Source organism: Erythrolamprus reginae, chromosome 5 (genome assembly GCF_031021105.1).
Source record: "Erythrolamprus reginae isolate rEryReg1 chromosome 5, rEryReg1.hap1, whole genome shotgun sequence".
NCBI classification, from domain to species: Eukaryota; Metazoa; Chordata; class Lepidosauria; order Squamata; family Dipsadidae; genus Erythrolamprus; species Erythrolamprus reginae.
Window position 1 is genome coordinate 72,853,783 of NC_091954.1, and position 497,443 is coordinate 73,351,225.

Here is a 497,443-nt window from a genome sequence, read left to right on the forward strand (position 1 = left end):
TCTGTTTTTGCTGCTGAATAGAGCTGAATAAGTGTGTGCCAGAGTCCATGTTTCTTTCTTTATTTTTTTAAATAATATTTTAATCACAAAAAAATAAAACAGCTACTGGAAGCAAAGCACCAGTTTGAACTATTACAGGTAGTCCTCAATTTACAACCACAATTGAGCCCAACATTTTTGTTGCTAAGCAAGACCTTTGCTCCATTTTATGACTTTTTTGCCACAGTTTAACAAATCATTGCAGTTTTAAAATTGTTATGTGGATTCACGGTTGTTAAGTCCATCTGGCTTCCCCATTGACTTACTGTATTTTTCAGAGTATAAGACGCACCTTAGTTTTTGGGGTGGAAAGTAGGTAAAAGAATATGCTTACCAGCCATTCATCTGACTAACATCCTTAGTCTGGTCAGCTTCAGCACATTATTTTACCCCCTGGTTAGGGCCTTAAAAAAACTTTATTTTGAGAGAGTAACAATTAAAGAGCTTGCAGGCCAGTAAGAGGTGGGAACATCATTAGCACCTGGAAATAAACATTCGGAGCAAGTAGAGCAATGGAAAAAAACCTGCAAAGACTTAAGGCTTGGAAAACATTCTTTGCAGAGAGTAACAATAAAAGAGCTTGCAAGCCAGTAAGAGCTGGGAACATTGTTAGCACCAGGTTAGGGCTGGAAAGAAACATTCAAAGAAAATAGAGAATGAAAAAAAACCTACAAAGACTTAGGGCTTGGAAAACATTCTTCACAGAGAGAAACAATGAAAGAGCATGCAAGGTAAGAGCTGGGAAGGTAGTTAGAAGTTAGTTAGGGCTGGGGGAAGCTACATTCAGAGTATAAGATGCACCCAACTTATCAGCCTCTTTTAGGGAGGAAAAGGGTGCATCTTATATTCCGAAAAATATGGTAGCTTGTCAGACAGTCTCAAAATGTTATCATATGGTCATGTGACACTGCAATTATCAAATATATGCCAGCTGCCAAGCATTCAAATTTTGAGGTCACTAAAGGATGCTGCATTGGTCTTGGTATAATCTGTTCAGAATTATCTGAACCATGAGATGGGTGGCAAATTTGATAAATAAAATGATCCTAAATCATTGGTCACCTTTAAATGTTGTTGTAACTTCAAATGGTCACTAAGCAAATGGTTGTAAGTTGAGAACTACCTGTATTATTATTTCCCAGGAGATATTATTGAGAACTATACCTTGATTGGAAATGTAGTTAAAGGTCCAAAGAAAAGACATGAATTTGTTTAACTATAAAATGTACCCTTGTACATTTGTCTGAAGTAGTGTAGGGTTTCCTAAGCAGGGGGTTGGACTAGAAGACCTCCATGACCTCCTCCAACTCTATTATTCTATTCTTTCCCCAAAGATCAGCACCATGGGTTCAATGTGGGTTGAATAGTCACCTGCGGTTTCCCTTCAATCTTGACTTGTATATAAACCAATTACATTACTACTGGTATTTCAATTTAGGGAGACAAAAAATCCATTAGCGTAGCCTGCTTCCATGACAACAATATTCTGCAATTGGTCTTCAATTTATGCCATGGTGAATAAATCTCCATAATTAATAGCTGTTGATCAGTTTTAACTAACTCAGGGAAAATTCCATGTATTACAAGGACTTTTGCTGCTTTATTCTTCTATATAATGCCTTGACACAATGCCCATCTGAAGTAGATCAATAAATGTCTCTACTAAAGCACTGTATTACTAGGTTGATCATCTTTTGTTAAGCACATATACTGTATGTCTATCACATAACTTCGAACAGGGAAGTTTTGCAGATAACTAATCTTTTGGCACAATGGCCAATACCACAAACCCCAATGGAACTAAAGACAACAGCTGCCACAATTAAATACTTTGTTATTATTATTATTTTTTTAAATGTTTCCCTTCACACATTCAGGATATATGATTATTTTATTTTACACTTCATCTTTAACCTGCTCTGTGATCTGAACCTTCATCTCAATGATGGGTGGATGGCATATTTCTGCATCCAGAGCCCAACACATTGCAAGCAGATTGATGTGCCTACCTGTAATTGCTGAAATACTTTGTAATGCATCATGGGAAATATCGCTGGTATACTCTATATTTAAAAACTTCCAGGCATCTATACAGTCAATAAATTCTCAATCTACTCCAATGGTTTTTAATACTTTACAGTCTGTTCAAGTCATCCACATAACTTTGTTCAAGGAAATGATTGGCCTTACTAAGTGTTGTGATTCCGTCTGAGGCCCCTCAGGGAACGGCTGATCCTCTGCCGGCTTCCTGCTCAGAGGGGGAGGATGAGGAACAGGAGGTTCAGGCAGACGGGGAGGAGGAATCTCAGGCTGAGGGAGAGGGAGGACAGCCAGGGTCCCCCTCGGGGGAGCTCTCCCCAGCAAGCAGCCTGGATTCCTTAGATGAAAATGCACAAGCAATCATAGATCTCCTGCAGAGAAGAGCAACACAACGAAGGGGACAATTAGCCAGGTACTTTCAGCACTAAAGAGGCAACAGCTGGGTTTGGGTGTGGTGCTCTCTGGAAAGGCTGAAAAGGTAGACCCACCCTTCCTGGCTTGTGGAGTATTATCTTTGGGAGTCCTGGGACCTGGCTGTGATCTTTGGCGTCTTGGAATTCTGGTTTGTGACTTTGAATACTGAAACCTTGGGGGGGAAAGGTGTGGGTCTTATTCTCTACAGTGGTGGGTGTGCCAGCAAGAAGTCTGCTGTATTGTCTGGCCGTCAGGACTCTGCTGTGAAGCCTCATAGCCTGCCTGTTGGGAAGAACAGGTTTTTCTCTGTGTTTATTTTTCAAACTCTAAAGTGCTTTTGCTTTTACCAGCGTGTCTGGCTGCTTTTTCCAGTTGGTGTTGAAGTCTGGGGGCACCCAGACAGAACACTAAGCAATATGCATTACAAACATCGGAACTTGTGCTTCCCAAATCACATTAAAAAGCAGCTAATTGAAAAGGCCAAAAGCCAATTAAAAGCTCAGACATTGAATTGTTAGAGATCCTTGTGTTTTAACCCATTATCTCACTAAATTGTATAGGCACTTGAAACTTTCTGTTCACCCAGCAGATCATCTTGTTTAAATCCATCATATGGTCATTAAAAAGCATCAGTGAATCTTGAAAGCTATATGGACATTGGGTCCAGTTTCCATACATATTTCAAAGTATATTGCCTTGAGGGCTAATCACCAACCTCTCATATTTTATATTAAAATCATGAACAGAAATATATGCATAGTGAGAAATAGCCCACACAGCTTATAAATTAAGAAACACAGCTTGCGAGGGATTTCCTACCCTGCCTCCATTGAACACATGGCTTTTTCAAAACTTTCCATCCTAGCACACAGAACACAGTTTGTGAAGGTTGGAGGAGAGAGCGAGGGCGCTTTGTGAAGGCATATATTTCTGACATGGTTGCACCCCTCTAGCAATTCATTTTGTAGTTCTGTCAAAAAGAGAAAAGAAAATCATGTTTAATTGAAGAAAAGTATTATTTTTCATCAACCCAGGCTTCATGCTTTCCAGAGCCCACTGGGTATTCATTGGTGTTATTGGTCACGATTTTTAGGCAGGGTGGCAAAGATCTGAAAGTACTAATGTTCCTGAAATAATTGTCTTGAGTAGGATTTCCTGCTGATGATTTAATGGCCACTTCAGCTACACCTACTATATAGCTTGGTTTAATGCTTCCTGCCAAAAAGCTTCTTATGAATGTACAAGAAATAAATAGCAGTCTTTGACTGGCAGGTTGCAACTTGCAAGCAAGCCTTTCCCCTTAGCTTTTCCTTTGCTACTACTCCTTTGAACGCTGGAGGCAGGATGCCAGGGTAGAAACTGTTTCGCTGGCTTCGATTATGATCTCCCAAACTCTATTGTATTTTTAGATCTTGCTATTGGCAATAAAGTAGGCACTGAGCCATCAAATGGAAAGAGAAGAATGTAGGATTGGATTCTTTTGGTACCACTGCTGGGCAAATGTGAAGAAACCAGACCCTCTCCTAAAAAGTTAACCTCAGTAGAGCTTAAACTCAGCCAGGGAACTTATGGCTTGTATCCAGACGTTTATCCATTGTTGTGAGCCGCCCCGAGTCTGCGGAGAGGGGCAGCATACAAATCTAATAAATTATTATTATTATTATTATTATTATTATTATTATTATTATTTATTATTACTTTTAAAAAGAAAACCATGTATTTAGAAACATCTGTCTAAATAAATTCCCCACAAACAAATCAGAAAATTACAAATGTCTGATTACAAATTATACCCTAAATTTTAAATCCTCCTTCTATGATGACCGCACCAATTGTCTTTATCTCCCTTGGAGATTAAAAATGAGGAGGGGGAAAAGTGTAGTCCTTGGGGGGGGGGGGTAACAGCTATCTAGATTTGCCGTATTCTATGGCTTCCAAGGAAACTTGATTTTAGCATCTCTTAATTTTAGGAGGCTGATCGAAAAATACATAATTATAAATGTTTTTTTAAGAAAAGACAAACAGGACTAGAGCTGGTCTGTTTGGGTAAGAATCTGCTTTATATTGAAATATTTTTTTAAAAAAAATATTCAAAACCCTTCAGTTTAGAGAAGTCAAATGGGTCCTTGCAAATTGAAAAATTAAAGAATGCAGAAATGAGGTCATATCAGAAAAACTAAGATGGAGACAAATCATGTATGAAGACAGCCAGTTTCTAGCAAGCAAGTGTGCTAGTTTCCATTGTAGTTTCCATAAGAGCCTGGGTGGCGCAGCAGGTAGAGTGCTGTACTGCAGGCCACTGAAGCTGACTGAAGATATGAAGGTCAGCGGTTCAAATCTCATCACCGGCTCAAGGTTGACTCAGCCTTCCATCCTTCCGAGGTGGGTAAAATGAGGACCCGGATTTTGGGGGCAATACACTGGCTCTGTTAAAAAGTGCTATTGCTAACATGTTGTGAGCCGCCCTGAGTCTAAGGAGAAGGGCGGCATAAAAATTGAATAAATAAATTAATTAATTAATAAATTAACTAAGGCAGCTGAATTTAATGTTTGTTTGTTTACTGGAGAAGGCTATAAGATCCAGAAAAATGCAACATAAATTAGAAGCCAGGGATTTTTTTTTAATGAGGACAATAGCAGAAAAAGTCTGCAATTGAAGCAGAAGCTATTTCTAGTATTACCCGGTCATTGGTTTAATGATATACCACTGATATGGAGAATGGATGGATACTATTATAAATCATTATAGTAAATATTCTCTCTGTCTCTTGTGGTAACCTATCTCTCTTCAATAGTCCAAGCAGGCAGATACAGAAACATTGTTTTTCAAAAATCTATCCAGTGGTGGGATTCAACTAATTTAACAATCGATTCTCCTAGTGACTAGCAAGCATGGCTTGTGTGTGTGGGGGTGTCATGTGACTGAGTGGGCATGGCCAACTCAGTGTCACTCACAGCAAGGTGGGGCTGCATTTTGCTGTGAGTGATGTCGAGTTGGCCACATCCATTCAGTCACATGAAGGATGCTGCAGGGACAGGACAAATTCCTACTTACCTCCTCCCTCCCCTTGAATTTGAAAATTCCCTGTGATGTTTTTAATATTATTGGTGGAACTCCACAACACAACTACTTTCTCCCTGGTATTGGTTGAAAAATCTCTATAATCCAATCCAGAATGGAATGAATGGTATTTGTTTTAGAACAATTATCATATGGACTCTATTAATATTTTATCTTCCTCTGCAGATTCATAATGTTTAGAAAACTCTACTATCTCCTAAACTACACTTTACTTCAGGGATCAGATCTCCTGATATCTCTTTCTGTTCAGAGGAATTATCACGTATTGTAATATTGAAATGCTTGAAAATGTTTCTGTCCTTTTGCAAAATTGTCAAGATTGAATATGGGAAGTTTTAAAAATCTCTTTGTTCAATTTAAGAGAGCTCCATACAGGCTGCGTATGGCTACCAAGTCATTTTATGCAGCCCACACATCATTCCCACACAGAGAAAGACCAGAAGTAGGACAGCTAATTTTGTAATCCTTCCTTTGCTGAAAAGAAGTTGCATTATGGAGGATTTTTAAATCTGAAGCCTTAGATGAGACATGCCAAGGGGCAGGTTGAGGGCTAGCAAGTCTTCCTTGCTCTGCGTTTAGAGTGAATTGTACAGGCAAAGGAACTTCTAATCCTGCATCAAGATGTCATTATTATTTATTTATTTGTTTATTTTTTATTAGAGTTGAAAGGGACCCTGCAGGTCATCAAGTCCAGCCCCCTGCTCAAGCAGGAAATCCTACACCTCCCCATTAGTCAGGGCCAGTCTGTCAACTCACCATCAGGACATGAAACCAAACTTCACACCTTAAAGTTGTAATCAGAACAGCCATGACAGTGGTAAGGGAGTAGCTTCTAGCTGAACATCAAGTTGTGATGGCCTTGTTCTCTTGTCAACCCAGAGCACCTCGTAAGGAAGGAAGTTCCACACAAAGGTGGTTTGCTAAGGTGGAACGGTGCTTGTGCCCGTGGCTCTGAGTGCTAGTGGAGTCCAGAGCAATTCTGCTACTGCACCTGGGCAGGTAGCGAGATCATGCACAGACACGTCAGTGCGCCCATGGTGATTTTGCAATTTTGCTACCTGCCAAGGTGCAGTAGCAGAATTGCTCTGGACTCCGCTAGCACTCAGAGCCACGGGGGCGAGCACACATCACCATTCCACCTGAGCAGCCCACCTCTGGTCTCACATGACAGTAGTGTGATTTGTGAGCCAAGTGCACAACCACTTCTGATTGAATAAGGGCAGAGAAGCAGTTCTTGAGCCCTCTCTTCTGGAGACTGAACTGAAACTAATGAACTAGCCATAGAAGTCTAAGAACTTCTGAGAACATGCTTGTATAAAAGCTAATAAGCCATCATGAAAGAATTATAGCAACAGCTGAATATCAAATGCGAATTCTATTTATAATAATCAATGTTCACATTTCTTGCATCATTTTCTCCCACCCACTCTGTAGAGAGAGCTAGAAACAGTTTTCATTTGGGCAGGAGAATTCCATCTGTTCCTTTTTTGATAATGGCCTAATGTAAAACCAGGATGTTTACTTTCTGTGAATCAATTTTCACAGCATCTTTGCTGCTCCTAGCTGGTCTCCATCTAGGAACTATCTATCACATGCCCTGTTCCAATGTTATTGGAAGTATCGCTGTTCAGCTTTAACTGAATCTGCTTATGATGCATATGTACAGCATTCTGTTACACATATTGAGACACACAAACCTTCACATCTTTTTAAATACAAGCAGGTTCTATCAGAATTAATTCTCTGGAGGTCTCGATTTATACTGGCACCACTGTGCAGAAAAATACAGAAGTTACCTTATTGCACAATTGATTAATTAGATGGCAAAAGCACCGAAAAATGCCAAAAGTACAGACGTACAGGCAGACAGTCCGACAAAGCAGTCTTTCTGACATAATTCACAATACTTTAGAGACTTTTGTATTAATGTATGAAAAGGCCAGTGTTGCAGCTTTCATGCTGGGGAACTAATCCTCATGTAAGAGGATTAAGAACTTCAGTATGACATCTCACATTATTCCATTCATTATTATTCTAGAACAGACTTTATGGTCCTCCCCTCTTTCTCCCTGCCTTAAATATAACTTTGTTTCCTGAGATTCTGATATACTGTTCTGGCTTTATTTTTTTGTGACTTTCCAATATAAACCTCTGCTGGGTTTTTCCATTTGGATTATTGCAGTTGTTAATATTGGACACACTTTTCAAAAATTGTGGCTGGTTTTCTCTTCATTGCTTTGTAAAGATTGTTTATAAACATCACTTAGAGTTGTAGCTCTTATTTCCAACCTGCAATGTAATTTGCCCTTATTTTATAATGGCCATGAAAATGGAAAAGAAAATAATAAACAGCTGTAAAAAAATCAATTGCTGGCTAGCTATCATCATGCTTGTGGGAACATGAAGTATTGGGTAGGTGGCTGTTGGAAGCATAATATGGGTCAAGGAGAATAGTTCCTTGAATAAGAACATAAGAAGACGCTTCTTGGATCAACCTATTCTGCTCACATAATGGCCAATCAGATGCATTCAAAAAGTTTGCCAATATAGGCAGGAAAGTAAGGGCCACTCATTACTAATTCTTGCATTTCAGGTATGCTGTTTGCTAATCTCGATGTAATAAGTGACCATTAACTTAGTAGCCATTGAAGACTTAATCTTCCATGAATTGATGCATTTCCTTTTCAAAGATCTCTAAAATTGGTGACTGTCACCCTATTGAAGGAAAAATCCATTGTGTATAAAATAATTTAAGTTTTATTTTAAGAATATCAGTATTTGCTGTCTGTAGTTTCCGTCTTTAACAAGATAAGGATTTCCTGTTTTTCCTTATCTTGTGACTGTCATTTTGGGATCTGTTTTTAACAAGATAAATGTTTGCTGTTTAACAAGGTAAATGTTTGCTGTTTACCCAATAAACCATATAAGGTACTATTCATCTCCAGGAGAAAGAAACAGGATGTAGACCATATTTAGGCAAGGAATTCTGTGTACCTTTATGATAAGTTGAGGAATTCTATGTACCTTTGTGATTTGTAAAACCTATATAATCTGCTCTTTAGCTTCTGTACAAGTGTCTCTTCCCTTGTGAAGAGTACCCGCTTTGCAAACCGTTTTTGGTATACCCAGAGAGAATAAACATTTCTGTTCTCTTTGTCCAAACGTCTCGTGTGAACTTTTTCATAAAATTTCAGCGCACACTATCTTAAGGTTGATGTGTTAATAGCCATGGTTTTAACTGTGGTCTTCCTGTTTTAATCCGCCACTATGAAGATTGTTCTATCCTTATCCCATGGGTGTCATTGCTCAGAAATCAGGTGCTAATTCTGAATTGTAGGAAGCTGCTGCAGCAGAATTTGTGGAGTGTCAGGCTCAGGAGAAACAAAGGAAGAACCACCAGGGTTGGAGCAGTCGCCTGATGATGACATAAGGCCTCCAATTCCCTCTCATCTGGCAAGCTGAGCAGGTATGTTGTATGAGGTTCTTTGCCAAACAAAGGATTTGTTGTGGTTCAGCCTGAGGCTGCTCAGGGACCGGCTGTGTCTCAGCTGGCTCCATGCCCGGAGGAGGATGACAGCGAAGAGGAGGGGGCTGAACAGTCGGACGGGGGAGAGGAAAGTCAGGAATGGGATGAAGGAGAACAGCATGAGAGCCCCGGAGGGGGGGGCTCTCCCCAGCCAGTAGCTTGGAGTCATTAGGTGATGAAGCACAAGCCGTCATTGACATGCGACAGAGACGTTCAGATCAGAGAAAGGAGCAATTAAAGAAGTATTATCAGCACTGAATTAGGAACAGCTGGGCTTGGGTGTGGTCCTCCTTAGCAGGGTTTAAAAGGCAGGCAAGCCCTTGAAGCCATGTGGAGTGTTATCAATTGGAGTTACGGTGTCCTGCTTTGTTCTCGGCGTCTCTGTTCCTGGCTTGTGGCCCAGCAGTTTGGAAGACCCGTGGGAGGTGTAGGTCTGCTATCTACAGCCTCGTATTGGCAGCAAGAATCCTGTATTGCTGCATGGACTTTTGCCTTCGTGGATATATCTGAAGATACAGCATTTTCCTGTTTGTAAGGACATTTTCTGTTACCTGTGTTTTTTCTTGAATTTTATAAACTGCCTTTGCCTTTTATCGGTGTGTCTGGCTTCTCTTTTTGGGTTGGTATTGGCTTCCCGAATGACCCAGACAGAACAGGATTAAAATTTTTTTTATTAAAAATAGCTGGCTGCAGCCTAATCAATGAGGCAGCCTCAGCTGTAATTGTTTAATCTCTATTTCTTGTATGATTTTTGTGTGGATTTTGCTCATGAAATTGTGTGGATTTTGCTCATGAAACACTGACATGTTTTTTTTCGTATGTTCCTATTAAAAGCAAAAACCACTCAAGCTTCTTTTTTTCAGAAACAGTATTTTGGTTTGCAGTCCTTGCCAGCTGTTACCTCCTCAACCTTGAGAAAACTGCTGTTTTCTATGGCAATTGAGTGTGTAACTGAAACCAGAAGCAGAAGAGTGATGTTTATTTTAATTTTTAAATACTGCTTGCTACTATAATAGGATTTTAAAATTTAACTCAGGAGTATAAGAAATATTTTAGACTCCTGATGCATAATGACCAGAATGGAATACATTATTTACTGGAAGGACATAGAATATTCTTGCCAGACAGCAAGTGACATATCTATTCTATTGTCTTTGGCAACATTATTTGTGTAATTAGTTTGTCTAATATCCCATTTCATTCAGGAGTTAAAGTCAACATATAGAGCAAAGATGGCAAACATTTTTTCCTTGGGCACCAAAAATGTACGTGCAATGTCTCCCACACTCCATTGGCATGTGTGAGTGACCCCTCCCCACTGCCTCACCCTCTGCGCATGCGTGCATGACCTCCTTCCCTCACCTTGTGATTTCAGGTGGGATCGGTAGGCCCATTTATTGCCCTCCTCAGGCTCCAGAGTTTTCCCTGAAGCATGGGAAGGATGAAAACAGCCTACTCCGCCCTCCAAGGCCTCCAGAGGTCAGAAATGGCTCATTTACTGACATCCGGTGGGCCTGGAAGGCCCATTTTTTGCCCTCCCCAGGCTCCAGAGGCTTTCTTGGAACCTGAGGAGGGCAAAAACATCCTTCCCCATCCCCCAGGGGCCCTCTGGAGGCCAAAAATTCCCTCCCAGAGCCTTCACATGAGCCAAAAATCAGCTGGCTCGTGTGCACATGTGCTGTGGAGCTGAGGTAGGGCAATGGCTTAGTTGCCAGCAGGTTCACCATCACAGATATAGAGTGATCCTCCTCCTTAATTTCCTACCCAGAAACAACTTGATTGTTGGAGTACTCATATCCAATGACCTAAGTCCTAGAGCCCACTGCAACAACATTGCCAAAAAGCCTTTAAGAGTTGTTAACCTAATCCTTCACAGCTTCTATTCTGGTAATATTGAACTGCTAGCCAGAGCAAACAAAACATTTGTCAGACCAATCCTCGAATGCAGCTCACTGTATGGAACCCACATTGCATATCTGACATCAACACAACTCAGAGAGTCCAGAAATATTTCACAAGAAGAATCCTTCACTCCCCTTCCTGCAACAAAATACATTGTTCCGCCAGACTTGAAATTCTTCGATTAGACAACTTACAACTCCATCGTCTCTGTTCTGGGGAGGAAAAATGAAAAAGGCATAAAATCTGAAGTGTTTAAAATGAGAACCAGGAATTATCACATACATACAATTGTATGTCTACAATTGCAAGGCCATGATGTCAGATAACTTAGTTTGGAAGGCTTGAAGGCTCATTTTAAACTTCCTGAAAGTATAAAAGTCTTCCCCACCTTTGCTTTACCAGTGAACCATCAACTGCTGTGCATGGCTTCATTCAGGTCAAATCTCATTGAACCATGTTGAGAGTTTTTAACTGTGTCAAGCTATGAAGCTGAGTATTCTGTAAGCTGCGATCTATGATTTATTGCCTAGATTGGCAACTTTGTGTTTAAAGAGGAAAAAAAGGGAATAGTCAATATATATATTGAATAGATCAGTGATGGTGAACCCCAGGTGGCACCCAGAGCCATATTTGCTGGCACATGAGCCGTTGCCACAGGTCAGCTCCAATGTGCATGTGCGTTCCGGCCAGCTGATTTTTGCCTTACCCGGAGACTCTGGAAGGGCATTTTTGGCTTCCAGAGAGTCTCCAGTGGGGCAGGGAAGACCAGTTTTGCTGTCCCCAGGCGTTGAATTACGGGTGTGGGCACTCGTACATGCGCAACAGCACATGGACACGTGCTTTTGATACTCAAGGGGAAAAAAAGGTTTGCCATCATGTACATTTCTCTTCTTTTTGTTATCCATCTATATTGTGTTATATTTGTATGTTATGTTTTTTAAATGTATTATAAATAAAAAAACTTTTTAAAAGATTCCTGAGTGGATACTATATGGAGCCAGAAGATTTATTTAATTTTAGTTTGTCAATTTGGCTTCAATAATTTCATCTGCTTCCGCCTGAAAATAAAATCCAAAACTCTTTTCCATTCTTAATAGTAAGGAATCAGATATTTATTCATTTCCTCTGATATTTCTCTGTTTTTTTGAACAAGACTCCTTCACCTATCCTTTTAAAATTGATCCTCATAATCCAATGACTACACTGATCAGTATTCTTTTCCATTGGTCTTTCTCCTTTTGCATCTTTTACTAATTGTTTGTGTGACAACAATTTTCACAAATCACAAACAGCTTGATATCAGATCAGTTTGTTACCAAAATAAGAGACAAGCAGAAACCATAACTCTGATTCCAAAGAGTAATGTTTTATCTCACACAGATAGGAAAAAGAGGTGCAAAGATTTGAACTCTGGTTTCACTATAATTACAGCACTCACTGATTTTTTTTGTTTGTAATGACTTCATTCACTTTGCTATGATAAATGTACTTTTGATGTCCTTGGAAACATCAAGCTAAGATAATTTTGACAGCTTACACAATTTTTGCAGAGTTTCTTATTTTATAATAATTATTATTATTATTATATGGGAAGGCTTGTATATTTTAAAGAAAGTTTTCTTGCATTAATACGATCTCTAATTCTGCTCAGTATCTACCCTGGTATTCTCTTGGATTCTTTGATCAGAAGCATATACTGTAACTGACCACCATGTGTCATAATTATGTTTTTAAAAATAAGATCATATGTATAGTGATATTATGATGAAATAACTGCCCTTTTGTACTTGTATCCCAATGTACAAAATATATTTGTACAATGGTCCTGTATATGCTCCTTTTGTTGAGGAATATATACAGAAACCATGATCTAGCTATCCTAGAAAGAGTCCATGTTTAAAAGCATGTAACCCATTTGTCCAGCAAAAATAATTCTCCCCTAGCCATCACGGTGGATATGGAAATTATGAATGACGTGCTGAATATTGAGACTAAGGGAAGTATGTACAATCCATCTGGATAAAAAGGTGTGGATAGGTGGAACAGGATGTTAGAAAGGGCTTAAACTTTAATGTGCCAAATACTAGAAGAGGATCAAAATATAACTCATGGATAAAGTATTTTACCCTCAATTCAAAGTAATTCAAAGGGGAATACATGTTCATGAAGAATGAGTCAATAGCAAGGAAAAATGTTGTTTCCTTGCCTATTTTATTTAAATAATAAACTAAAATAGTTTGCGTGAATATATTCAATTAAAACAATAACAGAAAAGAGCCCCAGGAACTTTTATAGAGCTAGGAATATATAGAGATTCATTTGCATTTTTATAATTTCCTATTCTGTTTTCATTTATTCTTCCTCTCAAACTATTTTTCTTTTCTGTTTCATCACACATTCCTCTTATTAACTCAATATATCACATGATCATTCTCTGAAGATGGATTTTTTTAATAAGCTCTTTATTGATTACAAAGCACTAACTATAGCACTTTGCTACTGAGGTCAGAGGAACAGATATGAAATGTATCTGATTGTAATATTTATTGCATACTACCACAAGGTCAACTTTGGAAATCATCAGAATTATATTTAGAAAGTCTGCAGTTAAGACTATTAAAATTACTAATTCCTTAAATGAGCCATCCAGAATCCAAATAATTCAAGTGTCATAAAATCATTTGAAATGAATCCAGCTTACATTTTTATTGTTTATAGTCACAGATATAGTTTTACTTTATGTTCAAAATTTGATAGATGACCTTTTTACATTATATGAAAGACAGAAAAAGGTTAAGCAAACAGATTTGTAGTAGGTTACAGCCATAGTTCCCTCTAAGCTGAGCAGTGAGCAATCGCTCACTTAAAAATCATCATCAACTCAGAGTTTTCCAAACCTGCCCAGAAGCCGAGAGGGAAAGAGTGAGAGGGAAGGAGAGAGAGAGGAAGAGAGAGAAACAGATAGAAAAAAGAGAGGAAGGAAAAGAGAAAGAAAAAGAATGGGAGTAAGGAAGAGAGAAAGAAAATCAAAATCTAGTTTGAAACTAGCTCAACTATTTAAGTGGCATTTTGATATTGATAGAGTTGCCCTATTATGAGCTCACTGTTATAGACACACAGTATTTATTTATTTATTTATTTATTTATTTATTTATTTATTTATTATTTCTGTGCTGCCCAGTCCCAAAGGGACTGCCGCTCAGACCCTATACTTTTCCGCCCACCCCCCCAAAAAATTAGAGGGAACACTGGTTACAGCAGTGATTTTCAACCTTTTTTGAGCCGCGGCACATTTTTTACATTTACAAAATCCTGGGGCACACCAATAACCAAAATGACACAAAATGACACTCTAACACAGTACATATTATATATATAGTTAATAATATAGTTTCTAAATGTATTTATACTCACTCGCCATGGCCACACAATGATAAGTGTGCGGCAGCCCGAGCGGGGACCTTCCTGGGTGTGGATGAGAGGCGGCCTGCTATTGGGTCATTGCTAGTGGTTGGGATGAATCCTAGAAGGTGATTGGTCAGTGAGCGTTCCCTGTGCCTTCCTGTCACTGATAGCTGGAGGGAATTTCCTCATGGCACACCTGACCATGTCTCACGCACACTAGTGTGCCGTGGCACACTGGTTGAAAAACATTGGGTTAGAGCATGCTTAGCAGGTGTGAAGATTAACACAAGAGCACACAACAGATACAAACATAGAGTAAACCTCTCCAAATTCGACTGCAGGAAATGCAACTTTAGTAACGTGAAGCTGATGAATGGAACTCACTAACAGACTCTGTATTATCATCACCTAACCCCCCAAAATTTGCCCTTAGACTATCCACTGTTGACCTCTCCCGATTCCTAAGAGGTCAGTAAGGGGCTGCATAAGTGCACCAGATTGCCTTCTGTCCCCTGTCCTAATGTTTCTCTTTTACTCATATCATGTATATAAATATTATTATATCTTTGTATACCACTAATATGTATTTGACAAAACAAATAAATAATAAATAATAACTTCTGGGATTGTGGTTGAGAAATAGACACAGGAAACTGGATAAGGCAAAGAGTGGAGGTTCCCAAAAGCTGTTTACTGTTTTTATTTGTTTGTTTGTTTGTTTGTTTGTTCGTTCGTTCGTTCGTTCATTCATTCATTTATTTATTTATTGGATTTGTATGCCACCCCTCTCCGTGGACTCGGGGCAGCTAACAACAGTGACAAAAAACAGAATGTAAAAATCCAATACTACAACAGCTAAAAACCCTTATTATAAAACCAAACATACATACAAACATACCATGCATAAATTGTAGAAGCCTAGGGGGAAAGATTATCTTAATTCCCCCATGCCTGATGGCAGAGGTGGGTTTTGAGGAGCTTACGAAAGGTAAGGAGGGTGGGGGCTATTCTAATCTCTGGGGGGAGTTGGTTCCAGAGGGCCAGGGCCGCCACAGAGAAGGCTCTTCCCCTGGGCCCCGCCAACCAACATTGTTTAGTTGACGGGACCCGGAGAAGGCCCACTCTGTGGGACCTAACTGGTCGCTGGGATTCGTGCGGCAGAAGGCGGTCCCTGAGATATTCTGGCCCAGTGCCATGAAGGGCTTTATAGGTCATAACCAACACTTTGATCAGCAACCAATGCAGACTGCGGAGTGTTGGTGTGATATGGGCATATTTAGGGAAGCCCATGATTGGTCTCGCAGCTGCATTCTGCACGATCTGAAGTTTCCGAACACTTTTCAAAGGTAGCCCCATGTAGAGAGCGTTACAGTAGTATTGGGAGAGCTGCCTCTCACTTTTCCATCTATTCCTGTTATGGGTTTATTGCTCTTTCAAAAAGGGACAAGACCTGTGTTTATAAGTAGCTCAACTGACAAGGCGCCACTGCAGGAATTACAAGGAGTATCAAAGGTGTTCCCTCCTACTTTACCCTATGCTCTTTCTCCATGCTTGTGACTTGTCAATCAGGATAACAGCTACAGAGTTGCTTCAGTGGAGATAGTACAGATAATGGCTGTGGTTAGCATCATCTGGATATAGCTTGTGGGATAGGCACAATTTTTGTACTTGTAATGTCAAAAATTAAAAAAAATATATAGCCACATGAAACTCTTTGTTGACCAAAGCAATCAAAAGTGGGTAATACTGTATACTCAGAATCAGTAACACACAACAGGCATAATTTAATGCAGTTGTTTGCACAAAATGAAGTCTTAGTGCAGTAATGGCGAACCTATGGCATGGGCGTCACAGGTGGCACGCGGAGCCATATCTGCTGGCAAATGAATTGTTGCCCTAGCTCAACTCCAACATGCATGTGTGTGCTGGCCAGCTGATTTTTTGCTCCTACAGAGGCTCTGGGAGGGCATTTTTGACTTCCAAAGAGCTTCTGGGGGAATGGGGGCAAAGATGAATTTTTAATTTTTTTCGGAAGACAAGGAGGGTGGGGGGCAGTACGAATCTCTGGGGGGAGCTGATCCCAGGGGGCTGGGCCCCTCACAGAGAAGAATCTTCCCCTAGGTCCTGCCAGCCGACATTGTTTGGTCGACAGAACCCTAAGGAGACCAACTCTGTGGGACCTCACCGGTCGCTGGAATTCGTGCAGCAGAAGGCGGTCTCGGAGATAGTCTGGTCCTATGCCATGTAGGCTTTATAGGTCATAACCAACACTTTAAATTGTGACCAGAAACAAATTGGTAGCCAATGCAGTTCGCGGAGTGATGGTGAGATGTGGGCATTTCTTGGAAGGCCCAAGACTGCTCGCGCGGCTGCATTTTGGACAAGCTGAAGTTTCCGAACACTCTTCAAAGGTAGCCTCATGTAGAGAGCATTGCAGTAGTCAAACCTCGAGGTGATAAGGGCATGAGTGAATGTGAGCAAAGACTCTCTGTCCATATAGGGCCACAACTGGTGCACCAGGCGGACCCGGGCAAACGCCCCCCTCGTCACAGCCGAAAGATGGTGTTCCAATGTCAGCTGTGGATCGAGGAGGACACCCAAGTTGTGAACCCTCTCTGAGGGGGTCAATAATTCCCCCCCCCAGGGTGATGGACGGACAGATGAATGTGTCCTTGGGAGGCAGTACCCACAGCTACTCTGTCTTGTTTGGATTGAGTCTGAGCTGTTGGCACCCATCCAGACCTGACAGCCTCCAGACACCGGCACATTACTTCCACTGCTTCACTGAGTGGACATGGGGTGGAGATGTACAGCTGAGTATCATCAGCGTACTGATGGTAACTCACCCCATGCCCTTGGATGATCCCACCCAATGGTTTCATGTAGATATTAAACAGCAGAGGGGAGAGGACCAACCCCTGAGGAACCCCACAAGGAAGGGACCTAGGAGTCGACCTCTGACCCCCCACTAACACCGACTGCGACTGACCAGAGAGGTAGGAGGAGAACCACCGTAAAACAGTGCCTTCCACTCTCAACCCCTCCAGTCGGCACAAAAGGATACCATGATCAATGGTATCGAAAGCCGCTGAGAGGTCAAGAAGCAACAGGACAGAGGATAAACTCCTGTCCCGGGCCCACCAGAGATCATCCATCAGCATGACCAAAGCAGTTTCCGTGCTGTAGTCGGGTCTGAATCCTGACTGCCGAGGGCCTAGATAATCGGCTTCTTCCAAGGACTACTGGAGCTGGAGCAACACCACCTTCTCAACAACCTTCCCAATAAAGGGGAGGTTGGAGACAGGATGATAGTTGTTAAATATGGCCGGGTCCAGAGAAGGCTTCTTGAGGAGGGGGCACACAAGTGCCTCCTTGTACGGAGCTGGAAAGGATCCCTCCCTCAGAGAAGCATTGGTAATCTCCTGGGCCCAGCTCCGTGTCACCTCCCTGCTGGCCGAGACCAGCCAGGAGGGACATGAGTCCAGCAAACAGGTGACGGAACTCACACTTCCAATGGCCTTGTCCACTTCATCAGGTGTCATCAGGTCAAACTCGCTCCGAACAGGTGGACTAAGAGGGGCCCCTGTCACCTCAACTGACTCGTTATCAGTCGACTCTGCACTCCAATTCAAGGGCAGTCCGGATCTGAGCAATTTTATCTGCGAAAAACTATTAAAAGCCTTGGCACTAACCTGCAAGGGCTCCCCAACTGCCCCCTGATTAAGAAGGGAGCGAGTCACCCTGAACAGGGCGGCTGGGCGGGATTCCACAGACGCCATCAGGCCGACATTATATGCACGTCTTGTCGACCTGATCGCCACTTTGTAAATCTTAATATGAGCTTTTACAAGTGTTGAATAGCTAAATATGACATTAAATTACCAATACTATGGGATAAGGCTGAGATGAATGCAATTTTGTGTCATTTAAAGATGATTCGTGGAAGATTCATGCCAAAGAGAATGTGAGAATGAGACTTAACAATGGCAAAATATCTAGAAACAATTCCATCTTGTACTTATTAACTGCCATGACAAAGTTTTGTCGACTAACTCTTTCTTCTAAAATTTACAATTATTTTAAAATCAATTTCTGAAATCTAAACAAGCCTCAAAGGGTAGACTTCAGCTTGAAACAACAGGTATGGTGATCAGATATTTTTTTGAGGCTATGATGTAATACCAAAAAAAAAAATCTCTGCTGAGCAGCTGGTTAATTATAACATGGCTAATTTCATTATATCTGAGATTTTCAAGCTCACTTTTCTGTAGCATAGACCAAATGGAATCCTTGGCAAAGATAACTGTTATTTATCCCTTAAAACCTACTTTTCCAAATATGTTAACAGTGAAATAAATTAAAGAGTGGAGCTCAGATCTTTCAGACATCCTTCTGTCAGGAAAGATCTAAAGCACCTGGCTGATATTGTTAATTGGAAAAAGTTGTCAGCTGTTGTATTGGGAGTTCCAAACCAAATTTTTTAAATTAAATACCGTATGTAAGCTTTTTCCTATCCTTGCTATTCCCATCTGACTTTTAATGGAACTTTGCACCTATGCACGTTTTCACAACAGAAGCCTTCAAAATTTATTTTAACAGGTTCTAAATCCTTATCCTATATCAAGATAGACTTTATCTAAAGGTGAAAAGCATCTTGTATCAGTTTTCTCATATAATTACTATTTTAGGATAACAATATTTTAAAAAAACCAAATTTATTTATTTATTTATTTATTTTATTTATTCGATTTTTATGCCGCCCTTCTCCTTAGACTCAGGGCGGCTTACAACATGTTAGCAATTGCACTTTTAACAGAGCTAGGCTATTGCCCCCACCATCCGGGTCCTCATTTTACCCACTTCGGAAGGATGGAAGGCTGAGTCAACCTTGAGCCGGTGATGAGATTTGAACCACTGGCCTTCAGATCTACAGTCAGCTTCAGTGGCCTGCAGTACAGCACTCTACATGCTGCGCCACCCTGGCTCTTCTAAATGCTTTAACTTTAACATTAAAGGAGTGCTAAATAAAAGTTACATTGAAATATTATAAGAATGCTAATTTTTGTTTCATTCCCCTCTATTTCCCAATATTTTTCCTCCTGCCAAAGTTGGCTGTGTGTGTTGTGTGTGTATGTGAAATTGTATTCTGGTACAGTATTTTGGGAGTCTACAAGTAGTCTTCAAAATGTAGGAAGAGTTCATCAGTAGAATTTGGAAGGCAATTAATTATCCATTTTCAAGGGGGGGAAATCTTGTTTTCTTTCTGATCACTTGATAGCATTTAAGTGCAACAAGGACCACACAGGGAGAATGGAATGATGTTCAGATAGAAATTGATTAGGGGTGAAATCACCTTACTTGGTATCTTACTAGTTTTATTCAGGCAGAAAGGACAATCAAATAATTCTAAGGCAGGCTGAGCTTGGAGTTTGTTAAAGACATCTCACCTCTAGGAGAAAGTGGGTGCATTTAGTATCCACATAAAATTATGCACATGAAGCTACAGAGATAATTTCTTAAGTCAGGGCATCATTAACATGGACTGGCATCTTGAGTTATGCAGTAGGTCATGCAGTTGTCATTAATTTGTTTCCTTTAAACTTAAACAGAGCAAGGAAGCAAGCCCTTACTTTGAGCTTAAGAGAATGCTGGAAATAAGATTTTTGATTCCATTTCTACTTAAACATATTTTCTTCTGGCATGAATACATACTGCATTGATGGGAGAAAGAATTGCAGGCAAGGAAATATCAGGTGGGGATTGATGTAAAATTCATCTTCTTTTGATAATAGAATTTGGCAGAATTCCTTGATGCCTGGTAGCCAAGTTCTTTCATCAAAAACTCCTCACTCAAAAAACATGAATCTATGGTTGAATCACAGGTACAAAACACCTTCCTGCATAGGCAGGCTGATCCTTCTGATCATTTTTTCAAATAGTGAGATTGATATTCCTGGTTGTTATGAATTGAAAACATGACTACATTAATCCTCAAAGAAAGCAGAATTACATTTTATATTTTGTTGACTGAAATGATCTGTAGTGCCAGTTCAACTCATTACTTGAATAATAACTATCCCAGAAAAATGTTGCTTGAATTTAATATAAGCCATAAAGCCAGCTCACATAAAATTCCTAAATGGAATTGATATTCTATCCTAACCTTTGGATGCCACAGATACTGTGATTTGATGGAACTGCCCTGTGAACACTGCATATGTGAGTGGAATAATTAGAGGTTAAGAGCTCCCTCTATTTTAAATATAATACAATAAAATTTGTAAGACGGCACAATTCTGGGTTTCCTGAAAGAGAATACACTCTATTATTTATGTCTAGAACTTAACACTTTGAAACTGTTTTTATAATACATTCAATCTGGATTGTTTCTCTCTTTTAAGATATTATTGTGATTAAAAAGATGAAGCTTCTTTGTTTGTTTGTTGGGCTGGTCTACAAACATAAAAAAATGTACCTTATCTCCTTGGTGCCAAGAAAGAATTAGTGTTCAGTAAGAGATGAGCTTTGACAAATTACAGTATATCTTTGTTGTCTGAGTATTTCAGAAGAGACCATAAAATATGGATGATTCAGGTCTTTCTGCAAATAATGGGGAAAAGAATAAACAGATGCATTAAAATGTCTTAGGGCTTATCCACATATCCAGCTAGTTTTAATGTGAATAACACATTAATTCTATGTTTTATAGAATTAGCAACAGTTTCTGGAATGTAAGAATGGACAATGTTGTCTTCTACTCATGTACAACCACCTACAAATGTGACCTTCAGCAGTGTTTTCCTGCTCTAAGTTGATAGTAATAATTCCTGGTTTGTGTTAGCTCAGGTTTTACTGTTCAAGTAGCCTGCTGTGCTTAAATTTGTTCTAGGCAGACTCCTGCAGTTTAATTGGTTACTATGCAGAAGCAAGAATGCTCCCTCACCATTTTTTTCAGTCTTTCCTCAAGAAGGGTCTAATGCAGCTTCTGTTCCACGTCTTCTTTAGTTGCTTACAGGTCACAACACTCGATTATCAGACTGTGAAACCTGATTATTGGGGCTATTTGAGTGGGATGTTTGTGTGAAACCCTTCTAGCTCAAGTGACTGGAAAAATGACAAAATGGTGCCAAAAACAATAAAATCCTAGTGGAAAAATAATCCAGGGAAGGAAAAAATATAATCAAAACATATTGTTGCCAGGTATTAAACCAAGGATGTTCTGGATAACAAGCACTTTAATTCCTACGTCACTGAGAGAGGACTGTAACAGAAGTTGCAGCAGACTTTCTTTAAAAAAAGCTTGGAACATATGAGGGAGCATTCCTGCCTCTGAACAATAACCAATCAAACTGCAGGGGTTTGCTGAGGACAAAGTAAAGGGCAGCAGCATGTTGGGAAAATGCAAGAAAGGGATATTTATTTTCAAGCTGTTGTGCCATACAGGTGACTTTAAGCTTTAAATTTGTATCTACCAGTTTAACTTTTTATATACAATACAGTATATTGTGTTTTACACCCACATCTGTTCAGTAGTAGAGAGCCAGACAGGTTGGTGTGATATGGTGGTTAAGATGCTAGAGTAGGAATGGGAAGACCAAGGTTCCAGTCCTTTCTAAAGCCAGGAACTGGCTGGATGACTTTGGCCCAGTCTGGACTGGGAAGTTTATTTTTATTTTTTATTATTTATTATTTATTTATTTATTTATTATTTATTTATTTATTTATTTATTTATTTGTCGAGATAAATACTTATTTGTCAAGGTAAATACAGTGATACCTCATCTTACAAACACCTCATCATACAAACTTTTCGAGATACAAACCCGGGGTTTAAGATTTTTTTGTCTCTTCTTACAAATTATTTTCACCTTACAAACCCACCGCCGCCGCTGGGATGCCCTGCCTCCGGACTTCTGTTGCCAGCAAAGCGCCCGTTTTTGCACTGCTGGGATTCCCCTGAGGCTCCCCTCCATGGGAAACCCTACCTCTGGACTTCTGTGTTTTTGCGATGCTGCAGGGGAATCCCAGCAGGATAATTCCAGCATCGCAAAAACAAGCGCTTCGCTGGCAACGGAAGTCCGGAGGTGGGGTTTCCCAGTGAGGGGAGCCTCAGTGAAATCGCAGCATCGCAAAAACACAGAGGTCTCGAGGTGGGGTTTCGAGGACTTTGGTGTTTTTGCGATGCTGCAATTTCCCTGATACTCCCTTCGCTGGGAAACCCCACCTCCGGACTTCCGTTGCCAGCGAAGCGCTTGTTTTTGCGATGCTGGAATTATCCTGCTGGGATTCCCCTGCAGCATCGTAAAAACACAGAAGTCCGGAGGTGTAGTTTCCCATGGAGTGGAGCCTCAGGGAAATCTCAGCAGTGCAAAAATGGGTGCTTCGGCTGGCAAAATGGGTGAATTTTGGGCTTGCACGCATTAATCGCTTTTCCATTGATTCTTATGGGAAACATTGTTTCGTCTTACAAACTTTTCACCTTAAGAACCTCATCCCCGAACCAATTAAGTTTGTAAGACAAGGTATCACTGTACCAGATTTGTCAAGAAAAATACCATACCTGTTATCTTGTGTACAAGATAATAGGTATGGTATAAAAATAAACAAAAGCAAGTAGGTATAGGTAAATTTGGACAATAGGACAGTAGAAGAGGGACGATAGGCACAATGGTGCGCTTATGTACAAGTATCTGCAAACCTATACTAGGTCACTATGGTAGCAACGGGATGGTTATCATCGTATCCTGTAATCTGATTTGAATTGAACCTTTGGCAAGCTGTTTCCACAGGTCTTAGTCTAGATAGTATTTTCTTAAATTGGCATAGAGTCAAGCTGGCATGAGCACAGGTCAGAAGCAACTTAAGGGTTCAGAAAATGGTTTCCACTTACTTGAAACCATTATCACTTTTTGAAAGAAAGTTGGAAATTATTTATATTCTTTTAGTCTGTACTTTGTGGAAGTCAATAGTAAAATATGTGCGGATATTTTTTTCCAAATAGTTTAATCTTTTCTAAATACATATAATATAATATGTATTCCATAACTTCAGATAAAAATCTATTCATCAAGTGCCAAGCATTTAATGTATTCAAATGTTACGTTTATTAATTATGCTTAAGTTAGGGTCAATTATGCATGGCGGTACAGGCTGGAGAGATGCTGTCCAGCTTGGGGAAAATTGCCCTTAAAAGCTGGTCATCAACATTCCGATTAACAACGAAAAGCCACACACAATCAGACACTCCATAAATACTATACACATCCCAGTGCATACATAGAGACATATCCTAAGGATGGGCTCCAGTAGAATCAGAAAGTTTGGGAGACTAAATCTCTGATCCCAGTGACTTTAGATTGGAACTTGCAAATTTGCCTTTATTTATCTCCAAAAAACAGAATATGTAATAAAAGGCAAAAATCCTTTTTCTAGGTGGGATTAACCTATGCTTTTTTGTTTTTAAGAAATCTTTTAAATCTGATGTCTTTTCACTTGAATAAAAGTATTTAGGTATTTAAACTAATACATTATTTAAATGCTGCAGCTCAGTGATTAGCTATAAACTTCCTTCTTATGCTGTTCATATATTTGAACAGCAATATATTTGTACCATATATTTAAGTTAGGATGGAGACACTAGCCATCCAGATGTTGAACTATAATTCCTAGCAGCCCAATTACTAATGATTAATGACATTAGGAGTTCTTTTCTAGGAACATCTGAAAAAGCAAAGCATCTTCAGCCTAGTTAATGGGATTAAGGTATATTTAATTTGCATTGCATTATACTCATTTCATACAATAGCTAATATATGAAACAACTAGTATCTTCCTAAGCAATCATTCATGAGTGGACTAATTCTTGTAACAAAATAGTATATAATGAATTTATGAGATACAAATTGCACTGTAATACATTTTGCTCACAGCAGTCCTACTGGATTCAACAAAAAGTCCTTCTATTGCTATATCTGGTTCCTTGGGCAATTGTTTCCAAGAAACTTGCAAAAAATCACATATTCTCTGTTGTTGGTTCCCATGCTGTGTTTAAATATGGAATCTTCACAGAGGTTCATGACGTACAGCCATCAACAGCCATCAACTTGGTGTCCATGACCTGAGATTCGGTTATCATTCAGATAAAATCTTCTAACAGCTTTTGGGAGGATCCCTTCCCTTTCCTTCCTACATGGCCATCCTGAATAATTTTATGTTCTCAGAAAAGTTGGTTCAATTTAAAACCAGTATTTAAAACCGGTATGTTTTTAATTCTTTATTTTTTCTTGTTTTCCCAGAAATAAAAGAAATAAAAATAAATAAATAAAATAAATGATTACTATATGTGCCTATCAACTTTAGAGGATGAACACTGTATCTACTGGGGATGTATGAAAGATCCATAGAAAAAACATTCCGTGCACAGAACAGCTGGTGCCATGTCTGAATGAAAATGTGTTTTGGATGCTTGGGTATATATATGGAATTTCAAGCAAGATTGACTTTGAGAGGTTAATAGTATGATAAGATCAAGGCTGAGAAGTTTCCTTGGTGATGGCATGTTCAGATACGAGAAGTGTTGGCTGAGAGGAATCCTGAGAGGAATCCTGAGAGGATTCTGCCGCACGAATCCCAGCGACCAGTTAGGTCCCACAGAGTGGGCCTTCTCCGGGTCCTGTCGACTAAACAATGTCGTTTGGTGGGACCCAGGGGAAGAGCCTTCTCTGTGGCGGCCCTGACCCTATGGAACCAACTCCCCCCAGATATCAGAGTTGCCCCCACCCTCCTTGCCTTTCGTAAGCTCTTAAAAACCCACCTCTGTCGTCAGGCATGGGGGGATTGAAATATTCCCTTCCCCATGGCTTATAAAATTTATGTATGGTATGACTGTATGTATGACTAATCTCTTAAATTGGGGTTTTTAGATTTTTTTTAAATATTAGATTTGTTTACGTTGTCTTTTTACTGTTGTTAGCCGCCCTGAATCTGTGGAGAGGGGCGGCATACAAATCAAATCAAATCAAATCAAATAAATAAATAAATAAATAAATAAATGAGAAGGATTGAAAGGTGCTGGGAAGGTGCTGGGAAGATTACGGGCAGACACTGGCAGAGAAGTGAGAGGGGGAAGGTACATCACACTTGCCCTATGATTTACCCATCAAATGACTTTGTAACCCGGATTTTATTTCAAGCCAAACCCAGAATAATCAAAATGTTCCCAGTTTTGTATCTGCTGAACTGTAACTGATTTGAAAAGGTTCAACAAGCTTCCCAATCATACTGCTTTGTTTTGGGTTTGAAGCAAAAGCTATTTCATGGTTTATGCACATTCCTGGTGTCTACTGAATCATCCATGTAATCTACTTGTTGTTTCACTGAGCCCAAAATACTTAAAATTGTACTTCACACAATTGCATCCGATTGATGGTACTTCACTCTTGATGAATATCTTTATGTATAGTATACATTTATACTTTCAAAAGTATTGAGGAAGTAAAAAAGCACACATAAAGAAATTAATATTATTATGTTTTATCCATAATCTAATGAAGGAGAAACATAAACAGAATTAGTATTTGTCATGTCCAACAAAATCCACATTTAGGTGCAACACATTAAGAGAAGATCTTCCTTTGTGCCCTGTTTGAATAAAAAGTACATCTGCTGACGTTGAGAAATAATGTACATCCTTTTCAGAGTCACTAAATGTGCCTACAATTTGTTTATAGATACTAGTGTATTAGAGCCATTCCCTGTAGTTAGCTGTATGGAATAATAATTCTTTATATGTTTATTAGCATTTTTATAGGAAACTGAGGCATATTATATTATATTTCTATGTTTCTATGTTTCTATTTGGTGCAGCGATGGTAATATTCAACTCGTGCAGCATTTTATTTCAAGTTTAGCCCTGTAACAAGATCAGTGATATGTTGACCATAGTCTATTTCACCCAAAGTAATTTTTTGTGTTGTTCCCCCCGTCAGATGCACCGTAAAAGGCATTGTTGTTCAGGTTAATGCAGTTGATCATAAAACACTAAAGACAAACCTCACTGAGGGATGTCTGTTAGAAAAAATGATTTGGCTGCTCACCAAGCTACAAGGTTTCCAAATAGAGTCTGAATCCCAGAGAGAGCTGTTTCGGCTAAATATAGCCATGGTAGAGTTCAGAGTTGACTTTTTTCATCAAGCGTACTTAAAATAGTCTGGCAGAAGCTCATTCTTGTGTTACAATAAAAGTGTACATATTGTGAGATGGCATTTTTATAAATCACTGAGCACTTCCATAATTCCAGAGAAAGACTTGTCCATAAGCAGTTGGAAGGGTGAAAGAAGGGATGTTCCTTAGTGATGAAGAAATACATAGAAGGGGACAAAAATGACATATATAAATACCAACTTTGGTTAACTGCACTGTTGAAGACTGCAGGGAACTGGTAGATTTTTATATGTGTGAATTGTTTCATGCAAGATGAGACACACAAGAAATGTGCCTCTAGTGGAATTAAAGTCCATTTAAAAAACAAAACAAAACCTTGGGGATGTGATAAAGGTCACTCTTGTAACCAAAACAAAATATTAGCCATATTGAAGGGGACATATGTCATTAAACTTCTTTTGGCAATGTCATGATATGCTGTTTCATTCTCAGTATATTAAGGGAATTCTCTGTAAGAGATCATAGAGATAATTTCTTTACTATTCTGTCCAATACAGGATCTATAGCACACAGTATAAGTATGGAGGGAGCCTACCTTCTCTCCAGTCTGTTTATTTTACTACCGAACAGCTCTTTTTAAGGTCATTTGTCCTTATGGGAAAATTTATCTCTCCACATTTTCTCTCCACTGCTTTTAATCCCAGATCCTTGGAATATAGAAAATCTTTTGGTTTGATATTTCTAGACTACTAAGCCTATGCCACTCTTAAGGTTCTGTTGGCAAAGCTTAACATAACTACGGTATTCCTTTTGGGATTTTGCAAGCTTTTTATTATTGCCTTGGTTACAGTACCTTTCTAGGGATATAATTTAGTTTATTTCCAGAACTGACCATAACCTTCTAATTAAAGAATTACTGCCATTTTAAACGTGGTTTGGGAATTTGGCCATTTAGAGATTAATCCATTTGACCCAGCGTGCTTTGAGTTTTGATTTGTTTTGTTTTCATTTTTTCACTGTTATTTTTGCTAACGTCATCTGCCGTAGCTGCTGTTTTTAAACTTTAGGTTTGTATGTTTTGTTGTATGTTAGATATATTGGTATATGTATATATTCCTATGCATGTACTGTATATTAATGTATGTAACACTGATAATTTACCCAAAAAACCGTTGGTTATTGGGTTATTTAAAAACAAAATAAACAAGTACTTAATGTGAACTGTCCTGATACTGAAGCACATAGAAAGGATACAAGTTTTTAAAATGTTGTGGTTGGCTCTGGCCCAGCTCCTGCCCCATGTAATGTGGAGGTGGATGCAGGGGAAACATCAACATGTCATAGGCCTGTTTTATTGCCGACAGAGCCAGGTAGTGCAGGCTCCTCGGACGAAGAAGACGGTGGGGGAGACTTGGAAGAGGGGGGCTTGGCACACAGCCTAGGAAGCCAATCTCCATGATCTTCGGTCGATTCGGATGAGGAAGTGTTAGACCCACGCATGAGCAGAATTATGCATAGAAGAGGCCAATTGAAGAAATATTACAGGAGATAAGAGAGGCCACCTGTGTTTGGGTGGGGCTCCAGTAATTAGAGCTGCTGATATAAATAGCAGCGTGCTGGCTTGGCCGTTGTGGAAGATTATCTGATCGTTGTTTCTTCAGGACTGTGCCTTGCTGTTTCCAGACTTTGTTTGTTGATTTTTCACGACTTTGAAACCAAAGCAGAGCAAAGTGTGTGTGTCTCACTTCGTGGAAGAAGGAGGGCTGTGACGTTTCTTCACAGCTGCTAGCTAAGTACTTAAGGACTGATCAAGGGGATTGTACAGACTACCAGGTTGTTTTGGGACGAGTGCTCTTTGCAATACAAAAAGGGTGCTTTGATTCTTTTGAATTTTTGTGATAAAGAACATTGTTTTTGAACTTTCAAGTGTGTGTGTGTGTGTGTGTGTGTGTGTGTGTGTCTCTGAAATTTGTAACCTTGAATTTTCAGGAGACTCATACCATTGAGCCCGGCAGAACAAAAAATAAAAGAAAAACAATTAAGTAAATAAATGATAACTTGGGATGAATTCGTGAATGAATGGAATCCATTGCTAGATATTATTTTTGAAAATAAATTAAACAAATATAGTTTGTCCTCTCACCCCCAGGCCCTTGCATTGTTTTGTCCATCATAACAGCAATGTGGAAGATAAATGTTTACAGAACACTAACGTTGTAATGCTATAATAGTACAACTCATGTCAACTGCCACTTTGCACTAGCCTGAGAAGTAACAAGCCAAAGTATCTATTCAGTGTGGGAAAGGCAGAAAAATAAGCAATAGATTTAAACTGTAATAGAAGCCCCTCTATAGAGTTTAATTAGCTGCTTAAAATGGCTCCTTCCTAATGAATATCAACCATGACAAGTTCGGGGTCTGGATGGGAAGTCTGAAAACTGACTTCAAATTGAACATCGATTTTCAAATCAATGTTAGAGAATTGTTTGTATATATTCTATATGCAATGAAGCAGTAATAAGGGATGCATAATGATCCCACAAATTAGAACATATTTGACATGCCATTTTGGAGCAACTTTCTTTATATTTGTAACAATATGACAATTGTTCATTAAATAGTGAGTAACACAGGAAATGAAGCAACTGCTTCTTCATTTAATGAAATATTGCAGATTCTTTCAGTTACTACATGCTCAGTGTCCGTTCAGATTTGTGATCCTGTTTGCCTACTGAAAGTATGATTGTTCAAGAGAAAAGACTGAGCACTCAGTTTTGAATCAAACTGGCTGCAAAAGGGTTTTAAGTATTGACGGACAACCTTTCCTTGTAGGTCAGTCTTTAATTAGATAGGAAAATGGATCAGGTTTACCAAATATAAAAAGTTAATTCTCTGGCAAAGGGTGATGGTGGGGATATTTCTTTCTTTACCTGTTTGGTGTTCTTTGTATGATACCTGGACAGCTGTGACAATATCTCTAAAATCTAAATTTGAGGACAGCACCTGATAAATATAATACCCAAGGTTCCTAACCCCCAAGTTACTAATTTTAGCAGCATTCCATGTACCAAGAAAGAAGAGTGGAATAAAGGAAGAAATGAAAGCATGGGAGAGGAGTAGGCGGATGCACTGAAAGCAATTTTATTCCAGGTTACAATCAAAGTTGAAAAAAGCAATCAGACATTTTGTTGTTTCCCTTACATAAACAGGCAGCTTTTAGAAGATTTATAAAGAAAATAAGATAGCTAGTGTGAGATGAACAAGATATTTTAAAAGGAGGTTCACCTTTGCTTTCCTGTATACAACAATTTCTTTGATTATATAGAATGTATCAAAACGGCGCATAAGCTAATATCTGGTCATTCTTCAGAATAACCTTTACAATGAACGAGAACCAAATTTGGAAAACAAGAAGGAATCAAAGTAGGAAAGGGAGTAAATACAAGAATGCATCTGTTTCCATGTTAGTTTAACTGATGAACCATCAAGGGGGTGTCACTGTCAACTCTTAGCAATCACATATACAGATTTTCTCCAGGATGATCAGTTCCTGCCTGGTCTTTCAAATCAACGACTGGTGCACCCATCACTGCTGCGATCAAGTATGACTACTTCACCTCTCCCAGTATTATAGACTTCTCCAGACAGCTAGTTTCTGCATAATGTATAATTTGAGTCTGGTCATTTGTCCCTTGAGTGAGAACTCCGGGTTGTTTTGTTAAATGATTTATTTGTTCCTTTTTTTGGCCCTCATGGTATTCTCGAGAGATTTCAAAATGATCAGTACTTAAGTCAATCTTGCTTTTTTTCAGAGTCTAATTTTTGCTTCCACGGTGTCACAGAAAGGCTGTATGACTTTGATCTTTGTATGTATAAACAAATCTCAGCATCTGAATATTTTCTCCAAGGCCTTCATTGATGCACAACTCAAGGATATTCTTTCTTGATCACTGTTCCTTTATTGTTGATTAATGAACCTAAAAGGCAGTAGCTATTCACCCCTTCAGTAAACTTTTGTCAATACTAAATCTAGTTGCAATACTTCTCATTAGTTTGGTAATCTTTATTTTTCATGGCACTTCCATCTTTTCACTTTGCTTCCTGACTTTCATTACTGGAGCTTGCAGATCATTTACATTTTCAGTTATCAGCGTAGTATAATTAATATAATTATTGGTTCTTGATGTTTCTTCTTCCAGTTTTAAAACCAGATCCACCATCTTCTAATCCAGCTCTTCCTAGTATATGAAAACTTCATATAGGTTGTCTTATTCCTGTCTTGTCTTATTTCTGGGCTGATCTGGAGACATTTAATTTCACCATGCTCTACATTATACTGAGGCTTCCTGACCAGTGTAAATGTTTTACATAAGAATTGTGAGATGTTCTAGGATTCCCATTGTCTTAAACAATTCTTCAGCTTGACATCTTTAATAGAATCATAGGCTTTTCTATAATCACTGAAGAACATAGTGACTTCTTTTTGGTATTCTTTGGCTTTCTCGGTGTGTGAGTAATAATGTCTCTTGTTTCTTGGCCCTTTCCAAAGCCAGTTTCAGCATCTGCCATCCCCCTTTTCATGCAGGCTTCTAACTTATTTTTGAACATTTTAAGCATGATTTTGGTAGTATGCAAAATTATGCTACCAATGTATAATGTATACAACAATTGTATACAACAATTTACACATTCTGTAGAGCAATCAGGTTTGGTCAATTCCTCCCTAGGGTTAGTCTACTGTGCACCAGAATACTGTGCCCCTGTATGGCTTAACAGCTGCCATAGTAATAAATTAGACGCCAGACTTAATGACATCATAAGGATTACAAACAGATGTATTAAAACCACTCAGATGATCGCTTCCTGTTCTCAGCCATATAGCACCTCCAGCAGGCAAGATGCACTAGTAAAAAATTATAGAAAAATTATGAACAATTCACTCCTAGCGGTGCATGTTGTCTTTCCTCATTTATCAGCCAGCAAACTCAAATCCAGGAAGCCCCACTGAACTTGCACATCTGCCCAACAACTTTAACATAGATACCGAACGGAAAGCCAAATGGGTTGCTAAACATCCAGATATAGGTAGACATATAAATCACCAAGAAAAAGGGTGCCAGACTTTGAATTACCATGTCAGGAATGGGCAATCCTGAAGATAATTTATACCTCACATGACATCTGCTGGGACTCACTGTATAAATGGGGCATAGTATTGTCCCCTCAGTTTGACTGTGGGGTTCCACTTCAAACTATGGATCACATCATGATGAGCTGTAAGCTGGGATCAATACCAGTCCAGTATCTTTTTTAAAAAAATGTAAACAATGCTGTGTTTCAATGGTTAAATGGCCTAGACATTGTATTTTAACGTAGATCCTTTTAACATTAATATTTTATTGTACTTTACTGATCTAGGTGAAATGTTAATATATACTGCTCAAAAAAAAATAAAGGGAACACTTAAACAACACAATATAACTCTAAGTAAATCAAACTTCTGTGAAATCAAACTGTCCACTTAGGAAGCAACACTGATTGACGATCAATTTCATTTTGTTATCAGTACTTTCAACTTTGTACAGAACAAAGTATTCAATGAGAATATTTCATTCATTCAGATCTAGGATGTGTTGAGTGTTCCCTTTATTTTTTTGAGCAGTGTATATTGTTAGTCCATGTATGATATGCCATATATGGCCAAACTGTATGAATTGTGTATATGTATATGTTTATGTCTTATTTTAATAAATGGGTTTTCATGGGGTTAGTTTTAGATACTTAATTGGTTCCGGAAGGAGGTTCGTAAGGCGAAAAGTTCGTAAGACGAAACAATGTTTCCCATAGGAAACTATGTAAAAGCGATTAATGCGTGTAAAATGGCGCTCAGCCTGGGGCTGCCACCTGGCTGTCACCTTTTAAAATAGCCGGGAGGCTTCTCGGCGTTCTCCTGAACCCAAACCCGAACTTTTGCTGAACTTTTCGGGTTCGGGTTTGGGAGGTCACCGAGAAGTGCCGCTGCCCGCCTGTCACCTTCTGAAACAGCCAGGGGCTTCTCGGCATTCTCCCGAACGCCGAACCCGGAAGTTCGGCAAAAGTTTGGGTTTGGGTTCGGGTTCCGGAGGCCGACGAGAAGCACCTGGCTGCTTCAGAAGGTTACAGCTGGGCGCCGCCACCCAGCGGAGCACCGTTTTTGCAATCAGTGGTGGCATTTTTGGCCAATCTGGAGGCTGAAACGGAGGTGGGGAATCCCAATAGGGAATTCCATGGGCAGAGCTTTGACGTCACGAAAACGTCCTTCCTGGAGGCCACGTTTCCTTTGGGATTGGGTGACAAAGAATTTGAATAAAAATAAAAATTAATTAATTAATTAATTGGTTAATTAATTAGTTGGTTAATTGGTTAATTAGTTAATTAATCTGTTCCAATGTATTTGCCACTGTCTGACTCCCTAGATTTGCTGGTATAAGTTGGTTAGAAACTTTCCTAATTTTTCAATTGCTTCTATCCATTCTCTATGCTATGGTGGTACAGTGGTTAGAATGTAGTACTGCAGTCTATTTCTGCTGATTGCTAGCTGGAAGCAATTCTATTCTTTGGCCATGTTTTTGCTTCCAAAACTGAATTCTTCAATTTTGTTCTACTATGCTATAGTCAATATGATTTCCCTGTATTCCATCTAGTACAGTAATGCCCCTATTTTATTTATTAAACGTATATCCACCCAGCTTGTCCAGAGATGGCAATCTCTCTCTCTCTCTCTCTCTCTCTCTCTCTCTAAGTGTCTGGTTGTTTGAAAACTGTGATTCTTCCTCATTTCAGTTTTGTACAGTTCAAAAGTTTAATATTTTTGAATTTAGCATTCCAGGTTCAAATTACAAAAAGTGTACTTTATTTGTTAAATAAAACTCATCAATCATCTCTTTTTCTGTATCAGTGGTTGAAGATTAGCTTGGATAATTTTCATAATAAAGGGTTTTCTGCAAGTTCTAATTGATATTATTTTGTCATTGACTGTATTTTAGCCAGGTATTGTTCTTATAGTAAATGTAAACCCATTTTAAGTATATCTCTAATGTTTTATTAGACAAATTTTATCAAGTACTGAATGTACTAATCACAACATTGTGGCTGTAATCAGTCATCCAAAATGAAACAATCAAAGGAGAATTCCCATTCATTTGACAGAAGAGGACTATGTAAACCTACCTGTTGAGCCACTCAGAATCAGTGGAAGTTGGCATAGTTTTTTTTAATTATTAATGAATTATTACCTTTCTCAAATGCAGGTTTCTGGGCATCCATACAGAGGGGTGAGTGATGTCTTCATGTAATTTATAAAATTTTATCAGTAACATGTTGTTCCTGACATCTATGCATATGCCCTTTGTATGTACTATAAGCTTATTGTCAGGATTTCCAGCCAGTATGAGTATAGCTGATGTTGGCAATGAACTCTGGCAACTTAAAATGGCATATCTAGATGGCACAACATGGGGAGCTGATTTGGCAATAACACAAAATAAATGGCTGAAAGTTTTGGAAAACTGAGTAAGACAAATGCAGTTTGCGGTAGCCTCTAAATCTTCATTGCGTAATACAGAGATCCCTCGTTTTTTGTGGGGGATGCATTCCAAGACCACCCACAAAAAATGAAAAACCGTGAAGTAAAGATGCTATATTTACAACATAAATATAACATAAAAAACATAAAAAGCATGGTACCCCACACCGATGCCACTTGCATTTCCACTGCCTGCCCCTCATCCAGCGCTCCTTTTTAACCTGTGCCTTAAACCAGGAGAGAAGGGGAGGAGATGTGTGTGTGTGTGAGAAAGGCTTCGGGCAGCTAGCAGCGACGTTCCATCCAGCTCCGTCCTCGCAGTTCCTGCGCTGGGCTCTCCTCCTCTGGAGCAATGATGGATCTTCCACCAGCACCGTGTAAATGACATTGCTGGGTTCAGGCAGCAGGGTGGTGGAAAAGGAGGAGGAGGTGGCGAAAGGCTTGCTGTCAAGCCCGGCAGCAGCAAGCAAAGTCACCCGCCTGGGGAAGTGCCACATTTGAAAAGCTGTGGCTTGTTTATTTTTACGTGAAAGGACTGCCCTTTGTTTGCAGCGCCGCTGCGGCGTCTTTTTCCGTAAAAATAACAATGTTTATTTTTACGTGAAGACTTCCCTTTGAAGGAGCTGGGGAATCCCTCCCACGAAGAGATTCCTGGGGCGGAGCTTTGACGTCACCGGCAGGTTGCTAAGGACGCCAAGGTGATCACTTCCTGGATTCCATGGAATCCAGAAAGTGATCACTTTGGCGTCCTTAGCAACCTGCCGGTGACGTCAAAGCTCTGAACGCCGAACACGACCCCGAACTTTGCCCAAAGTTTGAAAAAATTTCGGGTTCGGGTTTGGCATACCGAACACCGCAAAATTCAGTACGGACCCGAATTGTGCAGGTTCGGTTCTCCCATCACTAATTATGATGATTGCAATAGCAAGAGAATTTCTTCTGAAAAAGACTTTCAAAGCCTTTAATAAAGCTTGAGAGTATCAAAAGAATGAAGCATGAACAATTATAAATTAATGTTTCTGAGTAATGACAATAGAAAGAAAATAGTGTATGATATAATAAGCCTTTTTTGAATATTTGTTGAGCAGGGTTAAACATACTAAAAATTAATTGAAAAAAGGATTTGTTTAAATGGTTAGGCACAGATTCTGTTTCATCAATAGCTTCTATTTGGAATGGCTGTCTCTTCAAGCATTTTAGCTAAAGTAAATGGGTACTTCTGATACGTTGTTTTTCTTGTGTTATTATCCTGGGACAGGGACATAGTATAAAACCAGCAAGATCAAACTCATTTGTTTATTTCAGGGCAGTGCTAAACTCCTGGATCACATTAATTAGTTACATTACAATTTGCTATGGTTTTGAGGAAGCCACATGCTATTTTAATATGCCTACAATATTTTCCTGTGGCTTTCGTGTGTCTCATCTGGTTTATTACAACTTTCCATGCTGTGTGCATATGGACTAATGGTTAGTTTATTATTAAAACAGACATTAATCTGTCTGGAAACTGAATCAGGGTACAGAAGTGTATCCACTGTTCCAGTTTGTTCTCCAAGTTCCACAAGTGTTCAGATGGGTATTTTTAGAAACAAAGGGCCTAACAGGGTCACCATGCACCTGCATTTTCTGTTTAAATGCAGTGTTGGCAGCACTTTGCAGTATTGTTTAAGATGGATGCACTCATTTTCCTGTTTGTAAATGTAATCAGTTCTGCAAACGAGCACAGCCTGAATACATGTTTCAACTGTGGTTTCACATTTTGAGTTATGCGATTTGCTTATTTGCTTATGATCGTCATTGAATATTAATACATTAATAAATTTTCAAGAAGCAGTTTAACTTGTCAATCAAATCCTTGTCTATCTCATCTCTATAAAAGGCAGTGTAGTGTCAGCAATTTGAGACTTGGTGTGGGTTACATGGAGGCATTTGCATCTGATTCTGACAATACTTCGACATTTCCCCCGCAAACACACTTCCCCCGAATTTGTTTACAACAGACCATAATGCTATAACATTAATTAACACTTTGCCACAGGCACATAGTCAGAACAGTTTCCTAATTAGCACAGCTGAGAAAATAATGGGCAACTTTTTGCAAACATTTGGCTTTGAAAATAAATTTAGATTCAGCTACATCTGTGACATTTGCATGTTGGCTTTTTGAAGGCGTAAGACAGACTCAGCAGTCCTGAGAGAAGGAACATTGGAAATGTTTCCTGGTATAAAAACAAGTTTCCTAGATATTCTGTTTCAACTGCTTTGAATGCAAGCAGTAGATGCTAGACAGGGGTGGGTTCTACTTGCTATACCTTCCCCATCAGTTCGCATCGCGCGCACACGTCACTTCATGGAAATGACCCTCTGCATATGTGCGGAAACCTTTGAAGTGGTGGCAACTTTCCGCTAGTGGTTCTAAAGAATAGGTCCAAACTGGCAGCAACCCACCACTGATATTCAGGGGACTGATGCAGCCTCTGAACTTCTCAGCAGAAAAGCCACTTTTGTTATTTATTTATTTATTTATTTTATTTATTTTGTGCAATACAGAATGAGGGTTTTAGTGGGTATATATCTATATACACATAGTAAAATACATGATGAAGGTTATAGAGGAGATACTCATAGTAAAATATATCTAAGAAATAATAGAAAAGAAGATATACGGTAGTAATAGAACATATCAATGAAAGAATAGAAGAAGAGATATAGGAATAGAAGAAAGATATAGGAGATATAGGAGAGCAATAGAACAGGGAACAGAAGGCACTCTAGTGCACTTGTACTCGCCCCTTACTGACCTCTTAGGAATCTGGATAGGTCAACCATAGATAATCTAAGGGTAAAGTGTTGGGGGTTTAGGGATGACACTATGGAGTCCGGTAATGAGTTCCACGCTTCGACAACTCGGTTACTGAAGTCATATTTTTTACAGTCAAGTTTGGAGCGATTAATATTAAGTTTAAATCTGTTGTGTGCTGTTGTGTTGTTGTGGTTGAAGCTGAAGTAGTCGCTGACAGGCAGGACGTTGCAGCATATGATCTTATGGGCAATACTTAGATCTTGTTTAAGGGTCTTAGTTCTAAACTTTCTAGGCGCAGGATTGAAAGTCTAGTCTCATAGGGTATTCTATTTCGAGTGGAAGAGTGAAGGGCTCTCCTGGTGAAGTATCTTTGGACATTTTCAAGGGTGTTAATGTCTGAGATGTGATATGGGTTCCAAACAGATGAGCTGTATTCGAGGATGGGTCTGGCAAAAGTTTTGTAAGCTCTGGTAAGTAGTGTGAGATTGCCAGAGCAGAAGCTACGTAGGATTAGGTTTACAACTCTTGAAGCCTTCTTGGCTATATTGTTGCAGTGGGCTTTGGCACTTAAATCTTTTGTTATTAGTATACCAAGGTATTTAACCGAGTGGAGATTATCTGTGATAATTTGATTATTCAGTTCGTATTTGGAGTTCAGATTCTTCTTCCCAATATGTAGGACAGAGCATTTGCTACTTGAGATTTGGAGTTGCCATGTGTTAGACAACTCAGAAACAGCGTCAAGGTCTTTTTGGAGAGTAGTTTTGTTATCGGTGGTGTTGAAGAGTTTTACATTGGCGGCGAAGAGGACGAGGAGAAAAACTTCTGAACTTCATGGCTGCTTTTTGGAATAAGATGCCCCTGTAGCATGTAGTGATTCTTGGAATTTAATTGTGATTTATTTATCTCAAGGAAATCTAGGGTCTCTATTTCTCTTGGAGAGCTAGGACATTTTTGTTAGGGAATCTTTAAGAAACTAGAATATCGGCATTTCATTTTAGAGCAGTTTCAGAAAATCATCAAAATACTGTATTATAAGGAAACAATTAAAATGACCAAGATTTCTTTCTTGAACAATGGTGCCCATAGAAAGTACTGCATGGGTCTGCATTTCTAATTAAAAGTATTTCTTGTTTCTGGCTGTTTGTGAATCTCCTAGTCTCTTTGAAGGATATTAAACGTAACAAATAATATATTAAAAGTGGACATTTATTTCATTTCCATTAGATCTGTGTTATTTACATAAATACTGTTTTCTTATGAATATGCGTAAACGATGTATGCTTTGGGAACCGTATAAGATATAGATTTTCAGAGGTATATTGAATGTTGAAAGATCTTCATTGGCTGTATGGTTTTTTTAATGTTTTAAAATTATTAGATTTGTCTTGAATTGTTTTATTATTGTTGTGAGCTGCCCCGAATCTACGGAGAGGGGCGGCATTCAAATCAAATCAAATCAAATCAAATCAAATCAAATCAAATCAAATCAAATCAAATCAAATCAAATCAAATCAAATCAAATCAAATCAAATCAAATCAAATCAAATCAAATCAAATCAAATCAAATCAAATCAAATCAAATCAAAAAATAAATATACCAGTGATGACAAACCGTTTTTTCCTTGGGTGCCGAAAGAGTACGGGCATGCACTATCACGCATGCGCAAGTGCGCACACCCATAATTCAATGCCTGGGGAGGGCGAAAACAGCTTTCCCCGCCACCCGGAGGCCCTCTGGAGGCCGGAAATGGCCTGTTTTCCAACTTCTGGTGGGCCCAGAAGGCTCGTGTTTCGCCCTCCTCAGGCTCCAAAGGCTTCCCTGGAACTGGGGGAGGGTAAAAATGCCCTCCCCCATCCCCATGGAGGCTATCTGGAGGCCAAAAACGCCCTTCCAGAGCTCTGTGTGAGCCAAAAATCAGCTGGCCAGCACACACATGCACACTGGAGGTGAGCTAGGGCAACAGCTTATGTGCCAGCAGATATGGCTCTGCATGCCATCTCTGGCACCCGTGCCATAGGTTCGCCATCACTGGTATATACTGTATGATTCATAAACCTTCATGTTTGTTGTAAAATTATATTTAATGAGAAAAAGGGTATAAGTCTGTAGCGGATTTTATGTTATGGATTCATTGCATCATTTACTTATTTTTTAGAATATTTACTGATTTAAGATCAGTGTTTTTCATCTAAAAAATCAGAAACATTGTATCTGCCATGTGTGTCTAACCTATTTGGTTTCAGTGAGCTTCTAGATATGGCTTTGAATTTATGCCAGTATAGTCTTGATTCCGTTGGAATAATCTGTGGAGATCTGTGAAATGTCATGCTTATTGGTCAGGGATTTGTGTAGAACAGCTTGAGTTTTCCAGACAAACTGTTCTGGGGACGCTGTGTTCTGATACAGTGATACCTCCTTTACCCATCCTTGACTATATCTGTAATAAACAATAAACATAAAACCGTCTTCTATTATGGCATTCTCCTGTCACCTTCCAATGGAATCGGATGCTTCAGAATTATAAGGAAACCTATTTCTTGCAAAAATAGAACAAAGCCTTTCTTGACAGCCTCTCTTAACTCTGTTGCTAAAACATACAATTGAACAGCAAGATCTGGGTAAATGGGTGCTTTGTAAAGAATGCTTTAGAATTTCATTGCAAAGTGAATCTCTCAAATTAATCCACAAATATAGCTTTGGTTTAGGTTTCTGAATTTTCTTATAAAAGCAATTATCTATTACATAACAAAATATGTATTAGAACATGCATTTTATGTAAAATATGATTCATAATCATGTTTTGTGAAGGACGCAAATTTGCAACTGTGTACTTTGTGATAAAATGCAATCAAACTTTTGATTGATATACATGTGAATATTCCCAGTCTTAAAATATAAATTAATGTAAACATGTGATTATAAATACATGCAAAGTTTCATCTATCCCATTGATGGCAAACCTTTTTTTCCTCGGGTGCCAAAAGAGCGCACACGTGTGCTATCGCGCTTGTGTGAGTGCCCACACCCATAATTCAATGCCTGGGGAGGGCGAAAATAGCTTACCCCGCCCCACGCAGGCTCTTTGAAGGCCGAATATGGCCTGTTTTCCACCTTCTGGTGGGTCCAATAGGCTTGTGTTTCACCCTCCCCAGGCTCCAAAGGCTTCTCTGGAGCTGGTGGAGGGTAAAAATGCCCTCCCAGAGCCTATGTGCAAGCCAAAAATCAACTGCCCAGCGCACAGATGGATATTGGAGCTGAGCTAGGGCAACAGGTTGCGTGTCAGCAGTTATGGCTTGGCTTATTTTGTGGGCATGGCTTGGAGGTCCGAAAGGTGTGGTTTCCAATGAGCATAGTTTGGTGATCAGGTGACTGGGTGGACATGACCAACTTGTAAAATGTGGTAAAATTCACTTAACGCTCTTGTTGAGCAACCAAAATTTTATTTATTTATTTATTTATTATTTAATTTGTTTAATTTTATTTTTTATTTTATTTATTTTATTTGTTTGTTTGTTTAGTTATAAATTTATTTATTTATTTATTTATTTATTTATTTATTTATTAGATTTGTATGCCACCCCTCTCCGTAGACTTGGGGCGGCATACACTCAATTGTGGTTACAAGTCTTTCTTTCCTTCCTTTCCTTCCTTTGCTTTCCTTTCTTGAAAATGCTTCCCTTACCTGTTCTAAATGATCCAGGTGAAGGGCGGTCAGCTTCTGCTGCCGCCCCGGAAAATATTTTTTTAAAAAAACAAAAACCCAAAACAAAATGGAGATGCATGCACAATGCTAGAAACTCTGATTCTGTGCATGTGCAGAAGAAAATAAATTTAATTTTTTTAAAAAAATTGAGAAATATTTTTTTAAATTCAAAAAAAGATGCTGGTGCCTACAGACCAGCACCTCCCGATCCAGTTCAGTGACATCCTGACATCACCAGCAAGTTGCTACTAGTTTGGGTGAACCAGTGCAAACCAGGAGGAACCTATAAGTATTCTAATGGAAAGTTCATTATTGATACTTCTGCAACTATACTTCCCAAAGTATTGAGTGATTCCCCAACCAACAAAAGATGCCCAGTCTATGTTCTCTATATAGAAATGTTTTTGTGAAGTCACAATGAGGAATTACACATAGGAGTGACTATTGAAAATACAAAATTCAAACAGAATTTGGAAGGTAAAGATCATTGAGTATTTAGCTCCGCTAATATTGAATAAAGAAACAGATATGCACTGTTCAGGCAGTGTGAGATCTCTGTCTGAACTTAGCTCTCTGCCCTCATTTTCTTTCTCTTAATTTCTCTATGGATATTCTTTGCTTGCTGCTTTATAATATTTTGTCTTTCCACCCACATGTCCCTATGGAGTATGGTGATACTTGAATAAATAAAAATAATATGCTTGCTATTGCAACATCACATCATGAACAGGCTGGACCTTCACAGGAAAGTGACTTTTCCTAAGGACAGAGAGAGTTCCTAAACTCTCTCTCCATGACAATGCCCTAGAAACATGACTTGAACCAGTGTTTATTTTCTACATTAACAATATAGGGGAGGTGGTGAGTAAGAAAATATAGATACAGATTATGAATTTGATTGTAAAATCTCTGTTTGTATACAAGAGGGAAGGCCTTTGTTCAGCTCATTTTCCTAAGGGATGTTTTCTCTCTAGATGAGGAGTGTTAAACTCATGTCGTGACGTCGCTGTCATGTGATGTATTGGGACTTTTTCCCCCATTGCAAAACTGGGAATGGGTGTGGCCAGTGTGAAACACATCTGGCCCATGGGCTAGGAGTTTGCTCTAGTCCAATGATGGCGAATCATTTCTGATTGATCTCCAGTGTGGTCTGGAGAGCGGTATTGCTATGAACTCGCTGACTTTTTTGGCAATTTTTTCACGGCGTCTCCATGTCAGAAGAAGCCCTCCTGCCACCACCCCCATTTAATGTTGACCTTTAAACTTTGTCCAAAGCACAGCTGAGGGCTTCTTCCACACAAAGACGCAGAAACAAATAGTCAAAAATCAGTGGGTTCATACCGTTATGACTCTACACCCTCCACCAGCAGGTGTGCCATAGATTCACCATCATGGCTCTAGTCTATTGGGTAAAACTATTACCCTTCTCCTGCTTGTAATGTAATATAGTTAACAGCAGGACTATCTGTCAGGATCCAATGACAAATCTTGCTTGATGGCAGAAGTCTTACAAACAAGCACAAGCAACAATTCAAATCAGAAATAGCCAACCTAAAGCTTGTTAAAAAGAAGTTGGAAATCCTACTCTGTGCTCTATCCTTAATGTGGGTTGTTTATTAAAGATAAAGTGTTTGATGCTGTAAAGCATTGTAGAGGCACCCCCCAGAACCTGGTAATAATACATGTACAAAAGGCTGAGTTTTGAATAGAAGCTCTGCTGCAGTCCGTGAGTTGGATGCTGTGAACGAATAAAGCAACAACCCCATGGAATGAAATGTGTGGGCATCCTAAATGGGGAAACAGTTAGTGGCTCACTTTCTTAGCTCCCACCACTTAATATTGCTTAAGTTCTGAAAAATGAGTTGAAATTCAGCCTGTTTCTCTGTCCTGAGGAACAGCTGCCTTCAAATATCAAATAACCCCTTAAACACCGTCTTTCAAGGCTGAAGAGACTAAGGCGTTGCAACCTGGTTTCATAAGGGAGGTGTTCCATTTCCTTGATCATACTTGTTGCCCTTTTTTGCACCTTTTCCAGTTCCATTATATCCTTCTTGAAGTGAGGTGACCAGAACTGTACACAATACTCCAAGTGTGGTCTCACCATCAATTTGTACAGAGGCAATACAACACTTACTGTCTTATTTTCAATTCCCTTCCTAATCATACCAAGCATGGTATTTGCTTTTTTTACTGCTGCTGCGCACTGGGTTGACATCTTAATTGAGCTGTCCACCAAAACCCCAATATCCCTTTCTTGGGTTTTCTCAGAAAGCTTGGTCATCATCAGTTGGTAGGTATAATTGGGGTTCTTTGCCCTGATATACATAACTTTGCACTTTTAAAATATAACAAAATTCTAAACACTTGTCATCAATCAGCTGTAAGCACAAGCTGTCCAGCCTTTTCTAAAGGACAGTAGGGTCATGGAGTCCTCGGAGAGGGGCGGCATACAAATCCAATTAAATAAATAAATAAATAAATTTGATGAAACAGTATTCCGGAAGATAGGAGAAGTGACAGACAAGGTATAATTCTGGGGTCCTCCAAAATGGCAATGTTCAGTCATTGGTATTCGGAGCATGCCCACCCTGAATTCAGGCAGAGGCAATTGGAGAAATGTAATTTCATAAATAATCTGGCCTTGAGTCACAAATGTCTTTAAAGATGATAGTGAAAACTTGTCTTCAAAGTTAAGTGCAGCTTGCAAATCAGATATACTATGTAAATATACCATGATGTTACCCATAACTGCTCATGCAATCTCTTTTTGGGACTAGTTGCATTTTCCAAGTAGTCTTCAGGGGCACCCATATGTAGAATACATTAGTAGTCCAAACAAAAGGGTACTAGGACATGAGTAACTGTGAGCAAGGACTATGTCTCCATTACAATTATCCATAGGTGACAGGAAGGGAGGCTTTTCCAAGGAATGAAATCAAATTTATGTATTCCTTTGTGAGATCTATAAACAAGTTGGCAACATTTATTTAGATGTATGAATTTATATTCTTCCTTTCTAATGAATAAAATAGAAACAAAAAAGTATTTTCCAATTACAAATTTACCTTTCTTCTTTCAGTAATTTGTTTAATCAGCAAAGCCATGAATCATATATTCACCTTTTGTGCATAAATTCCTAAACATCGGCAAATAACACGGATATTATCTTTCTCTGATTTAACGAAGTCAATTTATCTATCTCAAGAAGTTACATCATGTTCACCAACCATTCTTCCATTAGGAATGGAATCTTTCCTTTTTGTGCATGTATTGTTTGTCCAATTCCCTATTGAACTAGGAATTTTTTTTTAAAAAGGTCTCAATTGTATATTAAGAATTAAAATCCTCTAAATCGGTCCGTGTATTTGAATCCACAATTTTCTAAATATTACATGTGCACCAAATATGTCTCTTCATTTTATAAAAATTCTCTGTAAGATCAGAACCAGTGGTGAGATGTAAATTATTTTGCCACTAATTCATGTGTGCGCTCACATGCGTGTGTGACTGTTCTACACATGCACAAAAGCATCCTGTGCAGGTAGCTACTAGTGCTACCAGTTCTAAGAACCAGTCCAAACTGTGAATAACCCATCACTAATCAGAACACAGTGTAAATTTTAACACTTTCAACTAGTGATGGGCGAACCAAACTCGCACAATTCGAGTCCATACCGAATTTTGCGGGGTTCGGTATGCCGAACACGAACCTGAATTTTTTTGAAACTTTGGGCAAAGTTCGGGGTTGTGTTCGCCGTTTGGAACTTTAACGTCACCGGCAGGTTGCTAAGGACGCCAAGGTGATCACTTCCTGGATTCCATGGAATCCAGGAAGTGATCACCTTGACGTCCTTAGCAACCTGCCAATATACGTGATGTAAAATCTCCGCCCCCGGAATCTCTTGCTAGGATTCCCCGTTCAGGTTCGGGTTCGGTTCGGGTTTGGCCGAATTTTGCGTAAAGTTCGTCTAAACTTGCCGAACCCGAACACCGTTGGGTTCGCCCATCACTACTTTCAAGCACATATTTCTCCCCTGTTCAGTCTGTAAAACCAAAATCCTTGTCTCTCTTCACACATTTTTAACTTGTTTGTGTTTTAAATTTGAATAAAAGCTTGTACATTTTAGCAATTACACATTCATAATCTGTACACAGTTGTTTCAAACTTAGTCTTACAATTTTCTAAACCATAATTATTTTGTCTACTTTAAGTCTTTTTAATAATTATAAACTACAGTATATTGACAACTATATTGTTCTGCCACCAATTATTATCTTGATTTTATTTTACATTCTCCATGGTAAAATTCTAGCAACTCATAATAGGTTAGCAATTTGTGTTTGCGTATTATTTTTTGTCTATAAAATGCTTCTTGTACTGAGAATGTGAAGGTATTTTGGGGCATAATCTGGGTTTGTATCTATTTCATATTTTCAAAATGGTACAAAAGTAACATAATTATTTTTAAAATCCACATAAACTTCATCTTAACCACAAATACTCAGGCCGCCCAAATCTCAGGTCACGTTCTGATAACTCCAAGAGCTATTTTTCAGCAGCTCTTTGTTTCTATTTTCCTTATTAGAAAGGAAGAATATAAATTCATACATCTAAATTTTTATTTATTTTATTTATTTATTTTGTCCAATACACAATGAAGGTTATAGAGGATATACTCGTAGTAAAATATATCAGAGAAATGTTCATTTCCTACAAACTGCAAAGTACAATTTCAAATGAGGTAAACCTACCCCTCTTCTTTCTTTTGTATCTTATAACAACATATATTTAACTTGCGTTATTGTTCCTTTGACACATACGTTTTGACATATCTTTATGCCACTATTTAAATGATGCAGTTGTCAAAATAGGTATCATTTTAACAAAAACATAATTCTAGGCAAAATGCTCATTTTTATCGCAGAAATTCTCCCCAGCAATGACAGTTGTAGTTTGTCCCATCTTAATGTATTTTTAAAAACTTCATTCTATGTCTTAACATAGAACATTTATAAATAACATACAGTTCGCGTTTGTCATAACGCTGCAAAGATATTTTATCTTAATCTTCAAACCTGTTTTGTTCATCGATTCTATGGATTACTTTTAACTTCTATATGATTTCCAGAAGTGAGCATTCCACTGAGTTGTCGAAGGCTCAGACTGATGAAGCTCCCTGGCTTCTGATAAAAAGACGAGAAGGGAAGTGGAAAATCTTTTCCTTCATCCTCTCCTTGTTACTACATTATGAACTACAGCGATCCCTCGATTTTCGCGATCTCGTTCTTCGCGAAACGCTATATCGCGATTTTTCCCACCCGATGACGTCACTCTCTTCCTTCCTTTCTCATCTTTCTTTCTCTCTCTCTTTCTCTATCTTGCTTCTTCCTCTCTCACACTCTCTTCCTCCCTCTCTCATCTCTTTCTTTCCTTCTCTCTCTTTCTCTATCTCTCCCCCTCTTGCTGGTGGGCGGCGGGCGGGCGGCGGGCGGGCGGGCAGGCGAGCGGGGGCATCAGCGAGGAAGACCCAGGGAAGGTTCCTTCGGCCGCCCAGCAGCTGATCTGCTCGGCAGCGCGGCAGCAGTGAGGAGCAGAATCGGGGTTTCCCCTTTGCGTGGGCGGCGGGGAAACCCCGATCTTCGTCTGCTCGCTGCTGCTGCGCTGCCGAGCAGATCAGCTGCTGGGCGGCCGCAGCAGCAGCGAGCAGACGAAGATCGGGGTTTCCCCGCCGCCCACGCAAAGGGGAAACCCCGATCTTCGTCTGCTCGCTGCTGCTGCGCTGCCGAGCAGATCAGCTGCTGGGCGGCCGAAGGAACCTTCCCTGGGTCTTCCCCACCGCCCATGCAAACTCCACCATCTGCGCATGCGCGGCCATGAAAAAGGGCGCGCATGCGCAGATGGTGTTTTTACTTCCGCAACCCTACATCGCGAAAAATCGATTAGCGCGAGGGGTCTTGGAACGGAACCCTCGCGATAATCGAGGGATCACTGTATACTGAATAAATCATGATTCAATAAACTGTAACTTACTGAATACATATGTTGAGAGAGTTCACAAATTTATAGACCAGTGCTTCTCAATTATTTTCTGTTATGGCCCCCCCAGGAAGAAGTAAACATTTTGCACACACCCAACTCTCTGATCCGGGCCCCAATGGAATTTTAGTGTTAATATTTATTATTTTACTTATTATAAGCTGCAAGCAAACTAATGGCTAAGAAAGGCTACTCTACCCACTTACCTGGGAGTAAGTCATATTGAACTCAATGGAGCCTGTTTTTGGTTAGGCAGGCATAGGCTTCCGTGGTTAGGGCCCTCATTTGACACGGGGTCAGGCCAGCTTAATCAAGCCAGTGTTTTGGGGATGCTGGCCTGGGCCATAAACTACGCCTCTACCGGGCACTCACAGTGAATGGTGTGGAAGGAGGCTCTAGGGTGCCGTTCGAAGCTTTCACCCAGCTGTAGAGGATGCGCCTCCTTTTCAGCAGCAGGTTCGCCACATGGTTCATGGCTACCCTGGCATCCTCTGAGAACAAGAAGAACCCACGCAACTGCCCCACCCCGTCTGTCTTCCTTCTCTTCCGAGCTTGGAGCAGTATGTAACTGGGGAAACACTCCTCCAGGGGAATCGATCAAGAGGGACTACACATGTTCCCCGGGGTCACATGTGCCCCCTGGCATAACTCCCATGCCCTCAGAAGCACTGCTATAGACAGCATGCTTACAAAACCAAACTTATACTTAAGCAAAGAAATAAACTACAGACTTTTAATGATGTATATAACATGGAATTTAATATATTACAGAGAAAGAGTGCTGAGTTCATTAGTTTCCTCTTATGGTCACTTAGGGAATATTCCATCAGCCAGCAAGCAGGTGTGCTTTAAAAAAAAAACACACAAAAAGGGAGAACTGGCTGCCTCTCCATCCACCATCTCTCTCTATCTTTTTCACCTCTGAACCTAAATGGCAGAATGGCCTTTTCTAGTCATAGTAACCTAATTAGGATCTCTAGTATACATAATATTATGATTTGTGAATGATCTGGTGTTCAGCTGAAAAGCATTGTAGAAATCAAACTAAATAAATTAGTATCATTATCTTCAGTTAATATTCCCTGGAGCCAGGGTGGTGCGATGATTAGAGTGCAGCACTGCAGGCTACTATTGCTAACTGTAGTTCAGCAGCTCAGATCTCACCACCGGCTCAAGGTTGACTCGGCTTTCCATCCTTCCAAAGTGGGTAAAATGAGGACCCACATTGTTGGGGGCAATATGCTGATTCTGTAAACCACTTAGACAGGGTTGTAAAGGCACTATGAAGCGGTATATAAGTTTAAATGCTATTGCTATTGCTGTCTTCTTCCTTGGAAAAACAAAAGATTACAACTGTTTGTGAAGAACAATGGAAAAGCCACTGCTGAGATTCCAGCTGTGAATCAGCATGTCTATAGTTGGAAATTTCCTAAGTTGTAGTTCCAGAATTTCTGGAGGGAACCTTCATGGAAAAGGTTGGGATTAAATTTATTCAATAACTAATTGCTTTCAGAGTGTTGTCTGCAGAGAGGGGCGGCATACAAATCCAATAAATAATAATAATAATAATAATAATAATAATAATAATAATAATAATAATAATAAATTAGTACCCTGTTTTCCCTGAATATGTGCTGTTTGACCATAATCACAGCAAAGGTGTTGCTTTATAGTTCAGTGTGTAAAAAATTTAAAGACACAAAGTGGCAGTCTAAGTGAGAATACCAGTTTTGATTGTGAAATGCTTTCAAATGCCCCACTGGGAGTTAAGCTGGGAAGACCAAACCAATGATAGGGCTCTGTCAAAAAGTGATGATTTTCTACTGTAGCCCTGAAAGACAACATCTCTAATAATTCAGTTCACAGCAGAGAGTGAACCTTTTCTTCTCCATCACTTGATGTTTTTAAAGCACCAGCTGAAGTATGATTTGTAATTAGAAGCCGAGCAAATGCTGCTTTTCAACAGTTGCCTAGAGACTGATATAAGACCCTTTGTACATGTCCAACTACAAGTATTGCTATCAAACTGAATCCTATTCTCTGTTCACATTAATAAAGTTATACACACACACATGATTGAGGCAATTCAAACTATTTATAATGGTTCAATTGCTATCTAGATCATTACTTTGCATTTAAATATAAGTTCATACTTCTCGAAGAATGTCAGATTCACTGAATTAAGTGTTGCAGAATGAAACCCATGCATGGGAACGGAGAGGGGCGGCATACAAATCTAATAAATAAATAAATAAATAAATAAATAAATAAATAAATAAATAAATAAATAAATAAATAAATAAATAAATAAATAAATAAATAAATAAATAAATAAATAAATAAATAAATAAATAAATAAATAAATAAATAAATAAATAAATAAATAAATAAATAAATAAATAAATAAATAAATAAATAAATAAATAAATAAATAAATAAATAAATAAATAAATAAATAAATAAATAAATAAACAAACAAACAAACAAACACCCACAATTTTCCTTTTTTGTCATTTTGAAAATTGGAAGAAACATTTTGAGAAACCTAGGGCTTCTATCCAAGACTTGTAAGAAGATTTAATCACAACCATGGGTTTACAGGAGGTGCATCACTTATATTATATTTATTCCTGAAATGTTTATTTTAAAAAGAAAAAGCCAACAACGTGACTCATTCAGGTCCAAAACTATTTCTGAACAGATGAAGACTTACGTTCCAACCCAGAACATCAGATACAGTATATACAGTACCGTTAGTGTTCCTAAACAAAATTCCCAAAGAGAATTATTTCAGTCCATATGTACTGAAAAACTTATGAAACTACTCATCAACTGAGCAATGCGTGCAGGCACAGACAGTGAATCAGATTTGTCTAAAATAATAATATAATAATAATGAATTATTATTATTATTATTATTATTATTATTATTATTATTATTATTATTATTATATTTGTATGCCGCCCCTCTCTGAAGGCTCGGAGCGACTCACAACAGTAATACAAAATAAAAAATACAAAATTTTCCAGATAACCCTCAATCTGACTACAGTTTATGAGAGATGTAGTATCAACACGGAAAGCATTATTTTGAAAAGCTTTGCTATAGATGTCTAAAGCAAAAGGCAGCACTGCATTGACCTTCTATGGGTTCGAAAGCAAAGCAGACTTGGAAACAGCCAAGGCTACACATTATTCTGGGAAATTGCATAAATTCCAAAGGAAAGCAATGGCAAACCATTTTCCATTCTATAGCCTTATGGAAGTGTCCATGAAATCAGCAGGTATTAAGCTGGATCTGAATGAAACGTTCTATATTTTATAGATTTCTGAGACTAGAATTTCTTATAGTAGTGTTATGAATCCGAAGCTTTATTTCTCTGGGGCTGCCCATAAGGTTTTGTTCCTCTGGAGCCTTGCAACTGGAAAAGATTTATTTAGGGTACTTGCAAACAGAATACACATTAGATTGTCTTGAAGATGATGCAAATGAATTACAATTGTGACTTTATCACACATACTGTATGTTGTGCAATGTGGAAGATGACAGTAGAAGCTTGGCCTCCTTCCCTTTTCACTGGAACCATATCACTATAATTATATCATGAATGAGACCGGTAGTGGCTGAATCACCGCAGTCTGAATCACCTAAATTTTCTGAGCTACTCATCCACCACAAAAGCAAGAATTTAAACTGGTAATATTATTTATTGTTAGCAAAGAGTAAGTACAAGAATTGTACAGTGACTACTAGACAGTAAGTGGCTATAATACTAAGTACATATTTTTGAAAATATATCATTGTTGTCACAAATTTATACACCCCCCCCCCACTCAAATTCAGAGATTCTGGACCAGAGCATAATGTAAAAGAAAACACTTCACCAACTTATGTTCAAACATTAAAATCTACATAAATTAAAAAGGCAGCAAGGAGTAAGATACTTAACAATAACATACGACATACAATTTCAGGATAATGATAATTTTTCTGCTTTTGCTTCCTAAAAGTTTATTGAATCTCAGAATGTCAAAAAAGACAGTTCTTAAGGACTGATCTCTTTTATTATTGCATCAACTAACTCCAATAAAGCACAATGTTATCGTAATTATGGTAACTGTAATTGCATTCCATAATCTATTAATACTTTTGTTTGGAATCTAATTTTCCTGAAATATAAATTGTGCCAGATATGAATGGAGCCACCCTGGATAACAAAAATGGCCCCTGCTTGATTCGAGTACTTAGATGCCCTTTCAACTTTAACAACACCAACTTGCCAGAATTGCCTTATTTTCAAGGTTAACCAGAGACGTTGTGGGATGTACTGTAGCTGGCATTATCTTGCTTTGGGGGAAGAGTCTACTGACATTCCTAAGACAAAGAGCATATTTTCACTATGCTCCCAAAGCTTCTCTGCCCCGAGTCCTCGGAGAGGGGCGGCATACAAATCTAATAAATTAATTATTAATTCCTCCTTAAGACTTAGCAATTGATTGATTCTTTGATTCTTTCCTAGAAGCCTTATTAATTGCTAGGAATATTTCACACTATTTTGAGGAACAAAAGATATGACTGTCCTATTACTCCACTTCTCTTGTATCAGTAATATAATAGCAGCACAATCATGTGTGAACACAGTGGGCACAGGGGAGTTTTTCTGTGACATTTTTGTAATTGTAGCAACTTTCTGGAATCCCATAAGACTCAACAGAATCTTGATCATAATTAGACTTAAGTAGAACATCCTTCTACTGCTGCTAATTTCTTTTATAAACTAAAAACTTACTTAGAACCCACTTTCTTACAAGCATGGGTTGCTTGCCTTAATTTTCGCTCCTCTAAGTGTACTTAATTTTTGCTTCTCTAAGATACTGTCTCCTGGTCCCTCTTCTCGCTCATTGTAATTAAGATTCTTGTCCCTCACCCTTTATTTTATAACTTCATTCTTGGAAGTAGATCTGTTTTCTGTCCTGCTGGGCTATTTTGGTTGAGATTTAAGGATCTGTATGATTTTTTAAAAAATTCTTATCGATAGCAATCACCAGGATATAACATTAAGGTATGCAAGTCTCATACTGTTATACTTGGGAGTCTGGTCATTTCAGTCTCTACTTACACGTTAAGCTTAGATTTCCACCTTTATTTCTAAGTTATATTCTATCCAGCAAAGTATAATATTAATATTTTCAATTTTTTCATAATTTATTGTTTTCTGTAAATTGCTGCTTTAGAATATACATGTACTCTGGGTTTTCTCTTCCAATATAGTAGAAAAGTAACTTAGGAAACTCCCAATAACTTTTTGGGGCCCACAAGTATTGTCTATCATCTGTCATCCAGATCAAGAGTTGTCTCAAAGATACGTTTCAAAGGACAACTGGACTTTCTTGGCTCCTCCCCCCTTGAAAATATTTCCCTTAGAAACATAGAAACATAGAAGACTGACGGCAGAAAAAGACCCCATGGTCCATCTAGTCTGCCCTTTTACTATTTCCTGTATTTTATCTTACAATGGATATATGTTTATCCCAGGCATGTTTAAATTCGGTTACTGTGGATTTACCAACCACGTCTGCTGGAAGTTTGTTCCAAGGATCTACTACTCTTTCAGTAAAATTCTCATTTTACTTCTCATCCAAAAAGCTTCTTCAGTTCAGTTCACTTCTTATCCAGGAAGCAGCTTCATTGGATGATAAGCGAAACATTTTCAAGAAAGAAAACAAATCCCAAGAAAGACCAGTTGCATTTTCAAAAGCACCTTTGAGACAACCACATGTACTGTTCATCAGAAAGATAAATCACATCTTCTGTGTCTGTTCCAGGTAAAACCTTTCCTTTATTTTAGAACTCATCGTGAGCACTGACTCATCATTATTTTTTGTTACAGGGATGAAGGCTGTAGGTCAGATATGCTCTTATTATAACCTACACTATGAATGTGCACAGTTGAAGATTGCCCCTTTGAGATTCAACTTTCATTTCTCCTGGTTCCGGCTGGAAACAGTGTTTCAATATGTGCAGTGTCTTATCTTTAACTGCTTATAACAAATTACATAATCCTGCAGTGAAGATTAGCTCTCAGCTTTTAAGCTTTTCTACATTGCAAAAGAATATAGCTTAATAAAGTGGCCTGCCCTGTTGTAGTTTTGTATTCTGAAGTACAGTGATCCCTCGATTATCGCGAGGGTTCCGTTCCAAGACCCCTCGCGATAATCGATTTTTCGCGATGTAGGGTTACGGAAGTAAAAACACCATCTGCGCATGCGCGCCCTTTTTTCATGGCCGCGCACGCGCACATGGTGGAGTTTGCGTGGGCGGCGGGGAAGACCCAGGGAAGGTTCCTTTGGCCGCCCAGCAGCTGATCTGCTCGGCAGCGCAGTGAGGAGCCGAATCGGGGTTTCCCCTTTGCGTGGGCAGCGGGGAAACCCTGATCTTCGTCTGCTCGCTGCTGCTGCGGCCGCCCAGCAGCTGATCTGCTCGGCAGCGCAGCGAGGAGCCGAATCGGGGTTTCCCCTTTGCGTGGGCGGCGGGGAAACCCCGATCTTCGTCTGCTCGCTGCTGCTGCGGCCGCCCAGCAGCTGATCTGCTCGGCAGCACAGCAGCAGCGAGCAGACGAAGATCGGGGTTTCCCCGCCGCCCACGCAAAGGGGAAACCCCGATTCGGCTCCTCGCTGCGCTGCCGAGCAGATCAGCTGCTGGGCGGCCGAAGGAACCTTCCCTGGGTCTTCCTCGCTGATGCCCCCGCCCGCCGCCCGCCCCGCCCGCCACCCGCCAGCAAGAGGGGGAGAGATAGAGAAAGAGAGAGAAGGAAAGAAAGAGATGAGAGAGGGAGGAAGAGAGTGTGAGAGAGGAAGAAGCAAGATAGAGAAAGAGAGAGAGAAAAAAATGAGAAAGGAAGGGAGTGACGTCATCGGGTGGGAAAAATCGCGATATAGCGTTTCGCGAAGAACGAGATCGCGAAAATCGAGGGATCACTGTACTGTATATTAGTAAATGTAAACAATACTTATATCTACTTTTTGAACTTGCAACCCAAACCATGTTTGATGAGTAGTTAGTAGGCAGGCTTTTGAATGCCTATATTCTGCTGCCTCTGCCTCATTTGCTATGAATTTGGAGAACTGCACATAGTTTGGTCTTGGAATTTTGTTGTATGGGTATACTGTGTATATATGTAAAATGACAATAATGAATAGTAATCATTTCTTGTTTCTATATACAGAAATAATTATTTATAATCCACTTCAAACATACTCTTGCTTCATAGAGCTCAGATAGTTTTTTCTTCCATATTTAATTCCTCTGACATCAACTCTTCCATTTTGAGCTTACAATCAGTTTGTACATTTAAATGATCTGTCTTAATGTCTGCTTGCCTACCTACCTACCTACCTACCTAATTTAAAACTGCCCACCTACCTACCTAATTTAAAACTTTATGGCATATACTACTGACTCCCTTCCACCTACTCAAGTCTATACAGGTTTAACCTGTATGTCTGAAACTTGTCAACACCACAGGTATTATCACTGTAGTTCTGGCTAACATTTTTGTTTGGACTCCATTTTTTTTCCTGTAGAGGCTTCAGGGCAGAAAGAGAATGATCAGCCAGGGCATTTCCTACCCAACTGGGGGGGAATAAAAGAAACTCAAAGAGTTCCTTTAAAAACTAATGCATGGTGTACAGCATAACAGCAAGAGGAAAATAATTATTCTCTGATCAGTAGCTGAAAAATTATATTCGTGCTAACCCCATATTATTCCATTAATTGGAAAGACCCTTTTGTTTTTTAGCACTTTAAAGAAACTGAAAACTTGAGATTTAGAAAAGAATATTCTTCATCCGAAATCAGATATCATTAGTACAACACTCACAGATCTCAATAGTGGAAAATGCCACATATGGAAAAAAATATAGGTAATACATTTCCCAAAGTTAATGTAATGCAATATAAAAATACTATAGTCATACTGGTTTAAAAGTAAATACATATTCATGTGAGATGCGCTTTCCAGAATGTTAATATATGGACCTGGGCCTGACGGAATCATGGGACGAGTTGTTAGGGGCTGTGCTGCAGAGCTAGCTGGAGTGTTCACAGATATTTTCAATCTATCCCTGTTGCGGTACTTTATCCCTTCCTTCCTCAAGATTTCCAATTATAGTGCCAGTCCTCAAGCAGACAGTAGTGGTATCCCAATAGCTTTGACATCTGTTGTCATGAAATGTTTTGAGAGACTGGAGTTAAACTATATTAAGGCTAATCTTCTATCTACTTTGGACCCATACCAATCTGCATACAGGAGTAATAGCTGAGCATTTTAATAAGTTTTTTGCAGATGAAGTCACTCAGATTGACGGACCTGGACTCCGATTGGTATGCAGTGTTGACTGACAATGAGTCAGTTGAGGTGACAGAGACTGTCTTAGTCCTGTTGTATGGGAGGAGTTTGTGCCACCTGATGGACAAGGCCATAGGAGCCATGAGCTCTGCCACCTGCTTATTGGACCCATGTCCCTCATGGCTGGTTTCGGCCAGCAGGGAGGTAACATGAGGCTGGATCCAGGCAGTTGTCAACACTTCTCTGAGGGAGCGGTCCTTTCTGGATCCCTTAAAGGAGGCAATTGTGTGTCCCCTCATCAAGAAGCCTTCCGTGGATCCAGCTATTTGGATGGGTGTAACAGGCTCAGGCTCAACCCCGACAAGACAGAGTGGCTATGGGTTTTGCTTCCCAAGGACAATTCCATCTGTCCGTCCATTACCCTGAGGGAGGAGCTCTTGATCCTCTCAGAGAGGGTCTGCAATTTGGTTGGGAGTCCTCCTCAATCGACAGTTGAGCTTAGATCACCACCTCTCAGCTATGGCGAGGGCAATGTTTGCATGGGTTCGTCTGGTGCACCAGTAGGTTAAGAAAGATCAAGTGTGACCTTATAAAACTGTATGAAGTTACACGCAGGAATATGTGAATCTGATTCATTTCTTTTGCTTACAAGGCAAATCTCTGCTTCATATTTTTTTAAAAATGACTGGAAAGTTGTAATAGTTAAAAATGTTGAGCTCCACTGAGATGCGTACGGGATGGTTTACTTCTGTGAATGTACAAAGTGGCTAGAGTTCTTAACGTTCTCTTTTTCCACAACAGAAATACTCCAACTGCTCACAATATGCTGCTCTCCTAAAGGGCTTTTCGGTTCCCATAATAATGAATGCCTATATATATAATCAATTTAGGAAGTTTTGGAAAGAAGCAGCCACAGTGGAATGTCCCATGCAGTTGAGCAATATGGATTGGTTTTGTCATTAAAATAAATGAAAAGCCAGGAATCTTAACCATCTCTTAAATATGCAAAAATGAATCAAATTTCCCCCCAACCCAGAATAAATTTTAGACTAGACTTTTTTGCTGTTAGTAATTATGTGCAGAGAAGAGCAACAAAGATGATTAGGGGACTGGTGGCTAAAACATATGAAGAACGGTTTCAGGAATTGGGCATGGCTAGTTTAATGAAAAGAAAGACTAGGGGAGACAGGATAGCCGTGTTCCAATATCTCAGGGGTTGCCACAAAGAAGAAGGAGTCAACTTATTCTACAAAGCACCTGAGGGTAGGACAAGAAGCAATAGGTGAAAATTAAACAAGGAGAGAAGTAACTTAGAACTAAGGAGAAATTTCCTGACAGTTAGAACAATTAATCAGTGGAACCGCTTGCCTCCAGAAGTTGTAAATGCTCCAACATTGGAAGATTTAAAGATGATGTTAGATACCATTTGTTGGATACCATTTGTGTGAAATAGTGTAGGATTTTTTGTCTAAGCAAGACTAGAAGACCTCCAAGGTCCCTTCCAACTCTTGTTGTTGTTATGATGATGATGATGGTTCTATGAGAATAGGAAACCCTATTCTAGTAAAGATTCATATAGAAGTTCAGTTACTATATATCCCCATAACATTTGAAATAAAAAGACAGGGAATATTTAACCTTCATGAAGAGAAATGTTGATGATATGCATGTACTGATTTTCTTTTGTCTATTACTTTTCCAAATTTGAAAACATTACTTAAAAGATAAATTAATAATACTCCTTATATACATAGATTTTCTTCTACAAAATACCTGTGTCTAAACACACACACCCCAACACATTTTACCACATTCACTGTAACATAAATTCTGTGACTATGTCTCTCCCAAAGATTTAAGGGAAACAAGAGTATGTTTCATACACAAAAGTACTACTGAACATATGCAGAATAAATATTGAAATATGTTTTACCAGTATGGTAGAATAGCAATAGCATTTAGATTTATATACCGCTTCCCAAAGCTTTACAGCCCTCTCTAAGCAGTTTATAGAGAGTAAGCACATTGCCTCCAACAATCTGCGTCCTCATTTTACCGACCTTGGAAGGATAGAAGGCTGAGTCAACCCTGAGATTCGATCTGCCAAACTGTGGAAGCCTGTGATCAACAAAAGTAGCTTGTAGTACTGCACTCTAACCACTGTGCCACCAACGCTATTATATTTTGATTAATAATATAGATTTACAATCCAAGATTAACATATTTATTCAATGCTTTACACATTTTAATTGCTTTTCACTTTAAAGCAGAATTACTTATAATTTCAGCCCAGGTGTCAATCACTAATAAGAGCCATAATTAGTTGTACAGAAGGGTTTATGCTTAATTTTCTCATGTCCAAGTCCTTATAATTTAAAAAGGAACCGCCATTGTTAATTATGTTTTCTGAAACAAAATTCCATTTAAATCATTAAATCACATTAATATGATTTCAATATATTGCTTAATATATTTATACATTAATATTTATAAAATTAATACTGTTAATCACTTATATCAATGGTTGACCATACCAGTACTGAATATCTTAATTTTTGCAGTCCAGTCCACCTGACTCTACTTTTTACTAATAACATCCACATGGATAATTAGGAAATGGGGCTGAGGGGTAGTTTAACTGTTAGAAGTGAATTCTTTTGTGTCATTAGCTCTAAATAAGAAATTTATAAAACTACAAAAGAGTGACTCAACTGCTAAAGAAAAATATTACATATTAAATAGATAAGTATTGCGATGGATAAGCTGCATAGTAAAAAATCATAGACAATCGTTTGCTCTGCATCTTCCCAGCCCAATTCTTCTTTCATTCCCTCCTCTGCCCTCTGGAATGAAGCTGACCTTGGATGAAAGAAAAAAAATCCTGAAAAGGGGCTGGAGTGTTGTGGCACTTAGATGAGAGTGCCAGGAAACTCGAGATATAACATAGTCTACATAAGGAAGTCTCAAAAGCATTCAGAAAAAAGACAGTAGCAAACTCCTTCTGTACTGTTGCCAAGTAGACAAGACAAATCTATTTATGTAATTTCTGGGATCTGAGCATAAGGTAGCCTTTGTTTTGGTAAAATCCCTGTGAGTTTGTGCTTCAGAAATTTGCTAACAAAATACTAAATAGTTTCTGTTCAATTTTCCAGGGACAAAATATTAATAGATTTCTCAAAAAAATATGGGTGATGAAGGTGTGGGGGGGGGGATGGAGGCAGTCATGACCAGAAATTCCAATTCTCTACCCTTCAGTCCTGCTTTTGCATCATTGCCACATTGGCTGTAGCAATTGACTGCAAAACAGACCATCTAAAAAGCACAATCTCCTTGCCATTTAATATTTGGTAAAATTAACCTCCTTACCTGATGTGAGAGACACTTGCGCTGCTGCTCTCAATATTCCCAGTCAATGTTGCAAATTCTGGGTGTTGTAGTCCCAACATATCTAAAGAATGTCAGGTTGGGATATTAGATGGACTCATGCAATGCTGTTTCACAGTAATTGGCAGCTCTTTTTCTTTCTATGGATTATGTTTGGCAAACCAATTCTGCTACTGGGAGGTACTGGAAATGAAAATGGACAAATTCTTCCTCTCCTTTCCGTCTTCATTTGTCTTTGCCTGGGTATCTGCCAGGATAGGAACACATTGCTCTTGGCAGAAGTCTGAGCAAAATATTTGCAGAATTTTTTATTTTTTTTTTAGTTAAGCCTTTGGATTAAGAGCTGCAGGTGGGCTCCTCCTTTCTACACATATATATTAGGCAAACAAAGCTATGATTGTATTGGACTTCTGAAGATGTTTATATATGTTGGTATGTTTCACCTTCAGAAAAATTAAGTGATGGGACGAAAGGAATTTGCAAAGGATCATGAAACAGGTTAGAAAAACTTCAGGAAAGCCACTCCTAGTGACCAAGCAGAATTAGGAAGCAAAAAGAAGACAGTCATTTATTGTTCTAGTAGCTTCTGTGATTTACATGCTTAAAAATTTATTCAGTGTGCTGAAAATTGAGAATAATTGACAATTATAAAAATTGATGAGTTGGAAATATTTTTTTTGTATTGTAGAACCTGGATCAGGAGCTGTTTAGCAAAGCCCTATCTGTATACATCTATGTGGACAGGGTCTTAATCTGACCAGATATGTACAAAATGATACTAAATGATTACTTTTATAATAGTTTTTCTGCTCTTGAAAGAAATATTGCTCTGATTTAAATTATTTAACATGATATACATGTAAATATTCATCCAGTGATGGACTTGATAACATGTTACCACTCAAAATGATGGGCAAAAAAATTACAGTACAGCTACCTGAAATTCTGATGAGAAAGTGAAAAATCAATTTCAAGTCTTTATCACATTTATTTATCTCATTATTGTACCCACCACAATATGGATACAGTATCTCTTCAACTTACAACAGTTCATTTATAGACTGTTCGGTTACAACAGCATCGAAAAAGGTGACTTATGGCCATTTTTGACACTTATGACTTCTGCAGTATCCCATGGTCATGTGATTTATATTCAGGTGTTTGATAAATGACTCACATTTATGATGTTTGAAGTGTCCTGGGGTCATGTTTTGCAACCTTCTGACAAGTCATGTCAATGTGGAAACCAGATGCATTTAACAACTGTGTTACTAATTTAAGAATTGCAACAATACACTTAACAAATGTGAGAAAAGTTATAAAATGGGGCAAAACTCACCTAACAACATACATTTTGGACCCAATTATGGTTGTAACCCGAGGAGTATACAGATGGGAACTATTTCCAAAAATATCATTCACAAAGCAACAAAGGGACTTTCATAAGGAACACACTGCATTTATTGTTAATGCATTTTTTTAAAAAAAAATGTGTGTGAAAAAGCCCACAAGATTCATTCTTCACTAAAATTTGATCAGGAAGTAGAGATGACCTATGATTATATTCAAATACCCCCAGAGTTAAATTGTGGGATCCTTCAAACTGCTCTAAAATTCTTGGAACCGATAGCATTCTTGCATGAGAACCGATGCCCAGCTAGGTTGCTTTTCTACATTCCTGCTCTGGGCACATAGCCTAGAAACAGCTCCTGGCCCTTGTGGCTTCTTTCTGGCATTGATTTCCTACATGGGTTACCTGTCTCTAAAACCCAAGCTACCCTTCCAGATACACAGGCAAGAAAAGCCTCTGTCCCGACAAATTCTGACAGCTGACAGCAGTTTGGCAGATCGAATCTCAGTAGGCTCAAGGTTGACTCAGCCTTCCATCCTTCCATGGTCAGTAAAATGAGGACCCAGATTGTTGGGGAAAATATGCTTAATTTCTGTACACTGCTCAGAGAGGGCTGCAAAGCATTGTGAAGCGGTATATAAATCTAAATGCAATTTGCTCTTGCAAAATTCACCCATGCAACCATCAGTGCCTTCCAGACCGTTCAACCTCTCTTGATTCGTAAGAGGTCAGTAAGGGGTGTGCATAAGTGCACCAGTGTGCCTTCCATCCCTTGTGCTAATGTTTCTCTTACTAGTATCATGTACTGTATATAAACATTATATCTTTGTATACCACCAATATGTACGTGACTAAATAAATAAATAAATAAATAAACAAACAAACTTCAAATCCCATCACACACACACAAACACACACTCGACTTGCCTCCCCCGTTCACCAGCTTTGCACCAAAGATTGGAAGAGGAAGCCACGTGCAACCTGGCCCAGGCAAAGCGGGCTGCAGGAACAACTGCACTCGGGGCGGCTGGCTGCTGGGTGGGACGCGCCTGCCCTTGCCCCTTATGGGAATGATGGAGGGACCCGGGAGCCGCAGCCAGACAAGCCCAAGCACCCGAAGCCCTCTTACCTGTGCGCAGTTAGTGGCCTTTGGTGACTCGGAGATGCCAAGGCAGACACCGCGGCTCCTCGGGCTCCCGTCCCAAGGGCAAGCCCCGCCGCTCCCGAAACTCTGCCTCCCCTCCATGCTGAGCTAATTTTATCGAACCCCCCCCCTCCCTCCCTCGCCGCCGGGGAGCCCCCCTCCCGCCCGCTGCCGCGTCAGAAAATAGCACATCGCCCACTCATCCCCAGGCTCCTTTCTTCGCGAAAAAAATATTTATATTATTCGGCCACGCAAAGGGTTTCCATGGCACTGATGACTTTCATACTGTTGCCTTGACGACCGCTCCGAGGCCATCTTGGAGGGGGCTGAGAATACCCTTCCTAGACAAATAAGGCGAGCCCGCGCAAAGACGCGTAAGGGAGCCCCCTAGCTGCAGCCGGGCGCGGGCGCCCCCTAGCGATCGCCCGGCGCGCTTCCCGCCAGATCGGTTTACTGTACAGTATTCCTTACCAGATCACAGGCCGATGGGAGCTATGCTCCACTTCCCGGACAGAAGCTTTGGGTGAAACTTTCCCGTCTGGAAGTTGACCGCCGTCTGCCTGACGCTGTAGAAAGTTTAAAACATTGGTCGAGTTCATACAAACCACTTAGCTGAATTAATATATACTGCTAAAAAAAAAATAAAGGGAACACTCAAATAAATGTGTATGGGACAAAATAAATAAATAAAATAAATAAATAAAACACATCCTAGATCTGAATGAATGAAACATTCTCTTTGAATACTTTGTTCTGTACAAAATTGAAGGTGCACAACAGCATGTGAAATTGATTGCCAATCAGTGTTGCTTCCTAAATGGACAGTTTGATTTCACAGAAGTTTGATTTACTCGGAGGTATATTGTGTTGTTTAAGTGTTCCCTTTATTTTTTGAGCAGTGTGTGTATGTATGTTCGTGTATACATATACACACACATACACTGCTCAAAAAAATAAAGGACACACTTAAACAACACAATATAACTCCAAGTAATGTATAATATATATGGAAATACAGAGTTTGCCGGACCGTAAACATACATGTGCATGTGTGCTACTCAAGATATTAAGCAAGAAAAGCCAACTTCACATTCTGGGTCGCCTGCTAGATCTTTAGCTGACCTGGTTAAGTGTGCTGTGTGGACGCAGCTGCAGAGGTGTACACTCCACCAGATAGTCAAGACCAGAAAATCAATTCTGCAAGAAACTAAAACTCCTTTTATTGAGAAGGCTCTAATAGCAATCTGGAAATTCTGATTTTGCTGTTCCCTGCTTCTCCTTCTAATACTCTTGTGAATTACGAAGGTGTCAGTTCTGGCTTTTACCACATAATTTTGTCCTCTTATAAACTTAAAATGTGCTTCACCCTTTGTTGCTTTGGTAACCAGTATTACTTATCTTCATCTAGGTCATCTTTTATACTCTTTTAAAGAGTCCAATGCTACTTGGTTCCAATCTAGATGCCAATTTATAACACAATTTGGTATATGTCAACTCAAATTTGAGCGAGTTTAGAGCTGATGCGCATAGGATGCAGGCTGCTTGAATTGTTTACTGTATGCTTAGCACACATTTTTAGCACACGTACATAAGTGCACTGGTGTGCCTTTCGTCCCCTGTCCAATTGTCTTTCCTTTCTCTCACTTATCATATATATTTTCTTTCTTTCATATATCCTCTCCTCTAAGTTCACTTTACCCTTATATATATTACTACATGCCTATTTTTCTTCCTATGTATTTGTGTATTGGACAAATGAATAAATAAAATAAAATAAATGAAATGCTAGAATTTGTCCATCCCATCCTATCATATTTACCTTGATTCCTTTTCTCCCCTTGTGAAGTCAGTCTGCTTGCAAATCCATGGTTGAAGACTACCTTTCAAAACAGCATGCATGTGACCTAGTTAAATATCTATCACAACTGAAATTGTGTTCCTCCGTTGATTTACTATTGAGTGCTTTTAGGATAGTGGCTCATCTTTTTCTTCTGGATTACTCAAAAGTGAAGGTTCATTTCAAATCCTGTTGACCACAAAGAAAATCTATGTGGTTACTTTAATTATGGTTCAGAACTAGCGTGCTGTTGCCTTCTTTCAGCATGTTTTTTTGACTTTACCCAGGAATTCCCTAGTGGTTCTCAATCTAAGCGCTAATCCTGTTATGTTGACAATAATAATAATAATAATAATAATAATAATAATAATAATTTATTAGATTTGTATGCCGCCCCTCTCCAAAGACTCGGGGCGGCTCACAACAGTAATAAAAAACAATATTACAGTAGAACAAATCTAATATTAAAAAAGAAAAGACATATAAAACCCCATCATTTAAAACCATACAACACATACATACCAAACATAAAATATAAAAGCCTGGGGGAGGTGTCTCAGTTCCCCCATGCCTGGCGATATAGGTGGGTCTTGAGTAATTTGCAAAAGACAAGGAGGGTGGGGGGCGTTCTAATCTGTGGGGGGAGTTGATTCCAGAGGGCCGGGGCTGCCACAGAGAAGACTCTTCCCCTGGGGCCCGCCAAACGACATTGTTTAGTCGACGGGACCCGGAGAAGGCCAACTCTGTGGGACCTTATCGGCCGCTGGGATTCGTGCGGTAGAAGACGGTTCTGGAGGTATTCTGGTCCAATGCCATGTAGGGCTTTAAAGGTCATTACCAACACTTTGAAATGTGACTGGAAACTGATCGGCAGCCAATGCATGCCACGGAGTGTTGTAGAAATGTGGGCGAATCTGGGAAGCCCCATGATAGCTCTTGCAGCCGCATTCTGCACGATCTGAAGTTTCCGAACACTTTTCAAAGGTAGCCCCATGTAGAGAGCATTGCAGTAATCGAACCTCGAGGTGATGAGGGTGTGAGCGACTGTGAGCAATGACTCTCTGTCCAAGTAGGGCTACAACTGGTGCACCAGGTGAACCTGGGCAAATGCCCCTCTCACCACAGCCGAAAGATGGTGTAATTATCATCTAAAATTGTGTTCGTAGGACTTTAACTATAATTTTAGCTAATACAGTATTGGCAAAAGTTATGAATTCCAGGAGGTGAAGCCCAATACATACTGAAAAATCAACACCATTGACAACATACTCACTCTACAAAGAGACCTGGACTTTGTCTCAGACTGGTCTAACACCTGGCAACTTCAAATATCAACCAACAAATGCTCTACCCTCCACATCGGCAAAAAGAATCCAAACCGCACATACGAACTGAATAAACAATATCTCACTGCCAACCCACACTCAGTAAAAGACCTTGGAATACTAATATCAAATGACCTAAGTGCTAAAGCCCACTGCAACAATATCGCCAAAAAAGCTTCTAGAGTTGTTAACCTGATCCTACGCAGCTTCTGCTCAGGCAATCTCACACTACTCACAAGAGCCTACAAAACTTTTGCCAGACCCATCCTAGACTACTGCTCATCTGTCTGGAACCCATACCACATCTCAGACATCAACACCCTTGAAAATGTCCACAGATATTTCACCAGAAGAGCCCTTCACTCCTCCACTCGAAACAGAATATCCTACGAAAATAGACTAACAATCCTGGGCCTCGAAAGCCTAGAACTACGGCGCCTAAAACACGATTTGAGTATTGCCCACAAGATCATATGCTGCAACGTCCTACCAGTCAATGACTACTTCAGCTTCAACCGCAACAACACAAGAGCATGCAACAGATTCAAACTTAATATGAACAGCTCCAAACTTGACTGTAAAAAATATGATTTCAACAATCGAGTTATCGAAGCGTGGAACTCATTACCGGACTCAATTGTGTCAACCCCTAACCCCCAACATTTCTCCCTTAGACTCTCCACGATTGACCTCTCCAGGTTCCTAAGAGGCCAGTAAAGAGCATATATAAGTGCACTGGTGTGCCTTTCATCCCCTGTCCAATTGTCTTTCCTTTCTCTCACTTATCATATATATTTTCTTCCTTTCATATATCCTCTCCTCTAAGTTCACTTTACCCTTATACGGTATATATTACTACATGTCTATTTTTCTTCCTATGTATTTGTGTATTGGACAAATGAATAAATAAATAAAATAAAAAAATAAAAATAAATAAATATAAATATTTAGAATCTATTTCAAACATAATATGCATTATGTTGATCACCTTTAAAGCCCTTCCTGGCATGACTTCAGGTTACTTGAGAGGCTGTCTCACCCCACTGGGATTGGCCCATCGCACTCATGCCAAAGAAGCAGCATGTTGTGGGTCCTGTCAGCCCAATTATTCTGGCTAGTGGGGTCCAGAAGGAAGACTTTCTTTGTTATTGCTCCTGCCCTCTGGAACATCTTGCCCTCCCCACCCCCATGTGAAGTTGGCCCCAATCCTCCTATCCTTTGATAAGGGCATAAAGACAGTTGCAGTTGGCCTGGGGCCCCAATGAAAGAACAGCACAATGGAATTGATTGGTCAAGTAACAACAGATTTCCCCCCTATTCTGCCTCCGCTACCCCATTTGTCCTTAGGTTTTAATGTTTGGTTTTAATGTGTATGTGTTGTACGTATATGCAGGGCCACCATCAGGAATTTTGGGGCCCCCCGCCATTTTAAAACTACTGCCCCCAAATCCCGTGCCATGCCCACCATGGCCACACACCCTGGGCAAGCCCTCCCCCCCTGGCCCTCTGAGGTCAAACACAGCCCTCTCTCACTCTCTTCCTTCCTCTCTCATCTCTTTCTTTCTTTCTCTCTTTCTCTCTTTCTCTTTCTCTATCTTGCTTTCTTCCTCTCTCTCTCTTCCTTCCTCTTTCTCTATCTTGCTTTCTTCCTCTCTCTCACTCTCTTCCTTCCTCTCTCATCTCTTTCTTTCTTTCTCTCTTTCTCTATCTTGCTTTCTTCCTCTCTCTCACTCTCTTCCTTCCTCTCTCATCTCTCTCTCTTTCTCTTTCTTTCTTTCTCTTTCTCTCTCTTCCGCCTCTTTCTCTATCTCTCCCCCTCTTGCTCTCTCTCTCTCTTTCTCACTTTCTCTCTCTTGTTTTCTTTCTGTCACTCTTTCTCTCTCTCGTTCTCTCTCTCTTGCTATCTCTTTCTCTCTCTCTTTCTCACTCTCTCGCTTTCTCACTTTCTCTCTATCTTGCTCTGTTGCTCTCACTCTCTCTCGTTCTCCGGACGCTGGTGAAAGTGATTTTCAATGTCCCTGCCAGCCTGCTCGGAACATTCAAATTAAGAAAAAAAAAAGCCAGCAAAGGTTTTCTTTCTTTTTTTTTCGGCAAGAAAAACCTTGGCCGGCGGAAGAGAAAGAGAGGTGGATCGGGTGGGCGGGCGGGCATGCGGGGGGCAGGGGCAAGTAGCCTGGGGCGCGAGGGGGCTAGAGGAGCGGGGGGGCTGGGGGCGGCCGCGGCGTGCGTGCCCTTGGAAAAGGGTGTGCGGGGCCGGGGGGCATTTTGGGGTGCGCTGGCTAAGGCGTGCACAGCCTACAGCTACAGGGAACGCCCCAGCCGCCCAAGCCTCGTTCCCCAACACCGCCACCCCGAAGGGGCTCCTACCTTCGCCGCGCGCTCCAAGAGAGGGCCAGTACTGCGAGGAGCTGGAGCTCGGCGTCGGCGCTGCTCACTGGGCACAAATTACTGCGGGCGCCAGGGGGCCGGTAAAACCATCTGGGCCCCCCCTATTTGTCAATTTGGCCGGGCCCCTGACGCCACTACCAGTAGTACCGCCCTATCGGCGGCCCTGCGTATATGTATATTGTGTCTGTAAGCTACCCAGAGTTACCTTATGGCAAGATGGGTAGCCAATAAATTTTATAAATAAATAATATAGCCCACAACTTGAATAAAGGGGTTGATCCTTAATTTTGTTCCTCGAGGATTGGGTTGACAATATTTAGGCATTTCGTAAGAGGAAATATATGCCATTGCTACTGGGAGGCCATATAAATATTCCTATGGTAATAAAAATAATAAATATAAAATATGTCTAAGATATGAAGTGGCAAATTAGGGTGGGCAATCTATATGTAACTATAGTATATCAGGTATCATCAAATATTCATCATGATCATGAAATGAGACTTTTTTTTTGACAGTGGGAATAAAATAGGTATTCCACCCCTGCCTTTTTAGGGTCATTAGCCCAGATAGTTTCAGAAGCATTATCAAGTATCTATTATTATTATTATTATTATTATTATTATTATTATTATTATTATTATTATTATTATTATGTCAGTACAACACAGCAAACAAGATCACTAAGCTGGATTTTGTATTTCATCACCAGTCGGGCGCTTCCCAAGGACCTAGGACTGCGTGATGTAGCGGCGAATTATGTTTGCCGATCCCAGTAAAGCAGCCTTTTGAAATTGACAGATGGAGATTTTGTCAATTCTGATGGTTTTCAAATGTCCGCTGAGATCCTTCGGCACGGCGCCCAGCGTGCCAAGTACCACTGGAACCACTTTCACTGGCTTATGCCAGAGTCGTTGCAGCTCTATTTTTAGATCTTCATATTTCACTAATTTCTCTAGCTGCTTCTCCTCAATTCTGCTGTCCCCTGGGATTTTTATTATTATTATTTATTAGATTTATATGCCGCCCCTCTCCGTAGACCTTGGGTGGCTCACAACAGTGATAAAAGCAATACATGGTAACAAATCTAATAATTAAAATCTAAAATATCAGTTTTACATTAAAAAGTCTAAAAAGAAAAATAAACCCCAATAGATAAAATACATACACACCTATCTGCATTTAAAGAACATGAGAACATTCTTTGTTCTTAACATGTTTCTATTGTTTGTTTTAAATATTGTCAGGGCTTGTATAAAGAACTTATTTTTAAAAATTCCTCAGACTTCAGTGTTATTGGTTCAAGATCTCCAAAATCTACCCAGTTGTTTGCCCTTTCAGATCAACTCTTTCCTATGCCAGCGTCCATTCTTCTTTAGCATAACAATCTGCGTCAAATACCTCTCTTGTCTGATATCTTTCTTTTTCCCACCAAGAGAGATTGGACAGTATAGCTGACCATCCATGAATAAAGAGGAAATGAAAAACAAGTGCATAATGTTTGTAAACAAGATAAATGATGTGTGGGAACAAACTGTTCTCCTTACAGTTATTCCAATAATTATTATTTACCTCCTCTGTTAAATGTGCAAAGAGCTTTATTACTGCTCATTCAAGCTCAGTCTTCTTCTCTATGAGCATCACAGAAAGCAAAATATTTGGAATACAAATCTTCTGGTTCAAACCTGACCCTTCTGCCTCCACAATTTGGAGGACATTAGTTTTTAAAAGTGGAGCCCTATATAGGAGCCCCAGACAGGGTAATAAGAAACTTATAGCCCTCCAGATGTTGCTTAACTACAGCTCCTATCACTCTTCATCAGTAGCCATGTTCACTGGGGTTGCTGAGTTGTAGTTCAACCATTATTGAGAGGATTTCATTGTTTTTAAATTTTTATTTAATCATTTCTAGATGTCACAGTACACACTATAGTCCATATGCACTTATGCACTTCACCAGTGTTTATTTATTTTGAGAGGGGGGCCCTTCAGAAAAGCATTTTTGGAGTTCCTAAGTGATATAAGTTGCCCATTTCTGGTTTAGACCTGTCACTCTGTGTATTGCCAGCCCCAGAGACATTCAGAGACATTCAGTAATTAAATAGTTAACTGTGTGTATGTTAATTAGCTCCACCCATGATGATGTAAAATCCTTTCTGGGCAGCCAGCATCACTTTCTTTCTTCTTCGGAAGAAAATTTTTCTTTTTCTAAGTCTTTAACAATGTAAGATGCACAGTAAGAGCCTGGGACCAGGCATAGCTGTTTTCTTTGTTTTTATTAATAAAAGTAACTTCGTTTTGAAGCTGTTTCTGTAACTTTATCCGTCGCCTCCAGATTTGATTCATCATAGCTCAAGCGGGCTGTGATTTATCTACAAAATCTGACAAGACCCCACATGTTACAAAACAGAATGGAATGGAGTGGAATAGAATAGAATAGAATAGAATTCTTTATTGGCCAAGTGTGATTGGATACACAAGGAATTTGTCTTTGGTGCATATGCTCTCAGTGGACATAAAAGTAAAGATACATTTGTCAAGAATCATGAGGTACAGCACTTAATGATTGTCATAGGGTACAAATAAGTACAGTAGAACCCCGACTTACGAGACTAATTGGTTCCGGAAGGAGGCTCGTAAGTCAGAACGCTCGTATGACGAAACATTGTTTCCCATAGGAAACAATGTAAAGTCAATTAATCCGTGCAACAACAAAAAAAAACCGCTGCCGCCGAACGCGGAAGTTAGCGTTCAGAGACAGCTGCGAAGCGGCGCGCGTGTTTTAAAACGTGGCAGCCAGCCTGGGGGCCTCGGGGGCTTCCCCCGACCCCCCCAGGCCGGCTCTGACGTTTTAAAACACGCGCGCCGCTTTGCAGCTGTCTTCTGAAACCGAACGCGGAAGTTAGCGTTCCGGCTTCAGGAGACAGCTGCGAAGTGGCGCGCGTGTTTTAAAATGTGGCAGCCAGCCTGGGGGGCTCGGGGGCTTCCCCCCGAGCCCCCCAGGCCGGCTCTGACGTTTTAAAACACGCGCGCCGCTTTGCAGCTGTCTTCTGAAACCGAACGTGGAAGTTAGCGTTCCGGCTTCAGGAGACAGCTGCGAAGTGGCGCGCATGTTTTAAAAGGTTGCAGCCGGCCTGGGGGGCTTGCCAGCACCCCCCCAGCACCCCAGGCCGGCTGCAACCTTTTAAAACACGCGGGATACGAGCGCCAAGGAGCTGTCTCCTGAAGCCGAGACAGCTCCTTGGCGCTCGTATCCCGAATGTGAGCTCGGGAGGCGAACAAAAATGTCGCTCCCCTCCCAGCTCTTATCTCGAGTAGCTCGTAAGTAGAGCTGCTCGTATGTCGAGGTTCCACTGTAATCGGGAAATGATATTATTTTATTTTTTATTTGATTTTTGATTTTTATGCCACCCTTTTCCTTAGACTCAGGGCGGCTTACAACATGTTAGCAATAGCACCTTTTAACAGAGCCAGCATATTGCCCCCACAATCCGGGTCCTCATTTTACCCACCTCGGAAGGATGGAAGGCTGAGTCAACCTTGAGCGGGTGATGAGATTTGAACCGCTGACCTGCAGATCTACAGTCAGCTTCAGTGGCCTGCAGTACAGCACTCTACCTGCTGCGCCACCCCGGCTCTTATTAATATAAATTGTAAGGATACAAGCAACAAGTTACAGCCATACAGTCATAAGTAGGATGAGATGAGAAACCTGATAGCAGGAACAATGAGAAGCCTGATAGTAATAGTAATACAGCCTGAAGTGAATAGTTTGACAGTGGTGAGGGAAATATTTGTTTAATAGAGTGATGGTGTTTGGGAAAAAACTGTACTTGTGTCTAGTTGTCTCGGTGTGCAGTGCTGTATAGCCAACGAACCTATGGCATGCGTGCCACAGGTGACATACATAGCCATATCTGCTGGCACATGAGCAATTGCCCTAGATCAGCTTCAGCAGGCATATGTGCACCAGACAGCTGATTTTTGGCTTGCATAGAGGCTTTGGGAGGGTGTTTTCAGCCTCCGGAGGGGCGGGGGAGGGCATTTTTGCCCTCTCCAGGCTCCAAGAAAGCCTCTTGGACCCGAGGAGGGAAAAAATGGGCCTATGAAGCCCACCAGAAGTCAGGAAATGGGGCAGCAGAGGCAGTGAAGGGCTGCCAAAATTTTTACTACCACACTATGGGTGTGGCTTATGCAGGACGCCCTGAATTTTCTTTCAACATCTTTCAGTGCAAATTGGGTGCTCTAGGGTAGAGCTCCATTTTCGCTACCCCACTGCATTACCCACCCACCCCCGGTATGGGCAGTAGCCCATCTCTGAGCAGGGGATCATATGTGGGGAATGGGGCAGTGGAGGGGTGTTGTGTGTTCATGCACAGGGAGGTGGAGCATTGACTTTGACAAATCTAGTTAAAAAATTTATATGGCAAGGGAAAAAAGCAAGGATAAAAATAAATTGTTTAGAAGATATTAAAGAAAGAGGAGGATTTGGCCTTCCAAATTGGAAATTATACTACCAGGCTGCCGCATTAACATGGATTAGAGATTGGATAACTTTAGAGAATAAAAGAATATTAAATCTAGAAGGACATGATCTTATGCTTGGATGGCACGCATTTATATGGTACGACAAGGAAAAAAACCACTCATATTTTAAAAGACATACATTAAGGAAGTATCTATTAGAGGTTTGGAAAGATATAAGGAAAAATCACTTTCTAAATATCCCAGAATGGCTTGCCCCCTTAGAAGCAATAACACATCCGAAGTCTATAAAAGACAAGAAAATATTTTTTAGATATAAAGAATTACTAAATGACCAGATGAAGTTAAAATCTAGGATTAAATTACAAGAAGAAGGGATAACAATAGACTGGTGGCATTACGCCCAGATCCGATCTAGATACCAGAAGGATAAAACTCTTTATATTTTTAATAAAAGTAAAAATTTGCTAAGTAATCTAATCACTACCAATCCAACAAAAATGATAGGTAAAATATATAAATTCCTCATTGCTCATAAAAATATAGAGTTGACCTTAAAAGACACTATGATAAGATGGTGCAGAAATATTGGCAAGGAAATAGACATAGACACATGGGAGAAAGTTTGGATTAATAACTGGAAAATGACTAAATCAGTCTCATTAAAAGAAAATCAAATTAAAATGTTCTACAGGTGGCATCTCCCACCAAATAGGATAGCAAAAATGTTTCCCAAAACATCCCCACTATGTTGGAAATGCAAGAATGAAATAGGAACCTACTACCATCAATGGTGGACATGTGGTAAAGCTAAAATATACTGGAAGATGATAGAGAAAATAATAAAAGAAATAGTAAAGCAAGATATAGAAAATACCCCGGAATTTTACCTATTAGGAATTACCAACCAGACTTATAAGAAAGAAATTCTTTATTTAATTATACACATACTAACTGCGGCTAGAATAATATATGCGCAAAATTGGAAGGGGGAAGAAATCCCCAAGGAAGAAGAAGTTATAGCCAAAATATTAGATTGCGCTGAAATGGATATGATGACAAGACGATTAAATGATCAAGAAGATACTAAATTCTATGAAACATGGAACAATGTTTATAAATGGATAGACAAGAAAAAATAAGATATACAAACTTATTTTTAATTAATCTTTTGTATTTGTTTTTACCTAGGTGATAACAATGTTAATATTAGTTTAAATGTATTTTTTGATGATTATGGTATAGTAGTTTATGTACAAGTAACATATTAAGAATTTTGGTTTACTGTATATACGTATAGTAGTTAAAACCAGTTTAAATGTATTGTTTGATGATTATGGTATATTAGTTTATGTATAAGCAACATATAAAGAATTTTGGTTTATACACGTACAGTAGTAAAAATTAGATTAAATGTATTGTTTGATGATTATGGTATATTACTTTATGTATAAGCAACATATTAAGAATTTTAGTTTATATATGCATAGTACTTAAGATTTTGAAAATTCTAACCTAAATTTACTAGACTTTTTAATATTCAACATATATTCAATTATGTATTCTTTTTCTGTATTTGAATTCATACTTTCAAGAGAAGCGGGGGAAATGCACCCCCACTTTATGTTTAATGTTTGTATGTGTGTCTGTTTATTTTAAGAAAAATTAATAAAAAATTTTTTTAAAAAAAAACAGAAGTCAGGAAATGGGGCAGCAGAGGCAGTGAAGGGCTGCCAAAATTTTTACTACCACACTATGGGTGTGGCTTATGCAGGACGCCCTGAATTTTCTTTCAACATCTTTCAGTGCAAATTGGGTGCTCTAGGGTAGAGCTCCATTTTCGCTACCCCACTGCATTACCCACCCACCCCCGGTATGGGCAGTAGCCCATCTCTGAGCAGGGGATCATATGTGGGGAATGGGGCAGTGGAGGGGTGTTGTGTGTTCATGCACAGGGAGGTGGAGCATTGACTTATGGGTGTGGGCAGTAATGGGCAGCCAAAATTTTTAATGCCACACTGTGGGTGTGGCTTATTTTGGGGTGTGGCTTAATGGTCATGTGACTGGGCAGGAGTGCCTTGCTGGCCATGTGATCGGGTGGGAGTGGCTTGAACGATCATCATCATTCAAGTGAACTGTTAAATCTTCGACTTACAACCTTTCCAGTGTCGTTCGCTGGGGTGACAATTTGCTTCGTGTTTCCCGCGCTCTCCTTCCTGGGCCACCCCTCCCCCGCCTCAGGCTGGGTAGCTAGGCGAATGGGTGCTGCCAGAAGCATAAATGCTGCCAGCACAGCTTCCACCCACGCCTTCTGTTTGCACCTCAGGTGGGAAGTGGCCACGTGAGGCTGGAGGAGAGCCAGACAGGAGAGAGGGAAGCTCGTCCAAGGCCAGGAAGGAGGAAAGAGGAAAAAAGCAAGGAGCACAGATGCTGCATCAGCATCAGCATCAGCAGCAGCAGCAGGGAAATAAAGGAGAGCTGAGCCGAGACCAGTAATCCAGGAAGTGACAGCTGCCGATCACCTGGAGCTGCACACTCATCTTAATTTCCGGCAGTGGAACTGTGTTCCACTCCGTCCTGCTTGCTGTCCACCCCGAGTGTGGGCACATGTAGGTGTTGGCACCTGAAGGAAAAAAGGTTCGCCATCACTTCTCCTTAGCATCATTTTGAGAGTAGGAGTTGAAACAATTTATGTCCAGGCTGCAAGGGGTCAGTAAATATTTTCACAGCCCACTTTTTGATTTGTGCAGTATGCAGGTCCTCAATGGAAGGCAGGTTGGCAGTAAAAAAAAAGAGAGAGATAATAAATTGGCCAGGAAAATAAGGTGTAATGCAAAAACAGAGATGCAACGAAAATACTGTAATCAGCACTTTAGTGTATTTTAAAGATAATTATATGCCATTACATAATGTAATATTTCATAATGATTTTCAGAAATAAATCTATAATACTTGGGGAAAATGAAGTTAAGCAAAGGAATGAGGGAACAGGAGAAAATGAGGACAGGCAAAACCCAGACATGGGAACTTCAAATAAACATAAAGTAAGTTTAATGTGTTTCATATAGTTTATCTGCTGGAGCACATGCAAAGTTCTATGAAGAGAAGCATATCTGAAAGGCCTCGTCTTTGGACTCCTAAGCAGGTGTTTTCTGAAAGATAAAAATTAGAAAAACAATGGAAACACTCCCTTTGTACAGAACAACTGTTTTGTTGAATGCTGATATAAGCTGTGTTTGTTAGTAGCCTATAGAAGCTCTATAATTATATGTCAGAAAAATAATATATCACACAAGCAGAAGCAGTCTTTAAAAACAGCTTCATTTCTCTAGGTTTATCTACAAATAGAATTTAGGATATATGCAATGCATGTAGAAGCTTCAATCCCAAATCCTTTCAATAATTTTGAATATAATTTAAAACTTATATAAATATATAATATTATCATTTCTATATGATTTAAGATTTCTCCAGAAGCAAAGGAATAATTTTGTAACATTCTATTTTTGACATTGCCCTAAAATGAGAATATTTATCAATATTCTATAACATAGCAGTTCATTTCATGCAAAAGACAGTAAGGAAAGCTGGAGCATTTCGACAACAAATCATTACTACTGATGATATTATCTAGTTTGGGTAATGAAACCTTTGCAAGGAAACAACCAATCTCAGAGAACACCAAGAACCTCTCAAATTATCAATACTTTACCTTGTCTTGAGTTTTAGAAGTTTCTTCTTTTTTGTTGTTGTTCAGTCACTAGGTTGTGTCCGACTCTTATGTGACCGCAGCACACCAGGCTTTCGTGTCTTTCACTGTCGCCCAGAGTTTGCCAAAATTCATAAACATTGCATGAATGACGCTATCTTATCAGTGGTGGGATTTAAAACTGTTTAGTACCGCTTCTGTGGGCGTGGCTTGTGGGCATGGCATGGTGTGATTTGGCGGGCATGGCATACTGTAAAATTTCCTCCCGTTTTTGGCCTAGCAGGCTTCACTGGGGGGGGGGGGGTTTCCAAAGATCAGCTGTGCGATGCATGATTACTGGAACTTTTTAAAAAAAATCTTTTTTCACATTTTTGACTACCTACTACTGGTTCAGCGGACCGGTAGCACTTTTTACTACTGGTTCAGGCGAACCGGCCAGAACTGGTATCATTTCACCCCTATCTTACTGTGTTAAACAAAAGTTAACTGAAAATCCATAGTAGTTTCTGAAAATGCACATTCAATCACTATTTTTTAAATCAATAAAACTAGCTTAAAACATAAGGTAGCTTAAGTGCTGGAAACAAAGAATGGTTACCACTTATCATGTGACATTTCTTCCTACGTCTTCCAACATTTGCTATTCACACATTTTATTTTCTGGATAAAACATTCCTTATGTTTCATAAGGAAGTTTCTTACATTTACATTTATAAATATGCAGAATCTCATCTGTTAAATTGTGAAATGACTTCACAAATATATCTGATATATAAATCTGATACATAGATAATCTCTCTCCACAAGTTGTTAAATTGCTTTTAGTTCTTCCTGTAAAAGTTAAAAACAAAAAGTTATATGTTATGTTATATGGATGCATGTATGTATGTACATAAGTGTTGTTTTTTTAAAAAAAGTGTGGTGTATTAAGCAAGACACATACTGTATATTCACATTCTGGAGTTGGTATTTTTAAATGGGGAACCACTACACTACATGACAGTCATCCCTAACTTACACAGAAAGCTGCTGCTTTTTGTGTTTGTGGGAGCTGCGGCTAAGGACCAGCTAGAACCAGATTTAAGAAGTCTTCCAAATTCAATTCCAAGAGAATCTGTCAAAGGGCTCCCTCTTTAGAACCAATTCCAACACTGGAATATTTAAAGCATGATCTGGACACCCTAACTAAAGGGCTGACTTGTGGGACAAAGCCACTCATAATATAGATTTACTGAAGACAAACTGACAAGGAAGCTCCAGTTCCTCCATTGGCTGTGAGTGGGCTTCCTACCATTTTGAACTGTAAGAGGCTTTGAATTGCTTAAGGATCCATAAAAGCTTGAAGGAGACTTTAAATACTGCAATATTTAATCAGGAGAAGAGATGTACTTTTTAGACTTTTTAATGTAAAAACTGCTATTTTAGATTTTAAATTATTGTTTTTTTCATTGTTGTGAGCCACCTCGAGTCTACGGAGAGGGGCGGCATACAAATCTAATTAATAATAATAATAATATTATTATTATTATTATTATTATTATTATTATTATTATATGATTATATAATTTCAATGAACTACAAATAATATCATATATATATATATATATATATATATATATATATATATATATATATATATACACGGTATATATCACATGTTGTTGTTGTTTTTGCTGAAATTTTAAAATTAAGGGAGACTAGGATGGCACCATTTCAGCCTTGTTCTGGCCTCATCAGCTAGCCACACCCTTACTGGGATTTGATATATATATTCATTTTTATAATATAAGAAAAACAGACACACAGCATATAACAAGTGCTCAATGATTGCACTCACCACCAGACAAACATTCGTACCCCACCACCAATCGGGGGTGTTTCTTATAAAAATAATTTTAACCCAAGAGTGAAATATTTATTTACATATTATAAAGTGATTCCAACTTGTTTCTTATAGCTTGGTCTCGGATCCTACTCGCCATATATTGTCTTACCTTGTCCTATCACCAACTACAAATAATATCAATCCAAAATTGCTGCACTCAGTCCACAATATGCCATTTAAAAGCTATGGTGGCACAGTGGTTAGAATGTAGTATAGCAGGGTAATTCTGCTGACTGTTGACTGCAGTTCAGGAGTCCAATCTAATGGTCTCAAGGTTGACTCGACCTTCCATCCTTTCAAAGTCAGTAAAATGAGAACCTAGATTGTTGGAGGCAATATGCTGATTCTGTAAACTGTTTAGAGAGGACTGTAGAGCATTGTGAAGTGGCATATAAGTAAGTGCTATTGCTGATTAGAAGCTGTTTTTTGCTGCTTGGTCTGGACAAATTTACACACTCCTGCTTTGGAATTTTGCCTCTTATGTACTATTTAGAACAAATAAACTTCTAAAAATTTTAATGAATACAATATTGACTTGAATCTTACAACTTAAAAAAAACATTAGGGACACTTCAGTAACTTGTATCGGTATAATTCAGCAAACAACTTAATATTATGGCACCATCATGTGGCCATTTATTACTACATTTATATTATTTGAATTTACCTTAATTGAGGAAGAAATGAAATGATGGAAATGACTTGCTCTAGAAGTGAGTTTTATTGTAGTTAGGGAGACTCATCTCCTGAATATGTAAAACAGATTTCAATTTTGGAAAATGGGTTTAGATTCATTTTGCAGGTTACATATACAGTAGTATGTTACATTATTCGAGAGAGTATAGATTGTTCAAGGAAAATAGCTGATGCTCCTTTTAGAACCTAGGTATTGATTTGCCCTACTTAATTAAGGAAACCCTTTCCATGTTTTATATAATAAAACATTCATTTAGAGAAAACAGTATATTATATTATTATTAACACATATCAAGTAAAATTTGCATGCACAGATAAAACGAAACCTCTCCTCCCTCCTCCCCGACATGCCAAAATTGTTTTAAATTATGTTTCATCTTCCTGTCCTGAATCAACCGAGTGTTTAAAGTAGGATCCAGATTTATTGCTTTCTTTTTTATATTGTGTTGGGTATATTTTATTGTTAAAAATCCAGAGTCATTGCCTGCAATGTACAAATAATATAATGGGGGGGAAAATAAATTGGAAGAAAAAGTAATTTCAGTTAAAATTACTAAGAAGAAACATCAACATTTCTGATTACTTCCCAACAATTTTAATTCACTGATACATTTTGATAGCTGGAAATGAGGAGTATAATTCAGGAACCAGAATTAGCTTAAGAAGCCCCACTGAAAAAGGAAGCATAATTTTGATCATTTTATTACCATGTTTTCCCCAAAATAAGACAGGGTCTTATTTTCTTTTGAACCCCGAAATAAGGGTTTGGCCTTATTATTGGGAGGAAGTGTGGTCTTATTATTTTAGGGGCGCAGGATGCCAAAGGCAGCCTGCACACTCACAGCTGGGAGTCCGGCAGTAAGAGGCTCCCTCCGTATGCCGCCATGAAGCCCCAGGATGACTTCTCCGGATCGAAGAATTCAGGAGCCCGGCCGATTTGAAGGTTGTTCATCTTGCACGCGTGGTTCCTCCGTCCGTCGTCGCCAGTGAAGAATACTCGAGACAGGCAGGTTCAAAGACGGTTCCTTTATTAAGCTCTTTTTGGAAAGTGACATTCAGCAGGGAACACGTCTGACTGTCAATGAGAAAAGCCGCTCTATTTATACATTTGCGGCTCGCGCCAAAAGGAACTGTCATGCATCTGAACCAATCAGACGCGACCTCTTGTTATTTACATTTTCTGCCCAGAGACAGCTTTGTACAAGGTTTAAACTATTTACATGGACTCAACACAAAGCCTCATGAGTGCATGTCTCTACCCTGTTCATGCGCCTCCCACGTCACATCAATGTGGGTGAAGCCAATGAGCGCCAGGTCCTTGAGCCAATGCCGCCAGCGCCCTCCACCAGCACAGAAGCCATGGCCAGAACCTGCTCCCCCTGCAGGGTCCAGCTCTAGCTGCAGCCATCCCCAGAGTGGGAAGCCCACTCCCAGAGCGGCCGCTGCCCTGGCTGGGGTTTGGAAGCTGCAGAGGTGAAATCTGGAGGAGAAATCTCCTGCTTTCCTTGCATGTAGCCAAAAGCAGAAGCAGCAGAAGTCTTTCTTTCTCTCCCCCAAACTCCACCTCTGCAGCTTCCAAATCCCAGCCAGGGCAGCGGCCACTCTGGGAGTGGGCTTCCCATTCTATAGTGACAGGTCACCAGAGGCCACTCCTTCCTCCCTGCTCCTCTCCGCTTGCCCCGCAGTCCTCCAACCCGGGCACTGATGACCAGAGCGCCCGCCAGCAAGCCCAAGAAGCTCTACCGCCTTGGGAGTCACCGGACTGGACAGCAACCAGGTCAGGCTCTTCCTGGGGAAGGGAACCTTATGGGAACCTTGCCTGCCATCCAAGGGTTATAATGTGAAAATTTTCCCTACTGATTGTGTCTTCTATCTCTTTCTTTCTTTCTTTCTCCCTTCTTTCTTTCCTTCCTTCCTTTTTTATTTTATTCTATTTTATTTATTTGTTTTGTCCCATACACAATAATACACAATGAATGTTATAGAGGATATGTACGAGTAGAATGTATCAAAGAGAGTATAGAAGAGAAAATATAGGAGTAAAATATAACTACAGAGAATAGCAGAAGAGATAGAAGAGATAGAAGATATAGGAGCTATAGGAGAGACTATAGGCATTCTGGTGCACTTATGTACGCCCCTTCCTTCCTTCCTTCCTTCCTTCCTTCCTTCCTTCTTTCCTTCCTTCCTTCTTTTCTTCCTTCTTCCCTTCCTTCCTTCCTTCCTTCTTTCCTTCCTTCCTTCCTTGTTTCTTTCAAATCTTTCTTTTTAACCTGAAATAAAAGGATTTCAAAAGTTTTTTTTAAAAAACCCCCAGGAAGTTATTATGTTGGGGTGGGTGGGCAGAGCCTCACGCTGCCATCACTGCTGGTTCTCTGAATTAGCTGCCACAACTGCTACCTACATACCCAAACCGGGGCCAAACTTAGAGGATTTCACTCCTGCTGCCATCCTTTTCTCCCACAGGTCCCGCTTACTCTTTCCAGGCTCCCAGCAGCAAGACATTGAGCAGCCATGCCGAGGGGAGCCCTGACAGACACATCTCGGTTGGCCCAGCCATGGCTAACACTCCTTGTCCGCGGCTGAGCTTGACTGCAGGGGTCCAGCCAAGGCATCTGCAGATGGAGGCAGTGGCAGCGGCATTAGCAACACCTGCAGTGACTCAGCCATCCCTGCCGAGAGAACTGCCCCCAGCTGTGGAACGCGCCCGGCCTGCCATTGTAGTCTTCTGCAACTGCCCCACCATGCAGACACCGCCCTTACCAGAAGCAGGTATGCCAACCTCTGCCTGCCATGCATGGAGGCCTCTCTGCCGCTGGTGGCCATCCTACCAAGTAAGCTCCAGGGCGGTGATGCTGGTGCTAGGGTTGCTGTGGCGGGTGCTCTCTAGTGCAGGCTATGCTGATGCTTGAGGAGCAGGTGCTTGAGGTCTACGGTTGATGCCAAGGGCACAGGAGTTTGCAGGGATGTGACTGCCTTGGGAGGGTTGGGTGTGAGGGTGTATGTGTTTCTGTTTGAGAGAGAGAGATGGGGGACAGAGAGAACATTGCTGCCAGCCCTGGATAACTCTCTGAGGTTGGATCGGAGCTTCTCTCTCTCTCTCTCTCTCTCTCTCTCTCTCTCTCTCTCTCTCTCTCTCTCTCTCTCTCACACACACACACACACACACACACTTCTTTCTTTGGAATTGCAATACAGATATCCCTCCCAGAATTGCAAGACTGAAGGCTTTGGATGGAGCAGATTAGATTAGATTAGATTAGATTATTTATTTATTAATTAGATTTGTATGCCGCTCCTCTCCGGAGACTTCGAACGGAGATGCGTGTCTGTGCCGCGATGCCAAATAAAGAATGATTGGCAGGAAAAGAGGGAGGAGACCAGCAGCTGGAGATCTGGGCTGAGTTGCACAGCACAGCTGAATCCCCATGAGGCTACTGGGGAAAGGAAGGGCTGCCTTCTGTGCTGGCCAGGCCCACCCCTTCACTAGGGCTTATTTTCAAGGGAGGGTGATTATTTATGCCCACCCCAAAAATCAGGCTTGGCCTTAGTTTTGGGACATGAAACATGGTGCTTATATTCCACTTTGCCTCCAAGAGATTAAGGCAACATGACTTACTGTAGAACTCTTCTTTTTTTCTTATAACAATTTTGCGAGATATAGTAGGCTAGAATCAAATTCCAATCACATAATGAACTTTCCAAATGAGATTGGGCTTAAACCTGAATTACACCAGTCCACTTTTCACGCGTTCCAAAAAGGCAATCTGGTTTGCTAATACAATGAATTGCTCTGCTGAGAATAAACAGCCGTTGTACTGGAGAACCAGAGTTGCTACGTGTTGGATTTAGGATGAAGATTTGTGTCTTTAACACACTGCAGCCAAGTTGTATATTATGACCTGTAGGAAAAAATTACCTGGAATCATTCACAATGGTGTAATTTACTTGGGTTTGTTGAGCAAGCCATAGTAACCTGGTGAACATATACTTTGCTATAAACTATAGCTCACAAGCCATAATGGCTGAATTTATAAATTACGATAAACCTAAAATGAGTCTTTTAATAGTTTAGTAGGGTTGTGAAGTCCTACTTGGTTTAATTAACTACACGCACAAATTAGTGTGTTCTGCAAATCCTCCCTTCTACAAGCGACATTTGAGCCCAGATGGAATCTGAAAGAAACCAGAGAGAATTTGCCGGCAAACGTCTGTTTTTCTTTTTGTTTTTTTCTTAATTACAGTCTGGAAACTCCAGCTAGTCTATGACAATCCCTCTCAGAAATTTGGAGCTTTCAACATAAACCCCCTAAGAACTTTGGGCAGTTTACAACAATAAAACAATATCAAAAACAGTATATAAACAGCAGGTAGTGCTATACTGAAGGTCACTAAAGCTGACTGTAGATCTGTAGGTCAGTGGTTAAGATCTTGTCACGGGCTCAAGGTTGACTCAGCCTTCCATCCTTACGAGGTGGGTAAAATGAGGACCTGGATTGTGGGTGCAATATGCTGGCTCTGTTAAAAATGCTGTTGCTAACATGTTGTAAGCTGCCCTGAGTCTAAGGAGAAGGGGAGCATAAAAATCAATCAAACAATCAATCAGTCAAACAAACAAACAAACAAACAAACAAACAAACAAACAAACAAACAAACAAACAGTTTAAAACCCCTTAAAAACCATACATATCTCCTTGATCCTGCTGGCTTTTTGCAGCCTCCAAGGTCAAGAATCCAAACTCTGCCTTCCTCCATCTGGGTTCTTCTTCTGTACCACATTTGGAATCTATCTAATATTTAAATAACAATAATAATTTATGACAAGCCAAGGAAGAAAAGCTAAAGAAAAAAACCCAAGCCAACCAAAATTAATTCAAACTCACTGTTGGGAAATAATAATAATAATAATAATAATAATAATAATAATAATAATAATAATAATAATACAAATCCAATAAATAAACAAACAAATAAATAATAATAATTTATTAGATTTGTATGCCGCCCCTCTCCGAAGACTTGGGGCGGCTCACAACAATAATAAAAAACAATATTATAGTGAAACAAATCTAATATTAAAAAAGAAACATATAAATAATAATAATAATAATAATAATAATAATAATAATAATAATAATTTATTGGATTTGTATGCCGCCCCTCTCCATAGACTCGGGGCGGCTAACAACAATAATAAAAACAACATGTACAATCCAATAATAAAAAACACTAAAACCCCTATTATAAAACCAAACATACACACAAAAATACCATGCGTGACTTGTAATGGCCTAGGGGGAAGGGCTATCTCAACTCCCCCATGCCTGGCGGTATAAATGAGTCTTGAGTAGTTTACAAAAGACAGGGAGGGTGGGGGCAGTTCTAATCTCCAGGGGGAGTTGGTTCCAGAGGGCCGGGGCTGCCACAGAGAAGGCTCTTCCCCTGGGGCCCGCCAAACAACATTGTTTAGTCGACGGGACCCGGAGAAGGCCAACTCTGTGGGACCTTATCGGTCGCTGGGATTCGTGCGGTAGCAGGCGGTTCCGGAGGTATTCTGGTCCAATGCCATATAGGGCTTTAAAGGTCATGACCAACACTTTGACTTGTGACCGGAAACTGATTGGCAGCCAATGCAGGCCACGGAGTGTTGTAGAAACGTGGGCGAATCTGGGAAGCCCCACGATGGCTCTTGCGGCCGCGTTCTGCACTATCTGAAGTTTCCAAACACTTTTCAAAGGTAGCCCAATGTAGAGAGCGTTGCAGTAATCGAACCTCGAGGTGATGAGGGCATGAGCGACTGTGAGCAATGACTCCCTGTCCAAGTAGGGCCGCAACTGGTGCACCAGATGAACCTGGGGAATGAAGGATATCTGATCTTCTTGATTTAATAATAGTTCTGATGATATTCCATGATTCTGGGAGTATAAAAAGTGGCATGTATTTTGAAAAGGTAACTGGATTGATTCCTATCCTTTATTTATTTATACATATTTATTTATACATATCTCATCATAACTATTACTGAATCAAGAAGCTGCTCCCAGTCCTCGGAGAGGGGCGGCATACAAATCTAATAAATTATTATTATTATTATTATTATTTATTTATTTATTTTATTTTATTTTATTTTATTTTATTTTATTTTATTTTATTTTATTTTATTTTATTTTATTTTATTTTATTTTATTTTATTTTATTTTATTTTATTTTATTTTATTTTATTTTATTTTATTTTATTTTATTTTATTTTATTTTATTTTATTTTATTTTATTTTATTTATTAGTTGGACTTGTATGCCGCCCCTCTCCGAAGACTCGGGGCGGCTCACAACAAGTAAAAACAGTCACAACAATCCAATTAATTAAAATATTTAACGATTTAAGAAAAACCCCATGTAATATTATTATTATTATTATGTCAGATATCCTTCATTGTCCTACAGTGTGTTTGAATTAATTTGGTTGGCTTGTTATTTTTCTTTAGCTTTTCTTCCTTGGCTTGTCATAAATTATTATTGTTATTTAAATATTAGATAGATTCCAAATGCGGTACAGAAGAATAACCCAGATGGAAGAAGGCAGCATTTGGATTCTTGACCTTGGAGGCTGCAAAAAGCCAGCAGGATCAAGGAGATATGTATGGTTTTTAAGGGGTTTTAAACTGTTTTTATATACTGTTTTTGATATTGTTTTATTGTTGTAAGCCGCCCAGAGTTCTTAGGGAATTTATGTTGAAAGCTCCGTGTGTGTGTATGTGTGTGTCTATCCTTTATACTGTACGTACATATATATGTAGATTGTTCTGAGTTCGGGTTTTGCCCTGTGTAATATTTTGCATGTCTATATTACACAGGGCAAAACCCGAACTCAGAACAATCTACATACATATACCCGTGAAAATCTACGAATACACATATATATAAAAATAAGAATTTAGCCGCGGACACCAAATAAACACAAGCAACTTTGACGAGTACTGTATTAGTATACTGTATACTGTATACGGAACCGCCCACTTAATTTCGGGAGCGCGCACCGTGTAACGCGCACTGCTTAGTCCCGCCCACGGCGTACTCCCGTCCAAAAAAACAGTGCGCGTGCACGGCGATGGGCGGGCCCGGACGCCTCTCTCCCGGGGTTGTTTTCCGGTCTTGAAAAGAAAATCAGGGCGAGCGGAGCCGAAGAGGCTCGGAGAGGCGGCCGCCTTCTTTGCTTGTTTCAGTCGCCATGGGTTTCTCGCGCCGCTTGCGTCTGTTGGGCCTCCCGCTGCTCCTCTGCACTCTGGCTGCCATGGTCCTGGGCACTCTGGCGGCCGCTGGGCAAGAAAGTAAGAGACGCCGGAGATGCTATGGGACGGAGGCTACCATGGGGATTGTTTGGGAATGTGGTCGGAGCAGTTGCGAGGCTCCTTGTAGTACACTTTGGGGCGCCGCTTCGGCTTTTTCTTCTCGTCGGCTTCGAGTCCCGAGTTTAAAAAGCGAAGACAGTAACGGGTGTATTTGGGGCAGGGGTAGGCAAAGTTGGCTCTTCTATGGCTTCTGGACTTCAACTCCCAGAATTCCTGAGCTAGCGTGATGGGCTCAGGAATTCTGGGAGTTGAAGTCCACAAGTCATTGAAGAGCCAACTTTGCCCACCCCTGATTTGGGGGGATTGGGGCAGAGAGGGGAATAGAACCGCCAGCCTTGTGGTCTTGTCTCCGGATCCCTGTGCTTGCTGTAATAGGGGTGTCTGGGTGACAAAGGAGGCGAGAAAAAAAACCTGTAACTCAAAAGAGTTGACAACAACCTAAAGCTCTTAGCGTACCTCGTAATTTGGAATTAATGGGAGGTGCGGTTTGTCAGCATCTTGCAAAGCTGCCTGTTTGTACTCCAGAGCACTCCTGGTGTTTAATCGGTTGCATGGCTGTTGAATTGATTTAAAAGTTTGTTTTTTTTACTGTATTCAACATGGTCTTTCCCTTTTCCAGCGTTTAAAATTCAAAATACTATGAAAGTAGCACTAGCAATAGCACTTAGACTTAATATACCGCTTCATAGTGCTTTTGCAGCCCTCTTTAAGCGGTTTACAGAATCAGCATATTGCCCCCAACAATCTGGGTTCTCATTTTACCCACCTGGGAAGGATGGAAGGCTGAGTCAATTTGAGCTGGTGGTCAGATTTGAACTGCTGAACTACAGCTAGCAGTTAGATGAAGTAGCCTGCACTGCTGCATTCTAACAACTGCGTTAAAGTCACCTATAACTCTTTTTTCTCTCTCTTGCTTTCTCTGTCTCTCTCTCTTGCTTTCTTCCCCTCTCTCACTCTCTCACTCTCTTCCTTCCTTCCTCTCTCATCTCTCTCTTCCTTCCTCTATTCTCTCTCTTTCTCTCTCTCTCTTGCTTTCTTTCTCTCTCTCTCCCCCTCTTGCTCTCTCTCTTTTTCTCACTTTCTCTCTCTTGTTTTCTTTCTCTCTCTCTGTCTCTTGCTTTCTCTTTCTTTCTCTCACTCTTTCCCTCTTGTTTTCTTTCTCTCTTGTTCTCTCTCTCTTGCTATCTCACTTTCTCCCCCCCTCTTTCTCTCTCTCTCTCTTTCTCACTTTCTCTCTATCTTGCTCTGTCTGTTGCTCTCATTCTTTCTCGTTCTCTCTCCGTTCTTCTCACAGCAGAGACCGGCAAAGGTGATTTTCAGTGTCGGGCGCGTGGGCGCGCACGCTCCCCATCCCCCTGCCAGCCTACCCGGAACATTAAAAATAAGAAAAACCTTTGCCGGCCCGACATTGAAAATCACTTTCACCTGCCTCCGCTGTGAGAAGAACGCCTGCCCCACCTCTCATGCAGCCCCCTCGCTGACAGCCCGGAAAGAAAGCACTTTCGGCAAAGGGACTGCGAGAGGGGCGGGGCGGGCGTTCCTGCTGCGGGAGGAGCCGCGCCCCAAGGCGGAAACAGAGGAGAAAGAGGGGCGTGCAGGCGGCAGCAGTAAGAAGCCAGGGATGCGAGGGGGATGAAGGCGTTGGGAGGAGTAGGGGGGGGCGCGGCTCCTTGCACGCCCTTGGAAAAGGGTGCGCGGAGGGTGTTTTGGGGTGCGTGTGCACGCACGCAGCTTAGAGGGTACAATGTCCCCCCCCCAATGGCCTATTAGGATATAGCTGCACAACTAGAGGTGAATGTTCCTCTCCTCCTGATCCATGTAAACATTGTAAACAAAAGAGGTCCCTGGTGCCAAAAATGTTGAGGACCATTGCTCTAGATGCAAAGAGGGAATTGTGTATGTATGTCTCCTTGTATGCCTTTGAGTTAACGTTGCTTCCTGGTGACTGCTTGTACAAGTCTTTAGTTTCCTTGTAAAATGTTTTTGAAAGTGGTTGACATTGCCAATATCCTAGGGCTGAGTGACTGGTCCAAAGTCACTCAGCTGACTTCATATGGGATTAGAACAAACAGTTTCTGGATTCTAGCCTGGTGCCCATACAAAACTGGCTTTCAAAAAGGGATAATTTAAAGCACTGGTATAATTGACATCTAATCCTGTTGGTCTGCATTCTATGGACACAAACTCTGGCATCTGAGTTTAACACATTTAATTTATAAAAAGTAGGATTATGAGGTATCCCTATCAGTATCATATATAAATGAAATGTCTGGCCAGATCGTATATACAACTACCAGAATGCTAAAGCATTATGTGAAAGCCTCTATTCTAAAACTTGTCCATTTTCTTATTCTATGTTCTTATATTTGAACAAAGTACAGTGGTACCTCTACCTAAGAATGCCTCTACTTACAAACTTTTCTAGATAAGAACTGGGTGTTCAAGATTTTTTTTGCCTCTTCTCAAGAACCATTTTCCACTTACAAACCCGAGCCTCCGAAACTGTAACCGGAAAAGGCAGGGAGAAGCCTCCATGGGGCCTCTTTAGGAATCTCCTGGGAGGAAACAGGGCCTCCACCCTCCCTGTGGTTTCCCCAATCGCACGCATTATTTGCTTTTACATTGATTCCTATGGGAAAAAATAGCTTTTTCTTACAAACGTTTCTATTTAAGAACCTGGTCACAGAACGAATTAAGTTCGTAAGTAGAGGTACCACTGTACATATAACCTGTTAAGAATTGTGTAAGGCTGTTTGAGAGTCACTTTGGTGTAAGGTTAAGGCTAGAAACCAGTAGACCAGAGTTCTAGTCCTAGTCCTGCCTTAGGCACAAAACAAACTCCATGAACTTGGGCTAGTCATTTTCTCTGAGCCCTAGGAAGGAGGAACAGAGAAAAACCACTCTGATCTTTGCCAAGAAAACTAGAGGGAGTTCTCCAGGAAATCTGAGAGAATCGGACATAAATGGAAAAAGACTGCTGCTTTAGTAGAAGAAAGCTTAACAACTTTATTGATTTATTTATTTATTGGATTTGTATGCTGCCCCTCTTCGTAGACTCGGGGTGGCTAACAACAGTAATAAAAAACATCATATAAATCCAATACTAAAACAACTAAAAAACCCTTATTGTAAAACCAAACATCCCTACAAACAAACATAACATGCATAAATTGTAAAGGCCTAGGGGGAAAGAATATCTCAGTTCCCCCATGCCTGACAGCAGAGGTGGGTTTTAAGGAGCTTACGAAAGGCGAGGAGGGTGGGGGCAATTCTAATCTCCGGGGGGAGTTTAAAGGCACTCCGGGAGGAGTTTAAAGGCACTCCAGGGACTGCCTTTAAAGCATGGATGTCAAACTCAATTTCATTGAGAGCAGCGTCGGGATTGTGTTTGACCTTGGGGAGCCAGGGTGGGCATGACCAGGGGTGTGTGGCCAGCTAGACATCACTCATGTCATGTGATGGCCCAAGTGCTCTGCCAGTGAAAACAGGCTTGCAAGCTAGGTTTTCAGTTGCGAACGCTCCTGCAACCCCCTGCCAGTGAAAATGGAGCTTGGGAGGGCTGCCCATAGCCCTCCCAAGCTCATTTTTGCTGGCAGAGCTCCTGCAAGCTGGTCCTTCACTGTTTGCAGGGTGACTTTATGGGCCGGATTCCACCACCCCTTCCCTGGCCTTGAGTTTAACACCATTGCTTTATAAAACAATGTGTTTGATGTTGACTTACTGTTAGCTCTTCAAACAAGATGTAAGTATTATTATAGACAAATAGCTTTGAATCTGGACATTCAATCATAAAGGATGCAGCATTATGTCTGATTGCTAAACAAAACAAACAAAGTCAGGAGAGAAGTTGGGAAAATGAAGAGATTAACTTAATTATTAACTTATTTTCACAGTTGGGTGCCAGAAGTACACAAATAAAACTTGTGAAGAATGCTTGAAAAATGTCACAGTAAGTAACACAATTAGTAAACAGCTGTTCTCTAAATAAAATTCCGATCTATATGTGCTTCATAGAGTGATTTCAAAGGCAGTCTAATTTAGAGCTGTTCAGATATTCTGTTTTATATAATAAGTTCCGTTGTTATAAAGTACCATACCTAGTGCCATAAAATTGATTACTGCGTGCGTTGTAGAATATTTGTTACATTTACCCAGCTTCCTGATTAAGATATCGCATGACTGCTAATGCAGTGAGGAAGGAAAAAAGAGTTTTATTTGTTATCGAAAGTTATATGTTAATTATACGGAAATGGTACATTACTAATGAACACAATTCAGTTTTGTACATCAGATTACTCAGTATGATGCCTGGGGATAATCTTCCTTGGTGCTAGATGAGTTGCCTATTCCATCTAACTTTTTGCAATTGATAATACTTATTATAACAACAACAGGATAAAAAGCTCTAGCTTCCATTATCATCATAATTTCCAAGAATGCCTTGAGGTTACAAATAATTTAATAGTGTGAGTCATAAGATGGTGAAATGCTGCTCAGCCCGAAAATGTCTACTCTATTAGTTTACACAATGGATTGGCTATTGTAAAAAAAAAAAAGTTTCTCATGCAAAAGAGATTACATCTGTTTTATTTCTGATTTCTGATTTATGACAGCCTCAAAATGGGTGAGCAGTGTGGTCGGGCGGTAGGAAAAGCAAGTAGGATGCTTGGCTGCATAGCTAGAGGTATAACAAGCAGGAAGAGGGAGATTGTGATCCCGCTATATAGAATGCTGGTGAGACCACATTTGGAATACTGTGTTCAGTTCTGGAGACCTCACCTACAAAAAGATATTGACAAAATTGAACGGGTCCAAAGACGGGCTACAAGAATGGTGGAAGGTCTTAAGCATAAAACGTATCAGGAAAGACTTAATGAACTCAATCTGTATAGTCTGGAGGACAGAAGGAAAAGGGGGACATGATCGAAACATTTAAATATGTTAAAGGGTTAAATAAGGTTCAGGAGGGAAGTGTTTTTAATAGGAAAGTGAACACAAGAACAAGGGGACACAATCTGAAGTTAGTTGGGGGAAAGATCAAAGGCAACATGAGAAAATATTATTTTACTGAAAGAGTAGTAGATCCTTGGAACAAACTTCCAGCAGACCTGGTTGGTAAATCCACAGTAACCGAATTTAAACATGCCTGGGATAAACATATATCCAGTGTAAGATAAAATACAGGAAATAATATAAGGGCAGACTAGATGGACCATGAGGTCTTTTTCTGCCGTCAGTCTTCTATGTTTCTATGTTTATGCTATCTTTTTACTTAAAAAGGATTTCTAAAAGTACAAACCAAAATGGTGCAAAAGTAATCTTACTGAGTAATATTAGCCCAACTACACTTACATTGCAGGTCTGTGTATTCCAACTGGGAAATTGGCCCCATTGGGCTTTATTCTGAGAATTGGTCACTGAATGTTTCAATACTTGAACTGTTAATTACTAATGGGACCCAAAAGTCTCCTGCTCTGCTCTGCAGAATATGAACTGCACTGGTGGAGTTACTTTCTGAACAGAGTAAGAACCAGTGAATTTAACAAGCATACCTTGCTCTTGCTGCTGTTTGTGATAATCATCAGAAGGGAGAATGAATTATAGCATCCATTCTTCACAGCCTTGTATACATTTCAGGAGGTAGAAATGTTTGGTATGGCACAGGATACATCAGGTCTGAATTTTGGTTCCCATATGGTTGGAATTTGCAGAATTTGTAGTCTGAAATTAAATCATCTATTAATATTCTTTTGCATGTTTTGTCTAGAATTAATGTTTTATTGATTTGATTTGATTTGATTTGATTTGATTTGATTTGATTTGATTTGTATGCCGCCCCTCTCCGTAGACTCGGGGCGGGTAACAACAGTAATAAAAAACATCATATAAATCCAATACTAAAACAACTAAAAACCCTTATTGTAAAAACCAAACATCCCTACAAACAAACATAATATGCATAAATTGTAAAGGCCTAGGGGGAAAGAATATCTCAGTTCCCCCATGCCTGACTGCAAAGATGGGTTTTAAGGAGCTTACGAAAGGCAAGGAGGGTGGGGGCAATTCTAATCTCCGGGGGGGAGTTGGTTCCAGAGGGCCGGGGCTGCCACAGAGAAGGCTTTTCCCTTGGGCCCCACCAAACGACATTGTTTAGTTGACGGGACCCGGAGAAGGGCCACTCTATGGGACCTAACCGGTCGCTGGGATTCATGCGGCAGAAGGCGGTCTCGTAGATACCCTGGTCTGGTGCCATGAAGGGCTTTATAGGTGATGACCAACACTTTGAATTGTGCCTGGAAACTGATCGGCAGCCAATGCAAGCCATGGAGTGTTGGAGTAACATGGGCATACTTAGAGAAGCCCATGATTGCTCTCGCAGCTGCATTCTGCATGATCTGAAGTTTCCGAACACTTTTCAAAGGTAGCCCCATGTAGAGAGCATTACAGTAGTCGAGCCTCGAGGTGATGAGGGCATGAGTGACTGTGAGGAGTGACTCCCAGATAGGGCCGCAACTGGTGCACCAGGCAAACCTGGGCAAATGCCCCCCTCGCCACAGCTGAAAGATGTTTCTCTAATGTGAGCTGTGGATCGAGGAGGACGCCCAAGTTGTGGACCCTCTCCGAGGAGGTCAATAACTCCCCCCCAGGATGATGGACGGACAGATGGAATTGTCTTTGGGAGGCAAAACCCACAGCCACTCTGTCTTAGCAGGGTTGAGTTGGAGTCTGTTGACACCCATCAAAGGCTTTTGCAAAGGCTTCATTCTTCTAAGCCTGATGTTTGCCTGTATTAAATCTCATGATTCTTTTAGCTGATATTGTGGAAATTCATTTCTACCCATTAGTGCGAAAGACAAAGTTAAAAATGGGGATCTCAGAGATTGAGTAATCTTAATTTTGTCTTACTTGGGTTGGAAGGGTGGCAAAAAAGAATAAAATGCAAGACATTAACATGGGAAAGAGTCAGATGCATGACATGTGGCATCTTAGTAGTGTGAAAGGGAGACACTGCCCTATAAAAGAGAACAGAAAGTACTTTATTAAATAGAAGCTAGTTAAAAAGGAAAATGGCATAAAATATGATTATGTATTAGAGTAATTCAATAGGAAGGTTAAAGCAAAAACATGAAAAATGAAGATACCAACTTGCTAAAAAAAATTACATGAAACAATTGCTAAGGGAAATAAGAAAACGTTTACAATTGTTAAAAATAAGTTTTATTGTTTTTAATGGTTTGGAAAAATAATGAGCTAAACTGCCTTTTCTCACTTTTGAAATTGAAATGTATAAATTTTTGAAATGTATAAAGTTAACAAATTAAGTTTCACACTAGCCAAGAATCAGTGTTACAGTTTTGTTGCTTGACAGGAGCAGAGATTAGATTAGATTAGATTTATTGGATTTATATGCCGCCCCTCTCCGCAGACTCGGGGCGGGTCACAACAATGGTAAAAACAGTGCATAGTAACAAATCTAATATTTAGCAATCTAAATTACAGTTTTAGGTTAAAAAGTCCAAAAAAGAAACCCCAATATATAAAAAACAAGCACACAATCAATCATGCACCAAAACTACACGGGCAAGAGGGAGATGTTTCAATTCCCCCATGCCTGACGGCAGAGGTGGGTTTTAAGGAGTTTACGAAAGGCAAGGAGGGTGGGGGCAATCCTAATCTCTGGGGGGAGCTGGTTCCATAGGGTCGGAGCCACCACAGAGAAGGCTCTTCCCCTGGGTCCCACCAGACGATATTGTTTCGTCGACGGGACCCGGAGAAGGCCAACTCTGTGGGACCTAACTGGTCGCTGGGATTCGTGCGGCAGGAGGCGGTCCCGGAGATATTCTGGTCCGATGCCATGAAGGGCTTTATAGGTCATAATCAACACTTTGAATTGTGACTGGAAACTGATCGGCAACCAATGCAGACTGCAGAGTGTTGGAGTAACATGGGCATACTTAGAGAAGCCCATGATTGCTCTCGCAACTGCATTCTGCACGATCTGGAGTTTCCAAACATTCTTCAAAGGTAGCCCCATGTGGATAGCATTACAGTAGTCGAGCCTCGAGGTGATGAGGGCATGAGTGACTGTGAGCAGTGACTCCCGATCCAAATGGGAGAAGCCTCCTATACAATATTAACATCTCATAAGGCATTATGAAGGATAGGAGTTGTAAAAAACTGATGTTATCTGCATGATACAGGAAGATATGTAACTTGCAATTAGTGTATTTTGAATAGTGACATCTTATCTTGGGAACAGATTATTCTTTAAACAGGTGGCAGTTACTGCAACTACTTTAAAATCAAACGTGGAAAAGGCTGTCTTGATAAATATTGAAAACCAGGATGTGCAGCATCAAGTGTGGCTTAGGTTTTGTAAGCCATGGGGCAAAGTTTAAAGAAAAATCTTGCTGGAAGTTAGAAATGCTCTGCTTTAAATTTTAGCTAACAACCATTGACAGAGCTTGCTTTTTAATTAACTAATCTGTCAGTAAAGCTTGCCTGTATGTTTGCAAGTTAAAGTTCTTAAATCAAGCATTTCTAAAGCCTTTGATGCCAGATTAGGACAAAAGTATTATTCAGTTCTGGAACTTAATTGGACTCACTGTACCCCATGGGCACAAAATACTTGTACTGATTAACAGAAATCCTGCTTATCCAGAGGGTTTATATCAAATGGTTTAAATGCTGTTTTGCAAGTTTTTACCGATTTCTTTCTTTGTTCTTTACTTTGCAAATGTTCTGGTTTATAAATTTCTGTACCTTTTCCATAATAGTAAAGGCATAATGTTTTTCAAAATGACCACTTGTGTGCTCCTTTTTTCCTTAAAATTCTGAATAGGATTTTTTTCCTTTAATTCTCTTGGCATAATAGGTGCTAAATTCAGCATTTTGATAAGAAGCATTGCTGACTCAGTTTAATGAATAGCCTCATGTTTTCTTCATGGGGAGACACAGGTTTTTAAAAGTGCAGGACAGAAACTGCATTGGTGATTATTGCTGATGATCTGTGGCAGGACCTGGATTACAACCATGACCCTAACCTATTGGATTTCTTGGCAGTCTTTAATAGCATCAAAAGTATCATCCTTCGGGATGCCTGGACTGAAAGGGTTGGGAATTGGGGACACTGCTCAATGGATAGCTGTGCTCTTTTCTGAATGGATGTTCTCAGTTAGGAGTGATGGAGAGGATGAAAGGTTGAACCATTGGGCTGTCACAAGACTTGACTCTTTTATTACATTTAATACAGTGGTACCTCATCATACGAACTTAATTGGTTCCAGGAGGAAGTTCGTAAGGTGAAAAGTTCGTAAGATGAAACAATGTTTCCCATAGGAATCAATGTAAAAGCAAATAATGCCTGCAAATCCTTCAGGAAAATCCCAAACTTTAGAAGGGAGGCGAACAGAGGGCAGGGAGGAGCAGCTAAAGGGGGCGGGTGGAAGAAGCAAGGCTAGGCTAAAGGGTGAGTGGGAAGGAAGAAAGGCAAGGGCCCTTCCCTTTTCTTTCTTCAAAAGACACCGTTTCAGTTCCTTTGCAAGCACCTTGTTCTCTGCAAATATTTTCCTCCCCCAAGCAGCCCCTCCCTCCTCCCTTTTCTTTCTTAAAAAGACACCCTTTCCGTTCCTTTGCAAGCACGTTGTTCTCTGCAAAATGTTTCCTACTCCAAGCAGCCCCTCCCTTTTCTTTCTTCAAAAAAGGGGGGGGGAAAGAAACCCCTTCATCCCAGCAGCAGCTGCTTGGGTTCGTAAGGTGAAAATAGTTCGGAAGAAGAGGCAAAAAAATCTTAAACACCGGGTTCGTATCTTGAAAAGTTCGTTAGAAGAGGCGTTCGTAAGATGAGGTACCACTGTATCTACATTGAGCCCTTTGCCCAGCTAATGTACCACACTGATAACTTTTCTTATCTAACAAAGATCACACATCTTTTGTCACAATTTGGATAATTTATTGTTACTTAAGCTACAGGCGTTTGCCCTGGAAAGCCATCTAGAAACTCCAGCTATAGCAAAAGGAGCCATCTATAGCAAAAATCACAGCCCATTTACATGCATGGATAAATTGTTATATAAAATTGGTTCCATAATTACAAGTTGGCTTCTGAGTGTAATCCAAGGTGCTAGTGATAGCCTATAGAATTCTACGTAGTTGAAGCCCGTACATCTTCCAGAGGGGCACTGGACTGGATTGCGCCTTTGCGACCTCTCCATGGCGATGGATCCAGGAAAGCTCCCTGGTTTACTGAGGATCTCCAGGAGATGAAGTGCTGGAAGAGATGTCTAGAGCGACACTGGAGGACCAGTAACTCCGAGTGTGACCAAATACTTTAAAGAGCCTTAAAAATCTAAATAAGAGATTTATTTAGTGGCGATATGGGCAGCAAAGTGCTCACATTTTTCCACGCTTATTGCATCTGGTGATTTGCACCCAGCCGCCCTATTTAGCGTGACCTGTTCCCTCCTTAATGTATTGGGAATGGAGGAGCCACTGAGGTGTAGAGATGAGAAGTTTGCACAGTTTATTAGATAAAATCTCTCAGATTCGGACGAACCTGGACTCGGATTGGGCAATTCCAACCAAGATGAGAGGGTCATGTTTTAGTCCTATTATATGGATGAGTTTGTGCCTGTGACTCCTGAGGAAGTAGACAAGGCTGTGGGAGTGATAAGTTCCTCCACTTGTTTGTTGGACCCGTGCCCTTCCTGGCTGGTTTCGGCCAGCAGGGAGATGACACAAGGCTTTAGTTAATGCGTCCTTGAGTGAGGGGTTCTTTTATTTATTTATTAATTTATTATTTAGATTTGTATGCCGCCCCTCTCCGCAGACTCGGGGCGGCTCACAGCAAGATACAGCAAATCATGACAAATCCAAATAAATTTAAAATATTTAAAAAGATTTAAAAAGAACCCCATTTACTAACAAACACACACACAAACATACCATGCATAAATTGTACATGCCCGGGGGAGGTGTTTCAGTTCCCCCATGCCTGATGGCAAAGGTGGGTTTTAAGGAGTTTACGGAAGGCAGGGAGAGTAGGGGCAGTTCTAATCTCTGGGGGGAGTTGGTTCCAGAGAGTCGGGGCCGCCACAGAGAAGGCTCTTCCCCTGGGGCCCGCCAACCGACATTGTTTAGTTGATGGGACCCGGAGAAGGCCCACTCTGTGGGACCTAATCGGTCGCTGGGATTCGTGCGGCAGGAGGCGATCTTGGAGATATTCTGGTCCAGTGCCATGAAGGGCTTTAAAGGTCATAACCAACACTTTGAATTGTGACCGGAAATTGATCGGCAGCCAATGCAGACTGCGGAGTGATGGTGAAACATGGGCATACCTAGGTAAGCCCATGACTGCTCTCGCAGCTGCATTCTGCACGATGTGAAGTTTCCGAACACTTTTCAAAGGTAGCCCCATGTAGAGAGCATTACAGTAGTCGAACCTCGAGGTGATGAGGGCATGAGTGACTGTGAGCAATGAGTCCCGGTCCAGATAGGGCCGCAACTGGTGCACCAGGCGAACCTGGGCAAACGCCCCCCTCGCCACAGCTGAAAGATGGTTCTCTAATGTGAGCTATGGATCGAGGAGGACACCCAAGTTGCGGACCCTCTCCGAGGGGGTCAATAATTCCCCCCCCAGGGTAATGGACGGACAGATGGAATTGTCCTTGGGAGGCAAAACCCACAGCCACTCCGTCTTATCTGGGTTCTTCCTAAAACCTTTAAAGGAGGCAGTGGTGAGACCCCTCCTCAAAAAGCTTTCCCTGGATCCAGCAGAATTAAATAACTTCCGTCCAGTCTCCAATCTTCCCTTAGTGGGAAAGGTTGTAGAGAAAGTGGTGGCACTTCAACTCCTACGGTCATTGGATTTAATGGATTATCTGGACCCTTGTCCATCTGGCTTCAGGTCTGGCTATAGCACAGAAATTGCTTTAGTCACACTGCTGGATGATCTCTGGCAAGCCCGAGATGGGCATCATTCCTCTATCTTGGTACTACTTGACTTCTCAGCAGCTTTTGATGCCATTGACCATGGTATCCTTCTGGGATGACTAAGGGATTTAGGGTTGGGAGGCACTGTGCTGCGGCTGTTTTATTCCTATCTCTCTGGTCATTCACAGTCAGCGTTGGCAGGAAGACAGAGGTTGACCCCTAGACCCCTTGTTTGTGGTGTGCCTCAGGGCTCGGTCCTCGCTGCTCTATTTAATATCTACATGAAACCACTGGGTGAGGTCATCCAACATTTTGGGGTGAGGTTTCAGCAATATGCTGGTGATGCCCAGTTGTATAGTTCCACCCCATGTCAGTTTAGTGAAGTAATGGGTGTGATATGCCGGTGTCTGGAAGCTGTCAGGGTCTGGATCATTGTCAACAGGCTCAGACTCAACCCAGACAAAATCAAGTGGCTGTGGATACTGTCTCCTAAAGACTGTATCAACTGTCCATCCCTGGCTCTGGGGGACGAGAAATTGTCCCTCAGAATGGGTTCGCAATTTTGCAATCTTGCTTACCTTGCGTTATTTAACCACATGATTTTTCTTTCAGTGTTTATGGTGCAGCAGCAGCTCAAAGTGTGTGGAGTATCCTGTTCGGAACATCCTCCCTCCACGTTCTCTTTGTGAACTGAGCGCTGCACGCTGGGGTGTATGTTGGGGTAAGTTCACTCAAGAAATTTTCTTTTACTTGTCATTAGCATGTTATGTTTCAGGCAATAGCCTTCCTCCTGCAAATATTTCATATTACTGCAGAGTCTTGTATGATTAACTTCTTAACAAAAGCTTACAGTTTCTTTGCAACAGTTTTGTACAATTAATTTGTACAAAAGGTACATTTGTACCGTTCAAATTACCAAGGTTTTCAAGATGATAGGAACAAAACCTCTTTTAGTATCGGTATCAGTAGTGGGTTCTAAAAACCTTAACTACCGGTTTGTGCATTTGCACCTGGACGTAATGATTCTGTGCATATACAGAAGCGTTCTGGGCGGGTTGGCGGAGCCTCCTGCCGCTGCTGCTACCGGTTCTAAGAACCGGGCCGAAACGGGAACCACCCACAGCTGATCCAGTATCTCCCAGTTGTATCATACAAATGTTTAATGGATTAAAAAATTATCAATCGCTAATCAGTATAAATATTGAAGCTGTGGTGATTATTCAAGGAATTGAAAACAGAGTCAGTTTGGTGCAGTAGTTAAAGTACTGTCCTAGAAACCAGGAGACTGAGTTCTTGTCCTGCCTAAGGCATGAAGGCCAATTAGGTGAATTTAGACCCTTAGCCTGACTCATCTCATGGGGTTGCTATTATGGAGAAAATAGGAGGAGGAAAGATTATTAGGTATGTTTACCATCTTGAGTTATTTATAAAGGTTGGATAAAACTGTAATGAAAACATAATATGACTGCATTGTATCAGTCTCTGCTTGACTACAGCATCTGCGGAAGGGGCGGCATACAAATCCAATAAACAAATAAATAAATTTGGTAACTATAAGATATGCAGCTTCTGATTTTGAAAATTCCTATTCATATCTATGAGTTAAAAAATGTGGGGGGATCTTAGTGGCAGCTGATCCCCCCCCCCCCTTTTACTCTCATAGTCATGAATATTAACCTTCACATTTCATATTCATGACTATGAGAGTTAAAATTTGTGTGCGGGAAAAATCAGCCACCACTGAGACTAAATATATTCAATTTTTTTTAATTGCAGGGGGCTTTAATTTGCCTCCTCATAACTGATTTGTATGTAACTGTTCTACAGCAGAGCAGTTTTTCTCAAAATATAAGCTTTCGATCTTTGTTTGAAATAATTGATCTTTTTAAAATAAACAATTAGGGCTCTAAATTGACTAAATGAATATTTATTTGGCAGTTAGTTTCCACACTAACTTTTTTGTGTTAAAATATTCCAGTGAATTTTGAAGCACTGATCATCGCCATGTCTGTAGTGGGAGGAATAATCCTCATCACACTTTTCATCTGTTGCTGTTTCTGCTGCAGGAAAAAAAAGAACAGAAAGCAAGTATCAGATGATTTGGGGGATAATGTTATATTAGAATAGCAATATGTTTTCATATAATTTTTATTAAAGATGTTTTTAAAAGAATAAAAATACAAATTTTGAAAGAGTCTCCAACCCCCTAATTATCTTCGTTGCTTTTGTCTGCACTCTTTCTAGAGTCTCAAACATCTTTTTTATATTATGGTTACGTAAATTGGATATATAAATTGGATTCAGTAAGGGCCCACAGAGTCGACCTTCTCCAAGTCCTGTCTGCCAAACAATGTTGGTTGGCGGGACCTCAGGGAAGAGCCTTCTCTGTGGCCGCTCCGACCCTGTGGAATCAATTGACCCCAGAGATTCACACTATCTCCTCCTACCGGTTTTCCGGAAAGTTGTTAAAACCTGGCTTTTACGGCAGGCCTGGAGTTAAGACTGATTCTTGGAATTAAGACTGATTGTTGCAAGTATGGTTTTATAATACATGTGGTTTTAGCGATGTTTTTAATTGGTTTTTTACTTATATTGTATTTATACTTGTTAGCCACTTACAGTCCGTTTGGAGTGAGCGGCATATAAATGCAATACATAAATAAATAATAATAGTAATAATAGTAATAATAATAATCCAAGTGTGATGGATTATTATTATTGGTTTTTTACTTATATTGTATTTATGCTTGTTAGCAGCTCAGAGTCCATTTGGAGTGAGCGGCATATAAATGAAATAAATAAATTAATAATAATAATAATAATAATAATAGTAATAATAATAATAATCCAAGTGTGATCATACCAAGGCATTATAAAGTGGTATTAATATTTCACATGATTTTATGTCTTACATATTCTTTCATTTTTAAAATAATGAAATACTTTTCTTCATTTTTAATAACTTGTTCCTCCATTTCCTCTTTCCTCTTTCCAAATCTTTCTTTCATTCTCACTTTAAAAACAACTAGCTCCTTTTAAACAGATTTTACAGATTCAGGCTTCTGCTTTTCCACCAGATCAATCATCTTTTGTAATATTTCTGGAGTAATCTCTATTTTCTGTTAGCTGTGCCAAGAATCCTCAAGACTTGCCACTTTTCTAACGGTTGCCATTCTTTTATTTATAATTTCAAAAGTAAAAATAAATCAATGATGAAGATGAAAATAAAATGCAAATTTCACACATACACACGCCCCTTTGCCTTTTCTATACAGTATGCTTAAGATTTTAGTTCTATGTTTTCAAGTGACACAATTGATCTCCCATTAAAACTTTCTACCATATTTTGTAAATTTCACTGCCTTTTACTTTTAATATTGAACAGTCTTCACTCCCACAAAGATCTGGGAGATCTGGTCTATTTATTCAATTCAATTTCAAATAGCACCAAAAGCTATAATCTTTTTACATTTGTACTATACCATTCCCTTTATCCATTTTTATCTCTCTTAATCAAAATGTCTTTGCTTTGGTTTAAAGTGTTTAAAATACTTCCCTTTTTGCTTTATCTCCTGTAATTTGGAAGGAATGCTGGCTCAGTAGGTGGTTGTTTTCTTTGTCCTGTTGATTTCAAAGACTTTTTCAAATGTAAATTTATTGCATCTGAAAAAGATTAAGAAAGTATTTCCAAATACACTGCCAGCCAGAAGTCACCACTGATGCCATTCACACACACTCCAGTGCCTTTTCCTTCAGACATTGAATCAGACATATAATCTCACCTGGATGCCATAATGGCAGTCTGTTTTTGATTACTCTTTTTCATTGCTTGATGAATTTGTAATATGGAATAATGACAAATTGCAATCTGTTTGTAACCTTATTTTAAGCAGGGCCGATAAAGATGATGAAAAGGATGCCAGGGAAAAAGAACAAAGGAGAGTTCGACAGGAAGAAAGGTGTGTTCCTTTTAGTTTATGGATGCCAGTTGTTTTTTTCTAGTCTTTGGGTCATTTCTTGCAAATCAAGAAATAAAGCTTGCTTCACAATTGGATGTTTTCTTGAATTTGTTTGCAGAGATACAATAAATAGGAGTGTGCACAAAAAAAGAAATGTGTTTTTCCTTTTGAATGAAGCAAATACTGTGATTGAATGCTTGTCCAAACTGTTTCCCACTTGACCAAAGCAAATAATGTAACAATTTCTGATCAGACAAAATCCAGAGTTGTCTTATAGATTGAGAAAGGCAAGGCTGCTTCCCTCTTCTACATTTCCATTCCTCTACTCCTCCTGTGCCCCAGCCTGCCTGCCAATTCCCCCACCATCTTCCTTCCCCATAGCTGCAGTTTCATTTGTATCCAAGCATGATTCACCTACTTACCCTTTCCCTCATTTTCCCCCCTATCTTCCCAGTCATTGCTGATGCCCCTGCTTTTATCCCACTGTTTACCATTCTGGAAGATGTCTATATAGAACACCAAGCACAGATGTTTAAGATCTCATTGTAGGAGTCCAAGGTGGCCATATATGGTGGATTATCTGAAAATTCCATATTAGATTAAGTGCATATGTGCATGGTAATATGTGCCAGAATTATCAGTGCCATTCCTAGATCTTTTTACACCTAGATAGTAATGAGTAAAAAGTTTGAAAATATGAAGGTTTAAAAAAATAAAAATAAAAAATTCTTGCATAAAGGTTTCTATATTATTCAAAGTATTCCTGAACTTTAAAATGAGATCTGGAAGCTGGGTAGAAAGCAACTCATTTTCTAAGTACATCTTTTAGGGGAAATTACCCTAATTTGGATGTCTCCGTTTCATTTTTTTAATGATTTGAATGCAAATCTGTTATTTTTAAAAAATTTAGTATTAGGGATGTACCAAATGTAAAATGTTTAGAACATGCATCATGGAATAGTCTATATTCGGACTGAAATTGTGGAAGTAGTATATTAAATGAGATTTTTGTAAAATCTCTGCATTACAGTATATACATTCACCCGACAGTTTTCATTACATTATTTTGATGCTTGACTGGAACATTTTTTTCTTTCTGTTACTAGCATATGAAGAGGTTTTATGGTAATTGTCCAACTGTCTTATGATTCTAACCCATTATATTTTTGTTAATTTATTTATTTTTGTTATTTGCTAGATAGAAGGTAGTTGGTTTGGACTTCCTTCTCTTTCTTCCATAAAATAACATGCTTGACATTTCCTACAGGAGAGCAGAGATGAAATCTAGACATGATGAAATCAGGAAAAAATATGGTAATGTGTACTATAATTTATATCTTTTTAAAGTAAAGCCTTTATTACAAAGCCATTCTTTGTAATAAAATATAGGGGTGGGTTAAGAGATCATATATCATGTTATTTTTGTTACAAAGAATGTTGCTTAACATTGGTCGGCTTTAGTTATAAAGCTCCAAAAGCAGTGGAAGTGATGTGCCGGTGCCTGGAGGCTGTTGGGGCCTGGATGGGTGTCAACAAACTCAAACTCAACCCAGACAAGACAGAGTGGCTGTGGGTCTTGCCTCCCAAGGACAATTCCATCTGTCTGTCCATTACCCGGGGGGGGCGGAAACTACTGACCCCCTCAGAGAGGGTTTGCAACTTGGGCGTCCTCCTCGATCCACAGCTGACATTGGAACATCATCTTTCGGCTGTGGCGAGGGGGGCGTTTGCCCAGGTTCGCCTGGTGCACCAGTTGCGGCCCTATTTGGACAGGGAGTCATTGCTCACAGTCACTCATGCCCTCATCACCTCGAGGTTCGATTACTGCAACGCTCTCTACATGGGGCTACCTCTGAAAAGTGTTCGGAAACTTCAGATCGTGCAGAACGCAGCCGCGAGAGCCATCGTGGGGCTTCCAAGATTCACCCACGTTTCTTCAACACTCGGTGGCTTGCATTGGCTGCCGATCAGTTTCCGGTCACAATTCAAAGTGATGGTCATGACCTTTAAAGCCCTACATGGTAATGGACCAGATTACCTCCGAGACCGCCTTCTGCCGCACGAATCCCAGCGACCGATTAGGTCCCACAGAGTGGGCCTCCTCCGGGTCCTGTTAACTAAACAATGTCGGTTGGCGGGCCCCAGGGGGACAGCCTTCTCTGTGGCGGCACCGACTCTCTGGAACCAACTCCCGCCCGGAGATCAGAACTGCCCCTACTCTTCCTGCCTTCCGTAAACTTCTCAAAACCCACCTTTGCCGTCAGGCATGGGGAAACTAAACATCTCCCCCTGGGCCCGCTGAATTTATACATGGTATGCTTGTGTGTGTGTATATTAGTATAGGGTTTTTTTAAAAAACTTTTAATATTTTAATTAATTGGATTATGTATTGGATTGTTTTTTCACTTGTTGTGAGCCGCCCCGAGTCTTCGGAGAGGGGCGGCATACAAATCCAAATAATAAATAAATAAATAATAAATAAATAAATAAATTATTGTTGTTAGCCGCCCCGAGTCTGCAGAGAGGGGCGGCATACAAATCCAATAAATTATTATTATTAATTATTATTAAATTAAAACAGTTTTCAGGACTATATTTTTCCTTTCGCGATTGATATACTACTTGATTCCTACCTCTAAAGTTGAATTTGAAAGAGGTGGAGAAAAACAATTACACTGTTATTTAACATAGCAAGAATGGTGTATACTAACTGGTTTCGGTATTTGTGTTTCAGTAATTGTGATATTGAGTTTGTTGTTTAATGTTTTATCTAAAGAATGTATAACATATTTCATATGCACATATTCAGAATTATAAAATACATGATAGTTTCTTTGCAACTGAAAATGCGTATACAATGGTACCTCTACCTACGAACTTAATTCGTTCCGTGACCTGGTTCGTAAGTTGAAAAGTTTGTAAGAAGAAGCAATTTTTCCCATAGGAATCAATGTAAAAGCAAATATTGTGTGCAAACCCATTAGCAAACTCCAAAACTTTAGAAGCGAGGCGAACGGAGGGTGGGGAGAGGCAGCGAAAGGGGGCGTATGGATAAAGCAAGGCAAGTGGGGTGCTTGGAGGGTCAGCCAAATGGGGAGGGTGGATAAAGCAAGGCTAGCGGGGTGCTTGGAGAGGCAGCAAAAGAGGACGTATGACGGGAGAAATAGGAGGGAACTTTGGACAAGCACCAAAAGGGGACATATGAAAGGAGGAATAGGAAGGGGTGGTAGGACAAGCATCAAAATGGGACATATGGGGGGAGAAATAGGAGGGGGTGGTGTGGGCCAAGCACCAAAAAGGGACGTACAGTATGGGGGGAGAAATAGAAATGGGTGGTTGGACAAGCACCCAAAGGGAAATGTATGAAGAGAGAAATGGGACGAGAGGTTTGGACAAGCACCAAAAGGGGACATTATGGAAGAAGCAAGGCATCACCACTAGGTTGTTGGCCGTTTGCAGCAATCCTTAACTGTCCTTGAATGCCCATATCTACATTCCTAATCTCTTCTGGCTACTATGGTATCTGTTTACGGTTCTCCTGTTTCTGACAGTTACAACATATTGTGGCCTTCATTTTTAGTAATTGACAACTAATTTCTGTTTCCTCTTTTGAGTCACCTAATGGAGCTGATAGCTAGAAAGCAGAGCTTAAGATTTCTTGTCCTTTGGAGGAAACTCCTCTTTTCAGCTCTCTTCAGTCTTAACACTGGATTTTATGACATGGGTCTCCTGGCTTCATTTTGGACGCCAAGAAAGAACTGGCACATATAACATAAAAGCTCCCAGCACAATAAGAAGTTTTAAGTCTTGCTTCTAGCTAAAGGAAATGGGGTATGAAAAGACTTTATGGTGAGGTGGGGGTAGCATTTACCTTCTGGTGATTAGAAAGGACTTCATAATGAGTATCTCCTCTATAACCTTCATCATGTATTTTACTATGTGTATATAGATATATACCCACTAAAACCCACATTGTGTATTGGACAAAATAAATGAATGAATGAATGAATAAATGAATAAATAAATAAATAATAAGGCCAGCCTCCATTCCAACACCTTTTAGGCTTTGCCATATACCACTAATATGTTTAACGTTCTAAATATTTATTTATTTTTCTTTCAGGTTTGTTTAAAGAGGAAAATCCATATGCCAAATTTGAAAATAACTAAGATTTCTTTTGAAATACCCAAATATCATCTGGCAGTGCTGTCTATATAATGTACCGTTGTGAAAAAAAATGATATGTACATTAGATGCCTTAATTGGAAATAGAAAAATGATCTTAATGCAAGATGGAACTGACCATAATTACAGTGACAGATAAAGATTGAAATTAATGAACAAACCAACATACCTCTAAAACTCTGGAGGCTGCAATATATTCATGTGATCCCCCCCCCCAACTATTAAGCAGATGCTACTATATTTTGCTTTTTGTACATTCTTCAATTGCCAGCAATGTCTTAAGCCAAATTTATTGATAAATTGGGAAAGGATGTGCACATATTGTATCCTTTCTTCTGTGACCAACAGTTTGAGACATTCTAGTATTAATAGTAGATCCTTATATATACTTAGGAATTTCCTATACAAAAATATCATACACTATCATACAAAAATGTCATAATAGATTCTCTGGCAAAAGTGAGTAAATGATTCCAAAAATAAATTGCTCTCAAAATATTTTTGTTATGGAATTCTAAAGGTCTGCACTTTTATAAATTGATTTTATATTTCTTTGCAAAATATGTATAGTCCTTCTGTTTTGTGCCTTTAAAAATCTACCATAGAAGTCATTAAACTGAATGTTAATAAGAGCTTGATACTGCTTTAAACTTTATACTGGAACTCATTTAGCCATATGCATTTAAACTGTAAAGGTTCAGCTATATTCAGTCTTCCTGAATTACTTTAATATTGTAATAAAAAATTGCCAAACTCTATAATGTATAATTGTATCCTTATATATTCAAATAGTAACTTCTTGTATAATGTCAGAAATAATGTCCTTTATAACCACCATATAAGTTTATGTACTTTAAGTCTTATTGATAAAAGTTTTCGGTTTGATGCAATAGTCTCTTTTCAGACAACTTTACATTTTGAGTCTTATGTACTGGAGGGTAAACATTTTTAATTTGTTCTGACAAGTCATATCAAGACTAACAAAAATTGATTTTTGTAATATTTAATATTAATCGGAGAACAAATAATTATTTGGAAAAAAAATAAACTTTTTTTTTAAAGGTTACTTAAAATTTACATTTTTTTCCTGAGTATTTTACTTCAGCTCTTTATCTATATGAGAAATGAATGAAAGAAAATAAAACACCAGAGAATTTGGTGAAGAATATTGAACAACATTAGCCTTCATTTTTTAAAACCTGAAGATGCCCTGAAATATATAATATTCTTCTGTAATACTATGAGTATTGTGTTGTCAATTGTACAGTAATTACAGTTCCTTTGAAATGTAAAACCTATATTTACTCTTCAGTTGATTGTTTTATAAAAGTCACAGTGAAGTTTTCCCTGCTTGAATATATACATTTCCAAAAGATAGAACGATGTACAGTATTACAAAAGATAGAACACTGTATTACAAAATCTTTCAAATCATTTGTTATATTAAGATTAACAATAGTGAAAAATGTAAAATATTTGGCTAACCAAACAATTTTTTAAAAATCTCTTCATATTAATCTTTAGAACTGTGGATCTTAAAATGAGAACTTGCATTTGAATGTAGCATTAGGCTGTGCCTAAAAACATTTTCATGAAATTATCCAAAAGAAGTTAACACTGGAATTCCTCTTAAAATATACATTAATCTTGATGCAGAATTCATCTTTATGTACTGCAATTATTAATCAGTTCTTCATTAGTATTAAGGATTTCAAAGGATCTTTGAGAACATTATTTAGTTTTGGGTGATTATAAATATTAGCCCATTGCTAACAAAGATTATCTATCTATCTATCTATCTATCTATCTATCTATCTATCTATCTATCTATCTATCTATCTATCTATCTATCTATCTGTCTATCTATTAGATTTGTATGCCGCCCCTCTCCGAAGACTCGGGGCGGCTCACAACAGCAATAAAAACAATATAGCAGTGGAACAAATCTAATATTAAAAATATATAAAACCCTATCGTTATTTTTTAAAAAATCAGTGCCATCTTGTGTTTATTTATTTATTTTATTTATTAGATTGGTATGCCGCCCCTCTCCGTAGACTCGTGTTATTGGTTACTGCTCTCACTCCTGATCCTACATATTCTACAAAACTCTATTCTCCCCTGAATTGTTCCTTGATTGTGGTACTATTTGAACCAGAAATGTCAAAAGTATTTTCTGTAGTTTGTAAAAAACATTTTAACCAAGTATATTTTTAAAATTATTTTAATGGTACTCCAGATCACATAGCTGTAGCAAAATGTGTATTCTTGAGAGATGAATAACACTCTGGAAACTACTTGTATAAAGGTATTTCTGCATCAGAATTCTGGATTGATGAAATAAGGTGTAAAAATTATAACATGCTATATACATGTGCAAGTGCTTGAAAATAATGATCAGCCACTAAAAAGTATTAAATCAGTGATTTAGGATTAATTTCCTTGCCACTATTAAATAAAGATTTTAGTGACTGACTTAATGAAACTTGGATGCCATCTAAAGTACCGTATTTTTTGGTGTATATGATGCACCGGTATCTAAGGCGCACCCCGATTTTAGAGGAGGAAAACAAGGAAAAAAGTATTCTGAACCAAATGGTGTAGTATTATATTGTTTAATAAAATACCAGTGTAGCAGAATAATTTTTATAAACTTCAAACTTGAAGCTTCAAGACTTGTGGACTTCAGCTCCCAGAATTCCTCCACCAGTCATGCTACCTTATGAATGGGAGTTGAAGACCACAAGCCTTAAACTTGCCAGGTTTGAAGACCAAAGTCAAGTTTCATCCAAACCCAGCTTATTTGACCCCTATGACAATCATTAAGTGTTGTACCTCATGATTCTTGACAAGTGTAACTTTTCTTTTATGTACACTGAGAGCATATGCATCAGAGACAAATTCGTTGTGTGTCCAACCACACTTGGCCAATAAAGAATTCTATTCTATTCTACTTATTCTATTCTATTCTAAACAATGTCTCACAAAGCAGAGAAATAAAGTAGTAAGCCTAAGAAATTAAAGAAAGGAAAAGAAGCACTGTTTATATGCTTCTGCCCTTAGAACAATATGTCTATCATCCAAAAAGATGCTAAAACATCTAGATGAAATTTTTTACTATTAGGCAGTGAATACAGATAACAAGAACACTAAAAATCCAACTTAAAAATAGGGGAAAATACTGCATTAATTAATAAAAATATTTTTGGCACAGAAATTGAAGTGTCAACAGAACACTGGCTATTTTTATTTTTAACCCTTTTTGCAATTTAAGAATACATTTTAAGAAATAAATATTGAAAAAATGGAACAGCTTTCTGTACACTGAGCATCTGCACCAAAGACAAATTCCTTGTGTGTCCAATCACACTTGATGAAGAATTCTATATAGTAGCCAAGGTTGTACACATCTGTCCTCTGCCATCTCGGGCAGGTCCCTGTGCAGTCTCTTCTTGAGAGTCTCCAGTGATGGAGCCCCAACAACTTCCTTTACCTATTGCAATTGTGCGAATAGTCCCATACAACAACCCCCGCCCACCTCTATGTCTCCATTCTGTTCACACAAAACACAAACAAAAACACAATATCCCCCACCCCCAGTTGCGCATCTCACCGACCCATCCACCCAAAGCCATGCAGGCCCTCCCTCCCTCCTGCCGGCTGGGCCTTCCCATCTGTTCCCTCAGGTTGGCAGTCAGAGCCACCCCCGAAGAAGGCCCTGCTGGGTCCTCGGCCTTCCCCGCCCAGCCTCGCTGGGAGTCCCGGCTCTTGTTTCTCTGTCTTCCGCTCGCCCACCTCGCCCTCTCGTGGGCCCAGCCACGGGTTATACATGAAGAAGCCGAGCAAGGACGGCGCCAGCAACTTCTCCGACCCAGCTCCTGACTCCGCCGCTACTGCTGCCATCCTGCCCGGGAGGCAGAGAACAGCGGTCTTGGGGAGCGGCAGGGGGCTGCCGTGGAGTGGCCCCCTTCGCTTCTTTCCTCGGCCGCCTCTCTGGGCTGCGGCCTGGGCTGCCGTCTGGGGTCCCGTCCTCACGTGGCCCGCTTGGCCGCTGCGCGTGCACACCCACACAGATCGAAAGGGGGGCATCTGATGCAGGCAGGCCGAGCCCGGAGCAAGCGAGAGGAAGTGGGAAAATGCCACTGGATTGCTCTAAAAGGAGAAGGGAAAGCTCCGTGCAAGGCAGCCACAGGTGCTTCTGGCAATCTTCGGCCAGGCAAAAGACGCGGCGGCGAAGGACACCTGAGAACCTCCGCCGCTGCGTCTTTTGCCTGGCCGAAGACTGCCTTGCATGGAGCTTGAAGGCAGCACTTGGGGGTCCCTTCTCCCCACCCCAAGAGAAAAACGCTGGTCCTAAATTGAGAGAAAAAGGCTTTTGGAGCGCAGGATGAAATGGGGGTGTGTGGGGTGGGAGGGAGAGACGGGGCTTCCAGACAAAGAACCAGTTATGCAGGAGGCTTGGAAACTAACACGGATGCTGCTTGTCTTCTCCCTGACACCGAAGCGAAGGATAGAAGGAGGCTGTGGCGGGATGGCCATGGCGGTTGGGAAAGGGTGCTCCAAACGAAGCTGCCTCAACCAGAGAGAGGCAGCCCCTGCCCAGCCCCTGCCACAGCTGCTCGCCCGAGCTACTTTTCCGCCTGCTGGGAGGGCTTGGGCAACGCCTTCCAGTCTCCCGCAGAGAGGGAAGCCAAGGGAAGCAGAAAGGCTGCCGCTGCCGACCACTGCCCAACTCCCCCCCAGCAACATTCGATGTATAAGACGCACCCAGTTTTTGAGGCACTTTTTAAAAGTAAAAAGGTGCGTCTTATACACCGAAAAATACGGTAACACATTTTTTTGCCTTGTGAATATGCTTGCCATTGTGCTTAAATTAAGGAAATAACTTTCTTACCTAAAATCTAACTTAGTACCATACGTCTAAATAATATTAAGAACAGTGGTATACTGACAATAGAAAGTAAAAGGGGCAATTATAAAAGATAAATGCATTTCTTTCTTTTTAAAAAAAATCCAGTTAAATTAATTAAATGGCCAAAGTCTTTACTCATCTGGTTTATTTTCTGTGAACCTCACATTTTCAGCAAAGGAAATTTCTGCATTTTGAAGGGTTAATTTAGTACAGTGGTCCCCAAATTTGGAAACTTGTGGACTTCAACTCCCAGAATTCTCCAGCCAGCATAGCTGAAGTCCATAAGTCTTAAAGTTTGAAGACCTTTGATTTAGTAGGATGACTAATTCCTCCAACTCATGCTTTCTGCCAATTTATCCAGAGAACTGGATTAAATTGTAAGTCGCATTTGAAATATGTGGGGATAAATCTGCAAATTCATAGGGAACTTCCCATAGCGAAATGATTTTATTGCTTGCAGTACGATTGTCATATTGCTCATCTTATTTCCTACTTTTTAAAGGTATGCAGGAAAAGCTTTCACTTTTTGAAAAGACTTTTTGAAACTCATACTGAAAGAGTTCTTGCATGTAATGGCACAAGTGGCTGTATTCACATTATGGTAAGCCATAAACCATGGGTTTTTTTAAATTATAGTGCCACTTTCATGTAAAACTCAAAACAAAGCACAAAACCCTGCATATTAAGTCTAGGTTCATAATATATCATGAAACCACAATCTATGGCTTAGAGCAGAGGTTGGGAACCTTGGCTATCATGACTTGTGTCAACTATGTCAACTCCCAGAATTCCTGAGTTCAGGAATTCTGGGAGTTGAAATCCATAAGGCTGTTGTGAGCTGCATTAGGGGAAAGGGTGGCATAGAAATCGAATGAATGAATGAAAAAATGGGCCAAGGTTCCCCACTCCTGTCTTAAGTGTGGTGTATGATTCCATCATAGGCTAAAATTGTGAAGCAGTTGCATTTCATAATAGAAATACCCATACTTGTTGAATAATGTGTACATGTGTGGGCCTATGCATAGGATTGTTCTAAGAACAATGCATTTAGACCTTCAGGTTTTTCCTGACTAATGTTTTTAAAGAGGTTGCTTATCCATTGTCCCTGTAAACACTACATACAATTCTGTATGGATAGATGTCATTGTTCTCGTTGATGTTCCAATTACTCATTTCCTATAAGGGGACTGAAATTAAAATAGCCTATTCCAATTAAAATTCTAAACCGGAATTTGAAGGTAGGCTTACACACGTAACCTTTGGCATAGGAGTGAGTGATACAAAAGATACACGTGCTGAGTAGTATTCAGATTAGGTTCTCTCTCTCTTTTGCTGCCACTCTAAAAGCAATAGGGGCGTGCATAAGTGTACTAGCGTGCCTTCCGTCCCCTCTCCTTACTATTTCTTTTTATGAGTACTGTACCTTGTATTTTAATATTATTGACTAAATAAATAAATAGTTCAGACCCCTTTTAGCCAATACTAAGGCTCCACCCAGTTCCCCAACATTTTTTTAAAAATAGGGGAACTTGGCTCCGCCTCTTCCTCCTCCCGCGCTCTAAGTGACCACGCCCCCACCTCGTAAGATTCGCTAGCCACCACAGAGCTCCCGCTTCAGACGACCGTGACGCACCTTCGGCGCCATCACCTCCTCCACCACCACCACCCCATAGGGCGCGCTCCCGACGAGGCACGCATCCATCGGGGGCGCGCGCCGAGAACGTGCGCGCCCCACGTGACCCGCTCGGGGCCAACAGGAAGCAGCAAATCGCCAAGGCGCCAAGCGCGTCCACGCGAGCGGTTGCTGCAGGCGGGAGAGGGCGAGCGAGGAGGCAAGAGGGGCTCAGAGCAGAGAGCGTGTGCAGACTCGCTCCCCCCTCCCCGAGAAGTCTCTGCCTGACGCGTCGCCATGTCCGAGGAGAAACCTAAGGTAAGTTGCTTGGCTCGCCTTCGCTCCGCGGCTATTCTCGCGCTTCGTTTGGATGGCGCTTGGCTCGCCTCCCCTGCCGAGGCCCCGGGCCTCTCGGGATTCTGCGGGCGGACTCTATCTCCCTCCCTCAGAAAGGGGCTCCTCTTGGGCTTCTGCGCTCGGCGCCTTTTTGAGAATGGAGAGAGGGGGGGCTCTTCCTGAAATGGAAACCCGGTTCGCTCCCCGTCTTGGGCCCGAAGATGAGCGTTCCCCGCCCCGGTTGTGAGCGAGGAACCGGACCCGCCTCACCCGGAAGGAGGGTGCTGCGAAGGGTGGCTCGCCCACGCTCTTTCTCCCAGGAGCCTCCCGCAAGGAATCGAAAGTGGGGTTTAGGCCGCAGCCGCGTGTTACTCTATTAACACCTAGGACAGTTTCGGTTTCCGGACTAGCCCAGTAGATAGGAGGTGGGCTTCTCGCTAATAATTCCGGGCGGCTTTATAAGACGGCCTCTAATGGGTAATGCCTACTCCGTTGAGCTGCCAGGAGAACCTCCGTGATGGAGCTGCGTTTTAGGAGGTGGTTTGGTTTGTCCTCAGCAGCCCCATCTCCTCTCGCTGCCGAGATAGGTAGCGCGGGATCCCACCACGTGCTTAGGAGTCTCGGCTCAAGCAAAGGGCCGACCCCGACTTCCTTTCCTCCCTCCTCCTCCTTTTGTCTTTCTGCGTGCAATTAGTGGAGGTGGATCAGAGTCCTTATCCAGGTTCCCAAAGACATTTTGCTCCGCGATGGTTTCAGAAGAAATTTCATTTGGTTAGGAAATCGTTTTCCAAAATAGTTCCACGTTTTGGATTGTAAACCCTATAATCATTCATACACACACACACACACTGCTCAAAAAAAAGGGGAACCCTCAAATAACACATCCTAGATCTGAATGAATGAAATATTCTCATTGTACAAAGTTGAATGTGAACAGCAGCATGTGAAATTGATCAGTGTTGCTTCCTAAGTGGACAGTTTGATTTCACAGAAGTTTGATTTACTTGGAATTATATTGTATTGTTTAAGTGTTCCCTTTATTTTTTGAGCAGTTTATATTTAATATCATTAACTGAAAAACTGGATGAGTGTGTTGTTGTTGTTATTGTTGTTGTTATTATGCTACTCCCAAAAGACACTGAGTGGCTTACAACTTAAAATACAATATAAAAACCCCTAAAAACAATACAAAACAATTTAAAACAACAGTTAACAATTAAAACAGTTTTTTAAAACTCATGGCTGTCTTCCTAGAGTAAAACTCATGAAATATATAAGAGCTACAAATACAAATTTAATTGAAGATGCTTTCCATTTACTGCTGTGGGATTTGTTTCCAATATAGCATGCATTGATGGATTGTGTCATCAAGCCAGTATTGACTCTTAACAATCACATGGCTAGAAGTTCTCCCATCTTTCCCTAGGACAGGTCATTTAGGCCTTCTTGTAAAAATATCCCATAGCGTTACAATAAAATAATTTTGATAGAAATTATAGCAAACTCTTTAAATTCTTATTACTGATAATTTTTACTTATTAGTTTCTGGAGTTCAATTTTTTTTCAAGCATTTGTTTCATATTTCATATACTGTACAATAGTTTTACCTAAAGACTCCAAGAGTATAAAAGGTCACAGCAAAGCAATACCAAATGAAAATTAGTATCTTAAAGACAAACCACACTAAAAAGTGTTGGCACAATTTTTCACCCTAATGTAAAAAAGTTCCCTGTTTATTTTTTAGCCTGTTGGTGTCTTATATTTGTGTTTATATTTCATGAAAATTTGCACACTTTCTTTTTTCCTTCCATAACATGTTTGTGCTCTTAGCTATTGAAAGTTTGAAAAATGTTTTTAAAAATGGCCAGTCTTCCAAAATGCAAGAATATTTAAAGTTATAAAGAAAATGCAGGAAAATGTGGAACCTGAAAACATTTTAAATTTTGTACTGTGGAGGTTATTAGGGGGGGAAAGCCCAGCACAGAGAGATCTAACAGGAGGAAGGTGGGAAATATGTATATATATATATATATATATGGATACATACATCTATATGGGAGGGAGGTGTAGGTGTCCATATGTACTGAAGACATGGGACTGGAATAAGAGAAGCAACATGGCCATATATATTCCAATTAGCCACATAATTTTCTCCAATAGTTGCTTTTTCAAAAGGCAACTGGACTGTTTTTTCCCTATTTCGCTTCTTATCTAAGAAGTACCTATCTTTCCATCCCCCATTATTAGAGCTGATGAAGCTTCTTGGATGATAAGCCAAACACTTTCTTCTTCCTCAAGAAAAAAGCGGTCCAGTTGACTTTTGAAAAAGCACCTTTGAGAGTGCATCATGAAATTGCATTATAAGGCAGCACATATTGGTAAATATGAAAAAGTGTTTCATATTCTTACATGATCCTATATGTGACTTAACTTCATAAACACTAATACATTTATATTCTGTTTGCAGGAAGGAGTAAAAACAGAAAACGACCATATCAATTTAAAAGTTGCTGGTCAAGATGGATCGGTGGTCCAGTTTAAAATAAAACGCCATACGCCATTAAGTAAACTAATGAAAGCTTATTGTGAGAGACAGGTAATTAAATTAATATTATTAAGACTTATGAATATATTTTTGTCTATCCAAGTTCTTGTCTTCCCGGGGAGATCTGATGTGAGATCTCAAGTGCAAATGTAATGGTGGTATAAAACATGCACACTACATAAAATTAGATATACAGTGGTACCTCGGTACTCGAACGCTTCCTTTCTCGTACATTTCGGATAACGAACAAAATTTTCGGCAAAAATTTGCTTCAGTATCTGAACAAAAATTCAGATACCGAACAGCCAGAGAAAATTTTGTTCATTATACGAAATGTAATCCCGGCAGCTTCAGGGGGCTGAGGAGCTCTCTAACAGCTCCAAGCTGCAGGAAAGGTGGGGGCTGCTGCAATCTTGGCAGCTTCTGGGGGCTCCTTTCCTCATTGCTTCCTTTTATTACCTGTAAGCAGCTTCAAAAACTTTCTCCTTCCCTGTGGCTGCAACAGCGGCGATTTCCCTTCCAGTAGCAAGAGCGCCGGGAAGTCACATAATGAAGGGAAGCTGCTGGAGCGGCAGCAACTGCTGAGATGGCTCCGGCGGCTTCCCTTCATCACGTGACGTTCCCGGCGCTGTTGCTACTGGAAGGGAAATCGCCGCTGTTGCAGCCACAGGGAAGGAGAAAGTTTTTGAAGCTGCTTACAGGTAATAAAAGGAAGCAATGAGGAAAAGAGCCCCCAGAAGCTGCCAAGATTGCAGCAGCCCCCACCCTTCCTGCAGCTTGGAGCTCTTAGAGAGCTCCTCAGCCCCCTGAAGCTGCCGGGATGGCAGCTTCTGGGGGCTCCTTTCCTAATTGCTTCCAGCAGCCCCCACCTTTCCTGCAGCTTGGAGTAGCGAATTTATTTATCCCATTGGAAATAAAATAGATTTAATTGGTTCCCAGCGAGTTAACAGGGTCTGGGAACCAATTAAATCCATTTCCATTATTTCCTATGGGATAAATAAATTCGGTACTCGACCAAATCGGTTCTCGACCACACTTCTGGAACGAATACCACAGGTTTTCTGTTTTAAAATGCACCTATTTATACTGTATGCTGTATTCATTTAATTAATGTATTTTAACTTTCTCATTAGGGAAGAAAGTATATCTATATTGTAGGAGTTCTTTTTATTATTTTTATGATAATTATTTTTCACTTTATATTACATTATTGCTGACAAGGGATAACTGAATTTAGATGATCCCAACTTATTGTTACCCTGTCCAATATTTATCACCCATCTCAGTGATGGTGAACCTTTTTTGGCTTGTGTGCCAAAAGGGGTACCTGTGTGTACATCTTACCCCGTGCTGCCTGTGCGCAAGTGCACAACCTTCCCCCATCTCCGCATATGCATGCAGGCCTCACTGAAGCCTGGGACAATGAAAAAAAATGGGCAAACTGGAAGTCTGTAAAAATGGACTTCCTGTTTGCCCATTGGGCTGTTTTCGGCCTCCAGAGCCTCCAGGGAAGCTTCCTGAAGCCCCGGAGTGTGAAAAACAGCACAATGGCAAACGAGAAGTCCGTTTTTTCAAAGAGTTTGCCCATTGGGAAGGTTTTTTTTCCACTCCAGTGCTTCAGGGAAGCTTCGCTGAAGCCTCTGGAGGGCGAAAGTGCCTTTCCCAAGGCTGAAAACCAGCTGGCTAGTGCTTCCATGCACACCGGAGCTGACAGGGCAACACCTCGTGTGCCCTCTGACGTGACTCCATGTGCCACCTGTGGCACATGTGCCATAGGTTCGCCATCACTGACCTTTCTGGTTTGTGTGTGTCTATTTAGGGGGAGATCTCACACATTGCTATTATATTTGTAATAGAATGGTTTTGATTGGTAAAATAGACATGTATTGAACATACATGCATGAGGCCACGTATGAACAAAGTATTGAACATGTATTGAACATACATGCATGAGGGCACATATGAACAAAGTGCATGTTAGTCTTAACAAAATGGGTGGTTTATTTTATTTATCACATTTTGGAACAATCCATCTCCCTCACATAGGGACTCTGGTTTCTATCTTTATGTTATAGCTCACTGATGGCGAATCTTTTAGACCCCGAGTGCCCAAACTGCATGTGTCCTCACGCCCAAATTGAAAGATACGGGCGTAAACATGTACACAAATAATGCTCCTCTATGCCCATGCATGTGGACATGTGCAGCAGAGACCTCAAGACCAACTGGCCAGCATCTCAACACCAGCAGTGTGGCAAGAGATCAAATCTTTTTCTTTCGTAAGCTTCTGTTTTGTCGTTTGGAAGGAAACAGAAGCTCACGAAAGAAACGCCATGGAAATCTGACCTAGGGTGATGGTGCAGTAGAGAGGGCTTTGTATGCCACCTCTGGTACGCATGCCCTAAGGTCACCATCATTGCTATATCCATTTTGACATAAGATTTATTTTTTCCAGATTTAGCAATGCAAGCATTATGTGTATATATAATGTAGGTATTTTTTTCCTAGGGTTTGTCAATGAGACAGATTAGATTCAGATTTGATGGGCAACCAATTAATGAAACAGATACACCTGCACAGGTAAGAGTCTCATTTCATATAATCAATATAATGAATCTGGACAGTATACAATAATGCTAGAAGCAGTTAACAAATAAAATTTTTAAAAATCAAACTAAAAGAATAAGATACAAAGGGATATTTAAAAAATACCAGAACCACTTCCTCAGTTCACCTGTTCTCTGGGTTCCTCAGGCCTGGTGGCATAATTGGGTCTTGGGGAATCTGCAAAAGCTCAACAGTAATGAGGCCAACCTCACTTTGAAGAAAATTCCACAGTGCAGGTGGCACAGCAGAAAAGACCTACAGAACACATAATGTGCTCCCTTTACTAGATTTGATAGCATGGGCAGATTAAATTGGGAAGAGGTGGTCACTCAAATAACCCGGCCCAATGCCATGAAAGCCTTTAAAGGTCAGCAACAACAGCACCTTGAATTGGATTGGGAAACAAACTGGTAACCAATACAACTTGCAAAGCATTGGCATCCTTCGGTCTCTCCAGAACATGAAGCCTGGGTAGGTTAGTATGGAGGATAGACTGTTACCCAAGCAGCTGATCCCCACTCTCCACGTCTCTGAAATAACCCAGTGGAATAGCAAAGGCCAATACAATTGGTTCCAGTTACATCACAGGAATTATCAGAACATGGCTGTACACAGTCACAAACTGCTTCTGGGACTCCGGCTCTGGATTTTGCCTCAAAGTTTACTCCTGAAGCCTTTACCAATGATGGATATAGCCACAAGGCAGTAGAGGTTTGCAGTCAGAGTTTCCCTTCTAATGGTTGATCAGGGTGTCTTTCGTGCCTTGCCGTGCTCTTAGCCTACCACATCGCTTGCAGAGATCGCCTTCATGACCATTGACCTATTCTAGTAGGTTTCATCTGGTCAGTCCACCGGAGTCTGTCTTCATGTTTGGGATAGACAAGTCTATCTCGCTGAAGGTCAATGACCCATTGGCTACTCTCAGCCTGGTTTGGCCAGTCTATCGAAGCTGTTGACCGGGGTGTGGCCACTGTGCTTGCTACGGCTACTAGGAGCCACAGGTGAGAGCTGAGTGACAGGTGGGGACCAAAGGGAAATAAGTTGTCCTAAAAGCTGCCCTAAATGAGCTGCCATTCGCCTACACCAGAGGTGCTACCCTTCCCTGAGCACTCATACACCCCAACTTGAAATGCCAGAGGTATGATATATATCTTCTAAAAATATAATTGCTCACTCCGCTGCATTTTGTGCCAACTGAAATTTCTAGGTACTTTTCAAGGGCAACCTCGTAGAGTGCATTGCAGTAGTGTAACCTAGAGTTTACCAGGGCATAGATGATCGTGAAGAGGTTTGATGTAGGCATGGGTGCAAATGACATACAGTATGTAGAAAGGCTCTTCAAGTCACAACTGCCACTTGTTCTTCGAGCAGGAGTTAAGAGTCTAGGACAGATCTGGGCATTTTGCAGCCTGCTGCCTCATCTGGCCTTTAGCTATACCTATCTGATCCGTAGTCGCCACAGCACAGACCATAAGAGCATCCCCATTGGTTTGATTCTCATCAACAATCCAGTTTTGTATGTCGCCTCTTGGGAAAATGAATTGCCCACTCCTGGCCTAAGTGTAATCCATCCAGTATCAAAGGCAGTAAGGTCTCAGATGCAGAGGAGCTCAAAATCCGAAACAAGTGCATTTTGCCAGGGCTTACTTGAACATTGTTCTTCTTCCAGACCCTCATAGCCTCCCAACTCCAAGATATGACGTCCACAGCATCACTAAATTCACCAATGGTGATGTACAATTGAGCATAATCCACATATAATGATATCTGATTCCGTGAGAGAAATATACATTCTCTTCATTTCTAAATCATAACGTTCCTTACCGAATCGTTATTAAAAACAATGAGGACATTCCTACCCAACTCTGAAAAAATCGGTAAAGGAAAGAACAGGAGGAACAAACATATAATACTAGTAATGAAATAACTAGGGCATAGTCCTTCATTGATTATAATAAAGCTTGGTTGGTGTAAATATGAATGGTATTAACTGGGTCTTCCATATCATACACCTAATAATTTGAAATAATAAACATTTTATGGTTGTTAACGGACAATCCGGCCCATTACGTGTTATTTATACATATGTTTTTAAGAAATATTTTTTTATGGTGGGAGTTTCATCACCCATAAAATTAGTATTAATTATCAATGTATTTCACTGTCAATATACGTTTTGGAGAGTTGAGAAAATGCCACATGAATTTGCTACTTAGTAAGACTGCAACTTTATATTACTGATATTTGATAATACATTCAATTAAAATATGTTAATTTCCAACTCTGTATAAACATAGTTGGGGGAACACATCAGCCTTCATTTGTAGACCTATCTAAAAGGTTTTCACCATTATAAGTTGTTTTTAATTCCAGGTAAAAATGAAAGTCTCATTATTTTACAGGATTAAAAAAAAACCAAGCTGAAGTTAAATTTCAAGAGCTAGTCTTGGAATGGATAAAATATGTTTATTTAATTCTGGATCAAAATAATTTGGATAAGAATATTATCTGTTGTCTGTTGTTTAGTGTTATAGATTTAATTTTTAATATTAGTTGCTTGTGATCACATTTAACCAATCTTTTGCCAAGTACCTGTGGCATAACCAGAGACCCTCTTTAAATTCCTTTTATGGTCACAGACCCCGCCCGTCCCAAGACTTAACTCAGTATTTAAATAATCTTCAAGCTTTCATGAACCCTCTGTGATGACATTGCAATCCACAGATCATAGCTTGAGAATCACTGGCATAAAGTATTTGGAAAAAAGGGGATTGCATGTTAAATCAGCAGAAATGGGATGTTGAAATAAGGGACAAATGGTGAGAGATAACTATATAAATGGATAAGTAAGCTTGGGGAAACAATCTCCTTTCCCAAATGTAATGCTTCTTGGTTTTTAAGAAAAAATAGCAAGAATGTTTGTTCTAATTTTGAAGATCTATTTTTACTTTACATCCAGTGGGCATGTCAGCAAAGATTATGCAGGAATCAGAGTTATATATAACAGTTTAAGTAAGTATGACATGAAAATCTGAAGACTATGGATTTATTTCCTAAATTTATGAAAATGTATTTCAATATGAAACCACAGTGTCTAGGAAATTTCTACAGCATTTAACTGGCCATCTCCCTTATAAGTGTTGCAAAAAAATTCTACAAGTTACAAAAATCCAATTACTATAACATTTTTTAACATGTGTCATTTGTGTTTTAACAGTTGGAAATGGAAGATGAAGATACTATTGATGTGTTTCAACAGCAAACTGGTGGCATATGCTAAATGTCCTTTTCATTTCGGAAGAGGAATACAAAATGTCATCCACTTCATCATCTGTCCTTGGATTTGCTATTAAATAGTAAACAAATGAACATGCCAATCATACAGGAATCTTCTCTTGTTCTGAGGACATTTATCCAAATTTTTCCTGTCCCTGATATTCTGCGTGTGCAAGTTGAAACTATCCTATGGAAAATAACTTCATAAAAAATGGGCCCAGTAAAAAATTTTAAATTTTCAAATAAGTAATTACTGGTTGTTTACTGTCATCTTGTTCTTCTAAAATGGTGACCTAAATACCAACCTACTGTACAATGAACATACTTAGTGCTGCCTTTAGTTATTGTTTTATTGCTTAATTATGACAATGTAAATATTGAAATACTTGTTCTTTGTGATATGATTTTTTTCTCAAAAGATGTTTGAGACAAGAAAATTTTATCATAAACAATTATTACTCAAACTGTTAATGGGGGATATATGAAAAGAGCAATACTGGCAGAATGCTGATTATAGTGGCAGTTAAAGGTAATGCAAATGTACATGTGCTTTTTCTTAATAAAATAGTATAGAATCAGTTTTTAAATGGGGAGTTATTGAGTTTGTCAGCAATTACACTATTTGCATACATAATATTCCACATTTCCTATAAGGTTCACATATCCAGGTTAGAGTACCAGAGCATGTGATAATCTTTAAATTGATTGATCAGGATGTTTTAAAAAGCAATTCTTGTTAATTGTGCAATTCCTTATGCAGGAGAAATTCTCAGTAAAATAGTTGTAACCCAAAGCATTTCTTTTATGATTTATTGGACAATAAAAGCTATATACCTTTTTATTGTTAAAAGTTGACCTTGTAGATTCATTGCTTTATAGCCTGATGTGGAAGTTAAAACAGCTGTGTATTGTATTCTGCTTACCCATTAGGATCTTACGCTTCCTTTGTTGCAACCACTACCTGGGAAACCTACAGCAGAATGCAATACAAGAGTTGAGTTTATCTTCTGATGAGTAAATTAAATATTAACTTTAAAAAACAAAGAATTTCAATTTTAGTGGCTATAATGCAAGTATACCATTGGGAAAATATTGAATGTGAAGGACCTGTTTCCCAAAAAGCTCACATTTAAATGACTTTTACCCTGTTTTCCCCAAAATAAGACATCCCCTGATAATAAGCCCAATCTAGTTTTTGAGTGCATGGCAAAAAGGCCAACTGCTTATTTCAGGGTTTAAAAAAATACATAGGGTCTTATTTTCGAGGAAATACAGTAGTAGTTACATGTGATTTGGATACATTAAACTATTTTGTTTACTTTTTGTATGCTTTTTCATTGTTTGGGAAAGAACATTTCTTCCTTTTATATCTATATTGAACAGTACTGGTTTGCAAGAAACCCTTTTGAGAAGATTGCCTATCTTCACCTATTCCCTATAATTGTAAATGGTCCAAGGAGAAATATTCATTTAAAATTGTTAATTATTTACTCAATTGTACAATAAATGTCCTTTATTACTCTACACAGTAATTTGGTACTCTCTCTTGGCTTACATTTAATGTTGCTGAATTTCATATGATTATTCAAAGCTGTATCACTGAAATGCTGACAATTTATTCATATGCACATCTTTATTAAAATTCTTTTATTGAGAGTGGATTTAATTTTTAGGGTATTAATGTAACCAGCAAAGAAATACAATTTCAATAACTGGTTACAGTACTTTGTAGCATGTGTTAGTTCCTTGTTCTAGCTTGATCTAGAAATGTTTGCTATAAAAAAATCTTGACAGTGAATTAAAGGGAAAGACCCATGTTTTATATTCATTTTTCCAAAAATGGTTGTCCACTAAGTACTGTATACCTAATTCTTTCCTTATGTTAAATTCTATATGTCCAGGCCAGTCTTTACACATTTTCTGAATTTCATATTTGATGCCAATAAGTTATGGTCTGTTCCATAATTTGCATTTGGAAGTATCTGGGTAGTTAAATTACATACCTTAATTTTCTATTTTGTATTGAATAATCAATTTCATCCCATCTGGCCATATCCAAATAGATATGATTAATTTACACTCCACTTTTCTCTAGAGCGTAGGTTGACTTCACTGAAGCTAATTCATTTAATAGCCTGGTACTGTAGAGAAAGTGACTAGATAAATTTTTTTCATTGTTGAGAGATACAAATTTGGGTTCCTCATTAACCATTAACTTCTATTAGTTGAAATACCTATTGTGTTCCTTGGTTGATGCTACTCAGGAAAGTATTCCTTTTCAACCCAGACTTGGAAAAAATGTTAACTCTTTAAAGAGCTATGTGAATGTCTCCCTATGATTCTCAGTCATAAAACATGAGAAATAGGTAGCATTGACATACTTTCCTAATATTAGAATCCTCCAAAGCAATAGAAACGTCTGTGGTAATGTATGATATGGATTTATTTTGGTATGCATGCAAGTTGAATTGTCAAAATCTTGAGTTAAGAAAATAATTGGTTCTTATATACTGCTCAAAAAAATTTAAGGGAACACTTAATACAATATAACTCCAAGTAAATCAAGCTTCTGTGAAATCAAACTCATTTAGGAAGCAACACTGATTGACAAACAATTTCACATGTCGGCACATTCAACTTTGTACAGAACAAAGTATTCAATGAGAATATTTAATTCATTCAGATCTAGGATGTGTTCTTTTAGTGGGGGTTTTTTTTTGAGCAGTGTATACAGTACAGTCAATAGGCAACGATATACGCTGCTCAGGGTTGAATTGTGTAGTCCTTTGTGTTCTCTGGTTCACTTGCAGATATTTCATTACCCAATTAGAGGCCACCCAACACAACGAATGAGTGCGGAGTCATTTTTTGACAAATACTAGGTTCAGGTCAACCGGAGTAATGAATACACGAAATGTCTGAACTAACTATCATAGTCAATTCCGCGGGCGGGGCTAGAAATTAGCTTGATTCAGAGACGGGGAAGCCGCCTTCCAAAAATGCGAAGCGCCTGTCCTGACTAGACACGCCTATTAGAGAAACATAAATATCCGTCCTATGCTTTCTTATAGAGGTACTTTTAGGATTCGCATTATATTAACCATCAAGACGGAGGAAAGAATTTTTTCCTCCAATTCTGCCAATGAAACTTGGAACGCTTAGATTTCTCAGTCGGTGCCGATTTCGGCCTTCGCCCATAGCGACAAAGTCTTATGGAGTTCAGCTGCTATGGATCACTCTATACGTTTCCTAGCTCTGCGTGCAAAGCGAGAGGGAGTAGATTTCGCTTGTCGTTAGTGTCGGGTTTGGTTTTTTTTTAATGGTAAAAGCCGCCCGGAAGTAGCGCTTCGGACAAGCCTGGGGAGGGAAAAAAACAACCAAAACGGCCAACTTAGAAGGGCGGCTGGGCTGTCTCGAGGGCTACCTCAGCCATGGCGGGCACGGCGCTCAAGCGCTTAATGGCGGAATACAAGCGTGAGTGAGCTAGGCTTTGTGTGAGGAAACAGATATGGGGGTGGGGTGGGGGGTGGATTGACTGCTTCTCTGGTGACGCCGGCTTCCCCCCCCCCCGCCCGGTTCTGCGTTGACTCCTCCTGGGGCCCGTGGAAATGTCCTGACGACGGTTTTGCTTGGAACGGCGGAAAAAAGGGGGTGTTTGGGGTTGCGTGTCTTACTATTGACGAGAAGGCGGCTGTGGGAGAGGAGGAGGCGGGCTTGACTGGGCTTGCACCGTCGCTCCTCTTTCAGATATCCCCCCCCCCCCCAAATTTGCCAAATTTCAATTTTTAAACCGGGGCAATGCTTTTCAAACTTGACCATTTGAAAATGTGTAGAACTTCAGCCCTCGTAATTCTCCAGCAAGCTTGTTGCCAAGTTTGAAAAAATACAGTATTTGAACTGGGAAACAAAATAGAAGGCAGGGGGGAGGATTAAACCGGGGGGGGGGGGGTCGCGTGATTGCTTATTTATTTTATTTATTTGTTTTGTCAATTACGTATTGGAGGTATACAAAAATATAACAGTGTTTATAGACATGATACTAGTAAGAGGAAAACATTAGGACAGGGGAAGGAAGGAAGGTATACAAAAAGTAAGTAAGGTGTATAAAATTACAACAGTGTTTATATACATGATACTAGTAAGAGAAAAACATTAGGACAGGGTAAGTAAGTAAGGTATACAAAAAGTGAGTAATTAAGTAAGTAAGTAAGTTAGTAAGTAAGGTGTACAAAAATATAACAGTGTTTATATACATGATACTAGTAAGAGAGAAACATCAGCCCAGAAATTCTCTTCCCTGATCTGCTCAGGCCTCAGGTGATTTATTTTATTTTTTAAAAAAGTTTTATTTATTAATTTTTTTCAACTTAAAAAAAAAGAAACATCACTTTGAATTAATACAGATCATTGCCCGTTTTCTTGTGTTTGTTACATTTCTCACATTACCTCTATATGATTATGTACATTACATTACTTGTTTATATATTTATTGTTTTTCCTACGTCCTTTCACATTTCATCCCTACCCTTTGCTTCCCCCCCCAATCCAGTTATACCAGTTATTCCAAATCTCATGGTATTGTGACTTACTTGTCCCCTTAATTTTCATGGTCATCCTATCAATTTCTGCACATCTGTATATTTTGTCTATAGTATTGTTTTCTGATGGGGTCTCTTTATTTTTCCAAAATTGAGCATATGATATTTTTGCTGCTGTAGTTATGTGAATTATTAAATATTATATTTTGGGGGGCTATTTATTCTTCCTGATTCCTAATAGCATACATTCAAGAGTGAATTCCATGTCCATATCTATTATCTCTGTTAGCCATTTATGGATTTTTTCCCCCCAGAATCCTTTTGCTTTGAGGCATGTCCACCACAAATGAAAAAAGGTGCCTAACTCTTTATTACTCAGGCGATTTAATACTAGAGCAGGGGTCTCCAACCTTGACCACTTTAAGCCTGGAGGACTTCAACTCCCAGAATTCCCCAGCCAGCAAACCTGGACGACTTCAACTCCCAAAATTGGGAATTGAAGTCCTCCCGGCTTAATGTTGTCAAGGTTGGAGACTCCTGCACTGGAGGAAAATATTCTTCTGCGTTTCATAGTAGTAATGGGTCCTGGATGTTTTATGCATTCTTTAAGTTAGTGGGTTTGTAGTACCTTGATTTTTAAAAAAATCATTGTGGCATAATGCACCAGGAGCAGGAGCTGCTTCCAAACTACCTGCTAGCTTCCCCAATAACTTTGTAGGAAGCTGGCAGGGACTATTGGAAATCATAGTCCTGTGAAAGCAGCAGACTATGGTGCTGCTGCATGGCAGTGCAGTGGTGTGGCAGGGGCCAATAAAAATCTTCTGAAAGTCCTTAAAATTTAAATTCAATGGGTATCATGGGGTCCCTGTTTTTGGACACATTCTGTAAGTTTACCCATTTGAGGTACAAAGAACAAAAAAACCCTCCATTGTTCTATGACTCACTGTTTCAACCAACTGAAGGTTACAAACAGATGTACAAGAGAGTTTTAATAGTATATACTGTAGATGGCTGTTTTTGTTTTCATAAAATAAAGAAATAAATATGGAATTGTCTGGATTAATACAGTTCATTGACCACTTTGCAATGTTTCTTATTGAATTTATTATTTATTTAATTTTATTTATTTATTTTATTTATTAATTATTCATTCATTCATTCATTTATTTATTTATTTATTTATTTATTGGATTTGTATGCCACCCCTCCGTAGACTCGGGGCAGCTAACAACAATGATAAAAACAACATGTAACAATCCAATTCAATACTAAAATAACTAAAAAAAACCTTATTATAAAAACCAAACATACATACAGACATACCATGCGTAAATTGTAAAGGCCTAGGGGAAAAGAATATCTCAGTTCCCCCATGCCTGACATCAGAGGTGGTTTTTAAGAAGCTTACGAAAGGCGAGGAGGGTGGGGGCAATTCTAATCTCTGGGGGGAGTTGGTTCCAAAAGGCCGGGGCCGCCACAGAGAAGGCTTTTCCCCTCGGTCCCGCCAAACGACATTGACGGGATTATTCCCATATTAACCAGACTTCAGAATTTAAAGTATGGTGACTGAACCAGCAGTCACCTGATTCAGGATTGAAGCACAGTGATGAAGCTTATGTTTTGATTACAGAATAGGCACTAAGTGCCAAACAGAAGTGCACACACAATAACTGTAATAGGAAGTTGTTTTATTCTTTCAGTGTCTTGTTAAATAAACTAGAGCTAGGTGAATAAACTAGAGATAGCCTCCAGATGGTCAACTAATTTTGGCAGCATAAACTCTCCTAAAGGATAATGGGAAGTTTACTCCAAAAATAATACCTGGGGAACTCTATGTTATCTATCTCTGAGGTAAATGGTAAAATGAAATTGATAAATAGAATGAACTCTTTATATGGTAACCTTGTTCAGTCTTGTCTTAAAATATGATTATAAATATCAGGACCTTTTTCCATATATGGTGGACCTGCCCCAAAATTAAAAATGTATGGAAGGCTATTTATAATTGGCTTATAGAAATCACAAAGGAAGAGATTGAGTTCACCCCAAAAGGAATGCTATTAGGATTCTGGAATAAAAAATATTCTAAACAGACACTTCATTTAGTGACGCATATAATAACCACAGTTAGAATATCAATTGCTCAGATGTGGAAAAAAGAAATGATCGCATCAGAGAGCAATATTATTGAAAAAAATTATATATGTTAGAGATTGATAAAATGTCAAAGGAGATTAAGGGAACAAAAGACAAAGAAACCAATAAAATATGGAGCAAATGGTATGAATGGATCCAAATTAGAAACAATACATGATAATATACAGTGTTAGTGTACAATGGGGAAAAATATTTAGTCAGACACCTGTTGTGCAAGTTCTCCCACTTAAAAAGATGAGAGAGGCCTGTAATTGACATCATAAATAGACCTGAATCATAAGAGACAACATGAGAAATCACATCCAGAAAATCACATTGTCTGATTTTAACGAATTTATTTGCAAATTATGATGGAAAATAAGTATTTGGTCAATAACAAAAGTTCATCTCAATATTTTGTTATACATATCCTTTGTTGGCAATGACAGAGGTCAAATGTTTTCTGTAAGTCTTCACAAGGTTGCCACACACTTGCTGGTATGTTGGCCCATTCCTCCATGCAGATCTCTTTTAGAGTAGTGATGTTTTGGGGCTGTCTTGGGCAGCATGGACTTTCAACTCCCTCCAAACATTTTCTATGGGGTTGAGATCTGGAGACTGGCTAGGCCACTCCAGGACCTAGACATGCTTCTTACAAAGCCACTTCTTCAGTGCCCTTGCTGATGGAAGGAGGTTTGCACTCAAAATCTCACGATATATGGCCCCATTCATTCTTTCATGTACACGGATCTGTCGTCCTGGTCCCTTTGCAGAGAAACAGCCCCAAAACATGATGTTGCCACCCCCATACTTCACAGTAGGTATGGTGTTCTTTGGATGTAACTCAGCATTCTTTCTCCTCCAAACACGACGAGTTGTGTTTCTACCAAACAGTTCTACTTTCGTTTCATCTGACCATATGACATTCTCCCAATACTCTTCTGGATCATCCAAATGCTCTCTAGCAAACTTCAGATGGGTCCGGACATATACTGGCTTAAGCAGGATCTGAGTCCCTGGTAGCGTAGTGTGTTACTGATGGTAGCCTTTGTTATGTTGGTTCCAGCTCTCTACAGGTCATTCACTAGGTTCCCCAGTGTGGTTCTGAGATTTTTCTTCACCGTTCTTGTGATCATTTTGACCCCATGGGATGAGACTTTGCATGGAGTTCCAGATTGAGGGAGATTATCAGTGGTTTTGTATGTCTTTTATTTTATAATTATTGCTTCAAGAGTTAATTTCTTCACACCAAGCTGCTTGCCTATTACAGATTCAGTCTTCCCAGTCTGGTGCAGGGCTACAATTTGGTTTCTGGTGTCCTTTGACAGCTCTTTGATCTTCACCATAGTGTAGTTTGGAGTGTGACAGTTTGAGGTTGTGGACAGGTGACTTTTATACTGATAACAAGTTCAAACATGTGCCATTACTACAGATAATGAGTGGAGGACAAAGGAGCCTCTTTAAGGAGAAGTTACAGGTCTGTGAGAGCCAGAAATCTTGCTTCTTTGTAGGTGACCAAATACTTATTTTCCACCATAATTTGCAAATAAATTCGTTAAAAACCAGACAATGTGATTTTCTGGATGTGTTTTCTCATGTTGTCTCTCATGGTTGAGGTCTACTTATGATGTCAATTACAGACCTCTCTCATCTTTTTAAGTGGGAGAACTTACACCAGCGTTTCCCAACCGGTGTGCCGCGGCACACTGGTGTGCCGCGAGACATCGCCAGGTGTGCCGCCTGGGCGGGGCGCTGCGGTGCCTCTGAACTCTCCGCTCCTGCCCGATGCCGCGGTTTCTGGCGCTCTCCTGCTGGGCCCCAAAGAAGGAAGGCAGGAAGGAGAGCTCCATTCTTCGCGCAGGCAGTCGCGGGGAGATGGCGGGGGGGGCGGCTAAAGCGGCCCCGGGCACCGTTCCCTGTAGGCTTTTCCAGGGGCGCGCAGGAGAGCGCCAGAAACCTCAGCATCGGGCAGGAGCGGAGAGTTCAGAGGCACCGCAGCGCCCCGCCCAGGCGACAGGGAAGCTTCAGCTGGGCCGCGGCATCGAGCAGGAACCGGGAGGTCGGAGGCACCGGCACGGCAGCGCCCGCCCAGCTGAAGCTTCCCTGTCGTCATCGGCAAGTGTCCTTTGGGGCCCGGCGGGAGGGCACTGGCGGTGGGAGCGGGGGGGGCGCGGCTGCAGCGGCGCAGGCAGTCGCGGGGAGATGGCGGGGGGCGGCTAAAGCGGCCCCGGGCACCGTTCCCTGTAGGTGGCCCTGTAGGCTTTTCCAGGGGCGCGCAGGGAGCCGCGGCCACCCGCCCGCCTACCGGATTTCCCTCCGCGTGGTTGGGGAGGTGGATTCGCCGCCCCTGCCAGCCCGATCTCCCTCCGTGGGGGGGTGGGGGGCGACGAACCGACGACCGGGGGCTGTCCGTCCGTGTTGGGTGGTGCAGGGCAGGCACAGGCAGCCCCAGGGGAGAACAAGGGAGGGAGAGAAAGGAAAGAGAGAGTAAGGGACGGAGAGAAAATTGAATGAAGGAGGGAGAGAAAGAAAGAGTAAGAAGTAGAAAGGATAGAGATAAAGGAAGAGAAAGAGGGGGAGAAAGGAAAGAGGGAGGAAGGTGGGAGAGAAAATTGAATGAAGGAGGGAGAGAAAGAAAGTAAGAAGTAGAAAGGATAGAGAAAAAGGAAGAGAAAGGGAGGGAGAGAAAGGAAAGAGGGAGGAAGGGGGGGAGAGAAAATTGAATGAAGGAGGGAGAGAAGGAAAGAGTAAGAAGTAGAAAGGATAGAGAAAAAGGAAGAGAAAGGGAGGGAGAGAAAGGAAAGAGGGAGGAAGGGAGGGAGAGAAAATTGAATGAAGGAGGGAGAGAAAGAAAGAGTAAGAAGTAGAAAGGATAGAGAAAAAGGAAGAGAAAGGGAGGGGGAAAAGGGAAAGAGGGAGGAAGGGGGAGAGAAAGAAGATATGGAGGGAGAAAAAGAAAGAGAGATAGGAAGGAAAGAGGGAGAGAAAGGAATGAGAGAGAAAGGGAGGGAGAGAAAGGGAATGAAAGAGGGAGAAGGGGTGAGAGATAGAAAGGATAGACAGAAAGGGAGAGAAAGGAAAGAGAGAAAGGGAGGGAGAGGAAGGAAAGAGATGAGAGAGGAAGGAGGAGACAGAAAGAGAGGAAGGAGGAGACAGAAAGAGAGGAAGGAAGGAAGAGAGAAAGAAAGAGGGATGGAGAGAGAAAGGAAGGAAGAGAGAGAAAGAGGGAGGGAGAGACAAATAGAGCGAAAGGGAGGAAGAGATATTTTTTTTGTCCAAACTTTTTTTAGCGCCCCCCCCCCCCCATGTTCCCCAGGATTTTGAAAATATGAAAAATGTGCCGCGGCTCCAAAAAGGTTGGGAAACACTGACTTACACAACTGGTGTCTGACTAAATACTCCCCTCCCCCCCTGTATATAAAAATAACAACCACACAATACTAATAGGGTAGCATTAATAGATGAAAGAAATGATTATAAACATGACAAATCCTTTACAGAGATACGATAAGAGATATCAATATAAATGTTACTTTTCCTCTTTGTTTCTATTGTATATATTACATACATACATCAATACCAAATTACTATTGTACACTGTTTTATTGTCGCTGTTAGCCGCCCCGAGTCTCTGGAGAGGGGCGGCATACAAATCCAATAAATAAATAAAATAAATAAATGTATTCTATCAGTTAGCCATTAGTCCATATGTATAGAGGGCCATAAGTATTCGGTATAAAAAAGTCATAATTAAATGGTCTTTTGAATTGATGTTGCATCTTTTCCACTAGAGAGAGCAATAGCTCCTCTTTTCACCTCAGTTGTTGGTGTCTCTCATTCTCTTTTTCACCTTTCTACTTTATATTTTTTTCCTAGAAAATTGTTGATCTAAATTTTTGGACGAAGATGAGACATTTGTTGTTAAAGATTTCACAGGAAATATCAAATCTAATAATTATCAATTATCTTGTATGCTAAAAAAAGATTGTTGGAAGAGAAAAAGGAAGCTTTTCCATAATTTTTCAGACTACACTGCCACTATAATTGTGCATAATTCAGTTTGTGTTCATTGCATCCCACTGTTTTGCAAATGTATTTGGGAATGTCCTCTTAAAATGTAATATTGTTAAAATGGGTATTGTTCACTTTTATTGTAAAGATTTTCCTTTTTTAAATTTGATTATTACTAGGCAGAAATTATCAAGGTAATGTAAGTTTCATGGCCAGCTGCTTGACCAATTTTGTTTTTATGTTCTGAAAAGTATGAAATATAAATAAATTAATACTGAAAATGTTTATTCATTTTAGAGTTGACTTTGAATCCTCCTGAAGGCATAGTAGCAGGTATGACATTCTATTTAAAATATATATCTGTATCATGAAATTAAAAACCCTATAGTAACATAATTTTTTTTAAAACAGGGCCTATGAATGAAGAAAATTTCTTTGAATGGGAAACTTTGATAATGTAAGTTATTTAAATAGTGTACATTTAAATTAGTGGACTTCCATTATTGAACATCATAAATTAAAAAATGACCTTGGAAATTTTCTTATAATTAGAATGTAAATTTTAGAATTCTTCTGGAAAAGTTCAAATTTTATCTGTCTAGCCACATAAGTTACTACAGTGATCCCCCGATCATTGCGAGGGTTCCGTTCCAGGACCCCCCGCAACGAGCGGGTTTTCGCGAAGTAGCGCTGCGGAAGTAAAAACACCATCTGCGCATGTGCAGATGGTGTTTTTACTTGCCAGCAGCGAGGAACCGAAGATTGGGGTTTCCCCGCCGCCCACGCAAACTCCTCGCTGCTGCCGCACCCGCCGCTCGCCCGCCCTGAAAGGGAAAGCCCCCCCAGGCCGGCTCCGATCCCCCCAGGCCGGCTCCGATCCCCCAGGCCGGCTCCGATCGTTTTAAAACAGGCGCGCCGCTTCTCCGCTGACTCCTGGCGAACTTCCCCGCTTTAGGAGTCAGCGGAGAAGCGGCGCGCCTGTTTTAAAACGATCGGAGCCGACCTGGGGGGGGCTTTCCAGCAACCCCCGAGCCCGGGTTGGGGGCTTGGGGGTTGCTGGAAAGCCCCCCCAGGCTGGCTCCGATCGTTTTAAAACAGGCGCGCCGCTTCTCCGCTGACTCCTGGCGAACTTCCCGGGCAAAGGGCGAAGGGCGGGTGAGCGGCGAACGGCGGGCGAACGGCGGGTGGCCGGGCGAAGGGTGGGCGAGCAGCAAACGGCGGGTGGCCGGGCGAACGGCGGGCGAGCGGGTGCTGGGGGGGCTTCGCCCTCCCGCCAGCAAGAGGGGGAAGACCCAGGGAAGCCGCCCAGCAGCTGATCTGCCCGGCGCCATCTACGCATGCGTGCCTATAGAAAAAAGGGCACGCATGCGCAGATGGTGTTTTGACTTCCGGGTTGAAAAATCGCAAATTAGCCTGTTCGCAATGGTCGGGAACGCAATAACCGGGGGATCACTGTATTATGTTTGCAATTTTGTAGAGTTCTATAATGTAGTAATATTTGTCTTAATAAGTCAAGATTTTGTAAGCCACTAGCAATCAGTGGCCCTAATAACTATAAATAAATAAATAATAAAGGGTAGAATTTGCTGATCAAACAGGTTTCATTTTATTTGTTCATACATGTTTGCATTGGTCTCCTGTACAACGTCTGAAAGAATCTTCAATATTTATCATACTATAGAAACATTATACCGGTAATAGTTTATATAGCATACAGGAACCCAAGATGTGTTGTAGATATGAAGATGCCAGTTTATCTGGACAAATTTATATTGTGCACGGGGAATTTCATTTATGTTTTCTCTTTTACCTAATACAATTATTGCAAAATGCAATTTGAGTGCAAAAAGATGAAATTACTTAGCTAATTTCTAATGCATGGTTTTTAGTCTCTTATGTTTTGTATCCCAGCAGTTACTCAGTTTATTGCTACTAAAATAATGCCATGAATGACTTATGGTGTTCCTCACTACAACTGCCATTAGCAATGAACTGAGAGACAATGTGAATGTGGATCGGCTCTTTCAGGGAGATGGTACAGTCCCATCCAAAACAGACTGTGTCCATTTAAAAAAAAATCAACCACACATATTTAGTCTGGATTAAATTTCATCTTGTTGTCTTGTATCTAGCTATTATTGAACTTAGGCAACACTGGAAGGGTACCAACTGCTTTCTTAGAATGGGTTGGCAAGGAGCAGCATTAGCGTACTGATGGAACTGTACTTCAAAGCTCCAGAGAATCTCCTGTGTAGATGTTGATGTTAATAGATGGTAATAGATGTTGATGCTAATAGATAATATTGAACCTTGTAGCACAGAATAGGTCACTGCTGTGTTACTGATTCAGATTTGCCAGATCCACAGATTCTCAGTCATCCAGGGCCTCTTCAGAACTGAAGAAGCTTCTTGGATGAGAAGCAAAACATCTTCAAGGAAAAACAAAAAATCCACAGTTGTTAAATAATGTGGTCATTAAGCACATATGGGTTTCTCCCTTTGCTTGTCTGCTGGTTAGGAAGGTTACCAATAGTGATCACATATCCCTGGATAGTATTACAACAGTCATAAATACTGTATATGTCAGTTGCTAAGTGCCTGAATGTTCATTATGTGACCATGTGCCAGTGTAACTTTAAACGGTCGCTAAACTAATACAAGTTGAAGACTATCTGTAGTAACCTTACTTGAAACGATTTCCAAAATATGGGGGGAAAACCATGCAGAGTTGCTGTTGATCATTTGCTTAATAATTTGTTCTTCCACATCAAATAAACAATGCTTTTTAAAAGCATTTAGAATCTCATGCAAATATGTAAAGCATATAAGTACCCATTTTTCTTCCAACAAATGAATTAATTTGACTATTAAATTAGATTATAATTGTGAATATTACTGTATTCAAATAAATGTATTGAATTATATGCAGGCGGAAATGTTTTTTCTATTTTCAAAATATCTTAGATTTGGAATGGATTATTTGTTTAAATCTTAGTGTTCACTATCATAACATTGTAGGCACCGGTCATTATTGGAACTTGGTTTAGCCTACAGCTAATTTTTTAAATAATGTGCAACTTTAATCCAATATCTCCAAAGGTTATTTAGATATATAATTATATGTTTTAATTTATATGATATGTGAGTTTGTTTCAACTTGGAATTCCCCTTTGTGCATTAGGAAGTGGAACGGGTGGGATAAAATGAAAAACAGAAGAAATAAGCTTCCTGTGAACATAAAACACTGATTATCTCATTAACTGATTTCATGTAAATGTTTGCCTATTTAACTGTATCATTGCACGAACATTCTCCATCTTATTTATTTTCTTTAGCAATATTTTAACTTTGTATAATGCAAATTGTAGTCGAATGTTTTGTGTATATTCCAGGATACATGTATTATCTGATGACTGCATAAAACTAATATTCTGAGGTGTTCCATTTTGTTTCTTATTATTTAAGATGAAAACATTAACATGCTGAAAATTATTCCAGTTCATTTTTTTACATTGAAAATAATTTATTGTGAAAGTACAGTTATTGACTTCCAGGTTGTGAGGAATAGCCCTCCTAAAGAGATGGAAACAAACTGCAGACAGCTGGTTCAAAAACTACCCTTTCATTTTTTTAGAAGCATTTACAAAATGCATGTTAAATATAAAAATAATATAAGACTAAGATAATATTTGTGTGAAATTATCAATATTTATACTACATAAATGTAATTTTAAACAAGATCTTCTACTTAAACCAATACTGTAGTAAAATTCTATCAAATGATATCAGTTTCATTTTCAAGTGATAACATTAAATGACATAGAGTAGAAAATCACAAATTGCTTAGTGTGCAGAAGCCTATATTCTATTCAGCTGAGAAGATAAAAGTGGGGGTCCTTGAACTGGGATATATTTGGAGAGGATTAAAATTAGAATTAGAAATTTACAATTTCAAAGACAGGATAGCAATAAACGAAAGCCAAGAGAAAGAAATGAAGCTTCTTAAAAATAAACCTTAAGGAGAGAACATGGCAGATCTATAAGTGGAATTAGAGAAATGCCAAAAAAAACAGGAAAAATGATGAAGTACTGTATAGTATAACCTAAGAGCTAGGCTTGCATCCTTCAAAGGTGGGTAAAATGAAGATCCAGATTGATGGGAGCAATATGCTGACTCTGTAAACCGCTTAGAGAGGGTTGTAAAAGCATTGTGAAGTGGTATATAAGTCTAAGTTCTACTGCTGTATACAATAGTAATATTTTTCTCTACAGGTAAAACTGTTAAAGAAACCTGCATGGATGCTGTACATGTTCAGAAGCTTTCCCATTAATGATAAACGTGTTCATTTAAAAACTGAGCATGTATTTTAGATGCACTCCTTACGGCAGGGCAACCTGCATTTCCTAATTATGAATATTGAAGTTGCTTTTATTATTTGACTTGAATGGGTTACATTTTATTGCATACATCTTTTCATAAGGCCATTACTAAAGTTATTTTATAAACCTTGGTTATTTAAAATCTTTTAAATTGCAGCTTTTGACACCTTTGTCCATGTTGAATAAACAGTGTTTATTCAAAGCAGCATTTTCAGTATTTGCTCGCAATATTTCTTGACGTGCAAGTACTAAAATCTGGAACATGCCTTGGAGACAGATTGAATATAATTAAATAAACACACCCTAGCAATTATGTAGTGTTGTGACCTTCCTTATAACTTAAATGTACAAGCTTTGATTTCTCAGCCCTTCAACTTTTTGTTTTAGGGTAGGAGTAATGGATGTGAGAAAGTTTAGCCTAAATTCCTTTAGGCTACTTTCCTGAAATAAAATAATCTGATGAAATTGGTATAGATTTACTGTAGGGATGATTTACTGCAGAACTGTTGAGCTGTGACTGTTAACTGATAATGTAATGCAGGATGATCGGTAGAGAAAAGAGATTTGCTATCTTTTTTTATAATTTCTGTTTTATGTATTTTAGTTAAATGTGTATTTCAGATTTGCCAAAAGCTAAATCAAAAGAGAGAATTTAGTATAAGTTCAAATCTAAGTTCATCCAAAGTCTTTCAGAATTTCACTAGAACATTATGTAATTTTTATTAAAGTAATTAAAAATATAGAGATGGTTCCAGTTAAGAAATCTATGAATTTTATAGCACTAGTCCTAGCCATACTTGAATAAGAGAAGTCTTATATTTTAGAGAAACTGTTAATTTAAATCATGCACATTATCTTTGGATAACTCAGACTGTCACTAGTTAGGACAACACTTTCCTAATATTTAGATAGCCACATTTATTTTTTAAGAAATAAAGGTAAAAATTTATGGTGTCATATGCAAGTTTTCTCATTAGCATCTAACTAACAAATATGTGTTATACACTGCTTAAAAAATAAAGGGAACACTTCAACAACAGAATATAACTCCAAGTATTCAATGAGAATATTTCATTCATTCAGATTTAGGATGGGTTATTTGAGTGTTTCCGTTATTTTTTTGAGCAGTATATATTTAGGATGTAATGCAGTGATGGGTTGCTATCGGTTTGCCCAATAGTGGGTTGTAAATCTCATTTCTACTGGTATGTGCGAGAGTGTGCACATGATGTTTCTGCACATGCGCAAAAGCATCCCAGATAGGTGGGCAGAGCCTCCTGCTGCCACCGCCTACTGGTTTGTTCAATTGGGAACAAACCACCGCTGGGTTCACCCCAGTTTGGGTGAACCGGTGGCGGTGGAAGGCTCCCCCCACCTGCCCATGCATCATCACAGATGATCTGTACATGCACAAAAGGTTCTGCACATGTGCAGAAGTGCTGCATGCGCACATTCACAGTTCCAAACCGGTAGCAAAGGTAAGTGAAAACCATTACTGATCTAATGTTCTATATCCAAGTAATCCGTTTCATAGTCAGAATGATTCTTTTCAAGGATGAAACACTGATAATTTGGAAGGGCATTGTCATACTTCTAGTGAAGTTTGAATGGGATATTTTACAGCTATAATACTTTGACATTGAAACAATTTGTATGCCTATAGTACATATCTTCTTTCTCAATTAGTGGAACAATAGAGTACAATATCTCAATTTGGAAATTAATTTCACTATTATGGTTACATAATACATCTTAAATTTAATATACAGTAAACCTTTGAAATGCTACAGATTGTACATACTTCGTTTGTATATAGATAATTTAATATTTGTTTATTTAAAAATATTAAATAGTCCCAGACTTTAAATTTATTTGTTTGTTTGTTTATTATTTATTTATTTGCTTCAAGGGGTCCAGAAGACACGTGTTTTGAGTATGGCGTTTTTCCTGCTATTTTGAGTTTTCCTCTTGATTATCCTTTAAGTCCTCCAAAGATGAGGTTCACATGTGAAATGTTTCATCCCAACAGTAAGTTTTGCCAGTAGATGATGCATTGTGTTTTCATATCAACAAAAAAACCCTATTAAGTCTATCTAGTTTAGTATTATTCATTTAGTTCTCCCCCCCCTAAATTATGGCATTCTGAATCCTTTTTAAAATGAGATGTGATCCTTTTCAACATCAATTAGGATGTAGATTTTAAATAATGTACTCTCTTTGTTTAGGATTTTGCTTAACTCTTTTGCTTATATTTAATTGATAAGTAATTCTGCACTTTAAATTCATGTTTGTTATGAAATATATATATTTTTAATCTTATTGATTAGATCTATCCAACAGTTGATAATATTTTCTCTTTAATGAGCAGCACACAGAGATGTAGAATGAAGGATATGTAACACCTGGCTGTACTTCAGAATACTTTTTTCCAAACCGAGATATAATTCCAAAAGTGAACTAGGCTGAAGAAAAAAGACATCTTAGAAAATATATTGGAACTTTATAATGTGACATCTTTACCTGCTATGCTTACATTGCTTCCATAAAAAAATATAGTAATCTTTCAAAGTTTTCTTTTCCTTTTTCTGAAGTTTGGCTGTAGCATTTAGCTTTAATAGATTAGCTTTAATTGCAGGTCATCTAATCCAACCCCCTGTCCAAGTGTAGGCCCTATATCTGCCTCTACCTAGGATTGAACTCATAACCTCCTGATTGTGAAGCAAGAGCTCCACCTTTAGACCACAGGAGCTGGGTGTTATGTTTAGACGTGTGCTGTAAACCAGCTTGCTTAGTGCTAAGTTAGTGGCCATAAAGATTTTAAATAAATAATTAAAAGGAAGCACCCAGGGTTTTTTATTACATTTCTATGCCTTCTTTTATCTTAAATTTTGCCCTAAGGTTAGGAAAAGGGAGTAAACATATCAACTTAAATATAGCAATTAACAGTTTGCAGTTGCACAATAGTATATTATACTATTTTATAATATATTATAAAAGTTAAATAATATTAAATTTGAAACATGGAAAATGTGTTTTCCCCCTTCCCCAGAATTCTGGATTTTTATTAGTAATTATTTACTGTTTGGTCTACCCTCAGGGCCACAATCAATCAAACTACCAAAGAAAAATACAGTAGTGATTATTAGAATTATTGGAAAGTTCTGTTGAACTGTGTGTCTCTATGTCACTAGTAGTTGAACTTGACTAAAAGGGGACTTTATTATTAATATTCAAAATATAAATAAGAAAGATAAACATATTTCATGTTGTGCTAACTTTTAGTTACTATAGGCACCAAACAGTTTCAATTGGACTTTATATTGAAATTTACTTTTACAACTGCAGAAAATTACAATTACTACCAATCTGCCTTTTATGGAGGACCCCTATACCAGTGTTTCCCAACCTTTTTTGAGCCGCGTCACATTATTCATGTTTTCAAAATTCTGGGGAACACTGAAGGGGGGGGGGGCGGGGGGGGGGCTAAAGAAAAGTTTGGACAAAAAAAAATCTCTTCCTCCATTTCACTCTATTTCTCCCTCCCTCTTTCTCTCTCTTCCTTCCTTCCCTTCTTTCTCTCCATCCCTCTTTCTTTCTTCCTCTCTTTTTTGCTCTCTTTCCCTCTCCCTCCTTCCCCCCTTTCTTTCTCTCTCTCTTGCTTTCTTTCCCTCTCTTTCTCTTGCTTTCTTTCTCTCATTCTCTCTCCCCTCCTTTTTCTCTCTCTCTTTCTCTCTCGTTCACCACGCCAGCAACAGAGAGAAAAAGAAAGAGCGAGAGAGAGCCGGAGAGAGAGTGGAGTGCGCAGCAGCCATCAGCCTCCTCGCCCTCCCAGACGTCCCCAGCGCCCGGCCTCGCGCCGCCTCCCGTTAGCCCGGCCGAAAGCCACACAGTCCCGGACTCCCGGATCGCTCGCTTCTCCGGCCAGCGCGGCGCTTTCCTGGGCAGATGGCTTTGCTGACCGGAGAAGCGAGCGATCCGGGAGTCCGGGACTGTGTGGCTTTGCGCCATGAAGAGAAAACGGCAGCAGGGAAAAGTCGGCCGTTTTCTCTTCATGGCGCAAAGCCACACAGTCCTGGACTCCCGGATTGCTCGCCCCAAGGCAGGAGGCGGCGGCGGAGGAGAGTGGGCGGATCGGGCGGGCAATGGGGCAGGGCGGAGAAGCCAGGGGCGCGTTTGGCCGGAGGCACCGTGGGGAGGCAGGGGCAGGGAGGTGCGGCAGTAGGTGCCTCCGGCCAAACGCGCTCCTGGCTTCTCCGCCCTGCCCCATTGCCCGCCCAATCCGCCCACTCTCCTCCGCCGCCTCTCGCCGCGGCACACCTGACGGTGTCTCGCGGCACACTAGTGTGCCGCGGCACACTGGTTGGGAAACGCTGCCCTATACTGCATGAGTCAAAAAGAGGGCTGTGAAAATATTTACAGACTCCTCACATCCTAAACACAAACTGTTTCAACTCCTACCCTTAAAACGACACTATAGAGCACTGCACACCAAAACAACTAGACACAAGAACGTCATCACTCTGCTAAACAAATAATTTCCTCAACATTGTCAAACTATTTATTAAGTCTGCACTACTATTAATGTTTTCATCATTCCCATCATCCATCTCCTCCCACGTGTGACTGTAACTTTGTTGCTTGTATCCTTACAATTTATAATTTGTTTCCTAGTATGTTTTGATTGCTTAGTTGTAACCTATGACTATAATTAAGTGTTGTACCTTATCTGACAAATGTATCTTGTCTTTTTATGTATACTGAGAGCATGTGCACCAAAGACAAATTCCTTATGTGTCCAATCACACTTGGCCAATAAAGAAAGTATTCTATTCTATTCTACAATTTGAAGTTTTAATTCTTAATTTCAGCAAAGAAAGCATTTCAAAATATATTTTGATTTTAGGGAATATTAATTTTGTGAATATTACTAAAAACAAACACAATAAATAATATAAAGATTAGAAGAACTTTAGACATTAAGAATTGTTCTATTCCGTTTATAAATTCTCAGATATAATTTATTTTAAGGAAAATAATTTGCGGAGAGAACTCAGTTCTAATGATTTTAGTCAGTTTTCTTGGGAGCAGTATAGAAGCTTCATCACCTTCTTCCAGCATGTTTTTGACACTTCATTCTAGCCTACAGCCCTGGTATTCCTTAGTATTCTCTGATCCAGATACCATATGCACCAGGCCTGACCCTGTTTAATTTTCAAGCCCAGACTAGATCAGCAAATTGCTACTATTTACTGAAGCTAACTTATTTTAAATGCAGTCATAATTTCGCAAAGCCAATTCTACACTTATTAACTCATAAAGACAGAGTTTCCCTCTTTTTTGTGATATCTTGCTATTTTATGATGAAACTGGTATTTGCCCCAGTACATATTCCCTGTCTTGCATTCTTCTCTACTTCTTTTATCTGTCAACTTTATTAATCCTATAAACAGCTATTTAGCTATAAATTACTATAAAGCCATTCGCTGACAAAATGAAAATATATAGGAAAGCTATAGTGATGTTTAACTCCAGCCTATATAGAGAACTAGATTAGAATTGAAAGAGTATATAATTACTGTCAGACTTCTCAACAAATGTTTTAGATGAGATAGTAAAAACTCTTTTTGTTGTTGTTGTTAATATAATCTTAAAATATAATTAAAATACAAGCAGGAAGAGGGAGATTGTGATCCCCTTATATAGAGCGCTGGTGAGACCACATTTGGAATACTGTGTTCAGTTCTGGAGACCTCACCTACAAAAAGATATTGACAAAATTGCATGGGTCCAAAGACGGGCTACAAGAGTGGTGGAAGGTCTTAAGCATAAAACGTATCAGGAAAGACTTAATGAACTCAATCTGTATAGTCTGGAGGACAGAAGGAAAAGGGGGGACATGATCGAAACATTTAAATATGTTAAAGGGTTAAATAAGGTTCGGGAGGGAAGTGTTTTTAATAGGAAAGTGAACACAAGAACAAGGGGACACAATCTGAAGTTAGTTGGGGAAAGATCAAAAGCAACGTGAGAAAATATTATTTCACTGAAAGAGTAGTAGATCCTTGGAACAAACTTCCAGCAGACGTGGTTGGTAAATCCACAGTAACTGAATTTAAACATGCCTGGGATAAACATATATCCATTGTAAGATAAAATACAGGAAATAGTATAAGGGCAGACTAGATGGACCATGAGGTCTTTTTCTGCCGTCAGTCTTCTATGTTTCTATGTTTCTAATTCTGTTAATGATTTTTATTCAGACATTATGGCACTAACTTGAAAAATTCTTCCCATTTTATCTTCTTCTCAGTTTATCCAGATGGGAGAGTTTGCATTTCCATTCTACATGCTCCTGGAGATGATCCAATGGGCTATGAGAGCAGTGCAGAACGATGGAGTCCTGTGCAAAGTGTGGAGAAGATTCTCTTGTCAGTGGTTAGCATGCTAGCAGGTATGAGAAAGTATAGCATTCATAGAGACAACAGTGACAACAGCCATGCACACACCCCTTTGTCCTGTTTTGGGCAGCAGGGTGTTGCAGGAAGGTGTCCAGGCTGAAAACAGGGCGTAGGAGATTGTCAGGTAGGACGCATGTTTCATGGTGGGGTGCAATTTGGGGGTGGCAGGTCAGGTGAGGTGGGCCATGAGACACGCATCCTACCTGGGACTTGTAGTTCCATTGCGTTCCTTGGTGTTGTGTCCACTGACTCTGCCCTGCCTCTGGTTCTCGAGCGAAGCTCTCACAGCTACCTGAGGAAGCCGAGCTGAGAGCTAGATTTCTAGCGGGACTCAGTGGCAGAAGCAGCCAGACTTGCGCTTCCTTGTCTCTTCCAAATGCACCCCCCTCTCTTGATGGGGGGGGTAGAGTGCACTTAAGACACAGCACCAGGGGAACGAACCTTTTGGCTGTGTGCTGAAGCAAGAAATCTTTCTCCCCTTTCGCTCCAAGAGACTGTACAGGGGTGCTGAGTCTCACGAAGACTCATTTCTGGCGGAGTTTGGAAGAGAGAAAGATTTCTTGTGTGCAGCGTGCAGCCAAAAGATTTCTGCCGAGGCAGAGAGAGAGGAGGGGAGGGAAGGAAGGAGGAAATACAGTTGCTTTGCCCCAGGCAGCCGCGAGAATTTCTTTCCCCTCCCACTTCGCTTGAGAACTGGAGGGGGGGGAGGTTCAGTAGACACAACACTGAGGAATGGGTGGCTGTTCCTCCAAGGGATTCCCCTGCACTGTCCTCGCTTGTATCCCCTGTCTGAAGGACGCGGGGAGGGCAGGTGGAGGATGAGTGACCCAGGCCGGTGAGAGTGGGCGGGAAGCAGAGCTGAAGGGGTGGCGAGGCCGACCTGTAGCCCAGCGCTCTCTAGCTGACTGCAGGGCTCTGCAACCTCAGTAGCTGCAGCCTCCCTGCTGGTCAGGGAACGTGTTTCCATATGCTGCCAGAGGCAGCCCAGAAGAGCTGAGCCAGTCTCATGGGGGGGGGGGTGTGTGCACCCACCTCTCCCTTGCTTTCACTCTCGTTCTCTTTCTGTGGTGGGCACTCTTATGGCCAGAAGAGAAACAGCAAGCAAGAGGTGGTACGCGCATATCTCCAGCAGTGTTTTCAACGCGCTCCTTCCTGCAAGAAGATGGCACGGCAGAGATTGATGTTTGCCTCCGCTTCCTCGCAGGCAGGAGTGCATTTCAAATTGTCATAGGCGCAGCCCAGAGGAGGTGAGCTAGTCCTGCGGTGTGCGTGTGCACCCGCCTCTCGTTTGCTCTCGCTCTTGATCTCCCAGCCAAGCTTGCCCACCGCAAAAAGAGCAGCTCCCGGCATGTTTCCTCCTTTCCCAGAAAGTAATTAGGGGGGCTTATTGGGGGTGGGGCTTATTTCAGTTCTTGTGCTGAAAAGCTGATTGGCCTTATTGTGGGGACATGTATGATTTTTGGAGAAACACAATAGTTACTGAGAAAAAAAAAAAGATAGCTTGTATTTGTTGTAAGTGACTGGAGTCATTGTACTCCATTCTTTTGGAACAATGCATGAAATGAAATAAATTCTGGAATTGTTGACCTTATTTATGTTTTATTTCAATGTATGTGTGGTTCTTTTAATGAGAAACGCTGTAAACAGAGGTTACTATTGTATTTCCCCTTGTTGATCAGCATTTCGTTTTTCCCACTTTAGAACCAAATGATGAAAGTGGAGCCAATGTGGATGCTTCTAAAATGTGGCGAGAAGACAGAGAACAGTTCAACAAAATAGCCAAACAAATTGTCCAGAAATCACTTGGTCTTTAAACAAAAATCAAACAAAACACCTGAAACTCTTGACAATCTTCCTGTTGAACATTTTATAGACAGAGGCTAATAACAGAACTCTGAGTTGGTACCAAAAAACAAATCTTGCAAAACTATTCATGAATTTTTGCTCCTCCCTGTATATAAGTATGCATCAATCTTTTTACACTTTGGAAGAAAAATATTTCTCAATTTAAGACATACCAATAGATGGGATGCAAGTACTGTAGAGCTGTAATCAGTTTCTATTAGTAAAAACTTAAGTCTCTGCAGTTATATCTGTAATAACATATTACCTTTCATCATAGTACCATTCACCCTTGTGAATAGTAGGATTGAGATCATCTTAGAAAAGTATTGAAATATTGTTAGTGGAAGCTATTTGTCACCAATCAGAATTCTCCTTTTAAGGATTATTATTTACATAATCTTATTTAACTAAAAAAAAGAATGTTGACCATCAAAATGTTACACAATAAAGTGAACTACAGTGGTACCTCGAGATACGAGTTTAATTCGTTCCGGACCTGGGCTCTTAAGTCGAGCAGCTCTTATCTCGAACGACTTTTCCCCATAGGAATTAATGTAAATAATTTTAATTGGTTCCAGCCCTCAAAAAACTCACAAAGTTAGTCTAAATTATGCAGAAAGACATGTTTTTAATGAAGAAATGTACATGTACATATAAATGAATAATGAAGTTTCTTTCACTTAACTTGTAAACTTTCTTAAACTTTTAAATTTACATATGTTCAACTTCTCTGCCACCCAATCCTGTAGGACAGAGGTCCCCAACCCTTTTTGCACCAGGGACCGGCTTTAAGCGATCAAGAGAGGAATGGGTGAATGAATGGACGGAGGGTGGGAAGGAAGGAAGGAAAGAGGGAAGGGACAGGAACAGAGGAAGGAAGCAAGGAAACTTATGAAAGGGGAGAGTAAGAGAGGAATGAGTGAAGAGAGGGAGGGAAGAAGGTGGGAAGGAGAAAGAAAAGAAGAAATAGAGGAATGGAAGGTAAAAGAGAGAAAAAGAGCAAGAAAGAAAGAAAGCAAGAAAGAAAGAAAGGGGGAAGGGACAGGAACAGAGGAAGGAAGCAAGGAAACTTATGAAAGGGGAGAGTAAGAGAGGAATGAGTGAAGGGAGGGAGGGAAGAAGGTGGGAAGGAGAAAGAAAAGAAGAAATAGAGGAAGGGAAGGTAAAAGAGAGAAAGAAAAAGAGCAAGAAAGAAAGCTGCAAGCACCCCCCCGAGCCCCCCAGGCCGGCTGCAACCTTTTAAAACACGCGCGCCGCTTCGCAGCTGTCTCCTGAAGCCGAACGCGGAAGTTAGCGTTTGGCTTCAGGAGACAGCTCCTTGGCGCTTGTATCTCGAATTTGGGCTTGTAAGTAGAACAAAAATATCTCTCCCCTCCCAGCTCTTATCTCGAGTTGCTCTTAAGTAGAGCAGCTCTTATGTCGGGGTTCCACTGTATCTTTGTTCTGGGGAAGAATTGGTCAGTGTAATCTTATTTTCTGTTACATCATTCTACTTGCCTAAATTAAAAACATTTTTTTGTGATTGGTCATGAAGATATTGAAAAGGAATATAGTTCCTTCTGAAACAGAAATTGAACTTGATATCACTCCTATAAACTCAGCATTAAACGATCATTAGTCATAAATAATTTTGATTTCTCTGATTGGCAGCCCCACCCATGATATTTACAAGAAGCAATAAAGTGATGCATGGCAGAAGAACATTCTTTTTCCCAAACTAATCTCTTATACAAATGCTTAACTTTTAAATCTAATATTGTCTACTCAGCAATTCTAACAGAAATAGGATGACCACAATTAAATATGAACTTTGCTGAAGTAATATTTGACTTCTAATATCAGTCATTCTTATCATTTCCTGAGGATGAAATTAAAGAGAATGTGTGTGCACACACACGCACGCGCGCACACATGCACACACACTTCCTCTATTCATTTATTTACTATTACTGTGATAGACCCATGAGTAATTTTTAATCTACCTTTCCACCTCTGTTCAGAAGGTTTGCCTGTGGTTTATAGTTTTAATAGTTTATTAAGAATTTTGCCCAGCAAAGGAAGCAGTGTTCGAACACAACAGACAAAATAATTAGACCTACATTCATCATATTGGTTTCTCCCTCTCCCTCATTGAAAGAAATAACTGCTATATTAAAGGTGTTGGAACTACATAAAACAGTTGAGGCTTCAGGGCAGGGTTCCTCCCTGCCTTGTTTTATTTGGCCTGGCTCTCAAAAGTCACAATTATCAGCATGATGAGAAACATGTGTTGGTATGTTAAGCTTTGAAGTTACTACATACACTGGAATTGACACCTGTCTGTAAATATTTTATTTCTCCTTTTGTTTGGATCTCTATATATACTATATACACTGCTAAAAAATAAATAAACAACACAATATAACTCCAAGTAAATCAAACTTCTGTGTAATCAAACTGTCCACTTAGGAAGCAACAATCAATTTCACATGCTGTTGTGCACATTCAACTTTGTAGGGAACAAAGTATTAAATGAGAATATTTCATTCATTCAGATCAAGGATGTGTTATTTGAGTGTTCCCTTTATTTTTTTTTAGCAGTATATATAGGAATGGGAAACTAAGCTCAAGAATTATTATGTTTCATAAAATTAATGGCTTGTGCTCTTTAGCTAATAGTATACAGTACGCTGAATTGGAAAGAGCTAGTGATGGCAAATAGGTTTATCAACCGACCTTAATTATAGATATTTTCCTGGATGAAAACATTCCAATTCATGTCAACAACTGAAGAACAGCAGCTACAAGTAAACTTCATTGACTTGGAGCAAATTAATTGTACAGTATGGGTTACAGAGGCTTGTTCATTAAACAAATAACCTGACAAAATATCTCAAAAGTTTTTAAAATTCCTTCTTAAGTTACAAAGAATTCCACACTGGTATCAGGGGGAAAAAACTCTTTTAAATTGCAACATGACGATTTTCTGTAATTTAATAAAATGGTCCCCCCCTCCCCATAAAAACAGTCTTTTAAAATGATCTTTATTACAGAAAGACAAGCTTTTTAATTTACTTTGTAATAGAATTAAAAACCCACAAAAATAATCAAAGCACAAATAATGGACTCTGGCACAAATTCTCCTGAACAAAGACCATGTTTTGAAATGATCTTTCTCTAATTACTACTTAACATTCCTAGTTTAATGAGTGAGAATGAATCTGACTTAAAGCTTCAAGGAAATCTTACCTTTTCCTGCTGTTTGATTCCAGGCCATTGTGCTAATGCAAGCTTGTCTCAATGTTTACTTGGTTAGCTCTGAAGAATAGTGCTAGGTATTAGAAATAACTAAAAGAGATTTGTACAAGCAGATACTATAGATCCCATTTAAAATAGCCAGTCCTTGTCTGTTTGACTTTTCTTTGTCAACTCTCTAAATCTATGTGCAGATGTCTCAGAAATGGCCTCATAAGAGACATGGCAATTTTCTGGGTAGGAAAGGTTTTTTTTAGTTATTCATAAAGCATATACTGTAAACTTTAAGGCATTATATCAAGAAACCCAGTCTGATATCTTCTACATTACCTAGCCATCCTGACTAGTAGAGGAAGAAGAAACATGATTTCTTTAGCCATTAACCAATATATCATTTTTTTCATAAATATATATACAGTATTAACTTTTTCATATATATTCTATTTATTTCTATTCCTTCAATTTCTATTGCACCTAACTCCCTAGGGACTCTAGGCAGCTCACAGCAAAAATATAAAGCATCAAAAATATTACAAAACCCTTTAAAAACAGTTTAAAAACAAATTTACAATACAAACAAACTGTTGCATACCATTCATTGCTGGATCTGGCTGGTTACTACCATAAGATCAATAGCCTCAGGTCTATTGGAAAAACCAGGTCTTTACCACTTTCCAAAAGGCCAATAGGGTGAGGGTAGTCCGGATCTCAGGATGTAATTGGTTCCAGAGAGCCAGGGCAGCCACAGAGATGGCCCTCCCCCACGGACCCGCTAGCCAACACTATTTAGCTGATGGGACCCGGAGAAGACCAACTCTGTGGGCTCTTACTGGTCACTGGGAACTATGTGGTAGAAGGGGTCTCAAAGATAGTCTGTCCCTAAGCCATGTAGGGCTTTAAAGGTAATGACCAACACCTTGAATTGCATCCGGAGACCAATCGGGAGCCAGTGCAGTTCATGGAGGATTGTTGTAATGTGTACCTAGGTATACCCACAGCAACTCGCGCAGCTGCATTCTGTAGTCTCCAAACACTCTTCAGGGGTAGCCTCATGTAGAACACATTGCAATAATCTAACCATGAGGTAACAAGGACATGAATGACTGTGAGAAGAGCCTCCAATTTGGGAGTCTTGACACCTGTAGCTTGGGGGATCAAGTAGGGTTGTAATTGGTGCACTAGGCGAACCTGTGCAAAGATTCCCTTAGTTACAGCTATCAAGTGTTGGTTTAATCTTAGCTGTGAGTCTAGGAGGACTCCTCCCCAGAACCAAGGATGGACAGTTGATATAGTCTTTCAGAGGCAATACCCACAGCCACTCAGTCTTGTCAGGGTTACATCTTAGCCTGGTAACTCCCATCCAGACCCTCACAGCCTCCAGGCACCAGCACATTATATCCATTGCTTCATTGAACTGATGCAGGGTGGAGATATATAACTGGGTGTCACCAGCATATTGCTGATACTTCACTCTGTGTCGTTGGATGATGTCACCTAGTGGTTTCATGTAGACGTTAAATAGGAGAGGAGAGAGGACTGAACCCTGAGGCACCTTGCAAAAGAGTGGCCTAAGTATCAACCTCCGTCCTGCTACCAACACCGACTGCGATCGGCCAGATAAGCGAACCACTGTAACATGGTGCATCCCATTCCCTTAGTCGTCACAGAAGGATACCAGGGTCAATGGTATCGAAAGCAGATGAGAGGTCAAGTAGCACCAAGATGGAGGAATGACTCCCATCTCCGGCTCACCAAAGATCATCCATCAGAGTGACCCAAGCAGTTTCCATGCTGTAGCCAGGTCTGAAGCCCAATTGAAAAGGGTCTAGTTAATCCATTTCATCTAATGACCTTAGAAGCTGGAGCACCACCACTTTCTCTACAACCTTTCCCACAAGGGGTAGGTTGGAGACTGGAGGAAAGTTCTTTAATTCTGCTGGATCCAGGGAAGGCTTCTTGAGGAGGGGCCTCACAACCACTTCCTTTAATGGTTGCAGGAAGGACCCTTCCCTCAAGGAGGCATTAACCAAAGCCTGGAGCCAGCCTTGTGTCACCTCCCTGCTGGCTGAAATCAACCAGGAGGGGCACAGTCACTTTTACATGTATGTATGTACCGTGTTTCCCCGAAAATAAGACACTGTCTTATATTAATTTTTGCTCCAAAAGTTGTGCTACGGGGGTGCATTATATTTTTCAAATAAGACAAATTCACAGGCAGAAAAGCTGACATCCCCAAAGAAAGTGTACCGTACGGTACACTGATTACGGTATGGTACCTGTCAGTATGGCACCCACCCACACAAACGACGGCACTTATATGGTACAACAGTATACTCCTGCTATTGCAGCTTCCGGCCACTAGAGGAACTACAGTCTACACACTGTAGTGGAGACTGTAATGGCGGTGAGACAGCAGCAGACGGTGTCTGCTGTACTGGACGGTACAAAGCAATGGAAGGGGCCAGCAGGGGATGCCACATTATTACAGTACCGCTATGAACAGCTTTGAATGGTACCATATGTTTTTCCACCATACCGTATGTAAACTTGACTACGCTTTATTTTCAGGGGGTGCCTTATATTAGCAAATTCTGCAAAATCTCTGACATGCCTTACGTTCGGAGTACGTCTTATTTTCGGGGAAACAAGGTATGTATGTATGTATGTATGTATGTATGTATGTATGTATGTATGTATGTATGTATGTATGTATAAAACAAAGCTTTGTTCACCCTAGCACGAAGCCGAAAACACCAGCCTGAAGATGACGAATGAGACCTCATCAAAACATCACCAAGATTCTATCAATCTGACACCAGAAAAGATTCGAATACGCCAAGACTTACATACCCATACCCATGAAAATCTACGAAAACAGGTGTATCTAGGTACACCCATGACTGTTCACGCGGCTGCATTCCAAATAAGCAGAAGTCTCCAAAACTTCTTCAAGGGTAGCCCCATGTTGAATGCATTGCAGTAATCGAGCCTCAAGGTGATAAGGGCATGAGAGACTGTAAGAAGAGACTCCCTGTCCAAATAGGGCCGAATAATAATAATAATAATAATAATAATAATAATAATAATAATAATAAATTATTGTCATTGTCAAAACAACGAATTGTCATTGGCAATGAAAGTCAAGTGACACCCAGAGACCAGTCCCACCATACATAAAATCAGAATAGGTAAATTTAAAAATAGAATAAAAAATAGAATAAAATGTCCTACCCACTACAAATTCCCCACCCTGAACCACTCAACCATCTACATGACAAACCGAGTAATATTGTCCAACAGTTCACTGATGGTGACCCTTTAGTTCGTTGTTAAGTGCGAGTATAGCTTTGGGATAAAAACTATTCAGGAAACTTGTGGTCCGAGTTCTAGTTGTTCTATATCTTCTGCCAGAAGGCAACAGTTCAAAGAGATTGTAAGCAGGATGAGAAGAGTCTTTGAGAATAGTATGCACCTTCCTAGAACAGCGAGATGTGAAGATGTCATCCAGGGCGGGTAGCTGGAGCCCAATGATGTTCTGGGCAGTTTTAATAATTCTCCGTAGAGCTTTTTAATTTATGACAATGATTTATTTCAACTCTTAACAGTTGCTTTCACTGGTATCTTATGCTGCATAAGGAAGGAAATGTTTGTGCTTAGCCTACAACCTCAAAGTGAAATTTCACAAATTGATGTTTTAGCTACTTCAGACACATGGTGGTGCTTATAGCTTGAATAAAGGAAACGTTGTTCCTTAAAAGTGGGGGGGGGGGAGAACCAGCTGCTCCAGTTAATCTGGAAGATGCCATACTCTCTAGGAACTGAGCTAGACCCAGGTCTTTTGGCATTATTTTTGGTTCCTGGCTGACCTTGAATGTTCATCACCCCAAATCATTTATCAAATGCACAACTGTACGAAATAAAGTGACGGATGAATTGGAACTCTTTCATAACTGTATAAAAATATCTATAGCAGATTGTGGCAGAGGATGGAAAAGCAGGGGTGAAACCCAGCAGATTCTAACAGGTTCTGGAGAACTGGTAGCAGAAATGTTGAGTAGTTTGAGAACCGACAAATACCACCTCTGGCTCACCCCAGAGTGGAGTGGGAATGGAGATTTTGCAGTATCCATCCACCAAGCCACACATATCAAGTCACACCATGCCCATCAAGCCATGTCCACAGAACCACTAATAAAAAAAACCACCTTGATTTCACCACTGGTTAAAAGTTCTGAATTTGTGGTCAAATGACTTTATAGCTTACATCTAATTGACACAAGCAGGTTTTAGCAACTCTTTTTTTCCCTGTTTATTTTTATAGAGCGCTGGTGAGACCACATTTGGAATACTGTGTTCAGTTCTGGAGACCTCACCTACAAAAAGATATTGACAAAATTGAACGGGTCCAAAGACGGGCTACAAGAATGGTGGAAGGTCTTAAGCATAAAACGTATCAGGAAAGACTTAATGAACTCAATCTGTATAGTCTGGAGGACAGAAGGAAAAGGGGGGGACATGATCGAAACATTTAAATATGTTAAAGGGTTAAATAAGGTTCAGGAGGGAAGTGTTTTTAATAGGAAAGTGAACACAAGAACAAGGGGACACAATCTGAAGTTAGTTGGGGGAAAGATCAAAAGCAACATGAGAAAATATTATTTTACTGAAAGAGTAGTAGATCCTTGGAACAAACTTCCAGCAGACGTGGTTGGTAAATCCACAGTAACTGAATTTAAACATGCCTGGGATAAACATATATCCATTGTAAGATAAAATACAGGAAATAGTATAAGGGCAGACTAGATGGACTATGAGGTCTTTTTCTGCCATCAGTCTTCTATATTCCTATGTTTATTTTTATAGACCATCTAGCTCCATTGTAACACTGCATTGAAAATGGTACCATTGAAACAATACAAAAAGAAATGTCCCTAAAATACAGCAGCAAAATTTCCAAATCGAACAATATACAGGGGTTCACTGTTTACTGTACTTCCAAGGCTTGAGAAAGAGCTTAATTTATTAATCTCTGTCTCTTAATTTATTAATTTATTCAGGAGTTAATTTATATATCTTCAGGGTTGGAGCTGTAAACCTCTCTAGAGAGGATGTCATTCTAAAAGATCAAGAGAAGACAACCTGCTCCTTGACTCCCATTCATGGGATTCCAAACATACCAACTTTCCTGGATTTGTACTCTGGTTGAGTTATTTTATTTATTAAATAAATTTATATGATTGCCCAACTCACAATGTCTTTCATGCCATGAAGTAATTTAAAAGTGGTAAGGAGAACACTGAATTGCACTAAGAAGGTTATTTGCAACCAATGCAATTCACAAAACAGTAATGCTATTACTGTTGCACCTGGTGCACCAGTTGCGGCCCTATTTGGACTGGGAGTCACTACTCACAGTCACTCATGCCCTCATCACCTCGAGGCTCGACTACTGTAACGCTCTCTACATGGGGCTACCTTTGAAAAGTGTTCGGAAACTTCAGATCGTGCAGAATGCAGCTGTGAGAGCAATCATGGGCTTCCCAAGGTATGCCCATGTTACACCAACATTCTGCAGTCTGCATTGGTTGCCGATCAATTTCCGGTCACAATTCAAAGTGTTGGTTATGACCTATAAAGCCCTTCATAGCATTGGACCAGAATATCTCTGGGACCACCTTCTGCTGCATGAATCCCAGGGACCGATTAGGTCCCATAGAGTGGGCGTTCTCTGGGTCCCGTCAACTAAACAATGTCGGTTGGCGGTCCCCAGGGGAAGAGCCTTCTCTGTGGTGGCCCCAACTCTCTGGAACCAACTCCCCCCAGAGATTAGAACTGCCCCCACCCTCCTTGCCTTTTGTAAACTCCTCAAAACCCACCTTTGCCATCAGGCATGGGGGAACTGAGATATCTCCCCTGGGCCTATACAGTTTATATATGGTATGTTTGTACGTATGTCTGCTTAATAATGGGTTTTTAAAAATATTTTAAATTGTAAATTATTAGATTTGTTATGAACTGTTTTATTCTGTTGTGAGCCGCCCCGAGTCTACGGAGAGAGGCGGCATACAAATCCAATCCAATCCAATCCAATCAATAAATAAATATAATATTGCAATGTTATATGTTATGCATATTTTGGCATGCTCACAACTGCACCTGTCCCTGTGTTAGGGACTCCAAATTAGTTCTGAAACTTCTTCTAAAGTCTTGGAAATGTTTTGTCTTGTCCTGTATATTTAAATTTGTTAATGGTGGCTATGTGCTGCCTAATAATCTCTTTACTTGTCCTGAATTGCCATCCTCTATTTTTGTCAAAAGATTAGGGATTTTGTTTAAATACTTTTTTTTGGGGGGGGGGGGGGCAAATTCTACCCTCATCTTCTAGCATTTTCCCACATGTGCAGGCTTTGCTTTTCAAACACAAACTGCATTTCATCCAATCACATACATCAACCTATGTCATGTTGGTATTAATTGTGTCTTCCTACCTTTGCTTTAAGAGAGTGCAATGGCTCAGCTGTTAAAAATGTTCAGCTTATCAGCTGGAAAGGTGACAGCCTGGGTTTAATATCCAAGTATCACATAAAAGAGTGAACTCTCATTACTTGCCCCAGCTCCTAACCATCTAGCATCACCTATAAAGCCCTTCATGGCACCTACGAGACCGCCTTCTGCCGCATGAATCCCAGCGACCGGTTAGGTCCCACAGAGTGGGCCCTCTCCGGGTCCCGTCAACAAAACAATGTCATTTGGCGGGGCCCAGGGGAAGAGCCTTTTCTGTGGTGGCCCCGGCCCTCTGGAACCAACTCCCCCCGGAGATTAGAATTGCCCCCACCCTCACCTTTTGTAAGCTCCTTAAAACCCACCTCTGCCGTCAGACATGGGGAAACTGAGATATTATTTCCCCCTAGGCGTTTACAATTCATGCATGGTATGTTTGTGTATATGGAAGTTTGGTTTTTAGTTGTTTTAGTATTGGATTTACATGCTGTTTTTTTATTACTGTTGTTAGCCGCCCTGAGTCTACGGAGAGGGGCGGCATACAAATCCAATAAATAAAATAGCAGTTCAAAACCATGCAAATGTGAATGAATAAATAAATAGGTACCACTTTGCTGTTAAAGGAGCAGCATTCTATGTGTTTTGACATATAGCTGGCCACGTGACCATGGAAATATCTTTGGACAATGCTGGCTTCCCCAGCTAATTAATGGAAAGGAGCACCACCCCATAGAGTCAGACACAACTGGATAGGGGAAACCTTCACCTTTATATTTAACTTTGCTATGGTCTTCTGTGTGAGAACTTGCCATCAGGGTTAGGCAGTACATGTGCAAGAATAGAGTGCTGCTTGTAGGAAATGACCAGCAGCAAGCACAATCACACCAGCCATTTGAATGGCTTCCATATCAACCTTGAGTCCCTAGACTCAATGAGAGAACTTGACTTCAGGAACTTCCACAAAAATACCAAGTGAGAGCCAATCTCATCTCTGGGAGGAGGATATTTCAGAGTGAGAAAGCTATCACAGGGAAAGCTCTAGATGTACTTCTCTAATAGGTGGGACCTAACATATTTTGCATCTTGCAGGTTATTGATGCAACAGCCATCTATTGCTTGAGCATATCATTGCTGATCTAGTTGACAAGGGAGTTGCCTAATGATCAACTGAGCATAAACATCTCCATAGTATTCGAAGAGCATTCAGCATAAAGCCATTTTCTTTCATTCACTTTTGACATAATCAAAAAAAGTTATTTTGCTGTTTTTGGTTTCCCTTGCAAACCTAATTTTCTTTGGAAGATATAGGGCCATGTTCCAATTTCCCTTTTTCTATTATCTTTGAATATATGACATGTTTACTCAATTCCTTTAGCCAGGTATTTCCTTTAACCTCAATTTACTCAATCTCTTTAACCAGCTCTTCACTGTTAGTTCTATTATTTAGGAATTAGTTAGGAAATTCAGAGGCCTTATTTCTTCAACAGTTAGAAAAGTACATAGATCTTACAGACATCCATTAAAAATATAATAACATTGATACAGTTAATTAGTTTCTACAGCAAAGATAAGTAGTGGCAGAAAAAGCAAAGTTGTGTTTTGTTTACATATTCTTTATTCTATTCTATACCTGGAAGTAGTTACTTGTCAGTGCTTGCCTCAAACTGATTATGTGTGCTGTGTAACATGTACATGCTGATTAAATGGATAGGTTCTAAATAATAGTAAAGCTAATTCCATAAATCCAAGGGAGCTTTGGGATGGTGGTTGCCTCTACCACCACACATCATCAGCTCATTAAGTGATCTAAACTATGTATTTTACAAAAGTAATACAATGGGCTTCTTTTGGTTAGGCAAAACAGCTTTTTGAGCATGAAAAGGAGGAGGAGGGCAATTTTCAACAAAGAAATAATGTGGCGAGGGGGACGTTTGCCCAGGTTCGCCTTGTGCACCAGTTGCGACCCTACTTGGACTGGGAGTCACTGCTCACAGTCACTCATGCCCTCATCACCTCGAGGCTTGACTACTGTAACGCTCTCTACATGGGGCTACCTTTGAAAAATGTTCGGAAACTTCAGATCATGCAGAATGCAGCTGCCAGAGCAATCATGGGCTTTCCCAAATATACCCATGTTACACCAACACTCCGCAGTCTGCATTGGTTGCCGATCAGTTTCCGGTCACAATTCAAAGTGTTGGTTATGACCTATAAAGCCCTTCATGGCACCGGACCAGATAACCTCAGGGACCGCCTTCTGCTGCATGAATCCCAGCGACCACTTAGGTCCCACAGAGTGGATCTTCTCCGGGTCCCGTCAACTAAGCAATGTCACCTGGCGGGACCCAGGGGAAGAGCCTTCTCTGTGGCAGCCCCAGCCCTCTGGAACCAACTCCCCCCAGAGATTAGAACTGCCCCCACCCTCCTTGCCTTTCGTAAACAACTTAAAACCCACCTCTGCCACCAGGCATGGGGGAATTGAGATCCTCTTTCCCCCTAGGCCTTTACAATTCTATGCATGGTATGTATGTATGTATGTTTGGTTTTTATATTAATTGATTTTTAATCATCAATACCAAATTACTATTGTACACTGTTTTATTGTTGCTGTTAGCCGCCCCGAGTCTCTGGAGAGGGGCGGCATACAAATCCAATAAATAAATAAATAAATAAATAAAATGGGGTTGTTGTTTTTCAGTTCCTCAAATAGAGATTTTGGAATAGTTATAAATAAAAGGTATGACTTCTTGGTAAACAATTTTGCTAGGGTTTTTCCACTGTAAATTTCTCTCTCCATATGCTTTGCCAAAAAAACCGGGTCCTCAAGTGTTATTTCTCAAAATCTTGCAATTTGTGGTGTCCCAATATTTTTTGGGGGGGGGGGGGGGGAGAGAGTTGGGAAAAATGGCTATATGCTGAATTCACAGATTGCCCTGAGATGTTTTTAAACTATGACTTGTGGAAGAGGCTACAGTGGTTAAATTGTGGATCACAAACCACTAGTTCAGAGTTCTTACTAAACCAAAGTCAAACAACATCACTGTAGCCTTATTGTACTGTGACTCAGGCCCTAAAAGTTATTGTACTATAGAAAATGAAACCTGCACCGTTAGCCACATTTGATCTGTTGCAGCAAAAATGACAAATAATTTTATAGCTTTGTTGTAAGCCAATATTTCTAAGAGGCCAATAAATAAAACAACTCTATCAGAATTGAATGGTGCTTGACATATTGTGAATGTTAATCACACCAACAATTAGTGGTAGTTTGCAAAGAGTTTAATTTGAGTACTTTAAGATTAAGTGGAAGCACAGTATTTTAGAACTACTCTCACCTTCCCCTGGTGAAGCTAGATTACTCGCTGATTGGCTGTTACACAATTGGTGGGTGGCTAAACCAATTTTGATTGATTATATGCCAACAAGTTGATTATAATTGCCTTCATAGGAAATTTGTCTCTTCCTAACCCTGTTCCACTTATCATAGCTGTAATTGAGTATATCCATCTTATTGCTCATTGTCCTCATCTTTTTCCTTTCTTTCCTTTTTTCTTTCCCAGACTTCTCAAGGGATCTGTGTCTTCACATTATAAATCCAAAAGAATATATTTGGAACTTAATCATTTGTGCCTTGAGAGAAAACTTCAGATTCAGTTGATCTATGATTCATTTATTTTGTAAGGTATCCATAGTATTCTTGAGAGTCTACTTCCAAATCAATGTTAAAAAGCCTCAATACTCATCTATTTTGCTTCTCCAAAATCCGGCATTTCATTTTGTAGAATGTCACAGATAAAATAATTGACCACATCATTATATGTGTGTCTCTCTATATTTTTTCAAGACCTTCATTGACAATATATTTTCCAAGATTTTTATTTTATCAAGTGCTAGTCTGTAGCTGTTCTGTCATGCTCTCTGGTAGAATCCTCCCAAAAATTCACTGGTACAAATTGCAGATACACACACATTTGAAAATTCAAAACAATGTTCTTTATAATGAAAAGTCACTTAAACCAAGCCCTCTTTTGGTATAGCAAAGAGCACTGGTCTCCAAACAAACTGGTAATTTGTACAAGTCCCTTATCAGTTCTGTGATACTTAGCTTGCAGCTGTGAGGCAATTCACAGTCCTTCTTCTTTCATGAAGTGAAACACACTTTGCTCTGGTTTAGTTTCAAAGCGGGGGAAAATCAGCACACAAAAGGTCAAAGTCAGTAAAGCAGTCACGAAACACAACGATCAGATAATCCTCCACAATGGCCAAACCCACAGGCTGCTATTTATAGCAGCCTCCCTAATTACCACAGCCCCACCCAACCACAGGTGGCCTCATTTTCTTTGATAATAATCTCTCAGTTGTTGTTGCCTATGCATCGCTCTCCGCATGTGTGGCTGTATCATTAATTCTTGTTCAGAATCCAAGGAGGAGCTAGATAATTGATCTCCTTCTGAGCTGTCTGCCACACTCTCCTCCTCCCTGTCACTCATGTCTTCTTGGTCAGAGGAGCCTTCATCAGCAGATTCCACTGGGTTGGGGGGGCAAAACAGGCCTGCAGCATGTGGATGTCTCCCCCACATCCACAGTCCTTGGGGCAGGAGCTGGGCCAGAGCTAACCACAACAACAATATTTCAAAGGAATTTGTGATGTTCTCCTTGAAAATGGTGGGCATTAAGACTGTACGGAGAGGGGCGGCATACAAATATAATAATAATAATAATAACTGGTTGATTTTTTTTTCTTCCACTTTAATTTTTAGAATTTACACATAAGCTGTTTCTTATTTGTTCTACAGGCAATCCTTGGTCGCATATCTGTCATGCTAAATCAATATAATCAAATTGTTTTTTATTTGCTTTGTCTGGTGATGTCTATGTATTGTGTAGTTTTCATTGTTAGATAGTGTAAAAATAAGCTTTTCTACATTCATGTTTTTTATGCTCCATGTTCTCACTGTAATTCTATCTTTTCAGTTTTGGATTTTCCTTCATGGTAACATCAACAACAAGACATCTGGCAGGCTTTAATGTAGCTGGATCATAAACATTAGTATATCAAAATATCTTCCTGAAGTAGCATGTTGGTTGCCATCTGGCTTGAGATTCTTTCATATGATGCTATTCATGTGGTTTTCTTGATAAAATGCAATCATTCACCTGCTGCCTAACGCAGCCCCTGCTTAGTGGTGTAACTGGGATGACTTCCACACTGGGAAGGGGGGATTGGTTTTCTTTGCTCATCCATATCAAAAACGTACCTTGTTCCCTGCCATGCTAAATCAGCATATCAAGTCTTGTTGTGGAGCTTTCAACCAACATACTCTAAATATAAGCCATGGTTTATAAAACATAATGCTTGGTTTTGTACTATCTACATTGTTAAGTCAGTAATGACGCTGAGACTGTTGGAGCTAAACTTGTCTTTATTTGTACAAGAGCTAACCAACAACTACAAACCAACAACTCGCGTCTGTTGCTTATTTATACCTTTTCAAAGTGGCAGGAAAAACTCGAGACAGCTGTTTATTTTTGGCGGCATTTACCTGGACCAATCAGCGGCTGCTACCGACAGCTGCTCGGGAACCAATCGGATTACATGATTGCTTAACTGTCAGACATAGCATACATAAATATAACCAAATAAACAGTGACTCATAGATTGTATGAAGCCAATCACTAAGTGTATAAGAAAGATTCCAAACCAAATGGGCAAATCAAATTATCTCATTAAATAAAGGGTTGATTAGGTCATGGAAGAAAACTTCATCATTAACATGTACAACAGAAGATACTTTTTGTTAAAGATTTACTCTTCAACCTTTCAGCCTTTCAACCCTGTGACAAATAGCCTGGTTTGCACCTGAAATCTATGGCTAACTGAATTTAACTTTTCATATTAACCTTTTATTTATTTATTATTTATTTATTAATCATATTTGTATGCCGCCCCTCTCCGCAGATTCGGGGCGGTTCACAGCAATAATAATACAATGTAAACAAATCTAATATTTAAGTTAATTTAAAAACCCCAATTTAGAAACCAATCATACATACTAGCATACCATGCATAAATTTTATAAGCCAAGGGGGAGGGAAAGTGTCAATTCCGCCATGCCTGACGACAGAGGTGGGTTTTAAGGAGCTTACGAAAGGCTAGGAGGGTGGGGGCAACTCTGATATCTGGGGGGAGTTGGTTCCAAAGGGTCGGGGCTGCCACAGAGAAGGCTCTTCCCCTGGGTCCCGCCAAACAATTTTAGTAGAATTGTTGGCTTTCTTTTGAGTGTTCTATGACAAACACCACATCGTGAAATTGCAGGATTTTTTTCTGAAAAATTGCAGTGATAGTTGCCAATTTGGATAACCTGCAAAGGCAGTTGGACATGTTACCTTGTCAAAATTATAACTCATTGTAAATCATTTGTTCAGGAAAAGCAGTGAAAAAAAAAGATCTTGCTCATCTTTTGCTTTCAGTTATGATTATGAAGAAGAATTATTTCCTCTAATAGCAAACGTTTATGATTGAATGCTGGCTGGTTGGGAGCCAATTTGGTCCCCTTGAGGAACAAGAAATTTTGGCATGTTTAGTTTTTTTTAAAAGCCCCAATATTACATTCATGATTTAGATGTGGATTACCTACTGTCAAATCCAATAATAACTTCACATTCAGGAAGATTCTCTTAGCCTTTGGTTTGTTAAACAGTTTTAAAGAAATTTAATAAATTTGATGCTCATCTTCATAATCTAGCCCGGGAGATGTAGCTTTTAAAAATTGTTTTCGAAAGCTATAAGAGAAGCAGCTAGTACAGATATGATGTAATTGAAATGAGGAGGACCAAAATAATTTTTTGTTTCTTTTCACTCTGAAGGGCCATAAAAGATAAAATGGGTATTCACTTTTCCCTTTTGCCCTGCATTGCAAAACTCACTACAATTTATGTTGTGGTTAGCTCTGGCCCAGCTCCTGCCCCAAGGACTGTGGATGTGGGGGATGCCGCAGGCCTGTTTTGCTCCTGGTGGAATCTGCTGATGAAGGCTCCTCTGACCAAGAAGACATGAGTGACAGGGAGGAGGAGAGTGTGGCAGACAGCTCAGAAGGAGATCAATTATCTAGTTCCTCCTTGGATTTGGAACAAGAGTTAATGATACAGCCACGCATGCCGAGAGCGATGCATAGGCAGCAACAACTGAGAGATTATTATCAAAGAAAATGAGGCCACCTGTGGTTGGGTGGGGCTGTGGTAATTAGTGAGGCTGCTATAAATAGCAGCCTGTGGGTTTGGCCATTGTGGAGGATTATCTGATCTTTGTGTTTCCTGCCGGCCTTGCTGACTTTGACCTTTGTGTGCTGATTTTTCCCCACTTTGAAACTAAACCAGAGCAAAGTGTGTTTCATTTTGTGAAAGAAGAAGGACTGTGAATTACCTTACAGCTGCAAGCTAAGTATCACAGAACTGATAAGGGACTTGTCCAAATTACCAGTTTGTTTGGAGATGAGTGCTCTTTGCTATACAAAAAGAGTGCTTAGTTTATTTGAATTTTCAGTATAAAGAACATTGTTTTAAATTTTCAAACGTGTGTGTGTGTCTGAAATTTGTATCTGTGAATTTTCGGGAGGATTCTACTAGAGAGCTCGACAGAACAATTTTTAAAAGATTTTTAAATGTTTTGAAAATGTGTTTTTGTGTGCCTTAAGGCATCTTACCTCTTAGAATACACTCAAAAGTCAATTTCCCCACCAAATTGAGGGCTAGCCATACAGGATGTGCTGTGGGAGAAGCAAGATAGGATTTGCAGCCCTTGGATTGCTAACTGTGATTTAGGTTAATGCATTTTTCTGAGATAATTGTGAGACCTAAAGTATCTTTCTATCTTGTGGGCAAGCCAATTCTGTAAAACTGAAAATGTTTTACTTTACTTTTCTCCCTCTTATAAAAAAACATGTGCTTCCCTTTAGGCTTTGGGGGGTCTTGGGATAACTGATTCTGCAAAGCACTCTCTCAGGATTGGTCTCTTGTTAGCAACCATGAAGAAATTAAGACTCATTCCCTTTTAGTCTATTGAAAGAACATGATTTGGGAGGCCTAGCGAAATCTACATATCACATAAAATTTGTGGATTTAGCTCTTTCAAGGGCCATTAAGATTATGGTCTTGGTGATATATAATTAGTGTTAATTATATGTTTTGCTATGTTATTATACTGTATATTCTTCCGCTGGCATTACATGTCTCAATTGCTTTTGAAGCCCTGTGAATGACTGGCTTGGCAGACATCAAGGACTAAACACGCATTGGCAGCAGGCAGCTGATTTCATATAGGCATTATGAAATAATAAGGTAGAAGTTTAGCTCATGCATTTTAATTTTTCTGTTCTCAGGATGTAAGAAAGTGAATTATGTGACTGAATTTGCTTTCTGGAACTGAAAGTTTCAGAAGTGTTGGAATGATACTATAAAGGATCAGAGAGTGTAAAGAAGCAAAAACACAAATGCTTTAGTGTATTCCAAGAAATGAGTGGCATCCCAAACCCCATATCTCACCAACAAAAATGATCATATAAATTGAAGTCCATGATTTAAGGGACAAGTTATCCTTCCTCAACAATATGATTTACCAATATGATTGATTTCTAGCTGAACTACCATAAACTTTTCTTAAAGCAGATAAAAGTGCTTTTTTTAAAGCAGATAAATGGAATCTTGTTTATCACTAAGTGAATTTTGGCTCATGGCATTGTACAGCACTGTATCTAAAGATATGCCTGTTGGAATTATAGTTTAACAACCGGGAAGATCACCTTTTAAGGACATATCTAAATATAAATTATCACAATTGTTTAATTATGGAAATTAACGTAGCATGAATAGCTGTTTCAAGTTGCTACATCTTACAAGTTGGTCACAATTGCTAAATGAGTTTATAGTGTTTTCTGGCACTTTATGCCATATAAATCTCTGGTAATAGTGCACTGTCAGCATTATAAATTGTGCATCTCATACTTAAGCACAGGACAACTTGTAGCCATCCATATACTGAACTGTAGCTTTTATTGTCCCTAACTATTAGGCAGAGCTAATGGGAAAGCCCACCCATGGTTTGGAATAAGATAAGCAACCTCAAATATTTCACAAACCACCCACTAATATCAGCTCGATTACGTCAATAATAAACTTCTGCTTATATTATTTCAATTCATCCTAATCTTTGCTTCGACGTTTACAATATTTCATATTAAAGGATATTGAATGCTCTTTTAAAAAACCCTGTATGAAATATAGTTGTTGTATAACATAAAATACAAGCTGGGAACTTGAATCTCCTGGAATCAATTTTCAGTTTAGGATGGATTCATTGTAACATCATGTTTAAAATAATTTTCTTGGTCTGATTTGGAGCTGGTTTACCCAATGCAAAAATGCGTTTGAAGATGACCACTTTTAAATCTTTTTCTTAGGGGCACTAAATCTCATAATAATTGCCATAATTTCATGTGTCCCTTCTTGTCTAACCCAGGCAAAAGAATATTTCCCAAAATGACAAACCAAAATGGCAAATCAAAGGCAAGCTATGATGATCCAAATTGATCAAAGGTGTGGCTACTACAACTATTAGAAACCAGTATTAGTGGGAAGAATCCAAGAGCACTCAAAAGTTCAAACATCCATACAATTTATTATATGATGAAGTGTTCTTGTCTATATCTTTTTTGGGGGAGGTGGGGGGATGAAGTGTTCTTGTTTCCAATAAACAAAAAGCAACAGGTTTAATTGAATGACCAATCAGTGAAGAAAAAAACACAATTTTTAATTTACTAACATTCCTTAAATAGGAAATAAAATGCACAAGGAGGTCTTGGTACAAGCATACCTAACTTGAGTTAATTTCTAAGTTCTCAAAAGGCAATTTCCATATGACAACATAAGGGAAATGTCTGTTGAATGGTGATATTTTATAGTCATTGAAAAGAAGTGAATTGAAAACAAACGCACACGCTTCTCTCAGAATAGTTAGAGTTAAATAGGATAGGGGAACGTTCGGGAGAATATATTGACAGTCCCCTTCCCCACCCCGGAGGCGTGTTAGTATGCAGAGGAAACACACCAAACTAGAATCAGTGTGGAGTGATGCCAAAAATGAATTTGCCCCCTTAAACTGACTGCGTGCTATTTCCCCTGCCTTTGTTAAGCTAGCAATTAATACCTGGGAACACCCTGTAAGAATCCTATATATGGGAGAATTATGGCAGTAATCTCTGTTTTTTTTGTTTTTTGTTTAAAAAACCCCACAGTAAAACGCTAGAAGGAAAATGCCCGTAATTGTTCTGCTGATGGATATGACATTGTAACAATCTGGAAGTAGAGAGGCCTGATGTTTAGACACGCATAATATAAAGTATCAACAAAGTTTTTACAGGCTATTTACCCGTCAAAGCACAGTTTATTGCAAGTGACAGATGATTTTTCAAATTGTCTTATGGAAAGAGTGACAGGGCCCAGCTGGTATCTGTCTAGAAAGGGTTGAAGCCTTTCCCTGGGATGTGCATTATGGCTAAACAGGGTGATGAAAATCAGTACTAAGACATTGGGAAATTCCTTTGATAGAGCCAGCTGGAGAAGATAGAAAAAAATATCATGAAATATGAAATACTGCTAGACCATTTTTCATTTTTGTTATATCTTATCCGACCTGCTAGTGATGACAACATGTGAGAGCTCCTTGTAATTTAGTACAGCAACTGTTTCATTACTCAAATGAGTTTTCATTAGCCTGTTACAATACTCAGAAAACACTGAATGTGCTTCATGGTTACTCCAGATGAACCAAACATTAAGAACCTACTCAATCAAATTAAAGAAACCAGGAAAAGTACACAAAGAAGTTGGGGAGAAAATTAGACTGTAAAAGGTGGGCATACATTATTCTTAAATTACAGGATTTTTTTTTTTTAATCACATGTAAAAATAAATCAGTAATTACTTTTGTAATAATATTTTTTGGTTCTTTTGAAGGCATTTTATAGGTTTGGCGATACTGAGAGCAGAGCTGTAATGTGACGGGTGTATTTACTAGTGTTGTGGTTAGCTCTGGCCCTGCTCCTGCCCCAAGGACTGTGGATGCGGGGGAGACATCCACATGCTGCAGGCCTGTTTTGCCCCCCCCCAGTGGAATCTGATGATGAAGGCTCCTCTGACCAAGAAGACATGAATGACAGGGAGGAGGAGAGTGTGGCAGACAGCTCAGAAGGAGATCAATTATCTAGCTCCTCCTTGGATTCAGAACAAGAGTTAATGATACAGCCACGCATGCGGAGAGCGATGCATAGGCAACAACAACTGAGAGATTATTATCAAAAAAATGAGGCCGCCTGTGGTTGGGTGGGGCTGTAGTAATTAGTGAGGCTGCTATAAATATTAGCCTGTGGGTTTGGCCATTGTGGAGGATTATCTGATCGTTGTGTTTCGTGACTGCTTTACTGACTTTGACTTTTTGTGTGCTGATTTTCCCCGCTTTGAAACTAAACCAGAGCAAAGTGTGTTTCACTTTGTGGGAAGAAGAAGGACTGTGAATTGCCTCACAGCTGCAAGCTAAGTATCACAGAACTGATAAGGGACTTGTACAAATTACCAGTTTGTCTGGAGACGAGTGCTCTTTGCTATACCAAAAGAGGGCTTAGGTTAAGTGAATTTTCATTATAAAGAACATTGTTTTGCATTTTCAAACGTGTGTGTGTGTGTGTCTGAAATTTGTACCTGTGAATTTTTGGGAGGATTCTAGCAGAGAGCCCGACAGAACAACTAGTGTATTTATTCTTCTGCCATTCCACAATTTCAAGTCCTTTGTTAATAAGAAAATGAAATAGGAAAAGCAACCAGGTGCCTAGAGAAGCCCATTTCCCTGGGATGCTCTAACATATGTTCTAACCACCAGATGTCAGGGTTAATCATCTGCCAACCTCCTCAATGCTGTGCAGATGACATGTGACCAAGGGTGATCCTGCATATCTGCACTATATCCTTAAGTTGCTCCTGTCCTGTGCTTATTTCTGGCTGGTTTAAGAAAATTATGTGGAGACCGGGCACTTTGCCAGTAACTTGCCAGGGATTCAGTCCAGACTGCCAGCTCCTGAAGCCTCCCCATTGAACAAGTCCACTCTTCCAGGAAAACCCTTTTCTTTCTTTTCTTTCCCATGTTTGGCTCTATATGAAATGCTGTGATTCATTCTATAGGAACCTCTTAATATTATAGTGGTTATAACACTTCTCTGATATGTGGAATCTGTATAGTCTGGAGGACAGAAGGAAAAGGGGGGACATGATCGAAACATTTAAATATGTCAAAGGGTTAAATAAGGTCCAGGAGGGAAGTGTTTTAATAGGAAAGTGAACACAAGAACAAGGGGACACAATCTGAAGTTAGTTGGGGGAAAGATCAAAAGCAACATGAGAAAATATCATTTTACTGAAAGACTAGTAGATCCTTGGGACAAACTTCCAGCAGATGTGGTTGGTAAATCCACAGTAACTGAATTTAAACATGCCTGGGATAAACATATATCTATCCTAAGATAAAATACAGAAAATTGTATAAGGGCAGACTAGATGGACCATGAGGTCTTTTTCTGCCGTCAGTCTTCTATGTTTCTATATCTTAATCATTCAGTTTTAATTATAATTTTTCTTTCCCTAACATATCTACTTTATTTTTATGAGTTCATTACTGCACTTGCTTTTCCAAGAAGATGAGGTAGAAAGGTTTCACCTACTTCCAAATAGCCTAAATAATCACCTATGGAAGCTGGGGAAAAGCACCAATTAAAATCTTCAAATGCACTGATACCAGTGTGCAAGGCAATCCATAACCAGCTCATAAGAAGGTGGTTTCTTTTGCGAAAAAGATTTTGATAACTTCTTCAGGACTCAGCAATAAACCCGTGATGATTTAGTACTGAATCTAGAAAATATGGTCCTTATATTCTCTTTCTCTTCAAACAGAAGACTGAAGGAAACAAACAAGGTAGCTTTCTCCTGAGGCATGGTCTTTTAAAATAAAATAGAATTCTTTATTGTCCAAGTGTGATTGGACACACAAGGAATTTGTCTTTGGTACATATGCTCTCAGTGTACATAAAAATATAGTCAAGAATCATGAGGTACAACACTTAATGATTGTCACAGGAGTCAAATAAGCAATGAGGAAACAATCAATATTAATAAAATCTTAAGGATGCAAGCAACAAGTTACAGTCATACTTCCATAAATGGAAGGAAATGGGCGACAGGAAAGATGAGAAAAAACTAGTAGTAATGATAGTGCACTTAGTAAATAATTTGATAGTGTTGAGGGAATCATTTTATTTATTATTTTTATTTTTATTTATTTATTAAATTTGTATGCTGCCCCTCTCCGTAGACTCAGGGCGGCTAACAACAACAATAAAAAAAGCATATAACAAACCTAATATTTAAAATAACTAAAAACCCTTATTAAAAACCAAACAAGCACACACACAAACATACCATGTATAAATTGTGTAGGCCTAGGGGGAAAAGATATCTCAGTTCCCCCATGCCTGACAACAGGGGTGGGTTTTAAGGAGCTTATGAAAGGTGAAGAGGGAGGGAGCAATTCTGATCTCTGGAAGGAGCTGGTTCCAGGGGGTCGGGGCTGCCACAGAGAAGGCTTTTCCCCTGGGTCCCGCCAATCGACATTATTTTGTCGACGGGACCTGGAGAAGGCCAACTCTGTGGGACCTAACCGGTCGCTGGGATTCATGCGGCAGAAGGCGGTCCTGGAGATATTCTGGTCCGATGCCATGAAGGGCTTTATAGGTCATAACCAACACTTTGAATTGTGACCAAAAACTGATCGGCAACCAATTTCTTTAGCAGAGTAATGGCATTCAGGGAAAACCTGTATCTAGTTGTCTTGCTGTGCAGCATTCTGTAGTGACATTTTGAGGGTAGGAGTTGAAACAGATTGAAATCAATTGAAAATTAAGATTGCCTAACCTAGGCTGAGCACAACTGATTCAGGAAAGCAAAAATAAAACATCATAGCACTTTCCTGCTTCCTCCAAACACTGTAATTTAGGAGCAGCTCTGCTATACAGGTGACTTGAAAGCCAATCTGCTGCAGGAAGAGTGGGATTCAGACTAGAATTGATTTCTCTGAGGGAAATACAGTATTCATTTCTTAGGATTGTTGCAATGGGAAATACTTTGCAATAGTCCCACATCACAAATAAATTATATGAACCGGCCTCATAAAATTTCTTCCTTAAGACTGTATGTCAAATGCAAACATATAAAAAAGATAATTAAAACATAACCAATCTCAATCCATGTGGCAAAAATTAATGCTAATTTATGGTTTTATTGGATTGAGCAACCCTAGCTGTATGTGCATAAGGCCTCCATTTCCCTAAAATCATGTATTTTTCAGGGTAAGTTATTCCATCTTTCCCCCTCATCCCTTTTTCATTAAATCAGAGTCCTGGATAATGTCAAAGGCTCCTACCCTGGTGGCTTTCATCAGAACAGCTATGAGAATGGCATTTAATGCTTGTTACCAAGCTTCTACTCCTGTTTTCAATAAATTTGCCATGACATCTTTCTAATTTCAGTTTTAAAAATGTATTAAACATATGAATATGTGTCGTAAATTCTGGGCATATTTAAAGAAGTAAGAAAGAGGAAACGTGATTACCACAACACAAAATATGTATGCTATCCTTGCAAAGGCTGCAGGAAAGCATAGCTTTGGATCCCACTTCTGAGAAAGTTTGAATGAATTAATGAAAGTGCCTGATGATTATAATAATTTTATTTTGATTATGATAGTTTTATTCTGTATGCTGCCCTGGATCTGCCGGAGAAGGGCGGCTTATAAATCCAAATGAATGAATGAATAGATGAATGAATGAATGAATGAAGTCTCTGGGTCAGTGTTCCCTCTAATTTTTTTGGGGGGTGGGTGGAAAATTATAGTGTCTGAGCGGCAGTCCCTTCGGGACTGGGCCGCATAGAAATAATAAATAAACAAACAAACAAACCCACCCTGTTTTGCCTCAGAGAATTTCAAAATAAAATACTGTACTGTGTGTCTATAACAGTGAGCTCATAATAGGGCAACTCTATCAATATCAAAATGCCACTTAAATAGTTGAGCTAGTTTCAAACTAGATTTTGATTTTCTTTCTCTCTTCCTTACTCCCATTCTTTTTCTTTTTTTTCCCTTCCTCTCTTTTTTCTATCTGTTTCTCTCTCTTCCTCTCTTCCTCTCTCTCTCCTTCCCTCTCACTCTTTCCCTCTCGGCTTCTGGGCAGGTTTGGAAAACTCTGAGTTGATGATGATTTTTAAGTGAGCGATTGCTCACTGCTCAGCTTAGAGGGAACTATGCTCTGGGTGTCACAGGACTTTCATTGCCAATGACAATTTGTTGTTTTGACAATGACAATAAATTTATTATTATTATTATTATTATTATTATTGTTGTTGTTGTTGTTGTTGTTGTTATTATTATTATTATTATTATTGTTGTTGTTGTTGTTGTTTATGGTTTATTGATTTATTCATTTGCTGTGGCTATTACTCTATTCTATTATTTGTATTTTCTATAAGCATAGATGCAATCATGTTAAGGTGACTTTTTCCCATGTAACATTCACAAGACTTGTTTTTTCTTTGCCTCCTGAAAAAGCATTTTGGGACAACCATGATCTGGATGATTGAGAATCTCTACAGATTACTAAAAAGGCTAAGTCATTTAAATCCCTCTATTTCTCTCTGTCTCACATATACACATACACATAGAGTATCTTTTTTCACCCAATTAAAAGGTAACCAAAAAGTCTTATCAGTACTCATCCTTAATTCCTTACTACACACTTTAATTGTTCATACTTTCCTTGCAAATTTCATTTATTTGTTTTAAAATAGGTTTGAGCTACTTTCCACTTTTTGATAACTATAAATAGTAACAATATCTCCATCTATATGCCCAAATGACTATAACTATATTAGGATATATTTGGTTCTTTTGCTGAGATGAACACGTTGGGTTAGAAGATTATTATCAATTCATACCTTAAATTTATCAGCTGTTTAATGCTGTGATTTATTTAAAATAAAACAATGAAGGTGAAAAATGTTATTTTGATGCCACATTTTGGTGACAAACGGCTGGTTATATCCACTAAAGACTTTCTTGTATACAGAGCTGTCTGGGCTGTTTTAATGTTCACATTTTGTTAATTTGTGTGTCTCTGAGTTTTTGACAGGCAAATCCAAAACATCTATCTTATTTATTCTTTCTAAGTCACTTTAATGGTTCTCAGTTTATAGAACTCTGTTTATAATTAATCTGTGGAAGTAGGTGACTGTAGCTGGATAAAAGTTGCCAAAAATGGCATATTTGGATGCTGGATTATAGGGATAAATCCCAGCTTAGCTGAAAAATTGAACAAGCATCACGGAAGAAAGCAATGACAAATCGCTTTTGTGTTGTTGCAGAAAAGCCCACAGGCAAATGTTCAGGTAGCCATCAGCATCAACATGAATTCAAGAGAATGGTCACTGCAGTTGGCAGTACCTAGCTTCCAAGACTGAAGCCTAAAGGTTAAGCAGGATTGGATTTGAAAAAGGGCCAGTTTGTATAGTGCCATGATGCTGGATTAGAGACCAGGATACCACAAGTGTCCTGGTTTCCTGATACAGAAGCCAGAAGAATGATTTGGGCTCGTTCTGTCTCTGTCTTCCTCTCTCCCGCCCCCAATTTCATGTTATTTTGCTGTTTATTTTGGCATTCACACGATCAATAATCTATCTTAACTTGATGAAACATTTACCGTCAATAAACAGTGGTACCTCTACTTACGAACTTAATTCGTTCCGTGACCAGGTTCTTAAGTAGAAAAGTTTGTAAGTAGAAGCAATTTTTCCCATAGGAATCAATGTAAAAGCAAATAATGCGTGCAAACCCATTAGGAAAGAAATAAAACCTCAGAATTTGGATGGGAGGCGGATGAGGAAGAAAAGGAGGAGGAGGGCAGTCACAGTCCAGAGCGAAGGGAACGTTTTTTTCTCTGAGTGCTGGTAGAGGTTTATTCCCTCCCCAAGAGCCCAGAGAAAGGAAAATGCTTTGTTCGCTCTGGACTGCCAAAGCCTCCTTAAGCGCCACCAAAAGGTTCCTCTAGCAGCCCAGAAAAGCCCAAGATGGCTGGGATTAAAGGGGGAATGGCAGGAAACTGGCCGGGCCTTCGTGCTGCTCTCAAATTTCCTGGGAAATTTTTCCGGGCTTGGGTTCTTAAGTAGAAAATGGTTGTTAAGAAGGGGCAAAAAAATCTTGAATACCTGGTTCCTATCTAGAAAAATTCTTAAGTAGAGGCGTTATTAGGTACAGGTACCACTGTACTGTTATTCTAATTCTTTTAAAATATCTTTTGAAAAAAGAGCGCTATTTCCTTGTATAGAAATTTATTCTCCATTTTGGATTTTTTACAGTCACTTTGATGAGATTGGTTAGAAGTGGTCTTTGATTTATGTCTTTAGTCATAAAGCAGGTCACATAGGATTGGTGCTATTTTACAACCTTTTTGAAGCAGTAATTAAATAAATGTGATATGATTAAGCAAATGTCATGGTTGTTAAGTGAATTCATTGCCTATTTTGGGGCATTTTTGCTGAAATGCCGGTTTTTGTCACAACTGTTGTAGATCGGTCAGGTTAGCAGAGGCTCTGCAAATGGCTCAAATGCAGGTTGTTTGCCAAAGTGCCCAAAATGCATTTATGTGAAAGGGTGACCATCAGAACTTTGGAATCAGATTATCTAAATAACTTTTAGGGGATCTGCTGTAACTTCAAATGTTAACTAAGCAATCGGTCATAAGGTGAAGAATACCTAATACTAACAACGAGTTGGAAGGGACCTTGGAAGTCTTCTAGTCTAACCCCTTGCTTAGGCAGGAAACCCTACACCAGTGATGGCAAACCTTTTTTTCCCTTGGGTGCCAAAACAGGATGCGTGCATGCTATCACACATGCACATATGCCCACACTCATAATTCAATGCCCGGGGAGGTGCAAAAACAGCTTCCCCTGCTCCCCAGAGGCTTTCTGGAGGCCAGAAATGATGTTTCCAACTTCTGGTGGGCCCACTAGGCTCGTGTTTCACCCTCCCCAGGTTCCAAAGGCTTCCCTGGAACCAGGGGAGGGTAAAAGCACTTTTCTCCATCCTCCTGGAGGCTCTCTGGAAGCCAAAACTGCTCTCCCAGAGCCTCTGTGTGACCCAAAACCCAGCTGGCCAGCATAATATGAATGTTGGAGCTGAGCTAGGGCTACGGCTCGTGTGCCAGCAGATATGGCTCCGCGTGCCACCTGTGGCACCCGTGCAATAGGTTCGCCATCACTGCCTTACACCATTTCAGACAAATGGTTATCCAACATCTTCTTAAAAGCTTTGAATGTTGGAGCATTCACAACTTCTGGAGGCAAGCTGTTCAAGTTCCTGTACAAGTATTCCTTGACTTACAACCATTTCTTTAGTGACTGTTTGAAGTAACAATGGCAGTGAAAAAAGTGATTTATGACTGGTTTTCATGCTTATGATCATTGTGGTATCTCCACAGTCACATAACCAAATTTGGGTGCTTGGCAACTGGCATATATTTATGACAGTTGAACCATCCTGGGCTCATGTTTTAACTTTCATTTTTTTTAACCTTTCCAGCTGGTTCCTGGTGTGCGAAAGTCAACGAAGCGGTGGAAGTGATGTGCCGGTGCCTGGAGGCTGTTGGGGCCTGGATGGGTGTCAACAGACTCAAACTCAACCCGGATAAGACGGAGTGGCTGTGGGTTTTGCCTCCCAAGGACAACTCCATCTGTCCGTCCATTACCCTGGGGGGGGGAAATTATTGACCCCCTCAGAGAGGGTCCGCAACTTGGGCGTCCTCCTCGATCCACAGCTCACATTAGAACAACATCTCGCAGCTGTGGCGAGGGGGACGTTTGCCCAGGTTCGCCTGGTGCACCAGTTGCGGCCCTATCTGGACCGGGACTCACTGCTCACAGTCACTCATGCCCTCATCACCTCGAGGTTCGACTACTGTAATGCTCTCTACATGGGGCTACCTTTGAAAAGTGTTCGGAAACTCCAGATCGTGCAGAATGCAGCTGCGAGAGCAGTCATGGGCTTACCCAGGTATGCCCATGTTTCACCATCACTCCGCAGTCTGCACTGGCTGCCGATCAGTTTCCGGTCACAATTCAAAGTGTTGGTTATGACCTTTAAAGCCCTTCATGGCACTGGACCAGAATATCTCCGAGACCGCCTCCTGCCGCACGAATCCCAGCGACCAATTAGGTCCCACAGAGTGGGCCTTCTCCGGGTCCCGTCAACTAAGCAATGTCGGTTGGCGGGCCCCAGGGGAAGAGCCTTCTCTGTGGCGGCACCGGCCCTCTGGAACCAACTCCCCCCGGAGATTAGAACTGCCCCTACTCTTCCTGCCTTCCGTAAACTTCTTAAAACCCACCTTTGCCGTCAGGCATGGGGGAATTGAAACATCCCCCCCCCTGGGCACGTTGAATTTATATATGGTATGCTTGTGTGTGAGTCTGTTAGTTTGTGGGTTTTTTTTAAATCTTTACAATTTTAAATTGTTGATTACTTATGATTTGTCTTTTTACATGTTGTGAGCCGCCCCGAGTCTTCGGAGAGGGGCGGCATACAAATCCAAGTAATAAAATAAATAAAATAAAATAAGGAAAGATAGATTCACTTAACAACTACAGTGATTCATGTAATAACAATAGTAAAATGGAGCAAAAGTCATTTTATTTTTATTTTTTTATTTAATTGGATTTGTATGCCGCCCCTCTCCGAGGACTCGGGGCGGCTCACAGCATATACAAAAACAAAACAATAATATTAATCCAATTAAATAAATAAATAAATAATTAATTGATACTACATTTAAACAGCCATTAAATTTAATTTAAAAAGAAAACCAATGAAACCAATCATTCAGCACTCATACTTAAAAACAATCATTGGTCAGGGGAAGATTTAAAAGTCCCAAGCCTGGCGGCAAAGGTGAGTCTTTAAGCTCTTTCGGAAGGCAAGGAGGGTGGGGGCAGTGCGAATCTTTGGAGGGAGCTGATTCCAGAGGGTCGAGGCTCCCACAGAGAAGGCTCTTCCCCTAGGTCCCACCAGCCATCATTGTTAGGTCGATGGGACCCTAAGGAGGCCAACTCTGTGGGACCTCATTGGTCGCTGGGATTCGTGCAGCAGAAGGCGGTCTCGGAGATAATCTGGTCCTATGCCGTGAAGGGCTTTATAGGTCATAACCAGCACTTTGAATTGTGCCCGGAAACGAATCGGTAGCCAATGCAGACTGCTTTGCTTAGCAATAAAAATTTGGGGCTCGATCGTGGTCATACACATCTAGGATTACCTAGATTATCTAAATAAATAGATATTGTACATTTGTGAGTAATTTGCAGCAGAAGTGCAATGACAAAGGTAATAACAGGGGTTGCCCATTTGCAAGCCCTGTTTGTCCTGAAATTACTACTAGTACGCATCTTAAAACATTGCCCAGTAATTGCATCCAAACAGAACAACAAGTCCTAGCAATGAAGTGATGATGGGGAAAGACTAATTGTAACTTGGGGCATGAATCCTGGATGAAGTCCCTTTTTCCCTTTCTGCCAAGCACATTACAATTAGGAGGAAAGAAAAAAAGACTCTGAGTATCCTCTGCATAATTGTTGAAAGAGCATACTTCAAAGGCTTAAAAAGTTTTTTGGGGGGGGAGGGAAGCTGAGGTTGTATACTCACTGACGAAGGGATATAATTACAATGAAAAGAGAAAGGAAAAAAAGAAAGAAAGGAAAACCTTCCAGAGCTCAGAGCACGATCAAGGGCTTGCTCCTCTTCATCATCTCACACACAGCCTCCCCGGCTTATTTATCTCCTGCTTTTTGTAAGCAGAGGCCTGTGTTTACTGACGCACAGCCCCCATTAGGAACAAAGGTGCATTCTGTTTGATGTGAACCAAATGTAGTCTCTCAAAGAGAAGTCTGTGCCAGGTTGTTCTCTGATAACAATTCTCATTTCTTTAACCCTTTTGATACGTCGGCTGTGTTTAACTTTCTCCTTTCCCACCCCACTCCCATTTTGTGGTGAGAGTCCAAACAAAATAACATTGGAGAATGGGTTGTTCACATGCAAAAATCCCCCCTCATCCTGGCACTCATTGGATGAACAATTAAATAGTTTTTCTTTGGTTTGTGCCTTATCTGATGAGGATTAACTTTAGGAGTGTGAATGAGAATATAGAGTGAAACCTAAATAAAAATTTGGGGAATAATTCTGCTCTGCATGGGTGATATAATCCTGGTGAAGATATTCATTTAATGTAGTAACTACAGTAGAACCCCGACTTACGAGACTAATTGGTTCCGGAAGGAGGCTCGTAAGTCGGAACGCTCGTATGACGAAACATTGTTTCCCATAGGAAACAATGTAAAGTCAATTAATCCGTGCAACAACAAAAAAACCCGCTGCCGCCGAACGCGGAAGTTAGCGTTCGGCTTCAGGAGACAGCTGCGAAGCGGCGCGCGTGTTTTAAAACATCGCAGCCGGCCTGGGGGGCTCGGGGGCAAGCCCCCGAGCCCCCCAGGCCAGCTGCGACGTTTTAAAACACCCGCGCTGCTTCCCAACTGTCTCCTGAAGCCGAACGCGGAAGTTAGCGTTCGGCTTCAGGAGACAGCTGCGAAGCGGCGCGCGTGTTTTAAAAGGCTGCAGCCGGCCTGGGGGGCTTGCCAGCACCCCCCCCGAGCCCCCCAGGCCGGCTGCAACCTTTTAAAACATGCGCGCCGCTTCGCAGCTGTCTCCTGAAGCCGAACGCTAACTTCCGCGTTCAGCTTCAGGAGACAGCTGCGAAGCGGCGCGCGGGATACGAGCGCCAAGGAGCTGTCTCCTGAAGCCGAACGCGGAAGTTAGCGTTCGGGTTCAGGAGACAGCTCCTTGGCGCTCGTATCCCGAATGTGAGCTCGGGCGGCGAACAAAAATGTCGCTCCCCTCCCAGCTCTTATCTCGAGTAGCTCGTAAGTAGAGCTGCTCGTATGTCGAGGTTCCACTGTATTCTTTTGTATTAGGAATATCCAAGAAATTGAATCCATCTCAATGTCTATTCTATGAATCATAACAATATCTTCCAAATATACAGGAGAATCAGAATGGATGTATAGATTAAAATCCATTTTTTTGGACTTTTTAATTTAATAAACAACTTAAAAAAAGAGTTTACTAGACAATAGTTTGGACAAATTTACAAATATTTCAGGGAAACTGAAGATTTATCCAGAAGAAAGGATTGGAATTTTTAAACCGTATAAGGAAAGTGAATGTATACAGATTTTTGGGAGAATTTTAGAGTTTACAAAACTGAGAAACTAAATAAAACTACTGTATACTTGCCAATTTTTCCTATCCATTGATTCTTAATCTTCTAGCCAACAATTCTGACATATTCAGATACATCTTCTCTCTTTCTGTATTCTCCCAAAGCACTTTTGTTTGCAAGAACAGTTTTTCCCTGAACAACATCACTCTACTAAACAAATAATTCCCTCAACACTGTCAGACTTTTTACTAAATCTGCACTTCTATTTCTACTAGTTTTTCTCATCATTCCTATCATCCTTTCCCCCCACTTAGGACTGTATGACTGTAACTTGTTGCTTGTATCCTAAGATTTTTATTAATATTGATTGTTTCTTCATTGCTTAGTTGACCCCTATGACAATCATTAAGTGTTGTACCACATGATTCTTGACAAATGTATCTTTTTCTTTTATGTACGCTGAGAGCATATGCACCAAGACAAATTCCTTGTGTGTCCAATCACACTTGGCCAATAAAAAATTCTATTCTATTCTATTATAAGGAAAAGCAGAAAGAAGTGTAGATTTCCATTTTAATATTGTCTCTATTTTATATTAAATGGCAATATTGTATTTATTCAGGAGTTGGAGAGACTCCTGTGAACAAAGTAGCATTTTGTTATGTTTGAAGAAGTATCTGCTTGCACTTTATATTTTTAAAATACCTTCCTGTTCTGTCCGGCTCTCTGGTAGACTCCTCCCAAAAATTCACAGGTACAAATTTCAGACACACACACACACACGTTTGAAAATTCAAAACAATGTTCTTTATAATGAAAATTCACTTAAACTAAGCCCTCTTTTGGTATAGCAAAGAGCACTCGTCTCCAAACAAACTGGTAATTTGTACAGGGTCCTTATCAGTTCTGTGATACTTAGCTTGCAGCTGTGAGGCAATTCACAATCCTTCTTCTTTCACAAAGTGAAACACACTTTGCTCTGGTTTAGTTTCAAAGGGGGGGGGGGGGAAATCAGCACACAAAAAGTCAAAGTCAGTAAACCAGTCACGAAACACAATGATCAGATAATCCTCCACAATGGCCAAACCCACAAGCTGCTATTTATAGCAGCCTCACTAATTACCACAGCCCCACCCAACCACAGGTGGCCTCATTTTCTTTGATAATAATCTCTCAGTTGTTGCTGCCTATGCATCGCTCTCCGCACGCATGGCTGTATCATTAACTCTTGTTCGGAATCCAAGGAGGAGCTAGATAATTGATCTCCTTCTGAGCTGTCTGCCACACTCTCCTCCTCCCTGTCACTCATGTCTTCTTGGTCAGAGGAGCCTTCATCAGCAGATTCCACCGGGGGCAAAACAGGCCTGCAGCATGTGGATGTCTCCCCCACATCCACAGTTCTTGGGGCAGGAGCTGGGCCAGAGCTAACCACAACATCTTCCCATGTGAAAGATTGCTCCCAAATAATGGTTTTTGCCTGTGCCATTTGCCTAGGTACCAGCTTGAGGCTTGCATTTATCTTTGATTTCTCCAGGAGTTATTAATAGTTAGGGTGGAGACTCCATTCCACTTTCATGACCATAAATAGCAGATTGGACATGATTTGTCTTCATCCTTTCCAGCCTAACCCTAATCCTTTGCAGTTTATAGAGAGGTTACAATAGAAATAAGTAGCCTCTTGCTAAGCATCCCAAATGTATTTTAAGAGGGATATCTTTTAAAGCAGTGCTTTTCCAAGTTGACATATTTAAGATGTGTGGGCTTTAACTTACAGTATGTTATATAAGTTTGTTTTTTTGTTTTTGTTATGCTTTTGTTCTGATTTGGAGTGTTGTGTGAATTTGACATCGTTTTGAGGCTGTGCTGGAGAATGTACAAACCTTTTTAATTATGCTCTATTAATGAATCCTATTGCCTCTTTTCAGTGATTTATTTAAGAAGCATTAGTTATCAAATTTCCTTTGATCCTCATTTTATACTACTTCAGCATCATGTTTAAAAAGTTAAAGATCATAACACTTAAGTTAAAATTAAATATCATACATATGTAGAGCTTTAGGTATGCATAGACATATAAAGAAATGTAATTATTTTTGCCAAAGGCATGCACATTAAAACACATTACTCTTTTTACTCTTTTCTCCATTCTTTTGTTCTTTTTCATTCCCTATTTATATAATTTCTCTAAAATGTCCAATAAAATATATATATATTTTAAAAATCCACATTGCTCAAATCAGTGGCAATTAAATATGTTGGTAACATCAATCAGAGCATCAGATAGAAGAAATTGCCACATCACCTACAGCTGGCAAAAGGCACAATGTGCTACAGACAGAAACATGGATAAAAAGTGTTAGGTCGGAATGAAGGATACAGGTGAGACAAAGCACGAGAACTTTATTGAAACAACTCTTGACAGAACTCACCTGTCTAGCAATATGACAGCTCTATTCAGATCGTGCAAAATGCAGCTGCGAGAGCAGTCATGGGCCTACCTAGGTATGCCCATGTTTCACCAACACTCCACAGTCTGCATTGGTTGCCGATCAACTTCCGGTCACAATTCAAAGTGTTGGTTATGACCTTTAAAGCCCTTCATGGCACTGGACCAGAATATCTCCGAGACCGCCTGCTGCCGCACGAATCCCAGCGACCGATTAGGTCCCACAGAGTGGGCCTTCTCCGCGTCCCGTCAACTAAACAATGTCGGTTGGTGGGCCCCAGGGGAAGAGCCTTCTCTGTGGCGGCCCCGGCCCTCTGGAACCAACTCCCCCCGGATATTAGAACTGCCCCTACTCTCCTTGCCTTTCGTAAGCTCCTTAAGACCCACCTGTGTCGTCAGGCATGGGGAAACTGAGACATCTCCCCCGGGCATATACAATTTATGAATGGTATGTGTGTATGTATGTGTGTTTAGAAAATGGGTTTTTAAAACTGTTTTTAGTAGAAATTTAGATTTGTTGTAAATTGTTTTTCACTTTGTTGTGAGCCGCCCCGAGTCTGCAGAGAGGGGCGGCATACAAATCTAAATAAACATAAACATAAACAACATAAACATTTATACTGGCAACAACTTGCAACAAGTAACAATAACCAATTAGGTTCCAAGAACTTTCCCTCTCCGTTTCCAACCAATCACAGACCAGGAGTGACACTACACTCCTCCCCCTTTTTACACTGGTGCATGTGTAATCCTGCAGGTAAACTAGTTGTCTCCAGATTGTGCCTGGGAGGAGCCATGCCTTCAGTAACCTCCGCCCCGATGGCCTGGCTTGGAACATTGCTTTCATCTGATGGAGTTGGTGCTTTGTACTCACAGGCCAGAGCTTTTATTCTGATCACCCCCGGGTGACCCCTATGTAGATTATCTAGGATGGTGGCTCTGAATTGGGGTGGAATGACTACAAAGTTGCACCACAATAAGCAACCTTTCATCATGGAGAGTTCAGGCTGCCTAGTGAAGAAGGGGGCAAGTTCTGGGAACTCGTGTCAAAGAGGCCATCCCCGAAGGACACAATCCAGGACAGTGGAAATATCATACTCACAATGGAAGGCCTTAGCGGTACTAGCAGCAGCTAACAGAATTGGGAAATTGTTGATGGCTAAACTAAGGAGGCTGGAGCAGGGTCTTCAAGCACAATGGGCAAGGGACACCTGCTTAGGGCATCGGCATGGGCGATGTGTTTGCCAGGCCTATAAAATAATCAGTAGGTGTAGTTGGCTGAGAACACCAGCCAATGTGACATCCTCGGCGAGAGGACCTGGGGCTTTGGCGATCTCCTGCAAAAGCCCCAAAAAACGGCTAATGATCTGTAACCAGGTCAAACATTTTACCATAAAGGTAGTAGTGAAATCTGTGAACTTCAGCAATAAGTGCTAGACTTCACAGTCAATTTGACCATAATTCCTTTCAGGGGCCAGCTAGCGTGCAAGGTTAATGTCTGAGATGCGATTATGTTGTAAGCTGCCCTGAGTTAGTTGAGAAGGGCGGCATAGACATATAAATAAATAAATAAATAAACCTCCATGAATCCAGTGTTTTTTTGAACCCAGAAGAATATTACTTCCGACGCATTTAAGTGATAATCTATGGTGGCTAGAATGAGAAAGCAGCATGCTAGATAATGGCCATAAGTGGCAGCTGAAACTACTGACTTCTTGTTGAAAAGAAAATTATTTTGAATTACCTGTTTAGTTTAAACTTAAATGTGCCCTATCAATTAAATGCTTGGTTCTCAGAATATCTTATATTTTTCATTATTCCTTTATGAATTTCAATGGTTGTCTCAAAATTTTAGAGAAACGGGGAAGTATGATATTACATAATCTATAGGGTCCAGTAATTCCTAGGTATTCTAATTTCTTTACCTGAAAAGGTTGTGTTTTTTAAATAAATACCACTTCTACTCTAGTACTTCTACTCTAGTATTTCTATTACTCATCAAGCTTATGCTACACCATCCAGATTTTCACAGCATCCAAGCACTAGGTAAACACTGGAATGACATCACTTGTCTATCTATTGCATCATGTGAATTGCGAATCTTGAAAAAACGACTCTCTTTGTACTAGGAAAATCACAGCAGCATTGGCAACCACAACATATAATAGCCTGTACCTGGTGTGGAATTTGCCTTTGCCTAGAAGATGTTGTGGTTAGCTCTGGCCCAGCTCTTGCCCTAAGGACTGTGGATGTGGGGAAGACATCCACATGCTGCAAGCCTGTTTTGCCCCCGGTGGAATCTGCTGGTGAAGGCTCCTCTGACCAAGAAGACATGAGTGACAGGGAGGAGGAGAGTGTGGCAGACAGCTCAGAAGGAGATCAATTATCTAGCTCCTCCTTGGATTCAGAACAAGAGTTAATGATACAGCCACGCATGCGGAGAGCGATGCATAGGCAACAACAACTGAGAGATTATTATCAAAGAAAATGAGGCCACCTGTGGTTGGGTGGGGCTGTGGTAATTAGTGAGGCTGCTATAAATAGCAGCCTATGGGTTTGGCCATTGTGGAGGATTATCTGATCTTTGTGTTTCGTGACTGCTTTATTGACTGACTTTTTGTGTGCTGCTTTTTCCCTGCTTTGAAACTAAACCAGAGCAAAGTGTGTTTCACTTTGTGAAAGAAGAAGGACTGTGAATTGCCTCACAGCTGCAAGCTAAGTATCACAGAACTGAGAAGAGACTTGTACAAATTACCAGTTTGGTTGGAGACCAGTGCTCTTTGCTATACCAAAAGAGGGCTTGGTTTAAGTGACTTTTCATTATAAAGAACATTGTTTTGAATTTTCAAACGTGTGTCTGTCTGAAATTTGTAACTGTAATTTTTTGTGAGGATTCTACCAGAGAGCCCGACAGAACAGAAGATGTATGTTGATTAATCTGAGAAGCTGGTGCGATTCCAGGTAATACTTTGGAACTTTTACCCACCTCTCATTGTTTTTTTTTATTACCATAATGATATTTATATTTACAATACTACTCTGGGAATTATGGAATTACAATACTGTATCCTTATTGTCCATATAGGTTTATACTGCTATATTCAACAATGTATTCTTACATAAATTAAAAGAAAATCCTTGATCCCTGAAAACATGTATGCAATAGCAGTAAAAGAAAAAAAAAATGATTTAGTTTCTCATTTTTATGTTGCCTCAGATTTTCTTTCCAGTTGCAAGTTTCAATGAATAGCAAAAGTCTCTCCTGAACTGATTAAAACATCTGTCTCTCCCAAGGGGAACAATCATAATGTCTCATAGCTATAAAATTCAAATCAAACTTGAATATTTTGCAGTCAGTTGCAGGAATTTCAACTAAAGAGGATTAGTTCTAGCTCACTTTGAATGTCTGTAGAGTTATTAACTTACATTTATGTGATTAACCTTTTGCTGATAGTTGTTTGCAGATTTGCCGGTGGCTCCTAGTAGAGTTGTTACCAAAGGTGGGCTGCTGCCAGTTCTGACCAGTTCAAGAGAACCGGTAGTTCTGACCAGTAGCTGCCCCCCACCTCGCCGCCCTGGTGCTATCCTGTACTAAAGAATCGCCCTGTGTTTGATGCTGCGTTTTTGATTCTGGGCAAACCGGTTGTTACATTATGTAATTCCCACCTCTGGTTGTTATAATATATTTCATAGAAAGTTCAGAGGTATATAAAGATATGAATTTTGACTTATATCTTGCTGATTTCTCCTGCTTGATAGGCGCCTTAACCTAATAGGAATGGCATTGGGGTCTAGCCTAAAAGAGATAGGGGTGACCACATATTTGCTCAGGTCTTTGCTAAAAACATCCTGGAACATCTCGAAAAGGTCGTAAAATTCCTGGTTGGTGACAGAATTGATTCTGGTCACCCCTAGGCCAACGGCGTTGAATCAATCCAAGCCCAAGAGGGTTAGAAGGCTGCCATGGACTATGGTGAGTTGGAGAGGCCCCTTGAAATGGTTGAACCTAACCAGGAACTGGCCTTGGCTGATGATGGGGATGTGGTTTCCCTGGTAGTCAGAGAGTTTCATGTGGGGTTCTCAGAGGCAGCTCCTCAGAAGGCTCCTCAGAGCAAGCTTTAGGGTCTGTCAGGCAATGATGGAAACTGCAGAGCCGTGTCAATATCCATGAGGCCGGGAGCATCATCAATTGATAGAGTGACTGTCATTTTGCTCTTGCTGAGAACACTCACGTCTGGCTTGTGTCAGGCAGGTCTTAAGTTGCGGCTTTTTGATGTGGTTTCCAAGATTCCCGCCAAGAAGCTTTCGACAGTTCGTGACATCTGGTGTCAAATGCATGCGCAGAATGGGTGGGCAAAATGGCGTGGCACACTTTAGCTAAATGTCCCTGCCACTTGCACTGCTGGCAAATGGTGTCACAGAAACAGCACGATGCCCTCAGATGCTGCTGCCCACAGCTGGCACAATCAGCTCTGGTGTTTCTCTTGTCGGGTTGCCATTTGTGGTCAGTGCAGCAGACACCTTCATTGCTGTTAGCTGAATCCTTCAATGCGCCTTTGTACACAGAGGCAGCCAGCTTGGTGTCAGCCTAGGAAGTGACATGCGGCAATTCTGCAGCCTTAGTGGAAGATTCAGCCACCCTAGCTTCATCCAGGGTGGTGGCCAGGTCAGATTAGGTCTCAGCAGGAGCTGGCCCTGAAGATGAATGTCTTGCATGCCGTAGATCAACTCTCGAGCAGAAGGTCATTTAGGTCTCTGAATTCACAGTGACCAATGGCTTTGTGGAAGACTGCAATATATTGGTTGATGGTCTCCCCCTCCTGCTGCAGTCTCTGCTGAAATTCATAGCGGCGGATGACTTTGGATAGTGTGGGAGTGTAGTGAGTCTTCAAGGTTGCTTGTAGGAGTTGCCACAGTACAGTGTGTACCAGGGTTGGGTCTTACAGTGATTCCATGGGATCAAATGTCTTGGGGCTGCAGTGACAAGAAAAGTGCTCTTTTTATTATCAGTCAGGCCCGACAAGTCATTTGCTTCCAAGAAGCATTCAAACCTCCTCATATATGACTCCCATTTTTCTAGGGTGGCGTTGAAAGGTGCCAGTGGATGGAAAACAGATATTCTTGGTGAAGTGTGCCTGGCTGGTTGCTTGTGCCTAAATAGATCGTCTTCGTTCTCCTACTCCCAAGCCTTTATTGCCATTGTTGAGTAGTGGGAATAATGACAGACTTCAAAAAGAACTTCTTTATTTGGCCAGTTTTCTGTACAACCAGCAACTTGCAGTCTGACAGCTAACCATTTTATAGGGAGCTCTAAAATGCATTAACCATTAACTCCTTTTTCCACTCAAACGCTGGACCTGGATGAAACCTTGTAAGCAATTGATACAAAACAGTCTCCATATTTTTTACATATAAACACATGATGTACAGACATACTTACAGCTATAGTTTGATTTTTATAGAAAGACTCTAACACTCCAACACATGTTAAACTGTCTCTCCTTAAAAAATTCTCAAGCTCATTTTGTTCTGGCCACTATAACCACTGTATACCATTATATATTATAGTGTGTTAATGAGCTTATATTTTGTTAAAGTTTCTGTATTTAATTTTTTTCTCAAATTGCTCATTGAAGTAAGATCAAACCAGAAACTCTTTATTGGAGTTCCAACAATCAAATTAACCCCATAATTTCCAATAGTTTCATTTTAATATAAGAATATTATTCATGTGATATATCATTATAAGATAATATAAGACTATTATGAATATGGAACATCCATATATTTTATTATATGTTACTGTAATTTGTAATATATGACTCTAAGAGTTTCTCAAGCCTGGTGTTTTCTACAACAGCTGCTTTTTCATGAAGTTCCCATTTCTGGCAACCTGGTGCGATACTCAGCACATACAAAAACCCACATATTGAATGGAAGTTCACTGCTTGACTGACTTCGAATTAAATGACTCTTTTCCTGCTGGAACCTTTTTCCTTTTGTTTTCTGGTCACAGATTCCAGATTAAAAACTGTTAGTGTTTAGAAAGGCACTAAATTCCTGTAATTTCCACAATATTGTTGCTAGTTGTTCTTAAATTCCTATTTTGCAAAACAAGGCTGTGTTTTAGGGGAGAGGTAATTACAAACCTTGGAAAACAAGCCATCTGTGCACAAACCTTTCACCCCCTCGAAGCACACACTCTGTCTCAATTTGGGCTCACAGCATTACAGCAGATGATGAATTCAGGTGTACAGAGAGCTAAATACCTCCTTTATTTTGCCTGCCTTCCCTCAGCAGTGGCTCTCTTTGGCGAGGGAAATTCCTGTGCTTCAGCATTAAAAGCCAGCCTTGAGAGGGCTGGGCAAAGATGAAAAGTTCCCCAAGGCAGTAAACTCCACCTCCTCCTCCTCTTTTTTCAGACTTGTTTTTTTTCCCTTCTTTTTATATTTAAATGTCTGCAACTGCAGCCTCCTGCTGTGGCTGACTTTGTGGTCGGTGGGAGGTCTCTGTTCTTTCAGGATGGGACATTTCAGAAGTTAGCTGAGGATCACTCACATCTTAGGCTTTCTCCCTTCATCATGGAGGTCTTAGTATCTTTAACCTGGTAGCCGCAGCCAGCTTAGCCAAAATTGATCGATCTGAGTAAGGCCAGTGGTGGTGGGGATTGTTGCAGGTGGAGTGGCAAAGAGAGTAACGCCACCTGTGGAATCTTAGATCTCAGGCGATGTGGCATCCTCAAGTTGTGCTTGCAAAATTTCCAGGCCAGAGAGAAGTTTAGGATGAGGAGGCTAAATGATGACCAGGAAAGTACCTCTGCATGGGCCTGCTGACAAAGTTCCCTAATGTCTACTTTGCTACTAGTTTGGACTGTGCTGCTGCACTTGCGGATTGAACCCACCTTCGCCAGAGGAGGAAAGTCATGGGAACATTGCACAGGTAAGAGCTGGAACATCAGTATATATCCTCCTTTGCAAAAAGAAGTGGAAGGAATGGCCACAGTCCATTATTCCCTAAAAGTTGCTTTATTTATTTATTTATTTTATTTAGCTAAATACAAGGTCTGGTGGTAAAACTTAGACTATCCACAATTGACCTCTCCAGGTTCCTAAGAGGTCAGTAAGGGGCGTACATAAGTGCACCAGTGTGCCTTTTGTCCCTTGTCCAATTGTCTTTCCTTTATCTCATATATCATATATATTTTCTTACTTTCATATATCTTCTCCTCTATTTTATATTTTTCTTTATATATATTACCTTATGTCTATTCTCTTCTATATGTATTGTGTATTGGACAAAATAAATAAATAAAAATAAACTCCCTACATACAAATGTAGCAAGTCATTATATATCTAATCTGTAAGCTTTGATCTCTTTATCTAGGAAAATAGCAGAATATTATAGACATTATAGGCATGTCTCCTGGTTTGTTGACTTGTTGATTGACGGACAAGTAAAAGTGAAGCAATTTGCCTTGCTGTGTTTAGTTGGGACAGCAGAGAAATCACACTCACAATTCATGCATAATTCATAAATCATTGCAGTCCGGAACTCTCCAAGGTCAGATTTTATTTGAGGTGAACAAGATAAAGAGATTTTTATTGAGTAGGAGGAAATGCTACCACTGGATTGGCTGAGTCGGATGTTAGCTGATCTTTATCTTTGGTGGTATTATCTAACTATTGAGAGTTCTTTTGAATCCACAAGATGTCATTGTCCCTATAGCTATTCATCGTAATGAGCAATTTCAGTTCATGTGTAGTGCAGTCCAATGCCTAGTGTTGAATGTTGACTCAGAAACAACCCTTGCTGTATTCAATAAGACTTTATCCTTGTACTGTGTTTAGGTTTATAATCTTAATAAACAAACAGAAATGCCATTGATGGAAAACCTTCTTAGTATTTGCAAAGAAAAAAAATTGCTCCCCCTTTTCATTTTTTGCCGAAGCAGCTTTTTTCAAATATATGTTACTGGAAATATAAAAGCTTATTCATACATGTAGATATTGACATTTATCCTGGTTTTAGCCATATTGATAACAGCGATAGTGAACTGACTTTTGCTTAAAAGCTTCCTTTGCTTGTAGAATCTCATCCTATAGAAGTACGTATTGTATCAATTAATATATAGTTAATAGCATATACAAAAAAGACCCACATAATTCCAGTTCATGGAAATGTTTGTTAAAACATGTTGGGCAATTTTATTGCATTAATAATTTCATACTTGGCATTTGTTTAAGGTTCTCCTGTTGGTGTTTTAATCTTCCTTCCTTCTCCTCCTTTTAAAATAATTTCTTTTGAGATTTTCCTTGAAATCCAGATTATTATATCTAATTTTTTGGAGGTTTGTTAGTTCACATATTACAAAATTCCTGCACAGAAGATACATTGGATTAGATATTAATGCACAGCACATAACTATATTATTATAAATGAAGAATATGAACATTTTTTCTGAATAGATGAAAATGACAGCTTTACAATTTTTAAGCACACAGCTATAAACTAAAGAGATTAAAAAAATATTATTACTCATTGATAGCTGGAAGAGAAATTTACATTAATTTCTAAAATATGAAATATCTGTAGAGCAATTTTATTACATAGAAAGTAATCATAATTTAAAAGCTCAGTTTACTTTGTTTCTGGTGTTTTGGAGTTATTACTCCAGGTTAAAAACACCATTACAGCTGTTTTTCTTTTTTGCAGATGTGAACAAGAATGCAGAATTAATAGCCTAGGATTTGAATTATCCTAATTACATAAATTCCACTAAAAACTTGAATACTTATTTATTTTCAAGCACCTGAGAAATCTTGCCCAATTGACAAATGTTATTAAAAATGCATAAGATTTGGTAAAGTATAGCTCAATATAGCTTTTAATAAAAAAAGTTAGTTGGAAATTTACAACTAATGAACAAGGCTGTTGGGTGTTTTGCTACCAGAACACGATTTTTCTATGCAAATTCACTTCTAAAGTCCATCCTGCATTTCTCTTGAATTTTGTCCAAGTTCCCACACTAGTCTGTAAACCAATTTTGAACAATTGCTTTTGATGTCTTCACAATGAAGACATCAAAAGGAATGGATGTCCTCAGACTCAGTTTGGAGAACCAATAACAGTTATTTAAATTCTTATTACAGAAATAAGAATGGATTCAGTTGCTCTTGAAATTCAATTGGATTATGCAAAGCATTTTTCTGTCTTTGAAAATAAAAATGCAACAAAATTGCAGTAATGAATAACAACTAATTTTGTTTTTAAAAAACACCTCTGTCTATGATTTTGGACAAATGTCATTTTGCTTCTCTAAATTTTATGATTCACATAACAGAATCCCATGTTCAGTCAGTCACATTACAGCTGACACAAGATAAAGAAAAAACAAAACAGTATAAAAAGCCAAATTATTCAGTAAACTTTACATTGTTCCTATAATAAAGCCTTTAATAAGCAAGAATCCTCCAAATCTGAAGCTTTTACTCTAAAATATTACAGACGTGATATTGTATTTCATTGTTACATCAATGAAACATGATTTATATTGTTGCATCAAAACATGATTTATATTTTTATATTGTAATGTTGGAACAATAATTAGAGATATGCAGCCTTAACTTGATTTCATGCTTTTGCTAGATCTCCTAAATGTTTCAAATAATTGTCGGCTTATTACTCCTGGATGTTTATTTCTTGAAGTCATATCAGTATTAATTATGTCATGGTGACAGTAGAAATCTGTAGTTATTTAAAAAGCATCCAGAGAAAAGATGAAAGAGAGAATCTCCATATCATAAATATGATTTTTTAAGCCAGAGATCTTTTCTCTAATGCAAACATAAATATTAGTATGTAACACCAATGCACGATAATACATCAGTATACTAATTTCATATTTTACCCCTTCCTATGAATGGGTTTTGTGTGGTGGTAATTTCAGATTTCTTTAAGGTTCTAATTTAGACTTGAGTGTAATCTGAGTGATCATCAGTGTTTTCTATCTTACCAATCAATCTGTTGCTGTAATATAACTAGAATCTTATGAAATAACCATTAAACACTTTATGATTTGTGCTATCCCCATTTTTAAGAATAAGAATAAATTATGAAGTTTATTTAGATCCACAACCTCTGTGTGAATGTATCAAATCAAAGGTGAAATATTAGACATGCAGGACATGATAATACAAACAACAAAACCCCCATAAGTGTAACAGAGATATAGATTAGGGCTAAACTTTATTTACTTTATATTCCCAGTTAATTCAGTGTGATATGAATTTACCTTGACTTCTTTTCATCTTGATGAGGCTAAATCTGCAACCAGGTTATAACAATATTGAACTGATAATGTCATCTCATATATATTTCTGATTAGAACTTCTCAGCTCCCCCCTTTTACAGAACATTTAGCCACAATTTATGTCGGAAAAATGTCAGTTTACTCGCTTTTTAAACTTATACTGATTTCTGTTCTTGATTTTCTTGACTTTCCAAAGAAGAAGAAATTAATGCAGGACATAAATAGGCAAGCCTCAATGTGTTGTGTTTCTGGTTTCTTTTGATGTCATTAATACTTAGCGAGAACGTTTGACATACAGCCAACTATAGTCTTCAAAATAGGGAGGAAATATATGAAAGGTCTGTGGGCAAAAATCAATGCTTTTAATTATTCATAAAATAAATTCAATATTTTACAACAAAATAGTTCCTTTGAGAGAATATAATTGAATCCTCTCCAGTACTGAAATGGTTACAATGAGTAACAATATTATTAATCATGATTATATAGAAAGTATGCATACACAACTCATGCTTTGAATAATATTTCTGAAGTCATGGTTTGCTCAGTAATCCAACAGTCTTCTCAACACAGCTTCCTATGGTTTTCTAATATGTTCAGAAGCTTAAAGAATTAAACATATTCAGCAGGAAAAATGAACCCGTTTGTCTACATCTGGGAGCAGTGCTGAATCCTTATTAAAGGAATAATGTTTCTGCAGCATTGCCTTTATCTTGTAAGACCCTATCAGCTATCCAGGGACTTAGTGGCTGGCATGTTGATATATTGTGTTATTAACAGTATGAAATGCTGATTATCTCTAACGTTCTGCAGAATTCCTTTAGCACACCAATTGAGTGTTTCAAACACTATCTGATGTCCACTGGAATGATTGGTTGTGTATCAGCAGACCAGTGAGATTAAAATGAAACAGCTTTGTATTACACAAATGTAACGTAATGTTTCTTGAAGGCTTACACAAGTGATTAGCACATTCCCTCCTTTGCACGTGTGTTTTTTGTATACATTTACATTTCATATGGGAATCCAGATATTTTAGAATCCAAGGGTTTTAAATTTAAATATTAATAAATTTGTGATTTGCTAAAAAAAAAAAAGGGATAAGCATATCCAAAATATGATAATAGATTAAGGAATACAGGGTCCCTGAATATTACTCTCCTAAAATGCATAATTTCTCTGTTACTTCACATATGGATGTGAGTTGAAGGCAGGCAAAGAAGCAACTATGGAAATATATCTTAGTAAGAATAAAAAAATCTTATAATCATGAAATTTGTACTTCACCATTTGCCCAGAAAAATCAGCAAGAGGTGATTGCTGAATCTAAATAGGCAAATCACATGTATGAACTGATTTTTGGTTAATCAAAAAATGAAAAGTTGGAAAACAAGTAGGATAAATTTGTATTGGTTGCTCAAACACAGAGAAAGAACAAAGAACAGAAGTAAATAATAGTTATAACAGACTGACATAAGAGGAAAAATTGCATGACTGCAATTTCCTATTTTAGTCTTTCCCAAATGGGTGACCTCCTGACAGATACCTTGACTTCAGCATAACAGCTCACTAGAATATCATGAAATAGATTAGCAAGCTAGTTATGCATGTGGTAATAGAGCCTATTTGGTGTGGTGCTTAAATATCAGGCTACAAACGAGGATATTGTAAGTTCCAAGAAAGCCTTAGATACAATGAGGCATACCCATTAAGTGGATTTACAGATAACTTGAAAATGGTACTCACCTGTAGCCTAGTTTCTCTTTAAATTAGGTATCAAATGAGGTTCCATAGATGCTTGGCCTCATATTCTAAAATATTTTTTATCAATGGCTTGGCTGGATATAGCAGTAACGCTTGTAATAGTCGCAGATGATACAAAATTGTAGGGATTAGCTAAAACTTGAGAAGTGGACTGAAAATAAAAGAACATAATTTAGAGGGGGAGAAGCTAAGTTCTTCACTTATGGAAAATAAATTAATTCATAATGCTAAATGAGAGCTCTCAGGCTCGGTGAGAGTCCAGATGAAAAGAATTTTGCAAATGTACTTGAGCACTGAATGAATTTAAATCAACTAAGTGACAAATTAAATTTAAATTTATAGAGAGAAATATGCTTGCAAATCAAGAAAACCATCATTCTACATTATTCTGTATTAGTCAGATATGACCTCAAATAATGGACCAGTTTTGGCACCATCATTTAAGAAAGATATCGAGAAATTTGAATAAATACAGAGAAGAACAATAATGATCAGATCTGGAAACTATGTGCTATGTACAGTAGAGAGACCAAGGGAACAGGATAATCTTGAAAACAATACATCTTAGTAGAGATATGAAAGCTCTTTGCAAGCACTTAGAGAGCATTGCTAAGAAGAAAGTCAAGACCTACTTTCTATTGTTCCAAAGTACTGAACATCCAGCCAAGGGTGGTATTCACTTACCTTCCCTACCGGTTTGCAAATGTGAGCATGCACAAAGCCTTCTGCGTATGTTCAGAGCATCAAAAATGTCACGTACTTACATCCAGGTGGGTGGGCAGGGCTGCCTGCAATTAGTGCTACCGGTTTGCATGTCGCTCCGAGTCTCCGTAGAAGGGTGGCATACAAATCAAATAAATTATTATTAAATTATTATTATTATCCAGATAGAACCGGCTAAATACTACCACTGCATCCAACCACCAATTAACAGTCTTAAGGAAAACAGATTTTGGCTGAACATCAGCAAAAGTATTTTGGCAGTAGAACCAATTAACAAGGAATGATGAGAAGCATCTTTTTAGTAGATACTTTTATGTGTAGCCTCACAACAATGCAATGAGGATGGTTTAATCTGAGCAGAGAATTGGACTTGATGATCTTTCCAGTTTGCAATTGGAGTTGAAAATCTTTGCAATTTTTATTGCAAATTCTTTGTCCCCCCACCTCCCCAATCATACATATTTTATGAACAAAGTGTTTTCCGGCTCATTCTTACATATCTTTTAATATAGATAATCCATTTTACATCATATCTCTCTCTTCATTTCCAGCCATAATATTCTCTTTACATATTTATTTATCTTAACTTATTTTCTTCTTAATACATAAGCAATTTTACTAATCACCCTAAATTCCTAATCTCTTACAATAACATCAATTAGTTGTCTTATTTCTCCATTCCTGCATATATTTCTCAAATTTATGCCACTGCATTTCAACTTCATTTCTTAATTTAAATTGTCTTTAAAATTTAACCAAATTACCTTTTCACATTCCATCTGCTGTTCTATTTTACTATGAACAATATAGATCAATGATGGCGAATCTATTGCATGGGTTGATGTCCAATTCAAATACTGGTCCAATCACTCAAAGTCAAACATTGTTATCTTCCATAGTCACAAACCTCCATTCTGCCAATTTAACCATTTTTAAAAATAATCAAAATACTTTAAATTATATCACAAATAATTAAAATTTAAAATCTATACCCCCCCCGTTCCAATATCAAGTTCAAATATTAATCCAATCCATTGCCCACTGCCAATCTGAAGAGCTGTCTGTGGCCAAGACATCTGTCAGCATTCCAATTAGCATCTGAGAAATAAAACAGAGTCCAAACCTAGGCATTCTTCCAAGTTCCAATTTATTAACAGGGCCATATTGGTTACAAACTGTAGTCAACCTGATACTAACTTTTCCTACAGTTCTCACCCAGGTTAAGGTTCATCCCTAGTCCCCACACATAAAAGTTCATCGCATGGACCACTCCAGTTGTATCAACCTCCACGATCCTCCCATGTACTTCTGGCTGGTGCTGAACAAAGGATGACATTGAATCTCTGGAAAGAATTTGTTGTGGCCAGATTGTTTCCCTCTCATGCAACTGCCCCTCCCCAATTCCTACAGTAGTATTCTACATGAGGCAGGCCAAAGTCTCCAACTCAAAACAAAGCCTCTCCTTCTTCACTGTCTCTACAGGACAGTTCCGTCCAAAAACCTCCCAACCACAGTTTGTCAGTCTGGATTTTCCTGGAACTCATTGGAGCCCGCCATTTTCCAGCCAGTCTCTCTGCAATGCTTCCAATTTCTCCAGAAAGGTTCAGTCTTGCGATCTTATGATTTTATATGCTCAGTTATGCCTTCCTTCCCCAGTTATGATGGAACTGGCTGAGGGTAATTCAAATTGTGATCTAACACATCTCAAGGTATCCATTTTGGGGAAGGCTGCATTAGTTGGATACCATACCATATGGTTTCTAATGATCCTCCTCGCTGTTTCCTTGCTTTAGCATAAGAAATTCTATTAGGTAAGCCCCATGTCCAGCAGTATTTCTCAACTTCAATACTATAAAGATGTAGATTTCAACTTTCAGAATTCCTCAACCAGACCTGCCTGGGGAATTATGGGAATTAAAATCCATACAGTTCCTGAGTTTGAGAAATACTAATGTATAGCAATACAAATGTATTCTGAATCATGTTTAAACAGGAGTTGAGATAGAAATAGTTACGAGGAAGGTTATATACTGTAAGCTTTTACACATGATATATGATATGTCCACAAGTTTTTTTTTAAAAGCATGCTGCAAGGGAGGTTTACCTCCTTATCACTTTATCATATCTAGCATTCAGAAAAGCCACTTTTGTAGACACAATCTCACTTGTTTTGCAAAAAGATTTTGACTCTTCTGTAAGTTGAGAACTTTTTGAAAATGCTGCCCCAAGCGTTCCCTTGATCTGTGTGAAGTGAGCATCCTCTGTTAAAAGTGGAAGAGGGTCCTAGCCAGAATTTTCACAGCACAAGCTGCCAAACTTTCCCTCAGATATCTCAGCTGTTCTTCTGTAATAGTTCATGAAATTCTGCATAATCCTCGGCTGGCTTCCATTATTAAGGAAGTCTCTGTAATATGGGAGGCACGCTAAAAAAGATTGCTGTGCCTTTTATTTTACATCATTATGGGAAAGAACTGCTTCTCCATTGCTGTGGAATCAGCCTTAAAGCCACAGTCAACAGTGGTGAGCAAAGTCTTGTAAGATAACCTACCACAGTCATTGTTTTCATGGAGAACTGAATGCTTTGCTTGGTTAGGAAGGAAGTTAATGCCCAGAACCAAGAACAATGAAACCAATTTTCCAGCACAAAATGATTTTATTTAGCTAATTTAAATGTTTATGTTTTTCCCCTTCAGAAGTTTTGGATTTAAACCATAATTCTCTCAATACACTCAGCACAAATTATCTTTGTTTTGAAAGATCGTGGTTAGGAAACTCGTGAAATGGGGAGGGCACAGGTTCTTTCTGTGCAATAAACACTGTAATCTTTAGGATATAGTTGAGTGCTATTTTGAGGATGACATATTATATTTGTATTAAAACAGTGCTTCTTACACTGTGTTAACCCATTTCTAGATATGTTAAAGCTGCTGGTTCTTTGGAATGTTTATATGATTGTTTCATGAAAACTTCAAATGTGTTTGTGCATGCACAGGCAACACTTGTGCTGGAATTATGCATTATTCATGAGACCGGACCAGAATATCTCCGGGACCGCCTTCTGCCGCACGAATCCCAGCGACCAGTTAGGTCCCACAGAGTTGGCCTTCTCCGGGTCCCGTCAACTAAACAATGTTGTTTGGCGGGACCCAGGGGAAGAGCCTTCTCTGTGGCAGCCCCGACCCTTTGAAACCAACTCCCCCCAGATATCAGAGTTACCCCCACCCTCCTAGCCTTTCATAAGCTCCTTAAAACCCACCTCTGTCGTCAGGCATGGGGGAATTGACATTTTCCCTCCCCCTAGGCTTATAAAATTTATGCATGGTATGCTAGTATGTATGATTGGTTTCTAAATTGGGGTTTTATAAATTAATTAAATATTAGATTTGTTACATTGTATCATTTTTTTTTTAAAAAAAGTGTTTATTGAATATATATACAAAACTATATACAAAGACAATACAAAACAGTATGGACAGGACAAGGTGTTCTTATCATATGTGTCTAATTGTTATTTTCATTGGTCGAACAAACCACATTTAACACTAACATTGTATCATTATTGCTGTGAGCCGCCCCGAGTCTGCGGAAAGGGGCAGCATACAAATCTGATAAATAAATAAATAAATAAATAAATAAATAAATAAATAAATAAAAATAAAAATAATAATAATTATTATTAGATTTGTATGCCGCCCCTCTCTCTAGACTTGGGGCAGCTCACAACAATAACATGCATCCAGATACAGAGCCTACAGTTCCAAAGGACATGATTCCTTTAACACTTGAAATATTCTCTTTTAAATGGTAAAGCAATCATGTCCTTTGGAACATGAGTCTGGGTGCATGCACAATTAATGCATAACTTTAATCATCATGTCAAGATGCTTTTGAATGCTTTGCACAGACCTATTTCATGTGATTTATTTCAATCTTTTCCAATCTCTCGTCTTACTTAGTTTATGGGCTTGAGTTCCCATTAACTTTCTAGTTAGAGTAATTAAGAGAAATTACCATTCCCAGAAGTCAAAATTGTCATTTATAAAAATAAATAAAAAGTTCTTTTACACGTGGAAAGTGCCCTCCATTCAAATAAAGCTGTTCTACTTTGTGTGCCCAAACAATCCATGAGATAAATGAAATCAAAATAAAAGACACACATTTCCTTGATAAGAATGAAATTGGGTACTAAACCTGCACTGCAGAATCATATTTTTTGTATGAAGAAACTTGTGTAAGAACCATAGCAGTTCAAAGCCCTTGAGATACAGAACTAGTTTCCGAGTGAATCAGTTTGACTGCAAAACAAAACGGATAGTGGCAGCTTTCTAGTCAAGCCTTCCAGATAATAAGACCCATGGTAATGTGAGGCTTAGTTGTTCACTTAGCATAACTTTTATATATAGCACACAGCATTTTACAGCTGTTCACTTAGCATAAAAATATAAAATTCAACTGATTTCCTTCAAGCTATTTTAGAAGGTGTAGCAGTAAATGAATACAGTGTAATATATATATATTCCACTAGCTAACTGTTCACAATCTTAAGAGGTTTCGCCTTAATCATCCAAGTTGCTTCTCTCTTTGACTAGTTTCCATCCATTGTTTCTTGTCTTGCCTTCTGTAGTTTGTAAAATCTCCTCTTTTTTGTGGCAACCCCTCAAATACTGGAATACTGCTATCATGCCATTCCTAGTTCTTCTTTTGTCTAAACTGGTGATACCAAATTCCTGCAACTGTTCTTCATATGCCCCCCCCACCACCCTTAATCATCCTAGTTCTTGTACTTTTCCCAAAGTCTCAAGATTTTTTTTGTAATGTGGTGACCAAAACTGAATGCGATATTCCAGGTGTAATCAATAATCAATAAGTGAAGAAATCTAAAGGTGGGTACTGTCAGGATTATTAAATGAGCCCAAATCTAATGATATCTGTATCTGTAGCCAATTTAAAGTGTACCTTAAATTTATTTGAGTTCCATTGAGCATTTGCAAATCCCTTCCAGATTCTAGGACATTATGAATTGGCACTTATATGACTGTAGGTACATTCAATTATCAAAACCTGTCCAGCAATCATTTGCATTTTTTGGACAAACCAAACATTCTCAGCCAAGCAGTGCTTGCTTGCCAATCAATATCTGAGTGTTTTACAGTATTCTGGTTTCTCTTCAGATCATATACAAATTTCAGCTGTACAATCATTGAGGCTGATGTCTAAATAATAATAATAATAATAATAATAATAATAATAATAATAATAATAATAATAACAATAATAACAACAACAATAATAACAATAATAATGGCACCGCACCAGGGTATCTACGAGACCGCTTCTGCCGCATGAATCCCAGCGACCGGTTAGGTCCCACAGAGTGGGCCTTCTCCGGGTCCCGTCAACAAAACAATGTCGTTTGGCGGGACCCAGGGGAAAAGCGTTCTCTGTGGGGGCCCAGGCCCTCTGGAACCAACTCTCCCCGGAGATTAGAATTGCCCCCATCCTCCTTGCCTTTCGTAAGCACCTTAAAACCCACCTCTGCCATCAGGCATGGGGGAACTGAGATATTCTTTCCCCCTAGGCCTTTACAATTTATGCATGTTATGTTTGTTTGTAGGGATGTTTGGTTTTACAATAAGGGTTTTTTAGTTGTTTTAGTATTGGATTTATATGATGTTTTTTATTACTGTTGTTAGCCGCCCCGAGTCTACGGAGAGGGGCGGCATGCAAATCCAATAAATAAATAAATAAATAAATAAATAAATAAATAAATAAATAAATAAATAAAATAAAATAAAATAAATAAATAAATAATAATAATAATTATTATTATTAATTGGATTTGTATGCCGCCCTTCTCCGTAGACTCACTACTTTCCTCTCTTCACAAAAATAATGGATAATTCAATGTTATTGTTTTCCCATATTTTAGGATGGACACTTCTGTTAACTTCAGAACCTCCAATTCTAGCAATGCTGCAACTTCTCTATTTATGGCCCTTTACCTAATTATGTCCACAGACTGCTCTGATGGACACTCTGAAGGCAAATACAAAACTTCTCCAGTGAGAGCACAGGCTGTTCCTTCAAATAATTTTTGAGGTGGCATTTGCTGCCATGATCTAGTATTTTCCTGCCCCCCGGATACAACATTGCTGGCAAAAGAAGATACCAAAACATCAACAGCACTCCTGGATTGTGTAGTCATGTGATCAACTTGTATGTGTACCAGGACTGTTCCTTTGTCTGGAAGACCTCCTAGTATGTTGTGTGCAGGATTTGTTGGAAACACTACAGATGAACTTAACATGTTGCCTGCACTCTCCAGATGTTTTTTGTCAACATGATTTTAATGTAACTCTAAGCCTATTTAGCTTCTTCTCTCCTCCTCCCCATATGAATCTTCATCAGATTTGTTTTATTCTATGAATAAAGTTTGGGAATTATTTGGTAGAGCATTTGAAAATATTTGCACGTATTGGCCAAAATCTATATAGCCATTGCAATAACAGCTAGACCCAAGATCAGACAGGTTGAAGTTTTGGCAGGAGTTAAAACCCATCTTTTAAAGAAAGCTCTGAAAAGGGTTGCAATATAACCACTGTTGTGGTTCAGCCTGAGGCTGCTCAGGGACCGGCTGCGTCTCTGCTGGCTCCATGCCCGGAGGAGGATAACAGCGCAGAGGAGGGGGCTGAACAGTCGGACCGGGGAGAGGAGAGTCAGGAATGGGATGAAGGAGAACAGCATGAGAGCCCCGGGGGTGGGGGCTCTCCCCAGCCAGTAGCTTGGAGTCATTAGGTGATGACGCACAAGCTGTCATTGACATGAGACAGAGACGTTCAGAGCAAGGAAAGGAGCAGTTAAAGAAATATTATCACCATTGAATTAGAAACAGCTGGTTTTGGGTGTGGTCCTCATCAGCAGGGTTTAAAAGGCAGGCAAGCCCTTGAAGCCATGTGAAGCGTTATCAATTGGAGTTGCGGTAACCTGCTTTGATTGTCAGCGTCTCTGATCTTGGCTTGTGGCCTAGCAGTCTGGAAGACTCGTGGGAGGCGTATGTTTGCTATCTACAGCTTCGTCTTGGCAGCAAGAATCTGGTATTGCTTTATGGACTATTGCCTTCGTGTATATGTTTGAAGTTCCAGCGTTTTTCCTGTTTGTAAGGACATTTTCTGTTACCTGTGTTTTCCTTGAATTATATAAACTGCCTTTGCCTTTTACCGGTGTGTCTGGCTTCTCTTTTTGGGTTGGTCTTGGCTTCCGGAGTGACCCAGACAGAACAACCACCATTGTGGGTTGTGTTTGAATATTTTTGTTTTCAGTGACCTTAGTTTCTTTCTTAGTAGCATTTGTTATTATTTCTCATTCTAGTTAATTATTTTATTAGTCTTTTAATTCTTTTACTGCAAGAAAGAAATATAAGAATCCTGCTAGACTGGAATAGTACAAATGAAATACACAAACAAATAATTCTATTGTATAATATAATGAGAGAATCAGTGCTTTCATTTCAGAAATTATTTTAATCAATTTATTAATGAATGTAACCAACAGCAAGTGTTCAATTGTATGGATCTTATTCCATCTATTGAAATATTTGTTTTTCAGAAATAATGCTTTGGGGATGTTCAAGAAATTAGAATATTTTGCAATATTAAATCTCATAATATGTGCAAGAATGACTCTAAAGTTGCCTAATTAAAAAATACCTCAATACCTAATTAAAAAAGACCTCAAAGTTGTGTTGCATTCTCAAATTAGGAAACATTCCTATTTTGTTCAATATAACATGTCTGTAGCCACATCAGCATCCCATCCATCCATTCATCCATCCACCCACCCACCCACCCACCCATCCACCCATACAGCATGCTAAGGAAACAAGTAAGATTTGTGGATCCACTTTCAGCCTTATACCCTTTCTAATTATATTTTACTTATTTTTGCTAAGACAATGCTATCATTTTTGTCTCCTCCTTGCTGATAGCTTCTTTCCAAATCCTTTCCATCATTTGACTCCTCTAGAACAGTGTTTCCCAACCTTGGCAACTTGAAGATATCTGGACTTCAACTCCCAGAAGTCCCCAGCCAGCATTCGCTGGCTGGGGACTTCTGGGAGTTGAAGTCCAAATATCTTCAAGTTGCCAAGGTTGGGAAACACTGATCTAGAAGATATTTCATTGATCCTTTTAATAACTTATTGTCTTCCCCTAATTTCACTAATTTAACTTGCTACTTTCTTTGGCATAGACTTGCGTCCCTTGGATCTTCTCTCTGAAGTGGTTCCCCTGACCTGGGTGCAAAGTGGAATACGGATGATCCAAATCCAAGGAGCACGTGGCTTCCAGATTTCTGCAACAAACCCTCACTTCCTCACTTTTCCAGCATCACGGATTTTCATTTACTGTGACTTATTCCCAGAGGAATTCTCCATTGTGTTTACTATAAAAACTTCCCCCATGCAATTCAGGGTAAGCATGTGATGGATTTTATCCAAGAGCAGAATTTTTATGCCATAAAAATTAAGATTGCTGTAATATTGATGTACAGTAGTGTTGGTTTATAATTCTGGATGTGATAATCTAATTAATTTAGCAAGCTTCACAATATCTCTTGGGTAATTAAGTATGTCATAATAACAGTGACAAGAACACCTTTAAGCATGTTTGCTTGGATGAAAGTAGACTCAAATGCTTGATAGTACCTGTGTATTATTAACTCAAAATTATGCTGCAACCTATAACATTTAGTTTTCCGGGCTTTAGGCGGAGAAACACATTAGTCATAGATGACAAGATATATGAGTTTATTGATTGAACTTAATTTTTAAAAAATTGCATCTCTTTGAGAACACACAACTTGGAGAAATATCCTGAGGTTTGAAAGTGACTTTTCTTTTATTTGGCTGTGAAACTACAGGAAGCAAAATTAATTGAGAATTAATCTTTATTAATACCTGATTAATTAATAAAATTAATCTTTATTTATTCATGAATCCCAACTAAGTTAATGAGCCTCATTCCTAAGTAAACCCTTAGGTTTATTTAGGAATAACAGGAGTCAACAAAAGGAAAGATAGCAGAATGCAGTAGATTGTTACTCTAGTTCAATGTTTCCCAACTGTAGCAACTTTAAGATTTCCCCATATTGAAGTTGGTCTACACATCTTAAAGTTGTTAAGGTTAAGAGTACTGATTTAGTATAAAGTAGGTAAACTGAGAGACCTGGATTCCCATCTGTTCTTGGTTGGATAGTGTTTTTCTTTTAGTCCTGCTTGAGGTGAAAATGAAAATGTGAAGGGAAGGCTTATATGATCTATATTGAAAGATTAACAGATATAGGAGGGATATAAATGGATTCATAAATTCAATTTGGAATCTTATTGGCTTCCAAATTGGCTAACTAAAGCAAATTAAGTAAACAATCAGATTTTACACTGCATATGTACAACTAAATTGCATAAGGGCCTTTCCTATCTACACACAGTGTTTAGCAAAGGTTACAATAATTGTTGTATTTTTTTGTGTGAGCGGCTTCGGGGCCTTGGAGAGGAGCGGCATACAAGTCTAATGAATTGAATTAAATTGAATTTTGTAATCCTCTTGAGCCCAGAGTCAATGCAGCTTTATCATATTCTAACCATGCCAAAGCTTATTATAAGGAAATAATGCCTTTCCAGGCTAACTGGTTTCATTAACTATGTTTTCAGAGAAATGAATACATTTTCACAGTTTTGGATGAAAACAGTGACACGCTGCAACTCGGACTCCGATATTCACAGAGTAAACTGCACTTCCTCTTCTGGAGCAGAGACCTTTTGAATGGTTGGCAGACACAAATTACTTTTCGGGATGTCTTTTTGGCGGACAACCAGTGGCATACGCTTGTATTGGCAGTATCTCAAGGCTCCTTCTCTCTCACTGTGGACTGCAGCATCCCCATAGATGTGTACGTGAAGCACGTACAATTCAGGGGTAATTTAGCCTTAACCCCCACCCCTGAGTTAGGACTGCAAGGGGTTTGCACAGCCCAGCTGGGTGTTCATTTTGTTCATGTTGATTTCTCCAGGAGAGCTATTTTCTCAGCCAATTAGCACAGGTTCTTCCCCACAACTCCCCATATATCCCAAAGAAGCATCCCAATGCTGTATCATCTAGAAAATGCAGTTGCAAATATAGTAGGTAAGAAAAGACATATGATATACTCTAGATGTCATAATTCTGTGTAATCAAGGAGCACTGATAACACATATATCAAATACATTCATAGCACAGGAACATTTTTAGGCAAGGAAAAATCCATATGAATATGTGAGTACTGCAGTGATGAATTGGTCCCTTCACCCAAAATAATCCTAATCCTTGATTGGCGATTAAATGCAGATTGTTTGACGGTTCCCATACTTGCATATGAATTACTGTGCTAGCTATGTTGTTATCACAGGTTTCTCAGTTTTGTGAGTTCAAATGATAAATATTTAACGACAAAGTGTACACAAAGTGCATGCAACAATAACAATACCAACAAAATGCATTCTGTATGAAATTATACATATATTCGAACAACCAAATATAAAAATGAATACATTATGAAATCCACATGTTGTGTGAGCTTTGAAAGAATTGTAGCAAGAATCAGATAGAAAGAAGACTGAACTTAATACTAGAAAATTAAGTCAAATAAAAATGTTAAATTAGAATGTGCTCATCCTGTATTTGGCATTCCTGGATTAATATAAGCATTCCTGGATTAATATAAGATTTCTTTTTCACTTATTTTAGGATTGTAGATACTGCTTTTCCAACATTCTTGACTATGACAGGAACTCGGTTTTATATAGGAAATAGAAGAAGAAGAAAAGGTTTCTTTACTGTAAGTATAACATCTAATACTTATTCTTCTGAAGATTTTATTCTAGTTACTTCTAATTACGTCAGATAGGGTCCGTTATTTGGGTGTTTTCCTAGATCCACTTTTGTTGGGGTTCACCTGGTATATCAGTTGAGTCCTATTTAGACCAGGAGGCTCTGTGCATGGTCACTCAGGCCCTCATCATCTCCTGTCTAAATTATTGCACCACGTTCTATTTGGGGCTACGCTTGAAGAGTGTTTGGAGACAACAGATAGTCCAGAATGCAGCCGTGTGAGCTATTATGGGTGTTCCTAGATGCACCCCTATAACTCCAATTTTCCACACACTGCACTGGCTGCCAATTGGTCTTCAGTCACAATTCAAGGTGTTGGTTATTACCCATAAAGCCCTACAAGGCTTAGGACCAGTCTATATACCAGACCGTCTCCTGCCATATATCTCCCAGAGACCAATTAGATCACAAGCTATTGGCCTCGTCCAGGTCCTGTCAATTAAACAATGCAGGTTGACAGGCCCCTTAAGGGAGAGCCTTCTCTGTGGCTGCCCCAACCTTATGGAAGCAACTATAACGTTAAGGTCAGAGGTGTAGCTTCTAGGCTGATGTGAACCTATCTTCCTTGTCTTCTGTAGAAAATCATCAACTGTTGTCCCCAGAAGAGCTTTTGACATTTGATTCCCTAGTTTTTCTTTCTCTCTTTTCAGGGCTTGATAAGGCAGCTAGTCCTCTTGCCAGGATCTGATGCCACTTCAAGGATGTGCACTGGCATGAATGTGAATCTAGCTGTGCTGTCCATCCCCCAAATTCTGCAGGATCTGCCTGTGAAACCTGCGGGCAATGAGCTGCTGAAATACCCCTACGGTTAGTGAAATAAAACATAGTTTTCAAGTGGTTTGTTCTCCAGTTTGTATTTAAAATGTCATACAAGAAAAACAATGTAATTACTGTATACCAAGTTGTCTGGAAAAAGAGAAAGTCTTTGTTAGTGATAGAAGTTGGTTAGGGTTCTATCGAGCTCTCTGGTAGAATCCTCCCAAAAATTCACAGATACAATTTCAGAAACACACACGTTTGAACATTCAAAACAATGTTCTTTATCATGAAAATTCACTTAAACCAAGCCTTCTTTTGGTATAGCAAAGAGCACTCGTCTCCAAACAAATTGGTAATTTATACAAGTCCCTTATCAGTTCTGTGATACTTAGCTTGCAGCTGTGAGGCAATTCACAGTCCTTCTTCTTTCACAAAGTGACACACAGTTTGCTCTGGTTTAGTTTCAAAGCAGGGAAAAATCAGCACACAAAGGTCAAAGTCAGCAAGGCAGGCACGAAACACAAGGAACAGATAATCCTCCACAATGGCCAAACCCACAGCAGCCTCACTAATGACCACAGCCCCACCCAACCACAGGTGGCCTCATTTTCTTTGATAATAATCTCTCAGTTGTTGTTGCCTATGCATCCCTCTCCGCATGCGTAGCTGTATCATTAACTCTTGTTCCGAATCCAAGGAGGAGATAGATAATTGATCTCCTTCTGAGCTGTCTGCCACACTCTCCTCCTCCCTGTCACTCATGTCTTCTTGGTCAGAGGAGCCTTCATCAGCAGATTCCACCGGGGGCAAAACAGGCCTGCATCATGTGGATGTCTCCCCCACATCCACAGTCCTTGGGGCAGGAGCTGGGCTGGAGCTAACCACAACAGTTAGTATCTGGAGTAAAGCCCCATTAAAATCACTGTTGCATTTGTGAATCAGCTGACAATCTGCATCACCCTTACATAAAATACAGCACTGATATTAATAGCAGATATTCAAGAGGCTACACAACCCTGACTGATCCTTAAAAATTTAAAAAGAGTAAGTATTTGGCTAGTACTTGCATGGGTACTACTAGGAGAATTCCAGGGTTGTAAGCAAAACTGGGGAAGGAAAAAAGGGAAAGGCAATGGTAAACCACTTTTGCAATTTTTGCCAAGGAAACTACAGTGTACCATATTAACTATCAGGAGTTCAGTTTTGCTTGAGTGCAGCTTTACTTTTATCACAGTGCCTAAATCTCTTTTCCCAGAACTGTGAGAAAAACTTTGGGTGGTAAAAAATACTTAATAGCTCATAGCTATTACAGGTGAACGTGGGGGATCCAGAGTATTTCCAGGTAGAGGCTTAAGTTATTTACTGTGCTAAGACATGGATTCTTTAACCACAGTAAATCACAACTGACTGAGTTCAAATAGTCTGTTAAGCCAAAGCCTATATGAAGTCAAAACCAGCAAACCACAATAAGGTTTAATGTTTTATGAACAAAGCCTGTGAATTTCCTACAATGTCGTACGCCAGCCTAAAACAGATGTCCTACTCATGAAATTCATGGCTAACTTAAATTCAGAAATATTCCCCATTCCTGATCGAGCTGGTTTCTTCCTTTCGTTCACCCCAGGCCTCCCATCTGCAGTGCCATATAGCCTGAATTGAACTCCAGAAAATTGACTGCATTGCAGGATTTAAGGAAGGACCATTATTCACTTAAGATCACAAATTCATATCCTCAGATCACCTTCTCCCTTCATTTCATGTAGCAAATAAGCACTTTCAGAATCAGAAAAGTACCTGTGTGAGTTCTTAGGATTACATCCAATGTGTTGAACTATCTAAGAAGAGAAGCTGCTATGGCTTATAAAACATTAAGATTAATTACATTGTATAATGAGACTAGGATTCCCTGTAAGTGTGCATAAAGGTATATAGCTGCAAGGAAATCTGAATGAGTACTTGTTGAAAGCCAGAAACCAGAAAGGAAACAGAAGAATTGATCACAATTGCTAAGAATATCAGCTATTCTTTTTCTAGGCATCCCTGATTTAAGTCAATTTCTCTTAGTTTTATGTTCAATCTTGTTATCATGAGGACTGGCAATCATAAGCAATACTAGAAAACTGAAAATTAACATTCTGGGCCCATTATCTAGGCCCTCAACAGTCGGGATTCAGGCCCGGCTACAGCGCGGAAACTGCTTTGGTTGCGCTGATAGATGATCTCTGGCGGGCCCAGGACAGGGGTTTATCCTCTGTCTTGGTGCTTCTTGACCTCTCAGTGGCTTTCGATACCATCGACCATGGTATCCTTCTGCGCCAGCTGGAGGGGTTGGGAGTGAGAGGCACTGTTCTGCAGTGGTTCTCCTCCTACCTCTCTGGTCGGTCGCAGTCGGTGTTAGTGGGGGGTCAGAGGTCGACCTCTAGGTCTCTCCCTGGTGGGGTGTCTCAGAGGTTGGTCCTCTACCCCCTTCTATTTAATATCTATATGAAACCGCTGGGTGAGATCATCCAAGGGCATGGGGTGAGGTATCATCAGTACGCTGATGATACCCAGCTGTACATCTCCACACCATGTCCAGTTGGTGAAGCAGTGCAAGTGATGTGCTGGTGCCTGGAGGCTGTTAGGGTCTGGATTGGTGTCAACAAGCTCAAACTCAACCCTGACAAGATGGAGTGGCTGTAGGTTTTGCCTCCCAAGGACAATTCCATCTGTCCGTCCATTACCTGGGGGGGGAATTATTGACACCCTCGGAGAGGGTCTGCAACTTTGGCATCCTCCTCGATCCACATTAGAACATCACCTTTCGGCTGTGGCGAGGAGGGCGTTTGCCCAGGTTCGCCTGGTGCACCAGTTGCGGCCCTATTTGGACAGGGAGTCATTGCTCACAGTCACTCATGCCCTCATCACCTCGAGTTTCGACTACTGCAACGCTCTCTACATGGGGCTACCTTTGAAAAGTGTTCGGAAACTTCAGATCGTGCAGAATGCGGCCGTGAGAGCAATCATGGGCTTTGCTAGGTATACCCATGTTTCATCAACACTCCGCAGCCTGCACTGGCTGCCGATCAATTTCCGGCTACAATTCAAACTGTTGGTAATGACCTATAAAGTCCTACATGGCATTGGACCAGAATACCTACGAGACCGCCTTCTGCTGCACGAATCCCAGTGGCCGATTAGTTCCCACAGAGTTGGCCTTCTCTGGGTCCCGTCGACTAACTGCTGGTTGGCAGGGCCCAGGGGAAGAGCCTTCTCTGTGGCAGCCCTGGCCCTCTGGAATCAACTCCCTCCAGAGATCTGAACAGCCCGCACCCTCCTCGCTTTCCGTAAAATGCAGAAGACTCACCTCTGTCGCCAGGAATAGGGATGATTACTTTCCCCTTCATTGTCTCTCTGACCTCTGTAGTATGATTGACTGGGTTGAGTGTGTACGAGTGCATAGTTGTGATTTTATGATATTTATTTATCTATTTATCTATTTATCTATTTATCTATTTATCTATTTATCTATTTATCTATTTATCTATTTATCTATTTATCTATTTATCTATTTATCTATTTATCTATTTATCTATTTATCTATTTATTTATTAGATTTGTATGCCGCCCCACTCCGTAGACTCGGGGTGGCTCACAACAGCAATAGAACAATTAATAACAAATCTAATAATTTAAAACATTTGAAAAACCTCATTATTAATCAAACATACATTCAAACATACCATACATAAATTGTATATGCCTGGGGGAGATATCTCAATTCCCCCATGCCTGGCGGTGAAGATGGGTTTTAAGGAGTTTACGGAAGTCAAGGAGGGTGGGGGCAGTTCTAATCTCCGGGGGGAGCTGGTTCCAGAGAGTTGGGGCCACCACAGAGAAGGCTCTTCCCTTGTTTAGTTGACGGGACTTGGAGAAGGCCAACTCTGTGGGACTTAACTGGTCGCTGGGATTCGTGCGGCGGAAGGCGGTCCCGAAGATATTCTGGTCTGATGCCATGAAGGGCTTTATAGGTCATAACCAACACTTTGAATTGTGACCAGAAATTGATCGGCAACCAATGCAGGCTGCATTGGATTATTTTATATTAATGTTTTTAATTGACTTTTTAAATTTAATATTAGATTTATAATGTACTGTACTACTGTTATGTTGTGAGCCACCCCAAGTCTTCAGAGAGGGACGGCATACAAATCTAATAAATAAATGAATAATAAATACATTTTGCACATGCTATTTTTTAATTACAGAGATAATTTCCAGATAAGGGAAGATCAATACATCATTATGTGTGAAATGGATGCATTTATTTTGCTTCAAGGGCCTGGGTTTGTAAGCCAGTGCTGCTTCTCCAACCTTGTAATTGCAGCAAAACAAATAGGCTAATTCTATATGATAGTGTGCAATTTGTTTTTCTAGATGGAACTATTCCCATCTAGAAACTAATTTACAAAAATTGTATCTGTGGAGTCAGAATGAGTGAGGTTTTCTTAGAAGATTGTTATCTGGAATGCCTGTTGAAATATGACTATGTTGAATGATTTTAATAGGACTGGATAGAGGGAAGAAGAGGATCAATGAACTAAAACCCAGACTCAAATTGGTTGTGTTTATAAAATAATTTACAAGGTTGATTGTAGTTTCTTTTCTGGCTTTATAGGATACCGTTTGATTTTAAACAGTATTTTAGGTTAGCTTATGTTTGATTGATTAATGGTTCTATATGTTGAGAGGACATGACTTTAAATACTATACTTAGTCCAACCTTTATTAAAGTCTTTATTAGTTTAGGTCATAAAAATATTCTCAAAATCAGTTATCTTGACATATATACATCAGAAAGAATTAGATTAGTATTTACTCAGGAGAATTTGAAACCTCCATCTTCTGGTGGGAAAATCTATATGCTCTACCTCTCTCTCTTTCTCTCTTATAAAAATATACAATTGAATATTAAACTAATTTTTTCTTACTAAAGCTCAGAAGACCAAAATATATGGTTATTACAGATATGTTATTACAGCATATATGTGGATTGTTATTATATGTTATATATGAAGTAGATATGTTATTACAGCAGCTAGAGTAGTTAAGGTAACTGGTTAAATCAGGAAATATAATTGCCAACAACAAACAAAGCAGGAGACGAAAAAACCCATTATCTTAGATCTATAGAGATTTTTAATAATGGTTAGTAGAAAAACGTAATGTGTTTCTTATACCAGTAAATATTCTACAATCAATATGTCTCTCTAAACATGGCTAATTCTAGGTTCAGCCCAATATGCAAATGATCCATAAAAAGTGAATAAAATTTTAATTTTTAAAAATATATCTCCGGAACATTCAGAATTATTTTATTTGTTTGTAGAAATACAGCAGAAGTGTTCCCTGAAAAGTATATTTCTATTTAACTGTGAATAATGTTGCAAAGAAATATATTCTTGTTTTGTGGTATGCAGTTGGTAGACCTACTGTATATCATGGTAACACTTCTTAGAAGGTCAGAGCAAATCTTGATCTGATTACATTTTATTTTTGCTGATTTTCAGAAGCAGATATGAAGCTGACTTTGGGTTCCCGCCCTCCTTGTACCAAGACTGAAAGTGGCCAATTCTGGTTAAACATTGTTCAGAAGGGACTGCACATCTGTACCGGGAATGAATGGATTTCTATGCTAGAAGGTGAAATGCTTTCTGGATATTGTTGACCTATGGATGCTTCAAGCTTTTAATAATACCTGTTTATAGACTATAACTATTTTCCTGGAAATCGTAAACCAGAATTCCCTTATCTGTTATCATGTAAACTAACATTTCCAATTCCAACAGTAAGAAACATGGAGAAAATTCAAATGACGGATTAATGAAAGCGAGATGGAAGAAGTAGTAGAAAATATATATAAGATAAAGAACACAAGAATTAGAGAGATGAGAAGGAAAATTTTACATAAATGGTATTTCACGCCAGTAAAACTAGCACACTTCCAGAGGAAAGGAAAAGGAAATTGCTGGCATGGTTGCCAAATAAAAGGAGTTAAGTTCAAAAATTTTGGAAGGAAGTACAGAATGAAATAAATAATATGCTAAACATTAATTGGATAAACACGAAAGAATTAGCAACACTGGTTAAATATGGGGCATTACGAGAATTTAAAGAAATCAAAACAGCAGCTTTGGAAAGCGCTCAAGCAGTAGTGGTATTAGGGTGGAAGGATAGCAATAAATGGACAATCCAGAATTGGTACTGGTACATGGTGGACCACATTCACTTCGAAATTATGGAAATAAGATTAAATAACTTTGATGAAAATAAATTGGAGAAGCTGATAGCATGATGGAATAAGGTGAAAAATTATATCTTAAGTATAATTTATGACGACAATGTGAAAAATAAATTCCAATCACTTTTTGCATGTAAAACAATGTAAACCGGAGCTAAGGAAGAAATTGAAACTTATTGCAAATAATTTAACCCCCTAAATGATGGTGGGGTTTTATTGGTGTTGGGCACTTTTTCTTTAAGTATTTTTTTTGTTGTTGTAATAAAATTTAATAAAATTATATTTTTTTAAAAAAGAGAAAATTCAAATGAAATTATCCTGCAACCTCAACAAAAGAGAAAAATAGAATCTTTTTTTTTTGGGGGGGGGCAGTGTTTATAAATTGCATTAATAAAAAATAAGTGAAAGAAGGATAGGAGAGGAAAAATACCAGGAATAGTTATTCTGCTGGATCAACATCTTTATAGCATTCCATTGATAGTGACAATAGGTTTCCTTGTTCCCTGTCACTTTCTAGTTGAAGAAAGATTGGACTATTTGGAAGAATATCAGAGATTAGCTACAAATTCTGAAACCTTGGGAATTGAGATCTTTGTCATCCCTAAAGTGGGTCTTTTTGTAGCTACTGCTAACCGCTTCACTCCTCCTGGATCAGCCATTTACAAATGGATTGATGAAAAATTTGTGCCTTATCAAAATCTCCCCACGCACCAAGCGCAGTCCTGGGAATTCTTCACCATGGGAAAAAAGGTACCGTGTAAATTATGCATTCTTTTATTTTAAATTAACTGTTACTTTATTTAATTTGAGCAAATCAAAACTATTGTTGAATAATTTTTGCAAGGCTAGACAACCGCCTTCTACCGCACAAATCCCAGCGGCTGATAAGGTCCCACAGAGTTGGCCTTCTCCGGGTCCCGTCAACCAAACAGTGTCGTTTGGCGAGCCCCAGGGGAAGAGCCTTCTCTGTGGCAGCCCCAGCCCTCTGGAATCAACTCCCCCCAGAGATTAGAACGGCTCCCACCCTCCTTGTCTTTTGCAAATTACTCAAAACCCACCTATATCGCCAGGCATGGGGGAATTGAGACATCTCCCCTAGGCTTTATATTTTATCATTGTTGTGAGCCGCCCTGAGTCTTCGGAGAGGGATGGCATACAAATCTAATAAATAATAATAATAATAATAATAATAATAATAATAATGTTCTGCTTAATTTTCAAACTATTATTTAATTGAGTGCAGAGTTTTCATAAAAAAGGAATCAGGAAAAAAAATTGTGTGCACCCATTGTGATTTAAGCCAAAAATCAAGAACAGGGAGGATCAATCTTTTGATGGCCAGGACTAAGGCATGACATATGAGGAGGGATGGAGATCTGATTTAAATAGGTGGGGATGGGCTATGCATATGGCTGAGTCATATTTCCTGGGCAGTGAAAAAAGCTTATTAGAGGGGGTTTATTTTCTACTTTATTAAATTGTGTATCTTAGACTGCATGAAGTATTTATGTATTCACATGTTCTTCCATTCAAAATATATCTGGTTCAGAAACGGTTCCATTTAAATTGTAAATATGAAGTTTACATGCTTATTTCATAACAGTGTACAATTACAGCTGATCTGGTCTGCTAACGAAGAATTGGACAATTCATATTTAGATTTGGCTAGTGAAGGGCTGCAAAAAATTTTACTACCATACTGGAGGCGTAGCTCATTTTGTGGGTGTGGCTTGCCAGCAATGTGACCAGATGGGAGTGGCTTGACAATCATGTGACTGGGGTGTGTGTGGCTTAAGGGTCATGTGACTGGCTTAAAGATGGCCAACCTGACGTCACTCACCTCAAAGGTTTGGGTTAGGGTTAGAGTGCCTGGCCTCTCCTTGCCTCAAAGAGATACAATTTCCCTGTCTATTTTCTATTACTGAACATCCAACATATACTATTGAATTATATGTATATATACCTTATGAGTACATACATATTACACACAGGCACACAAAAATATACATTATCTACTATATAAACCGTATGCGCATGTACACACACACATGAATGCACAGCTCACCTAATATTATACACATTCAACATCATTTACTGCAATAGGAAAAACATACCCAGAGCCCAGAAGGGGATGGGGGGAAATAAAAAAATTTCAACTGGTTCTGCGTACCTGACCATACCCATAGGAGCCCATCACTGGATTTTGCCTACTTTGGAGAATCCCTGATTTGATCCCGATACCTAGTGAATTTTACTGAAATAATGAGCCAACCCAATTCGGATAAAAATGATACATAGCCTTAAATGCATCTCTCGCTATATTGTTTCTAGGCAAATTCATATTATGTTAAGAATTAAGTCTATACTTTTTGTGCTTCTGATTGTTTTATACAAAATGAATGTCTAAATTGTTGCTTCTTTGCTTTTCAGCTTTTCCTTGCAGTTGCTAATCTTGATCAGAATCCAAGGGGTGATGAGTTTTCTATAATTTATAAATGGAACTACAGAAAAGAGAAATTTACCGTGTTCCAGAGGATTGCCACTCACAGTGCTAGGGACTGGGAAGCATTTGTCATTGATGGAGAAACCTTTCTTGCAGTGGCTAATCACAGAAAAGGTATCTGAATACTAATGCTTAATCTGCACATGCAAATTTTCTTTCCTTTTTCATTGATACTTCTTATGATTGGACTTTTGCCATTTTTATTGATAGAAGATTTGAACCTTTAAAGTTTATAACTACAGGGAGAGGTAGCGATAGGATACTAGCTTGAACAGGTTGTAAAAAAACCTAACCATCCGGCAAACTATATTGGCCTGGGGTGATAAATTATAGTAACCCTTCATTAAAATGACCTTCATATTGCAGTGGATTGATTCATATTGATAATACTATTACAGTGATCCCTCGATTATCGCGAGGGTTCCATTCCAAAACCCCTCGCGATAATCGATTTTTCGCGATGTAGGGTTGCGGAAGTAAAAACACCATCTGCGCATGCGCACCCTTTTTTTCATGGCCGCGCATGCGCAGATGGTGGAGTTTGCGTGGGCGGCGGGGAAGATCCAGGGAAGGTTCCTTCGGCCGCCCAGCAGCTGATCTGCTCGGCAGCGCAGCGAGGAGCCGAATCGGGGTTTCCCCTTTGTGTGGGCGGCGGGGAAACCCCGATCTTTGTCTGCTCGCTGCTGCTGCGGCCGCCCAGCAGCTGATCTGCTCGGCAGCGCAGCAGCAACGAGCAGACGAAGATCGGGGTTTCCCCGCCGCCCACGCAAAGGGGAAACCCCGATTCGGCTCCTCGCTGCGCTGCCGAGCAGATCAGCTGCTGGGCGGCCGAAGGAACCTTCCCTGGGTCTTCCTCGCTGATGCCCCCGCTTGCCCGCCCGCCCGCCGCCCGCCCGCCACCCGCCTGCCGCCCGCCAGCAAGAGGGGGAGAGATAGAGAAAGAGAGAGAAGGAAAGAAAGAGATGAGAGAGGGAGGAAGAGAGTGTGAGAGAGGAAGAAGCAAGATAGAGAAAGAGAGAGAGAAAGAAAGATGAGAAAGGAAGGAAGAGAGTGACGTCATCGGGTGGGAAAAATCGCGATATAGCGTTTCGCGAAGAACGAGATCGTGAAAATCGAGGGATCACTGTATTAGCCAAATGATGAAAATGGATACAAATATAATCTTATTGTTGTTGTTTTTAGCAAACATTGAGGCATAATGGATGTCCCCTAAATAGTTCAGTGAGTTAGGAATTTACTATATTTATGTCTTTCTGTCTTAACCTAAGAGCTAATTTGACACACTAGTTAAGATTCAGACTAGAAACCGAGAGACCTTGAGTTCTAGTTTTGCTTTGGGCCTGAAGCCAGTTGAGTGATCTTGGACCGGTCACTTTCTCTCAGCCTAGGAAGGAGGCAGTTTGTCAGAATTGGACATGACTGAACAAAAACAAACAAACACCCCCTCCCAAATCCTACTTTATAAGGCAGCATTCAGAAACATGACATCTGATTCTAGGGGCAACATATAATTGTCATGATTCATACTCATTACTCATTGACAGCTTTACTCTCCATCACTTTGTCTCCAGCATAGCACAGATGGCTGGAGAATTCTGGGAGTTGAAGTCCACAAGTTTTAAAGTTGTCAAGTTTGGAGACCCCTCGTCCAATCTATTTGGAATAAATTTGTTTGGAATAGCAGTAGAATCCATTGAAACAAAAGAGAAGTGTTGTTTGTGGATCAATGTGATCCCTGAAATAAGAATGTACTGCCCCCAAGTGGTCTTCTAAGATACTATTATCATGTAAAAGGAACTGTAATGTCTTCTAATAAGATTTATGTATGATACTTAAAAATGATATAGCTATGGAAAGTGTTACACGAGAAAAAAAGTATTTCAGTTTTATGAAGTGAATAAGGATGATGTAAAAATATAATGTATTATATCAGTCAGGTACTAGCTGTTATTCCTATTATTTTTTACAGAAACAAACAAGTTAGGAAAAATAATTAACATCTTTTGCTTAACTGATTAAAAAATATTAATACTTATCCTTGCATGCCATTTTTCCCTCTCCCTTGTCATTCATGTTCCTTTTCCTTGCAAGCCACTATATGCTTGGGAGACAGAAAAAGCATTTACATTTTTAAATTAGCACTTAGCTTACAAAGTTGTCCACAAAGAATGGTATTTCTCTTGGAAACACGTTATTCTATATACAGTAGACTGAATTAGCAATAACACTTCAGCTTATATACTACTTCACAATTCTTTACAGCCTTATCTAAGCTGTTTACAGAGCCAGCATATTGCCCCCAGCAATCTGGGTCCTCATTTTAACAACTTCAGAAGGATGGAAGGCTAAGTCAATCTTAACCTGGTGAGAATCGAACTACTTGCAGAATTAGCCTGCAATGCTGCATTTTAATCACTGCACAGCTCTTTTTACCATCATGTTCACAAAACTCAGAATTGTCTTGTTCCTCATTCCCTCTTCCTTCTTTTGTTTTGCCACTGGCTATGGAGAAGAGATCTAATTTTTCATTTACACATTTAAATGTATGGTTTGTTACTAAGTCACAATTTAGATATCCTTGACTAATTTAAACCTGATTGAAATGGAAGAAAACCTGAAACTATGCTTTTAAAAGTAACCAAGATACATTCTAGCTTTTCATTTAAGAGTAAAACATTGTTTTAATTACATGTATCATTCTTCTTTTCTTCTTTTTATTTTTCATTTCCAAGTTTTGGATTTACTTTCTTCATCAAATTAATTTCAAAAACTCAAATAAAATGAGGGTAGCAATAAATAATGTCTAATATCAGTTGTAGTCTTATGTTTGTGTATCTTTTATCTCTTCCTGTTTTATCATGTTTCTATATCACATCCATTAATATTATTCTTTCCTTGGTCTTCTCTAGGAGATAACCACAATATCAGTAGTGTCATATATAAATGGAACTCTAGAAGAGGACTTTTTGAAGTCAATCAAACTATTCCTACCTCAGGAGCCTATGATTGGGAATTTTTCACTATTGGTCCTTATTCCTTTCTGGTGGTAGCCAATACATTCAATGGAACATCGACCAAGATTTATTCTAACATCTACATTTGGTTCAATGGGGGTTTCCAGCTTTTCCAGTCAATCTTGGTAAGATATAGCAATGGGAAAACCAATTTCTTTAAGTGCTTACCCAAAGTTCTGATCAAACAATTAATTTTTTATCCATTGTACATAAATATGCATAACGGGGGGATGTGGATTGTACATATAGAACAAGAGCGCAGTCCTTTAGGCTGTTTCTATTTGCTTCTACAAAGTTCTGTTCAATAATAATAATAATAATAATAATAATAATAATAATAATAATAATTAGAAAGTCAGTTTTTCCCCACCACCTTTGCTTAGCTTTAGGTGGGCCATTAAAATATTTTTGTTCTATTCCATTTTTAAAGATTGTTTGTTTATATATCTATTTTAAAGGTTATTATGTTCTGTTTTCAAATGATTTGTATCATATGAATGTTTTAAAACATACTAGCTATCAGGAAAGCCCTTTAAATATGAATCACAATTCGTAACTACAGTGATACCAATTACAAACTTAATTGGTTCTGGGACGAGGTTCTTAAGGTAAAAAGTTTGCAAGATGAAACAATGTTTTCCATAGGAATCAATGGAAAAGCGATTAATGCGTGCAAGCTCAAAATTCAACCCTTTTGCCAGCCGAAGCGCCCGTTTTTGCGTTGCTGGGATTGCCCTGAGGCTCCCCTCCATGGGAAACCCCACCTCTGGACTTCTGTGTTTTTGCGATGCTGTACGGGAATCCCAGCAGGGGAATCCCAGCATCGCAAAAACGAGTGCTTCGCTGGCAACGAAAGTCCAAAGATGGGGTTTCCCATGGAGGGGAGCTTCAGGGGAATCCCAGCAGCGCAAAAACGGGTGCTTTGCTGGCAATGGAAGTCCGGAAGTGGGGCATCCCAGCGGCAGTGGTGGGTTTGTAAGGTGAAAATAGTTTGTAAGAAGAGGCAAAAAAATCTTAAACCCTGGGTTTGTATCTCGAAAAGTTTGTATGATGAGGCGTTTGTAAGATGAGGTATCACTGTACTGTAGTTTAATAAATTAAATGAACGAATAACTATTTCTATAAAGGACAACTTGGAATCAAATACTGTTGCAAACAGAAAATCATGTGATTATAATTTTTCAGTAAGGATATGTGCCCATAGAATGAGCTAAGTTTATTTGGATGAAAAAGTGACTTAAAGGAGCAGATATACTTTAATTGTCTGAAAAACTGCCCTACCACTTTGTCTTCTTCCTCTTTACTGATCTTCTTGGTTTGATAGTGTGGAAATCTTTTCCTAGTGTCTGGAAGCTGTTAGAACAGAACATGCTGAAGATGAACCAAAGCAAGATGGAGATAGTGTTAGTCCATCATGATTCTCAGTCAGCTCTAAAGGTGTTTATGAACAAAGAAGCACTATTCTTGCAGTAGTAGGTCTGCAACTTGGGTATCCTCCTGAATTCACATTTACTTCTGAGCGCAGATGGAGAATTGAGGCCAAGATGGTCTTTTGTTGGCTATGATTGGTGTGCCAACTTTACTTTGTTCTGGAGTGTGAAAAATATGTTATTACAACTCATGTATTTATATTAGTGCAATGCACTCTTGTACGAGATTGAAACCATTGTGAAATAGAGCTGTATAAGTCAGCTTACTGGCAGGTCCCCACCTCTAGAAATATATAATGTGTGGATACTGCACTTCTTACCAATAAATTTCCAGTACAATTCAAAATGCTATTTTGTACCTATTTATAATTCATATTTGGAAAATGATCTGTTATAATCTGAAATGATCCATCCTATCTCCCAGGAGAGGCTACTGGATGCTTACCATTCCCATGGGTGAGGAGGTCTTGGGCCACTGTTTCTACTTATAGAATAGAATAGAATTTTTATTGGCCAAGTGTGATTGGACACACAAGGAATTTGTCTTGGTGCATATGCTCTCAACGTACATAAAATAAAACATACATTTGTCAAGAATCCTGTGGTACAACACTTAATGATTGTCATAGGGGTCAAATAAGCAATGAAGAAGCAATATTAATAAAAATCTTATAATCCCAATGCCATGAAAGAGCTTCCATTCTCCCAGAGAATCTGCTGTGCTTAATACTTTTTGCCATCATTATTATTTGGGGTGTTAAACATTGTGTATTGGATTGGTTGATAAAGTTCTGTCCAATTATTATAACTGCAGTTAGATTTAATTATTATAACTACTTCTTGGGTTTTAACTGCATTTATACTGTTGTTTTTGTTATAAATTGTCATGAATCCTTGGTAGAATTAAATGGAAAATTTCAGTCCTAAACAAAATAAATTATCCAGATATGATCCACAAGTCAAGGAGAAAGGCTGGCAAACCACATTTATAATGTTTTGGAAGAAAAATGTATTAATAAGTTCATAACATATGTTGAATTCATCCTGAATCAAGTTTAATTTAAGTTAATCTATTCTTAGCCAGAATTTAGCACCCAGCCAAACTTTCCTCATCTCAAAAAAGTTAAATAGAGTCAGCTCTGGTTAAATGGGAGATTAGGAAATCAGTCTTTTGCACTAGACTGAAAAGTTTTTTTAAAATACCAAAAGGAAAATAGTTGCAAGAAAGCCATAGGCCAAGAAAGACATGTTTTATCCAAAAGCTCAGTACAGCCAGAAAGAGTTTTTACTTCTTCCTTTTTTTAACAAATAATTATTTTATGGTGCTTACTCCTTATCACAAAATTTAAGTTTATGGATCAAGTACAACAACAGTTGTTCAATATTAGAAAAACAGTTTGAAAAAAAAAAGACATCTGTTCCCTTTCCAATCAAATAATCTGGAAATTAGCATTAAAAATGTAACATTTGTACCAGCTGTTACTTGAAGCTGATAGTTAGCCTAGCACCATGATGGTGAACCTATGACGTACGTGCCCAAAATGGTACCCGGAGCCATGTCGGCTGGCATGAATGGTGTTGCCTGTTCCTCTTCTTGGTTTTTGGCATGCATGTGCACACAACGATCAGCTGTCTTGTGTTGATGCAGTAGTGCCGGAAACTGGAAGAGCTGGTCTTCCAGTTTCTGTTGAGTGCATGCTCGTAGGCCAGCTGATCATCATATGTACATGTGTGCCAGTAACCGGAAGACCTGCTGCTGGTGCCCATGTTCGTGCCAGGAACTGGAAGTTAATTTCTCGGTGCATGCATGCTCAATGGGCAGCTTCTCTTCCAGGTCGTGTCCCCAACATGTGTATGTATGCATGCATGCGTAAACTGTGCCCTCCCATCACTAGCCTAATATGCCAAATTGACTTTTGGAGAGAAAGGCAAATCTTCTAGACATCTCCTCTTACTGGGTCAGATTATAAAGAATGTCATTATTATTATTATTATTATTTATTATTTTTTATTGGATTTGTATGCCGCCTCTCTCCGTAGACTCGAGGTGGCTAACAACAATGATAAAAACAGCATGTAACAATCCAATACTAAAACAACTAAAAAACCCTTATTATAAACCCAAACATACACGCAAACATACAATGCATAAATTGTAAGGCCCAGGGGGAAGGAATATCTCAGTTCCCCCATGCCTGACGGCAGAGGTGGGTTTTAAGGAGCTTATGAAAGACGAGGAGGGTGAGGGCAATTCTAATCTCTGGGGGGAGCTGGTTCCAGAAGGCCGGGGCCGCCACAGAGAAGGCTCTTCCCCTGGGTCCCGCCAAACGACATTGTTTAGTTGACAGGACTAGGAGAAGACCCACTCTGTGGGACCTAACTGGTCGCTGGGATTCGTGCTGCAGAAGGCGGTCCCGGAGATAATCCGGTGCCATGAAGGGCTTGATAGGTCATAACTTATAAAGATGTGACTTAGTGAAAATCTCTTTTTCTCCCTCTCTCTTTCTAGACCTTTGGTGCTGCTGACTGGGAGGTCTTTTACATCCAAAACAGAGTCTTCCTTGCTGTGGCAAACAGTCATAGTTATGATAGTAGCACTGTGCCACCAATCAACACTTTCGCCATTAATTCTTCCATCTATGAGCTTAACATCACAGCACAGTTGTTTGTCAAGTTTCAGGACATCCCTACATACAGGTGCTTTTTTCTGAGTGGGGCTCAAAACATCAGCATGGGGTTCTTTTAAACAGAAAAATACTTCCAGGAATGTTTGAGTTTGTTTTCTTATTCTAAAAATACATCTAAATCCTTGGTTCCCAATGTGGGGTGCATTTTGATTTTTGAGGGGGGCAATTGGAACCTTGTTTAAACCAAGTTAATGGCCTTTTAGGCTTCCTCTGTGTGAGTAGGAGTTCACTTTTTGAATAGTAAGAATTATATGTCGGGGGGGGGGAGCATCAGGGTTTTAGAGATGCTTAGGTGGGGCATGCCAAAAAAGGGTTGGGAACCACATCTAATTATTGTCTTATTGCTCTTGCCAATAGAAATATATAATAGAAACACTAGTATCTCCTTCCCCACACACTTTAAAAAAAAATTATACTGATTTCAGAAAATTTTGGCACCAGTTGTCTCACCCTCCCCTTTCCTTGTTCTAATATAAATGGAAACAGAGTGTGTTCATCACTGATTCTCTAACTTTTGCAATATTTTCCTATTTGGTTTGTTCATGTCACAGTGCTTTAGACTGGGAATTCTTTTCAGTGGGCGAAGACAGCTTTTTGGTTGTTGCAAATTCCTATGATGGTGTGACCTTCTCTGTAAACAGTATTATTTACAGGTACGTAAGTAATAAAGAGAAAATGCCTCAGTTTTGTCATTTGTATATATTGGAGGCTTTAAAAAAGGCAAAAAAGATAGAAATGATGAATCTATATTATTATGTTAATCTGTATATGAAGAAAGGCTATACTGAAGATTACTGTTCTTGATGCTAAATAGCAAATATCCAGATTAAAACAACTATCTTATTGAAACAGGTTTGGTGTTTAGCTCAGAGGTGAGTTCCTATTGGTTCTAACCAGTTCTTTAGAATCCCTAGTAAACTGGTAGTGATGTCAAGGAGCTGGTTCAGTCAGTGTTCTGTCGAGCTCTCTGGTAGAATCCTCCCAAAAATGCACAGATGCAATTTCAGACACACACACGTTTGGAAATTCAAAACAATGTTCTTTATACCGAAAAATGCAAATAAACGAAGCCCTCTTTTTGTATAGCAAAGAGCACTTGTCTCCAAACAAATTGGTAATTGGTACAAGTCCCTTACCAGTTCTGTGATACTTAGCTTGCAGCTGTGAGGTAATTCACAGTCCTTATTCTTTCACAAAGTGAAACACACTTTGCTCTGGTTTAGTTTCAAAGCTGGGAAAAATCAGCACACAAAAGATCAAAGTCAGAAAAGCAGGCATGAAACACAATGATCAGATAATCCTCCACAAGGGCCAAACCCACAGGCTGCTATTTATAGCAGCCTCACTAAGTACCACAGCCCCACCCAACCACAGGTGGCCTCATTTTCTTTGATAATAATCTCTCAGTTGTTGCAGCCTATGCATCTCTCTCTGCATGCGTGGCTGTATCATTAACTCTTGTTCTGAATCCAAGGAAGAGCTAGATAATTGATCTCTTCTGAGCTGTCTGCCACACTCTCCTCCTCCCTGTCACTCATGTCTTCTTGGTCAGAGGAGCCTTCATCAGCAGACTCCACCGGGGGCAAAACAGGCCTGCAGCATGTGGATGTCTCCCCCACATCCACAGTCCTTGGGGCAGGAGCTGGGCCAGAGCCAACCACAACAGTCAGTGCTGGTCCATAGGTGCTCCATCTTTGATTTTCCTTCTGTGCATGTGCAGAAGCTAATTTTTGCTTCTGTGCATGCATGTAAGCTATTTTTAAATTATTTTCTGGGAAGGGACACGCATGCATGAACTGGCAGGGAAGGTAAGTAGAACCTACTCTTGGTTTAGCTGTTCCTGAATCTTCCCTTATAAATGACTCCTTCTTGTCGTACCTACCGATACATGAAAAGCTTTTAAAAATTACTTTTCAAAACTCATTTTTTCAGAACAGAAACTAAACCCTGGCTCATGCAACCAAGTTCTTTATCTAGTAAGCAACAGGTTAAGTTTTTCTTTTTCACTTTTAAAAAATTAAAGTGTCACATTTGGTGTTCTCCATGCTGTCTCTGTGTACACATATGCACATTATGTTGGCTTCTGCAGACAGCTTTTACGTGGGAAGATGGGTGCTGTAACACATGGGTGTTGCACATGTAGTTCATTGCAGGTCTGTCTTCCAGATTGTCAATGTGCAGTAGAATCCATATCAGAAAACAAAGACTTACTTTAGTTATCTAACTATTCAAAGGAAGGAGGAGATGGGGGAAAAATACCCACACATTGGACTGACCCACACTTCCTACTTGTCCTTTTAAATCCTCTGCTAGGAATTGAAGTCCATAGAGTAACAGCTGGTTTGAACTTCACAGAATAACATCTTGTTAGCTAAGCCTGATGAGAAAATGGTCCTGTTCTAGTAGTCAGGGAAACTGAAAATCCTACCCAGGATATATGTAAAAAATATGAAAACCCACTTCCCCCAAAAGAGGGATAGAAATCATAACCGGCTCATTACATGCAAACATGGCATAATGTGGCATTCATATTTCTTTGCTTTGAGAGATTTGAGGAAATGGGTTGTATATACATACTGATTATACCTGTTCTGTAGCCTTATTAATATAAATCTCCTTTCCTATATGCCTGTGGAAAGGGAGTTTGATACTCAAGTGTGGAATTCAGTATTCGGGGAAAAAAAAAAGACTTCTGTAGTTATTTAGTGAGATATGGATACAGATGATAACAGTTGCCTCTAGCATTGAAATACCTGGGAGTCCAGCCTAAGGAAATTTGGTTTAAGTAATTCCATATTTGGTTTATCTGTATTATCTGCATGATAATAAAAACTATCTTGAATACAGTGCTAGTAGATATGCTAAAAATTGCTGTATATTGTTGTGGTTAGCTCTGGCCCAGCTCCTGCCCCAAGCAATGTGGAGGTGGATGTGGGAGAGACATCCACATGCCGCAAGCCTGTTTTGCTCCCAGTAGAATCTGCCAACGAAGTCTCCTCTGACCAAGGAAGCATGAGTGACAGGGAATAGGGGAGTTTGACAGACAGCTCAGGAGGACATGAGTCATCTGTATTATCCCTGGATTCTGAACAAGAATTAATGACACATCCATACATGCATAGAGTGATGCATAGGAGACAACAACTGAAGGATTATTACAAGAGAAAATGAGGCCACCTGTGGTTGGGTGGGGCTGCTGTAATTAGTGCTTCAGATAAAAGTGCAGCCTGGTGTTTTAGCCTCATGGCAGTTTATCTGATTCATTGTTTCATCAAGATCGTGGTTTTTGCTGTTCAGGATTGTGTGCATGGACTCTCTGGACTTTAGAATTGGACTCAATTTCCCAGTTATTGGGTGAGCAATTGGACTGCATTTAACCTGTGCCTTGTGTGTACCAGAAAATCCCTTTGACATTTAAAAAGGGAGCTGTTTCTGTTTTTCTGTTAATAAAAAACTTTTGGGTTTTCCTTTTATTGTGTGGTGTGTGTCTTCCTGGACTAATTACCCTGTAATTACTGGCGGTTGAGACACACCGGCAGAACATATATCAGGAATAGTCATTATGATGTCTCATAGACCACTAGTGTCAAACTTGAGGCCTGTGTGCCAGATGTGTCATGCACTGGCCACACCCAGCCTCATTTTAGCAAAGTGGAAAAAAGTTGCAATACATCACACGGTGACAACCTGATGCCCTGAGTCTGACACCCCTCTTCTAAACATTTTGGACAGTCAGCTCCAGTCAGTATAGCCCAAACCTAAAGCACTGTTAATGTTGTAGTCATAATAACCTGGGAAACACCAAGTTGTCTATTTGTGATCTATTCTATTACATATTAGAAGTCAGATTTTTAGAATATAGTATCATAGAATCATACAGTTGGAAAAGACCTCCAGGGTCATCCTAAAGTTATATCCTAAAGGTCTTAGCCACCGGACTATTGGGTCATTTTCTTTTCAGAATTTGCATTGAATATCTCAATGCATCTCGGGAATACCAGGTTTTAAAAACTGATTTATAAGTTATCTGAATGTACATGGAAAGAATGTTTCTCCAATTCCACAATAAGAAAACAACTGTATGTATTGGAAGAATGGAATGTTGTGAATTGAAAATTACAAACTGAGTAACTATTTTGTCTGTACTGCAGATGGCAAGGATATGAAGGTTTTGTAGCAGTTCACCGTCTTCCAACATTTGGCTGTAGGGATTGGGAAGCTTTCAACACTACAGCCGGTTCTTACCTCATGTATTCAAGTGCAAAAGAACCCCTCTCCAAGGTGCTGAAGCTGAAATTTTTTTGACCTGAATGGAGATTCTTGAGTTTCCTGCCATAAGCAAAAAGCATGGACTTGGGAGGAATTGTTGTAGTTATTCAGAGCTATAATGAAATTTGTTACACTTCAATTAATACAACCATTATAAGACATAAATATTATTCTGGCTCTTCTCAGCTAGCTGAGGGGGAGGCAGTTGGAAATTAGATTTTAACAGATCCTTTCTGCTATTAAATTGAATTGCATGACTGCACATTTGAGCTGGCCAAAGATATTTGCGAATTCAGAAACTTTGGTCTCGTTATTCGACCCTGCCCCCATTATATTTATGAACACCACCCCCTACCCTAAAAAGCTGCCAATACAATTCATACCATTAGGCACATCTGAGCATTCATTGCTTCTTAAGTACTATAGGACAGTAGGCTTCTGAAAAGGCATCTATCTGCCATCTGTCTACTATTGAAAATGTTTGGGCATATTAATTTTTGCTGACCTCTTCCAGCTCCTTTTCTGAATATCAACTACTGTGACATTATGGGAAGAGCATAGTAATGCAACATATTTATACATCTTAGTCAATTCCAGCAACACACTCACTGTCATGAAAAGAATTCTGATGTAGATCCTAGGATAAATTTATAGAGGTTTTTTTTAAAAAAAATATGAGATTCTGTATATATGGGATTCATGGGACCACAAAGGCCCAACTGCTTTTTTTGTTTTTATGAGCAATTTCCAGATTTGAATCTCAGGGTTTCAAGGGAAAAAATTCTGAGCCTTGGTGAGAAAATTCAAAATTCATTTACTCTTCTATTACTGGCTACCCTAGATTGCATGACATATATTCTTTATTGTAGAAGGGCTGTGTTTTTACAAAAAGTCTTGGATTTATTATGAGTCTTCCAGATTTGTATTCTTCAGTTTTGCAGCATAGCAACAAGGAAAGAAAAGCCAATATTATTTAAAAGTTTCTGTTTTTTAAGCTTTAGGAAATAATGCTTAACTTTTTCACATGGGACGTCAGGAAAGCCCAGTACTTTTATATGGATTTATGATATCTCTGCAATAAACTCCAATCCTAGTTGACCCTAGATTTCTTAGTTTATTTTTCCATGTTAGTTTGTGAATAGTAAAGCTTCTGTTTGCTGCTAAAATGTATTATTGTCCATTCACAAAATATTATATGTAAATTGTTGATGGTCACATTTGTTATATGGATATATGGAGGTGGAATTATTTATTATTGGGATGATATTTACAGTATTGAAAGCAGTTTCTAATAAAATAAACAGAGTGATTTGCACCATCTCAGAGGTGCTGTGTCAGAGCTTATTTGCATTCAAACTTCATCGCAGAGGAAATCTAACTACAGCTACAATGTCTGCATTCCCATAATTTAATCCAGTCTGCATTCAATTTGACATTTATAAAAAGTCAACCAAAGTGAGAAAACTTTTAAATTCATTACAGTACTTGTATTAACGTCAAACAATGTGTTTGAACCAAAAACTCTAGATGGAACAGGAAATAAGTACACCGAGTAAGATAGACTGCTGTTTGCCTTGGAGTCTGCTTTGCCTATGTCCACAGCTTACACTGCCTGCCTTCAATAGGGGATTCTGTTCTATTTGGTTCTATTTCTGGGGGGGGGAGGAAAAGTATACAGAAGTTGGAAAAGGAATACATGGGCTTAAGTCCCCAATCTAGGATGCAGCTTAGTCGGTAATTCTGTGCCAGTCACTTTCTATCAGCAAACAAAGAGATGATGGCAGGGATAAAATGCGTGGAGACCCTCCCCTCCTCCCCCATTCCATTTGCCATTCAATTAAAATTTCTTAATATCAATAACTTCTTGAAGTACTGGGTACCATTTTTTGATCTCACTAGACCAATAGATATCACAAAAGTCAGCATTCTAAACTGAATGAAAAAAAATGAAGCTTAACTTTAAATACTGAGAGATACAATGTAGAATACCAAACTCTCATAAGATTTAGTGATTTTACTAATGTGAAATCTTTTTGTCCTTCAAAAAAACCCCACAGATTACCTATTTAATTTTTTTATTCCTCAGATACCATCTAAAGCTATTATGAATACTCTGCCTTCTCCAGGTTCTGTGTTGTCAACCTTTGTAGTAGACCAAAGCAATTCTTTAATTAATATATATTTTGCACCTGAGGAGTAACAGTCAAAGGTCTTTCCTGCTGCTACTTCAACATCATAACTGCTTCTTCTATTAAGCCAAAATGTAAGCCATTTAGTTTACATTTAGTAATGTTTGATTCCATATTTTATTGTATGTTTACATCAGTGTTATCAACATATGCCTTGCAGTGCTTTAAAATTTCTATGGAGAGCTCAGTCATCCAGGTCATGGTCATCTCAAAGGTGCTTTTTCAAGAGGCAACTGGACTTCCTTGCTTTTCTTTGAAGATGTTTTGCTTCTCATCCAAGAAGCTTCTTCATCTCTGCTTTAAAATGATTGATACATAATCTCTTGATGATATAAATGTACGCAATCGTATAAGCAAATCTAGTACTTACTGAATCTGCTGAAGTGGAATTACTGTCACTAAATGATGGATGTGATGTTAAATCATGTGACCACAATCCTATTTGCCATTGGAACATCAGGAGCATGTGGCCATTATGGAGGAAGAATTAGGAGTCCCAGGCAAGCAGATGCTGTGGAGCACAGGCAGATGTTGTGGTGCCAGAGACGCTGGGAGAATGTAGTGGGAAGATGCTGCAAATACTTGGATAGGTAAAAAAATTGTTTGGAAAGGGAGAACTTTTGATGGCTCCCCCAATGAATTTATGAGTGGGAAGCTGGCAGAGGATGTGGGAAATCATGATCAAACAAGCTTGGCTTACTGTAATATAATTGTGAGCTGAGCACCAAATGAGTCCGAGTCTGCGGAGAGGGGCGGCATACAAATCCAATAAATAATAATAATAATAATAATAATAATAATAATAATAATAATAATAATGCCCATATCTTGATCATATGACTGCAGGGAGACTAAAAAAAAGTTAGAACTCAGGGAACTAGTCATAAATCCACCTTGTTTTGTGCCATTGTAACTTTGAGCAGACACTGATTGAGTAATTGTAATCCAAGCGATACCTGTAGGGACACATCCCAAAGCAACTTTTCATACTTATTCCAAATATTTTTCAACAGCCAATTTGACTACAGACAATGAAGTTACAATCCAGGTAAAATTCTGGAAAATCTACACTATGAAGCAGAAAAGGAAAAGGCAAGGAAAATGGCAATGGGCACTTGACGTTTTACATAAGATCTATTTTCATGGTATTCCCATATAAAATCAATCAAATGTTTCAGACATATGTCTCTGGCTACTGATAAATATAGTAACTTATATGGATACAAGCTAAAAGAATTAGCTTTTTCTTAATAACTTATTACACAGAGCAAATGATTGTTACAACAGTCTGATAGACTGATATACCATTATTATCTTCCTTATTTTCCATTATAAATGTTGAATTCCCATATAAAATCAAGCAAATGTTTCAGACATATGTCTCTGGCTACTAATAAATATAGTAACTGATGTGTATACAGCTAAAAGAATGAGCTTTTTTTAAATAAATTATTACACACAGCAAATGATTGTTACAACTGTCTGATAGACTGATATACCATTATTCTCTTCCTTATTTTCCATTATAAATGTTGAATTCTTCTTTGCTTCATCCAGTCTCTTTATGCAATAGCACATTTAGTTTTTACCAAATAAGCAAAATATTTCTGATAATTAGAACTAGTACTAAAATTAGTACTTAATTTAATCCGTCTTCTTGCTCCTTCCATCTTTCTTTTTCCTAATGGGCTATATTTATTAAATGGTCAGTTTGAAGGCAGAAATATTGATTTTTTAAAATGTTGGTATAGCACCCTTTTAATAAAAGAAGAGCAAGAGGATAATCTTTTTGATTTTTAAAAACAGTTTAAAAGGGAAAAAAAGGTAACAATGGATGACTTTTTCAGGAATAAACTACATAATAGATGGATGCACAGCCACCAGTATTTTTTAAGTTCACAAAATGCTGCAGGAATTTGTGATGCTCATTTTGAGAGATGTAATCACATTCTACACTGAGAAATAGGAAAAAAATAAGTTTCAACATCAGACTGAATTATAGCTCCCAAATTCAAATATTACCAAGGTACATTTACATCTTGCACCAAAAAACCCCAAATTGCAATGGTACATAAGCAGTAGAATAAAACTAGTAATTTTTTTAAAAGGCTCCAACTGTACTGAAATTTGTCAATATGTTGATTAACCCGCTGTTGCCTGATGAGCCTTCTGATGTGATCCCCACAGAGGTGGGTTCCCCCCAGTTTGGACCAGTTCACCCAAACCGGTAACAATCCGATGATGATGTCACAGAACTGGTTTGGTCAGTACCAGTCTGTGGATATTTCCATCTTTTTTTTTGCATTTTGTTTAGAATTATTTTTGGGGAATTATTTCCCCCCCGGCATTTCATAGGCACATGCGCATGAAGTGCCCAGGTGTCCAAAAGGTGCGGCTACATGGTATATGAGGAAACAAACCGGCAACAAGGTAAGTTAGAACCCACCCCTGGATCAGCACAAGGGGTTAAGAATGCACAGAACTAAAAATGTGATCCCTTTCAACGCCACGCAGCAGTTTCATCTTTTCCTAGGATCACACACAATCTAAGAAAAAGGCCTTGAGGTTTTAAGGTGATGCCACATTTGTGCTCCCACATGTTCCAGTTCCCTTTGCATGAATGAAGCTGTGGTATTGTGCAACCCTACAGGATAGCTATAAAGATTTCAAACAAATGCATCTGGTAGAAATCTATATAGGTTGAGTAACTAGAACATTTGAGAGTCCTTGGAGCTCTCTTAACATGGCTGTTTGCTTATACAGTGGTACCTCTATTTAAGAACTTAATTCATTCCATGACAAGGTTCTTAGGTAGAAATGTTCTTAAGTAGAAGCATTTTTTCCATAGGAATCAATGTAAAAGCAAATAATGCGTGCAAACCCATTAGGAAAGAAATAAAAGCTCAGAATTTGGGTGGGAGGAGGAGGAGGAAGAAGAGGAAGAGGACAGTCGCAGCCAAAGGAAGAATGGGAGATGAGGGGAATAAAAAAAAAATTCAAAACTTTAAGGCTTAAAGAAAAAAAGAGGGACTCTGAGGTGGCGAGGAGGAGCATGCACCTCCCATACACCGGGCGCAAGGCTGCCTCCCATCCACTGCACCAGAGAGAGAAACCCAGTAGGAATGGCAGGAAACTGGCCAGGCCTTCGTGCCGCTCTCAAATTTCCTGGGAAATTTTTCCGGGCTTGGGTTCTTAAGTAGAAAATGGTTCTTAAGAAGAGGTAAAAAATATATTGAACACCCGGTTCTTATCTAGAAAAGTTTTTAAGTAGAGGCGTTCTTAAGTAGAGGTGCCACTATATAGTTGATTTATTACCTGACTAAGCAGCGCTGATGTTGCTTAGTTAGATAATGGAATGTCAGCAAACAAAGAACCATGCTCAGAAAGCATCAAGCACTCCAAAATTCAACCCTGAGAGAGAGAGAGAGATATACATACATATTCTCTTCTATGAGAATATACATTTCCCTAAAAGTAGCAATGGAAAGCAATGCTATCACATTAGAACAGCATAGCAGAGAGTGAAAGGTACAATCAAAGGTCCTCAAAAGTCTTAAAATGCATAACATGCAAATGAAGACTTAATCTGCAAATCTGTTTTCAAACAGCAAGTCTAGCATGTTGCTGTGCCTAGTACAGTGTGAATACTGTATAGCATTGCTGTCAAATTTATTTGCCGCTAGTAGATTCTCTTTAGTATTGTCTTTGCTTTATTGAAGTCTGCCAAATTCTGAAAAGGTTGGATTCAACCTGTTTTTCGAATCTGCTAAATTTACAGGGGATCGCTTTTAACACAGGTTTTGAACCTTAAAATCATGTAAAGAAGCAGTCCCAATTTAATATTTTATTTATTCTATTTATATTTCATGTTTCTAGACTACTCATCTCCCTCAATGAGGGGCTCTTTATAGCTTTCTTATTTACCTTTTTCTATTAGCTTATTCTTATATTATATTTTCTTAGTCTGAAGGTTCCTGTTCTTAGAAACTGTTATCATCAGATGCCAGGATTTTTTTCTCAAGTTAAAATTATTATTCATTTCCCCCCCTTTTCAAGAGTATTAATTCCCAGATCAGCTGCGCTTTTGAAGCACCATTTGCAATACAAAGTAAGCACATGTAGAAATAAAGAATTGCATCATTATATATCTGCCCCATGTTCCTAAAGGGAATCCATTCAGCACTACTTTTTAAAAACATATGCTCATCCCCCACCCCCTTCCATGCACTGTAATGTTTTCAGAATTAAAAACACATTATTAATCTGAAGGAGAATGAAGAATTATGAGTCCAGATGCAGTATAAAGTGTATCGCTTTTTAGATTTGCAGCACACACACAAACATACATGTCACCTATTAAATTACACCAAGCTGTATGGGTCCTTGTTTGCAAATTCTATGAAATTGGCAATAGAACTTTCTGTAGGTTTGGAGAAAGTGGTTTGTGTTTTCATTCAGAGCACTAAGCAAAAGTCAACCATGTACATATTCCATTGGCACCAAGAGCACATTTGTCAGGATTATATTGCTCCATATGAAGGTTTTTAGATTTCTCTCTTGGAAGAAGATCTTGATTGTGAACTTTAGGGAGCCAAAATAAAGCCTGTGCCATTCACATTCCTTGCCAAGAAGACCTTTTAATGTTTTTTTTTCTGTTAGGTCCACTATTGGTAACAACAGCTTAGAGCATAGGGTAATGTGGTTTTGACATTTTTACTATATTTATAATGTTAACACATTTTTTTAACCTTTTATGAAATATTTTGGTTTAAAAAAACTTTTTTTTTTTTTTTTAGAAAAGTCCTGAACTGAAGTAGCAGGAAATAAACTTTCTATATTTCATCCAACATTTTCTTCTTTAGAAAACAGGCTGTGTAGCTGAAGGTCATGACTCCAGGCTACAGAATTGTGCTGATAGTCTCTTTAGGAACTCTTGTGCTCGGTAGTGACTTCAAGTATTCCAGGTGCTTCTTGGTATCCTCCTGGTTATGCCGGACATAGTACACCACATAGCTAATGACCAAGGTAAACCAGCTGAACATGGTAACAAACATGGCAACATCGGTAGTTTTCTGATGCATGTTGCAGAAGTTGATGCCGGAATCTAGGATGTGGAGCAGAGGCTTTCCAGCATATTCTTCTTGCACAGAGGTTTGGCAGGTGATCTCATTGACTGAATCAGGGTCCAGTTTCACTTCCCACAAGACTTCCTGCAAAGTACATTCACAATGCCAAGGGTTGTTAGATAAGCGAATCATGGCATTCAGGTTGACCAGAGCTTCCTTTGGGATTCTCTGTATGTGATTGCCAGAAAGATCCAGCAATCTCAGGCCGTCAGCCACACCCTTAAATGCCGCTGAATCAATCTTCTCAATGGCATTCTTGGAGAGGTCTATTTCTTGTAAGTGGGCAAGGTGCCTGAAAGTGCTGTTGGGAACTGCAGTAATCCTATTTGCATCCAGCTTCAAAAACATGGTATCTTTGGGGATATCTGTTGGGATCTCCTCCAGGTTGCTAGCGCTACACAGAACGGCAGTTGCTCCTGAATAATTGGTGCATTGGCATTGCTCAGGGCAGGATGTACAGCAACAGGAAGGTGTGCAAAAGAAGAGGCAGAAAAGAGTTTGAGTGCAAAGGAACAGCACAGGCCAAGATGCTTCAGTTGCCAGAAACATGCTGGTCATCCAATCAGTAATAGGAAATCCCACATGGCTGCTAAGGCAAAGAAAACAAGTCTTTTCTCTCCCCCCCCACTCTCCTTTGAATTAAGGGGGCCCACAAGAGTTTCTTCAGACTCTCTGTGGGTTGATTTGAGGTCAGGTGTGTCACAGCAATCAATTCATTCTTCTCATTTTCCAGAGCACAGAATGATGGGGAAGTAATCTCTACAGGAGCAGAAATATGAATACATTTTCAGCTAATGCCAACACAAACATTAAAATTATTACCCATGATCAAACAAATGTCGAAGATTCAAAAATCTGTGACTGCAAATTTCTGTAACAAAGTCCTGATAGGTAACTAATTCTCTCCGTCCCCCAATAACTCCTTCCTTCCTTCCCTCCCTCCCTCTATCCCTCCTTTCTTTCCTCTCTCTCTCCCTTCCTAACTCCTTCCTTCCTTCCGTCTCTCCCTCCTTCCTTCCTTTCTTCCCTCTCTCCCTCCCTCCTTCCTTCCTTCTCTCTCCCCCCCTCCTTCCTTCCTTCCCTCCCTCTCTCCATCCCTTCTTCCCTCTCTCCCTCCCTCCTTCCTTCTCTCTCTCTCTCCCTCCCTAACTCCTTCCTTCCTTCCCTCCCTCTCTCCCTCCCTCCTTCCTTCCTTCTCTCTCTCCCTCCCTCCTTCCTTCCCTCTCCTTCTCCCTCCCTCTGGACAGAAACAATTGAAGACAAAACCCTTGAGGTCATTTCTCTCCCCCTCCTTTTCAATCGTTCTCTTGTTGAAGTTGATGGAGAATGTTAGTGCTGATGTTGTTGCATTTTGAAACATGTTTTTATTGCTGTGAAGGAGCCCAGTTTGCGCAATCCCATTCTAAAAAACAATTCAAGTGGAAATAATTCCCTCTTGGGATTTAAAAGAAGCAATGGAAACTAGGGAAGTTGCAGATCAGTGGTAAAAAAAAAGTGATGCTCACTCACAATGAATAATACCATGGTTACTCCCACCAGGTTCTGGCCACTTGCTGCTTGCTGCTTTTTAAAAAAAATCTCCCCATTCTCCTTTTCCTTTCTGTTTTATCCTTTCATCCTTCTGTGGTGGGTAAAATGAGGACCCAGATTGTTGGGAGAATATGCTGACTCTGTAAACCACTTAGAGAAGGCTGTAAAGCACTAGGAAGCAGTATATATGGTAAGTCTAAGTACTATTGCTATTTAAAGGAATGAAGAAGACAGAATAAGCGTTATGTTCCTTATTTGAACTCCTGCATTAAATATGACACAAGTTACAAACAACCTCATTTACGGTATATGCTATCTGATAGTCATCCAGAACTTTACAGCTTATATAAGACATGGGAAAAGAGAGGAGATTCATCCTAAATCTAATGATAAAGTATATGTGTGCATGCATGGAGGTGTGGCGAGGAATACCTCCAAAGACTAAAGGGGTGATGAACCCTAAATACCTAAGAGAAGCAACCCCGGGGACCTGTTCTTTCCATCTACCCTCAGCCTCATCAGCCTAGGGGGAAGCCCAGCATCACAGTCTTTTCAGCAGTAAAGTGCCCATCTGAAGAGTTTGCTTATTATATTCTTAAAGTTGCAAGACTAACTTTTAACTAAATAACTGGGAGAGCATCATACTCCACCCATAAATTTGCATCCAAGTCTCTTCTCTTTGAAAAGAGAATTTAAAAAAAAAAAAAGATTAATCAGAAGAGACATTTTCTGTATATTACAACATATCTTTTTGTTTAAACCATATTCTGCAAGCTATGTCAGCTGAACTCTTAATGCAATTGTCACAACTGCTGGTGGGAGTGGGGGTGAGATAAGCCTGTTCAGTTTGGGTTCACTGTACTGGGAAAAAAGTTTGTACTTAGTAAAACCAGGAGACTTTCGCAGGGAAAAATCATTGCGTGAGGAGTAATTAACAATATAAAGAAACAGGAAGTTGGGGAATCCTGTTTTTATTTGTTTTTCGAACCTTAAGATGGAGACACTTGGGGAAAGGAATTCTGCTTGTCTGTATCCTGTTTTATATTTTATCTCAGAAATGAATCTGCTTGCTGAGGGTGGAGACATTTAGAGCATGGTAGAGTAGTTTTAGCAAGGAAAAGAGATGGTTGAAAGAAAGTAAGAATCTGTTCTCTTTGCCATTTTTCTGCCCTAAACAAACTCATCAGAAATCATTTAATTGCTTTTTCCATTCTTAGTACTAGGATTGTTTTACTGTTATGTTTTTTTTAAGTTTTCAGATCCTAGGAAGGGAATCTATAATCTGAATCCTTTTCTGTAGATGGCATAATTTTTTCAGTTAAGTAATTATTTTTTTAAAAACCTGAGTTTCATTATATGCCAAATGCAAGAGCGATTAATTAGCCTCGTCACCAAGTGGTCCCCCCAAAACATAAAAAGGACCACAGAATAATGTGTATTCCATGCCATTTTTAAACTGTAATGGCTTTTTCTGGAATGGATGCAGAAAATTTTGTAAAAGATCTTTAGCAAGCTGGTCACCCCCAGAGTTCCCTGAAGATACTCCGTGATATAAATAGATTGTTTTGGGGATCAGCTACAGCCACCAATTTGGGTTTTGAAAATTTGATTTTATGGGTAAAATCGGTGTCTCTTAGGATCTCCTGCTGGTTCATAGTGATAAAAGAAATGTCTCAGGTAGGAGGCAATCCTCTCTAAGAATGCTTCTTTCTCCTTTTCAACCTTGTCGTAACCTATTGCCTAAGATGAAGCTTTCAGCCCTCAGGCGAGCTGGGGAAGACAAGATAGACAAGCAGATTTTTCAAACCCTTGAAGCACTGTGACATGACAAGCAGCACATCTGCTGTCTTTCCCCAAACTATTAAAGGTACATGAGTCATAACGTTGAACGCTGGTGATCCCTGCTCTAAGCATAACAGGCAAAGCTGCTAATCCTAATATGCTTCAGGAAGTAAATATGACACTAAATCTAGCTGCAGTCTCCACCTACATCTTCCTCCCAGAGTTTCAACCATGATGTCAAAAATAAGAGCAGCACGGATGATGCCGGACACCTGCCTAGTTACAGAGCAGAATCCCCCCCCCCCCAAAAAAAATTGGCTTCTTGGATTGAGCCTATTGAAAGAAAAAAATCATATAGTCACCTTTAGCCACTCCATCATGCAAATATGCCATGACTGATCTGCTCTATTATCACTATCTTCTCCCCTTTGGCCATGATACCTGAACTGAGGTCAGATGAGTCTCCTTTTACCTGAGGAATCCAAGTTTCTTCCTCCTCCAACGCTCTGCTTTCTCTTGCCACACCCTTGCCTGGATGTGAGTGCAGCTCAGATCGGTAGCAGAAGCAGCGAAGACTTGCAGCCTGCACACAGCACTTGTTGCTACCGTCCTCTTCCCATCAGTCGCACACAAAGCCATTCATGGCAAATGCTGACTGTAATTGGATCGCATCTGCTTGTCACTGCCACCCTAGCTGAGCATCCTGGAATTTTTAAAGGGGCCGTTCAGTAATAAAGCATGTATTAGCAGACACAGGAAGCAACACAATGGTCTATTGCAGTGTTTCCCAACCTTGGCAACTTGAAGCTATTTGGATTTCAACTCCTAGAATTCCCCAGCCAGCAAATGCTGGCTGGGGAATTCTGGGAGTTGAAGTCCAGATGGCTTCAAGTTGCCAAGGTTGGGAAACACTGGTCTATTGCTTGCTTGGGAGGGAGTTACACATTATAGTATCATACTTTTGGAACACAGTAGCCAATATTAACTCCTGATATTCACTAGATCAGAAAATAGGTATTCAGTGTTGCTTTCCAGTATTGCACAGTTGCCAAAATGGAAAGCTTTGTATTTATTATTAAAGGTGATTTTTTGTTATGCCAGAATGATATATTTCTCCTGCGTTAATTCCAGGTGATAATATTTCCTTCTACTCTTTCTTTCTTTTTATCTTAAAGAGCAATACTTCAATACTGTGTTCTTAAACTATTATGAGGATCTTTAATATTTAAGGGAAAATTCATGTTTGCAGTACACATTGCAATATATATGTGTGCCAATGATTTGCTGTTGTTCAGTATTCAGAGGTTCCTCATAAAATCATAGCATTAAAGGGGTCTATTAGTTCAGTCTGCTTAGTGCAGGAGTTAAAACCCCAGCAACCAAACAACTATCTAGCCCAGTGATTGCAAACCTTTTTTCCCTCGGGTAGCAAAAGAGCACGTGTGCCTCATGTTCCTCATGTTCCTCATGTTGTGGTGATCCCCAGCCATAAGCCTTGCTCCAATTCTCCCAACAGAGCTTTAAGCTGATTGGCAGGAAGGACAGAGGGACCCCCCCCACTGTAAACGCCTGATTGGTCAGATTGTAAAAATATGTTCCAAGGCACCAGAATGTATGACTTAGTTCCTAGCACCATGGGAAATTTGTCTTTTCCCATGGTTTTAGGCGATCCCTGTGAAACTGTCGTTCAACCCCCAAAGGGGCCCTGACCCCCAAATTGTGAACCACTGACTTAAAAGCAACATGAGAAAAAAATATTTTACTGAAAGAGTAGTAGATCCTTGGAACAAACTTCCAGCAGACGTGGTAGATAAATCCACAGTAACTGAATTTAAACATGCCTGGGATAAACATATATCCATCCTAAGATAAAATACAGAAAATAGTATAAGGGCAGACTAGATGGACCATGAGGTCTTTTTCTGCCGTCCGACTTCTATGTTTAAGTCATTGATCGTTAGCTGAAAACCCACTAAGGTTGCCTTGCCCTTGCTTCTCATAGAAATAAAACCATGAACTGTTAGCCCAACAATTGGGCTGCTCTTAATGGCTTTTCTGATTTTGCATGATGATTAAACGTAATGCGGTTTGCGGTTTCATAATTTATCGTTTAGCATGGGTGGAGCTTAAATTGTAATTTATCCAGTTAATTATGATTAAGGCATTATTTGTTAGTATGCTGTGTGAACACAATACAAGAAAACATTCATGTGGATATGTTTGGAGGGTGATAAGGCTATTCCATGAGAATCAGTTTGATGTAGTAGTTAAAAGTTTCAGGCTAGAAATTTAGAAACGGTGAATGCTTGTCCCACCTTAGGCACAAAGCCAGCTGGGTCATTCCATCTTGGCTCCTCGGGAGGCAATGACAAACTATTTCCAAAAACCTGCCAAGAAAACAGCAGGGGCTTGCCAGATGGTCTTCAGGAATCCATACTAATTTGAACACACACTCACACATTAACACACACACACACACACATGGCAATTCCATTGGAGTGGTAATATGCTGGCTCTGTTAAAAGGTGCTGTTGCTAACATGTTGTAAGCCACCCTGAAATAAATAAATAAATACATAAATAAATATCTGTAGATGTTGTGGTTCAGCCTGGGACCCCTCCGGGAATGGCTGATTTGCTGTCGGCTTCCAGCTCAGAGGGAGAGGCTGAGGACCAGGAGGTGCAGACTGACGAGGAAGCGGAATCCCAGGCTGAAGAAGAAGGACAGCCAGAGTTCCACCAGGGGGAGCTCTCCCCAGCAAGCAGCCTGGATTCCCTGGGGGAAGATGCTCATGACATCATAGATATGCGACAAAGGAGAGCTAATCAGAGACGAACTCAATTGGCCAGGTATTTCCAGCATTAGAGGTCACAGCTGGGTTTGGGTGTGGTGCTTGGGAAAGGATAAAAGGCGGCCCCACCCTTCCTGGCTTGTGGAGTTTTATCTTGGAGATTCGTGAGACCTGTCTGTGAACTTTGGTGGCTACAATCCTGGTTTGTGCCTTGGACTATTGAAACCTTGGGGGGGTGTGCCAGCAAGAAGCTTGTGAAATTGACTGGACATCAGGACCCTGTTGTAACGTATTGTAACCTGTCTGCTGTGAAGACAGGTTTTCCTTTGTGCTTATTTTTTCCTGCTATAAAATACTTTTGGGATTTTACCAGAGTGTCTGGCTGTTTTTTCAGTGGGTGTGGAGGTCTGGGAAAACCCAGACAGAACATGTAGATATAAAACATTTATTTTCTGGAATTTACAAAACCCTACAGCAGTGTGCATGTGACGGATGGAATCCCCATTACAACTTTGCAAAGGAAGTTTCACTCTTTAAGTATTTGCATGTGATGTCACAATGTAAATATGAAAGAGTGGGGCTTGTATTATGATGTCATAATGACGTTAGTGCTCTTGTACTTAGAAATATGTATCAATTGTACGTGAAATAAATTTATCTAAATCTATCAATGTTTAATGAACATAAATTGACAATGCAAACTGAGTTTCCTCAGCATTTATTTTTTTATTTTTTATTTATTTATTTTCATCCAATACACAATGAGGGTTTTAGTGGGTATACAGTATATCTATATACACATAGTAAAATACATGATGAAGGTTATAGAGGAGATGCTCATAGTAAAATATATCTAAGAAATAATAGAAAAGAAGATAAAGTAATAGAACATATCAATGAAAGAATAGAAGATATAGGAATAGAAGAAAGGTATAGGAGATATAGGAGAGCAATAGGACAGGGGACGGAAGGCACTCTAGTGCACTTGTACTCGCCCCTTACTGACCTCTTAGGAATCTGGATAGGTCAACCGTAGATAATCTAAGGGTAAAGTGTTGGGGGTTTGGGGATGACACTATGGAGTCCGGTAATGAGTTCCACGCTTCGACAACTCGGTTACTGAAGTCATATTTTTTACAGTCAAGTTTGGAGCGGTTAATATTAAGTTTAAATCTGTTGTGTGCTCTTGTGTTGTTGTGGTTGAAGCTGAAGTAGTCGCTGACAGGCAGGACGTTGCAGCATATGATCTTGTGGGCAGTACTTAGATCTTGTTTAAGGCGTCTTAGTTCTAAACTTTCTAGGCCCAGGATTGAAAGTCTAGTCTCATAGGGTATTCTATTTCGAGTGGAGGAGTGAAGGGCTCTTCTGGTGAAGTATCTTTGGACATTTTCAAGGGTGTTAATGTCTGAGATGTGATATGGGTTCCAAACAGATGAGCTGTATTCGAGGATGGGTCTGGCAAAAGTTTTGTAAGCTCTGGTAAGTAGTGTGAGATTGCCAGAGCAGAAGCTACGTAGGATTAGGTTTACAACTCTTGTAACTCATTCTATACTAAAATGTGGTTGCCTAGTTTGTACAATAACTTTCACTGCATTTCTGTTTGCAGAATATGCTGCGTTCATATAAGAAGGTGGGCTTGGTTACTTTTGACCTTGGCTTGTCTGTTCATAGCTTAGCATGTTATACAAATGCAACCTTCAATGAATTGCACATTGATAATTCAATGACTAATTCAAGTATATTGTGTAAACACAGGAAGAGTTTTTTATGAGCATAGCATTGTTGTTCTGTTGATATAGAGTATGCAGATAAAGAACACATATATTATATGAACTCAAGCCACTCAAGTTCAGCTATAGTAGTTGAAAAATACTCGGAGAGTTAACTGGTAGAATTGGCAGTTGTTTATTCGGTAGAACTGACAGGGTTAACGCAAACGGGTTACAGTTAAATAGCTCTAAGGAAAGTGCCACGGCTTTGTATTTATAGGGTTCACAATGTAACGAACTCTATCTGACATGGTAACAAGTCTCCCGCCAAATGAAGCAACCAATCAGGACGGCTTAGGAGGCTCCATGCAGATTCTGAACTCTGGAACCTTCTTCATGAATATTTAACAGTAGTGACGGCAAACCTTTTTTCCCTTGGCTACCAAAAGCATGTATGCATGTGCTGTAGTGCATGCGCGAGTGCCCACACCCATAATTCAATGCCTGGGGATGGCAAAAATGGCTCCCCGCCTCTGTTGGAGGCCCTCTGGAGGCCAGAAACAGTCCATTTCCCAAACTCTGGTGGGCCCGGTAGGCCCGTTTTTCGTGTTCTTCAAGCTCCAGAGGCAAAAATACCCTCTCCCATCCCCCCAGAGACTCTCTGGAAGCTGAAAATGCCCTCCCAGAGTCTCTGGGAAAGCCGAAAAAAGCTGGCTGGCACACACATGCACATTGGAGCTGAGCTAGAGTAACAGCTGATATGCAAGCAGATATGCTTCCATATGCCACCTGTGGCACCTGTGAAATAGGTTCGCCATCATTGAGCTATAGTATCTGCACTTAGAACTAATATTTATTTATTTATTTATTTTATTAGATTGTATGCCGCCCCTCTCCATAGACTCGGGGCGGCTCACAACATACAATAGAACAATTCACAACAAATCTAATAAATTTAAAAAACATTTAAAAACCCCATTATTAAACCAGACATACACACAGACATACCATACATAAATTGTATAGGCCCGGGGGAGGGGAGGCTAATGCCTCAATTCCCCCATGCCCGACGGCAGAGGTGAGTTTTAAGGAGTTTACGGAAGGCAAGGAGGGTGGGGGCAGTTCTAATCTCCAGGCGGAGCTGGTTCCAGAGTGTCGGGGCCGCCACAGAGAAGGCTCTTTCCCTGGGCCCCGCCAACCGACGGGGTTATTATTGAACATTATTCCTTTATTGAACATCTGTTTTTTCCTGCATAAAACGTAGTCTCTTCATACCACAGAAACGTGTGCAATTGTAATTATTCATTTATTTTATTTTATTTATTTATTTATTTATTTGTCAAGCATTGGTATAAACATATACATTAGCAAAGTAGGTACAGGTAAATTGGGCAATAGGACAGGGACAGTAGGCACAATGGTGTGCTTATGCATGTCCCTTAGAGATCTCTTAGGAATGGGGAGATAGAGTAAAGTTAACGTTTTTGTGATTTGAGGGAGAAACGACAGAGTCAGGTAGTGCATTCCAGGCATTGATCACTCTGTTGCTGAAGTCAAGGTTTTTTTTCATAAATTGGTACACTTAAAATGGCCACTGCCATAAGTCGGGTATATCCAAAATGGCCACCCACATGAGTACATCCAAAATGGATGCCAAGATGGCCACCACCATAAGGCATGTACATTAAAAATGGCTGCCATTGGCTTAGAGAAGCCCTCAAAATGGCTACCGCCTTTATTACCACTTCCAAAATGGCCTCCGTGACTTCTTGGTGCACCCAAAATGGCCGCCAAGCATGAGGCCACATGGCAGGGGAGTTACTGTACTCAAAATGGCCATCGGACGGTCAAATGGCCTCATTCAGAATGGCGAGGAGAGCAGAAGACCTTATTCTAATTGGCATTAGAGCTCCCTGGCAGGCTCCAGAAGGAGATTGTCAGCTGCAATGAAGAGACTGAGGAATCAGCTGAAGACTTTGTGGATCAGTAGAAGAGACAGCCCCGGCGAAAGCGAGCAAGTAAGGAAGCAGAGTGGTAGAAGGTGGCGGATTTTGGGCCTGCTGGCTAGCGGGCCTCATAGCAACCAGGGCACTCTATTTGTGAGCAAAGACGGATATTATTTATTTATATACAGTATATATATATATGTATATATAAATATATTTATTTATTTATTCATTATTTAGTTATTTAGTTATTTAGTTATTTATTTAGATTTGTATGCCACCCCTCTCCGTAGACTTGGGGTGGCTATTAACAGCAGCAAGGCGAAGATAGCGGCGATTTTTGGCCCAGCTGAAAAGCGGGCCTGATTTTAAGCCAGCAAGCGCAATATAGCTACTAAATGGACAGTAAGCAATGGTACTCAACAGCCAGAGCTTCTCAGAGGGACTAATAGGCTATGGTCTAGTGTAAAGTGACCAGATTTTAAAATTGGGAAAGAGGGACAAAAAATGTAGCAAAAAAAAATTAGCAAAAAAATTCTCTCTCACTCTCTCTTCCTCCATCCCTTTCTCTCTCTTTCTCTCTCCCACCCTCTTTCTCTTCCTTCCTGTTTCTTTCTCTCTCTGTCCCTCTTTCTTTCTCCCTTCCTTCCTCTCTTTTTTGCTCTCTCTTTCTCTCTCTGTTCCTTCCTCTCTCTATCTGTCTTTCTTTATACCTCCTTCCCCCACTTTCTCTCTCTCTCTTCCTCCATTCTATTTCTCTTTCCCGCTCACTCCCTTTCTTTCTTTCTTTCTTTCTTTCTTCCTTTCTTTTCTCTCTCGCTTTCTCTCTCTCTTCCCTGCCCCAATGTTGCCCGGGTGGAGGTGAAGGTTGGAGAGGAGGTGGAGCTGTGAAGCAGGTCCGAAGGCTCAGCAGGTGCTTCTCTTCTCCCTTGGAGTCTCTGCCCAGTGGACCTGGACAGCCCCCTGACCCACCCTCCAAGCTCCTCCACTGCTCTTTCACACATCCCACCCGGCTCAAAACTGACACAGAAGGCCAGCTGTGGGGAGGGGGTTCAGAAGGATGACCTCCCCCAGTTCTGCTGCCCCGTTACTCACCCTCACAGCTGTCCTTACTCTTTGGAGCGGGGGGCGGGGGCTGGGAAGGAAGAGCAGCCAGCAGAGTCCCAACTGGCCCTTAAGCTCCTCCCCGGTCATGGCAAATCCTCCTGCCTGCTGTTCCCTCTTCAGCAGGGCAGCACCGGGACATGACTGGGCCCATCGGGGGTGGGGCAGGGGAAACACTTGAGCAAAGGCCTGCACAACTGTCCTGAAGTCTGTGCAGAGACCTCTGGCCAAGCTGGGTTGGGGCGGGGAGGGCAAGGCAGCAGCGGAGAGCCCAGAATCCCCTCCCTCCAACTTCTTCTCAAGGGAGTTGGTTGGGAGGAAAAAAAGCGGGACATTTTTCAAAGGGCACGGGATTCGGGACAAAGGACAAAAAAGCATGACTGTCCCACTGAAACTGGGACGTCTGGTCACTTTAGTCTAGTGTCGTGGTGGCAAGTTTCAGCCAGCTGGCAGACGGCTCATAAGGTGTCTCGGAAAAGCCACCAGTGAGAGAAAAAAAGCCGGTAGAAAATTTTGACAGGGCAGGTGACTGCAGAGGGTGCCGAACGGACTATTGCAACTCAAATGGCAACAATAGCGACAATGCGCTAAAGCCTGCCCGATGCCAACTACGCCCCGCATTATGTATCCACATTCTGAGACATTTCTCCTTCAGCCAGGCCTCGTCCCACTTCTCCCCTCTTGCAGCTGGCATTCTGGCAAGAGAAGAAATCCGGGCCTTTGGCTGGAGGATGCGAGTGACAGCTGGCCAGAAGTCTGGAACTGCCTCAACCCAACGAAAGGCCAATTGTTGTTGGGGAAGCTCGCAGGGGAAAGGACACTTTTGATCAAGGATGCTATGACAGGTAGATGACAACTAGGAAACCAACAGGAAAACTCTTGACTAGATGCTATTTCTGGAAGCAAAGGCACACGTCCTGAACTAGGACTGAGTCAAAGAGGGGAAAATGTAAGATGGGGGGCTTATTTATACTTTTCAAAGTCTCAGTCCTGATTGGCTATCGGGCAAGGTCAAACCTATCATTGGAGGCTAACGCCACCTACCATGGAGAACACCCCCATCCTGGCCCATCTAGGTCTTAGTTATGTGGGCCAGGTCAGCCCCCTCCTCCAGGAGTAAGTCCCGGATCAAGGGGCTTTGGTGGTAACCGGCCTGGCATTCAACAACAGCAGCCTGAGACCAGGCCCTGACATCTCCTCCACCAGCTATTCAGATGAATCCCAGGGGCCAGAACAGGGAATCGCTCAAAGACAGCGAGTGCTAATTTCCCCTATGCAACCTAAATAAACACAAATCGCTATTCATGCTGCTTTGCTTTCATTCATTAATAGAATAAAACCTTTAGAACTAGGAACACAAATTGCTATTCAAGCTGCTTTGCTGTCATTCGTTAATAGAATGAAACCTTTGAGGAAAAGCTGTCTTTGAAATCTTTATAAATAACACTGTGACATCATTGGCACTTCTGGCACTGATATATCAACACTTGCTGAAGCAAATTGTTTTATTGAGAAGAACAAAATGAAGCATAAATTCAGATTCCGTTGGCATTAGAATTATTGGCCTAAATTAAGAAATATCACAAAATCCCATCTGTAATGGATACCAAGGATAAGTATTCAATACTACTGCCAATTAAAAAATAGAGGCCAAATGACTTCAGCAAATGACATTCACGAGAGAAAAAGCTTCTCGGTACTAATTACTTTAGAACATGCTGAATTGAATTAATGATAGCATTCATAAAGAATGAGACCAGCACCATTTCAAGGTGTGAATATGCTCCTTATGTTCTTTTCTCTTTTAAATATTCTTATTAATTTCCCACTTTTTTAAAAAGGAAAACACAATATGTTCTTTGTAACAATGAAACTATCTGTCCTGGGAGGAGGACCATTTGATGAACAAATGAGGAACCTCTAGATCTAGAAATACAGTGGTACCTCTACCTAAGAATGCCTCTACTTACGAACTTTTCTAGATAAGAACCATGAGTTCAAGATTTCTTTGCATCTTCTCAAGAACCATTTTCCACTTACATTGCAACCCCACGGAGCCTCCTGACGGCAGAGGTGGGTTGCTTGGTTTTCCACCAAAAGAAAGGAGAGGGGAAAATGGGATGTTTTTCACTTATTATTTTGCAAAAACAGGGACGTTTTTGCCATCCCCAGCCCCCAGGAGGACTCTGCAGACCTCCCAAACCCTCTTCACACCCAGTTTTCATGCAAGGCGGGAGGCCAAAAATGCTTGTATTTGGTATATAAGATGCACCAATATTTCCACCCTCTTTTAGAGGTGTGTGGGAAGTGCGTTCTATACTCCAAAAATATAGTAGCCTGAAGGAGCTGGAAGAAAAGATAGTCTATATATCAAGCAGAAACAATCAGACAGTAGAAACAGACCATTTAAAACTAGTCCAATTTAGTGCCTGGTATAGCCCAAATTATGATTATCCTGTCCCCCATGGCCACAAGCTTTCATTTAATCGCATTCAATGAAGAAGAACCTATTAGCTGAATGACTAGTTCCATTGTATAAATGACTCTTTGTTTTAGGACATCCCCCCCCCCTAAAAGTCAATCAAAGTCCTATAAATTATGTCTATTAATATGCACAGTGCAATAATAGAGAAGTTGTGACCTTCTGCCCTCCTTTCAAGTATTTGAAGAATATTACATTCCCTTTTGCTTCTTGGATGAGAAGTGATGCTTTGTGCAATTTGAAGGCAGAGATAGCTAATTCCCCTACTATTAGTTTAGTTTAGTTTAGTTTATTTAGATTTGTATGCCGCCCCTCTCCGAAGACTCGGGGCGGCTAACAGCAATAAAAAACAATGTAACAAATCTAATATTAAAAAGTAATCTAAAAAAACCCAATTTAAGAGACCAATCATACCAACAAACATACCATGTATAAATTCTATAAGCCTAGGGGAAAGGGAGAAAAAATTTTCAATTCCCCCATGCCTGACAACAGAGGTGGGTTTTAAGGAGCTTGCGAAAGGCAAGGAGGGTGGGAGCAACTCTGATATCTGGGGGGAGCTGGTTCCAGAGGGTTGGGGCCACCACAGAGAAGGCTCTTCTCCTGGGTCCCGCCAAATGACATTGTTTAGTCGAGGGGACCTGGAGAAGGCCAACTCTGTGGGACCTAACCGGTCGCTGGGATTCATGCGGCAGGAGGCGGTCCCGGAGATATTCTGGTCTGGTGCCATGAAGGGCTTTATAGGTCATAACCAATAGTATTAAATAGTTTTACAAGATGAATTACAATTCACTTTATTGTATATTTTACAAATTTATGAGGCCACCCAGAGCCCTGATGTCCATTACTTCTAAAAGATCCACGGGGATATGTATGACATTTCTGGAAAGGGAATTCAGGGCTTCAGTTATAATGAAAGAAAGCCCTTCTTTTTTTTGCAGTTCAAACAAGCATACATTTTGGCCAAATCAAGAAGAAGTTCATTGAAGAAGTTCAGCTATAATGGAAAAATGTCCTAAGGAAAAGCAGGATACAGTCCGATTTAGTGCAGTTAGAGGAATGAAATGCAGATGCAAAATGTAATGTTGCTCTTGGCCATTATAAATAGGCTCCCAAAAGGATGGTTGCTTTCCTCAGAAGTTCTTTGTGATTGAGATAAAGGGGGATCTTCTTGTCCACCAGCTGCCATCGCACCGTCACTTCGAAGTCACAACCCTGAAGAAACTGGAGAAAGAAATCCCAGACAGAAAAAAAGTTAGTGTCCCAGCAGTCTGATGAAAGGCAGAAGGAAACAGTCTGCGATATAAGCAGATGACCTTAAAAACCTCAGTGAGTCTATTAATCCGAGATTGATGAGAATATAAATCGCTTTTAGGGTCTGCGCTTTTTCTCTTTGCTTATACAATAGAGCAGTGTTTCCCAACCTCGGCAACTTGAAGATATTTTGCTACCCGGGGAAAAAAAGTTTTGCTATCACTGGGCTAGATAGTTGTTTGGTTGCTGGGGGTTTTAACTCCTGCATTAAGCAGGCTGAATTAATAGACCCCTTTAATGCTATGATTTTATGAGGAACCTCTGAATACTGAACAACGGCAAATAATTGGCACACATATATATTGCAATGTGCACTGCAAACATGAATTTTCCCTTCAATATTAAAGATCCTCATAATAGTTTAAGAACACAGTATTGAAGTATTGCTCTTTAAGATAAAAAGAAAGAAAGAGTAGAAGGAGATATTATCACCTGCAATTAATGCAGGAGAAATGTTATATCATTCTGGCATAACAAAAATCACCTTTAATAATAAATACAAAGCTTTCCATTTTGGCATCTGTGCAATACTGGAAAGCAGCACTGAATACCTATTTTCTGATCTAGTGAATATCAGGAGTTAATATTGGCTACTGTGTTCCAAACGTATGATACTGTAATGTGTAACTCCCTCCCAAGCAAGCAACAGAGTGTGACTGTTTCTGTAGTAGACTTGCTGAACGTTTCTCTTATTACATTGCCAGGAATTGTGATCCATTCTCTGTCTCTATCTTATATACATGTGTACACACACACACACACACACACAAATGCACAATCTCTCTTTTCTGTGTTCCTTTCTTTACCATCATTTTGTCACTCAGAGTGTCTTCCTAAATTTCTTTGGACCGTTCATCTATCTTCCCAGACCCCCACCACCCTGAATTTTGTTCACAGAACCTTAGAATCTATATCTTGAGGATAGCATGATGGTAGGAAATGACCTGGTGACACCTACTGAATTCAGACGCTTCATTTCGACATCATTCTGATCTTCAAAATGTACATTGATGGCCACTGTCTCTATCCAAGCATTGTCTGTGTTCCTTGGATCATCCACGTACCCTTTATATATCTGGAAAAAGATAGGATTCAGGGATTATATATATATATAATCTATGGAAAAAGATGGGATTCAGGGATTATATGTATATAATGTGTTCGGAAACTTCAGATCGTGCAGAATGCAGCTGCGAGAGCTATCATGGGCTTCCCTAGGTATGCCCATGTTACACCAACACTCCACAGTCTGCTTTGGTTGCCTATCAGTTTCAGGTCACAATTCAAAGTGTTGGTTATGACCTATAAAGCCCTTCATGGCATTGGACCAGAATATCTCCGAGACCGCCTTCTGCCGCACGAATCCCAGTGACCGGTTAGGTCCCACAGAGTTGGCCTTCTCCGGGTCCCGTTGACGAAACAATGTCCCAACCCTCTGGAACCAGCTCCCCCCAGAGATTAGAATTGCCCCCACCCTCCTTGCCTTTTGCAAACTCCTTAAAACACACCTCTGCCATCAGGCATGGGGAAATTTATTCCCCTGGGCCATTTCCGTTTTACGCAAGGTTTGTCTGAGATGTATGATTGTTTTTATACTAAGAGTTTTAAATTGCTTTTTATGGTTGGATTTGTACTGTGTTTTGTGTTGTGAGCCACTCCGAGTCTCCAGAGAGGGGCGGCATATAAATCTAATAACTAATAATAATAAATAGTAATAATATAATCTATATATATTGCTTCCCAAGTGGACAGTTTGATTTCACAGAAGTTTGATTTACTTGGAGTTATATTGTGTTGTTTAATTTTGTTTTCTTCTGACCGTGTGCAGAAGCCGAGTTTCTGGCACTGTGCATGCAGTCGCCATCTAATTTTAAATTTTGTTTTTTAGGATTTTTTTTTTTTTGCTATTGCGTGCAGGAGGAAGCGAACTGGCAGCAAGGTAAGTTAGAAACCAGCCCTGAATAATACCCTATTCTGGGAACCATCAAAAAAGAAACACATCCCCAACCAAATGGTAGAGCAAGCTACTCTATTTAAACAGCCAGGCACTCCACTCTCCTTCACACTAAGGAAGTGACCTAACTGGTTAATAAAAAGTTTAAATAAAATGTGCATAACTCATGCTTTATCTTTGGCAAAGTGCAAAATTTCTGTATTGTTAAAAAGTCATCTTAAAAAAACATGATTCATCCTATATTTATGTGCTATATAACCCCAGCATCGCAAGTGCAATTTTCTACTACTGTCATGCTCTTGGGAAATGTGGCTAAGGTTCACCAAAAATTTTATAAGACTCTTCTTTGCTTTTATCAAGCCACAACTGCATGGCCAAATACCTCTGTTCCTTGATTCAGCAATTTCTGAAATTGTGGCCAGAACTCCCGTCTCAGGACCTGTTTTATTTTTTGTGGCAAGGCTTCCCCAGGTTCAAGAGATCCCTGGAAAGAATCAATGCATTATTAAGTGTAAGAGGCAACTAACACTTTACACATTCTATTCAGCTGTCAGTGTTTGTAATGGGCATCCCTAATAAACTTAATACAATGTTAAATCTCTGAGGTGCAGGCAAGAAGGATTTGATTTCTTAGCTAACATCATGCTGAAAAATAAAATCCAGTATTGGAAACTCAGATAAGAATTATGGAATCTTTTGCTGAGGTACTAAAAGCCAGGATTTTAATTATACGTCTTTTGACCCAGGCAAACTGGACTAATTTTGAATTTAAGGACCCCTGGATGCAGAGATTTACCATCCTTAGCTCTTTGCAGGATTGCCTTGCCCCAGAATTGGAACACAATATGGGGATCCTCCAGGAAATGGGTAACAGCCACGGCCAGAAGGGCTTTGTGCATAGATTTGTCTTCTATACCAATTGGGTGTTTTCCTGGATTGGAAAGCATTACTAAGGATCACTCGTGCCTCAATGGCCTCCTGAATGAATTCCTGCAGTGAACACTACATAGAAAATCAGCAAAAGTTGGCTCCTCTATGTTGTGATTCAGCCTGAGGCTGCTCAGGGACCATCTGTGTCTCTGCTGGCTCCATGCCCGGAGGAGGAGGACAGCGAAGAGGAGGGGGCTGAACAGTCAGACGGGGAGAGGAAAATCAGGAATGGGATGAAGGAGATCAGCATGAGAGCCCCGGGGGGGGGGGCTCTCCCCAGCCAGTAGCTTGGAGTCATTAGGTGATAACGCACAAGCTGTCATTGACATGAGACAGAGACGTTCAGAGCAACAAAAGGAGCAGTTAAAGGAATATTATCACCATTGAATTAGAAACAGTTGGGTTTGGGTGTGGTCCTCATCAGCAGGGTTTAAAAGGCAGGCAAGGCCTTGAAGCCATGTGGAGTGTTATCAATTGGAGTTGCGGTGACCTGTTTTGATTCTCAGCATCTCTGATCTTGGCTTGTGGCCTAGCAGTCTGGAAGACTCGTGGGAGGCGTATGTTTGCTATCTACAGCTTCGTCTTGGCAGCAAGAATCTGGTATTGCTTCATGGACTATTGCCTTTGTGTATATATTTGAAGTTCCAGCGTTTTCCCTGTTTGTAAGGACATTTTCTGTTACCTGTGTTTTCCTTGAATTATATAAACTGCCTTTGCCTTTTACCAGTGTGTCTGGCTTCTCTTTTTGGGTTGGTATTGGCTTCTGGAGTGACCCAGACAGAACACTCTATGACATGTGGACTTCAACTCCCAGAATTCCTGCGCTAGCATGATTGGCTCAGGAATTCTGGGAGTTGAAGTCCACAAGTCATAGAAGAGCCAACTTTGCCTACCCCTGGTTTACACACAAGCCACTAGTTCTGACTTGGTAGGCATCAGTGGGGGGTTTCAAATTTTTTTACTACTGTTTCTGTGGGCTTGGTTTGGTGAGCATGGCAGGGGAAGGACACTGTAAAATCTCCATTCCCATCCCACTCCAGGGGAAGGTTACTACAAAATCCCCATTTCTTCCCGATCAGTTGGGACTCGGGAGGCAGAGAATAGAAACAAAGAAGATTGACGGCAGGAAAAGACCTCATGGTCCACCTACTCTGCCCTTATACTATTTCCTGTATTTTATCTTAGGATGGATCTATGTTTATCCCAGGCTTGTTTATATTCAGTTACTGTGGATTTACCAACCACGTCTGTTGAGGGGCAAAGCCAATCAGAGGTGGTATTTACCAGTTCTCTGATTTACTCAAAATTTCCGCTAGCGTTTCTCCAGAATTGGTCAGAACCTGCAGAAATCCACTTGGTAGGCATGTTCTGAGTTTGATTCATTTGATGTTTCATAATCTTTAAAGACTAAGTTGTTTCCTCAGGCACGGGGCCTATAGATTGGATGAACTGTCATTGTGATTTTCTTTGATATAATTGCAACTATGTGGTTGAATTGAAGGAGTAAGTACGGTAGGTTTTTTAGATACATGCTACTTCATTGGCATCAAGCCACTAGTGGGTTTCACTAACCTTTGCTACTGGTTCTAGAACAGCAGTTTTTTTGCTTAATGAAAAATATACCCAATTCATAAGTTTTCATTATGGAAAACTTCAGAAGGCAGTCATGCTTTTATTTTTCCATATATGTAGTCCTTGATATATTAGTCACTTAGCGATCGTTCACAGTTACAATGGGTCTCTTCGGGACTACTTATGACCTGGTTCAATATTCTGATTTCCACCCCTTCCCCCATGGTCACTGTTGTCGTTAGCTCTGGCCCAGCTCCTGCCCCAAGGACTGTGGATGTGGGGGAGACATCCACACGCTGCAGGCCTGTTCTGATGATGAAGGCTGCTCTGACCAAGAAGACATGAGTGACAGGGAGGAGGAGAGTGTGGCAGACAGCTCAGAAGGAGATCAATTATCTAGCTCCTCCTTGGATTCAGAACAAGAGTTAATGATACAGCCACGCATGCGGAGAGCGATGCATAGGCAACAACAACTGAGAGATTATTATCAAAGAAAATGAGGCCACCTGTGGTTGGGTGGGGCTGTGGTAATTAGTGAGGCTGCTATAAATAGCAGCCTGTGGGGTTGGCCATTGTGGAGGATTATCTGATCGTTGTGTTTCGTGCCTGCTTTACTGACTTTGACTTTTTGTGTGCTGATTTTTCCCCGCTTTGAAACTAAACCAGAGCAAAGTGTGTTTCACTTTGTAAAAGAAAGACTGTGAATTGCCTCACAGCTGCAAGCTAAGTATCACAGAACTGATAAGGGACTTGTATAAATTACCAGTTTGTTTGGAGACGAGTGCTCTTTGCTATACCAAAAGAGGGCTTGGTTTAAGTGAAGTTTCATTATAAAGAACATTGGTTTGAATTTTCAACGTGTGTGTGTCCGAAATTTGTACCTGTGAATTTTTGGGAGGATTCTACCAGAGAGCCCGACAGAACAGTCACATTATTGCGTTTTGGGTGCCTAGCAACTGCCTCACATTTATGCACCATCCTGTGGTCACGTGACCATGATTTTCAACATCTTTTGCAGGAAAACATATTGACTTGTACTTTCAGACTAATGGCAGACAATGGATTTGCTTAATGCCCACAGTATTTGTTTTGGAACTGCCATGTTTGACTAATGATCATTGCAGAAAAGGTAAAATTGGGTGATCTGTAATTTTAGGCTCAATTACAGCTTTAAGACAAGAACTACCAGTAGACATACTGGTATGTTTTTGATAGATAGGTGAGTCTTTGCACTGACAGAACTTCAGAGGCTTGACATTTTAAACAGGGAACTTTTATTCTGGCATTTTCAGCACCACTCCAGCTCAGCTTAAATAGAACAGTGAACAGACTTCTGAAAGCTCCTTTCATAGTGTGGCTGTCAGACAGCCAACCAATCACAATGCTTTAACTTCCCACTTGAAAGGTCTCTTCTGCTTAGCCAATCAGGCTTCAGCATCAGACTTTTTGGCCGGTCGTAAGTTGAGGACTTTGCATTTCTGGTGGGGTTGTAAATCGAGGACTTAACAGTTTTAACAAAATTTGTTGTTTTAATAGAACGTGTTGTTTTAATAGAACATATTATTAATTGGCATGATTTTATTAAAAAACCAACTTAGATCTTATTGAAGATAGACTGCCCCATATATGCTTACCCCAAGCAAAGCCCAATTATCCAAGAAAGGGAATTTAACCACTAGAACTTCCAGCATTTTCTTCAAGTTTTTTCTATAAATGGATCCATCAACATTCCTCCGCCAACTTAAAAAAAAAAGAGATTATGGTTCACTGTTGTATCTAAGATACATGAAGACATCTATAATACTAAAATAAAATGAGCTCTGGTTGTTATCTGGATGAGAAGCAGAATACAAATGTAATTATCTAAATATATATTGTATATATATCAAACTCTAACAAATATTCAATCAAACTCTATTAGACAAATAAGATATTCATTATGCACTTCCCCCCCAAAAGAAGATATAGGCCTCTGCATAGTAGTTAAAAATAATTGTGATAGACTTTTCCAGCATTTCTATCCTATTCAGCCTCAAATATTTATTCAATAAATCATAAACTAAAAAGTTAATATTTTAGTTGAATGAAGTTAGATGAACGTTCTGCTTTTTGATAGTGAGAAAAAAGTCTTTTTAAACTACATGCAGCTTCTTATGACCTACATCTGATAATGAGCATCCAAGCTTTTTCCCCCCTCTCTTGTTGCCATGGATACCACACTTAAGCTGCAAAGGTGCTGCTATCAACACCTAAGGCTCAGAAGTGTGATGAGAAGAGGAGTGTAGTTCGCAATACTTAAAAATTAAAATAAAAACAAATTACAACAGAAGCGCATAAAATGTCCTCACCGTGTCACAACTGGATGCAGGGCATGATTGGGTCCAAAGAACCTAAGGATTCCTTGGCCCCTCAAGCCTGTCCTGCCCATGGGATTTCTGAAAAGAGAAACAATAGTTCTGCCATAAGCTAAGGCCATTGGGATGTTGCTCTTCCCCTTGAGCACACTCCCGTCTGGAAATAAATGTTCAAGGGGGGATCAAGAGAATGATAGGTTAGGCAGATATTAACAGGGGTTTAGTTTGAACCAAGGCTCACTAGTACCTATATTTGAAGAACATAGAAACATAGAAACATAGAAGACTGATGGCAGAAAAAGACCTCATGGTCCATCTAGTCTGCCCTTATACTATCTTCTGTATTTTATCTTAGGATGGATATATGTTTATCCCAGGCATGTTTAAATTCAGTTACTGTGGATTTATCTACCACGTCTGCTGGAAGGTTGTTCCAAGGATCTACTACTCTTTCAGTAAAATAATATTTTCTCATGTTGCTTTTGATCTTTCCCCTCAACTAACTTCAGATTGTGTCCCCTTGTTCTTGTGTTCACTTTCCTATTAAAAACACTTCCCTCCTGGACCTTATTTAACCCTTTAACATATTTAAATGTTTCGATCATGTCCCCCCTTTTCCTTCTGTCCTCCTGACTATACAGATTGAGTTCATTAAGTCTTTCCTGATACGTTTTATGCTTAAGACCTTCCACCATTCTTGTAGCCCGTCTTTGGACCCGTTCAGTTTTGTCAATATCTTTTTGTAGGTGAGGTCTCCAGAACAATCGAATTACTGAGGAAAAGGCATTGGGATTGACCACCATCCAACTAAACAGTATTATTTGACTGGCCTGCCTTTCCCTGTGGAGTAAACCATCTTTATATAATATGCTGAAAGAGAAAGACTGACTTCCAATGAAGTATCACAGTAATTGATTATGTCTCTTAGGAATCCTTAAAAAACCAGAGGTGTTTCACAAAGGTGAAGTTCAACATCTCTGGCTATGAGTTGTTTGATTTGAGGCCATTGAACATTTTCACCTCATTCTGTCATTAGCCTTATTGTTATGATCTCCTATCAAGAAAATATCTGGGTACAATTTTCTTTTCTTTTAAATGCTGAACAAAATACAATCACACTTATACAGGTGAAACTCAAAAACTTAGAATGTTGTGCAGAAGTTCATTTATTTCAGTAATGCAACTTAAAAGGTGAAACGTAATATATGAGAGAGACTCATTAATTTGACTCTGGAATGTGCACTCTTGACATATCTTGATCAAACTACTGTGAGGAGAGTGATTTCCTGAATGGAATACAGTGTTCCCTTGATTTTCACGGGGGATGCGTTCCGAGACTGCCCGCGAAAGTTGAATTTCCACGAAGTAGAGATGCGGAAGTAAATACACCACTTTTGGCTATGGACAGTATCACAAGCCATCCCTTAACACTTTAAACCCCTAAATTACCATTTCCCATTCCCTTAACAACCATTTACTCACCATTATTACTGGTACTCACCATTGAATAAGACACTTAGTGATCCTGATATTTATAAATATAATTATTTATTAACAATAATTAATTCTTTTGTTATTTATCTGCAAAAATTATTAGTTTGGCGATGACGTATGACATCATCGGGCGGGAAAAACCGTGGTATAGGAAAAAAACCGGGAAGTATTTTTTAATTAATATTTTTTGAAAAACCGTGGTATAGGCTATCCGCGAAGTTTGAACCCGTGAAAATCGAGGGAACACTGTACTTCCAAATGGCTTATTTTGTTATCTTCTATAACCGCTGTATTTGAAATGGGATATTTGAATTCAGGTATAAACATTAAACACATCCATAATGGGACTTTGACTTCCAAATCCTCATATTAACTAATTTTCAATCCAAAATGGACACATTAAGCAAGATTCCCTCTGTACTAACAGACTCACAGTGGCAGGCCATTTGTGACAGTATAGTTGCCATGGAAACTCTGCCGGTTGATCTCTCCATCCAGGCTGTTGAAGTTTATTCTTGAAAGGTTCTCCAAATTGCTAGAAGAGAGAGGCAAAACTTTTTTCTTGTTAGCATTCCGGGCCAGTGAAGCACAGTTTTAAACCAAAGGACCTCAATGTGACAAAAAATAATCAGTTGAATATTTGTAATACAAGAGTCGCCCAGAAAGTAATGCACCACATTTTTCTTCTTCAACAATTATTTATTGAATACAATGAAACTTACACACAAGAAAGAATGAGGTTTCTTCTACACTCCCTATTTTTCCATGTAATCTCTGTCCCGTTCTATGGCCTTCCTCCAGCGAGACACAAGGTCGTGTATGCCCTGTCAGTATCACTCCTTGTTCTGGTCACGAAGCCATTTCTGCACTGTCTTCTAAGGCAGTGATTTTCAACCTTTTTTGAGCCGCTGCACATTTTTTACATTTACAAAATCCTGGGGCATACCACCAACCAAAATGACACAAATCTAATAAATAAATAAATAAATAAATAAATAAATACATACATACATACATACATACATACATACATACATACATACATACATAACCCCCTCATATATACAATCCCATGTAACATCCCCTTATAAATACAGTCAATCATCAATCATCCCTCCTCAAATTTATACCACTGTCTCATTTCAGGGGACTTCTCCTGTCTTTCCCCCTTTTCTCTCTCATGTTTCTCATTTCTCTCTCTTCTTCCCTTTTTCCCTCATTCCTTCTCCCTCTCACTTCTCCTCTTTTTCCATCCCTGTCTCTCTCCCCCCTTTATGCGTGTGTATGTATACACACTCCAACCATTTCCAAAACCAGTTGTGGGCTGGGGGGGGGGTTCTTATTATTTGGGTGCTTTTTACAATATGCTTCAAGAATCACCTCTCTCTCTCTCTCTTTTGTTTCTCTCTCCTCTCATTCTCTGCCTCAATCATTTTATCATTTCTCCTTTTTTCTCCCCTTTTTGTTCTCATTTCTCTCTCTCCTTTCCTCTCCCTATCTGTCTCTCTTGCTTTCTTTCTCTCTCTCTTGCTACCTCTCTTTTTCTCTCTTGCTTTCCTTCTCTCTCTCTCTCATTCTCTCTCTTGTCCTTTCTCTCTCTCATGCTTTCTCTCTCTTATTCTTTCTCTCTCTCTCTTTCTCTGTTGCTTTCTCTCTCGTTCTCTCTTATTTTCTCTCTCTCTCTCCCTTGTTCTCTCATTTTCTTTCTCTCTCTTGTTCTTTCTCTCTCATGCTTTCTCTCTCTTGTTCTCTCTCTCTCTCGTTCTCTCTATTCCTTTCTTCTCTGTGGAGGCCGGCGAAGGTTTTCCTTAGTTTGAATGTTCTGAGCAAGCTGGCAGGGGATGGGAAGCAGCCCCTTTACTGACAGCCCGGGACGGGAGAGGGGTGGGCGTTCCCATAGCGCTCGGAGTGGCTAGCGGACAGATCGCCAGCGCCGCTGCAGCCACCAGGAGGAAACGGGGGAGCTGCCTTTCTGTTGTCCTTCTGATGCTGCTGACGTGGTGCCAGGGACAAAACGCCCACCCAGTCCTGAGGGAAAAGACGGACTGATTGGGATGGGAATTAGCATCTCTCCCGTTGCGTTACGTAGGCAAGGCAAGGCAGAAACTCGCCAGATGCGGAGCCCAAAAAAAGCACCTCAGGAAGGCAGAAGCGAAGCGCCCCCACCGCCTGCTCGCTTTCCAACGCTGCGCCCATTGCGCCGGGTTCTTTGCCTGAATTCGCCTCCTTTTTGAGGCTCGAGCGAGCCTTCTTCGCCGGCAGCCGGGGGGGGGCGGAGCCCCAAAAAAGCACCTCAGGAAGGCAGAAGCGAAGTGCCCCCACCGCCCGCTCGCTTTCAAACGCTGCGCCCGTTGCACCGGGCTCTTTGCCTGAATCCGCCTCCTTTCTGAGGCTCGAGCGAGCCTCCTTCGCCGGCAGCTGGGGGGCGGCTTCTGCAAGTGGGAGCTCCAGGGCTGAAGCCTCAGCCCTGGAGCTCCCACTTGCAGGAGCCGTCTCACGGCACACCTGACCATGTCTCGCGGCACACTAGTGTGCCGCGGCACACTGGTTGGGAAACACTGTTCTAAGGGCCTCATCCTCTGTGCTGACTAACTGTACTTCTGTCAACTGCAGATTCTCCATAAACTGTACACAAACGTTTGTGAATGTTCCGAACAGTTTCTCTTTCTGCAGTGAGAAATTCAATGATGACATGCTGCTTGTAATGTGCATCACTTACAAACGACCTTTCAAAACACTGCTGCAGCTACATTATCTGTCTGAAGAACACACAAAATTTACACACACACTCCTGACAATTCGCATAATGTATATCTAAAGTTTTGCATTTGTACCATTACTGAAGCCTGAGGAAAAAAATGTGGTGCATTACTTTCTGGGTGACCCTCGTAGAGGCAAATAGCAGCAGCAGCTCTCTAAAAAAAAATTAGACAATGGCCAGGTATAGTGAGAGGCAGCTAGTGGTATAACGCAACTATAAGAGCACTTACTCTCTCAGGAACTTTGTTGTAATATCCTCTTGTGTTTCAGCACTATAGAATGGTGGATTATAGACATCGAACTCTGTCTGCCAGGGCGAAAACAAGCTACTTTAGACTTCAGAGTTTTGCATAGTAACATGTACTCTTATTTCAAGTACAAGGTTTTTGGAGAATTCCAAAGTGAAAATTGAAATTCTTTCTGAATTTCCTTAGGCCTAGCAGATCAGGTACCATACAATACCATATTCCCCCCCAAAAAATTGTTGTAGTGTTCTGCTTTGTTGTTCTTGTGTTCTTTAAGATGAAAATGTGCATACCTTATAATAAACAAACATGGTTGCTCATGCATGAGTAATAGTTATATGTATATGCATCAGACAAGAAAAGGAGACAAAAGGAAGCAAAATCTATGTAAGGCAACACCATTTGCTACGCATTTCAATCTCTTTTTTTAGCTTGCGTCCACATAGTGTTCATATATTGCTGGTGTTCTCCAAGCTTTTCAACTCACATCTTTCCCTTTTAAAGGATCTTATTAATTGCTTATGAACTTCCCATTCTTCACACTGTAGTCTGTTGTAATTCAATCCTTAATCACTTTTAATATAGGATCAAATCACCTCGACATATTTTTCTACTTATCCTTCACTTATTATTCAAGCCCTATTCATGACCTGTTCATTCTTGACATACATCTCTTTTTTTAAATCACACCCACTTCTCAAGCATTCTACTTCATTCAATTAATTTTATATTTTTCCTCACATATTCAACTTTCGATTCCACATAACAAAATGAGGAGAGGCACACTCTTTACACAGAAATGTTTACTTCTTTCAACAAGCATTACAGTGGTACCTCGAGATACGAGTTTAATTCGTTCCGGACCTGGGCTCTTAAGTCGAGCAGCTCTTATCTCGAACGACTTTTCCCCATAGGAATTAATGTAAATAATTTTAATTGGTTCCAGCCCTCAAAAAACTCACAAAGTTAGTCTAAATTATGCAGAAAGACATGTTTTTAATGAAGAAATGTACATGTACATATAAATGAATAATGAAGTTTCTTTCACTTAACTTGTAAACTTTCTTAAACTTTTAAATTTACATATGTTCAACTTCTCTGCCACCCAATCCTGTAGGACAGAGGTCCCCAACCCTTTTTGCACCAGGGACCGGCTTTAAGCGATCAAGAGAGGAATGGGTGAATGAATGGACGGAGGGTGGGAAGGAAGGAAGGAAAGAGGGAAGGGACAGGAACAGAGGAAGGAAGCAAGGAAACTTATGAAAGGGGAGAGTAAGAGAGGAATGAGTGAAGGGAGGGAGGGAGGGAGGGAAGAAGGTGGGAAGGAGAAAGAAAAGAAGAAATAGAGGAAGGGAAGGTAAAAGAGAGAAAGAAAAAGAGCAAGCAAGCAAGCAAGCAAGCAAGCAAGCAAGCAAGCAAGCAAGAAAGAAAGAAAGAAAGAAAGAAAGAAAGAAAGAAAGAAAGGGGGAAGGGACAGGAACAGAGGAAGGAAGCAAGGAAACTTATGAAAGGGGAGAGTAAGAGAGGAATGAGTGAAGGGAGGGAGGGAGGGAAGAAGGTGGGAAGGAGAAAGAAAAGAAGAAATAGAGGAATGGAAGGTAAAAGAGAGAAAGAAAAAGAGCAAGAAAGAAAGAAAGAAAGCAAGAAAGAAAGAAAAGGGGAAGGGACAGGAACAGAGGAAGGAAGCAAGGAAACTTATGAAAGGGGAGAGTAAGAGAGGAATGAGTGAAGGGAGGGAGGGAAGAAGGTGGGAAGGAGAAAGAAAAGAAGAAATAGAGGAAGGGAAGGTAAAAGAGAGAAAGAAAAAGAGCAAGAAAGAAAGAAAGAAAGAAAGAAAGGGGGAAGGGACAGGAACAGAGGAAGGAAGCAAGGAAACTTATGAAAGGGGAGAGTAAGAGAGGAATGAGTGAAGGGAGGGAGGGAGGGAAGAAGGTGGGAAGGAGAAAGAAAAGAAGAAATAGAAGGGAAGGTAAAAGAGAGAAAGAAAAAGAGCAAGAAAGAAAGCTGCAAGAACCCCCCCCCCGAGCCCCCCAGGCCGGCTGCAACCTTTTAAAACACGCGCGCCGCTTCGCAGCTGTCTCCTGAAGCCGAACGCGGAAGTTAGCGTTTGGCTTCAGGAGACAGCTCCTTGGCACTTGTATCTCGAATTTGGGCTTGTAAGTAGAACAAAAATATCTCTCCCCTCCCAGCTCTTATCTCGAGTTGCTCTTAAGTAGAGCAGCTCTTATGTCGGGGTTCCACTGTATTTCCTCACTGTAAACAGATACTATCCATTATTTTTCTATCAGCATACGCACGCCTTACAATGACTCCATCTATAAACTGAGTTCAGAGCTAAAGCCTCTAAAATAGGGTGATCAGATCCCACTATATTTATTTAATTGTATATGTATTTAGTTTATACTTTTCCAGAATTCTCAGAATTGTAGACTGGTGAATTGATGTAGAATTCTTGTTATGAAGATCTGCAGCACAGAATTTGGATTTGTTTGGTAAGAGAATGGTTTAAAAAACCACAACTAATATGCTTGGTCCATTTGGCATTAATCAGAATAACAAAACCAACTCTACATTTAAGATTCCTACCTCCCATGGCACCTTCTCATCCGGCACAGGAAAACGAATGGCAGGAGACTTGGGATACAAGAGGTTCCTAGAACTCACATGAGATAGGGTGGATAAAAGGTCTGAGACATCCTCTGCTTGTTGCTCTCTCATTTCAGCAGCCCTGCTAGAGACTGGGGGGGGGGGGGCTACATTTATTATATGGATCATCAATCAATCCAACATTTTTCTGAATTTTCTAATAGATTCTATTTGCACTTGAGAAGCATTAATGATTTGCACCAGGAGTCTTCAACACCCAGCCCATGGTCCAGTGCCAGTGCAGCCCATTTAGAATTGGGCCATGGTAGTAGGGGACAAGTACACACGTGTGTGCGTGTGAAGCTGCATTTGTGAAAGTGTCATGCAGGCACAAAACCATCCTCCTTCTCCCACTGCTGTCTGCTGAGCCAGAAAGATTGGGGAATTCTGACTTGCACTATTTTAAGTTAGAATAAGGTCTCTCATTAAACTAGCATATTTAATCTTGGATAAGAAACACATATAGTCTACAGAAAGGGGCGGCATACAAATCTAATAAATAAATAAATAAAATATTATAAAGGCAAATGAAGTACCTCAGTTTTTCCCATTTTCTCTAATTATATTAAATGTTCAACTCCCATAATCCTCAATCAACTTGGGTCCTCGGACAGATTATAGGATTATATTTATGTAATGTATTGTTTATTTTATTCTCTCTAATTTTTGAAGGAGCAATACTCTCCTTGACAGGCAAGTAGAGACCAGGAATAGCAATATTTTTATTAATTTATAAGAGAGAGGGGGGCAGGAGAGGAAGGGAGGGGGAAGAGAGGGGGGGGAGAGGGAGAGAGACAGAGAGAGAATGAGTGAGTGTTTAAGGCGGGTTGGGCTGACAGAGAATGATTGGCCCAAAATCACCCAGCCATTTTTTCCATGCCTAAAGCACTACCAGAAGTCACAGTCTCCTTGTTTCTAGTTTGATGTCTTAAGGGACTTGCCATAGGAACTCATATTATTATCATTATCGGCTTGATTTACTGCAATGCTCTCCTTATGGGGCTGCGTCTGAAGACCACACAGAAATATGTGAAGCAATTTATTGAATATGGATTTCTTGCTGATATATTTGAATGATCCCTCTAAAGTGGAAATGAAAGAGATGGGGTTGTGAGCAATGTTTTTCTCTTGCAGTTCCCATGTTGTGGAAAATTTCCCTTTTGAGATTACACTGTCATTGTCATTGTTGGGCTCAGAAATAAAAACATGTACCAGAAGACCTTTGAGGATTTATGTTCTCTTCTTGTTGTTGTGTTTTTATTGACTGTTATGTTTTTCTTCTGTTTTAATATTTCTGTATTATAAACCATTAAAACTCCCTTTTGTTGAATCTAGTGGTAAACATAATAAACAATCAAATATAATATAATATATAAGCCGGAACAAAATAGAAAAATTTTCAGTGTTAAGAACCCTTTTGGCTAAAGAAATGTAGCACTATTTTATCTTCTTCAGCATACTTGACATAGTATTGAAAATCTTTTTGGGATAAAAAGCAGTTTTCTCAAGTTTCTATTCAATTCACATCAGGTTTTTTAGACCCAACAATAGTAATACATTTTTTCTATGCAAGCAATTGACACAAATGCTAACATTTTCATTTAATCAGTCTTCCCTTCTGAGAAAGGCACATTGTGGAAGGTACATTTTGCTTTTCCTCTTTACAATTTAAAGAACATAATGTGGTGCATATAGAGATCTCTTCTCATTTTTCCTAGGGAGTTAGAGGGAGAGCAATCCAACCTAAATTCACCTAATGAGCTTCACAGCTGAGTGAAGACTTGAACCTGAAATTTCTCTCATTGCAATATAGTACCCTCATTAGACCAGTGTTTCCCAACCTGAGCAACTTGAAGATATCTGGACTTCAACTCCCAGAATTCCCCAGCCAGCATCCGCTGGCTCGGGAATTCTGGGAGTTAAAGTCCAAATATCTTCAAGTTGCTAAGGTTGGGAAACACTTCATTAGACAATTTCTCAGGCAAAGGTAATTCAGCAGTGCAGTAAGGATCAACATGGCATAGTGAATATTTATTGCCAGAAGTAATATAGCAAATTAGGGATCTGCTATCTTCAAGAAAAATCTGCCCATTGAGCCACTGTAGCTAAGGTATAAGGCCATTATCACATAATGTGAATTGGTGCTAAGAAAATTTACGTTCATCGTCAAATGAGGCCAAATGAGCAGAACAAAATATAACTTGGAGTAGTGAGACTTCTTTCTTTACTTCTTGTGCATTACTATATATTCAAGTTCTAGTAATTAAAAAAAATATACACCACAATTCCACTATAAAGGATATGCATTATTAGTTTTGTTTTTTAATATAAAGTGGAAAAGAAAGATTAAGGTCCCATTTATTAAATGAAAAAATGATACATACGTGCATACCAAAATACAAATGTAATGAAAAATGGTTCTCAGAAGTATGTGCTTGCAGTGAAACATACCTAAAACAGGAATATCTTCCTCTGTACCAAACCCACTGTTAGACAATGATTGAACAATCCATTGTAATGCATTTGCAAACTGGAATGTCTGGAGAAGAAGCAATCCATGACACGTGTTAATTGCTATATTCATTAAAAAGGGACTTTTGAGAAATAAGGTTGGAAGTACATTTCATCCCCAAGAAAGAACTCTAAAGTTCTTTCTTGGGGAGTTCAAGAACTTGAAAGTGTTTATAGTATTGGTTCATGTGGTAATCTTTTATACAACAGGCTGTTAAAAAATTGTTATCCATTTGAGATATGTGCCTGCTTATATAATGTAGCTTATTATATAACTTAATCAATAACTTACCATATTTCTTGACACAGGGAATTTAATGACTAAAAGAAGGTTCACTAGAATACGGGGATCTGCAGAGATGCCTTTACTTCTGAAAGCACTCAGTGTTCTCTTTTAAATACTATAGTATGACTGACATGATACAGCCTTATACGCCTTCCAGTTCTCTAAGAGAGCTGCTTTATATCTAGATGGGCCCATGCTTTGCATAAGTTTTCAATATTCTCCAGCTAGGCCCCTGCTTCTCAAATACTGGGGCACGTCGCCTTCCTGGGGGTTTGTGGAGCAATGCCAGGGGGGGTCATATGACCCTGGGGAACATGCCTGGTCCCTCTCGATCCATTCCCCCAGATGGGGAATGTTTTCACAGTTGCACACTGCTTTGAGCCCAGAAGAGAAGACGGCCAGGCTGGGCAGAGCAGCTACGTGGGTTTTCAGTGGGCACCATGATAGCCATGAAAAGCGTGGCAAAACTGCTGCTGGACAAGGAGGAGCATCCTCTGCAGCTGAGCAAAAGCTTTTAACAGCACCCTAAAGCAGTAGTTCTCAACATGAGGGTCAGGACCCCTTTGGGGGTCGAATGACTGTTTCACATGGGGAAAGACAAATTTCCCATGGTGTTAGGAACTAAAGCTTCTATTCTGGCGCCTTGGAATATATTTTTACAATCCGACCAATCAGGCGTTTATAGTGGGAGTGTCCCTCTGACCTTCCTGCCAATCAGCTTAAAGCTCTGTTGGGAGAATTAGCGCTAGACTTATGATTGGAGGTCAGCACAACATGAGGAACTGTATTTAGGGGTCACGCATTAGAAAGGTTGAGGATCATTGCCCTAAAGCCTCCATCCACGCCATTCGCTATGAGCAGCTAGCAGAGATGATGCTTATGGGCCAGGCTGGTGACCCCAAAACATTGGCTTCATTAAGCTGGCCTGGCCCCATGTCAAAAGAGGGCCCTAACCACGGAAGTCTATGCCTGCCTAACTGAAAACAGGCTCCATTGAGTTCAATGTGACTTGCTCCCAGGTAAGTGGGTAGAGCAGCCTTCCCCAGCCAATAGTTTGTTTGCAGCTTATAATAAGTAAAATGATAAATATTAACACTAAAATTCCATTGGGGCCCAGATCAGAGAATTGGGGGGGCGGGACACACACAAAATGTTTACTTCTTCCTAGGGTGGAGCACAACAGGAAATAATTGAGAAGCACTGAGCCAGGCTAAACTAAAAGAGCCAAGAGGAAGCTTCAGAAGTCAGCCTTACCTGTTCTTCCAAGTGCAACAACCTTTGTTCCAATAGCTTCATCATTTTCCCCTCATCAAGATCTAGCATTTCTGTTAGTTTATCCACTCTGGAAAAAAAAGATTAATATTTCAAGCAAAGAGAGTGATTATACCCTCAACCATGAGGTTTTGTGATATAATCAACTGTCTCATATTCAAATAGTTAAGATGGTCTTCCACTACTGAACATATACACATCTTTTCCTACTAATTTATATTCTGATTCCTAATAGGAACACTAGGGTTTGGAGTAACCAGAAGGTGTAAAATAAGGTATGCATTAGGAAGGTTATTCCAACCTTTCACATTCTTCTGAATTATACACTGCTCAAAAAAAAAAAGGAACACCTAAACAATCAATTTCACATGCTGTTGTGCACATTCAACTTTGTACAGAACAAAGTATTCAATGAGAATATTTCATTCATTCAGATCTAGGATGTGCTCTTTGAGTGTTCCCTTTATTTTTTTTGAGCAGTATATTTCACAATCTTTATCATGAGCTTGAAAAGAAAGTCTTCACCTGTCTGTGATGTGCTGGATCTTCTGCTCAGGAGTGTATTTTTGCTGAGACTGTTGGAGTTGCAAATAATTTTCCTTCCGGTACATCTCCCAGGACAATAAAGCTGCCTCTTCATTCTTCTCGAATTTCTTTTCTATAGGTCAAATCAAATATAATACATGGAGCTCTTGTCTCAGAAAATTGATAGTTACAGTACAGATGGACATTCATGTATAAATGGGGTAGGACTCACATCAATTTCAGATCATGCAGAATGCAGCTGCGAGAGCAATCATGGGCTTCCCCAAGTATGCCCATGTTACACCAACACTCCACAGTCTGCATTGGTTGCCAATCAGTTTCCGGTCACAATTCAAAGTGTTGGTTATGACCTATAAAGCCCTTCATGGCATCGGACCAGAATACGTCCGGGTCTGCCTTCTGCCGCATGAATCCCAGCGACCGATTCGGTCCCACAGAGTCAGTCTTCTTCGGGTCCCGTCAACTAAACAATGTCGTCTGGCGGGACCCAGGGGAAGAGCCTTCTCTGTAGTGGCCCCGACCCTCTGGAACCAGCTCCCCCCGGAGATCAGAATTGCCCCCACCCTCCTTGCCTTTCGTAAGCTCCTTAAAACCCACCTCTGTCGTGAGGCTTGGGGGAACTGAACTACCCTTTCCCCCCTAGGCCTATACAATTTATGCATGGTATGTTTGTGTGTATGTTTGGTTTTAAATAAGGGTTTTTAAATTATTTTAAACATTAGATTTGTTATATGCTGTTTACTACTCTTGTTAGCCGCCCCGAGTCTACGGAGAGGGGCGGCATACAAATCTAATAAATAATAAAATAAAATAAAATAAAATAAAATAAAATAAAATAAAATAAAATAAAATAATAAAATAAAATAAAATAAAATAAAAATAAAAATAAAAATAAAAATAAGAATAAAAATAAATAATGACAAGTATGGCACTTGGATGAAATTAGATTAGATTTCATTAGATTAAATTATATTAGATCCTGTGGAGGCAACTGCTCAGTAATGACTCGACTCAATCATTGATAACAATGGATTTAAGAAAACATAAAGAGCTGATAGATAAATTATTGAAGATTGGACTGGCTGCCTCAAAATATCAGGGCCTTACTGAGCTGCTTGTGCCGTGTGGCTGGCTTCTGAAGAAACACACACTTGACAAATATCAGCAGGTGGCTTAGGAGGATAAAAGGTGGTGGAGCTGGTGGCCTGCCATTATACTCTTCAATCAGGTCATGACGCTGAAATTTCCAGATCTGGTCAGTGTGCTCCTGCACCTGCTGGAATGTGTAACTGTGAAGAAGAAAAGCACCCGCATTACTGAATTTAATCTACATGACTAATGAAAACAAAGAGCATAATGGTACTACTACTCTCCCTGTACTGTGGGTCAGTACAGAAACATCATCTCCATTTATGGAAGTGGAAGAATTGATATTATAGAACAGTGTTTCCCAACCTTGGCAACTTGAAGATATTTGGACTTCAACTCCCAGAATTCCCCAGCCAGCGTTCGCTGGCTGGGGAATTCTGGGAGTTGAAGTCCAAATATCTTCAAGTTGCCAAGGTTGGGAAACACTGTTATAGAACCTTTATTAAAGCTGCCTTTCTTTATCTGCCTCTGAGCCAAGTATTTTTGGTTCGCTTTCTGTTCTATAGTAGAGATTCTCAGTCTTTCACCTCATGGTTGTCCCAAAGGTTTATTTTTTCAAGAGGCAAAGCCTCTAACTCCACATGATGACTTCCCGCCTGACACAGGCATTTACAGTGGGAGCGTCCCTCTGAACTGTCTGACAATCAGCTTAAATCTCTGTTGGGAGATTTAAGTGCTAGACTTATGGTTGGGGGTCACCACAATATGTGGAACTGTATTAAGGTTCGTGGCATTAGAAAGGTTGAGAACCGCTGTTTTAGAAGGTCATTGAAGCACTTAGAGGTTCATCTGGGTCCTCTGGATCACCAGAGTAAAGCTCCTGGTTCCAGTAGTCTGCAATTCCCCCTCACACACCTCTGGAAATCCATTCCTACTTCCACACCATTCAAAGGGGGTTCATTCCAAATTGTATAGCTAAAAGCAGGGGTGGGCTACTGCCTGTTGTGGTTAGCTCTGGCCCAGCTCCTGCCCCAAGGACTGTGGATGTGGGGGAGACATCCACATGCTGCAGGCCTGTTTTGCCCCCCGGTGGAATCTGCTGATGAAGGCTCCTCTGACCAAGAAGACATGAGTGACAGGGAGGAGGAGAGTGTGGCAGACAGCTCAGAAGGAGATAAATTATCTAGCTCCTCCTTGGATTCAGAACAAGAGTTAATGATACAGCCACGCATGCGGAGAGCGATGCATAGGCAACAACAACTGAGAGATTATTATCAAAGAAAATGAGGCCACCTGTGGTTGGGTGGGGCTATGGTAATTAGTGAGGCTGCTATAAATAGCAGCCTGTGGGTTTGGCCATTGTGGAGGATTATCTGATCGTTGTGTTTCATGACTGCTTTACTGACTTTGACCTTTTGTGTGCTGATTTTTCCCCCGCTTTGAAACTAAACCAGAGCAAAGTGTGCTTCACTTTGTGAAAGAAGGACTGTGAATTGCCTCACAGCTGCGAGCTGCTATACCAAAAGAGGGCTTAGTTTATTTTCATTATAAAGAACATTGTTTTGAATTTTCAAACGTGTGTGTGTCTGAAATTTGTCCCTTTGAATTTTTGGGAGGAGTGTACCAGAGAGCCCGACAGAACACTGCCCAGATGGGGAAGAATGCAGTGGGGTAGCAAAAATGGAGCTCCACCCCAGAGGACCCAATTTGCACTGAAAGATGTTGAAAGAAAATGCATAAGCCACGCCCACAGTGTGGTTTTGGTAGCCCTTCACTGGCTAAAAGGCTGTTCCATACTGTTCTATACTAAGTCTGTTTATGTTCTATAGTGGCTTATAGTTGTTACAACCAATGTGAGGGGCAGCCACCTTCATTTTCTTTTCTTGTTAGCCTCAGGGCCCTTTAGGATGAACAGGCAATACAGAATCCAGAGTGTGGAACTTACTTGAACATAGCAATGAGGAGATTGAGAAGGAGAATGTTGGTGAACAGTAGATACAGGCAAAGCAAAATTACTGTCAGCCACTCTGGGAAAATGGGCTTCTGGTTGGTTTCACTGCTCTCTGGACATTTGGGCTTGTATGGATCTGTCCCATTTGGGCTGCACTGATCAAAGTTGAAATTCACTCCTGTTAGAAAACATAGCAAAGCCAATAAATGCTGGGTGTTACAGCAATAAGAGGAAGATAATCTAATTCCATGATGTATGATAAGTAATCTACTCTATCGCCATACAAACAACAGATATCTATCATTATAAAGCAGCGGTCCCCAATCTATGGCCCGCAGGCCACATGCGGCCCGCTGAGGCCATTTATCTGGCCCACGGGTCTTTTCCAAGGCCGCACTGGTAAAGCAGTGAGAACGTCCCCCTAAATCTCATCTCACCCGAAAGCCAAGCTGGGCACAACACACACATATACCCACACACACCCGCCACCTTCTCTTTGAGTTGCTAGCTCCTGTTTTCTGAATGGCGATTGAATGGGAGTCCGGGGTCGGAGGGTGGAGGCTTGTCGGGTGAGTCCTCCACGGGGAGAGAAGAGGGAGAGTGAAAGAGGGAAGAGAGAGAGAGAAAAGTGGAGAGAAAGAAAGAAAAGGGAAAGAGAAGGGAAAAAGCGAGGGAAAGAGAAGTGGAGAGGAAGGAAGGAGGGAGGGAGGGAAGGGAGGGAGGGAGGGAAGGAAGGAAGGGGGAGAAAGAGAGGGAGAGAGAAAGGGAGGGAGGGAGGAAGAGAGATAGCAAGAGAGTGAGAAAGAGACAGAGAGCAAGAGACAGAAAGAAAGCGAGTGATAGAGAAAGAAATAAGGTATGTGCAGTGCGCATAGGAATCTGTTCATAGGTTTTTTTATAGTCTGGTCCTCCAACAGTCCGAGGAACACTGAACTGGCTCCCTGTGTAAAAAGTTTGGGGACCCCTGTTATAAAGGCTTTAAAAATATTTTTTAATGGAAAGGCCTGGGGTGAATGATTCAACCCTCTATGATCTGATTTTTAAAAGGTAGTAGTGCTAAATAGGGGAGATGATGCAGATGTGAAGACACTATGAGCAGCTATTAAGATGTGCTGCGATTGAAATGCTGCCAGGGACGGGTCACAACTTATCTGAGGACCTTGTGGTTGTTTGGCTTGCTATTTATAGCCAGAGTCTATGAGCCCTGGAACACTGCAATGTCATTGTTTTGGGATTAAGAAGAGAGTATCATGAGGCACATACTTCATATGCCATTTAAGCAGACCAGAAATGGATTAAAAGAGAGGATTTCATTTGGTTAAACTATAAAGCCAAGCTAAATGGCTTTGTTTGAATTTGTGCTGCAGCTTTATCTGGTATGGCATCACATTTCACAATTATCTACCCTGTCAGCCATTTGTTCATAGTTTTATTAATTTTTGCACACCATAAAATTTATACAAACACTTCTCAGAGATGGTCACTTGTGGGATAAGACATTTAGTGATGAACAGTTTGTCATTGTGGAGACAGAATGGCGCACCCTAGCGGCTGGCAAATCACACTAGATAAATGTGACATTCTGTGATACGGTCCTGTGTGACCTTTTGTCTATGTGACAATTCACACATTTCTCCCCTTTCCCTGGAAGACATGCTTCCTTATCAGTTGAAGAACAGCTCTGGAAAAGACCTCCAGATCTGCACGTAGGCCATGGACTTTTAGCAACAACATGAATTGACCACTCACTGTCCAGGAGGCAATCATGAAGCCTCCCATGCATCAACTAACAAATAGGATCCTGTCTACCCAATGGGATGTAACGTGATGACTAATGGTATTTATTTTATTTATTTATTCATTTGTCCAATACACAAATGCATAGGAAGAAAATAGACATGAAGTAATATATATAAGGATAAAAGTGAAAATAGAGGAGAAGATATATGAAAGGAAGAAAATATATATGATATATGAGATAAAGGAAAGACAATTGGACAGGGGACGAAAGGCACACTAGTGCACTTATGTACACCCCTTACTAGCCTCTTAGGAACCTGGAGAGGACAATCGTGGATAGTCTAAGGAAAAAATGTTGGGGGTTAGGAGTTGACACTATTGAGTCCGGTAATGAGTTCCACGCTTTGACAACTCGATTGTTAAAGTCATATTTTTTACAGTCAAGTTTGAAGCGGTTCTTATTAAGTTTGAATCTGTTGCTTGCTCTTGTGTTGTTGCGGTTGAAGCTGAAGTAGTCATTGACCAGTAGGGCGTTGCAGCATATGATCTTGTGTGCAATACTTAAATTGTGTTTTAGGCGCCGTAGTTCTAGGCTTTCTAGACCCAGGATTGTTAGTCTATTTTCGTAGGGCATTCTGTTTCGAGTGGAGGAGTGAAGGGCTCTTCTGGTGAAATATCTTTGGACGTTTTTAAGGGTGTTAATGCCTGAGATGTGGTATGGGTTCCAGACAGATGTGACTGGTTGATAACAAAAGGGGGTGCCAGGCTTTGTCCAAAGGAGAAGTGCATTCCCACAAGATAGATATTCAGCAATAGAGTGGTCAATGCCTGGAATTCACTACCGGGCTCTGTTGTTTGTTTACCCAATCCCAAAATCTTCAACCTTACATTATCTACAATAGACATCTCCTCTTTTCTAAGAGGTCTGTAAGGGACGTGCATAAGTGCACCTTTGTGCCTACCGTTCCTGTCCAAATGTCTTTTTTATCTTTTCTATCTCTACTTTACACTTATATTACGTTAAACATACTACAATACTATATTTGTATGACAAATAAAATAAATAAAATAAATAAAATAAATAAAATAAATAAAATAAATAAAATAAATAAAATAAATAAAATAAATAAAATAAATAAAATAAATAAAATAAATAAAATAAATAAAATAAATAAAATAAATAAAATAAATGAAATAAATGAAATGAAATGAAATGAAATAAAATAAAATAAAATAAAATAAAATAAACAAATGCCATGCTGCCTCCTGTCTCTTGATTGACATCAGTCATAATCACGGTCAAACAAACTGAACCTTGGCCATCCAGAGTGTGAAATCATTCTGTACTGCATACCATCAACATAGGAAGGGATCTGTCCAAATAATGTCAAGTACGAATGGTAAAAAACACCTCGGAAGATCCAGTCTACCCGCTTTTCGTTGTGGATCAGGATAGCTTGTTTGGCTACTCCAAAGGATACAATCCAAACCGCCAAGAGAAAGAGGAAAAAGAAGACATCCTTCATCTGTGAACCCACCAAACAAAGCACAAAGAACATCTTTGGTTCAGGCATCTTCAGCAAAAAGAGTAAATTATGAAAAATTGCCATGGTATTTATCAGTAGAAACTACAACTTACCATTCTCTTCACTATAATAATCTTGGGACCAAGAGTTTTACTGATTGTGAATATGTGCAATAGACGCAGGCAGAAAATAATGAAAGCTAAGGATAGTACAATTCTTCCAGGGTACAAAGTTGATGGGAACCATCTTAGTGCAAAGGATAGAAACAAAAATACTTATGTTAATTGTATTATCAATGTAGCATTGGGGCGACGTTCCCAAAGATTCTTGGTCTTAATTATAAGGACATCTTTATTGCCAAAGGTTGCAGAATGAAGTAATATTTTTCTTAAGGTAAACAATCGTTCACACAAAGAGGATTATGCATACATTTTTTCTACAGCAATATTTCATGGCATATTGCTGTATTAACATATTAACCAAAATATGAAAACGCATATTAACCAAAATATGAAAAAGACTCAGAGGAATTGTGGATTAATAGGATAGTAAATCTTTTCTAGGAAAAGACTAACCATTCAGGACAATTCTCTGTCCAATTGATCAAAGAGCTAACAAAGGGGCATTGCATAAAATGAAACGTCCTCATATATAGAGTTAAAAGGAAAGGATTTGAATTCTAAGGCATGTGTTGAGAGAATGTGATATAAACTTAAGTCTGATCTTAGGGCATTTGCAGCAAAAGAAACCGGGTGAAAATTATTTGCATTTTGATTACTTTTTCTTTTATACATTATATCAGGTAGATTTTTCAAAATAGTAATTAGCATAATGAAGCAATCCTCCCACGTTCCACTAAATTTTTCTTTGAAAAATAAGATAACCACACACAGGGACTTACCTACAGACCAAGCCAACTATAAAGATCATAATGGCACACGCATCCAGTTTATTCCAGAAATCACTGAAATATAAAGAAGCCATTTTGACCAAGCCAAACCCATCAGGATCACAAAAAAGCTGAAGAAAGAGAGAGAGAGAGAGAGAGAAAGAGAGAGGGAGAGAGAAAGAAAGAAAGAAAGAAAGAAAGAAAGAGGAAAAGGATTTACCATGGATTGGTTCAGACATTGTGATCCTGCTAATAATCTACAGCATATTGAGAAGAAAATAAGCTTTAGGGCTCCCTCTTCTACCATCTCATGCACTCATTTAAAAAAGATTTCTGAAGTTGTTAAATCACAGTTTTTATTACACTAGTTTCAGCCCTTGGGTTAATCTGATTTTGAATTAGGATGTTGAATGCAATATCCTTAAATGGTCAGGTAGGTTTTTTTTGGATTTACAGAGAAAACTTTCCTACTACTGTATATAGAATAATCAATAACATCTCAAAACGACATATACAGGCTGCCTTTCCTTAAGATCTCACTGTGAGATACATATACTATATTATGCCATGCTTCCCTGTATGGATATTTCACGATTTCTCTATTTTTATGTGGTGCATGTCCTCTGAGGTATTTTCAATTATATTGACCACTACCAAGCATCACTTTACTATTTTATATCTTATTGGGAATTGTCAGACATGGTTAGCTATATTTATTCTATGGAGTTCATAGTCTCTTCTGGGAACCCCATTGTGTAACCTGGCTACTTGCATCTGATAGTTCCCAATAAGGATGGAAATGGTAATTCAATGTCTCCTAGAGGTCAGTGACAAGCCACAGTCTTAAGCTAAAGAGCAAAGTTGTATTGATTTGTGCAACAATACCTGCCGGGCCTCTTCACACACTAAGGAGAAAAGCCAGAAATAGATGACATATTCTGGCCAGGATGGAGTTGATTGGAAGTCTGTCATCAGCACAAAAGCAAATAGGCAGAGAAAACTGAAGTAGGAAAGGATGTTGAGGTGGAAGATGACCACAGGGGCAGTGAAGAAAGCTCGGAAGCGGTTTACACTAGTAGCTGGCTGGTTCCTGTTTTTTCTGTGAATGGAAAGAATGGCGGATTGTCCTGGCTGTATTTACAGCAAGAAGTCAATTTTGCATACCTCTTCCACATATCACTATGTCTACTGTATGGTTATGACTGAAAAAACACATGAGCAGTCTTCCTGTCTTCCTTCCTTCCTTCCTTCCTTCCTTCCTTCCTTCCTTCCTTCCTTCCTTCCTTCTTTGATTTCTATGCTGCCCTATTCCTCAGACTCCCCTTATTCTTTGTCTATTATTATTATTATTATTATTATTATTATTATTATTATTATTATTAATTGGATTTGTATGCCGCCCCTCTCCGTAGACTCCGTAGACAATGTTCTTGACAAACTCCTGTAAAGATTCACTTTGGATAATTGCTGACAATTCTTATATCCAGTTTTTAAAAATTGTGCCAACTTTAGAACAGAATGAATACTCCATATGTTATGTGTACTTAAGAGGCATTTGTTAACATGGGAACTACATCTAGACATAACAAAAATACAGGTGTGTACTTCTGTTGACTAATGCAGTGTTTCCCAACCTTGGCAGCTTGAAGATATTTGGACTTCAACTCCCAGAATACCCAGCCAGCGAATGCTGGCTGGGGAATTCTGGGAGTTGAAGTCCAGATATCTTCAAGTTGCCAAGGCTGGGAAACACTGGATTAACGAACTGAATTTGATTCTGTATTTTATTAGTTTCAAATTGGACATAAATCTGTATATTGCTGGGTCATTTTTACTAGAAAATAGGAAATACTTGTCCATATCGTATAGATTTCAACAATTTAGAAAATGAAGCTGACTTTTCTTATGAAAGACACAAACTGTAGAAAAACATAACTGAAGCTGCTTCACACATGGCTGTAGAGGGGAAAATAACACATCTAATAGCTAAGATGAATTTTACTTGCATCTAGGACAGATGTGGGTATTTTACAGCCTCATGGCAACATCTGGCCCTTTGGCTGCCCCTGTCCAGCTTACATGAGATCGGATGGATATTAGAAATCAAATGTAAATAAGTGGGTGGGAGAAGAAGCTAAAGTCCAGTCTGGCTTTGTACAGTTGCTATGTGATCCTTCAGTCAGCTGATGGCCATGGGAAGGCTTGGAGAGAAAGTGCTTCTTTGTATCCATGTAGTACTTATCTCTTGTCCGGAGCAGCCTGGTAAGACAGCTGTTGTGGTGCCCCAGCGGCCTGCAGAGCTGGCAGCAAGGAGGCTAGGGAGGAACATGGGCCAGGAGAAGGTTCAGTGCCAGAGGCAGAGATCCATCCCAGGCCATTTGGGAGGTCTATGATGACTCCAGAACCTCCAGAGACTGACATGAGCGAGGCACAGTGTTAAGTCCTCGCAGTTACAATTGCACCAGCTGCTCCCTCCATTCCTGTCAGTATCACCCTCTGATTTAATACAGAGGAACAGGAAGAGCCTGTTCCCAATGTATGCATGTGCAGAGCTGCCAGAAGGCAAGAACGGTTATGGAGGAAAAGGACTACTTGGGAGTAAGGCTTGGAGATGATTGGGCCCTCTCATAGGCTATAAAAGGGGAGCAAACAGATGTTCTCATTGCAGTAAGCAACTTTGTTCAATTTGTGTCTCAACATTTCAGTTCTGACTCCGTGTTTGGCCTTGCAAAGCTCCTTGCCAATTAGATCTTTGGCAGTGTGTCAAGATTGGTGATATCAGCCTTCTTGCAAAAGACTTCTGTAGAACTCATTAACATTGGAACTTATGACGGCTGGGAATGAACATAATTCATAGCAGTTAAAATAAAAAATGGTTTGGGGGATTCCGTTTGTGCTTTATTATTTATCAGGAAGCCTAGGCCAGCGAAAAGCAGCGAAGGCAATCATTGCATGAGGGAACCTGGGTTCAGCCACACACCACTGTCTTGGTCAATATGTGACCTTGCGGGCGAGTGGACAAAGCACAGCCTGGAACTATTGGCTAGTCTGCCACAACAGACCCAATTCCTATTACAGCCCTTGACCTGATCTGGCACAAGGGTGATAAATGTAAATACTGTATTAGATAACATATAGGTTAATCGTCTTTTTACAGAAGAGTAGGGTAATGAATTGGTTGCCCACATCTGAATTTTGCCTTAATGATAATTTTACCTTGCAGAGTGGGGAGGTGAGATAAGTTATAAAGTCTTACAAATCTCTCTGTACTGCCATAAATTAGTGCAGTCAAGTTCTGCAAGTACCTGAAAGTTATGATTCCTGTATAAAGAAGAGGGAAGAACAGCATGCATAGGATGACCTGACATATCCCATTGTCGACGCTCAGCTTTCCCCACCAAACTCTGGTTAGGAAGGCCTGAAAAAAGAAGTGACATTTTGAGAGTTAGATATCCTGGAGATGGGAATAGGTTTGCAGAGAAGAATGAGACTGAACTCACCAAGGGACTCAAGCCAAAAAGATGAGATAATTAAGTAATGGATAGCTAATTACGCAATACACATTGGCTGTGTTCTAGCAGGACAGAGGAGGTCACCGTGTGCATAACCAAGCATAATAGAAAATGATGAGCTGAGCTATAAACAGGGAATTTCACCAAACCGCAATAGAACTAGAAAAATATAATCCAGGCATAATGGGCTATTAGATGACAGCTTGACTCCATGTTAACTTTCTAACTAGAAACATATGCTTCCAAAATAGCAATGTTTCCTCTTGTAAAAGTTGCATTTCAGTTTTTTTTCAAAATTTTAACAGGTCCCCCCCCCCCAAAAAATATATATATTTATTTTTATTGGATGACTTTTTAAAAGTGCTACTACTTAGAAATGCAACTGGTTGTGTCAAAAATTTAGCCTGAGTCTGTTCAGTGTGAAATTAGTCATGCTATCATCTGGGTTAGAAATACTGCTTATGAAACAGTGATGCCATTATATAATATTCCCCTATCCTCACTTCAACTTCAATTGCCTGCACAACAATTCTGTAGCATTATATGTTCTCCAATGCCATTTCACTGGTACAGAGTTTATGTATTGTAGTGCAAACCACTGAACATCTTATGCTACGAAGCTACAGAAGCAAATAACAAAAGTACATATGCAGTTGTGGAAATAAAGCCCCAGAAATCTATTTCAGATATTCTGTTTAAAATATTCTTGAGGGTTTAGCCACAGTAGGTGTGTGTGAGAGTGTGTCTGTATAAATACATAGATACATGGCCATCTAGGAGAAGTGGATTGTCCAGCACAAAGTTTCTCAACCTGGAAGACAGGTGAACTTCAACTTCCAGAATTCCCTAGCAAGCTTCTATTGTCCAGGTTGAGAAACACTACAGGAATAACCGAGAAAGATGATCAAATTGAAAAGGAAATAGTGGGTGATGTTTGTTCAGCAATGCAATCATTCCTTAGTAAAAGTTTTATATGCCGAGGCTACATATTATGCAACTGGCAATAAATAAGGCTGGCAAGAGATACTTAGATCCACGCTTTAAAAAAATATTCAGAAGAATCTTTCTTTTAATTCATTTTATCGTTTTAAAATCCATTATTCTGCATTCTGGTATAACAGAGAAAAGGTTTTGATCTTCTGAGTAACCTATTTTCAAGAGAGTACAATTACAGTGGTACCTCATCTTACGAACGCCTCTTCTAACGAACTTTTCAAGATACGAACCCGGTGTTTAAGATTTTTTTGCCTCTTCTTCCGAACTATTTTCACCTTACGAACCCAAGCAGCTGCTGCTGGGATGAAGGGGTTTCTTCCCCCCCTTTTTTTTGAAGAAAGAAAAGGGAGGGGTGGCTTGGAGGGGGAAAAGACTCCATTTAAATAACTAGGAGAACAGCGTGTTTGCAAGCACTGAAAGGGTGTCTTTTTAAGAAAGAAAAGGGAGGGGCGGCTTGGAGGGGGAAAAGACTCCATTTAAATAACTAGGAGAACAGCGTGTTTGCAAGCACTGAAAGAGTGTCTTTTTAAGAAAGAAAAGGGAGGGGCGGCTTGGAGGGGGAAAAGACTCCATTTAAATAACTAGGAGAACAGCGTGTTTGCAAGCACTGAAAGAGTGTCTTTTTAAGAAAGAAAAGGGAGGGGCGGCTTGGAGGGGGAAAAGACTCCATTTAAATAACTAGGAGAACAGCGTGTTTGCAAGCACTGAAAGGGTGTCTTTTTAAGAAAGAAAAGGGAGGGGCGGCTTGGAGGGGGAAAAGACTCCATTTAAATAACTAGGAGAACAGCGTGTTTGCAAGCACTGAAAGAGTGTCTTTTTAAGAAAGAAAAGGGAGGGGTGGCTTGGAGGGGGAAAAGACTCCATTTAAATAACTAGGAGAACAGCGTGTTTGCAAGCACTGAAAGAGTGTCTTTTTAAGAAAGAAAAGGGAGGGGTGGCTTGGAGGAGGAAAAGACTCCATTTAAATAACTAGGAGAACAGCGTGTTTGCAAGCACTGAAAGAGTGTCTTTTTAAGAAAGAAAAGGGAGGGGCGGCTTGGAGGGGGAAAAGACTCCATTTAAATAACTAGGAGAACAGCGTGTTTGCAAGCACTGAAAGGGTGTCTTTTTAAGAAAGAAAAGGGAGGGGCGGCTTGGAGGGGGAAAAGACTCCATTTAAATAACTAGGAGAACAGCGTGTTTGCAAGCACTGAAAGGGTGTCTTTTTAAGAAAGAAAAGGGAGGGGCGGCTTGGAGGGGGAAAAGACTCCATTTAAATAACTAGGAGAACAGCGTGTTTGCAAGCACTGAAAGGGTGTCTTTTGAAGAAAGAAAAGGGAGGGGTGCCCCCCTTGCCTTTCTTCCTTCCCACTCACCCTTTAGCCTAGCCTTGCTTCTTCCACCCACCCCCTTTAGCTGCTCCTCCCTGCCCTCTGTTCACCTCCCTTCTAAAGTTTGGGATTTTCCTGAAGGATTTGCAGGCATTATTTGCTTTTACATTGATTCCTATGGGAAACATTGTTTCACCTTCCGAACTTTTCACCTTACGAACTTCCTCCTGGAACCAATTAAGTTCGTTTCATGAGGTACCACTGTATATCCTCCCATAGTCTTCCTAAGCATACATATTCCCACTTTTCTCCATCTTTTTCATATTATGTAGCTTATAGTCCTTTGATGATCTTTGCTTTTTTTTTTAAAAAAAAAAAAGCTACTTCAATTCATCTGAATTCTTCTCAATGTGTGGTGCCCAATATTTAATATAACAGTTGAGAGAGGATCTGATCCACATAAAATACAATGGCTTGTTTCCCTTGATTTGGAATCAAAACAAAAGTATTGCATTCTTTGTTGCCTGATGGGATCATAAGAAAGTAAGTCACACCTGAACACCTCCATGAGAAACAAACTTCATATTTTTGCCTTCCAGAGCTAACTGAAGGCATGTGGTCTTTCCCCAGGCATCGGAGACCCGGATCAGAAGATTCTGGGCTCTTTCTTCATCCTTCCGATAACATTCTGTGAAGACACCTAGAAAAACAAGCAAGCTGAAAAATAGTTATAGCTTCTATCACACATTCTTGCCCCAATTTTACTATGGAATGCAGAGGCATTTTAGCTTCAAAAACCTATAAGGTAACAGAATACCCTACGAAACTAGACTTACAATCCTGGGTCTAGAAAGCTTAGAACTACGTCGCCTAAAACATGATCTAAGCATAGCCCATAAAATCATATGCTACAACGTCCTTCCTATCAATGACTACTTCAGTTTCAACCTCAACAATACACAAGCACACAACAGATTCAAATTTAATGTAAACCGCTCCAAATTCAACTGCAAAAGGTATGACTTTAGTAATCGAGTGGTCGAAGCATGGAACTCATTTCCTGACTCTGTAGTGTCATCTCCTAACCCCCAAAACTTTACCCTTAGACTGTCCACTGTTGACCTCTCCATATTCCTAAGAGGTCAATAGGGGCGTGCATAAGTGCACCAGCATGCCTTCCATCCCCTGTCCTATTGTCTCTTTACGTTTTACTAGCATCATGTATAGGAATACTATTATTTCTAATGTTTTTCTAATCTTTTATTATGATTATATCTTCACATACCTACATTGTATATTAGACAAAATAAATAAATAAATAAACAAACAAACAAATAAATAAATACATAAATAAATAAATAAAATATTGAAAGATAGTGGAGTTCCCTGGGCCCACATAACTGATTTTTATAGATAAGGCTAAGAGAAATTGAAAGGTATATTTTGTTGGCAATCCCATCATGAAAGATAATTTTATGATCTTTATTCTATAAATTAAAGGACATTCATGTCAGTTACATTTATTTTTCTTCACCACAAGCACCCTTATTAAAACCAGTACTATATTAAAAAGAATTAACTTCAAGATAGGCCTTATTAGCCTGTCTGATAGCCCAGACAATATTAGTGCAGTTCTTGGTGCTCTCTAAGTTTGGCTGGGGTTTTTTTGCTTTGTTTTATTGCCCAACTAGATAACATCATCAGTAAGGAGTGGGGTTTGCTCTGAGTTTATATTCCGGATGGTTGCCCTGTCAGAGTTGGGAGTGGTCTTGGTGGTTTTATTCTTGATTAGGCTGTTATTAACTGCTTGATTGCTTATCTTAGTTGATCGTTCCTTCTTTGGGTATTGTTTACTGCTTGAAGTTTGAGCAAGCAATATAGGGAAATGCTATCATATTAGTTCATTACTGAAATACTCTACGGCAATTGTCGTATCTGGAATCAAAGCAGCCGCTGTTCACACAAATGGAGCTGTCCAATCAACGAAGCAGTGGAAGTGATGTGCCGGTGTCTGGAGGCTGTTGGGGCCTGGATGGGTGTCAACAGACTCAAAGTCAACCCTGATAAGACGGAGTGGCTGTGGGTTTTGCCTCCCAAGGACAATTCCATCTGTCCGTCCATTACCCTGGGGGGGGGAATTATTGACCCCCTCGGAGAGGGTCCGCAACTTGGGCGTCCTCCTCAATCCACAGCTCACATTAGAGAACCATCTTTCAGCTGTGGGGAGGGGGGCGTTTGCCCAGGTTCGCCTGGTGCACCAGTTGCGGCCCTATTTGGACCGGGACTCACTGCTCGCAGTCACTCACACCCTCATCACCTCGAGGTTCGACTACTGTAATGCTCTCTACATGGAGCTACCTTTGAAAAGTGTTCGGAAACTTCAGATCGTGCAGAATGCAGCTGCGAGAGCAATCATGCGCTTCCCCAGGTATGCCCATGTTACACCAACACTCCGCAGTCTGCATTGGTTGCCAATCAGTTTCTGGTCACAATTCAAAGTGTTGGTTATGACCTATAAAGCCCTTCATGGCATCGGACCAGAATATCTCCGAGACCGCCTTCTGCTGCACGAATTCCAGCGACCAGTTAGGTCCCACAGAGTGGGCCTTCTCCGGGTCCCGTCAACTAAACAATGTCGGTTGGCGGGCCCCAGGGGAAGAGAATTCTCTGTGGCGGCCCCGACTCTCTGGAACCAGCTCCCCCCAGAGATTAGAACTGCCCCTACCCTCCTTGCCTTTCGTAAACTTCTCAAAACCCACCTTTGTCATCAGGCATGGGGGAAATGAGATGTTTCCCCCGGGCCTATATAATTTATGTATGGTATGTTTGTATGTATGTCTTTTTAATAATGGGGTTTTAAATATTTTAAATTGCAAATTATTAGATTTGTCATGAACTGTTTGATTATATTGTGAGCCGCCCCGATTCTACGGAGAGGGGCGGCATACAAATCTAATAAGTAAGTAAGTAAGTAAGTAAGTAAGTAAGTAAGTAAGTAAGTAAGTAAGTAAGTAAATAAATAAATAAATAAATAAATAAATAAATAAATTGCATTTATTACAGTTTCTTTACTTGAAGCTGAAAGAGTTGTGTATGAATAGCTGTCCCAAATAAAACTGTAAGGAATTGAATAAAGTCTGGTTGAACAATGTGATAACAATACCTCAACAAAATCAGCCTAGACTCACCTACAGCTTGGTGCTCATACTTCTCTGCCAGGGTTAGCATTTCCTCACTACTGTCAGTGTCGTTTTCCTCCTTAGATATTTCCTTCAATATATTGCTGCAGGCCAATGCTGCTGCAATACAATCTCGACTCTGAAACAATAGGACAGGTTAGCACAAAAACAATATTTCTGGTTCAAATTAGACTGCATTAATTTTGTGACTCTGCTTGGGAAGAGAGAATGCACATTCCCAAATTGCAGAGATTCTTGCTATCCTTCTTTTCAATGCTCCATATCCTGTCTATGGCCCATTTCCCCTGAAATGGTAAATCTGAGTCTAAACTAAAACTCTTCTAATTGCAAATTACATTTATGTACTAATGAATCTCTGTTAATCACTGTTGTGATTGGCTCTGGCCCAGCTCCTGCCCCAAGGAATGTGGAGGTGGATGTGGGGGAAACATCCACATGCCACAGGTCTGTTTTGCTCCTGAAAGAATCTCCCAACGAAAGCTCCTCTGACAAAGGAAGCGTGAGTGGCAGGGAAGAGGGGAGTTTCGCAGACAGCCCAGGAGGAGATCAATCATCCTTATCATCCCTGGATTCTGAACAAGAACTTATGACAGATCCACGCATGCCTAGAGTGATGCATAGGAGAGAACAACTGAAGGATTATTACAGGAGATAAGTGAGGCCACCTGTGGTTGGGTGGGGCTGCCGTAATTAGTGCTACAGATAAAAAGAACAGCGTGCTGGTTTAGCCTTGTGGAAGTTTATCTGATTCATAGTTCATCAAGATCGTGGTTTTGCTGTTCAAGACTGTGTGTGGACTTTCTGGACTTTGGAACTTGGACTCAACTTCCCAGTTACTGGGTGAGAAATTGGATTGCATTTAACCTGTGCCTTGTGTGTACCAGAAAATCCCTTTGACATTTAAAAAGGGAGGTTTTTTCTGCTTTTCTGTTGATAAAGACTTTTGTTTTCCTTCTATCGTGTGGTGTGTGTCTTTCTGGACTAATTACCCTGTAATTACGGGCGGTTGGGACATGCTGGCAGAACAATCAACCGATATTGAAAAAGAACTTTCAATGGGAACATTTGCAAAGCTAAATTTACTATACCTAATCTGCATTTTCAACATTATTATGAAGACAAAGGAGTTGGATTCAGCTCTGTGTAGAGATTATTTGAAAGTGCAAAAGCGCATAAGCGCACCATTGTGCCTACCGTTCCTATCCTATTGTCTTCTTTTTTTATCTGTTATCTAATACATGCTTGACTGACTGACTAACTAACTAACTAACTAACTAACTAACTAAATAAATAAATAAATAAATAAATAACTTTACCTGAGCCCAAATTATATCAGCCAACTCCTTGCGGTTTTGAACAATTGCCCATATAAGTAAATCCCGCACAGGATCGATGCTGAATGGTGCCTGAGCAGCAGAACGCTTATAGAATGCTTGAAGATGTACCCCATGCACCTATGGGAAATGAAATGCCACCTTTAAGAAAATAATATCTCCTAACATTTACAGGAAGAAAAGAGCATCCTCGGAAAGACGATCCATGTCAGCTAATGGAGCATGACCTACGTTAAAAAAGCACCCATAATAATTAAAGGGCAGCATTGAGGCAGAGACCAAGGGAAAAAAAGAAATGTGTCCCAAAACGGCATGTGTTAAATCAGAGGCTGGAGGCTCGGGAAGGTTAACAGCTCTTTATTTGTATTCAGGAACAGTTGAAGTGACTAGCTCGCTGGTAGGAAGTGACTTGGGAAACAAGCGGCAAAACCCGCACCTTATATACCTTGTTACTAGCACAGGGATTGGTGACAATGTTTCAAGACTTCGCGCTGGAGCTTCCTATTGGCTGAGCCCGGAGGCTCCTCATTGGTCGCGCCCAGGCTTCCCATTGGTTGGACTAGCAGGCTTCTTATTGGACGCCCTGCTCCAATCAGCTATCACCTTTATTCTACAGCTTGCAAACATAACACCATTTTAAAGTACAAACATAACAGCATGGTTAATTTAGAACAAGGGTGTCAAAGTCAATTTCATGGAGGGCTACATCAGGGCTGTGGTTGATAGTGGGAGGGGTGGGTGGGCAGGTGTGGTTAACTGGGTGGGTGTGTCCAATTGGGTGGGCGTGGCCAGTTTGACACCACTCCCAAACTGCTGGCATGTTTGACCCGATCTTTTATCTTCACGTTGTGTAAACTGGGCCGAAGCGATGAGGGTAGACTGGGTTGAAGCAACATGGGCCAGTCCCTTACATTTTCCAGGATGGCCCGCAGATTGTATTTCACCACATCGCGAGCTGGATCTAGCCCACAGGCCTTGAGTTTAACACGCCTGACTTAGCACAATAGGAATATCCTGATCTAAAAAGCTTTTTGCTCTGCCCCTCTTGCAAAAAAACATTAACTACAAATCTAATGTTCCTTAATCACACTATTTAAAGACATTATTTCCTATGATATTCTACCACCCCTTCTGATATCTTCCAAATTTGTTGGATTTGAATTTCCATAGTTCCGAAACAGAATAACTATGATATTTATTCCACACAACCTACAGGGAATGGTTAGTGTCCATGTTCATATCTTTCATCCATCAGATATTTCTCAGCAGATAAAAAAATGAATAATTTGTCTTCAAGAATAGTCCTCAAATTGATCTCCCATATTTTTTAAAAAAAAAGATCACTATTTGCCGTGTGCTATAAAATGTGAGGAAAAATATGAATCTGTTCTCACCATACCTAAGTCTTCCTAGGATGTTTCACGGAGATCAAAAAGTTGTAATAAAGGGTTTCTAGCGCAAGGACTTTGATGCTTTCAGTCTCGGAATAAATTGGGGTGTAGATGGAGCACAGACAATGGAAGACAATATAGCAAATGAAACCTGAATAGGCCAAATGAATATAGCAAATGTTGCAGAATGTTCCAACAGTTAGACTACTCAATTCCATTCTTCTTTCCTTCACTTTTTAATTTTTTCTCTCATGAATTCCCATTCTATGGTAATTTAATAGAAATACAGATACTCATCACTTTTGGGTAGGGATTTCCTATTATTTTTACACTTTTCTATTTCTTTTCATTGACTATTTCTGCACTCTTTAGCCTGTCTTTCTTTCCTTTGCTTCTTTCACTCAGTATTGGTTGTGTGGTTTTTATGTTCTCTCCAAAACTTTTAATAAAATTTAAAAATTAAGAAAATGGAAGCAGAGTGATAGAAGAATGAACTGCTCTACAGTTCTGTGTTGAAATCCAATAGCCAGGGAAGGTTTATGGGGCTCCTATGGGAATGGTCAGGTACGCAGAACCGGTAGAAAAATTTTGATTTTTTTTTTCTTTTTCTCCCTTCTGGGCTCTGGGTATGTTTTTCCTATAGCAGTAAATGAGGTTGAATGTGTATAATTTTAGAAGAGCTGTGCGTGTATGTGTGTGTACATACACATACAGTTTAAACAGTAAGTAATGTATTTTTTGTGTGCCTGTGTGTAGTATTCATGTACACATATGGCATATATACATAGAATTATATAGAATATTTTGGATGTTCAGTAAATAGATAGGGAAATTGTATCTCTTTGAGGCAAGGAGAGGCCAGGCTCTCTAATCCTAACACAAATCCTTGACGTGAGTGATGTCACATTGGTCACCTTTAAGCCAGTCACATGACCTTTAAGCCACTCCCAGTCACATGATCATTGAGCCACTCCCACCTGGGCATATGGCCGCCAAACCACACCCACAAAATAAGCCACACCCACAATGTGGTAGTAAAATTTTTTTGCAGCCCTTCAGTAGGTTGCTAGCATAAAAATGCAAGCAAAGTACCTTGTTCTGTAGCACAGGAATGGGGAGCTGATGTTTCTCAATGTTCTTCAGCTTTGGATACAGCTGTTGTGTGAAATCTCCCAGCAGTTCTCTCAGTACCTGGGATACATGATGCAGCTGGATCCTTGGCATTTTGGAGATGGCAGCACGCTCCTTCTCTTCCAGCAGCACTTTCTGTAGCATCCCATAGAAGACACTGGAGGTTGCCATGTTTTCATAGAGGTAGAGTAAAGTGTCCCAGGTAACAAATTCCTTCAATTGTATACCTTGCTCGAAAAACAGCTTCACAAATTCTGGCTTGTTTGCTATGAGGGCAGCTGCCATCATTGGGTGTAGATCAAAAGGCTGTCAAACCAGGAAAACAACCAGAATAAGACAATATGAACACAAGTAAAATCTCCCCGTAATAGGGAGAACAGGGAAAGGAATCAAAAGAGAAGTTGGGATGCATGCATGACTCAGGTCAGCATTTGATAATGGCAGCTATAAGTCATTCCCTGCAGCAGAGAAAGAAAAAAAAGGGGGGGGGGAGATAAGAGGAAGGAATTGGCCACCCAATATTCATATATGCTGCAACGTTCTACCTGTCAATGACTACTTCAGCTTCAACCGCAACAACACAAGAGCACGCAACAGATTCAAACTTAATATTAACCGCTCCAAATATGACTTCAGCAACCGAGTTGTCGAAGCATGGAACTCATTACCTGACTCAGTAGTGTCAACCCCTAACCCCCAACATTTCTCCCTTAGACTGTCCACGATTGACCTCTCCAGGTTCCTTAGAGGTCAGTAAGGGGCGTGCATAAGTGCACCAGTGTGCCTTCAGTCCCCTGCCCAATTGTCTCTCCTTATCTCATTTATCTTTTCTTCCTTTCAAATTTGTTCACCTATATCTTTTCTTCTATTCGTTTCTCTAGTTATATTACTACATATCTATTCTCTTCAATGTGTATTATGTATTGGAATAAATAAATAAATAAACAAATAAATAAATATTCAGGTATTCTCATTACCATTTAGCCCACATTTACTTCTCATAAACCTGCATTCTTATCCAAGCTGTACTGGTGCTGACAGAGTATAGTAGTTTGGTCTACAGCAAAAATACTCTCTTAAAAGTCTTTTTGTTTGATGTACAAACATAAAGGACAAGACAACATCTTAGGACAGTGATGGCGAACCTTTTTCCTCGGGCAATGAAAGAACACTAGCAGTGATGGGCTACCAAAATTTTTACTACCATGCTGTGGGTGTGGCTTATTTATTTATTTATTCAATTTTTATGCTGCCCTTCTCCTTAGACTCAGGGCGGCTTACAACATATTAGCAATAGCACTTTTTAACAGAGCCAGCCTATTGCCCCCACAATCCGGGTCCTCATTTTACCCACCTCGGAAGGATGGAAGGCTGAGTCAACCTTGAGCCGGTGATGAGATTTGAACTGCTGACCTACAGATCTACAGTCAGCTTCAGTGGCCTGCAGTACTGCACTCTACCTGCTGTGCCACCCCGGCTCATGCATTTTTGCTCACCCCGGCTCATGCTTATGCATTTTGTTTCAACATCTTTCAGTGCAAATTGGGTGCTTTGGGGTGGAGCTCCAAATTTTGCTACTGGAACTCTTTTCCTGACGGTTCCCGCAGGACGTGAGTGCCCACAACCATATATCTATCCCTGGGGAGGGCAAAAACAGCTTCCTCCGCCCCCCGGACGCCCTCTGGAATCTGGAAACAGCCTTTTTCTCAATTTCTGGTGGGCCCAATGGGCTTGTGTTTCACCCTCCCCAGGCTCCAAAGGCTTCCCTGGAACCAGGGGAGGGTAAAAAAACATCCTCTCCCATCCTCCTGGAAACTCTCTGAAAGCCAAAAACACCCTCCCAGAGCCTCTGTGTGAGCCAAAAATCAACTGGATGGCGCACACATGCATGTTGGAGCTGAGCTAGGGCAACGGCTCGTGTGCCAGCAGAAATGGCTTCGCATGCCACCTGTGGCACCCGTGCCATAGGTTCACCATCACTGTCTTAGGACAATGTCTAATTTATAGCATGAACAACTGCATCCTATTCCAAGAAATAACTAATTATAGACAAATTATACAGTGCTCATAGCATGGATACTAAGTGTGCGTTATGTTAGTACCAAGACTGGAAAATAAATGTTCATTAAATAACTAGGTAAATTGGTGATATAAGAGGATTGTATCTATATAAGATGCTAAACTAAGACTTATTTTCTTGTGGTTTATTTAAAAAATTATAGAGTCAACTGACTTTACATTGTTATATTAATTCCTGGTTTGTTTCCTTCTGAAAGTATCTAGAAGGTGGGTGGGGGGGAATAAACCAGAATTGTGGATTCAGACAGAACAAACTATGATATTATAAATCAGAATTCACTGGCCAGAAGCAAGCCATAATTTCAAATTAGGCTTGTTTATTTTTATTTATTTATTTATTCATTTGTCCAATACATAAATACATAGGAAGAAAAATAGACATGTAGTGATATATATAAGGGTAAACCTGAACTTATAGGAGAGGATATATGAAAGGAAGGAAATATATATGAAAAGCGAGAGAAAGGAAGACAATTGGACAGGGGACAAAAGGCACACTGGTGCACTTATGTACACCTCTTACTGGCCTCTTAGGAACCTGGAGAGGTCAATTGTGGATAGTCTAAGGGAGAAATGTTGGGAGTAAGGGGTTGAGACGATTGAGTCCGGTAATGAGTTCCACACTTCGATAACTCGATTGTTGAAATCATATTTTTTACAGTCAAGTTTGAAGCGGTTCGTATTAAGTTTGAATCTGTTGCGTGCTCTTGTGTTGTTGCGGTTGAAGCTGAAGTAATCATTGACCGGTAGGACGTTGCAGCATATGATCTTGTGGGCAATACTCAAGTCGTGTTTTAGGCGCCGCTGTTCTAGGCTTTCTAGGCCCAGGATTGTTAGTCTATTTTCGTAGGATATTCTGTTTCGAGTGGAGGAGTGAAGGGCTCTTCTGGTGAAATATCTTTGGACATTTTCAAGGGTGTTGATGTCTGAGATGTGATGTGGGTTCCAGACAGATGAGCAGTAGTCCAGGATGGGTCTGGCAAACGTTTTTTAGGCTCTTGTGAGTAGTGTGAGATTGCCTGAGCAGAAGCTGCGTAGGATCAGGTTAACAACTCTAGAAGCTTTTTTGGCGATATTGTTGCAGTGGGCTTTAGCACTTAGGTCATTCGACATTAGTATTCCAAGGTCTTTTACTGAGTGATGGATTCCCCTCTCACCAAACATAGCTTACTTAGCATTTAGTAAATTTGGCCATCAGGACAATATAACGCAGATCATGTTCTGAAAGGCAAAGAGTGATTGCAATGTAAGGAAGGTCTCAATTGACAAGCTTGCTGTCAAACCAAGCTTGGTCCTCTAATCTTATCTTGCAATTACACAGGTAACACTATTAGCATGTCATCTGAGGTCTCCTCACCTTCCATTCACGATCTTCAGTGAAAATCTCACTCCTCGCAATATCCACTCTGTTCCATGCCACTGCAAGCTTCAGCTGGTAGTCCCAGTTTTCATGGCCAAAGTGATCATGGCACCGTGAGGCTACAACAGTAGAAAAATCAAGAAAAGGTTTGGGCTGCAGCACAGTGTTATTTACTGGGTTATTGTCAGGCTCCAAAAACCAAGGAAGGTTTTGATTCTTCCAAGCATATTTATTTTTGTTCCATTCCTATATGTCATATAGTGCCATATATTCATATATTCTAGGAACTTTTAAGTTCCTTTTAAGTAAAGCAACTTAAAAGCAGCTTAAAGACAACTCCGTCGTCTCCATTCTGACTTAATTATAGTTCATAAAATCATATACAAAAATGGCCTACCTGTTAACGACTACTTCACCTTCCACCGCAACAACACACGAGCACAAAATCGATTTAAACTAAATATCAACTGCTCCAAACTTGACTGCAAAAATACGACTTCAACAACAGAGTAATCAATGCCTGGAATGCACTACCTGGTTCTGTGGTTTCTACTCCTAACCCCCAAACCTTTAACCTTAGAGGTTCTCAACCTTTCTAATGCCGTGACCCCTTAATACAGTTCCTCATCTTGTGGTGACCCCCAACTATAAGTTTAGCGCCAATTCTTCCAACAGATCTTTAAGCTGATTGGCAAGAGGTCAGAGGGACACCCCCCTGTAAATACCTGATTGGTTGGTTCTAAAAATATGTTCCGAGATGCCAGAATAGAAGCTTTAGTTGCTAACACCATCGGAAATTTGTCTTTTCCCATGGTCTTAGGTGACCCCTGTGAAATGGTCGTTCGACCCCCAAAGGGGTCCCGACCCCAAGGTTGAGAACCACTGCCTTAGACTATCTACAATTGACCTCTCCCTCTTTCTAAGAGGTCTGTAAGGGGTGTGCATAAGCGCACCACTGTGCCTACCGTCCATGTCCTATTGTCTTCTTTTGTTACTTTTTATCATTACTTATCCAATGTTTTATTTGTACAAATTACCACCCTGTAATTGTTTGACAAAATAAATAAATAAAATAAATAAAAGCATATATTCTGGGAACTTTTAGATTTCATCTAGTTTTTCTACACAAACTATCTGAGTTGAGTTGCCTCTTGCTCCTCTGCAATGAACTCCCTGCCTCCTGGGAATGCAGACTGCATTCCATTACTTCTATTTACATAATTCCAGAATCCAAGAAGAAACTTTAGGAAAATAGAAATATTTGTCGAACAATGCAGATGTGCTCCAGATTTTCCTGCGGGCAATGAATTTATTTCATATGTACACAATCTAATACAGTATTGCTTTCCAAAAGTTTGTTCCAGGCAGAAAAAGACTTTCTACCATAAATGTATATATCTAATGCTGCTATTAAGGAAGCATGTGTTCATGCTAATGTATTTTTAATTACACATTTTATACAGTCAAATCAATGAGCATTTCACAATGTTGTTCTAAAAAGGTTGCTAATCAAATCTCTATTAGCCATGAGAATAATGAGTAAGGTTAGGCAACACCACATGTTCTAATAACTAAGTTATCAGATAATAGTCCAAGCAACGTATTTGGAGAATCCATCTACCAAACAAATAAAGCATTTAGGCTTTTCTGTTAAATCACCTTTTAGTTTTCTAAGTTTTATTCAACCTCTGGTTGTAATGTCACCATCAGAGCGTGGGCAACAGTTTTACCATTATTGCAATAGGTAGGATTTGGGACCACTGACACAAAAATAGATAAGTAGCTACAGTATTTTGTCCTACTTTCATAGAGCATTTAGGCCACTAAGTCCAACTCTCTGTTCAAGATGAGCTCAGCTTATGTATCCTAATTTAGTGATTGCTGTTCTCACCTTTGAGCATTGCTTGCAAAATGGCCACATCAATATCTTGCTGTCCGTCCTTGCCTTCCCTAAAGATGGTCAGAAGCTGCTTGTTTCGTACAATATCCTGGATCTGAAAAGAAAATAATAATATACAATTCTAATGAACGGATCTGCTGCAATTGTATTTAATGTGATAATTCATTTTCAACTATTTCACCGTTATACTCTCAAACAAGAATAATCACCTTTGAAACCCTGAAACCGATTCTCTGTTTTTCCTAACACATAATGAAAAATACAGCCCCTTCTGAAGAAATATTAATATTTCAAGTATTGAAACACTTCAACAGTGACAATAAGACACAATTTCTCTTTATAGGAGGCCAGTGTATCCTGAGCACACAAGGCCAGTTAGCTAAAGCTACCAATAAGTGTATAGGTGAGATAAGTTACCTAAGGAAGACCAATTAGCTAAACCTACCAATAAGTGTCATGGGAACCAAAATAGCGTCTGAGAGAATAAATCAACTTCCACATCTTATTTCTTTTAGCGTAGGGTCCGATTTATTAACAAAGCCAATTTGGATTCAGCATGTTTCATTCCAACTTAAGGTCCTCTAAAGATTACATCCAGGTCAAAAGCTCAACTCCCATCCCTACACCCACAAGCTCTTCACTCCTCCACTCGAAACAGAATACCCTACGAAAATAGACTAACAATCCTGGGTCTAGAAAGCTTAGAACTACGACGCCTAAAACACGATTTAAGTATTGCCCACAAGATCATACGCTTCAACGTCCTACCTGTCAATGACTACTTCAGCTTCAACCGCAACAACACAAGAACACGCAACAGATTCAAACTTAATATTAACCGCTCCAAACTTGACTGTAAAAAATATGACTTTAACAATCGCGTTGTCGAAGCGTGGAACTCATTAACAGACTCAATAGTGTCAACCCCTAACCCCCAACATTTTCCCCTTAGACTATCCACCATGGACCTCTCCAGGTTCCTAAGAGGTCAGTAAGGGGCGTACATAAGTGCACCAGTGTGCCTTTCGTCCCTTGTCCAATTGTCTTTCCTTTATCTCATATACCATATATATTTTCTTCCTTTCATATATCTTCTCCTCTATTTTATATTTTTCTTTATATATATTACCTCATGTCTATTCTCTTCTATATGTATTGTGTATTGGACAAAATAAACAAAAACAAAACAAAACAAGTGCAATCATGAAGACAAATCCAATGCAGGGATTTCTAATTCCTTCCTGTGTTCAGTTTACTTTGGATTCTGCGTAAAGGAATGTGTGCTGCGTGGCATAAATCTCTCACTCTCTCACTCCCCCCTGTTCTTTTCTCACTACCAAAACTGTGTCAGGCCAACCTTTGACTTTAGGCCTGACAGTATAAGTGAGATGAGAGCCCGATAAGTTGAGGGTTTTTTTTAAATAATATTTTTTAATTAAATTTTATTACAACAACAAAAAAATACTTAAAGGAAAACGTGCCTAACACCAATAAAAACCCACCACCATTTAGGAGATTAAATTATTTGCAATAAGTTTCGATTTCTTCCTTAGCTCCGGTTTACATTTCTTTACATACAAAAAGTGATTGGAATTTATTTTTCACAGTGTCGTCATAAATTCTACTTAAGATATAATTCTTCACCTTATTCCATCGTGCCATCAGCTTTTCCAGTTTATTTTCATCAAAGTTATTTAATCTTATTTCCATAATTTCGAAGTGGATGTGGTCCACCATGTACCAGTACCAATTCTGGATTGTCCATTTATTGCTATGCTTCTACCCTAATACCAGTACTGCTTGAGCGCTTTCCAAAGCTGCTGTTTTGATTTCTTTAAATTCTCGTAATTCCCCATATTTAACTAGTGTTGCTAATTCTTTCGTAATTGTCCAATTAATGTTTAGCATATTATTTATTTCATTCTGTACTTCCTTCCAAAATTTTTGAACTTCAACACATTCCCAGAGCATATGCATAAAAACTCCTTTTACAATAAGTTGAGTTTAATGGTCAATTTGCCATGCTGGTTACATTTCTCTATTTGGTACCAAGTCAAGACATTTGCTACCAATTTGAGCTGTGCCAACTCAAGACATGTGAATCAGACCACAGATTTGGCTCCAGACTACATGAATAATGATTTGGATGGTCAAACTTACCTTTTTAGTCCATTCCACAATCTTGTTCTCTGTGAAAAATTCATAGCTGTCCTTGAAAAATATACTCAACTTTTTCTGAATTAGGCAAATGCTTATTTTATGACTGGGGAGATCAGACACTTGAGCAATGACATCAGCTATTCGACCAGAACCTTCCACAATCACACATGGTGTGCCATTGTTGATTGCATTATAGATAGTCTACGAGAAAAAAAATGGAATAAGTCAGCATTTGACGTCATGTAATTTCATATTGCCATGAATTAAGTGGCAGTACCAATGTCCATACCAATGACCTTCAGTTTTTGCTATTTTCATTATCTGCAGCTCATGGTGAAAAAGAAAACTCTCCCAATCCATGTAGATTTCAGTGAGAGGTAAAAAATAGCTTTATAAAGCTGCAGGTACCAGCAAGCCTCGTCACCTCGAGGCTCGACTACTGTAGCGCTCTCTACATGGGGCTACCTTTGAAAAGTGTTCGGAAACTTCAGATCATGCAGAATGCAGCTGCGAGAGCTGTTATGGGCCTTCTTAAATATGCCCATGTCACACCAACACTCCGCAGTCTGCATTGGTTGCCGATCGGTTTCCGGTCACAATTCAAAGTGTTGGTTATGACCTATAAAGCCCTTCATGACATCGGACCAGAATATCTCCGGGACCGTCTTCTATTGCATGAATCCCAGCGACCAGTTAGGTCCCACAGAATTGGCCTTCTCCGGGTCCGGTTGACTAAACAATGTCTTTTGGTAGGACCCAGAGGAAGAGCCTTCTCTGTGGCGGCCCCGACCCTCTGGAACCACCTCCCCCCAGATATCAGAGTTGCCCCCACCCTCCTTGCCTTTCGTAAGCTTCTTAAAACCCACCTCTGTCGTCAGGCATGGGGGAATTGAGATATTCCCTTCCCCCTAGGCTTATAAAGTTTATGCATGGTATGTCTGTATGTATGATTGGTTTCTTAAATTGGGGTTTTTTACATTACTTTTAATATTAGATTTGTTCATATTGTCTTTTTACTGTTGTTAGCCACCCGGAGTCTACGGAGAGGGGCGGCATACAAATCTAATTAATAAATAAATAAAATAAATAAGCATGCACACCATAGATTTACCACTTGTCTGAAGTAGTGTAGGGTTTTCTGCCTAAGCAAGGGGTTTGACTAGAAGTCCTCCAAGGTCCCTTCCAATTCTGTTGTTGTAGTTGTTGTCAAGGTTAAATTTATTGTTTTGTTTGTCTAAGATTTTGATTACAGTTAAGTATCAATAAAGGAATGCTTGATAACATTTAGCAATTTCAGCAAAATTTTGGGCAGAATATGATAATGTATTCAAGGTAGTTCAATGTAGATTAAAAGGTATTATAATTATGTAGATAATGTACATTCAGTAACTGGGTCAATTTCAAGAATTATAATTCTTGAAATAATTATCCATGTGTCTGAATTGGTATGAATGATTAGTACATATGCTGTTGAACTGTCATGTTTTAATTAGGATTTTAGAAATTAGAAACACAGGCATACAAAAAATACATTACTTACTGTTTAAACTGTATGTGTATGTACACGCATGCGCGCACGCACAGCTCTTCTGAAATTATACACATTCAGCCTCATTTACTGCTATAGGAAAAACATACCCAAAGCCCAGAAGGGAAAAAAAGGTAGGTAGGTAGATAGACAGATAGACAGATAGACAGATAGACAGATAGACAGATAGACAGATAGACAGATAGACAGATAGACAGATAGACAGATAGACAGATAGACAGATAGACAGATAGACAGATAGATAGATCGATAGATCGATAGATCGATAGATCGATAGATCGATAGATGATAGATAGATAGATAGATGATAGATAGATGGATAGATAGATAGATGATAGATAGATAGATAGATAGATAGATAGATATATAGATGATAGATAGATAGATAGATAGATAGATGATTGATAGATAGATGATAGATAGATAAAAATAAATAAACAAACAAACTAATGATAAAGGAGGTGATTGAGTGCATATTCTTGAATATTTTCAGTTATTTGGATAAAGATTCAAACTGGGTAGAGTAGCTAGCAAATAATGTTCAAAATGATTGTGTTGACTGTATTTCAGAAATGGGATGAAAATAGCAGAATGAAATTTAATGAAACAAGTGCAAATATTTTCTACTAAACTAATCAAAACATTCAAATTCAGTCAACAAAGTTTTCAAATTATGGGAAATAATATTTATTCCCTAGTAGTTGTTTAGATCCCATCTGTATCTACCTGGGCATAGGTGTAAGACACATTCTAAGAAATTGGAGTAAGGAAAGAAAATATTATATAAAAGATATTAAATTATAGGAAAGCACATTTTAATGTAATGTTATATTAAAAGATTATCTCTGTAACAAAGTGGAACTAATATTAAAAAGAGATAGTGGGCTCTCTTTGTTGGGTATTTTCATATCAAGGCAGGGCAAAGACAACTGCCTGGAATATTTTAATTAGGATTTATATTCAGTTCAGGGTCATGGGGTTGAGTGTCTAAATGACCCTTCTCCTGCTCTATGATTCTATAATCACCAATATTAGCATGACTGGCTTGTCATTGTCCCTTGTCTACAATGATTCCTCTTGTCCTTTAGCTCATTGAGAACTCAACAGGCTCTTAACTTGCTTTCATTTCTCTTGAGCAAATGCTACCATTCAAAACCTTATACTACAACAAACTCCTAATTATCCTTCTTTTTGAATCTCTTCCCTATGATATACGTACTTTCTTAGGAATTAGGAAGGACTCCATGCACCCCTATTGCCTTCATAACCACCCAGTAACGCTGGCAGTTTACAGAGTACAGTACTTACATCCAGAGTCCCAGGGCCACCCTCCAGAACTAAACAAACAATAGGTATTTTAATGGCAACTCCTGTGGAAAAAGAAAATAAAAGGCTCAGTCAATGGTCCATTTGGATGTCTTCCTATCCCAGGATTCATTTCAATTGGATATTGTGATGCAGATAGATATTGATCCAGATTGCCAATTATGAAACTAATTAGTGTCAAGATCAAAAAAATATATATATTAGAAAACAACACCACACTAGTTGTTTTATAGCCATAGCATAAATATAAACCCAGGCTCAGGTTACTGAGAGTTATAGGTCTTTGTCTCTAGTAGTCAGTCCCTTTATTTTTTTTAAGGAAAAATGCATAATACTAAGTTGATGAACAATAAAAACAGAAACCCAACTTATTTTATAAAATTGATAAATTTATTTATTATTGATCATTTTATCATTTAATTATGTTTCTGCAGCTACAAAGTTCCTAATAATTTGGCATCAGAATTAGTGAGCCCTCTCCAGATTGTGAAATGGAATGGAAGAAATTACACATTACAAGAGACACAGTAGGAAGATACCATAATCTACATCTCTAATAGCAGTACAGGTAGTTCTTTACTTACCATCATTCATTAATTGACCAGTCAAAGTTCCAGCAGCAGTGAAAATGTGACTTACAACCAGTTTTTATACTTACGATTGTGACAGTCACATTATCAAAATTTGGGTGGTTGGCAACCAGCATATATTTACAACAATTGCAGCATCCTGTGGTCACGTGATAGCCATCTGCAACTATCCCAAGCAACTTTCAGCAAGTGGCGAAGCCACATGGGGGAAGCTAGATTCAATTAATAATCATGTGAGTCAATTAACAACTACAATGCTTCTCTTAATAACCATGTCAAAAGAAGTTCTAACAACTGCTTTGCTTAGCCATGAAAATTCTGGTCCCAATTGTGGTCATAAGTCAAGGATTGTCTGTACTGTCTAAGTTATACCCTCTTACAACATTCCCCACTTGACATCCTTCAGATCAGTGATGGGCCCTACCCGGTACGGATGGGATCGGTGATCCGTAGTGTTTGTTTGATGGGTTCCAGAGGCCAGCCCAACCATGTGCATACCCAACATATGTGTGTGTGCCTCCATGCAAGATTTCGCTTCTGCGCATGAGCCCGAACCAAAATCTCGCACGAGGACGCTTGTGCGGGTGAAATTTCGACAATTTTTGCCCTCTTTTTGCTTCTGTGCATGTATGCAGAACCAAAATCTCACATGGAGCACGCACACATGTATTGGGCGTATGTGCATGCTCACCAGCCTCAGGATCCCGTACCAGGAGGAAAAAATAAGTGGAGCCCTTCACTGCTTCAGATGTGTTAAATTTTATTTGATAAACTAGTTACTCATCCTAGGATTCCAAATTTTTTGAGTACCTAAATGTTCTGCTGCCGTGTCTCAACTGCCCATAATTACAGGGTAATTAGTCCAGGAAGACACACACCACACGATAAAAGAAAAACCCAAAAGGTTTTATAAACAGAAAAACAGAAACAGTTCCCTTTTTAAACGTCAAAGGGATTTTCTGGTACACACAAGGCACAGGTTAAATGCAGTCCAATTGCTCACCCAATAACTGGGAAATTGAGTCCAATTCTAAAGTCCAGAGAGTCCACACACACAATCCTGAACAGCAAAAACCACGATCTTGACGAAACAATGAATCAGATAAACTGCCATGAGGCTAAAACACCAGGCTGCACTTTTATCTGTAGCACTAATTACACCAGCCCCATCCAACCACAGGTGGCCTCATTTTCTCTTGTAATAATCCTTCAGTTGTTGTCTCCTATGCATCACTCTACGCATGCGTGGATGTGTCATTAATTCTTGTTCAGAATCTCCTCCTGGGCTGTCTGCCAAACTCCCCTCTTCCCTGTCACTCAGGCTTCCTTGGTCAGAGGAGGCTTCATCGGCAGGTTCTACTGGGAGCAAAACAGGCCTGTGGCACGTGGATGTCTCCCCCACATCCACCTCCACATTCCTTGGGGCAGGAGCTGGGTCAGAGCTAACCATAGCACCTAAATTTCTCATTTCAAATCAGCAAGATTTAAGCAGAGAATTCATCATTGGGATTTGATCCAGACGCCATGATCAGCAATACAGTCTATGAAAAAATATGTGAATGTTCTTGGTGTATAACATTTTTACCAACAAAAAGCTGCCCTTACCTTCTTTCACCTTGGTTTGCTCTGAAATGTATTTCTCAAGATTGGTCCTCAAAGGGATCTCCACACCATATTTCCCATGTGTTCCATCATCCACCAGAATGAAGTGTGAATGATTGCTATCCAGGCAAGTAAGATTTCCTTGAGTTTCCTCATCCAAAATATATTCTGCAGGGAAGCTACCCTAAAAATAAACAGGTTGGAAAAAAACCCCACACAAATTTATACATTTATTTATCAGTTTTATATCCCATTTTCCAACAGTAAAAAGTGGGGTATACAGTGATCCCCCGGGTATTGCGATCCCGATCATTGCGAAATGGCTATATGGCGATTTTTCAACCCGGAAGTAAAAACACCATCTGCTCATGCGCGCCCTTTTTTCTATGGCCACGCATGCGTAGATGGCGCCGGGCAGATCAGCTGCTGGGCGGCTTCCCTGGGTCTTCCCCCTCTTGCTGGTGGGAGGGCGAGCGGCGGGCATCAGCGAGGAGTTTGCGTGGGCGGCAGGGAAACCCCAGCGCCGCTTCCCAGCTGAGTCCTGAAGCCAAACGCGGAAGTTCGCTTCAGGACTCAGCTGGGAAGCGGCGCGAGCGAACGGCGTGGGCGGGCGAAGGGCGGGCGAGCGGCAGCGAGGAGTTTGCATGGGCGGTGGGGAAACCCCAGCGCCGCTTCCCAGCTGAGTCCCGAAGCCAAACGCGGAAGTTCGCCTTTGCCTTCTGGCTTCAGGACTCAGCTGGGAAGCGGCGCGAGCGAACGGCGTGGGTGGGCGAAGGGCGGGCGAGCGGCAGGCGCGCGGGCAGGCAGGCGGCAGACAAGCGGCGGGCGGACAAGACAAGCGGTGGGCACGGCAGCAGCGAGGAGTTTGCGTGGGCGGCGGGGAAACCCCAATCTTCGGCTCCTCGCTGCTGCGGCGGAAGTAAAAACACCATCTGCGCATGCGCAGATGGTGTTTTTACTTCCGCAGCGCTACTTCGCGAAAAACCGATCATTGCGAGGGGTCCTGGAACGGAACCCTCGCAATAATCGGGGGACCACTGTATAACTTTCCAAGCTCCTATTTTCCCCCACAACTTCCGTTTTTCTTTACTGAGAATGAGTGGCTCACCTAAAGTTAGCCAGAAAGTATTGATGGCTGATGACAACCTGACATCTAGGTTTTCCTGATGCCAACCTAACACTTTACTTGCCACACCAGTTGTCTCTCTTTTCTGGGACTCTATATTTGATTGAGTTAAAATTTCCATACATAAATTTCATTCAAATACAGTGGTACCTCGGTTCTCGAATGCCTTGGTTGTCGTACATTTCGGATATCAAACAAAATTTTCAGCAAAAATTTCCTTCGGCATCCGAACAAAAATTCAGATACCGAACAGCCACAGAAAATTTTGTTAGTTATCCGAAATGTTACCGGCGGGGGCGGCTGCAATACCAGCAGCTTCGGGGGGCTCCTTTCCTCAGTGCTTCGTCTTCTACCTGTAGGCAGCTGCACCAACTTTCTCCTCCCCACGGCAGCAACGGCGGCGGCTTCCCTTCAAGAGCAACAGCGCTGGGAACGTCATGTAATGAAGGGAAGCTGCTGGAGCGGGGGCAACTGCTGAGATGGCTCCGGCAGCTTTCCTTTATCATGTGGCGTTCCCACAGCTGTTGCTCTCGAAGGGAAGCCACCGCCGTTGCCGCCGCCGGGAAGAGAAAGTTGGTGCAGCTGCCTACAGGTAGAAGATAAAGCACTGAGGAATGGAGCCCCCCGAAGCTGCCGGTATTGCAGCCGCCCCCACCCTTCCTGTAGCTTGGAGCGCTTAGACTATAGCGCTCCTCAGATTTTTTATCCCATAGGAAATAAAGAAAATAGATTTAATTGGTTCCCAGCGAGTCAACAGGGGCTTGGAACCAATTAAATCCATTTCCATTATTTCCTATGGGATAAATTAATTCGGTACTCGACCAAAGCAGTTCTCGACCACACTTCTGGAACGAATTGTGGTCGAGAACCGAGGTACCACTGTAACTTGGAAAAGCAAAACCTCCTTCCTTATTTATCTATACAAGCTACATTTTGCACTTTACAGAAATGCTTTGCAGCTCACATAGAATAAAAACTGCCACAGTATTTTTAAGTATAACTCTAACGCAGAATCAGAAATATAAATCAAATATTTAAAACATAATGAATTTAAAAGTTGACCTGAAGCTGTAATTATTTAGTCTCCAAAGATTGGTTGAAAAAATAAGGACTTGATAGCTTTCCCAAATAATAGTATTAAGGGGAAAATTCAAATCTCTGGAGACTGAATGTTTCAAAAGGAGAGGATTGATACTAAAAAGACCTACTTTGGGGTACTTGTTCCCATCATCTTCTAAAAAAGAGGATCTAGAGCATTTCTTCTTGGGATTAAAAAACAGGAGGGAGATTCCATTTGGAAGAGACAATTCCTAGGTAACTCCACACAGGATTTTATAGATGATCACTATCTGTCTAAATTATATTAGAAATGTACTGTTAATCAATAAAACACTTGCAGTATTAGTGTCATACTGTTGAGGTAGCTCTCGTCTACCAGTATGTTGGCTGGTGCATTTTATACCTATTGCAGATTCCAAGAAATTTTCAAAAGCAGCCCTCCATTTGTAGTAATCCAATCCTTTGTAGTAATCCAGTCCTGATTGCCAGAAGTTACTGTCCCCAAACTTTCCTACCACATAAGATCTAACTAAGGAAGGAATGGAATCTGTGCAGATGATCCCAGAAGACCATGGTGAAAGGTTATCAAATAGAATTGAGAGATTGGGAATCATCCACAAGACTGACCAATAGAGTTTCAAGTTTGTGGCTGGGCTGAACCTTGACTAAAGATCATCTTTATCTAGGATCCTGTAGGAAAAGGGATAACAGAAGCTAAGGCATAGTGAAAGGGGATATCAGACTAGAATCCTTATGTAGTCACAAGAGAACTAAGTCCAATCCCCATGCCCTGAGTGCCATTGACCCTTATGTAACTCCAAGCAAGTGCTTACTCTTAGTTGAGAAAATTCTCGTACATAGGCTTTTAGCAATCAGTAAATTTAATTGAACGCTCATGGTCTTTCATGCCTGACAGATCTTTTGTATCTCTCGTCCAACCATCTTCTGCAACAGCTTCTTTAACATATAGAAATTGTCTAACACTGCTGGATTAAGAGATACCCTCTTTAGGCAAGGGAACATCACCACCATTAAAAGTGAATACAGTGGTACCTCATCTTATGAACGCCTCTTCTAACGAACTTTTCAAGATACGAACCCGGTGTTTAAGATTTTTTTGCCTCTTCTTCCGAACTATTTTCACCTTATGAACCCAAGCCGCTGCTGCTGGGATGAAGGGGTTTCTTTTCCCCCCCTTTTTTGAAGAAAGAAAAGGGAGGGGCGGCTTGGAGGGGAAAGACTTTGCATTAACAAAAGTAGAAAAACAGCGTGCTTGCAGAGGCACTGAAAGAGTGTCTTTTGAAGAAAGAAAAGGGAGGGGTGGCTTGGAGGGGGAAAGACTTTGCATTAACAAAAGTAGAACAGCGTGCTTGCAGAGGCACTGAAAGAGTGTCTTTTGAAGAAAGAAAAGGGAGGGGTGGCTTGGAGGGGGAAAGACTGCATTAACAAAAGTAGGAGAACAGCGTGCTTGCAGAGGCACTGAAAGAGTGTCTTTTGAAGAAAGAAAAGGGAGGAGCGCCCCCTTGCCTTTCTTCCTTCCCACTCACCCTTTAGCCTAGCCTTGCTTCTTCCACCCGCCCCCTTTAGCTGCTCCTCCCTGCCCTCTGTTCGCCTACCTTCTAAAGTTTGGGATTTTCCTGAAGGATTTGCACGCATTATTTGCTTTTACATTGATTCCTATGGGAAACATTGTTTCGTCTTACGAACTTTTCACCGTACGAACCTCCTCCTGGAACCAATTAAGTTCGTATCATGAGGTACCACTGTACTATTCCTTCCATAAAAGTTCGTATCATCTCTAGCTATATGAAGAAATTAGGTGACGCATAGACCCAGCCTGTAGATAATCAAATTCATAATAAATGAAATGCTAAGAATCACAATGATATTTTTTTCCAATTTATTTCAGTTCTGGCTTTTCCCCTTCTGGAATGGAATGCTTTTTTTTTAATCAAGACTAAGAATAAAAATGCCACCCAACTCTATAAGGTTTTCTTCCTATACGTAATAGGACACAATAAGCAGACTATTATTGTGCTAACTGAGCTACATCTAAATAGATACTGTTCATAAGTACCAAAGGTATAGAAACCCAGAGACCAAGCTTTGTTTGCATCCCATCATTACCTTTCTTCATATTCTTATTAGTATAAAGAAACATAGAAACATAGAAGACTGATGGCAGAAAAAGACCTCATGGTCCATCTAGTCTGCCCTTATACTATTTCCTGTATTTTTATCTTAGGATGGATATATGTTTATCCCAGGCATGTTTAAATTCAGTTACCGTGGATTTACCAACCACGTCTTCTGGAAGTTTGTTCCAAGGATCTACTACTCTTTCAGTAAAATAATATTTTCTCATGTTGCTTTTGATCTTTCCCCCAACTAACTTCAGATTGAAATACAAGAGATGCTGATTTTTGCTATACCGTATTTATTATCTCTCGTCTCAATCTACCTCCCACATCCTTTTCTCCAAGATAAATACATATGGAATTGTACTATGAATTAATTCTTCTAATAGCATAATCTGCAAATCCTTTTGGCTCACCATGCGGCAGATGAGGCTATCACGATGGTGCACTGTCCCCCAAGATGCAATGCCAATAGCGACAATATTGCCTTTATAGGTGCTGCTCATAATAAAATCCTGTAGTGCTTCTCCTACTTGCTTCATCACACCAGCGTGAGAACCACCTGTGATGATCCAGGCACCTGTAGAACAAAGATCCCATGTGTAGAAAATAGACAAGATGCTTTATTTCTTTATTTTTTTCTGCTGGGCCATAAGGAAATATTTTATTTTATTTTTTAAAGCAGAATATGTGCTTACAGATTAGATAGGCAGTTTTTGATCCTTGCTGTGTATTTTTTTTTAATGTTAAACTTAACTCCCAATTAGCAATTTAGTTAATGATTGTATTTTTTAAGAAAGTTTTTTATTTTATATATAATAAAATATATTTTATTTTATATATAATAAAATATATATTATTTTATTTTCCATTTCATATTCAAATATCAATGCATATACCTTGCATATATCTCAAACACATACATGATTACATAGTTGTATATTTCTTAAATACTCTTCTTTATATTTATCACGTCACCCCTATCTTCTTAGTCAATTATCAGTCTGTATTCATTTTTCTCTGTATTCATTGTACTTTTGTGCGCTTTTAATTATGGTAGATTGCTTTGGGACCTGTTCTGTAGAAGCCTCCCGAAAATTCATGGGTACAAATTTCAGACACACACACGTTTGAAAATTCAAAACAATGTCCTTTATCACAAAATTCAAAAGAAACAAAGCACCCTTTTTGTATTGCAAAGAACACTCTTCCCCAAAACAACCTTGTCGGCTGTACAAGTCCCTTAATCAGTCCTTAAGCACTTAGCTAGTAGCTGTGAAGAAATGTCACATCCCTCCTTCTTCCCATGAAGTGAAACACACACATACTTTACTTTGCTTTGGTGTCAAAGGCGTGAAAAATCCACAAACAAAGTTCAGACACATCGAGGCACGATCCTGAAGAACTGCGATCAGATAATCTTCCACAATGGCCAAACTAGCACGCTGCTATTTATAGCAGCAGCTCTAATTACTGGAGCCACACCCAAACACAGGTGGCCTCTCTTATCTCCTGTAATATTTCCTCAATTGGTCTCTTCGATGCATATGTCTGCGCCTGCGTGGGCCTAACACTTCATCATCCGAATCAACCGAAGATAATGGTGATTGGCTTCCTGGGCTGTGTGCCAAGCCCCCCTCTTCCAAGTCACTGCCACCTTCTTCTTCATCTGAGGAAACTGCACTCCCTGACTCTTCCGGCAACAAAACAGGCCTAGGACATGTTGACGTTTCCCCTGCCTCCACCTCCACATTCCCTGGGGCAGGAGCTGGGCCAGAGCCAACCACACAGGACCCATCTGAGCTGAGAGCTCAAATAGTTTAGATAAAGAAATAAAACCTTAACATACCCTATTAATTTTGGCCAATTACAGTGATCCCCCGCTCGTTGCGAGGGTTCCGTTCCAGGAGCCCCCGCAACGAGCGGGTTTTCGCGAAGTAGCGATGCGGAAGTAAAAACACCGTCTGCGCATGTGCAGACGGTGTTTTTACTCCCACAGCGCTAGCGAGGAGCCGAAGATCGGGGGCGGGGCGGCTGTTTGCCGCCGGCATGGAGGGCTTCCTAGCAGCCCCCCAAACCCGGGTTGGGGGTCCGGGGGCGCTGGCTCTCGGCGCTTTTGAGCTGAATCCGGAAGCGAATTCGCTTCCGGATTCAGCTCAAAACCGCCGATAGCAAGCGGCAAGGAACGGCTTGTCTCGGCGCTTTCGAGCTGTCAGCTCGAAAGCGCCGAGAGAAGCCGTTCCTTGCCGCTTGCTATCGGCGGTTTTGAGCTGAATCCGGAAGCGAATTCGCTTCCGGATTCAGCTCAAAACCGGCGATACCAAGCGGCAAGGAACGGCTTCTCTCGGCGCTTTCGAGCTGACAGCTCGAAAGCGCCGAGACAAGCCGTTCCTTGCCGCTTGCTATCGGCGGTTTTGAGCTGAATCCGGAAGCGAATTCGCTTCCGGATTCAGCTCAAAACCGGCGATACCAAGCGGCAAGGAACGGCTTCTCTCGGCGCTTTCGAGCTGACAGCTCGAAAGCGCCGAGACAAGCCGTTCCTTGCCGCTTGCTATCGGCGGTTTTGAGCTGAGTCCGGAAGCGAATTCGCTCCCGGATTCAGCTCAAAAGCGGCGAGAATGAACGGCGTGGGCGGGCGAAGGGCGGGCGGCAGCGAGGAGTTTGCGTGGGCGGTGGGGAAACTCCTCGCTGACGCCAGCAAGAGGGGGAAGACCCAGGGAAGCCGCTGCCATCTACGCATGCGTGCCCGGCACGCATGCGTAGATGGTATTTTTGACTTCCGGGTTGAAAAATAGCGAAGTACCCTGTTCGCAATGGTTGGGGACGCAATAAACGGGGGATCACTGTACTGTTTTACCTGTTGTTTGTACCACTTTGGCAAGTCCCTGACGGAATATATTCTTCAGTCTCGTCTTCATGCTGAAATTTTTAGCTCCTCCTGTCACTGATATTAAGAGGTTGGGTGTATCAAGCCCCCAGTACTGTGTAATCAACTGGTAGAGTGTTTTGGGAGAAGTGCTGGAAGAGACTCGCACATACTACAAAAAAGAAATAAAACACAGCAGGAATACATGATCATTTCAGATTGTGGTCACAATACAATCATGTCCATGACCATCTAAGACTCAAACTGAGCTATGCAAGATTTCTTATTCAAAATGACTTGAATCTTGTGAATCAATGCAATATTCCAAACTGATACTGCAGTTTATAAGGAATATAGATGCAACAGGAAACAATAGATGGAATCTTCTGAAAACTTTCTAGAGAAATCTAATCTATGCTTGCCGGGTCTCCTTATCAGAGGCAACTCTTTACTTTCTACTTTCCCATTTTTCTGAGCAAGTCTAAATGGGGATAAGATATTTCATGCTAATGGGGTGACAGGCAGTTTGTAGAACACACTATTTAAATATACATTCCAGGTTATTCTAGTTTGGGATATAAAGTGTTTTACTGGAGATTTAAGGGAAAGCAGTGAATTTGAACAAGCATCGGTGTGGACATAATTAGTGATAGGTGAACTGAACCTGCACAATTCAGGTCTGTACTGAATTTTGCGGTGTTCGGTATGCCAAACACAAACCCGAAATTTTTCCAAAGTTCGGGCAAAGTTCGGGGTCGTGTTTGGCGTTCGGAGCTTTGACGTCACCGGCAGGTTGCTAAGGACACCAAGGTGATCACTTCCTGGATTCCATGGAATCCAGGAAGTGATCACCTTGGCGTCCTTAGCAACCTGCCGGTGACATCAAGGCTCTGCCCCCAGAATCTCTTGGTGGGATTCCCCGTTTGGGTTTGGGTTCGGGTTCAATTCGGGTTTGGCCGAATTTTGCGTAAAATTCGGCCGAACTTGCCGAACCCGAACACTGTGGGGTTCACCCATCACTAGACATAATATGTTTCAGTTACTCTTTAAAACAGGGTGTTCAATCTTGGCAACTTTATGACCTGTGGACTTCAACACCCGGAATTCTACAGCCAGTATAAGCATGGCTGGCTGGGGAATTCTAGGAGTTGAAGTCTAAATCTCCTAAAGTTGCCAAGGTTGTGCTCCTGCTTTAAAATAAAATCATTCTTTTCTAGGATTGCACTGCAACTGCACGAGTCTGGAACAAAATGTGTCTGCTTTAAGGCATTGTCAAGAGGTGCTATGTGAATGCTATGAATCTGACACTACAAACCTCTAGGTAATAAATCCAGAAATGATACAAGATATCTGTGGTTTGATCTTTTAACTTCAGAAAAGTTAAGATAAGTATATAAAATTCAATAGTATATAAAATTTCAGAAAACCTACTACAGGTAGTCCTCGACTTACAACATTTCATTTAATGACCATTCAAAGTTACAACAGCACTGAAAGAAAGTGTCTTATGACCATTTTTCACACTTACAACCATTGCAATATCTCCATGATCACATAATCAAAATTCAGACACTTGGCAACCGAGTCATATTTATGACAGTTGCAGTGATCTCGGGGTCACATGAATCTTTTGTGAACTTTTGACAAGCAAAGTCAATTGGGAAGCTAGATTCACTTAACAACTCTGTTATTGCAGTGACTCACTTAACAAATCTGCAGGAAAGCTCATAAAATGGGGCAAAAGTGTTCCTTGTCCACCTCAGGTCATGTCAGATTCTGAGGAGGAGGAGCCAGGCCCCTCTGGGTACCCTGGGCCAGGGAGAACAGAGAGCAGAGAGCGAGAGTGAGGCAGAAAATGACTTGAGTGAGCCTGAGGAACCACTAGAGGGGGCTGATGTGACATTGGGTGGAGTAATCCCAGTCAGACAGTGAGGAAGACATGAGAATGGAAAGCAATTGGATCAACCCTTGCTATAGAAGAATGCTTAGAAAGTGAGAAGAGTTACAGAATAAAAGGTATTAATTTACAGCTATAGCTCTTTGAGGTGTGATGTCAGTTCCAGGCAGTGTAAAGGAATGGGATTGTGGGAAATGGGGCATGGAGACTCAATATTGTTCTTTGGAAGAGAACATGAAACTGAAGATGTGTTTGAATGAAGCTTTAAAACCATGATTTCTGCTTCAAAATTACAATCCTTGTTGGACGCTGTGCTAGGGAAGACTTTGGTGAGCAGACCTATGTTTAAGTAAATGAATTGGGCTTTTATCTTAGGAATGCAGATAAAGAATGAGTTTCTGGCACTCTTCCCAGACATAAATTATAGCTAGCTCTACAGAGATAAATAACTGCTTCTGTGCTGTTTTAAACCTATGTTTCATTCATGTATGGTTGATTTCAAATAAAGAGTAGGATTTTATCATAAAATAAGTTATTTCTGAGATTGGAATTTGCTCCAGAGGCCCATGTTCAGAACAGAAGTCAATTAACAAATAGCAACAGAAATGTTGAGCTCAATGGTGGTAGTAGGCCAAGGGCTACCTTCCTTGAGGGTGCATTTTCAAACATGTTAACTCACCTTCCCAACTTTTTGCCCCAAGCCTGTAAAAGTAATGTCGCCAAAGGCATCTGTTGGCATTTCCTGGACATGTCTTCTGGGATCCCATTCCTTCCCTTGGAACATGACAGGTTTTATGGCTTCCTCTAAGTGCTCTTCCCTGAGATAGCCACATTCACATGCCACTTTCCTGAACAAAAGCAAAAGTAACTAAAAAAATACATAGTGCCATAGTGACATAAACCATATAAAAGAAACAGTGAGATCAGAATAAAGGAGATTCCAATCACTAAAATAAACTTGAGCTGAATTCACTGCTGTATATAATTCTGTGTTTATGCTGAATATACTGTAATTATTTAAGCACTCCATGCCCATATTACAAATACAGAGCTTGAAACATATGACATATTTTCAAGTGTGCAAACAGTTATAATATTTGCAAGCACATTCAGCACAAAATAGATTGTTCAAACTGTATATGAACAATTATTTTGGAATATCCAAAGTGCTTTTAACGATTTTAATTAGACAGCAAGAATAAAGATAGCAAGTGGCAAGCTGATTGAGAATTCTGCAAGATACCATTCAAAACATCAGATTATGGAAGAATAAGTACTGGAGTTGCCAATCATTACAAAATAAACATCAGCACTGCTCAATATGCGTATACTAGGTTTATTTACCGGTACTTGCATTTCAAGTGTTATTAGAATATTTTAGGCATAACCATTTATACCATTTATTTATATACATTAGAGTCTCTTTTCTCACTTTTAAAAATGATACCAGATGATTTTTCTAAAATATTCCAATGCTCCTTAGTCTTTTAATCATTTCCATTTGATTGAAAATAGTTTAGCATAATCCTTCATTTGTTTATTTATTTATTTATTGGATTTGTATGCCGCCCCTCTCCGCAGACTCGGGGCGGCTAACAACAATGATAAAACAACATGTAACAATCCAATTTAATAAAACAACTAAAAAACCCTTATTATAAAAAACCAAACATACACACAGACATACCATGCATAACATACCATTCGTCATGTTTTTCTCTGAAATTAAATTCATTAACATCATTCTGAGGTAAAAAGAAGCAATAAGCTTTTCTGTCAACATCAAAAATATCAAAAGCTGCTACCAATTATGTGTTTTGTGGTAATTCCCCCCTAGCTGAAATACTGTTGGGATTGTCTGCAGTATCTCAGCTTTCTAAGCTAAAATGTTCCAACATTCCAGCCTTTACTCAATCAACCTCCCTGATAATTCCAGTTGTCTTTTTTGACATTTTCCTGCTGATAATCACAGTAGTTTTCTTACCCAGAATCTGACAACTGTGAACTTTCAATAAAATAAACACATTCTTTTTTCTGAATGTTTTCAGGGATCCATAAGCGAAGATTTTCCTGTGGAGAGAACCGGGAACAAAATATCAGTTCTTACTTAGAAAACATAAAATCATCTCCTTCCCAGAGCTAATTCATATTCTATGCATAAAACACTAAGATTTTTTGGGCTGCTTTTTGTGGAAAAACAATTCCAATGTTGCATGTGGTCAATTATTAGTTAAAAGATGAATGATTATTACATCTTAGGAGAGCAACAAATACAAAGTATACATTTATATGGCTAACTACAATATCATTTTATACTCTAGTTGCAACAACAAATTTGAATGTTTCCCCTATTTTCTTTTTCTTTCCCATCCTTTTCAGGTCTAAGTTTGTAATTTCCACCTCATAACAGGTCAGCCATAAAACAAACCATCCATCTAGCTCTCCCTTTTTCTTGAACTTGCCTTTTCATTTATGCTGGGAGAGAAGTGAGCCCTGTGCTTGCTTCTACTGGAAGGGCTGTAGCTTCTTCTGAAGTTGGGAACCACGGTGATATCATAGTAGCTGTCAAGGTCAAGAGGGTAGCCTTCATCATGGTGGATCTTGTTCTGTTCCATTGGTATTCGCAGACCAGGCCCAGCCATGGCTACATTTGTTGGATCACTCATCAAAGTTGTTCATGTACATTTGGAAGACAAATTCTTGAAACTATAATCTCAGACTTCATGGACTGCAAATGTATTCTGCCTAGATTTCATAAAACACCAAAAAGGCATGTGTTTATTTTATTTTTATTTTTTAAAGTCTCCTGATTGAGGTCTCTTATAAAACCTATTTTTTTTGCTTGAGAATTTGGGATATATTTGCTATATTTTTGTGTGTTCAGAGAATACTGGTTTTTTTTAATGTTCTGTCAGGTCAACCTTGACCCCTAGTGATTATATGGATCACCAGGCCCAAAGGTGAGCGGTTGTGTGTGTGAAAGAGGCGTTCGGTGACAAAGTCCCCTCCTCCTTTTCCCCCCACTTTCTCCATTCTGCGCCAACATTCCTTTGGATGGACAGGCGTGTTGGCTAACTGCATCGAGCGCAGCGGGCAGAATGAAGAGAAGAGTGGACTGGGTCTGGGTCCAAGCTACTAATGGCATGTGCAGAGTGGTGGGGATAGCCAGCAAGAAAGAAACAACGGCAGCAGAGATGCAGTCGGGGGCATGAAGGTTGGTCTCACGGGCGGCCAGCAGGCATGGGTAGCCCGAGCGGGAGCAGCAGGGAGGGGGGGGATAAGACTCAATGGAGAGGTTTTATCAAGAAACACACACACACACACACACGGTCAATGGTGTCTCACTTTACCAATATTGATATGGAAAATCCACGTAGATATCCAAAGCTAGTTGCATAATGGCAAGAGACTTAGAAAAGTAACCCATGCCCTGTAATCCATGAAGAAAATAGAAACACAAGTTTATTTTCAATGACATCTGCAGTAAGTCACACAAGTGATGTCATTATATAAAATCCACTACGAAACTCACTCATTACATAAAACCCACTACAAAACCTACACACCAAAATCTTGTGCAAATACTGATGTCATGGTATCTTTATGATAACATCATCCCTCTCTCTTTCCAGATATCCATGCTTGTTTCAAATCCAGAAGTAGTTCATTTGTAACTTCAGTAAAATACCTTTCTTCAGCATTGATCAACTAAATCCCTTTTAATTAAGATGTTTGTATAGCATGGGTTCAATAGAAATGGATTTCACAGAAGATAAAAACACTTTCAGTACAATTTTCAAAAAAACCTTAACAGTTGATGCTAAAACACTATTTCAAGTAGGTACTAAATAAAATATTCCACTTCAAAAATATATTCCAACACTGAATACATTCTCTTCTCCAGGGAATGACTATTAGGCAAGTGTCAATGAAACAGCATTTAAGAATTAGCATAGCAACATGTGAAACACCAGTCAAAATAATATGCAACTTTGAAATATTACTCCAAAGCAACCAGGCCATTCAGTTCAACATTATTTGTTCTCATTGGCAATGATCTACAATAGCAAAGCACAACCTTTTCTCAGACAAAACACCCTTGTTTTTTTAGTTGGGTAATATTCAGTAAATGGCAGAAAGTGAAATTTGATTAAATTAAATACAATCTATGTTTAATTGCATTGTTTAGACCTGGCTTTTTTTTTTAATCTACCTGTCCCAAGGATTTGGATAAGTCAGAAATTGTTTAAAGGTATTAAAGAAAATTATCAAAGGATTTAAGTTGTTTCAACTAAATCAGTCTTTTGCAATTAATTGATGGTGTTTTTGTCAATGCCATTGGTGTTCTAGTGGTGCTCCAGTTATTTTGGGATGTTAGCAAGACAAGATAGTGGGCCTTCTCCGGGTCCCGTCAACTAAACAATGTTGGTTGGCGGGCCCCAGGGGAAGAGCCTTCTCTGTGGCGGCCCCGGCCCTCTGGAACCAACTCCCCCCGGAGATTAGAACTGCCCCTACTCTCCCTGCCTTCCATAAAGCTCTTAAAACCCACCTTTGTCGTCAGGCATGGGGGTACTGAAACACCTCCCCCGGCCACGTACAATTTATGTATGGCATGTTTGTGTGTGTGCTTGTTAATATAGTGGGGTTCTTTTTAAAACTATTTTAAATACTTAAATTTATTGAATTTATTTGGATTTGTACGATTGTTTATATTTTTTGTTGTGAGCCGCCCCGAGTTCGCGGAGAGGGGCGGCATACAAATCTAAATAATAAAATAAATAAATAAATAAAGATTACTATTGATACAATTTTTGCTTGTTTTGCCACAGGGATTCTATTCCCAGGTCTTTGTATTTTCTGATTTTCTCCAGTTCTTTCTCTTCTCTTTGGTTGACTCCAGGTACTCCCATGTCCACTATCCAGACTTTTTTTCCCAATTGTTGAATTTGAGATGTTATGTTTTCTTGAATTCTCCCAGTCAAATATTAAATAAGTTTGACTTTGCTTAATTTCTGCACTCAGAGGTCAAACATGTGATGGAATGTAGTCTGGATTTCCAGGAGGGATGCACTGCTTTCCAGAGGGCAAAGAGGCAGTGAAACTCAGTCACCAGAATGAGGGTTGAAACGTCTCCCTCCTTACGTTTCTCAGAGCATATCTGTGGATTAGATGACCTGCAAGGTCCCTTTCCACTCTATTAAAGATGAGTTGCTTTAATCTGGTAAGATTCTGTCCATAGGTGAAGAACAATAAAATTACTCTAAAGTAGCTACATGTTCCTTTTAAATTCTTTGGCTCTGACAACCAGATGTTGCCACCTCTGTGGTCATAAATATGTGTACTCTTCTAATAATGTCAATTTTTTAAAATAATAATAATAATAATAGTAATAATAATAATAATAATAATAATTTATTAGATTTGTATGCTGCCCCACTCCGAGGACTCGGAGGGGCTCACAACAAACAATACAATATACAAATCCAATATTAAAAACAATATTTAAAACCCTTATTAAGAACAATCATGCAATCCCAAAAAATCATACATAAAGCGGAACAGCTGAGGGGTATATCAATTTCCCCATGCCTGGCGATATAGGTGGGTTTTAAGGAGTTTACAAAAGGCAAGGAGGGTGGGGGCAGTCCTAATCTCTAGGGGGGAGTTGATTCCAGAGGGTCAGGGCCACCACAGAGAAGGCTCTTCCTCTGGGTCCCGCCAGATGACATTGTTTTGTCAACGGAACCCAGAGAAGGCCAACTCTGTGGGACCTAATCGGTCGCTGGGATTCATGCAGTAGAAGGCAGTTACAAAGGTATTCTGGTCCAATGCCATGTAGGCCTTTACATGTCATAACCAACACTTTGAATTGTGACCGGAAACTGATTGGCAGCCAGTGCAGGCGGCGGAGTGTTGACGAGACATGGGCATATCTGGGAAAGCCCATGATTGCTCTCGCAGGCGCAATCTGAACGATCTGAAGTTTCCAAACACTTTTCAAAGGTAGCCCCATGTAGAGAGCATTGCAGTAGACAAATCTCGAGGTGATGAGGGCATGAGTGACTGTGAGCAGTACTCCCGGTCCAAATAGGGCCGCAACACCCTGCTTTCCACAGCTGAAAGATGGTGCTCTAATGTTAGCTGTGGGTCGAGGAGGACACCCAAGTTGCGGACCCTCTCCTTTTATGTATAATATTGTCAACAACCTGCAGCAGCCAACTATATACTATCCACTGATTTATTTTAATTTGCATGGTTCTTTATTTATGCTAATTTATAATAATACATTCCAAATAGTCAACAATCCTGGCTGAGACATTGCAGTTTTTCTCGGGATATCTAGTTAAATTAACAATTTAAAACAACTGTTACGGTAATATTAACAATAGCTATGAAGCTGGATTTCAGGACATAGAGTTGGTCTTGTTTATGCTGTATCTTTTAAGATACATGGGACAACGTTATCAAAAGAAGCCAAATGGTGAGGGTAATGTATTTAACTATTTGTGCATAGATTACATTGTATAGTAATCCAGAAAAAGTTACAAGTGCCATTTTTGACTGAAATCAATGAAGCAGACACTTCTATTCAATGTTCCACTAACTACAGGGGAAATGTTAGCATGCTTTGTTTTCTTTAAAAATATTTCAGTAATTAATTTAATCATAAATTTTGCTATCAATTTGGTGATTCCTTTCTATATTATTAAATAATTTGCTCTAGGATTAAGTTTCATTCAGGCTATAAGATAAAATATTAAAATTATAATGTAAAAAAGAAAACACAGCATTAAATAATACCCAGGAACATAGTTCCTTCTAAGCTGAGCAGTGAGCAATCGCTCACTTAAAAATCATCATCAACTCAGAGTTTTCCAAACCTGCCCAGAAGCCGCGAGGAAAAGAGTGAAAGGGAAAGAGTGAGAGGGAAGGAGAGAGAGAGGAAGAGAGGAAGAGAGAGAAACAGATAGAAAAAAGAGAGGAAGGAAAAGAAAAAGAAAAAGAATGGGAGTAAGGAAGAGAGAAAGAAAATCAAAATCTAGTTTGAAACTAGCTCAACTATTTAAGTGGCATTTTGATATTGATAGAGTTGCCCTATTATGAGCTCACTGTTATAGACACACAGTACAGTATTTTATTTTGAAATTCTCTGAGGCAAAACAGGGTGGGTTTTTTATTTGTTTGTTTGTTTGTTTATTTATTTATTTATTTATTATTTCTATGCCGCCCAGTCCCAAAAGGACTGCCGCTCAGACACTATACTTTTCCGCCCCCCCCCCAAAAAAAAAAATTAGAGGGAACACTGCCCAGGAAATAATCTGTGCCCTTCAAATCAACACAAATTTTGGGTACTGAAGTAGTTTAAGATATGCCATTAGTTAAAATGACATAAAATGAAATTACCTAAATAGTTATCTGATTAACTAGATACTTGAAATATGTTAATACATAAAGTACATCAGACCAAATAAGCTAATTTATCAAGCCCATAGATACCAATGGTTCCCCAGATATTATATACAAGTTTATTTCCTTAATTTATTTAGATGGTGGGAATAAGGCCTTTTGCACACAAACAAACAGACAAAAAATGTTCTGATGCCAAGCTAAAGACCTACTGTCGGATCCTGTAATTATTCCATAATGGCTTCATAAAAACTTAGTTTAATGTCTCAGAAGCCAATCTGAATCCCCCCCCCCCCCATATACCATGAATGAGCTCCTTGTAATCACAATGCAAATTCTCTTTAGACACAAGCTGCAAAACCATGCACATTTATGAATACATTATACCGAACGCACAGCACATATGTGCATTTATGTACAACTTAAAAGGAGAAAATAAAGAGCACTATTGATTCCATACAAATGCATGACCAATAACTCAATATATGTTCTCATAGATCCACTTGCATAACGCAACACACTCAGCAAACGTGACAAGGATTTCTTCTGACCTTGCAATGCAGAATTATCTCAGTAGAGAAAGAACACTTACTAAGCACTTTTGCACTGCCAGATCAGCCTGGGTCAGAGTTGTACTAGACTGCCTGAGACATGCATTCCCAGGTTTTTGATGCTTCAGAGCACTATCTTAGAATATGCAACAAAAAACCTCCCTGATAGCTGTAAATATTTGTCCAGCAGCAGCATTCTTCCAATCCCAATTTTACTCACATATTCCTTGCCAGTCAGCTGTGAAGGACACACTTTTGTTTCCTGCTGTAAACTCATCGCCTTATTGCTGAATAATGCCAGGAGTCTACTGGAGCTTTTCTGAAGTGACTGCAGTTAAGAGGAGGAGGAGGAAGAGAAGGAGGCAGCAATCCAGGGGAACTGCACTTTGCCTGCAAATCACATTGCAGAACCTGCTCCTAGTCATTCACAGAAGCCTGGGATGGATAGGTCAAGTGAATTAAGTTTCCTAGGCTAAGTAGCAAATGACTCTTGTTTGCAATGATTTATAGAAGGCAGATTCTCTTTTGCTCTTTGATTGAACATTACAAAAAAGGTGGCTAAATTCAAATTGCTTCAAGTTGTTCAAATTTAGCTTCTTTCATAATGATTATAATAAAATTAAATTAAATTATGTCTTAAATATTTTAAAAGATGCTCAGGAATAAATTTGCATATACAGTGATACCTTGTCTTACAAACTTAATTGGTTCCGGGATGAGGTTCTTAAGGTGAAACGTTTGTAAGACGAAACAATGTTTCCCATAGGAATAAATGGAAAAGCGATTAATGCGTGCAAGCCCAAAATTCACCCCTTTTGCCAGCCGAAGCGCCCGTTTTTGCGCTGCTGGGATTCCCCTGAGGCTCCCCTCCATTGGAAACTCCACCTCCAGACTTCTGTGTTTTTGCGGTGCTGCAGGGAAATCCCAGAAGGAGAATCCCAGCAGTGAAATCGCAGCATCGCAAAAACACCAAAGTCCTTGAAACCCGTGATGCTGCGATTTCACTGAGGCTCCCCTCGCTGGGAAACCCCACCTCCGGACTTCCGTTGCCAGCGAAGCGCCCATTTTGCGCTGCTGGGATTCCCCTGCAACATCAAAAAAACATGGAAGTCCGGAGGTGGGGTTTCCCATGGAAGGGAGCCTCAGGGGAATCCCAACAGTGCAAAAACGGGTGCTTTGCTGGCAACAGAAGTCCGGAGGTGGGGTTTGTAAGGGGAAAATAGTTTGTAAGAAGAGGCAAAAAAATCTTAAACCCTGGGTTTGTATCTTGAAAAGTTTGTATGATGAGGCGTTTGTAAGATGAGGTATCACTATAATATTTATTTATTTATTTATTTATTTACTTATTCATTCATTCATTCATTTATTTATTTATTTATTTATTTATTTATTAGATTTGTATGCCGCCTCTCTCCGAAGACTCTAGGATAACATTTTTTCTCCCATATTTCGAATGCATTCTCAAAGCTTTCTCCCTTTTCAACTAATATTAAATTGCTATTTATAAATTGCATACCATTGGTATTTTATAAATAGACTATTAATCTACATGGGATGAATGTTTAGCTGCTTCTGTATAAAAAGATGAATCAGTTTGCAAAATATGCAAAAAATGACTTTGGATAAAAAGCAGAAAGATGAATTGGTCCTTTAAGACTCACCTCTTAGCATTTTTAGCCTCCCCTAGCCCCACATCCACTAAGGTGGACACAGATTGTAAATTTTTTTAGATTGTGTGATTTTGTGATCTTAATATTTGTTTGTCTAAACAAATAACTGTGTCATAAATAACCGAAAAAAGAATATAACTCCATGTACTATCTGGATTTTATAAAACATTGCTACAAAGGTTAACATATTAAAGTCAGGATGTAACTTGATATTCTACTTAATCAGCCGAAACTGTTTGGAAGACTTGCACACGTATACTGAATGTTATCCACTGGTAAAAATTAATATTTAATTTAACCTTAAAACTTAGAATGTGTACATAATCCAAAGAATGAAATATGAACTAAAAGCTGCAAATGGGATTGGGTGCAACCTATCATTTTCCATTATTCCCACAAGCAATTTCTGGCTAAACAAAAGTCTGGAATATTGACTTTCGTTTTAAAGAACCGAGAGCTTTTCCTCTCGTGATGGTGACAGGAAACAAATCATCTTGCATTCTCAGCAAGGCTGCAAGAAACTTGGTAGAATATTCGGGTGGCTCTTATACACTTTTGTGTACTGTTTTCAAGTAGTCCAATTTTCACTTCATAATTTGACGTCGTGGTCAATTGAGGAACAACTTTCCAAATAAAAGTCATATTTTACTGAGTGCACAAAATACCCAATTTTTTTTAAAAAAACAAGGTTCTTAAAGGCTGCAATTTTGTCTAGAAAACACTGGTTCCAGCACTGTGAAACATTATATAAATCTAAGTGCCAGTGCTATATGCTTTCACTTCGTTTCCTAATCATCTTTGTTGCTCTTCTCTGCACTCTAGAGTCTCAACATTTAATAACCAAAATTAAAAACACATGCTTACCAGTGCAGTATTGATGCTATTGAAACAGACATTAACACCCTTGAAAATGTTCAAAGATACTTCACCAGAAGAGCCCTTCACTCCTCCACTCAAAATAGAATACCCTATGAGACTAGACTTTCAATCCTGGCCCTAGAAAGTTTAGAACTAAGACGCCTTAAACAAGATCATATGCTGCAACGTCCTGCCTGTCGGTGACTACTTCAGCTTCAACCACAACAACACAAGAGCACACAACAGATTTAAACTTAATATTAACCGCTCCAAACTTGACTGTAAAAAATATGACTTCAGTAACAGAGTTGTCGAAGCGTGGAACTCATTACCGGACTCCATAGTGTCATCCCCAAACCCCCAACACTTTACCCTTAGATTATCTACGGTTGACCTGTCCAGATTCCTAAGAGGTCAGTAAGGGGCGAGTACAAGTGCACTAGAGTGCCTTCCGTCCCCTGTCCTATTACTCTCCTATATCTCCTATATCTCTTCTTCTATTCTTTCATGATATACTCTATTCCTATATATATATATATGTGTGTGTATGTATATATATACAGTGGAACCCCGACATAAGAGCTGCTCTACTTAAGAGCAACTCGAGATAAGAGCTGGGAGGGGAGAGATATTTTTGTTCTACTTACAAGCCCAAATTCGAGATACAAGCGCCAAGGAGCTGTCTCCTGAAGCCAAACGCTAACTTCCGCGTTCGGCTTCAGGAGACAGCAGCGAAGCGGCGCGCGTGTTTTAAAAGGTTGCAGCCGGCCTGGGGGGCTCGGGGGGGGGGGTGCTTGCAGCTTTCTTTCTTGCTCTTTTTTTTTCTCTCTTTTACCTTCCCTTCCTCTATTTCTTCTTTTCTTTCTCCTTCCCACCTTCTTCCCTCCCTCCCTCCCTTCACTCATTCCTCTCTTACTCTCCCCTTTCATAAGTTTCCTTCCTTCCTTCCTCTGTTCCTGTCCCTTCCCTCTTTCCTTCCTTCCTTCCCACCCTCCGTCCATTCATTCACCCATTCCTCTCTTGATCGCTTAAAGCCGGTCCCTGGTGCAAAAAGGGTTGGGGACCTCTGTCCTACAGGATTGGGTGGCAGAGAAGTTGAACATATGTAAATTTAAAAGTTTAAGAAAGTTTACAAGTTAAGTGAAAGAAACTTCATTATTCATTTATATGTACATGTACATTTCTTCATTAAAAACATGTCTTTCTGCATAATTTAGACTAACTTTGTGAGTTTTTTGAGGGCTGGAACCAATTAAAATTATTTACATTAATTCCTATGGGGAAAAGTCGTTCGAGATAAGAGCTGCTCGACTTAAGAGCCCAGGTCCGGAACGAATTAAACTCGTATCTCGAGGTACCACTGTATGTATGTATGTATGTATGTATGTATGTATGTATGTATGTATGTATGTATATATATATATATATATATATATATATATATATATATATATATGTATATATATATATATATATATGTATATACATACATACATACACACACACACACATATATATATATATATTCTGTTACTATATTCTATATATTCTATATATTCTATTCCTATATATTCTATTCCTATATCTTCTTTTCTATTCTTTCTTAGATATATTTTACTATGAGTATCTCCTCTATAACCTTCATCATGTATTTTACTATGTGTATATTGATATATACTCACTAAAACCCTCATTGTGTATTGGACAAAATAAATAAATAAAATAAATAAATAATAAATAAATAAATAAATAAAATAAATAAATTGCATTGGCTTTTATTGGCAATTGCAGCTGCAGGGCAGTGCTGTCTCATACTTAAATGCTTGTTCACTATAACTCCTTCTCATAGTTACAATTGAGCCAGTTCGGTTTCCTTATCTGATCTGATCTTATCTTACTGATAAGACACATTGCCTTCAAAGGAATTTGGGTAAAGATCCAGCAGCAAGTGAAGATCAATCTTGAACTGTACAGCACATCTTGTTTCTTATTTTAATTCTAAAAACACCATTCTATCACCCTCCATAGGTTCTATCAACCTCCAGGAAGGTTCGCTTCCTTCCGCGCCATATGTTCATTGCCAAAAAGCAAGCTTCTGTGATTGTGCAAAAGCAAAAAACAGCTTCTGTGTGTGCATAGGAGCCAAAAACAAGATGGTGTCCATGGATCGGCATCGACAGAACCGGCTCTGAACATCATCACCGGTTTACTAATGGTTCTAAAGAACCAGTTAAAACCAATAGGAACCCACTTCTGCTCTATCCATAACTGCAAAGCCTATGGCCAAGCTATTCATGCTCTACTGCCTATCTCTCACCACTTCCTATGCAAGTCCAGATCTTTTACCTTCTCTATTTTTCTCTCTTGACCTCCCTAAGAGCATCTACTGCATGTAGCCAACCTTCAGAAAGACCCATGTGTTCAATTATAGCAGGGGTCCCCAAACTTTTTACACAGGGGGACGGTTCACTGTCCCTCGGACTGTTGGAGGGCCGGACTATAAAAAAAACCTATGAACAAATCCCTATGCACACTGCACATACCTTATTTTAAAGTAAAAACAAAATGGGAACGTACTATTTAGAGGGGGGGGGGAAAGAAGTCTGAAATTCATATATGTTTATGTCTTGTTTTTAATTTTCTTTTGTTAACATCTGATTGGCTATACAAGGTTTTCTTGGCTTATAGAAAAATGTATAAAGAAAGAAGGAAGCACTTTGGCATAATGGTTAATAAGTTATAAATATAATTGGTGGTGTACTTTTTTGAGGAGGGAATTTAATTAAAAGAAAATGAATGTAACTGGATGCCAAAATTAGAAAAAAAAACTTTTGCAACTTTTTTGATGATTGATATTAGTTACTAACAAAATACCGCATTTTATTTATAGAAAATTAGATGTGCTCCTGTCACTCACCTGCGGGCCGGATAAATAGCCTCAGCGGGCCGCATGTGGCCCGCGGGCCGTAGTTTGGGGACCGCTGAATTATAGCATCAAAGATATGGCCAGGTGCTCATTGTGGAACAGACCAGTAACTGTTGATGTTCAAGCTCTAAGTTAAGCTAAGAAGAATAAGAAAGCCAGCAAGTTTTCACAATATGATTCAGAACACATGCTCAAGGAGAAGCTCAGGACTTGCTTTGGAGTTCTGAACCTCATTGATAGAGAATCAAAGGAATTATGGAGCTCAAAGCATGAGTTAAGGAAGAATATAAAAAGACTGCATAAAATGAAAAAAGAGAAGAAAGCAAACTGGATGTCAGAACAAACCATGAAAATTGCCAAGAAAAGAAGTCAAAGCCAAGAAAGACAAAAATCTTAGGAACTTAACAAAGAGTTTCAGAGACCAAAGAAAAGAGACAAGAACCAGTATTACAGCATCTGTATAAAGACATTAAAAATAAAAACAAGGAAACATGGAAAAACAAGTTCAGTCTTTCAAAAGATCTTTGAACTCAGGAGATTCCAACCTAAAAGTGGTTTGCTAATGGATGTCAGCTGACAGTAATTGCTTTAAAGGAGATCAAAGGAAGATGGAACTAATATGATGAAACACTATATAATAAATATATCAACATCTAAGATACTTTACAAGATATTGTTTACTTACAAGAATCTCTAGTATTACAAGGTGGCTTTGATGAGTATTCCAGTTATTACCAAACCAGAAAATAATAGGAATTGATGGACTATCCACTGAAATATTGTAAGCAACATAAGAAAAACCAGCCAAGATTCTAACCAAGATAATATGGGAACGTACAGTGGCCAATCAATTGGAGCAGGTCAATTTTCATTCTAATGCAAAAAATAAGTCTTATTAGGGTGTGTAAACTATTGTACAATAGCCTTAATTTCACATAGTAGTGTAAGGTTTTTCACTGAATGCAGTTCAGAATCTGATAAATCCAATGAAACACTGTAGAGGAGGCTACTGATAATCAGTTTTATTTTTCTGATCAGAAAGCAAAACTTTGGCAACTGTTTAATCTGCCCCCTAGAAGAGCAGGCAGAGAGATGAAAATAGGCACACATGAGCTAACTAAAGCTTTTCCTTTTTACAGCCCACACATATGTACTTACATCTATCGCCATAATGTTGGAAACACTAACATTCACACAAAACTTGTGACCTTAAAGCAAAAACATTTTAGAGTTTCTCACATTAATTTGCTGAGAAAACACATTTCAAGGCTTACAGCATTCACATAATGTAAGCAAGATTATAAAGAAAATGTTATTTCACTAGCCTGACTTTGGCAATCAGCTTGGAGTTGTTATCTTTGCAGTTGGCACATCTAGTTATAGCTTAACAGGGAATTAAAAGCTAGAAAATCAAAAGTTGAGCTAGGTTGCACTTTGGCAACTGGTGTACGACTATCATACAACTATAAACATAAGCATAAACAGGTTGCACTCTGTATATGCTCTAGGACTATCATACAACTAAGATTGGAACCCTAGATGGAAAAAGAGATGACAGGTGCTCAAGCTGGCTTTAAAAAAGCCCGAAGAACATAAGACATTACTGCCAATGAATTCTGGTTAGCTGAAAAAGCCAAAGAATATTAAAAAAGTAGACCCCCCCCCCAGTATAACATGAACAGCCAAGAAAATTTATTGATTGTGGAACAAATCAATCTAGAGTTTTCATTGGAGGCACAAATGGACACATTTATGTGAAGATTCAGCTCATTGGAAGAAGCCTTTAATGCTAAGAAAAGTAGAAGGAAAGAGGATAGCCAGCAATAGGATGGATGGATTGTTACAGCTGAACTTTGTGCATTATTGAGAGATATGAAAGAACAGATTAAGGGGTGCTATGAAGCAGGGTTCTCCAACCTTGGCACGACTTTAGCTTCAATAATCCCCCAGTTAGTTGGAAGTTGAAGTCTGCCAGGCTTCACCAAGGTTGGAGATCCCTACTATGGAGAATCTTGAAGAAAATCCACGAGGCCACTAGGGATCAGAAATAACTTGATAATGTATCAATTATTTATTTTTATTGTATTGTATTTGTCAAACAAGTATAGAGTTATAGTTTGTATTAACATAACAAAGTATAAAGAAGTGATAAAAAGGATAATAGGACAGAAGGACAGGGACGGTAGACACAATAGTGCGCTTATGCACACCCCTTAGATGTTGGGTAGCTCATCCTTGTGTCATTCTTTAAAGCAGGACTCTCCAACTGTGGCCACTTTAAGGCTTGTGGACTTCAACTCCCAGAATTCTTCAGCCAGCTAGGTTACCATTGTGCATGTTAATTTATGTGACAACAGGGGTAGACATAACCATTTAAGACAGGGTTCTCCAATCTTGTCTGCTTTAATACTTGAGGACTTCAACTCCCAGAATTCCTCAGTCAGCAAAGCTGGCTGAAGAATTCTGGGAGTTGAAGTCCACAAGTGTTAAAGTGAGACACCTGATTTAAAGACACCTGCTTCACTTATGTATGAGGCTTAATATTTTTGCTACTTATGCTTAACTGCTGCAAGAAGGCATTCCTCTTTATTTGTTTGCCCCCGACTACGACGGAAGGGTTAAAATGAAATATAAATGGGAGAAGTGATGATATGCTAGTTTTTAATGTAGAGAGAAAACGGGGTGGGGGGGAAACAATTATTTTTTAGTAGTGAAAAAGTGCCGAGTTCCAGCCACAAACGTCGATCAAGCCCTAAGGACAGGAAACAAACACGGTTAACGAACAGGGGCTACAAATAACGCCCAAGTAAGGCGGGAAGCTATCACAGGAAACAGTTCCGCGGAGAAACGCCACGACTGAGACAAGAAACAAACCCCACCGAAGGAGACTTAACAACTAGCCCCGCCCCCTTGCAGTGGTTGCTCAGATTTGTGTGCGCCGCCGTTAAAGGGCGTGGCCACGTCGAGGGGCCGGGAGTTAGAGAGTTTAAATCCCGCCTCCTCTGGGAGCGGGGATGGAGATGATGGCGCCTGCGCCTGGAGTCGTCGTGGGAAACGCGTCGGAAGTTCCCAAGCCAACCTTAGCCAAGAGACCCAAGAAGCCCGATGGGTGTGAGGAGACCATGAAATTGACTCGCAAAGCGGTCCTGTCTCGAGCGAAAGCCACCAGCCTTGCAGGGGTTCGCAAGCTCAATTGCTGGTGAGGAGGAGGAGGCCTTTTCTGTATTAACTGCAGTTTTCGGCGTTCCTCGCCATTGGCCCGTGGCGACTGGGATGCTCAGGTCGCTATAGTTTCAAGCAAGGAATCAGAGTTTCTGCTCCTCGCTTTTGTTTGCTCCGTTGTCTTCGCAATGGGCACCGAAAAGTCGAGATAGTCTACCGAGAGGTGTAGAGGTGAAAAAAAATGTATGGCTTGCAGAATTATTAATAAATTAATAAAAAGGCTTTGCCCGGCAAAAAGTGAATCCCTGAAATCGTTATAGACTCTTTTGATTGCTAAATCCAGAGTGGTTGCAAAAGGAAAGAATTGTGTAAATATTAGTTGAAATGGGGTATTATATCCCATTTAGGTCATTCTTTGTCAAGTGGACCAAGCAGCCTTATTTAAAAAGAAACCATCACAAAAACAAAATAAAAATGAAGATGATTGAACGTGAGGAAACAGAGGTGTTTCCTTACCTTCAATCATCTTTATTAGAAAGAGCAAGTTTTTTTCTATGGCTCTCTGTTTTCTCACCTTCAATCATCTTCATTTTTATTTCATTAGAAAGAGCACGTTTTTTTCTATCATATATGTTGTTTTTGTGATGGTTTCTTTTCAAATAAGGCTTCAATTTTCACCTGGTCCACTTGACAAAGAATGATCCATTTCGGTATTTTTTATTTTGGGTTTTGCAGGATTATAAATCACATTTCTTTATCTGGTCATTCTTTTTTTTTCATTTCTCTTTTACTACTACTTTTCAGTTCATAGCCTGTTTTTCTTCACCACTTCTCTTTCCCCTTCACCCATTGATCAAGTGCGTGTCATTAAAAAAAAGATAGTAAAACTTGACTTTGGTCCATCCAGGAAGGAGCTTTGGTCATAAAAATAGCCTTGGGTTCATTTATCCCTTTCCAAAATGAGTAAAGTTACACTACCCTGAGGTCATCTGGACCTGTCCAGTTCTGTATAATCTATAATCTCCTAAATCTATTCAGAACCTAGCCAAATACAGTCTGATTAATATAAACTATTGTCTACCTAGACCAGGGGTAGGCAAAGTTGGCTCTTCTATGATATGAGGACTTCAACTCCCAGAATTCCTGTGCTAGCATGATTGGCTCAGGAATTCTGGAAGTTGAAGTCCATAAATCATAGAAGAGCCAACTTTGCCTTCCCTTGACCTAGACCATTATTCTACTGTTCCTTTTTGAGTTCCATGGTTGCATATTTGAGATCAAACAATTTTTTAAATGTTCTGGAAAAGGCTACTTGGAGCTTTACTTTCTTCCTAATTAACTTCCTGGATCATACAGACTGTTTATAAGACTTTTTTAAAGTCCTCGTTGATCTGTTGTTTTCAAAATTCCATACTGTTTTTTGGATTAGATACTTACATGTCTTATTATTATACCTCTGTATTTTTCTTTTCCTCCTTTTTCTCAACAATAGTTTTTCACTTCCTTCTAAAAATATTCTGAAGTTATCATCCAGAAATATCCCCACCTGTTTGTTTTGTTTTCTTGTCTGAAATATCTTACATTCCAAATGGTTATATAATATATTGTAAAATCAGTCAGAATAGAGACTTCTGCTTTCATTCATTCATTCAAATTATAGATTTCCTGGGGATAAGTCATGTAAATGGCTGCTATGATTACAGCTGTTGTCTGCGGATCCCGTTTCTGTTTAAAATCTTTCCAGAAATGTGAGATTCCCCGTGAAATATTGGGGAAATAGCTCTCTCCTTTTATCAAGTATGCACTTGTTGGACCTAACTACAGTGTGGTTAGAAATAATTTGACTTGCACATAGATAGGAATTATTTTAGAGAATTGGAAATTTCAAAGGCTTTCTAGTTGCATGGAGTAGTATCTGTGCACTCACGAGCATAGGCATGTTGAAGAGAAGTCAACAAAACATATATAGCAGGTCATAAGTAAGTTGTGCTGCCTTTCATAGGCTTACTAAAAATACAAAGGGCATTTGTAGAGGGCTCTAATTATTCTTTCATATATGGCTTTACGTAGCTTTAATACTGCTTTAGTTAATATACTGTTTTATACATGCCTTTTAAATATGCTGTTCTTTTTTAGGGGAACCTGTATTTCAGATGTAAGTACTATTTCTAAGTTTCTAATATGTAAGAAATGGAAATAATTGTTGGCGTATTGGTTCTCTCTCATAAACTGTTCCCAGTAGAGGATTGTGCATGGTTGTCAGATATTTTCTGACTTGAATTTTAGAAGGAACACTGACAGGAATGAGCTACCCAACATCTAAGGGGCGTACATAACCACACTATTGTGCCTACCGTCCCTGTCCTATTATCCTTTTTATCACTTCCTTATACTTTGTTATGTTAATACTTTAGCACCTCCCTTATGAAACCAGGTTGCAACACCTTGGTCTCTTCAGCCTTGAAAGACGGGGTTTAAGGGGTGACTTGATCGTAGTGTATAAAATCGTGCATGGAATATAAAAGGTGGATAGAGAAAAATTATTTTCTCTATCACACAATACTAGGATGAGGGGGCACTCCCTAAAGCTCATAGGTAAGAAAGCGAGGACAAATAAAGGGAAATATTTCTTCACCCAGAGGGCCATTGGTTTATGGAATTCACTTCCAGAAGAGGTCGTGACAGCTGTCAGCCTTGATAGCTTCAAGGCAGGATTAGACAGATTCATGGATGCCAAGTGTATCAGTGGTTATTGAAATGGATGTCCATGTGCCGCCTCCATGTTGGTTGAGGCAGTAGGATTCCCTTGAGTACCATTTGTTGGGGGTCAAGGAATAGGGAGGGTTTTGCCTTCTCTTTCTACTCAAGATCTCAATTTACAATGGGGGAACAGAATGCTGGACTCGATGGGCTTTGGCCTGATTCAGCATGGCTCTTCTTGTGTTCTTATGAATGGAATGAAAAGATACTAAATCCAAGAAAGAAGCAAAGACTTATCAGTTGGTACTTTGCCTCTTTCTCTTTGGAAAAGTGGATATTAGAGGGCTGAGAGGCTGGCACTGGTGTAATTTTGAACCAACTTTAGCTACACGTACCTCATGCTGACACTGCCAATGAGAACCGATAGGGGTTGACTCATCATTTGGAGATGTTATATTACAGTGGTACCTCTACTTAAGAACGCCTCTATTTAAGAACTTTTCTAGATAAGAACTGGGTGTTCAAGATTTTTTTGCCTCTACTTAAAAACCATTTTCTACTTAAGAACCCGAGCCTGGAAAAAAATTCCAGGAAATTTGAAAGCGGCACGAAGGCCCGGCCAGTTTCCTGTCATTCCCCCTTTAATCCTGGCCATCTCGGGCTTTTCTGGGCTGCCAGAGGAGCCTTTCAGTGGCGCTTAAGGAGGCTTTGGCAGCCCAGAGCGGACGGAGCCTTTTCCTTTCTCTGGGCGCTTGGAGAGGGAATAAACCATTTCGCTGTGGTGACTCCCTCGCACTGCCTCCCAGAATACCTTTGGGACCATCTTCTGCCACACGAATCCTAGCGGCCGATCAGGTCCCACAGAGTTGGCCTTCTCTAGGTCCTGTCGACAAAACAATATCTGGTGGGACCCAGGGGAAGAGCCTTCTCTGTGGCGGCCCCGGCCCACAACTCCCCCCCTGAGATTAGAACTGCCTCCACCCTCCTCGCCTTTCGGAAGTCTCTGAAAACCCACCTATGTCGCCAGGTATGGGGTAACTGATGTATCCCCTTGCTAATAAGATTTATGTATCGTATGATTGGGTTGTGTGGTTATTTTTAATGATAAGGGTTTTTAGACAGAGTTTTTAATTATTGGATTTGTCATATATTGTTCACTATTGTGAGCCGCCCTGAGTCTACGGAGACGGGCAGCATACAAATATAATAAATTATTATTTATTATTATTTATCTTGCTTGATTGACAGAGTTTCAACAGATGCTTCAGTTGCACTGTATATCTGAACTGTCATCCAGGGAAGCACAGTCATAATGTCTGTTTGTTTAGAACAGGTTCAAGCCCTAGCATACCAAGGGGGGAAAAATCTGCTTTTATCTTCCAGACCAGTTTCTTAACCTTAGCAGTTTTAAAATTCATAGACTTCAATTCCCAGAAGGCCTCAGCCTTTCCTACCTGATTGGGGAATTCTAGGAGTTAAAGCCCACATATTTTAAAGGGACCAAGGTTGAGAAACATTGTTCTAAGGAATACTATTCTTGAAATTCTGGAAATTAGCACCCAGTAATAATGTACGGTAGGTTTCTTTGAAGTAGAAAAATTATAAATTCAACTGCTCTTTGTAGATATTTGGATTCAATATATTTTGGCCTTGATTGACAAAGAATCTGTTGTAATATATAGCTTAAATACAATATTTATAATAAATCAATTAATTACATATTTCCCTCTCCCTTGCAGGACTGAAGTTTTGCTAATATTTTGTTTTCTTTTTAATCATCTAGATATCAATCTGCCATGAGCTTCCTAATATTGAGGTGGTCACATTCAGGTGTGTGTTAGAATGATGACTGGCTAAATAAAAGCCAAGGAAAATCAGTGGTCTTTCTTTCAGCATGGAACCTGAAAATAAGTCCTATCTCTTAAGCATTCAGGCAATGTGCTTTTCAAATCATTGTGTCTTTATGTATCATTTTTAGGTTTAGCAAAAATTTCAAATTTCTTTAGCAATATCTATACATAATTGTTCAGTAAACATTCGTGTAGTGGTATTATTCCATTTTTGGATCATGTATGTTTCTACCTTATGTGCCTAACCTACCCCTCCAGCGATACTGTACCCTCTTTTCTATGCTTTGAATTATTGTTATTTTTATTTAATAACATCAGATCACAAGGAAGGAAATTACAGGTCTTCATATTTCATTTCATTAACTCTACAAATTAACAATCCATCATTCAAATCATTCTTGAACACCCTAGCTGTTTATCTCTTTGCACACTTGCTGATTGTGTGTGTATGTACACATTCATTTCAGGAATTCATTTTTGATCACTGATCTCTATGTAATTATAAGTGTTCTTTATCATACCGTGTTTTTCCAAAAATAAGACAGGGGCTTATATTTTTTTGTCCCCCCAAGAGAGGCTCCCAGCATGTCCTCTCCCCTTCCTCTGGAAAGTATTTGGAGGGACTTATTTTAGGGGCAGGGCTTATTTCAAGGCATGTTTTGAAAAGCCCTATAGGGCTTATTGTCGGTACATGTCTTATTATAGGGGAAACACAATAACTCTGTACTTTGGATCCCGGATTTATCTTATTTTACTTTCTTTTTTTAAAAATGCATTTTTAGTTGCTGACCCAATTTCTACTCCTATGTTCAGTAATGTTTATTTATTTATTTATTTCGATTTTTATGCCGCCCTTCTCCTTAAACTCAGGGCAGCTTACAACATGTTAGCAATAGCACTTTTTAAACAGAGCTAGGCTATTGCCCCCACAATCCGGGTCCTCATTTTACCCACCTTGGAAGGATGGAAGGCTGAGTCAACCTTGAGCTGGTGATGAGATTTGAACCGCTGACCTTCAGATCTACAGTCAGCTTCAGTGGCCTGCAGTACAGCACTCTACCTGCTGCGCCACCCCGGCTCTTCATAGCACTCAAGACTTGTACTCTCTTAGGAAATAAGTAATTTCAGTGTGTACAGTCTGATGCTATAGTTCTTGTTTCAAAATGTTGAAAATGTAATGGACAATGTGAATATAATCATCTGGCTATTTTTCTTTGTCCTCTTTTTGTTCATGGTTTCAGATATTCTATAGAACTGTACGAAAGGGCACAAACGCATGTTTATCCACCTGCCCTAGGGTATTTGTGTTGCACAAAGAATTGTAGTTGTTAATGCTGCCCTTGTTTTCTTCCCTAGTGCAAATAATATTTACAGCCTGGAACCTTTCAACCAGTGCGAGAAGCTAACTGAGCTCTACCTCAGGAGAAACTGTATTTCAAACCTCCATGAGCTGTTCCACTTGAAAAAACTGCCCCGCCTGAGAATCCTCTGGATGTCGGACAATCCCTGCTGTGGCTCTGACCTCCATCGCTACAGAATGACAGTTCTGCGTAATCTTCCAAGTCTCCACAAGCTTGACAATAAGAGTGTGTATAGCAGCACATTTCTTGAGGGTAGTGCTTAAGAATTGTATAACAAAATGAGATTTAACTTTGAATTAATATTTATTTGAAATAATAATAATAATAATAATAATAATAATAATAATAATAATAATAATAATTTATTGGATTTGTATGCCGCCTCTCTCCGCAGACTCGGGGCGGCTAACAACAATGATAAAAAAAAACAGCATGCAACAATCCAATTAATAAAACAACTAAAAATCCTTATAGTAAAACCAAACATACACACAAACATACCATGCATAACTTGTAATGGCCTAGGGGGAAAGAATATCTTAACTCCCCCATGCTTGGTGATAAAGGTGAGTCTTGAGTAATTTGCGAAAGACAAGGAGGGTGGGGGCCATTCTAATCTCTGGGGGGAGTTGATTCCAGAGGGCCGGGGCCGCCACAGGGAAGGCTCTTCCCCTGGGGCCCGCCAAACGACATTGTTTGGTCGACGGGACCCGGAGAAGGCCAACTCTGTGGGACCTTATCGGCCGCTGGGATTCGTGCGGTAGAAGGCGGTTCCGGATGTATTCTGGAACTGCCTTCTACCGCATGAATCCCAGCGGCTGATAAGGTCCCACAGAGTTGGCCTTCTCCGGGTCCCGTCGACCAAACAATGTCGGGAAGGTATTGTTTCATGATGGGAAGGTATTGTTTCATATGAAAAGAACTCCTTGTCAAGAACAATTAGATATCCCTTTAGTAGTATGCAGCCTTTGAGGAGTATGCAGCCCTCCCCAGAATACCGTTCGTACCCCTCAGAGAAAATGAGGCTGAATTTTTTTCAGCCTTTCCTGTGAGGGGAGTTTTGGAGCAGGACAAAATGAATTCCAGAGATCACATTATATGGAGCACAAAAGAGTATTAATATTCTTTCAGTTAACTTACAATTAAGCTCATCCTATTCTTGGCCTGTATAAATAAATATTTGCTGTTGAAATGCATATTTAAATTTCAGAAGATTAAAAAAAGGGGCAAAAAATTCTGGCTCCTCATACTTTATTCCTTCTCTACTTTTATAAAATTTGGGACCGTTTATTAATGGGAAAGTATTTTTGATAAATGCATTCTTTAATATATTTAATATATTTTTAATATATAAAAAACCCACCTCTGTCATCAGGCATGGGGGAATTGAAATTTCCCTTCCCCCTAGGCTTATAGAATTTATACATGGTATACTTGTATGTATGAGTGGTTCTTTAAATTGGGGTTTTTAAGATTATTTTTAATATTAGATTTGTTACATTGTCTTTTTATATTGTTGTTAGCTGCCCCGAGTCTTCGGAGAGGGACGGCATACAAATCAAATAAATAAATAAAATTCTTAGTTTTAAATATGAAAAAGCAGTTAATTTCTACAGTTATCAATTCACAAAATTAACTATGTTGGAAAAGTAGTATATAGCCAAAGATTTTATAATCAAAGAAGCCTTTCTTGTACAAATAAATACATCAAATATAATATGTAGGACTATATCAAACTTACTATAGGTTTCAATTTAATATGAAGAGCCTTGATGATGCAGTGGTTAAAGTGCAGTAATGCAGGCTAACTGCATACAGCCTGGAGTTCGATCCTGACACTCAATAGTGCTGTAAAGCACTATGAGGTGCTATATAAGTGCTATTGCTATGATGAATCTGCTTGGAACACTTATTTAAAAAAATATGTTATTGCTTTAAACTGTTGAGAGTCCTTTGGGGTGGGATGGATTATGAACAATGTAAGAGTAAATAAGTAATATTGCTCCCTCTTTGGCTTTTGTTTGATTTGTATAGTGGTGACAGAGGAAGAGCTGTCACATGCTCTAGTACAAGGAGAAGAGATAACAGCACCCCCAGTTAAAACAGATGTAGACAGCTGCTGCCAGTACTCTAACACTGAGTCCAGCATGACAGAGTGTACAACAGAAAATGAACTCACGAACTTCAGCACTGAACTTGAGACAAAGTGAGGCGAGCTCTGTTATTTGTTGTTAGTATTTATTTTCTGGACTTAATTTATGAAGAACACTTTGTCCAACATGTGGTTCAATCTGGAGTAAAAAAGAATGTCTCGCTTTTGTAAACCAATACATTGGAATATGAGAAGGGAACTGCATGATTTTTAAGTATTTTCAGCAAAATTTCACTAGTCCTACAGAAACATGTAATTTATGTGTTCCTCTTTAAATATAGTCCTTTGCAGGTTGCATGTTAATAGAACCTTGCATAAAGTCATGCTTTTTACTTAATGTTTTTTACTTAATGTTTCTCCTGTACAGTAAAATCTGTGAGCAGCTTAGTATGAAGCCTGTTGTTCCAAAAGACACATTTTCACCCAAAGAAGTGGGTGGTACCCAGAAAAAATGGGTGAGTAGAAGAGTCTTCACCATCCCCAAAAGCCATAGTTTTGTGTATTTTGGATCATATGATGTATTTGTCTTGCACTAAAAAATTGTATAAAACCCAGGTAATAATCGGTTTAGCTCAGCTGCATTATTATAACTAAGAAGACAATACAGAAAACAAATGCTGCCTCTGCAAAGAAGCTTTAAAAAAAAGAGGGACTCTGACGGGGCGAGGAGGAGTACGTGCCTCCAATACACCTGGCGCGAGGCTGCCTCCCGTACACTGCCTCCCATACACTGGCTGCTGCTGCTGGTACCTGCTGCCTCTTCCTTCCCACGCTGAAGGGCTCCCCTCTCCTCTCGCTTGCTCACTTTGTAGCCGGCGCCTTTTCTTCGCTGTGGTGACTCCTCGGCTGCCCAGAGCGAAGGGAGCGTTTCTTTTCTCTGGGCGCTGGCAGAGGTTTATTCCCTGTCCAAGCACCCAGAGAAAGGAAAATGCTTCGTTCGCTCTGGACTGCCAAAGCCTCCTTAAGCGCCATGGAAATGCTCCTCTGGCAGCCCAGATGGCCGGGATTAAAAGGGGAAAGGCAGGAAACTGGCCGGGCTTCCGTGCCACTCTCAAATTTCCTGGGAGATTTTTCCCGGCTCAGGTTCTTAAGTAGAAAATGGTTCTTAAGTATAGGCAAAAAAATCTTGAACACCCGGTTCTTATCTAGAAAAGGTCTTAAGTAGAGGTACCACTATACCTGCAAGAAAGACCACTTGCCTACAAGCAAGAACTGGTGGGAACTTCAGAGAAGTAATAGAAAATGAAGAAACTAAAGTGCTTTGGGACAGACAAGCACCTGCCACATTTTACCCCTGATTTAACAATTGTCAATAAGAAAGTAAAAAAAATCTGGATAGTGTATGTGGCAGTATCTGGAGATAGCCAAATAGAAGATAAACAACTGGAGAACATAACAAAATATAATGACTTGCAAATAAGGTAGAAGGATTGTGACAAAAGAAAGCAAAGATATATCTGTTAGCTACCAGGTTACTAACTTAACAAGTACAGTGATTCACTTAACTAGCAAGAAAGATCATAAAATGGAGCAAAACTCACTTAACTGTCTCATTTAGAAACCAAAATGTTGGGCTCAATTGTGGTCATAAGTCAAGGACTACTTATAGTAATAAGAGGACCAGGCAGCATCTGCACAGTAATTAATTCTACGATCTGCTCTGATTTTGTTTTTTGTTGCCTTGATTAACAGAATAATATCCTCAGTGCCATCATGTTACTTCTAGAAGAACTGGATTCAGAGGGTTTAGAAGTCGTCCATCAAACAGCTGGAAACAAACTCCAAGCCTTGCAGAAAAAGGAACTTCATGAGGACCGATAGCAAATCCAAAGAACTGTCTCTGGATCAGCAAAACTTCACTAGTCCTGTTAGCATCCTTTGTGTGTTTATGGACTTCCCGTGAGAATGGATGATTTTGTACAGAGAAAAAAAAAACAAGCACATCTTGTGTTTCATGTGCTTAGAACAATGTTCTACAATAATTTTTTTCATCTACAATTTATGTGCCTGCATTTTACAACTATTATTCCACCTTCCACATTGGCCAGCAGCAGAGATTACAAATAAGCGCGTATTGATTACGTCTATTTGTGGACCAAAAAGAGTACTTATCATTTGGAAGAGGATGTACTTCATCTCTTGCTGGTACCTTCCTGCTGGAAGAATCATGCCTAGACTTGTTTACTCATGCCTTTGCCAGACCAAACCTGTGATATAGCTGAATTGGTTAGAACTGGTGGCCTTTCCTAACATCCCAAAATTGGAGCAAGTCTAAGCTTCATGTCTTCATGTCTCTTTCTTTTCCTTCTTCATTAAATAGTGTTTGACAATCCTGGTCTCAAAACCAGAATTTCATAAAAAGTTAAAATTCATAAAAAGAAAATCATTGAATGTTTAAATTAAAAGCTTGAAGCCAAGTCTTTGCTGTCATCAATCCTCCTCTGTTAAGTACGGTAACTTGAAATTTATGGGGGCGGAAATATCCCTGGCAATTCAGTTCCACTTACATTTTACATAACATTTTTCGGAGTACAAGATGCACCTTTTTCCATCCTAAAAGAGGCTGAAAATTTTGGTGTATCTTATACTCCAAATGTAACCCCGCCCACTCCCCGGCCTCTACCTTTCGGTCTTTGCTTTCCCTTTCTCTCTTTCAGTCTTTCTCCTCTTCCTGGCTGCAGAGATTTTCACTGACAAGCTTGTGTTTTGGTGCTCCACACATTGCATTTTCAGCCTCCAAATGCTTGTGTGATGCCCAAAATGGCTACCCAGAACAGCTGCTGCCCTGTCTTATCCCTTCCCTGCTTTGGTTGCTTTACTCACTTGAGCTCCTTCCGACAATCAGCGGTGCTTTATAAGCATAGCCCCAACCATTCCCAACCTCAAAACCAGCGAGCGAACAAATGTATTGAAGCTTATCCCCCACCACCCCTAACTTAAAAACTAGCAAGGAAAATAATGTATTGAAGTTGACCAGGGTAAGGACTAGCCCAATGAATACCTGGTAGGCAGAATTCCCTCCTCCCATTTTCCTCCCCAAAACTAAGGTGCGTCTTATACTCTGAAAAATAGAATACATTTTACCAAATTGGAATGTTTCCTTCTGTGTATGAAGTCTTCTAAAGCTTTCTAAAAAATAAAGGCTTCGTGGAGGGGAGAAGGGTACAATACCAATGTGATATAAGCATTAAACTCTGCTGAACAAAATCCAATACAGTATTATTTGAGATAGTCCTTTAGCTTCTCTAGCCCCACTATGTCATGAAATAAGTAAAAATTTCCTTCCATAATATGAATGTTTTTTCATTAATGACTGGTTAAAATTATGTACTTTTTTGCTGATTGTTTATAGAACAATGATCCAGGTCAGGGTTTATCTCAGGATGTACAGGATTATCTGGCCCTTGCTAAAACTTGGTTTGCAAGCAGGTTCCATTTGTAACTTGGGATTTCTTACTTCTGTTAAAACATTTCTGGAGTAATATTGCCGAGCACATGAAAATAAATTTTACTTTTCATTCTTAAAATATTAAGTTGGTGAAAATGGTCCCTGTTGTTTTTTTTTGTCCAGCTTCACCTATTTGATTAAAAATGCTGGCAAAAATATGTGTAAGCTAAGTAAGCGAATGAGTGATGTCCAGGAAATACCATGTTCTAGTAACACCTAAAAGTTCAGTTTTTCAAATTCTGAGGTTTGAATCCTCAATATTAATTGGGCATCCAGTGTTTTAAGTATGCAAAAAAGTGGCTAAATCCTTTGGTTTTGCCATGACTCCAAATGTTATGTGTCCTTTCTAGCACATGCTTTAAAGCCAGTGCTTCCTTCTTGTGATCAGGACTTCAGAATGAACACTTGCATATTATAAATCATGAGTGTCAAATGTTGCCATCACATCACGTTTTTCTATCTTTTTCCCATTCATGGACCTGGGTGGGCATGGCCTGTGCGTGCCACATCCAACGAAATGGGTCGCCAATTTGACACCCCTGTTGTAAACTCACCTCTGAGCATTACGGCTGTGCATTAGTTTGTTCTGGAAGCTTTAACTTTATTCAAATTTACGTAGGAATCAAGATTTTTGCTCAAACTTTGATAACTATGGCTTATCAAAATAATAGTAATTCAGAGGATGTGAAGAGCATAGCATTTGTAAAAGTTTTAAATAAAAAACATTTGTTATATTTGAATATTCTCTTATAGATAGTAAGGAATTGTTTTAGTAGAAAAAAAGGGACAGATACCAACCAACTGCAATTATTACAGAAAAGGTGAATTGTTTTAATTTGAAAACTGAACTTTAAAGCAAATTCAGCATATAATCTTGTAAAAATTGGTTATATTGCATTATCTACTATAGAATATCTTATTGTCGAAAATGTGTGTACACCAAATATGTCATCTAACTATATTTAAGACATGGTTGGTGAAACTTATATTCACAAAGGTATTATATTGCAGTGAAAAAAGCTTAATGAAGTTGAACACAAAAGATTGAAAAAAGAAAAAAACATGAAATATGCCATATATCAATAAAGAAAACAGTTTAATGTTCACAATTGTTTCTCAAATCACAAAATATCAATATTTTCCTTTCTTTCAATCTTCTGTGTTTAACTTAATTAGGTCAAAATTCTCGACAAGGATTTAACTTGTGCACCTGAAGCTTGTCTTTTAGAAATGCTGTGGGGAGTACGGTAATCTGTAATTGTTGTGGTTAGCTCTGGCCCAGCTCCTGCCCCAAGGAATGTGCAGGTGGATGTGGGGGAGACATCCACATGCTGCAGGCCTGTTTTGCTCCCAGTGGAATCTGCCAACGAAGTCTCCTCTGACCAAGGAGGCCTGAGTGACAGGGAGGAGGAGAGTTTGGCAGACAGCCCAGGAGGAGATCAATCATCTGTATCATCTCTGGATTCTGAACAAGAATTAATGACACATCCACGCATGTGTAGAGAGATGCATAGGAAGCAACAACTAAAGGATTATTACAAAAGTAAATGAGGCCACCTGTGGTTGGGTGGGGCTGCTGTAATTAGTGCTGCTGCTATAAATAGCAGCGTGTGGGTTTGGCCATTGTGGAGAATTATCTGATCATTGTGTTTCATTAATGTCTTGATGACTCCGGCCTTTGTTGACTTTTCACCACTTTGAAACCAAAGCAGAGCAAAGTGTGTTTCACTTCGTGGAAGAAGAGGGACTGTGACTTTCTTCACAGCTGCAAACTAAGTACTTACGAACTGATAAGGGACTTGTACAAACTACCAGGTTGTTTTGGGACGAGTGCTCTTTGCAATACAAAAAGAGTGCTTAGTTTATTTTGAATTTTGTGATAAAGAACATGGTTTTGAATTTTCAAACGTGTGTATGTCTGAAATTTGTACCTTTGAATTTTTGGGAGTCTCCTACCAGAGAGTCCGGCAGAACAGTTATAAAAGCAGATTTTAATACAGAATGACTCATGTCTAAAAGGACGTGTCATTTTAAAAAAGACAGTGTCCCAATACACAGACACTTAAGAGAATAATAACTATATAGGCACCAGTGTGACTGACATATTTAGATTGAAATATTCATTGCGGAAGGCCAGGCTGTAGTTAGTATTCAGTGGGTGGGTGATCATAGTCCAGTTGCCATCTTTTAGGGCCAGTGGTTCTCAACCATGTCGCGACCACATAATACAGTTCCTCATGTTGTGGTCACCATAAGTCTAACACCAATTCTCCCAAAAGAGCTTTAAGCTAATTGGCAGGAAGGTCAGAGGGACACCCCACTATAAAACACCCTGATTGGTTGGATTGTAAAAATATGTTCCAAGGCTCCAGAATAGAAGCTTTAGTTCCTAACACCATGGAAAATTTGTTTTTTCCCATGGGCCTTAGGCAACCATTGTGAAATAGTCATTTGACCCCCAAAGGAGTCCTGACCCCCAGGTTGAGAACCACTGTTTTAGCCTGAAACATACCTTGACATACTTTATAGCAGTAGTGTGAAGATAACCATGAGAAAAGGCTAAATTGGGAAAATAGCATAATAAAATGTAATAGCAACAGGGTATGACAGAAAAAATGTAGTTAACTAGAGAGATTATAGCATGGCAGCAGAAAACTCAGGTTATTTCGGAACATGAGAGGTTTGTATCCCACACAATGTGTCCTAAAACTGCTAAGGGTATTTTTGCCAATGTGTTTGATCTACTAAGAATTTTGGTAAATTTATGATGTTTTGCTGTTTTATCACATTCTTTCCTTGTCTTGAGCTACTTATTCTTACACAAGTCCAGCCAACCCAATTCCTCCCCATCCTAAATCTTCTGGCTAATTGCCTAGCACAGAAATCTCTTGAACTATGCAATGATTTTTTTTTCTAACTGAAAATGAATTATGGTATTCAAGTTCCTAGATTATCTTCATAAATGCAAGTTTAAATAAACATATTTTTTTGGCCAACAAAACAGGAGTAACACTTGCGTAGACAAGCAACAAAAACCCTCAAAGCAGCCGAAATGTACTTTCCACAGACTGGAACTGCCTCAATGCCTCTCTCCACATCATCAATGCTTTTCATGATGCTATTACAAATAACCCTGAGAAATTGTGCAGTCTGATAACTTTGACATGAAGTCTATTAGTTGTTTAGTTGTTTAGTCTTCATTTGTTACACCATGAACAATTGAACCAACCAGCTTCCCCTCTCCATTTCCCAAAACCTCTTCAACACCAGCTTGGCCAATAACTTTGCTATAATCTTCATAGAACTCATTCTGCTCTGTTCGTTATATCCAGGTCCTGAGAAGTGCACTGTTGTCTCAAGTATATTCTCTCTCCTTCTTTTTCCCCTTTACCTCTTCCCCAAATCTATTACTGTTTAATTCAAATTCTAACAAATTCTTAATTCTCTTTGAAACAAAGTTTTCCAGTTAACAGACAGGTATATTGTGCGAATTGGCATTGGATTGAAGATAATTTGAGATGCAAGGGGTTATGTATTAGAGATAATAATAATACTAATAATAACGAGTTGGAAGGGACCTTGGAGGTCTTCTAGTCCAACCCCCTGCTTATACAGGAAACCCAACACCACTTCAGACAAATGGTTATCCAACATCTTCTTTAAAACTTCCAATGTTGGAACATTCACAACTTCTGGAGGCAAGCTGTTTCACTGGCTAATTGTTGTGTCAGGAATTTTTTCCCCTAGTTCTAAGTTACTTCTCTCCTTATTTAGTTTCCACCCATTGCTTCTTGTTCTACCCCCAGGTGCTTGGGAGAATAGGTTGATTCCCTCTTCTTTGTGGCAAGCCCTGAGATATTAGAACACTGCTATCATGTCTTCCCTGGTTCTTCTTAAGCTAGACATTCCTAGTTACTGCAACCATTCTTCATATGTTTTAGCCTCCAATCCCCTAATCATCTTTGTTGTTCTTCGCTGTATTCTCAACATACTTTTGGCATCGCAGCAACCAAATCTGAATGCAGTATTCCAAGTGTGGCCTTACCAAGGCCTTATAAAGTGGTATTAACACTTCGTGTGATCTTGATTCTATCCCTCTGTTAATGCAGCCTAGAACTGTGTTGGCTTTTTTGGGAGCTGCTGCACACTGCTGCTCATATTTAAATGGTTGTCCACTAGGGCTGCAAGATCCCTCTCACTGTTACTACCATTGAGCAATGTACCACATATACTGTATCTGTGCATTTTATTTTTCTTCCCTAAAGGTAGAACGTTACCTTTTTCACCATTGAATTTCATTTTGTTAGATAGCGCCCAATGTTCAAGTTTGATGCCTTGCATGCCAGTGTCATATTAACATGTCAGCACCTGTGCACACACCTTGCATTTTCAGGTAGAAGGCTCAGATTGAAGTAATGGAAAACACTATTTTTTAAAGATAATAGAAAATTGCTTTCAATTAAGAAATCAAATAATTGAATTTCGAACAAAGGCAGCATCTTAAATTCTAATGTCTCCTCTAAATATGAGGAGGATGTTATGTATAAATTACACACTGACTTATAAACTATCCTGCCTCCCGTCTTATTCAACACTATTTTAGCAAGGATATTCTCAATGAACAATCAGGTACAAATAAGACTGGAATTTAAAAAAACCATTGACTTATCGCATCTTGCAGATCTCCAACCAAAAAACACAATTTGAGCATAAACACAGTTGATTGAGTGTGTGTTTTAATATTTCTACAGGACAGAAAGCAATGCCACAGACAAACAGACAATACAGGGCATTGGATTCACACAGATGCACCAGAAAGGTACAAACACAACCCAATCAAGAGCTGTGCCATCATCACAGACCAGCCAGGGAGAGTGAATTAAACACATGAGCCAGATAGAATTAAGAAAGGGATTCTAAGGAAAGTGATGGCATACCAGCAACCCCTGTTGATCACTCAGAAATGCTACTCTTTCCCCGTTGGCATGAACTACAACTCAAGGAGGGAGGGATGGGGAGAAAGAAAATCTCTCGTAATGTTTGCTGTTCTATTGCAAGCAACTTCCATGTGCCAAGAAGGATCTTTGCCTCGGGTCAACAGTGATAGCAAAAGGAATTCTCGGTTGTTTTAAGATAATTTTCCCAAGGAGACCTTTTGGGAAACTATTTTCTCCAAATTACAGGAAGGCCCTTTCTAAAAACTTGCATTCTTCTTGGCACCAGGCAAAGAAGAATCTAAAAACTGTCCATTGGCAAGCAGTACATAATTCTTCTAAGTAGTGTAGGAATGTTTTAAAAACCCTGCGAAATAGGAACAAATTCTGCTTGAATTCTGTTTCCCTGTTAACAAATGACACACCCTCTGTTAGATTTGGGGACAGGGCTCCATGAAGTGGGATGGACGAAGGATAAGTGAGCCCATTCATGCTCCTCGGTGAGCAGGGAAAGAATGTAAGAACCGTGAGGGCATGGAGTAATTTTGCAACAAAGGCAGGCGGTCTTCTGGCCACACTCTTGTTGGCTCACAGTGGCATCAAAAGGCATGAGAAGGCCAGAAAGGGAGAGAACTACATGGAATCGGTCAGGGACATTGCTAAGGGAGAACTAGCTAGAATCCCTTCTCAATGCTGAGTGTACGCCGAGTGACGTGCTCCATTTTTCCAGTCACATATTCAGTTAGACTGATCTGGTAGTGGGCCAGCATCTTCAGCATAAGGCGCAAATTCAGCCACCACTGCTCCTTAGGAAGCCTGTGTCTGCAGACAAACAGAGAAAGTCTGAATGAATACCAACCTGGCACAGGTGGTGCAACCCCAAAGTGGCTCTGAATAGATGCATATCATGTCTCTCTAACAATCAATCTCAGAATATCTAAGTCATGGGGCACAGCTACCAGTTAGACCTGTACATTCCCTCATGCGCAAGAGAAAATAATAATAATTAATAATAATTTATTAGATTTGTATGCCACTCCTCTCCGAAGACGAGGGGTGGCTCACAACAATAAAAAACAATATTACAGCGAAACAAATCTAATATTAAAAAGAAGCATATAAAACCCTATCATATTTAAAACCAAACAACACATACATACCAAACATAAAATATAAAAAAGCCTGGGGGTCGGTGTCTCAACTCCCCCATGCCTGGCAATGTAGGTGGGTCTGGAGTAGTTTACGAAAGACAAGGAGGGTGGGGGCAGTTCTAATCTCCGGGGGGAGTTGGTTCCAGAGGACCGGGGCCGCCACAGAGAAGTCTTTTCCCCTGGTGCCCGCCAAACGACATTGTTTAGTCGACAGGACCCGGAGAAGGCCAACTCTGTGGGACCTTATCAGTTGCTGGGATTCGTGCGGTAGCAGGCGGTTCTGGAGGTACTCTGGTCCAATGCCATGTAGGGCTTTAAAGGTCATAACCAACACTTTGAATTGTGACCAGAAACTGATCGGCAGCCAGTGCAGGCCACGGAGTGTTGTAGAAACGTGGGCGAATCTGGGAAGCCCCACGATGGCTCTCACGGCCGCGTACTGCACGATCTGAAGTTTCTGAACACTTTTCAAAGTAGATATATAATAGTCAAGAAGTACCACAGCTCACTTTTAGATTCAATATATGTAGCACGGTTCTGAGAAGATCTTCAGAAGGAATGATTACCATATTTTTCAGAGTATAAGACACACCTTAGTTTGGGGGGAGGAAAATAGGGGGGCAAAATCTACCTACCACGTATTCATCTGGCTAGCGTACTTAGTCTGTTCAGCTTCAGCACATTATTTTATCCCCTGGTTAAGGCTGAAAGAACCTTTTTCAGAGGGAGTAGGAATGAAAGCAAGCCTGCAAGACTTAGGGCAGGAAAAACTGCTTCAGAGGGAGTAGGAATTTTTTTAAAATGCTGCAAGCCAGGACGATTGGTAGCACGTTAGGGCTGAAAGAACCCTCTTCAGAGGGAGTAGGAATGATAACAAGCCTGCAAAGACTTAGGACTGAGGAAAAAAACCCCTTCTTTGGAGGGAGTAGGAAGCCGGGAAGATAGTTAGTACTTAGTTAGGGCTGGGGGGGAAAAAGCTACAAAAAAGCTACATTCCGAGTATAAGATGAACCCAGATTTTCACTCTCTTTTAGGGAGGAAAAAGGTGGGTCTTATACCCTGTAAAATACGGTATGTATCATGTCTACATCAGCAGACAGAGAGGAAATCCAATTAGTTGACCAATACATGAACAAATTATCTGACATCATTCTATATGCCGTAATTTCAAGCATATCAGTGTTCCCTCTTGAGAATTTTTATGATATTCCACCAATACACTTACTCAAAATCCGTGACTTTTTTAAGCTCTGTCACAGGGCTAAATGACACAGTCTTCCTACGAAGGCCAATGACACAAGCAGATTCTGCAGAATTGGCAAATACTCGGCCTAGAAAAACAGAGTATCTTTACTTGCAATGCAAGAAAATAATCTTATCACATAAATGACCTTGGTTTTACATGAGGTAATTCTGGATATTGCAACAACCACCAAATGACTGGTGGTGTCGTACTGGTGTCCTAAGGCAGTGTTTCCCAACCTTGGCAACTTGAAGATAATTGGACTTCAACTCCCAGAATTCCCCAGCCAGCAAATGTCCTAAGGTGTCGTACTGACAAATTTGAAGGAAAATAATTATATAATCTACCCCTTGAAAACCAGCTTCATGATAATCATTCTGATAAGAATGATTAATCAATAGCTTTGTTTGACATCAAATATTTCCACAAAATAATTTTCAAGGTGATTAGCATTATACAAAATAGAAGTGATTGGCAGACAGGCAGCATGGACAAAGCAAAGAACTGTAAATGCTGAAATATACCCAACCTATATGCCATAAATTTGGATGTACAGTGTTCCCTCGATTTTCACGTGGGATGCATTCCGAGACCGCCCGCGAAAGTTGAATTTCCGCGAAGTAGAGATGCGGAAGTAAATACACTATTTTTGACTATGAACAGTATCACAAGCGTTCCCTTAACACTTTAAACCCCTAAACTGCAATTTCTCATTCCCTTAGCAACAATTTAGATTATTACTCACCATGTTTATTTATTAAAGTTTATTAAAAAATATTTATTAAAGGCGGACGAAAGTTTGGCGATGACATATGACGTCATTGGGTGGGAAAAACTGTGGTATAGGGGAAAAAACCCGCAAAGTATTTTTTAATTAATATTTTTGAAAAACCGTGGTATAGCCATTTCGCAAAATTCGAACCCGCGAAAATCAAGGGACCACTGTACTTCAAGTCCACTTCATCAAAGCATATTGTAAATGATAGAGTTCAAGATTTGATTAAGTTCCTCATTCCCTTAATTGGAAGAAAATGGCCATGATGTTGCTGGAAATCACTATTAGCAAATAGATGGCTGAGAATCAAAGCAACCAATCACAGATAAGTTGCCTCATAATATAACAGCAACACATCCCCTACAGCAGTGATGGCGAACCTATAGCACAGTTGCCACAGGTGGCATATGGAATTATATCTGCTGGCACATGAGCTGTTGCCCTAGCTCAGCTCCAACGTGCATGTGTGTGCTGGCCAGCTCACACAGAGGCTCTGGAGGGCATTTTTGGCTTCCAGAGAGCCTCCGGGAGGATGGGAGAGGGCATTTTTATCCTCCCCCAGCTCCAAGGAAGCCTTTGGAACCTGAGGAGGGCGAAACACGAACCTACTGCACCCACCAGAAGTTAGGAAACAGGCCATTTCCAGCCTCCAGAGAGCCTCCAGGAGGCAGGGGAAGCTGTTTTCGCCTTCCCCAAGCATTGAATTATGAGTGTGGGCACTTTTTTGACACCTGAGGAAAAAAAGGTTCGCCATCACTGCCCTACAGTAACCATTTTATTGTTCTGCTTCGTGTCCTGCTACTCTTCTAATTAGAAACAAAAACTAAGAAGCAGGCCAATGGGAACATGCTACCGTGTTTCCCCGAAAATAAGACAGCGTCTTATATTAATTTTTGCTCCAAAAGTTGTGCTATGTCTTATTTTCAGGGGATACCTTATTTTTTTTCAATGAATTGTATCCTGCATCCTGCTGCAGCAAAAACGCATCCAAACACGCAGCCACATGTTGGATGCGTTTTAAATCTGATTGATGCAGCGTTTTGGGATGCAATTTATGGGCAGCAGTTATATATGTTCTGTTCGGGAATGCTGCGAAACAAAACGTCTCCTACGTCTTCCTTTCAGGGGATGCCTTATATTAGGTCATTCTACGAAACCTCTCCTATGTCTTACTTTCGGGGGTGACTTATTTTCAGGGAAACAGGGTATTTGTTGCGTATTGTTTCAACTTCTGCCAACAGACTTTGAGCATCTTCTCTTGTTACAGGATGCAATGGCATCAACATCTTCTATCACTGAGATATAATTATGACCCACCTTTGCGATACACATCCTTCAACTTTTCTGACATCCATAGAACAGCTTTCACACCCAGCTTGGTACCATAGTTGCGGTCAAAAGGGGTTGGAGCACCTCCCTAGAGATAGGAAAATGAAAGTAGAGCAGCCGTGTCAATCCTGTTGTAGGAAGAAGCTGAGCTGATGTATAGTTGGCTGGAACCACTTAACCCAGAAGACATTTTGCAAATATTTTCTACAACAGTGGGAAATGGTTAAAAGCAGCAAGGTCTAAGCAGGTGCAAAATGGGAAATATCTATTAATTTTACAGCCCTGAACTGAGGAAGCTCTAACCGAACATGTATTTTCTTTATGGCAATGGACATCAATTGTTAATAAATTGTGAGTGGGCCTGGGATGAGGAGAGTATCTCTCTCCTGATTCTGCTTGATCTACCAGCAGATTCAGTGACATGAATCACGGTATCCTTCTGGATTGCTCATAAAAGCCTGGGATGGGGTTACTGCTTTTCAATGGGTCTCCTCCTTCTTGAGTAGATGATGGTTCAATTTGATAATTGCAGATGGAACAAGGGGTGTTTAATAATTATGGGTTATACTTCATTTTTAACATTATCATATAAATAGCAGTGTAATCCTCTCAGATTTATTTTTACTGGAACAGTAGGTAAGCATCAGTAAATGTATAAGGACTTCTTTATCAAATAATGTCTACAGTTATTTCCTGAACTAAAATTTTTAATCAATTAGACTATGCCTTTTCAAAGACCTAGACATTTGAATGATGCAATCTCATGAACTTCAGCTTGACATACCTGTTGGAGATGGCCTAAAACATTGATTCTGCAATCAAATATTCCTTTCCCCTCTGAGGAGTATAGGTTGTACAAGAACTCAGTGGTGTAATGCTCATGGCATTTCTCATTGCTAAAAAAAGAAAAAAATTATGTAAACACCTACAACTGCATCTTTTGCAGAAAAGGTACTACAGTGGTACCTCGAGATACGAGTTTAATTCGTTCCGGACCTGGGCTCTTAAGTCGAGCAGCTCTTATCTCGAACGACTTTTCCCCATAGGAATTAATGTAAATAATTTTAATTGGTTCCAGCCCTCAAAAAACTCACAAAGTTAGTCTAAATTATGCAGAAAGACATGTTTTTAATGAAGAAATGTACATGTACATATAAATGAATAATGAAGTTTCTTTCACTTAACTTGTAAACTTTCTTAAACTTTTAAATTTACATATGTTCAACTTCTCTGCCACCCAATCCTGTAGGACAGAGGTCCCCAACCCTTTTTGCACCAGGGACCGGCTTTAAGCGATCAAGAGAGGAATTGGTGAATGAATGGACGGAGGGTGGGAAGGAAGGAAGGAAAGAGGGAAGGGACAGGAACAGAGGAAGGAAGCAAGGAAACTTATGAAAGGGGAGAGTAAGAGAGGAATGAGTGAAGGGAGGGAGGGAGGGAAGAAGGTGGGAAGGAGAAAGAAAAGAAGAAATAGAGGAAGGGAAGGTAAAAGAGAGAAAGAAAAAGAGCAAGAAAGAAAGAAAGAAAGAAAGAAAGGGGGAAGGGACAGGAACAGAGGAAGGAAGCAAGGAAACTTATGAAAGGGGAGAGTAAGAGAGGAATGAGTGAAGGGAGGGAGGGAAGAAGGTGGGAAGGAGAAAGAAAAGAAGAAATAGAGGAAGGGAAGGTAAAAGAGAGAAAGAAAAAGAGCAAGAAAGAAAGCTGCAAGCACCCCCCCGAGCCCCCCAGGCCGGCTGCAACCTTTTAAAACACGCGCGCCGCTTCGCAGCTGTCTCCTGAAGCCGAACGCGGAAGTTAGCGTTTGGCTTCAGGAGACAGCTCCTTGGCGCTTGTATCTCGAATTTGGGCTTGTAAGTAGAACAAAAATATCTCTCCCCTCCCAGCTCTTATCTCGAGTTGCTCTTAAGTAGAGCAGCTCTTATGTCGGGGTTCCACTGTATAGAAAATACTGCCTGGAAAATTTGTCTGTAGCAAGTTTAGTGTATGATATCTCTGGGACCGCCTTCTACCGCACGAATCCCAGCGACCCGTTAGGTCCCACAGAGTTGGCTTTCTCCGGGTCCCGTTTGGCGGGACCCAGGAGAAATGCCTTCTCTGTGGCAGCCCCGGCCCTCTGGAACCAGCTCCCCCCAGATATCAGAGTTGACCCCACCCTCCTTGCCTTTCGCAAGCTCCTTAAAACCCACCTCTGTCGTCAGGCATGGGGGAATTGAAATTTCCCTTCCCTCTAGGCTTATAGAATTTATACATGGTATGCTTGTATGTATGAGTGGTTCTTTAAATTGGGGTTTTTAAGATTATTTTTAATATTAGATTTGTTTACATTGTCTTTTTATACTGTTGTTAGCCGCCCCGAGTCTTCGGAGAGGGGCGGCATACAAATCTAATACATAAATAAATAAAATAAATAAATTTTTGGCTCTTTCTGTTAGCGTATCCTTGAATATTTCTGCCCTTTAAATTCATAAGATCTCTGGTGCAGGGATCTTGTGAGCCGCTCCGAGGCTTTGGAGAGAAATCAAATCAAATCAAATCTCCCTAAACAAGAAAATGCAGGGTATTTGCTTGAAAATGGTACAGAACCCATGGGACATCAGCAGAATGATTAATTCTTAACTTTCTGAAGAAAAGTAAGTTTATTTATTCAATTCAATTTATTCAATTCAATTTCTATGCCGCCCACCCCCAAGGGACTGGGAGTTTTCATTTTATTGCTTATTTTGTATTTTTTATGAATAGTTTTATGCTGCATTTTTTCTTTTTCTTTTGGGATGCACGCGTAATATATAATAAGTTGCAATATTTTAAATGCTGACATTGGTATGAATGTTACAGAAGGCAAAGACTTTGGAAAGAACCATTTACAAACCACAAAATATAAAAAATTAATCATTATAAAATGTTACCTCATCAACAATATACAAAAAACTGAGGCGGAACTGACCAGTGGCATCCTCCAGTTTGATGTTACTTAGCTGTTTTGGCCCGTAAACAGCATTTTCTCTACCAACTACCATATTTTCACACTATAAGACGCACTCCCCACCCCCTAAAAAGTGGGTGGAGATATCTGTGTGTCTTATAGAGCTAATATAATGGTGAGGGGAGGCGGATTGGTGTGGTGGTGCTGTCACCATGGAACACTGGAGTCTTCGCTGCCAAGTAGCTAATTGGTGGTTGGATCGGGCTCCCATAATACTGCCAAATCAGCTGTTATAGGTGGCAGAAATCGTTGCTCACACTGACTGCCATTCGTTGATTGCTGGCAGTGAATGGCAATCCGCAGTCTGCATTGGTTGCCGATCAATTTCCGGGCACAATTCAAAGTGTTGGTTATGACCTATAAAGCCCTTCATGGCATCGGACCAGAATACCTCCGGGACCGCCTTCTGCCGCACGAATCCCAGCGACCGGTTAGGTCCCACAGAGTTGGCCTTCTCCGGGTCCCGTCAACTAAACAATGTCGGTTGGTGGGATCCAGGAGAAGAGCCTTCTCTGTGGCGGCCCCGACCCTCTGGAACCAGCTCCCCCTGGAGATTAGAACTGCCCCCACCCTCCTTGCCTTTCGTAAAGTTCTTAAGACCCATCTCTGCCGTCAGGCATGGGGGAACTGACACATCTCCCCCAGGCCTATACAGTTTATACATGGAATGTTTGTGTGTGTGTTTGCTTTTAATAATGGGGTTTTCAGTGTTTTTTAAATTATTAGATTTGTTTTTACATTGTTCTTGTTATTGTTGTGAACCGCCCCGAGTCTACGGAGAGGGGCGGCATACAAATCAAATCAATAAATAAATAAACAAACAAACAAATAATCCCTGCAGCCTAGAACATCTGATCAGCGGTGTTATGGGAGGCCTATCCAACCACCAATCAGCTACCGGGCAGCAAAGGTTCAGTGTTCCCTGGTGGCGGCAGCAGCTCAGCTCAGTTTACCAGTGGTGAGCACAACAGAGCAGAGCCCCGACAAGCAAAATGCTGGAGGTGCAGTAACCTGCTGAAGCTGACCAGGCTGTTGGCTGCAAAGACTCTAGCCAGATGAATGCCAGATGGATGCTGGGAGGCAGAGGCAGATTTTTTCCCCCCTTGTTTTCTTCCTCTAAACCAAATGTGCATCTTATGATCCTGTGTGTCTTATACTTCAAAAAATACGATATGTGATGGGACTTTTAATCCAGCACATTTCAGGATATCAGAAAGGGAAGGCAAACAGCGACCCCTTATATTTAGCAACCACAATTGGGACTAGCAACTCTGTTATTAATTGGTTGTTAAGTGGAAAATCATCTGACTGCCACATGATTTTACTAGAGTTTTCATTTTTCCCCACTCTTCCACCCTTTGCAATGGTCATCCCAGCACTGGGATAATTAACAAGAAGAGAATGGTGAATGCATATGAAAAGCAATACGGTGGTGCAGAACTTTAAATATACAGGGCAAACAGCTAGTGTGTTCCTCATTGTGTGTGGACAAAGTTAATTGCAAACTTATTTTTTCAGCACCTGTTGTAACTTCAAACAGTTGCTGGATGAGGCAGTTGGTAACAAGGTCCACTTGCATATTATTAATAACATAAATCACTGTACAGTGTCCCTTTTCGCGGGGGATGCGTTCCGAGACTGCCCGCGAAAGTTGAATTTCCGCGAAGTAGAGATGCAGAAGTAAATACACCATTTTTGGCTATGGACAGTATCACAAGCCTTCCCTTAACACTTTAAACCCCCCTAAATTACCATTTCCCATCCCCTTAACAACCATTTACTCACCATTATTACTGGTGCTCACCATTGAAGAAGACACTTAGTGATTCTGATATTTATAAACATAATTATTTATTAACAATAACTATTTTTTTTTGTTAGTTATTTGCAAAAATTATTAGTTTGGTGATGATGTATGACATCATCAGGTGGAAAAAAACGTGGTATAGGGAAAAAACCGCGAAGTATTTTTAAATTAATATTTTTTGAAAAACCGTGGTACAGTAGTCCCTCGCTATATCGCGCTTCACCTACTGCGGCTTCACTTCATCACGGGTTTCTGAGGAAGTCGATCGGCAGATTTAAACAGCCCGCCGAACTCAATCGGCAGGTTTTTTTAAAAAAAATAATATCTAAAATTGTAAATACTGTATTTAAATACTGTATCTAAAATAAATACTGTGTGGGAAGGGTTTATAAACACTTAAAACAATGAAAACTTACCAAACAATTACAATATAAATATTTAAATAAGTACTATCAGTTGATAAATTCCCCATCGCAGATTTCACCTATCGCGGCCAGGTCTGGAACGTAACACCAGTGATAGGTGAGGGACTACTGTATAGGCTATTTGCGAAGTTCGAACCCGCGAAAATCGAGGGAACACTGTATATCAACAATGCAATCTACATTAACTTTTGCACCTGATAAATTCTTTTTTTCTCTGCAGCCAATTTTTCATGTTTGAAAATTATTCATTTCTCTAAAACATTTCAGAGGTTACAGTGATTTCTGTTCTTTTGAATCATTGTTCAGCTATGATTCTACAGAAAGGAACTCATTCTACACTGCATTCACTCTCTTCAAAGAGCTCCTGACTTGCAATACATTAAAAAAGGTACAAAGTCCTTGCTCTTTCAGTGTTGTGTTGCAATAGGACTGTGCATCTTCTTTGACAATTCAAAGAACAACATGTCCCTGTTAAAATATTTCTATGACTTACCGGAGCACCAGACCTCTTTGAATGTCTGTTTTCATTTTGTCAGTCAAATGTTCAACATTCGCCTGGCAAGATAAAAATTACAATAGTTTTTATTGGAACATTTTTTTTGCTGATAAGAGTAAAAGACGTTATTTAAACAAAAGGAGGAGGAAATGACATTTCTGAGCTACACAGAACAAGATTAGATAATAAATAAATGCTTTGTTCATGTTGGACAGAATGACTAGTTATCTATGCAACTATCTCGTAAGTACAGATCCTCCCAAATAGTTAGAGGCAGAAATTTAAGAAACTCAGATCCTGTTTTTAACTTTGTTCTGAGAATCCACCTCTCATATATCACTAGGGACATAAACTACAATGACAACTATGGAATTCTTAACTAAATAAATATAGTTCCAATGTTTTTGGCTTACATGGCCCTGGTTCAGAATAGATGATGAAATAATGAAAGTGACAGAAACACTGATCTATGGATCATATCTTGTTTTTCTATAAAATTACGATCTCTAATTACAGATTTTTCACAAAACTAATATGGTCTCATCCACATATAATTATCATCTGAGATATAAAATGCATCAGAGGCTTAAATAATATAAATGCCATTGATTTTAATCACAGAGGTTGCCATGCTGATGCTAGATGAATACACTGTTGCCATGTTGATGTAAGATTACCATTGTGTATGTTCATTTATGTGTCAACTACTAGGGATAGACACAACTGTTTAACACAGGGGTCTTCAACCTTGGCTGCTTTAAGACTTGTGGACTTCAACTCCAAGAATTCCTCAGCAAAGCTTGCTGAAGAATTCTGGGAGTTGAAGTCCACAAGTCTTAAAGTTGTCAAGGTTGGAGACCCCTGACTTAACAATCAGTTTGTGCAGGGACATTAATAAACTATAGAAGGAATTTAAGAAGTCTATTTCTCCTCATAGAATGCAATCAACATTGTATAGTTGGCATCCATTACATGATAGGGACCAGGTGCTATGATCTGGAGTCACTGTAAATATATCTAAGTATAGTGATACCTTGTCTTACAAACGCCTCATCATACAAACTTTTCGAGATACAAACCCGGGGTTTAAGATTTTTTTGCCTCTTCTTACAAACTATTTTCACCTTACAAACCCACCGCCGCCACTGGGATGCCCCACCTCCGGACTTCCATTGACAGCGAAGCACCCATTTTTGCGCTGCTGGGATTCCCCTGAGGCTCCCCTCCATTGGAAACCCCACCTCTAGACTCTCAGTGAAATTGTAGCATTGCAAAAACACAGAGGTCGGAGATGGGGTTTCGAGGACTTCCGTGTTTTTGCAATGCTGCGATTTCACTGATGCTCCCTTCACTGGGAAACCCCACCTCCGGACTTCCGTTGCCAGTGAAGCGCTCGTTTTTGCGATGCTGGGATTCCCCTGCAGCATCACAAAAACACAGAAGTCCGGAGATGGGGTTTCCTATGGAGGGGAACCTCAGAGGAATCCCAGCAGCGCAAAAACAGGTACTTCGGCTGGCAAAAGGGGTGAATTTTGGGCTTGCATGCATTAATCGCTTTTCCATTGATTCCTATGGGAAACATTGTTTCGTCTTACAAACTTTTCACCTTAAGAACCTCGTCCCAGAAACAATTAAGTTTGTAAGACAAGGTATCACTGTACATACCATTCATACAGTATAGTTGGTAATCTTTGCAGAAGGAGCCACATCATGGAATTATCCACACACACACTTTTCAATTTTCAACATCCAGAGAGTTATTACCAGATTGGGGAGAGATTTTTTAAAATCCCATTTTACCTTTTTAAAAAATCTTTTAAGTTATGAGATTGGTTGAAACAAGTGTAAAACAAGAACATTAGGTCTTGCACAGGTTTAATCTGCCTGTATTCTCAGTTTTCTTTTATTAGGAAAATACACATTATACTGCCATACATGTACTTCTGAATATCAGAAACTGCTGTAGTGGGAATCACAACATGTGAAAGGAGGAAAGCACCAATATAGTGCATAAGAAGCCCAACCTGATAAATGATATTCTACATTTGCATGTCATGTTACCTACACAATATACAGAAACAACCTTTCCATGCATTTTCATCATTTTTAATTTTCTTTAGCAGCACACCTTTAAATCATGAATGGTGAAAGGATCTTCATAGATGTAAGCAGCATCAGCTCCCACTGCAATTCCAGTCACCGTTGACAAGTAGCCACAATAACCCCCCATGGTCTCCACAATGAAGACACGCCGTTTGGTACCTGAAGCAGACTGCTTGATGCGGTCACAGCTCTTAAATGACAAGAAACGAAAGGAGTGGGGTGGAATGACATGTTCAGGTATTAGAAGGCATTAAACAATGATCATGATTATAGGCTGCCAAGTCATGCAAATGCACTGATACACAATTGTTTAATTATTATTATTATTATTTTATTATTTATTAGATTTGTATGCCGCCCCTCTCTGCAGACTCGGAGAGGCTCACAGCAACAATAAAACAATGTACAACAAATCTTAATAATTTAAAAAACACTAAAAACCCCATTATTAAAAGCAAACATACACACAAACATACCATGCATAAACTGTATAGGCCCGGGGGAGATGTCTCAAATCCCCCATGCCTGACAGCAGAGGTGGGTGTTAAGTAGTTTACAAAAGGCAAGGAGGGTGAGGGCAGTTCTAATCTCCAGGAGGAGCTGGTTCCAGAGGGTCGGGGCCGCCACAGAGAAGGCTCTTCCCCTGGGTCCCGCCAAACGACAGTAATGAGAGTAAACCTGGCTTAGATCACAGCACAGCATTCCCAAACTCAACAGAAGAAACCGAGATAGATGATCTCTTTTATCATCGCTACCCCCCAGCAAATGTGAGAGGAAAAATAGTTTGATCTGAGCAGTTCTGCGCCCAAATCTCAAGGATTATCACATCTAATGTAAAGACCATCATAAAAAGTTGTAAAACTGGGTCCAACTCGACATTTGACAATAACGACTTTATGGTCATTGAAATTCTGGTAGCAAATTCTAGTTCTAAGTCAAGTGCTACAGCACGCAGAGTTTTGTACGCATTGTTTTGAAAAATAAAACATCTCATTCAGTATTTTACAAAGAGTTTGAGCAGAAAAAAAAAGATAGAGATATAGAATCACAGCGGTATAATATTGTAAAAACTGAGTGAACATCACTGAAGAATCCACTGTGTAACTAAAGATGTGTTTCTTGCCAGCTTATCTTACTAGTGTCAGTCTTCCCGTGCCTTTTGGACACTGAATCTGAATTCTTTGGCCCAATGCCTGGAATCCGTTTTTTTAAGATACTTGGTTCTCTTACAGTTACCCAGCGAATACTAAGAACAAGGAAACAATTAACTTCATTTCCTCTTTAACCCACTATTTTCTCCTCTTATCGAGATTGTGACTGAAACTGTGTATAAAGACAGTGACTGTGATTTGAGAATAATTAAACATGTCTTAGAGAGCGATCAGGCCACTCATAATTAAGAATGAAATTAAAGTTACAACGGCACTAAAAAGAAGTGACTTATGACCATTTTTCACACTTATGACAGTCGCAGTATTCCCCATGGTCAGATGATGAAAATTCAGATGGTTGGCAACCGGCTCACATTTACAATGGTTGCAGTGTCTCAGAGTCCTGTGATAAAGCTTTTGCAACCTTCCAACAAGCAAAGTCAATGGGAAAGCCAGATTCATAGAAACATAGAAACACAGAAGATTGACGGCAGAAAAAGACTTCATGGTCCATCTAGTCTGTCCTTATAATATTTCCTGTATTTTATCTTACAATGGATATATGTTTATCCCAGGTATGTTTAAATTCAGTTATTGTGGATTTACCAACCATGTCTGCTGGAAGTTTGTTCCAAGCATCTACTACTCTTTCAGTAAAATAATATTTTTTCGCATTGCTTCTGATCTTTCCCCCAACTAACCTCAGATTGTGCCCCCTTGTTCTTGTGTTCACTTTCCTATTAAAAACACTTCCTTCCGGAATCTTATTTAATCCTTTAATATATTTAAATGTTTCGATCATATCCCCCCTTTCCCTTCTGTCCTCCAGACTATACAGATTGAGTTCATTAAGTCTTTCCTGATACATTTTATGCTTAAGACCTTCCACCATTTTTGCAGCCCATCTTTGGACCCGTTCAATTTTATCTATCTCTTTTTGTAGGTGAGGTCTCCAGAACTGAACACAGTATTCCAAATGTGGTCTCACCAGTGCTCTGTACAGTGGGATCACAATCTCCCTCTTCCTGCTTGTTATACCTCTAGCTATGCAGCCAAGCATTCTACTTGCTTTTTCTACGACCTGACCACACTGTTCACCCATTTTGAGACTGTTAGAAATCACTACCCATAAATCCTTCTCTTCTGAAGTCTTTGATAACACAAAATTAACTTAACAACTATGCTACTAATTTAACAACTTTAATACAGTAGAACCCCGACTTACGAGACTAATTGGTTCCGGAAGGAGGCTCGTAAGTCAGAACGCTCGTATGACGAAACATTGTTTCCCATAGGAAACAATGTAAAGTCAATTAATCCGTGCAACAACAACAAAACCCGCTGCCGCCGAACGCGGAAGTTAGCGTTCAGAGACAGCTGCAAAGCGGTGCGCGTGTTTTAAAACGTCAGAGCCGGCCTGGGGGGCTCGGGGGGAAGCCCCCGAGCCCCCCAGGCCGGCTCTGACGTTTTAAAACACGCGCACCACTTCGCAGCTGTCTTCTGAAGCCGGAACGCTAACTTCCGCGTTCGGTTTCAGAAGACAGCTGCAAAGCGGCGCGCGCGTTTTAAAACGTCAGAGCCGGCCTGGGGGGCTCGGGGGGAAGCCCCCGAGCCCCCCAGGCTGGCTGCCACGTTTAGCGCTAGTTTAGCGCTAGAACGCTGCGCTAAACAGTAAAAAAGCCGTTTGGCTACGGGGTGGATTCTCCCTTCTTAACCGGGCAGTTGCAGCTTCTTTCTGTTTAGCGCTCGAACGCTGCGCTAAACAGAAAGAAGCTGCAACTGCCCGGTTAAGAAGGGAGAATCCACCCCGTAGCCAAACGGCTTTTTTACTGTTTAGCGCAGCGTTCTAGCTCTAAACAGTAAAAAAGCCGTTTGGCTACAGGGTGGATTCTCCCTTCTTAACCGGGCAGTTGCCGATTTTTTGCTGTTTAGCGCTCGAACGCTGCGCTAAACAGAAAGAAGCTGCAACTGCCCGGTTAAGAAGGGAGAATCCACCCCGTAGCCAAACGGCTTTTTTACTGTTTAGCGCAGCGTTCTAGCGCTAAACAGTAAAAAAGCCGTTTGGCTACGGGGTGGATTCTCCCTTCTTAACCGGGCAGTTGCCGATTTTTTGCTGTTTAGCGCTCCAACGCTGCGCTAAACAGAAAGAAGCTGCAACTGCCCGGTTAAGAAGGGAGAATCCACCCTGTAGCCAAACGGCTTTTTTACTGTTTAGCGCAGCGAACGCGGAAGTTAGCGTTCCGGCTTCAGGAGACAGCTGCAAAGCGGCGCGCGTGTTTTAAAACGTCACAGCCGGCCTGGGGGGCTCGGGGGGAAGCCCCCGAGCCCCCCAGGCCAGCTGCCACGTTTTAAAACACGCGCGCCGCTTTGCAGCTGTCTCCTGAAGCCGAACGCGGAAGTTAGCGTTCCGGCTTCAGGAGACAGCTGCGAAGCGGCGCGCGTGTTTTAAAAGGCTTGCCAGCACCCCCCCCAGCCCCCCAGGCCGGCTGAAACCTTTTAAAACACGCGGGATACGAGCGCCAAGGAGCTGTCTCCTGAAGCCGAACGCGGAAGTTAGCTTTCGGCTTCAGGAGACAGCTCCTTGGCACTCGTATCCCGAATGTGAGCTCGGGAGGCGAACAAAAATGTCGCTCCCCTCCCAGCTCTTATCTCGAGTAGCTCGTAAGTAGAGCTGCTCGTATGTCGAGGTTCCACTGTAGTTCATTTAAAAATGGTGGCAAAAAGTCATGAAATGGGACAAAGCTCACTTAACAACTGTCTCTCAGCAATAGAAATTTTGGGCTCAATTGTAGTTATAAGTCGATGACCACCTGTAGATTAATTTTTTCCCCTTTTTTCAAAATACAGTCAGAATTCATGATCAAAAGTAATTGTGGAAGTGCTTTCTTCTCACAAGAAATAATTTATTCACGATCATAAAATAGAACAATAGTTCTTAACTTAATTGGCTTTAACTGGGAATTATAGAAACATGCCAGCCAGGCAATTTATAACATTTTTTCTACTTAAACAATTAGTAAATGGTTGATTTACTGGAGATGAAAATACTGCAAATAATTGCACCTTCAATTGTGCAGACAGGGAGAGAAATGGGCTTCCTGAAAATAGTTATAATTAATTTACACACTTTTAGAGAAATACTTGAAAATATAAGGTTATCTGTTGAAAGCTCATAATCTAATGAATGTCTGGACAGGATGTCTACGATCAGATTTATGAGTCTCAGTATTACGCCATGTTCCTCTCTTCTCCCCACACCCCCATTTACGAATGCATTGATGTAAGGATGTTTATACCTCTCATCTGCCAATCTACCCTAATTCCCTGGAATGTACAGTTGCAATAACCCCAGCCTCACCTCCATGGCAGCATTGACCGCTGTATCAGATCCCAGGCTGAAATCAGTGCCAGGAACATTGTTACTGATGGTAGCTGGTATCACACACATGATGATACAAAGCTCATCATATTGCCCACGAGCCTCTACCAACTGTAACACTCCTTCATATGCCTGCAAAAGGGAGAATAAATGGTAAGTAAAAGCCACAGCAAGGAGTATAAGAACTGGAGGGCCAAGAATGTAGGAGAAAGACAACTTTGATTTTGATTGAACTTGTTTTGAATTCTGACCTTATATTATGCAGAGATTAAATTTAAGAAAATTACAGTTGTTGGTAAAAAAAGGTAAGAGTGACTATGTAGAACAGGGGACCCCAAACTTGGCAACTTTAAGACTTATGGACTTTAACTCCTAGAATTCTTCAGCCAACTCATGTCCCCCCTTTTCCTTCTGTATAGTCTGGAGGACAGAAGGAAAAGGGGGGACATGATCGAAACATTTAAATTTCTTAAAGGGTTAAATAAGGTTCAGGAGGGAAGTGTTTTTAATAGGAAAGTGAACACAAGAACAAGGGGACACAATCTGAAGTTAGTTGGGGGAAGGATCAAAAGCAACGTGAGAAAATATTATTTCACTGAAAGAGTAGTAGATCCTTGGAACAAACTTCCAGCAGACGTGGTTGGTAAATCCACAGTAACTGAATTTAAACATGCCTGAAATAAACATAGATCCATTGTAAGATAAAATACAGGAAATAGTATAAGGGCAGACTAGATGGACCATGAGGTCTTTTTCTGCCGTCAGTCTTCTATGTTTCTATGTTTCTAACTATGCTGGCTGGAGAATTCTGGGAAGTGAACTCCACAGTGTTAAAATTGCCAAGTCTGATGTAGAATTATAATTTCTCCAATGTTCATTTAATTCTAGGCTTGCATTCTATCCAGCGGTGGGCTACAAGCCGGAACGCTAAATTGCGCTCGTCGCCACGTCTCATAAGTTCTTGCGGGGCCAGCGCAATTTTGCTGCTGCACCTGTGGAGGTAGCAAAATCTTGCACGGAGCCGCAGGTGCGCCCATGTTTCGGTGAGGTTTCTTTGCTTCCATGCATGCCGAAACACAGGCATACCTGCGTGCACAATTTTGCTATCTCCACAGGTACAGCAGCAAAATTGTGCTGTTCCCGCAAGAATTTACAAGACGCGGCGGCAAGCGCAATTTAGCATTCCGGCTTGTAGCCCACTGCTGATTCTATCTACACACTTATACTAACACCGTAAATATGTCTGCTTAGAAAATTTTTGTATAAAAAGTGTTGGGGTAGAGTGAGGTTAAAAGAGAGTCTTTATTTAATATTGAAATGACTCAACCAGTTTCTCTGTACCTCAAAGCCTCCAATGACCAGCAAGGCCTGGATGTTAAATTTCCGAACATTTTCAGCAATCTTTTCCATGCATGTCTTTGGAAGAGTTCTGGCGAAACAACAATAAAGCAAGTTTCAAACCATGTTTTTTCCCAGTAAGAATGTGAATATGGAAAAACTATGTTATGAGATTCTTCAGAGTTACTAAGCACAGATTTGTGGAAGTAATTGATGAAATGGCATTTTTCTCACATGAGAAAGTATGAAAAACAAAATACTGAAATAATTCAATTCCTCATCAAAAAAGCAGATGCAAGATAAGATTGTGAATTGCAAGAACAGTTCAAAAACAAATTAAATAGCGATAGATTATTCAAGGCTTTCATGGAGGCAGGAAAAGGTTGTGTAATTTATTTGAGGTCAAGGATTGACCATATAACCCACATATCCTCTAACTGTATGGGGGATTTTATTGGTTTTGACAGAACTAACCGTTTGGTCCCCAACATGGATCCTCCACGGCCCAACCAGCCTCCAACATCATGCCAGAATAGCTCTTTGACCTGTAAGAACAAATAATTAAGTCTGTTGTGATTTGGTCTACCAACCTCAAATAAATCAAGCAATACCAGTTTTCTGCCATACAAACCAGTGGCAGATTAAGAATTATTAACGATTCTTTAATCTTTTGAACTGAAATTTTAAAACTCTTAAGTGTTGTGGTTGGCTCTGGTCCAGCTCCTGCCCCAAGGAATGTGGAGGTGGATGCAGGGGAAACATCAACATGTCATAGGCCTGTTTTATTGCCGACAGAGTCAGGTAGTGCAGTTTCCTCGGACGAAGAAGAAGGTGGGAATGACTTGGAAGAGGGGGGCTTGGCACACAGCCCAGGAAGTCAATCTCCATTATCTTCGGTCGATTCGGATGAGGAAGTCTTGGACCCACGCAGGCGCAGAGTTATGCGTAGAAGAGACCAACTGAGGACATATTACAGGAGATAAGAGAGGCCACCTGTGTTTGGGTGGGGCTCCAGTAATTAGAGCTGCTGATACAAATAGCAGCGTGTTGGCTTGGCCGTTGTGGAAGATTATCTGACTGCAGTTCTTCAGGACCTTGCCTGGCTGTTTTCGGATTTTGTTAATTTTTCATGCCTTTGAAACCAAAGCAGAGCAAAGTGTGTGTGTGTGTGTGTCTCACTTTGTTGGAAGAAGGAGGGCTGTGACGTTTCTTCACAGCTGCTAGATAGGTACTTAAGGACTGATTAAGGGGATTGTATAGTCTACAAGGTTGTTTTGAGATGAGTGCTCTTTGCAATACAAAAAGGGTGCTTTGTTTCTTTTGAATTTTGTGATAAAGAACATTGTTTTGAATTTTCAAATGTGTGTGTGTCTGAAATGTCTACCCTTGAATTTTCGGGAGGCTCATACGCGCAGAACACTAAGTAGTGCATTCAGAATTCATAAAGTTCCAAAGGAATATTGATGTCTGATTGTTCTTATATCAGAGAAAGAAGACATTCAGGTGCAGGAGTTGACCAATTGAACAAGACTTACCTGTCCTTTGCTTAAGCCTTCAAACCCGTCATTCACCACGTACATTGTGTGACCCTGGCAAATCCCAACACGAACAGCTGCCCGGACTGCTGCGTTCATTCCTGCTGCTGGGGCACCTACATTCAGTATGGCAATGCTGAAATTGCTCTGGTGGAAAGGAAAGACAATTAGCAGGCTACGCAGAACCTGAAGACACTAAAGTGATGGATAAACTTTTAAGTTTCAAAATAAAAAACTGGCTATCTTCCTCAACATTCCTCCATCTCTTCAGGATTGAAGCAGGATTCAGAAGAAGCAAGGTTGTCTCAGATATAGTATCTTCTTAACCCAATTCTTACAAAGACCTTTTCAAAATGATCACACACCATACAGGTCTTTGACTTACAATGATCTGGGACCGGAATTTCAGTCATTGAATGAAAAGGTTATTCAGTAAGAGACAATGTGACTGTTTTGATCAATGACCACAGTCTGGGAATTCATGGTGGCAGATGTTAAACTATAGAAACATAGAAACATAGAAGACTGACGGCAGAAAAAGATCTCATGATCCATCTAGTCTGCCCTTATACTACTTTCTGTATTTTATCTTAGGATGGATCTATGTTTATCTCAGGCATGTTTAAATTCAGTTACTGTGGATTTACCAACCATGTCTGCTGGAGGTTTGTTCCAAGGATCTACTACTCTTTCAGTAAAATAATATTTTCTCACGTTGCTTTTGATCTTTCCCCCAACTAACTTCAGATTGTGTCCCCTTGTTCTTGTGTTCACTTTCCTATTAAAAACACTTCCCTCCTGGACCTTATTTAACCCTTTGACATATTTAAATGTTTCAATAATGTCCCCCCTTTTCCTTCTGTCCTCCAGAGTCCAGACTATACAGATTGAGTTCATTAAGTCTTTCCTGATACGTTTTATGTTTAAGACCTTCCACCATTTTTGTAGCCCGTCTTTGGACCCGTTCCAATTTTGTCAATATCTTTTTGTAGGTCAGGTCTCCAGAACTGAATACAGTATTCCAAATGTGGTCTCACCAGCACTCTATATAGCAGGATCATAATCTCCCTCTTCCTGCTTGTTATACCTCTAGTTATGCAGCCAAGCATCCTACTTGCTTTCCCTACCGCCTGACTGCACTGTTCACCCATTTTGAGGCGGTCAGAAATCACTACCCATAAATCCTTCTCTTCTGAAGTTTTTGCTAACACAGAACTGCCAATACAATCTCCTATCTCCTATCTCGACCTATCTCCTAGGTCATTAAGCAGACAGATTGAAGGACCTGACTACTGAAAGATTTCAGTTCCATGTAGAGCTGAAATCTTCCTGGCAGGCAGTGCATTTTGCTCTCAAATGTTCCTGCAGACAGACAAAGGATTTCAGCTCCCCTCTGTGCATGAATGGAAATTCGTTTATGGGGCTGCAGAAATGGAGTTGAAATCTTCAGGATTTCAGCACTGTTCGTTCTGCAGCCCACTGAAATGTTTTCTCCTCCTCTCTGTCTCTCTCACTTGCTTTCTCAATTGACTTTCTGGGTAAGCTGGCAAAGAATATTGCAAGTGGTAATCACATGATTGTGGGGTACTTGGCAATTGGTTGTAAATGTGCATTGATTGACAAGCATCCAAAAAATATGATCATCTCTCTACAGGGAGAGTGGTACAACTTGACCATGGCTGGAATAGAACTCTTTATTGGCCAGGTGTGACTGGACACACAAGGAATTTTTCTTTGGTGTACATAAAAGAGATGTTTGTCCAGAATCATGAGGTACAACACTTAATGATTGTGATAGGGTTCAAATAAGCAATCAGGAAACCATCAATATTAATATAAATCATAAGGATACAAGCAACAAGTTACAACCCTCTATGTCCCTAATGTATCCTTTCCAAGGTCATTGTAGTTTTGAATAGTTGGAAGCTGAGTAGTAACAGCTGCTAGTTCTCTGACTAAATATTGAATATTATCTGTGCCTTTAATTTAGAAAACAGTTATTTTAACTTTTCTTCCATCTGTGAATTAAATATTTTCTGAAATAAGAACTGAGTCACTGTCATTGGGGAGAGGGTTATTTAAATCTATACACAAAACATATATATTGCATTTCTATCTTCATTTAGATATGGCTAAGTGTCAGTAACATACACCAGATGTGGGTTCTCACCAGTTCTATAGAACCAGTAATAAACCGGTGGTGACATCACAGTGCTATTCTGTGGATGCCGCCATATATTTTTTTTGCTATTTTTTGCTCTCTTTTTTTGGCTATTATTTGTGCAGAAGCTGAGTTTTCAGCACTGCGCATGCGCTGCCATCTTGTTTTCAGTTGCCCCCTATTTTTTGCTGGTTTTTGCTTCTGCACATGCAGAGCACTGCAGGTGTGGCGCATCCATGCGGTGCACAATGTACATGCAGCCACACAGCATGGGAAGAAGTGAACTGGTGGCGAGTTAAGTTATAACCCACCCCTTACATACACCTATACATGAGCATTACATTCTTTCTCCAAGTTCTCAGATAACTCACGGTCTTTTTCTTTTCTCACCTTTTTCTGAGCTGGCTTCTGGTGTGCAAGTAGTTTATAAATATTCCAGTTGTTTTCAAAGCTTCTGTAAAATAATTTTACAATCATACTGGTTACTATTTGTTTGTTGTATTTTTTCTTTTTAAATTATCAACTTATTTGTTAACCCAATTAATAAAGAAAATAGCTATATAAAAGAAGAAAGATAGTGGATAAAGAATAAAAGATCAATGAATAAACAAACAGCATTTATAATTATGCAGTTTAAAATCCATTATTTCATTAATGCATTAATTTTATAGAATTACTTCACTGTATCATCTTAAGAAATAACTGAACATTTCTATAAATGTCTAAATGTTATCTTAATATTGATATCCCCACTATTTGTCATTGTTCCAAAATTGCTTTCACAATCATGTAAAGAAAAAAGGGGAAAAAATAGAAAAACTAAAAATAAGATTTAAAAAAGAGAAAATTCAGTGACAACCTTAAGAAACTAAGTTCCCTCCGAGTTTACCAGATTATTGTATCAAAATATTTATAAATACTGAAATTATTCTAATTCCTCACTTTATATAAATTATTTTCCTCTTAAAAACTGTATTCAAGAGTATCCAAGGTTGCCTTGTTAACTGATATGTGAAAAGGATGCTATTCTTGCTTAAATTTAATCAAACATGTGTTCTGATAGATACTGTTAACTTTGCTGTTGTGGTATATTCTCCAAAATTTGGCTTCCAGACTAAAACTATTAGCCATTACCTCTTTTAGTTGCTATATCTCATAGTCTGCCCCTCATCAATCCCTAACCATTTGTTCATGTTAGCAGCAATCCTGAAAGATATGATTCCAAGACATCTAAAAGGTAACAGCTTTCAGAAAACTAATCAGCAGCCATCCAAATCTAAATGGTAAGAGGATATATCTTTTTATCTCCTAATATTCAAGTTCAGGAATGGTTTTAAATCGCTTCATGAGATAACATAACTGATGAACAGCAGTGGTTGTCTGTGTGAGGTGGAAAATCATAAAACATTTATCATGATGTCATGATACAACTTCCGCTCTCTCTGCATTGTGGTGTGAAGACTAGTATACAAGAGATATATATGTCCAGTCAACGAAGCAGTGGAAGTGATGTGCTGGTGCCTGGAGGCTGTTGGGGTCTGGATGGGTATCAACAGACTCAAGCTCAACCCGGATAAGACGGAGTGGCTGTGGGTTCTGCCTCCCAAGGACAATTCCATCTGTCCATCCATAACCCTGAGGGGGGGAATTATTGACCCCCTCAGAGAGGGCCCGCAACTTGGGTGTCCTCCTCGATCCACAGCTCACATTAGAGAAACATCTTTCAGCTGTGGCGAGAGGGGCGTTTGTCCAGGTTCGCCTGGTGCACCAGTTGCGGCCCTATCTGGACCGGGACTCACTGCTCACAGTCACTCATGCCCTCATCACCTCGAGGTTCGACTACTGTAATGCTCTCTACATGGGGCTACCTTTGAAAAGTGTTCGGAAACTTCAGATCGTGCAGAATGCAGCTGCGAGAGCAATCATGGGCTTCCCAAGGCATGCCCATGTTACACCAACACTCCACAGTCTGCATTGGTTGCCGATCAATTTCCGGTCACAATTCAAAGTGTTGGTTATGACCTATAAAGCCCTTCATGGCATCGGACCAGAATATCTCCGGGACCGCCTTCTGCTGCACGAATCCCAGCGACCGGTTAGGTCCCACAGAGTTGGCCTTCTCCGGGTCCCGTCGACTAAACAATGTCATTTGGCAGGACCCAGAAGAAGAGCCTTCTCTGTGGTGGCCCCGGCTCTCTGGAACCAGCTCCCCCCAGATATCAGAGTTGCCCCCACCCTCCTTGCCTTTCGCAAGCTCCTTAAAACCCACCTCTGTCGTCAGGCATGGGGGAATTGAAATTTTTCCCTTCTCCCTAGGCTTATACATGGTATGCTTCTTTGTATGATTGGTCTCTTAAATTGGGGTTTTTTAGATTATTTTTAATATTAGATTTGTTTACATTGTCTTATTTATTGTTGTTAGCTGCCCCGAGTCTTCGGAGAGGGGCGACATACAAATCAAATCAAATCAAATCAAATAAAAAAATAAATATAAAACATTGTATTACAATGTTTGTTTCATTGCTTAACCCCCACTTCCCTCCCCTCTATATGTGCATGTTTGAATCTATAGCTGTAATTTCTATGCGTTTCAGCTTTTCCTTGAAAATCTCTTTCATGTCTTTGATAAATGACTTGACCACTACGTTGCTGAAAAAAGTTTTTTAAGGTTATATTTATATAAGCAATTCCCAAGAACATTACTTATATTCTCAAAAAGAGGCTCCGATTATTTCTTACCAAGACTCTCTAGCCAGCAAGGCCATTTTAAGAGTATGGAAACAATTACTACCTGATTTTACTCAGTTTGCAATGTGTCATTTCCTTAATAAGCTGTGTCATTTTTTAAAAATACTCTGGCTGATAATCATCTCAATTTTCAGTCTGATTTAGTTGCTCTAAAGGTTTCTTAGTGAAAACAGGAAATAGCACACAGCTTGAAGTTCTTTTCTTAGACGTCACTTACTTGAAAGAGTGACAACAGTATAAGTCAAATCATTCAATTTCTAATGTTTAGTCTCTGACGAGCCTTTAATAACTAAAATAATTCCAAACTCACGCAAGAATCTATGTCATCAAACTCTGGAAATACCACTATTTTTAGAAATATACAAACTATTTAGAGAAAAATTACTAGAGATGAAAGGTTCAACCAAATAATCAGTTAGAACAATGAAGGCTATGAAATGTAAAGGTAAGAATGCGCACAGCACAATATTCTATATTGTAAGTAACTTCTTTCCAAACAGTACCCATGATGCCAACACACATTTCTTAGCATCTTTTGCTAAGATTGCATGGACTTGTTTTCTTGGTAACATTTTTGAAGTTATTTGCTTTTACTTTCTTCCTAATATTGAGATAAGGTTAATGGTCCAAAGCCACTCAATTGGCTTCTGTCAGTAATACAAGGTTTGGATTTCTCTAATCCTAGTTCAGTACTTAGCCATCCGATGGTAGAGTACCGTAATTTAATAAAGATAGAAGACCAGGTTGTTTTTACAGTATTACAATCTGCACTTCCACAAGCAGATAACAGAAATTCATTCTCCTTTCAGACTGAGAGATAGCTCTCACCTGCCTCTGAGCTGGATAGCCTCCTCAAACCTTTTCTCATCCATAGCTTTCTGGACATCCTTGGTCTACAAGAATAAAGAAGTTCTTTATTAAAATCAGATAATACCACGTATACAGTAAGATTATCTGCTCATTTCAATTAAAGAACCAATAAGTTAAGTCCACTCAGAATATATTATCATTTCAGAAAAACATGCAAGGAACAAGAAAAATAGTTTGTGAATTGGTAGGAACACGTGGAAAAATGATTTCATTTTAAGTAAGGGATGGAGAAATTTAACACCAGTGTTTTTCAACCATGGCAACTTTAAATGTGTGCACTTAAATTTCCAAATTTCTGGCTAGGGAATTCTGGGAATTGAAGTGCATACTTCCAAGGTTGAAAAACTCTGCTTTTAGATTACAGATTTTGTTGAATAATAACTCTCACAGTGTTCCCCAGTGGACATCCTGAAATAAGCTGCTGGGAATTCAGGGTCACAAATTACTCTCCCCTACTTTAAAGATAGCCTGAACAAGGCCAAAACAAGAGGCAACCTTCTCCCTGGAACAAAATCAAGAATGATTCATAAGATATGAATCTGTACTCAAAACTCTAAAACACTACACCCAAATGACTGTGGAGACAAGTTATGCTAATAAGATAGGCCTGAAAGATATTGTCATTCTTTAAGAAGCACTGTTTTGTCATTTCTTTAAATTAATTTGATTTTGCAGGGGGGGAAACTGGAGTTCACAAAAATGTTATTTGTTCTTATGAAGATAAGAAAAAAATAAGCAACATTTTCCCAAACTTCATTGCTATTATCTAATCATTATTCAAGGCTTGTCCTTCCCCTGCTCTTACCCCGCCTTATGGATGCTATATTACTGATTCTCAGCCTAGGACTTGGGGGACGTAGTTACCTATTGTTATCAATCCTTTATCTCCTAGTCCCTCTTTCCTGTTTCCTATAAAAGCAATCATATTGGTTTTCAATTTTTTTGTAACTTTTCTCAAGTGAAATCTGAGCTTTTAGATATTGTATCTCAGATGCATATTCTAACAGAACTGCCATATATTGTGTTATTTCCTGAGTAGTTAAGACTACCTTTCTCCAACCTGGAGGCTTTCAAATATAGAGAAACCTGATTTTCCCAGGTTTCTAACCAGCAACGTGATTTTTCAATCTCCTTGCCTCTTCCATTTATTTCTCCCCCCATCCCACTCCAGCACAAATCCAAGCAACCAGTTAGGTCCCACAGAGTTGGCCTTCTCCAGGTCCCGTCGACTAAACAATGTCGGCTGGCGGGACCCAGGAGAAGAGCCTTTTCTGTGGCGGCCCCGACCCTTTGGAACCAGCTCCCCCCGGAGATTAGGATTGCACCCACCCTCCTTGCCTTTCGTAAACTTCTTAAGACCCACCTTTGCCGTTAGGCATGGGGGAATTGAGACATATCCCCCGGCCTATATATTTTATGCATGGTATGTTTGAGTGTATTATGTTTTATAAGGGCTTTTTTAGTTTTTTTAAATTATTTAGTTTTTTTAATTATTAGATTTGTTACCGTATATTGTTCTTGTTATTGCTGTGAGCCGCCCCGAGTCTATGGAGAGGGGCGGCATACAAATCTAATTAATAATAATAATAATAATAATAATAATAATAATAATAATAATCACATTCTGTGTGTCGGTGAAATACTCACCACTTGTACACATTCCATTAGAGGTAGGCGCACTGACTGGTTCCCAGACAGACTCACCACACAGGCTGGTGTATCTGGTGTTGCTTCCAGTAATGCCATCACTGCTTCCATGCCCATTTTGCTGCTCTACGAGTAACACAAATGCATTTTACTGTAAGCCGGTTGGCTCACTATTCATGTTGGATGTTAAGCTGTGAACCAGAGTTTCTTTGTGCAGTAATGCTGCAGTGAACAACCAACAACTATTCAGCTTCAAGGCTGAGAAGAACAGAGGAATCAAAATTAAAACAGGAGAAAGGGGCAGGAGAAATAAGTGCTGCAATTATAATGACAGTGAAATCAACTGTCTTATGACTTCTTCCTAATGTGTAGTGAAGGTTCTTCTCTAGCCATGCCACGGTATGCGTCTCAAGGTTAGATGCATTCTCAGCGGTCTATGATGATTTCTAGGTTTTTAGGTGAAGAGCTTATCCACCAGAAAAATCTGCTTAGTAAAGAAAATCTTGGTTTCATGTCACAAAACATATTGAAAAGCTGCAGAGGAAGCTTCAAAGATACAGTTGTCACTCCCTGATACACCCAACACAAAATAACATAGAGTGGGCAACAGCCCAAGATCAAGGAAAGCTGCTAGATTGTGGAATTGCAAAGCATGGAAGGACATAAACTCCCTTTCTAGCGTAGGAGAAGGTAGCAGTCTTTGAGTGGGAAGCCATGAAAAAGTGAGTATGAACGCTGCAGAAGGGCCTCCTGAGACTATGGTGGGGATGAAAGTGATAATCTTGTCTGCTACAGATTTCCTTAATTAGATAATCAAGGTATTTGGCCAAGAAGAAAATGAGGCTGAAGCATGGACTATATTGCTTATAGCTTTACAATATTGGAGGCTTCTCTGGACAATAGGTTGGTAGTCGACTAGGTCTTCAGAAACGTGCAGACATGCAGTGCCATGCCTAATCTTGCAAAAACATTGGCTAATTAATTAACCAAGAAGGTACGGAAACTAAGAGAAGGAAAATAGACATACAAGACTGAAAAAGGTAGCTATATTATTGCAGATAACTCATATAAATTTTTCCTTCTGAAATCAAAATTCAAGGAAGAGAGTCCAAACTGGTGAATCCAACAATGGTGGTGGTACTGAAGTTGAAAATAAAGGGAACTGTGGAATTAAAATAGAAGACTGACGGCAGAAAAAGACCTCATGGTCCATCTAGTCTGCCCTTATACTATTTTCTGTATTTTATCTTACAATGGATCTATGTTTATCCCAGGAATGTTTAAATTCAGTTACAAAATCTAGAGGTTTCTCAGCAAGAAAAATGGATCTTAAATGCCTTCAAGACTGGGTGTGTTAGATACCAGCAACTAATGAGTTATGGTAGAAACTTTGCATTAAAACAAAGATTACGATAGCTTCAGAATGGGATGTTCTAAGAATCCACCACCACCCCCAAAAAAATTGTTCAGTGCCAAGAATAGTAATTACTCTTAAGAATACAGTGATCCCCCGGGTATCACGATCCCAATCATTGCGAACGGGCTGAATCGCGATTTTTCAACCCGGAAGTCAAAACACCATCTGCGCATGCGCGCCCTTTTTTTCTATGGGCACGCATGCGTAGATGGCGCCGGGCAGATCAGCTGCTGGGCGGCTTCCCTGGGTCTTCCCCCTCTTGCTGGCGGGAGGGCAAGCGGCGGGCATCAGCGAGGAGTTTCCCCACCGCCCACGCAAACTCCTCGCTGCCGCTCGCCCGCCCTTCGCCCGCCCACGCCGTTCGCTCGTGCCGCTTCCCAGCTGAGTCCTGAAGCGAATTGGCTTCAGGACTCAGCTGGGAAGCGGCGCGAGCGAGCGGCGCGAGCGAACGGCTTGTCCGCCACCTGCCTGCCTGCCTGCCCGCGCGCCCGCCCGCCCTTCGCCCGCCCATGCCGTTCGCTCGCGCCGCTTCCCAGCTGAGTCCTGAAGCGAATTGGCTTCAGGACTCAGCTGGGAAGCGGCGCGAGCGAGCGGCGTGGGTGGGCGAAGGGCGGGCGAGGAGTTTGCGTGGGCGGTGGGGAAACCCCAGTGCCGCTTCCCAGCTGAGTCCCCTTCCCAGGAACCCCAATCTTCGGCTCCTCGCTAGCGCTGTGGAAGTAAAAACACCATCTGCGCATGCGCAGATGGTGTTTTTACTTCCGCAGCGCTACTTCGTGAAAACCCGATCATTGCTAGGGGTCCTGGAACGGAACCCTCGCAATGATCGGGGGATCACTGTATTCTGAAAATACTCAGCTGTGCTTAGAAATGGGTGGATTGGTACCAATTGGTATCAATCTAGGCAAAAAACTGGCACAATAAGCCTTCTGTCAAGACCAGAAGGTACATGAACGCAGTAGTGGGCTGCTGCATGGATGGTCCAGTTGGGAAAATGGAGATGCACATACATCTCCACATCCTTGGCACATGCACCTGCATGCCCACATGATATTCAGCTTCTGCGCATGCACAGTAAGCGCAATCTTGTGCAAGGATGCTCGCGCGTGAGAGATTTTTGGTGGGTTTTTTTGCCTACGTGCATGCGAAGAAGCAACGCAACCACCAAAAAAAGGTGAAATCGCATGCGTAGGAAGCTGAATCTTGTGTCAATGCATGCACCGCCCGGAGTGCACCAGCAGTGCCAGCAATGGGCAGTCCTTCCCTGCATGAATGGTATTGATATATATCCTATATAGGCAAATGAACAAAAGGTAAATTAAAATTAAATTCAAGAGAAAAGGGTGACAAAGTACAAATACAAGAAGCAACATGAGGTCTAAGCAGATACATACTATTTCTGTGGTGGTGAAAAGCAAACTAGAGATTGAGTAGCATCTGCATACAACTGCCTGCTATGCACAGAGTAGCATCCAAGAGCCGGGGTGGCGCAGCAGGTAGAGTGCTGTACTGCAGGCCACTGAAGCTGACTGTAGATCTGTAGGTCAGCGGTTCAAATCTCATCACCGGCTCAAGGTTGACTCAGCCTTCCATTCTTCCGAGGTGGGTAAAATGAGGACCCGGATTGTGGGGGCAATATGCTGGGCTCTGTTAAAAAGGGCTATTGCTAACATGTTGTAAGGCGCCCTGAGTCTAAGGAGAAGGGCGGCATAAAAATAAAATAAAATAAAATAAAATAAAATAAAATAAAAAAAATCAAAAAATCAATCAATAAATAAATAAATTTGGTAAATCGTAAAACATTATGAAGCATTCTGGGAAGGCATTTAGTTCATGAATCACTAATGTCATCCTAAGGAACAAAGGCTCATAATAGGGGCTGATGGGGAAAAACAACTTTCAAAGTTTCCTCTGCAATCAAATATATTTCTCCCCCTCCCTAAATGTCGCACATTATAAGGTAAGTAATGTCCATGGCACATAGTAATTCTGTCCTGCTTGCTTGAGTTTTGCAGAAAGCCTGGCTTCTGTTTCATGACAGCTGTCACCTGAACTATTTTCACCCTTACTGATGTACTACTTCACAGCCATGGAACAACTCCTTTCCATAGAGAAGAGAGAGATGATTAGACATGGAATGTGACATGTAACTGAAGAAGAGAAATTAGCTTTCCCTGAATATCTGACCTTGGTAGTGCCAAGATATAGCTGTCTATACTTCAGGTTAATACTACTTGGAATAAGATCAGTAGGCAAGGTTACCCAGGAGGGAGCTGCCAAATTATGTCAGAAACTGAGTAAGTTTTGCCCCTCTAGTAGCACCAAATAAATGCACAGGTTGCAAAATAAGATCTGGAAACACCAAACTATTCAAGTGTTCCTTTTAAAAATTGAAATATATTATTCTAAAGTAGAAAACCGTGAACCCAAAAGGTTAACCTCAGGACTCAGACTTTGTAGTTTAGAGCAGTGTTTCCCAACCTTGGCCACTTGAAGCTATTTGGACTTCAACTCCCAGAATTCCCCAGCCAGCATTTGCTGGCTGGGGAATTCTGGGAATTGAAGTCCAGATAGCTTCAAGTGGCCAAGGTTGGGAAACACTGGTTTAGAGGTTCTTAAGCTGTCATATATGACTCTTAACAGTTACAAACAGGTATGAGGGAGATTTCTAATTATGGGGAAACTTAAACAGGCAACACATTATGTGGCCATTACTTGGTTATTCTGTGAAAATATCACACTTACCAAGACACGATCAAATGCAGATGGGGTCCCACCACGTTGCACGTGCCCAAGCACAGTTACACGAGTGTCAAAGCCGAGGCGTTTGACAACCAGCTGATTAAAAAGAGGGGAGGAAAGGGTGGTACATTTTACATTTTTTGCATTCCCCACCAAGACAATGCGCACTTTCCCTTAAGAAAAACAGAGACTGCTATAGATCAAAAGCTTTTACAAGGAAATCTATATTAAAGGTTCCCAAGTTGATTTTTTCAACTTTGCATAGATTTGTATAGATTTTTTTAAAAAATCAAAGAAACGCATAAACTATGCAAATATTTCTAGAATTTAGAACACCCCAAAACAATATTTTTCTCCCTAAGTTTTGCTTTCCATGTCTGGTTCTAACCTATTAATTTGTCTCTCTTTTTTAAAAATAATTTTTTATTGTATAAACATTAAAATAAGACGGTACATGATCCATCCTTTTACAGCATACCTATTTGTTTGTTTAAGTATTATACTTACGTCTTATAAGACAAACAACACAACATAACACAACGTAATCCCCCTCCCTCCAAGTTAAACTGTTATCTAAACCAGTGATTTTCAACCTTTTTTGAGCCGCGGCACATTTTTTACATTTACAAAATCCTGGGGCACACCACTAACCAAAATGACACAAAATGACACCCTAACACAGTACATATAGTTAATACAGTGGTACCTCGAGATACGAGTTTAATTCGTTCCGGACCTGGGCTCTTAAGTCGAGCAGCTCTTATCTCGAACGACTTTTCCCCATAGGAATTAATGTAAATAATTTTAATTGGTTCCAGCCCTCAAAAAACTCACAAAGTTACTCTAAATTATGCAGAAAGACATGTTTTTAATGAAGAAATGTACATGTACATATAAATGAATAATGAAGTTTCTTTCACTTAACTTGTAAACTTTCTTAAACTTTTAAATTTACATATGTTCAACTTCTCTGCCACCCAATCCTGTAGGACAGAGGTCCCCAACCCTTTTTACACCAGGGACCGGCTTTAAGCGATCAAGAGAGGAATGGGTGAATGAATGGACGGAGGGTGGGAAGGAAGGAAGGAAAGAGGGAAGGGACAGGAACAGAGGAAGGAAGCAAGGAAACTTATGAAAGGGGAGAGTAAGAGAGGAATGAGTGAAGGGAGGGAGGGAGGGAAGAAGGTGGGAAGGAGAAAGAAAAGAAGAAATAGAGGAAGGGAAGGTAAAAGAGAGAAAGAAAAAGAGCAAGAAAGAAAGAAAGAAAGAAAGAAAGAAAGAAAGAAAGAAAGAAAGAAAGAAAGAAAGAAAGAAAGAAAGGGGGAAGGGACAGGAACAGAGGAAGGAAGCAAGGAAACTTATGAAAGGGGAGAGTAAGAGAGGAATGAGTGAAGGGAGGGAGGGAGGGAAGAAGGTGGGAAGGAGAAAGAAAAGAAGAAATAGAGGAAGGGAAGGTAAAAGAGAGAAAGAAAAAGAGCAAGAAAGAAAGCTGCAAGCACCCCCCCCCCCCCGAGTCCTCCAGGCCGGCTGCAACCTTTTAAAACACGCGCGCTGCTTCGCAGCTGTCTCCTGAAGCCGAACGCGGAAGTTAGCGTTTGGCTTCAGGAGACAGCTCCTTGGCGCTTGTATCTCGAATTTGGGCTTGTAAGTAGAACAAAAATATCTCTCCCCTCCCAGCTCTTATCTCGAGTTGCTCTTAAGTAGAGCAGCTCTTATGTCGGGGTTCCACTGTAATATAGTTTCTAAATGTATTTATACTCACTTAGTGTGAAACCTGGACCTGTTTCAATGAACACAAAAGGGCAGGAATGGTAGAAACACACACACAAAGCTCTTCCTCAACAGTTCTCAGTCTCTCTTTTTAGTTTTTATCGCAGTCAAGCTTGAGAAGCTCAGCTCACATAGATATGTGGTTGAAAAGAGGAGCAATTTTTGTTGGCGGGGGATAATGAAAAACTGTCCAAAGGAAGTTCAGCAAACTTTAGCTTTAAACCATGATTAGAAATCGGGAAAGCGGGGAGGAGTAGCAGCTTCAACTACCATGGCCACACAATGACAAGTGCGCAGCAGCCCGAGCAGAGACCTTCCTGGGTGTGGATGATAGGCGGCCTGCTATTGGTTCATCGCTAGTGATTGGGATGAATCCTAGAAGGTGATTGGTCAGTGAGTGTTCCCTGTGCCTCCACACTTCCTGTAGCTGATTGTGATGGGAATGTTTATGTTCGGATGGAGGTGGCTGGCGGTGGGCTGGATAAATGTCCTCCATGGGCCGTAGTTTGGGGACCCATGTTTAATTTCCCCACGGCACACTTAACCATGTCTCACGGCACACTAGTGTGCCGCGGCACACTGGTTGAAAAACACTGATCTAAACAGTTCATTCTTTATGGACGTATATGGCCTGTAACATTAATATTAATTTGTCTCTTACCTCCTTCACGTAGTTAGAGGTTATGGGTTTTCCATTCCTGTCTATGGCTCCTTCAGCAATTATGATGATATTCAGTCGGGATCCTCGGCTTCGGGTCTGTCCAGATAAAAATATAAGAAGCCTAAGAACTGATGGACTCCAAGGCAAGAGATTTTCACAATCGTAATATTAGCAACCTGGATTTTTAATCACACAAAAACATACTCCCTAAATGTAGAAAAAATGGAAAGCTGGTCACACTTAAGTGGTCCTGACTTTCCTATACCATAAATTCCATCCTTCTTTCAACAATTCTATGTCTGTTTGGTAACTGTCAACAGTAGTCCAATCCAAACAAGTAAGCAACCATCCCTCAGATTCTATCCAGGCAAACTCTTTATCTGTCAGCTTTGCTTTTTAATTTTTTTATTTTTATTTATTAGATTTGTATGCCGCCCCTTTCCGTGAACTCGGGGCGGCTCACAACACAATAAAACAATTCATAACAAATCTAATAATATACAATTTAAAATTTAAAATAGTTAAAAAACCCCATTATTAAGCAGACATACCTACAAACATACCATACATAAATTATATAGGCCCGGGGGAGATATCTCAATTCCCCCATGCCTGACGACAAAGGTGGGTTTTGAGGAGTTTATGAAAGGCAAAGAGGGTAGGGACAGTTCTAATCTCTGGGGGAAGCTGGTTCCAGAGAGTCGGGGCCGCCACAGAGAAGGCTCTTCCCCTGGGGCCCGCCAACCGACATTGTTTAGTTGACGGGACCCGGAGAAGGCCGACTCTGTGGGACCTAATCGGTCGCTGGGATTCGTGCTACAGGTTTTTTTTAGAGTGTATTGTAATCCATATTAGTTCAGGAAATTCAATTCAATTCACATAATTGAATTAAAGTAGTATTAAAACCCCTAACATCCTAGAGAAATCTGGAATTTTGCAGAACCCTGGAAGGTTTCTCCTTTAGGTCGTGCCATACCTTTTCTGGACCATGCCATTCCAGGGATAGGTTTGGCAATTTCCAGAAATACTTCTTCATATGTTCAAGAGGTGTTCTGGCTCCAAAATAGGCTTGTTACTTCTGGAAAATATTGGCTCACCCCTGGAATGGCAAGATATCAGAGAGGGAATAGAATGTTCCAGAGTACTTCAGAACATTCCATTCTCAAATCTATGAGTTTGCATATCTCTATATACAAAGTTTGTTTTTTTTAAAAAAGTAAACTAGAGCAGATCTTTCCTATTGTTTCTCAGCGTAGTCTGGCTTTAAAAACAATGCCCGAATTTTTACAATCATATCTTATTTGTTTAGGAGCCATGGTAGCCTAGTGGTTAGAATGCAGTATTGCAGGCTAATTCTGCCCACAGTCAGGAGTTCAATCTTGATCGGCTCAAGGTTGACTTAACCTTCCATCCTTCTGAGGTCAGTAAAATAAGGATGGAGATTGTTGGGGGAAATATGCTGACATTTGTAAACTGCTCAGAGAATGCTGTAAGCACTATGGAAAGGTATATAAATCTAAGTTTTATTGCTATCGCTATTATTTCTGAAAGAAATTCTCTAGGTCTCATAGCGAGAGGGGAAGGATCCACTTTTGGAAATGATTCTAGCCATTGATACTTTTCAAATAGATAGCAGTCAGTTTTTATATACAAATAATCTTGTTTTTTTTAAGCCAGATTGCACAATTTATTTATTTATTTATTAGATTTGTATGCCGCCCCTCTCCATAGACTTGGGGCGGCTAACAACAGTAATAAACAGCATGTAACAAATCTAATGTTTAAAATAATTTAAAAACACTTATTAAAACCAAACATACACACAAACATACCATGCATAAATTGTATAGGCCTAGGGTGGAAAGGGTAGTTCGGTTCCCCCAAGCCTGACGACAGAGGTGGGTTTTAAGGAGCTTACGAAAGGCAAGGAGGGTGGGGGCAATTCTGATCTTCGGGGGGAGCTGGTTCCAGAGAGTCGGGGCCGCCACAGAGAAGGCTCTTCCCCTGGGTCCCGCCAAACGACGTTGTTTAGTTGACGGGACCCATAGAAGACCGACTCTGTGGGACCTAACTGGTCGCTGGGATTCGTGCGGTAGAAGGCGGACCCAGATGTATTCTGGTCCGATGCCATGAAGGGCTTTATAGGTCATAACCAACACTTTGAATTGTGACCGGAAACTGATCGGCAACCAATGCAGACTGCGGAGTGTTGGTGTAACATGGGCATATTTAGGAAAGCCCATGATTGCTCTCGCAGCTACATTCTGCACGATCTGAAGTTTCCAAACACAATGATACTTATGAAGGTGTCTGTAGGAAAATTGAATCCCACAAGCTCTCTACTACCATGAGCTAGGTTTGTTTAGTTGAATATCAGATATTACTAATTCTTACCTCACCAAGCCGTTCGCACATAAAATCCTCCCAGCCATCCTCAGGGGGTGATTCGGGAATGAAAAGCCAGTCAGCTCCAGAAGCCAGCGCTGAAACTAATGCTAAGTATCTGGAAAAGAAGAAGAATGTCATCTTGTGAAAGGCACCTTTGATGTTGTTCAAAGTGAAAGAAATTGTCCTGAAGACAGAATAGATGGAGCTTGCGGGGAGGGGATTTTATAAAGCACTTAGGGAGGTGCTTTTTAGATTAGCTCTCCCCAGCTAGGAAACTGAACTTTTTTCAATTCAACAAACAAACAACTCTTACCCACAGTGCCTTCCCATCACTTCCAGCACAAATGTTCTCTGATGACTGCAAAACAAAATTATAAAGTGCTATGTTAGGTGAAGATACCAGTGCCTTAACATAATAACTTGTTTTTATAATATGAAGTGTTCTGCCGGGCTCTCTGGTAGAAGCCTCCCGAAAATTCACGGGTACAAATTTCAGACGCACACACGTTTGAAAATTCAAAGCAATGTCCTTTATCACAAAATTCAAAAGAAAACAAAGCACCCTTTTTGTATTGCAAAGAGCACTCTTTCCCAAAACAACCTTGTAGGCTGTACAAGTCCCTTAATCAGTCCTTAAGTACTTAACTAGTAGATGTGAAGAAACGTCACAGCCCTACTTCTTCCCACGAAGTGAAACACACACACACACTTTACTCTGCTTTGGTGTCAAAGGCGTGAAAAATCCACAAAGTTCAGAAACAGCGAGGCATGATTCTGAAGAACTGCGATCAGATAATCTTCCACAACGGCCAAACTAGCACGCTGCTATTTATAGCAGCAGCTCTAATTACTGGAGCCCCACCCAAACACAGGCGGCCTCTCTTATCTCCTGTAATATTTTCTCAATTGGTCTCTTCGATGCATAAGCCTGCGCCTGCATGGGTCTAACACTTCATCATCCGAATTAAGGGACTTGTACAGCCTACAAGGTTGTTTTGGGAAAGAGTGCTCTTTGCAATACAAAAAGGGTGCTTTGTTTTCTTTTGAATTTTGTGATAAAGGACATTGCTTTGAATTTTCAATGGTGATTGGCTTCCTGGCTGTGTGCCAAGCCCCCCTCTTCCAAGTCACCCCCACCTTCTTCTTCGTCCGAGGAAACTGCACTTCCTGACTCTGCTGGCAACAAAAAAGGCCTGTGACATGTTGACGTTTCCCCTGCCTCCACCTCTACATTCCCTGGGGCAGGAGCTGGGCCAGAGCCAACCACAACAATGAGGAGAGGGGGGAAGGGGACAGAGGAAAAATTAAACAAAATAAAACCTTCAATTTACAAAGCGTAAGGAATGTGCTTCATTAAAACCAGCCACACCTTGTGTGCTTGTGACAATGACAGCGAAGAAAAGATATAAAGGAATTTTGTGTTCACCTCTGGGCTGTTGTAGTGATAGCATCGATCACCTCCATGATGCGGTGCAAGGCAGAATCAGTGCCAATGGTCATATCAGTGCCACAGAAGTCATTGTCAATGGAGCCCACAAGGCCCACAATGTTTAAGTGACGGTATGTCTGAGATATTTCCTCAGTGATTTTACCTGAATGGAAAATGAACACGGGGTTGTGAGTCTCAAGAATATCCGAAAAGAACTGTTTCCAAACACAATTAGATCATGCTTATCCTACAGCAAAATAAATGGAGATTGTTTCAATTAAAATCAAGATTTTAAAACATTGCATCTTGAACACTACTCTGGTAAACTCTACATTATGTTTTCTGTCTTAATTAATAGCTTGGCTGCAGAAACAGGACAGATACATCATAACAAAAAACAATTGCTGCCAACCTACCTTCCACCGAGAACTTGTACTGCACGAGTCAAAAAGAGGGTGGTGAAAATATTTACTGACCCCTCACATCCTGGACACAAATTGTTTCAACTCCTACCCTCAAAATGTCACTAAAGAGCATTGCACACCAAGACAACTAGACACAAGAACAGTTTTTTCTGGAACACCATCACTCTACTAAACAAATAATTCCCTCAACACTGTCAAACTTTTTACTAAGTCCTTTTCCTCCCACTTAGGACTGTATGACTGTAACTTGTTGCTTGTATCCTAAGATTTTTATTAATATTGATTGTTTCTTCATTGCTTATTTGACCCCTATGGCAATCATTAAGTGTTGTACCACATGATTCTTGACAAATGTATCTTTTTCTTTTATGTACACTGAGAGCATATGCACCAAGACAAATTTCTTGTGTGTGCAATCACACATGGCCAATAAAGAATTCCATTCCATTCCATTCTAATCTGTCATTAAGAAATAAAAGAAATAAAATCAGCCTTCAATGAAATATGAACTTAGTGATATCAGTGCTTTGATGACAATACAAAGCACTGATTTCACTAAGTTTGTATTTCATTAGAAACGAAGGCTGGTTTTATTTCATTTAGTTCTACTCCCATAATATGTTTTATTGTATAAAGGCACATAGACGGGAGCAACTGACTGTAAAAAAGAATCAGCTAAAGATTCAATGGTGTTAAAAGTGAGAAAATTTAAAAATAAGAACAATCATAAAAGCATAGGTTTGGAAGGGATTTTGGAATTCACTTGGCCAGTGATAGAATCTGGAATTGCAGCATTCCAGACAGTTTGTAAAGGAATTTAGAGTGGACCATGGGGAAAGCTGAAAGAATTGCTAAGGAGGGTTGGGGTAACAAACCATTAAGGAGGGACGTGAAGAACTTACTGCACAGTTTAGACAATGAAACCAATGAAAAGAAACTCAAAATAACCCTGCCTTGATGCTGTTTGGCACAAAAAGGTTACCTGACTAGCTTTTTAAGATTTTGTTATTTGACTCCACAACAGTAAAGTAGAATTCACAGAATATTTTTTGATGGCCTACTTTGAAGAGCTAATTTAGATGGTCTCCTAGCCTGTTTATAAACATCTCCAGTGAAGAAGAATCTGCTACTTTCTGAAACAATCTATTCTATTGAACAGCTAGTACCATTTAATCGTTTTCCATATGTCCAATTTAAATATTATTTCTTATCAAACTACAGTTTGTTTCCCTATTACAGGATTCTTCTTTATGCCATTCTTCTTTATGACAGCCATCCAGATAATACAGTATCTCCCAAACTTTTCTGTCAAGGTTTAAACATAGTTAAGATGTCCCACCATTCATCAGAGTCTACGGAGAGAGGCGACATACAAATTTAATTAATTAAATAATAATAATAATAATAATAATAATAATAATAATAATAATTTCTTTTTCTCTCTAGATCCCTTGTCAACTTGGTTGTTATTTTCAAGGAAGCTCCAGTTGGTCACCATTAAAAAATATTGTGCCCAAGATTGGAAGTACCAAAGCAGAACAGAGAAGAACAATGATTCTTTTTGATCTTGACTCTAGAGCTGTGACGGCAAACCTATGGCCCACAAGAGCCATTTCTCTGGTCATGTGAGCTGTCACCCTTGTCTTTCTGGGCAATGGCTCATCAACCAGCTGGCCTTCATGTGTGAGGGCATGGCAGAAATTGGAAGAGCAGCTGCCCAGCACACACATGCGTCTCAGGTGGCTGCTCTTCGTATTTCCGTTTGCGCACGCTCCTGTTTCAGCATTCGGCGCCGAAAAGGTTCACCCACACTGCCTTAGAGATTGTTGATGTAGCCTAGGATTGCACATGTATCCTTTTTTAGCTGCATTACACAGTTGGCTCTCATTCAGCTTATGCTCCAAGGCATCCAGTTCTCTCTTTTTTGCAGGTGCTTCAACCCAGTATTATCTTCCCCAACCCTGCACTTCTAAATCATATCTCCGATTCTTCCTACTGAAATGGATTTCATTGTCCTATTTTTAGCTTTATTATACAGTTGGCTCTCATTCAGCTTATGCTCCAACGCATCCAGTTCTCTCTTTTTTGCAGGTTCTTCAACCCAGTATTATCTTCCCCAACCCTGCACTTCTAAATCATATCTCTGATTCTTCCTACTGAAATGGATTTCATTGTCCTATTGAAAGTCAACTAAGCAACTAACTAAGTATGATCCTTGGGGTCACCAAGAATTGGATACGACCTAGCAACCGAACAACAAAATAAATTCATGAGTTGATACTAGCTTTCATCCTTAGAAACATTATTTGCTTGTGGTCTTTTAGCTCCCAACATCCAAGTCCATTTTCAGAGTCAATAACATGAAATGCAGGTAGCAGCCTGGCACCAATAATACAATGTTAGAGCAGGTTTATGCCTACCTTCTTTGACCAGTTCCTCCAAAAGATCACCCCACTCTGAGCGGAAGATATTTGCACCAGTCAGGCTGCCATCTCCTCCAATGACACATAAGTTAGTGATGCCATGCTGTACCAGGTTATAGGCAGCTTGAAGGCGACCCTCCCGTGTGGTGAAAGCTTTGCAGCGGGCACTGCCAATGACAGTGCCTCCCTTTAAACAGAAAAGAATAATTATGAATTTTAAAGTTAGATGGCTGCAGAAATTAACAGGGAAAAAACGGTATTGAAAGTGTATGAGTTCCGATAAGAAACCAAGTCTGGTGCAAAGGGAATACAGGAGAAATAAAAAGGCTTTGTGGCTCTAGATTTGAACAGGTTGAAGTTGATATATGTTTTTGTTTTGAAAGCACAATCCATGAATTTATAAAAAGAAAACATACTTTTTTCATTTTTATATTTTTTTAACCTTGTGAAGCATCAATTGCTAGGATTGGTGACAATGTGGAGTCACTTACAAGATACCATTTTTGACATACCAATACATTGCAGAGTGAGTGGAAAATATGTTAAATACTGGAGGAAGTTATTTGTTTCTCTCTTATATCCCAAGCAGATGGCTTTTGGAATGATAACAGGAAGTTATTAAAGGGATATGTGCCAGTGAGCAATGTCAGCTGTGGTAGTCTTGAACAAGAAAACTAGGAACCAACGGTTATTTCATTATCATTTAACCTTACTGTTCATCCCATCACAGGCACCTCTCAATTGCCCTAATTTTGCTATGCCTGAAGAACTTAGCAGATTCTGCTGCTGTTGCTGTCTGCTATTGGGAACATAACTGTCTTTGAATAACCATCTTCTGAAAAATTGCCCCCTCAGCTCAGGAGCAGGATAATGCTTCTGAAAGTTAACATAATAAATCTACATCCACTGACTTGAAGCTTTCAACTCTTATTTGTAACACATATAAGAGCCAAACAAACAACAATTATGAATTTAATTAGTCACAATGCTATAAACTGAAGAGAAATATGATTAGGCTAAGAGTGGAAAAGCATGTTGCTAGAAAGGTTATTATTTTTTAAACTGGACTGCTATAAAAACCAGTTAAAGCATTCAAATCAAATGGCTTAACTATTAATTGTTCTCTTTTAGAGAAGATTTGGGGATAATTTATCTGGCATATTAAAAAAAAAACATGGCACAGATGGGGTAGCCTTGCACAAGCCTGTATTTATTAGTAGCAAAAGCTGTGTCAGCAGTAAAGGAAGACAAAGAAAGAACCATCCTATAGAGACATGCAATATCAGAATGTTACCTGACAGAAAGGAAACATACCAGTCAAACTGGGAAAGGCTCTAAGAAGGAAAAAATACAACACTTTTGTAAGTGAGGTGGGTGGGTCTACTTCAAATAATTCTGACAGTCAGGTCCATTAAGGAAGCAATTCCAGTAAATCCAACCCTTAGCTCATATAGATGTAGTTAATATTTTTTAATGAAAAGAGTAATCTCACAATGTTCCCTACAGACATTGTTCCCTACTTTCCATTTTTCAATAAGACCCAAATTTAGGGCTATGTCACTCGGACAGCAATTTCTACACAGACCTTGTTTAAATAGCAATAGAACTTAGACTTATATACTGGTTCATAGTGGTTTACAGCCCTAAGTGGTTTACAGTGTCAGCATATTGTCCCCAACAATCTGTGTCCTCATTTCATCGGACACTGGGCATCCTACTTGAAAGGATAGAAGGGTGAGTCAACTTTATGCCTTGTGAGGACTGAACTCCTGTCAGTAAATAGAGTCAGCCTGCAATTCTGCCTTCTAACCACTGCGCCACTACTCCTTGAAAGTACAGTATTAAGGCTGCAATTCCAAGCATTCCAGGGATCCATCAGAACATCAGTCTCACTAGAAGCTTCTCTGGAAGATGCTAAATGGCTTTTGGAAAGTTGAACTAAAACATTTCATTACCAAAGTGAGGATGGGGACATGAACCATTAATCTGCACTATTTAAACACCTACATTAAGTGGTTGGCGGAGTGGATTCTGATTTTTAAAAATCTATAAGACTTGTTATATAACTTCCTTTGCTTAATATGGAAAAAAATGAAAAGCCAATGTAGCAGCAGTTTACACAATTGAAGAACTACATCATACAAAAATTTACAGTACATGAGAAGTCATTTTCATTTAAGGTTGAAGGGATGAATCAAAAATACTATCCCCCTATTTTATTATTTTCTAATTGCTCTTGCTATGCAACATACTCAGTCTTTCCCAAAAGTGGAACAAAGGGGAAACCATAAAGAAGAAAATAAACAAATGAATATGCAAGAGAATCAGAACTATCAGAGATTGCTCTGAAAGTTGGATGAGAAGAAGCTATGTATCACAGGAGATCTAGATTGGTGGGATATATCAAACAGGGAAGGCCTGAAACGAACCAATCAGAAAATTTATCTGATTGAATAATCCCAGTGGAAGACATTCCGTAGATTTTCCTAGGAAAATAATATTTCCTACATAAATTTCAATAAAGTTTACATGGATAATTTCATTCAGAAAGGAGCCCTGCAAGGTTCAATTCATAACCCAGCTCTCCCCAGATAGCAAAACTGAATAAGCTCTCTGCCTGTGTTCTTGAAAAGCTTCTATTAGCTTGAAGCAACATTACTAGTCTAGAATGATTTTACAGCCATGATAAGATGTAATAAGAACATATGGCATATAAGTGCCTACAGTCCCCTTGCTCCTTAGATTTGTTTTAGAGAATGAACATATGAAAAATTAGAATTAAATCTGAATCATAGAACTCGGAGAGGGAAGATGTCTAACAAATCAGACTGTAAACCAGGTTTAAACCACTATTCACTTTTGGCTTAAAAATTCTGTGTTTTGTACTTAAATAATCCATTAATTCCCTATTTCAACATAAAGCTGGGCTCTTTTTAGTGTCCTGATCATGTGATTGTATGAATGAAAGGACATAGAAACATAGAAGACTGATGGCAGAAAGAGACCTCATGGTCCATCTAGTTTGCCCTTATACTATTTCATGTATTTTTATCTTAGGATGGATATATGTTTGTCCCAGGTATGTTTAAATTCAATTACTGTGGATTTACCAACCACGTCTGCTGGAAGTTTGTTCCAAGGATCTACTACTCTTTCAGTAAAATAATATTTTCTCATGTTGCTTTTGATCTTTCCCCCAACTAACTTCAGATTGTGTCCCCTTGTTCTTGTGTTCACTTTCCTATTAAAAACACTTCCCTCCTGAACCTTATTCAACCCTTTTAACATATTTAAATCATGTCCCCCTTTTCCTTCTGTCCTCCAGACTATACAGATTGAGTTCATTAAGTCTTTCCTGATATGTTTTATGCTTAATACCTTCCACCATTCTAGCCCGTCTTTGGACCCGTGCACTCTGTCTGTCTGTCTGTCTGTCTGTCTGTCTGTCTGTCTGTCTGTCTGTCTGTCTGTCTATCTATCTATCTATCTATCTATCTATCTATCTATCTATATATCTATCAGATTTGTATGCCACCCCTCTCCGCAGACTAGTATCATAGTCTACCATATTAATCAAGCCATGATTCCTGGTCCACAGCATAGCTAGCTAATATAAGGTAATTGTTCATCTCTTGCCATCCGGAAGCAAAGAGTCACAATATTATAATACTTAACAGCATACACTTAGTACTATACAATTTAATTAGTTGAGCCATAACTGTTTCTCCTGTACTGAATTCATATGAAGTACTACGGATTCTTTCTTGAGTAGATTCCTTTTCTTCCTAGTAACATGGAAAGCTTTCAAAATAAAAATGACTCATATCCTATTCAGAAAAATTTGAAGGAGCAAGGTATGAGAGTATTGAGGCAGCTCATAGTGATCTGATTGATAAGCACTGAGTACTGGCACAATAGATCGGAAGATTGAGTCAACTGACTATGTCTTAGTACAGTATCTATTTTTGGTTCCTCCTGAAAATGGGAATCAATCATTACCAAAATCAAAAATTTACACTTAATCCAAATTATTCAGAGTTAAATCAGAGCTGTGTATCATGAAAGGCTTATGTAGCCACAACAGAAATGAACATGAGGCCTTGTCTAATTATAGAGTAAGTTGTTAATAAAGATTAGCCTTACCAGCTGAATAATATTGGACACACTGAGCCAATCTGCTGGCTTAATATTTTCTCCTCCTTCGACTAGTCCGTCATAACCCTGAGAAGAAGAAAAAGGACGTTTTTGCAAAAACAGCACAACCATACTATCAAGAAAACTTTATTAAAGTTAATTTGCAACACAGATATTATATCTCAATGTCCTTGGTTTTATCTTTTTGTTCAATTTTATTGCAGATTGCTACGAGGAACACATTTTAAAGCAGGATGTATAACAATTTGCTCCACTATGCATCATCATCATCATCATCATCATCATAATAACTTTATTGAGATAAAGTTGTCTTCCTGAGCCTTCTCAGGAAATACAACGTCTTTTGTGCCTTCTTCACAAGCAAGTTGACATTCATAGTCCATGAGAGGTCTTCTGAGATATAAGTGCCCAGAAATTTGAAGCTACCAACCCTCTCCATCTCCTCGCCATTTACGTGCAATGGTGAGTATAAATCTTTGTCTCCTGGAGTCAGTTATCAGTTCTTTAGGTTTTTTTGATGTTAAGTGTAAGATTATTTTCTTTACATCACAATGTCCGCCCTTGTACTTCAGTTCTATAAGCAGACTCGTTCTTATTAATAAGGCCCACCACTGTTGGTGTTATATAGTGGGGTGAACCCTGTGCTTAGCATCTGAATGGAAGAATGGTGAGATCCCATCCTTACTGATTGGGGCCTATCTATGGCTTAGCTGTCAAAAAATCCTTTACCCTTCTAACTGCTTTTCATAAAATGGCAACCATGCAAAAGACTGACAAATGGAGGAAGGTCTTGAATTGAGTACATTATAAGTATAATAAATATATATTATCAAGAAAATATCCAATACAAAGCTCACCCAATATGCAGCACATTGATGGCTGGAAGCTAATATTTTTACAATGCTACAACGGAATTGCAAGGCTAGCTAACTGTGAAAAAAAATAATGGAAAATTTGTCTGGAAATAAAAGCATCTAAGCAAACAAGTAGTCTGTTACCAGAAACAGGGATTGTGTGGCCTAGTTAACATGATTTTATCAGCATTTGATGAGCCATATAAATGTTTAGCTATACTATTTAGTTTGAATCTTTCCACTGCCAAAACTGTCTAAATAATTTACATTTACTCTGCATTTTTAGTTAGTGGTTATCATAAGAATGAAAATATTTATTTTCAGTGCTGTTTCTCAACCTTTTCATAACTCTCTTAGATTTTCCTAAATTTCCCAATATTACACTGATAGATCTTTTAGAATTAATGAACTTCTGCACCATTGTAAAAATATTTGTACCAGCATTTCCATTTTCTACTCCTTTGATCCTTTCATTTTCCCAGAACACAGCAACCATCTAAAAATCCCATATCCACATAGGGGAATTTTTAATATATATAATAAACAAAAAAAATGTGAACCTCATATATCAGGAACACTTTAGCTCCAACATATATTCCCATGCGTGTTACAGCTCGAACGGCAGCATTCATACCTAGAAAGATAGAATACAAGTTAAATTATGATCTGGATCCAGACAAATTGGTGCAGTATTTTGCTAGGGTTTTTTGTGTTTTTTAAAAAACTACTCTTCCCAAACATTCTCCAAATGTTGCAGTTAGAATTCCTGGAAATAAGCTCAAGCCTCTAGAAGACAAAAAGTATTGTAAAAAGATTCCTATTCAGATTGTTGTTTTTGTGGGGGGGTGGGGTTGCTTAAATGCTACACAGGGAATTTGCACTTAACCATAACTGAATAGAGACAGAGTACAGATTTCAACATACAAGAAATATACATCACTGAATACTCTTGTACATCTGAATAAGCAGTGAAATAATTGCTTCTTATGCATATACAGGGTACCACTTGTATTGTTTTATGTTAGTAATGGGTTAAAATTCCTTGTAAAGAAATAAAATACCTTCCTATGCGAAAAGAAAGCATAGTAGGTGGTCAGGGAATACAACAATACACATGAAATTGCACAGAAATCACACAACATGGATGCCTGATGAGTAAAATATCTGTTTGTTGTTAATCATGTAAATATGGCTTTATTTATGCTTAGCTGCTAATAAAAAAATGCCAAAACTGGGTTGCTTACTTCTTCCATTTGGGAGAGTAAAGAAAAAAGAAACTCACAAAAAATGAAGTTGAGAAAAACAGATCCAACTTTCATTTTTTAAATAAATCTGTCATTACTAACAGACAAAGTTTTCCCTCCCATCCATTCTACCTGCAGAACTCTTAACTAGAGCAAAAGCAACAATATTTAGAGTAGGTGGCAGAATCCAATGATGAAAAAGATACCATTTGCAACTCAGATACCATTAATATTGGACCTAGCCATTATGTAAGTGAAATTGATATGCATAACATAATATCTTAGATTCTAAGACAGAACATCACATACTATTTTTTAATCACCAGCATTACAGTGAAACTTTGCTCTCTATATACTACCTGTCTTTAGGACTATCACATTTGGGCTGCAAAAATCCAGACCACCACTAATGGCAGCAAAGCATTTAGGGTTTTCTACATGTCTTTGCTACCATCTCAAGATCATCTGTATATTTTAATCCAGATCTGACAATCCTACTTTAATAAAGGCTCCAAATACACCAAATGTATTACTAGAAAAGGCTTAACTTTTCAGGAGAGACTTTTTACTGCTTTTACAATGCAAATCTAAGGGCCAACATATAATGGAATGTCTCAAAGTTATCTGATGAAAAATGACTGTATTTGTTGTGAATTTTCAATTTATTAAATGAAATTATTAAAAAATGCTTGATATTGTTTCAATTTTTGCTGTACTGATTATGTTTTATTTTGTGCAGAGAAATGAAACTCTTTGCCTTTTCCCATTTATGCAGTACTACAGACAGATATACACAATGGGTTGAAATGTCTTAAACTCTTGCAGGTTCCCAGGAGAAGTCTCTAAACCCTTTCCCCTTCCCTGTAATTCCTTCATGTTGGAACTTTCTAAAATGGAATATCCTCACATTGACTACAGTCATTTATCTGAGAGGAAAGGCTTATTAAAAAGCAGGAAATTGAAAAAGACAAATCTTCTAAAAGGATTGTTTTCCTTGATAGAATAACTATTGCAGGATGCAGATTGTTCCTTTTATTTATGTTTCAGTAGTGATTCTTTCTTGACCTTGATTGAAACATATTTTCCTTTTATATATATTTTGATGCCAATTTGGCTTACTTTTATTGATTGATTTAAAGCTTTTACATAGGCACATGGCTGATAATAAATTCTGGATGGCTCCCAATCAAAAATTGAAGCAACATAAAAAAGGATATTAAGAGCATTAAAAACCAAACATATTGAAAACAAAAACCTGTTGCCAAATCAAGCTTGCAATATGCAGTCACTTCATGTTATCTTAATGCTTGAAGAAAAGTTAGGTCTTCAGTGCTATGAGAATAAAAGGTAAGTAGAGGCTCGTTGAAACTCAGGAGGCAGAATGTTCCATAACAAAGGGGCTTCTGCAGAAATATATGCTTGACTCCTGTAAGTTAGTCAATGTTTAAGGAGTGAGATTAAAAGCATGCTTATCCTATCTAACCCTATGGGATGGAAAGATGTTTTTAGAGTAAAGCAGTTCTTGGTCCTGTGCCATATAAGGTTTTTAAGGTGGTGACCAGAGCCTTAAATTGTACCCACAAAGAAACTACAAGCCAATGCAGCTCACGCAGCAGAGGTATTACATGGGCAAATCTAGAGGCACCCACCACTGTGAATGTTGTATTATGAAACAGTCACAATTCCAGCCGGTCTTCAAGGGCAGCCACATGTAAAATGCACTGCAATAAACCAAATGGGTGGTGGCCAATGCATAGATGACCTTAAGCAAGGATTCCTGGTCCAGGAAAGGATGCAATCAGTCCATGAATCTGTGCAAAATCTCTCCTAGCCACAGTTACCATAGATTCTTTGAGCAGGAGCCCTGAGTCCAGGAGGTTTTCCCAAATTATGCACTAGTGTGGTCCAGGGAAGTGCCATTACATCAAGAGTCAAATATAAAGTGGGTCCAGCGGGCAAAAAAACCACTAGCCACTCCATCTTGTCAGGGTTGAGTCAAAGTCAATTATTTCCACCCAGACCCTTATCTCCTCCAGGTATTAGGTCAGCATTGCCACATACCTTGTCCTGTACCATTTGGAACATATTTACCCAATCTAGTCTTCTAGAAGCAATTATCTGACAATTACAGCTAAATATATTTGAAAGCAAATACTGTATATTCAAATATATTTGAATCCTGGCAATTACACAGCTAGGGCCACACAAAGTTGGGGTTTGTTTGTTTGTTTATTTAGGCATGCATGCATGCAATATTTTAGGAAATGGCTTGCCACTATCTTCCTCTTAGATAGTTGTCAGTTTCTCAGTCTAGAACGAAGAAAGTATGACTGGTCCAAAATGTCACCCTATAGACTTTTATGCTGACATGAAAACTAGAATTCAGGTCTCCCAATGGTAATCCAATACCAATAACGTCATATGATTTTTATTACAAATTATTTTTCTGTATGCAAAAGAAACAATTTATCTGTTTTACATTAAAACAAACTCATTTGATTGTAACTGGAAAACCACCTGATTATTCTATACTGCTCAAAAAAAAGGGGGGAACATTTAAACAACACAATATAACTCCAAGTAAATCAAACTTCTGTGAAATCAAACTGCCCAATTAGGAAGCAATACTGATTGACAATCAATTTCACATGCTGTTGTGCACATTCAACTTTGTACAGAACAAAACATTCAATGAGAATATTTCATTCATTCAGATCTAGGTTGTGTTCTTTGAGTGTTCCCTTTATTATTTTGAGCAGTGTATATAGATGGGTAATACACCCACTGCTTTACAATCCAAACGAATAGTAACTTTAGCAGAGATTCATCCAACAGCAATGATAGGAAACATTATTTGTAATGCAGGTACAAATTGCTTTGTCTTTGATCCCTGTGCCAGTGCCCTAAGGTCAACATTCTTATGTTCTCTGTGTATGGCATATAACTAAGCATCCCTTGCCTGGTGAATCATGTTGAGGTTATGACTGAGGTTATGAATGGATCAAATTCTAGATAACTAAGTGACTTGTCACATTGAGCTATATCTTGTTATATTGTTAAGTGTAATCTCAAAACAGAAAACAATATTATTAAAAAGCATTCTACTTAGGCAGTTGTCATAATAACTGACCTAGCTTCTCTCTCCTATTATATTTAAATGTACAGGTTATTGAATGCCATTTTTTTACTTTTTGGTTTTTCTTCTACATTAAGAATTTAACAATTTAGAAAGTCTTTTCTTATCCTCTGCATGAATCTCAGAAGCCAACTGAATCCAAAAAGAAAGAAAAATAATTTATTGGCCACCTACTATCTACTCTAATCAACTATAGAAGATTAGACTTCAATGATTACAGCATTAGTCACAGAACCAAAATAGTCTATGGAAAGGGGCAGCATACAAATCTAAATAATAATAATAATAATGATGATGATGATGATGATGATGATGATGAGTGTAAACATAATTTACAGAGTTCAATCATAAAATAAATGAATCCAATGTAGCCTTTATTTTTATATAGGAATTAGTTTAATCATTTACTTTATCTCATTCAAGACTCTTTCAAAGAATTATGTGATCAGATCTTTATTAGAACTAAGACTGCAAAGACAGGGTCAGCTGTTTTTCAGAGATATTGAAAATTAATTCTGAACTCTTACGAACTCTGTTCTGCTGATTGTTCTGCTTATAACTGCCTACCTGCTGCTTCTGTTTTTAAAATTTTGTTACAAAGTAGTTCAAGCTCATGTGGATAGGTTGTGAGTTTCAAATCCTGCTTTAATTGCATTTCTACATTGGTTCTGAAATTGTTTGGTTATATGACATTGATAGTGGAGTTGACTACTGGAACAAAAATCTTCCTGTTGTCCTTTACTTGATCATAAGGGAATTAAATCAAATCTCACAACTTTCCTGAGAATACCCAGCCCTTTTTTTATCCCACTGCCAAGAAGGTAATAGTAAACTTGAGCAATTTTCAGGATGCAGTGAAGGCTTAGATGTAGATGAATAATTTGTAACTAAACTCAGGCAGATGAATCATTGCACACAAAACTGAATAAATAGCCTGTTCTAGATGAAATGACACTCTTGGATCTAGGTCAAAATCTGACAGCTTTCTGAAATCAGCAATGTCCCAGTCAGATATGGTGACTAGGAGTCCATTTATGTAATTTTGATTGCTGCATGACTTGCATTTCTTTCAAATGAAGGTAGTTCTTACTGCTGGTACCGGGGTCATAATAACTGAAGCATTACTTCCTTTTATTCAGTATTTATTTATTAATCAAATTTGTATGCCACCCCTCTCTGCAGACTCGGGGCGGCTAACAACAGTAACAAAACAATATAAACAAATCTAATATTTAAGTTAATTTAAAAAGAAACCCCAATTTAAGAAACCAATCACACATACAGACATACCATGCATACATTTTTATAAGCCTAGGGGGAAGGGAATATCTCAATTCCCCCATGCCTGATGACAGAGGTGGGTTTTAAGGAGCTTATGAAAGGCGAGGAGGGTGGGGGCAACTCTGAGTTGGTTCCAGAGGGCCGGGGCCGCCACAGAGAAGGCTCTTTTTGCCTGGGTCCCGCCAAATGGCATTGTTTAGTCGACGGGACTAAAGTATTGAATTGAAGATAAGGGTATACAGCAGGGATGGCTAACCTTTTTTTCCTTGGGTGCCGAAAGAGCATGTGCATGCGCTATCATGCATGTGCGAATGACCACACCAGTGAATGGCTACCAAAATTTTTACTACCACACTGTGGGTGTGGCTTATGCAGGACACCCTTCATTTTTTTCAACATCTTTCAGTGCAAATTGGGTGCTCTGGGGTGGAGCTCCATTTTTGCTACCCACTGCGTTCCCCCGATCCGGGCAGTAGCCCACCCTGGCCCATACTCACAATTCAATGCCTGGGGAGAGTAAAAACAGCTTCCCCTACCCCCTGGAGGCCCTCTGGAAGCTGGAAACGGCCTGTTTCCAAACTTCTGGTGGGCCCAGTAGGCATTGTGTTTCACCCTCCCCAGGCTCTAAAGGCTTCCCTGGAGCTGGGGGAAGGTAATAACATCCTCCCCCACCCCCCTGGAGGCTCTCTGGAAGCCCAAAATGCCCTCCAAGAGCCTCTGTGCGACCCAAAAAACAGCTGGCCGGCACACATATGCACCTTGGAGCTGAGCTAGGGCAATAGCTCATGTGCCAGCAGATATGGCTCCACGTGCCACCTGTGCCATAGGTTCCCCATCACTGGTATACAGATTTTTTACAAGGCAAAGATCATATTTGACCTTTGACTGCTGTATCAGGAAAAAGAGCATGCAGGGCAAAGGAGTGGGAGAGACTGAGATGAAAAGATTAAATTAAAAATTTATTTAATCACAGTTAATGATTACTCCCAAGACAATACTTTCCCCTTTTGTTACATTGCAAATTATAGACCAACAGCAATCTCTAGAGTAGTGTTTCCCAACCTTGGCAACTTGAAGATATTTGGACTTCAACTCCCAGAATTCCCCAGCCAGCGAATGCTGGCTGGGGAATTCTGGGAGTTGAAGTCCAGATATCTTCAAGTTGCCAAGGTTGGGAAACACTGCTCTAGAGAAGCTCTGAAGTGGCATTCTAGATTTTGAGGAGCTGCACATAATGTGCACACCTGATTCAGAAACCCCTATGTATGTAGCACAATGAATGTCAAGTATAGGTAGGTAGACAGAACTAAACCAGACAACCAATTGTGGAGCTCCCCGTAACAGTGGTTCTCAACCTGGGGATCGGGACCCCTTTGAGGTCAAATGAACATTTCACAGGGGTTGCCTAAGACCATAGGAAAAGACTAATTTCCCATGGTGTTATGAACTAAAGCTTCTATTCTCATGGCTTGGAACATACAACCAATCATGGCGTTTATGGTGGGGATGTCCCTCTGACCTTCCTTGCCAATGATCTTAAAGCTCTGTTGGGAGAATTGGTGCTGGACTTATGATTGAGGGTCACCACAACATGAGGAAATGTATTAATGAATTATGGCATTAGAAAGGTTGAGAACCACTGGTAAGAGAATTAGGCAAGTCCCTTATTTGCCCATTTATACTAAACTGTTTTTGTTCTACGTAACATTGTGTTTGATTTAAAACGCAGTTAGATCTGCTGCTTAAGCCTGTTACTTTTAAACTATAAACTTAGCCACAGTCTACTTCTGTGGAAACTATTTTGTATAAAATAAATATGTAAAATAATGAAACAATGAAATTAGAGAATGGGAATAGAAGATGATTTGGAAGATACTTGCCACTTTTTTTATCTACTCAAGAATGTGCTGCAAATCCCAAGGGAATTCAGTCGAAACATCCATTGTTTGAAAGGGCAACATATTTTATGTCATATAAATAAAAGCTACTGCAGCCTAGGGTTACAATTCTACCCTTGACTGGTTTACTTTAGGAGACTTTGTCTGAAATGGGTTGCTTTTTCCAGACCCATAGTTGGTTATCCTTCATTAGAACATTTCCATGTACTGTAATATGGGAAAAATGTCAACAATAGAGATTAGGAGGCATGTCATAAAAAAGGAATGGGGGAGAAAAGGGATTTTCATCTAGCAGTAATTCTAATTGTTCAAACGTCTGGAAACATTGCATGTATTCCCCTGGTAAAAGGAGGAAATTGATATTTCAAAGATTTTCCCTACCTCCAGGCCCATTTTATACCTGCTACAGTACTCCATAGAAAGAAGCTTTGAAGAAAGAGGTACCAAGGGAGGCAACAATTACTTTTAAAAAATGACTCAGCTGGATTTTCTCAATTTCTTCCCCTTGATATGAGAAAAATCTTGGAATTTTGTTTTATTTACAATGTTGCTAAAACTTTGATTCTATTCAGTTTAGTGCTTTTTGTAAAGAATGGACAGAATTATTCTAAAGCACCTAGCTAATTAATATGAATTGTATCAGTAGCATAATTACATACATGTTGAAAAATTAGATATACTTTATCAGTATCTGCCTGTCATCTATCTGTCTGTCTTTCTGCATATTTATAAGAGCCTTGGTGGAGTAGTGGTTAGAGTAGTGGTACTGCAAGCTGCTTCTTGCTGACTATAGTTCACCAATTCAAATCACACCAGGCTCAAGGTTGACTCAGCCTTCCATCCTTCCCAGGTGGGTAAAATGAGAATTTGCTGGGGACGATATGCTGGCTCTGTAAACCACTTAGAGCACTGTGAAGTGGTATACTGTATAAATCTAAATGCTATTGCTATTGATCTACCTACCTACCTACCTATCTATCTATCTTTTTCTTTCTTTCTTTCTTTCTTTCTTTCTTTCTTTCTTTCTTTCTTTCTTTCTTTCTGTAATATGAATTATAGACATTTAGCTTCAAAAGACACCTCTTACCCAGTTAATCTACAAAACTGAGATTTTACATTGTTTATAAAGCCTGTGCTATATAAACGTTTGGCTACTTATACTGAAATGATAAATAAAAAGATTAAGCTGCTATAATTCATAGGAAGTATTTTGTAGACAAAATCTGTTGTAACTTTTCATTCTACACATGATAGATTGTTTCATTATAACTGAGGAGAAAGATTACATTGTAGAAAACAAGAACAAAGTAAAGGTTATGTAAGGGTGATAGCTGTTGTAGAATAAAGCACACACATACATTATGCACACCCATCAAATTTCACTTTACAAAGATTCATCTGAGAAAACGACAAGATCCAGGAATGATAGTTTGTTACAACTAAATTGATCCTGTCCTTACTATAGATTATACTTCTTTCAACTCTGCTACACTGTTGATTTAAACTATAATAGCACTGATATGACTGAAAATATAAAACTGGAAATATATAAAGGGGTTTGGTTATTTTTAACATACACTAAAAATTTTGAATTACAATTGTATAATGAAACATATTATTAAGCATAATTGATTAATCCAATGAATAACAAGTATTATAACTGAGCATGTAGCCTTATTTTCATGTCTGCATGAGTTTTGTCGTAACAACTACAGTATTTTAATGACTGTAAGCAAAAATTCAATACTTTCTGAATTTATATTTCCCTTTCTGTCAAGGACGTTACAACAAACAACAATGTCACACATATTCTTTACTATATATTCCATACAGATTCTATCTTTGTCCTTGAAGTACTAAGTGTATTGATCTAGAAACAATAGTTGCTTGTCTAATCAATTTTTGAATATACAATATATATTAAAAATAAATGACCCTGATATATTTATGAGGAAAAAAATCATTAGTCAACACAGCCAATGAACTACAAATCCAGCTTTAGTATACGTATCTTTAACAAGTAACTATCACCCTATCTTTTAAAGTTATTCAGGCAGGAATAGTTCTCATCTAGACCCCCTAAATCAGTGGTGGCAAACCTATGGCACAGGTGCCACAAGTGGCACGCGAAGCCATATCTGAGGGCACATGTGGCAATGACCTATATCACCTCCACTGATTTTTGGCCTTTTCTGCCATTTTCACTTTTTCCAGGCTTCAGGAACATCTCCTGAACCCTGGAGATGGTCAAAAACAGACCAATGGCCTACTGGAAGAATGGAGGCTTCAGTGAGGCCTGTGCTCATGTGCGGGGCGGCAGTGTGGGTTGTTGTGCGCATGTGCAGGGTAGTGCATTGATTGGGCACATGCATGGGAGAGGGCACTGCATTATGGGTGTGGGTACACACGTGCACACTATGGTATGTGTGCATACCCTTTTGGCACCTGAGCCAAAAATGATTCACCATCACTGCCCTAAATCATGTGAAAGATAAAATGCAGTTAATGGGAAATGAAAAGTTTTCCATTGGCATATCCCAGTTGTCTCAACAGGAGATCTACTTCAAGAAAACCTCACTGGGTCAAGAGTTTGATGTTATCTACTTTGCTAATGACATGATTGCAAGAATACCAAGTTCAGGGAACACCAAAACCCCCACAATATTTATATTTCATATGTGTACAATAAGCCATTTTTCAATTTTGGAAACACCCCAATGGCTTCATTGATTATTCTCTAAAATCCCATGCCTAATATAGAAGCAAATGATACAATTTGTTATTTCATGTTCAGGATACACCGCATGAGCATTCTTTGCTGCCCTACTATGTGAGGGCTGCATTATTAAGCAGACACTGGAGAGATGATGAATGGCAGAGATGTAATTGATAAATGCTTTGATTAAAATGCAACATATCTGGGGTTGCAAAATTCCGGATGAAGACTAATGACAAAAAAACAAAAGAATCATCCCCATCTTTTGAAAGATTTTTCACTTAGATTTTTTTGCAGCCCAGTTCTGGAAACGTTAAAAATGTGGGAAAATGTGGGGGGAAAAGTGCACCACTGTACCTACTGTCCATGTCCTACTGTCTTCTTTTATCATTAGTTTTTTTTATACTTATGTTATGTTTATACAAACTATACTGCTCAAAAAAAGTAAAGCGAACAATATAACTCCAAGTTATATACACTTTACCCTTAGATTATCTACGGTTGACCTATCCAGATTCCTAAGAGGTCAGTAAGGGGCGAGTACAAGTGCACTAGAGTGCCTTCCGTCCCCTGTCCTATTGCTCTCCTATATCTCCTATACCTTTCTTCTATTCCTATACAGTAGTCCCTCACCTATCGCTGGTGTTACGTTCCAGACCTGGCCGCGATAGATGAAATCCGCGATGGGGAATTTATCGACTGATAGTATTTATTTAAGTATTTATATTGTAATTGTTTGGTCAGTTTTCATTGTTTTAAGTGTTTATAAACCCTTCCCACACAGTATTCATTTTAGATACAGTATTTAAATACAGTATTTACAATTTAAGATATATTTTTTTTGAAAAACCTGCCGATCGAGTTCGGCGGGCTGTTTAAATCTGCCGATTGACTTCCTCAGAAACCCGCGATGAAGTGAAGCCGCAATAGGTGAAGCACGGTATAGCGAGGGACTACTGTATCTCTTCTTCTATTCTTTCATTGATATGTTCTATTACTATATCTTCTTTTCTATTCTTTCTTAGATATATTTTACTGTGAGTATCTCCTCTATAACCTTCATCATGTCTTTTACTTTGTGTATATAGATATATACCCACTAAAACCCTCATTGTGTATTGGACAAAATAAATAAATAAAATAAAAATAAGTTAATCAAACTTCTGTGAAATCACTGTCCACTTAGGAAGCAACACTGATTGACAATCAATTTCACATGTCAGCACATTCGCTTTGTACATAACAAAGTATTCAATGAAAATATTTCATTCATTCAGATCTAGGATGTGTTCTTTGAGTGTTCCCTTAGTTTTTTGAGCAGTGTACTACTAGTAGTTTACACAAACTGCTACTACTATGCATGCTTGACAAGCAAATAAATAAAATAAAATAAAATAAAATAAAAGGTGGGAAAGGGAAATTTCCTTGGCTCGTCATGGAGGAAATCCCCGTCTGCGAATGTGCAGAGGCTGCTTGCGTCAGACAAGCACGGTCGTCACAGATTCGAGGACGATGTGGCTACAGAGCCAAGTAGTCCAAAGGGGAAATCCCTTTAACCGCCAGGTCTGAACGAGGCACCGCTAACCTCAGCCCTACGATGAGGGCAGATGCTTCCGCCAACCTCTGGGGCGCTCTTTATGCGGGCGCCTATAGTAAAACCAGGCTTTGGGAAGGGAGGCGGAGCTCGAACTCCCTGGTGAAGGAGATTTCTGCAACGGGCCCTCCAGGTTTGGGACTCGGTGCTATACCGTGCTCGTTTGCACGTTGCATCTGAAGGGGAACCGGTGCGACTGACCTTGTGCGTCGCCGCCGCTGGTGAGCACCGCCAACGCTACACCGGCGCCCGCCATGCGCAGCTTCTCTAGGTCCAGCCCCGTTGAGCTTAGGTCGGTTCCCGCCATTTTTCCAAAGCCTTAGCCGGAGTGCAAATAATAATAATAATAATTAAGATAAATCTCAAGCAGCAGCAGCAGCGCTTCAGGAATCGCGGTTTCCAGAAACTCCGCCTCTCGGCTTGGTCGTGTCCGATGGCTCCGTCCCGGAGGCGGGGTTACCTGGGTTTGCGCAGGCGCTGTGGTGGAAACTTAATCACTGTCAATTTCTCTGCACCAGGTGTCGTTTTGGCCTGAACTGCAACTGTAGGAATTGGTTGACTGTATTGGTCAGCAGGCTCCTACTGGGATTTGCTCCCTAAATTAATTTAGATGCGATGGAAAAGATATGGAATCTCAAGGTCTTTCAAGGAGGCCCCTCAAATGCTTGGTACTGTACACCCCTCTTAAGTTGCTTTCCACTTTTCTCCCTTAACATTGCCCACTACATTTCTTTTCCTACTGCGATCCACTCACATCATATACACAAGTCTGTGAATTTGCTGTTTGTTGTATTTATTGTGATCAAGGTTTTTTTTATATAATTTTTTTAATTGATTTTCATAATAGCAATAAACATCCACACAACAAATAACAGTGTGCTCAGTGTTAAGTGCTCACCACCAAACAATATTCATACCCCTCCACCAAATAGGGGCATAATTTCTATATACCATTTTAACTCAAGAGCAATATATCTATTTACATGTTATAAAGTAATTCTAATTTATTTGTGATCAAGGTTGATAGGCTCTTCAACACTAGACCTGTTCCTGACTAGTAGCCAAAATTGAATAAGAGAAATATGTATCTGAACAGATTAGGAACACAGATCTTCATGCAATAAAATTCAATATTCAAAGAAGTGATAACTCACATACCAGATCCCTCAGTGTTTGACTTCAAGAAAGGGAACTTTTCAAAATTGAAAATGCCAGTGAAAAAGAAAATCAAAAGGGCAAACTCACTCCAGAAAGATTTGCCAGTTTTTATAACCACAATAGTGCATATATTTCTGAAGTTATGAAAATAGCTGTAAAGTCCAAAAAGAGGTCTATATAATCATTGCAAACCTTTAAGTAAGCTTAGAAATGAAATAAAAGATGAAGTCCTCTTATGGGTGAATGGAATAGCATAGAATTTTATTGACCAAGTGTGATTGGACATACAAGAAATTTTTCTTGGTGCATATGCTTTCAGTGTACATAAAAGATAAGTTTGTAGGACACAGCACTTAATGAAAGTCCAGGTACAAATAAGCAATCAAATCATATTAGCAACCAGTCAATGTAAATTGTAAGGATACAAGCAACAAAGTTACAGTCATACATACAGTCATTTGAGGGAGGACATGGGTGATGAGAACAATGAGAAGATTAATAGTAGTGCAGACTTACTGTCTTCAGAGAGGGGCGGCATACAAATCTAATAAATAATAATAATTATTATTATTATTATTATTATTGTCACACTATATAATAAATAATAATAATAATAATAATAATAATAATAATAATAATAATAATAATTATTATTATTATTATTATTATTATTATTATTATTATTATTATTATTATTATATAGTGTGACAATGTTGAGCCATCTTTGCTGGCTGAGGAATTTTGGGAAGTGAAGTCCACAAGTCTTAAAATGACCAAAGTTGAAGACCCCTTCTCTATAGCGTCGTTTTGAGGGTAGGTGTTGAAGCAGTTTGTGTCCAGGATGTGAAGGGTCTGTAGATATTTTCACAGCCCTCTTTTGGACTCGTGCACTATACAGGTCCTCAATGGAAAGCAGTTGGTAGCAATTGTGTTTTTTTCTCCAGTTCTACTTATCCTCTGAAGTCTGTGTCTGTCTTGTTGGGTTGCAGAACCAAACCAGATAGCTATAGAGATGCAGACTCAATAATTCCTCTTTAGAACTAATCAGCAGCTCCTTGGGCATTTTGAGTTGGTGCAGAAAGCACATTCTTTGTTGTACATTTTTGTTGAGCAACTGATAAAGAATAGGAATTAGAAATTGACATTTCTCATAATAGAGGGATTAGAAATTGAGGTTTCTCATAATAGAGGAATGCAGCTTGGGGTCCCTTGAGGTACTGTCCTGTAGAGATGCTTTTTAACATATTTTATGTCAAAACTTGGCAACTTTAAGATTTGTGGACTTCAATTCCCAGAATTCTGGGAGTTGAAGTCCACAAGTCTTAAAGTTGCCAAGTTTGAAGACCTCTGTTATAAGTGATCAGGCATGACTAGATCAATAGTCAAATTTGCTAAATTGTGACATTGTTCAGAGTAGTAAATGGTAAGGGGCCTGCAAAGAGCCTAAAAGAGCTATCTGCGCATTAGAAAATAAGCATCAAAATGACAGATATCATTCATTGTAAACAAGTGAAGTGTGATGGACATTGATGTCAAATATCCTAACTGCTTACACAAACCACTGAGCTCAGAGCTAGCAGTAAGTGATGAGGAAAGAGATTGGAATAAAGATAAACAGTTCATCGATGAAAACATTCACAGTATGAAATTTTTGGAAATTGCCTGTTAACCATTTAAAGTCATTGGAAACCTTCAGAAGGACAAGTCTAAAAAATTATTCAGTAAACCTATCTACCCTCCCACACACACACACAAAATCCCAATGAAAATTGCTTATGGTGAATCTCTTCTGTTTTGACTCTTTTCCTTCATTATCTTGAAGGACTCACAATAAGAAAATACAAGTGTGCCATTCTTTTGCAGACACAATGGAGACAGAATTGGAATCTGGTTTACTTTGGGAAAAGCTATGCAGTCCTTGTCCTTGGGGTTTATGCCCTCTTCACAATATCTACTGCTACATTTTCCACTTCTGCTAAAGCCCTCCAGTAGTCTATTTCATCACTCTCAGTTCCTTGCTTGAAATCCACTGGAGGGAAGAGTGTGGTTGGCAGTGATATTTCTGTATGCTACAAAACAGTCAGCGTCAACAGACTTCTTGACTTTTGATAGATGTTTAGCCTACTCCAGGTCATCTGCTTTTAAAAACAGGCATTCAGTTAGTCCCTGCTCACCTTGCCTCTTCAGGATAGTAGCCATGTTTGCCAGCAAAACATCAAGAAATACATTACCTAGACCACAGTAATTAAATTCTGAAATTCAACACTGCCCTAAAGTTTATTTTCTTAGCACAAAGAAAGTGCTATTTTCAAAAGAAGGGCAATAAAGTAAAATAAAATAAAATACATTGCATATACTGTATGTAGTGCACAACAAAGTCAGAAGTTAGCACATTCCTTATGCTGATATCAAACTTCTACAAACCCTGGACAATATAAGTACATTCCTCAAGCTCCATTCATGATAGCCCCTTGGGTTTTTTTTAACCATCTTCCCTAAATTATGGCTTTGTTGCCTTAACATTCTTTCACATCCTTCCTCTTAACTATATCCTTGACCATACCAATTTACTTTTATCATAACAACTGCATCTGCTAACTACCAGGATCCAGCATAAGAACATCATGGCAGCCTTCTCACTCCCTTATTCCACATCCTTTATACTACAACCACATACCTTACCACCTTCCAAGCTAGCCTACTGCTTTACAAAGTAATTCATCCACAAAACTGGGAGAAACAGTTCTGTGGTTCTCCTCTACACTTATCCAGGTATTTATGATAAATGCTAAATCAATGTTCTGTCCAGGATTAAATCCTGGATAGAAGTTTTGTCAGAAACTGATTTAGCATTAAAGAAGTTGGATCTTTAGACTAAAGCAAGGGTGTCAAACTCATGACCCATGGGCCAAATCTGATCAGTGATGTGGTTGGATTCAGCCTGCAGGGCTGTCCTGGAAAATGTAAGAGGCCACCCTCTGTTGCTTCAGCCCAGTCTACCAAATGCAAAGAGAAAATATTGGGCCTGCATCACTTTGGCCCAGTCTACCCACATTGCTTTGGTCTAGTCTACCCAATGTTAAGAGAAAATATTGGCCCAGCATGGTTTCAGCCTAGTCTACTCATTACGAAGAGGAAACATTGGGCCAGCATGGCTTTGGGCCAGTCTACTCATATTGCTTCAAGCTAGTCTATCCAATGCAAAAAGTAAACATGCCGGCAGTTTAGGGAGTGTCATCAAGCTGGCCACACCCACTCAGGCAACCATGCCTGGTGAGTGATGTCTAGCTGGCCATGTGCACCCAGTTGGCCACACCCACCTGGCCCCTGAGATCAACCACAGCCCCGAGATGACACTCAATGAAATTGAGTTTGACACCTCTGGACCAAAGGGTCTTCCATAACTGTCATACCATTAAGAAGATTGTAGTCTGAAAGGAAGGAAGATCAGCCACCAGTCTTCCCTCCAGTCCTTGTCATAGCTAGATTGCAGTTGTTTATCATATATCTCCCTGCAAATTATTACCTCAAAACTTGGCTGTGGCCTGTTCTCTCTCTTCCCAATTGTCCTATAACAGCCCACCACCAATAGAACCTCTGATCACATTGAGCATAATTCGTTCCATAACTTTGGTCGCAATTTAGTCGTGACCCAAACTAATTTTGGCACTTACAAAAAAAAATGGCATGGAATGGGAAATTGGTCACAAACACAAAATTGTGAATTTTTTGGTCAGAACCCAATTTGGTAGTGGTCAGAAGAGTTTGTAACCAGAGGTTCTACTGTAATTAGATAAGATCAGTAATATGTGGCAGTTCCTTCCCTGTTAGAGTCCTATCTCTTCTCAAATACTTGCACGTAAAGCAAGTATTGCTTCACATGCAAGTAGAAAAAGCAGCCAAGGACAATAAAAATAAGTAAGTTATTGACTGCAGCAGGATTTTCCTTGTACATGCAAACGATGCCAATTCATATACACAAAGATGGGATTTTCATCCACTATCTTGCCTATCTTTTGCAATTCCTCTCTCCAAATATCGCTGCTGCTATGAGTGACCAACCTCAGTTGATCCTTTTGCAATCAGGAAGCAGATGATTCACACTTTATACTAAATGCTTCATCTTATAAAGAAGCTGGCAGGCCAGTTGGTATCTTTGTGGCTCTTCTTCTAAGGGTTGTTGGTAAAAGTATTTTTCATGTATTATAATTGTATAAAATTGTATAAAAGAAGGAATTGAGGAAAGTCATATTGTTGTAAAAAGGAGTGAAAAAATATTTATAAATGTTTACTGACCCCGCACATCCTGGACATATATAGTTTCAACTCCGACCCTCAAAACGACACTATAAAGCACTTTACACCAAGACAACTAGACACAAATAGTTTTTTCCCCAAACACCATCATTCTGCTAGACAAATAATTCCCTCAACACTGCCGCACTATTCACTAAGGATGCATTACTATTAATATTAGTCTTTTCATCATTCTTATCACGCATCTCCTACTTATGACTGTATGACTGTAATGTGTTAGTTGTATCCTTACGATTTATATTAATATTGATTTTTTTTCCTGATTGCTTATTTATACCCTATGACAATCATTAAGTGTTGTACCTCATGATTCTTGACAAATGTATCTTTGCTTTTATGTAAACTGAGAGCATATGTACCAATGACAAATTCCTTGTGTGTCCAATCACAGTTGGCCAATAAATAATTCTATTCTATTCTATTCTATTCTATTCTATTCTAGTCTAGTCTAGTCTAGTCTAGTCTAGTCTAGTCTAGTCTAACCATATCCAACTATGAGTTGAAGGTCAGAAGATTGTTGGTTGTGTTACTAACATTTACATTTGATTCTGCTGCCTTTTGTTTCCTCAGCTGTTTACATGGACCTTGACTCATAATTACTTGGCTGGCCCCAGTTTTCCTACTTTCGTCATTCAGTCATTTTCAGAGTAGTAGCCAGAAACTTCATTAAGTATAAAAAAATGAATTAATTAATAATAATAATAATAATAATAATAATTTATTGGATTTGCATGCAATTTTTGTATGCTTTTATACAATTTGTATTATTATTATTATTATTAATTATTATATAAAAATGGATTAGAATACAAGATAGGTTTATTTTAATTTTTTAAAAAGAGAATAAAATGTTGTTACACTCAGCTAATTTCTCATGTAATCTTTTGTAGACATCTTGATTATACAGCAAATAGACATCATGGGGGCTGTTGTCAGCATTTTTGTCATTTCATTGTCCTCTGGGACTCTCCTTATGACCTATATTTACTCAATAATCTCGGTTACCAAAAACATAATGGGCTTGTGAATGGTCAAGGTGATTCCATTAAATCTAGTCCCAATCTATAAATTGGACTATTGAGCTATCAACACGTCTTAAGATAATGGTTAACTTTAGTATTAATGATATAACTGAGATTTGTGATTCATGGTTTATGTTCTGCTTGGCCGTGACGCCAACCACAACAGTTTACAGTATACAAAACTTTAGGCTAAAATAATGTGAATGCAGGCACTGAGAAAAGACAGTTGAAAGTTGATGTTGTGGAGATTTGCATTTTATATGTGCAGAGCAATTGTACTGCTAGGTGGGATAACCCATTTTTAGCTCATGAAAAGTCAAGGGGTTCCTAATAAATGGATTTGAAAAGGAAGATGGATGCCTTAGACTTTATTTTTTGGAACACATTATTTGGAGGCTTGACAATGTGTGAGCTGTGCATATGTATACAAATAAGGCGATGAAAAGTTTTCAGGCAAATGGGAAGGTTTTTGATTAGTGTGTGCTATCTTTTATAACATATGCCAACAAAACACGGATGATAACTTCACAATCGATACAAAAGCTATGCAAAGAGCCATGGAAAGATACATGCTTGGCATTATAAGACAAGATAGAAAGCCCTGCACATGGATTAGAGAAGAAACAAAAGTCTACAATATCATCAAGAGAGTAAAAAAAATTGAAATGGAAATGGGCCAGTCACATAGCTAGAGGAACTGATGGCAGCTGAAATAAGACAGTCACAGAATGGATTTCACTTGATAAAAAGCATCCACAAAAGAGGCCTAAATTAAGATGGATCGCTGACATCAGCAAGTATTTCGGGTCCAATCTGCAAAAAGAAAGCTCAGGACTGCAAGTTGGAAACATGAGAAAGAGCCCTTCATCCTGCAGTGGATACACACGTTAGAATAGAATAGAATAGAATAGAATTTTATTGGCCAAGTGTGATTGGACACACAAGGAATTTGTCTTGGTGCATATGCTCTCAGCGTAAATAAAATAAAATATACATTTGTCAAGAATCATGTGGTACGACACTTAATGATTGTCATAGGGGTCAAATAAGCAATGAAGAAGCAATATTAATAAAAATCTTAGGATATAAGCAACAAGTTACAGTCATACAGTCAACATGGGAGGAAATGGGTGAAAGGAATGATGAGAAAAACTAGTAGAATAGAAGTGCAGATTTAGTAGAAAGTCTGACAGTGTTGAGGGAATTATTTGTTTAGTAGAGTGATGGCGTTCGGAAAAAAACCTGTTCTTGTGTCTAGTTGTCTTGGTGTGCAGTGCTCTGTAGCGACGTTTTGAGAGTAGGAGTTGAAACAATTTGTGTCCAGGATGTGAGGGGTCAGTAAATATTTTCCCCGCCCTCTTATAATGATACAAATAATGATACAAATAAGTTAGAAATCAGTCTGGAAAAGAGGTATATAAAACAGTTTGTACTTTGAAATGCAAGTTTCCAGCAGCCTGATTGAGGTTTGCTGAGGAGAGAAAGAGAACTAGTGCTAAGAAGGTCATCAGGATGGGCGGGCTGGTGTAAAAAGTTCATTGGAAGCTGCGGAGAAAAGAACGAGAGAAATTCAGAGGCATAGACCAGCTATTGTTTTTGGTTGAAATCTCATACAACAAAAACATTCCATATTTTATTTCAGGCAAGCTGTGACCCATTCAGAATAGTTCAATAGAGCTTTCTGGAATGTAATGTTTTTGTTTCATACATGAAATATTTTTTGTTAGTTTTATACAGTCTCCATCTTTGGAGACTATAAAACTAAACCCCACTAATTTGGGCTTGAAGTGGAGGCTCAGAGTTAATACTGTTCCTTGCAAGAATTCTGTGGCACCATACATTCTCCTAGGAATTTGGATGGGGGCAGGATTTTGTTTTGAGTTTTTAGCTTCTTTCTCTTTCTCAGAAATATGTTATTTCTTCCTTTTTTTCCCTGTTGAAACACTGAATGAATACTGCAAAGAATTATTGAAACTTCTTGCCACTCAGACGCAGGCTACATAGCCGCCCCGAGTCTTCGGAGAGGGGCGGCATACAAATCTAATGAATAAATAAATAAATAAAATAAATAAATGCATGTTATAAATACAGGGTTGCTTGCACTTTTTGTCCATAGAATAGAAGCAACTTAAAATTCAAAAGCATGTCTAACTTTTTTGAAATGTAACATGATCTGTTTTTCTTCTGCCCATAATTACAGTGTTATGGTTTTGGGGTTTGATGCAATGTTTCATTCCAATTTCTCACAGTGCGTTTCTGCCAGCAGGACTTTTAAGGCCACAGTTCAGTTTTCAGCAAAGAAGTGAGAGAAAGGGTATGATGAAGCAGCTCTGCTGCTTACAAACGGCCCCATGCATAAGAGCTATAGCATTTCGGTGCATTTAGTAATTCTTGATGTTGTAATTCGTGATAATGTAGTAATAATTCTGTTATGCACTTAAATATATATCACCAGGGGCAACTGTGCATTGCCTAATTCTGCTTTTCTATTAATATTATATATACCAGCTAGGGCACTTCAGTCCAGTCACTTTCTCTCAGCCCAATTGACCTCATAGAGTTGTTGTAAGGAAAACAGAAAGAAGGAGTATTAGGCGTTTATTTAAAAAAAAAAATTATTTATTTAAAAATAATAAAAGGGGATTAAAAACTAACAAACAGAACCAGAATAAGATAATGCTTAGGATATTAGATTTGATTAGGGGGCTCCCATTGATTTAGACCACAGTTAGCCATGAAAACATATAGGGTGATTTTGGGATAGTCATGATTTTTACCAACTCACTTAAAAAAACAAATCATATAGTGTATTTTTGACTAAGTTTCCATTTCATGATAACCCTTTCTGGGATTTGTTGTCATGTAATTCACATCTTAATGGTTCTTAAAGAGGGCATCCTTCACTGTGATCCAGTACTCTAAACCTGTGATGGTGAACCTATGCCATAGGCGGCATGCAGAGCCTTCTCTGTGGGCATGCCAGCAGTCGTCCCAGCCCAGCTCCACTGCGCATGTGTGGATGCCTCCTGCTGGCAATCTAGTCTTCAAGTCTCTGCGTATGCATGGGTGGCGCTCACATTGCGTTTGCCCAGGTTTGACTGGTGCACCAGTTGCGGCCCTACTTGGACAGGGAATCACTGCTCATGGTCACTTATGCCCTCATCACCTCGAGGTTCGACTACTGTAATGCTCTCTACATGGGGCTACCTTTGAAAAGTGTTTGGAAACTTTAGATCGTGCAGAATGTGGCCGTGAAAGTAATCATGGGCTTTCCCAGATATGCCCATGTCTCATCAACACTCCGCGGCTTGCACTGGCTGCCGATCAGTTTCCGGTCACAATTCAAAGTGTTGGTTGTGACCTATAGAGCCCTACATGGCATCGGACCAGAATATCTTCGGGACCGCCTTCTGCCGCATGAATCCCAGTGACCGATTAGGTCCCACAGAGTTGGCCTTCTCCGGGTCCTGTCGACTAAACAATGCCATCTGGCGGAATCCAGGGGAAGAGCCTTCTCTGTGGTGGCCCCGGCCCTCTGGAATCAACTCCCCCCAGAAATTAGAACTGCTCCCACCCTCCTTGCCTTTCGAAAGCTCCTGAAGACCCACCTGTGTGACCAGGCATGGGGAAATTAATATACCCCTAGCTACTATGGTTTTATGTATGGTCTGGTTGTGTGATTGTTTTTCTTTTTTATAATAAGGGTTTTAAATTGTTTTTAACATTAGATTTGTACATGTAGTATTGTTGTTGTGAGCTGCTCCGAGTCCTCGGAGAGAGGCGGCATACAAATCTAATAAAAAAATATTATTATTATTATTATTATTATTATTATTATTATTATTATTTTGGGGTGCTTGCATTCCCTTCTGTGTCCCATTTGGGGCCTGGAAGGCCTCCTGCACTAACTGGAAGCCAAAATGAGGTGCAGGGGGCCCACATGTTCCCCCATGTCGTATTTGGGCCTGGAAGACCTCCTGCATCAACCTGGAAGCCAAAAATGGGTACATGTATGTGTGGGGCAGTGAAGGGCCACCAAAATTTTTAATACCGCACTGTGGCTGTGGCTTATGCAGGACACCCTGCATTTTCTTTCAACATCTTTCAGTGCAAATTGGGTGCTCTTGGATGGAGCTCCCTTTTCGCTACCCCACTGCGTTCCCCCCTTTCAGGGCAGTAGCCCAACTCTGGCGTGGGGGATGCACTCACATGCATGGGAGGATGGGGGTGGGGTGGGGCACATGCCCAGAGACACTCACATTGCATTTGGGGGGGGGGGCGCACGCATGCTTTGGGCACTTGACACCCCATCACTGCTCTAAACGCTACAGGTTGCCCTCAACTTATAACAGTTCATTTAGTAACCATTAAAGTGACTAAAAAAAGTGACTTAGGACCATTTTTCACACTTACGACCATTACAGTATGATCAAACTGCAGACACTTCAAAGTTCAGATGCTTGGCAACTGATGCATATTTATGGCAGTTTTGAGGTCCCCAGGTCATCACCTTTTGCGATCTTCTGACAAGCAAAGTCAATGGAAAAGCCATATTCAGCTAACAACCCTGTTATTAACTTAACTGCAATTATTCACTTAAGAACTGTGACAAGAAAGGTCATAAAATGGGGCAGAATTCATTTGATTGTCTCAGTAACAATTGTGGTCATAAGTCAAAGACTACCTAGCAGTCTCAGTCCATGTGGCAGGGGTGGGTTCTAACTTAGCTCGCTGCCAGATCGCTTCCTCCCATGCCTCAACACAGTGGCAAAACATTTTTAAAAGTTCCAGAAAAAGAAAGCCAAACACAAGATGGCAACCGTATGCACAGTGCCAGAAACTCTGCTTCTGAGCATGCTCAGAAGAATTTTTTTTTAAAAAAAGATGGCGGCGCCCATGGACCAGCATTGACCAAATAGGTTCTGTTATGTCATTGTGACATCACCAGCGGGATGCTATCGGGTCAGGTAAACTGGTACGAAGTGGTAGGAACCCACCTCTGCCATGTGGCTAGGTGAACTATGGGCATACTATGTTAATAGGTTTATTACCAATATCTGCCAAGAATGTGGAATGCCTATCTGGCTGTTATGACTAAGCAAACTGTTTAAGGAAATGGTTATTTTCTTAGCTTCTGTTTATCTAAGTTAATTAAAACTCTTCTGTTTGTCTAAAGTAAAAAAGTTAATTAGACATTCTTTTGTTTAGTTAGCAAGCACACCTCAATATGATTTGTCTGTATATTATGTGTCATACATTAACTATTTAACATTGTAATTGAATTAGTAAAAGTTAACCGTTTATATTTGTATACACAAGAAATTTGTTATTAAAAAAATAAACACGTCCAGAAAGACGAGAGCTTCCAAGCAGGGGCAGCTCTGCTCAGAGATTTCTTCCTAACTTAGACAAGCTTTGCTCAAGAAATCATGTTTCTTCATCTATGATTCCCAAATGTATACACAGCAGAAATGAATGTTGCCTGGGTTGTATTTGTCTGAATTAGATATTGGACCTAAGACGTTCTACAGTATATTTCTCTTCAAGGCTGCAGTCTTGGAATATCTCTTTTGGGGTAGTGTGCAATAAAATATCTTTATATATCTAATCTCAAAACTTGAAATTCCAAATGGCACTACGATCCATGTTATGCTGTCTGCAGATGCATTCTTTCTGTCCTTTGTGAATATTATTTTTGCTGATATTTTGATTGGACCTTTTTTTCATGTTTTCTTTGCCTTCTTTCTCAGTCTCTGTTTCAAATACTATACTTGGCAAAAACAGAGTCATGCTTGGCATTTTAAAAGCCTTTTTCCAGCTACAGGCTGCACAGCTGTGGGAGAAACAGAAGGAGGCGGATCTGGTAGGAAAAAAGTTCCTTTGCTGGATGTGAGGAAATAGGAAGATGAAAACATGCTCCACCCGCCTTTTCCCAGATAGCCGTACCCTCGGTCTTCCAGCCCAGCACTGGCAAATGAATCTTCCTCCTTTCTGGTGGTGCTTGGCTTGATGTATAAAAGGCTGGAGGTTTCCTTTCCAGAGATCTTACTTCACTAACAACACTGAAGTGTTCCTGGCTTTGCAAATAAGTGACTCCTGACTGGGAATGTTTCTCCTGCAAATTCTTCTCCATTCTTGGGCTCTTTATCACTGGGCATATGGTGAAGGTAAGTTTTGAAAAACATGCTGGCTTGATTTAAAACTGGAAGTAGTGAGCATGCTGTGTTATTTGACTAGATTTTTGAGTAAGGAGCAGGAAGGGTGAATATAAAGCTGGCTAAACACTATGAATGTGAGTTATGAAAAGTAGCAGAATAAATGCATGAGGCTTTTAACATTGTGATTTTGGCTGCAAAAGATTAACATGCTTATCCATGGATCTTTCTCTTTCTTAGTCATACTGCTTATTTTCACGGATCTAATTCATATACCTGATGGCGGATCATCTATAGTACCAGGTTACAGAATAGTCTCCTTAAAATTATTTGCCTGGGGCTAATCCTACTATTGTTTAGGTAGAAAATAAATACTTTTTAAAATTTATGTTGAGTTTTAAAAATATTTAACTAATTCAGTAATCCTAAATATTATTTGCTGGAGAATATATCCTGCTAAAATTTGTGGAAGTGACTTCTAAGTACATGTGTGCAGAAATAGAGTGGATAGGATTGAAACTTTATCTCCCTATTTGTTTTATGTTGCATGAAGTCAATAAAAATATTTTAATGACATTCTGAAATTTACAAAGAATCTGTTTTGAACTTCCAGTCATGATTTGAAAATTAGTGCTTGACCGAAACAACTATATTGCAATCATGTAAACATCTATTTAAAGAAAAAATCCTGTTATCTTCTAAGAGTACCGGTGATAGATCCAGAAATATTAATTGGAACAGATTAGTAATAATTTTCAGCCTACTGCATAGAATGAATTTAGGACTATTTCTTTTGGAGTAGTCAGGACCAATTTGTGCAAATGATTAACTAAAGAGATTCTCTAGAGGTGGAATATTGTGTAATAGTTACCATGTTCTAAAGAGTAACCATTTTTAAAAATAAGGAAAGATTCTATATGATAAGACTACTATCCAGTTTTTAATGGAGCCTGAAAAACTCTAGGGAACCTGTCTTATTTAAGCTTGGAGCTTCTTCTCATGTACAGGCACCTGCCCCCATGCATTCCAAACACACCCATATTCCACAGTTTTTTAGGAGTACTGTAGTGACTCAATCTTGAATCTATTTTATTATTGGCAACACGCCTTGCAAAAAGTTTCTCTCCTCGCAATATATGATGAGCCAATTGCTTTCCTTTGTCTTATCTTCACTCTCAATCTTGCATATTTTAAGACACAGCTTAAATAACAACCAGTGAAGGGCTACCAACCTTTTTACTACCACACTGTGGGCATGGCTTATGCAGGACGCCCTGCATTATCTTTCAATATCTTCCAATGCAAATTGGGTGCTCTGGGGTGGGGTTCCATTTTTGCTACCCCACTGCGCCCCCCCCCTTGTCCGGGCAGTAGCCCACCACTGATAACAACCATAATGCAAATCAGCTTCATGTTGCTTTTTTAAATAAAAAAAATAGTTCCAAAATCAAGAAGGAAAGCCATCTTTCCGCAATTGCATCCTTGCATTGCTTACCATGGAACTTTGGTTTTCCCAGGATATTAAGCATAGCTCCACCCATCAAAAAGTATCCCCTACATACATTGGTAAGATAAAAATAAATTTTAAATAAGGTGAACTAGAGCAGTGTTCCCCAACCTTGGCAACTTGAAGATATCTGGACTTCAACTCCCAGAATTCCCCATCCAGCGAATGCTGGCTGGGGAATTCTGGGAGTTGAAGTCCAAATATCTTCAATTTGCCAAAGTTGGGAAACACTGAACTAGAGAACTTGACAGATCATCAAGAAAATGATTTGGCCATAACTGATCCTGGTGGATGGTGGATCATCTCAGAAGTGATGGCTTATTCTCCCTTTTAGCCACAATTTTTGCACTAGAGGGAGAAGGTTGAGGCCACCCTAAACAATGGTGCCTGTCAGTCTGGATCATAGTGCTTTGGCAGTCATCCAATGCCACAGTCAGTGCTAAGAAAAACATACTTTCAATGGGGAAATCAGGCAGGCAACCCCCCCTTCCTGAATGTGCAATACTTCCTGTACTAATCCCTCTGCTTTATTAAAGTTAAGGCCACAGGATGCCTTTGAACAAAGGGAGAGAAAAAAGAGTGAGAAAAAAATATCCGCCAAGCTAATTTCCTTTCCTTTTTTTAAGGGGAGGGAAGGCTAGGTTTGAGCAAACTCCTGCCATTCTTCACCTGTTTAACCAGAAGTAGTGGGCTGGGAAGGAGGGACTTAAACTATTGCTTCCACTGGCTTGATTATCTCATTTTCCCCCCAGAAACTCATACCTTCATCATGACATTGACTGCCAACTTTTCAAAAGGCCACTCTGCCAAATTTGCAGGCAGTGCCTCCCTAGATGGGATACTGACCCATAGCTTGGAGGGCCATACTGAAAAACTGAACGTGAGCCAGCTGTTGCCATTAGAGGCATACAACCTCTGGGAAGAGAGAGAAAGCGATTTGCACAAATACCTGCAGAGCTTCCAGGGAATGGCTATGGTAGTCTCAAAGGAAAATATCATATCCTGTAAGTAATGAAGGAGGTTTTAAGGTGGCAGTAGTTGGGAGTACATGTTAAGGCAACAGGCCTTTTGCCAAGAAAAATTGTATTTCTGAGCACCAACATTTATGATGGATTGAAAAAAAGATTATATCATTTTCACTATTTTGAGTTGGGAAATGTAACGTCATTTCTAAAAGCAATTTCAAAAGCAAAGCCTTACTTCCCAGTAACAAAAAATAATGAAAGAATTGAAAAATTCCAGCCTTACAAGTGATGTTACCACATCTATTATGTATTGTACTCTTTCTTTCTGCTAAAATGGAATTGCTCACATTTGCTAATTAATACCTGAAAGGGTTTGTCTTCTGCTAAGACAAAATGGAATTATTTAATCAGAGATATGGAATTGATAAACAACATGTTTGTGATCATTAGATAGCCATGCTGTGTCCAACAGGAGCTAATATGGGTTAGTTGCAAATAAAACATGACAGGCTGATATTGTTTCTTTTGTTAGTTACTATGTTACATGAAGGGAATACTTCAGCAATTCTGCATTTGGAACTCATCAAAGACTTTTGAGAGTTTTCTCCATAAATTGGTAAAATAGGGCCTACTTATGCTACAGTTAGATGAACTTTGGAGAGTACTAGTTATGGCTGTATATCAGCTCAAGGGAAGTCTCGGTGGTGTAATGGTTAGAGTGCAGTACTGCAAGCAACTTCTGCTGATCACCGGCTGCCAGCAGTTTGGCAGATCGAATCTCAGTAGGCTCAAGGTTGACTCAGCCTTCCATCCTTCCAAGGTCGGTAAAATGAGGACCTAGATTGTTGGGGGCAATATGCTTACTCTCTGTAAACCGCTTAGAGAGGGCTGTAAAGCACTGTAAAGCAGTACATAAGTCTAAATGCTATTGCTATTGCTATGTCAGGAGTGTAGAATCAAAGAGCTTGGTCCATGTTCCTATACTGTTCAACATTTTATTAAAGGGCGTTGAGAGGACCTGGGAGTTGAGAGGACACTTACAAAATTTGCAGTACTAAGAACTATGGCCAATATTTCATGGGGGACGGAAGATTCAGACAACTTGAATTTGAAATAAACAAAATGCAATTTAATAGAACATAATATTCCACATCTGTAGGGGAAAAAAAGACAAAAGTATAACAAGGGGGATATTGGTTGGCAGTAGCCTATATAAAAAAGATCTGGGCTATGGTCAAGCTCTTTGAATACTTTGGACCCCTAAAGGTCAAAAAAAGCAGCAACAAATTGGAGCAGGTTCAGGGTATAATTTCCAAGAGGTTAAAGAGTCTGGAAGCCAAGCCAGGTAAACAATGATTACAGGATTTAAGTATGTTTGGCTTACCAAAGGAGGATATGACCATCTTTAAAAAACTGAAGGACAAGTGGATGTATTCTCTGATGTTCTACAGGGTAGGATCAGGCCCAGTGAATTAAAATTCTAAGGAAGTAATTTAGGCTAGCAATCCTGATTTTTCTAAAATGTGAGCCAGAGAAACAAGTTGCCACAATTCTCTTTTGCTGAAGGTCAAATAGAAACTGGTCATCTGACAGAAATGGTCTAATAAGAGACCACAGTAAGGGAGGTGATTGACTAAATAATTTGTAAAGTTCCTCCCAACACTATGATTCAGAGTGGTGGCAGCAAAAATAAGGAGTTAATAGATGTTAACAAAATAAGAGTCCTTTAAAAGGGAAGTAAAATAAAAGATTGGAAGCCTCTTTTGTAACTCCTGTCTCCTTTGTATTTATTTCACTTATTTTGTTTTTACTTTTGGGGGAATTGGTAATTTTTACTTTAAAAAGATATAGATTCTATTGAAGTTATGATAAATCAAGTAGTTGGAAACATGCATGTTGTACAATAATAATTGCAAGCCTCAGTTTGAGTGCTTCCTTTTGCTATTATGCTCCATTACTTTGTGTGTGATATTCAAATAAATATTTACTATATATATTTATGGATATTTTGATTGCAGATCCCGTATTCATATATTGCACAAAGGGGTGTGAAGTGTCTGAAAATGGCACTAGAAGCTTCTTCAAGATTTTGCTGAATGGAAGTGATTTCCTGAAATTTCACACAAAGAGTAATAACTGGGAAAGTTTATCTAAAACTTGGGTGGCCAATTACACCAGTAAGAAGCTGAATGAATTCCCAGAGACAACTACAAATCTACAGTTCTTCTTACAAGAAACATGTGCCAACTTTGTAAAGATGCATACTAACAACAAAGAAGCTATTACTGGTATGTAAGACAATTGATACTGGTAGTTGTAAAGAAGCCCTTGGCTAGACAGATATCCTGACAAATTATCCTGGCTCAGGCAATTTTTCTTATTCACTAATTCTCAGAGGAAAGGATATTTTTAAAAAGTAGCATTGTCATTTCAGCTACACTGCAAAGCAAAATTCTGCAGTATTTTGCTTTTCTTCAATAGAAAGTAATAACCTTAGAAATGAGTAATGAAACAGGAAAATAAAATACATGATCATCAGGAAGGGCATCCAGGCAGTATCCAGTTGCCCTGACTCTAGCTCAAATAGGGACTATGTGTGTGCTTGTGCGTGTGTGTAAAAAGGGAGTATTTCATAAGATGATGTGAAGATGGGCAGAACAGGATCTATAATCCCATCACCTAGTACGAACTATTGCATAAAATAAATATTGCACGTGTGGTTGCTTGCTTGCTTGTCTTCCAGGGTACAGTTCTAGCTTGGGGAAAAAAAATCTATGTCTGTACATAAATCATCACTAGACGCTTCCTTTTAGCATTTTCCTTCCTGCAAGACTAGACATGGTATGTGAAATGACAGCTGTGTTGGCAGCCATTTTAACACATTGTAACCCCCCCGTCTCCCACTCCATCATCCACCCCACCCATCACCAGCCCCCAAAACCCAGCCTAGAGCAGGCCTAAATTTTCTATTTTTTTTCTTTTTGCAGGGCGACATGAAGGACCATCACACACTCCGCTGGTGATAGGCATCAGTATCGGTGCTCTTGCTCTAATGGGATTAGCTGTTTGCCTGTTCTTGTGCACAGGAGGGAAGAGATAGCAGAAGCATTGACGCACAAATGAACTATCATTTTTTTTTCTTTCTCAATGGAGCCAATAGGAACAGAAACATGCAGGACTCATAAATGTGTGGGGAAACAGACTGCCACAATGGGAAAATATAGGCATCTTGTATCTTATCTGAACAAATGATTGCCTTTCCTCCTTTAAAGAAACTTCAGCCGGCGTAGGTGGTTTTGGACTAAGACGCCCAGGATCAAGTTCCCACCTAACCACATAGTTCATTCATCACCTTGACTCAAGTCACTTTCAATCCAACTCAACCCAATATGCCAGTTTTTGTACAGCATTGTATTTTATCATGTGGAGAGCACCAGGTTAGACACCAGGAGACTACGTTCTAGTTCTGCCTTAGACATGAAAGCCAGCTGGGTAATCACTCTTTCTCAGCCACAATGCTGAGTTCTGGGCACAAGCCTGTCAATCAATACATCAATACTTGATCTAGAAAAAAGGAGCCGTTCTTTTGTAGGAAAATTTTTTTGGGTAGAAAGCAGCATTTTTTAAAAATCATGCTGTGTCAGTATATACCTGTTTATTTTCATATTGTGCTCATTTTTTTTTATTGTGACCCTGTTGTACTTTGTTACGTTCTGTCATCAATGTTTTAATTTGCACTGTACTATGCCCCTTTTGGGGAGGTATTTAATAATTGGATTTGCATGTTCCTTTATTCCTTTAACCATCAAGCAAATACAATATAAAAATCTAGAATGCCCCAATTTCTTTTTTCTTTCTATGTTCATCTTTGAAGGATCCTGATACAATTATAGTTGTATGAAAATTTTTAGGCATCCCTGATTAGATCACACTACAGTTTTAACAAACAAAATACACTGATGGTAATATGATACACTTCAGTTGGGTGACTCTTTCTATACTTTCCTCCATTTCTGGGGTTCCAAAGACAATTTATGATGATAAATCCAGCGATGTGAGAACTCTTATGAGCCTTTAAAAGCATTCGGAATTAGCAACTGTATGTTTTAAATTTAATTGGGTCAAGCTAGAAATAATGCTTCTCTCAAGAGATTTTTATAAAATGTCTCTAGAATTTTACTAAAAATTAGGATTCCATTATTTTTTCTGGATCCTTAGGATTACAGTGCTTACCGAGAAACCATGAAATAACTCCATGCATTTTATCCTCAGAACACTGTACAGGCATATAACAATTGTGAAACTGTTCCCTGTTCATAATTTCTAAGTGCTCTAAAGATTCTCCAAAAATGATCAGGTAATTAAGGATCTTATTAGCTGCCCACCAAAGTTTAGACCTGGACTTTCAGTTATGAGCTGCCATTATCATATATTTAAATATTGCTATGTATTTTTTAAAAAAAGCATTTGACCTGTCTTTAAGTTTCCTTTCATTTGTAGAACTTATAGTTCATAAACAAAAGCAAGAATGGCTGGATGCTATTTTATAAAGTTATTTCAATCTATGCACAGTGTGGCTATTTATTTCACTGCTGGCCTTTTTTTAGTTCTCTATTCATATAGTGACTTCCTCAGTTCCATCCATTATAATACAACGCTGCTGGTAAATATCAGTGGGCTGGTTTTCCAGATTAAATAAAGCAATTTCATTCTCAGTCAAGGAAATAAACATTATTCACTGCTATGTCATTCTCTAGACTAAGAGGCTGATTCAGGGTTAGAAACTGCAGCCAACTTTTCAGTAGATATATAAATATGATACTGAAAAATACACAAAGGTTTGCATGAGACAATTATGTGTATGCCTATTAGCCAAGAGACTGGGAAAAATAGAAACTATGTGCCTTTCGGTGGACAACCATAGTTTGTCCAATGGTTCTATAGCCATATTGAGCAGTTAGTGTCTTTATTGTATGTACTGAAAGTATGCCAATATTTATAGGACTGAATACCCTATACTGTGCAATATGCGTAATTTGAAAATATTTGGGAAATTCAAAACACTCAGAGTCCATACTTTGTACTTCTGGAAACGTATGTGCTACTTAAAATATGAATTGGCCCAAGGTTCCCACAAAATCTATAATCCAGTGTTCTTACTTATTTAGTTAGATAAAATGTTGTAACTGCAAATTAGAGGAAGTATCAATATAGAGCTCTGTTTTAAAAAAGCCAGTAGTTCCTATATAAGTGAACAAAAGCAACATAGATATTTTCTTTTAAGTGTAATGACAAACTGTTACCAAAAAAGTATCAGTTCATTTTAAACCGGTTTCTCTCAATTTTACATTTCTAAGTGTTAACTTGAAAAGATCCCCTCTGATGGTGGCAAAAGGTAACACTTCTACAATTGTAAATAACAAGAAGCACCTGGCAGTTTAATCAGAAGAGAGGCCAGCAATTTGCAGAGGTAGCCATTATCTGCTCATGCCTCAAATTTGAACAAGAAAGATAGGGATATATGTAACTCCAAGATGGGCCACAGAATATCTCAAAACCAAGGTGACCCAAGATAAAGGAACCATGAAAAAATTATCAAAACATATTAAGAGTGGCAAGGAAAGTAACATCAAAATATATTTGAAAACGGAACTTTAGTGTGCTAATTCTGTTAAAAACACGATCTCTGTGTCAACTGCTGGAGCCTAATTTCTCCAAATAGAGCACCAGTTGTATCCAAATTTTGTCTGTTGCCTTCTGATCCATCTCAGAATTATCCTTGCTATTGTAAAAAAAAAGAGGTGTCAGAGGTTACTCCACCCTCTGCATTTGTTCTACAATGACCAGCAGAAAAGACTGCAGTTTACAGTACTTATTTTGTTTATCCACAAGAAAGTCCATTTGTCTCAGTCTCAATAGCCCTGCAGTCCATTATACACCTTCTGAACAGATGCTTGTTTCAGCAATTGTTTGAGACCTGCAAAATAATAAAATCACCATCACAAGAGGAAAAACAGTCATTATTCTTAATTCTCAACTAGCATATTACTCTCAAAACAGGTAGTGCTTGACTGATCATCACAACTGAGCCGAAAATCTTCCTTGCCACTGTTGTTAAGTGAATCACTGCAGTTGCTATGTTAGTAACACGGTTGTTAAGTGAATCTGGTTTCCCCATTGGCTTTGCTTGTCAGATGATAGCACAAGGTTGATAACATGACTCCAGGATTATGTGACTGTCATAAATATGAACCAATTGTCAAACATATGAATTTTGATCACATGACCATGAGGATGCTGCAAAGGCTGTGTGAAAATAGTCACAAGTCACTTTTTTCAGTGTCATCTTAACTTTGGGCAGTTGCTAAATGAACTGTTGTAAGTCAGGGACTACCTGAATATATTCAGTGATTTTGAAAAGGAGATAATCACATTGTTTTGACAAATAGTTAAAGCAGAATGAGAACAAGCCAGGTGCCTTTCTGAAAAAGATCCCAACTACTTTTAAGATTAGCTATTTCATTCTATGATAACGAATTTCAAATTTATGATAATTAATGCTTTCTTGGTTGCTATTTACAGTACATCTTCTAAAATTTGTACTATCAGAGATCCTAGCACAGATCTCTTAATATGCTACAATAAACTATTTTTAAAAGTATATGCTGCTATGCGGCTGTATAATTAAATAAACCTATTTTGTTTATCTCTAAACCAAAACTGTAGGGTTTTGGAATGTGTTTGGAAATCACAGAGTACTTTTTTCTTTGTGATCATCTCGTCTCTCCATTTCTGTGTCATTTCTACTTTTCAGATCTCCACTAAATTTTGTGTAACCATTATAGCTTCATATAATGTTCTCATCTTATTAGTTTCTGATATGGAGTACTATTTGCTGTTGGTGAATTTATTAAAATCTGCTTTATTGATGTCTGTATTTGACTATATTTAACCTTTAAATATTTCTTTATGCTAAGAACTACAAAGCCAGCCCAACATGTTCACTTCCCCACAATGTCCCTTCTGCTTCTACTCCAATCTTCCCAACTAGTTAGCATCAAAAACATGGTTAGCATGATTACCAGATTATCATAATTTTAGTGCTTTTTTCCATTCCTTAAAAATTAGAAACTTGTCAGTTAGGGATGTCAGAAATTTTTCCCCAGGTAAAGGTTTCCCCTACCAAAAGATGTCAGAGTAATTGCTGCTACATATTGAATTTAAAGTTAAAGGTTTCCCCTGTCCAGCCATGTCCATAGAGGATGGTGCTCATCTCCATTTCTTAGCCGAGGGAGCCAGCATTGCCCGAAGACACTTCCTTGGTCATGGGGCGCATGGAACGCTGTTACCTTCCCAGTGGTACCTAGTTATCTACTTGCATTTGCATGCTTTTGAACTGCTAGGCTGGCAGGCATTGGGGAATTGTTGGCAGGAATTGACAGGAGTTCAACCCATTGTGCATGATCAGGTCTTGAAATGGGCTGCCAGCTTTGCAGCTGACATGCTCGGGATCTTAACTGTTGAGCCATAGCACCCTATCTAATTACATTTAGAAGGCAGCTGATATTTTATGCCTCCTTAAAAAATTACAGTTTGCTTTAGGAAAGCATTATTCTGATCTTCTTTTTGTTTAGCAGGTGATAGTACTGTAGGTTGGTTTCTTGACTCATCTTTTGGTGAATTGGCATGGAATTACTTGTTCTGACCCTTTCTGTTATTTCTGGCTCTTTTGAAGAGCATTACAGTGATACCTCATCTTACAAACGCCTCGTCATACAAGCTTTTCGAGATACAAACCTGGGGTTTAAGATTTTTTTGCCTCTTCTTACAAACTATTTTCACCTTACAAACCCACTGCCACCGCTGGGATGCCCCACCTCTGGACTTCCGTTGCCAGCGGAACACCCGTTTTTGTGCTGCTGGGATTTCCCTGAAGCTCCCCTCCATGGGAAACCCTACCTCCGGACTTCTGTGTGTTTGTGATGCTGCAGGGGAATCCCAGCAGCGCAAAAACAGGCGCTTCGCTGGCAACGGAAGTCCCGAGGTGGGGTTTCCCAGCAAGGGGAGCCACAGCGAAATCGTAGCATCGCATAAACACAGAGGTCCGGAGGTGGGGTTTCCCATGGAGTGGAGCCTCAGGGGAATCCCAGCAGCACAAAAACGGGCGCTTCGGCTGGCAAAAGTGGTGAATTTTGGTCTTGCATGCATTAATTGCTTTTCCATTGATTCCTATGAGAAACATTGTTTCGTCTTACAAACTTTTCACCTTAAGAACCTCGTCCTGGAACCAATTAAGTTTGTAAGACAAGGTATCACTGTACTATGTTGAACAACCAAGATAACGAATTTAGCAAGTCTATGTTCTTTCTGACTTATCATTAGGATACTACAATACATACTTTCTCGCTGTTCCCCAGTCAACTGTTCTTTTGGAAATTCAATATCAAAAGTAATGATAAGAGAGCCTTTGATGTTATTGTTATCAAAGTTTGGAAGACCTTCTCCTTTCTTCCACAGCTTGGCACCAGGCTTTGTGATTTTATCTCGGGCAATATGGACCTAACAAAGAAACAAAACATGTTGAGTATTTTCAATAGGATTAACATGTTCAAGTGGGAAGTATTTTACCAAAAATAGTTGTAATGTCCTCGACTTATGACTACAATGGAACCAAACGAACTCTGTTGTTAAGTGAGTGTTTCCCTATTTTATGACCTTTGTTGCCATGGTTGTTAAATGAATAACTGCAGTTGTTAAGTTAGTAAGATGGTTGTTAAATCAATCTGGCTTACTCATTGACTTTGCTTGTCAGAAGGTTGCAAAAGCTGATCACGTGACTTCAGGACACTGCAACCGTCATAAAAATGAACCAGTTGCCAGGTGTCTGAATTTTGATCACGTGATCACAGAAATGCAACAAAGGTCATAACTATGAAAAACAGTTATAAGTCACATTTTACAATGCTGTTGTAATTTTGAATGTTCACTAAACAAACTGTTGTAAGCCGAGGACTATTTGTAGTATATCTTAGTGCCAACATGTGTATGATACATACAAAAATGCAATGTTTTCAGACAAAGTAAACATCTACCTACCTTATGCCCATCTAAATGAGCAATATCCATTTCAAATCCAACAAGAGCTTCCACAAGTGAGATGGTAACATTTGTATATAAGTCATCTCCTCTTCTTTCAAAGACTGGATGCCTGTAGTCAACATAATGGAATATAAATATTTTTTAATCTCTTATTTTTTCTGGCATGACTAACTCACTCTTTATACAGCGTGTGAAATTAAAAAAACATTATAATTTAAAATTAGTGACAAATTGGAAAGTATGTATTAATTTTCTGAAGAAATCCATTTAATATTTTGAAATTTGACTGAGTATAGTCATGCAAAGTAATTTTTTGAGTTATTATTAGAATTAAATTAGCATTTGTTCTAACACCATGGGGATATTAATTCTAATTTTACATATTAGTGTTTGCACGTGTAAAATATCTCTACATCTGTCATAATATGGCATAGAAAAAACTTCATTTAGATCTTCACAGCAACCCTTTGTGTGTTTCCTCTGAAATCATCTTTAGACATTCAGTGCAGATAGTTTTTACAGAAACAACTGAACTTATCTAGTCTTTGGTAATAGTTGAGAAAGGTTTAGTCTGCTTCAGGCCACTACTGTTTCCCAGAAGCAAGCACTTAATTTGGTTTATGATCTATGCACTTCTTGCCCCAAAGGATAATTACATTATCAGTTGGAGCATCACTGATTTAATGGAATAATCTGCCCACCAAAGCCTTTAAGTGCAGAGCATTTTTCATGAAAAAATATGTTAATTGCTAGTACTACTAAAGCAAATGTGTTCATTGATGGTTATTATAAAAAAAAATTGGTAAATTATTTCATAAAGCAGAGAAACTTACTTAAGAACTTTTATTTGGAATCGCAAGTCACCTGGTTCTCCATCAACATGAGGTTCTCCTGATAAAGTTTGAACAAGTGTTAGGTAGGTTTATATCTTCTATGTTTCTATAAATATTCTATAAATATTTTACAACTAAACCATCTCTTTATGGTGAAAATAATATTTCTTTAAGATTTCTATAATGGTATGATCTACCAGGAAGGGGAGCTTCTCTGCAAACTCTGTCCTTGTAAGTTGATGACAATCAATATGTATAGTGTATTTTTCGGACTATAAGAGACAACTAGATTTAGAGGAGGAAAACGAAACAAAAGAAAAATAGTTTTTGGCCTCTGCGCATCCTGTTTTTGCCCTCCCCAGTCCCCAGAAGCACTTTTCAGGCTAAAACCAGGCCTGTTTGGGGCAAAAATGGGATGCGCAGAACATAGCAAAGTGCTTCTGGGGGCTGGGGTGGGTGAAAATGTGATGCACGGAGTGTTTGGGAGCCCAAATAGGGGCCGCTTTTGACAAAAATGGGATGTGTGGAGCACTGCAGAGCGCTTCTGGTGGCCAGGGAGGGTGAAAACAGGATGCATGGAAGGTTTGGGAGGCCAAAAACAGGCCTGTATTTGATCTATAAGATGCACTAAAATTTTCACCCACTTTAATGGGACTGGGAAACTGCATTTTATAAAAATACGGTAATTAAATAAAAAAAGTATACATTATTAAGGCAAAAGTCTAAAAATATTACAACTTGTTAGACTGAATGTGAAGACCTTGGAGGTCTTCTAGACAAATCCCCTTTCTTAGGCAGGAAACCCATCACTACTTCAGACGTTTTTGAAAACTTCCAGTGTTGGAGCATTTACAACTTCTGAAGGCAAGCTGTTTCACTTATTAATTGTTCAGGAAATTTCTCCTTAGTTCTAAGTTGCTTCTCTCCTTGTTTAGTTTTCACCCATTGCTTCTTGTTCTACCCTCAGGTGCTTTGGAGAATAGGTTGACTCTCTCTTCTTTGTGGCAGCCCCTGAGACATTTCTCCACTAGTCCTTCTTTTCATTAAACTAGACATACACAGTTCCTGAAACCATTCTTCATATGTTTTAGCCTCCAGTCCCTTAATCATCTTTGTTGTTCTTTAGTTAAAGAATAAAAGTTAAAGAATAAAAATTGAAACACGTACCTTCCCCTATAAAGGGATATTCCATCCCATCCCTAACGCCAGGTTCTATCTCCACCTCTAACGTTCGTTCTTCATTCACAAGTCTGAGAAACAGGAAAATATCAAACAGTTAAACAATAAACATATTTATACGAAAGTGGAGATTTCCCTTTAACAATGCATTATTTTAAGTTTCAATAAGGTTGTATTTTTTATTTATTTTACAAATGTTAGTTTAAGTCTACCCATACTTACAGTTGTGGGCCTAGATTTACATGCCCTTTGCAATGCACAAACCCCTCATAAGTTTACATACCTCTTGCAAAAATTTTAAGATGTGGATCATTTTATAAGTGAACATGAATTTACTTACACATTTTTGTCATGTATTTCAAATTAAACAATCAGGCATCTAAGAACATCACAACCATAAAACAAACCATAGCAATAAAGGAAGTACAGTGGTACCTCGTGATACGAACCCCTCGCCATATGAACAACCCGAGATACGAACCTGGGGTTCGGATATTTTTTGCCTCTTCTTACGAACGTTTTCCGTCTTACGAACCCGCCCCCGCCGCCCGGCTGTCGCTTTTTGAAACAGCCAGGGGGCTTCCCAGCGTCCTCCTGAACCTGAACGCCAAAAGACGTTTGGGAGGCCGCCGAGAAGCCCCCTGGCTGTTTCAAAAGGTGACAGCCGGGCGGTGGGGCTTCTTGGCAGCCACCCGAACCCGAACTTTTGCTGAACTTCCGGGTTCGGCATTGGGAGAATGCTGAGAAGCTCCCGGCTATTTCAATTGAAACAGCCGGGCGGCGGTATTTTTTTGCTTTTTTTTTTCGTTGCACACATTAATTCATTTTACATTGTTTCCTATGGGAAACAATGTTTCGCCTTACAAACTTTTTGTCTTACGAACCTCCCCTGGGAACCAATTAGGTTCGCAAGACGAGGTATTACTGTAATAAAATTGTTCCATTCAAAAATTCCCCACGGGGGTGGTGGTGGTGGATGGGAGAGGGCATTTTTACCCTTGCCCAGCTCCAGGGAAGATTTTGGAGCTTGGGAAGGGTGAAACACAAGCCTACTGGACCCACCAGAAGTTAGAAAACAGGCTGTTTCTAGCCTCCAGAGTGGTGGGGGAAGCTGTCTTTGCCCTCTCCAGGCATTGAATTATGGGTGTGGGCACTTGCGCAAGCATGATAGCACATATGCAGGCTCTTTCGGCACCCAAGGAAAAAAAGGTTCACCATCACTACCGTGTTTCCCCGATAGTAAGACCCCCCCGATTGTAAGACATATGGGGGGTTTCAGGGGGGTCGGCTTATATAAGCCATACCCCGAAAGTAAGACATATGTCTTACTTTCGGGGAAACACGGTATAAACGGTATTGCGGGGGGGGGGCGATGACATTACTTCCAAGCTCCCCGCGCGCCCCTCGCCTTCGCTCGCCGCGGCGCCACCGCCTCTTCCCCTGCCGAGGCTCAGCTGCAAGCGGCCAGCGAGGCCGATCGGCTCCGAGGCGAGCGGCCGGAGCTGCGCCCTCCTTCGCCCGCCTCCTTTCCGCTCGCCTCGGAGCCGAGCGGCCTCGCTGGCCGCTTGCAGCTGAGCCTCGGCAGGGGAAGAGGCGGTGGCGCCGCGGCGAGCGAAGGCAAGGGGCGCGCAGGGAGCTGCCGGAAAGGAGGCTGGTGAAGGAGGGCGCAGCTCCGGCCGCTCGCCTCGGAGCCGATCGGCCTCGCTGGCCGCTTCCCCTGCCAAGGCTCAGCTGCAAGCGGCCAGCGAGGCCGAGCGGCTCCGAGGCGAGCGGCCGGAGCTGCGCCCTCCTTCACCAGCCTCCTTTCCGGCAGCTCCCTGCGCGCCCCTCGCCTTCGCTCGCAGTGGCGCCACCGCCTCTTCCCCTGCCGAGGCTCAGCTGCAAGCGGCCAGCGAGGCCGCTCGGCTCCGAGGCGAGCGGCCGGAGCTGCGCCCTCCTTCGCCCGCCTCCTTTCCGCTCGCCTCGGAGCCGCTTGCAGCTGAGCCTCGGCAGGGGAAGAGGCGGTGGCGCCGCGGCGAGCGAAGGCGAGGGGCGCGCAGGGAACTGCCGGAAAGGAGGCGGGCGAAGGAGGGCACAGCGGCGGCCGCTCACCCTTTTTGACTGCCCATCCACCCCTTGACCTGCCTTTAGCCAGCCAGCCGAGCGTCCGTGTCGCCGCGGAGTTGGCCTCCCCTGCCGAGAAACATTGCCGGGAGCGGCGAGGGGATGCTCCCCGCAACCCGCCGAACCTCGAGGTCGTTGCCCGCCTCCTTTCCGGCAGCTCCCCGCGCCCGAAGACGAGCCGGCCCCGGTGCCCGGGACAATGTAAGACATACCCCCAAAGTAAGACACAGTGGGGCTTTTGGGGGTAAAAAGATAGTAAGACACTGCCTTACTATCGGGGAAACACGGTAGCATAGTGTCTTTTACACTGCAGTGCACTCCTTAGTAAAAGATACATTTGATTTAAAGACTTGTGAGCAGGTGCTACCATCTTCCCTCTAAATAACCCCCTTCTCCCCATCCTTTGAATTCGAAGCACTGCATTGCAACTTTTATTTGGTAGAATAAATCTACCAAGGATAGACAGGCCAATCGTATGGGCGCCGTTCAGTCACCCTGAAGATTTTCAGGAAGAAGTTTCTCTTTTCTCTTTTCAAGGCATAAAAGAAATCAACAATATACTATGCCACCTTGTGGCTCACACTGGAAATGGAATCATTCTCCCTCTGTATGTCAGGCTGGAGCGCCTCCTTATGACAGAGTTTCCAAGTCCATGGAGTAATCAGCATTGAGAATACAGTATAGTATGTTTAATTCAGAATAGAGATAATCTCTTCTCTGATGGCCTTGATCTTTGGTGAATCCTAGGCAAAACTTGACATGATATAACTCCCACTCCAAACACATATACAACTTCTTCAGAGGTTTGCATGGGGCCATCATTATAAGATCACAACTTAAGTGATATGAACAACTTTCTAACTCATTCATTGATATAGTTAATCAACAATACACTACAGAATATCTCCGTGACCGCCTTCTGCCGCACGAATCCCAGCAACTGGTTAGGTCCCACAGAGTTGGCCTTCTCCGGGTCCCATCGACTAAACAATGTCGTTTGGCGGGACCCAGGGGAAGAGCCTTCTCTGTGGTGGCCCTGACCCCCTGGAACCAGCTCCCCCCGGAGATTAGAATTGCCCCCACCCTCCTTGCCTTTTGTAAACGTCTTAAAACCCACCTCTGCTGTCAGGCATGGGGGAATTGAGACATACCCCCGGGTCTATACAGTTTATGCCTGGTATGTTTGTGTGTATGTTTTTTTTTTTGCTTTTAATAAGGGTTTTTTAGTGATTTTAAATTATTAGATTTGTTATACATTGTTTTATTGTTGTTGTGAGCCGCCCCGAGTCAACGGAGAGGGGCGGCATACAAATCTAATAAGTAAGTAAGTAAGTAAGTAAGTAAGTAAGTAAGTAAGTAAACAAACAAACAAACAAACAAACAAACAAACAAACTATGCCACCTTGTGGCTCACACTGGAAATGGAATCATTCTCCCTCTGCTATTTTTAACCATTATGTGATAGTCAATTACTCAAGCAAGAAATAGCCGCAGGATCTACGGGGTTGGGTGGCATAGAATTCGAATGAATAAACTCACTTGACATTGGGACACTCATCACAGACAACTTCCTGTGTCATCTGGAAACGTCCTGGGCCTAACTGGGTTGTCCTCATCTCTTGCCGGCAATTGCATTTTCGTTTCCCTGGTGCTTGCCTTGCAACTGGCTTGTTTCTAATAACCTGCAAACAGGTGAAGAATGATGTTGTTGGATACAAACTTTGCATTATGCAACACTTTAGGCCTTGCAATTGAATAAAGCAGACAAAATCTCATTTACAATACACCTGCTATTTAGACTTTGAAACATACATAAACTTAATATATTATAAACAATCACAAACTATGCCCTGGATTTTCAGTTAGCATTTAGTTGATCTTTCCCTTATGTAAAATTAATAACTCATTAACAAATAATAATTTATTAAATAACTTACGTAATAGAATAAATACCAGTAAAGAGGTTTATAATCTTAGCACACAATAGAATTAAGAATCCTTTGACCATGTTTGAAGACTCACCCAGTTTCCTTTTCACAAGTACTTCAATAGAGCTAGTGATATTCTCCTCCCCTGTGCCTCAAAAAGGGCAAATGCCGCCCCGAGTCTTCGGAGAGGGGCGGCATACAAATCCAAATAATAAATAAATAAATAAATGTGAAAGTAAAAGCTATAGGGGACACTTCAAATCCAAGCTAAATTCCTGCACTTCTAGCTAATCATCTCGATTATACTAAATTTTAAATATAATTAAATACGCATATAAACATAAATAAAATTTAGTTTTTATCTTGGTTCCTCTCATCACTTTTGGGAGGATGTTTGTCATCAAAGGCAAAATGTCTTTGGAAAAAAGTTTTATTATTATTTATTTATTATTTATTTATTTTGTCCAATTCACCATGAGGGTTTTAGTGGGTATATATCTATATACACATAGTAAAATACATGATGAAGGTTATAGAGGAGCTACTCATAGTAAAATATATTAAGTTTAAATCTGTTGTGTGCTCTTGTGTTGTTGTGGTTGAAGCTGAAGTAGTCGCCGACAGGCAGGACGTTGCAGCATATGATCTTGTGGGCAATACTTAGATCTTGTTTAAGGCGTCTTACACGGTTCTGTTGTGTAAATGTAAATAAGGCCACTGATGAATTGTTCTCCTACTGTTTCTTTCACAAGCAGGTAGTACTGAAGCAAAACTGAACATTTTTTACTAACATTCACCATGCACTGCAATTCCACAGGGAGTGCATAGGTGGTCCAAAGGATATTTTTGGTGTTCCCTCATATTCATTCACTGAGAGCAAACTATTTCAAATAATGAAGCCTGAAAAACATATTTATATAAGCAAGGGAGGTCAATTAAGCAAATTGCGTAGCTTACTTCCACAAAATTTCCCGAGTACACTTCTTCCAGCGTAACTTCTAGATCCACAATAATGTCGCTTCCCCTTGGAATGTTCCTGTCTTGCTGACGAGGATTGCCTCCAAACATGAAACCAAAATCTCCAAAGAAACTGAAAAGACATGAATATTGATTTATTTAGCTTCCTTTCTATTAAACTTATAGGAGAACAGGTAAGAATTACTAAGGCAACGACCAGTATGGGAAATAAGGAAACTGATAGAGAATTACTGAATTATGAGAAGGAAGTACAACGGAATCAGACTTGCAAGAGTTTGCTCCCCAGGCCTATATTGTTTATGTATGGTATGTTGTGTGCATGTTTTTTAAATTATGGGTTTTTAGTTTTAATTATTAGATTTGTATTGTATATTGTTTTTCTATTACTATCACTGCTGTGAGCCGCCCCGAGTCTACAGGGAGGGGCGGCATACAAATTTATTTATTTATTCATTTATCTATTCATCTATCTATCTATCTATCTATCTATCTATCTATCTATCTATCTATCTATCTATCTATCTATCTAACAAACAAACAAACAAACAAACAAACAAACAAACAAACAAACAAACATTATAGCCAATCTCAATAAAAGTAGTTTTAGACTTCCTGTGGAGTTGATCTGGCCCACCTGGTGGGGATGACATCACTTTTGCAAGTCTCCTATGCTCTTTTATTGAGACGGGCCAAAGACTTTACCTTTGTTACTGGAGACTGGCCATAATTCAATTTAGTGAATTAGGGAGGTGTCTGTCTCTGCCACTTTCAAATTTTATCTGGTTTTAATGCTGGACTTAAAATATATTTTATTTCTTGTCTTGGCAGCAGAGCTTGCATATCTACATCAAGGCCATCTTCCTTACACTCTATAGCAACTCAGGGAATTTTTAGCTAAGATGCAACTCTATTTTCACAACCCCCTTACTTGATATTGTTGTTTAGGGTTCTAGAGAAACATTCGTGAAATTATTATCTAGCTATGGAGAAGGAAGCCATATAAGAGTACGGTACATTTATCATTAGTTGTAAAAATGGAATTTACTGGGCAAAACAGCCATCAGCTTCCTATAAAAACAGATCTTTTCTTTTAGAGGAAAAAGTATAGGCAGTCTTGGACTAATGACCATAATGGAGCTTGCCCATTATGGTTGTAAGTCATGGTGATCATAAAAGTGTGGGTCATTTGACTGACTCAATTTTATGACCCTTATTAAGCAAAAAACATAATCATTAAGCTAACACCACCATCATTAAGCAAACCACTGGTCCATGGTTTTGCCAAGAGTCAGAAATGCTGATTTTCCGCAAAACTGTCATAAAATGGATTCTGGAATAGTGCAAATGCCATAAATATGGCTGTGTTGCTAAGCATCTGAATGTGAGTGATGTGATTAGGGAAGGTTGGGACCGTCAAAACTTTAAATCTGGGTTGTAAATAGTCCCAAGATAGGTCTCTTATAACTTTGCAAGTTGAGGACTACCTGCAGAAGAGCATGGTAGATAAAAGTGCCCTACACTTCCTAATCAATACACTAACTCTAATATTCTATGTTGCCAGGCCTATAACCTGTTTGAAATCAACTCATAACTATGCTTTCACACAAATCCACTGACTTATTAAGTTTCTGCCCTTAGTAATGTAGGTTTTCCAAATGTTAAATGGAATTGAGCATTCACATTCAGATTTAAGGCAGAGTAAATTCAACTAAACAAAACAACATGGAATGTGACTGTTATTGTCTCTGTTGCAAGACAGCAATTCCTGGTGAGGGTTCATCCATGGCTTGGTGTTAACTGAACAGGCAGACCTGGCATGTATTAATGAAACCTGATTTGTGTTCTCAGAAATGTGTGCAGGACACTCTGGGTTTTAAACAATATGTTGGACAGCAATGAATGCTGCTGGTCAGAGCTATGACCAGCAGCCCTGTTTTTTGTCTTGCAAAATGTGAATGCCTGCATGTCAGGCTGGAGCTCCTACTTATGACAGTTTCCAAATCCATGGAGTAACCAGCATTGAGAATATAGTATGTTTAATTCCGAATAGAGACAATCTCTTCTCAGATGGTCTTGATCTTTGCTGAATCCTAAGCAAAACTTGACATGATATAACTCCCACTCCAAACACATATAGAACTTCTCCAGAGGTTTGCATGGGGCCATCATTATAAGTTCACAACTTAAGTGTTATGAACAACTTTCTAAGTCATTCATTTGTATCAATGAATGACTTAGAAAGTTGTTCATAACACTTAAGTTGTTATTGCTCTGCTGGCATTTACCAATAGCAAGTCTCCTTGCCATCTTTCATATTGTTTAAAACTAGTTTTAGATGCTTCATTGAGTTCTGCTCTTGCTGAACAAATCAAAACACTAACATGACTGAAATTAATGAATAAAGATGTAATTGTGCTATACTGTAAGATAACACTATATCATGCAAAAAAATGGGGTAGAGCAAAGCACACTTACTGTGAAAAAATATCTCCATGAGAACTTTGATGTCCCTCTTTCAACCCTTCTTCACCATAGGCATCATACTGCTTTCGTTTTTCCTCATCTGACAATACCTGCAGGAGACATGAATTGCATTTATTAACATAATAGGTTTAAGCTATTCTAAACAGGAAAATGGACAAACTATCATTTTGATTCCATGCCATACAGATCTGATAGTTTTGTGGTTGTCTGATATTTTCCAGAAAGAAATATTTTAAACTGAAAGCAGTTTGTTTCCCTCCCTCATCTATGTGTCACATCCAGAATTCCACAAATGGCTTCCTATTCAGAAAATTATCTACCAGAAAACTGCCACAATGCACAAAAATGGACAAATCACACCCAAAATTCTCAAATGGGTTCTAATTCCGAAAATTATCTCCTGGAAAATTATTAAGACACATTTGAATGGCCGAATCATCATATGACTTATAGGGTTTTGGTGAAAAAAACAACCAATCCAATGCCACCAAATATTGCTGCCACCAGGAATATTGGTGAAATATTGCTGTCTTGACTTTACAGCCATTTCTGCTTCAAAAGGCACACTATTGAGTGTCGCCAATGCCTCCAGGCCTCATAGGATATGGCCAACTCCATCCTGCCACTATGCTACTAGCCACTGAACAACTAATCAGTTTGCCAGTTACTCCTTTGTGGCCCATAATTATTTTAATTTAAAAGTTATCAATCTGGCATTTTCCCCTCGTGAGTTGGGCAGTTCTGGTCTAAAGAAAAAGAACTAAACAGAACTAACTAAAACATTCAATTTGTACACACTAAATCTTTTCCTAATTAGATATAATCTACATCTATAAATTTACTTCTATATTTAAATAGTATAACAACAAATAGGAGCATGTTTCATTCTGTCTAAAAGATGTCCTCAGCAAAAGTGTTATATGTGCTGAAAAGCAAATATAAGGTTAGCAGAAACAAAGCATTAAGATCACCAAAGTTTCTAAATAGAATAATTTTTGAGACCATGTGACTGTAGTACATAGGGATTATGGGGATACAATATCAACTGTTTTTCCTCCAAGCCTCACAGAACTGGCAATTCCAGGAACACTGTAATGTTTTTCTGGAATTTAATCTTCAATCTTTCAATCTGGAAGCAATTTGTGGTGTTCCCCTCATCCAGAATTTGTGCATTAGCAACTGCTGCCTAATTGTCTGTCATAAAAAATATGTCTAATTTAATTTAGTGATACTTATTTTTGTAAAAAAAACAGTGCACAGAACTGTATTGTTTTATCTTTACATAACCAATGATCACCTAGATAAAATTAGCTTGCAATCTCCAAAACTGGTTATTTTGGGATGATCTTTCTTACCAAACTATAGCATATAATTGCTTACATTATACTGAAGCTTGCTCAGAATTGTTAATCCATGTTGTCATAAGACATTTTACAGGACTGATTATACAAGAGCAACTAATTCCTTTAAGTACTTAACTATCAAAAGGACACTTCTATTCTATTTCAAGGAAAAAGTTTTAGAAGAAATTGACAGAAATGAGGAAGAAGAATGAGGGATAACAGCTTCATCTGTTTATTTTATTTTCTATTACATTATGTTAGCTATTCAGTTTTCCATCCTGGTGTGTGTGTAAGGAAACTACATACAGGAAGAGCAAATCTTATTACTAAAGCCTATTGTCATACATAAGTTTGGAGTAGCATGTCCCAAAACAATGCAAGAATATGTCACATCCTTTAAACTAAAGGAAGAGTTCCATGGCTTTCCAAATTTGACAAATTAAGCAGAAATCTTTGCTTGCTCCCCACTGTACATAGCCATCTTGCCATTAATCAAGTTTATGAAAGTATTTTTAAGCAACAGCATATTAAATGCCAATGCCACATTCTAACACATAGTTTTATTCTCCAAGATGGCACCAACAACAACTTTAATTTTTCTTACCAATTTACATTCACTTGCTAACAAGATGGATGAACTCTTCCTTTTAAACAGATGCAATTCTGATTTTCACAATGTCTGCCTTATGTTTATTGAATCCTGCCTAAAGGAGGAAATGATGACAATAGCATGCATATACAGTGGTACCTCAAGATACGAACCCCTCGTCTTATGAACAACTCGTGATACGAACCCGGGGTTCAGAAAAATTTTGCCTCTTCTTACGAACTTTTTTTGAGTTACAAACCTGCGTTCGGAGACTGCTGGGAAGCCGCGCGGCTGTTTTAAAAGGTAACCGCCGGGCGGCGGGGCTTCCCAGAAGCCTCCCGAACGCCGGTTCGTAACTCGAACAAAGTTCGTAAGAAGAGGCAAAATTTTGCTGAACCCCGGGTTCGGTTCGGGAGGTTGCTGGGAAGCCCCCCAGGCCGGCTGCGACCTTTTAAAACACCCGCGCCGCTTCGCAGCTGTCTCCCGAAGCCGAACGCGGAAGTTCGGCTTTAGCGTTTGGCTTCAGGAGACAGCTGCGAAGCGGCGCGGGTGTTTTAAAAGGTCGCAGCCGGCCTGGGGGGCTTGCCAGCACCCCCCGAACCCAGAAGTTCGGCAAAAGTTCGGGGTTCGGGGGGGTGCTGGCAAGCCCCCCAGGCCGGCTGCGACCTTTTAAAACACCCGCGCCGCTTTGCAGCTGTCTCCCGAAGCCGAACGCGGACGTTCGGCTTTAGCGTTCGGCTTCAGGAGACAGCTGCGAAGCAGCGCGGGTGTTTTAAAAGGTCGCAGCCGGCCTGGGGGGCTTGCCAACACCCCCCCAAACCCCGAACCTGGGTTCGGGGGGGTGCTGGGAAGCCCCCCAGGCCGGCTGTCACCTTTTAAAACAGCCGGAAAGCCGTTTTTTTTGCGGGGTTTTTTTTTGGTTGCACGGATTAATTGACTTTACATTGTTTCCTATGGGAAACAATGTTTCGTCTTACGAACCTTTCGTCTTACGAACCTCCTCCTTGCACCAATTAAGTTCGTATCATGAGGTATTACTGTACCAGGATTTCAGATACAGTAATACCTCGTCTTACGAACCTAATTGGTTCCGGAAGTAGGTTCGTAAGGCGAAAAGTTTGTAAGACGAAACATTGTTTTCCATGGGAAACAATGTAAAAGCGATCAATCCGTGCAAAAAGAAAAAAATAATCGCAAAATGGCGCTCCGCTGGGCGCCGTTGCCCGGCTGTCACCTTTTAAAACAGCCGGGGGGCTTCTCAGCGTTCTCCCGAACCCGAACTTTTCGGGTTCGGGTGGCTGCCGAGAAGCGCCACCGCCCAGCTGTTACCTTCTGAAACAGCCGGGGGGGGGGGGGGGGGCTTCTCGGTTTTCTCCCGAACGCCGAACCCGGAAGTTCGGGTTCGGGTTCTGGAGGCCGCTGAGAAGCGCCCGGCTGTTTCAGAAGGTTACAGCCGGGCGGCAGGGCTCGGCGGAGTGCCGTTTTTACGATCGGTGGCGGTGTTTTTGGCCGACCTGGAGGCTAGAAAGGAGGTGGGGAATCCCAATAGGCAATTCCATGGGCGGAGCTTTGACCTCACAAAGACGTCCGACAGTTCTACAGAGTTCTACAGAGGAATCATTGAGTCTGTCATCTGCACCTGTATAACTGTCTGGTTTGGTTCTGCAACCCAACAAGACAGACACGGACTTCAGAGGATAATTAGAACTGTAGGGAAAAAAATTGCTACCAACCTGCCTTCCATTGGGGACCTGTATAGTGCACAATTCAAAAAGAGGCTGTGAAAATATTTACAAACATCTCAAATCCTGTACACAAACTGCTTCAACTCCTACCCTCAAAACGATGCTACAGAGCACTGCACACCAGAACAACTAGACACAAGAACAGTTTTTTTCCACAAACTCCATCGCTCTGCTAAACAAATAATTGTCTCAACACTGTCAAACTATTTACTAAGTCTGCACTACTATTAATCTTCTCATCGTACCCATCCCCTATCTCCCCCCACAAATGACTGACTGTAACTTTGTTGCTTGTATTCTTACAATTTAGATTGACTGGTTTCTATGATTTGATTGCTTATTTGTACCAGACTATCATTAAGTGTTGTATCTTAAGATTCTTGACGAACCTTTTTTTTTGGACATTGAAAGCATATGCACCAAGACAAATTCCTTGTGTGTCCAATCACACTTGGCCAATAAAAAATTCTATTCTATTCTATTCTTTTATTCTATTCTATTCGACATCACTTAATAGGGCAGCATGAACATCCATGTTTTGACATTTTTCATCTGCTCCACTTAAACACCGAATGGAAATAAAAATCCTTTATTGCTTATTCACAAAAAACCCCAACCACTTTCCACATATAATTTTCAAGTACTCAATTAAATCAGTCTAAAGAAAATGAAGGTAAGTTTTCAGGAACAAAAGTCTCATTAATGTCACAAACATATTGCTATTTTCCAGTTAGTATCCATTCTACTAAAATTCCGTTGAAGAGAACACTCCAGGAATCACAGGATGCATATGTTGACCACAGACTTCTCTCAAATACACCTACCTCATAGGCAGCTCCAAGATCTTGAAATTTTTCCTGTGCACGTGGATCATCAGGATTTCTGTCTGGGTGAAGCTGGAGGGCTAGTTTTCGGTAGGCCTTTTTAATATCTTTAACAGATGCACTGCGAGGAACACCCAAAATCTTATAGAAATCTCTCCTGAAAAACAATAGGAGGTTATTGCCTCTTATGAGCCTCAACTTAAAAAATAGTGGGAGAAAAAAATATATTCTTCTTTGTCATAAGCTGATATTAACAAGAATAGCAAAGTACAGAGAAATTTCTACAAGCCTTGTATTCTAACGATAGTTGCACCAGCTTTTTTGCTAACCTTTGATCTTAAAGCTATAGTCTTAAATATATTCACTAGTCAATTATCATGGTTAGGATTACGTAGCAAATACAGGTAGTCCCATGTGTTCACTCCTGGATCTAATGACACTTCAAACAATCACTTACGCCCTAATCACTCCATGGTTGGATTACTGCAATGCTGTTTACCTAGGACTTCCTTTGAAGAGCATTTAAAGTATAAAACAACAGCTAGTGCAGAACACACAACATTCAATGTCCTTTGGTAGGTCTGACATCTGCAAACTACACTGGTTACTGGTAAACGTCTGATTATCACATATACAGCCCTTCATGGCATAGGACCAGATTATTTGAGAACCGTTTATCTCCAACAATTTCTGCCTGTCCACTAACATGGGTCAGAATTAATGTGCTCCAGACAGCTATAACATAGAATTCAGAAAGTACGGTTCTCTCTGTTGTAGTGGCTGCCATCTGGAATGATAGCCCCCAAAGATCTGTGTTGCTTCCACTGTAATAATATTTTAAAAACATTTAAAAACGCCGACTGTGCTCCCACCCCTTAGGATAGGGCATTTGTGAATCTTGTTGGTGGAGATTTTTGGGAAAAGGGCTGGGTATATGGGATATGTTTTTTGTTGTTTTTAAACTGTGAGGAAGATACACATTAATTTTTGGAGAAGGGCGGCATAGAAATCTAAATAATAATAATAATAATAATAATAATAATAATAGTAATATATTATTATTAATAATAATAATAATAATAATAATTTCTTCACATTCATCATTATTTCAACATTTTAAGACCTTTCAACTAACTTCTCCTTTTTATACCTCGCTAACCTCTAGAATCCCCTTTGCTTTCTGAAACACGCAAGGAACAGTGTCACAAGACAGAAAATACCAGATGGTATAAGATACGGTTATAAGTTGCCTGATTGAACCTACATTTTCCTGTTTATGTGATTTGTACTTGTTAACTTCTCCTTTTCCTGTATAAGGACATAATGTTATCTGTAAGTTCTTATTGGCAGTTGAATGACACGCCTTGGTCATCCAAGCGTTATGTAAGGTATAAGAATCTCACCTCGGGCACTACCCAGGGTTCAGACTTTGTCATATGAATGCTCTGAACCTGCATGCATAAATAAATCTGCGTTGCTCTATCTCTTTGTGGTCTTCTTTCCCAAAACTGCTGAACTAATCCAGCTGCAACATAAGCAGTCCAAAGCAGTTTTGGAACTAGAATGCCTCCAAATTTAATGGACCAAAGGGAAAAAAAAACACATAATCCTTATACAGCCAGAAAGCTCTAGGCCAGGGAACCTTGGCATAAGATTAAAAAGGTCAGAAAAAATTCCATTCTTTATCTGTACATTTAAAGCTGCCTATGCCCTTGAATTTACTGGCAGAAGCAGGAATAAAACTCTAAGTATTGTATATAATTGCATTTTAAGCGCTGAGTAGAAAAAAATCCTGCTTTTCAATAAAATAGAAAACATAAAAGGATTATATTTTTAAAAACTAAATGCAATAAAATAAAATTTAAAATCATATTGATAATTTATAAAGGAAATAATAATCTCAGTTATTTAATAACTTATATTGTATGCCAGTTGCTATAAAATTATATCAAAAGTAGATGGCAGCTAAGGTTTCTTGAGGAAACATTTCATAATTGGACCCTAGCTGAGAAAGTCAATAAGCAAGACCTTAGCAAATTTAAACAGCTGATTTCAGTAGAGGACAGGTCAAAGTGAATTCAAGCCACTGAAAAGAAATAAAGAAGTAACAGGTCTAAAGTGAGTGTCATGACTGAGGCAGGGATCTGAACCTGAGTGGCTATACAGGCAGTCCACAATTTATAACAGTTCATTTACTGAGTGTTCAAAATTACCATGGTACTGAAAAAAGTGACTTATGACTATTTTCCACACTTATGACCATCATAGTATCCCCATGGTCATGTAATTTACATTACGGATGCTTGACCACCGACTCACATTTATGGTGGTTGCTGTGTCTCAGGGTCAGGGGATCTGCTTTCGCGACCCTCTGACAAGCAAAGTCAATGGGAAAGCCAGCTTCACTTAACAACACTGTTACTAACTTGATAAATGCAAATGATTTCACTTAATGACAGTGGCAAGAAAAGCGAGGCAAACTCACTTAACTAGCATTTCACTTAGCAGCATACATGGTGTGGGCTCCCTTGTGGTCGTAACTCGAGGACTACCATATTCCTAACACTCCATGTCTATCTACTACAACTCATTCTCTCTCCCTGACCCCTCTTCAGTGTTTTAAAACACTGGACACATATTTCATCGACCTATGAAGGCGCAAGGAAATAGAACAATTACCTGGCCATCCGCAATGGGGGTGAAGAAGGAAAACGCAATAATAAAGAACACAATTCAAAGTGTTGGTTATGACCTATAAATCCCTACATGGCATGGGGCCAGATTACTTACAGAGCCGTGTTCTGCCTCATCCATCCCAGTGACCAGTCAGGGCCAGTATTCTGTGTCACACAGTGGCCGACCTATTGTACATGGGGATCTCGAGCAGAAAGAGAAGGCAAAACCCTCCTTTTCCCTTGACCCCCTAACAAATGGTACCCAAGGGGTAGATTGGTTTTAGATTAGTTATTTATATAGTATTAATTGGATTTCAGATGTGTTACTGTATATTGGTTTTTTAAAATATGTTGTGAGCCGCCTCGAGTCCATGGAGAGGGGCGGCATACAAGTCCAATAAATAAATAATAAATAAAAATAAATAAATAGTGCATAAACCTACTGCCTCCACTGCTCCCACCCCACCCGGGGGGAAGCAGCCCATCACACGTTTCTAACATGTTGTAGGCCGCCCTGAGTCTCAGGAGAAGGGCAGCATAGAAATCAAATCAATTCAATTCAAATCACATCAATCAATCAATCAATCAACCAGGTACAACTCTCCCTAGGAAGAAACAGCCAGGAAGCAGTGGGACAGGGAGCAGTCCACATACAGGGTAAGTGACGGAGTGGTGGGAGAGGAAGATTGGAGGAGGGCTGGATGGGTTCGGCAGGCCTTTCAGAATAGCGAAAGGGGAAGAAAGGAAGTGGGGGCTCCACCCTTCCGCGGGGGCCACTTGCAAACCTCAGCCCGGGGCATTCCTTCCGGCCGCTTCTGCCTTCCCTTGCACTTACCCGGCGATGGCGTCCCCAAGCAGGCACAGCAGCAGGAGAAGGAGGCCACCGAGGGAGCGGGGGGACATGGCGGGGGTCTAAGTCGAAGCAGCTCCCGGCCCCTACCTGCCCTCACGCACCGGTAACCATAAGCACGAAAGAGAACCCCTCCGGTACAGCCACGCGGCCAATCAGAGGCCGGCAGAGCAGGCGAGCCGTCATTTGCCGCCGGCCAATCCCGATCGCACACTTCACCCGCCACCCGGGGTTAGGTTGGGCCAATGAAAGGGCGGGACGTCAACAAATCGGGACGCGGGGAAAAGCGCCGTGGCGAGAAGCGCCCTGGTGATGTCACGCCTGGGTAGGTTTCAACGAGGAGTTCGACCGTCCTTTTAGTTCTGACAGTGTTTCTCAATCTTGGCAGTTTGAAGATGTGTGGACTTCAACTCCCAGAATTCCCCAGCAAGCTTTGCTGTCTGGGGAATTCTGGGAGCTGAAGTCCATACATCTTCAAACTGTTAAGGTTAAGAAACATATAAAGCGTTTTAAATCTGGGCTTCCTTATTTTATTTATTTATTTGTTTGTTTGCCATACAAATATAGTATGTAGTATGTTTAACATAAGTATAAAGTAGAAATAGAAGATAAAAAGACATTAGGACAGGTACCGGTAGGCACGAAGGTGCACTTATACACGCCCCTTGTTGGTTTCTAATGTTGGTTTCCAATGCCGAACTCTTAGGAAACGGGATTGCCCCACCCCCCCGTCACTTTTCAAATTCCACGGTAATAGATTCAAACTACATTTGGAGCAAACTTGACTGCAGAAAATATGACTTGATTGCAGACTTGATTCAACGCCTGGAATTCACTACCTGACTCTGTTGTTTCTTCCCCAGACCCCAAAATCTTCAACCTTAGATTGTCTACATTTGACCTCTCCCCTTTTCTAAGAGGTCTGTAAGGCGCGTGCATAAGCTCACCAATACTACTGTCCAGTGTCTTCTTTTATCATTACTATATGTTTATATATACTACTATCCTATACCTGTTTGACAAATAATTAAATTAAATTAATTAATTATGCTTTGCCCCCTGCCTTTTTTTTCTTCACCGGTTCTCTGAAGGCCAGAATTCTTTTGGCAAATTAAGTAACACATTTTTCTAATGAAGACTGGGACCAGCAAATGCATTTTAAAGAAAAAAACATAAAATGCCGTTCTCTGCAAATACATTTATGCAAGAATAATATTTGCCTCACCAGGAGGAAGCATCTTTCTGATTTTCTGGGACTGGAAACTTAACCAGGTTGACCTGGTTAATATTGAAGGAATGTATCTATCAATTTATCATCTCTTTTGGAATGGCTATGGGCTTGGAACTGTCTGCTTCAGCTGCAAATTTCTGGATGATAACTAGATGACAGCAAAAAGAGATTTTTGCTGAGATTTAATGGAGCCCTTGGATATTTAAATCCGGTCTAGATTCTTAAATCAAAAGCATCCCAAAAATGATCCTGACAAATCACCTCAGAATGTGTAAGGAGATACTTTCAATAAAATGTATACAATGGAAGAATAACAAGTCAAAGCATTATCAAATTACCTAAACACAATAATTAAATGTAAAAGTATAAAACAGGGTGACTATTCGCAATAGCAGTAATAAGTAACAAATTAATGACACAACGCTGTAGAATACATTAATTGGGGAAAGCAAATTTGTTTGTTTGTTTGTTTGTTTATTTATTTATTTATTTATTTATTTATTTATTTATTTATTTATTTAAAGTTCCATTTGTATTCCGCTCCAAGGACTCACAACCAAAAAAGAACAAGCCATACAATAAACATATAACAAGAGAAACCATTGTAAATACAATTTAAAATCCACAATAAGACCATACCAAGTGGAGGCCAGTTTGCTGATCCGCCCAGTCTACAGAGGTCGCTGTTGCGAATTCTTAAGGCTTTCAACCGTCATTCCTATTCTTGCCAATGCAGTAGAGATACGGGGATAGCGATTGGTGGATAAGCCTAAGCGAGTCTACAATAGGACGTCTTTTGAATCCTTCTCCAGGGAGCGGTTTTATTGGTGACTTGAGTCAGACGTTGTGCGCAGGCGCGGAAAGAAATTGGCCGTAAGGCGCTGGAAAGCGTCTTAGGCGGCTGGGGTCCGAGAAGCACCTTCGAGGAGAGGCGGGTGAGTCTCCTTTCTCCGCCTGGAGGGTGGTGGTGTCGGTCTCCTTTTTCATTATTCCATCTCTCTCTTCGCTTCGTAATGGGTGCTTTAATAATAATAATTATTATTATTATGTGCCAGAAGTGCAGTTGCACTTCTTTTCTTTGCAAAATGCGTCCCCGCCAACACCGCCCAACAAGGAGAAAGTTCTTGTTTCTACTTCTAACCAGATATTCTGTATCTCCTGCTCTATTTGTCTGTGTTTGCTGCATAGCCTTAGTTTTAATTCTTCATATTCTAAAAAAGGAACGGGAGAATAAATAAGTTAAAGGCACGTCTCCTCTACCAGGGAACTCTCAGGAAGGCAAATATAGTCCTTAAAAGCTGTCTGCCTGTCTGTCTATCTTGTCTGTCTGTCTGACTGACTATATCTATTATCTACCTACCTACCTACCTATCTAATCTTATATACTGTCCAACTCCCAAAGGACTCTGGGTGGCCTCCAACAAAAAACAACATTAAAAACAATTTAAAAATACTTAATTAAAACCCTAGTAAAACCATAGGTACCTTTCAGTATCAGATTCCACATCCTTTACCTCTCAGCCTCCACCATGATTCTCATATTAAGGGACCCTGTGTGCATATCAGAATCTTGTGAACCAAGAAACAAAGAATGAATCCGCTTCTATGCACTGAATTTCAATAGCAGTTAGCTTCCTGAATAGATACAAATGTGTGAAGTATGTACAAATAACGCAAATATAATAAAATTTTAACCAGACCTAAATTTTAGGTACGGTAAACGGTACAGTAGTTTAAAAACGTAGAGATGAAATAAAAGGAATATATATTTTTGTTAGAAGGAATAAAGTAAAAGGACTAAATTAGTGCAAGTTAAATTTGAAGAAAGTTTAGAAGAAATCACACCTTTGATCACACCTGCCCTTATAGGAGCTAGTTAATTGGAGACTGAGGTCATTCACAATGCTATGGAAAGTGCAAATAGAACAAATTTGTAGCAAAAGTCCAACTAGCAACAAGTAGCAGAATCAGGATGGGGGACTATGCTATTGAATAACAAAAAATGCAGTATAAAATCTCAATAACTGATAGAGTTAATTTAGAATGCCTTTATTAAATGTTATGTTAATATCCAATAAAATGTTTTAATTTTGTTATTGTTAGTTTGTAAGATAAAAAACATGACTAGAACTAAAAGCTTAATAAAATTAAAAAGAAAAACACCAACAATCCCAAAGAATGTATTTGAAAAGAAGGATATATACATACAAATGTAATTCTTGAGACCTCCCCAATTTAAAATACCTGCATTTAATTTTTCTTTTAAAAATGAAATAGATATAGAAATATGTATTATTGTTTATCAGACTAATAAATGTTGAATGGATTAAAGTGAATTTATTATTTACTGTAGAGTTTTTAGAGCTGTTGGGCTGTTAGGATTTTTAAAAGATAGTTTCCCATACTTTTAAATATCACTGATATACAGTGGTACTCTACCTAAGAACGCCTCTACTTATGAACTTTTCTAGATAAGAACCGGGTGGCTTTTTTGCCTCTTCTCAAGAACCATTTTCCACTTACGAACCTGAGCCTTTGAAACTGTAACCGGAAAAGGCAGGGAGAAGCCTCCATGGGGCCTCTCTAGGAATCTCCTGGGAGGAAACAGGGCCGGAAAAGGCAGGGAGAAACCTTTACCCTCCCTGTGGTTTCCCCAGTCACATGCATTATTTGCTTTTACATTGATTCCTATAGGAAAATTGCTTCTTCTTACAAACTTTTCTACTTAAGAACCTGGTCACGGAATGAATTAAGTTCGTAAGTAGAGGTACCACTGTAGTTCACTTTCCAGGTTTTAACAATAATAAAAATTAGCATTTAACAACTAAATCTAAATTAATTTGTTAAGTTAGACCGATCTATGTGCATTAGGAAATACTATATAGTCATTAAATTACTACAACATTCCTTACAAAATATTACTGAGTGATTTTCCCAATTTCTTCAAAGATTTATACTTAGACTCTGATCTGAGCATTGACAGCAGAAATGATATGTATCCATTAAATTATGCCCTATATCATCACTGCAGAAGAGTTGCAGCATGTATAGAATTATTCTGGCAGGATGTAATATGATGCATAGATTCTTTATATTTATTTTGGGCTCAGTTGTGGTTCTAAGTTGAGGACTACTTGTACAACATTGACAAAATTCCCTTATTAGAGATAGTCCTGGATTTATAACCACAATTGAGCCCAAAATACCATTGTAAGGCAGTTAAGTGAGCAGTGTCCCATTTATGACATTTTTGCTACAGTTGTTAAGTGAATCACTGCTGCTGTTAGGTGAACCATCTGGTTGTTAAGCAAATCTGGTCTCCCCCATTGACTTTGCTTGGTGAAAGCTGGCTGAGAGGGTTGCAAATGCTGATTACATGACCCTGGACAGTGCAACTATCATAAGTACATGCCAGTTGCCAAGCATCTGAATTAGATCTAGTGACCATGGGAGTGCTGCCATAGTTGTAAATGTGAAAGTTCTCATATATCACTTTTTTCAGTGTTGTTGTAACTGAATGGTCCCTAAATGTCGTAAGTCGAGGACTACCTGTAATATATGAAATATAAATACATCAGTATTTCAATATAGTTTATATTCTTAATTGATAGAATTTATGTTTGCAAATGAATGAGCCCATTTGATTGAACTGATGTCAGGTTGGTTCTTGGATCCATTGCTTTTGTAAAATAAATTCAGAAACTACAGGATTACTATCTACCATTAAATGTCTAATTATTTTATTTCATACCAACTATTAATGAACAAGGAATAGTAGGAGAGACTGATTTGGCTTCAGACATAATTTACATCCTTTTCAAACTTCTGATGATTTTTAAATCTGAATTTAAAAGTGATTTTTTACTTTCAAGAGGAAATGGTATTTCTGTAAAAATGTATTGTTTACTCAGTTTGTAACCAATAAACATTATGTGACTTTTTACAGGAAAGTTGTATTTGTTATGCATAGACACCTATCATTTTTCTTTATGTACTATATACTACAGAAGCTACATTGTTGTTATATGCTAAGCTTTTGGGAATGATGTGTAAATAAAATTCCTTTATTTGAAATCATATAAATGGGCAGTTAAATTAAGCACATTCAAAGTACATAAGTTATTTTATCTGCTTTCAACAACTGCTGTAAGAAATGTAATAATGCCAAAATAATAAGATCATAGATGATTTCATCACATGCTATCATCATTTATTTTAACCCCCCTCTGCCCCACAGATGACTGCTATTGTCCTCTAACCATGATAATGAAAATAATACCAAATCTTGCATTTTGTGTAAATTTTGTCCATAAGATTTTAATTTTTTAAAAATTGATGACATCCCATGTCATGATGACTGCATTAATATGAGCCCGTTAACTTTTTGTTGCCACTAATTGAAATGCACTTAAATCAAACTGCAGTTGAGATATGTCTGTATTTAAACTCTTCAGAAATAACATCATCTACAGATATTTTAGTTATTTGATTTTGGATATTTCTGCTTTTTTTTTGTTATTCTTGGTTTTTAACCTTCAAAAATGGTATCAAGCAAAGTAGGAGAGGAGTCTAAAAGGCTAAAGCATCAGTGATGTTTTTTTAAAGCTCATTTAACAAGAAATAAAGCAATCCACAAATGTTTTCTTTGTAAGAGCATACTAGAAGTCAGTTATGACACAATGTTGCTTTTTACCTATTGACAATTTACAAGAGATGCAACTACTCAAACCAACAAGATGTTTAAAATAAGACTGGAAACTTTAAAAAATAAGAAAATAAAGTTATGTTTCCCAAATTTCAGAAATCAGAATAAGGCCATATTGAATAGATTGGTAGTTTCTTTTACCATTGAATGGGCTTGAAATGTGCTTTGGTTTTATTTTTTTAAATGGCGATATTATGAAAATGCAAACTCTTGGATGATTGATTGATTGTTTCAGATTGGTCTCTCAAATGTTCTCTTTTGTATAGTTCCAGATTCAGGCCACTTGCTATGACTTTCTGCAAGTAACAACTCTAGTTCAAGGTCATTGCTCGAGAAATTACTAGGATGAATATGATTATGGCAAGGAAGGTAGAGATTACAGTATTTAATGAATAATTATAAAAGGGAACTTTAAGAGTGTTTTCTTCATTTGCTCTGCTGGGCTGAATAAATAAAAAGGACTGTTCAGAATCTTCGATTGTTTATATGAGAGAGAAAGGATTAATAAGCCAAAGCTGCTCTTAAGGTTATAAGATCTGGTTCCATTATAATATAAGTGCTGTTCAAAATTACTTATGGACAAGGGCCATGCAGGACCCACTATTTGGTAAGTCTATTAAATACAGAAGTTAACTGTCCTATTACAGTGTTCCCTTGACTTTTGCGGGTCCGACATTCGTGAAAAGTCTATACCACGTTTTTTCAAAAATACTTCACGTTTTTTTTCTATACCATGGTTTTTCCCGCCCGATGACGTCATATGTCATCGCCAAACTGTCATCCTCCTTTAATAAATATTTTTTTAATAAACTTTAATAAATAAATATGGTGAGTAATAATCTAAATTATTATTATTATTATTATTATTATTATTATTATTATTATTATTAATTAGATTTGTATGCCGCCCCCTCCGCAGACTTGGGTTGCTAAATGGTTGCTAAGGGAATGGGAAATTGTAAATTTAGGGGTTTAAAGTGTTAACGGAAGGCTTGTGATACTGTTCATAGCCAAAAATAGTGTATTAACTTCCGCATCTCTACTTCGCGGAAATTTGACTTTAGTGGGAGGTCTTGGAATACATCCCCCGCGAAAGTCAAGGGAACACTGTACTCATTTTCTTTTGATGCAGAATAGGACTGAATAATTTGCAATCCATACTTGCTCATTGCCCTTACGCCCCCAGAATTTCTCATGATTGTGCTGTTGAAATTTGGCACAGAGTTTCCATGGTGATATGAAGTATAAGAAGCATCACCTCCAATAGTTTTACACATTTAATGTTTCCTCTAGTGGGCACATCCAAAAGGGGAAATTGGGGTGAACAGTCTGATGTTTTCCATCATCCAATGAATACTCATGTTAGCACCATGCCTAAATGGACTTTAAAAAATGCAGTCTTGGATTCCAGAAGTTTTGCTTGACCTGATAATAGGTGAAATGTAATGCATATACATTGGTAATAAATATTTAAATAGGATAAACCAGGATAAAATTTGAGATGTATAAGATATAAATATTTTAAAATGAGGTAATCAGGAGAAATTAATATGGGAAAATTCATTCATTTTCATGTATAATTGAATTGGAGACAGATAAGGTAACAGCATTTTGTGATGTTTCTGCTTTTTCAAATTCAGATATATAAACTGCACCTTTCCAAAATGGAGAAACCTTCGGTCCGTTTGTGGGTGAAAATTGAGCCTTTCATAGTGGGAGCATTGCAAATTTCTCCTCCTTCCAAGTTTAGCATGCATTACCTTCGGAAAATATCAACCTATGTCAGAATGCGCTCTGGTCAAGGCTGTTATCCAAACCTTACCTGGTCTATGTGGCGACACATTGCTTGTGAAAAACTACACCTAGAGAAAGAGCTGGCATGGCTTTACTTTGAGTTGTTTGACAGTCTTGTTGAGCGGACTTCAGAGAAGCGACTGGAATGGGCAGAAGTGATATCTGGCTGCACAAATGAGGAACAGACAGAGAAGCAAAGGAATCGGGTATGAATTAATTGTATTTTTTTTAAAAATAGTTTTTATTATGTTACAAAAATAAAAAAGAAAGGAAGAGCAGTTACATCTTAATTTGCATCATTGTATCGACATATATTATTAACTTTACAATCATTATACTTTTCTCATATAATTATTCTGTATATATAATCTCTATCATTTCATCAAAGAAAACTTAGTATATCAATTTATAAAAGTAAATTCTAAACTTTCTGTCTAAATGGTTTTTACCTTCTAACTCTTCCTTCACCCGTACCCCCCCTTGAACTGTTTGTTTAACAGTTCTAAATTCCTGTAATTAACGATGTGCGGCGTAAGGTGGCCACGGTTTTTCCATATTTTTTCTGATCTACACTTTATCTAAGGTCAGTTTGGATTGAACAAGATATCCAGTCGATTAAAGGTTTTCAGAATTTTGTGTTTGGTCACTATTAATTGTATTTTTAATATATTTTTGTGGAATCTAAATTTTATTGTTCATAATTTTTTGTGTTGGTTCTGTAGTCCAATGCAGTCATTGCCTCAAAATTGTTTCTTTCTTTCTGGTATACATTGCAACACTAATGCACTAAAGCAGAGGTCCTCAACCTTTTGGACCTCAGAGACCACCAAGGTCATACTTTTAAATCCCCGGATCACCAAATGCATAATTTTAAGTCCTGCAGAAAACTGATATGATTTTAAAAAGATAAATACATTTGTAAAATAATAATCAGAGAACTTTCGTTTTATTAATATGAAACACACCTATTTAACAAAATTATAAATGCTTATTTAATCATAACAAAATCTTTAAAGGTTAATTGTAACAAAATTATTAAAGGTAGTGTAATTATTAAAAAATAATTGAAGCTATTTGACGGTGGCTTGCTGATGTTGAGAAACTCAGTCCCATAATCCAGAGCTGTAGTTGTAGTCCCTTCCCTTCCCTTTCTTTCCTTCTTCCTGGACTGGATTAATTGCTCTCAGCCAAATCTGGCCCAGGGGCCAATATTTCTCCATGGACTACCAAATTTTTCCTGCGGACCATCAAGGATCCACGGACCACAGGTTGGTGACCTATGCACTAAAGCAGTGATTTTCAACCTTTTTTAAGCCGCGGCACATTTTTTACATTTACGAAACCCTGGGGCACATTGAGCGGGGGGAGGGTGGGGGCTAAAAAAAGTTTGGACAAAAATATTCTCTCTCTTCCTCCCTTTCGCTGTATTTCTCCCTCCCTCTTTCTCTCCCTTCCTTCTTTCTCTCTCCATCCCTCTTTCTTTCTCTTCCTTCCTTCCTCTCTTTTTTGCTCTCTTTCTCTCTCCCTCCCTACCTCCCTCTATGTCTTTCTTTCTCTCTCTCCTTCCCTCCCTCTCTTTCTCTCTATTGCTTTCTTTCTCTCTTTCTATCTCTCTTGCTTTCTCTCTCTCGTTCTTTCTCTCTCTTGCTTTCTCTCTCTCTCTCTCTTGCTTTCTTTCTCTCTTGCTTTCTTTCTCTCTCTGAGCTTCGCGGCACATCTGACCATGTCTCACGGCACACTAGTGTGCCGCGGCACACTGGTTGAAAAACACTGCACTAAAGCATTAATGTAGATGGATCAAACAATGTTTTGTTTTTAGAATAATTTATACTATTTGAAATTTAAGCAATGGTCTAACTATTCCACGGAAGTTCAATTTTCTGAATTGAAAATAATCTTACTAAATTTTCTGTTTGTATTTAAACTCTTTTTTTGGGATAGTTATCCGTGGACACCATTCAGTTCCTGCTGTTCCTTTTTATTCAGCAATTAAACAAGGTTTCTTTGAGAACATCCCTTCTTGGAGATGAATGGCCAAATCCTAAATCTAAATCTCACAGTGGGCTAAAAGAATCTGCCAATCAAATTAAGGTATTGTTTGAACTGCTTTCCTCCAAAAATCTCTCCCTGTAGAAGGATGCTTTATAGTTTTATTTGAAGATAATGTAAGAATAACTTGTTAAGTTATAGTATACTTCCATTTTTTCATATATTTACATTGCATACTGAAACAATTAAAATAAATGATTTTATAAAAAGTGGCAAATATAATATAAACACCTATATAATTTCATATCCGTGTATAAATTCAAAGCAAACATTAAGAAAATAATAATACAATTAAATTGATTTATCAAACTGTAATTCTACAGTACTGCTACCAAGTATATGCTATTTAGATAAAGGTGAAATTTTATCAAGCCTAGCCTTCTCTTACTTAGCACCCTCAGAATATGTTGAATTTTTAACTGGCATTATCCCCAGTTACTATGGACCATGATATAACAATCAGTGCTAAATCTGATTACATCCTACATGATCTGACTACATCCTATACAATTGTTGCCTGCAGAAGAGGGTGAGAGACAGGTACCTCAATCTATATACCAAACAAATGACCCATTAGGATCCTAATATCAAAACAACTTACCTTATGTGCGGCCAGAATCTGAGAATAACATTTAATACAGCACAGTACTTAAGCAAAATGGTTCAGTTGATATCTGCATATGTGGGACTGATTGGGGTAGATTGCAGGGGTGACACCGAAATATAATTTTGTCATATTTTATCTATTTCTTAAATTACAGTATTGCATTCCAATTTTATTTTAAATTGTATTTTATCCAGTTCCATTTTAAATTGCTTTTATCAAGTAATAATTTACTTCTGGAACCTTGCACCTTTATATGGCGTAAGGACTAATTAATAAAGACTTGTCAGTAAGTTTAAACCAAGATAACAGTATATACATGTGATTTTGTGGATTGATTCTTCTTTTTTTTTGCAATTTTTTTATTTTTTCACACTCCACATATAAACATCAATGCATATAGCATAACATCTTATCAAGTTTTAACATACATTATTATCAAACAGACAAACATAATAATCTCACATACATCATTGTTAAATTGCTCGTCTGTTCCCCCCATATCACATCACTCCCCTCTCTCTTTCCCCCCTTTCCCCTTCTCTTTTCTTGATTCTTGTCTCTAATACTTGTTCTTATGCTTGGTTTGAAGAATTGGAATGACAACTACCACCGTGACTTTGTTGAAAACCATCTCCAGGATCTTCTAGAATTGTTACTGGACCCAGATCAGCTCAGCGCCTCCTCTCATTCTAAGCACAGCAGCCTACTATCACCTAAAGCTGTTCAAGCTCTTAGCTTCCTTATTGAAGGAAGTGTGGATCAAAATAGGACTGTCCACCCTCTTCATGAACTTGCACTTTGGCAACCATTGCATGCCAAGACTGGCTTCTCGAAACTTTCCAAAGCCTTCTCCTGTGCCAAATTCGAATCATGGTTGAGGGTTTGTTTGACTGAGAACCCATTTGGGACAACAGCCTGCCTCACATCTGGAAGAAGGCTTGCGTGGGCACAGCAAGGTACAATTATTTATGATCATAGAGTTCCTACTGACTACTTGATAGGACAGTGATGGCGAGCCTATGGCACGGGTGTCACAGGTGGCACGCAGAGCCATATCTGCTGGCACGTGAACCCTTGCTCAGCTCCAATGGGCATGTGTGTGCCGGCCAGCTGATTTTTGGCTCATACAAAGGCTCTGGGAGGGCATTTTTGGCTTCCAGAGAGCCTCCGGTGGGATGGGTGAGGGAGTTTTTTGGCTCCAGGGAAACCTTTGGAGTCTGAAGAGGGCGAAACACAAGCCTACTGGCCCCACCAGAAACAGACCATTTCCGGCCTCCAGAGGGCCTCCGGGGGTAGGGGAAGCTATTTTCACCCTCCTCAAGCATTGAATTATGGGTGTGGATACTTGCACAGGTGCAATATGTGCGTGCACACCTTTTCGGCACCCAAAGAAAAAAAGGTTTGCTGTCACTGTGATAGGATGTCTTCATCATGACTGCCCAGATTTAATCAATATTGTAATTAAAATTTACACCCCAAAGTTGTTAATATGTTTATTTAATAATAAACTTTGGGAACTTAAACATTTTTTATTATAAAGGTAAGAGGCCCATTAAAATTTATATATGAGTTTTTGAAGCATTTCCACTTAGGAATTTGGTAGGTTCTAGAATGCTAAATCGTACGAATCAAAGAGGAAGTATGAATCTTCTATAATATCTCCATACCTACTATATACTCATATTTCCTCTTTGGATTATTAATATTGTATCATTGGATGAGTTCTGACAATACAGTACTAGTTTTTTAAATTGTTCTTGCTGGACACTGTCCTAATTGAAATTCATAATACAGTCATTTTAGCAGCTTTCTGACAATATAAATGGGAAATATTGTAAGATTTATAAAAGTTATGGAAATATTATAAGATTTATAAAGTTAAACAGGATCTAGTATAGTGAATTATTAGCTTCTAACGCATATTTGCTTGAGTTGAGAATAGGTAATCATATGAAGTCCTAAAGTCATGTAACATGTATTTTGACTACTGCTCAATATTTCCATAATATTATTAAAGGAGAAAATATAGTTTAAGTATCCACGGTAGACATTTGCTTTTGATTTGGTAATAAATTGATGAATTTTACAACTTAATTTCATAATAATCCTTACTGCTTGGGGTATGTAATATACCAGAAATAAATGTAACTTTTTTGGTTTTGTTTAAATATTTAGAAAGCCATGTCTTTTTGATAAAGAGAATTTCAGAGCGTTGCATATAAATATCAGATATACAGCATAAAAACTTGATAATTTGTGCAAGAAAATTAAATGTTTTTTGAATTATTCCAACTAGTTTGACTAGAATATAATTGTGAAAATTGAATATTCAAGGGTTTTCTTTTCTTGGGAAATATAGTAAGAGACAGCTAAATGAGAGATTTTGGCTTCAATACAATAATTTTTTAAAACTAATATTTTAATAATTCTTTCAGTTGAAGGAACAACTAAACGAGCTAAAATAGCCTGTAATGCTCACATAGTCTCTTCAGTTCATCGTGTGATTGTGATGAGCCAGGTTTACAAACAAACATTAGCAAAAAGCTCTGTTACCCTAGAAGATACTCATGTGAGGATTCATCGGTGCTGTGAATCTTTTATCTATTTACTTTCTCCATTGAGGTAAGTTATTTTCAGTTGCCAGTATTTGCAACCTAATATAAAAGGTACATGTATGGTTGTACAGTGATACCTTGTCTTACAAACTTAATTGGTTCCAGGACGAGGTTCTTAAGGTGAAAAGTTTGTAAGACGAAACAATGTTTTCCATAGGAATCAATGGAAAAGCGATTAATGCGTGCAAGCCCAAAATTCACCCCTTTTTCCAGACGAAGCGCCTGTTTTTGCGCTGCTGGGATTCCCCTAAGGCTCTCCTCCATTGGAAAGCCCACCTCCGGACTTCTGTGTTTTTGCGATGCTGCAGGGGAATCCCAGCAGGGGAATCCCAGCATCGCAAAAACAAGCGCTTCACTGGCAACGGAAGTCCGGAGGTGGGGTTTCCCAGCGAAGGGAGCATCAGTGAAATTGCAGCATCGCAAAAACACCGAAGTCCTCGAAACCCCACCTCTGGACTTCTGCGTTTTTGTGCTGCTGGGAATTCCCTGCAGCCTCACAAAAACACAGAAGTCTGGAGGTGGGGTTTCCCATGGAGGGGAGCCTCAGGGGAATCCCAGCAGTGCAAAAACGGGTGCTTCGCTGGCAACAGAAGTCTGGAGGTGGGGCATCCCAGTGGCAGCGGTGGGTTTGTAAGGTGAAAATAGTTTGTAAGATGAGACAAAAAAATCTTAAACCCCGGGTTTGTATCTCGAAAAGTTTGTATGACAAGGCGTTTGTAAGACGAGGTATCACTGTATTTTGTTGTTTTCGTCTTCTATCATTGGCTGTTTCTCCTCTCTTTTAGATCTGTAACCATAGAAAAATGCAGGAATAGCACCTTTGTCCTTGGTCCAGTGCGAACTGTAGTACATCTCCATAGTTGTGACAACGTCAAACTTGTTGCTGTTTGCCATAGCCTATCTCTGTCATCTACCACTGGTTGCACTTTGCATGTTCTCACTCCAACCAGACCTCTTATATTATTGGGTAACCAAGCAATAACTTTAGCTCCCTTCCATACGCATTATCCAATGCTGGAGGATCACATGGGCAGAACTGGCCTCGCTACTGTGCCTAACAATTGGGATAATCCAATGGTAGTATGTAAAGAAAACTGTGATCCGGAGGTATTCAGGCTTCTTCCACTCTCAGAATTTTACCCCTTTGTTGTTCCCTTTGAAATGGAGGGAGACACAACAGAAATACCTGGTGGTCTGCCACCTGCATATCAGAAAGCACTGAGCCAACGAGAACAAAGAATACGCATCTTGCAGAAAACAGTGAAGGAAGCACAGCTGACCAAGTAAGTAACAGCTAATTTTCTAGGAAAGCAGAGTAAGGCGTTGTAATGGTTTTAGAATTTTTATTGTTTCTTTTTTTTCTTTTCTCTTGATTTGTAGTCCCAAGGACAACTGCGATCCTTTTATTAATCTGTTTTTACAAGTTTTACACCTTTCAAGTAAGCCCAGTTTGTTTTAAAATTTAGAAAATTAATGAGCAGAATATCTTACCTACCATAAATGGAAATGAACAATTCTTTTGCAATCAAGGCAATTTATTTTTTTTCCCTTTTATAAAAAAAAATCTGCAATAATCACGATGGGAGGTAATGAGGGCCGAGTGACTGTGCGCAAGGCCTCCTAGTCTAGATGGGCTGTAAGTGGTAAACCAGGTGAACCTGGGCAAAGGTCCCCCTGGCCACAGCTGAAAGGTGGTGTTCAAGATTTAGCTGTGGATCCAGGAGGACACCCAAGTTACGACCCCTACAATGGACAATGGACGGACAGATGGAACAGTCCTTTGGAGGGAATGCCCGGAACCACTCGGGTCTTGTCTGGGTTAAGCTTGAGCCTGTTCAGCATACTGATCATACCTCACCCCATGCCATCGGATGATCTCGCCCAACGGCTTCATGTAAATGTTAAGTAGTAGATACAAGAAGCATCAATCAGACTAAACAATATGGACTTCTATTTCATTTGGGAAAGCCTGTCTTTATTATAAGAGATCAAGCAATAATCTAAAGTCTTAGGCAAAGAGAAATCCAAATTTCAGGTGTGATACAAATCTCTGTATAGAATTTAAATTCATTTCTAAATTGAATTAATATCATTTATTAATTTATTAATATCATTAATAAATTTCTTTATTTGCAGTGGTCCCTTGACTTCCGCGTGTCCGACTTTTGTGGAAAGGCTATACCACAGGTTTTCAAAAAATATTAATTAAAAAAACCTACATTTATTTTGAACATTTGAACATTTTCCCGCAGTCGCCTGATGTACAATACTGTGCATTTTAACTCTCCTTCCCCCCCACCCCAACCGCTCTGCTTCTTTAAATAAAAGCTTCCCTTCTGCCCCAGCCTCCCGATCCTTCCCCTTTAATTCTTGGAGCATTAGCACGCTCCACTTGAAGCCGAGCCTTATTACTGCCCGCCGCCGCCTCTTCTTCACCCACCCACCTAAGCCATCTCCCTTAGTGGTAGCATCCGACCTCCCAGCTGACTGGCCTGGAATCCCGGCTTCGAGTCCTGGCCTGGATCCCTCTTGCCTTGAGCTTCCCCTTCCCCTGCCCTGACCCTGAGCACTGGTGCTGCTGCCGTCGCCATGGGAGACACTGGCAGCGAGCGCAGCAAAGCCCCCAGCTTGCCGCCCCATTTCCCCTGCGGGTTCTGGAGATAAGTAAAACCAGGAATGGAGGAGGGAGGGGGAGGAAGGAAAGGAAGGAAGGGAGTGTGTCTACTTCACGGAAATTTGACTTTCGTGGGCGGTCTTGGACATATCCCCCACGAAAGTCAAGGGACCACTGTAATAGATTTATATGCTGCCTTGAGTTTTCGGAGAAGGGCAACATACAAATCTAATTAGTAAGTAAGTAAGTAAGTAAGTAAGTAAGTAAGTAAGTAAGTAAGTAAGTAAATAAATCAGACTCATTTTGCAAACATTACAATGCTCACATTGTGTGATCCACCATTCTAAAAATGTATTTTTGTAATTTTCAGTAAGAAGCATAGACCGTTTTAGCGATCATCATTAACAGACACAGCTGTGTCTAATTTATAGGACTATATTGCTTAGTAGTGCTTAATAAAAAAGTAGATTTTAAAATTTTGTTTCATTCTACAGTGATTCATTTTTGAGTTTTATGCCATTGCCACTAGATATGAAAAAATTAATGGAATACCTTTCACTGATTTGTTAGATTTATATTTTATAGTGGGACATTAACAGGATTGGAGTGATGTTTTATAGTGGTGTTTTATTTAATTTCAATTTATTCCATTGTTATGTATTAATATGTTGTAAGCTGCCCTGAGTCTCAGGAGAAGGGTGGCCTAGAAATCAAATCGAACAAATAAATAAATATTCCATGGACTAGAACTTCTGAATCTCCTGATTTGTAGTCCAACAATGTAAACATTAACAGCACAATAAGTTGCTGAAGCATTTTTTGAAATGTTTTCTTGGTTGTAAGTTTTTATAGAGGTTTAAACGGCTGTTTTATTTTAGTATTATAAAAATCTTATAAAATTTTACACATAAAAATCTCAACCATACCACAATAAATTAAATCCCTTAATAATGATTTTTTTTGTGGAGGCAGTGTGCATGTTTACTGAAGAAGACCTAGTGATAGGAATATTTACACAAATGCTTGCAATACAGAGCTAATGCTTTCCCTGGTTTCAGGAATCAGAGGAAGACATTCCAGATGTTAGTGGAGAACAAATTCTATGAATGGCTAGTTCACACAGGCAGCCGTCAACAGCTAGATAGCTTGGTACTTCCCGCTGCAGGATCTAAACAGGCAGCAGGATAGGAGAACCAAATCATCAGGTGAGTTCAAATGTCACATACTGCACACATACAACTTGGTATTTTACTATAATATGAACAATTATTTTTCTGTAACTTAAGTAAAAAGTTGATTTAGGCTACAGTGATATAAGCGAGGAATGTGCTTCTACACAACATATTGACATAAGATTTTGAAATCTAATCTGCTATTGTAGATTTCAGAAAAAACTACCAATTAAAGAATACATTGATTACAAATATCTTATTACCACTTACGATTTTTTAAAATGCCGACTTCCTTTTTCTATACTAAACAAAATATGTGATGTTGTTATGATCACATTAAATATAATATTTTTCTAAAATAAATTGGTTCTCAAGTTCCTAATCCAACCTTCATTCCTTTCACAAATGCTCCAGAGGCATCAATTTGAAATGCCCCTTTGTCTTATAATGAGAGAGGTGTTGAATGTATCCTAATAGTTGTTATTAATTAATTGGTGCCTACTTCTATCATATATCTACAGACAGCTATCATTTTTTTCTGTCAAACTGTATCACTTAGCAAAGTATTACTTAAGCAATTTCTGTATCTCATCTATTATACTCTGTATTTCCAGTTTACTGATGGTCCTACCATGTTTTCCCGAAAATAAGACACTCTCTTATATTTTTTTGAAATTCAAAATAAGTGCTTGGCCTTATTTTCATGGAGGTCTTATTTTGAGCGCAAGATGCAGCTCCTCTTGTGGTCTTACCTGATTTCTAGCTCGGTCTCCTTAACCAGAGGAAATGCCGGGGATTGACTGTGCAGTAGGAAAAGCAAGTAGGATGCTTGGCTGCATAGCTAGAGGTATAACAAGCAGGAAGAGGGAGATTGTGATCCCCTTATATAGAGCGCTGGTGAGACCACATTTGGAATACTGTGTTCAGTTCTGGGGACCTCACCTACAAAAAGATATTGACAAAATTGAATGGGTCCAAAGACGGGCTACAAGAATGGTGGAAGGTCTTAAGCATAAAACGTATCAGGAAAGACTTAATGAACTCAATCTGTATAGTCTGGAGGACAGAAGGAAAAGGGGGGACATGATCGAAACATTTAAATATGTTAAAGGGTTAAATAAGGTTCAGGAGGGAAGTGTTTTTAATAGGAAAGTGAACACAAGAACAAGGGGACACAATCTGAAGTTAGTTGGGGGAAAGATCAAAAGCAACGTGAGGAAATATTATTTCACTGAAAGAGTAATAGATCCTTGGAACAAACTTCCAGCAGACGTGGTTGGTAAATCCACAGTAACTGAATTTAAACATGCCTGGGATAAACATATATCCATCCTAAGATAAAATACAGAAAATAGTATAATGGCAGACTAGATGGACCATGAGGTCTTTTTCTGCCGTCAGTCTTCTATGTTTCTTCTATGTTTCTATGTGCTTAAATATTTTTGAGGAGGACTTATTTTTAGGGAGGGCTTAATTTCAGGGGAGGACTTATTTTCAGGGAAACATGGTAGTATCATTCTTTTATCATTGTATTCAGCCTATTGCAGTGATGGCGAACATATGGCATGGGTGCCACAGGTGGCACACGGAGCCATATCTGCTGGCCTATGAGCCGTTGCCCTAACTCGGCTCCAATATGCATGTGTGTGCCAACCAGCTGATTTTTGGCTCACACAGAGGCTCGGGTGTGTGTGTGTGTTTTTGGCTTCCAGAGAGCCTCTTGGGAGATGGGGAAAGTATTTTTTACCCTCCCCCAGCTCCAGGGAAGCCTTTGGAGCCTGGGGAGGGTGAAACACGAGTCCACTGGGTGCACCAGAAGTTGGGAAACAGGCTGTTTCCAGTCTCCAGAGGGGCTCGAGGGGTTGGGGAAGCTGTTTTCTCCCTCCCCAGGCACTGAATTATGGGTCGGGCACTTGCGCATGCACAATAGTGCGAGCGTATGCTCTTTTGGCACCCAAGGAAAAAAAGGTTCGCCATCACTGGCCTATTGCAATCTTGATGACTAAGGGTTTTGTCTGTTCAATATTCAGTATTGTTTAATATAAAACTACTATTAAGAAGATGTCACCTGTCCTCTGCGATCCCCAGACCTGATGGCAAATCCAGGCCTTGAGAGATTTCTGGAACATTAACAGGGATGGAGTGAAACTCATTTCAAGGGGGAGACAGTTGTTGTTGTTGTTATTATTGTTGTTATTATTATTATTTATTTATTTATTAGACTTGTATGCTGCCCGTCTCCAAGGACCCAGAGCGGGTCCTCAGAGTTCCGTAAGGCAGGTGCCATAGCAGAGAAGTCTTGCTTCCAAGTGTTGTTCCCTAAGAGATAGGACCTGCATTATGTCTTCTCTGCCCGATTTGATGGGACAAGTAGAGTAGATGTAATCTTGGAAAGGTAGATTCTCAGATAAAATGTTAAAATTCTGAACTAATATAGCCCAAGGAGCAGAGGTGTAATATTAGATATGTGCCATTGTAATATTGTTTTTATTGTTGTTGTGAGCTGCCCCGAGTCTTTGGAGAGGGGTGGCATACAAATCTAATAAATTGAAATTGAATTGAATGTGCTGTTCTAGAAATGCCTCTGTTGTTGCTTTCTGCCCTAGCTAAACTTTCCAGATATTCTTCAAGGGCAGTTCCATCTAGAATACATTAGAGTAGTCCAGTTGGAAGGTGACTAGAAAATAACTCACTATAAACAGAGTGATCCAATCCAGGGATAAGTAAAACTTGAATGTAACATGAAGCTGGGCAGTGGTCCTGCTAGCATGGGCGCCACAAGTCCAGTAGGATTCCCAGATTATGCACCAATAGATTTGGGACAGTGCAATCTCACGCAGCAACACCGAAGATGTCAATACTACAACCAAAAGCCCCCAGACCTAGAACCACTTTGTCTTTCCAGGGTCTGGAACGGCATTCTACTATTACTATTGTTGTTTGTTATGTATTTGTGATTGAAAGTATCAAATAAATTGCTACTAGCATGTGATTGGAATGTGATGAGACTGCTGATTCAACAATGTAACTCTCTGTTTGTTTTGTTATAGTCCTGGAGATGCACTGTGCCAAGTGAAAAGTATTTCCCTCCTAATAGACTGGGGCCAACTTGAAGTTTAGAAACCTGAATTTGCTTAATGGCATTATCAAGAAAGAAATGGATGTTAATGCATATTTCACGCTGTATGATATAATCAGTTGCTCTCGATCTTTATAGGAGGATCTTGCTATTAACACTTCATTCTATACTTGAAAACAAAATGTAGATTCCTAGCCTATTTAAATGTTCAGGAAAAGGTGTTACTTTTTTGATGTGAAGATAGTGGTACTGCTGACTGCTGGGTGAATTATTTTTCTGTTATTAATTAAATATTGTTTATATTAATGTTTCTAAATGTATTTTTATATCAGTTGTTTAGCACTTATGGTATGAAATTTAATTAAATTGACACAATTATATTTTGTGCCTCGTTTTCTTTTTTTTCAGATTTAATAATATAATCACATAATCATCCAATCTTGGGTGCAATGGATTGAATTCAGTCTTAAAGTAGGCCACTGAACTGTACAGATTCAATTAGTGATAACTAATCAGTCTAAACTAAATTGATATAAATGGTCACCTTTTCATATTACTAAGTTGCTAATTCTTCCATTTTGAAAGACGTAGGCAGATCTAGGTATATTTCCTCCCCTAATTTTTGCAACACTAGAATATCAAGTCAGCTATTGAAGCTGGTATATGAGAGTTTCAAAATAGAAAAAAAACTACACTGCTCCAAAAAATAAAGGGAATACTTAAACAACACAACTCCAAGTAAATCAAACTTCTGTGAAATCAAACTGTCCACTTGATTGACAATCAATTTCACATGCTGCTGTGTACATTCAACTTTGTACAGAACAAAGTATTCAATAAGAATATTTCATTCATTCAGATATAGGATGTGTTATTTGAGTGTTCCCCTTATTTTTTTGAGTAGTATATTTCTGGGAGGAGCGGAAGGCTGATATTTTTAAAAATGCTTCTTCAGTGTTCACCAGCAGACAAAGAAAACATACTCCCACTGATGTTCTCCTGAAACTCCCCCTTGAAAAGATATGAGTTCAATCCATGGGTAATGCTGAATCTTCAAGACCTACATCTTTATTTATTACTAGAGTTGAAAGGGACCTTGCAGACCATCAAGTCCAACCCCCTGCTCAAGCAGGAAACCCTACACCACCTTACACTATCAGCAGGAAACCCTACAAAACCAGCAGGAAACCCTGCACCACCAACATCTTGATAGAGTATCCTCAATGCATTTTTCTAATCTCTCTTTAAAGCCATTGGAGTTAACAACCATCCTGCTTTTTTGTCTTTGTGTGTAAAGTGATTTATTCCACAAGTTAAACACAGAGGAAGTGTTTTGTTTTCACTTGTTCTAAATCTCCTATAGGATAGATCTATTTTGGCCTTATTTTGGCCTCATCAGATAGCCATACCCACTGGGACTTGAACCTGCAACCTTTGCCTTGTAAGGCAGAGAATTATCCTCTAGGCTACAGTATCCAATCTCTTCAGCTCTGCACCAGGGAAGGGTTACATATTTTTGTGTCGAATCACCCTGGTGTATTGAAGGAACATCACAGGTCCTTTCATCAGTTTTCATCTTATAGGAATACATGATTCAAATGGTTAGGATGCTGGGTTGGAGGTTAGCAAGACTGTGTTTGAAACCTGTGTAGGTTTGAGACCTGAGTCCACTGGAGAAGGGCGGCCTATAAATCTGATTAAATAAATAAAGTAGGGCAGGTGAGCTCCTGTCCTTTGGTCCAGCTCCTACTAGGGATATGAATGGAGCCCCCAGCTGTGTGTCCCCATGGAAATTATGGTTAATCCTTTCAACCTGGTAGGGCTTTGTTGCTTCTGATACGAGTTGTAAGTTGTCTTTTTTCAAGCTAATCAGTGCTAAATGTTTCTTATGAGAAAATAAGCCAGGTTGCCTTTTTTCTGCACTTTTCCAGTTTTGCTACATTGTTTTTCAGATGCAAGACCAAAATAGTTATGCAGAAGCGATTATATATATAGGTTCAAGTCCCAGTGGGTATGGCTAGCTGATGAGGCCAAATTAAGGCCGAAATAGATCTATCCTAGTCTCCCTTAATTTTCAAATTCAGCAAAAAAACATGTGAGATATATATATATATGTGTGTGTGTGTGTGTGTGTGTGTGTGTAGTGATTTTTAATTTTTTAATTTTTCTTTCCCTTTTATAATGATCTTAGCATGGGATTTTCTTTTTTACAATTGAATAGTTGGAAATACACATTTTACACCTCTGAGATGATGGAATGTAGGCAACAGTATGTTGATTTGCAAGTTAATCTCTAGCTTAAATATCCTAGTTTGCATAGAATGGTATAAGCATTATCTGGTAATATTTGGGTTTTGTTGTTTTAAGGCTTATTCCTAGAGAGTTGAGGGGGGAAAAGAGGAACTATGTTCACTGTCTCCATGCCCTCTTGAACTATTCTGCTGAACATTTCAAGAATATTGTCTGCCTACTGTCCTTGGTCAGATGCTATGAAACGGTATCCTAAGACACACATACTGAAATCTTGCTTATAGAATCTTAGATTAAAAGAGGACTGATACCCCAAACTATGTAATACAAGTTTTATATATTCAAGCAGTTCTTATTTAACAACTGCCTTGTTTAGTGACAATGTAACCATGTGGCTACATCTTATATTTATGACCTTTGCAGATTGGTAAAACAAAAGAAATCTGAAGTAAGATGGTAAGCAGAGTTGCGGTTTCAGTTAGCAAAGATTTCACTTAGTAGCTGAATTTCCGACCCTAATTTTGGTCACTAAATAAGAACTACCTATATTTTCTCAAACTGGAATGTATAAATCAAGTCGGTATAGAAACTACCAGCTATAAGCAGTACTTTTATGAATTATTCAAGAAATGTTTTATGTAGTTAGGGAAACCTACAATGAAAGATCAGAGCCATTTGTAGCCTTTTCCTTAGGAGTTTGCAAACATACTGTACATTAAAATGCGACAGCTAGGGAGACACAGTACTTTACTCAATGGCAAGTGTATTACTTCAGTTAAAACTACTATTTCTCCATGGAATAATAGCTCGCCAGGCTACTTTCCTCATTCATGCATGGTTCCCATGTTTTCTGGCATTATGCTCCACTGAGGCTTCCTTTAGTTGAATCCATCATTATATGTAATCAAAACAGGAGAACTGTTGCCATCACTCAATAGGAGCTGCAAGCACTTTTTATTTTGAGTATTTTTGACAGGAGTTTGGAGCTCTGACTCAGCAATGCATTCACCAGCCTAATGCATTAGAATGAGAAAAATAAAGGGAGAAATGAAGCAGCGAGGCTTGCTTTTATTTTATAATCCTCTTTGTTTTTCTAGAACTTCTGAATAGCCCCAGAATCACTGAGTCAAGTTTGGAATCCCATTTTCATGACCAAGCAAACATTTATCCTAAAAAATGAGCCCATTATAAAACGAGGCTTCCTGGTTTGAGCTCTTGCAGTTACTTCTAGTCTCTTTTCTTTAGGAATATTGCACCCAACATTGATCATGTTTAAATCTGGAAACAGGGTAAGTTATGGTTTCAGTCTAAGGATATCTTTCTTTGTCCTTTTGTTTGTAAGAAGATGACATCTCAAATTACAACCTGCTGGTGAGCTTGGCAGAACTGAGATAAAAAAGCAGAGTAGACGGAGATGCTTCCCGTCTTCTGTTAGAAGGCAAACTGTTAGGGAATAAATGAATGTCTGAAACTCTTAGAGGATTTTTCAAGCTTTCATTGAAACAGATATTATTTTGTCCTATTAAGGTCTGTCGATTTTTGAAGATGGCATCATTGAGAGTATTAGATACACCTTACTTTTTTGTTTGCATCATTCTGTGGAAGATAAGAATAGATATAGAAGCTTGGAGACCTACTGGGTGATATTGAAATGAAGATTTAGTCTTGCACTAGGGCCACTATGTTCCATGCAGAGAACAAGTATTTCCAGCTATTGAAATTATAGAGGTAAATCTAGCCAGACAATCACTTTAATCTGCAGTGCCACCTAGGCACAGATATGATTTCCTTCATGTTAGTCAACAGGCCCAATTGTTTACTAACTGAGTAAGTTCAAGATTAGAATCTCAGCAGGGCAATTCATCACTATCCACAGTTTACTGCGAGAATGACGGTAAATGAACAAAAAAAAAATAAAGACTTCATAGGTGCTTTGGATTTTGGGGATGATTTACAAAAATCCTACCGATGAACAGTTCCTTGAGCATGGCTTACCTTAAACTTATAAAAATAATATACTCTGAGCCATTAACTGAAGGTGCATGTTTGAAATTGTATCACTCAATTTGAAGTAGAGAAGTACCTGGATGGATGCTTTCCCATGTTTATTTTAAATAAATACCTCAGAGAGGTCCAGGTTTAACTATCATTCTGAAATGTAAGTTGAAAATATTTCAAAATATCTGCAGAGAAACACTTATCCCCAGGAAGGAGCTTTCAAACACAAAATTCCCAGATCTAACTGATTTGTATCAGGCAAAGTTCAGGGGGACTTAGCACAACATTGTTTTGTCTTTACATCTGAACAGTTTCTCATTTTCTACATTAGGCATTTATAGTTGATGTGTTATTGCTGCAGTGATATTTTAGTACCTATTGAATGGGATCCCAATATCTTCCCTCAAGTTTCTGTTCTGTGTCTCTTATTCATTTACTTCATTAGTTGTACTTCATCTCTGTGGAAATGCTAGTATAGTAATGGCGAACCTTTTTGGCACCGAGTGCCCAAACCGGAATGTGCGTGCATGTGGATGCACCGGAAACTGGAAACCCAAAGACTAGCTGGTTGGTGCACATGTATGTGCCGGCCAGCTGGTCTTTGGGTTTCTGGCACCCATATGCGCATGGGCCAGCTGGTCTTCGCGCAGGCTGGAGGACCAGAAACCCAAAGACCAGCTGGCCGGTGCCTCCATGCCTGTTTGTTGGCTGGTTTGGGCTATTTTGGGGGCCATTTTCAGGCCATTTGTGGCATGTATGCGCCAGAAACCAGAAGAGCGATGGCGTGCATGCTCACAAAGAGGGCTCTGCATGCTACCTCTGGCATGTGTGCCATAGGTTTGCCATCACAGTGCTAGTAGTTTCCCATATTCCGTAGTCACTGCTATTATATTTTCTCCAACCTGTAAACTAATTAGTAGAAAACTCCACAGTTCCTTTTCCCCTTGCACCACCTTTTCAGTGAAAATTCCCATTCAGATGTATTTGTATCGATAAATATTTTAGTCTGAGGGCAAATGGCAGCCTGGAATTATGTACTTTTTATTGGGAAAACAGCCCTGTGTCTGTGCAAACTTCTGAAGGGCTGACCCCCTCTTCTTCTCTGCCCAGATGGTTTGCTTCATGTTTCCTTTTTTAAAAAAGTTTAAAAAGTACAAAACATAGTAACATTCTTAAAGGGCCAGTTTAGATGGAACATTAATCAAAGTAAACATAGAAACATAGAAATATAGATGTCTGACGGCAGAAAAAGACCTCATGGTCCATCTAGTCTGCCCTTATACTATTTTCTGTATTTTATCTTAGGATGGATATATGTTTATCCCAGGCATGTTTAAATTCAGTTACTGTTGATTTATCTACCACGTCTGCTGGAAGTTTGTTCCAAGAATCTACTACTCTTTCAGTAAAATAATATTTTCTCATGTTGCTTTTGATCTTTCCCCCAACTAACTTCAGATTGTGTCCCCTTGTTCTTGTGTTCACTTTCTTATTAAAAACACTTCCCTCCTGGACCTTATTTAACCCTCTAATATATTTAAATGCTTCGATTATGTCCCCCTTCCATCATCTGAAATGTGAAGTAGTGATTAATTCTAGTTACTGTTAACTTTTGGTTTTAAATAAATAGTTCCTGGAGACGAACTGACATCTGTCCTGGCCAAATTATATTGAAATGTATGTATGTGTGTTGCTTGGATTGGTTGAGTTATGGGTTTTAACTTGTAGTTTTAGATTTTCCATATTTGACTTCTTTTTTACTGTATTTGTATTTTTATATTGTTGTAAGATGCCCTGAGTCCTTTGGGATTGGGCGGCATAGAAGTCGAATAAAATAAACAAATAAATAAATAAAATCAAGAGATAAAGTCAAGCAGGAATACTTCTGAGAGAAAATGTTTGTTCGGTAACTGATGTAGATCCTAGATTTTATAGTGAGAAATGAATATGTGAGCAATCCGGTCCCTTGCCCCTACCATCTCCGAGTCTACGGAGAGGGACGGCATACAAATCTAATAAATAATAATAAATAATAATAATCATATGTCCAGATTTTATGTAAGCTATTTTTATACTTTTCAAAACCTCGATTCACTGCTTCAAAGGAGACACCAAGTTAGGGGCTTGGAGAGGTCTTCTACATTTTCATGTTTCTGGATGTATTGTATGAATAGGGATTATGTGTACCTTGATTTTAAATAAGCCTGGAAAGGGCAGACGTTTGGGGGAACATTAAATTCCCTAGTTGTATCCCAAATACTAAATTAGAACCCTATTAGAATCTTCATATCTCTATACAGTTGGATGAAGAAAAGAACATAAATTGGATAAAAAAGATAAAATGTGTCCTCAGGTTGTGGGATCCTTGGTACTCTCAGAAAGCACATAGGACACCGCAGTTCAACTCTAGGCAAAAATATTCTTTTCTATCATATCCTCAATGGTGCTAAAGGTGCTAAAGGAAGAAAATGTTGTACATGTGATAGATATTAATTTAGAGCCATAAAGTCTTGAGAGTTTCAGAAAATACCTTCCATTTATAATCTTCCAGTAAAGTAAAAATAGTAATAATATCCACACAATCGCAATTATATATGACATCTATGTCTTGTATTCTGGAAGATTGAGTGTTTTATACGGATATTTTCTTCATTTTATCTCTTTAACCACAAACCAGTGAACTCATTGAAACTTAATCTATGTCTCTTTAGTCCCAATCCTCAACCTAAGTCACTATATTATACTACAGTACTTTCTTTTTTCATACCCAAATCAAAGACATCCAACAGAGAGCTATTAAAAACATCACCTGGAACAACCTTGCAACCCAATTTTACCCTCTGTCCCCATGATATAGACCCTATTTTTTTCCCAAGCTGTAATTGAAGTATGGCATATTACTGTTCTTCATACTACAAAATAGCAGGCAGTTCCAAAACACACAGAATGATAAAGTGTCAGAATGAAGCATTCTTATACTACCAAAGCTGAGATCTGTGGAAAGACTTAAAGGCAGGAAAGAATTGAGTTTTATTGGTAGTGCTAAAATAGCTCTTCATTCAGTAGTCCTGTCAATCATTTCACCAAATTGGATGCTGCTGAGTTGATGCCATAAAGATTCTTTTGATTATTTGGGGATAACCAGCATGTCCCATATCAGTTGTAACTTTTCATAAACCTATTAATTTGGGCAATGTCTTTAGCACTTAAAAACCAGCGGTTTGGGATTTTTTTCTCTATTTTAAACACCAAAATAAATTTACCCTAGATTATATTTCTTTGTACTGTAGGTTTAATGCATGAGATCAAAAGATACAATTGGATATCATCAGCAACTTTGGCATTTAATTAACCAAAGCACCAACAAATAAAAGGGACATGGTACAAGCTCAGGTGCAATTTCCATTTAGAGGCAAAAATTTCTCGGTAGTGCTCATCTGCTACAGAGTTCAGACAGAGAGTAGCTTTACGGACACTTATTTTTCTCTCCTTTGCTTATGTTTCAGATCACTTTCTATGAAGGCAAGAATTTCCAAGGATGCCGCTATGAATCTGATAGGGATTGTTTGGATTTCCACACTGACTTGAGCCGTTGCAATTCCATCCGTGTAGAAAATGGGGTCTGGGTTGTTTATGAGCAGCCAAATTTTGCGGGAAACATGTATGTTTTAAGCCATGGAGAATATCCTGAATACCATTGCTGGATGGGCCTGAATGATAGAGTCAGCTCCTGCAAATCCATTCAGTTGGTGAGTAGAATAATTTTCTTTTCCATTCAGAGAAACACATTTTCCTTTTACAAAATATGGTTCTTCTTACTATGTTAGTTCACTTCCAGTAAGCTTTCTGTGAAAGAATGTAGACCTGGTCTTGGAAAGAGTTAAATGGGAGTTGGGCAATGAACTTATAAGTGAGGAGAAAAGATCACTCAATCTTGAGAAAGAGAAAAGCCTTAGAATAATCCAATATAAAACAAGTGTGTGTCTATATGACCACACCATCTATATGCTCTTGAGTGTACACACACAAACACACACATTCTCACAAACACACATTTTGGCACAGAAAAGTTGCAATACACACATAATTTATAATGTGTAATTGAAATACAATAATTTATGTTTACCACTAGCTGCTTTTATATCCAGAATGTCCTTCAATTGCCTGACAGGTCAATATTTTCAAGTGAAGGACATTCTGTAGAAGTTATGCAAATCATCTTGCTTAGATAAATAACTTTTATTTATAATAATCTTGGCTCAGATATTTATTTATTTATTTATTTATTTGTTTGTTTGTATCTTATTTTTATTATTTTTACAATTAACTTATGGCAGTGAACATATCTAATATTCCTTCCTCACAACAACTCTATGATGTGGGTTGGACTGAAGAAAAGTAACCCTTCCAAAGTTATCCAGCCTGGTGCCACTAGACACCAGGGGTGTCAAACAGTGTTCCCTCTAATTTTTTTTTGGGGGGGGGGCGGAAAAGTATAGTGCCTGAGCGGCAGTCCCTTCGGGACTGGGCGGCACAGAAATAATAAACAAACAAACAAACAAACAAACAAACAAACAAATAAAAAACCCACCCTGTTTTGCCTCAGAAAATTTCAAAATAAAATACTGTACTGTGTGTCTATAACAGTGAGCTCATAATAGGGCAACTCTATCAATATCAAAATGCCACTTAAATAGTTGAGCTAGTTTCAAACTAGATTTTGATTTTCTTTCTCTCTTCCTTACTCCCATTCTTTTTCTTTCTCTTTTCCGTCTTCTCTTTTTTCTATCTGTTTCTCTCTCTTCCTCTCTTCCTCTCTCTCTCCTTCCCTCTCACTCTTTCCCTCTCGGCTTCTGGGCAGGTTTGGAAAACTCTGAGTTGATTATGATTTCTAAGTGAGCGATTGCTCACTGCTCAGCTTAGAGGGAACTATGGTGTCAAACTCATGTTGTTACATTGTCACATGATGTATCATGACTCCCCCCCCCTTTGCTAAAAAGGAGATGGGCATGGCCAGCTCATGGGCTTGACACCCCTGCACTAGACAAATCTGGCTTAATATTATATTATAATACAGTTTATAGAAAAGAAAATTGTATTTGAGCAATGAATGAAACAAAAGAAAAAATTAAAATATTCAATGAGAAAATTAAAAATGGTAAGAGACTTTTGAAAAGTAAAAAAAAGGGAAGAAATTGCTAAAAGAGAAACAAAATAATTAAATTTTACCAGATGTTCAGAAGAAACATATGAAAATAAGAGTATAGGAATTCTCCCCAAATGAGGAGTTCCCTCTTGATTGAGTAAACTAATGGCAAGAAATGGATTTCTACTAAATAAATAATCTGCAAAATGATGATTGGAATTTTTGAGGCGGAAATCATAGAACTGTACTTTACATTAGAAAACCTGCTCTAATGATATACTCTTCTGAAAAGATTCTGGATTTTGGTTGGACAGGCGATTAGTTTGAAGAAAGTGTCCGATTTTAACTGAGTCTAGGAAACATGCTATTTCTGTATGCTTCTCTCCTCAAAATTATTATTATTAATAATAATAATAATAATAATAATAATAATAATAATAATAATTAGATTTGTATGCCGCCCCTCTCCGAATTACAAGTGTATAGTTTGCAGTTTGTTATAGTGTGGAAAACACAACTTATATTGATTGACATCAGTCTTTGTAATCCATTGGTGTTTGCATAAAGTGATGGGTGAACAGTGCAGTCAGGCGGTAGGGAAAGCAAGTAGGATGCTTGGCCGCATAGCTAGAGGTATAACAAGCAGGAAGAGGGAGATTATGATCCCGCTATATAGAATGCTGGTGAGACCACATTTGGAATACTGTGTTCAGTTCTGGAGACCTCACCTACAAAAAGATATTGACAAAATTGAACGGGTCCAAAGACGGGCTACAAGAATGGTGGAAGGTCTTAAGCATAAAACGTATCAGGAAAGACTTCATGAACTCAATCTGTATAGTCTGGAGGACAGAAGGAAAAGGGGGGACATGATCGAAACATTTAAATATGTCAAAGGGTTAAATAAGGTCCAGGAGGGAAGTGTTTTTAATAGGAAAGTGAACACAAGAACAAGGGGACACAATCTGAAGTTAGTTGGGGGAAAGATCAAAAGCAACATGAGAAAATATTATTTTACTGAAAGAGTAGTAGATCCTTGGAACAAACTTCCAGCAGACGTGGTTGGCAAATCCACAGTAACTGAATTTAAACATGCCTGGGATAAACATATATCCATCCATCCTAAGATAAAATACAGAAAATAGTATAAGGGCAGACTAGATGGACCATGAGGTCTTTTTCTGCCGTCAGACTTCTATGTTTCTATGTGATGCTGAGATTCTCTTTTCTGATTTTTCACCCTGCTACAGTTAATGTTCATTTTTAAAGGCCTGAATGTCCTTGGGAGACAAATGCCAGGAGGAATCAATCTTACTGGCATTGTACATTTAGGACATCAGTTAGTTTATATAAACTTCCTTGGATAGCTTTGTTTCTTCTGATGGTGCACTTAAAGCTTCACTTGTTAACAACTCCATGCCATTTACAAAACTGTGATGCCATTCATCACTGGCTTTGAAAGTTATTCTCATGTGATCTACTATTATGCTAACTGCTGACCTCAGTCTCATTGCATATATTAAAGCTCCATGAATGTTGCTCCATGGAGTGTTATTTTCTGTGCCATTTATATATGCCTTCATGTTCCAGTTTCAGCTTTTTTTACTAACAGTATCTACATTATATGGAAATCTGATAATTTATTTTTTACACTATACTAATCACATGCAGTTGGCTCGTGATTTTAATTTTACAGTCAATTTTTAGTTTTAGAAATATTTGTTCTTTTTCTTTGCTGCTCCCTTTCCTTCTTTTCTTCGGAGAGGGGTGGCATACAAATCTAATAAATCTTAATCTTAATCTTCCTCCAGCCATATGATCACATTTCACCTACAAATACAAATTTAAACAACAATATTTGTGGCCATTAATTCACCTGGAACTCAAACTGAAGCAGCTGAAAAGCATGTACACTTTTAAAGGGAAATATGGAACATTGTCCAGACTGTTTCAAGTACATTTGACTTTGTTGTTGGGCAAAATCTACTGCTGAATTACTTAAAAACTGTATCTATTATATCTGAAGTCTTGTTAAATTGAGGATCATAACACTGAGGATCTAATGAGTGTTTGTGTTTGTGTATATCTATTACTTCACCATTCACTTATTTACTTCTAAGACAGTATTTAGATAAATACATTTTTCTGCGGCTCTTTAATAATAACAAAAATGACAACAACAATAATAATCCCATATAACAATAGTTTGTACATACAGTGGTACCTCGAGATACGAGTTTAATTCGTTCCGGACCTGGGCTCTTAAGTCGAGCAGCTCTTATCTCGAACGACTTTTCCCCATAGGAATTAATGTAAATAATTTTAATTGGTTCCAGCCCTCAAAAAACTCACAAAGTTAGTCTAAATTATGCAGAAAGACATGTTTTTAATGAAGAAATGTACATGTACATATAAATGAATAATGAAGTTTCTTTCACTTAACTTGTAAACGTTCTTAAACTTTTAAATTTACATATGTTCAACTTCTCTGCCACCCAATCCTGTAGGACAGAGGTCCCCAACCCTTTTTGCACCAGGGACCGGCTTTAAGCGATCAAGAGAGGAATGGGTGAATGAATGGACGGAGGGTGGGAAGGAAGGAAGGAAAGAGGGAAGGGACAGGAACAGAGGAAGGAAGCAAGGAAACTTATGAAAGGGGAGAGTAAGAGAGGAATGAGTGAAGGGAGGGAGGGAGGGAAGAAGGTGGGAAGGAGAAAGAAAAGAAGAAATAGAGGAAGGGAAGGTAAAAGAGAGAAAGAAAAAGAGAAAGAAAGAAAGAAAGGGGGAAGGGACAGGAACAGAGGAAGGAAGCAAGGAAACTTATGAAAGGGGAGAGTAAGAGAGGAATGAGTGAAGGGAGGGAGGGAGGGAAGAAGGTGGGAAGGAGAAAGAAAAGAAGAAATAGAGGAAGGGAAGGTAAAAGAGAGAAAGAAAAAGAGCAAGAAAGAAAGCTGCAAGCACCCCCCCGAGCCCCCCAGGCCGGCTGCAACCTTTTAAAACATGCGCGCCGCTTCGCAGCTGTCTCCTGAAGCCGAACGCGGAAGTTAGCGTTTGGCTTCAGGAGACTGCTCCTTGGCGCTTGTATCTCGAATTTGGGCTTGTAAGTAGAACAAAAATATCTCTCCCCTCCCAGCTCTTATCTCGAGTTGCTCTTAAGTAGAGCAGCTCTTATGTCGGGGTTCCACTGTATTGTCAGAGGACAAAGATTGTAAATTGGTATATATTAATTTTACTACACCAAAGGTTTGTGTAAATTTTCAGTTTGCTAGAGCTTTTCATCAATCAAAATATCAAATTTGAGGTCCTGGTAAGTTAATACAGAGATTCTGGTAATAATACAGAAGCATTATAACATAGCCTTGAAAATCTGATACATCTCAAAGCAGCTTTCCCCAATAAGATACTCTTTAATTTTGTTATAGTGAAAATGATTCTATAGGTTCCACTGTGACAGAAAAAAAATGGAGTCCAGCTGCAGTTAATTACAATGTAGTTTTATAACACTTGCCATTGGTGATAAACTTTTCTTGACCATCACATCATAGTATATGGCAGAAATGTTGCTCAAATTATAATTATAAATGTTTGATTTTTAAATGTTTAGCTTTTTAAGATACTTTTAAAATTAATTATTTCTATTAATTGGATTAGAAGTGTTTTATATATTGTATTTTTTTATTGAAATGTTGTAAGCCGCCCCGAGTCCACAAAGAGGGGCAACATATTAGTCAAATAAATAAATAAATAAATAAATAAATAAATAAATAAATAAATAAATAAATAAATATTTGTAAAATATAATGAATACATGTATTCATCAAATGGTGTAATGTATATATCTCTAATTTCAAAATATTATTTATCATAATGAATATTCTCCATTTTACACCACATTTTAAGAGCCGGCAGAAAGGTTTGTGTCCAACTCTTTAGCAAACTTTATATTCTCTCTCTTCTTCATTACAGACTGGTGGAGAGAAATATCAGATCCAGTTCTTTGAGAAGGGTGACTTTAGTGGTCAAATGCATGAATCTGTAGAGGATTGCCCTTCTGTGATGGAGAAGTTTCACCTGCCAGAAATTCATTCTTGCAAAGTTCTGGATGGGGCATGGGTTTTCTATGAACATCCCAACTTCCGTGGCAAGCAATATTTCCTGGATAGAGGAGAATACAGTAAACCCATGGAGTGGGGAGCTGCAACTCCACTGGTCCAATCCTTCCGCCATATTGCAGAATAATAAATTGCATGGAGTCTGAAGCTGATATGATAGAGACTTGATGCCATACTTGTGGGCTTCATGCTGCCTGTCATTATTTGTGGTATATGTGTCCCTTCGAGTGATCCTTTAAAGGAGATGACTAATTTCTGCACTGCTATTTTGGAAAGATAATTAAATTTATTTAGCATCAAAAACAGAGTGAGACTGATCTTTTTAACCCTGTCTCATATCTTCTTAGTTATGGTTTAGAGCAGAGGTCTCCAACCTTGGCAACTTTAAGACTTGTGGACTTCAACTCTCAGAATTCCTCAGCCAGAGGTTGGATACTGTCTGGGGAATTCTGGTAACTGAAATCCACACAGCTTAAAGTTGTCAAGGTTGAAAAACAGTGGTTTAGAGAAAATATAATAATGTGGTTAAAAAGGAGAAGCACGTGTGTTTTGGAAGATTTTGTTAAGAATCTCCTTTCCTGAACAATTTAAACACCGGCTTAATGGATAAGATAATAAGCAAATTCACTCTGAGGAAGCTTTCTCAGAGCCTTCCAAATTTTCTGAGCACAAAAATCCATGAAGAGGTTGCTTTCTCTCCCTTCACACTCCAATGTCTCCTTTCTCTTTTGTTTAATAATGTGGATGGATGTACAGATGTATATCACAATCCTCTCTTTCCTTCACATATTCAACCGATATTAGGGAGGACGGAAGAGCTATTTGAACCACTTTAGGGCAGCTTTGTCCCTAATGGTGTCCTGCAAATACATTGTGGAATCTGAGGCTTCACATAATATAGAAATTCTCAGGATGGAGTTTAGCCCAAAAGTAGCTTTATGTACCTTAATTAAATATGGAGAAAAGATAAACTAATAAAGGAGAATATTTGTAGCTCAGATTTGAAATGAGGGGTCCTTGGTGCTCTCTGAGCTTGTTTGTTTTCTTGAAGGTGTTTTATGACCCAAAATAGGTAATAATTAATAATAATAATAATAATAATAATAATAATTTATTGGATTTGTAGGCCGCCCCTCTCTGTAGACTCCGTAGACTCGTAGACTAATACCATCAGCACATTACTTAGTTTGGGTTATGAAACATCTGCAAGAAAACAAGCTCAAAGAGCACCAAAGACCTCTCAAAAGACAAACCATTATCTCCAGGACATCTCTTTAGTATCTATTATTGGAACCCAATATTAAGGCAATAATTTGGGATGCTATCAAAAGAAAAATGAATATTTCATACTTATACTACTTTCTTTTTTCTTGGAAAAAAAGAAAAATAAAACTTCAGTTCCTTTCACCAATAAATGCCTCTTGTTCACATGCTGGGGTGAGAGAGAAATTTGAGGTTTGTCTCCTTTATCCTGTAACAAAAATTGTGAATTAGGTTCCTTTATTTGAGAACATCGTAAGCTCATTTACTTTACTCAACCTGTGGTAAAATTATCTATGATTAAGGGGTGATCATATCCCCATTGAAATCAATACAACTATAGCTGCTTTCTCCAATCAAGACTGATTTTTTAAAAAAATTCCCTTTCCCCCACCCTTCCCCAATCTATAGGTTCATTATTTTTCTATTCCATATAGTTGTGTTTCATTTCTTTGCCACCAGATGTCCTCCATTTTCTTCTTAACTGGAACCATTTATGAAATGTTTGGATAAACTCATTCTGTTTTCCCCTCCCATATATATTATGCCTCAAGTCCTAGAATATAACAAATGTTGATATTGTTGATCCATTTTCTGTGCTGGGGACTCCAGGGAACCTGTGCATTTTTTGCATAACAAGCAAGAGAAAGGGGACTTTTGATAATGATATTCAGCACATAAACTGTGCACTTTTATTACATGGGCCTCGCAGACTTCTCCGGTTTGATGTATGAGGTTATTAGGAAGCTATGAAGCCGGGTATGTGATGCTTGTCAGGAGCTACAACAACACAGCTTCTATGAAAACACTACTGATTTGGGACAGGCTGAAGAGGGAACAATCCATACAAGAGAGAGACAGAGAGAGAAAGAAAGACCAGCAGGGGACAAGAGACTGGAACTAAGCTTCATTCCTGTTGAAAGACAGGAATCAGTGGAAACACTATTTCTGTTTTAATCTTTAAATTGTTACAAGTCTCTCTAGGCTTTCTCTACTTCCACTAACCATGACAATTTTATTCCAGAAAGTTCCTTTATTTCATCAGTGTCTCTGTAATGTGGCCAGGGGTGGGTTATTGGCCAGATTGGGGGTGGGTGGGGGGAGAAACCCAGTGGGGTAGTGAAAATGGAGCTCCACCCCAGAACACCCAATTTCACTGAAAGATTTTGAAAGAAAATGCAGGGCGTCCTGCATAAGCCACGCCCCAAAAATTTGGTAGCCATTCACTGGATGTGGCCTTCATTTTGTCCTCAATGTATTCCTATGAATACTATTAGTAGTTTTTGTGTTTAACCTCCTAGGTACATTAACCACCTGGGTAGGCAAAAAGGCAGGTTATTTATTTATTTATCTATCTATCTATCTATCTATTTATCTATCTATCTATCTATCTATCTATCTATCTATCTATTTGCTCGCTCACTCACTCACTCACTTACTTGTTTATTTATTTACTTATTAGATTTGTATGCCGCCCCTCTCCGTAGACTCGGGACGGCTCACAACAACAATAAAACAATTCAAGACAAATGTAATAATTTAAAAAACATTAAAAAAAACCGTTATTAAAGCAGACATACACACAAACATACCATATATGAATTGTATAGGCCCGGGGGAGATGTCTCAATTCCCCCATGCCTAACGGCTGAGGTGGGTTTTAAGGAGTTTACAAAAGGCAAGGAGGGTGGGGGCAGTTCTAATCTCAAGGGGGAAGCTGGTTCCAGAGGGTCGGGGCCGCCACAGAGAAGGCTGTTCCCCTGGGACCCGCCAAACAACATTGTTTAGTCGATGGGTCCCGGAGAAGGCCAACTCTGTGGGACCTAATCAGTCGCTGAGATTTGTGCGGCGGAAGGTGGTCCTGGAGATATTCTGGTCCGATGCCATGAAGGGTTAACTTTTCCATGGGTATAATCTGGCAATTTTGTTGGGGTTGTAATTAGGTAACCTATGGCATGAGATTTACCCTGACAATTATTGGCCACTCAAGCTAGGATGGACATATCATTTCCCTCCAGTGCAAGGATAGCAATTCTGCTCCGATCAGTAGACCTTTTGAACTGTTCTCCAGGGAAGTAGGAGTGAAGAAGACAGACCTTTACCATTTGATTGTACAACATTACCCATACATGTCAGCTGTTTTTAGGCTGCTTTGAAATATGGGATTAATACTCTTAAGGAAGTGCACTCAGCCTGTTTTCAGCTCTTTATGGGCCATAAATAAGGATAGCACCATTTGACAATATTGTGCTTTTTGAAGGATAAAGATTGGCAACAGAGCAACAAATTATCTGGCAGCTCAAGGACTAGTAATTGCACTTTTAATCTGCTGTGAAGAATGCCACTTTGTTTCTTCTACAATAGACTAACAAGGTTGCCTACTTTGTGGAGTTACAATAACTCATTGGATTCTAGTCTCCTGTGACAAAGTGAAATGAGATACACCATGTTGGCATTTAAAGTGAGGAGCAAAATGGCTGACTCTTTGGGTGATAGGGAACAATTTTACCAGGGGATAAATAACCTGTGCTAGCTAAGTAACCTCACATGAAGTTCTCAAAGCCCTTCTGGAATATGATACTAATTTTTAATTTTAATGTGACAGTCATGGGTGTTAATGGTATTAGTTTAATGACAAGTTTTAACCATGCCACCTTAGTTTTAGAAAGATAAACTTGATAACAAAATCACTTCTGTCTCTGTGTTTAAGAGATAGATTTAACTAAAAATAGATGACAAACAGATAAAAGAACATCATTGATGAGCCTTCTCCTTATTTGTTATGTCATGCAAAGGACAAATGGAAAACTCAAATGGAAAAAGGCTGTCCACCACTTCTTTACACCATGAATTTCAGTTGCTTTGAAACTGGTCTAGCATTGCACGGTAGATCATGTAACATGTATAAAGTGTCTGAGCTAGATTAGAAATATCAACTATACTCTCAACCACAGATGAGTGATGAAAGTCTTCTGATTTTTTCTACTTTATTAGCAGTCAGCAAAAATGACACTACCATTTCCCCACATGTATTTCATGTGACAAGAGAAAATCTTGAACAGTAACAGCAGTAGAACTCTTTTCTATTTATTTATTTATTTATTTATTTATTTATTCATTCATTCATTCATTCATTCATTCTTTCTTTCTTTCATTTATTTATTTATTTATTTATTTATTGTATTTGTATGCCACTCCTCTCCGCAGAGTCGGGGCGGCTAACAACAATGGTAAAACAACATGTAACAATCCAATTTAATAAAACAACTAAAAACCCTTATTATAAAAAACCAAACATACACACAAACATACCATGCATAACTTGTAATGGCCTAGGGGAAGGAATATCTTAACTCCCCCATGCCTGGCGACAAAGGTAGGTCTTGAGTAATTTGCGAAAGACGAGGGTGGGGGCAATTCTAATCTCTGGGGGGAGTTGATTCCAGAGGGCCGGGGCCGCCACACAGAAGGCTCTTCCCCTGGGGCCCGCCAAACGACATTGTTTGGTCGACGGGACCCGGAGAAGGCCAACTCTGTGGGACCTTATCGGCCGCTGGGATTCGTGCGGTAGAAGGCGGTTCCGGATGGATTCTGGCCCAATGTCATGTAGGGCTTTAAAGGTCATTACCAACACTTTTTGGCCCTGTTGGGAGCCTGCCTTCCATTTTGAGTCCTATTCCATGCCACAAATCTAATATGGGAGACAAAGATACCAGCTGTAACTGCCTCAAGAATGCACTCAAAAGTATTCCGTTTGTATTTTACAAAAGATTCCCCATTTCAAAGACAGGATGAAGAAATAGGAAATTGTATCATTTCTTTGTACTTATGAGCTGTTTTGACCACTAGGGCAAATGGTGAGAGATAAGGAGAAGGCTCATCAGTGATGTTCTTTTATCTGTTTGTCATCTATTTTTAGTTAAATCTATCTCTTAAACACAGAGACAGAAGTGATTTTGTTATCTTTCTCTCTTTTATCATTCCCTCACTTCAAGATACAATTTAAAAATCTTCATATGTTTCTTAATCTAATTTTTACTTCAGATATAATGAATTCACTGACAGCTGGTTAAGTTCATATTCTTCATCAAATAAAAACGTATTATTAGTATTTTTAATGGAATATTCTGCTACTTAATTACTCCCCCGTTCTTTCTGAAATCTGCTTATGTTCAGAAGCATATCCTCTAATAGGGCTTCTGCTGAATTCAAATCTCTAAAAAATGAAAAGTTCTGAAGAATGTGAGTCACACATACTACTGAAGAATGAAGCTGAGATCATTTTGGTGTGTTAGGTCTTCATGAAGAATTTGACTATATACGGCCTGAATGGGATAGTAACCAGACAATATCGCACATCTCACTTTTGTAGAAGAGAAGTAGGGTTGGAGAGTGAAATTAAGAATGTCATCAGCTTAGAGTCATTACACTGCCACAAATGGTCCAAGTCCAACACTTCTTCAATTATGTTGACCCTTATCTGGAACTAATTTATTATTGAATTTCAGTTGACTAGATTCTTGTGTATAGGCTTGAGCATTAAATATTTGAACTGCAACTTAATGCATAGTCTTGACCAGGGGTGTAAAACTTGCGGTGTCATGGCGGCATCACGTGATGTATCTGTACTTTTTTCCCCTTGGCCAAACTGGGCATTGCCATGGACAGCATGTGACGCCTCCAGCCGTTGGGCTGCAACTTTGGCAGTCCTGGTCTTGAGCCTCTGCTCCTGATGCCTTTGGTACAATTTGATGAAAAGGACATTATTTTATGAGAAGAATAATACTATATTAGGCTGATGGATTTACATATCATATTTTATCAGCCAGTCAGCTTGAACATGGAAGGTAAGGGAAAGTTGATAACTAAACCAGAATTGAATTTTACAAAAACCAATTCTATCATTTCCAATTGGAAACAGAGGAAACATTTCACTTGTCAAGTGACTGAAGGACATGCTGTGAAAAGCTTTGCTATCTGTATCATATCTAGATTTACCATTTTTTGCCTTAAGACTCTCAAAAAGATTAGTTTTGTGACATCCTTTTCTTAAAACTTTAACAAAATTGCAATAGGAAACCAGCAGAAATCCATTATTCAGTTTGTCAAATTTGAATCAAGGTAAGATTTCAACTTAAAAACGCTGTTTTTAAAATTTTCTAATTTACTGTCATGATTGCTATAATTCATCAATATTTTTTAAAAAGATCATGGTAGTATATAGGTCTTTTCCTTGCTATCTTTTATTTTTCCACCCATAACCCTAAATACTAAGTTGACCTAATTTTAAAGTTGAGCGTGAATGGGAATTCAAGTTTCTGGGGCTTAGGCTAAATTCTCTAATCCATTCAACCAATTTAAAACTGAAAATGAGACTGTTACATCAAATAGCTTTCTGTTTGGGATTTGGGCATTCTTGGCAGTTTGTGTGGCATTTACATTTTTGTTATTGTTTTAGGAAACAATGGGTTTTCGGGGAAGCAGCTCAGTGTCCCAATGTTAAATGTGAAACTGCTTTGAATTAAAAAAAAAATACAAATAATCACAGTTCAGCCTATGGCCACTCACAGACTAATGAGGCATGTAGATCTTGTTAAGCCCCTTGCACTTTCTACCTGGGTTTTCCAGATAAGTGCATCTAGAGTAGACAAAACTCATATCCCTGGACAACAGCTGAGTAATAATTAGGGACACACAAAAATCTCTTAGGCAAAGGTGTCTTCGGAATGCACTGAAAGCCAGTGAATTTAAAGAAACGGCAAAACTATATTACAACTATATTACAATGTACATTAGCTCTTTCACACATTCATATTCACATGCACACATCTACATCCTCCTCAATTAGTTGCCAGATCCTATTTTATTTTTTATTTTATTATTACAGTTGAAAGGGACCCTGCAGGTCATCTAGACCAACCCCCTGTTCAAGCAGGAGACTCTACACCACCCCAGTCAGATGGTAGTTCAATCTCTATTTGAATGTGTCAAGTGTTGGGGCGTTCATGATCTCTGCTGGCAAGCTGTTCCACTGGTTGATCTATCTCACCTTCAGAAAGTTCTTCCTTATTTCCAGGATGAACCTCTCCTTGGTCAGCTTCCATCTGTTGCTTCTGGTCTGGCCCTCTAGTGCCCTAGATCACAGTGCGACCCCCTCCTCTACATGGCAACCCTTCAAGTACCTGTATACTACTATCATATCACTAGTAGCTACAACCTTTCCAATGCCACAACCCCTTAATACAGTTCCTCATGTTGAGGTGACTCCCAACCATAAGCCTAGCACCAATTCTCCCAACGGAGCTTTAAGATGATTGGCAAGAAGGTCAGAGGGTCAACCCCACTGTAAATGCCTGATTGGTCAGATTGTTAAAAGGCAACAGAATAGAAGCTTTAATTCCTAACACGGTGGAAAATTTGTCTTTTCCCATAGTCTTAGGTGATCCCTGTGAAATGGTTGTTCGACACCCAAAGGGGTCCCAACTCCAAGGTTGAGAACCACTGAGCTAGAGGGATGGAAGACACAAAGTCTGGGTCCAAAGAGGATTCAAAGAAGGTGTGGGCTTCAATACCTTTTTTTGTTCTTGAAATTTCCTGCTTTGGTGATTTATAGGGCTTGCAATTACTTTGCCTCGTTAATTTATAAGTCTGGTAACTGTTGAAGGGGGTGGAGAAGGGTTTCTATGTGGTCAGACTCAACTTCTTTTATCTGGTTCAGGTAATCCTCCACCTCTCTTTGCTTCCTTGTTAACTCATATTAATCGGTTTTTCTTTCTTATCTACCTCCAGGAAAGGATCTTGAAATAAATTCCTGTTTTTTAATCCTCTATGCATGCATGACCTTTTTTATCTTTAGGAACAAAGGCTGGAAGCTGACCAAGGAGAGATTCAACCTGGAAATAAGGAAGAACTTCCTGAGGGTCAGAACGATCAACCAGTGGAACAACCTACCAGCGGACGTTGTGAACTCCAATACTCTGGACATTTTTAAGAGGAAATTGGACTGCCATTTGGCTGGGATGCTATAGGGGTCCTGCTTAGGCAGGGGGTTGGACTTGATGACCTGCATGGTCCCTTCCAACTCTAACAATAAATAAATGAATGAATGAATGAATGAATGAATGAATGAATGAATGAATGAATGACATTTTCAGCTAGTCACACTACATCAACTGCAGTCTTCTCTGGCCAATCCAATCTAATACTACAATTATCTTGCCCAAGTCTTAATAATAATAATAACAACAGAGGTGGAAGGGACCTTGGAGGTCTTCTAGTCCAACCCCCTGCTTGGCCAGGAAACCCTACACTACTTCAGACAGATGGTTATCCAACATCTGCTTAAAAACTTCCAATGTTGGAGCATTCACAACTTCTGGAGGCAAGCTGTTCCACTGATCAATTGTTCTAACTGTTAGGACTGCACTTTTTCTAGAGTCTCAACATCCTTTTTGCATCATGGTGATCAAAACTGAATGCAGTATTCCAAGTGTGGCCTTACCAAGGCCTTATAAAGTGGTATTAACACTTCACGTGATCTTGATTCTATCCCTCTGTTAATGCAGCCTAGAACTGTGTTGGCTTTTTTGGCAGCTGCTGCACACTGCTGGCTCATATTTAAGTGGTTATCCACTAGGACTGCAAGATCTTATGTACACAGTTATGTCTGGACAAAAAAGCAAAGCTCATCTATGTAAATGAAAGCCAGGCCAGGCTGAACTGTTGAAGCCATTTTGTTTGCCTGTTGTATTTGTCCTATATTTGCATTTCCTTTGAGTGCCCTTTTATTGGATTGCTTGATCTCTCTAGCACCAAAATGCAATTATCAAAGTTCCATTCTCTCCCCTCAAAAGAGCTTTTGCCCTCTGGTAAATATCACATTGTGCCCCAATGTTGGCAGGTAATACGAATAACAATAAAGTGTAGTCAGTATTTTAGTAGAGGGGGAAAATTTAGATTACTTTTTCCAGTGGGGGCTCCCTCATTGGAGCAGGGCAGAATACATATGGATATGAGCTAGAGACAGAGAGCAGGCAATAGAAACTGCTCAGCTGATGCCTTGCCTTGACAGCTAATTTCCATTTTTCAGTATCAAGGGGTCTGTTCCAGTAATTGGCATGCAGATTGTGTCTGATGGGCCTGTTAGACAGAAGAAAAGAATCTGCTAGTTAGAATAAGCCAACCCCAGGCTGATGGATGGGGCATAAGGAGGTCATTCCAGAAGAGAATATATATGTAGGTATATGTACACACACTCTGCCGAGGAGGTGTATAAAAATTCACACTCCATGCTCTCTCCTTCGCCCTGTCTCCATTTATCCTGCAAAGTCTAATTTATCATGTTCCATTGAGACAAACCTAGCTGCCTTCTTCTTTCCTTTCCCCCCACCTTTAAGGGATATTTGATAGAAGCTATTCTTGGTTTCAATAACAAGACAGTGGGGCAAAAAAGAAATTAAAATGGTGCCATGGTGCATTACCAGCTCAACCTTTTCCAGAACTGGTCTACTTGTTAATTATACGGGCAGAATTAATTTATTTTCTCCATCACTCTTAAGCCACCAGACAGGCGGGAAGCTCAAACGGAATCTTAGCACTTGTATTTATTTCCTTTGTTTAAATCATGGTTTAAAATGCCCAGGGAGCTGCTGATACAGTTCTACAGAGGAATCATTGAGTCTGTCATCTGCACCTCTATAACTGTCTGGTTTGGTGCTGCAACCCAACAGGACCGACACAGACTTCAGAGGAGAATCAGAACTGCAGAAAAAACAATTGCTGCCAACCTGCCTTCCATTGAGGACCTGTATACTGCACGAGTCAAAAAGAGTGTGGGGAAAATATTTACTGACCCCTCACATCCTGGACACAAATTGTTTCAACTCCTACCCTCAAAACGTCGCTACAGAGCACTGCACACCAAGACAACTAGACACAAGAACATTTTTTTTCCGAATGCCATCACTCTACTAAACAAATAATTCCCTCAACACTGTCAGACTTTCTACTAAATCTGCACTTCTATTCTACTAGTTTTTCTCGTCATTCCTTTCACCCATTTCCTCCCATGTTGACTGTATGACTGTAACTTGTTGCTTATATCCTAAGATTTTTATTAATATTACTTCTTCATTGCTTATTTGACCCTTATGACAATCATTAAGTGTCGTACCACATGATTCTTGACAAATGTATATTTTATTTTATGTACGCTGAGAGCATATGCACCAAGACAAATTCCTTGTGTGTCCAATCACACTTGGCCAATAAAATTCTATTCTTCTATTCTTCTAAAACTTTGGATCTCTTCCAATACTCAAATTCACTGACCTTGGGAAAGTTAGGCTGAAAGCTGATAGGAGTTTTTGGAGTGTTTACAGGAAGTACTGTGGAACGGTTATCATCACCAATATTATTTTTTCCCAATCTGTCACTGCCTCTGGTCAAAATGGCCATCCACATTTCTGTGATGTATAAATGGGAAAGAAGCAATCAGCAAGATAGCACTTTATGGAATTTAAGTTTTGTGGTAAAGTACCAGGCATTGCCTGCTCTTGCGCTACTATTAAGCTGTGTTCGCGGTAATCAACAACTTCAAAGCAAGGATTGGCTCTGAGATCTGAGGGATATATGAAGACAGCCAATGACATATGGGATATATGAAGACAGTCAGAATGACCTGGATTGGGCCACTGTATGTGACAGAATAGCCCTGGAATACAGTGCTTGAGGTCTAGAGGGGAGGGGGTAAACAGCTTCAGTTTAATGGACAATTGATGCTGGGCTCATCCCATTTAATGGAAGATGCCTATAATTCTTTGCAGGAATGTAGTGTGACAACTTTTGATTAGTCAAAACCCAAGAATATTGTGTCTGTCTACCCTTATAAAGGCAAGAGAATCTTCACCTATGTCATCCTTTCTTGGTCCATTTATTGTCAATAGAGGTGGGGGAAAAATAAAAATGGAAAGATTTATTGTTCCAAAAAACTAATATATTTTTTAAGAGAATTGATAGTCTGAGGAAATTATATAGGACAGCTAAGCTTTGCTTTCCTTTATCTCTGGGATACTTTGCTTTCCTTTATCTCTGGGATACTCTGGGATTTCTTTCTTCCACTGTTTCTTTGAGGCACAATGTTAGATATCTTCTTGTGTTAGCATTATTGAATGTTAATGTGGGACTCTTCTGAAAAATGCTAAAACCTGAACGAAAGGCAACCTGGCTGAGTTCTCAGATATGGAAGCGAGCTTGTCTGCAACAGGATCATTGTCAGAGATTTCTTTCACTTTCTCCTTTGACCTTCCTTTATGTTTATGAACTTTGAACTAGATTATAGTCTTCATTCAATAGAAGGCTACATGAGTAATTAAAAAAATACTCTAGTTTACAGATCATGGGTAGGGAGGATCTCTGCATCAGTGATCTGCCTTTTATGCATCCTGGTAGATGAGGAAATCTGGATTTCTAAGAACTCAACTGCATTCGTCCTGTTCTGCCGGGCTCTCTGGTAGGTGCCTCCCAAAAATTCAAGGGTACAAATTTCAGACACACACACGTTTGAAAATTCAAAACAATGCTCTTTATCCCAAAATTCAAAATAAACTAAGCACTCTTTTTGTATTGCAAAGAGCACTCATCCCAAAACAACCGGTTAGTCTGTATAATTTCCCTTAAGCAGTCATTAAGTACTTAGCTAGCAGCTGTGAAGAAACTTTACACCCCTTCTTCTTCCAACGAAGTGAGACACACACACACATTGCTCTGCTTTGGTTTCAAAGGCGTGAAAAATAAACAAAGTCCAGAAAACAGCAACACATGATTCCAGAAGAACTGCGATCAGATACTCTTTCACAATGGCCAAACCCACATGCTGCTATTTATAGCAGCAGCCCTAATTACTGGAGCCCCACCCAACCACAGGTGGCCTCATTTTCTCTTGTAATAATCCTTCAGTTGTTGTCTCCTATGCATCACTCTATGCATGCGTGGATGTGTCATTAATTTTGTTCAGAATCCAAGGATGATACAGATGATTGATCTCCTCCTGGGCTGTCTGCCAAACTCCCCTCTTCCCTGTCACTCATGCTTCCTTGGTCAGAGTAGGCTTCGTCGGCAGATTCCATCGGGAGCAAAACAGGCCTGCGGCATGTGGATGTCTCTCCCACATCCACCTGCACATTCATTGGGGCAGGAGCTGGGCTAGAGCTAACCACAATATGTCCCATCTCACATTATTCCATTTTATGGACAGTGTTTGGTAGCTGTTCGTATTGCCAAAAGACAATGCTTGTCCAGTGATGGGCTCCCATGGGTACAGTCAGGTACACAGAACCAGTAGAAAAATTTTGAATCCCCCCCCCCTTCTGGGCTCTGGGTATGTTTTTCCTATCACAATAAATGAGGTTGAATGTGTATAATATTAGAAGAGCTGTGCGTGCATGTGTACAGATTATATAGTAGATAATGTATATTTTTGTGTGCCTGTGTGTAATATGTATATACACATATGACATATATACATAGAATTAAATAGTATATTTTGGATGTTCAGTAATAGTAAATAGATAGGGAAATTGTATCTCTTTCAGGCGAGTAGTGGCCAGGCACCCTAACCCTAACCCAAATCTTTGACGTGAGTGATGTCAAGTTGGCCACCTGTAAGCCAGTAACATGACCTTTAAGCCACCCCAATCACATGATCATCAAGCCACTCCCACCTGGTCACATGGTTGGTAACCCACACCCACAAAATAAGCCTTTTTTACAGCCCTTCACTGACTATATCCTCTGGTTGCATCTTAAGTACAACTGAAATAAGTTCAAAAGAGACCGCCTTCTGCCACACGAATCCCAGTGACTGGTTAGAGTTGGTCTCCTGTCATCTGGCAGGACCCAGGGAAAGAGCCTTCTCTGTGGCGGCTCCGACCCTCTGGAATCAGCTCCCTCCAGAGATCAGAACTGCCCCCATCCTCCTTGCCTTTCGCAAACTCCTTAAAACCCACCTCTGTCGATAAGCGTGGGGGAACTGAAACATCTCCCCCTGCCTATGTAATTTTTGTGCATGATATGACTATATGTATGTTTTTATATATTGGGGTTCCTTGTTTTTTAGACTTTTAAAATATATTATTGTTATTTTAGATTCTAACTATTAGAATTGTCATTATATATTGTTTTTATCACTGTTGTAAGCCACCCCGAGTCTACAGAGAGGGGCGGCATACAAATCTAATAAATAATAATAATAATAATAATAATAATAATAATAATAATAATAATAATAATGAAATTTAAAAAATGAACAAAGAAATGCCCACATACCATTATAGCAGGAGATGCAGAGCAATCACTTCTTAAAACTTACCATCTTCCAGGAAGGGGCTTGGCTGTAATTCCAAACATTTACGTAACCTTTCATTCAGGAATAAACTTACTTGGCAGAATACCCTCAGATTCTACTTGTCTACATTGGACATATCATTACAAACAATACTGAATTATTTGCTCTCTGCAGTAGAAACGTGTTAAAAACCTTTAATTTCACATTCCAGAGTTAAATTCTAGGCTTCCCCTTACCCAATCGTCTGAGTTAATAGTTTCTTGGAGTTTTGCTTACTGATTTGTTTTTTTTTATCAATAGAGTTTGTCACTAAGTATTATCTCAAATGACATGGGTGTGGCACTTTTTTCAAGATTCCTTCCCAATGACCTCTCAGTTCACTCACTGTCCATTAATCAGTTGGCTTGGGTTTAGCACCGGTCCAGAAGAGTGGTAGACCCATATTCAGAAATAGCCTGGGTGACAGTTTACTGGTATGGTGGAGGTGTTGTGAGGAGTATTAGATTATCTCCTTTCAATTTATGAATGACTTGTCACTTAGGCTGAAAGTGAAAGTAGAGAGAAATTAATTTTACCATAATGCCTATATACTTCAAACTCCTACGCATTCAAGAAATGGCAGTGCTGGCAATGAATGGCCATTACTGCTGCATGAATCCCAGCGACCAGTTAGGTCCCACAGAGTGGGCCTTCTCCGGGTCCCGTCAATTAAACAATGTCGTTTGGCAGGGCCCAGTGAAAGAGCCTTCTCTGTGGCAGCCCCGGCCCTCTGGTACCAACTCCCCCTGGAGATTAGAATTGCCGCCAGCCTCCTTGCCTTTCGTAAGCTCCAAAATAAGGGGTTTTTTTAGTTGTTTTAGTATTGGATTTACATGCTGTTTTTATTATTGTTGTTAGCCGCCCCGAGTCTACGGAGAGAGAAACAGCAGGAAGCCTATAATGAACTCCTCTGGGAGAAAGCCAACATCACACATCTAACACAACTCAGCTCTCTTTCCAGTGGAAACTGACCATGTCAGCATGCTAGAGCTATCCTCAAAGAAATGTCTTTTTTTTCTGCTCTCTTCAGCACAGGGGATTTTTTCCAAGAGTTCTAAATCCATGTTGTACAAATAGATCCAGTGCTCTTTCAGAATTACATTAATCCAGTATATATAGGGAGTCTGTTTAAAGCCAGGTTGCTGTCAGTCATTATGTGACAGCATCTCCCCTGCAGTCCAACCCATTGGAGTGGTCATGCAATCTTCACGATCTGAAAGGGAGGGGACATGACTGCAATAATCTCAGTGGCTGATAGCTGTTGGATTGATTCCTGCTTGAGAAGGGGGCTGGACTAGAAGACCTCCAAGGTCCCTTCCATATTCTATTCTATTCTACTCTACTCTACTCTACTCTACTCTACTCTACTCTACTCTACTCTACTCTATATATGGGCTAGTTTATCTGCTCTGAAATTTTATTATGACAGAATTATTATTATTATTATTATTATTATTATTATTATTATTATTATTATTATTATTTATTGGATTTGTATGCCACCCCTCTACGCAGACTCGGGGTGGCTAACAACAGTGGTAAAACAACATGAACAATCCAATTAATAAAAACAACTAAAAAACCTTTATTATAAAAAACCAAACATACACACAAACATACCATGCCTAACTTGTAATAGCCTAGGGGGAAAGGATAACTTAACTCTCCCATGCCTGGTGACAAAGGGGGTCTTAAGTAATTTGCGAAAGACAAGGAGGGTGGGGGCCGTTCTAATCTCTGGGGGGAGTTGGTTCCAGAGGGCCGGGGCTGCCACAGAGAAGGCTCTTCCCCTGGGGCCCGCTAAACGACATTGTTTGGTCAAAGGGACCCGGAGAAGGCCAACTCTGTGGGACCTTATCGGCCGCTGGGATTCGTGCGGTAGAAGGGGGTTCTGGATGTATTCTGGCCCAATGCCATGTAGGGCTTTAAAGGTCATTATCAATACTTTGAATTGTGACCGGAAACCGATCGGCAGCCAGTGCAGGCCGCGGAGTGTTGCAGAAACATGGGCAAATCTAGGAAGCCCCACGATGGCTCTCGCGGCTGCATTCTGCACGATCTGAAGTTTCCGAATAAATTAGATAAATGGTTTTTATTTCTAAATAACCAGCAGATGGCACCAAAGGCATAGTTAAACTCCCCATTCATTAAACTGAGTAACTTGCACTGACAATTGTCTTTTCCCATCACTTTTTGAAAAGTCATTCAGATATTATTTTAAAAAGTTTTTCAAAGAAGCACCTTATTTAGGAGGGAGGATGAGGAGAAGGAAATAGTGATTATACTTTACTAATATCAAAACGTGAAAAATTTCAAGGTTGACAGCACTTAAATGGGAGAGTCAGATAGCCAAAGACTTTTAATATAAAGTTGATATGTAAATTGGTAAGAAGGGTTAATTTAAATCAGCTAACTTTATCAATTTAATTTAACACAAGCACAATTAAACAAAAGTTCAGTGCTTTTATTTAAGTGTTTTTAATCTTGATGTTCATATTTTTAAAAAGAACTATAAATTGCTGTCCTTCAGTTTTATCCTATTTGCCACAGGCCTGCTAGTCTCTCAAGCAGATTCTAATTTTTGAAATGGTTCATTCTTACCATCAAGTGACTCTTTATATGAGGAGAGAATGTCACTTTTTTTCTGATCAGAAAACTTACAGCCATGATTCTACAGAAAAAAACCTGAATGCATGAATAGCTATTTGCAAGCGTCCATTCTTGGTGTAACAAAAAGCTAAACTACAAAAGTTAAACTTCTTGACACTATTTTGAGGTGCCTTTAGCAATGACATCTTTCTTAAAACAGCTTGCTTAGTGAAGAACAACTTATATCATTATTTGCAAAACTTTAGTTCAGTGCTACATGATCATATAATCATTCAAATACAGCCTATTTCAATATTGTAATTTCTTGTGGGAAATTGTGGCCTTACACACTTAATCAGGATGAACTGTTTTTACTTTTTTCTTGTAAGAGGGAAAGTCACTCCCTTGTATGTACATACAGTATATGGCAATGGACCAGATTACCTCCGGAACTGCCTGCTACCGCACGAATTCCAGCGACCGATAAGGTCCCACAGAGTTGGCCTTCTCTGGGTCCTGTCGACTAAATAATGGCAGGCCCCAGGGGAAGAGCCCTCTCTGTGGTGGCCCCGGCCCTCTGGAACCAACTCCCCCGGAGATTAGAACTGCCCCCACCCTCCCTGTCTTTCGTAAACAACTCAAGACTCACTTATGCCGCCAGGCATGGGGGAGTTAAGATATTCCTTCCCCCTAGGCCAATACAAGTTATGCATGGTATGTTTGTTTGTGTGTATGTTTGGTTTTATAATAAGGATTTTTAGTTGTTTTATTAATTGGATTGTTACATGCTGTTTTTTAATCATTGTTGTTAGCCGCCCCGAGTCTACGGAGAGGGGCGGCATACAAATCAAATAAAATAAATTTAAAAAAATAAAAAAATATGTAACAGGTAAAATATATAACACAAAACTCAGGAAATGTGCCATGTGTGATGATTTGAAATCTATTTGAGAACGCTTTCAATTATGAAAATTCAAAAATAAATAACTTTCTGGTTTGTAGCTTAGGATCAAAATTGTTGGTTGGAGTTTTTCCTTTTGATTTTTAAAATCTTGCCTTTGTAGGTGAGTTTAGCCGAGAAAAACTGACTATTCCAAAGTCACCAAGCTCAGTTGGCTTTAGACTGACCCTTGCATGGAACTCATTACAAGCTAGTCATTTTTTTTTAATGGCCTCAGCTGATGGAGTCCAAGTACAACTTTTGTGGTGATTTAGTTCATAGTTATATTAATATCTGTCCAGGGCTGTCAACATGTGAATGTCATCTCAATGGTGAATACAGCTATTTGTCTGATGGTTTAATCAAATGACAAACAAATTAAGATTGTTTGCAAATTACTGTGATATTGTAATTAATCACTATTGCTGTTATGGAAACACAAACCATTTACCTTCTGGTGATCCATTCTGTACAGTATAGTTTGCACAAACTACACACATGGTGGTGCTGCTATCTTTACCTAAAGCAGTGATTCTCAACCTTCCTAATGCCACGACCCTTTAATACAGTTCCTCATGTTGTGGTGACCCCCAACCATAAAATAATAAATCTATTAGAAAGCTCAGGGGTGGGTTCTAGCTTACCTCGTTTCCAGTTCACCTCCTCCTGCGCTCCGTCGTCATGCCTCATGGGTGAGTGGATGCTTTGTGTGCGCACACATGTACAGTGCTGAATTTTTTAAAAATTGAAAAAACAAAAAGCTGAAAGCAAGATGGTGATGCATGCATAGTGCTGGAAATTCAGTTTCTGTCCATGCTCAGAGGTTTCCATAATACACCTTTTTTTTTGCATTAATCTATTTTCACGTGGGTGGACTTGCCTGGAGATGGATAGCGGAGCAGTCTCTCGATTCCTAAGACCATCGGTAATATGCGTTTTCCGATGGTCTTAGGTGACCCCTGTGAAAGGGCCATTCGTCTCTCAAAGAGGTTGTTTTCTACAAGATGAAAACCGCTGTCATAGAGGAACACAAAGGGGATACATCAACAGAAGCAGGAGACCATACTAGGTGTTCTAGAAACATAGAAACATAGAAGTCTGAGGGCAGAAAAAGACCTCATGGTCCATCTAGTCTGCCCTTATACTATTTTCTGTATTTTATCTTAGGATGGATATATGTTTATCCCAGGCATGTTTAAATTCAGTTACTGTGGATTTATCTACCACGTCTGCTGGAAGTTTGTTCCAAGGATCTACGACTCTTTCAGTAAAATAATATTTTCTCATGTTGCTTTTGATCTTTCCCCCAACTAACTTCAGATTGTGTCCCCTTGTTCTTGTGTTCACTTTCCTATTAAAAACACTTCCCTCCTGGACCTTATTTAACCCTTTAATATATTTAAATGTTTCGATCATGTCCCCCCCTTTTCCTTCTGTCCTCCAGACTATACAGATTGAGTTCATTAAGTCTTTCCTGATACTTTTTATGCTTAAGACCTTCCACCATTCTTGTAGCCCGTCTTTGGACCCGTTCAATTTTGTCAATATCTTTTTGTAGGTGAGGTCTCCAGAACTGAATACAGTATTCCAAATGTGGTCTCACCAGCATTCTATATAGCGGGATCATAATCTCCCTCTTCCTGCTTGTTATACCTCTAGCTATGTAGCCAAGCATCCTACTTGCTTTCCCTACTGCCTGACTGCACTGTTCACCCATTTTGAGACTGTCAGAAATCACTACCCCTAAATCCTTTTCTTCTGAAGTATTTGCTAACACAGAACTGCCAATACAATACTCAGATTGAGGATTCCTTTTCCCCAAGTGCATTATTTTACATTTGGAAACATTAAACTGCAGTTTCCATTGCTTTGACCATTTATCTAGTAAAGCTAAATCATTTACCATATTACAGACCCCTCCAGGAATATCAACCCTATTGCACACTTTAGAGTCATCGGAAAATAGGCAAACCTTCCCTACCAAACCTTCCCCTATGTCACTCACAAACATATTAAAAAGAATAGGACCCAGAACAGACCCTTGTGGCACACCGCTTGTAACCTGACTCTGCTCAGAATACTCGCTGTTAACAATAACTGTCTGATGTCTACGCTTCAGCCAGCTGCAAATCCATTGAACTATCCAGGGATTAAGTCCAATCTTCACTAATTTATCTATTTCCTAATATTTATCTTAATAACGTCCTGGAGAGGACAATGAGAAGGCAGTCAGTGGATACAATTGACTTACGCTTTGCAAAGTAAAAACAGATATGAAAACAGAGAAATGGGATTTCTCCCCTGCATTCTCTGTGTTGCTAAAATTTTAAAAAGAGAAGAAAAAAGGCTTGGGCTTATTTGTTTGTTTGTTTGTTTGTTTGCTTGTTTGTTTGTTTGTTTGTTTGCTTGTTTGTTTGTTCGTTCATTCATTCATTCATTCATTCATTCATTCATTCATGAGAAAAAATTATTTGTCATAAGCTGCCCAGAGTCCAGAAGGAGTTGGACGGCAAACAAACAAACAAACAAACAAACAAACAAACAAACAAACAAATTAAATAAATTAGGCAGATATTTCTACAAGGAATCAATAGCTAAAGAATGAAGATTCCCCACAATGCTGTTTTCTCACCCCAACTCAGAGTGCAACAGAGATTTTTACTGGATGATCTTGGTCTCATATTCGATAGCAAAAAATCCAACAACCCAGATTTCTAACTTTAAAAGGATACAGCCAACAATTTTCAATCCAAACATTATACAAAAATGTATTCTCATAATAAGATTACATCCATTCAGGTTACATGTTAATCTGATTTTCCATCTGCCAAAAATGTTATCCATAGCAGTATCTTAAACAAATTGGTGCACTTAAATTAGTTTGGTGTGTCTAATGCCAGGTAATCTTTTGATTAGATATATTTATCAGGTATATCTTAATGTACTAATGAGAACAATTTCAAAAGTGTTCTGAGTTCAACAAGCACAGTGGGTGGAGAGAAGTAGAAAACCAGGGCAAAGTCAAAACTCTCTTGTTTGATAAATGCTCAGAGACTTTGTGAATATATAAATACAAACAAGGGAAAAACTTCTGTAGGGCAATAGAAGTAATGGGCCAAAATAAAGACTAGGGCAATACATTGTTCCCAGTTGAGCACACATCCCATTACTCTATAGTATTATCAATTACCTTTGGATTATTACATTTTCCTCCCAAAATGAGTCACGGACAGCTATTTCCTAATGGAGAAGTATTACTGGCAGTGTATTAATGAACAATACATTGTTAACGGGGAAAAACTTCAAAGGCTCATAAATGCATTTCAAAGAATACAATATAGTTGGCGTGTATAGTCACATATCTGGGGGACATGGCAAAAAATGTATCAAGGAACACACTGGTCCCAGTGTAATTAACTAATTTTGATCAAAGAGGTTTAAGAATTGAATGACCAGGGAATTCAATTATGGATTTCCCAGTGTACCACTGTTTGTTAAACGTGTTAGATAATTTCCTGTGGATGGTTACAGTTGTAAATGTATGTGTAAGAGTATGGAGAGAGACAGAAGTAGAGAAAGAGAAATATTTTTTAAAGGATTTACCGAGAAACATGGATTTTGTAGTGAAAAATGTGAAGTTTTCCAACAGTCTCAATTTCAAAAATCAATGTAGTAATTTTTATGGCATTCCCAGCAATAAATTTCAAAGAAATTTCAGTATTGATTAAGTATTTGTTCTCTGCCCTTAACCAAAATGAGGTGAAAACACACATTTTTCCAGTATAAGGAGAATTGATATAATAATGATGTTGCTGATAGTATCTTGAGATACTATGAGATTTGGGAAAAATTCTATGATTTTATTATTTACTTATTTATTACTTAGATTTGCATGCCGCCCCTCTCCGAAGACTCGGAGAGGGTAACAAAAATAAAAAAAATAAAATGTAAACTAAATATAGGCTAACAGATAGGGGGAAAAAAAAGAAAGAAAGAAAAGGTTTTGACACTGACCAAATACAAAACTCTGAATATCTTTATCGGACTGTTATCAACATTTTTTTCAATTCAATCGGACCTTAATTCAAGTGTAGACTAGAAAAAATATCGGAAAAACCGCGGCAACCATATGCCGCTCAATCTTTAATCTAAAATGTTTAGAACTGTTAGAAACAGTTCACTGGGGAGGGCGGGGGAAGGAAGAGTTAAAAGGTAACAAGTTATTGAGACAGAACGTTTTAAACTTAATTTTTAGCTCGGATATATTTGTCTTTTTTTTCCTTCCCGGTATTGATATATATGTTGAACTGATAAAGTTTACTTAAACAGAATAATTATACGATATAAATATAATAAGAGCATGTGATTATATGTCGACATAATGATGCAAAATATGATGTATCTACTCTTCCTTCCTTTGTATATTTTTGTAAATTTAATTAAAAAAAATTTAAAAAAAATAATGATGTTGCTGAGGGGGAAACATTTCTACTTTCCCCAACCCATTTTATGAATATACAATTTTATTTTTAAAAAAGAGTATTACAATTCCAATATATGAAATGCACTGCAACATAGACTTAATGCATATACTGTATTTTATTTATTTGAATGGGAAATAGTTATTTGGTTTATGTAAGAGAGATGATCTCAGAAAAGTATAGAGACATCTATTTATGATTTGCTTACTCTTTCTCTATGGTGGGAGTAGTCTGTTGACCCCATTCAGAATAATATTCTTTATAAAGAAGACATTTACGTGTTTGGAACAATTCTAAAATAAGGGAATTTATTTAGGATTAATTTAATACAAACATATATTAAATAAATTCACGATCTACAACAATTATTGAAAGAAAAATCTTTCTGAAACTTATGTGAATTAAAACTGGTTCAGCTGGTTTTTGTATCAGGCTGTTTAAAGTTTTCTTTGAAAAATTAGTTAGTATTAACTAAATTACTTATCATATTATTCATACATCACTTAATCATCCCAGGGCCATTTACCTGCTCTCTACACTTGTCCCTTCTTTTTTGGGTTCCAAATCGTCGTGTTACTTTAAGGGCATTGCTGTTCCTGTTTAATATACAGTAGGCATCACATAAGGAGAAAACTCAAGATATATTACATTTGGTTTGGAGGGTTGTATTTGGCCTTATATCATATGCCAGAAAGTGTAAGATAAGGTATATACTTTTAAAAAAGGCGCTGCTTGCAGACGTATCTGCGATATACCTGTGGTTGTGCTTTTGCCACAATTGGAATGAAAATAAAATAAATATAAAAAATGTCTGAGAATAGAACACAGGTCAGTAAAATGGAAAGAATTCTTGGAAGAAGCTAACAATATAGCGGCATACAAATCCAATAAATAAATAAAATAAAAAAATAAAAAAATAACACTTAACCCTTTCCCATAAATTTGATCTTACACCAAATGCTAGTGGAACTTAGTCTGGATGGATTATAAAGTGAGGAATGCTAGACTCACAAATGCCTTATTTGATTCTTACATAGATGGACTACAAAATGGTTAATTATTTTACCTATATAAATCTCTGCCAGGAAAATCTATGCTGAGACAGTAATTTTGACAGTAATATTTAATGATTTAGGAGAGAAAACGCACTTACATTATTTTTTTATAACTGTCGAGTATTTGCTGGATATCTGATAACTTGACATAGAATACGGGGAACAAACCTATAGAAGTACTAATACAGGGAGACAAATATGATATTCTCAGTATTACTGAAACATGCCACAATGGAACTCATGATTGGAATGTCGTATTGAAAAACTATAGGCTGCCCAAAAGGGAATATGTATGATATTATATGTAAAGAATTACTAGCATTGAAATTCATGACCTAAGGATAAAATTGGTCTGAAAAATATCTGGATGAATACATATTAAAGGAAAAAATACCCAATAACAATGCTGTTTATTACAGACAGAAGTAGATATAAATAAACTCTTCAGAAATCAGAGGTTCTGGAAACACATCCATTTTGATAATGGAAGACATGAAGTATCTGAATATCTCTGTGGCAAATAGGAAATACAACAGGTTCTCAGTGTACTTTGCAGACATTGTCACTGTCCAAAAATGATATTTGAGTGATAATTGAGATTATTTCAATGAGCTAAGTGAAAAACTAAGCAGTTTCTTTCCCAAACTCCAAAATCTTTAATCTTAGATTGCCTACAGTTGACCTCTTTCCTTTTTTAAGAGGTCTTTAAGGGGTGTAAGCACACCATTGTGCCTACTATCCATGTCCTATTGTCCTCTTTTATCATTACTTTTTGCTTATGTTATCTTTATACAAATTGCTACTATCCTATACATGTTTGAAAAATAAATAAAATAAAATAAACTTTTGAAAATAAAAGAGACATGTTTCAGTGTACCCTTCCACTCAGCATTTCTGAATTAACATTATAGGTAGATGAAATCTTAAATTGTTCCTGCTATTTTCATCAGTAAATAATTAAATTGGTCCAGGAGGCAATAACCTGGGTTGCTTAAGCCCTTTCATAGGCAGGTCTACATCTTCCTGAAAGAGTAATGACCCTGCTAGAATGCGCGGCCGATGACTCACCCCCCGGCCCGGATTTGCTGCAGGGCCAGCGAGACATGGCCCTTGGCGCAGCCGGCATTTTGAATGCCAGGATCTCACGAGATTTTGTGAGATCCTGGACATTTTGGGATCATCGTCCGAGGCTGATGACGTCATTGGGGGGCGGAACCTGCCAGCCCTATATAAGGGGCTGTGCAGGCTTGGGGCCTCCTTTTCGCCCCGACGACGATGAGGAGCAGCGAACACTCGCCCTCCCTCCCTATCTTCCAGTGTGCCACTGTGAGTTGCCCTTAGGGGGGCCGAATAGGAATTTTTGGCGGTCTCGGTATTTTCTGTGACCGTTTTTCGCCTATTACACACTGTGGTGATGGATAGGCAGTTTGGGGGTGCTTCGCCCCCTGTTTAGGCTAATTGGCTTACCTTTGGTCATTTGGGTAGGCAGGTTAGGGGCAGAAAACTGGGTGGTGTTTAGCAACTGTGTGTTCTCCGTTGGGCATCTTTGGATATGATTGACAGGTTTTCTCCAAAGGTCATGGTGCCTTTAGCTCAATCTGACCAATTGGGGGGAACCCGTCTTTGGGTCCCGCCCATCTCTATCCCCTTGTAGGGGTTAGATGACGAGACCTCCCACATGCAGGTGCATGGCTGGGATCCAAGTGAGGGCAGGGCCCTTCACCTGGATCAGCATGGAGCTACGGCCATAAGTTGCCCCAGAAGTTTTTCTGACGTCATTTTCCGCCCCGAAAGTAATTGTTTGACCCTGCGGGTCCTTGTTAGGGTTTAGTTAAATGTATGCTAATTTAATTAATAAATTATGCAAATCTAATTAATAAAAATGACCCATTTTAAATCCAGCTCTCTGTGTCCGTGTCGTTACTCCGCATCTGCTGCAATTAGGGATTCTTCACTTGCTCTTGGAAAGCCACACGTCCCTTTTGGGCACTATTATGCATTTATAAAATACTGGTAGGAAAAGGGGGGACATGATTGAAACATTTAAATATATTAAAGGGTTAAATAAGGTCCAGAGAAGTGTTTTTAATAGGAAAGTGAACACAAGAACAAGGGGACAAAATCTGAAGTTAGTTGGGGGAAAGATAAAAGCAACATGAGAAAATATTATTTTACTGAAAGAGTAGTATATCCTTGGAACAAACTTCCAGCAGACGTGGTAGATAAATCCACAGTAACTGAATTTAAACATGCCTGGGATAAACATATATCCATCCTAAGATAAAATACAGAAGATAGTATAAGGGCAGACTAGATGGACCATGAGGTCTTTTTCTGCCGCCAGACTTCTATGTTTCTATGTTTCTATTGCTATCAAACTCAGCTTCTGTGTTGGAAATCCATTTGTCCTTAGTTGATGACATGAAAAGGTTTCTTTCCTCTCTCCCCTTCAGTAGCCTTGCCTATTGCTCAGAGTTGTTTTGCTCACTTTACAAAAGGAAATGTATTAGGAATTTTCCTTCATTCGCTTTTCTTTTCTAAAATCACGCATAACAACTGATTTGTGTGTTGCATGAAAGTTACGCAGTCCTTTAGATGCGTTTTCTATTTTATTTTTCTTTGATTCAAAAATATGTCAGTAATCTTTTTGTTAACATAAAAGATAAAGGATTAGTAATGCAAGATGCAGGATTTTTTTTTGGTAACCTTCTTGAAAGCAGCCTATAGTTTCTTATCAGGCTTTAACATTCATTTTCTTGAAATGGGGAAAAAACCCTTTATTTCTTTTAAATAAAATGAACTATATTTGATTCAGATGAGCAATGGTAGCAAAAAAAAAAAGATTATTGCAGCTAGAAAAATTCAGCAGGCCCAGGTTGACTTTCTTCATATACATCACATATTTACACTATTTTAATTTAGAACGCAAAGTCAAACCATTGGATCAGAAATAAATTATTATAAATGCAGCTATGTAATTAATTTCCCAGTTTACTTAAGAATCACAAAGTCCTGGGGGCCTGGGTAAGGTGGTGGGAGAAGGCCCAAATGAGGATTTATATATGCCGGTGCTAAGGGTAGCGGGTCAGAAGATGCATTTCTTTCTTTGTATAGAGAAATTGGCCTTAATCTTTTCTCACAAGTCCGAATAGGCCTAGCTTTGGGCAGCATATTGAGCAGACATAATTAATGTGCCTCTCTTCAGAGTCCAGAATTAAAACTATTTCTCTTAGTCTGAAAAGGGAAGAAAAAGCCCTGTTCTCAGCTCCCATGAGGACTGCAATTCTTTACATTTGGTAAATCTTTTGGTCATCTCCAGTGAAGGGCTCGTCATCGCCGATGTTCCCGGAGCGCTCCCGGTGACTGATGTATTTATTTATTTATTTTGTCAAACAATTATAGGGTGGTAATTTGTACAAATAAAACATTAGATAAGTAATGATAAAAAGTGACAAAACAAAACAATAGGACAGGGGCGGTAGGCACAATGGTGCACTTATGCACGCCCGTTTGCACTTATGCGCATCCGTTTGTGCTTATGCATGCCCCTTTGCACATATGCACACCCGTTTGTGCTTATGCATGCCCCTTTGCACTTATGCACACCCGTTTGTGCTTATGCATGCCCCTTTGCACATATGCACACCCGTTTGTGCTTATGCACGCCCCTTTGCACATATGCACACCCGTTTGTGCTTATGCATGCCCCTTTGCACTTATGCACACCCGTTTGTGCTTATGCATGCCCCTTTGCACATATGCACACTCGTTTGTGCTTATGCATGCCCCTTTGCACTTATGCACACCCATTTGTGCTTATGCACGCCCCTTTGCACTTATGCGCACCCGTTTGTGCTTATGCATGCCCCTTTGCACTTATGCACACCTGTTTGTGCTTATGCATGCCCCTTTGCACATATGCACACCCGTTTGTGCTTATGCATGCCCCTTTGCACTTATGCACACCCGTTTGTGCTTATGCATGCCCCTTTGCGCTTATGCATTCCCCTTTGCTGTGTGTGCATGCACCTGTGTGAAATTTGGCTTCTGCGCTTGCGCAGGAAGTGAAACCCATGTGAGGATTCTTGTGTGTGATAGATTTCGCCAATTTTTGGCAATTTCTTTGCTTCCGAGCATGCGTGGAAGCAAAAAACCACCAAAAATTGGCGAAATCGCTCATGCGCGCATGTCTTCATGTGAAAGTTTGCTTCCTGAGCATGCACAGAAGCTGAATCTCATGTAGGCATGCACGTGTATATGTCGGGGATGCGTAGATGCATGAACATATCAATTTTTCTACCGGGACAGCATACTGGACTGTCCATGCTGCAGCCCAATATTGGTCATCTCCAAAGAAAGCAAAAATAGTACCATTAATAATAGGTACCTTAGGTCACGTCCCTAAAGGTATCTGGAGCATGACTTATTTTATCTATCTATCTATCTATCTATCTATCTATCTATCTATCTATCCATCCATCCATCCATTTTT

At 39.6% G+C, this 497,443-nt stretch overlaps 12 protein-coding genes across 15 annotated transcripts; 8 read left to right on the plus strand and 4 right to left on the minus strand.

Moving 5' to 3' along the window:
• The first annotated feature begins 84,329 nt into the window (after positions 1-84,329).
• On the plus strand, positions 84,330-105,726 carry PTTG1IP (PTTG1 interacting protein). Of its 2 annotated transcripts, none has more exons than XM_070753136.1 (7): positions 84,330-84,563; positions 88,478-88,533; positions 97,128-97,236; positions 98,494-98,599; positions 100,409-100,474; positions 101,742-101,788; positions 104,598-105,726. In XM_070753136.1, the coding sequence occupies exons 1-7, from the start codon at positions 84,464-84,466 to the stop codon at positions 104,642-104,644; spliced, it is 531 nt and encodes a 176-aa protein (XP_070609237.1). In that variant the 5' UTR covers positions 84,330-84,463; the 3' UTR covers positions 104,645-105,726. The 2 variants fall into 2 exon arrangements, with proteins under 2 accessions (XP_070609237.1, XP_070609236.1); XM_070753135.1 differs by having other exon boundaries at positions 84,343-84,563; positions 100,406-100,474.
• Positions 105,727-111,142: 5,416 nt separating this feature from the next.
• LOC139167951 (small ubiquitin-related modifier 3) lies at positions 111,143-121,604 on the plus strand. Its single transcript, XM_070753128.1, has 4 exons — positions 111,143-111,502; positions 113,988-114,116; positions 116,574-116,645; positions 119,890-121,604. Exons 1-4 carry the CDS (start codon positions 111,482-111,484, stop codon positions 119,950-119,952), a joined length of 285 nt encoding a protein of 94 aa, XP_070609229.1. The 5' UTR covers positions 111,143-111,481; the 3' UTR covers positions 119,953-121,604.
• A 1,416-nt stretch (positions 121,605-123,020) lies between these two features.
• Positions 123,021-144,498, plus strand: UBE2G2 (ubiquitin conjugating enzyme E2 G2). The gene is made up of 6 exons (XM_070753137.1): positions 123,021-123,422; positions 130,931-130,966; positions 131,045-131,090; positions 136,923-137,041; positions 141,324-141,464; positions 143,173-144,498. Exons 1-6 carry the CDS (start codon positions 123,380-123,382, stop codon positions 143,283-143,285), a joined length of 498 nt encoding a protein of 165 aa, XP_070609238.1. The 5' UTR covers positions 123,021-123,379; the 3' UTR covers positions 143,286-144,498.
• Positions 144,499-198,953: 54,455 nt separating this feature from the next.
• Positions 198,954-223,882, plus strand: TSPEAR (thrombospondin type laminin G domain and EAR repeats). Its single transcript, XM_070753138.1, has 11 exons — positions 198,954-199,168; positions 200,407-200,645; positions 201,479-201,569; positions 202,273-202,429; positions 207,931-208,062; positions 209,179-209,411; positions 211,092-211,278; positions 214,074-214,303; positions 218,118-218,305; positions 218,847-218,948; positions 222,447-223,882. Exons 1-11 carry the CDS (start codon positions 199,013-199,015, stop codon positions 222,598-222,600), a joined length of 1,869 nt encoding a protein of 622 aa, XP_070609239.1. The 5' UTR covers positions 198,954-199,012; the 3' UTR covers positions 222,601-223,882.
• A 4,825-nt stretch (positions 223,883-228,707) lies between these two features.
• On the minus strand, positions 228,708-233,822 carry LRRC3 (leucine rich repeat containing 3). Its single transcript, XM_070754039.1, has 2 exons — positions 233,664-233,822; positions 228,708-230,638 (listed from the first exon to the last, which is right to left on the minus strand). The coding sequence occupies exon 2, from the start codon at positions 230,435-230,437 to the stop codon at positions 229,652-229,654; it is 786 nt and encodes a 261-aa protein (XP_070610140.1). The 5' UTR covers positions 230,438-230,638; positions 233,664-233,822; the 3' UTR covers positions 228,708-229,651.
• A 10,227-nt stretch (positions 233,823-244,049) lies between these two features.
• On the minus strand, positions 244,050-307,500 carry TRPM2 (transient receptor potential cation channel subfamily M member 2). 2 transcript variants are annotated; one of them, XM_070754041.1, is made up of 32 exons: positions 307,291-307,500; positions 306,813-306,898; positions 305,508-305,676; positions 302,923-303,103; positions 300,482-300,645; positions 295,746-295,926; positions 293,533-293,594; positions 290,676-290,876; positions 288,507-288,609; positions 286,613-286,734; positions 283,138-283,482; positions 280,637-280,774; positions 279,309-279,438; positions 276,675-276,820; positions 273,608-273,720; positions 271,188-271,401; positions 270,315-270,433; positions 269,527-269,659; positions 269,242-269,413; positions 266,142-266,325; positions 264,215-264,396; positions 263,087-263,219; positions 262,544-262,631; positions 260,944-261,031; positions 258,433-258,584; positions 255,832-255,908; positions 253,275-253,376; positions 251,342-251,428; positions 250,628-250,733; positions 246,874-246,975; positions 245,496-245,612; positions 244,050-244,447 (listed from the first exon to the last, which is right to left on the minus strand). In XM_070754041.1, the coding sequence occupies exons 1-32, from the start codon at positions 307,492-307,494 to the stop codon at positions 244,322-244,324; spliced, it is 4,527 nt and encodes a 1,508-aa protein (XP_070610142.1). In that variant the 5' UTR covers positions 307,495-307,500; the 3' UTR covers positions 244,050-244,321. The 2 variants fall into 2 exon arrangements, with proteins under 2 accessions (XP_070610142.1, XP_070610143.1); XM_070754042.1 differs by lacking the exons at positions 273,608-273,720; positions 276,675-276,820; positions 279,309-279,438; ... (10 more) ...; positions 306,813-306,898; positions 307,291-307,500 and having other exon boundaries at positions 270,315-270,377; positions 271,188-271,270.
• A 13,712-nt stretch (positions 307,501-321,212) lies between these two features.
• On the plus strand, positions 321,213-333,009 carry CFAP410 (cilia and flagella associated protein 410). The gene is made up of 7 exons (XM_070753140.1): positions 321,213-321,439; positions 323,539-323,557; positions 325,886-325,932; positions 327,309-327,538; positions 329,348-329,519; positions 329,833-329,920; positions 331,158-333,009. The coding sequence occupies exons 1-7, from the start codon at positions 321,255-321,257 to the stop codon at positions 331,284-331,286; spliced, it is 870 nt and encodes a 289-aa protein (XP_070609241.1). The 5' UTR covers positions 321,213-321,254; the 3' UTR covers positions 331,287-333,009.
• Positions 333,010-337,632: 4,623 nt separating this feature from the next.
• On the minus strand, positions 337,633-395,617 carry PFKL (phosphofructokinase, liver type). The gene is made up of 22 exons (XM_070753141.1): positions 395,320-395,617; positions 383,810-383,883; positions 382,384-382,461; positions 378,238-378,427; positions 375,390-375,555; positions 374,277-374,321; positions 373,970-374,078; positions 371,576-371,671; positions 369,148-369,240; positions 364,989-365,114; positions 363,300-363,364; positions 360,114-360,177; positions 357,563-357,709; positions 356,502-356,572; positions 356,031-356,118; positions 354,669-354,821; positions 350,185-350,349; positions 348,054-348,115; positions 343,130-343,241; positions 342,334-342,433; positions 340,224-340,329; positions 337,633-338,669 (listed from the first exon to the last, which is right to left on the minus strand). Exons 1-22 carry the CDS (start codon positions 395,423-395,425, stop codon positions 338,522-338,524), a joined length of 2,364 nt encoding a protein of 787 aa, XP_070609242.1. The 5' UTR covers positions 395,426-395,617; the 3' UTR covers positions 337,633-338,521.
• Positions 395,618-407,441: 11,824 nt separating this feature from the next.
• Positions 407,442-414,807, plus strand: LOC139167960 (endothelial protein C receptor-like). The gene is made up of 4 exons (XM_070753143.1): positions 407,442-407,782; positions 410,030-410,281; positions 412,261-412,530; positions 413,230-414,807. Exons 1-4 carry the CDS (start codon positions 407,722-407,724, stop codon positions 413,340-413,342), a joined length of 696 nt encoding a protein of 231 aa, XP_070609244.1. The 5' UTR covers positions 407,442-407,721; the 3' UTR covers positions 413,343-414,807.
• An 845-nt stretch (positions 414,808-415,652) lies between these two features.
• On the minus strand, positions 415,653-437,096 carry DNAJB11 (DnaJ heat shock protein family (Hsp40) member B11). The gene is made up of 10 exons (XM_070753142.1): positions 436,858-437,096; positions 433,348-433,504; positions 428,838-428,935; positions 426,342-426,474; positions 424,996-425,138; positions 421,342-421,424; positions 420,175-420,232; positions 419,339-419,450; positions 418,642-418,801; positions 415,653-416,219 (listed from the first exon to the last, which is right to left on the minus strand). Exons 1-10 carry the CDS (start codon positions 436,923-436,925, stop codon positions 416,155-416,157), a joined length of 1,077 nt encoding a protein of 358 aa, XP_070609243.1. The 5' UTR covers positions 436,926-437,096; the 3' UTR covers positions 415,653-416,154.
• A 1,817-nt stretch (positions 437,097-438,913) lies between these two features.
• On the plus strand, positions 438,914-457,118 carry TBCCD1 (TBCC domain containing 1). Of its 2 annotated transcripts, XM_070753144.1 has the most exons (9): positions 438,914-439,038; positions 443,075-443,177; positions 444,449-444,808; positions 446,544-446,693; positions 447,848-448,214; positions 449,694-449,880; positions 450,659-451,156; positions 453,546-453,692; positions 456,710-457,118. In XM_070753144.1, the coding sequence occupies exons 2-8, from the start codon at positions 443,154-443,156 to the stop codon at positions 453,673-453,675; spliced, it is 1,716 nt and encodes a 571-aa protein (XP_070609245.1). In that variant the 5' UTR covers positions 438,914-439,038; positions 443,075-443,153; the 3' UTR covers positions 453,676-453,692; positions 456,710-457,118. The 2 variants fall into 2 exon arrangements, with proteins under 2 accessions (XP_070609245.1, XP_070609246.1); XM_070753145.1 differs by lacking the exon at positions 443,075-443,177.
• A 7,292-nt stretch (positions 457,119-464,410) lies between these two features.
• On the plus strand, positions 464,411-470,547 carry CRYGS (crystallin gamma S). Its single transcript, XM_070753146.1, has 2 exons — positions 464,411-464,735; positions 470,099-470,547. The coding sequence occupies exons 1-2, from the start codon at positions 464,484-464,486 to the stop codon at positions 470,369-470,371; spliced, it is 525 nt and encodes a 174-aa protein (XP_070609247.1). The 5' UTR covers positions 464,411-464,483; the 3' UTR covers positions 470,372-470,547.
• The last annotated feature ends 26,896 nt before the right edge of the window (positions 470,548-497,443 follow it).

Coding starts and splice junctions, on each gene's coding strand:
- PTTG1IP (XM_070753135.1), top strand. CDS start 84,464: ATGGGTTTCTCGCGCCGCTTGCGTCTGTTGGGCCTCCCGCTGCTCCTC. Junction 88,534..97,127: donor AATGCTTGAAAAATGTCACA/GTAAGTAACACA, acceptor TTTTTCTTTCAG/TGTTTATGGTGCAGCAGCAG. Junction 101,789..104,597: donor TGAAATCAGGAAAAAATATG/GTAATGTGTACT, acceptor TTTTTCTTTCAG/GTTTGTTTAAAGAGGAAAAT.
- LOC139167951 (XM_070753128.1), top strand. CDS start 111,482: ATGTCCGAGGAGAAACCTAAG. Junction 114,117..116,573: donor AAGCTTATTGTGAGAGACAG/GTAATTAAATTA, acceptor TTTTTTTCCTAG/GGTTTGTCAATGAGACAGAT. Junction 116,646..119,889: donor AAACAGATACACCTGCACAG/GTAAGAGTCTCA, acceptor GTGTTTTAACAG/TTGGAAATGGAAGATGAAGA.
- UBE2G2 (XM_070753137.1), top strand. CDS start 123,380: ATGGCGGGCACGGCGCTCAAGCGCTTAATGGCGGAATACAAGC. Junction 131,091..136,922: donor GAATGGGAAACTTTGATAAT/GTAAGTTATTTA, acceptor ATTTGCTTCAAG/GGGTCCAGAAGACACGTGTT. Junction 137,042..141,323: donor TGAAATGTTTCATCCCAACA/GTAAGTTTTGCC, acceptor TCTTCTTCTCAG/TTTATCCAGATGGGAGAGTT.
- TSPEAR (XM_070753138.1), top strand. CDS start 199,013: ATGATCCAAATCCAAGGAGCACGTGGCTTCCAGATTTCTGCAACAAAC. Junction 208,063..209,178: donor ATGGATTTCTATGCTAGAAG/GTGAAATGCTTT, acceptor GTCACTTTCTAG/TTGAAGAAAGATTGGACTAT. Junction 211,279..214,073: donor AGTGGCTAATCACAGAAAAG/GTATCTGAATAC, acceptor GGTCTTCTCTAG/GAGATAACCACAATATCAGT.
- LRRC3 (XM_070754039.1), bottom strand. CDS start 230,437: ATGACCAGCATGTTTCTGGCAACTGAAGCATCTTGGCCTGTGCTGTTC.
- TRPM2 (XM_070754041.1), bottom strand. CDS start 307,494: ATGAGTGATCCAACAAATGTAGCCATGGCTGGGCCTGGTCTGCGAATA. Junction 303,104..305,507: donor TGGGGCAAAAAGTTGGGAAG/GTGAGTTAACAT, acceptor TCTTTTTTGTAG/TATGTGCGAGTCTCTTCCAG. Junction 279,439..280,636: donor CTGATATAATTTGGGCTCAG/GTAAAGTTATTT, acceptor CTATTGTTTCAG/AGTCGAGATTGTATTGCAGC.
- CFAP410 (XM_070753140.1), top strand. CDS start 321,255: ATGGAGATGATGGCGCCTGCGCCTGGAGTCGTCGTGGGAAACGCGTCG. Junction 327,539..329,347: donor CCACAAGCTTGACAATAAGA/GTGTGTATAGCA, acceptor TGATTTGTATAG/TGGTGACAGAGGAAGAGCTG. Junction 329,921..331,157: donor GTGGTACCCAGAAAAAATGG/GTGAGTAGAAGA, acceptor CTTGATTAACAG/AATAATATCCTCAGTGCCAT.
- PFKL (XM_070753141.1), bottom strand. CDS start 395,425: ATGGCGGGAACCGACCTAAGCTCAACGGGGCTGGACCTAGAGAAGCTG. Junction 374,079..374,276: donor GTGATGGGAAGGCACTGTGG/GTAAGAGTTGTT, acceptor CTTCTTTTCCAG/ATACTTAGCATTAGTTTCAG. Junction 371,672..373,969: donor TGTGCGAACGGCTTGGTGAG/GTAAGAATTAGT, acceptor TTATCTGGACAG/ACCCGAAGCCGAGGATCCCG.
- LOC139167960 (XM_070753143.1), top strand. CDS start 407,722: ATGTTTCTCCTGCAAATTCTTCTCCATTCTTGGGCTCTTTATCACTGG. Junction 410,282..412,260: donor AAAGGAAAATATCATATCCT/GTAAGTAATGAA, acceptor TTTTGATTGCAG/ATCCCGTATTCATATATTGC. Junction 412,531..413,229: donor CAACAAAGAAGCTATTACTG/GTATGTAAGACA, acceptor TTCTTTTTGCAG/GGCGACATGAAGGACCATCA.
- DNAJB11 (XM_070753142.1), bottom strand. CDS start 436,925: ATGTCCCCCCGCTCCCTCGGTGGCCTCCTTCTCCTGCTGCTGTGCCTG. Junction 433,505..436,857: donor CTTGGGGACGCCATCGCCGG/GTAAGTGCAAGG, acceptor ATTGTTTTTCAG/GAGAGATTTCTATAAGATTT. Junction 416,220..418,641: donor GACTGGGGAACAGCGAGAAA/GTATGTATTGTA, acceptor ATTATTTTGCAG/GTCTCAAACAATTGCTGAAA.
- TBCCD1 (XM_070753144.1), top strand. CDS start 443,154: ATGAATATGATTATGGCAAGGAAG. Junction 443,178..444,448: donor ATATGATTATGGCAAGGAAG/GTAGAGATTACA, acceptor TTTCAAATTCAG/ATATATAAACTGCACCTTTC. Junction 446,694..447,847: donor AATCTGCCAATCAAATTAAG/GTATTGTTTGAA, acceptor CTTGGTTTGAAG/AATTGGAATGACAACTACCA.
- CRYGS (XM_070753146.1), top strand. CDS start 464,484: ATGTTTCAGATCACTTTCTATGAAGGCAAGAATTTCCAAGGATGCCGC. Junction 464,736..470,098: donor CCTGCAAATCCATTCAGTTG/GTGAGTAGAATA, acceptor TCTTCATTACAG/ACTGGTGGAGAGAAATATCA.